The following is a 557,240-nucleotide window of genomic DNA, read 5'->3' as shown; positions in this document are numbered from 1 at the left end:
TGTCTTGTCACTGGCGAAGGCCTCAAGGCTCTAGGGATTTCCAGGCGTTCTGGGCTTGAAGAATTGGCATTGATAAATTGTGATGTTGTGGAACGAGAACCGGGGTTGCTTGCCGCGCTGGGGCAGAATTTGAGGCAATTAAGGAAATTGGACTTGTCTTATAATGAAACGTTACTTGATAAGGAGTTTATTTCGATGCTAGTTTCGTGTAATGATCTTATTGATTTGAGGTTGAGAGGGTGTGTAAGGCTTACCAATGCAGCCCTGGTCTCAATGTTTAAGAGTTGCAAGCGTTTGGAGAATGTTGATATTATGCACTGTTGCAGGGTTGAGGCTGAGGCTGTGGAGTTGTTTGTTCTGAATTCTCCACGCTTGAGACGGGTGCAGGTTGAGGAAAGCAAGCTTTCGGATGTTGCAAGGACATGGGCATCGAATAAGTTTATTGAGGTTGTTGTTTAAGTTAATGTAAGTTTCATGTGAAACAGGTACATACTACATCACCACTTGTCCCAAGTGTGTTTGTAAATTTCTGTTGCTTATGTCGTGGAACACAAAGTGCGACATTTGGCTCAAATAATTATGTAAATGCAATTGTTTCAAATGCTTTATCGGTTCTTCTTTGGCATGTTTCACGCTACTCATACATCTTACCTTGGATTGAATACAAAATCTTCTGTTTCCTTTTTCTCTAAAGGTTCTGTTGGTCAATGCTTTAGGCGCAAAACATGTTCAATTATGTGGATGATTGAGGCCTATTCTTTTGCATAATGAAGGGGTACTTGAATTCTGTCTGGATGATGTAGTTTAACATATCCACTAGAGGAAGAAAAGATGTGAAGAAACTTAATGGATATGGAGGCTTAGAAAGAAGAAAAAAAATCAATAAATAAGTGGCAACAAATTCATATACTTTACTTGCTGGGTTCATTAAGAATAGAATTCTAGGTTATGGTTGTTTAGGGTTTACTGATAATTAGATCCAATTTAGTTTTTACAATGGTGGTTGTTTGGATGTAGATATCTAGTAAAGAGTGGAGAGAAATGATGCAGTTTATTAATTCAATTCCATTGTGGTCCATGGCCGGTGCTAATTCTTGTAGATGCTTTGTGAGTAATAGTGAAGAGAATGGTTGCTTTCAACTTTCAGAGATGGGCATTCTTGAATATCACAAATATCTAGTAGAACATTTTGTGCCTATTTTTACTTGTACTTTGGAATGGTTGTGCCTCAGAGTCAGAGGTATGCTCTCTAGACAGTTCTGCTGAAAAATGACAAAGATCATAAATTTGATCAGCAAGGAAAGTAGAATCATACAGTGTCTTTTTGGCACCCATCCATCTTGATTGAAGACCCAACAGTGGATTTAAACTTATTAGGACTATGAAATTGGAAATCCTTGAAGATTTGCTGGCAATGGAATTTAAGAGGGCAACAACTCAAGATAGTCTCATGTCTCACCTACTTTCTTTTTGGAGAACTTTTTGCTTTACATACTGCAAACACAGAAAGGAATACTTCTTCATTTTTGCTTCTATTGCCCAGTGATTTTGTTTTGGGTATGCAGTTCACACTCTAGGCCACTTGGCTTGCTGGGTTGCTTGCATTTTTGCAGTTATTGGCAATTCCATCTCCTTGGATATATAATCTCACAGGATTAAATTATTTAATTAATATTTGAACAAATTCATTAATGCTCCATTAAGTTTTGATCACCAAACCTATATATAATAGTGGTTTATGGGGTTGCTTGCTAGGCACCGACACTAAGAGCTTGTTTGGGTGTGCATTTGAAGAACCTAAAAGTACGTTTAACACTTAAAAAGTTTGTTTGAATAAAAAAAAAAAAATACATGTTTAGTAAAAGAAAAATTGAAAGTGTTTTTAAGTGTCTAAGAATGCCCAAAACACAATTTTGGTAAAAGCTTAAAAATGAAGTTATTGCCAAAAAAACGTTCTTTTGACTTAAAAGTTATATTTCTCAAATGCAATCTCAAACAAGTTCTAAATAGACTAGCTTTCTGCTGTGTATCAATGCCTTCAAGTGTAGTGGTGGGGGTCCTTTTCATACATGAGCAAAACCTAACTCATCCACTTTTTCTGATGCTTTTTTCTGCTTTGAAGTTTCACTATCTAATACAAAAAAAGCGTCTTCCTGTTCCTTTCAATCATTTATGGTACACATCTAATTCCTCTTGTTCCCCTTTTATTTATTTATTTAACTTTTGCAAGAGAATAAGAAAAAAGAAACAGATTAAAAAATAAATCTACAAAGTTTTTCTCCAATTGAGTTTATTAAATTGATAGAGCATATGATTCTCACTTAAATCACATGCTTTGTTAATCTTATTAAAATTCTTTAGCTCTTCATTGTTAATCATTTAGGTTTTTTTTTTTTCTTTTTCACCTTTATGTGTATTTTTAACAGGCCCATAAACATGTCAGGTTTTACAACCAAGGTGGTGGCATCTTCCATTTCAGTTGCTTTGAAATGTCTTTTTGACCTTTTTCTCTTATTTTATGTTCCTTTTCATGCTGATGTTACAACAAAACCCTCTCTTTTATTTGGGAGTCCATGACCTACAAAATGGGAGGTTGTCCTTTCCCATCAGTTTTTTCGTATGGTAATTACTGGATTCAGATTCTCTCAGATTATTAGTAATTCAGGTAACAAATATAAAAGAGCTTCTAAAAAATTTATCTGTCTTACAAAAAAGTGAACATTAGCAATACGAACTGCAAAATTATCGATGATCTAACAATTTAGACAATAAAATTGCTGAAAACCTCTGTCGGTAATACTCTCCCATCAAAGTTTTCATCATTAAGATGGTTCCAACTGGAGCCCTTAAATCGTTGTCCCACTATCAAAAGCTAATTGAGCTTCAACTTAAAAGCTTTCCCCAACTCCACCGACTCCCTTACTTTAAGCGCAATCACACAAAAGCCCATTTTTCCATATCTAATGCTTGGGATCCGTGGAACCTAAGTAGCTGGGCCGACCGAACCTTGCGCTTATTGCTACCAAAACAACTCTGGCCCAAAGCCCACTTCATTATTTTGGCCATGCTTTCCACTCCACGTGTGCCTCTGGCACATTGGTTTTTGGACCTAGCCACTCGCCAGTGAATATCCAGAGTTAGCCAGCTGGTCTAAATAGAGCTGACCCAAGCCAAGGGCTCCTATGTTTTTTTTTAGTTTTTAATTTTTAATTTAACCAATTTAATATCTGAAATTACGGAGATTTTAAATATAATATTTTATTCCTTTTTTTCAAATAAATGATAAAATAATATAAAAATACAATTATGTCTTTTTTATTTAATTTTTTTAATAGAAATGATACAATTGTATTTCCACATCATTTTTTTTTTTTTTTGTTTATTTGAGGAAAAATTCGAACAACAGTTTTAGCCTTGGGTTTAAATTTTTTGTAAATTCGGGTCTTAAATTGAGCAAATCGAAAATTGAGGTCTAAAAAGGTGAGATCGAGAAAAATGTAGGGGGTTTTGAAATATTTTCCCTAAAAATAATATCTATTGTAAATTGTAATATAAAAATTCAAAGCGTGCTGACAATGAGAGGGGCGTATATGCTGACAGGTCAAAATATAGGTAAAGTATGGGGCCTCAAATCAAATTTGATTTTTTTCCTAACCGACGTGTAACTGTTGATCTTCTATGTGCTAATTGTTGAGGGCCTTGCTCTTAGCTCCACTTGCAAACCTTTTCATTTTTCTTTCATTCCTTCCTTCCTTTTTCTACTTTTTTTTTTTTCGCCGCGGTCAAAGAATCTTTGGCCTTATACTACTGTCATATAGTTATGATATTTAATACACTCTTATATTATTACCATACAATTATAATGATGTAGTAGTAAAAATCAGCCATTAACTTTTATTTTTACAAACTCTTATTGATTTAAATGTTGATTTTCACTGCTACATCATCATAATTATATAACAATAGTATGAGAGTTTACTAAATAACATTACTTGATAAAACAAATAACATGCAATCAGGTGTACATACTAACCGAAACAATAAGAAAACAACAACATAAACAAAACCAACAAAAGAGTACATTGTACTTGGTAACATTAATTCATAACAAAACTAGTTTTAACGGTTTCATGAGTGAAATTGTGAATGCGGCTAAAAGCACTCATAGTCGCTTTGGTTTTCTGACTAACTTTAAAAAAAGCTGAAGGGATAGAAAAAAAATAGAACAATCAGAAATGACTCGGTACTTATTGAAAACACTTTTTTGCTTTTAAATTTTTTTAAAAGAATTTGTTTTTTTTTTTTTTTTTCTCAAAATCATTAACTATCTAAATTTAAAAACAAATATTTTTCAAAACACAAAATACTTTTTAAGCCTAACTTTGATTAGCACACCCAAACCCCCATGATCCTCTTGTTATATTTGTCAAAAGGAAGAAAAAAAAAAGTACACGCACAATCAAAGAGATCAAAAAACCTTGAATTACATTGCAAAAACAAAATCAAAAAGTCAATTAAATAGACGGCCTCGGATAAACCTAGAATCTTTTGTTGTCCTTTTAACCCATCACGTGGGTACCCACTTCAACATAATTTCAACCGTCCAGATTCATTCCCCGGTACCCAATTTGTTAATTTCCACACGTAAAAGAGGAAATTGCTGACATGCCTGTTCTGAAAGGCTAGCAGCCAAAAAGACAAAAGAGATAAGCTGAGCCGTCACAGCCCGCTTTTCCCGGGCTACAACGTTTTTCTTTTGGCGCGAAACCAGTCCCTCGCTAAAACCCTAGAAGAGGGGTCTCTCAACTTCCCGCCAAAAGCTTCGGGCAGCTGGGGCAGCCCCCGGAAGTGGTGGGCTAGGGGGTGGAGTTTTGGGGTTGAGGTTGAGGCATGGAGGCCGAAACCGCGTAAAAACTAAAGTCAGCTTGGATGACCAAAAGGAACGAAAGTCGATGATTGATTGGATCAAATTGTGTGTTTGTGTGGGAAAAAAGTAGTCATTTTTCAACGTTATTATAGCAAAGAAGAACTTCGAATCTTTCGTCTTCTTAGGATTCCCTTGGAGCCCCATGTGTACATGTCTAAACCCATTTCTTCTTTCATACATTGGATTCCCTTCTCTTTTGCCTAAATATCTACTATTATTATACTCCCTATCTTTCCCAATTAATTTCCCCAATCCCTCAATCATGTCTCGCCTACTCGAATACAGGTGCCTACATTTCATTGTCCAATTAGCTTTCTTCCATTTATTATCCGAATTGTTCTCCTACCCAAGCAGGGGAGCTCCTACCTAAGCAGAAGGGCCACATATTCAGGCGGAAAACTCCTACTCAAACAACAGAACAAATAGAAATTCTTAATAATTTTGCCCACTTGACTAAACTAAGGGGCAAGCGGGCTAAATCATGTTCAAGTAGTTGGACCCTATAGGAACTCTATTGTATTTGTTGTCTTAATTGATAGCAATATGAACAACAAAATTACTTAAAATCTGAATCTCATAAAAGAAAGAACAAAATCCTTTGCTCCTACCCTTTCGATCTGTCACTGGTTCTCACATGTATTGTATTTAGTTTGTTCACTTATTTAAGCAGTGCAGGTATATACCTGGCCCCGAGAAGCCCCAGATATAATATGGTGCTTGGTATTTCACTGACTTCCATGTATTTTTGAGTGTTGTGGTTGAAGCCCACATGGGTATGTATTGTATTGTATTTCTCTAGCCTATGTAGCCAATAAGAATCTTTGTCTCTACTCAGTGCATAAATGTATTTAAAGGCCACATGTGTAGTGGTTGTACTAGAATTATGACTAGCTTAATTGATCCTTAGGTGGGAACAAAGTGACTGCCTAGCTATCTGCTTCCCAATTTAATAATCACAGGGTTCATGGAACAATGCTTGCTTTATCTTCGTTAATTTATTATGATTTATAAAAACCCTGGTTCCAGTCAAAATGCCTCAAGCTTAGGTTTTGGATCCTGCTAAGAGTAATGACATGGTTATGGAACAATGATACTCTGAAATGTGTTAAACAATTTGAAGTTAGAAATTGATATAATATGTAGAGTAATGTTATTTAGTAGGTTGTTATACGGCTGCCATACAACTAGATGATGTGACATTGTAAATCAACTTTTGGATGATCGCAATTTATATTCTCATGCTTCTTTTCGTAAAAAGCAAAGATTCTATCAACGGGCAACGAGTAAGTAACAATAATAGACACTACTTTATTCAATAGTAAAGTAAATAAGCTTTCTTTACAAAAAGTAAAGATAGGTTTATCCTCAATTTCTCTATAAAAGAGTAACAATCTCTTTTGTAAGGATCATCGAATGTAATATATGAAGAACATCTAGTAAGAATAGGAGTATTTTCTTTGAATGTATTTTTGTTCTGAAACTGATATTGGAGCTTAGCCCAATCCTCGTAAGAGTCAGTGAACGAGTTTGTAAGAATCATTGAATGTAATATAGTAAGAACATCTAGTAAGAATAAGAGTATTTCCTTTTGAGTGTCTTTGTGTTTTTTATGCATATCATGGTATTAGGGTGCTAAATGCAACTATTAGGCAGAGTACAAGGACCCCTCTTGACTGAAGAAAAGTCAAATGGTCAACTATATCATTACAGTGGTGTTAGGAAGATAAGTTGCTCACTTAGTTAATCCAGTTGAACAATGAAAGTTATATGTAGCTATGATTTTGTCTACATCAAATGAGATAATATTTTTTTTTGGGGGGGGGGGGGGGGGGGGGGGTCCCCTGGGTCTAACAAATCAAGATGTTAGAGATAAGGACTCGTTTAGAGCTTTCAAAAATGACAAGCAGAAGTCATTCACCAGGGCAGATTGGTGAAAAACAAAGTGCATTTCATCGACACTACATCACAAAAGATGTCATTTCCAAATGAAAGGATTGCTTGTTTTGGTGCTTTCATCCAATATGAGGATCCTATATTAGCTAAAGAAATTCCTTTCACATTTACCACTTCCTATGCTGAACCTAATGAGAATTTGATATCATAATGTCTTAGGTACCTAATTGATATATCAAAAGTTATATAGTTAACATAATGCAGAAAGTTAGGTCCTTAAACTTACTTTATATTAGGCTAGCCCAATCTAGCGTCTATACCTTAAATTGGGTAGCACCAGGATCATAACAATCTACCATGCTTTCTTGACAACGTCCACAACAATTCACTCTATGGCAACGTTCACTTCGGATCTAGTAGTCTTTTATTTTTTTGTGGTGGTTTCACTCAAGTACTAGGTACCTCTTTCCATAAGTAGTTCCCTCTAAAATTTGAACATGTGACGTGGTATCTGATACCATCTTATGTACCTAATCAATACACCAAAAGTTCAAGAACTAATGAGACGAGAAAAGTTGGCCCTTAAACCTATCTTATACTAAGCTAGCTCATACCCAAAATTAGGTTCCACGAGGATCAACACATACTGTTGGTGATGTATTTATTTTACTTAAGCCAGTACTGAATTTCCTCCCTCTTTCAATTATATTACACTTCAAAAAGTACTGAGACCAGCTTATGACTGCTTGCTGTCACTAAAAGACTAATTAAAATAGAGTTATTGCACATTTGAGAGGCAGGAATTCAGGGGATAGGGCTCCGAGTTTAAAGATTTGGATAATGACTGCTGAATTTGACACAGTTTGCAAGTGGTTTTGCAAGTTGTAGAGTCATAATAATTAATTGAGGCCTGATAGAGACAATGCATTGTTTAATTACAATTTGGTTACAAGTACAAAGTCTCTTTTTTAACTTTGTATCATCCGATTAAGTTTAGCTTCATTAAAAATCTTTAACATTATTGAGCCAAATGAATTTTTCTTTGCAAAATCTGCTGCTCCCCCAAAGGAAACAAGGTGAAGTAAAAGATATTCTATTCACAAGAAAACACAAAAAACACAATGACAAACAGCCAGCCTCAGGTGGCGTCCAACCACACCATTACAGTGACACTCATGCTATAATCTAATCCAAAATGACCACAATCTGACAAAGTAAGACCTTAATTGTTACTACAACTTTACTGTATGATTCCTCCTAATCCCTAGAACTATTGTTTAATCTGCAAAGAGAAGATTAGATTAAGCTTACTTCCCATTTCACTTTTAAGCAAATCCCTTGATCGTGCATAACATATCCTGTCAACTCCACAATAAACAACTTGATATTTGGTATGTGATAAACATGTTACATGCCTAAAGTCTTATCTAGCATCAATTTGCCATATCAAAGACCGAATTTAGGAAAGTGTCTTTGTCATCATGCGCTTGAAGTATTTAATTTGAAAGTTGTACCAATCAACCCCTCAACCCCACCTAGGATGCTAATCTACCACCTTATATTTGTTTGTCTTTTTATAATCAGAGAAGCATTACGAGGAACTTGGCTTTGCATAGAGTTCCAGGTGAGGTGGGGCATGTGAGTGGGACATAGAAGAAGATTAAAGAGAGCGTGGCAGAGCATAAAAAAGGTACTTGGTCTCTAGGGTGACGACCTGTGAGGTATTTGTCATAGTCAATCAATTGTGAACCATCCGTGCAGCAGCATCTCAGCCATGAAAAAAAAGAATTACTTTTACATGTGTTGCGGCAACTTTTGGCCACTTAGCTGGGTATTTATTCGTAATATGAAGTCTTATGCACACACCACACGTGTGTGTTTGTATGAAAGAAGTTGAGGTAATAGTTGGAGCCAATGGATCAAGAGATGAAAAATCACAAGTCATACAAATTTAGTTAAAGATATCTCTGATAATGATCATTGGGGAGAGAGACAGAGAGTTGATGAGTGGAGGAAAGCACTAATGTGCGAAGAGTCTTTGATGAATGATGAGTACTGCAGCAGAGATGCAGGCAGGACACGAAGCTGGTACACTGGCAAATTAACCTCTGACAGCCTTAAAAAAATTCAAATCTATGTAAACTGGTAAAGAGAGGGAAAGAGAGATCTAAGAGTGCATGTCTAAAAATTACCGTTAAAGTTTGTGTCAGCCATGTTTACCACCACCACCACATAAATAAACAATAATATTAAAGGCATAAAACAGTGCAAGTAAGCCATTCCAACACAAGCACCAACCCAAAAAAAAAAAAAAAAACAAAAACAAAAACAAAACAAAAACAAAAACAAAAACAAAAAAAACAACCTAGCAACTAAATATTAGCCTTACAAAATTTCAAATCTATGCAAACTGGGTAAGGAGAGGGAGAGGAGACAGAGATCAAAGAGTGCAAATGACTAAAACCTCCAGTCATTTTGTTTCACTACGGCACTATGAACAGTGATACAGAAAGCATAAAACAATGATCCCAACACAAACCGACCAAGAAAAAATAACTCATCAGTCATCAACCAAAGCAAGAAGCTTGAAAATCATATATAGAAACTTCTCATTACTGAAAACATGAACCAAAACTAGAATAACCATTTGCTAAATATCATATCTTCTTTGTACATCAGCCTCCCTCCACCAACCACAACAGAGAAGAGAAAGAGATAAAAAAAAAAAACCCAAATAGAGGAAAAAGAAAAGAAAAAGAAAAAAAACACAACAAAACCCCTAACCTTAAATCTAATTGCCAACTACCCTTAACTCTAATTTTTTTTTTCTGGGATTGACTAATCTCAACTCTCAGTTTGCTTTCTCAACATGGAGTTTGAAAACTGTCTCCAAATCAGGAGGAGTAAAGAACTCCCTAACACCATCAAAGTGGCATCTTGAAGCGGGCCGGCGCTTCCTTGGGGCTGGTGGGCAAGGGAATCTCTCTGGTATTCTCGCTTCTTTTGCTGTTGGGGTTGTGGAACGCGCAGCCTCGTCATCGTCTTGGCTCTCTTTCCCTCTGGCTTTTGTGCTTATCGGCTTCAATGAAGGTCGTACTAGGCCTCCATCCACTTGCAGCTTCTTTGAAACCCCCATATCCAAAAATTAAAAAAACTAAGCCTTTAACTGAAAAATTGAAGCAAACCCAACAAAGGAAACTGCTTTTTCCCTTGATCAAAACCACCCAAAACAAAGCAAGCACAGAGCAAACCAAAGTGAAGAGAAAGATGGGATTTTTGATCTGAGAATAAGAACAAACAAGGGGATACTAGGAGAATCAGATTGAAGAAAAAGATGGGTATTTTGTCTGAGAATCAGAACAAACCAAGAAAACAAGTTAAAGAGAGAAAAACTAGTTTAGAGAATCAGATTGGAAAGAGAGGTAGAGGAGGAATAAGAGAAAAGGGTCTTTCTTTGTGAGGCTATTCTTTGAGGAGGCTATAGAGAGAGAGAGAGACAGAGAGAAGTAGAAAGAAAGAAAGAAGAGAAAGAGTTTTTGTGGGAAAATAATAAGAAAGAATTTGTGATGGAGCAAAAGATGGTTCATAATATATTTGATTGAGAGATAGAGAGGCAAACCCGTGAGCTAAATGGACCGATTTGCTAAAAGCTATGCTCACCAAAACAAAATATAATACTGTAATAGAAGAAAATAAAAAAAGAGAAAGAGCTACCTGCCCGAAATGTTGCGGGCAGCCAGCCGAAACCGAGTAAACTTGGTTTTTTTGGCGCCAAAACTTTGGGCGATTTGGTTGGCAACGGCTCTTTTTCCCGCCTTTTTTTTAAGGTTCTTCACGTTTCCGATTATACCCTTTTGTTTGACATGGCTATTATTTTTTCGGGAATGGTGCCACCCCCAGTCGGTCAGGCAGGGGCACAAATGCGAAAGTGACGTCGTTTAAGCCTGCCGCCATAAGCTTCTGGGCTGATCTTATAGTTGGGTACCAATTTATTGGGCTTCAGCTTTGCTTAACAACTCCTTTCGGCTTTTGGGTTCAATTTTTTTTTTTTTGGTTACAATCAAATTATAAAGGAATCCCCGTTTCCAAAATAAATTTGCAAAGATATTGCATTTATTAAACTATAAATTAAAAGCAAATTTCGTTATGTTTGCTCGAAAGTCAAGGTCATGATGGCAAAGCAGACTCGACTAGGCAACTGGGCCTCCCTTGCAATAAATTTCAAGCATATAATTCCTTGGAGAATCATAGGGAGCCCATCATAACCACCCCAGGCATGCTGAACCGGGTCCAAGGATTCGTGAATGGATGGCCGAAGAAAGTCAAATGACTTGGCTCACAATTCACAAAGGTTGATTCTCTTATGAAACTCACTTGTTCAAATAAATGTACAGCGTGGTCGCGGCAGTTTTCAAGAACTTCTAGTGGCCCAATGGTTGGCTTTATATAAACTTTTAGCGTGCCTGTAGTAGCCACATGATCCATCGTATGGCTCACAGTGACCGTTAAAGCCTTCTGACGTAGACATGAAGTCAAAAACTTTGCAGCTTGGCCACGACAGCTTTCAAAAACTTCTAGTGGCCACATGGTTGGCACTATATAAACTTTTAGCGTGCCTATAGTAGCCATCCGATCCATTGTATGGCTCACAGTGGCCGTTAAAGCCTTTTGATGTAAACATTGCAATCAGGGATAGAGTCAAAAACTATTACAGGTAAATGCCAAGAGTCAAAAAGAATTTGCTGTTAAGGACCGGTTGATTGAATTTTTTATTTTTATTTTTTACCTTAAATTTATTTTGTTCTTAGGAACCAATCCCCCCTCCCTCTGTCCCTAATTGTAATAGTAGTTGTCACAAAGTGACCATCACTGCAAAGTTTTTTTTTTTTTGAAGAATAATTTTCAAATTTTACCAAACAAATTTTATCAATTTTTTTTTTCAATAAAAAAAAAAAAAAAATGTACCTCCCCTCCAATCAATTCCCAATAGATTCAAAACCTTATTAAATCCACCGACGTATTTATTTTTTATTCCTAAAATAAGAAAAGAAGCAGCATGCCCAGTCATACTTCCCCGCCCGTATATGGCTGCAAAAGGGAAGCTTCTACTACTATTATTAGTCCAGTATGGCATGCTTACAGAGACACCAAATATTCATGGCCCCACAACTGTGGTGGTGGGGGTCCAAGAGCGGCTAAGGCATTCCCGGCCACCCAATAGGAATGCCAATTTGAAATCAGAGCTGACATGGTGACACGTCACTTTAGAATTATTGGATCGCATGGTCGTCAATTTATCTGGATCTTATCACCTGGGACCCACAAAACCATGACAATTGCAGGCCCAATGGACGGTGCTGCTTTTCTAGGACGGTGCTGATGAAAATAACCCGCCATCTGTTGAGCGCTGTTGAGAGAATCATGTCCGCCCGATCACGGTCAGCTTGATAGATACGTATTAAAGAAGAGTTCTTATCAAGTAGGGACCCCATGCATCATGCATGATGCTCGTTACCTTTTCCAATATCCAAATCGAGTTTTTGGGTACGAAATAAGGGAGTGCGTCTTGGCCAACCTACCGAAAGAAGAGTTCTAACCAAAGGGGTCACAATTAGCCTATTGATTTGAGTGGAGGATGGTGACATGGCAACTCTATGTTTATTTGTTTTTCTCAGGAAAATGACAGAATCCTTGTAGTTTTGGAGAAAATGTAAAACAGCAGTGGGAAAAACAGACCAACAGAACCAGACTTTAGGAGAAAAATTTCAGCTCCTTGATGCTTGGCTTTAGGTTTTTTGTTGCAAATAAACAGCAAAAAATAGTTACTTTCTTTCTTTTTTTTTTAATAAAAAAATATTGCCACAAATTGAAAGTCTAAACATATTTAAAGATATACTCAGTGAACGAGAAAAAAAGAAAAAAGAAAAAAAGAAGGGTGACTTTTTATTTTTTAAATTCTTAACAAACCAGAGATAATAAATAAAAAAGGTAAAATGTATTGAAATCCCTTTGACTTTAACTATTTTAATCCACCCTCCCCAGATTTTCACTTGTTTTAATTTATTATATTCCAGGTCTTCAAAATCGATTTAATTACACCCCTTCCATTTGTTATACTACGACAATTATTGATAAAAGAATCCCAGATGACATTCACTTGACTAAACAATTGCCAAGGGAAATATATCAAATTGCATACCACCACCAAGCACTACTAATTGATGACCTTTGCATAAAATGAAGTTATTTATTTCCTTTACATTGCCAATCTTGGCAATTCATTAGACTCCTTCCCGATACTACGACTTTTATTGCGATTTTTTTTTTTTTTTTAGTCATTGAAATATGGACTGCTACATAGCAGTTTACACGACACTTATATAACGCTTATTACATCAACCATTAAAATATAAATTGTCACGTGAATTTATAAAGATTACAATAAAAGATAAAGGATCAAACATTTTTCTATTCATCATGTTTTTAACTCTCAAAAAAAGATACTCTATGGATGAATTCAACAAAGAAAAACAAAAAAACATACTCTTTTTTTCTCGGCAAAAACAAAAATTTCTCAATTGCATTCATGTCTGACAAAATATTTATCGTACGACATCTTAAAAGCAGTTAAACTTTAAATATAAAATAAGCTTTTTGATGAAAAAGCAGAAGCAAGTTGCAGATGCCTCTGTTTATCAACGTAAGGGCGGCGAAGGCAGCCAATAATGTATTGATTGGTCGGCCTGATTGAGATCTTCATTTTTTTTTCTTTTTTCTTTTTGTAATTTTATGCCACTTTACACATGTAACACATGTGCTTACACGTGCTTACATAATATGATAAATACCAGTTCACAGTATATGGTGAGAATATTAACAATGCAAACAAAAATCAGGTATTGTATTTGGATTTTAGTGATAATTCATATAGACAAAGTTTTTCAACAAACTTCTTTTAATTTTACCTATTAAATTGACGTATGTCTTTAAAGTATGTGATTTTTACATAATTTTCTAATAAAAAACGTGAATCTAAAGACAGGTCTCAAATGCATGTAAGAATTATATGTTATAGAGATAAATGTTAAGTTCTCATAGTGTGTTAAAGAAAATTGTTTTAACCCAATTTGAAGAAAAAACTTTTTTCTATTTTAATGAATGATTGAAAATCCTGCCTATTGCCAAGCTTATATATATATATATATATATATATATATATATATATATATATAGCATTGTTCTTCACAGCTATAATATTCCTATTGGACGGCCAATTAGATGGATTAATGAGACACGTAAGGGTGGGACCATCTGAAGTGGCTAAATCTGACCCTAGTTATACAATATCTTGTAATAGAGAAGATTCCACCATGTTGTGCTTAGATGAGTCTTCAATGTCATTATAGTTTTGATTAGTTCTATCAGAATTTTATATATATATTTGAACCTAACATTTAGGTTTAACTGCTATTAAAATTAGACTTAACGCTTCATTCATGCTTTAGCGCCCCCAATAAAAAATCCTGATTTCGTCTGTCTCCACTCCAAAGCATCTGGAGCCACAATACACTTCAAATCAACTTTGTAAAGAGCAACCCTTTAGCTTTTAGTTGATATCACTTTAAGCAAGCCAAAAAAGCTAGCTTTCGTTTTCTGTATATTAGCCTTCAATAGTAAGTTCAGAAATATGTGGCAGAGAGAAGCTCCACTAATATGGTTTTAGATTCATATGTTGCACACTAGGACTTAAAGATAATTCTATTGTTGGCAGTCCAACACATTGGTTTGACCAAGATCCTTTGGTCATAGTATATGTGGGAAAGGCGCTATAACCACTTTGGCTTACAACACATACGCTATAATTTTTTTAACGATCCATAATTAATTTGACTATTTTTTTTTTTAATTTATAAAAAACTTAAAATTAAATCTGGACCGTTGAAAAAACTACGCATTTTTTATTTTTTATTTTTTTATTTTTTTATTTTTTATATAGCATCTAAGCTAAATCCTAACACCACAAGACAACTTACAAATCCTTGATCTGACCAAAAAAAGAGACTATTCAAAAGTCTGGCTGCTTCTTTCTGTGAGTGGAAACATCATAAAAGTTTTAGTCGATCTGGGCATGTGGCTGACCAATCAGTAGGACCATTGCATTTGTGGCCAACTCACCAATGTATTAGCATATAAGTGGCCTTTTGTCAGTTCTTGCCTACTTTAGCAGCGTAGCAATCAAGAGAATTAACACAGATATATAATGATCGCAGGCCACGATAGCTTTTTGAACACAAAACAATAAGCTTGCAATCCAGAATTTCAACTCAAAGTTGCAAGAATTGTCAGAGATAAACACAGAGAAGTTAAGCTACCTTTTGCAGTTTGGACACCACACAGTATTTTCATGCTATGTACCCCAGCATGCAAAAGGCAACTGAAACCGATATACCAGAATCCATTTCGTAAGGTATGGTTCCCAACATCAACTCTTTACTTTGTCACAAGGTTTCTACTCTGTTTTTCCTGTTTATTTGTAAGATAAGCTTAGATATCTTTTTTCTGGTCTGTAAAAGAAGCTTATATTTGTGTATATAGTAAGTTAACAATCTGTAAAGACTGGCTTACTCTAATCTGGAAGGTTACTGAAATCATATGAAACCTCTAGGAAAGAGCATTTTAGTGAGAAAAGTTCACAAGATTATGTTTCACTTGATAGGATGAAGTTAACTTTCTGAAATTTTGAAATCCATATCTTACAAACAAGCAGAATGTTAAGGCAAATTGTTTTCTTCTTCTTTTGCTAAGAATAGAATTCGATAAACTAGATGCTTTTCAATTGTGCAGTTAAATTTTTAGCTCATTCACTTATTCTTTTGGCTGTGTTTGCCAAAGGACTCAAAAAAAAGTCCTTATTATTCCTCTCAAAATCAACCCCAACATTCTTACTTTTTACATTACATTAATTACTTTTTATTACTATTCAAATAAAAAAATTGATATACACAATCAGTATCCACCTCGATCAGAATAAAAACCAAAAGAATAAGTTGTGACATTTTCTAGTTTTCTTTTCTACCAGTACATCATCCTGTTTACTAAAAATCAGTTCAACCTCTATTGGTTGCGTAGGTTTTTACTCCTTTAGTTTTAGTCTTTTAGATACTTAAAAAGGGTTACAATGGATAAGAATTTTGATACTTGTTTACCAGTTCTAGATTTTACAGACCAAAGCAATGGTACAAAATGTTGTCTCCCTCTTGAAGCAGAGAACTAATAAAGTAGATTTCAGAGGCACGCAACAGTTTATTCGTAAGGCAAGACTCACATAATGTAATTCTTAACTTGGCATTAATCATCTTTAAGATGGTCTGATTTCTCTAATTTTGTAAAAAAAAAAGAAGCCTATTCTGAACTCAATATTGTATCTCACATGCACACATAAAAGAAATCACAACTGCAACCACAAAACAATGATAGCTACCGAACTAAGTATACAAATAATACAAACTTTTAATTGCAGAATAAAACCCCTACCTGAAACTAAAGCAACAATAGTCGCAGACAAATATGCACATAAATTTCAATTTCTTCCAGGTTAGCCAAGAAACTAATGTCTACTATTTACAGTTATGACACTTTTGTACCTTTGTCAAGAAGAAAGAAAGACTAATTACTTAAACTGTATTCCAATTCATGTTAGATAGTCAATGAAATATAACTTGAACATTTAAAATAAGTTGACAGCAATTGAATCAGAGTGTATGAATTAGAAAGGCCAAGTTCAAGTGAGATAGGTATAGAAATAATGGATCAATGAATTACACCAGGAATGCAATGAAGTGGGTTACGTAGTCAGTTATATTGGCATAGCAAGCAAATATAGCAAAGTAGAAAGTAGCATGTTACAGGTGGCACTGTAGAGTAAAACAAAGATACATTCCTATTATTTAAGTGAGTATCTCATACTGATCATCTAGTTTACAGGATCCAAACAAAAAGTGTAGGAATTTTATTGGCAGTGCAAGACCTGAATTTGGTGCTTTTACAGCAGTTTACATCATCTCATTGCCTTAAGAAACCAAAAAGTCTCTTGCAACAACTTTTCCCTAAAAGTAAGTTGAAACAAGCAAATAGACAAGCGCCTGTTTCAGCTTGGTGTTTAGTGTAATCATAAACAACACTCTATAGGAAGTGAATGGTTTTGGTAAAAGAGAAACAAAGACAGGACATATTTCCTATAAAGAAAAATTTCCCAAAAATATATTCAAATATAAATGTACATTCTATTTATGAATCAATGCGGTGCTACTCGTTCAAACAGTTAGATATGACATCATCAAAGGTGATTATGTGTCCAACACAGCATTCCTTTAACATGCATGGATGTGTTACACACAGACCTACACAAATTTTAAAATAAGTTCTTTTAATGTCATAAAATGACTGACATGTGATCAACTAGTGTCAAATGCACAACGCACAGTTGACAGGTTTGGACACAGTTGTTTCCTTTAATCTAGATAAAAAAATAATATTACAAGAACAGAGTAAGAAGACGAGGAAAAGGAGGATATGATATTAAATGGGAATAATATATATTGTATAAAAAATATGACATGGTCTGTCCCTGATTGACTACAGATGAGAAAATTGTCAGGCTGATGAAATACCATGTAAAGCAGAAATGGTGATCGCAGAGGATGATAAGCAGCTCCAGAAAGTTGAACAATTTGAGGCTGGAGAAGAGACAGGAAGTGAGATAAAAGAAGCCACGGAAGAGACAAACAAAAGGGTAATACAGAGTAACAAAAACCATGACACACTAGATGTTATCGGAACCAGTTCACCAATAGCAACGAATGAAGAAGCAAACCTCAATGTTGAAGGATACAGGACTTTGAAGGATGAGAGCATCCTTGACCAAAATGTTGAAGTAATCTCAAATCAACAGGCTTCCTTTAAAGAAATTCCACAAAGTATTGAAAAAGAGATGAAGGGTGCACAGAAATATGAGGCTGGAGAGACAAAGTTGGACAAAAGTAGTTACGCAGAATCAAGCGAACAAGTTATCAGCACAATTGAGGCAACCGTGGGTCAAAATGATAAAGCCTCAGTTCATACCCCTGTTTTGACAGTCGAAAGCTCAAACACAAATGTTGAAACAGTGACTGATCCATGTACCAAATCCGAAACCATAGACAAATCCTCTACCACTGCCACCATACTCTTTCAAGAAGAACTTGGAGAAACAAATTTGAAAGGAGTAGAGAACAAGGAACATGAGAGTTACTCTGATTTGGTGACTGAGGAAAAGGGTACTGAAGCAATTAGGCCAAGTGAAGAGATAGGAAATGAGAAGGTTGAAAAAGATAATGTCACGTGTGATAGCATTGAAGATGTCTCCTTTTCAACTGTAGCAGAAAGACCAGACAGTCAGAATGACAAAGAAGCAGCCTTAGATATTGGAGATGATGCTGAGGACAAGCTTGAAGGGTCATCTGTCACCCTACCAAAATACACGGCAAGCCAACAAGAAGATGGACCCAAAGTAGAAGAGAAGACTAAAGAGGCCGCCAGTATTGAATGTGAAGAGAAAAACCAAGAAACAACTGAATTAAACAAGCAAGAGAAATATATGACTCCAGTTGAAGATGAAATGCAAAATAATAACCGCTCAGATACACCCTTCGTCAGAGAAGAGATGCACTTGCAGGAAGTAGACAATTCTGACATATTCAAACTAGACCCTAAAATTGGGGTTGAAAATATTGTCATTGATAGTACAAAAGAAGTTATAAACCAAGCGGAAAGCTACGAGAAAATTGCACAAGCTGATGGCTCTGCAAGTGAAAGCGACAAAGATGTTGAAAATTATAGCAAAAAGCCCGATGCTTTCTCCATGGCATGTGAGGAAGGTATGCAGAGCAAAGGTGAGGACCTGGATAGAGCAGAGGCTTCAGCAGGGGAGAATAGAGCTAACGAAGGATTTACTGCCATAGTGAATGAAGATAACATCAACAAAACAGAACTCATAGAAGCCATAGAGCACAGCAAACTGGCATCGACAGAACATGGGGGAAGCCCTGAGCTTAGCTTATTGCAGCAACATGAACCAGAAAAGGAGAAGCCTGAAAGACCATTGAATGTGATTTCTGAGGAGATTGAAACAGCTGTTTCAAGAGAAAATGTTGAATTTGAAAATCCAGAAGATGGCTCCAAGGAGAAAAGGAAGGATGACAAACCAACTGCTACTTATGATATCATTGGACATGAAATTCCTGGGCAAAAGGTTAGATTTTCCCTTTTTTTTTTCTTTTTTTTTATCAGAATGGTATATTCTGGACCCCTTTTTTGGTATTTTATTTTCATTTCACTGAAGTAAATAGTTCTCTCCCATAGATGATGAAGAGATCTCTGATGTTCTATTTTGGCCGCAGAATCTCCCACTGATTGATGCAAATGAGAAGACTGAAAGTGCAGAAGATGAAATTCCAAACAATAATGCGAACGATTTACATGTTAGACATTTATTGGATGAAGAAACAGGACAAGTGGCAGGCGAAAGAACTGATGAACAAATTCGCAAATCAGATGGAACCTCTGTACATGAGAAAAGGCAAGTTGCAAATGCATCTGAAGCATATGAAAGCACAGAAAGCACAATATCAGAGCATACAAGTACAGAAGGGACAGTAAGAATGGAAATGATTGCAAAAACAAGAGAAAATATCAAGGAACTTGAAACAGTTTATGGACTAGACTCTGAAGAAAAGATAGAGGACAAATTTGCTGAGGCGAACATGCCAGAGGTGACAAATAAGGAAGCAGCTATCGATACAGAGATACATAGAATCACAACAAAAAGTGAGTAGTTTCAAAACTTCAACCATTGTTTGCTCTTAGATAATTCAAAATTTCAACAAATTTTAAAGGTTAAATAAAGCAAGTGGATCACAAGCTTTTGGCTGCTGCATGTAGGATCTCAATAGAGTGATAACGGACACTAAAAAGTGACTAATCTCCAATATAGGGGATTTGATCACTAAAAAGTTCTATCCTGTTTAGATATTTATACTTGACAAAAGAATTTTATAACTTTTGATGCTTCAGCAGCAAGGATGGGACCATACTTCAATAAGGATGCACCATAGTTCTCTTTCCCAGTCAACTGAATTGAAGATTTATTTCAGTTAACCATGCTCATGCTTATCACCATTCAAAATTTTGCCTATTGGGTAACTATAATCAACAAAGTAATTACATAACGAATAGTCCTTAGCAGGATAGCTGGGACCTAACTTCTATAAGTAAACACCAAAGTTCACTGCCTCATCAGCACTTCAGTAACGCCACAGTCACTATTAACTGCTGACAAAGTATCTATATGTATTCACCACTCAACGCATAAGCAGGGGGGGAGGGGGGAATGGTTTGGGTGGGGGGGTGTGTGAATGGGGGGAGTGTGGAGAGAGGGAGAGACCAGCTTGATCTGGAAATGATGATCCTCAAACATCTAATGCAGGTAATGATACTGAAGAAGGTTTACTTGAAGACGACACAACTAAAGTCTACAGCACTGTACACACTGGAGATGAGACTGCTACGATTCAAGTGGAAAGTCTTAAGGAAGCAGCATCAAACTTCAGTGGTGAAGATGAGAAGAAAATAGAGGAAGAGGTTTGACTGCAATGTAGACTTTATAATTAGATACATACATATGTATGTATGTACATGCATGCATATATGTGCGTGTGTATCTATGTATTCACACACCAGATCTCATTTTCTATATTTTTTCAATTCGTTTTCATTTTGTTAAAACAGGCGCATGATGGACATACGATACAAGGCAGTGGGGATGCTGATAAAGAAAAGATTGAAGAAGCCAATGTTACATTTGTCACACCAAAAGTAATTGAAAAAGAAACAAAAAACTATCAAGACAACGAAAAGGAAACGAAAATGTCAAGGGAAGAGGATGATAGTTTAGAGATCATAAAAGAAGGCAATGTCAATGACCTCTCACGAAAGTCCACTGGAGAAGGTCTGGTACAGATCTTTGAAGATAATAACAAGGAAGCAAAGAAATCTACTGGAGAGGTAAGCATTCTCTATAATAAAAGGCTAACTTGGTTTTCCTTTCAAAATCTTAAATTGTTTACTTAAAATTGAAACTAAAATCCTAATGCAGATTTTTGAGGAGCTGCAGACAGCCAGAACAGGTGAGAGCCTTGCACATGAGAAAATTCACGATGTTGAAAGCCCAGGAAAAATTCCTTATGGTTCACTGGTGAAACAAGAGGAAGGCCTTTGGCAAGAAGCCAAGCACCTGGCTTCAGCAAAGGATGGAGACGAGGACACATCTTCTGTCCAAGTGGCTGAGGACAACAATGATAATAACAGGCTAGCTGAGGCTACAGAAAATAGTGCAAAGGTAACACTACGAGGTGAGGAAGATTCAGAGAAGGGACTGGAGATAAATGAATCGGGGGAGAGCATTGTAGTTGAAAGCCCAGAAAATATTCTCCATACTTCATTGGTGAAACAAAAGGAAGGTCTAAAAGGAGGTGGTGAGGACCTAGATTCAACTGAAGGTTCAATAGAAAGCAGAGACGAGGAGACATCTTTCATCAAAGTGGCTGAAGACAATGGCAAAAATAACAGGCCAGCTGAAACCACAGAAAGCAGTGTAAAGGTAGTACCCAAAGTTGAAGATTCAGATTATGTTTTACAGAACAATGAACCAGGAGAGACAAATCATGAAGGTGAAAGCCCTGGAGAAATTCTTGATACTGTGAAACCAAAGGAAGGTTTGCAGGGAGACATTGAGAACCAGGCTCCAGCAGAAGCTTCAACAGAGAAAAGAGATGTGGACACGTCTTCTGTCAAAGTTCCTGAGGACAACATTGACAATAACAGGCTAGCTGAGGCTACAGAAAACAGTGCAAAGGCAAGACCAGAAGGTAAAGAAATTTCAGAAGACACTTTACAAAAAGATGAACCAGGAGAGATTATTGCACGTGAGACAAATCATGGAGCTGAAAGCCCTGAAAACTGTCCTGATCATCCATTGGTGAAACAAGAGGAAGGCCTCCGGGGAGAATGTAAGAAGCCAGCTCCAACTGAAGCTGCAATAGAAAAAAGAGATGAGGACGTATCTTGCGTTGAAGTGGCTGGGGACAATGATAATATTGACGGAGTAGCTGAGACTACAGAAAACAGTACAAAGGTAACACCAGAAGGTGGAGAAGATTCAGAGAAGGCACAGCAGATAGATGAACCAGGACAGAACATTGTAGGTGTGACAAATCACAATGTTGACAGCCCCGAAAATAATCTAGATATTTCATTAGTGAAACAAGAGGAAGGTATACAGGGAGAAGATGATAACCTGGCTCCGACAAAAACTTCAATAGAGAACACTGATGAGGATACATTTCCTGTCAAAGTGGATGAAGACAATGATAACAATAACAAACAAGTTGAGACTACAGAGAATAGTGTAAAGGTCACACCAAAAGGTGAAGAAGATTCAGAACAGCTCTTGCAGAAAGATGATCCACAAGAGAACCCTGTACAAGGAAGGAATCATGAAGTTGAAAGCCCCGAAGAAGTTCTTGATAATTTATTGGTGAACCAAGAGGAAGACCTCCAAGGAAAAGGTGAGAACTTAGCTCCAACAGAAGCTTCAATAGAGAATAAAGATGAGGACGGATCTCCTGCCATAGTGGCTGAACACAAAGATGACACTAACGTGGGAGATGAGGCCAGAGAAAACAGTGCACAGGGAGAACCAAAAGGGGAAGAAGATTCAGAAGATATTTTACAGAAAGATGCAGTAGGGGAGGGCATTGCATGTGACGCAGATCCTGAACTTGAAAGCCCTGAAAAAACTCTTAATACTCCACCAGTGAAACAAGAGGAAGGTCTGCAGGGAGAAGATGAGAACCCGATTCCAACAGAAGCTTCAATAGAGAAAAGAGATGAGGACACATGTTCAATAAAAATGGCTGAAGGCAATGATGAAAATAATAGGCTTGCTGAGCCTGCAGAAAATAGTGCTAAGGTAACAGCAAAAGGTGAAGAAGATTTGGAACAGGTCTTCCAGAAAGATGAACCAAGAGAGCAAATTGAGGTGTTTGAGGAAGAGATTAAAGAAGAAACCTTGAGGCAAGAAGAAAACATTGATGACTCTCACTCTGCATCTGTAATAGTTGTGAGTGAAGAAGTAGGCTTGAGAGAAGCCGAACCAGAAAACAATGAGCAAGTCGAAAGCTTTGATAATCAAGAAAACTCCAAAGATCAGGTAGGAATTGGATACAAATTTTGGGCTTTAAAAATAACTTCACATATGTGTTCTTCTATCAGTACAAACCCTTTCTTTACTCTCCCTCTCTCTCTCTTTTCTTTTCAATAGGAATCTAGCGGATCAGAGACAACAGCCTTAAGTACAAATCCAAAAAATTTGAAAACAGAGAAACTAACTAATGAAGACCTCTCTTCAACAGTTGGAGAAGTCTCAGCAAAAAAAAGCTTAAAGGAAAATGAAAGTGACACAACAAATTTAAAAGAAGAGGTCAAATTTGTACACGAAATCAGAACAGTTCCCAAAATCTTCTGTTTTGTATGCATTTTCAGTTGTTGACTCAATGCTTTATTTGTTTAACAGGTCAAAGGCACAAATTTGGAGTTCGTAGAACACATTGAGACAATAGATTTGACTGAAGAAACAAAATCAGGGATCCTACAGGATTGTGTAGAGTCGAATAGGGACTTCAATGCTTTGACAATAACAAATGTGCCTGAGGTGTCTGAGGAAGACATTAAAGAAGAACCCTGGAGTCAAAAAGAAAGCATTGTTAATGACTCTTACTCTGCATCTGCAACAGCTGTGAGTGAAGAAGCAGGCTTGAAAGAAGCTGAACCAGAAAACAATGAGCAAATCAAAAGCTTTGATTATAAAGAAATCTCTGAAGAAGATCAGGTTGGACTTGGATAAAAATTTTGCGCTTTAAAAATGACTTCATATGTGTGTTCTTCTATAAGTACCAACCCTTTCTTTACTCTCTCTCTTCTTTTTCAATAGGAATCTAAGGGATCAGATACAGGAGCCTCAAGTACAAATGCAAAAAAATTGAACACAAAGAAACCAGCTAATGAAGACCTCTCTTCATCAGTTCGAGAAGTCTCAGCAAAAGAAATCTTAAAGGAAGACGAAAGTGAGGCAACGAAGCTAAAAGAAGAGGTCAACTTTGTACACAAAATCTGAAATGTTCCCAAAACATTCTGTTTTGTGTCCATTTTCAGTTATTGACTCGGTGCTTTATTTGCTTAGCAGGTCAAAGGCATAGATTTGGGGTTTGTAGAACAAATTGAGGCAATGAATTTGACAGAGGAAACAAAATCAGGGACCTTACAGGTGTGTGCACAGCCAAATAGGGACTTCGATGCTTTGACAATAACAAATGTGCCTGAGGTGTCTGAGGAAAAGATTAAAGAAGAAACCTTGAGTCAAGAAGAAAGCATTATTTATGACTCTTACTTTGCATCTGCAACGGATGTGAGTGCAGAAGCAGGCTTGAAAGAAGCCGAGCCAGAAAACAATGAGCAAATCACAAGAATTGATTATAAAGAAATCTCCGAAGAAGATCAGGTTGGACTTGGATACAAATTTTGTGCTTTAAAAATTACTTCATATGTGTGTTCTTCTATAAGTAGCAACCCTTTATTTACTCTCTCGCTCTCTCTCTTCTTTTTTAATAGGAATCTAGGGAATCAGAGACAGCAGCCTCAAGTACAAATGCAGAAAAATTGAACACAGAGAAACCGGCTAATGAAGACCTCTCTTCATCAATTGGAGAAGTCTCAGCAAAAGAAATCTTAAAGGAAGACGAAGGGGATGCAACGAAGTTAAAAGAAGAGGTGAACTTTGTACACAAATCTGAATGGTTCCCAAAATATTCTATTTTTTGTTTCTAATTTCTGTTATTGACTCAGTGCTTTATTTGCTTATCAGGTCAAAGGCACAGAGCGAAATAGGGACTTCGATGGTTTGACTATAACAAATATGCCTAAGGTGTCTGAGGAAGAGATTAAAGAAGAAACCTTGAGTCAAGAAGAAAGCATTATTAATGACTCTTACTCTGCATCTGCAACTGTTGTGTGTGAAGAAGAAGCCTTGAAAGAAGTTGAACCAGAAAACAATGTGCAAATCAAAAGCTTTGATTATAAAGAAATCTCTGAAGAAAATCAGGTTCGACATGGATTCAAATTTGTGCTTTAAAAATGAATTCATATGTGTGTTCTTCTATGAGTAGCAACCCTTTCATGACTCCCTCTCTCTCTCTCTCTCTTTTCTTTTTTAATAGGAATCTAGGGAATCAGAGACAGCAGCCTCAAGTACAAATACAGAAAATTTGAACACAGAGAAACCAACTAGTGAAGACATCTATTCATCAGTTGAAGAAGTCTCAGCAAAAGAAATTATAAAGGAAGACAAAAGTGATGCAACGAAGTTAAAAGAAGAGGTCAACTTTGTACACAAAGTCTGAACGGTTCCCAAAATGTTATGTTTTGTGTCCATTTTCTGTTATTGACTCAATGCTTTATTTGCTTATTAGGTAAAAGGCACAGATTTGGAGTTCGTAGAACAAATTCAGGCAAAAGATTTGACTGAGGAAACAAAATCAGGGACCCTACAGGATTGCACAGAGCAAAATAGGGACTTCAACTCTTTGACTATAATAAATGTGCCTGAGGTGTCTGAGGAAGAGATTAAAGAAGAAACCTTGGGTCAAGAAGAAGGCATTATTAATGACTCTTACTCTGCATCTGCAATGGTTGTGAGTGAAGAAGCAGGCTTGAAAGAAGCTGAACCAGAAAACAATGAGCAAATGAAAAGTTTTGATTATAAAGAAATCTCCGAAGAAGATCAGGTTGGACTTGCGTTCATATTTTGTGCTTTAAAAATAATTTCATATGCGTGTTCTTCTATAACTAGCAACACTTTCTTTACTTTCTCTCTCTCTCTCTCTCTCTTTTTTCTTTCTTAATAGGAATCTAGGGGATCAGAGACAGCAGCCTCAAGTACAAATCCAAAAAAAGTGAACACAGAGAAACCAGCTAATGCAGACCTCTCTTCATCAGTTGGAGAAGTCTCAGCAAAAGAAATCTTAAAGCAAGACGAAAGTGATGCAACCAAGTTAAAAGAAGAGGTCAACTTTGTACACAAAATCTGAAATGTTTTCAAAATATTCTATTTTGTGTCAATTTTCAGTTATTGACCGAGTGCTTTATTTGCTTAACAGGTGAAAAGCACAGATTTGGAATTTATAGAACAAATTGAGGCAATAGATTTGATCGAGGAAACAAAATCAGAGACCTTACAAGTGTGTGCAGAGCCAAATAGGGACTTCAATGCTTTGCCTATTACAAATGTGCCTAAGCTGTCGGAGGAAGAGATTAAAGAAGATACCTTGAGTCATAAAGAAAGCATTATTAATGACTCTTACTCTGCATCTGCAACTGTTGTGAGTAAAGAAGCAGGCTTGAAAGAAGTTGAACCAGAAAACAATGAGCAAATCAAAAGCTTTGATTATAAAGAAATCTCTAAAGAAGATCAGGTTCGACATGGATTCAAATTTTGTGCTTTAAAAATGACTTTATATGTGTGTTCTTCTATGAGTAGCAACCCTTTCATGACTCTCTCTCTCTCTCTCTCTTCTTTTTTAATAGGAATCTAGGGAATCAGCGACAGCAGCCTCAAGTATAAATGCAGAAAAATTGAACACCGAGAAACCAGCTAGTGAAGACCTCTCTTTATCAGTTGAACAAGTCTCTGCAAAAGAAATTATAAAGGAAGACGAAAGTGATGCAACGAAGTTAAAAGAAGAGGTCAACTTTGTACACAAAGTCTTAACGGTTCCTAAAATATTATGTTTTGTGTCCATTTTCTGTTATTGACTCGGTGCTTTATTTGCTTATCAGGTAAAAGGCACAGATTTGGAGTCCGTAGAACAAATTCAAGCAATAGATTTGATTGAGGAAACAAAATCAGGGACCCTACAGGATTGCGCAGAGCGAAATAGGGACTTCAATTCTTTGACTATAACAAATGTGCCAGAGGTGTCTGAGGAAGAGATTAAAGAAGAAACCTTGAGTCAAGAAGAAGGCATTATTAATGACTCTTACTCTGCATCTACAACGGTTGAGAGTGAAGAAGAAGGCTTGAAAGAAGATGAACCAGAAAACAATGAGCAAATCAAAAGCTTTGATTATAAAGAAATCTCCGAAGAAGATCAGGTTGGACTTGCGTTCATATTTTGTACTTTAAAAATAATTTCATATGCGTGTCCTTCTATAACTAGCAACCCTTTCTTCACTTTCTCTCTCTCTCTCTCTCTCTCTCTCTCTCTCTCTCTTTTTAATAGGAATCTAGGGGATCAGAGACAGCAGCCTCAAGTACAAATCCAGAAAAGTTGAACACAGAGAAACCAGCAAGTGAAGACCTCTTTTCATCAGTTGGAGAAGTCTCGGCAAAAGAAATCTTAAAGGAAGACAAAAGTGATGCAATGAAGTTAAAAGAAGAGGTCAACTTTGTACACAAAATCTGAACGGTTCCCAAAATATTCTGTTTTGTGTCCATTTTCAGTTATTGAGTCGGTGCTTTATTTGTTTAACAGGTCAAAGGCACAAACTTGGAGTTCATAGAACAAATTGAGGCAACAGATTTGACAGAGGAAACAAAATCAAGGACCTTACAAGATCGTGCAGAGCCAAATAAGGACTTCAGTGCTTTGACCATAACAAATGTGTCTGAGGAAGAGATTAAAGAAGAAACTTTGAGTCCAAAAGAAAACATTATTAATGACTCTTACTCTGCATCTACAACGGTTGTGAGTGAAGAAGCAAGCTTGAAAGAAGCTGAACCAGTAAACAACGAGCAAGTCCAAAGCTCTGATAACAAAGAAACCTCCAAAGAAGATCAGGTTGGACTTGGATATAAATTTTAAGCTTTAAAAAATACTTCATCGGTGTTTTTTTCAATAAGTAACAAACCTTTCTCTCTTTTTTTTTTATTTTTTTTTTTTTATTATTATTATTATTTTTTTATCATCTTTTTCCCTTTTTAATAGGAATTTAGGGGATCACAGACAATAGTTTCAAATAAGTCAAACACAGAGAAACCATCTAATGAAGACCTCTCTTCATCAATTGGAGAAGTATCGGCAAAAGAGAGCTTAAAGGAAGACAAAAGTGAGGATACGACGTTAAAAGAAGAGGTCATCTTTGTATACAAAATCTGAATGGTTCCCAAAATATTTTATTTTGTGTCCATTTTCAGTTGTTGACTTAGTGCTTTATTTGTTTAATAGGTCAAAGGCACAAATTTGGAGTTCATAGAACAAATTGAGACAATAGATTTGACAGAGGAAACAAAATCGGGGACCTTACAGGACTATGCAGAGCCAGAAAAGGACTTCAGTGCTTTGACTATAGCAAATGTGCCTGATGTATCTAAGGAAAAGATTAAAGAAGAAACCTTGAGTCAAGAAGAAAACATTATTAATGACTCTTACTCAGCCTCTGCAACCGTTGTGAGTGAAGAAGCAGGCTTGAAAGAAGCCGAGCCAGAAAACAATGAACAAATCAAAAGCTTTGAGAATAAAGAAATCTACGAAGAAGATCAGGTTGGATTTGGATTCAAATGTTGTGCTTTAAAAATGACTTCATATGTGTGTTCTTCTATAAGTAGCAACCCCTTATTGACTCTCTCTCTCTCTCTCTCTTTTCTTTTTTAATAGGAATCTAGGGAATCAGAGACAGCAGCCACAAGTACAAATGCAGAAGAATTGAACACACAGAAATCAGCTAATGAAGACCTATCTTCATTAGTTGGAGAAGTCTCAGCTAAAGAAATCTTAAGGGAAGACGAAAGTGATGCAACAAAGTTAAAAGAAGAGGTTAGAATTGTATACAAAATCAGAATGGTTCCCAAAATATTCGTTTTATTGTCCATTTCAATTGTTGAATCAGTGCTTTATTTGTTTAACAGGTCAAAGGCACAAATATTGAGTTCATAGAACAAATTGAAGCAATAGATTTGACAGAGGAAACAAAATCAGGGACCTTACAGGATCATGCAGAATCAAATAAGGACTATAGTGCTTTGACTATACCAAAAGTGCCTGAAGTGTCTGAGGAAGAGATTAAAGAAGAATCCTTAAAGCAAGAAGAAAAGATTATTAATGACTTTGACTCTACATCTGTAATAGTTGTGAGTGAAGAAGCAAGCTTGAAAGAAGCCGAACTAGAAAACAATGACCAAGTCAAAAGCTCCGATAGTTCTCCTGATGGGAAGGATCTAGCAACCATTGAAACAGAAGGAACTAGCTTAAAAAGTGTGAATATTGATGTGAAGCAAAAGGAATATTTCAACTCAGAAGTGAATAAGGACAATGATATTTTACCATTGGTAGACGAAGGTGAAGAAAAACTTGAGCATCAAATGGAGGATAAAGCTCCCGCCAGAGTAATTGACAATGAAATAGAATTGACCACTGGTGAGACTCCACTAAGAGACGAAATCACTCATGAAAAAGTGAAAAGTCCTTCTAATGTGCAGAAAACAGATGAGAAGTCAACACAAAAGGGAGATGAATCCATTAAATCAAAAGATCTCACTAAATTGCTGTCTTCAGATGATGGGAAGGAGGGTGCTATTCAAGAACTTCAAAAGCACAAGGATACAGAGTTACATATGGCCCTAGAGCTACACAATGAAAAAAATAGCTATGATATAGAAGATGAGAAGATCTCAAAGAGCGGAGAAACTGGTGAATTAGCAGGTCAAACTGAGGTATGCAATTTGGAGACTCAGAAAGATGAAAATCCATCTCATGAGGTGTTAAAGACTGTAGTAGTTGGTACATGTAAAGATAATGAAAAGGCTATCCTGGAACAAGAGGGCTCTGTTCAGAACTTTGAAGACTGCTTAACAGATGTTGTAGTAGAGAAAGGAACAGTTGACTTGGAAGCAGGTGCTGGAAGCCAAGAATGTGAGCCGACAAACTCCAAAGACAAAAAACTTTTAGTAAAGAAGGTAAACATAAATTACATCACTCTATATTGAGTAAGCAATAAACAAATTACTTAATTTAAATGGCTTCCTTATTTGATATAATATGGTGTTAGTAACGATTACAGACGAAACATTGAAGGCCCAATTAACCACAAATGCTGATTTGTCCAATGATTTCATGAACACTCCATCTCACATGACTAACTCGGATGTTCATATTTGTTTCTGTTGTTTATTTCTCTTTCTCTATGGAATCAAAGCACCACCAATATATTTCTCTTCTCTACAACGAACTACATTAAGCTTTTTACTAATATATTGGTCTGGAACAGAATCTTGAATCAGCTGATCTTGGTCAAAAGCTTGATTTTGTCTCCGAATCAGTGAGCAAAGATCAAAGTGATGAAACATTCCCTCAAACCAACAAGGGTCAAACTGAGGAGAGCAGCAATGACATTCAGGATGGGAATTCCGAATTTGTTGAACGACAAATTATTGGAGAAGTTCAACATGAAACGGAGAGAAAAATGGCAATGCAACCCAAATTGGAGGCTAAAGATCATATTAATGTATCACAATATGCAAAAGAGACCATTACCAATGTCATTGCTACTGAAGAGGTTAGGAGATCAACTCACACATAGTCATAATTTCTTTTCCATGAGTGATTTCCCAAGGTTCTATTTGCTCTGTTGATATTAAAATTATTGAACAGGTGCATGAGGGAGTTGAGAAAGTTGATGGAAGTGAAAGCATCAAAGAACATGCCATACATGGAGAGAGCGACTTGAAGGAAATTCATACGGTATCTGCAGGAGATGAAATACTTGAGAAGGTGAGTTAAATTAGTATAGAGATTCTATGTTATAAACATCTCACATGCTGCTTCTTTTTCTTCATCCTCCGAACAATAATTTGAAATGTTATTTGATAAACAGGTGAAAGACTCTGGCCCAGAATCAACTGAGTATCTTAAGGCAACAGACTTCAATGAGCAGACAGAAACACTGAACACAGGAATTGAAGAAGATCCAACAAGGGAGGCAGAAGCACCTGGTACAAAAGCACCAGAAGAAGAAAAGATACAAGATGAAGGTAGTCTTAAGTCTGCAGATGAAGATACAGAAGAAAAGATTAAAGAGGAGATCAAAGTGCAAGTGGATGATTTGCATGAGAAGAATGACAATGTAACTGTGGTAGCAACAGAGTCAAGCTCAGGGGAAGCTCAGATGGATGACAAACATGTAAAGGACACTAGCTCAGATGAGAGTTTAGAAACAATCAAAACTGAGCAGTGTCCACAAGCTGAAGAAGTTAGCAGCAAGAAACCTGAGAAAACCTCCTCTTGCTTGGTGTCTCAACTACCAAATATGGATCTCAAAAATGTAGGGAAAGAGAGTGTAACTCTGGATGAACCAGGTACAGATGAAGTTGAGGAAACCAAAACAATTTCCAGCGCAGTTTTCCAATCCAAATATCACGGTGTGGAAGAAACTAATAAAACTGGGCAAAGTTTAATAGTGGAAAAGCTGGATGCAGATGGAACTGAAGAAGCAATCAAAAGAGCTTCTGGAACAGTGTCTGAATCCAAATTTCTAGGCATTGAAGTAGTTACTGAGGATGAAATCACTGCTGATCAGACTCTCCCTACTGGGAAGTTAGAAGAGCAATTTCAAACACCATCTTCTGAATTGCTTTCCTTGGAACAGGAGCATGGACCTACAATCATAGCCAATGAGACAGAAGCAATAAAAACAAGGGAAGGGGAGATGCTTGATGATTCTTCAGCAACGAAAGATACAGAAGAGATGTGCCTGCAAAAGGAAGAGCAGCTCCAAACACTATCTTCCACATTGCTTTCCAAGGAACAGGAGCATGGAACTACAACAGCATTCAAGAAGATAGAAGGAGAAAGCACAAGGGAAGCAGACAACAAGAATATCAACAATTCTTCAGTAATAAAGGCAACAAAAGAGACATGCTTGGAGCAAGAGGAGCCCCGGGAACTCAATGTCTCCAAATTGGGGATTGAAATCAACAAAGACATACAGATGGACAGCTCAAATAAATTAAATAAGGAAGAATGTTGCACATCAGATGGAGCTACAAAATTGGAGACTGAAGAAAACGAAGAGAGAAAATACTCCCATGCTTTATCAGAAAGTGAGAAAACTGGAGAACTAACAAGACAATTCGAGGAACCCTCCAATCTTAGCTTTGAGATAAGCGAAAAAGATTTTGAACCTGTGTTGGATGTTCACAGTCATGAAGTACTAATTAGCTCAGAAGAAAAGGTACAGGATGAAGGTATTGTGAAGCTTGTGGATGTCTCCACCATAGTAGCTGAAGAATCATTAGAAAATATTAAAGAGGAAATCATAGGGGAAGTGGATAATAGTTGTGACAAAACTGAAAATGCAACTACAGAAGTGGTAACAGCAGAGTCAAGCTCAGGGGAACCTCAGCTGCATGACATGTCAACAAAAGATATTATCTCACATGAGAGATGTCAAGAAACAATTATAATGGAGTCTAGTCCACTGGCTGAAGAAGTTGCTAGCATGAAGCTTGAAGGAACTTCCTCTAACTTGCCATCTCAACTCCCAAATATGATTAGTGCAAATGCAGAGAAAGAAGGTGAAACTTTGGATAGTCCAGATGCACATGAAGTTGAGGAAACCGAAACAACTTCTGATTCAGTTTTTGAGTCCAAATATCAGAGTGTTAAAGAAACTGATGAAACTGGGCAAAGCCTAAAAGTAGAGAAGCTGGATGCAGCTGATATAGAAGAAATCAAAGAACCTTCAGAAACATTGTCAAAACCTAAAGCTCTAGAAGTTGAAGCAGTTAGCGAAGATGGAGTCATTGCTGATCAGACTCTCCCAGCAGGGATGTTGAGTGAGCAACTTCAAACTCTATCTTCTTCAGTTCTTTCCAGGGAACAGGAGCATGGAACTACGACCACAGTTGAGAGGACAGAACAAGAGAGGACGGAGGAAGTTCAAACACTAGGTACTGAGAGTATCGATTATTCTTCTGCTGCAAAGACAACAGAAGGGACATGCTTTAAAAAGGAAGAGCTCAGGGAGTTCGAAGTCCCCACAGTGGGGCTTGAAAGTGGCAAAGCCATACCAAGGGACATCTCAAGTGAAGTACAAAAGGAAGAAAGCATCACTCTGGATCAAGCTTCAAAACTAGAGCCTCAAGAAAAAGAAGAGATCAAATATGCTGATTCTCCATCAGAAAGTGAGGAAATCAAAGAACTAGCAAGACCAATTGAGGAAGCCTCCAATCACAACTTTGAGATAAGTGAAAAGGCTGCTGATCACGTGTCAGAAGTCCAGAGTCATGAAGTACTCACCAAATCAGAAGATATCAGTGAAAAGCATCTTGAGGCAGTAGTAATCAATTTGAAGACTGAAGAGAGTCAGTGCAGGAAAACAGCTGAAGCAAATCAAAAATCAAAGAATGAAGTTTCTATTGAAGGGGTCAGAGAACTATATCATGATTATAAAGAAATCTCCAAAGAGGATCAGGTTGCACTTGCATTCAAATTTTGTGCTTTAAAAATGATTTCATATGTGTGTTCTTATATAACTAGCAACCATTTCTTTACTCTTTCCCTCTCTCTTCTTTTTTTATAGGAATCTAGGGTATCAAACACAGCAGTCTCAAGTACAAATCTAGAAAAAGTGAACACAGAGAAACCTGTGAATGCAGACCTCTCTTCATCAGTTGCAGAAGTCTCAGCAAAAGAAATCTTAAAGCAAGACGAAAGTGATGCAACGAAGTTAAAAGAAGAGGTCAACTTTGTATACAAAATCTGAAATGTTTTAAAAATATTCAATTTTGTGTAAATTTTCAGCTATTGACTGAGTGCTTTATTTGCTTATCAGGTCAAAGGCACAGATTTGGAGTTTGTAGAACAAATTCAGGCAATAGATTTGACTGAGGAAACAAAATCAGGGACCCTACAGGATTGCGGAGGGCGAAATAGGGACTTCAATGCTTTGACTATAACAAATGTGCTTGAGGAAGAGATTAAAGAAGAAACCTTGAGTCAAGAAGAAAGTATTATTTATGACTCTTACTTTGCGTCTGCAATGGTTGTGAGTGAAGAAGCAAGCTTGAAAGAAGCCGAGCCAGAAAAAAATGAGCAAATCAAAAGCTTTAATTATAAAGAAATCTCCGAAGAAGATCAGGTTGGACTTGGATACAAATTTTGTGCTTTAAAAATGACTTCATATGTGTGTTCTTCTATAAGTAGCAACTCTTTCTTTACTCTCTCTCTCTCTCTTCTTTTTAATAGGAATCTAGGGAATCAGAGGCAGCAGCCTCAAGTACAAATGCAGAAAAATTGAACACAGAGAAACCAGCTAATGAAGATCTCTCTTCATTTGTTGGAGAAGTCTCAGCAAAAGAAATCATAAAGGAACACGAAAGTGATGCAACGAAATTAAAAGAAGAGGTCAACTTTGTACACAATCTGAAATGTTCCCAAAATATTTGTGTCAATTTTCAGCTATTGACTTAGTGCTATATTTGCTTATCAGGTAAAAGGCACACATTTGGAGTTCGTAGAACAAATTCAGGAAATAGATTTGACGGAGGAAACAAAATCAGGGACCCTACAGGATCCCGCAGAGCGAAATAGGGACTTCAATGCTTTGACCATAACAAATGTGTCTGAGGAAGAGATTAAAGAAGAAACTTTGAGTCCAGAAGAAAACATTATTAATGACTCTTACTCTGCATCTGCAATGGTTGTGAGTGAAGAAGCATGCTTGAAAGAAGCTGAAGCAGTAAACAACGAGCAAGTCCAAAGCTCTGATCACAAAGAAACCTCTAAACAAGATCAGGTTGGACTTGGATATAAATTTTAAGCTTTAAAAAATACTTCATCGGTGTGTTTTTCAATAAGTAGAAAACCTTTCTCTTTTTTTTTTTTCTATTCTTTTTTTTAAAAAAAATAAAATAAACTTTTTCCTTTTTTAATAGGAATTTAGGGGATCACAGACAATAGTTTCAAATAAGTCAAACACAGAAAAACCATCTAATGAAGACCTCTCTTCTTCAATTGGAGAAGTATTGGCAAAAGAAAGCTTAAAGGAAGACGAAAGTGAGGATACGACGTTAAAAGAAGAGGTCATCTTTGTAAACAAAATCAGAATGGTTCCCAAAATCATTTAATTTGTGACCATTTTCAGTTGTTGACTCAGTGCTTTATTTGTTTAATAGGTCAAAGGCACAAATTTGGAGTTTATAGAACAAATTGAGACAATAGATTTAACAGAGGAAACAAAATCGGAGACCTTACAGGATTGTGTAGAGCTAGAGAAGGACTTCAGTGCTTTGACTATAGCAAATGTGCCTGATGTGTCTGAGGAAAAGATTAAAGAAGAAACCTTGAGTCAAGAAGAAAACATTATTAATGACTCTTACTCTGCATCTACAACCGTTGTGAGTGAAGAAGCATGCTTGAAAGAAGCCGAACCAGAAAACAATGAACAAATCAAAAGCTTTGAGAATAAAGAAATCTACGAAGAAGATCAGGTTGGAATTGGATTCAAATTTTGTGCTTTAAAAATGACTTTATATGTGTGTTCTTCTATAAGTAGCAACCCTTTCTTTACTCTTTCTCTCTCTCTCTCTCTTTTTCTTTTTTAATAGGAATCTAGGGAATCAGAGACAGCAGCCTCAAGTACAAATGCAGAAGAATTGAACACAGAGAAACCAGCAAATGAAGACCTCTCTTCATCAGTTGGAGAAGTCTCAGCAAAAGAAACCTTAAAGGAAGACGAAAGTGATGCAGCAAAGTTAAAAGAAGAGGTCAGAATTGTATGCAAAATCTGAACGGTTCCCAAAATATTCTTTTTATTGTCCATTTCAATTGTTCAATCAGTGCTTTATTTTTTTAACAGGTCAAAGGCACAAATTTGGAGTTCATAGAACAAATTGAAGCAATAGATTTGATAGAGGAAACAAAATCAAGGACCTTACAGGATCGTGCAGAATCAAATAAGGACTTCAGTGCTTTGACTATACCAAAAGTGCCTGAAGTGTCTGAGGAAGAGATCAAAGAAGAAACCCTGAAACAAGAAGAAAAGATTATTAATGACTTTGACTCTACATCTCTAATCGTTGTGAGTGAAGAAGCAAGCTTGAAAGAAGCCGAACTAGAAAACATTGACCAAGTCAAAAGCTCCGATATTTCTCCTGATGGGAAGGATCTAGCAACCATTGAAACAGAAGGAACTAGCTTAGAGAGTGTGAATATTGATGTGAAGCCAAAGGAATATTTCAACTCAGAAGTGAATAAGGACAATGATATTTTACCATTGGTAGACGAAGGTGGAGAAAAACTTGAGCATCAAATGGAGGATAAAGCTCCTGCCAGAGTAATTGACAATGAAATAGAATTGACCATTGGTGAGACTCCACTAAGAGATGAAATCACTCATGAAAATGTGAAAAGTCCTTCTAGTGTGCAGAAAATAGATGAGAAGTCAACACAAAAGGGAGATGAATCCATTAAATCAAAAGATCTCACTGAATTGCTGTCTTCAGATGATGGGAAGGAGGGTGCTATTGAAGAAGTTCAAGAGCACAAGGATACAGAGTTACATATGGCCCCCGAGCTACACAATGAAAAAAATAGCTATGATACAGAAGATGAGGAGATCTCAAAGAGCGGAGAAACTGGTGAATTAGCAGGTCAAACTGAGATATGCAATTTGGAGACTGAGAAAGATGAAAATCCATCTCATGAGGCGTTAAAGACTGTAGCAGTTGGTACGTGTAAAAATAGTGAAAAGGCTATCCTGGAACAAGAGGACTCCGTTCAGAACTTTGAAGAAAGCTTAACTGGTGTTGTAGTAGAGAAAGGATCAGCTGACTTGGAAGCAGGTACTGGTAGCCATGAATGTGAGCCAACAAACTCCAAAGGCAACAAACTTTTAGTAGAGAAGGTAAACATAAATTACATCACTCTCTATTGACTAAGCAATAAACAAATTACTTAATTAAAATGGCTTCCTTATTTGATATAATATGGTGCTAGTAACTATTACAACGAATCACTGAAGGGCCAATTAACCACAAATACTGATTTGTCCCATGATTTCATGAACACTCCATCTCACATGACTAACTCAGATGTTCATATTTGTTTCTGTTGTTTATTTCTCTTTCTCTATGGAATCAAATCAAAGCACCACCAATATATTTCTCTTTCTACAACGAACTACATTAAGCTTTTTACTAATATATTGGTCTGGAACAGAATCTTGAATCAGCTGATCTTGGTCAAAAGTTTGATTTTGTCTCCAAATCAGTGAGCAAAGATCAAAGCGATGAAACATTCCCTCAAACCAGCAAGGGTCAAACTGAGGAGAGCAGCAATGACGTTCAGGATTGGAATTCCAAATTTGTTGAACGACAAATTATTGGACAAGTTCAACATGAAACGGAGAGAAAAATGGCAATGCAGCCCCAATTGGAGGCTGAAGATCAAATTAATGTATCACAATATGCAAAAGAGACCATTACCAATGTCATTGCTACTGAAGAGGTTAGGAGATCAACTCACACATAGTCATAATTTCTTTTCCATGAGTGATTTCCCAAGGTTCTATTTGCTCTGTTGATATTAAAATTATTGAACAGGTGCATGAGGGAGTTGAGAAAGTTGATGGAAGTGAAAGCATCAAAGAACATGCCATACATGGAGAGAGCGACTTGACGGAAATTCATACGGTATCTGTTGGAGATGAAATTCTTGAGAAGGTGAGTTAAATTAGTATAGAGATTCTATGTTATATACATCACATGCTGCTTCTTTTTCTTCTTCCTCCAAACATTGATTTGAAATGTTATTTGATAAACAGGTGAAAGACTCTGGCCCAGAATCAACTGAGAATCTTAAGGCAACAAACTTCAATGAGCAGACAGCAACACTGAACACAGGTATTGAAGAAGACCCAACAAGGGAGGAAGAAGCACCTGGTACAAAAGCACCAGAAGAAGAAAAGATACAAGATGAAGGTAGTCTTAAGCCTGTAGATGAAGATACAGAAGAAAAGATTAAAGAGGAGATCAAAGTGCAAGTGGATGATTTTCATGACAAGAATGACAATGCAACTGTGGTAGCAGCAGAATCAAGCTCAGGGGAAGCTCAGATGGATGACAAACATGTAAAGGACACTAGCTCAGATGAGAGTTTAGAAACAATCAAAACTAACCAGTGTCCACAAGCTGAAGAAGTTGGCAGCAAGAAACCTGAGAAAACCTCCTCTAGCTTGGTGTCTCAACTACCGAATACGGATCACAAAAATGTAGAGAAAGAGAGTGTAACTCTGGACGAACCAAATGCAGATGAAGTTGAGGAAACCAAAACAGTTTTCCAGTCCAAATATCACGGTGTTGAAGAAACTGATAAAACTGGGCAAAGTTTAAGAGTGGAAAAGCTGGATGCAGATGGAACTGAAGAAGCAATCAAAGAAGCCTCTGGAACAGTGTCTGAATCTAAATTTCTAGGCATTGAAGCAATTACTGAGGATGAAATCACTGCTGATCAGACTCTCCCTACTGGGAAGTTAGAAGAGCAATTTCAAACACCATCTTCTGAATTGCTTTCCTTGGAACAGGAGCGTGGACCTACAATCATAGTCAAGGAGACAGAAGCAATAAAAACAAGGGAAGGGGAGATGCTTGATGATAAGAAAATTGATGATTCTTCTGCCACAAAGGCTACAGAAGATATGTGCCTGCAAAAGGAAGAGCAACTCCAAACACTATCTTCCACAATGCTTTCCAGGGAACAGGAGCATGGAACTACAACAGCATTCAAGAAGACAGAAGGAGAAAGCACAAGGGAAGCAGACAACAAGAATATCAACAATTCTTCAGCAATAAAGGCAACAGAAGAGACATGCTTGGAGCAAGAGGAGCCCAGGGAACTCAATGTCTCCAAATTGGGGATTGAAATCAACAAAGAGATACAGATGGACAGCTCAAATAAATTAAATAAGGAAGAATGTTGCACATCAGATGGAGCTAGAAAGTTGGGGACTGAAGAAAACGAAGAGAGAAAATACTCCCATGCTTTATCAGAAAGTGAGAAAACTGGAGAACTGACAAGACAAATCGAGGAACCCTCCAATATTAGCTTTGACATAAGTGAAAAAGCTTTTGAACCTGTGTTGGATGTTCACAGTCATGAAGTACACATTAGCTCAGAAGAAAAGGTACAGGATGAAGGTATTGTGAAGCTTGTGGATGTCTCCACCACAGTAGCTGAAGAATCATTAGAAAATATTAAAGAGGAAATCATAGTGGAAGTGGATAATAGTTGTGACAAAACTGAAAATGCAAATGCAGAAATGGTAACAGCTGAATCAAGCTCAGGGGAACCTCAGCTGCATGACATGTCAACAAAAGATATTATCTCACATGAGAGATGTCAAGAAACAATTATAATGGAGTCCAGTCCACTGGCTGAAGAAGTTGCTAGCATGAAGCTCGAAGAAACTTCCTCTAACTTGCCATCTCAACTCCCAAATATGATTAGCGAAAATGCAGAGAAAGAAGGTGAAACTCTGGAAAGTCTAGATGCACATGGAGTTGAGGAAACCGAAACAACTTCTGATTCAGTTTTCGAGTCCAAATATCAGAGTGTTAAAGAAACTGATGAAACTGGGCAAAGCCTAAAAGTAGAGAAGCTGGATGCAACTGATATTGAAGATGTCAAAGAAACTTCAGAAACAATGTCAAAACCTAAAGCTCTAGAAGTTGAAGCAGTTAGCGAAGATGGAGTCATTGCTGATCAGACTCTCCCGGCAGGGATGTTGAGTGAGCAACTTCAAACTCTATCTTCTTCAGTTCTTTCCAGGGAACAGGAGCATGGAACTACAACCACAGTTGAGAGGACAGAACAAGAGAGCACGAAGGAAGTTCAAACACTAGGTACTAAGAGTATTGATGATTCATCTGCTGCAAAGACAACAGAAGGGACATGCTTTAAAAAGGAAGAGCTCAGGGAGTTTGAAGTCCCCACAGTGGGGCTTGAAAGTGGCAAAGCCATACCGAGGGACATCTCAAATGAAGTACGAAAGGAAGAAAGCATCACTCTGGATCAAGCTTCAAAACTAGAGCCTCAAGAAAAAGAAGAGATCAAATATGCTGATTCTCCATCAGAAAGTGAGGAAATCAAAGAACCAACAAGACCAATTGAGGAAGCCTCCAATCACAACTTTGAGATAAGTAAAAAGGCTTCTGATCACGTGTCAGAAGTCCAGAGTCATGAAGTACTCACCAAATCAGAAGATATCAGTGAAAAGCATCTTGAGGCAGTAGTAATAAATTTGAAGACTGAAGAGAGTCAGTGCAAGAAAACAGCTGAAGCAAATCAAAAATCAAAGAATGAAGTTTCTATTGAAGGGGTCAGAGAACTATATCATGATTTATTATTTCATACAGCTTTGGATTTTTTTTTTCTCACTTTCCTTTCTTCTCGCTTTTCTGAAATATTTCTATATTAAAAACCTGTTCTCTGTGTGGGAAAATATAACAGGTCCCAGAGGATAAGGAAGTTTCCATGGATTCTAAATCAGTTTATCCTGGCGAAGAAACAACTATAGAGAGCCATCAAGGAGATGAATCAAAGACAGAAGAATATCTAGCAGAGGATACAAATAAAACATTTAAAGCCACAACAAATGTGAACCAGCATGAAGTATTCAGGGTACATAGTTAAATTTTATTAATTTTTCTCTGTTTCCTGCTTCTGTTGAAATGTAAAGCTGGAGCTTTTATCTATTATACAGCCGTCTGAAATAATTGACAAGGGCAGTGCAAGTGAAAGCATTGAAAAGAAGATTACAGCTGAAGATAGAACTGTTGAGGATGACAATGCAACGGAGAGCTTTCCAGATGAAGCAAAGGGAAAGAATGTCGAGGAGGCAGCAGTTAAACTGGAACTTGAACATCAGAGTGGTGAAACAAATCTCATGAAGGGGACACCAGAAGTCATAACTCCAGGAGAAAAGGTTAGATTACCTTCAACTCCCCTCCTTCTTCCTTCACATCAAAACATAATTTTTTTCTTAAAAAATGTTAAAAGGTTAGAGAACAAAATGGATTCTAATATTATGGCTTTAATTTTTTGTATGGTATCTCCACAGAAATACTACAAATGACACAGCTACAGTGATCTTGCACATGTTTTTGCTCTAAACAAAATGATCAGTGAGAATTTTTGCTGATTATTTTATAAAGAATGTTCTGAAGAAATCATATTTGACAAGAGCTTTAATTTCTTTTTTCCCTGAAGAGCCTGACCATAATAAATAGATAATTTAATAATTATAGAAGCCAACCACATGGATTCCTGCACTCAAGATCAACTTGCTCCTTTTTCTCTTTTTCTTTTTCCCCTATGAAAAATGAGGTGCCTTACTGCTGTATAAGTTACTTCTATAATCTCAAAAAAAGAAAAGAAAAAAAACCCAGAGATTTGTAACCAATCACAAGGAAATAACTTCAACCGCCATTTCGACCTTGAAAAGAACAAAGATATGCCTGGAATGTGACTAATGGAAGCCATTATTCAGTTTTCACCAATGGTGTAGGACCATTCCACTAATTATTTCAAGAACTTACTGGAGCCTAAACATCAAGTAAAGAAGTTGAATGGAAAGGATCAAATTGAAAAGCTTTTTGATTTATCTTATATGCAGGAAGCGGGTGTAGAGATATCACAAGGAGAAGGCACCACGGGATTTTCAGAAGTCACTGAAATCAATCAAAACATTCAGCAGCTAGGGATGACCTCTTATGCAGCATCTCAAACAAAGATTTCAGAAGCAGGTCCCAGTGAGAGCACAGAGCCAAAAATTTCAACAGGCCATGAAGATGTTCCACCAGTGCTACAGCACCCAATCGATGAAACCTTGCAAAAAGTTGAAACAGAACGTACAAGACCTGTAAAAGCTACAGAAGTTGATGCAGAAGTGAGAGGAGTTGAATGTCAAGGAGAAAAAAGAATGGTTGATTCAGGTGAAAAAATAACTGAGGAGTCAGCTAAGTTTTCATTATCCGACCTCATGCAGAAATCTATGAAAGAAAATCCGCAAGTGGCTAAAGACTTGACAAAGGAGAGACACCCAATGCTCAGCAAAGCAGAAATGCAAAATGAAGAAGCAGAAACCACTCAATTTGGCAAAGCAAAAACAGACGAAGAGGAAGGAGATGAACACAAAAGAACAGATCCAGACTCTGACGCTCCAGTCATGGTAGAAGCCTCTAAAGATATTGATGTTAAGGTTGCACACAAGAAGTCTCATAGTATCCTATCTGGTGTTGGGTCAAAGGTCAAGCATTCAATTTCCAAGGTGAAGAAGGCCATTACCGGTAAGTCTTCTCATCCAAAGACACAATCACCCAAATGAAACAAGGATGTAGATGATTCCGGCAGTTGCAAAAAGTCGAATGCAGAGACAGTTATGTACAAGGGCTTGTTCTTAGTTTGATGTTTTGATAATATCACTGAGGTTTGATTGTGGTGTGCCTTTTTTTAACTTCTTGAGTAAGATGGGAGGAGGGAAGAAATTACCAAAGAGGGGGGGTTGCCACTGGAAAAGGGAGAAGGCAAGGATATGGGAATGTAGCCAAAAAGGATATAAAAACGGCCCATTTTGTCATATTGTGGGCGCAGAAGTTGGCAGTTCTGTAAACATTCCTAACCTTCCAATAGGGAGGAGGCAGAGATGGTGGAGAGAATGTAAACAAATTATTAGGGAGTGTGGTGTGTATTTGTGCAGCTTGAATAAGTTCAGATTCATTATTTGACATTTGTACAGAGTCAATCCAACAATTACATGATAGTATAGCCTCAATGTCCATATTGTAAAATATATTATGCTCAGACAAATATCCAAAGACCATTATGTAAATCAATTTGGTTACTTGCTTGTATGAAGGATATTTGAAGCATAAGCCACAACCCTGAAGATGTAGCACGTCATAACTCATAAGTATCAAAAACCCATAAGGGCTAAGATTTGTCAAAATGTTAACTAAATGATTAAACTCACACCTTAAACTTATTGGTTAAGTGTTGATTTAATTGATTTAACGTGGTATCAATTCAAACCTTATCTTCATAATTCACCTCCCATTTCAATTGAATATTTCACGTGTTGGGCTTAACTTATTGAGGGATAGTTTGAACCCACATGTAAAGAGAAGTGTTAAAAATAGTAATTAACTATTTAATTCACGTTTTCTCTCGGCTCAAGCTTTTGGGATAAACGGTAACTTAATATTGAGACAAAACTTATTGTCTCATCCTGAGAAACAACGATAGACTATTAATAAGCAGCCATGAGGTAAAAAAATTGACCACAGGGAGGGCTAAAACAGAAAGAGCGAGCTAGGCCGATGGGAAGGCTATGCGTGAAGCAGAAACTTCGACTCCGACAAGACCAAGTTCGGACATTACATGTAGATGAATAAAACACCGATCAATACGAAACCATAAGCTGATACGGATCAAACTGAATTGGATTAACTATCAGAATTCAAGTATAAATATACATTTTCCACAAGGCATCAATCTAAACTACGACAAAACCCAAATACAATGTGTCCAAAAATGCCAATACGGATGGTATTTCCATTAATTAGTCTGATTTTTGTGGAATTCATGATAGTCAGTCATAAGGGGGCCAGGCAGTAAATAAAGGTAACAAGTAGAGGTGGTTTGGAAACTGACCATATGGTGGGCTCGTTAGGCAGTGAAGAACCGGCAAAAGTGAAAGCTTCAGAGTCCAGAGTCCTCTTTACAGAACGCCAATTCAAACTGAGTTTGAAAATTTAGAGTTCCGTTACCCTGTTTGAAGCTGAATTGGGTACTGGAATTACTGCGCGCCAAGTGAACACATGTTCGTTAGAGAAGACGCCGTCCAGATAGACTCAAATCTTTTCCTTTTTCTGTTTTTGGGCTTTTTTTTTTCTTCTTCTTTTTTTTTTTAAACGTGATCTGTTTTTGGGCTTGTGGGATGGGTTTAAGAAAAAACGGCCTCCAAAAAGGTTTAAAAGACATCGACTCTGTAATATGTTTTAAGGTGTTTTTTTATTATTTTAAAAAAAAAAGTTTTGACGTGATGAAAATTATTTTTGTCAAGAGGTGTAAACCAGCTGAGCTTGAGCGAACTTTTCTTGTTTGGGCTCGGCTCATTTAAATTTTACTTAAACCGAGCTTAAGGACAACCCAAAAAAATCGAGCCCGGGCTCGAGCTCATAATAAGTTGAGTCAAGCCGGCTAGCTCTTATATTTAATTTATTTTTTTAATTATAAATTTAAACTTCAAATACTCTTAAACAGTTCAAAAAATTAACTTGCATATGAGTATTTGCTTAGCCTAACTAGTTGAGTATGGAGCCTAAGTCAAGACACTTAGTTTTGAAAAGAGAGAATATGCATCATTTTATAATAAAATGATGTTATTAGGAAGAAAAAAAAAATCATCAATTTTAAATATTAATATGAACAACTACCAATTTGAGCCTTATACGAGCTTATCATGAGCCTAACCGAGTCAAGCCGAGTTCGCTTCGTTTAATATTCGAGCCAGTATTTATATTCATGGAATGCCTCATTTAATAATCGCGCTGAGCTTACACGAGTTGATCCTGAGCTCGCTCACGAACGGCTTTCTCGTTTAACACTCCTATGTATTTTTAAGACTTTGTGTTTAGGTTGTTTGTGAATGTTTTTGTTTTGAAAAAAAATAAATAAATAAATGGAACCAACAAAACTCGTATGATAACAATTTTTCATTTTTCCTTTTTTTTTTGGCAAAAAATAAAATAAAATTAACAACTTAAAACTATTTTCACATTTACATTACATTAAAACACTTTTTTTAAAGACATCTAGGTTTCGAATGTTGTTTTATTGGACAGGCGCACTTACGCTTGTAATTAAAACTTAATTGGCCATCAAAAGCTTTTTGTACCACGTGCAACAAAAATTCTTACTAAATTATAGTTTGGTCTCGTGTAGAGGCATAAAAGTGATTAGATTTAATTATGAATTCGTTGAAATCAAGACACGTGTAGAGGCATAAAAGTGATTCGACTTAATTATGAATTCGTTGAAATCGAAACACGTTTTTTATATCCAAATCCCCCCCCCCCCCCCTCCCTTTTTTTATTGTCTTTGGACAATCTTTTTCTTTTAGCCTCTAAATCCACAAATTGCACATTATTATGGATTTTTGGCCTCCACTTATAGAAAGAATTAGAAGTATATTTATAGAAACACCTAACTAACTAAAAAGAGGATGAATAAATATGAATATACGTATCATTAGAAGGGCAGTAATCGTCTCGTACTTTCGCAGCGTCTCCATTTAAATAAATGATAGCTAGCATCCCAATTGCATCTAGTTATAATTTTTAAATTTGGGTTCCGTTTACTTCGACGTAAAATGATTTCCAGAAAATGATTTCCGTATTTTACGGTGTTTACCTCGACGTAAAATAGTGGTCAACGGAAAATATTTTCCTTTTGACCGAAAATTCTTCTTTAATTTTAGGAAAATGGTTTACGGTTTTCAAAACCGTAAACCATTTTCCGACTATGAGCATCTCATTTTTAAATTGATGGATCTTGCCAAGACCCGCATAAAACCTCGTTGGGACTTGTCCGGGACCCGCCCGGGACTTGCCCGGGAACCCGAAGGGACCTACCCGGGACCTGACCGGGACATGACCGGGACCTGCCCGGGACTTGCCGGGGACCCCAGAGGGACCTACCCGGGACCCGCCCGGGACCTAACCGGGACCTGCCCGAGACTTGACCGGGACCCGCCCGGGACCTAACCTGGACCCGCTCAAGACTTGCCAGGGACCTGCCCGAGACTTGCCTGGGACCCGACCAGGACTTGACCGAGACTTGCCCAGGACATGACCGGGACCTAATCGGGACCCGCCCGAGACTTGCCCGGGACTCGCCTGGGACCTGACCGAGACCCTCCCAGGACTTGACCGAGATCCGCTCGGGACCTGACCGGGACCCGCCCGGGACCTGATCGGGACCCCAGAGGGACTTGCCTGGGACCCGCCCGGGACCTAACCGGGACCCGCCCTAGACCTGACCCGGACCCTCCCGGGACTTGACCAGGACCCGCCCGGGACTTGATCGTACCTGCCCAAGACCTAACCGGGACCGAGCAAGTCCCGATCAAGTCCTGGGTGGGTCCCGGGCAAGTCTCGGTCAGGTCCCGGGCAAGTCCCGATTAGGTCCCGCCGGGGTCCAGGGCAAGTCTCGGGCGGGTCTTAGTCAGGTCCCGAGCAGGTCCCGGTCAAGTCTCGGGCAGGTCCCTGGCGGGTCCCGGTCAGGTCCCGGGCGGGTCCCGGTCAAGTCATGGGCGCATCCCGGAAGGGTCTTGGTCAGGTCCCGGGTGAGTCTCGAGCGTGTCCCGGTCAAGTCTCAGGCAGGTCTCAGGCGGGTCCCGGTCAAGTCTCGTGCAAGTCCTAGTGGGGACCTTATTGGAAAAAAAAATATATATATATATATATATATATATATATATATATATATATATAAAAGATATTAAAAAAAATTATTTTCCGTGTGCAAAGTAAACGCCGTAAAATGTTTTCGACGGAAAATATTTTCAGAGAAAATGGATTTCTTGAAAATATTTTACGAAAGAAATCATTTTACGTCGAAGTAAACGGAGCCTTGATCTGTTCATAGACAGTAACTTGAAAAACGAAACCTTTGGCAACAGTCATGCGACTGCAGCACCAATGTCCCTTTCAGGACGGAGCGTATACAAATTAATTTCAACCAAAAAGAGGATCGCGTCTGCAATATCTCTAATATGAACCATTCATTATAAATGAACAATCCAGATTATGCCATGTCATTTAAATGGTGGTTGGAGAATAACAGTCAGGCAGTCGGCAGTGCAACGGTAAGGCTGGTGAGGATGGCAACGGCTACTGGAAAGAGGGTGGTGATGGGAGATGGCAACTACTAGAAAGAGAGTTTCGGGATTTAAATGAGGTGGCAAAATCTGGACCGTTCATTTAAAATGAACTGTCCAAATTAGAGCTAAATCACACGCATGATATGCAGGAGAATTCAATAGACTACACTGTTCTGCGATAGTTACTGCAGGCTATATCCTCTGAACTGAAAAGCACACGAAGAATGGACTGATAAAGTGCAGGCTACGAAGATATTCCAATGGGGCCCAGCACACAGTAAAGCGAATAGTGGATACGTTCCTTAAACGTTCGAATACCAACAGCAAGCAATTACGTGCAAAATGCGTTCTTATACAAAGATGATCCAACACCTTGCAGGTATCACATTAAGATTCTGGTAATAGTTTAGCTAAAGCTGTCACAGAATCAGGTGAATTTGAACCCTGGGGAGATAAAAAACTACAGTTTGGTTTCAGAGAGCAAAAGCAATGATGAGAAATTAAAAGAATACCTTACATATTTACCAAAATTTTTGGCCAATCTCAACCTTGATTGGCAATGTTGAACTCAATATGCGCCATTATGAAGCTTAAGCAACCTCAAGTAAATTAACTAGCTTTCTAACCTGATATGACTGGAAATACATCGGCAATAAATTCAAGAAAGCAAATTTCAGGGGCACATTAATTCTTCCCAGATTTCTGGGCTTCTTTATTTTTTCTATTCCGTTCCACGAGGACGTCAACTTTATCCTGCCTCCGTTTCTTGCTAATCTGAATTAAAATAAATAAATATTAGCTACACCACAGAAAGGAAACACTATCAAACTCGAAGATAGCACTTCAGATGGCATATGAAGATTTCAGAGGTAAAAGAGCATTTGACTCTCTAAATAAAATCTAACAGTGATAAAACATCAAGCTGAAAAATAATAAACTATTACCTAGAAAAAATGTAGCAACTCATCGACTAAAGTTATATCAACATGAGAATTAAGAAGCAATTAAAGTACGAAGATGCAAGTCACTCGCCAAAGAAGAAGAAATTTCAAAGGATTAACTCTCCCCACTCCCCAATTCTCTGCTTCCCACTCTCCTCTTCCAATGTCCTATTTTTTCTAGTTCCTTAAATCCCCCACCCCAAAAAAACAAACAAACAAACAAAAATGAAAAGACAAAAATCCTTTTTCTCAAGTCTAGTAGAAACCATTGCATTATGTTTCAAATATTATTTGTTCTAGAAGCATTTGACCAAAAAAAAGTTACCATCTTTAGGCGCTAGGACTATATGATACCAACACCTAATCTTCCACAGAAACTATATTCATAAACAACCTTCACAAATATTGTAATATTACAGCTTACTAACAGATTACAATAGCTTATAGTTTTTTTTTAAGAGCTGCCTACTCAATTATACTGTATGAAAAGAAACATGCAGAAACTTCTACCTGTTTTCATATATAACAATAGTTTTTAAATACCAAGTCCTGATCAAACTAAGTAACATGGATGTACCCATGACAACAATGTACACAGATGATAAGCAATCAGCAAAAGGCATGATTCCAGTTCAAATATGAAATGCCAGTAACTGAATATTGCACATGGAAACATTATTGAAATGATGTACGACTTCCAAGAATTCCAAGATAGTAAACCCCGTGCAATGTGCATTGAGCAGATGAAAGAACAAATTCAGTATTCAGATATACTGCTGTTAGCTTTAGTACATAAATTGTCCAAGACATTCTAACTTCAAAAGCACAATTGTTTTTGGTTATAAAAGAATAAAAACAGCATAATTGATAAATTTACCTGCGCAGCTTCATATAACCCCCTCTTTCTACGTGACATCACAACCGTAGACCTGTTTGCATGATCCTGGACAATTTGTTGCAAGTCCGGCTCAGATTCCCTAGCCTCTGTCTCTTTAGAAGAACTCTGCTTATTTTCTGAGGCAATTGAAGAATACTGCACACCATCAACTTCCAGTTTCAATTCATTGAGATACTGGTTCTGCTCAATAAGCATCTGCATCCATTCCAAAACTTGGTAAAGTCAACAGGGATGTAGTAATGAACTTACTATGAAAATGAAAAATCAAAGAGGTCAAATTCAATTTAAAGCACTGTTTTGTATATGATTGACATACAATTGAATTAGTCAAAAGAAATGCCTACCTTGCGTTTTCTCTCAGCAGCTTCATTAGCTTCTGCTCGATCAATAATACCCTCAACCAGTAATTTATGAGGATCTTCTAAATCTTCTGTTCCTTCACCTGGTAATGGAAGGACTTCATTTCTAGCAAGAGCCTTCAACCGTTTAATGGTCTCCGCATACTCAGGAATGTAACCTTCAGCCTCATTGTCAACAAAAGGTGACAAGTGTGGTGGAGGAACCCTGTTGACACGTATCAATAATTCATGCATTGTGATTAGTATCACAAATTGTGCAGCAGCTCACCTTTAAAGTAACAATGAAAATATCAATCTTTAATAATAGAAAATAATTAATGTGGTTGATACTAGCAGACACGGAGGCCCACAAAGAACCTTTTTCTCAAAAGAGATGGTTTTGTGTGCAGAATTTATCTGCCCAAGCACAGGCAATCAGAACAAATACTTAACAATTATAGCGAAGGCCAGAGAGATTAACAAAGATAAATCAAGATCATGGAGACATATACGAGGCACTTAAAGAAAAATTACCTTCCCACCATATAATCCTCAGTTGGCAAAATGATGCGTGCATTAACACAATCATATACCCATTGTGGTTGCACATACTCTCTGGAAAGGAATATATGACCTTGTGTTGGTCGGTCAACAATCTGCACATACAAAAAGCAATCACTCATAATAATCATTGTTAAACATATTTCAACAAATTGTATAGATGTGTGTAATATGTTAAAAGTACCATCTCATCTATGATGTGTTTAATGGCAAACCTGATGGGTAACGCTTTGATCGGCCTCCTTATATGGAGCCCCTTCTCCCTCCCAGGAAACAATACCACCAAAAGCAGGAATGATGAAAAGCAACGACTCTCTGGGAGCCTGAACATAGCAAATTTCATTCATAAAAAGAAAGAATAATCACGAGACAAAGAAACAGCATAACCAAAAATGGAGTAGAGACTGGTAAGTTTCAGCAAGAACATGCAAGTACTGCCTAGTTCCAAACAAAATCAGTACTATGATTCAAAAACAGATACACGAGTGTCCTTCAACATTTAAGTGGACTTTCAGGCACTAAATCCTCAGTTGTTTTCTCCCCTCCTAAAATTTATATTTAAGCAAGCAATCAACCCCTGAAACTTTTTTTAATCTATTGCAATATCTTCCTACTACTAAGGTTTCTCTCCATTATACTAGACTTAAAATTCATGTAGTTATCACCTTATCACATGCTTTATTTTCTTTTACATTCGTTGACATCACATGATAAACATGTGAGATTTAAGGTTAAATATGATGGAAATTGAGAAAGGATTAAACTTCTGAAGCTATAATGAGTAGTGCAAAGCTTTCACATTGAATTTCAAAAGCCATAACATGCGCTAGACAACAGACTAGAGACAAAGGACACTTCAAAAACTTTTGCCAAAGCTGTTGACTATTCTGTAACCTAATGAATTTTCATCACAGCTAACTCAAAAGATGATTTTCTATTCAAACAAGAAGTAAACTAGCTAATAAGTTTTGAAGAAGAAGATACTCCACCCAAGGAACTTGTTCCCCTTTGCTGGCCAGGTTTTATGTTTTTTATTTTGTATCCAAGTTTTTGTTTTACGTGTCCTATTTTATGCGAGAGAATTCACCTCGTTTCATATCATTTAATTCTCTTCTCATAATGGCAACTCCCTTTGTACCACCCACCAAAACAAGAAAAAGATCAATACTGACAATTTATTGGTGAAAAACAGATCAAATTCTCATTAAGGTCTCACTAAGGTCAAAATTGACAAACTAATCTCACCTCACGACTCAAGAAGAATTTCATATTTTTAAAGAGTTTTTTACACTCCCTTGTATCTTCGTCCTCCTCATCCTCATCAGCAACATCTTCAACAAGGCGCATCAGCGCACCAGGTTCATTGGAAGGAAGTTGATGTTGAAGTTGAGCTAGCCTTAATTCAGACTCATCAGGTGGTATCCCCTTTTGTTGGGTCTCAACTTGCTCAGATCCAGATACACTAGAAGCTTCCGGATTCACGACAGAATGTTTAGCGTTTGCATCAAAGTATCTTGACAATGCATAAAGATCTGCATAATTTAGAAAGTACCACATTACATTAATAATCCATCTAAAAAAATAAACATAATGAGCTACCTACCAAAACTATACAATAAAAATCCCATGCTTAGCTTCAAGCTGATAAAATCTCTGAATCAGAAATTCGAAATTTCTGTCCCACTGAACAGTGAAAAGTGTACCTGATGCTAAAGCTTCCAAGCGTGGATCAAGAATGGGTGGATACTTCACATCAATAGAATGATAGAGGTGATAATTTATGAATGCAAGGAGAGTCTGCACCCAAAACAAATTAAGTACATTAGAAAGATGAGAAGAGAGATTTAATAGAACAGACATCTTGTGAGCAAGCTTTCCGCATGAAAAGGTTCCCTTTCTAACAATTTGTGTTGGGGCCTGACTTTAACCTCTTTTGTCTTTGTTTCTCCTGATTTTGAGGACACCTTCCCCTTTTATAAAATATAACTACATACATAAACAGTTAAATTATTTTTTTTCCTCTGCGCTCTTTTCATACATCATTACTTATCAAAAAAAAAAAAACAGTTAAAAATGTTATTTCTTTCTTATTCACATAAGTTTTAGTCTATAATACTCTCGACAAATTCATATAAGTCATGCCCAAAAAGCCTTCTACAGTTTCATCAACTCAACAAGCAATCCACTTGGGTACAAACAATTCCTTGGGGCCAGCCCACTTTGGATCCGTGTGTAAGAGGCGCAACAAAAACCAAAAAACTAAAACACATGAACCATCAAAACCTAACCTCATAAACTTCCACGAATGTTAGCATGACATTGAAGTCAACATCATCACCAGGAAAAACTTGCTGCAGTGCATGAGGGGTCAACCATGTGATCTTTTGACCTTCAACCTCAGCCTTCAAACAAACAGTACAAAGATTTAAAGATTATAAACAAAGATCATTTCCATGCAATGACCAGATAAAGATTTACAGTAAAGGTAGCTGATAATATGTGCCTTTCACAGATATGAAGACTTTACCTGATAATATATGCCTTTCACAGATATGAAGACTTTACGTAATTTATGAGTACGTGAGATGTATGCTTGCCATTCATGACTCAACCTAGCAAATAAACCGTGATTTACTTGAGATAAGTATTCATGAGATGATCAGCCCTCACCAGCTCTCTCTATTTTTTTTTTTTTTTTTTTTTTTTGGGGGGGGGGGGGGGGGGGGGGGGGGGGTTGGGGCACAATACGAAGTATACCTTCGACAATTATGAATGCGCTTCACTGCAATTTTTTCCCTCTCCAAAGCAGGTAATGCTGCAAAAAGGTGCACCATTGTGAGACAATCATCCAAATCTCTGAGTGCATCAACAAACTTCGGATACCTATAATCCAAGCATTACAACAGAAAATGTTAGTGATTTTTCAATAGCGGCAAGCAACCCGCAATCACATCCTTCAAAGCAAATGGATGGAGTTAACAAACCTCTCACGGATAATTCTATCTAGCTTATAAGAAGGTGCACGGGTTCGTAAACGATTTGCGAGATCTGGGTTCTTCTTCGACTCGGCTTTCTTTATCTTCTTCTCATATGCCCTTATATCTCTAAATATCTCAAGTAAAGGCTCATGCTGCAGGAAAGCAATATCCTTCACATGGTAATAAGTATGGTGGTTTCCCTTCACCTTCTTCTTTGGCTCCCGGGGAAATATGCCCTTGAGAATGGATAGTTTCCTACAATTTTCAAGCCATTAAAATAATGAATTATTCATAGTCCCAGACAAACACCCTTTTCCAACAAAACAAAACACACCTCTAACATAGTTTATCCAATAACCAGTGATGGCATGTGCCATACAGACATATCGATTAGCACTTACTGACAACTATGAGTATAGGAATTTACATTCAATTTTATCCTAATATAAGTCACTCCTATACTGTAAACCTCAAAAATACCTAAAAACTCAAAAGGCCACGTTAGTGCCCATGACAATAATGCATACTTTTGATTTGACATTCTCCACCAGCCATTTTCTTAGCAAGTATTGCTCAAATTATCAAAAAACCAAAGCCTACATACCCAAATGATAGCTTTCATCCACAACAAAAATTATAACTATTATGCTACCAGCAACAGTACACAAGTAAATGCTACCAAAATAAGTGACATTGTGTAATTTTAAAGTCTCCAAGCGAAGCAAATCCAACTCGAAACTTCACAAAATTTACATATAACCATAATCATATCCCTAGTACACGAACCAAAATACATAAACTACTTGAATAATCTGTGTGAAAGAGGAACCTGAAAACAGGAAGATTGACTTGAAGATGTTTGACTGCCTGTGACCTGGTGATGTACTTAGCAGCATTTCCCTCCTTTTTCTTTCCCTGGAAAATACAAGAGAAAAATTGAAGGGGAGAGGGTAAGAAAATACAATAGTATATAATCAATGAAACTCTCGATTTGCATATCGGCCAGCCATAGGTTATCGGAAAAACGCTGCGGCGGGGAACAATAACTTACGGCAGGCCTGTAGTGCTTCGGCATGGTTACTGCGAAGAAAGCTGAGCCACAGAGAGAGCGAGCGAGAGAGAGAGCGAGGTAAATGGAGGCTAAGGAAAGAGGAACAGAGTTACGTACAGCTCTAGGGTTTAAGCGGAGCTAGTTAAAGCGGTTCATACTGGGTCGGGTTGTGCGGGTTTTAGTATGACCCATCTTCGGGGAACTGGGTTAAATTATCATCTGGGCCCTAGATATGACAAAATGAGTTGGCGTGACAAATTCGTGTCAATCTGTTTATAACACGGACCCATATGCCAACCCAAATACGACACGTTTAAATAAATGTGTCAAACACCTAAAAATCCAAATATGATACATTTTTTTAATGGCTAACACGACACGTGTAACTCACTTAGATAAACATGTCGTGTCGGGTTGACATGACATAACCCGTAAACACGTTTAAACGTATATATACAAATTTGGGATAAAAATAAATAAATAACTATAAATATATAGGTCAAACGTGTCAACCCGTGAAGCCGCTGGTTGATATGACCCGACACGTTTATTAAACGTGACCTGTTTATGACCAAACCCTGTTTAACTTAAACTCTAATCCTAAAATTACGTATCGTATTTGTGTCAGGTTCACGCATAACAAGTTAAATTGACAGCCCTAGACCTGGGTTGAGTGTCGTTTGGTCCATATAAAGAAACGACTTCTTTCCAGTTAGATAAAATGTTTAAAAACCCTTGGCTATAGATTTTTAAAAAATTTATTGTTGCAATAAATATGAAAATTTTTATATAGCTTTTACTTGTTCCAATAAGTGGGGATTACTCAAGACCAAGTTGAATAGGTGAGTCCCATTACGCTCTCTGGCATTTACTATAATTTAAGTAGCAAATTACTTGGAATCCGAATTTCAAGTAATAATCATAGTTCTTTCAAATAGCACAAGAAAATTTATTCTTTTGATCAAAACACCAAGAAGGCCGAAGGGACTAATGATATGAATTGCCTAACAAGGCTAACATGGTGGTGTTTGATAATGTTTTCTAAGATGTGCTTTTTGTATTTGGTTGAAAAACAAAAATTAATATGACATAAAGGTTAATATAGTTTTGAATTTTTTTGTGAATACAGTTGTTAATGTTTTTATTTTTGGGTTAAAATAAAAAATGGAAGAGAGAAAGTTGCCATACATATGTTTTATGTTGTTTTGTGTTCATTTTTAATTTTTCATTGAAAATAAATATATTAACAAATAAGTCAAAATACAGAACTTATAATAAAGACTAGGAGTCTAGGACTGTATTCTTACATTGTTGTAAAAATATTTTGACAAAACATCTATTTAATTTTTGTAGGAGAAGGATGTAACTTATTATTTAAAAAAAAATTAAAAAAGAAAAAGAATTCGACTCTAGTGCAGTAAAAAAAATACAGCATATATGTTTTAGTTTTTTCAACCCTTCATATTTAAATTCACACTCTCTTTCTTTCTCAAAAAAATGCTTAAAATAAAATATAAACTGTTATAAAAACTATAACTTAGGCTCAATTTGTTTTGACATTAAATGTTTTTCAACAATAATGTATTGACCGGGTCTCGCAAATCTCAACTAAGTCTCGACGGTGGCTCGGCTAGGGTCCCGACAAAGGACTCAATCGAGTTCTGATCAGGTCTTAGGTGTTGCTTGACCAAGTCCAAGTGGTGTCCTAGCAACTCTTTATTGGATCTTGGTGGGATCCTCATCGAGTCTTGGCAAGGTCTCCACGGGTATTAGTCGAGTCCTGGGGGGTTTGGCCAGTTTCAACCGTGGTTCAGTGAAGTAATGACAAGGTTTTGATGACGTTCCAATTGGGTATGTCGATTTAATAATGAAATAGTAAAACTCGAAAAATGATTTATGGTGGAAACAATCTTTTGTAAATTAAATTGACTTTTTCTGTCAAACCAAAAAATATTTTCCGTCACACAAAATACCTAAAATATGTGAAAAATATTTTTTAGAAATTATTTTACACCGAAACAAACAAAGCCTTATAATATAATTTTTTTACGAACACCCGAGCCAAATCCAAAAAAATAATGAGTAATGATTTACGTCAATATTTTTTCCATCTCATCTTACAAATTTAATATAGCAACCATTAGATTCGTGAATTTCGAATTTGTAGATTCATCAATTAATTATAGAAATAATTAAAAATATAATGAATTTGATCATTTCTACAAAATAATTGAGAGCTTTACTTACGTCCAAGCTTTTCGTCCTAAAAACTTGAGTACGCCGCTGCAACTACTCTAATAAGATATTTTGGTGTCTTCACATTGAAAAAAAGAAAAGTACCAAAAAACCCGCCTTCGCCAACATTGAAATTTAAGTTCCCGCCAGAAAAATTATCGCGCCAGCCTCAGATACGATAAAACCATCTCACACGTGCACACCCTCATCTTCATTCTTCTTCTTCGTGCCCCCCCTCCCCGTGCAGTTTGCAGTGTACAGCTGCAGACTATATTTCGCAAATGGAGAGCTCGAATCCCCAATCCTTCTTCCAAAACATCAGATCCAGAGAGCTCAATGGATTCAGAGGTCCCCTCTCTCTCTCTCTCTCTCTCTCTCTCTCTCTCGATGTATACGTATTTCCATGTAATAATTATCTCTCACATTTCGCATACGCATTTTTTTCAGTCCGAAAACGGCCGTACATTAGCGACGCGGCGTCTGATATCACCGAAATCGGAGCGGTGGCTGTCGAGCACTGTGGCGACGAAACGCCGCCGCTGGCCATCTCATTCTGCAAGGTACAAAAATAAATTTGTCAATCTGTATTTTCTTTTAGTGTTGGTTGAATAGTTTAATCATAGCTTCAATATTTACCTACAGAGTATGCATATTCGAAAACGTTTTTTTTCCTTGATATTTTAATTTTTTTTGCAGACTAGCAAGAACTCGCACATTCTAGCCGTGTCCGACGAGGACGGGTACGTGAGCTTGTTTGATACTCGTCGCAAGTTCCAATCTTCTGCGTCTCAACGGGAGAACGCAGGTCTGATTAGTCTTTAGGGTTTTGATTGCTGTGAAAATCTCAATTATTGTTATTTTTAGTATTACTAATTATTCATTTCTATTAATTTATTGAAATTACTATTTTTTTTTATTATTATTTTTATTATTTTTTATCACCGGTTCTCAGAAAAAGCCAGGGTTTGCGACTGGGTTGCACATCATAATGCCGTGTTTGATCTATGTTGGACTAAGGTAATTGCCGAATTCCTTGGTGATTTTCTGAGTTGGTCCCTTTTAGAGCGAAATTTTGATAAAATTTTTGTTGCAATTGTGCTGAATTGGGGACTTTTCCACCAGGCATGTTAAAATCGAGTTTTGCTTATTGCCATTTAATAATTTACATTGTCAAGAGCCCACACATTTTCAACTGTTTGTAGGAAATGGGAAGTGAGAATTTTGGGTAGTTATTAATTGTCAATTTGGGTCAGGCAAAAGAGTTTTCTGCTCAATTATAAAAGGCTTCTGTCGATGCTATGGTTTATGAATCCCAATTTGAGTTAATAAATTTGTTGTGTCATAATGTTGATGTTCATCATAATTTGAACACTTATGCAGGACGACACTCAAATTCTGACGGCTTCTGGTGATCAAACTGTAAGTGATAAACTTTTTAGTAGCTTTCTTGCCCGCATTTAGCATGTTTGATATGTAGAATGCATTCTGAATTTGCTTAGCATAGGTTCACTTTTATTTACAAGTCTCGCCTTCTAGCCTGTTTTGTTTGACTCTGTATTTGGTCATGTTCGTTCCTCAAAATTTTATTATCATACTAGTTATATGCACAAAGAATATTAAGGTATGAAACCAACAGAACATGCTTGAAATGACATATAACGTAATTGTACTTCTTGATAGTTACTCAATGGGCACTCATGGTTCAGTGATTTAAAATTTATGGGCTGGATGCGAAGTTTTTATATTGGAAGTTATCTTTGATAATCAAAAATCAATATATTTCCTGAATCAAGTTGTGAGCTTAGTCCAGGCTTTCTTGTTTGATATGTCAAGGGCATCTTAGTCTTCTAACTGATTCCGCAGCTACTCACCAAGAAAAAAATGTAATACATTGTTACAATAAATGAGTTAAGGCTTAAAAAGGTGATTCAAATACCAAAAATTAAAAATTGGCTTCCATTGGAAAAATAATGGTAAAATTTGTCAAACTAATGACTTTTCGATTTCTTAGCTAATTATGTTCTTTGGCCTTTCAACAGATGAAGGTGTGGGATGTCCAGGAAATGAAATGTATTGGAGTGTTAACAGGGCATAGAGGAAGTGTGAAGTCTATGTATTCTCATCCAACTAATCCTGGTAGGTTTTAATTTTCATCTCTGTTTCTTATTTGGTATATACTTAACCCTAAGAACTGTTTTCTTTCCCGGACAGATATAATTGTCTCCGGTTCAAGAGATGGGTCGTTTGCTCTTTGGGACTTGAGATGCAATTCAAGCTCCAAAAGTGGGTATGGGGAGCTTTATTTAAGGTAAGTTATGGCTTCATGCTTCTTTTGATCCGATCAAGTAGCTTACGTTTGTGATTCAAACATAAGCATTTTTCAGTTTATTCTCATTCAGTTCAATGCAATTCTGTTTTCCTTTTTTTTTTCTTCGTATTTATTTATTTTTAAAATATTCTGATTACTTCGCACAGTTCAGCTGCTGTGGTCAAAGGAGCGCATATTTCCCCTCAAGCAAAACGCACTAGGCGGGGCAAGGTTTATTGCTGATTCCCTTTCTTCCTGATCACTTTTTATTTTTTATACTCTTTACTGATTCTTTCAACTACTTCAGGCAGCTTCGATGAGCATTACATCGGTCCTCTATCTCAAAGATGAGGTTTCAATTGCTACTGCTGGAGCGGTGGACAGGTATCTTTGAATAGCATTTGCAAGGATACGTGAAATTAGTTGTTCAATTCTCTGGTAAGAAGCTATATTATACTGATGCTTTGAGATTATTGTTTGGTTTCACCTGTGGTTGGTTCATTGCAGCATTTTGAAGTTCTGGGATACCAGAAATCTGAAAAGTGTGGTAACACAGACATGCCCTCATCCGCAGTCAACTAAAAAGGTACTTTGGCTTTACTGCAAATTTATCATGTAAATGCTTCCTTCCATGAAGTAAGCAACAAATTAAGTTTCATATTTATTGTACCTTGCTATCCACCTTAGTAAACTCAGGATCAATGCCCAAGTTTGGGATTTTGATGGTGGAACTGTTGGTCAAGGTATTGTTAAAATAGTTGGAAATTCTGATGTGGCAGAAGATATAAAGTGTCTTTCTCCAGTAATTCCATGAATTGAACTTTTGTTATGGATTTTGATAGTTTGATATGGTGGTGATGTCCTGTTGGTTGCTGATTCTTTGTTCTCGTTCCAGGAAAGAAGATTACATGGAATATCTAGCTTGTCCCAAGATTTGAATGGAGTGTTTCTTTCAGCCTCATGCATGGACAACAGGTATTCTACCCTTTTGATTAGCATCTATTTCTGTCACAAACAGGGCTAACCACTGTTCAGAGAACATAATCTTAAAATTGTGACCATGAGAGCTCAGCGCATTGCTGTGATATAATCCTATGATCAAAGACTGCATTTCGCATCTCAAAAAATTCACCCTTGCTTTGAACCATAGACAGTTAGCAAATATAACATTACTAGGAAATATTGAATGTCTTACATTTTTCTATTCTTGTTTCTTCCAGAATATACTTGTACAATTTACTTCAGCTTGAAAAGGGGCCTTTGAGATCCTTCTCTGGAAGCCGGATAGAATCATTTTATGTAAAGGTGAGCATTGCTTTTTGTAAGCCCCAGTACACATCTTGAAATTGATGTCCTACCTATTTACATATCTTCAATATGGTTTGCGCAACTGCAGTCAGCAATCAGTCCTGATGCAGCTCAGATAATCAGTGGTTCTAGTGATGGAAATGCCTATATTTGGCAGGTTAGCTTTCTTATTTATGAAGGGCTCTTTGTTTTACTTTGATTGGAATTTAAATTAAATTGGCCAAGTCAAACCAGGTAAACAAGCCGCAGGGGGATCCCATTGCATTGAAGAGCCATGATGGAGAAGTTACAGCAGTAGACTGGTAACTTTTAAACCCTAATGCTGCTGGTTTGAGTGTAACCTGCAAAAAAATAAGTTCCCAAATTTCTTTTGCAGGTGTCCGTTTGAGGCCGGGAAGATAGCAACTTCTTCAGATGATTTCACAGTAAGCATACATATAAGTAAATGAAATACAGGATGATGCAACTATTAGCCTATTGTAAATTTTTCTACTATTAAGAATTTCCTGCGTCTCAATCTGCACATCTTTGTTTGTTAGGTTCGGATTTGGAACACTCAGAGCGGTTGTTGCATGAGCACAAGCACAAGATCCCCATCTTCGGTTCGAAGGAGAGTAATGGCAATCCCGAGTGCGGAACGTAAGCTTATGATGGATGAACCAAGTTGTCTTACAAAGGACCCTGACAATTTGTTTCCTTCCAATGAAGTATCACACCAAACTAACTTTTCTGAAACAATCACCATGCCCAAAATCAGTACTCCTGAGAGCCAGAAGAAAAGGTTATTCTCAGGTTCTGATTTAGATGAAGCTTTAGAGAAAACCCCTGAAGCCACATTGAAGAGCCCGTCTTCTGTTTTGAACCCTCCTTCCTCTATAAAGAGAACAATCCGAGATTACTTTCTAGTGGCTTCATAATTTGACGGTCAATATCAGGGGGATAGTTGTTATATATACGGTATGAAGGTTATTATAGCGAAGTGTATTTTGTTGCTGGGTCGATGGCTTGAGAATTGAGACGTAGATCCAACACTCTTTTCATATTATAAAGTAAGTTCAGTTTTTTGTGATTTGATATATATATATAAAGTAAATTTGATCATGTTTGCTTTTACTTTTGCAGGGTTGTATCAGAAATGTAAAGCAGGATACAGGAGGATTGTTTATAATTACATTACATCTCATCAAATTTTCCCTCAGGATTGAGGCCAACTTGGAATTGAACAAAAACATGTACCAAACAGGAAAGATCGTCAATTGGCTTATAAGAGGATAAAGTTTTCCTCTATTTTGAAGGAATTTTTTTAATTTAGTCTATTAAATTAACATGTATTCAAAATGCATGTGATTTTTAATTTTCACTTGCATTTTGTGGGGAATTTGTCTAAATTTATGCAACTCATTCATACGAATGAATTTATCATATAAAAGATTTTTCTTTTTCAGTGAGTTGAGCGTTGATGCTTAAAAATACTGAGTGGCCATTGATATTGTGAATGAACTACGGGGGGAAATCTAAATAGTAAAGCTAAAGAGATCGCAGCAAGTTGTAATAAAGATCAAAGAAAGCTACAAAAGCTCTAGATACATTTCATTGCAAATAATGTGAATAATATACATTAAAATGGAAAGAAAACTGAGAGCTTCGGAAATATTTAATTAGAGTTAATGATACATAAAAAATTTGACAAGTGAATAATTATTTTGGCTGTATCTATGCTTTCACTTCGACATTATCCAACCCAAATGAACATAAGCTCTGTAACCAGATGATGCATGATGATAATTTGTGCCTGTGAAGTGGGGCCATATGCACTAGAGAAGAGTTTGTTAGTTCGATCTTGCTGGAGCCATAGTTGTAATATCTGTCCACAAATATAATTTCCACGTAAGTATACCAAAAGAAATGTAATTTTCAATGTCTGAGTTATGAACAAAAGTCCAAACCCATTTCATTCAAAACTGATGTTGATAAATATAACATGTCATTCAAGGTCGTTGCGAATCTTAAGCTCTGTTTGTTTCGATGTAAAACATTTTTAATAGTTTTAGGTGTTTGGCTGTAAAACATATTCGATCAACCATAAATTGTTTTCCACCCACAACTTCTCTCTTCAATCCCTCTACCCCGTGAACACCCAACCATGACACACCCAAAATACCAGCCCTTCTTCTATGGGCATCGACCCCCACTGGAGCCCCCTACCGAAGCCACCCTTGGATATTAATGATTTCACATTTTTAATGCGAACCAAAGAACTAAAAGCATTTTCACATTGACAGCCTAACACCAGAAAGTAAGTTGTTTTTCCATAAAATGTTTTCAGCTGAAAGAGTTTTATTCTTGCGAACGTGCTACCCATGCGGGACACTTTATACGTTTACCACAACATTGCACACGTCGATACACACAACGCCTAGTATCCATCGTTTACGGCTAGGACTACTAGGGTATCTAATCTCATTCGCTCCCCTAACACTTAGTAAGAGGGGGGAAGGGTAAAGGATTTACCCATTGTGAGATATCACATTGTTCAAGGAACCCTAGATCTGTCGGAGTAAAACATCAGAAAATGCTTTACGTCAAAACAAACAGAGCATTAGTTGGAATTGAATCATTAATGAGTTTTCTTAACAAGAAGCTGCTTTCACGTTCAAAAATTTCAAATTTGCAAGGGCTACCAAATTGCAGAAATTTTTTCAGAAAGTAAGATAAACTTGTGAACAATTATTGAATTTACTGACCTGGCTCCTGGGAGGAGGGAATCCTCACTGTTAGTTTCTCTACTGGATAATATACAGCTCCTGCTTAGCTATGAGGTAACAACCAATGAGATTGCTCGGTTCCATGATGAACTGCTCATGGAATGTTCCCATTCGCTTGCTAGATAAATCAATAGAAAGATCTTTAAAGTTTGGCAGACCCTCTACTTGTATGCCATCTCCACAAATAAGGAATTGATTCCCAGTAATGAAGGATCCTGATACCCTAATGGCAACTCCATCTTGACCATGAGCACGGCACTGAAGTTTTTCCACGACATGCACAAGTTTTTCAGGAGGCCAGTCACCGGCTAATGTAGTTCGGACATCTGACAAAGTTGTGAAGATATCATTTGGACCAACAGAGTGTTTCCCAGAGAAACTAGAAGAATAGAAGCTCATATTAGTGGGCATGAAAAGCATTTTACTCCAAAAAAAAAAAAAAACAAAAGGAAGAAACAAGCACACAATCAGTTTCTCATTTTTCAAGTTAAAAACTGAGTTTTGATAAAACTACGTTTGTTGAGTTTGGAACACATCCTTTCCCAAAACCTTCTTCTTTTTCCCATGAAAAGCATTCCAAATTAGCTGTGAGACATTTCTTTTCACAATAAGAAGTTTCTTTCATCTTGCACTTAACTTCACTGATACCACTTTTTGTCAAAAGGGGAATAACTTATCTTCAAAGTAAAGATTCCATTATAATTACTTGAAAGATGCATGAAGCTCCTTTCAGAATAAGTTTGTATGGACTGACAATGTTTGACCAATTTAAACCTTCCCCTTCCAGAACTAGCAACTTTTGCTTCAAGAAAAAAATTGTTACTGGGTAGTTCAGCACCTGAAAGTTGAACCTTCTTTATATAAGGTCCTTATATGTTGCCAGTGTTCATCAGGTCCATCAAAGAGAAGGTAGTAATGTATCGTCAGCATCTGGTCAGAAATACATAACGTGTATCAATATCCATAGAGCATAAGCACGATGATTAGCTCTTGTTACAATTGCTGATTCAAGCTTCCATCCAAGTGCTTTAATTCAATAGGTATTTGTTAAATTAAACTATTTATTTTAGGTCATGCCATTCAACATGGTAACATTTGAACATGCCATATCTTCTCGTCAAGGTCTGCAACCAGATCAAAACATTTTATTGATCCGACCTTACATATCTACAAAAATCGAATTTAGGTTGATAATATAAAAAATGATTTTCTCTCATTGTAAATGACGCAGAATAATTGAAAAATGTGTAGAAAAATTTCAATGCAAATGGTCATCTATCATGTATCATCTAAATTTGATACTTTTAACATAGACGAGTTCCTAAAAAGGACCATCCAGTAGCTGTAGGTTCTAAGATGCCATGCAAGTCAGAACTAAAAATTAATTCATGTTTTGGGTGCAAGTTGAAAGACACTGCCCTCTTCGGTTTTGCATTCAAAGCAGCTTGGCATATAGAAGTTTTGTCGTCTGAAAGTTCAAATGTACCAGCATAGTAGTCTGATTCACATGCAACACTCTGAGATATCATTTACTAATTTTCTTGTTGACAGATTTTTGGTTGTTAGCACATTTATACGGCAAACATAGAAATTAGAAGCTTTCTATACTCACATCTGCCAAGTCCTTCATTCTTTGAGTAGGATCAAAAACGCTTTGGACAAATTCTGCCAAATCTACTCCGGCATGTTCATACTTTGTAATAAATGTGTGTGAAAGTAGCTGCAGTTGGAGAGTACAAATTATCAGCGTTGAGTAGCCATCATGTCTTTATTTAATGAACCCTATTACATTGACATGAGAATTCACATTTAGTCTTGAGAAACTAATTTTTTTTTTCAACGACACATTCAAAAAGGATGAAAGTGGCACAAGGATTCTCAGAGTCATTTCTTCAAAACATTAAGCAAGGATTAAAAAAAAAATGTAGGAATAATTAAAAAAGGAGAAGTGGAAGTGCATAATAAGAACTAAGAACTAAATGTCTGCACAAGCAGATCCATAGGCCAAGTGGAAGAAGCATAAAAGCCGTCTCTTGGTAATAATTTCAACTATATTCAAAAAATTTGTTAAGTTAATCCTTGAACTAAATTTTACCACAGTTAAGATATTTTTTTCTTTTAAAATTGATGCATCTTCTTTTAGACATAGTAAATATCAATTAAAACCATAGGTTTATACTTCACCAGCATTTTCCACAGCCCTTAGCAGGCTCCAGATGCAGATAGCTTCTGCCATATTTACTCACCTGCTCTGCTGTTGGCCTAGCATCTGCATCTTTCTGCAAGCAGGCATCAATAAATGAGCAGAATTCCGGTGAAAAATTGCATTTTGATGGTGACGGTGATGGGTCATCCAAAATCTGCCAAATCAAAAACTTTTAGTTGCAAAAAATAACTTGTCACAAAGGCAATAAAAAGCATAGGAATTCAACTGCTGAAATGGTATTACAACTGGAAACATTTTTTTGATATGTAATCAAAATATCATTAAAAGCGCAAAGTGCCATCCAGGTACACAGGAAATACAAGAGAAACACCTATTTAGAAGGAGAAAAAAGAACAAGAAAGTATTACAATTGGAACATGAACCCAACATTCTTTGATCGTTAAGAGTATTACAACTACTGAAATATTATGTTTGTCACATCATATAACTGATATGAAACAGATGCCACTTTCATTTTTCCTTTTCTAATTTTACATACCTGCCAAGGAATTAAACACTATTTTTATATTGATCCCTTGTAAATGTATCAGCATGGAAATTTAAGAAAGCAATCTGTTTGAAACAAGTGCTTCCCACTTATCTTTTGAGAGATGCAACATAAAATAAGGGACATATAACTTCGAAAGGCACTGGCATGTCACCTGTAACATAAGATTGACAGGTCCTTCATTAGCTGAATATGGAAATTCCCCCGTGCCGCATTCAAAGAGAGCAAGACCAAGGCTCCAAATATCAGCCGGATAAGAATAACTCTCATTTCTAATTCGCTCAGGTGACATGTATGTAACAGTTCCAACAAAAGTAGCACACTGGTAAATTACATTCAGAGGTAAGTGAGTAACAAATAAGCAACTCAATTTTATGTCTCAGTGTAACTAGAGAGTAGACATGCATTAACAAGAAAGAAGCATACAACTAGATTGATGTAGTATGTGTCACTAACCATTGCCATTGAATTCTCTAAGCCAGCACTTATACCAAAATCTGTTATTTTTGGCTCTCCCTTCAGATTCACAAGCAAATTTGCCGGCTTTATGTCTCTGTGAACTAAATGTCTAACTCCATGCAAGTAGCTTAACCCCTTCCAGGATGAAAAACAAAATATAATTAAAGAAGAATGCACCGTGTTCTGATTAGGCGTCAAGCCTCAATAATGAGGAAAACCCAGCTGAAACTGAAAAGATATTCTTACATGCAGGAGCTTTTGAAACATAGATGAAAGGACAGGTTCGGGTATTCTTTTCTGCAATCTTAAGATATCTGCCAATGACCCTCCATCCATGTACTCCAGAGCTATGCTAATTTGCCCAGAGTCTGGAGTATAAAATGCCCCGTGGAATTCTACAAGACCCTGATAACAAGGTGCTTCACACAATGTCCGTATCTCAGTAAGAAGCTGTTGCCTTTTCTCCTAGTATGCAGAAGGGAATACTTATGTAAGACAATATGATAAATGAATACTATATTTTACCCAACATTCCTTATTGCTGAAAATTTTAGACGTAGGTATGTAGATCAAGATTTTGAATTTTGTCCACCATAGAACAGATTAGTAAATTTTAAGATCATTTAGAAGGGAAACTAATCTATATTCTATAGAGGCACATAAATTGATACTACAGCCTAGAGTGGTGCTGGAGTATTAATTAAATTCTTAACTCATAGGTGGTGCTGCCTCTTCATACACAACGGGACACAAGATGTAGGATATGAAAATCTGTTCATGCAACGAGTGCAAACCAATTTCAGATACTTCAGAACATAGAAGACTATTAAGAAATGCGAATGAGCCGAACATGAAGATTTACCCTCTTCCTTCATGGCATCGTTCAAACACCATAAAAATGATCCGAATATGATCATATTCTTAATGTACAATTCACAAGCATTTGCTTTACAATCAAAAAACCAATTCCACCAAATGGCAAAGTTATATAATAGGAAACACGACCTCTAGACAGCCTTGAGCAAGTAAACCAATTGACCTATTTTCTTTATCTTAGTCCATGAGAAACCAAACTCTCACATCATTAAATTCAATAAAAATTAAGACTCGGCAAGCAATATACCTTCTCAAAGATATTGATCTTCTTCAAGGCTAAAATCCTATGATTAGGAATATGTATAGCTCTCTGCACAACACTGCTCGCCCCACTCCCTATTGCCCCAAATATCCTCATCTCATGTGAGGCACACTGGTACGTCTTCTCACTCCGGTCCTCCTCACCGTCTGAGGGCCAAGACGTGCACTTTTGCAACCCTAGCTCGTTGATATTGTACACTCCGTACGATCTACTCAACAAATTCACAGTACCACCGTCCGATAGCTTCACAAAAACCAACAATTTAAACCAAAAAAACCAAAACAAAAACCAATTGAAATCTCAAATTTCTAATCCAATTCAATAAGATTACCGTGTAAGAATCATCACAAGGGTCCAAATTGGACCCGGCCGAGAAGCCCTTTTCGGCATCAAACAAAGGCACGAGCTTTTTTCTTAGCTCCTCCAATCCAGCCATGGACGATTTCGCTACTGTATTCACTAACAATCAAAATGATAATTCAGCGTTTATCTCATATTTTGGCTTGATTAACCTTGATTATAAATCCAAAAAAAAAAAAAAAAAAAAAACGAACAAAAAATCAATTGGATATGTACTGAGCAAGTGAGACTGCGATCAGAGACCTTGAATTGAAATTAATAGAAGAAGAGTTCCGAAAAGAGATCTCACACTGTACAAGTGAAAAAGCTAAATTCCAGAGCAGTTGCTTTTACCTGAATTCTAACCGTTTTTTGGTACCGTTGAAATCTGAGCCAACTAGCCGATTGGGTTCTATGCAGCATTTGCAATTTTGACTGACCAGGCGACGTCGTCGCTTAAGTTTTGAGCTGGAGATGACCCGCCCAACGCATAGGAAGGACGGGGTTCATATAATTAGTCGTTTAAATTGTTAGTAATTCAATTATTCAAATAAATTTTATAGTAATTCTGACTAATTAATTCAATTTTCAAAAAGAGTTTTTTTTTTTTTTAAAAAAAAAAATTGTAAATTGAACAACTGTTTTGTTATCTAGTTGTGCTAGTGCTGCTGTTGGTGTAGATGATTAGGAAGAATTATTTTTCTAAAATGAGAAATAATCATTAGTCTAAAAAAGGTATAAGAGTCCCAAGATCGAATGGAATAGTTTTAAAAATAATCTAAGAAAAATCATTCCTTAGGTATATTCTGGTCTCTCCCTAGGGATGGCTAACCACCGGACTCTAAGGTGGTGTGTCCACCTACAACTACAAGTTATTGGGAGTGGTTGTGATGATCTTCATATTGGATGGTCCAACCACAACGAGGGGGTATCATTTTTATAAGTAAAAGTACTTCAAAGAATTTTATTGAAATATAATTCCACTCCAATTAAGAAATTTGATTGTTCCTATGTTGTCGCCAAACCAATAAATATGAATGGCTATTCTATTATAGCTTATTGGATTCTTGATATATAATACTCATTTATATTCTTAAGTAATCAGTATATAATTATAGTGTACCAAACACACCCTTGTGTTTCTTCATATATATATATATATATATATATATATATAGATAAAAGAAAAAAAAAAAAAAAAGTAAAAAAAAGCATGATCAGTAGCATGAATAGAAAAAGAAGAAAAAAAATCAGGGATGACTGGACGACTACCGGCCCCTCTCCTCCTTTGTGTAGAGTGGCTACATGACCACCTTAATTAACTCCCATCTTAACGGTCGGTCATAATTAACGAGAATATTGAATTCCATATATAACAATATATATGGAATCCACTTTACGTACAAGACACTTTGCAAGAAGAGGGGCTTCAAGAATTTTCTTTTGTTTCAGATTATTCATAAAGGCCCACCCCACACCTTCCACTTTGTATGATCGATCAGTTTCAAATCCCCTCTACTCTTTATAAATTTTGTAAGCTATAATTCCTCTTCATGCATATATATATATATATATATATATATATATATATATATATATAGACAGTAGACCTACCACCACCTAATTCCAATTATTTGTAATCATTTTTCACTCTTTTACGTGCCTTAATTAACTCATAGACCCACCCCACGTCTTCCATCACTCTCTTGAGATCATTTCTCCAATATCAGAAATGGGTAACCCTGTTCATGAACAATCTCAATCGACTGCATGGCCGCCCATGCAAATTAACCATGTCTTTAGTCTCAAACTATATCTCACTGAGCTGCTGAAGAATTAATTGAATGATCTAAGGAATTATCTGAGGGACAACGTACATATGAAGCCACGTGGCTTATTTTATTTTATTTTTTTAACTAGCTATCACTAACATTCGATTCATGTTGCGGAGAAAAGTAACAACAATTACTCGAACAATAGCGACAACAGACAATGACAAAGGGAGGAGGGCTTTTGAGGGGAATGGGGAGCTCTCAATATGGGCAGACAACGGATACTGTATATATTCACCCATTTGAGATTACGGGTTAGACATCTGCTTGCAACCCTTGGGAGTAGGTGAATGGCAGAGGTGGATTGGTTTTTAATTGAGGCCTAACATGGATATAATTGAACTTTAATTGAACCTTCCCCGGGTAAATATGTAAATTTTGGGAGATATTTTACAATCCCCTAAAAAAAAAGAAAAAGAAAAAAAGACAAAGAATCTGTGCTTTATATAGAAGATATTAGGTTAATAATTAATGATATATAGGACTAACTCAAACTTGGTTAGAAATTGATCGAACAAATTCGAATGCTACAAGCAGCAAGGAAGTCATGACAATCATACTAAATTGCAGTCTCCACAATCCTAACAGAGCTTGTACTAGTTTTTTTCTTTATATATATACATATAAAGGAGCAAGTATGCTGTATCCATCAATGACATGAGAGAGGCAAGACCGAGTGAAGCACTCAAAAAATTATTGGCTTCAGAAATGTCAGGTGAAGAATCAGAAACTTTCCTGCAAATTGCAATGGTCATCATCATCATCATCTGTCTCCAAATCAATTTCGGGGTGTTAGAGGCCCAGGAGATCTAGGCACTTTTTTGATGAATCTAGCAAGGGACTTAATTATTTTCAACCCAGAGCGAGCAGATCAAAAGCCTATCCAATTATGTTCATCCCAACCATATATAATAAAACCTATTCCTAGAGCCCAAGTGGTGACCTATTAGGTAGACTTTTTGTATCCCCTTAAATATGAGCGAGGGCCAATCACATGCAATGTATTATCATCAGACAATGACCAAGACCTACCTCATTAGCCACATGTTAAGAATAAAGAGAGCTTATTACAAGTTTTTCTTTTACCAAAAAATTTCACTTATCAATTTAATTAATGAGTGCATGATTGACTTGCCGACAATAGACAAATCAACCTAAATGCAAGAAAAAGAGAACATGTACATCGATCATGCCTTGTATAACGTGACAGAAAAAATAAATGGTACATCTCTGCCCCATACTATTAATAAAATGATAAGACGACGTACCTAGTTGAGATCAAATGTAGGAGAGAAGCTCGTTTAGAAGCCACCACATACGTTTACTCTTAAATTGATTCGCGAGATTTGCAAATTGCAAATATCGTTCTTTTTCCCGCCACTTTTTTCCATAGCACTCTTAATTATTCATTAATTATGAACTCTCGTAAAAGTTGCAGTATTTCAAACATTTGAAAACTTTAAAGAACGTAAGTTAACTTTGAACCTTACCCCCAACCAAATTATCTGAAAATTTTCAACAATTATAGACTTTCCCCCTAAAAGTCCTCGCATTTAATTTCTTTCCCTCCAAAAATAATACACATTCTAAGGAGGAATCTGTCTTTAGTACGTAATAATGGATATCATCCATTGAATGGTGTCTCCCCTAATCATGTTGCGTTTGGTGTAAAGGAGATGCAATATATACCTTCAAAATGGAGACAAGGGAAAGAGAAAGTGACTGTGGCTCTCGTCCTTTGATACCATAGAGAAGAAATTAAGGATGGATCGTTGGATGTGGGTTTTAATTTGTGGTCTCCATCTCTTAGCAACCAATCCTTTGAATTAAATATATAATTAACAGATTAATTAATCACATTGTTTTCAACATATATTGAACTGAGCGTGATATATAAACCAATAATTGCCTTGCCTCTCTAGACTCTAATCATTAGGGCGGCCATGCTAGCTGCAATCGGCATATATAATTTATTTGATTAAAAAAAAAAATTATTTATATATATGTATACCCTTTGAAACTTTTCTCAATGATCGATCAGTTGAAATCTGACCCTTATAGTGTGTAAAGAATCCTAGCAGGCATGCAGTATATATGCAGAAAGGAGAGTTATTGCACTTAGCCAAAAACGCCGAGGAGGACATTAATTTTAGTAATATATATTATGGTTTCTGAAAGTGCCCAGTACCATCTCTCCACTTGTTTTTCTTGATGCCCAAAGGCTATATATATGATAACATCAACTAATAATAAATTGAAAGGAAAGGGAAGGTTCATATAAATTATTTGATCTTAATTTTCATATAATTGTTTGTATAATTAATAAGAAAACGAAAGTTTATATATATATATACACACAGATCGATACTGGTCCACATATGATGAGACTACAAAAAGTAGATTCGTGTACCTTAATGAGGAGATCTAAAGGAAAATCAAATCATCATTATATGTTCATTGCTACCATTGATCTCCAATCATGAATAAAGACACATGGTCTTAACTAAATACATTTGCTTTATCGACTAATATTATATAAATTGTATAAACAAATTCATAAAGTTTGATAGAAATTGTGATTTGAAAAATGGGATTGAATTGTATAATATCAAAGGTGTATCAAAGCATTCTACCTAACTATATCTCTAGGGAACCCACGACCCACCACACCACCCAACCTTTGGATAGTTATATTTAAGTAATCTCATGCCTTTTTGGCTTTCTGAAAGACCCAAAGACTCTGGGCAAATGTATGCATATATAGGTATATACGCAAATGTGTGTATATATATGGACTTGCAAGAAAGTGCCAAGCTTAATTTTTTACTTTTGTCGACAACACTACATTGACTTCTATTAAAATGACATTTTTATATCTTTCTTAAAGGAAAATGTTTTGTGTGTAATAACTTTTTGTCAGTTCATAATTAAAAGTAAATGGTCGAAAAATCAATCACTGACTAATTAAATTGATCATAAACAATTTTTTTTCTTTCAATTATTTTACTAATTATAAACTATCTAGGACATCGATCAATTTGTAATGTACGTAGTATCCCTAACACCACTCTTATTCATTTGCCTTGCTAGCAGGCTGTGTTATATATAAATAAGTCTGCCTTTTTTCAATATTGCATGTTATCAGCTAGGCTCCTTCAATTTGCAACCAAGATTGTGATCTCATGATCATGATGATGAGCATTAGTGTTCAAATCACAGTATAAATCTGCATTAGTGTTCAAATCACAGTACAAATCTGAAGGTTTATGGCAATTATTGACTAGAATACATATATAATTTGTCAGTACTAGGTACAAGCAGGAAACTAATAAAGCAAGCTAGTAAATGAGAGGTGAAAAATGAGATAGGCCCAACCACATTAAATTTGTATCCGTCCTTGCTCCTTACAATTGAGTCAAGTTTGTCTGTAACTACACATGAAAATCATTCACAGTACTACTGTCTAGCTATACACTGATTACTGAATACAATAATGGAAGCTAACAGTAAAGCTTTCGGAGTTTCATGCTCATACTTTAACTCAATAATTGAAGCCAACAGTAATAAAAAAAAAATTCAGAGGTTGGGTGTGCATCCTACCACATCTTTAAATAAATGCACCCCCCACCCCCAAGCGTGTCTCAGTGATCACAGAGAGAGAGAGAGAACCCATATGATGATCAACATGTGTGGCACATAGAAAAAGTTGAAAGATTTAAAGCATGATTGTTCTTCTCTTTGGGATATCTTCATGATCACCGACCAATGCGGCAAAGAAGGAAGAATTCATGTTGCATGCATGTACGGTAATGATCTGCATATATATATATATATATATTAATTGGTGCAAGAAATTAATCTAGAGAGAACAAATTTGATCACCATCTCTTAAATAGCATATATGTATGTGTATATATATATACTTCATGTCATGCACATGCCTTTGTGTTATAACGATAGCTAGCTAGGGTTTTGATTCTCTCAGGTGTATCTCAAAAAACAAAAAATTCCTTAGATGCTCTTTCACAGTGAAAGAGAATTTCCACCTTCTGTAGAAGACAGGGGTCAAAAAAATATATGTAACATATGGGAAAAGGAGTATGAAGGTGTGATGGGGGCAAGTTTCAACTTAAGCTGCCAGGTTATTGAACAGTGTTTGATATTATTATAATGGCAGTGTCGTAGTCATCCTTTTTTTTCTTTGTAGCCCCATTTATTGCCCTTGTCTTTTGCTTTCCGTTCCTTCCCACTGAAAATGCTCTTTGCCTCCCCTTTCTCTCATCATCCTTACCTTTTGTCACTGTTTTTGCAACTCTCTCTCTCTCTCTCTCTCTCTCTCTGTGTCTGTCTGGCCTGCAACTAGGGTTTCCTCTTTCTTTGAACTCACACCCAATTGTAAATTCCTAGGAATTTTAATTTCTCTCTAAATGACTACAACTACTTCTTTTTCCTTGGGACTATCAGAGAATAGATCTTGAAGGAGCTTCCACGGAGGGAAAAAAAAGGTAATAATATTCTTTCTGATCAAAGAAACCTAGTCATAAAAGGGTAAGTACTACAAGGTGCAGCCTCTTTCTTTCTTGTATTCTTCACTAATAAATCTCCTTTCTTTTCAAATAAAATGTTGCTAGAATTTTCAGGTTATATAAGTTGATCTAGCTAGGGTTTTGGGTATGGAATTTGACAGCTGTAGAATTCCAGTACTACTTCACAGAAAAGATAAAGGTTGAAATTAAACTAGTGATCAGAAGCCATGCTCTATAAGAGAGAGAAAGGAACAAGTGTGTGTGTGTGTGTGTGTGAGAGAGAGAGGGAGAGAAAAAAGGATGCTAACATGTGGTAGGTGGTGTAAGTGATTGCCATGAAATCGAGGAATCTAAATTTGTGGTGGTGGCTGGGGGGAAGGGGGCACACAGAGAGAGTTTTTCAAAGGACAAGTCTGTTGATTGAATTTTGGAACTATTGACCAAATTGAGGAGAATCCTAACACAGGAAACCATCTTTATCTTCATGTCCTACTCTTTTTCTTTTGTTTTTTTTTTTTTGGGGGGGGGGGGGGGGGGGGGGTCTGTCTAGTAACATCTAAGGAGATGCATTAATATTCACAAAGTAACAATCATATTCAATAAAGACTGCTTGGCAGGCGAAAAAAGGTAAAAGAAATTTGAAAAACTAAAAGATAGCAGCAAATGGTGCTAACCCTAATTCTGTAGTCCCATAAATCACCAATTAAGTTAAATACGGTAAAAAAATAAAAAACTTTTGTCCAGTTCAACCAAGTGGCATGTGTTCTTAATTAGTTTACTTGAAAAGTGAATATATTAAAAGGAAATTACAAAAAGAAAAGGATAATTTATGAATTCGAATTTCAAGTATTGAATTTGCAATAAACTGCTCACGGATATATAATAATTAGATGGGTGAATGATTTTTGGTGCAGTGAAGATATATGGCCTCTTCCAGCTACTCCAATTCTCCCTGTGCTGCCTGCAAGTTTCTAAGGAGAAAATGCATGCCAGATTGCATTTTTGCTCCATATTTTCCGCCTGAAGAGCCACAAAAATTTGCCAATGTTCACAAGATATTTGGCGCAAGCAATGTTAGTAAGCTCCTCAACGAAGTCCTTCCCCACCAGAGAGAGGATGCAGTAAACTCTCTGGCCTATGAAGCCGAGGCACGGATAAAAGATCCAGTCTATGGCTGTGTTGGAGCCATCTCAGTCCTCCAAAGGCATGTTCTTCGGCTCCAGAAGGAATTGGAGGCGACAAATGCTGATTTGATGCGCTACGCCTGCAATGACATGCCTTCATCAACGACTAATTCCCAGTATGGAAGAAGGATGGGTCATGAAGGAGCTGGTTCTTTTGGTCAAACTTCTGGTTTGTATTATTCTTCTCCATGGAATAATGAGCCTTATGATCAGGATAGCCAGGAGAGAGGAGGGGATGGAAATATGTAAGATTAATTAATTGTATCATTCTTAATTATATTTAAGTTTTATCAATATTTGGGGTTTCTCAGAGAATCTGAAGGGGGAATTATTGTGTATCATGGTATAATTAATATAACATGGGATATATGTATATATATGCTATGTTTTGAAGAGTAGTACTACCAAACTACTCAATTGAAAAGTTATCAAACTTAATTAAATATGCACAAATGAGATTCTGTTGATATTTCTAAGTTAAGCTTTTGAATAGGGTGGTTCTAACTTTGGTGCATTAGGAAGACTTGCCGTTTCTTTAAGAAGGATTATGAAGATTCTTCTATGATATATTCCAACTTTTTCTTTAGCTCAATCATAGCTGGCCATTGGTTTCAGAAGATGATTTTATCTCTTTTCTTAATAAATAAAACCATTGATCAGAAGGTACCCAATTTAATTATTTCTTTCCTTATCTTTTCTAAGTCCAATGGTTTATGATACTGATTGAGGGTCTCCTTCAGTTTCAAGGCCATCAATATTCTAACTTATTTAACCACCAATCTTAGCTCAATGGTCCATGCCACTTGGCTGTGAGGTCAGAGGTGCCTTGAATCTTGTTAGTTTTTGACATTATTATCTTAAAAAAAATGAACTATTTCATGGCATATGTTTCAATGACAACATAGTGGGTAGCACAAGTCGGTATATATATATATATATCCACCTCTTGAAGCATGGACTTCCCTCTAGCTCTAGCCATTTATTGCTTGGTACAGAGGAAGCTGATGCAAATTATGCTGCTCAATCCATAGCATTCAAAAAGATCTAATTAATAGCCTTAATCCTGCAATACGTACGTACCTTTAAGAAAGTTCCTTTTTAGAAGAGAGACTGGTGGTTTCTGCTATAATATTTAGCTAGAACTTAACCAGCTGCAATGCAAAGGATTTATCAAATCACAATAAAAAGGGAAAAAGAAAACACACAATATCTCTTCCAACTAAGGGGTTCCCCTTTTTGTTCAGCATGAATGTTATGGACCTGAGTGTGAATGAACAGATCATTCGTATAAGATTCTTGGAGCTTTTGGCACATCAATTTCAAACTCCTCAATGACAACTTTTTCTTTCTTTCTTTCAATTCAATACGGGGAAAATGGTTACAAGGAAACAAAAAAATAAAAGGTGGGCTCCCCAACAAAGCTCAAACAGTAAATACAGAACTTTAGATAAAATACAACTAAATAACTGGAAATGGGTCAAAATTCAACCCGGTCCGATTTTTCTTGGGTTGGAAACCAAGGGACCGCATAAGGCGGTTTATCTTTTGCAACGTCAACCAACAAAAATGGAGACTCTAACAAGAAGAGAAGCACTATATATAAATATCAAGTTTTGATCTAATGACGAAGAGTTCCTTTCCAAAGTCCCACAAGAGAGTGCCCAACCGCTAAAACTTTAGGGACAACAATTTATTTTGTCTCCACATCACAATGTTGGACACATAAAATAAGGGAGATGGTAATCCACATAAAAAAAAAAAAATTATTAAAACCAAAAAAGCTTTTTATCAACCGCTCCGATGATTAAAGAAAATAATAGAGAAGCGCGTGAGACCCACACAATTGAGAAAAAAAGAAGTGAGAGATAAGGTAAGGAACCCCAAAAATGGTGAGAGGAGATGCCTGAGAAATGGAGGTTAAAGATGAATTACAGATCTGGGCTTCTTCAACCCAGATCTGCCATCAAATGACAACTTTCTTCTATTAAGCAAATGATATTCCATGACAAAGAAAAGGTGTGTCACTGCAAATTTGTTGACTTTTCAACACCTCTATTTTTAAAACTGCATAATATATATATATATATATATATATATATATATATATATAATTGCTTGTGGTTGTGAAGTTCAAGTTCCTCCACAACAAGGTTGTCGTTGTCTAAAGCAGTAAGTTACACAGATGCCTATCCTCGTAGGATCCATACCAGGGATTGTTCTCCCATGTGATGAGGGTTGAGAGTTGAGTACAGCAAGAAAAAAAAGGTAAAAATTATTGGATCATGTTTATTTTAAAAAACATACGTAATAGCAGAGAGGATGAAGACTTCGTGCCTGTCCAATTCAAACTTTTCTTCCTAAACCTAGTGATCAGAAGAAGAATGCTTTTTCCTTTCCTTTCCATCAATATTTTCAAAAGTAATCACACACAAAACTTAGGGGAAATGGTAGCACGTCACTATCCTAGCTCATTTCTCTTTATACTATAGATGCACCCATGGCTAGTAGTAGGCTTATATATTAATTAAAATAATTCATGAAGAAAATAACAAAATTAATTAAACAAATTCTCATAAAAATTTTCTCCTAGCTAGCTACAGCCGACAAATTAGTTGATAATCCAAGGAATATATATATACTTGGGGTTCCAAAATAATTAACTACAGCCGACAAAATATAAAGTGTAGAGAGATAGAGAGGAGAGAAGAGAGAGAAAATGACTGAGAATTGACAAAGATACTTTTTTTTAATTTTCCATGTCTCTCTTTCTCATGCAAAAACGAGCACGCGCACGGCCTAGGCCAAACCGTAACAGAATTGTGGATTGAGAATGTCTTAATCTGAGACATGGGGTCCGAGGTCATGTCTATCTCTCTTTCGGTCTTTCGAATCCATGGGCCACCCACCCACAACCGCCCAAAGGGATCGAACTGACCCAAAAGGTCCAAGACCGGGACAGCTCTCGACGCATAAGTTGCAAGGATCAATCTAAGCTGATTGATTGATGGGACGTGGCCGAGCCAAGGGGGCTTATCGCACATGCCCACGTGATCGGAGTCTCAATCAGGGACATCCATTCAACGGAACTTCAACCTGCCCAATTCAAGAGCATCACTGTTCACCTGCATGTGTGCATGCGGTATACGTCATCGTGGCCTCTATTGTGGTCGACAACCGCCGGATTTGAAGGGTTTCACATGAGCTTTGCCACGGTAATAAAAAGTTTACGAATTAAATATTCATAATAATAAACCGCCGATATTTGAATTTTTAATAGTTTATTGTTCAAATTGGTCGCAAAAATATTTTTATGAGATTTATTTATCCTAACAAGAGGGCGGAATGGAATTTATAGAGTAATTCTATACGTCATTCTTGTGTTACTCTAAAGAATGAGATGACTTTTAAAATCACAAGTTAATTAAAATTTAATAATAATCAATATATTAGTATTAGCCACCTTGAGTCCTATTTATGCCTTGGTGAGGCAGATGTTAAGTTATAGCTTGGTCGATCTTGAGGGAGTACCTGCAATTCTCACCGTCTATGCCCCTCCTGAGCGGTGCCAAGCGAGTTAGTGCTATTATGGTCACGCCAAAGTAGGATAGCTATAATTAATCTCCCCTTCCAACATTTTTTAATTAAAAAAAAAAATGAAAAAATGAAAAAAATGACAATAGTGATTTTAGAAGTCACATTATTATTTTTTTAGTGACATAAAAAAGACACAATAGTTACTTCTAGCATTACTCGAATTCACGTGTGTATAAAGACTTATAATAAAAATTATAATAGTCTCCAAGAGGTAGCTATATCGGTTGGGACCACACCTAATGAAGTAGAGGTTACTAGTTTGAATCCTCCTTCCCCTCTTGTACGGACATGTCAAAAAAATAAAAAAATAAAATAAAAACTATAATAAATTTAACATAAATAAAGGTGGTAATTTGAACAAAGAAAACGAGTGGTTTATATATATATATTGAACATAAATTCATACGTTTCAGTTTTTAAATTTAATAATATATCCTAACATATTATATTCAATAAATAATTGGATAATTAAAATATGCGATAATTAATACGATTTAGTATAATAATCGAAAACAATAGATAGGTCCTAAGGAGATGTTTCTTAGCTTTTCTTCCTTATTTTTCTCTCTTCGGTCGGAAAACTAGTCGTTTAGGGGACAATTTCAGATCTTAGTGTATCTAACTTGCATTCTAATTCAAAGATACAATTACTTAATATCCGGTGATTGCTATAATATTATGGCGTGGATAAAGGGCGTCAATTTAGAGGGTTCAATCGAGGAATGAGTCAACCATCATAGATTAGAGCTACCCCACCTACGGCTTAAAACACAATGTTCACATTGTTCTCTGGATAAAGTTTTCCTCCAAATTGGTTTTCGGAGAAATTTTCTTCAACCTAGTCTATAAAAGTGACATGTGTCCCTTGAATGTTCTCTTGACAGAAATATTTAACCACATTTTAAAAAATAAAAAATAAAAGAAAATAAAGAAATATTCAACCCAATTTAAATAAAAACTTTGTCCATAATCAAGTAATTAAAGGCCCTGTGTATAGCCCAGCTGCTAGCGATTGGTTTTCTGTGCTTAAACCCCCTCAAAGCTTGAAATCTATTAGATGGAATCAATAATTACCGTGTTAATTATAACTTGATCATAGCTAGATATATCTATATATAATCTTAACATTTTAATAAAAGAGATGTTGGATAAAGTTTCCCTTTAAATTAAGTTGGAATAATTTTTTCAAATTCAATACATTTATCCAAAATTTGTGAGAATCACATCAGTTTAATAGATTGGATTTGAAAAATACAAATTTTAATTTTTTTTTTTTTTTTTAAATCCAAAATAGTTTTATTTACTTTTTTTGTTGTATATACTTTATTGTACATTTGTACATAACTTTGATCTGTATGATTAACATCACATCATGTTATATATCCTATCTGTTAATTTTTTATTTTTTATTTTATTTTTTTAAATTTAAAACCAACAATACGATGAGACATGTGAACAAAAATGTATGGAGATTAGAGATGTATAAATGATATTTTTTAAAATTTAATTATATGTTAATTAAGTGAGGCCCCCAAATTCTCTCTCTCTCTCTCTCTCTCTCTCTCTCTCTATTTATCTATTTATTTATTTTTTTAATTTTAGAAATCAAATTTAGTCTTTAAGTTTTCATCAGATTTCAATTTAATTTGTAAATTGAAAACTATAAATTAAAAAAAAAAGTCATCCTAAAAACCACACTTCAATCCCATCCTCATCTCACCCACTTTCATCTCATTGGACTAATTAGATTTTTTTTTCTTTCTTTCTTAACAAGAGCCGATTCAAAGGTTGATGGGAATTGTTACGCCAACCAAGTGTGGTATATAGCATTTCTAAAAAAAAAAAAAAACTTAAAAACATGACATGTCGACCGGTGTAATAAATGGATGTGAAGAGTAGCATTATTTATTTATTTTTATATTAATAAAAGTAGCAAAAAGATGATTAGTTATAGTCGATCAAAACATTAAAACAAATTCTTTGTACTTATATTGATTTTTTTTTTAATACACATTGTATAGGTTTATGGCAAAATTATTTCTCAATGAAGTTTCGTACGGCCCAAAAAAAGAATATCTAGGGCTTTGGTCGAAACTTGTCTAAATCCTATAGGCCTTGGTGCATGTCCTTTGCCAGCCCAATAAACCAGACCACAAAACCATCCATGAGCAACAGGCAAGAGCCCACAAGCCCACCTAGGGCTGCTCCAGTGAGGGACCAAAGATTTGCATGCACTCCATTAGGCACAACACAAACAATCACACACAGAAGATGTGGCAACATGTTGATGACAAAAAGGCCACCTCACGGTAACCCCCCCTTTTTTTTTTTCAATTTTTTTGGCTGAGTTCCCAAAAGCCAAACCTGAAACTTGTTCCTCATGCAAACCCCTTACTCACCATCTCACGTGTACGTGTCAACGTTTGCACACCCCATCTCTCTATATAACACCAGCAGCTCAAATCTCTCTCATCTCTCTCTCTCTCTCTCTCTCTTGTTTTTCCCTCAATCTCTCAAGTAGCTCACCCATCATACCAATGGCTGACCGTCCCCAACAGCTCCAAGTCCACCCACAACGCGGCCATGGCCACTATGAGGGCGGTATCAAGAACCAAAGGGGGGGTGGTCCATCAGCGGTCAAAGTGATGGCAGTCCTTGCAGCCCTCCCTGTAGGTGGCACGCTACTTGCACTTGCTGGTTTGACGCTCGCTGGCAGTGTCATTGGGCTGCTTGTCACCAGCCCACTTTTTATCATCTTCAGCCCGGTTCTTGTCCCGGCTGCTATCGTTGTCGGCCTCGCTGTGGCCAGCTTTTTGAGCTCTGGAGCTTTAGGCTTGACGGGGCTGTCGTCGCTCTCTTGGGTCCTCAATTACCTCCGGTGTGCCAGCCAGTCCCTGCCGCGGGAGATGGACCAGGCAAAAAGGCGCATGCAAGACATGGCAGCTTTTGTGGGGCAGAAGACCAGGGAGGTTGGCCAAGAGATCCAGAGTAGGGCTCAAGAGGGAAGGAGAACATGAAGGGCACAAGAGGTTTCAAGTTTGGAGACCACTCCCACGAGGAGGATTGGAGGAAGGGAAGATGGAACTGAAGTGATGTACCTTTGAAAGGTTTCTTTTTGTAAGTGTTGATGTTGGTTTTGTAGGTCCATCTGTTTGTTCATGTAATATGTTAAGAGTGTTTGCAGGTACATTGGAATTTAGTTTGTGTTATCAAGTTACTGCATCTCTCTCTCTCTCTCTCTCTCTGCTCTTTCGAGAGATTCATGCACAAACCAAAACTTTTCTCAAATATATCAAATAAATGAGAGCTGATTCAAGCACAAACCAAAACTTTTACAGGATGTATATATAAATTAAATCAAGTCCATTATAGTTACAGGCTTACAGACACTAGTTGATTTAAGCGGGCCATGAAAAATCTGGGCTCATTGAGAAATATGTTCGGATTGACTTGCAGCCTCAGGGTCCATAGAACTAGGCTCAGCATTAGACTTTGAATTGTCCGGTATCCAAAACGTGAGAACAGTTGATGCAGCAACGAACATGGCCCTACGAGGAGCCCACTTTAAGCACGATGCAACACCAATGTGGCTGTTCCAGCACGCCACCTGTAAAGTATCGTGTGGTGGTTTGTCACGTGTCAATTTATAAAGAACTTGTAAAAAACTTGGGAGTAAAAGCTGTAATAAGCACTCTTAAATTTATATACGACCAAGTGACATAGTGACTTAGGATTTATGCTACGTACATACGTAACTATACTTCATTAGAAAGGGTTTTGTTCTGTCAGATGGTTTCCACTATAAAGATTTAATGATCACAAGCCAATCCATGTGGCTCCATCACCCTATCTAGAGGTAGATATTTATCATTTAAGCAGTATAACTGCGTGTTTTGATTCCTCAAGAAAACTCTTTCAAGTAAAAACTGTCATATTCAATACTAATTACCGCTTCACTCCAAGAATAAAGGTCCCATTCCTATGATAGGCACAAGTCTTCCTTTAGCAACTCTCCAGTTTAGTGAGCTCACTAAACACAACATGATACAAGTCACCATCAAAGAGTCTTAATAATTTTCCAACCCAACTAAATCAATTAGTTTTGGAGGACCATCAATCCTATAGTCGTTGATAGCTTAAATACTGAAGAGGGAGCCTCTGGAGATTAAATTCCTAATAGATAACTGTTAACGGTATAGATTTCTTCTACTATACTCCGTCAGGGATAAGAAAAAGAACAGATTGATACCTCATTCCGCATGTTGATGCTCCAAGCATGTAAGGTTCCATCTCCTGAACCTAAACAAAGAGAAAAACTAAGCTTAGTTCTGATGTATGGTCGTTTGTCAGAAGTTAAAAAAAAAAAAAAACAAAAGATGAACCAGAAATCAGGATAAGAACTAAAAGTAATTCGCTATAACTGTTAGTTTGTCAAAACTTAACTGGTAAATATTAAAAATAGGTATAGAAAAGTCATTCATGTCTTCTAAAAAGATACATGAATCTATAGTTCGAAATCTATAAAAGGAATAGCAAGTTTTATTCTTTATTTGTTTCTCCTAATAGGTAAAATCGTTAGTTAAATTCGAAGTAGAAGGAGTTAGTTAAATCAGAAGTAAATGGAGTGGAAGAAAAATCTGAACACGGACTAGATTCTACATGTTACTTCATTGTAAATAGCATAATTAAATACCTGAGACGACGTACTGGCCGTCTGGGGTAAAAGTTGCCTCTATATTTGCTGTTGGAGATGGTTCCAAACTGAACCCACAGCGCTGCACAAGTGAAAGGATGACAGGTTACTACAAACATCACGTGTATATCAATTAAACACAACCAAGAAGCCAACAAAATCTGTAGGTCTACTTTCGATCAGCCTATGCAACAGTAGACAGGCTTTAAATGTACACACATACAAAGCTCCAAGAGTTATATTTATGAGAAGACAAAATCAAAACTACAAATCGAGTAGCCAACCTTCTCTCCTCCATATGCATCAAGAACATAAATGTTGTTATTTGTGGTCGTCAATAGCATTGATTTTCCATCATTGCTAAATTTGATATCGCACACCTCAGCCATATCTCCACCAACTAAAAAGGTGTCAAAGGGACCCTACATTTGGAAAATGAATGAAGGATTTTGGCATACATATAGGAAAATGAAGGATTTTGACATACATAAATGTTGTTATGTGTAAGAACCTTGTCATAGGAACGTGAATCGAACAATTTAATAGCACCGCCTTCCATTGCCACAGCAAAGACAAGGCCTTGTTGGTCATATGCAACTGTAGGTCTACCACGTAAGCGTAGAATTCCCTGAAAACTATAACGGTGAGCATAAATCATAATCATGTCTTCTTTTAATGAGAAAATGCAGATCACAATTCTCCATTGATCATATATATATTTTTGTTTTTAATAAGTAATTCGCTCCAATGAGAAGAGGTAAGAGAGATTCGAACCAGAGACTTCTACTTCACGAGGTGTGATTCTCAACAGATTGAAATATCTTTTGGGATTTTTTTTTTTTTGGGGGGGTGGGGGGAGAGAGGTTAGGAGGTCCTCATTTAATTAGGCAGGTATACCTTAGCTTCTCTTTAATACGTTTCTGTACTCACCCAACAATTTTCATATGAATCAAAAAAACCAGAAACCAACCTGGCAGGCATTTACACGAAGATCCCATATTCTGACACTATGATCGAGAGAACCGGACATGAAGCTATCATTAATCGGAGACATACAGAGGGAAACAACTCTACAGAAACAGATTTTAGAGCATAATCAGTATCATGGCCTCATAAAAGATATACAGAGAAAACAAAATCCTCAGTATTGATAACTTTACTGTCTTGTACCATGCATATTAATTATGTGAATAGCAAGCAAAAGATGTTGCCACAGAAGGAAAGGGGGGAGGTGTACTGAAATGTATCAAACAGACTTCGAAAAAATGAAATGGCCTTGAATGCATAGACTTCGTATTGGTTCTTTCTACATTTATCATTTCCAACATGCTTTTCACCAAAAGGTTAAGAATCTACTGCTTCATACATACCATGTAAGATAATATTATCATATTCTTTTTGTGAACGGATATGATCTTATTGAAACCACTTTCCTCCTTCTTAATACAGTACTAATAATTCATGGGATCCAAACCTGTCTTTATGCCCTTTGAAGTATCGGAGGCACCGATTATCATACATTGACAGATACCGCAGGGATTCTGGCAAGTTAAACCAAAAAAAAAGGGTCATCATTTCTCACATACAAACACTGGAACTAGACTTCAAAACCATCTACTTTACACTAAGAAACTCACCTCCAGTGGACTCCAAATTGTATCTTGAAGAGCATATAACAGAGCTAGGGTGGTGCGTAAAGCATATACGATCAGCACCGTGCTTCTTGTGATATGTTGTCTTGAGCAACCTGAAGTTCATAACAAATGTCAATATAAAAAATAAAGAAGAAAGAAGAAGAACAAAAGAACAAAAGAAACTAAAAAAAAAAACATTAGGCCTCATTATGTAAGTTATCAGGTTTTATTTCAAAACATAGTCCCCCCTTCCACTATAGATGATGTACTTCCTTTTTTGAACTATCCCATAATATATGAAAGTTTCAAAAATAAAAGCATGTACCCTTTTAGGTTCCCATATTATTGGTAAATTCGAGCCCACCAGTTTCAAACTTTAACCCATCTTTCTTGGCCCATATAAGCGTATTTTAAGAAGAGTATTGATTTCATTTTTTTTTGATAAGTAAATATGATATAAAAGAGCGCAGAGGGGCGCAACCCACATACACGGGAAGTATAAAAGAGAGCGCCTAAGAGGGAGAAAAATGAAAAAGGAAATCAGAGAAGCTAATCTCTATAGGAACTAGCCAAACGGCCGTCCAGGAATACAAAGTAAAGAAGAAAAAATGAGTCAATTCCTCTATAGCCCTAGTGGAGTCCTCAAAGCATCTAGCATTCATTTCATTCCAAATACACCACATAAGACACAAAGGAATCATCTTCCACACTACCGCGCTTCGGGAACGACCTCCCGACCACCAGCCATCGAACAAGCCCCTCACCTTGCAAGGCATGACCCAAAGCAGCCCAAACCGATTAAAAATAGTATGCCAAAGGACACTTGCAATCTCGCAATGGAGAAGAAGATGATCGACCGACTCTCCATTCTTCTTGCACATACAACACCATTCAACTACCACTAGGTTCCTCTTCCGCAGGTTGTCGTGAGTCAAGATTTTGCCTAAAGCCGCGGTCCACCCAAAGAAAGCCACTCGCAAAGGGACCTTAGTACGCCAAATGCTCTTCCAAGGGAACACCTCATGGTCACATTTGGACAAGGCCTTGAAGAGAGACTTAACCTCGAAATTGCCTTTCTTGGACAAGGCCTTGATTACATGGGTTGTCGTGAGTATTGATTTCATTAAAGTGCATGATTTGTAAACTTTCATCTGTTATGGTACAGAGGGGGTAATTCACATCAGTGTTGAGGGTTTTGACACAACTAATTAAATGGATCGTGTTCATATCGACCCATACATGACTCGACATGACACGAACCCAAATCGCCACACATCAATAATGAGAGGTTTGACACAATTAATTAAATGGGTCGTATTTGTACCAACCCATGTAATCATATACCAATGACTCGACATGACACGAACCCAAATTGCCACACATGAAGAATGGCGGGTTACCATGACTCAACAAGGTACAAATCCGACCCATAAACCCGAATTGCCACCCCTAATTTACATGCAAAAGAAGAGAAGTATTCTGGGATGGACTGGGTCTTCAATCCAATCATTCACAGAAACACTAACATCCTTTGATGGCAACACCAAAAATAGAGAAGTACTCTGGGGTGCATTCTATTCACACATATTACTGAGTTCAAACGCAGTTTAGCATCAAAGCTTAAGTCAAACAATACTCATCACTTCAAATGAAAGCCATGTACTCCGATTTAACTTTGGTGCATAATTGACTTGATCATTGACAGTCCACCGTGTGATACACTCTCAACACGCTATAATCACCATATCCATATAGTTCAATCACGGTAAGAGTAAACTCACTTAGCATTTGCAATGTCATAGAATCGAACCGAGTCGTCCTCACTGGCTGTAACCAGTAAATCTTCCTTCCGATGGAAATCAAGCGAATTTATCTTCCCAACCTGAAAATTTATCACACTAACTCAATACTAAAGCTCCCAACTAAGAAAAAGTAACAAGCTTTTCTCACCCAATATAAAGTCTCTTAACTACACAGTGGTAAATTTGACAGCTTTACTGTGGGATAGTAGTAGAATATATGCGATTCAATGGAAAGAGAAACGGTTAGTGAGGTTGAAAGGGGAAGCCAAACTTACGAAGTCTGAAAAAACGGCTCCAATTGACATGCTGCGCACCATATCGTCGTCGAGCTCCGTAAGCGACATCGTCCTGGTTGATGAATTCAGGGTGAGAGAGAAAGAAACAGAGAGAGAGAGAGAGAGAGAGAGAGAGAGACTCTATCTGTGTGCGCGAGAGACCGGTGTTCTTTTCTTTTTCATTTTTTTGTTGGACCGGACAGGGCCATATAGGCCTGTGGCGCCGCCACAGTGTGCTAATTAGGGCCCCTTGCCAGAAAAGGCCCAGAAAGAAAAGAACAAAAAAGTTGTTATGGCAATATGAGTAGAACAAAATTTTCAAATTTTCGGTAAAATATATATATATACATGGTACGGAGATTTGCTTGACTGGACGGCGTCGTTTGCTTACAGCCATCGCTGTGTTCTTGTTTCGCCCTTTGCTATGAGTGCTGACATTCAAAGTATCTCTCTCAATGGACTCGTACGCTCACTTACTCGAAAGGACCCGAGTGCTGCAACCTTCCCTCCAGAAGTTCGCGGTTATTTCGATATTCTCGAAGCTCCGGTCTGCCCCGAAGTACCTAGACACCGAATCTGAACCGGGAAGAGAGGCTATCTCTCAGTGCCTCCACTCGCCCTCCCCGGCCGTCGTGGATCAATCGGTTCGCGAGCTATGCCGTCTCGTCACCGACTCCCAAATGGACATCTCTCGCGGGTTGCTGGAGCTCCAGTCCGCTCTCGAAGGATCCGACCCGAAATTCTCCGGACTTTTCGTCAAAGCGCTCGGGTTTCTGGTTCGATTCGGGTTTCAGAAGCACAATGGCTCTTGGAGATTTGCTTCCACGGAGACCCACCCGTTTGTCAAGGTGCGAGAAATGAGTGACTTTTTTTAAGGCTGTGTTTGGTTATGAACTTGTGTGTATTAGAATTTAGCTTTTCGGTGCTGTTTATTGGGATTCGGGACTGTAATTTTCACTTTAGAATTTAAATTCGGGATATGGGATTTACATAATTGGACTTTAGTTCCGAATTATAGGTGCTAAAGCAATAACGCTACAGAATTGCACTTAAGCCTTCAGGTAAAAATTCAATACCACCAAATGCAGTCTGAGTCTTTGGAAACTTTGAATATTGTAAGAATAACATTGATTGAGTGAACATATTAACAAGTTTTTATCTTTAGGAACAATTAGCTAAATCATTGTAGAATTTGAGCCTTCAAACAGTGTTTGTAATTGGTGGCAGATTCTCTTGTGCCGATCGGAGGTTCAGTCTGAGCTCATGCAGCAAGTATTACTGTTTATGGCCCAGAATAAGCAGTTGGGAATGGTGGAGGTTTGCGAATTCTTAAGACCCTTTTTAAACTATTCGATTCTGAGGATACCCTTTTCGGATTCGTCATCCTCTTTATTTGCGAGGCATTTAATATCATCGATGGGATCTCTTTGTTGCTTGTTCCCTGACGATGCAATGCAAGTTCTTGAGTTGCTAAGGGAATGCATCAAGTATCTTGCACGCAGAAATTTGGAAGTAAGTATACTTGTTTTGCAAAGTATTGTCTCCATTGGCTTCATTTGCTTTTGTTAAGGGGATTAGTCTAGGTAAAGGCTTGATTGTTTCCATGCAGATTCATGCTACTTAGGTTCTCATTTCTTGATAATTCTCAGGATTTTAGGAATTTTACGTACATTGTGGAATGTACGGTGGACGCATATATCGTGGTGTTGAGAAATTTGGCTGGAAGGGGACTGGTATGCTCTTATAACTTGACTTCAGTGCACCCTTGGAGTTGTGAAAGAATTTTTATTGCTTGTGGTGTCTTCATTCTGCTGGCAGTTGTTGCTGTACTACCTTGTTTCTTTTGTATTGATTTTTTTATTTTTGCCTATGTCTATATTAGCGGCTGATGAATAAAGCTCAACTATGCGGTGTGGAACTGTCAGGGACTGTTCTTTCTTTATGTACGTGTGATCATAAGCACTCTGGTGGGAATGAGCCTATAGTTGAACTGGTGAAGCGCTTAATGTTTGTCCAGAAAGATCTTGGGTTGCAATATGTGCCTGAATTATCATCAAGTGTGCTATCCTTATTTGTTATCCTCGTTCAGTCTGAGCTTGAACATGATCAACTTTCTATATTGAAGTTTTTTCACTTCCTCCTAGAGTGGAAATATGAAAATGGTATGTTAAACTGACAATTTTATAAATAATCTGTTAATCAAAATACATGTTGTACCCGACACATTGTTAAACTATAATTTCTGAGTTTTAAGTTTTTACGTTTTTGTGAATTTGAATCCATGAAATTTGTCAAGAATATCTATGTAGTTGCTCAATCTTTTTATATGCCTTGGGCGCCTAAAAATCCATTTGGTTACCGGTCTATTATAAGTCTATTTGCCTTGTTCTTATTATGTGCTTGTGACCATGAATTGTTTCCTTATAAAGTTATTATTTATGCTTAGCTTCTTGGATTAATGTGTAGTGACTATGGTCTTACTTTAATCAATTTTTATTTATAATAACAGCTATTTATCTTGCTTATTGTTATTCTGGATGTGTTCCTCTGTTTATTTGAAAATGTTACTGATTCTTTTATATCATTGTCTTTCTTACTTTTCCTGGTATTTGCTTATATTATATTTGCTATTGCAGAATATGATATTGGAAAAACTGCTTCTGGTCTGAGTGAAGAGCTTTTATTCATATTTCCTGTCATCAGCCTTATGTCATCTCCTTCTAAATGCGTCAAAGGGGCAGCAACTGATTTACTTGTCACATTAGAAAAGCTTTTAGTAAAAATGTCAGTGGCACCGAAGAATGAACAGGCAATGGAAGGGGGATTTCCATCTCTCAGTACACCTGGAAGTGTAGCTTTTAGGCTTTTGCAACATTTATGGTTTCAGGTAACTTTTCACTATCTGATATCTGGATCTTTTCTTTGTTTGAAATGATATTTTCTTCATCTTAGATTTCATGATTATTTATTTTAGTGTTAAGCAGAATGTTGAATGGAATACTTTAAGTGCTTAAAGTGGTCACTGTTTCAAATTCATGATGTTCATTCCGAATTTAATTTTATGTAACTTGAGACAGCCTAACAGTCATTACATCTACTTGTCAGCCTCATATTTAGGGTGGAAAGGATGAGGGTGGTCCAATTTTAGGGATATAATAATGTAGAAATATAACTCGTGCCAGAACTATAAAATTTATTTTTGTTCTGTTTTTCAGGAACAGTTTTCAATATCCAGTTTCTTGTTCTTAAATTTTGCTTCTACTTGTAAAGCTGATGGCAAAGAAATGCTTAATTTACCAAGATCTTGGGCTTCTCAACTAAAACAATACTCTTTATGGATCGTTGACAGACAAAAATCTTCCCTACATCTCTCTCGATCTCAAGAATTGTTTGTAACAGGTAATTGGTTGTGTTCCTTAGCATGCAATAATGGGGAGTTGTTTAGTTTGGCATACATTTTTTGAAAGGGGAAGGTTCTTTTGTGTCATTTTCACATTGTCCTACTATTTTCCTTGTAGAAATGCCCTTGTTGCTCAGTGCTGTGGCTGGTGTTTTGGTGATGCATCAGTCACTAGGGAGTGCTGCTCTAGATTCTTTGGCTGCTATTGGCGTTATGGATGCTAAACTGGGAGTTCCATTATTGTTAGCAATTCTATTTTACAGTAACTTATTCACCAGGAATGATATTACAAGCCATAATATGTTGGTTAGCTTTCCTTAACTATGCTGGCTTTGTTCCTCTTGTTCTTAATGCAGGGCATATTAGCTTTGCCTTCTGGCTGCCTTATTATATTATCTTTATGTTCCTTTTTCAACTGTTCTTGCAGCTAAAGATTTTGGGAATGCTTCCATCACTTGCCTCACATTCTGTGATGATTCCACTCATAGTTCAAACTATCTTGCCAATGCTTCACAAGGATGCAAAACCGTATGTTCTCTGAAGAAAATATCCTTTATGTCTTTCATTTCATTCTTTTGGATCATTTTAGTGGCATCACCTTGTGACAGCATGTTTTGTGACAATTTTGCTATTGTCGTGGAGGATATTCATTAACACATACTGATGTTGATAATTACTTGTAAATTGTTTCATCTGACATTTATTTTGTCACTAATAAAATTCAATATTAATTCTCACATGATTCACATGTAGCTGAAGAAAGGCCATAACTCAAGAGTGAAGTTTTATCATGCTTCATGTTTTTTTTTTTTTGATAAGTAAAAGTATTATATAACAAGAGTGCAGAGGGGCGCAACCCATATACACGGGAAGTATAAAAAGAGAGCGCCTAGGAAGGAGAGAAATGAAAGAGGAAGTCAGAAAAACTAATTACTAAAGGAGCTAGCCAAGCGGCCGTCCAAGAGTAAAGAGTAAAGAAGAAAAAATGAGTCAGCTCCTCTATAGTCCTAGTAGAATTCTCAAAACATCTAGCATTTCTTTCAGTCCATATACACCACATAAGACATAGAGGAATCATCTTCCAAACTACCGCGCTTCGAGCACGACCTCCCGACCACCAGCAATAAAATAAATCCCTCACTTTGCCAGGCATAACCCAAAGCAACCCAAACCGACTAAAGATAGCGTGCCAAAGAGTTCTTGCGGTTTCGCAATGGAGAAAAAGATGATCTACCGACTCTCCTAACGAAGATAGCATGCTTCATGTTTATTTTTAATTTATACTAACCCAGAGTATTTTTCTGGAAATATTTACTATATAGCTTCTTTGCATTAATGACTGTATTTTGATTTGGAAAATGATATGACCTTAGACACAAACAAAGGGCTTTTGTCCACACACATCTCATTGCCCTAAGAAATGCCAGTTGAAGTAATCCAACATTATTTTTTTTTGATAAGTAATAAACAGTCTAATCCAACATTATTATCATACCTTCCCAAGCACATGTACCAGAAGGAATATCATGTAAATCCCAAGTGATAGGACCATGGGTTTTGTCTTCTTGGAGGACCATGAATTGCTTTGTGTTTCCCATTGAGGTCGCATAATAGAACTCCATATATACATTCTATGGTTTTGATCAATTTATCCTACTATATTAAATTGTGAGTTTGAAGCTTTCTTGCTTGACCTATTATTTTGCTCCCTGAGGGCTGCCATTGTTTGCATTTCGGATGCTCTTACAATCTCTTGTTACTGTTCCTAGTGGTTAATATGTACATCTCAATGCTGGGTATGGCCAGGGGCGGAACCAAGACTTTTACTGTTGGGGGACAAAACTTAAAAATTAAGAAGGGGAGGAGGGGGGTGGTAAAGGTTTATTTTAAAATATGTTTTTAAGAGATATTTTAAAAAAATTTGGGGAACTACCTTATGGCTTGGGGGCGTTTTTAAATTTTTTGGGAAACTCTGGCGATTCCCTTAAAACCAAATGGGGCCTTGAACCATCCCCATGCCTCTGAATATATTAAAGCTTCTATTTTTGTTGTATTGCAATATGCAGTAGTGCTTGTCATCTAGGCCGAAGTCTCGTATGAAATTCAAGTGGGACTTATGAGGGGACTTAGGTGCCACTTATATTGTTTGTTATCATTTGAACAAAACATGTACAGTTAGGTAGTCTACTTATGTTGGTTTTAGCACGTCATACTAATTTTTATTTTATATTCAGAACATTATATGCTACAGCCACTCGTTTGCTTTGTCAAACCTGGGAGACCAATGACCGTGCCTTTGGAAGTTTGCAAGTAAGAACTCTATTGTGCTTCTTTCCTTATTGGCTGACAGCACATAGCCTTTGTTGATTTATAAACAAGGGTTGGAATAAATGTAGACAATATGAAGATTGCAGAAGGGTACAATAATAAATATTGTACCTTTTTAATGAGGGTCCATTTGTTGATATTTTTTTGGAGGGGTTCCTGGGGGGGAGAATGATTGAAGGAAGTATAACAGTGACTATTTTCTAAATTTTAGGTGTATGTTGGGCATTGATCTAAAGAGACAGTCATGGTGGTGTATCTCTGATTTCCCTAATGGTCTGAAATATCTAATCAAGTATGTCAAGAAAATGCATTGAGTACATATTCTATAATTAGTTTTGGGCGGCACACAATAATATGTATAACTATTTGGTAGTTCTGTCATGGGTGATTGTCTTTGATATTGTTAATATGGTTATATAAGTTTGTGTGTCAATATGTATTTTCTTTCTAGTCGTGAATGAGACAAGTGTGTGGCCTTCTTTTGCTACAATTTACTGACCATAACTCTAGCAGTGCACCTATTTATATGTTATAGACTTGGGGTTGCCTGGGCAGCCTTAGCACACTGAGATCATACTTGGGTGAGGCATTGTCCTGTATTTGGGGCCGTAACCCAGGCCAGCTCTTGTTAGTAATGTAGGTATTAGTTTCTGTTCTAACTCATAATGTATCGAAGTAAAAGTGAAAGAAGCATGTTGGTTATGGAAAAAAGATAAAGAAAATGCTTTCTCTTCTGCTTGGTTTTTATGATGTACAGTTGACCTGTTCTTTTGGATTTCATACCGAAAAACCACTTGCCATTTTTTCAGTTATTATTGCTACATTTTCTCCTTTAATTCTGTTTTGCTTCTCAACATTTAGGGTGTGCTACTTCCAAAAGGGTTTACCGAATTCATATCTGAGAGAAATATTTGTATCAGTATCGCTGCTTCCATTCGGGATGTTTGCAGAAGAAACCCTGATAGGGGTGTTGACCTTATCATGTCTGTTTCGGTATGGGTTTTCATAGCTGCTTTGTCTTTGCTTTGTCTATGCATGCAGTTCTAAAATTTTTTTTGTCTTTGTGACTCCATAGGCTTGCATTGAGAGCCGAGATCCTATGATTCATGCTCTTGGTTTTCAAAGTCTTGCTCACCTTTGTGAAGCTGATGTAATTGGTAATCTTAATTGTTCTGTGAATTTAAATTCTTTTTCCGTTTCCCATTTATTCCTTGAGTGCAGCTTAAATTTGGAAATGTGGCTTCGTGAATTTTTTGAACATATCTGCTGATTGTCTGAAAACCTCACCTGACCTTCAGCAACCATTACTAACATCGTAAATGGTGTTTGATCTTTCTCAGGTTTATTGTGAGAGGTCAAGATATACCTAATATTTCTCATTTCTTTCTTCTTCTTTTTTCCTAATATAAAAGATTGGTTTGACTTAGAATAACTTTTTAACTTGACAAATTTCATGTGCACAATTAAATGTTAAAGTTTCTCTCTTATATATATATATTGTCGTTACAGCAGTAAATACCTCACTGTGGTCTTAACTCTAAAGATTTTATGCAAACAAAAGGTGCCCTGGCAGTCCTATGATCCTGATTTGCATATTTACTCGGCATCAAGCAAGGCATTGTCCTAAGTGAACTGGGGAGCCAATTACAGTATTTACTTATCAGTTGGTTAAAAGGCTGCTTCTACTGCACATAGTGCGTATTTGGAATCCTGAACGGCATAATTTATCTATCAAAATGTAATCAACACATAGTTGGTGGTCCATCCATGATCACTTCAAGATTTAACAATTTGTTTGGAACCTTGGATGATAATCCTTTTTTTATAAGTAATTTCATTATCATTAATAAAGTGTAAAGGAGCGCAATCCTAGTACACAGGGATTATAATCATTTTTTTTATAACTCCATTTACGATGCTAGTTTAGCATTTTCATTGCAAAAAAAAAGAAAAAAAAAAAAAAAAGTGTTATCAAATGAAAATGAACATTTCTGAAACTCTTTTCTCTGGAGCAACCTGAAGTGATACTCCAAAAAAAAAAAAGTGGATATTTGGGCAAGACAGTCATGGTTTAAGAATCCATTTGTACTTTGTTGAATGCTTAAATGTTGTAATCTATTCTAAGAAATTTTTTACTTCTGATGTTTTTTCATGAGTTACACTTGCTTATTTCACAAATAAAATTTATTCTGACAGTATATGCAATAAATTGTGTCTGTCCAGATTTTTATACGGCCTGGGAAGTTGTTGCGAAGGATTTGCTAGATTATTCTGCTGACCCAGTTCTTGCACATAGGTAAGTGTGTCTGGGTATGCTCTTTATTTTGGATTATGGGTTCATTCAACCGGCTCTGATTCCGTAATTAATGGTGGCAAAATTTTCTAGAAAAGAGGAGCCATGTTGGATTCAACTTATCAAGGGGCTCCCTTCCCTTTTGCAACCACTAGGCACTAACTACCAGCATTAAGAATATTTTATGTCTAGCCTGGCAGATAAATAAAATAAAAGAGAAGGTCCCGGAGTGATTTTGACAACATTGCCATTGTTACTGGAAATCTTCCATGTAATTTTAGGAAAAACATCTCCCTAAGCCCTCGCTGAAATAGTGATTTCTTTCATCTTTTCTGTTATTCATTCATTTATCTTGGACTTTCTACAACAATATGCTCTTTCTGTATTTTTATTTGAATGTGATAGTTGCTTCTACAGTACAATATTTTTGCTCTCTATCTCATTTGAGGGGCAAATGCTTAAAATTTTGATATTTCTTAATAAATTTTGTTATTGTCTCTTCAAATCCTGTGATAATTAAGTGCCTCTTAATCTTTGGATACTGGCAGCATTTGCCTTCTGCTAAGGTGGGGTGCAATGGATGCTGAAGCATACTCAGAAGCTTCATCAAATGTTTTGCAGATTTTATGGGGCATTATAGGTTCCTCTAATCACGCTGATCATGGGTTACAATGGGCAAAGGCAAGGACCTCTGGTTTTGAGGCCTTGATCCAATATGAGGTAATATTTATGAATGGCTTCAGTCAACTTCAGCCAACTTTGATCACCTTATACATTTAATAAGCGAACCTTAACAAATCCTGCATTTGTTTTTGGCTGCTGCTCTTGCCTGATATCTCTGCATTTGAATTTACTTTCTTTTTGATGCAGTCGTCTTAAATTTTCCTTCAAATAACATTTTCCCAGGTATCACATATTGATAAATATATTCCAGAATTCAAGAAAAGAACCACAGAGTTGCTTTTTTCTGAGACCAACACCAATGTACTCAAGGCTATGGAAGAATTTCAAGTCAAGATCATAAAATACGAGCACAGGTAAACTATAAAGTTCCTTCTAACTTTTTTACTGCTCCATGGGCTTGAGATATATTTGATACTGATTTTTGTCAAGATGCTTCAGCACTCGGCGAAGATTGGTCAAGGAGAAAAAAGTCGCAGGAAGTAAGATTGAGAAGCTGCTGGATGTATTTCCCCAGGTTATCTTCTCTTCAGGTAGCATGAGCTTACTGGTCATATAGCGTCCTCACAATAAATGCTGGTTACTTTGAATTTCTGCTTTGTTGATTGGAAAAGAAAGAAAAAAAAGTCTGAATGATAGTACTTTCAATTTCTTCATCACTTTGGTGGTATTATGACAAATATAGCTGATTACAAAAGTTTGCTTAACTATTTCCACATGAAAAACATACAAAATGTTGTTTGGAAGAATAAGAGAAAGATGGAAGTATAAGGTGATATGTTACAAAAGATAATTGGTGTTCTTCAACAAGTTTAGGCATTTGGCAGTGTTTGCGGCTTTTGTTGATGGTAATTAATCAAAATGGTTTATGTCGGTGAATTTTTCTTATGTGTTTTAACAGCATATAGCCCCCTCCCCTGTTTTTGTTCTGACCTTATAAGCATTGCATTTGCAGAGGAAAGAAGTAATGCCAGAGAATTACCTGGTGCAACTCTGTTATGTCTTTCCTTCACTCCTAAAGATGTGGACAACCGAGGGGCATCGAGAGTAAGATAATCACAATAGCAGATATCCTTTTCTTGAGGATATACTCTAATATTACGTAATGTTCAGGGATTACAAGATCCACATTCTGGATACGAGAATGCAATGGTGGAAATAGCGGCATCTCTTCAGCTATCAAGAAATATTTTTGTTGCACTTCTTTCGCTGCAGTCATGGAAACCCTTCATTCGACGTTGGATGAGAGCTGATATCTTGTATTTTGATGCTAAATCACCTCACAGCGTCTTGGATAAATCTTCTAAAGCTGCTAATAATATTCTTAAGGTTAACTGTCACCTTTGGCTTTCATTTTACTACTTCATGACTAGTATCTTTCTGCATCAATTTTAAACAAATTCAGTGTCAACCGTGATGCAATTATTATTATTATTTTATTTGTTTATTTTAATTTTTATCATGCAGAGTATGATACATATGGCAGAAGAAGCTATCCCTAGATCTTCTGAAAATATTGCACTAGCCATTGGTGCACTTTGTTTGGTAAGAATGTTATATGACTGTATTTTCCTCTAGATTTCATAATTTGACTGTTGTGCATATTTATGGTCAACTGTCAAAGGAATTACATGAGATCAACAGAATCATCATCAAATAATTCTATATTATTTCTATGATATGGCAAGATGCAATATGTTGATTGTGGGAATAAACCCTGCCTCATTTTTTCAATTATAGACAGTTTTGCTGTATATATGTGCCAGGTGGCAGTCCCATTTTCTCAAAGTATCTTATTACACCTTCCTCATTAAAATTTAAAATTTTGGATCAGTTGGCAGGTTTAGCAAGACCCCTTCGACCCCCATGTGATCCTCGCAAGTGTCTTTGTGCAATCAACATTTTTTGTAATAAATTTCGTAATCAATAATGTCACTTTTTACCAGTAGGAATTTGATTTCATAATTTGCATTCTTTATTCAGTCTAGTGCTTTGGCTTTGATTGCTTTTATCAGGTGTTGCCTCCATCTGCCCATAGTGTTAAATCAACTGCTTCAGAGTTCCTGTTGAATTGGTTGTTCCATCATGAACATGAACACCGCCAATGGTCAGCTGCAATTTCTCTTGGATTAAACTCAAGTTGCCTACATGTAACTGATCATAAGCAGAAATTTCAGATCATCAGTGGACTTCTTGAGGTGTGCACCGTTCTGCATTTGTACTGATTTTTTTTTTCTTTTAATTTAATCATGCATAGTATAATTTTATGCAAAACTAAATAATTAGCTCTAAATTTTTTTTGTTTGGTCGGTCAAGTCTAAGGAAAGCAACAATTTACCTTGCTGCCTTGTATAGAGTAAACTACTGTGTAATATGAACAAGTGGTTATGACCTTAGAAAATATTTCACATGTATTTTTCTTCTCAATTATTAAAGAATCTAAGATGTTCCCACATTGATAGGAAGTTTTATGGAAATATTTTTTAGAGTAAATTAAACCAATCTCCATCAAGGTTTGGGGAAATGTTTGGCGTTTTGCTCATTTTTTAGAATCAATACTCCATCCTTTGAGCTGACATTTTTTCCTGATTTTCCTTGTCATCTAACCTTCAAACGATCCACACCTGATTTTACTTTGGATACAAATATAGTAAGTATTTAATCACAGTTAATGATGGCATGTGAGTGTAAGGTTGTATTCTGTTATTTGAATTGCTAACTTCAGGTTTTAAAATGCCGTTTCTGAAAATAGGAAGTGCCTGACATTTCACCGATCCTCAGTGGAGATTGGTGTAATTTACCGTTATTTAATTACACAACTGATCAATTTCAGCTCCTAAGTGAGTGAAGTTTGACCTAAAGCCAAACTTTAATGCTTGCTACTTTTGCTTTTTTCTTTTCTCCCCTATTGTATTTTGTTCTTCAGAACGCATAGAAACTAAGCATTTAGTTGTTGCTTCTGTGCTATGTTCTTGTCCAGCTTAGGCGTCTAATTTATAGTGTTGTGCTTACTCAAATAGTAGTTGAAGAAGAAAAATTGAAGAAGCACGGATGTTTTAGAAGCACCAAGAGTTTTGTGTTTGCTCAATGCACATTTAAAATGGTTTACTGAATTATCTGGTGGTGAACTTTACTGATAGCGATCTGCTTTCAGGTTTTAGGTAGTAGCAGAAGCACCCTTGTCAAAGGAGCTTGTGGCGTTGGCTTGGGTTTTGCATGCCAAGATCTTCTTACAAGGGTTGAAGCTGCTGATAACTCTGACTTGGACAAAGAAACCATAAAGATGAAGGAAGAGGACTTACTAGGAACGATACTAAGGGCCCTATCTCTAATGATTTCTAACCTCACTCAATCTTCATCGGATATCTTGGACAGTATCTGTGCATATTTCACATCAGACAAATATGATCTTGATTCTATTAGAACTGCTGACCTGCCACGTGAGAACTGTGATGACCTGGAGGAAGATATCTGGGGTGTTGCTGGACTTGTTCTTGGTTTGGCAAGCTCTGTTGGTGCGGTATACAGAGCTGGTGCACATGATGCTGTGATCAAGATAAAAGGCTTAATCATATCATGGATTCCACATGTGAACACTCTAGTTCATAATTATGGTTCTTGCAATGAAGGTCCTGAGATTGTATTGGCAGTAGGATCCTGTCTTGCACTTCCTATTGTAGTGGCTTTCTGCCAGAGAGTAGAACTGATCAATGATGATGAGCTAGATCATCTAGTGAATGGCTATAGGGAGCTCATTTCTGAGTTAGTTTCTGTTAAAAAATCAGGCAGTTTTCATCAGAGTTTGTTGATGGCATCATGCATTGGTGCTGGAAGCCTCCTTGCCTGTATTTTGAATGAAGGGGTGCATTCTATTGAAGTTGAATGTGTCAAAGATTTACTAGAATTGTTTAGAAAATGTTATTCCAATCCTTACCCGCCTCTCATCCATTTGGGTGGATTGCTTGGAGTTGTTAATGGTATGGGAGCAGGTGCTGGGATTTTGGTTCATGTGCATCCTCTAACAATGCAGACTGGTTATGAGCGAAAGGTTGTCTTTTGCTGTTCCTACCAGAAATTTTTTTCTCTGCTATTCATTTTCTTACCGATAAATATTCTTGTGTTTCCTGAACAGGAATCTCGTTATCTCAGGGGTCCTCTACTTTCAAGCCCTGTTTGTGAGCCGAATATTACATCATTGATGCAAGAGATATTTCTTGTTGCCCAGAATTCTGATGACCATCAGCTGCAACAGTATGCAGCATGGGCGGTTTCATTTCTTCGACATCATTTGTGGTCCAACAAACCTCTGAACATTGACAATAGTATCAAGACTAATGCAGAAGGTTCAAGATCTGTCTCTCAAAGTTTTTCTGAGGACAGTGTAGTTATGAGGCTCTGTTTGTGGTTAATGCATCTGAGTGTTTCTGAGGTAGGTCTGTTGCAGTGTTGCTATAAGCCCTGCAGTTCACTGTGAATTGATGCTATTCCAAAGCTCCTTTGTTTTCTCAGGCATTTTGTTGAAAAACTAAGATATATGCATGTTATACAATATGCTTATCAATGCCATTTCTTCTCACTGTTGATATTGTTATTATATTTATTCTCATTCATCGTGATATGGTTGACATGGTCTCTTTGATGCTCCAGTGGTGGACATGATGTCATGAGTGATTGTATGTTGATGCGAAGTCTTCTAGTTTTTTTTTTTTTTTTGTTTTTTAATTCACACTGGACACCGAGTTCTTTTCTGTTGCTTTGTATGTCTGCTTTTATGAAAGAAATGAGACTTGTGTGAAGGTTGAGCCATCACTTGATAACTTGTTCGCAGTTATGCATGTTTTTATAGTCATCTGCAAGAATTATACATGTAATCCAAGATTTAACTTTTGATTACCTTCATAACATTGTGTCTGCATGTTAGTATGTGATAGGAGCCAATCCTTGGTTCTCTTTCTCTCTTACACAGAAAATTATGTCCTGTAAAAAGATTCTGCTGGCCAGTCTAACTAATTTCTCAACTTTCTTAAATTCAGACAGGTACTGTTGCACATGTTGGCACTATAGTTACTGTGTTAAGGTGCCTTTCACGTGCTCCTAGGCTGCCAGTCTTGGATTGGGGTGCAATCATAAGACGCTGCATGAGATATGAGGCTCAAGTTGATGAGTTGTTCCCATCAGATTCAGCTCTCGAAAAAGGAATCCTCAGGGAGGAATGTTTGCAGTTTTCATTAGCTCATGCAAACCAATTTGATCCACTCTTAACTTTCCTCGATGAGCTCTCTGACCTGTCCCGGTTTAGGGCACTTGAGCTGAATCTGCAATCATATCTGCTTGTTCATCTGGCAGACCTGATAAAAGTATTCTCGGGTTCCAGGCTTGAGAAACTTTTCAATGATGTAGCTCTCTACTTGTCCTCGGTTACTTCAATGTTACGGATTTCATGTTGGAAGGGTCTCTGTCAGTGCCTAGATGAAGCTACTCTTGACTCTGTAGACTACACATCCCACATTGAAAGGTGCATGGAGGTGCTGTTTTCGTTGTTGCCAGTATTGGGATCTGCCACCGTCATAGAAGTGGATCAGCTGAGTTCTGTGGAGGAGTGGTCTGAGGCTGTTAGATGCTTAGGGAGGGCTCAGCGGGGTTGGCTACTGGATTTTCTGCAGGTATACCTTATCCCCTTGAGAAATTTCTTGTTTCATCTTGCTGTTTCATAGATATTCTGACATTGAGATTAGATTACTGGCAGCATTCTTTACTGGTTACACCCTTTAAAGGAATGTCATGCTTCCATCGTTTTCTTGGTACAGATTAAGTGGAACTTTTTCCCTCATGATTCACTCCATTAACAAGTGAATTCTGATTTATTTAAATTGAATTCATAAATATATGCGCAGCTTTTAAGCCTTTATGCTATGTTATATGCTCGATTACTTTAACTGCCATTTGCACCTCACAGGTCTCACGAGAGGTCCTAGTACAAGGAGATGGTCAGTTTATTGAAGTAGTGAAGAAGATTCAAGCCAAAGCCAAGCTAGTTAGGATCGGTTCCCTCCCATTGACTGAGCTGGGAAGACTAAAAGCTTATATATTGAACTCTGAATCACGTGGTTAGTTTCTATACATAATGGTAACCAATATAATAACTGGGCAGATATTAATAAAACAATAAAAACTAAAAATTTGTGAATGGTTGCATGTTTCTCCAATGCCGAATAGAATGGGAATTGCTTTATAGTATGTACATACTTGAAAGCATCTAAAGCTGCTGATATATCTACTCTTTATTTTCAGGTGTCTGGGATGTGCTCGTTGAAGTTGTAGCAGCTCTACAACATGCAGAGGGAAGTGTCAAAAGACAGTGGGTTGTCAACGCAGCGGAAATTAGCTGTATATCAAGTTATCCTTCTACGGTAGGCACTAGGCATCAAATCCCTCTAATGTAGAATGATTACAATAAAAGTTATACATGGAACCATTATTATAAAACAGACACGGTCCAGGAGTGGAACACAAAAATCCATGTTATTGGTGACCTAAACCAGAATAAATGAGGTACAATGGCAAACAGTTAATCAACGTTGATGATATATCAAGGATTCCCTACAGTATTGTTGGCAAAGCCTGCGATATGAGAAACCATTTTGTTTGACATTGAGAGTGGTGCGATGTTTGAGTTCAAATGCTGCTAACATTTACATCTTGGTGCCTGTTACTTGTCCTACGGCGCTTCCTTTTTCCTTTTTTTTTTTTTTTCCTTCTCTAAACCAAGTGTCTTAAAGGCATTTAGGTGAAGAGCAAGTGTATTTTAGCATTCCCCTTGCTTCGACTGCCAGATCTGGACAGTGCAGTGGCTTGCCATGACTGGGGACTAAATGAAATATTAGAAGGGGAGAACTTTTGACTCACTTTTCCCATGCTTTTCACTAAAATTCTTTCTCCTCCAGGCGCTGCAGTTTCTTGGTCTGCTATGTGGTAGCTGCTGCAAATATATGCCTCTTCTGATCGTGGACCGACTTACTGTGTTGAGTGATCTACCAGTTACCCTCACTTCCCTTTTGTCAGACCCCAGTTGGGATGGTGTTGCAGAATCCATTGTTTCTAATCTCTGGGCATCGCTGGGACGCATTTACGATTGGGCTACGCATAAAGTACGCACTGATGACACGCCCGGCATACAGGCTATTGATGAAAGTGATAATGGTATGGCTGTGTTTCTATTTCGTGTCTTGCATTGTGCTTGTCTATCTTTAAAAGACCACTTGCCTCTTGAGAAACAGCTGAAGCTTGCGGACATGGTCATCACTTAATGAGCACTTATCTCTGAAAATGTGGCTTTCGGATGAGCTCAAAACCAGAATCTTAGAGGCATTTTTGGTTTTTCTCTTTGACATGGTCAATTTGTGGCCTGCTAAATTTTTAGAAATAACTTCCATTTTGTGAACTTTAAAGAATGATAGAAAAAGAAATCTTGTATATATTTTGGAGTAATGCTAGAAGTTTCTTTTGTGTCTCTCTTGTGTCACTCCACTAATGATGTTGCTTTTAAAATCATCATTGGGCTTGAACTTGTAATTAATCATTATTGAATCTTGATCAACTAGTTATTTTAAAAGCCATCTCATTCTTAGAGTATCACAAGAGGGACACAAGAGTGACTTATAGAATTACTCTATATTTAATGGAAGAATAGCCCTGTCTTCTTTTAATATAGTACTTCATAGAACATAAGTTCTATGTACATGATTTGGCTTGGGTATTGAAAAAAAATTTATAGCACAAGTTTTTTCAATAGTTCAGATTTCTCTCATAAAAAAACTTGGAATTAAATCTGAACTTTTGAAAAAGTATAGCACGTGGCTACGTGCTCTAATTGTTTTAGAGCACCTAAGCCAAATCCGTCCAACACTAGAGTTTCAATTTTGACAAAAATACAAACAGTTTTCTTTCAAACTACATTGGATGCCTAATCTATTAAATCGACATTTGTCTTAGGAGTAAATGAAAAATACATGTTCTACTAATCTTATTAAAAATGCATGTGAGAATCATATGCTCTAAGTCAGCTTAATAAAATGCGTTTGGGGAATTTCTTTCAACTCACTTCGAAGAAAAACTTTGTTCATAAATTAATTTATAAGCATTTGCTTCGAGTTTTATTTCTCTTTCACCAATCTCTCCATGGTCTTGCGGAAAATCATTTGGAATGGAACCACAAATTTTAATTTGAACAGTTCTACTGATTATCAAATTTCTTTCTTTTAACCCTCTGTATTATTATTCTGGGGAGATGACTGCTCAGAAAATAAACCACATCAATGTTATTAGGACAATGGTAATAAAGGTGGTGGAATAGAAACTCGACGGTGATGGGAAGTGGCGGAGGAGGAGGAGAATCCTGTTACGGCGTAATTAAAAAACAGAGGGGGAAAAAAAAAAAACAAATGAAACGAAACTCTTTCTGTTAAATACCTAGAAGAAGAAGAAATTCTTTCAACCGCAACAAAAAAGAACTGTTTTTGAGCATTTTCCCAAGCGCGTCCCTTCGTCCAAAGTCTAAGGTCTGCTACGCCTCTATATCTCCCTATCTCTCTCTCTCTCTCTCTCTCTCGCTGTGTTTTCAACCTTCATAGCTACTGATGCGTCGAACTAAAACCGGAATCCTCATTGTATCAACCAACGCTGCGTCTCATACAAAGCCGCCGCTGAAATCATTCCCCAACAATAATTTCATTTTTCGATCAACTTCCTCTTCCTCTTCTTCATTTCTACAAACCATACCAGAGTCAGATACCAAATCAATCTCAAACCCACTTTACAATCTTCTCCCCCGAAACAAGAACCCCAACAACTTAGTCAATCTCATTTGCTCAAACCTCAAACAAGAAAGTACCCATCTAGCTCTTCTTCAAAATGACATTAAAGGGATTCTTCCTCATCTGGGTGCCCATGAAATTTCAAGAGTTTTGTTGAGGTGCCAATCTGATTACTCCTCAGCTCTCACTTTCTTCGATTGGGTTAAAAATGGTTTGTGCCTCAGACCCACTACCCAGAATTACTGTTTTATTATTCATATATTGACTTGGTCTCGAAAATTTTCGCAAGCCATGAAATTGTTGTCTGAATTGATAGAAATGGTTAAGGATGTATCACCAAATGATGATGTTTTTGAAAGTTTGGTTTTGTGTAGTGAAGATTGTAATTGGGATCCAGTTGTCTTTGATATGCTTATTAAGGCTTATGTGAAAGCCAACATGATTCGAGAAGGTTTTAGGGCTTTTAGGAGGACTGTGGAGGTTGGTTTTGTCCCCAGTGTGATTGCTTGTAATTGGCTTTTGAATGGGTTGGTGAAGCTGAGTCGCGTTGATCAATGTTGGGAAGTATATGAAGAGATGGGGAGACTTGGGATACACCCGAATGCTTATACGTTTAATATGTTGACTCATCTGTTGTGCAAGGATGAAGATGTGGATAAGGTGAATGCCTTCTTGGAGAAGATGGAGGAAGAGGGGTTTGATCCCGATGTGGTGACGTATAATACATTAATTAATAGCTATTGTAGAAAAGGAAGGCTTGAGGATGCATTTTATTTGTATAAGATTATGTATAGGAGGTATGTGTTGCCGGATTTATTTACATATACTGCCTTGATGAATGGTCTTTGTAAAGAAGGTAAGCTTAAGGAGGCTCATCAGCTTTTTCATCGGATGGTTCATAGAGGGCTAAGTCCAGACACTAAGTCGTACAATACACTTATTTGTGGTTATTGCAAGGATGGAAAGATGCAAGAGTCTAGGTCATTGTTGTATGAGATGATAGGAAATGGGGTTCGCCCAGATAGTTTCACTTGTGGGATTATCATGGAAGGTTATGGAAAAGAGGGTAGGCTGCTTTCGGCTTTGAATTTGGTTGCGGAGCTTGAGAGATTTGGAGTTCCGATTTCTCATGACATTTATGATTATCTAATGGTCGGATTGTGTCAGGAAAATCGGCCATTTGCAGCTAAAAGTCTTCTAGAAAGAATCTCTCAGCATGGTTATCTGCCTGATATTGATGTCTACAATGAACTTATTGAATCGCTTTGCAAATGCGATTATGCAGAAGAAGCTTTGGTTTTGAAAGCCAAGATGGTAATTCAAAATATAAAACCCAATCTTGTTACATACAGGGCTCTTATAAGCTGCTTGTGTAAAATAAACAGAAGTGTGGATGGTGAATCTTTAATGGAAGAAATGGTTAAATCTGGTGTGCCACCTGATCTAGCAACATGCAGGGCATTAATAAATGGATACTGCAAGGAAAGGGATATTTATAAAGCAGAATCACTATTGGGCTTCTTCGCCATGGAATTTCAAATTTTCGATACTGGAAGTTACAATGCACTTGTCAAAGCCCTCTCAGAGAATGCTGATGTGGCTACTTTAATGGACCTCCAGGATAGGATGCAAAAAGTGGGATTTGCACCAAATAGCCTAACATGTAAGTTCGTGATCCATGGATTATGGAAAGCTTACAGTACTGGACAAAAAGAAGCTTAATGTGGAATGCATGTAGGGATAGGAATTCCAGGGGAGAGTGCCCTGTTCAGTGTTCTCTCTGGATAGATGATCTTAGGAAGTATCAAGTATCCACAGTTGGGGTACAATCTGTCTATCAGCTTATTATGTGCCTACGGTGGTGATTCTACGGTGGTCTTTGTGCTGCTTTGTGGATAAACTAAGGGCTTTCAGCTGAAGAACACAGCAGATAGGGCAGGCAACAGTGGCAAACCTGTGTGGGGAATGCCCAAGTTATGGAGCGGCTATGTATATGTAGTGGATCTGACATATGTGGGTACACTGTCATGGTTACTTATGGCAAGTGGAGGCATAAATGCCATTTTAAAAAAAAAATAAACATGTCCTGCACGAAAATACAACTCAAAATGATCCCAACTAGAGCCCTAGCATCCGTTAACAGTGATGAGTTCTAGGGCTGCAGCACTTACTTCCCTGATTCTTCTGACCTCCCCTCAAGAGTTCAGGTTTTATGAGGGAAACACTTGCAATTGTGGGGTCGCTTATAGAAAATAATACCAATTTTGATACCATCATGCCTGTGCATGCGTGTTAGAAATTCAAATCATTTCAGTTTGTTTTGTATAAATCATACTTTTACGTTGGCTTTGGAATTTCAATAAAATCCTCTGTAAATTCAACAGTTAAATAGAACTTCTGAGTTCCAGGGTACCATTCTTTGTGAAAACTAGCCTTTTCCAGTAATATTTGGTTGCACCGGCCACCAACTATCACTTGTATTGCTGGAAATTAACAATAATAAATATAGGGGGGACAATGGAGATTGAAAGAACTTGTTCGTTGCATTTGTGACTAATTATCTTTTCTATATTGCCAATAGATCCTTGCAAGGGATGGATTTTAAGTCTTGCTTTCCGTGTCAAAGTGGCTGACGCCTGATTAATAGCTTGAGAACCATGTACTAAACTACTAATGACATCATATTCAACTTTATTTTGTTTGTTTTCGAATTCAATATTAGAGCAGAAATTATTCAGCTCCTTCACTCTGCAATTTAGTTTAGAAATTTCCCTTCTCTTTTTGATTGAAGATAACTTCTTGAAACTCCATCTTGGCTTTTTCTGGTTTCGCAAAAAGTACTTTTCTTTGGCAATTGACAAGGAGAATATAGTTTTGGCAAGAGAATATTCAAGACAACTAAAATTGAGAAAAGACAAGTGGGATTTGAGAAAAGACAATTGCTTCACATTCTTCGCGGGATTTTGGAAACAGCACTTCAATCATATGTATCCCCTTGGAGATGAGCAAGAGAATTACAAGATTTGAGCAAGATCTCAGTAGAAAGAGACTATCGAGATTCAAGCAAAAGAATTACAAATTTTCAAGCAAAAGTAGACAAAACCAAACTAGAAAAGTAGTTACATTGCATTCAAGAAGACACAAATTAACATAGAGATACTGTCATCTCAATTCTCAAGTAGTTACATTCACCACAAGAACAGTACCAGAAACTAATATTACTCCCCAAAAAAAAAAAAATTCACAGGGAAGGGAATGAAGGAGGGCATCAAACGAACGTTTTCTTAGGAAAAACCCACTTGCCACCGACCCATTCAAGATGAGCCCTCAACTGAGAGGATGGATATACAATCTCAACCCCATACTTATCAAAGAAGACATAGTACGTGGACCCTTTCCTACCACTGATCTTGCCCACCCACCAACCATCGTTGTCAAAGGCATCAACCACGTCACATGAAGCAAACCCAGTTGCGGAAACTTTGGGTGGCACAGGCCTGATCTCTTCAGCATCGACAATCTCAATCAATGGCCTGGATTCATCGTCTGTCAACAAGTTCTTGTACTGCACTGCGTATGAGTTGTCCCCGTGTTTTCTGATCAAGGTTGCTGCATAGTAGGAACCCACAAACCCATCTTGTTTGCTGCAAACTTCGACTTCATCCCCTCTCAATAACGCCATTGTTGAAGGCAAAACACGCATTCTTGAAACTAACTTAGAGAGAAACAGAAAGAAAGAGAGGATGAAGTTTTGGAATTTGAAGAGAGACTTGGAGAGCAATCAATGTGATAAACTCGACTGGGTTTTATAAACAAACAGAGTCTGAGTCGGTTTCGTAATTCGTAATCCTATTGAGTTTAGTACTCCTTCGCCGACTTGAATTCCGACCGCTGGGGCGAAATTCCCAGAGGCTGCCACGTACCATTTTCTAAGGTTCTTAGGCAAAAGATTAACGTTGCCTCCCTCAAATGCTGTAATTATTATTATTATTTTTTAAAAAAATGATAATAACGTGGCTTTTAGCATTCTTTACCATATTCACATTTTTAGGAGTGTGATGCTCAATATTAATAATATGGATTTTTAAGAATTTAATAGGATTTCTAAAAAATGAAATATGAGATTCTTATATTTGGTTTACTCCAGTCGTGTAGGAATTATTTATGATTCCCAAAATATAATTATGTTTTTCTCTTCGAGTGCATAAGATTGTTTGATACAAAATAATTTAAATATTAAACAAAAATAACAGGGAATAAAAATTATATATAATATGTGGTTTTTTGTTACGGAAAATGCTAGTTACTCTCAATAAAAATGCACGGGATATGGGCATTCTTGTCATTAAAGAGAAAGTAAACATTTTCAACGCCAAGGAAATGTGGATTTTTACCTCTCATAAGGGAATTCACATTCCCTTGAGTATCTGAATTTCCCCAACTTAAATACAACCAAACGAGCTAATATTTTAGGATTCTTGAGAATCCTGAAAGATTATCCACAATCCAAATGCCCCATAAGAGAATTGGTATAAGAAGAAAAATGGAAAAGACTAGCCAAGCAAATAAAATAGTAAAAGGACAAATTATCACCGAAATGGGTTGGAGAAAAATTCTCAACCCAGTCTATTAAACCTTGTCTCCCTCAAATACTGTAATAAATTCAAAATTTTAAGAGAATTTGAATAAGAAGAAAAATGGAAAAAAGATTAGCCAAAAAGGTAAAATAGTAAAAGGACAAAGTTTTCCTAAAAAAACAGACACTAATTAATAAATAGTAAATTTTTGGCTCTCAACCCACGTAGGCTACCATAAACCAAATGCAGTCTCCCTCCTTGATTATGAATTATACAAGCCAACCAAGATGGAAGAATCCTTAACCCATGGATTTTAGTACAATCTCCAAGCAGAAACCCTAAACTCTTAACTGCATGGCTATTATGGTCATCCTTAACAGTGGGAAAAAAGGATTGGATGTTTATAATTTATAATCATCCTTAATGTTTTTGCATATTTGAGTGAATTATCATCTAAAATTTCAGATACTAGATTTGGATTAGCTTAACAATTTTGTGTAAAAAAATAAATAAATTTGATCATATGATTGAGGGTAATTGTAGAATAAGTTCCTGAGTCAACCTTCCAAAATTTAAAAATCCTTAAGTTTTTTTTTTTTTTGAAAATTTACTCTCTTGGTCAATTGAAATGACAATAAAATCCCTACCGTCAAAATTTTTTAACAGACGTTAGTTCCAACCAAAACGCACCGTTTCACCTAATTAAAATATTAATTTTTTATTAATTTAATTTTAAATTTTAAATCTAAAAATAAATAATAAATAAAAATTGGAATGGTGGCCAGGGGTGGCAGTACCATCCAACCCCTATGGGTGGCCGCAAGCCACCCCTGGGGTGGCTTGCGGGCACCCTCAGGGGGTTTGGGGTGGCTAGCAAGCCACCCCTCCACCCTTAGGGGTGGCTCGCAGCCACCCCTAAGGTGGGCAAATCACCCCTGCCTCCAATTTTTTAATTTTTTTTTAAAAAAAATTTAAATTAAATTAATATTTTAATAAGGTGAAACAATGCGTTTTGCTTGAGATTAACGGTTATTAAAAAATTTTGACAATAAGAATTTTATTGTCATTTCAATTGACTCAATGAGTAAATTTTCAAAAAAAAAAAAAACACTAAAAGGATTTCTTTTTAAACTCAGAAACTTATTATACAATTACCCTTGATTGAACTATTCATCCTTTATAGGAAAACAATTTATAGTGCACGAGACTGGTTGGTGATTTGGTTTAGTCCAAAAAACAATTCAAAACACTAATTTTATTTTACAAAAGGAAGTATAGAACGTTAGACCACCCATTTATTATATGCTTATTTTGTCCATTTAAAATTGTAGAATAAAAAAATTTGGACGCTAATTGGAATAATTTAAACACCACCCACATGCCACTCCTGGTAGAGGAAGTAACAAGACCACTTAAAAAAAAAAAAAAAAAAAAAAAAAAAAAGATAGATGATGACGTCGTCATGGTAAAAATGAAACATGACAAGAAAACAAAGCCAATGAATTAAAAACCATCCGGATAAACTCAAAAGTACAATTGAACTACAAAGAGATTGGGAATCAGATCCCAAATCTTCGATATGTAAACATTTGATTAATTTTCAACAGAGTTTTTAAACATTAATCCTTTGGTCCTAGACATCTTCTAAGCTAAAAGACCACATGATTAACCTCTCAACTATGCCAACCAATATCTCAGGTGGCAGTCAAAAATCAAGAAATCCCCTTTTTACACATCCCCATGCATACAATAAAAAAAAAACGTTGGAAAATCAATTTTCAGCAATTGGTAAAGAAACATTCCTGAAAATTACAGATTAATGATTTAGCATTTTACCTCACTGTACAAATCCGACTAACACATCTTTAACAGACATCACCTTTAGGCGACTCTTTCTCACCACAATCTGGGATTGCAACAGGCTGTGAATCTTCACCCAGTTCCATATGATCAACACCACTTTCTCTTACCAAATTTTGAGGCTCTCCATTTTCTGATTCAGAAACCTCCTCGGAAACAATACATGCTAATTTTTCTGCACCCTGAGCATCGGGTTCCAAATGCCCCTTTTGAGTGGATGGAGAATTCTCTCTGCAACAAGGGTCACTCCTAGAATTGCTAGATGTCAGCCACATAAACTTCAAATTATGGCCTTGCCAGCATTTTCCATTAACAAATGCTCTCTCAGCTGAACGGCGTTCCGTGAAAGTTATATGAGCCGAGCAGTTTTTCAATCCCTCAGACTCGCTAGCTTCCAGATCTTCTAGCTCCACATTAGAAAGATCACCATATGATAAAAAATGTTCCTTCAAAACAGCAACCTACAAGACACGATAAAGACATCAGCTTAGCTTTCATTGATACATCATTAAGTATCATGACAAACCGATCCTGGAACACTAAATAAAGAACATGCAAATAGGTGCTATTTTACTCCTATCACGTATGTAATTCAGGCCTGAGATACATGGTGAAGGAAATTTCAAATAAAGTAAATGACAAAGATATGGTAAAATTATAGTAAATGGCATCTTCGTACATGCCCACTGTAGCCAACCTCTCATCTTATTCTATAACTCATGGATGAGGAAGCGGGGGTTTACTCACTTTGAGTGGTCTACTACCGCTGATTGGTTGTGTAATAATAACAATATATAATGCATTTCAGAGTACTTAAGAGAAAACGTTATAAAAGAAATTGGACTTTATGCTGGAGGGTCAAAATCACAGCCTCTGTGGAAGATTTTGTTAAGTTACTACGTATCTCAAACGCTCAAACTAATAAGAAAATGTTAATTTAATCATTTAGTTAATATTCTATCAAATTTGTCACAACTTCTACGCAATTCTTTTCCAAAACACATCATGCAAACAATGATCCATAACTACTAATAAAAGATACACACTTTCCTCTTGGAAATGCTACACACAATTAACTAATTTATACACAGCTTTATATGTGATCTCAGAAGGTGGTCCTGAGCTCTTGTCTGGTGTCTTCACCTTATAAAACATTAAATAAAAAGACTCCTAGCCACTTCTGATGTTCATAATTCAACACCTAAAAAGCTTAAAACCTTATTCATAAAGCACCATGCAGGAATGCATTCCAACTACCCCATACAGAGTTCTCTTCCTGTATATCAAAATAATTTATACCACATCCCCAATCCATTGTAAATCGAACTGCCCTTGTAAATATATATATATATATATTTTTGATAAGTAAGAAGCTGATGTAAATATATATATTACACACACACAGACACAGACTTACAGTAGCAAGTCCAGACGGTAAAGGCGGAATAATTCTAAATGCAGTAGGACGATTGTCCAATTTGTATCTGTTCATTGGAAATGGTGCCCCTCCTGATGCTAATTGTCGAATTGGCTCCTTTAAGCTCATAGATTCCTGGAGCACCGCGGTTGTACTTGTTTTAGGACTGTGGGACAACACATTGTCCACTGATTTGTTCTTATCCCCCACCATCTCAGCATGTGACGATGCCACAGAACCAGGATCAGAGGAGGACCTCGGAGTAGCAGGTTTAGCAATATCAGCCACTACTTCCACTTTAGGTCTCTTAGCAGCTTGTTCAGCAACTACCTCACCCTTAACTCCCGAAGTCTGCAAAATGTCAAAATTTGAGATAGCTGATGAAAAAAAAAAGAAAAAAGAAAAGCCAAAATTTTAAAGTAGTACATAGATAATAATTTTTCAACCTAGTGATCGACTGATCGTAGGGAGGGGAAAAATGAAGATAAAGAGAACTCATTAATCTAACCTTAACCAAACCTATCCTAACTCATTAATTTGACCTAATCCATATCTATCCCTCAACTATTTTGGTGTTATCAAATAAAAGATACAACTCAAGCGAACCATTTTAAGACTGTCCAGGCAGCAAAAGTACTGAAAAGTGCCCCATACTGTAACAAAAAAAAATGCATATGCATGTTTGGCTTTTTTATATTCAGGACAGTACCTGACACCCAATACCAATACTTATAGTACCAGATATAGGCTCATGGCAAGCCAAGAGGTTGCGGACCGCACATAGAACATGTAACATTAATAAAACATATAGCTAGAAGTGAAATTTTAAGGGTAAAGACATTCGATTTTACTTGTTTCTCAAGTTTTTGTAACCGGTGCCGGAAGTCATTCCGCTTCTGGTCCAGCAATTCCTGTTTCTTGCGGAGTTCCTCTTTCAACTGCTCTAAACTCTCCAGCTTCTTTTGCAGAGGAGGTGGAGCCTTAGGACTATCTGAGATGACGGGCTTAGGATGTTCAGAGACAGGTACAGGAGCATCAGAAGTATGGAGAACACTACTCTTTGGAGCAGCAGATTGATTAATATCTTTTCCTATGCTTGCAACAGAAGCATGAGATGGAACTGAAGTGGCTGCAACACCACGTGGAGTTACAGATACACCACTGCCGCTGCTTATGCCATCATCAGGAATGCTATCACGATTAGCCCACCACAGCTTGATAAAGCGGTTACCCATTACAGCATCAGGTGCCTTGAGAGCAGCTTCTGCCTCTTCCCTTTTTGAGAACTGGACAAAAGCTCGTTCACTATTTACTGGTATATAAATATCGATTACCTCTCCAAATTTTTGAAAATGAGAAAGAAGAGTCTCTCTTTTATTGCTTTTCTGGGGAATGCCATTGACAAATAGAGTGCGCAGTGCCTTTTGAGAAGGCTTCCGGATGTTACGTGTACTATCACCCAATGTCTTGGAAGATGAATCCATACCTTTTGGGCTGACATCCTCTGTAACAATCCGCTTTCCTTGACGAGAAGTGCCTTGAAGTCTGGTTAAGGCGCCTTTATCTTCCTTAGCTTCATTCTCAAGATAATCAGAGGAATTCATCATAGAATCAATTTTGGTCTTCACATCTAATCTATTTTTTGAACTACCTATTCTACCCCAAACAGACAAACTGGTCCCCTGTGAACCAACAGCATTTCCGGTGCTTCTAACTAGACACTCATTATCAGCACTGTCACATAACCTGCCATTATGCCTATCAGAAGGATCGTCATTCAACACGGACTGAGTTTCATCATTGGGTGATTGTAGGGTGAGCAGGGCATTTGATGTTTCAGGGCAATTATTATTCCACAGGGGTTGATCAGGATCATATAAATCAGCCCCACCCGCACAACTAGAACCAGAAAATGCACCATTCAAGCCCAAACCATCATCACCAATTCCAGGCTTGCCACTTTTGCTATGCAATCCTTTGCTGTTCATCAAAGTAGTTGAAGAAGCACTAACTGATGATAGTGGTCCAGTTCCAGCAGGTGTTCCCAGTAGGTGCACACTTGGTAGTGAAACAGGAAGGTTAAACTGCGAAAGACTCTGCGAATTGAAAACAACTAATTATTTATGGCAACTTAAGTATACACTCAAGACAATAAAGAACTTGGTCTACAATGTAATATCATCCCCCAGAACAAAACTCAGCATAGAAACCAAATGCACACGTGAACACGTGCACTGCATATTTGAATTACTGTTGATAGATGACTCAAATACATAAGATCCTAATTACAAAATATTGACCCATGTGAACCATTTCACTGATGGCTTGGGATTGCCCAGAAAATGGCCAGGGGGTTGAAATTACATGGTTGAAAAGACCTATGTTGCTTTTGCTCATCTCATGGCTCCTCAAATAACAAAAGTGATCCATAAGAAGAAAGAAATCAGTGCTATAGAGGGCCCCACCATCCAGAGGCTTCTCCAGCAGGTTAGATATTCAAAGTCTAATAATCATGCAAGAGTGAGATTAGTGCAACAAGAAACAGCAAGAGGTCTGTTTGTGTGGTGCTGTGTCATCTCTGGAAAGTGTGTTAGACAAGGTTATGGCCAACAAGACTATAAAGTAAAACAGAAAATGGCATGAAAATAAAAAGGGGAAACGACAGTGCCCTAAGTTGGTCTGACCAATTACTTAGCAGGTCTTAGATAGGAAAGACTCAAGATCAAGACATCATTAAAATAGTTTTAATTCTATATATAATTAGTTGATTTGGTTCTTTCTTTCTTTCTTCTTTTGTTCTTTATTTTTTTTCTTTTTGATTGGTAAGTTACACATGCACCCGGTGAGACTTGAACCTACGACCTCACCCTCCACCTGGCTACAATGGGAGGAAATACCATTTGAGCTAAAGCTCATTGGCAATTAAGTTGATTTGGTTCTAACAGAGATAGAAGATTTATTTAGTTATAATGGAGATAGAAGGTTGATTTGGACTCATTAAGTGGTTGGTCCGGAGTCCTAATTACGATGTAATGCCAGTTGACTTTAGTTGCCAAATATGTACAGCATTCTGCATTGCCAATAAAGAACTACTAATGCCTTGTGGTTAAGCAACAGGACATATCAAATACACATACCTGAACATCTTCAATAACAATCCGATTGACACCATGCTCCATGGGGCACATGTCCCCTCTCAAACAAAATCCACGCTCCTCAAAGTCTCTACAGCGTTGGCGAGGAATGCCCATATTCATTGAAGAATTAATGGGTGGTCCCAGTGGTCCTTGCAAACCAATGGAATGGAGCGTATCCAGACCACCAGTTGGTAGTCCCGTAATCAATCCAAAAGCATTCCAGGATGCACTCTGTGCATTTGAAACATTTGGCAACCCTCTTCCATTATATAGGTTAGGAGGAATGGACCCCTGCTGAACCATTTGAGATGCAATGTCAACTGAGCTGAACCTAGAATCACGTAGGTTCCAAGAACCAGAGTCCCTGCCTCGTCCCCTACCAGGACCAGCTCCAGAAAATGTTTGGTTTGTGTGAAATCTTTGATTTAAATCCAAAGAGGCTCGAGGGAGTGACGTTAAGCCAGGGCGTCTTCTTTCAAACTTTGAAGACAAGTCTTTCTCACTTGCTTGAGATTCATTTTCCCTGAAAGAATGCCCATTTTCAAAAGGTTTGTTGCGTTTTCTATACGGCCTTGTCATCACATGTTCCAGAGCATCTCTTTCCAAAGATTGAGAACGTGTGTCCCGCCTACGATGCTTATGGTTTCGATCATCATCATCATCATCGCTGACTTCCTTCTCCTCAGGATCACTGACACAATCAGGAGAAAGACTCACTGGCTTTAGAGATGAAACTTTCAACTCCATTAAAACGTCTTGAAATATCCACAATATTACTTATGACATCCAAAGTTCCAAACTCTCACTAGATGCAGCAACCAAATGACTTCAATTGCCTGGCACAGTTGCAGAAATTATAGAGAACCTAGAAACAAGGAAAAAGATTTCAGCCAAACAACAACAAAAGTAAATTATATGGCTTGATGTATTTACAGTAGCAAACTAATAAAATTAGCAGTAATCATGAGCCTATTTACCTCGATCCATATGCATTAGAGTAATAGTATACACCATCATTCAGAAAAAAAAAAAAAAAAAAAAAAAAAAAAAAAAAAAAACAGAGCAACAGAGATAATTACAAAGATCAAAATAGAAAACATTACATATTTACATGCAGTAGAATATAAAGTACAATCATAACAAAAGAAAATCAAATGATCATGTAAATTTAAATCACATACCTCAAAAAGCAAAACTAAAAGTTAATGATGCCATGGAAAAAATACAATTCCTGGTGCCCATTCACTACATTAAAAATTTCGAAATTCCAAGGAGTGAGCACAAATAAATCCATCACATAATCAGACACCAAGATCTTATCCACTTGATCTCCTCTAAGCTGCATAATTTCAGTTAACATATATGACCAGAGGTCATTTCATAACTATATTTTGTCGAATACATTTAAGAAATAATATTTGTGCAAACACGTGAGAGTTGTCCCCCCCCCCCAGTTTTCTTTCCTTCAACAAACCTAAGCCCCCAATACATCATCTGCGAGGTATTAGCAACATTTTCATAAGGAATCAAATATAATAGGACATCAACCCCAAAGATTTGCTAACAGCAGGATACATAGACACCTAATTTCAGCACGATCTTTCCCTCATGAAGACATATACAATTTTTATAGAATATCTTTTATTGTACTCGGATTTGGAACATTTGGTTGACAGAAACATTATTAGGTCAACAACCTTAAAATGTTGGGATTAATTGTTTGTTTATTAATTAGTAAGTTCAGGTTTTGTCAAATTTGATGTGGGAAATGGGTCTAAGATCAGGTTTTAGCATAATTTGTGGTGTGGGGACCAAGCCTTGAAGGCAGTTTTTCTGGATTTATTTAGTATTGTTTACTGTAAGGAGGCTTCGGAGGCTGATCATGTACAGTTTTCTAACGACACTCTCCAGTGGAATATTACTTTTAACAGATCAATGCATGACTGGGAGGTGGAATTGGTCACTTCGTTCTTTAATATTTTTGTACTATATCAGGTTGAGACGAGGTGGCGATAATATAATATGTTGGATCCCTTCCAAAAGGAGGATTTTTTTTTTTTATAACGAGGAACTCCTCCAAGGCAGGGCCACTTCGTGTACCCATCCCTGTTAGGTAAACCTTGGACCCGTGTAAAGTGTCCCCTCCACACGGATTGGGTAATGCTCCGGTTTCGCCAGCAGGCTAACACTAAGGAATTGTTTGCACCTAAGGGGATTCGAACTTTAAACCTCATGGACTACCACAAAGACCAAGGCTCTTACCACTTGTCATGTTGACATGTACAGAATAAAAGTTAACTTTGTAGTCAGAATAGGACACAAATCCCAGTTTCAAACGCAACCTAATACAAAAAGGTTCCTAAAATTTTCATAGAATTGCATGCTTCAGGATTAAACTGAGCAAAAGATCGGATTTAAAAATGAAAGCCATTCATCTGCCAACATGCCAAAATCCTTGCACAGCCACATTATCATCCCAAAATCCTAAGGCTAGATGCGTACTGCTAGTCCTAACATGTGCAGATAAGGAACTTGCCAACCAAAATTAATTCTCCCACCAATACCACGCGAAAATCACACTATAAAAAATCCCTCTGTAGATATTGACATCTAAATTTCACTTTATCGTCTCAACCATCAAACATTAAACATCATCCTTTGAGCCACTTAAAACCACATTTCATTGAAGGAACCATTTTGATATAAAAAATAGACCAGTTGACCTCATCGAAAAGAAACATCAGGAAAATCTACAAGAATACAGACTAAACAAGATATCCAAATAAGAACACTACCTAGAACCCTATTCTTATACACTGCCAAATTAAACTCCCTCAGGATTCTTAACCAGTAAGTTTTCACAGACGCATAATCAAATGTTGCGTAAACCAATAAACCTAAAACAATTTGATGAATCAAAGACCATAGAGATTAAATAAACAATAATAATCTAGGTTTAGTCAAAAGTTACAATTAAGCGAGCATAGAACCCTATTCTTATAATCTATCAAATTCAGCTCCTGAAGGACTCTAAACCAGTAGGTTTTCACATACGCATAATCAAATGTTGCGCAAACCAGTCAACCATAAAATAATTTGATCAATCAAATACCGTCTAGATTACAATAAACGATGATAATCTAGGTTTAGACAGAACAAAAAAAAGAAAGCAAAAAATTACAATTAAGAAAGCGTAGACTTCTTACAGAATATTCTAGAAGAAATGCGAAGCCAATGCCTCGTACAGCTTGGCCTGATTACAGACTGATTCTACTCAACGAATGACGCAGAGGAAGACAACGAGGTGGCCATGGGAGGGCATTTATGGAATAAAAAATAGTTGCAGAGGGGAGAGGGGCAAGATCGTTATACCGAGATAATCGAGGGGGGGTTAAGGGAAGCTCGCTGTGTGGGAGATTAGGGCTTTGCTACTGTAGATTGTTTGGGTGTTGGGGTTTGGGGTTTCAAGCTGTGAATAGCAAAACAGGATTGTGGAGACACAGAGAGAGAGAGACGACGATGGTGTACCAAAAAAGGAACAAATAAAATCAAGTGTGGACGAAAACTATATTCCAAAATTCTATTTTTGCCCCCGTTGGTTTTTCTAAAATGCAAAGTTCCTTCTTTTTTTTCTTTTTTTTCTTTTTTCCCTGGACAATAGGAAAAGGAAAATATTACACTGGCGACCCTTTCCTACTATTAGTCCAAAAGTACAAATAGAAAGGGGGAGTAATTGAGAATGCTTCCAAATATTTTGTGGAAAGTCTGGTTGTTAATTTTTTATACGAGCCATAAATTTAACACGAATTCAATACTAAATTTGAGGGTTAGAGTTGAAGAGTTTGACTCGTTTAATTAAATATATTTGGTTATGGTTAACCTATAAAATTTTATACTTATACCTCGACACGATCTATATCAATGCCTCTACATAACCCGAACCCGACATATAATATAAGGGCTCTCAATTTTTTACATGACTTTCAAACTTGACACGAACCTAATATAAAATTAGAAGGTTGGAGTTGAGAGGTTTGACCCATTTAATTAAATAGATCAAGTTAAGGTTAACTATATAGTCTTATACCTATGGTTTGACCTGTTTAATTAAATATATCAGGTTAAGGTTAATCTATATAGTCTTATACTCATGTCTTGATACAATCTAAACTCGATACGCGAACACGAATTGCCATCCTTAGTGAGAAGCGGCCCATTTAACAAATTCACAATAGTAGTAGGTCTTCGAAACAAGATTGGAGCTACTGTTAAATGTCTTCAAGTATGGGAGAAAAGTTTCAATTAGAGAAAGTCCTTGCTTTATTGACTCCAATAATTATAATGAGTAAATCTCATTCTAAATGGAGATAATTCATAATTGCAGCCATAAGATTTAGCCAAACTCACTGCCAACAGACCTGTGTAAGCTTCACACACATTTACATCCATCCGGGAAAAACACTAAACAGCAGCAATAATAATACCGTTGGAATCACTGAGCACATTGGCCGCTACTGTCATTACACTTGTAATGGCAACCTCAAAATTGGCCTTCAGGGAACTCCGAAGGTGGAAGAGTCCGAACAATCTTGCTGGGGGAAGAATTCTGCCAAGCAACCAAATGAGATCTAGTGTGACAGCAATCTGCTTCAGCAAATGGGAATGAATTTAGAGCTCGAAAATGCACTAGCTTGGTGACCATGGCATGCATACCGAAAAAAGCTTTTTGAATTGGGGTCTTATGCGCCATTCCAACACTCGTAGCCTAAATTAAGCTCCGTGTACTAACACATGTGCAATATCACCCCGATCAATTAAGTACGGAAATACTTGCACGATTCCATTGCAATTAGAAATTTTGGTCTTTCCTTTGATTTCACAAGACAAATGAATAAAAATAGTCATTTCATTTCAACTTATTGTATTTTCTATAGTACTCATTCTTATTCATAGAGGATCACTATTCCAATGTTCCATCAATAGTATATTGCACCCATTTAATAGTCATGAAATTTGTAGAGGTTTGGATGAAGACGCTAGGGCTGCATAAGTGGTTATAGTTAGCGGTTACTGGCTATAACCACTAACCGCAACCGCCTTAGTGGTTATAAAATCAATAACCGCTTAAGGCAGTTGCAGTTAGTGGTTATAGCCAATAACTACTAATCGTAACCGCTTGTGTAGCCCTAGCGGTTAGCGGTTATTCAAATAAATAACTGGTGGTTTTGTAACCGCTTTTTTATACGAGCTTTTTAAATGTTTTGGGCCATCACTAGGCCTATTTTTTGGGCTTCTTTTAAACAATTTAGGCCAAGTGTTCCCAAAAAGATAAAAAGAACATGTTTTTTTTGGCCCATACAATGTTTTTAAATAAGCTTTAGCCAAAAAATTACATACCACATTAATTTCACATACATACAATCATACACGACCAAAACGATGCCGTTTTGGATGCTATATTATAATTATTATTAATATAAAATATATAATTTATATATTTATATTATTATATATAAGGGTAGGCTATTAGCGGTTTTTTATAACCACCTACCAAAGTGGTTAGCAGTTATAAAAGCGGTTGACGAGACAGTTATAACCACCCCATTTGAACACCCCTAGAAGACGTTATGAAAAAATATATATATGAAAGATCAATAGTGTCTTTTCATACATATAAATGACTCGATTTGACTACTTTTTTTTCTGTATTATTGAAAAAATAAAAAGATTTTAATAATTAATCCTGCAACTATCAAAGAACAACCTTCCAGTTACTTGTTGTGTTCCTTGCTCTAAATGAATTAATTTCTATCCATAAATGCAGTGTTAATGTATCCTTTGAGAATGTAAAAAGCACAAATTTTATTATTAATTTTTAAAACATTTATATAATTATGGATATTTTAGGGATGTAGAGTTTGTACCAAGTATGAATCTCATGGGAAAAAAACAAAAACAAAACAAAACAAAATAAAAACAAACAAACAAACAATAAGGCTAGTTTGGCAAATCACCCTCATCGCATTTTTAGAATGTCTAAAAGAAATTTGAACATTTTTTCAAAATTATTACCAAACAATTTTTATTTTCACAAAAAATTCAAATATTTTTTCACATTTATATTACATCAATTATTTTTTATTATTATTCAAACAAAAAACTCACAACAAAATTATTTACCAAACACATCCTTTTATTTTGAGTTTTTTACGTTTCTGAATCATAAATTTGCATATTAATTTATATTGAAGACAGAAACCGAGAGTGGAGAATAAGGATGTGAGGGTGGTAAAGATCGAGAGGGTCAAAAGGGCACCTTAATTTGCATGAATTATTAAAATGAATGGGAGCATGGAGGCTAATGTCCAAATAGAAAGAATCACAAATAAAAAACTACAAACTAAAACTAATCTAAAGCTACAAGTTACAAACTACGAGCTAAATGCAATTGAAGAAAGGGATCTTAATTATAGACAACCATCTTCTTTTGTATAGACAGATAGCTTATTTATGTTGGATCGAGATTGACAATAATTTTTAATCTGAATTAAAGTTTGTCTAAAAGGTTTTTAATGCGGCCCATATGTTTGAGCAGGTGCTCGAACATGGATTTGGCTTACTCATGTTGTACTTCTTTTAAGGGTTGACATTTAATTTTCAATATTATCTGAGAAAGAGAGAGAAAACAGCATTGAATCTCAACCCTTAGAAGAATTATAATATAAGTGTTGTAAGAAAGAACCTAAGCTTGATTCCTCGAACATATTCTCGGTCCTTTAGGAGGACAATGATTCTCTCAATTTCAATAAAATAGAAATGAGTCATTTTATGGTAGATTTTTATTATTATTATTATCTAATCGTGTGCATTATGGCACATCCTTTAACATAATATATATAGTTAGAAAAAAAAAAAAAAAAAAAATTCTCTTTCAAGGAGGCTTTTCCATGCCATGTAATTGCTCAATAACTACTGGGCAGAATAGTCGTTTTTCTTGGTAAGTCTATGCATGCCTACGCGTAGACATTAATTATGATACATGGGTAATGGGTCAACTCTCATGAAATGCCCTTGCTAAGAATAAAATAAAGCATAGGCGTGGCCTAGGCTACTATGCTTTATTTTATTAGGAAAGATATATGGCATACTCCCATTTCACTCCCGTTTTATTTTTGTGACATGGCATCAATGTGCCCTTCAATCAATTTTAATTAAAAATGAGAAGAAAAAAAATATAATAGTACATTAACAATGCCACATGCTTGCTTAAATGAGTAGCCCCTTTTTTTATTATTATTTTGAACAGTTTTATTCCAAAAGTTGGAGAAAATTTGTCCTTAACCATATGATTCTCATGTGCATTTTAAAAAATAAATATGTTAATTTAATAGATTGAGTGAAAACACTTTCTCCAATCCAATTTTGAAAAAAAAAAAAAAAAACACTCCTTATATGCGATAGGAGTTTAGATATTAAAAAAAAACTCATTAATCCACTTTCAATTATTGTCGGTATACACAAATGGAATTTAAGACATGGGCTCACACACCAAAGCAAAAAAAAAAAAAAAAAAAAAAAAAAAAAAAAAAGGAGAAGAAGAAGAAGAAGAAGGAAAAAGAAGAAAAAGAAAGAAGAAAGGTAACCACCTAACTATCGACCAAACCAACCTCTTGGGGGCTGGTGTTCCCCATCATTCATCAACTTATCCAGCACTATATTGAGGTCAACCGACTGGCCGTTTTCGGTGAGCTTTCGAACTGTTGCCCTCACGTGGTCTCTAGGGAATCCCATACTGGTCACTTTATCAATCACATCATCAACGGGAACCCTGCTCCCTGTTCCCGCAGAACCTGAACCACCACCAACCCCAGAAGCAGTAGGCAATGCCTGCGGTAGCACCCGAGCGGTTGGGAGCTGCGGGTAACCACTTCCACCACCCTGGGCCACAGGGGGAGAAGAGAGTTGTGGTTTTACTGCAGAAGTACTACCATATTGAGGAGATACACCATAATGGTATGGTTCACTAGGCCCCGATGGTGGGCCATATCCAGCAGGAAAACCCGAACTTGATCTACCGGATGGTGGCTCATACATGTGAGAAGGTGCCCCATAAAACTGTTGCGGGGTAGGGGATCCACTAGGTGGCTGAGGTGGTGGCTGGCGAAGGCTTGGTGGGTAGTTCTGAGAAGCATAGGGTGTTTCTTCAGGATGGTGGCCTAATGAAGGTTGGAGTTGAGTGGGATTAACAGCTGCAAGGGATGGGTGCTGTTGAGGCAGCTGGGATGGTGGCTGGGAGAACTGTGGTTGAGGGGCCTGTTGAAATTGTTGATGTGGTGGTGCTGCAGGAGGAGGATGTGCCTGTTGACTTAGAGATGATTGATATTGCTGACTTGGGACTTCTGGAGTTTGACCGGGTGGTGGGAAATAAGGCTCACGCTGAGGAATAGAAGAGATCTGGTTCTGAAGGAGTTGAGGAGGAAGTTGAACTGAAGGTGGAAGATTCTGATGGAGAGAAGGTTGGGGAGGAGCATTAGGGGGAGGAAGCGCAGGGAGTGATTGTAGAACATTAACAGGGGGAAGTTGTTGGTGGAACTGCTGAGGAGCTGATGCAACCTGCTGCACAGAATCAACTTGCACACTGTGCTGGGTTTCTGGTTGATGGTCTACCTTGGACACTTGAAGCTTTGCAAGCTCTAGCTGAGCATCAACCATTAATTGCTTATCCTTTAAAATCTGTACCCCTGATAGCACCTGTACGTAAATGAACAAATACCAAATGGAAACAATAGAATGATCAATAAAGCAGCACAAACATAGCTAGCATGCATAATAGACCGAAATTCAGGGAAAATTGTCTGGATTCTTTACCAGCCTCAAGGCAAACAAGAAAGTGAACATACCAATCACATTGTTGGAAGCCTACTTCTGCTTCAGAGGTTTTAGTTTCACTATCTTCACTATGTTTTGGGTTCTCAAAAAAATGAATTGATGTAAATAGTTTTGGAGGCATTATTTTAATTCAAAATATTGTCAAAGATCAAGGACATCCGAAGGAAGAGTCTAGTGTCATTTTTCAAGGAATAATAAGCTAGCAATAACCAACTTGAACTCGCGAAAGCTTCCGTACTAAGTTTTGGGATCTCAAAGGAAAAAATTGACATTGGGGTAAAAGAGTTTTAGATGTCATCATTAACCAAAAATATTCGTAAAGATCACCAAAAGCAATTTCGGAAGAATGGTTGGCCGGCATCACACTAAATATGAACAAATCAACATGAATAGCATGTATGTATATATATGCCGCAAGCATGGATATATCTATGATGCATGCAATACGTCACTTATGGGTGTATGTCATGTTGGACAGGCTAGAATTGAACATTTAACAACGATCAAAACCAATCCACTTAATTTTGGACCAGCACAGAGTTCAGTTCAGCAAAATTATCCACTTAACTCCCAAAAGATGACTAACTTAACTCCTAAAAGCTGACTTCCCGTCCATATTACCACTTAAAAAATTGCTTTCAACAATGAAAGCATTGCTAATCATCTTATACTGTGAGTATGTTAGTAGCATGAGTTTATGATATCCACCAAATTCATAAAATTTACCCAAATACCAAATGCACTTAACTGCTACAAAGCACTAAAAGAAATGTTGGGTAGAGAAGATACCTCTCTAAGAATATTCTCCAACTGCCTCATTTTTCCATCAGTGCTTCCATGGTTGTTTCCAACAGATACCTTTAAATCATCCACAGAATTCTCAAGATTGCGAGTTCTGCTTTCCAGCTGAGTTAGCCGTGCACTAACACCTTCCAACACATGTAGCAAATTATCCGCATGTTTCTTCATTGTTTGATCAATCTCAGACACGATTGTAGCATCAGAGACATTTCGATCCTTATCTAGAATGACTTTTGCAGGTTCAATGGAGTCTAAAGAACCATAATTCTGTATACGAAATGGAACACCAATTAAATGTACATGAAGAGAATACTTAAATAAGATAGCCTATCATTAATACCTCCAAATAACAGAACAATAGCACTCCCTACAAATTACCCATAACACAAGGGAAAGAAAGTAGTCCATCAAAGGCAAATAATCTGGTTAATCCAACAGAGAATGAGAAAACGAAATGCATACAAAAGTATAAATCAAACAGAAAAAGGGGAGGGGAGAAAGGAAAAATAACAACAGAAGCCATCCATATTGTCTCAAGACCAAGGTTTAGAACCTAGATAGAGAAAGCAAGGTAAAAGGTCAACCAGGGAACTCAAACTAACTTTAGTGCCAGTAAATTAATCCACAGAGCAAGAACCTAATTAGCAGTAGCGTTTTATATGGGACAGAAACAATGCTCTGGACACTGGATTTACCACTGAGTGCATATCAGTGGTTCTTTTTCTTTTTCTTTTTTTTTCCCCGCTTTTAGCATGTGAGGGATTGGATGGGGGGAAGACATTCTAAGGGGTGGAAACTCATCTGATTGCCCTAAATTTTCATTGTTATTTTCTAAACTAGCCTTTTCTGATTGAAAATCAGATAAATTCATGCATGTTTTAGACTATGATAGCAGTGATTTTATTTTCTGTACATGTTGGAATTAGTTTCATCAATGTGTACATATGAATTCCGACCAAAAACATCTAACCTACCAAACGTCAAAATGTGTCCAACATAGTGTATATTGTGCTATTTAAAAACATAACATATATAAGCATTCACAATGTCATCATTGCCAATTTACCCATTTTATTGATTAAATATCTTATGGGAATCTGACTGTTCTGTCAAAGCTAATATATGCTCCAAATGAAAAGGATCTTCCCAGCTCAACATGTGATAGAAACATCCGGTCCTAAAATTACACCCTAGATTGTTACCAAAAGTTCTGACCAATTCTTCACAAACTTCAACCTCGAAGATAACGAAACAACATCCTCCCGAAGACAAAAAAAAAACAAGACAAAAAAAATTGGTAAATCCACCATACTAATTGATCAACGATTAAATCAAAAACCCACCCAGATATCTTTAGAAAGAAAGATAAGGAACCTTTAAGACACTAATTACTACTAATGCTACCAAGGCCTAGTGGTTGAGGCTTGTGGTCTTAGGGAGTATCAACCCATAGATCCTAAGTTCGAAACTTGCTAGGTACAAACTCCCCCTTGGGGCCACACCCCCTAGTGTAAAAAACAGTGATTTACTCTGATTCATGTAGGAAAACTTCCAAGGATGCGGTACACAGGTCCGAGGTTTACACTGCAAGGGTGGGTCCCAAGGGCCCTTCCTTGTCGAGGTTCCCCGTCGTAAAAAATTTAAAAAAAATAATAAAAATTAAAAAGATATAGTTCCAGATGAATCAAGTAAAAAACCTTAAGTTCATGCATAAACCACAGGAAATGCAATATGATTCTTCAACCATATAAACAGGTAATATTCCTCATGGGTGTCAGCTAGCTCCACATATGAAGTCATTTATTATCTGGGATCGAACCTCGACCATCGTGTAGGCCAGAGACAAACTGAGCCTCCAATGAATCCAAAGAAAAAGTTACATATTTCTTAGATATTCCACTACAACCTATATTTACAAATATGATACCATGGTTCACAAATTTGGATTTTTTTTTTTCCAGTCTATATGTATAAATAACAATTTGCAAGTCAAGAAGCAAGCTACGAGTCCGATATCGAGCATTGCCTAAAGAACTATCACCAGCACAGCAAATTCGTTCGTCAAAAAGAGTTTAAAAAATCATAAAACCTATGTCACAACCAAATAGAAACCCTAAATTTCAAATAGAGAGAGAGGATTACTCTAATAGGTGCGGTGGTGGCAGTGGGCATGGAATCGGAACCGGAGCTCCAAGCTCGACCCGGGAGATTGGGAGAGGCTTCGAAATTGGGGGGCTGATAAAGAGGACGAATCGGCTGGAAATCGTAGCTGGCCACGATCTCCTCCTTCTGATTAATCCCATTCTTGTTGACACCACCGATTTGATGGGTGTTGCCGTGATGATGGTCGACCTCCTCTTCCTCCTCCTCCGGATGGTTCATCAGGTCGATGAAGTCCTTGCTCTGCGTCGCAACCGATCCCTGCGACAGATCCATTATCTGCTTGTCCATGTACGGCGTCGTATTCATCGGCTCCCACACCGCCTCACAAAATCGGACCAATTTCGGTGCTTTCGTTTCTTTTTATTTTTTTGGTTGGGTTTGGGTATTGACAGGAAAACCGAATGACGAAGACAATCTAGTCTCTGGTTTTTTTTTTTTTTTTTTTTTTTTTTCTTTGTGGTTCCTTCTTCACGACGGAAATTTGACTTTTCTTTTCTTTATTTTCTTTTTTAGACCATATTGGTGTTGGCATTATTTATTTTTTTCTAATTCCTTTAATTTAGTTAATTAAACTGATATTATCTTTATCTTTATAACTCATTTATTTTAGAGCATGTTTGCATGTGATTGTGATAATTATAAAGACATATGTAAATTTAATATATTTTAAAAAAAAAATCAGAAAATTTTATTCATATTCTCCTGATACCTCACATTTTTTTTAATTGTTAACGGCAAAAATAGGCATAGACCAATTTTATGTATATATAATGCAAGTTTCATAGATTATAAACAAAAAAAAAAAAAAAAATTGTATAGGAAAAAATATATTTTATTTTTCTAAAGTTTGGGGCGATTTTCAATTCGACATCCAATTTTAGACCCTTCATGATCAAAGAGAGAGAGCAATCATTAAAAAGACCGCGACTCAATTAGAGCATACTCAAATGAAAGAAGAAGAATCAAGTAAAAACTATTGAATACTCAAACAAACCCAAACACTATCACTACCTGTTTGGTGAGCGAGAGTGAGAGAGTGGGAAATGAGAGTTTAGGTGGAAGATGGACTATTACTGGTGAGAGAGATTGAGAGAGGCGTTGAAAAAATATTTTTTTTGTAGGGGGCGTTGTCCTAATGCAGTATGAATACAACTTGTTAACTTGTCCCATATTGCTTTGAAAACACCAAAACCCAAGTTTGTTTATCTATAAAAGGATGTATATGCCTTAATATATTGACTCAGGCTCCATACTTGACTAGTCAGGATAAGCAAATGCTCATATGCAAGCTGGCTTCTTAAGCCGTTTAAGAGTATTTAAAGTTAATTTTTTGTTTAAAAATATATATATATATATATATATATATATATAAGAGCAAGCTCGCGAATTGGCTCGGCTCGACTTATTATGAGCTCGAGCTCGGTTTTTTTGGCTCGACCTTAAACTTGAGTTCGAGTAAAATTTAAACGAGCCAAGCTTGAACAAGGGAAGCTTGCTCAAGCTCGGCTCGTTTACACATTTGTATCTCAAACTTCCCATATTGCCATAATTTTTTTTATTTTTTTTTATTTTTTATTAAAAAAAAAAAAAAAAATTCGAAGTGGCTATCTGGCAATTTTTGCACCTCCAAATTTGTTTTTATTTTTATATAAAAAATAAAAATTAGAGGCAATATGGAAATTTTTGGATAACATTGGTCAAATTGCAAAAATTTGCAAGTTTGGGAGGGTGCATTGCCAAAATTGAAACTTTGGAGGTCAAATTGAAAAACACCCCAAACTTTGGGGGGTTAAAAGTGTAATTTTTCCTTTAAAATATGTGTTTTATTGCGGAGAGATGAAGTAGCTATTGTCCTAGTATTGGGTCGAGCAATTTGATCTAAGGGCTGGGCTTTGCAATATGGGCGCAATTGTTTTACATTGCGGCAAGATAGCTTGGGTACGAAGGGTTTGAAATTGATAAAGCTGAAACTCATTGGGCCCAATCCTTGGAATGCGGTAATACCTTTAAGAAATCTCCGAAAGCGTTTTGCTTCCCCTCTCGAATGAGAATTACAAGTCCACCTCAGTGGGTTATGTGGAGATTGAATCAAAATAAAGCACAATAGCTCTTATATGAATGAACAGATGAACAATTCAAATAGTGACAACACATTAGAAAGAAAAAAAAAAAAAAAAAAGGGATAATTTGCCGAACCATTTTCTTGATCAATGACAATATTAAAAGAGCAAGTTTAAATTATTTATGTCTATTAATTAAAAGGGCAAAGATGCAATCAAGGGACAAAGAAAAATACATCAACATGTGTTATGTATGTTACCACATAAATAAACCCAAAAATGAATGGTTATTCCGTTATTTGGTTGCACATCATGAGTTGAGATATTTTTGAAATTCTGATTTAATTTTAATGAGAAAATTTGGTCATTTAAATAAATGAAAGACGATTTGATAGGAAAATAGGAGATTGGTTTCCTTAGCTGGAGATTTGATTTTTTTTTTCCCTTCTAGATGACAATTATGGTGGTGGGTTGACTCTCATGTTAAAAAGATAGGATATGGTTTTTGAAGATTTGATTTCATTTCTTTCTAGATGACAATCACCGTGGTGGGTTGACTCCAATGTTAGAAAGATAGGGTATGGTTTACTTATCTGAGGATTTTATTTTATTTATTTATAAATGATAATCACCGTGGTGGGTTGACTTCCATGTTAGGAAGATAGAAGGAGATTTGATTTCATTATGAGTTTGGTTAACAGATTCAGCATTACTCTTCACCCATGTTGATGAAGAAAAGTATTTGTCCATGCCCAAAAATGGCAGAAATCACATTTGAGAAAGAGCTACTGAGCCACATGCTGCAAAATTGGTAAGAAAATATAACTTTATATTGCTTGATTCACTTGGTAAGTTCCCCCCATCATGGGGGAAAAATAAGTCATCAAACTCCTTAAAAAAAAAAAACACTTAGAAAGTCATTAACATCCTAATTAAAGGAGCCAGACTAATAAACAGCCCCTAGAAAATCATCATCAAGCCTAATTAACTTCAGAAGAAGTACTCAACTATGGATGAGTTGGAAGAATTAGGCCATGGCACTTGAATAACAACCATGAAGCCCTCGTACTCAAATGGGACAACCTTGTCATCAATCTTGCAGGCCACTGGCTTCTGTGATGCGAACACCCTCATTTCCCCAGTGCCCTTCACTCCAATCTGAACAGACTTCCCCTCCTCATCGAAGGCCAAGGACTGAATGGCGCCGCCGGTGTTGAGCATGTTCACCAGGCCGATGGGAGCAAACTGAGCAGTTGTTCCGGCCAAGACAGTCACCGGGGAAACAGTTATGAGCTCGAAATTGAATGGCTCCAGAGATATCTCCACGTTGTCGGATGGCTTGGAGAGGATTAGCTTCTTGGCCTGGTGATAATACAGGGCAAAAACTTGAACCCCATCGATGGAGATTGGATTCTTGCCACTCTTCCATTCAATGTCTCTTGGGCTTGCCTGAGATGTCACAACATGGGAACATTGGGAGGCACATTTGTTGCGCCTGCTTTCCCGACACCACCCACCTCCTTGGCAGTTGAATGCCCCAAGAACTCCAGTATACTGTTGGAAATTAAGGTAAACAAAACAATATCAGAATTGAGCTACCAACAAAGGCTCTCTAATTAAGAAATTGGGATGACCAGCAATTGGCTGCGGGGTGGAATTAACATTTATAATTTAGAGGGGCAAAATAAAAAAATTAAGTGTAAATGAAGTTTGGGAGGACAAAATTAAAAAATTTAGAAATAAAATTCTAATTTTTAAAAAAATTTAAAGGCTTTTTTTAAAAGTTTTTTTGAGAAAACATGGCCCCCTCAAAGGGGCATGTAGTTCCGCCCATAATTGCTTAAATTGCAGTTAATAGGGTTTACTCGTCCGAGCACACACTTGTCGAGACAGATAAACCCTATTGAGAGCTTCTCTCGTTAGGTGCTCAGGCAGGCTGCAATCAATCCCAATCCCTAATCGAGTGGACTATATTATTAATTATGTCGAAGGAATTAAGGCTCACCTTGTTGAGGTTCCAGATTTTGAGCATGGTGTTTCCATCGTGGAGAGGGTCCTCAAAGAGGCAGTCTCTGGTTGGAAGTGCATAGTACTGGCAGCGCAAAATGGAGCCATCAGGCAACACCAGGGTCTTGAGCAGATCAAAGTTGTGCTTCCCAACAGTGTCACTTACATAAATAGGGCCACCAGAAATAGCCCGAGATGCAGCATGGAAAGCAGCACATGGGTGAGTAGACTGGAACATGTCCCAATCTGGGTGTATGAAATTGCCCATCCACAAGCTGTTGTAGGCACAGTGCACCATGTGACAACCCTGGAGCCAAAATGTGCCATTGGGATCCCCAGATGGATCGGTGCACCAGAAATCATCCCCTGTTTAATTAATTAAAGTATATATATAGCATTTAGATTCTGGAAATAATTAATTAAATTTTTACATCTTTTCAAAGTTAAAAAAAAAAAAAAAAAAAGATTTGCAAAAACATACCAACACGGCCAAGACATATGGCCTCCGTTCCAAGGAACATGAAATCGTTGCAGTGCTCCATGCTAGCGATGACACCATTGCCATTGAAGTGCTTCCTCACCGAACCAGTGAGGGCCTTGAAATATGCTTTTGCTAGCTCCACTCTCCCACCATATTTCTCGCACACCATCTCCAGCAACTATCAAATTTAAAAAATAAAATAAAATATCAATTTAACATCACTACCTTTAGGATAAGAAATTTTTTGCAATAAAAATAACGGTAACGTGCCGACCAATTACGGTCCAAGGTTACTATGATATCTCTCTGTCTCGCCGACAAGTCAAAGGAACAGAATCCAAGGATTGTCTAGCATGTTCCCATCTTTGGGATAAGAACAAAAAAATTAGTTGGGCCCTACAAACACTTCTTTTGGTCCAAAGTCATATTAATTAATTAAAATTCAACAAAAATAAATCAAACTTTAAAAAAAGAAAAAAAGAAAAAAAGAAAAAGAGAAGTTAGTTGGGACTTACATGGATAACGTCCACCTTGACCCCATCAATCCCAACGGCCTCCAAGTGTGAGTGAAGCCCCTCGTACATCTGATCAACGAACTCAGGTGGGACCAGCCCGACCCCATTTTCAACGATCTTATCCACCGCCAGATCTTCCATCGTCATCTTCAACCCCGGCGAGAGCTCCGGCTTCACAACCACCGATTCAGGCAAGCCGGGGACATTGGGCCTCAACCCACCCCAGTACCCGCACAGCGCGTGCCACACATACACGTAGTCCACGCTCTTGAACTCCTCCTTTAGGTCCTTGATAAAGGCACCCATGCCCTTGTTGAGGGCACTTTTGGGACTAACGTAGTCCCTAAACTTGTAGTTCTCTTGGAACTTCAAGAGCCTGCACGGCATTTGCTCGCCGGCGATGGTTTGGTTCATGCCTTCTTGGGTGATCGGGTCCGCATCGTGGCCAATTGACTGCCACCCGTCGTCGAGCAAAACGAGACCCGGCGGGCATCCACCTTCGACGAGCCCTCTCACACCTTCCAACACGCCGTGAGGGTGCACCGAAAGATAGAATGCATCCCACGTGCACCAACCGAACTTGTCGACGATGCCGGGAGGGGTTTTCTCGTCCAAGAGCTTGAACGTGCCCAAGTGAACCCTGACAACCTTCATGGCCTCCTTGACCAAAATAAACGGATCTTCACCGGCATGCACGTACATTACGCTCCGGAACGAAGCTCCGGTGACCTCCGACGACCCGCTCTCGACGCAGAGATCAACGTTGTCGTCCTGGCCTGGCTGGATCGAGGCTCGGAAAGGGCCTTCGAGAAGAGGAAGGAGGAGAACATAGGGGCGACCAGATTGTGAGTTTTTGAGAATCACCATCTGGGTCTCCTGCTCGAGATCTCGGCCATTGGATCCAACCCAGTGGGTGGTCCACCAGACCTTGAACCTGAATATGCTCATGAACTTAATGTCTCTCAGCTTGCCGATGGGCGCCACGTGTCGGCTACTTGACTCGGCGGCGTTGAAGCCAACAAAGCATCCGACGGTGGCGGTGGACTTGTCAGCGGAGGTGTAGGGTGATTGGGTGGCTATGATGTTATCAGGGACGTCGGAGAGAATGACGTGGCCATTGGCCAAGAAATTTGAACCCTCCAACGTGATTGGAGACTTGTTATGGGCATCGACGAGAGTGTTAACGTCGGAGCCAGCTTTGCTCAAACTTGGAGCCATTGATGAAAAACTAAGAAGAGAATGGTTGAATTATAAGGAAGCAGAGAAAGATTATCAAAGGGTTTTTGTTTTTGTGGTGAAAAGTGGAGTGGCAAGTGTGGTATATATAGGAGAAAAAGGTAGAGGATTGAAAGAAATGAATGAATGAATAAATTGGTGAAGATTCTTATGTGATCTTCAAGAAAAAAGCTCTTACGTGATTCTGTGAGTTATATGAAATCTGAAATCTTTACCTTTGCGGTTTCTATGGCTCAACGAATATGGCAAGTGTCGATTTTATAGGCGGCGGAGCAAAGCCTAGACGAAGGTGACGCGAAAGTGGGTTTGAAATATTGTAGAATATAATCTAATATATTCATATTCATAATGGTTTCTCTTTAATTCTTTATTTGTTTTTTTGTTTTTATATATATGGGTAGTTATTCGGAGTTATGACTTGATCCACCACCGAAATGTATAGTTATTTCAATGTAACGCCAAGGCCATAAATCTAGGTTTGACCAATGGAGAAAAGACACGTATTCCTTGTATTCTATTACATGTGTCTTGAGTCTTGACCCTAACGGGCGACTAGTATCAGTTCCGATCTAATAATCATAACGTTTTAAAAAAGTCTCTTAAAAATGAAAAAATTAAAAATAAGTTTGCCATTTAACCCCACCAAAAGTTAGATTATTGGGAATATATGGCAGGGTCTGGCTAATCGATGCAGAAATGAGTAAATTGCACATTTATTTATTATATTAGAAATAAAGGTTTTTTAGTAGTGTTAAATATTGGAAGATTCATGTTTCTCTTATGTCTTTTGAAAATTGATATAACTCTCAAAATTATTATTGGATTTATGAATTAGTCTTAAAAAATAACATTCACGTAGGATGAAAAGAACAGTACCAAGAAGAACCGTAACATTCATCTTCAATTAATTGAGTTTTAGTCTTAGTATTTTAAATTTTATTCCATTTTTTCGTCGTTAGTAAAGCAAATCATAATTAAACGACTTTTTTCGTCTTTCAAGTTATAATAATGTTCTCTCATTTATGTGCTTCCCAATATTTTCCAAAGATATAATAAAAAAATAAAGCCTTAATTTTATTCACATTATCAACCAGAATAAGCATGTGTCACGCCTTTAGATCTTGATAAGTTTTAAATTTGTACCATTATAGTTGTGTTCAAGAATAATTGTTATGTCAATAGTTTTCGAGAAGAGTGACCTTAAAAAATACACTTTTATATTATTCAATTGACGTGGCAATGATAATTAGTCATTTGATTTTTTTTAAGTAAAGTTAATTCAATGATTGATTGATATTACCACGTCAATAGGATAGGATAATAGTAAAATAAAAGTATAATTTTTAAGATTATTCTTTTCAAAATATATTTGACAAGAGTACGGGTAAAAACACAACCATCTTGATGAGATGACATGACAATGCCCATCAATCTTTAAAATCAAGTGTTTTTCTTAATTAAAAGAAAAAATTAAATACAGCCATGTTAATCCAATAAAATGAGAATATAATTTTTTAACATTTCTCATAAGATAAAGCACTGTTGCATCGTAGCTTCTAGGCATGATAAATCTTCTAGAGCTCATAAGTGGGTGCATGTCCACTTGATCATCAAGCAGGCATTGTACTTATCAAGAACATTACTATACATAAATATCTTTTTTTTTTTTGAAAGTGGTATAAATATCGTAGCTTCTAGACCAATGAAATACTCTCATTTCAATATTTTTTTATTTTTTATTTTTTATTTTTATGAATATTTATATTCTGTACCCTCCTTTTTACTTTTAATCATCATTTTTGGCGTCACCAAAGGCTCTCCCAATCAAGGAATAAAGAAATCTCTCTTTTGCTTTGGACAAAAATGAGAATATTCTGCCTTAATCTACTTATTACGTGGATGACAATCCTTCTTCGCGAGAGAGAAATGGCTGACAATTGTTTGCATCCTAAAGGGTGGACATTCAACTTGCCATTCAAGGGGCACCGCAAGTAAATACACACATCTAGAATGAGATAGTTTTTATCTAAATTGAATGGGAAAAAATTATTTTATTCTAATTTATTAAATTGATTTTTGTTTTTAAGAGTATATGCTTCTTACATGCAATTATAATATTAACTAAGTGTATAAAAAACACGTAGTCTAAAAACATATATTAATTTAATAAATTAGATTGAATGAATTTTATCCAATAAAAAACTTTATCTCATCTAAAATCAACCAAACTGTCAAATGGCTATATATAAATGCAACTTGGAGGTTTGTTAATGGAGAAATGACTCTCACATACTCTTAAGCAGTGGTGGAGCCAGACGATTTATATTAGGAGTGCTGTTAAAATTTTTTTGAGAGTGCCGAGTGGTAACTTGCATAAATAGAAGAGAATTTTTTTTTTTTTTTTTTTTTTTTTTCCTGAAGTGCCGTGTGAAACTTGGGTAAGAAAAAAAATAAAAATAAAATAAAAAGCGTTGGGGGTACGTCAAGTGGCTCCGCCACTGCTCTTTTTTTTTTTTTTCTTTTTTTTTCTTTTTTTCTAATTGAAGAGGAAAAAGGGGGCTACAAGGGAGGATATTTTCCATTCTTGATCCTAATGGAAGAAAGAATGGGGGATCCTATGAGAATGCTCCGCCACTGCTCTTAAGTACACAGTTTATCACTATTAATTTTTGAATTTTTTAATAGTATATTTGAGAATATAAAAGTGGAATGTGGATAACATTTCTCTTATTAAAAAAAAGAAAAAGAAAAAGAGCAATATTCTTAATTTCTTATTCAAAGCGTGTGGGCTTTTTGTTAAGAAAATAAAACGTGTGGGCTTTTTCATGTAGGCCTTAGAAAAGTATGGGCTCTGGTTCAACGTCAACCACTAACATTGCGCCACGTTTGTGTGCTTTTTTTTTTTTTTTTGTTAACATTTTCGTGGATACTTGCTTCACAGTGCCAATTAAATTGTGCAGAGAATACATCCAATCTTCGGCGGTGGCGTGCCGACCATTGCCACGTGGACCGTTCCACCGACCCCAAAAGTCACATACTTTTCCCATTGGATAAGGTGGCACGTGGTCTCGTGCAAACAGTGAAACCTGGAGACTTGTGAGCGAAGAAATTAATGTTGGAGACCCAACGGTTATGCTGAGAATTGAAAATGTTTAGTCCAACTACCAAAACGACTCAACAACTGCATGGAAAGGTGGGTTTGCATGGTTACAACACGTGTGCTTAAATGGGCTCCTAAATTTAAAATTTTAAGCACTGATTCCTATGCACGCCCGTGCAAAAATTTTAGGTAGAAATAGAATGACGCGCTTGTGGGAAAAGTGGAGAATATTATAAAAAATATGAGATTTTTTTTTTTTAAAAAAAAAAATTTAAGAAATGTTATTATTTACACTACAATTACGCTATACTAATATGGTATAAGTTATTAATTTCTGAATTAGCCTTTGTTAGAAGAGTAGAGTAATTTTATATATCACTTTTTTATTCGCAACCGACCATTGAATTTCTTTTGAAGGTGTGTATTTTTTTTGAAGAAATTTTGATCTCATTCAATTAATCTGAAATAATACAAAAACATCTAGAGCCAAAAACTCTAAATATCAAGAGCACGATGCTCTAAAACTCCAAGAGACGGTTGCTTTAAGAGAACAATATGTTGCATAATATTAGGGATTTCTTCCATCCAGATTTTAGAAACCCCTGTAATCCCTGCTGCTCTTGCCAAGCCATGAGCTGCTTCATTAGCTTCTCTTTTTGCATGCTCCACCCTCCAGCTCCAAAATCCCGTCAGGATAACATGGATATCTTCAATAACTTGATTGAATCTACACTAAGGAGTTCTCCCGGTAATAGCTTGGACCACTATTTTTGAGTCCCCTTCCAAGATAATATTTCGAAAACCCAAATCTCTACCAAATTCCAAAGCACAATGGGCTCCCAATGCCTCCGCTACTGTAGGGTCTGGATTGCCTTCTAAATATTTTGAGGGTGTATATTTTAAATGACTTTTTATGTCAATCGTTTAAAAAAAAAAAAACACCTAATCAAAACTGACAAAACACAAAAGCTATTTTTTAACGGGACACTTCATACCAAAAAAAAAAGGGGGGGGGGGGGGGTTGCATTGATATAAATTGAAGTTTTTAAATGAGAGAATATTTTAATATATTATATTAAAATGTTCTTTGAACACTCTCCTAAACCTATATTAATTTATCTTTCCAATATAATAACTCATCTTTAGGAATTATATATCTAATGAAATCAAGATCGAATCAAATCAAGGAATGAAAGTACTTCCTTAAATTACCGTATAATCATTCTAAATCAAATCAAATTTAAATGAAGTCTTCAAGTGATATAGCGGAATACATTATTCAAAATATTTTTTTTAAAAAAAGAGAAAATAAATAAATATCATTAGAGAAATGCCATATTGCAATAAAATGATAATTTTTGGATGGCAAGAGTCTATAAGTCCCATTTGTAGTTATTATTGCCCCACCCACTGAAAAGCATGTAATTTCTTACCATTTAAAACTTTTATAAGTCAAAAATAATTTTTTTATTGTAATATAGCATATCTTATATCATTAAGATTGGAGTCAGTCAAGATATTCACGGGCCACATGATCCGTATGCGCGCAGTTTCCTTTTGGGTTGGAAAATGGGGAGCACATGGCGCCCCATGCCATCTCAGCCATGTTGTGCTGGTGAGTGGAAGAAGGCAGTCGGTCATTAAGACCTAAGATTACGTGTTGGTTTCCGTGTTTCTAAAGTTTCATGGATTTTTAAAATCTCTCTAATAATTTATCGTTGGTTAATATTAATGGCAGATTCAAGACTGTAATTTTCAAAGAAAAGACTAGTAGGCTGTAAATATGGTGAGTTGCATCTTCTTCTAGATAGAGACAAAATAGGAAACAGCTCTCGGCCCGCGACCTCCGCGGACCTCAACCGACCAATTCTTATCTTACTTGCAAACCCCGTGAAGCCCCACAAGAACGTATGTGTTTGGACAATGGGCGTGCTTTCGGCTCTTTAATTCTCAACTTCTCTCTTTGTAATGACTTTCCAAATTATTTACAGGAAAAGTACACACACACATATAATATATATATATATATATATATATATATATATTGCGTCTTATTTGTAATCGCATTTCAAAATTATTAAAAATTCACGATGCATCTCCAATGACACAAAAAAAGAAAGAAAAAAAAAAAACGAAAACCTTATTTTTAGAAAAAGGGTTGTAACTGTGGTGGTGTTTTGGTCGGCCTAAGAGTGGCCGAAAGGCTCGAAATCACCTCCTAAATGGCTAGGAGTGGTTCAGCCACTATCTTCGACACTTAGCCATATTTGGGGGTGATCGAACCACCTCAATGGCCATTGAACACCCCCCCCCCCCAAAAAAAAAAAAAAAAAAAAAGAGAGTAGCCGAACCAACCATTTGGGGATGATTTTGGCCACTTCCTTTTGGCTAAGGGGATGGCTCGACCAACCCCGTTATAACCCCATTTTTCTTTAGTTTTTATTTTTATTTTTAGTTTTCATGTTTTCAAATTTACAAGGATATTTTTGCCTTAATAAAAATTTTCAAGATCATTTTTGTCTTTTTATAGGACATAGGGCTACATCGCAAATTTTTAGTAGTTTATCTAATTTGGATAGTGACAATACAAATTGAGAGGTAATTTGAGGGAATATATGTATTTTTCCCTTATTTTTATCTTAATATGCTGATATGGTAGACTTTATTTAATAGCCATTGGAATATATTTTTATTTTTAATAACAATGGTTAATCTAAAGGCTACATCAGCAAAGTGAGAAAAAAAAGAAGAAAGAAATATTGGTGTAAAATATAGCATTTCTCAATTTTAAAACACAGTCGAAACCATGAACACCCAAAAAGTAAACAAATACAAAAGAGAGAAACTAAATAAATATACGCTGTTGCAGCAAAGGAATATCGAACTCTCGCACCTGGTGATTGGAATTTTGGTAATGAAAGCGTTGAGAGCTTAAGGAAGAACATGTAAAAGAGAACATAAAAGATGGATTAATTAAGTTTAATCCTAATTCTAAGCAACCGCAAGAATCAGTCATGTTTTGGTAGTAGGTAATTGCGTAACGCCCAACGCCCATCGCTGGCAGATATGACTCATCACCCCCTTTCATTTTTTTTATTTTTTTATTTTTTCTATTCAAAGCGGGAGAGGGGGATCACCCCCTTTCATTTCACTCACAGGTTAGTTGGGTTCGTGATTGATTTAGGCATTTTCTTTATAACGTGCGAAGAACATTAAACACAGTAATTTATAATGGCAAGTGACCCGTGAAATGAAATAACTCGAAAAAGACCCAATAGGTGAAGTGGATTACAATCAAATTGGGAGCCTTCTGGGTGACATAATGGAATCTACAACATAGAATTCAGGACACCAAGAACAAGTTTGAGTTGGTTCGGACAAACCCAAGGGCAATCCCTTCGCTAGGACTCAGGCATGTGCTTAGCCTTCTCGCTGGATCGAGGAAATACTACTTGAAACACAGAATCGGGATTAGGTAGGGCGTGTTGTGAAAGATCCGTCCTATCTGGTTGCGCTTGTTGAGAGTTTTGAACTAAAAATGAGGAGAGGAAGGATACACGATATAGGAATCATGACATTGGCTCAAAAAAATAAAAATAAAAATAAAATAAAATTGGATGGCACAAAGGTGAAATGGAGAGGATCCATTTAATGGTGTATATGTTGTCAAGTTAGATGTAACAAAACAAAATTTTGACCATAAAAAAAAATTCTCTAATAAAAATAAGTGTAGCCCACCGTGAATCCCACACAAGAATAAAAAAATAGGGGTGAAATATCATTTCCCTAATACAAAAATCCATATGGAAAGAAAATACAAGGATCTTTCCTTTTCATTTTATCTATCTTCCTAAAACGATACTATACACACCATAGTGGTTTTGGTTTAATTTCCTTATCTTTTTATTTTCATTTGCCTCTATAATTTTTTTTATAAGTAATCAACAATATCATTTACCTCTATAATTTAGAGCTCTCCTTTATTTTTAGATGCAGATTACATGATTCTTTTCATATGGGTTAGGACTAGTAATTTTTAGCTACATTAAACTTACAACAGGTATCTACTTCACCATGGATATGACTTCCTTGTTGCTTCATTGAATGGTCCCAGCAGAGACTGTTCAACAGAAAACGCCAAACACAATTAATTAAATATAGATGAGTACTTCTTCTGCCGCTTTGCAAGAAAAATAATGCAAGTTATTCCAATCAAGGCAACTGAATATGCTTTGTATTTCCCAACAATTCGCCTCAATTAGTTCACCCGAAGATATGAAACCTACCGTATTAAGAAGCCGGAAAGCAGCTGGCCGAGTGAATTTTCTTGCAAAAAGGAAGCACTGGGATGGTTTCCCCTTGCTAGTGCACCATTCTCTTCGGTATTCAGTCTCGTAATAGATATTATCTATGTCCTGCAAAAGTCATCAAATTTGTTATTATGCTTCCTTTCCCTCATTTCATTAAAAGAGATAATTTTACATGCTATTTTCAACTACATGATAATTTGTGTTTCTCATTTGTTCTAATACAATCTCTCAAGCTAATAATGCATTTGAATCATACCGGGAATACATATTTAATTTTGTCTTATGACTCTTATCCCTTTAAGTGAGAGTGCCACAGAGGGGGAGTATATCATATTTACTATGATCTACTGTCCAATGTGCAAACTTAATTATCCATGGATGACAACAGTAAAAAGGCTAGGCTTATCCAAGGAAAAGTAGATTGTTGCTATCAGTGGAAGACAGGATGAAGTATGCTTAATTATGAATGTACAGTTGGCGCACCATCTTCACAAAGTTCAAAGTATATGCACGTGATGACCTACATAAGAAACCTATTTGCATTCTATGATATGAAAATGTGTAAACTATTTGATCTCCATGTGCAGCATCCAAAGATAATTGAATTAATTTTCCTCAATTTTGGAGACCATGGTGTTCTCAATCGACTAAGTATAATCTTGTGCCACAAAACCCTCAGTAGTGCAAGGCTTCTTGGTGATTGAGATTGCCTTCCAGATATTTTTATCTAATTCATAACACAGCCTCGAGACAGATACAAGGACCGAGATCTACAAGTATATAACATTGCTCAAAGAATCGGTTGCTAAGACAGAGAAGTAATACCTTTATAGATTGGATAAGCATGGGAGTAGCATCTGAAAACTTGTAAGTCACAGGATGCCATCCACGACGTTCATGGTCGACGGAGGATGAGAGATCCCATGAGCTATGTGTCAGTGATCTTCGTGTAATTTCTCTTTCAAGGCCTTCTTGCTGAAATTTGAAAGATAAAGGTCTTAGAAAGTAGATTGTAACACTAACACTCAAAGTAGATAATTTCTCTTTCAAGGCTTTCTTTTGAATAAAATAAATACATAAATAAATAAGTCTTTAGAGGTGTTATCTTGTTCAAAAACGTTTTTTTTTTTTTTTTTTTTTGTTTAATTTATTTATATTATCAGATTTTATAATCTGAAAGTGTTTCAGTCCTCTTAAATAAATGGGTACAATGTCAATCGAGATAGATTAGGTTCGAAATTTATCTTACAGCCAGTAGTGTCTGAACATAATGTTCATCTGGTATACAATTATGCTCCTTGGATCCATCAGCAGGCTGCACATGAAAAAAAATATTAAAATAAAATAAATAAACTTCATTCATTGCAAACACTTTACAGAAACTCTCTTACTAATTAAATTAGTATTTGACCTCAATATCAGATTTTTCAAAATAAACTAGAGTACAGCATGCAGGCAAATATATTTCATATGTCAGAGAATATTTAGGTGACAACTGACAAGTCGCTTTGTCAGAAAGCTGATAAAGGCCATTATACAGTATTGGGGAAAGCTGATATAATCATTATATGGTGTTTCAAAAGATAACTAGATAAATAATAGCACTTACAAGGGGATGATCCCGCCAAAACTCAGGTAGTGACTTTCTCTGCATCATTAAGAAATATGGAACATGTAAAATTACATTTCGTCAACAAACACGGAAACTTAGAAATTTAGAACTTCATAATGTTGTGAAAAAGTGTCCCACAGTTATGGCTTAAATAGTAAACGCTAAAATGAGTACAGTAAAAAAAAAGTACCTTAAATGGCATGGTTTTATTTTATGCGGGCCCATTTAGGATAATATTCAAGTTTCCAAACATCCACACAAGTCAATTTAACATAACTCCATTTTCAAAAAGGAACATAAGTACATTATGCCAATTTTTCAAATGATAAAAAGTCACCATACTTCAGCAATACTTAAACATCATGGTATTGTTTTTTTTTTTAGAGAGAACCTTAAACATCATGGTTTTGTTTTTTGCAAGCCCAAGATTACAATTAATATTCAACTTTCCAAACATCCACACAAGAGAATTTAACATAACTTCATTTTCAAAAAGGAACATAAGTACATAACGCCAATTTTTCAAATAATAAAAAGTCAACATTTGTTTGTGAATATATAGTGTAACAATATATGGATTATGTAATGAAGGAAGCTTAAGAATCTATTTATTCAGATCACAGTAAAGGCTGTGCTCTTCTCTCATATCTAGTCACAAATCATAATTAGAAGATAACTTGCCTTGCAATGCTGTTGAAACATAGGAAAGACAGTATTGTCTTCCACAACAACTTCTGCATGCTTTCTGGTCAGAACAACCCACTGCAAGAAGACAAAGCAAAGAGAGGAGTCAGACAAGGAAACAGATTGTCTACCTGAAAATTTCAAGCATTATTTTTTGTTCTGATTCTAGATTTTCATTGAGCTTCAGGAAGCAATAAATCCAATAAATTGAAATCTTACTTGAGATCCTTTCCTCCAGTTATGAACTGGAATAACAGAAGCCATTTTCGGATTGTAGCGGCCCTCTTTTGTATCAGCAAAGCTGTTTCCAGCATTTAATTGTCAAAAATTATTAGTCAGAGTGACCAACGTAAGATGCAGAAAGATTTGAGAATGCACTAAGCATATTTTTATAGAAGCATTGGAAACTGACTCCTATAGGCTATAACCAAGCCCAAAATAATAAAGGAGATGGAATGGATTCCTCTACTCAAGAAATGCATACATACATTATTTGTGTGAGCAGAGAGAGATGGAGATGCATACATTTGTTTAAGGACTGGACCACTCACCTGTCTACAAAACTATGTGACGTGGACATGATATAGTCATACGTGTAGCTGAAGTTGTATAGAGGAATGCAGCTGAGACAAGATCAAGTAACTGAAATGTTGTTAGATAACAAAATAACACAAAAATAACGATCTATTACTGTAAATAACTATCAAAAAGACTTCGGTGCATTTACTGACCATCTCTTAACAAATTAAATATGCAAACATAATGAAAAATCTTAATAATAACTGTCAAATACTTGCAACTACAAGACACCCATATGCCACAGCATATACAAAAGCAGCCAGTATTGAGATCAATCGTCACCTGTCTGAAAGAAACACAAAGCGCTCATTAAAAGGATCCTCAAGTGCATGCTTAAGTAATATCCGCTCTGCCTCAATCATGCTGGCTCCACCCCAATCTACCTGGTATATAACAACATGAGCTGAATGTTATCGTGCCAATAAAAATAGCAGAGTGAAAACTTATATTTGATCACAACATTTCCATTATGAACAAGCTAAGATGACGCATAAAGTACATTAGATAAATTCACACATCTAAGCTACACTTAATCAACATTACTTTTGGGACTTTTTAGGTTTTAGAAGAATTAAATCATCATGTTGATGAGCTATGCAACAGAATTATTTCAAAATATATTTATGTTGTGTTTCAACACCTAATCTCAAAACCTGCTTGATTGTTGTTTGAGTAGTTAAGGATTCAAATCCATGTTTTGAAATGCTTAGACATTGCCTCCACAGTAAAGTGAGGTGCAAGACTCTATTACACACGTGCACATGCATGTACACACACAAACAAGTGCATTTAATATACGGAGATCCCTAGGGTACATTGTAGCTACAATCTCCAATACATGATGAATATGCACACAAGAGCACATGCACACTTACACTTACAGTCACAATGGGGAAAAAACAACCAAAAAAGAAAAAGAAAAAAAAGACACACTCATACATGCAGTTGGGGCAAAAAGAAGAGAAGGAAGGTGTTGGCTTTCATATCAGTAATGAAGAACATAGTTGAGTCCATCATGAAATTCTTCAGGAAAACATTATGGAAATTGCGTCAATCTCTTAAAGCAACCTTTTGTCTCCCTAAAAGACTATCTTCTGAATGCCTGTTACTTAATAAAGAACAGCAGGAACACATGTTATGCAAGTAACAGGATTGTGGTATCTATCTATATAAGTTCCATGGGAGAAATGAGAACCTGTATGCTATCATTAACTTGACGATTGAAAAAATAGACTGATCTTGTTGTTGCCTTGTTGAGCAGAAACCTTGGTCTAGAGTGAACAAAAATGGAAAATTTATTCTCCCCTCCCTGCGAAACAAGATAATTACTTCTTCAATACACATGCAAAACTGTATATAGCTCATAGTTACACGTAAGAGCTTCTATATAATTATACAATCAAACAAACAAAAAAAAAAAGCTTCTATATTATTAGCAAAGACTACAGAAACTATCATATCTAGAGCTCACGATATTACAATCAACACCCAAACCCATTCTCAATAAACATACAACCTATTTAAAGGTGATCGTGGGCAATTTCACTCCCAAATTTTACGGAATCAGTTATACTCATTACATGGCAAATTATAAAATTACACAATAAAATAATTAATTACTATTATTGTTATAGATACTTTGCCTAATTATCTAATTGTTCTCTCTCTCTCTCTCTCTCTCTTTCTAATCAGATGTTAGACACACACAGTGCTACATTTCCAAAGAACAAAGCAATCATAATAGTAGCTGAATTAGTCCCATATAAGCAAATTTCACACGAAGCAATATGGAAATTATGTTAATCGAAAAGTTACAGCCAGTAATAGTTGCGGAAAGAAAAACACAAATGTTTCACATTGATGAAAGAAAGCATGCCTGAAAGAATGCGTCCCAAACTATGTCCAGAGGAAGCCGATTCCGCGCGATGAACAAGAACGCAATCTTAGGCCTCTGCACCATCGTCATGATCCGACTGTACTGGCTCTGCATCATCAATACGGTAGTTCCGAAACAAAACCCTAGCAATACCAACGCGAAAAGCTTCCTCCTCCATTTATAACACCAAGGTCTCTGCTGCGAAACTTTTCGCTTCATTTAGCTCCGGCTGTCGCTCAATCCTCCTCAATCATCGTTTTCCAGTTCAGGATCCATCTTTGGCGAGAATTGCGAAATTCGGAAGTTAAATTCAAGGTGTGATAATTCGGATTCCGTGGACTGGAAACGATGAAGCGTCTCTCAGTGGAGCGAGAAGGTTGTGAAGTGAAATGGTGTGGGTTTTCGATTTTTGCGAAAAGGTGTTCGAGAATCTCGTGGAAGTTTGGTTCCGGAGAGAATGTGAGAAAGATGAATGAGACTTGAGAGACTTCTTGAGAGTGAGTGAGTCTTACTGAGTTGGCTTCGCTTCGTAATCGAGATTCCTTTCCTTTCTTTTTCTTTTCTTTTTTTATCAGTTTGGTGTCGTAAAGTAGCCAGTTTTTTTGGTTGGTTGCGTGAGAGGTGGGAGATCAAATTCTTCTTCAGATTATGTGGTAATGATTTATCATATAAAATGTTGACAAGAGTTTTTAAAGGAAGCTTTGATGATTTAACCTGAAAATACAAAATTATGACTTTAAAAATCTAATAATATTACCTTAATTACTCATTTTTATAATTATTATTTGATTTGTGGTCAAGCGTGTTTTGGTTTGGCGGTTTCAAAATAAAAAGTTTCCAAAAAAAAATGTATTTTTTTTGTCAACATACTCTTCTAAAATTGTGTTGTTTTAAAAACACACTCGTTCCCGTTGCACAAATAATGTAAATTTTTCGCGATTTCAAAGCATCAGTCTTTATGGGTCCTTCTAACAGTGGAGGCTTTTATCGTGTTTGGGCCATAGAGGCCTTAAGGTAAACAGGCATTATAGGCCCAACAGGGTCTAAGCACACCAGTAATCCTCACTTTCTTAAGCCGACTTAACTATGGAGTCGGTCTTTGAGAATTCTAACTAGTGGGCGATTTCTCAACACGTAAGCCTTAAGGCTTAGTAGAGGCTAGTTTCACCACAAATAATGTTGATTAGAGTAATAATTTTCTTTTAATATTCTTGTGTTTTTCTAATATAAAATGCTATAATATCAATTTCCTCTATATTGTTTTTTCCTCTCCCTCTTGTTTATGGGTAATGAGGCAAAATAATGGTGGTAGCGTGTATCATATTTGTGAAGGAAAGGAATCAATGGCAATTATGCTCATCTTTGTTGGCATGGTAAGAGACAATGAGAGAAACAGAAGAACCACCAATCGAAGTTGTTAGGCTTCAATAATGATTACCTTTCAGGCTTTGTATTTTAAGCAACGCCATATATTAAAACATGTGTGGTGTTTGTTTTAAAATGCAAGCAATTCACCTACTAATATAATTAGTTGACTAAGGAAGTTGAAATGTGTTATCAAATGGATCTCATTATTTGAATATAATAGATTTCTTTTATTTTTTATTTTTAATTTTTAATTGAGTTGAAAGAAATTCATCCAACACATTTATTTTTAATAGGATTAATAGAGATAAAATAATTAATTATTTTTCAAACCATATTTTAACCATTTCCATAGTAAATGGATAAATCCACCATTGAATTTGTGTAGAGTGCACATGAGTTCACAAATTTAATGGTTGATCTATTTAATTTGTAAAAAGAAAAAAAAAAAAAAAAAGGGATGAAAAATGGTTGTGTAATATTTTTGTTAAAAATGATTTTTATCATTTCTCTTTAAAGACGAAAATTGTGTAACATGCCTCTTAACTAAATTTCCAAAAATAATTTATTATTATTATTATTATTATTATTTTAACAAAAAACACCAGCAGCCACTTACCCAATGTTCTACAAAAAATCCCATGTAACGTATTCAATTAGAAGAAAGAAAAAAAAAAAAAAAAAGTGGTAAAAAACAATTCAAAATTTCGAAACTTGTTAAAATACAATTATATATATAAATGTTGTATGAGATTTTCTTTGAATTAAAAGCTTATTTGGTAAGTAGTAGTAAATTGGAGACATTTTCATGCAATCACACATTTAAGAACTTAAATGATTCATGTCAAAAATCAAAATGTTCAACTCCTTTCCATTTCACACAACAACATCAACGGATAGGATGATAAGAAAAAAATATATATGTATCAATCCTCGGATTTACCACCTAATAACTCATTATAAATGAAAGCATCCACACATCAATAAAAACCCAAGATTCTAGAAACAACCAAATTAACCACACGCCACTTTTTGGAGTTTTTCACAGAATTAAATTTATTTCATTAATTCAAATTCATGCATTTACTCGTGAAATTAAAAAAGAATCAAGAGAGACACAAAACCCTATAGCCCATTTGTAGCCAGCCGTCCCCCTCTCTCTTGTCCCTTCATCTTCTTTCAACTCTCATATTTTCTTACATTCTCCCCAAAAAAAAAAAAAAAAAAAAAAAACTCAAGAACCATATTCGGCCCCAAAGATCTAAATACTGAAGTTTTCTTGTCCATAAATCCACTCGATCGATCACACGTAAGTATTTAATTTTGATTTTGTTCTCTTTGAATCTTTTGTGCAAACATATTCTCGAAATTGTGTAGTCACGTGTACATTGTAAAATATGTCATTTGTGCATATTTTTTTTATGTGCTGATTATTTTTATTTTTTATATATGCTAGCTGATGTGTATATATATATATATATTTTACTTTTCATTTTTATTTAGTTTTCTTGTTCTGATTGATACGTTTCCTTCATATATATAGAGCGGTGAAGATGATGAATATGGTATTATCGTATCAATGTTGTTTGGCGCCCATGTTCATCAGGGGTTCACTCTGTCATGTTGCTACACTTGCGTCTTGTACCAAAAAGACTAACCTATGCGTTTCTACTCCATTGCTTCTTGGGAGAAAGATGCCTTCTATTAATAGATCATCATCATCATTATTGGCATCGCCTTCAGAAGTTGCACATATTTTTGAGTCACATCCATTGATGATGATAGAACCGGCCGATGAGAAAGACAAAGATGGTAGGAGTTTGTGCCGTTTCTATGATTACGTAAATGAAAAGGTTGTAAATACCAATACTAAGATCCCTGAAGAGGTTGATCAAGCAATATGTGTTGGGTCATCTCATGGTTGGTTGGCTTATGTCTCCCGTCTCGATTGCTCTGTTTTTCTTTGGAATCCCTTCACAACTTCTCCACTCATCTCGCTTCCTCCCATTCATACACTACCTCGTGAAGAGTTGGATGAAGAGAAAGCGTATGAATGTGATGATGATTTTGGGTTCAAAGTAGAATGTGAATATCTTGGACAAAGCCGAAAATACGCAAAACGTTTGAGGCATATTATACGCAAGATTATTTTTTCATCTATTCCAACAAGTGATGATTGCATCGTAGTGGCTCTATCTAATCTCAATACTTGTCGCAATATTGTTTTTTGTAAACCTGGAGACAAGTCATGGACCTTTATAGACCTTCCTTTTAAGAAATATTTCCACATTGCAGATATCATACATTTCAAGGACCAATTTTTTTACGCTGTATCCGATTGTGGGCTTATTTTATACGCTTATGATCTTGTTGATCTTTCTTTTCCAAAGAGTTACCATGTCAAAAATTCTTTCAAATTAAAACCCTTATCCTCAGCTAAAGGATACCCAAGGGAAGAGTGCGATCAAAGACACTATTTGGTCGAATCATTAGGTGATCTTTTGTGGGTTCGTAGGCATGTAATTGACAATTATGGGAACACCTCTTCTGGTAGATCTCCGGACAAGACAATCAAGTTTGAAGTTTATAGAATGGATTTCTCTCAGAATACTTGGAAGCGTACAAAATGCATAGGTGAGCAAGTTTTGTTTTTAGGTACTAACCAATCTCTTTCTCTCTCAGCTCGGGACTTTCCTGGTTTGAAAGCAAACTGCATATACTTTACGGATGATTCTTGTAAAGCACATATGTTATATCCTCCTTATGGGTTCCATGATTTTGGGCATTACGAGCTAGAAGGAGTTAAATTTGGAAAATTTAAATTTGCGCATCACCCAGAAAGATTTTGGGTTAGGCGCAATTTTCATTAATCTTGTTTGTTATATTGTTTTTTGATCATTTAAAGATCAAAGGCCTACCATAAAAAGATTCTACGACATGTTGTAGAATCTTGATCTCCATTCGTTATGTTGTTTAATGACATTTATTTTGCTTTCAACTTATGTTCTAGTTTTCTTTTTGCTCGGATGTTTTGTTTATGTGTTGCATGTTACTCGTTTTGTCTTAATTATTTTCATACTCCATATTCATTCATCGCTTGAGTTGAATCCAACAATGAACTTCACCCTTGCTTAGAATCAAGGCCTCTAATTCATTTTCTTGATGAAATACTTTATGAAAAAGCTAGGCTGTATAATATTGTTATTTTTTAGATAGGAATTGTTGTAGCAGTACGTACATTCTTTCATTCTTAACAAATTTTATGCAAATTTTAGAGCAAGTCAAATTTTTAGTTATATTTAGAAAATTCACTCTTGTTATGGAAATCCTTGTAAAAGCAATTCGTTTTCTTTTTATTTCACAAGGCTTCATCCACCCCACGCACATACCTTCATTTGGTGGGGCTCCAAGCCAGCAGTACGTCCAATTAAAGAATAAACCAAAACAATCCCCGGGTTTTCCATTTATGTAATTAAAATAATCCACACCATCCTCTCTCAGATGATGCCATCTGTCCCAACTCAACTCTTCCATGTAGAGAAAGGAAAAAGGGAACATCGATCGTTTACCAATAAATAATTTTTATAGTCAACGCCCATTAGAAAGGAGAAAGAAGCTAAGGAGTCTGATTCTCTAATTAAACGCTAAGCTTATGAGAATTGGTAAAATTAATCATTTAATAATTATTCTAACCATGGCTATTGAGTTTTAGCCACTAAAAAAGAGAGCAAAATAGCAAGCATAGATAGATAGGAGAGGCCTTAGCATATATGAACAATTTTTTATATATACACATACGCTCTATGAGATCTTTCTTTTAATTAAAATCTTATTTGGTAAGTTGTAAATTATTATGCAATCACACATTTAAGAAATGATTCATTTCAAAATTCAATTCCACCTTAAACAATTGGGTGGCAGGCCAAAATTGGTGTATCCATTAAAGGCTATAAAATCAAAATGTTCAACTCCTTTCCACTTCAGACAACAACAATGGATAGGATGATAAGAACAATCTTTCATAAAAAAAAAAAAAAAAGAAGATGATAAGAATAATATCTACCTGGCCCTTATTTCTCTAAACTGATTTTTCAAAAATAATATCTATTTAGGACCCGAAAAACACAAGGAAAAAACTACGAAATTACCTAATATTTCAAAAAAAAAAAAAAAAAAATCAATCCTTGGATTTATTACCTAATAACTCAGTATATATAGATGAATAACATATATGAACACATCAATAAAATCTCAACATTCTAGAAAGAACCAAATCAACCACACGCACGCTTCTTTTTGGTGTTTTACACAAAATTAAATTTGATTTCATTAATTCAAATTCCATGCATTTACTCCTAAAACTAAATTAATTAAAGAGAATAAAGAGAGACACAAAACCCTAGCAGCCAGGCTACCCCATTTGTAGCCAGCCGTCCCCCTCTATATATCTTGTCGATCCCTTCATATTTTCTTACATTCTCTCCAAAAAAGCAAAAAACTCAAGAACCATATTCGGCCCCAAGGATCTAAAGATTAAAGTTTTCTCATCCCGCCTTAATCCACTCGATCACACGCGTAAGTATTTAATTCTCTTTTTTCTCTTTCAATCTTTTGTGCAAACATATATATATATATATATATATATATTCGTGAACTCCTGCAGTCATTTTTTATTTGTCACTTTCCATTTTTATTTATTTTTATTGTTCTGATTGATGAGGTTCCTTCGTATATAGAGCGGTGAAGATGATGAATATGGTATTATCGTATCAATGTTGTATGGCGCCCATGACCAGAGGTTCACTGTGTCATGTTGCTACACTTGGGTCTTGTACCAAAAAGGCTAATCTCTGCTTTTCTACTCTTGGGCGAAAGATGCCTTCAAATAGTACAATATCATCGTCATTATTGGCATCGCCTAAAGAAGCAGCACGTATTTCTGAGTCATATCCATTGATGATTATACCGCCTCATGATAAGAAGGATAAAGATGGCAGGAGTTTGTGCCGTTTCTATGACTACATAAACAAAAAGGTTGTAAATACCAATACTAAGATTCCTGAAGAGGTTGATCATGCATTATGTATTGGGTCATCTCACGGTTGGCTGGCTTATGTCTCCCGTCTCGATTGCTCTATTTTTCTTTGGAGTCCCTTCACGACCTCTCCACTCATCTTGCTTCCTCCGATTCATACATTGCCTTTCATAAAGGTTATACCTCATGAAGAGATAGAAGATGATGCAGTAAGTGATTATATATCTGATGATGATAATTTTTTTCCCGATTATGGGTTCAAAGTAGAAGCCGAATATCCAGATCCAAGCAACATATACTATACCAGGACACCAAAAGGTTTGAGTCCACAGATTATAGACTATATTGTTTTGTCATCTATTCCAACAAGTGATGATTGCATCGTTGTGGCTATGTCTGATATTATTATGTATCAAGGTATTTTTTTTTGTAAACCTGGGGATAAGTCATGGACCTTTGTAGAGCAGCCAGTTAAGCTAACTTACCGCATTAGGAATGTCATACACTTCAAGGATCGATTGTTCTATACAATGAATCATACTGCCAATTTTTTATTCGCTTATGATCTTGCTGATCTTTCTTCTCCTAAGAGCTACCGTCTCAAATTCGCAAATGGTGAATACATTCAGGATTTATGTACCGATTCTTTACCACATGAAGAATACAACAAAAAATTTTATCTGGTGGAATCATTAGGTGATCTTCTATTGGTTTGTAGGCTTATTCGTTCCGATATTGATAATGATGAAGACAAGTTTGCACTTTCTGATGATGATGAATTTCCTATCGAGAAATTTGAAGTTTATAGGCTGGATTTCTCTCGGAATACATGGGAGCATACTAAATGCATTGGTGACCAAGTTTTGTTTTTAGATTCCAACCAAACTCTCTCTCTTTCAGCTTTGGACTTTCCTAATTTTAAAGCAAACTGTATATACTTCACTGGTTATTTTTTTAAGTGCCATGATTATGGGCATTATGAGATAGGAGGAAATCTATTTGGACAATTCCACCAATTTGGTAGGACCTGGCCACATTGGGTTATGCGCCATTTTCTTTAATCTACTTTATCTTGTCTTCTCATTTAAAGATCAAGGCCTGCCCGAAAAAAGATTCTATAGCCACTTGTCTTTTATACCTTGATCTCCATTATTTCTATTGTTTAATGAAATTTATTTTGCCTTCAACTTATGTTATAGTATTGTTTTTACTCGGGTGGTTTGTTTATGTGTTGCATGTTACTCGTTGCGTCTTATTTTCTTACTTCTTATTTATTCATCGTTTTGAGTTGAATCCAACAATGAACTTCAACCTTGCTTAGAATCAAGGCTTCTAATTTCATTTTCATGATGGTGAATTCTAGGTGGAGATTTCATAATGTTTAAGTTATATTCCTTTTATCAAATTATAACAAATAATTGTTGATAAAATGAACAGTAATGGATTATATATATATATATATATATATATATATATATATATATATATATATATATATATATATGTATGTTCTTTGTTCTAGATCTAATTGTCGCGCGCTAACTTTACTAGATACTGGGTTATAGTTCATGATTAGGTCCTGTTTTTAACAGATTTTTAAAAATAACTAGATATATAGCTCTACGTGGATTTTATTGAAGTTTATTGATATTTTAACTTGTTTCAAGTTAAGTATTGTTGCCGTGGTGCTTGCAGTTAATTTTCTTGTAAGAGGTTTGTGAGGTAGTAATATTTAGGGGAAACTTCACTTTGGCCCCCTGAACTTTCACTTGATTCTATAAACTCCTTTTGAAATTTCAATTACTCTCAATATGGACTCCTCTGTCAGATTTTAAACGTTACATGACGTTTATACCCTTGACTTTTGTATAAAATTTCCACTTCTAAAACGTTTTTTTATTTTAAAAAAAATGAAAATCAAGGATATTTTGGTCTTTTTTTTTGTATTTTTAACGGTTAAAATTAACAGAAAGGTTTTAATTGAGAGTAATTGAAAGTTCAAGGGTCCAAAATGAGAGATTTGGAAGTTCATGAGGAGTTTGTAAAATCAGGTGAAAGTTCAGGGGCGAGGCCAAAGTAAAATTTTTCCTAATATTTAACTTGAAAGAATAAAGAGGGTTTAGAAATATTTTAACGTTGTTGATTGACAATCGCTTTTGGGCTTTTTTTTTTCAACAACGTTTCGTTTCATTCATGAAATCATACTTATCTTGAAAAAAATCAGACAATTGATAAATGAATGAATGCGTATATTGGGGTTCGTACTATTTTTATGTATAAAAAATTTCAATATAAACCCAAGTGGCAAAAAAAAGTACCTATCATTTGAGGATTGTTATTGAAAATTATGTTATCTTGGGAGGGCACGCTTGATCGGTTATTTCTTATCGATTATAAGCTTTAAAAGAATGAGAATTACTTTTATAATGACTTGGTATAAATAAGGTTGTTTGTGCCATCTAATAAGAAATTACCACATCAAAGCTGAAAAAGAAAGAAAGAAAAAAAAAAAAAAAAATAGAGATGATTTGCCCCTCTCTCTTAGCTCAACTCTCTCCAGCTAGCCTCTCCCATGGCTTCCCTATAGAGTCTTTCATGTGGGAACAGTGGGGAAGAGAAATTCATGGTGGGAAAGCCATGGGAGAGGCCAGAGAGAGTTGGGCTAAGAGAGAAGAGCAAATACACTCTTCAAATTACCTCATAATTGACAATATATATTTTCTCCTAAACTACGAAAAAATTGACAATGTCAACATACGACTTTCAAATTAAATTAAAATAAGACAAATACAGGAGGAAGTCCAGTACATGCATGCGGTTGCAGTTAATTGAGAAAGAGAAATTGGGGTGTCTGATTGTTCAACAAACAAGAATCGATGTATAGATTGATTGGTTGACAAAATATAAAACAAACAAATACCATGAATGAGTTTTAGTGTTGCATTCTATTCTGAAAACCCTAACATCACTTATTGTCTTTTTAGGATATAACATGTCTGCCTTAGATTGTAATTCATCTATAATTTGGTAATTAGTAAATAGGAGACATAATTTGGAAATTAGTAAATAGGAGACATTGTCATCCAATCACACAATTACGGAATGATTCATGTCAAAATTCATTTCCACCTTAAACACTAGGTGGCAGGCCGAAATCAGTGTCTCCATTAAACACTATAAAATCAAAATTTTCAAGTCCTTTCCATTTCACACAACAACATCAAAGAACAAAACAATCTCAATCCTCGGATTTACCACCTAATAACTCATTATAAATGAATAACATGAACACATCAATATAGAGAAACCCAAGATTCTAGAAACAACCAAACCACACGCCTAAAATTAAATTTTATTTCATTGATTCAAATTCCTAGCATTTACTCCTAAAATTAAAAAAGAATCAAGAGAGACACAAAACCCTAGCCCATTTGCAGCCGTGCGCCACTCTCTTTTCTCGTCATTTCTTTCAACTCTCATTTTTTCTTACATGCTCTCCGGCCATATTCTGTCATCCCCTTGTTTTCAAGACAAAATTTTGATTCTCTCTCTCTTTCAACCAATCTACCAATCAAGATAGAAGGATTTCAACATTGAAGTTTTCTCATCACGTAAGTATTTAATTTTCTTTTTGTTCTCTTTGAATCTTTTGTCCAAACACATTCGTAAAATTGTACGTGTATGTACTACGTTGTCACGTGTACATCGTAAAATATGTCATATTTTCTCATACCAATTAAATATGTTACTATTTGATTTCTTGAAACCTTTCTCGTCCCTGCACATCACACATACATTATTTTATTTTTAATTTTTTTATTTTATTTTTATTTTTATTTTTTTTATTTTTATTTTTACTTACAATACATTACATCGCATAATATAAAAATGTAACGTTACTTTCCAGCGAAAAAATCACAACTTCAATTGACAATTGGAATAGAAATTGTAATTATGATTCATTTGTGCATATTTTTTTATTTGCTGATTATATATATATGCTTGCTGATGCGTATAAATATTTCACTTTTCATTTTTATTTACCTTTTCTTGTTCTGATTGATTTGTTTCCTTCATATATATATATAGATCTAGAGCGGTGAAGATGATGAATATGGTATTATCGTACCATTGTTGTATGGCGCCCATGACCACATGTTCACTCTGTCGTGTTGCTACACTTGGGTCTCATACCAAGAAGACCAGCCTATGCTTTTCTACTCCATTGCTTCTTAAGCAAAAGATGTCTTCTATTAAAAGATCATCATCATCGTTATTGGTATCGCCTTCAAAAGCTAATTCACATCCGTTGATGATGATACCACCGAATGAGGAGGAGGAAGATGGTAGGAGTCGGTGCCGTTTCTATGACTACGTAAATGAAAAGGTTGTAAATACCAATATTAATATCCCTGAAGAGGTTGATCATGCAATATGCATTGGGTCATCTCATGGTTGGTTGGCTTATATCTCTCGTCTTGACTGCTCAATTTTTCTTTGGAGTCCCTTCACGACCACTCCACTCATCTCCCTTCCTCCCATTCATACACTACCTTCCATAACGGTTATACCTCGTGAAGATGTGGATGAAGAGAACCCTGATGACGAAATATTGGAGAGATATGCGGGTGATACTTTGCGCTACAAATGGAAAACTGCATATGAATTTGATGATGATTCTTCCCCCGATTTTGGGTTTAAAGTAGAATGGGATTATCCAGATCAAAGGTTAAGTTTCTATACCAGGTCAGCAAAGCGTTTGATTCTATATCTTATACGCAAGATTGTTTTTTCATCTATTCCAACAAGTGATGACTGCATCGTAGTGGCTCTTCCTGGTCTTAGAATTCATCGCAGTATTGCTTTTTGTAAACCTGGGGACAAGTCATGGACCTTTGTTGAGCCACCGCTTAAGAAATATTATGACATTGCAGATGTCACACATTTCAAGGACCAATTGTTCTACACCATTACCTCTTGTGGACGTATTTTATACGCTTATGATCTTGCTGATCTTTCTTCTCCAAAGAGTTACCTTGTCGAAACTTGTTTCAAATTTGAACGCTTATCCTCACTTGAAAAATACACGAGGGAATTTTGCGGAAAAAGATATTATCTTGTCGAATCATCAGGTGAGCTTTTGTGGGTTTGTAGGTTTTTTACTAACAATATGAATGGCGATGGCGAAATTATATTCAACAATGGTATTATTGATTCTCCGGACCAGACAACCACTTTTGACGTTTATAGGCTGGATTTCTCTCGGAATACATGGGAACCTATTAAATGCATAGGTGACCAAGTTTTGTTTTTAGGCACTAATCAATCTCTCTCTTTCTCAGCTCGAAACTTTTCCAGTTTGAAAGCAAACTGCATATACTTCACAGATGATTCTTGTGAAATACATAAGAAATATCCTCCTTATGGGCGTGAAGGTTATGGGGGCAATGATTATGGGCACTACGAGCTAGGAGGAGGATATGTATTTGGAGAATTGAGCAGATTTGGTGATGGCAGGGTTTTACCACCACCTTTTTGGGTTATGCGCCATTTTCATTAACCTCCTTCATTATATTGTGTTCTCAATTCTCATTTAAAGATCAAGGGTGCCCAAAAAAATATTATACAACCACTTATATATTCTGTATACCTTGATCTCCATTATTTCTGTTATTTAATGATATTTCTTTTGCTTTCAACTTATGTTATAGTTTTCTTTTTGCTCGGGTGGTTTAATTTGTTTACGTGTTGCATGTTACTCGTTGTGTCTACTACATATTTATTCATCATTTGAGTTGAATCCAACAATGAACTTCACCCTTGCTTAGAATCAAGGCTTCTAATTTCTTTTTTATGACGGTGAATTCTTAGTTTTTGCCTACCAAGATTTTGAGTGTTGTATAATTTGTTCTTGGTAAATCATAATTAACTTGAAAGAATAAGGAGATTTAGAAATATTTTAACATTATTTAATTATTCTTGTACTAAAAAGTTGATTGACAATCGCTTTTGTTTTTGTTTTTTTTTTGTTTTTTTTTTTCAGCAACGTACGTGTCATTTCATTCATGAAATCATACTTATCCCGAAAAAAGGCAATTGATAAATGAATGAATATGTATATTAGGGCCGAAGGGCGTACGTGTGTGCTATTGTTATATATAAAAATTTTCAATATAAAACATAAATGGAAAAAAAAAATAATAAAAATAAAAAAACGAATGATTTCAGAATTTATGTTTTTAATTTTGGATAATTTGTTGAGTGTGCGTTCTCATTACAATGTTTTTAATTTTAGACACCTTTGTTATCTTGTTTTTTTTTTTCTCAGCAATTTAGAGGGGAAGTGAAGAGGGGATATTTGCTTGTTTGTTTACTTATGAGTAAGTGAAAACTGAGGTTTGATTTTTACTACTACGCCATTCCAATTATAGGATAGTAGTACGAGAGTCTATTAAATAACACTTCTCTTTATTTATATAACAAAAGAAATGAAATGAAATGAAAATTTTCCGATGCTAGGATTTGAACCCGGAGTTTACCCAGTTACGCTTGGCATAGTTGTGTCTGGCTGGCTAAACGCAATTGGGGGTGTCTAATTATTCAACAAACAATAATCGTTATATAGATTGGTTGACAAAATATAAAACAAACAAAAAAGGGTCAACACTTGACAAATCGTCAAATACCATGAATGAGCTTAATTTAGTGCTGAATTCTAATCTGAAAACCCTAACATCACTTGTTTTTTTAGGACATATATAACATGTCTTAGATTGTCATTCATATATAATTTGTTAATTAAGTTTGAGAATAATTCTATAAGATCTTGGTACAAATTAAGTCATTTATGCCTTTTAATGAGAGGTTTATGCATTAGCTTAAAAAAAAAATCAAATGTTACCAAAACACCGAATCCAACCCTTCTTCTGGTCACCGGCGTTCCTGCCCACACCACGCAGGAAGAAGGAGCTTCATAATAAAGCTTCAGGTTGGACATGAAGAACTGGCTTGCTAGCGTTTTCTCCATTGGCAGAATTAGTAGGAGGGTAATAGAAACGCATTGAAGCTTTCTCAGAGAAAGATTACAAGCTTTGTGTCTTTATTCGGTGCTTTGATTTGAGGGTATATTAGTATATTCACTTTTTGCCAATTTTGATTTGTTTTGTTTCCATTTCAAAATAGAAGTTTCCTTTACACGCCGCGCGTTAAAACAAAGTCATTGGGATGGGTTGGGGACTGAAGGGTCCAGTGGGAGGAGGAGCGGGTGAATTAGTGTTTTGGTAATATTATTATTATTATTATTATTATTATTATTATTTTTTTTTTTTTGTGTCGACCTGGACACAATAGGCTTGATTTATGCTAAGAGCAACACGTTCGGTTCAATAAATATTTAGCTAAAAAACACATTTTTCTATTTTAACTATCTATTTTTTCAAATCACATACATTCGGCTCAACATCTTAGCTATTTACTTTCACTTTTTTATTTAAAATATTATTTATTTATCTACATTTCCTATTCCCAAAGAAAATAAAGCAAGATTACTTTTATTATTAATATAAATAAGAATTTGTTGAGTTATCTTAACAAATTCGTAGTCATTTTATTGAGTCGATGTGTAGGATTTTTTGTTACATTACTAATAATTAAAATAGGCAAAAAATTAATTTGTTGAGGCCAATATGAATGCTCTAAGACCTTATAAAAGTTACATTTATTATCATGCAATCACACATTTAAGGAATGATTCATTTCAAAATTCAATTCCACCTTAAACAATTGGGTGGCAGGCCAAGATTGGTGTCTCCATTAAAGACTATAAAATCAAAATGTTCAACCCCTTTCCATTTCTCATAACAATATCAACGGATAGGATATTGATAAGAACAAAAAAAAATATATCAACAGTCGGATTTACCACATAATAACTCATCAGTACGTATAAATGAATAACATGCACACATCAATATATAGAAACCCAAGATTATAGAAACAACCAATTATTAATCACACGCTTCCTTTTGCTGTTTTTCACAAAATTAAATTTTATTTCATTGATTCAAATTCCTAGCATTTACTCCTAAAATTAAAAAAAAAAAAAAAAAAAAAAATCCAGAGAGACAAAAAGCCCTAGCCCATTTGTAGCCAGCCGTCCCCCACTCGATTTTTCCTTCATTTCTTTCAACTCTCATATTTTCTTACATTAATTCTCTCCAAAGAAAATCTCAAGAACCATATATATTCGGCCATCCCCTTGTTTTCAGAACAAAATTTCGATTCTCTCTCTCTCTACCAAATCTATCAATTAAGATAGAAGGATTTCAAGATTGAAGTTTTATCATCCCTAAATCCACTCACACGTACGTATTTTATTTTCATTTTGTTCTCTTTGAAATTGTAATCATGATTCATTTGTGCATATTTGTTTATTTGCTGATTATTTTTATTTTTTATATATGCTAGCTTGTGTGTATATATATTTCACTTTTCATTTTTAATTAGTTTTTCTTGTTCTGATTGATCTGTTTCCTTCATATATATATAGAGCGGTGAAAGATGATGAATATGGTACTATCGCACCAATGTTGTGTGGTGCCCATGACCAGAGGTTCACTCTGTCGTGTTGCTACACTTGGGTCTTATACCAAGAAGACCAACCTCTGCTTTTCTACTCCATTGCTTCATGGGCGAAAGATGACTTCTATTAATAGATCATCATCATTATTATTGGCATCGCCTTTAGAAGCTGAGTCACATCCGTTGATGATGATACCACCGGATGAGGAGGAGGAAGACAATGATGGTAGGAGTCTGTGCCGTTTCTATGACTACGTAAATGAAAAGGTTATAAATACCACTATTAAGATCCCTCGAGAGGCTAATTTTGCACAATGCGTTGGGTCATCTCATGGTTGGTTGGCTTATGTCTCTTGTTTTGATTGCTCCATTTTTCTTTGGAGTCCCTTCATGACCTCTCCACTCATTTTGCTTCCTCCCATTCATACACTTCCATTCATAAAGGTTATACCGCGTGAAGAGATAGACAATGAGGAAATAGAGGATGATATACTAAGTCCATTTGAATTTGAATATGATGGTGATAATTGTTTTCCCGATTTTGGGTTCAAAGTAGAAGCTGAATATCCAGATCCAAGCCAAATGTATTATACGAGGACACCAAGAAGTTTGAGTCTAGATATTATAGACGTAATTGTTTTGTCATCAGTTCCAACAAGTGACGATTGCATTGTTGTGGCTCTGTCTAATCTTATTAAATATCAAGGTATTTTTTTTTGTAAACCTGGGGATAAGTCATGGACTTTTGTAGAGCAACCACATAAGAAACATTACCACATTGCAGATGTCACATATTTCAAGGATCGATTGTTCTACGCTGTGAGCAGTTGTGGGAATACTTTATTCGCTTATGATCTTGCTAATCTTTCTTCTCCAAAGAGTTACATTCTCAAACCCGTACTTGATGAATACATGCGGAGTTACTTTCTCAAACCTTCTTTCGAATTAAAACCCTCACTTGAAGAATACAACGCAGTATATCATCTGGTCGAATCATTAGGTGATCTTCTATTGGTTTGTAGGCTTATTCGACGCGATATTTATGACAAGAGGTACAAATGGTGTGATGTCGATGACGACAGATTTGTATTTTCTAATGACGATGAATATCCTATTGAGACATTTGAAGTTTATAGGCTGGATTTCTTACGGAATACATGGGAGTGTGCTCAATGCATAGGTGACCAAGTTTTGTTTTTAGATACTAACCAAACTCTCTCTCTTTCAGCTATGGAATTTCCCATTTTTAAAGCAAACTGCATATACTTCACTGGTTATTCTTATCGGTGCCATAATTATGGGTATTGTGAGCTGGGAGGTCATGTATTTGGACAATTCCGCAAATTTGGTGATGGCTTGCTACCTTTTTGGGTTATGCGCAATTTTCATTAATCTCCTTCATTATATTGTCTTCTCATTTAAAGATCAAAGGCCTACCCCAAAAAAGATTCTACAACTTATATTTTATACTTTGATCTCCATTACTTATGCTGTTTAAGGACATTTATTTTGCTTACAAGTTACAACTTATGTTATAGTTTTGTTTTTGCTCGAGCGGGTGGTTTGTTTACGTGTTGAATGTTACTTGCTATGCCTTAATGTTACTTGTTACTTCTATATTCATTCATCGTATTGAGTTGAACCCAACAGTGAACTTCACCCTTGCTTATAATCAAGGCTACTAATTTCATTTTCATGATGGTGAATTTTGTGGAGATTTCTTGCGTCTTTCAATTAAAATGTTCAAGTTGTATTCTTTGATCAAATTATAACAAATAATTGTTGATAAAATGAACAATAATATATATATATATATATATATATATATATATATATATATATATATATATATATATATGGGTGTTTGTTTCTCTAGATCGATAACTGATTTTAAAAATAGCTAGCTTTACTTGGATTTTATTAAAGTTTGTTAATTTTCTTATAGTACGTTTGTGGGGTAGGAATATTATCTTATTTTTTGCCATCTAAGAACATTCCCAATAGAGGAGCCATATTTTTATATAAAATGGCTTCTCAAAACTCACTTTTATCTAGTTTAGTTAAACCATTATTAAAGGCCTCTACATCCGATTAACTATATTTCTATTTATTATATTAAAATATTATTAAAAGTAAGAAAAGTTTTGGGAAAAAGAGAACATGTAAGAGAAAAAATAGGAAAAATTTTGGAAAAAAGAGAACATGCAGAGAAAAAGTAGGAAAATATTTGGAAAAAAGAGAAAACATGTGAGAGAAACAATGAAAAATAAAATAGCTCATTTGAAAAGTACGGCTACATTTAGCTTTTTTTTTTAGCTTTTCCAATCAAATATCTATTTTTCATTTTTTTTGGCTAATCCATTGTAAGAACATTTTCAATGAAGGAGCCATATTTTTATGTAAAATGGCTTCTCAAAACTCACTTTTATTTAGTTTATCTAAGTCATTTTTAAATGTCTTTACATCCGATTAGCTATATTTTTATTTATTTTATTAAAATATTATTAAAAGTAAGAAAAGTTTTGAGAAAAAGAAAACATGTGAGATGAAAAATGGGAAAAAAGAGAACATGCAGAGAAAAAGTAGGAAAAAATTTGGGAAAAAGAGAAACCAGGTGAGATAAACAATGAAAAATAAAATAGCTCCCTTGAAAAGTGTTGCTACATTTAGCTTTTTTTTAGCTCTTCCAATCAAATATCTATTTTACATTTTTTTTTTTTACTAATCCAATGTAGGGTTTTTTTTTAAACATTTGAAGAGCTATTTTAGATAAAAATAACATTTGGCTCTTTTATTGAAGAGCACTCACAATGGAGGACCTTTTTATGCAAAGTGGCTTCTCAAGACTCACTTTATCGAGTTTAGCTAATATATTTTTAGAAGGTCTCCTACATCCGATTAGCTATATTTTTATCTATATCATTTAAATATTAGTTTTTTACTTTTTATTGTTTCTATCTTTATTTCTTTTCTAAAATTCGTATTTCACTCTTTATTTTTTCAATGGTAATTCGTTTAGCACAATAACTTTTCAACGATTATTATTTTTCAAATAATCATTTTTGTAATGATAATATTTTTGAAACGGTTGTATTTTATAATAATTATATTTTTCAAATGTTGTATTTGTCAAAGTTAAGTATGAAAATCATATTCACATAGTAATGTCAATCATATTTATGAAATATCTTTTTTATAAAAAATTGTAAAAGAATATTCTCATAATGATCCCCAAGTTTTGGGAAAAGAGAAAATATATGAGAGAAACAATAAAAAAAAAAAAAAGGCTCCAATTAATAGTGCTACTATATGTAGCTTTTTTTTTTTTTTTTTTTTTTTTTGCTCATCCAATGTAGAGGGTTATTTTTTAACAAATTTAAAGAGTCATTTTAGATAAAAGTACCATTTAATTCATCCATTGTGAATGCTCTAAGATTTTATGAAAAAGGTCTGGTAATCATAACTAACTTGGAAGAATAAGGAGGGTTTTGAAATGTTTTAACATTATTTTATTATTCTTATATTAAGGGCCCGTTTGGGAGTGCGATTTCCATAAGTGAGATTTTAAAAATTGCGTTTTTAAAATCGCACAGGCGTTTGGTAAAACATACTAAATTTTTTTTTTTTTTATCAATTGAGTGTTTGGATAGCATTAGCATATAATTGCGGTTTCATGACCAAATTACCAATGAGGATGAACAAGACAGAGAGGATGAAGAAAAAAAAAAAGAGAAAAGAAGGGTTTTAATATATTTTAGGTGAATATTCTTGGTATTTTTTTCATTCCCGTTCTAAAAAAAGTAACTATTGCGCAAAATATCTTTTTAATAGAAATCGTGATTTTGTTTTAAATTCGTACTTTTTCAAATAAGCACCCTCTAATCAGCTTATGGAAATCGTAGATTTTTTTGCGATTTTAAAATTTGCGTTTTTAAAATCGCAATCCCAAACACCCTAAAGTTGTGATTTGATTTAAAATCGCAAATTATTTTTTAAAAAACGCACTCCCAAACGCACCCTAAAAGGTTTATTGACAATCGCTTTTGTTTTTATTTTTTTCAACAACGTGTCATTTCATTCATGAAATCATACTTATCTTGAAAAACAGGCAATTGATAAATGAATGATCAATATGTATATTAGGGCTTGTACTGTTGTTATATATAAAATTTTTCAATATAAAACATAAACGGAAATTCTTCAGATCATAGGTAGTTTTTTTTTTTTTTTCAATTTATGTTTTATATTAAAAAAATTTATATAAGACAAACAAAAAAAGGTCGACACTTGACAAATGCCATGAATGAGCTTTCATTCTTTCTCAAACCGTAACATCACTTGTTGTCTTTTTAGGATATAACACGTCTGTCTTAGATTGGGATTCATCTATAATTTAGTAATTAGTAAATAGGAGACATTCTCATCCAATCACACATTTAAAGAATCATTCATGTCAAAAATTATTTCCACCTTAAACACCGGGTGGAAGGCCAAAATCAGTGTATCCAATAAAGACTATAAAATTAAAATTAGGGTTAAATACTAAATTAGTCCCTAGGGTTTCACAACTTTATTTTTTCCCCCCTGGGTTTTCATTTTTATCACAGGAGGTCCCTGTGGTTTTGATAAGTGACCAAATTAGTCCATCCGTTAGTTGACCGTTAAACTGGACACGTGGACCAATCAGACGTCGACACGTGGCACATATATTAATTTTTTTTTTAATTTTTTTTAATTAAAAAAAATGTTTTTTAAAAAAAAAAATATTAAAAAAAAAATATTAAAAAAAAAAAAAAAAAAAAAAGAAAAATCGTAAAAAACTGGGGGTGGCCGAGCCACCCCCTTGGCAATTTGGGGGTGGCTCGGCCACCCCCTTTGGCCATGGGGGTGGCCAGGCCACCCCCATCTGGCCGGATGGGGGTGGCCGAGCCACCCCCTGGGCACCAGGGGGTGGCCGAGCCACCCCCTTGGGCCCCAAGGGGGTGGCCGAAACCACCCCCGGTTCCCACTGGGGTGGCTCGGCCACCCCCATGGAGCCTTGGGGGTGGTTTCGGCCACCCCCTTGGGGCCCAAGGGGGTGGCTCGGCCACCCCCTGGTGCCCAGGGGGTGGCTCGGCCACCCCCATCCGGCCAGATGGGGGTGGCCTGGCCACCCCCATGGCCAAAGGGGGTGGCCGAGCCACCCCCAAATTGCCAAGGGGGTGGCTCGGCCACCCCCAGTTTTTTACGATTTTTCTTCTTTTTTTTTTTTTTTTTAATATATTTTTTTTAATTTTTTTTTTTTAAAAAAAACATTTTTTTTAATTAAAAAAAAAAATTAATATATGTGCCACGTGTCGACGTCTGATTGGTCCACGTGTCCAGTTTAACGGTCAACTAACGGTCAACTAACGGATGGACTAATTTGGTCACTTATCAAAACCACAGGGACCTCCTGTGATAAAAATGAAAACCCAAGGGGGAAAAAATAAAGTTGTGAAACCCTAGGGACTAATTTAGTATTTAACCCTTAAAATTATCAAGTCCTTTCCATTTCACACAACAACATCAAAGAACAAAACAATCTCAATCCTCGGACCACCTACCTAATAACTCGTTATAAATGAATAACATGCACGCATCAATATATATAGAGAGAAACTCAAGATTCTAGAAACACCCAAACCACACGCCTTCTTTTGGTGTTTTTCACAAAATTAAAATTTATTTCTTAATTAATTCAAATTCCATGCATTTACTCCTAAAACTAACAAAGAATCGGGAGAGACACAAAACCCTAGCCCATTTGTAGCCGTCCCCCTCTCTCTTTCCCATTCATTTCTTTCAAATCTCATATTTTCTTACATTCTCTCCAAAAAAAACTCAAGAACCATATTCGATTCTCTCTCTCTCTCTCTCTCTACCAATCTACCAATCGAGATAGAAGGAATTCAATTATTGAAGTTTTCTCATCCCTAAATCCACACACATGTAAGTATTTAATTTTGATTTTGTTCTGTTTGCTGATTATTTTTATTTTTTATATATGCTAGCTAATGTGTATATATATATATATTTCACTTTTCATTTTTATTTAGTTTTTCTTGTTCTGATTGATCTATTTCCTTCATGAATAAAGAGGTGAAGATGGTGAACATGCCATTATCGTACCAATGGTGTATGGTGCCAATGACCGGGGGTTCACTCTGCCGTGTTGCTACACTCACGTCTTATACCAAGAAGACCAACCTATGCTTTTCTACTCCATTGCTCCTTAAGCGAAAGATGCCTTCTATTAATAGGTCACCACCATCATTATTGGCATCGGCTTCAAAAGCTAATTCACATCCGTTGATGATGATACCACCGGATGAGGAGGAAGATGGTAGGAGTCTGTGCCGTTTCTATGACTACGTAAATGAAAATGTTATAAATACCAATATTAAGATCCCTGAAATGGTTAATCATGCAATATGCATTGGGTCATCTCATGGTTGGTTGGCTTATATCTCCCGCCTTGACTGCTCCATTTTTCTTTGGAGTCCCTTCACGACCTCTCCACTCATCTCCCTTCCTCCCATTCATACACTACCATCCATAACAGTTATACCTCGTGAAGATGTGGATGAAGATGAAATAGTGAAGAGATATGAGGGTGACACTTTGTGTCACAAATGGAAAAATGCATATGAATCTGATGATGATTCTTCCCCCGATTTTGGGTTTAAAGTAGAATGGGATTATCCTGATCAAAGCCAAAGTTTTTATACCAGGTCAGCAAATCGTTTGATTCTATATCTTATACGCAAGATTGTTTTGTCATCAGTTCCTACAAGTGATGATTGCATCGTAGTGGCTCTGCCTGGTCTTAGCATTCATCGCAGTATTGCTTTTTGTAAACCTGGGGATAAGTCATGGACCTTTGTAGAACCGCCACTTAAGAAAAATTTTGACATTGTAGATGTCATACATTTCAATGACCAATTGTTCTACGCCATTACCTCTTGTGGACTTACTTTATACGCTTATGACCTTGCTGATCTTTCTTCTCCAAAGAGTTACCTTATCGATACTTGTTTCGAAGATGAACACTTACCCTCACTTGAAGAATACACGAGGATAGATTGCGGAGAAAGATATTATTTGGTCGAATCATCAGGTGAGCTTTTGTGGGTTTGTAGGTTTTTTTCTAATGAGATGAATAGCGATGGTGAAATTATAGTCAACTCTAATGTTATTGAATCTCCGGACCAGACAATCGTGTTTGACGTTTATAGGCTGGATTTCTCTCGGAATACATGGGATCCTATTAGATGCATAGGTGACCAAGTTTTGTTTGTAGGTACTAACCAATCTCTCTCTCTCTCAGCTCAAAGCTTTCCTAGTTTAAAAGCAAATTGCATATACTTCACGGATGATTCTTGTGAAATACATAAGAAAAATCCTCTTTTTGGGCGTGAGGGTTATGTGGGCAATGATTATGGGCACTATGAGCTACTTGGGGGATATATTTTTGGAGAATTGTGCAGATTTGGTGATGGCAGGATTTTACCGCCACCTTTTTGGGTTATGCGCCATTTTCATTAATCTCCTTCTACAACTACTTAGCATTTATACCTTGATCTCTACTATTTTTGTTGTTTAATAACATTTCTTTTGCTTTAAACATATGATCTAGTTTTCTTTTTGCTCGATTGGTTGGTTTGTTTGTGTTGCATGTTACTCGTTGTGTCTTAATTATTTACATACTTCATATTCATTCATCGTTTTGAGTTGAATCCAACAATGAACTTCACCCTTGCTTAGAATCAATGCTAGGGCCACACCAGCTTATATAGTTATTCAAATCCAACAATGAATTTGAGTTGTATCAGAATGAATCAAATCAAGCCCTATTCTTCTCATGATTTATCATATCCACAGAAAAGACAACTTTCTCCCCCCGCACCCTCCCTGTTTATTTCATTGAATTTCAGATTCTAAGCTTTTCATTATTCATGACGCGAGAAGAACATCTATGATGCAAAAGCAGCAATGGATTGGCAGCATAGAACATGTGCATATTTACAGTTCAATTGGGTTGAGAGAGTAATTAATTATGATCTTCAGAAACAAAGACACAAGAAAACCAGTTTGACAGTTGGATGGAGGGAAAAATCATGATCTCCCGGAGAGTAATTAATCATGATCTCCATTGGCAAGCAAAAATCATTCCAGTGCATGCCAAACGAAGATTAATCATTGAGAAAAAGAACCATACCAACTTCAGAATGTCCATAAAAACAACAAAAATAACAGAACTCAAGGTACCTTAATATGCCAAACCAGTTTGACAGTCTCAAGGACGACAACGACAGCCCAGGATCCTGTAGTCACATGAAAACTCAAAATCCACAACCAAAAAATCGACTTTCCGGTGATGGGGGATAGAGATAAGGTGATAGGTTTGAGATAACTAATCACCTGCCGGATGGAGGGATGGAGTATCTCAAATGAACGAGCGTCGGTGTAGGACTAGCGGCGCCTTTGGGCTTGGGCGGAATAAAAAAAAAAAAACATAGCTCTTAAATTAAAGTTAATAAATATCATCTAAATTCTTGATTTAAAAAATACAAATTAATATTCATTACAAAAGATTTTAGATTTGTATCCTTAATATGGGGCTCGAGGTTGCACCCGCATGGGGTGGAAAAATTTTGGGTAGAAAATTAAGGAGGAGTTTTGAGGCGGAAGAAATTGGGGTTTTAGCGTAAATTGACACGATGCTCACTGTGCATGGATTTCTTTAAATCACCTGGCATGCAACATCACCTGTAGGGGTGTAAACGAGCCGAGCTTGAGCGAGCTTCCCTTGTTCAGGCTTGACTCGTTTAAATTTTACTCGAGTTCGAGCTCGAGTCGAGCTCAAGAGCGAGCCAAAAAAATCGAGCTCGAGCTCATAATAAGTCGAGTCGAGCCAGCTCGCGAGCTGGCTCTTATATTTAATGTTTTTGTTTTTAAATTTTTGTTTAACTTCAAGTACTCTTAAACGGCTTAAGAAGTTAATTTGCATATGAGTATTTGCTTAGCCTGGCTAGTCGAGTATGGAGCCTGAGTCAATACAACAAGGCATTTGGTTTCAAAGAGAGTGGATATGCATCCTTTTATAGATAAACAACTTGGAGATTGATGTTTTCTTAACAATGTGGGACAAGTTAACAGGTTGCATTCAGACTGTATTGGGACAACGCCCCCTACAAATTTTTTTTTTTTTAACGTCTCTCTCTCAATCCCCCTCACCAGTCACAACAGATCTTCCACCTGAACTCTCATTTCCCACTCTCTCACTCTCGCGCGCTCACCAGACAGGTAGTGATAGTGTTTGGGTCTGTTTGATTCTTCAATAGTTTATGCCTTTCGCAATCTCCCTCAATAGTTTATGCTTGATTCTTCTTCCTTTCTTTTGGGTCTGCTCTAATTGAATCGAGGTCTTTTTAATGATTGCTCTCTCTCTCTTTGATCACGAAGGGTCTATAATTTTTCATTCTCTAACGCTTAAATATAAATGCAATTTTAAGGTTTTAATAATTATGAGATTTTATAATTAATTATCTATTACTTATTATATATATATATATACACACGAGCTTATACGAGCTATTTACGAGCTTAGCCGAATCGAGCCGAGCTTGCTTCGTTTAATATTCGAGTTAGGATTTATGTTCATGAAGTGGTTCATTTAATATTCGAGTCGAGCACGAGCCGAGCCCGAGCTTGCTCGCGAGACGCTTCGCTCACTTAACAGCCCTAATCACCTGGCGTGATTACTCATTCCTCGAAAGCTCCCAAATCGCGTGTTGCGGGAAGGCGAAAACCCGTTTGGCGTCCTACCATATGCTCGACAAAATTCCCGAGAGAACACAAAGCAAAACACAGGCAAAAGTTTTTTTTTTTTTTTTGGAAGAATACCTTATAAAAGTTACATTATCATGCAATCACACATTTAAGGAATGATTCATTTCAAAATTAATTTCCACCTTAAACAGTAGGTGGCTGCAGGCCAAAATTGGTGTCTCCATTAAAGACTATAAAATCAAAATGGTCAAGTACTCCTTTCCATTTCAATGTGTGAAATATTGACAACAATATCAACGAATAGGATATTGATAAGAACAAAAAAAAAATATCAACAGTCGGATTTATCACCTTAATAACTCAGTATAAATGAATAACATGCACATCAAGAAACCCAAGATTCTAGAAACAACCACACCTCTTTTTGGTGTTTTTCACAAAATTAAATTTTGTTTCATAAATTCAAATTCCTAGCATTAATTTACTCGTAAAACTAATAAAGAATAAAGAGATAGAGACACGAAACCCTAGCCCATATGTAGCCGTCTCCCTCTCTCTTGTCCTTTCGATCATTTTCTGTCAAATCTCATATTTTCTTACATTCATCTCTCCGAAAAAAACTCAAGAACCATATTCTGCCATCCCCTTGTTTTCAGGACAAAATTTCGATTCTCTCTCTACCAATCTACCGATCAAGATAGAAGGATTTCAAGATTGAAGTTTTCCCATCCCTAAATCCACTCACACGTACGTATTTTATTTTCATTTTGTTCTCTTTGAATCTTTTGTGCAAACATATTCGCGAAATTGTGTAGTCAAGTGTACAATGTAAAATATGTCATTTGTGCATATTTTTTTATTTGCTGATTATTTTTATTTTATATATGCTATCTGATGTGTGTATATATATTTTACTTTTCATTTTTATTTAGTTTTTCTTGTCCAGATTGATATGTTTCCTTCATATATATAGAGCGGTGAAGATGATGAATATCGTATTATCGTACCAATGTTGTGTGGCGCCCATGATCCACAGGGATTCACTCTCTCATGTAAAAAAACTTGGGTCTTGTACCAAAAAGACTAACCTATGCTTTTCTACTCCATTGCTTTTGGGGCGAAAGATGCTTTCTATTAATAGAACATCATCATCATTATTGGCTTCGCTTTCAAAAGGGGCACATGTTTTTGAATCACATCCATTGATGATGATAGAACCGGCTGATGAGAAAGACAAAGATGGCAGGAGGTCGTGCCGTTTCTATGATTATGTAAACGAAAAAGTTGTAAATACCAATACTAAGATCCCTAAAGAGGTTGATCATGCAATATGTGTTGGGTCATCTCATGGTTGGCTAGCTTATGTCTCCCGACTCGATTGCTCTGTTTTTCTTTGGAGTCCATTCACAACATCTCCACTCATCTCGCTTCCTCCCATTCATACACTACCTTGTGAAGAGTTGGATGAAGAGAAAGCGTATGAATGTGATGATGATTTTGGGTTCAAAGTAGAACGTGAATATCTAGGTCAAAGCCGAAGATATGCAAAACGTTTGAGGCATATTATACGCAAGATTATTTTTTCATCTATTCCAACAAGTGATGATTGCATCGTAGTGGCTCTATCTAATCTCAATACTTGTCGCAATATTGTTTTTTGTAAACCTGGAGACAAGTCATGGACCTCTATAGACCTGCCTTTTAAGAAATATTTCCACATTGCAGATATCATACATTTCAAGGACCAATTGTTTTACGCTGTATCCAATTGTGGACTTATTTTATACCGTTATGATCTTGCTGATCTTTCTTCTCCAAAGAGTTACCATGTCAAAAATTCTTTCAAATGTGAACCCTTATCTTCACTTGAAGGATACCCAGCGAGATTTTGCAAAGAAAGATATTATCTCGTTGAATCATTAGGTGGTCTTCTGTGGGTTTGTAGGCATTTTACCGAAAATTGGAATGGGACCCGTTTTGATACACTTCCGGACAAGACAATCATGTTTGAAGTTTATAGATTGGATTTCTCTCGAAATACATGGGAGTGTACTAAATGCATAGGTGAGCAAGTTTTGTTTTTAGGTTCTAACCATTCTCTCTCTCTCTCAGCTCGAGACTTTCCTGGTTTGAAAGCAAACTGCATATACTTCACCGATGATTCTTGTAAAACATATAAGTTATATCCTCCTTATGGGTTCCCTGATTTTGGGCATTACGAGCTAGGAGGAGTTACATTTGGAGAATTCAAATTTGAGCATCACCCAGAAGGATTCTGGGTTTTGCGCAATTTTCATTAATCTTGTTCGCAATGTTGTCTTCTCATTTAAAGATCAAATGACTACCGTAAAAACGATTCTACAACCACTTATCTTTTATGCCTTGATCTTCATTATTTATGTTGTTTAATGACATTTATGTTCGTTTTGCTCAGGTGGTTTGTTTGTGTGCAAGTTACATCTCGTTGTGTCTTAATTATTTTCATACTCCATATTCATTCATCGTTTGAGTTGATCAATCCAACAATGAACTTCACCCTTCTTAGAATCAATTTTCATGATGGAATATTTTATGAATATAATATTAATTATTTTTTAGATTGGAATTTTTGTAGCAGTACATTCTTTCATTCGTAATAAATTTTATGCAAATTTTACAGCAAGTCAAATTTTAGCTAGAAAATTCACCAATTAATTAAAGCACCACATGCAGATTAAACTCTCTCCAATCACACATTTAAAGAATCATTCATGTCAAAATTCATTTCCACCTTAAACACCAGGTGGAATTGAAGGAGAAATTCAGTGTCTCCAATAAAGACTATAAAATCAAAATTTTCAAGTCTTTTCCATTTCACTCAACAACATCAAACAACAAAACCATCTCAATCCTCGGACCACCTACCTAATAACTCGTTATAAATGAATAACATGCACGCATCAATATATATAGAGAGAAACTCAAGATTCTAGAAACACCCAAACCACACGCCTTCTTTTGGTGTTTTTCACAAAATTAAAATTTATTTCTTAATTAATTCAAATTCCATGCATTTACTCCTAAAACTAACAAAGAATCGGGAGAGACACAAAACCCTAGCCCATTTGTAGCCGTCCCCCTCTCTCTTTCCCATTCATTTCTTTCAAATCTCATATTTTCTTACATTCTCTCCAAAAAAAACTCAAGAACCATATTCGATTCTCTCTCTCTCTCTCTACCAATCTACCAATCAAGATAGAAGTATTTCAATTATTGAAGTTTTCTCATCCCTAAATCCACACACACGTAAGTATTTAATTTTGATTTTGTTCTGTTTGCTGATTATTTTTATTTTTTATATATGCTAGCTAATGTGTATATATATTTCACTTTTTATTTTTATTTAGTTTTTCTTGTTCTGATGGATCAGTTTCCTTCGTATATAAAGCGGTGAAGATGGTAAACATGCTATTATCGTACCAATGGCGTATGGTGCCAATGACCAGGGGTTCATTCTATCGTGTTGCTACACTTTGGTCATATACGTACCAATTAAGAAGACCAACCTATGCTTTTCTACTCCATTGCTCCTTAAGCGAAAGATGCCTTCTATTAATAGATCACCATCATCATTATTGGCATCGCCTTCAAAAGCTAATTCACATCCGTTGATGATGATACCACCGGATGAGGAGGAGGAAGATGGTAGGAGTCTGTGCCGTTTCTATGACTACGAAAACGAAAAGGTCGTTATAAAAACCAAAACCAATATTTGGCATAAACTTTCTCCCTCTAGGAGGCTTAATTTTCATATAATAGCAAGTATTGTTAGTGTATTTATATGAAAGTTTATTGAAATTGACTTAATTACATTTGTTGTCGTTGAAAATTCTTGAGTGGTCTTAATTCCTTTAAATGATAAATCCCCTTAATCATTAATTAAATTAAAAATAAATTTAATTAATTAAATTAAATTGAAAAACTAAGAGCACTTACGCCACTATCCGAAGTTTGTCGCACTAAAAGAGGACGATATCCAATAATTGCAAGTCACTAAATCCCATGGTGTGCAAATTAATCATTAAACGCGAGCCACAATTGTTTTCTTTGGTGGTCAATTTGTGTACAACAGTGTTTGGTGGCTCGTGTTCGGTGATCGATTTGCACACAAAGTTATTCGGTGGCTAATGATTCTTCATTGCCATCCTCTCTTAGTGTGACAGGCTTAATTAGTTAGGGCATAAGCACCTTATATTGTTGTTCAATTTCAGAATTTATGTTTTTAATTCTGGATAAGTTGTTGAGTGTGCTTTCTCATGATAATGTTTTTAGGAAAAAATTCACTTTACCCCCTGAAGTTTCAGGAGTTTTTTAATTTGAACCCCAAAGTTTAAAAATTGGCAATGTACCCCCTAATATTTCAAAAAATTTCAATTTAAACCTTTCGTTATTAATTTCTGTTAAATTGAACGGAAATTTTTTTTTAAAAAAAGCCTGAGGGTAATCATGTAATTTTTTAAATTTTCATCCAATTTAACGGAAATTAGTAACGGAAGGTTTGAATTGAAAAATTTTGAAACATTAGGGGGTACATTGCCAATTTCTAAACTTTGAGGTTCAAATTGAAAAACTCCTGAAACTTCAGGGGGGTAAAGTGAGTTTTTCTCATGTTTTTAATTCTATACTTTTTTGTTATCTTGTTGCTTTTTTTTTTTTTTTTTATAAGCAATTTGCTGGGGAAGGGAAGAGGGGATTGTTGTTTGTTTGTTTACTTATAAGTAAAGTTATTTAATAAACTCTTATACTATTCCTATATCTAGGATGACGCAAGAGGGAAAATTAAAATCTAGATCAGGACTTGTAAAAAAAAAAAATTAACTAATGGTTGTTGTTTAAAAGATTTATTAAATTTTTAGAGAAAATTAAATGTAAAGACCCCATTGTTTATGCTCTCACACATTTAAGGAATGATTCATTTCAAAATTCAATTCCACCTTAAACAATTGGGTGGCAGGCCAAAATTGGTGTCTCCATTAAAGACTATAAAATCAAAATGTTCAACTCCTTTCCATTTCTCATAACAATATCAACGGATAGGATATTGATAAGAACAAAAAAATATATATCAACAGTCGGATTTACCACATAATAACTCATCAGTATAAATGAATAACATGCACACATCAATATATAGAAACCCAAGATTATAGAAACAACCAAATTAATCAGACGCCTCCTTTTCCTGTTTTTCACAAAATTAAATTTTGTTTCATAAATTGATCAAATTCATAGCATTTACTCGTAAAACTAAAAAGAATAAAGAAAGACACAAAACCCTAGCACATCTGTAGCCGTCTCCCTCTCTCTTGTCCCTTCATTTTCTTTCAAATCTCATATTTTCTTTCATTAATCTCTCTACCAATCTACCGATCAAGATAGAAGGATTTCAAGATTGAAGTTTTCTCATCCCTAAATCCACTCACACGTACGTATTTTATTTTCATTTTGTTCTCTTTGAATCTTTTGTGCAAACATATTCGCGAAATGGTGTAGTCACGTGTTCAATGTAAAATATGTCATTTGTGCTCTTTTTTTTTATGTGCTGATTATTTTTATTTTTTATATATGCTAGCTGATGTGTATATATATATTTCACTTTTGATTTTTATTTAGTTTTTCTTGTCCTGATTGATATGTTTCCTTCATATATATATAGAGCGGTGAAGATGATGAATATGGTATTATCGTACCAATGTTGTATGGCGCCCATGATCACCAGGGGTTCACTCTCTCATGTTGTTACTCTTGGGTCTTGTAACAAAAAGACTAACCTATGCTTTTCTACTCCATTGCTTCTTGGGCAAAAGATGCCTTCTATTAATACATCACTATCATCATTATTGGCATCGCCTTCAGAAGCTGCACATGTTTTTGACTCACATCCATTGATGATGATAGAACCGGCAGATGAGAAAGACAAAGATGGTAGGAGCTTGTGCCGTTTCTATGATTATGTAAACGAAAAAGTTGTAAATACCAATACGAAGACCCCTGAAGAGATTGATCATGCAATATGTGTTGGGTCATCTCATGGTTGGCTGGCTTATGTCTCTCGTCTTGATTGCTCTGTTTTTCTTTGGAGTCCCCTCACAACTTCTCCACTCATCTCGCTTCCTCCCATTCATACACTACCTCGTGACGAGTTTGATGAAGAGAAAGCGTATGAATGTGATAATGATATTGGGTTCAAAGTAGAATTTGAATATTTAGGTCAAAGCCGAAGATACGCAAAACGTTTGAGGCATATTATACGCAAGATTATTTTTTCATCTATTCCAACAAGTGATGATTGCATCGTAGTGGCTTTGTCTAATCTCAATACTTGTCGCAATATTGTTTTTTGTAAACCTGGAGACAAGTCATGGACCTTTATAGACCTGCCTTTTAAGAAATATTTCCACATTGCAGATATCATACATTTCAAGGACCAATTGTTCTACGCTGTATCCGATTGTGGACTTATTTTATACACATATGATCTTGCTGATCTTTCTTCTCCAAAGAGTTACCATGTCAAAAATTCTTTCAAATGTGAACCATTGTCCTCATTTGAAGGATACCCAACGAGATGGTGCAAACAAAGATATTATTTGGTTGAATCATTAGGCGATCTTCTGTGGGTTTGTAGGCATGTTACTGACTATTGGAATGGGACCGGGTGTGGTACTTTTCCGGACAGGACAATTACGTTTGAAGTTTATAGATTGAATTTCTCTCGGAATACATGGGAGTCTACTAAATGCATAGGTGAGCAAGTTTTGTTTTTAGGTACTAATCAATCTCTCTCTCTTTCAGCTCGAGACTTTCCTAGTTTGAAAGCAAACTGCATATACTTCACAGATGATTCTTGTAAAATATATCAATTATATCCTCCTTATGGGTTTCATGATTTTGGACATTACGAGTTAGGAAGAGTTACATTTGGGGAATTCAAATTTGCGCATCAACCAAAAGGATTCTGGGTTATGCGCAATTTTCATTAATATTATTCGTTATATATAATGTCTTCTCATTTAAAGATCAAAGGCCTACCATAAAAAAGATTCAACAGTAACCCTTATCTTTTATACCTCTATCTCCATTAGTTATGTTGTTTAATGACATTTATTTTGCTTTGAACTTATATTATAGTTTTCTTTTTGTTCGGGTGGTTTGTTTATGTATTGCATGTTACTCATTGTGTCTTAATTATTTTCATACTCCATGTTCATTCATCTTTTTGAGTTGAATCCGACAATGAACTTCACCCTTGCTTAGAATCAAGGCCTCCAATTTCATTTTCATGATGGTGAATTCTGTGGAGATTTCTTGCGTCTTAATTTCAATTAATGTTCAAGTTATATTCTTTTGATCAAATTATAACAAATAATTGTTGATAAAATGAACAATAATGTATATATATATACATGTTTTTTTCTCTAGATCTAATTTTTGGATGCTAACTTTACTCGATAACTAGGTTATAGTTCATGATTAGATTCTAATTTTTAACTGATTTTAAAAATAGCTAGCTTTACTTGGTTTTTATTAAAGTTTGTTAATTTTCTTATAGTACGCATGTTGGGTAGCAATATTTTATTAGTTTTTGCCTACCAAGATTTTATGAAAAAGGTTGTATAATTTATTCTTCTTGGTTATCATAATTAACTTGAAAGAAAAGAAGGGTTTATAAATATTTTAACGTTATTTAATTTATTTTTTCTTGTACTAAAAAATTGATTGACAATCGCTTTTGCTTTTTTTATTTTTTTCAGCAACGTGTCATTTCATTCATGAAATCATACTTATATCTTGAAAAAAGGCAATTGATCGATCGATAAATGAATGAATATGTATATTAGTGCTTGTACTATTGTTTTATATAAAAATTTCCAATATAAAAAATAAATGAAAAAAAAAAAATCCTATGATTTGAGGACTGTCGTTCCTTATCTTTGGACCATAAGGCGTGCGCATATATATATATATATATATATATCTCTTTGAAGGTGACACGCGGTTACACCAACTAATATTGTTGTTCAATTTCCAAATTTATGTTTTAATTTCTGGATAATTTGTTGAGTGTGAATTCTCATGATAATGTTTTTAGTTCTAGACTTTTTTGTTATCTTGTTGTTTGATTTTTTTTTTCTTCTTCTAAGCAATTTACAGGGGAAGGGAAGAGGGGATTGTTGCTTGTTTAATTGTTTACTTATAAGTAAAGTTATTTACTAAACTCATGTACGATTTTCATATCTAAAATGACAGTGATAGTGAAAATAAAAATTTAGAACAGCACTTGTAAGAAAAATGTATTAAAATTGTAGGAAAATCTATTAAATAACATTTCTCTTTACTTATATAACAAAATAAATGAAACTGTGTGATTCAAACCAGGATTTTATGCTTGGCGCACGGCTGGCCAAATAAGGACATAATTTGGGGTGTCTGATTCTTCAGCAAACGCGAATCGTTATATAGACACTTACAAAAAAAAAAAAAATCATTGTATATATTGATTGGTTGACAAAATATAAAACAAACAAAAAAGGGTACAAATTAAATACCATAAATGAGCTTATTGTTGCATTCTAATATGAAAACCCTAACATCACTTGATTCACTTGTTGTCTTTTAAGGATATAACACGTCTATCTTAGATTGTGATTCATCTATAATTTGGTAATTAGTAAATAGGGGAGACATTCTCACCCAATCACACATTTAAGGAATGATTCTTGTCAAAATTCAATTCCACCGTAAACACTATAAAATCAAAATTTTCAACTCCTATCCATTTCACAAAACAATATCAACGGATAGGATGATAAAGAACATATATATATATATATACGTACAGTCGGATTTACCATCTAATAACTCAGTATATATAATAGCATGCACACATCAATCTATATATAATAGAATAGAAACCCCAGATTCTAGAAACAACCAAATAAAGTTAATTAACCACACGCTTCTTTTTGGTGTTTTACACAAAATTAAATTTGATTTCATTAATTCAAATTCCATGCATTTACTCGTAAAACTAAATTAATTAAAGAGAATAAAGAGAGACACAAAACCCTAGCCCATTTGTAGCCAGCCGTCCCCCTCTATCTTGTCCCTTCATATTATCTTACATTCTCTCCCAAAAAAAAACTCAAGATCCATATTTGGTCCCAAGGATCTATAGATTGAAGTTTTCTCATCCTTAAAACCACTCGATCACACGTAAGTATTTAATTTTCTATTTTCTCTTTCAATCTTTTGTGCAAACATGTATATATATTCGTGAACTCGTGCAGTCGCGTGTACAATGTAAAATATGTCATATATATAACTTGTGTTCCAAATCCAAATGTGCTATTATTAGATTTCTTGAAACCTTTTTCGTCCTTGCACATCACACATATATACATGATTTTTTTTTTCTCCTTAAATACAACGCATAATATATACATGTAACGTTACTTTCCATGCAGCAAAAAGAATCACAATTTCAACTGTTAGACAATTGGAATAGAAATTGTAATTATGATTCATTTGTGAATATATGTTTTTATTTCCTGATTATTTTTATTTTTTATATATGCTAGCTGATGTGTATATATATATATATTTCACTTTTCATTTTTATTTAGTTTTTCTTGTTCTGATTGATCTCTGTTTCCTATATATATATAGATAGATAGAGCGGTGAAGATGATGAATATGGTATTATCGTACCAATGTTGTATGGCGCCCGTGATCACCAGGGGTTCACTCTGTCGTGTTGCTACACTTGGGTCTTGTACCAAGAATGCCAACCTCTGCTTTGCTACTCCATTGTTTCTTGGGCGGAAGGTGCCTCCTATTAATAGATCATCATCATCATTACTGGCATCGCCTTCAAAAGCTAATTCACATCCGTTGATGATGATACCACCGGATGAGGAGGAGGAAGATGGTAGGAGTCTCTGCCGTTTCTATGACTACGTAAATGAAAAGGTTGTACATACCAATATTAAGATCCCCGAAGAGGTTGATCATGCAATATGTGTTGGGTCATCTCATGGTTGGCTAGCTTATATCTCCCGCCTTGACTGCTCCGTTTTTCTTTGGAGTCCCTTCACAACCACTCCACTCATCTCGCTTCCTCCCATTCATACACTACCATTCATAACGGTTATACCAAGTGAAGAGGTGGATGAAGAGAACCCCGATGATGAAATATTGGAGAGATATGAGGGTGACACTAGTACATATGAATTAGATGATGATTCTTCCCCCGATGATGAAATATTGGAGAGATATGAGGGTGACACTAGTGCATATGAATCGGATGATGATTCTTCTCCCGATGATGAAATATTGGAGAGATATGAGGGTGACACTTTGTGTCACAAATGGAAAAGTGCATATGAATCGGATGATGATTCTTCCCTTGATTTTGGGTTTAAAGTAGAATGGAATTATCCTGATCAAAGCCAAAGTTTCTATACTTGGTCAGCAAAGCGTTTGATTCTATATCTTATACGCAAGATTGTTTTGTCATCTGTTCCTACAAGTGATGATTGCATCGTAGTGGCTTTGCCTGGTCTTAGCATTCATCGCAGTATTGCTTTTTGTAAACCTGGGGACAAGTCATGGACTTTTGTAGAACCACCACTTAAGAAATATTTTGACATTGTAGATGTCACACATTTCAAGGACCAATTGTTCTACACCATTACCTCTCATGGACGTACTTTATACGCTTATGATCTTGCTGATCTTTCTTCTCCAAAGAGTTACCCTATTGAAACTTGTTCCAAATATGAACATTTATCCTCACTTGAAAAATGCACAAGGAGATCTTGCAAAGAAAGATATTATTTGGTCGAATCATCAGGTGAGCTTTTGTTGGTTTGTAGGTTTATTACTAACAAGATGGATGGCGATGGAGAAATTATAGCCAATTCTAGTATTATTGAATCTCCAGACCAGACAACCACATTTGACGTTTATAAGTTGGATTTCTCTCAGAATATATGGGAACCTATTAGATGCATAGGTGACCAAGTTTTGTTTGTAGGTACTAACCAATCTCTCTCTCTCTTAGCTCGAAACTTTTTCAGTTTGAAAGCAAACTGCATATACTTCACAGATGATTCTTGTGAAATACATAAGAAATATCCTCCTTTTGGGCACGAGGGTTATGGGGGCAATGATTATGGGCACTACGAGCTAGGTGGAGGATATGTATTTGGAGAATTGTGCAGATTTGGTGATTCCAGGGTTTTACCACCACCTTTTTGGGTTATGCGCCATTTTCATTAATCTCCTTCATTATATTGTCAAAGGTGCCAAGAAAAAAATTCTACAACCACTTATCCTTTATATTAATGACATTTCTTTTGCTTTCAACTTATGTTCTAGTTTTCTTTTTGCTCGGTTGGTTTGTCTATGTGTTGCATGTTACTCTTTGTGTCTTAATTATTTTCATACTCCATATTCATTCATCGTTTTGAGTTGAATCCAACAATGGACTTCACCCTTGCTTAGAATCAAGGCTAGGGTCCCCTCGGGGACATCCGATAAAAAAGAATCAAGGCTAGGGCCACACCAGCTTATATTGTTGTTCAAAATTCAGAATTTATGTTTTTAATTATGGATAATTTGTTTGAGTCTACGTTCTCATGATAATTGTTAAATTTTCTAATTGATCTGTTTCCTACATTTTTATGATGTGAGGATTGTTTATCTCCATCCTACTTATGATGGCAAGTTGAGGCCGAATCAGAATGAATCAAATCAAGCCCGATTCTTCTCATGATTTATCATATCTACACAAAAGACAACTTTCTCAAAGACAGAAGAAAACTCTCGAAGCAAACTTGCTTGATGATCTCCTATTGCAAGCAAAAATCAATATTCCAGTGCCAACCGAAGATTAATCATCCAGCAAAAAAAAAAGAGACAAACTTCAGAATGTCTATAAAAACAACAATCCAACAACAAAAATAACAGAACTCAAGGTACCTTAATTTGCCAAACCAGTTTGACAGTCTCAAGGATGACAACGATAGCCTTGAATCCTGTAATCACACGAAAACTCTAAATCCACAACCCAAAAAACAACTTTCCGGTGATGGGGAATAGAGATAAGGTGACAGGTTTGAGATAACTAATCTCCTGTTAACAGGATGGAGTATCTCAAATGAACAATGGTTGGTGTCGACAAGCCGCGGAGTCGAGCAGCAGAGTGGGCTTGGGCGGAATAAAATAGAAAAATAAATAAATAGCGAAATAATAAGATTAAGGTGGTTTAGGTTAAAGTTTTATAGGCTACATCTTTTCTTAATTTATTTAGTTTGAATACAATGCCTTATGTGTGATTTGAATAATTTTAAAGAGGTAATACAGTCACAACTTAAACTAAATTTTGGCCAAACTTTTATACTAAATTTCCCTTTCTCTAGTTTAAGGTTCTTTCTCCTTCGCATGCAATTTTAAAAAAAAAAACTTAGAGAAAAGTTGGACTAAAGTTGAGTTTTAGTTGTATCTTTATTATTTTTCAATTTTTAAATATTAACGTATTCCTTAAATTAGTGTTAATAAATATCATCTAAATCACAAAATATTTGTATCCCGGAGCTAGCGGTTGCACGCATGGGGCGGCAAAATTTTGGGTAGAAAACGAGGGAGGAGTTTTGAGGCAGAAGAAATTGGGGTTTTAACGTAAATTGACTCGGTCCTCATTTCAAAACTGTGCTTCTTATTCAATCACGCTGGCGTGATTACTCATTCCCCGAAAGCTCCCAAATCGTCATGAGCACCACGTTTGTGCGTATTAATACCAAAGAGACCCATGTTGCGGGAAGGCGAAAACCCGTTTGGTGCCCTACCATATGCTCGACAAAATTCCCGAGAGAACACAAAGCATAACACAGGCAAGAGAAGAGGGACCAATAAAGCACAGAATCTGCAAGTAGCTATAATATTTCTTCAATGGCATCCTTTTCCTTCCCTACTCAATTTACCGTTACAAGGTACTAACAAATCTGTTAGGAAATTAGGCACTACTAATTCCTCTCTAGGATCTTGGGATTCAATCTGTCAAGAAAAATAACAATTAAGTACGATAAATAGTATTTTACTAAAGATACAGCTCGGTACATTCCTAGGTAGTATTAGAGGAGTCACACCGGTCTCACTTAAAATCCAATTTTTCCTAGACAGAACATACACGTATATTTTGATTAATACTATGAACACACACAATCACACACAAGACAAGAAATTTATGTGGTTCGGCTAATACTGCCTACATCCACCGAGTTGTAGAGATTTCATTACTTTGGGAGAAAATAACAAGGAGACTTCACAAGAAATATTTCCCAGAGAGATTGCACACAACTCTTCTATGTTGTGATCTGCAATTCTTATATGCCTAACACTAGACTTATCTCTCTATACTCTTTTCTCTCAACCTTTCCTTCTTTTTCTCTCTCTATTCTTTTCTTGTCTTGGCTTTTTGAAACATTGAAGCTTGATGCTCCTTATATAGGTGTAAAAGGGTTGGTGAGAAACATGAAAATCCATGGTTAGTGCAACAATCATGCATTATTCCTTTGACGGTTTGGTTGTTGCAACAACTATACACTATTCCTTTGACGGCTTGGTTGGTGCAACAACTATACACTATTCCTTTGACGTCTTCTAAAAGATATTACCATTGTTTTCTCATTTGGCTCCATTTTTCTACAAAATCTTCTATAATTTTTGTTTGCTTCATATGTTAACATTCTACTCCCATTTTTTCTTTCTTGCTAATCTCTTTGTTTGGGCAATGAACTTTCGTGCCTTGACGCAGTAAAAGGTCCTCAGCTAGCGAAGCAACTAGAACCCACTTTACCTGGACACGGCCCAAGTTCCTAGAATTGCCGAGGTGTCCCTCGAAAAGCATATATTTGTCGAGAAGGGTGTGTTTCAGCGATGGAAAAGCTGGGATTAGAAGAAATCCGCATGGGGTAGGTGAGAGAGACGGCGTGAACATCGTCGACCACGGTTCGCGGCGCAAGGAATCGAATCTCATGCTAAGTGAGCTCTAAACTTGGTTCCTTTGTCTACAAGTTCGATTTTTTGGCTATTAGAGTAATGGTTTTGGTATTTCTTTATTCATTTCAGCAGGTTAATGATTTAACCTGAAAATACAAAATTATGACTTTAAATCTAATAATATTACCTTAATTACTCATTCTTATAATCATTATTTGATTTGTGGTTAAGTGTCTGTTTTGGTTTGACAGTTTCAAAATGTATGGTTTAAAAAACGTATTGTTTGTGTCAACACACTCTTTTAAATTGTGTTGTTTTAAAAACACACTCATTGCCCATTGCGCAAAAATGTAAAGTGTTCACACTTTCAAAGCATCGTTTTTTTCTTTTTTCTTTTTTTTTTTTTAATTTTTTTTATCACATGCACACTCAATGAGTTAAAATACACATTTAGCTTGCAAAAATCATTGGGTCGACCACAAAAAAGAAGACAATAGGTTATTGAATAAGGTTTATAGCATGGAAAATCGTTATTTGACCTAACCCCAAGGGGTTGGCTAGGTGATCTAAAGGAGTAAAGCCTGAGCTCTGAGTTTGCTCCTCATTGGTCTCAAGTTCAAAATCCATCGGGTGCTACCTCTCTCTTGGGGCCACACCTCCTAGCGAAGCCAATGATTTACCCGATCCGTGTAGGAAAATTTCCATAGATGCGGTGCACGGATCCGGAGATTAATTGGTGGATCCTAGGTTGAACCTCTACAATCGGTACCCACTTCGGTGGGGAGCCTGAAGTACTGTATGGCTGATAGGTGAATCCAGATTCCCCATATCAAAAAAAAAAAAAAAAAATCGTTATTTGACCTATTGGGAGAGGGAATTGGTTGTGGTGCGTCCTATTGAAGTATAGGTGAGAAGAGTACAGTAGGTCCTCAAGCCATGCCAACAAACTTCTCCTTGGCCCGTTGGCTTTAATGTCCTTGACAGACTGGTGAGCACTTTGTCATACGAGCCTTATGGGTCCTTCTAATAGTGGAGGCTTTTGTCGTGTTTGGGCCAGAGAGGCCCCAAGGTAAACAGGCCAGTATGGGCCCAACAGGGGCTAAGCATATCAGTAATCCCCAATTTCTTAGGCCGACTTAGAGATGGGGTCAATCTTTGAGAATTCCAACTAGTAGGTGAGTTCTCAACATGTAAGCCTTAAGGCCTAGTGGAGGCTAGTAACACCACAAATAAAGTTGATTAGAGTAATAATTTTTAATATTCTTGTGTTTTTCAAATATAAAATTCTATAATATCAATTTCCTCTATATATATTTTTTTCCTCTCTCTTGTTTATGTGTAATGAGGCAAAATAATGGTGGTAGCGTGTATCATATTTGTGAAGGAAAGGAATCAATGGCAATTATGCTTATCTTTGTTGGCATGGTAAGAGACAATGAGAGAAACGGAAGAACCACCAATCGAAGTTGTTAGGCTTCAATAATGATTGGCTTTGAGGCTTTGTATTTTAAGCAATGCCATATATTAAAACATGTGTGGTGTTTTTAAAATGCAAGCAATTCACCTACTAATATAACTAGTTGACTAAGGAAGTTGAAATGTGTTATCAAATGGATCTCATTATATTGGAATATAATAGTTTTTTTTTTAATTGAGTTGAAAGAAATTCATCCAACACATTTAGTTTTAATAGGATTAATAGAGATAAAATAATTCATTCTTTTTCAAACCATATTTTAACAATTTCTATAGTAAATGGATAAATCCACTATTGAATTTGTGTAGAGTGCACACGAGTTTACAAATTTAATGGTTGATCTATTCAATTTGTAAGAAAAAAAATGGTTGAAAAATGGTTGTGTAGTATTTCTCTTGAAGATGATATTTATCATTTCTCTTTAAAGATGAAAGTTACCTCTTAACTAAATTTCCAAAAAGACATTTTTTGTTAACAAAAAAACACTAGCCGCCACTTACCCAATGTGCTACAAAAAATCCCATGTAACGTATTCAATTAGCGGGGGGGGGGGGGGGGAAAGTGGTAAAAAACAATTCAAAATTTCGAAACTTGTTAAAATACAATTATATATATAAATGTTGTATGAGATTTTCTTTGAATTAAAAGCTTATTTGGTAAGTAAGTAGTAAATGGGAGACATTTTCATGCAATCACACATTTAAGAACTTAAATGATTCATGTCAAAAATCAAAATGTTCAACTCCTTTCCATTTCACACAACAACATCAACGGATAGGATGATAAGAAAAAAATATATATGTATCAATCCTCGGATTTACCACCTAATAACTCAGTATAAATGAAAGCATCCACACATCAATAAAAACCCAAGATTCTAGAAACAACCAAATTAACCACACGCCTCTTTTTGGTGTTTTTCATAAAATTAAATTTGATTTTATTAATTCAAATTCAAGCATTTACTCGTTAAATTAAAAGAGAATAAAGAGAGACACAAAACCCTAGCCCTTTTGTAGCCAGCCGTCCCCCTCTCTCTTGTCCCAGCTTCATTTTCTTTCAACTCTCATATTTTCTTACATTCTCTCCAAAAAAAAAAAAAAAAAAAAAAAGGCTCAAGAACCATATTCGGCCCCAAGGATCTAAAGGTTGAAGTTTTCTCATCCCTAAACCCACTCGATCGATCACACGTAAGTATTTAATTTTGATTTTGTTCTCTTTGAATCTTTTGTGCAAACATATTCGCGAAATTGTGTAGTCAAGTGCACAATGTAAAATATGTCATTTGTGCATATTTTTTTATGTTCTGATTATTTTTATTTTTTTATATATGCTAGTTGATGTGTATATATATTTCACTTTTCATTTTTATTTAGTTTTTCTTGTTCTGATTGATATGTTTCCTTCATATATATATATATAGAGAGAGAGAGAGAGAGAGAGCAGTGAAGATGATGAATATGGTATTATCGTACCAATGTTGTATGGCGCCCATGATCACGAGGGGTTCACTCTGTCATATTGCTACACTTGGGTCTTGTACCAAAAAGACTAACCTACGCTTTTCTACTCCATTGCTTCTTGGGCGAAAGATGACATCTATTAATAGATCATCATCATCATTATTGGCATCGCCTTCAGAAGCTGCACATGTTTTTGAGTCACATCCGTTGATGATGATAGAACCGGCAGATGAGAAAGACAAAGATGGCAGGAGTTTGTGCCGTTTCTATGATTACGTAAACGAAAAAGTTGTAAATACCAATATTAAGATCCCTGAAGAGGTTGGTCATGCAATATGTGTTGGGTCATCTCATGGTTGGCTGGCATATGTCTCCCGTCTTGATTGCTCCGTTTTTCTTTGGAGTCCCTTCACAACTTCTCCACTCATCTCGCTTCCTCCCATTCATACACTACCTCGTGAAGAGTTGGATGAAGAGAAAGTATATGAATGTGATGATGACTTTGGGTTCAAAGTAGAATGTGAATATCTAGGTCAAAGCCGAAGATACGCAAAATGTTTGAGGCATATTATACGCAAGATTATTTTTTCATCTATTCCAACAAGTGATGATTGTGTCGTAGTGGCTCTGTCTAATCTCAATACTTGTCGCAATATTGTTTTTTGTAAGCCTGGAGACAAGTCATGGACCTTTATAGACCTGCCTTTTAAGGAATATTTCCACATTGCAGATATCATACATTTCAAGGACCAATTGTTCTACGCTATATCCGATTGTGGACTTATTTTATATACTTATGATCTTGCTGATCTTTCTTCTCCAAAGAGTTACCATGTCAAAAATTCTTTCAAACGTGAACCCTTGTCCTCTCTTGAAGAATACCCAAGGAGAGGGTGCGAAGAAAGATATTATCTGGTTGAATCATTAGGCGATCTTCTATGGGTTTGTAGGCATGTTACTGACGATTTGAATTGGACCCATTATGGTACTTTTCCGTACAAGACAATCACGTTTGAAGTTTATAGATTGGATTTCTCTCGGAATACATGGGAGTGTACTAAATGCATAGGTGAGCAAGTTTTGTTTTTAGGTATTAATCAATCTCTGTCTCTCTCAGCTCGAGACTTTCCTAGTTTGAAAGCAAACTGCATATACTTCACGGATGATTCTGGTAAAATATATCAGTTATATCCTCCTTATGGGTTCCCTGATTTTGGACATTATGAGTCAGGAGGAGTTACATTTGGAGATTTCGATTTTGCGCATCACCCAGAAGGACTATGGGTTATGCGCAATTTTCATTAATCTTGTTCGTTATATATATTGTCTTCTCATTTAAAGATCAAATGTCTACCATAAAAAAAGATTTTACATTAACCCTTGTCTTTTATACCTTGATCTCCATTAGTTATGTTGTTTAATGACATTTATTTTGCTTTCAACTTATATTCTAGTTTTCTTTTTGCTCGTGTGGTTTGTTTATGTGTTGCATGTTACTCATTGTGTCTTAATTAATTTCATTTTCCATATTCATTCATCGTTTTAGTTGATCAATCCAACAATGAACTTCACCCTTACTTAGAATCAAGGCTTCTAATTATTTTCATGATAGAATATTTTATGAAAAATGTTGTATAATTTATTATTTTTTAGATATGAATTGTTGTAGCAGTACATTCTTTCATTCTTAACAAATTTTATGCAAATTTTACAGCAAGTCAAGTTTTAGCTAGAAAATTCACCAATTAAAGCACCACATGCAGATTAAACTCTAAATATTTTTCTACTTCATTTAAATATCCTACTTAATTTATTATTTGCTTATTAATCCAATGGTAGTTAGAAAGTGTTGTTATGGAAATCCTTGTAAAGCACCTCGTTTTCTATTTATTTCACTAGGCTTCACCCACCTACTCCCTTCCGTACATTTGGTTGGGCTCCAAGCCAGAAACGGATTCTCTCTAATTTATTTATGATCGGAGAATATTTAGTTAAAGACTAAGATTTCTTTTTAAAATTCGAAGGCCCCAAATGAAACACATGTCCCACTACTAAAATAATAATAAAATATCATTTATAGTTTTAAAAAAATTAAATAATAAAATAATTTTAAAAAATGGGGTGGTGCAAGCCATCCCAAACCGGTCGGTCTAGGGTGGCCGACGCCACCCCATGGCCCTTTGGGGATGGCTCAAGGGCCAAACCAAAAAAAAAATTGATCTAGGTTGACTGGCCACCCCCATTTTTGCCCTATGGGGGGTACCACCCCTTTTTTTTAATTTTTTTTTTTTTTTTTTTTTTTTTTTTTTTTTAACTATAAATGATATTTTATTATTATTTTAGTAGTTGGACATGTATCCAATTTGGGGCCTTAGTATTTCTGAAAAGAAATCTTAACCTTTAACTTGATATTCTCCAATCCTAAATAGACTGGAAAGGATTCGTTTCCTCCGAGCCAGCAGTCTAATTAAAGAATTAACCAAAACAATCCTTGGGTTTTCCATTTATGTAATTAAAATAATCCACACAATCCTCTCTTAGATGATGCCACCTGTCCCAACTCTTCCCAGATGATGCCAGGTGCATCTCCTTCTCCCCAAACTCTCAGCCTCTCAATCATACATCTCTCTCTCTCTCTCTCTCTCTCTCTCTCTATATATATATATATATATATTATGTTCAATGAGGAGAAAGGGGTACATTGTTTACCAGTAAATAATTTTTATACTTGAGACCCATTGGAAAGAAGGGATGGGAAAATCAAATCATACATAAATGATAGAATCCTTGAAGGCCTAAAAATTGCTATGAGTTGTTCGGAAATGTTGAAGTAGTTGAATAGGAGAATCACACCATACTATGAGTCTATGACTATAGGCCTTAATTGGTAAACATACCAAAGACGAAAATGATTTATTTAATATTACGGATAACTAGTTAGGGAGAAGCCATTTCGTTTTTGTAGGTTAGTTCGGTTTTTTGCTCTTTCCTGTTGCCTATTTTTGCTGAGGAGTCGGTTTACATGTACAACCTTTTGTAACTTCTTAAGGTTGCTTGAGAGGCATATAACGCTATGCCGTTGCGTGAGAGAGTGCCGGAGAGTGAGGGCTTCTAGTGGTGGCGTGAGGAACGACAAGAAATATAAATACTTAAAAAATGGAGTTAATTATACTTTACTTCCAAAGTTTGAGTCGATTTTCAATTCGATCATAATATTTTAATTTTTACAATATACCCCCAAAATTTAAATTTTTTTTTCAATTCGGCCTATCCATGTGTGATTGCCGTCTCTCTAAACCCAACCACTGCTGCCGCCTCCTCAAAGCGACCAAACGTCAACAAAGGTCACGTGGAAACGCATTACATGTATTGGTTCTTCAAAAACATTATATCTAATGGTTGTGATGTTTGATTTCAGGGCCTCCCCTGCTATGGTCATGAGATCTTTTGACAGAGAAATCCCTACTTTACCCTCTCTGTCTTCTTTGTAAACGCAGCAGTAGGCTTTGTTGTCTGCTCCTTTGTGGGTGCACACCATGTGTACTAGCCGATATTTGGCTCGCCTTCGCTCTGACCCTTTGTTTGATAGAAGAATCACAGCTCCGCCCATCCGGAAGAGACAATTAGGAAGACGCATAGCTCTCTCTGGCTACACCTCTCTCCGGGAAGCTTACGGTGACTAGAAGAAGAAGGAGGACCAAGTGGCACTTCGTTGGCATTGTTTGGTGTGTGAAGAAATTGTGAAGGAACGGGATAGGAGTAAGAGAAGGAGAGTGGGTCACGTTGGGGGCATTTTGGGGAACAAATAAGCTCAAGTGACCACGGGTCACATGATCACATTTCCATCAGAGAAGACGGCAGTTACTAACAGATAGGCCGAATTAAAAAAAAAAAATTAAATTTTGGTGGGGTACGTTGTAAAAATTAAAACATCGAGGATCAAATTAATAATCAGTTTAAACTTTAAAACGTAAAGTGTAATTTTCCCTAAAATATAAAGTAGCGAAGGAAACTTGCTCAATAGATTTGGTGTGGAGTCCAACAATAACTAAACTGAGTGACTAGGGTCGGTTCCACACTTTTTTTAGGACCAGAGCACGGTTAACAACTTTCCTAAAATCTCTTATCTTCTTTAAATATCGAAAAAACTTTCAAAAAGCTACATGCATATAGGAGAAATTATTATGCAATCACACATTTAAGGAATGATTCATGTCAAAATTAATTTCCACCTTAAACAGTAGGTGGCAGGCCAAAATTGGTGCCTCCATTAAAGATTATAAAATAAAAATGTTCAAACTCCTTTCCATTATATATAAACAGTCGGATTTATCACCTAATAATTCAGTATAAATGAATAACATGACATATCAATAAAAACTCCATATTGTAGAAACAACCAAACCACGGATTGAGATCCCCTAAAATTCCTTTTAAATTTAATATTTTCAAATTCATAAATTGCAGCTGTTCATATTATCTAAGCGTCTAATATAAGCCATATTTTAGCATTTAATAAGGAAATTTAATGAGGAAGTTACCCTCAAAGAAATTAATAAGGCATGTTTCCTCATTAAACAAAAAAGGGTACAAATACCATGAATGAGCTGTATTGTTGCATCCTAATCTTAAAACCCTAACATCACTTTTGTCTTTTAAGGATATAACACGTCTATCTTTTTTTTTTGAATCATAAGAATTTCACTTCATTCAATCTCGTGGAAAAAGCTAGAGCTAAAAGCTCTAAGAAGATAGAGCAAATTGCTCTAGGGTAACAACATCAAAAATGGTATTGGGGATATCTTCCATCCATATTCTCTCTCCTATCTCCTTTAGAGCAGCCTTGGCCAAGCCATGAGCAGCCTTATTTGCTGTTCTTTTTACGTGTTTAATTTCCGCTCTTTTAAAAGCCTTCATCACCTCCTGAATGTCACCCACTATATGCCCATAATTGCACCATAAAGTTCCTCCCTTGGTGATGGCTTCTACAACTAGCTTTGAGTCCCCTTCTAGAATGATATCAAAAATCCAGAATCTCGACTAAACTCCACAGCTTCCAATGCCCCCATTGCTTCGCCGATAACTGGTACTTGTATAGACTCCACCGTTTTGCTTAATGTTGCCATAACCCTTCCCCTATCGTCTCGTATAATGACTCCAAGGCCCATCCGCTTCTGGTGCGTGTCTATCGCGATGTCCCAGTTGGTCTTAATGTAACCATTTGGAGGGTTCGTCCATTTCTCTTCACCCTGTTGAATCTGCACATTTTCGGTGGTCCTCCCATCAGTTTGAATTGATCGTAAATAGGTTAGGCTTTCAACTGCCCTATTGACAATGGTTTTGGGGTGAGCAAAATCAGCACCATGAATCACTGCATTCCGTCATGTCCATATACCCCTAGCCACCACTGCACATAATTCTGCATCTTCCTGATTGCATCGCTCCAACAGCATTTCTACAGTTGTGCCACCTTAGAGTGTGATTCATCTATAATTTGGTAATTAGTAAATAGGGGAGACATTCTCATCCAATCACACATTGTCAAAATTCAATTCCACCTTAAACGCTATAAAATCAAAAAATTCAATACCTTTCCATTTCACAAAACAATATCAACTGATAGGATGATAAAGAACCAAAAAAAAAAAAAAAAGGCTAATAACGCAGTATATATAATAGCATGCACACATCAATATATATAGAAAGTAGAAACCCCAGATTCTAGAAACAACCAAATTAACCACACGCTAATTTTTTGTGTTTTACACAAAATTAAATTTGATTTCATTAATTCAATTCCATGCATTTACTCCTAAAACTAAAAGAGAATAACGAGCTAGAGACAAAACCCTAGCCCATTTGTAGCCAGCCGTCCCCCTCTATCATACTTTCTTGCATTCTCTCAAGAAAAAAAACCTCAAGAATCATATTTGGCCCCAAGGATCTAAAGATTGAAGTTTTCTCATCCTTAAATCCATTCGATCACACGTAAGTATTTAATTTTCTTTTTTCTTTTTCAATATTTTCTGCAAGAGAAATGATAAAAATCATTCTCTCAACCATCTTTCAACTATCTCCCTATAGTAAATGAGTGAATTTACTATTGAATTTTTGTATGACCCACATGAGTCCATAAATCAATGGTGGATCCATTAGATTTGTAAAAGAAGATGGTTAAAAAATGTTGAGAGAATGATGTGTAGCATATCTCAACAGGGGTTCACTGTACCAAATCCAAATGTGCTATTATTAGATTTCTTGAAACCTTTTTCGTCCTTGCACATCACACATACATGATTTTGTTTTTCTCCTTAAATACAACACATAATATATACATGTAACGTTACTTTCCAGCAAAAAGAATCACAATTTCAACTGTTAGACAATTGGAATAGAAATTGTAATTATGATTCATTTGTGAATATATATTTTTATTTCCTGATTATTTTTATTTTTTTTTTATATATATATATTTCACTTTTCATTTTTATTTAGTTTTTCTTGTTCTGATTGATCTCTGTTTCCTTCATATATATATATATATAGAGCGGTGAAGATGATGAATATGGTATTATCGTACCAATGTTGTATGGCGCCCATGATCACCAGGGGTTCACTCTGTTGTGTTGCTACACTTGGGTCTTCTACCAAGAATACCAACCTCTGCTTTTCTACTCCATTGTTTCTTGGGCGGAAGATGCCTTCTATTAAAAGATCATCGTCATTACTGGCATCACCTTCAAAAGCTAATTCACATCCGTTGATGATGATACCACCGGATGAGGAGGAGGAAGATGGTAGGAGTTTGTGCCGTTTCTATGACTACGTAAATGAAAAGGTTTTAAATACCAATATTAAGATTCCTGAGGAGGTTGATCATGCAATATGCATTGGGTCATCTCATGGTTGGCTGGCGTATATCTCCCGCCTTGACTGCTCTGTTTTTCTTTGGAGTCCTTTCTCAACCACTCCACTCATCTCACTTCCTCCCATTGATACACTACCTTCTATAACGAGTGTTCCTCTTGAAGAAGTGGATGAAGAGAACCCCGATGATGAAATATTGGAGAGATGTGAGGGTGATACTTTGCATTACAAATGGAAAAGTGCATATGAATCTGATGATGATTCTTCCCCTGATTTTGGATTTAAAGTAGAATGGGATTTTTCTGATCAAAGCCAAAGTTTCTATACCAGGTCAGCAAAGCGTTTGATTCTGTATCTTATACGCAAGATTGTTTTGTCATCTGTTCCTACAAGTGACGATTGCATCGTAGTGGCTCTGCCTGGTCTTAGCATTCATCGCAGTATTGCTTTTTGTAAACCTGGGGACAAGTCATGGACCTTCGTAGAACCACCACTTAAGAAATATTTTGACATTGTAGATGTCATACATTTCAAGGACCAATTGTTCTACACCATTACCTCTTGTCAACCTACTTTATACGCATATGATCTTGCCGATCTTTCTTCTCCAAAGAGTTACCTAATTGAACCTTGTTTCAAATATGAACACTTATCCTCACTTGAAAAATACACAAGGAGATCTTGCAGAAAAAGATATTATTTGGTCGAATCATCAGGTGAGCTTTTGTTGGTTTGTAGGTTTTTTACTAACAAGATGAATAGCGATGGTGAAATTATACTCAACTCTAGTATTACTAGATCTCCGGACCAGACAACCACGTTTGGCGTTTATAAGCTGGATTTCTCTCGGAATAAATGGGAACCTATTAGATGCATAGGTGACCAAGTTTTGTTTGTAGGTACTAACCAATCTCTTTCTCTCTCAACTCGAAACTTTTCTATTTTAAAAGCGAACTGCATATACTTCACGGATGATTCTTGTGAAATACATAAGAAATATCCTCCTCGTTGGTGCAAGGGTTATGGGGGCAATGATTATGGGCACTACGAGCTAGGAGGAAGATATGTATTTGGAGAATTGTGCAGATTTGGTGATGGTAGGGTTTTACCGCCACCTTTTTGGGTTATGCGTCATTTTCATTAATCTCCTTCATTATATTGTCTTCTCATTTTAAGATCAATCAAAGGTGCCCAGCAAAAGATTCTACAACCACTTATCCTTTATACCTTGATCTCCACTATTTCTGTTGTTTAATGACATTTCTTTTGCTTTCAACTTATGTTCTAGTTTTCTTTTTGCTCGAGCGGTTTGTTTATGTGTTGCATGTTACTCTTTGTCTTAATTATTTTCATACTACATATTCAATCATCATTTGAGTTGAATCCAACAATGAACTTCACCCTTGCTTAGAATCAAGGCTTCTAATTTCATTTTTATGATGGTGAATCTTAGTTTTTGCTTACCAAGATTTTATGAAAAGGGTTGTATAAGTTGTTCTTGGTAAATCAAAATTAACTTGAAAAGAATAAGGAGGTTTAGAAATATTTTAACATTATTTTATTATTCTTATACTAAAACTTTGATTGACAATCACTTTTGTTTTTGTTTTTGTGTCTTTTTTTTTTTTTTTTTTTTCAGCAACGTGTCATTTCATTCATGAAACATACTTATCTTGAAAAAAGGCAATCGATAAATGAATGAATAATTTCAAATACGAACATAACTTTTAAATTAAGTTTAACGGATATCATTTAAATTTTTAATTTAAAAAATACAAATCAATATTTATCACCAAAATTTGTATCTTAACTTGGTGCTTGAGGTTGCACCCGCATGGATAGGCAAAATTTTGGGTAGAAAATAAGGGAGGAGTTTTGAGGCAAAAGAAATTGGGGTGTTAAAGTAATTTGACACGGTCCCATTTCAAAACTGTATATTGATTAAAGAAATGTTATGAGTTAATATTTTTCTCATATTTGACCAATCACATTTTATAAATCAACTATTAGATTTGTTGACTTATGTACACCATACGTAAGTTAATAATTAATCTATTAAATTTATAAGAGAATATAGGTCAAATATAAAGAATTCACCCCTAATATTTATCATTTCTTTAAATCACCTGGCATGCCACATCAGCTGGCGCGATTAGTATTCAATCAGGCCTACCAAATCGCGAGCACTACGTTTGTTTTGTACGTACTCTTACCAAAGAGACCCGTGTTGCGGGAAGGCGAAAACCCGTTTGGCGCCCTACCATATGCTCGATAAAATTCCCGAGAGAACACAAAGCAAAACACAGCCAAGGGAAGAGGGACCATTGACCAATAAAGCAAAGAATCTGCAAGTAGCTTTAATATTTCTTCAATGGCGTCCTTGTCCACCCCTACTCAATTTACCGTTACGAGGTACTAACAAATCTTCTATAATTTTTGTTTGTTTCATATGTTAACATTCTATTCCCATTTTTTCTTTCTTGCTAATCTCTTTGTTTGGGCAATGAACTTTCGTGCCTTGACGCAGTAAAAGGTCCTCAGCTAGCGAAGCAACTAGAACCCACTTTACGTGGACACGGCCCAAGTTCCTAGAATTGCCCAGGTATCCCTCGAAAAGCATATATTTGTCGAGAAGGGTGTGTTTCAGCGATGGAAGAGCTGGGATTAGAAGAAATCCGCATGGGGTAGGTGAGAGAGACGGCGTGATCATCGTCGACCACGGTTCGCGGCGCAAGGAATCGAATCTCATGCTAAGTGAGCTCTAAACTTCGTTCCTTTGTCTACAAGTTCGATTTTTTTGGCTATTAGAGTAATGGTTTTGGTATTTCATTATTCATCTTAGAAAAAATGAATGTGGGTTTAGCTTATTTTATTGCTGATGTGCTCGTTATGTCCTCTTATATAAAATTTCAGATGAGTTCGTGGCCATGTTTAGAGAGAAAACTGGATGCCCAATTGTCGAGCCTGCTCATATGGTATTTTATCTATTTATTTATCTATTAATTTTCTTCGGAAGGAAGTGAAAATGAAACTTTGAATCTTGTCTTATTGTTGAAAGAAATACTAGCTTACTTTATTTAAACAGAATAGTTGCAGAGGGAGCTTTTGTTTTGTTTGTGATGCTCACACGGAAGTTTAACCATTTATTATGTTATTTTTACATGGTTAAGTTTTCAAAGGTTTCGATTCTTTCGGCTTTAAATGCTTTCATTGGCTTTTGCCACTTGCAGTTCTAAAGCAACTATCATGGTACAGTCTATTTTTTCATTAGTGTGTTTTACATTAATCCTTTACACAAATTACCCCCGTCTTCTTCTGCTTCAATTTACCAGTTCAAAGTTCATATATCTACTTATTTGTCACTATCTATTATTTTGCCTAGTGCTGCTAAATCCAAATGGAGATGATGGAGAGAGTTTCTCATGTGGTGATTTATATTTGTTTCAGTGAGGTTGATTGTTTGAATCCTCATTATGCAGAATGCTTAAATGCCGCAATATCCACTTCAGGAGCTTTTGTTGCCCGAAGTACATTAAATGATCTTTTAGCAGCACCAACTAGTTTTTTTTTTTTTTGGTCTTTTTCACTCTCTGAAAGCGAGCATACTTTAGGACTCAATTTCTTCTTATTGAACACAAGATTGGAAAAAAGTGTGTCCCTTGTTCGCTGATAGTGTAATTGGCATGGGTGTGCTGTTAACATTATAGTAATGCTCAGTACTGCATGAACAATGCATTTACAGCCCACTCAAAAGTAGTTGTCTTGTACTTAAAAAAAAAAAAAAAATTACAGAAAGTTTCTCCTCATGTTAGATCGTGTTCCAAACATAGCTTTGTGGGAGATTTCTAGACTCTCTGTGTCTCTTACCAAAGTAGAGTAACCTGTGAAAGGGGTGAACAGTTGATCTTATTCCTGTCCCTGGTTCTACTTGCTGAGGTTAAGGAAAACAGAACCATTTTCAGTTTTAGTTGTGCTTCGGTGCTGAAGTTCATTTGTTATGAGTACAATTTGGTTTTGCCAGCATTCTCAGTGATTGCCATCTGGTCTTTGTGATCTAGACATACAAATATGTGTAGGTTAGCAATGTAAATAGAATCTAAGTGAATCTTTCAGTATTTTTAGTTTATTTTGTAACTATAATAAATTTTCATGTTTATTCCCCTATTATTGTCACAAAGCTGGTTGATAAGTAGTGCTCTCATAATTTTTATTAGGTTTTAGTGCATATAGCAATACTGCTTGGAACTCTTTAACTTTTGGGTGAGAATGCTTTCTTGCTTTGCATGGTGCTTTATGTCTTCAAAGCCAGCTTCTCATTTATTCCAATATCTTTAATGTGAGTAGGAGTTGGCAGAACCATCTATAAGAGATGCATTTCGTTCTTGTGTTGAACAAGGTGCAAATCGTGTGATTGTAAGCCCGTTTTTTCTCTTACCTGGACGACATTGGCTCAAGGTAGCTAAGTTTACTTTCCTTTGATAACTTGATAATGGATCTAATAGAGAATTGATTACTAGAATTTTATATATCTAAGATAGATTAAGAAAACCTGATTGATTGCTCATACTTTTTGTTATTTTACAGGATATTCCTTCATTGACTTCTGAAGCTGCAAAAGAACACCCTAGTGTGTCATATATCATAACTGCACCTCTTGGTCTGCATGATCTACTTGTGGTATAAAATTTCCTCCTCTTCCTTCTATCCGGCCAAGGTTGGAACAAAATCTCTTAAGCTTTGCCAAAAGATCGAACTGTCTCAACTTTATAATTGGGCTATGTGCTCTATGTTGATTTTTTTTTAGATCATTCTCAAATAAGTATATTTTGCAAAATTTCCCAATTATTTTTATAAATTCTATAACATAATTTTTTTGATGAGAACAGCACCCGAGTGGTACTCTAGAGGAACCCCTTCGTTGACAGTCCTTGCTAGTTATATTTAGATAGACGCAGCTGGTAGTCATACTAAGTTAAGATTTTTTATTATTGCAGGATGTTGTGAATGATAGGATTGAACACTGTTTAAGCCATGTAGCAGGAGATGCAGAAGAGTGTGCAGTTTGTGCTGGTACAAGCAAATGCAGGCTCTATTAAATTTAGAAATTGCAGAACAAAATCGTAAGGGGGCTCTCTTACAGTGGGGAGCCATTTCAGCATTAAATCTGATGGAAGCCTCTGGTAATTGGACATACGAAGAATCATGCAATTGTGTTCTTGCTATGATTTAAGAGGATGTTCAACTATTTGGAGGAAATCAGGTGAAATGGAACTTTTTGTCAAGTCTTTTATGCAGGGATGTTGCTGTTGGATGTCATTAAAGTAAGAACCATGACATGTTTGCGTCCAGTCTTGATCAATCTGAAGTGTTGTTTTTGCATCATTTGAGTTTTCAATGCTCCTGTGAGGCTAACTGGATAAAAATGCTCTAATGGTGTTGGGGTGCCTCTGCAAATTTCCTGAGGCAGTCTTGTTGGATGCAATAGCTATAATATTAAACGTATCTGGTACAAGTATGAATTCCATTCTAGAGGGTGGTCCTGGATGAACCCATGTTGATGAGGCTTTTGTCTTTAATAATTATTAAGTTGCAATGGCACTGCCGTTGTAGTTGTAATATACTTGTAATTGAAGATTTGTCACCATAATGATAGAACAAAACATGCTTGGTTCTATTTTCAGTATACATAAGTTGTAATCAGTGCACTTCTTCCTCTTTTCTTATGGTGCATCTGGCCTGAATCAGGGTCTGTACATTTTATGTTATAATGTCTAAATTCGTAATTTGAAGAATTGTCTATAATTGACATCTCTAGGCAGCTTTCTTCAGGAGATTATATATATGATCAAATCACATTTTCCCATCTTTGCATGTTCTACTCTCTGTTCAACTTGTTTGATCCAAAAATGTGTGTCATCCATTTCCAGAGTCTTGAAAACCTCTCCATCTTTATTTTCATGACAGCGTTAGCTCGGGCCTCGGCTTGAGCAGGGGTTTCTTCTTCAGTATTCGCCCGTGCTGCAATTAAACCTTAATTACTTGAGAACAGGGTAAAAGTACAGCGTATAACAAATCATTTGTACTCTTTACTGTTGCAATGAGTTCTAGCTCATGTTGTTAGATCGTGAAAGAGGTAAAAGTTACTACCATTTCTTTGAGTGCCAGCCTGCTGATTCAGCTGCTTGGTGAAGGACTTAGCTGCCATAAAAACATTTGCAGGTCTTTCCCAGCCTCCACCAAATACACCATACCCTTCTTTCGGCTGAGGCTGAATCAGGAACTCCAGCGCTGCCAACTCTTCTGTATCCACCCAATGGATGCAATTCACAGGGCATGAATCAACTGATACCTGTAAGTTTCATCCCCAAGTAGTTATACACAACCCTCATTTCGGTACTTAGACCATGATATTTAATAGGTGCTTTACCTCGATTTTTTGGTCATCATCTCCATATTGAACTTTGACTCTTGCACACCCGAGAGCTTCATCCATTTGGAATGTGTTACTTGCATGGTGTACACATTCTCTGCACCCTGTCAACAGTCCAATTGCACTGGGTAGAGAAATGCCGTGCTATATATATATATATATGTGTGTGTGTGTGTTAAATGATTATGAAGAAATTCTGTGGTGAAGAGGAAAAAAAAAAAAAAAATCCATGATCGGACAATGCAGATAGACAAAAATAGCAGATTTTTTAGTAGGGAAATGACCTATGCATGCATTTTCATCCACAAATAGAGCTTGGGGTCTCAGGGGCCCTTTCCATGAGCTATAACCTAAGCTAGAGTAGTTTGTCCCATATGGTACTCTCATTTGACCAATGGAAGCATCATACTCCCTCCTCAGATCATCTCTCATCAGCACCTTATAGGCCTCATTCAGCATTAGAGTATACTCATGACCCTAAACAAACACCCTCAATAAAGTTAGCAGTCAGATACAGTATTTTGAATTGAGTGCTGCTAGTCTTATTACAACTTTTACTAATAAGTTTAGTTACAAAATTACAGAGCAATTTTTATTCAGTGAAATAATTAAGTAAAAAACAATTGATCTGGAGAAGTAGGAAAACAACTGAAAAGAAATGACCTTTTGGCCTGCAATATCTGGGTGATACTTCTTTTGCAACTTCCTGTAAGCTTCTTTGATTTTCTGGGCGTTTGAATCGACAGAAACTCCAAGCAACTCATAGTAATTCTTCTTCTCTGCTCTTGCTCTTCCCCCTGGCCTCTTGTTATAGTGACATCTGATCACAATGCATCTCTGCCTCCACCTTTGAAAGCCATTGAACAGGACAGGAGTGTTAGTGACTCCACATACAAAAGTCATCTACAATCTAAAATCAAATTTTGTATTTGTATTTGACACCACACACAAAATTCATGTACAAAATTCCAGGCTTTGTCACCTTGACATGGGCTTCCTTGTATCCAAATGGCCATGCACTTGGGAAGCTATTGGCACTGAAATTTGGCCAACTGGGACAACATAGACCGACATACTTCTTTGATGATCTTTTTGGGCTCTCTCTGTTGCGAAACGTTGCGTACTCGATCGGAAGCTGTCTTCAGACTTCAGACTTCAGCCCTTATTCTCTTCATAGATATTTCCATTCATCTTTCAAGGAATCAAAGAGTAAGATATTACTTACAAAAAAAAAAAAAACAAAAGAGTAAGATATTTTATCAACGCCTTTTGCCTCTTCATAGATATTTCTATGTTTATTTAGGCGACGTGTCAAAATTTAAACGACAAAGGTAAACTGCATTTATGGTAGCGCCATATGGCGCCTCAATACGACAGTGCCGCCTTAATAGGCTACAATGACATCAACCTAAATCATCTACGTGGCAATATCTAAAAGGAAAAAAGATTAAACGGCTTTATGGAATACGAGAAAGCAAAACGACGACGGTTTCCTTGTTTTCTCTTTTAAAATGAAAATCGAATATTCTTATTATTTTAAATTCTCAGCGTAAGGGTAGATTCGCCAAAAGATCCATTGGAGCCTTTGAAGAAAAATCCTCTTCAGAGACAAGAAATGTTACTGTGAAAATGGCTTCCACAGCCAAATTTCTTCGTCCAATTACGCAATCTCTCGCTGCGATAACCTCTTCTTATCCCCCAATCTCTCATTCAAGAAAATTCTGTAAGTCTCTCTCTCTCTCTCTCTCTCTCTCTCTCTCTCTGGATTATACTCACAAAATTTGTTTATCTCATCAATCTGCTATTACTTGCTCGCAGTTTATGCCAAATTCGAACCTTTAAAGACGTTAATAAAGGACCTTGAACCTGCTCTTCGCAACCCTGCCTCGACATTTCAGCGTAGTAGATTAATTACGCAAAGAAAGCATTTCCATTTTTCAGGTAACTTGCTCTAATTAATATCGAGTGCTATAATAATGCAAAATCTTGTGGTTTTGTTAAATCAACAGTGTTAAATCACCGTTATCCTATTCGAGAAGTTTAATTTAAATTTATTCTAAGATATTAAAATAAAATAGAAGATGAATTATGGGGGGACAAAACTCGATCTCAGGACTTTTGCTATGATAGGATATTAAATAATCATTTATCCCAATAATAGGAATGATGTTCTGATAATGTTTGCATTAGCGCTGGGGATATCAGAACTTGTATCTTTACGCTTGACTTGAGTAGACTGTTTTAATCTATTGGGAAAATGTAGAGGTTAACTCTTTGGCAAGGGAGTGCCTTTTAAGGCAAATGATTTACATCATGAGATGGGTTCTGTGGTGCTATCATATATCATCCATCTAATCTTTTGTTAGAAATGCTATACCATTAAGATTTGTTGTATAGGGTTTAACGGTGGTTGCTTTCTGGACTTCTACTTTGTTGCTTTATTAACTTTTATTGAGAATCGAAACCTATGGCCTTACTAATGCAATAAGAAATATTGGCCTCATTATGTTATTTGTTTAGTATGCATCCAATTCTAATTGTAATATGGTTGTTGCAATGGAATTCTTTCAGGGAGTAAACTAAGCATTGGAAGCATATTTGTTGTGTCAGTTGTGCTCGGATCAAAAAGCACTTGGCCTCATGTTGCTTGTGCTATGGATGGTGAGCAGAACATTGCTGCTAGTATTATGGGTTTTGTGTTCCATTTTAAAGTCTCATGGCCTTTCAAATATGTGCCTGTATCTAACTTCCATGCTTTGAATTTTAAGTCTTCAATAATGTAGGTCATGATATTTTGCTGGATGATCGCCAGTTGTTGGATGCTTCAGATGAGGAAGAAGATCCAAAGGCCTTCTGGATGTTTGCAAGGAAATTGTGGCTACCTGTTTTTTTCTTTCTTACTGTGTTGACTAACTTGGATCATCCAATTGCACTAATTGCAATTAAAATTGTTCTCTTACTACTCAGCACAAATCCCAGTCCTCTCTCAGTCTATGCATTTGTTGATCAGGTAAGGATGCATTCCACTTTTACTTTGTTATTTATTGATAGCTTATGACTTGAGAGAAAGTCCAACAAGTGACTTTCTAAAGTCTAATCCATGATGGCATGTACAAACTAGTGGGTATTGGGAGGCAATGCATCTCCTAGTGTTTGATTCAGTGAGCTCAAGAAATGTGGATTTTCGAACAGATGATAACTTATGTAATTATGTTGAGCGTAATGTGAAAATGTAACTTTCAATCAATATATGCTTATCTCAGAGGGTATGTATTTTCACTTCTATTGATATACTCTATGTATAATCCTTACCATATGATCATTATCATCATCACCAGTACCATTATGACAATCATAGAGGCTGATATAGTTATACATAGTTTTAGTGCACCAATGGCCTTTATAATTTATTGGAGCTGCTTTAAATTTAAATGGGAACCAAGGCTTTCTTCAGTGAGGTAGCAATATATGATAATATGTCTTGTTGAGATGTGGGGTTGATACTCAGGATTGACTTTTTTTTTGTTTGTTCCTACTTGCATCAAATATAAAGAATAAATTATATTATATATATGTGTGTGTGTTCAAAAGACTCCATGCATGGCTAGTCCTTGGCAATCTCTTGACTTCAAACTTTGCTGTTGCAGTTATGTCATCAATCTATGCGCCAAGAACCTCACTTATACAAAGTAAAGGTGTGTGCCCATCTGTTTTCATTATTTTTCTTTTAATTCTTGTTGCTATACAAATCTTAGAGTTGTCAGCAAAGATCTCGCAGTTTTTATGGTATGCAAATGTGATGCATTTGTCCATTACACAGCACCTAGTGTGAGTTTTTTAGGCTCCTGGGATTGCTTAATTAGGCTTGCAAGTATACATTCTCCTTGACAGATTTGGTTCCACCCGTTTCATGTATGTGCCCATTCGATGATAGTGTATTTTCCAGTAGCCATGTGATATTTATAAGAAATAAAAAGAGCATACAAGAAACACTAGTATATGATGTGTTTTCCAATTTTCTCTTTCTTACACTTATCGATCGGCAGTTTCTCATGGGCACTTGTGTACTCATTCCTAAATTTAGAGTACCTATATCTCAGCTGTGACAATAATCGACATATCGATGAGCTGCATGCACTTCGGTTTATTAATTACAATTTGGAATCTGATAATTGAGAATATGATGTAGTGAATTGGTGGATCAACTTATTGGCTCTGGATAAAACGTCGCCCGAGTCTTCTAGGGTTTTTTTATTGCATGCCTCCCACTCATGTACTTGGATTGTGTTTCTTTGCATGTTTTTACTTGTATATAAAAAAAATGTCTCGTCTGTTAATTTATGTGTTGATGAAATACATCCCTTTTTATTTTAAACGAAGTTGCTTTTACCTACTTGTAACAACTGCTGATATTTTGATTTGCAGTCATTATATGCCAAAAGAGTTGAAGTCCAAGACTATAAGCTTCTCAGCGTTGCCAGAGTCGAACTAAAAGAAGAAGTGATCACTTTGGTTGGAATTCTAGGTGGTTGGTGGCCTTTGCCGACGCTATTTGGTCAGGGAGCGTTTTCTGTGATTAGAAATGAAGCTTTGAAGCATTGATGAGAAAACAACCAAAGAAGCTAATTTTAATTCTAGTTTAATTTAGCTGCTCCTCCACAGATGTAAGAATGCTTAGCTTCAGGGTAGTACCATCCAACCAAAGTCATGTCTTTTGTTTCTCTTGCCTTATATATATATATATAGGACTAATTGTAATTTTCATTTTAAATAAAATTAATTATTGGATCAGATTTTTTACCGTCTCATTTTCAAATTAATTGTTGTCTAGTAAGAAAAGCTAAAACCTTTTATGGTATTCGAAATTATCTCTTATAAGGCATGTTCTAAGAGTTGTTATCGTGAGTAAAGCAGTAGTATTGTACTTTAACATTAATTAATGAAAAAAAGTAAATGTCTTCTATGCAACTTTTGACGAAAGAGAGCAAAACAGTAGTTACTCTGCACATGAATGGAAACAATTTGAATGTTAAAGTACAATATATATATATATATATATATATATAGAAACTGGGATCTTGATCCTAGAAACTGTCATTCATAAATGGCCAACGGGTGACACGAAGGCAATCATTGGTCCAAACTTAAGTCACATAAACAAATTGTTTCCATTCATGTGCAGATCACCCGTTGGCCATTTATGAATGACAGTTTCTAGGATCAAGATCCCAGTTTCTATATATATATATATATATATTTTTTAAATTAGGTATGCTTGGGATTCCTGAAATTCTTCTCCAGAATTATAGGGAATTCAAGCAGAGAATAAAAGAAATTTAAAGACTCGTTGGAGGTTTTCGAAGTCATACATAATATCAAACAAATTATTTTTGTCTTCCGTAAATTTACGGACTCATTGTATATATATATATATATATATATATATATATATATAATAAAAAAAAATTAGTATCAATTCAGCATTAATCAAAAAAAAAAAAAAAAAAAACACAAAACAATAGGTACCATGCATCAATTTAGTTTGTAGATTTAAAAATTGATAAAACGAGACTGAATGGGAAGAAATTTCACCAACACATCTGTAGGAAATTTTTGTCCTTAATTGGTGGTTATAGATCTTGCTGTTTACAGCGTAAATGACCCTTTGGGCCAAGAAGTTTGTGTTGGATTAAGCCCAATGGGTTTTGGCTTTAGTTACAGGGACAGATGGCGAAAGGGGGGGTTGACAAGGTATTTTGCAGGTGGGGAGAGTATAGAAGAAATGTGGGGAAATGTCATTGGCCCAGGTAGATACAGAAGACCAAGTTACAGTTTGAATACTTGAATTAAGTCCAGAGGACCAGAAAGATAAAAAGGTTTTTGTCTGTGAAACAATGTTTGTCCTTCTGTTTTATGTTTTTAGAAGAGAAATTCTATTCAGCATTTTCAAGAATCCTTTTTTTTTTTTTTTTTTTAATTGTAATGAATGTGAATGTATCACATAGACAAAAATATTAAGAAATTAACACTTAAAAATGCTAAGTAGCATTTCTCTTTAAAAAAATATTAACAAATAGACTAAATCATAAAATACTTACAATTATTTTTACATCAAAAAACCTTTTCAAACATAAAACAATAAATAAATAAATAAAATGAGAAATGCTACTTGCTCTACTATTCTCCTTGTGTCCTCCTAGTCATAGTGGGATATCATTTTTTAAAAATTGAGTGAAATAAAATAATATCTACCTAGAATTAAGAGGACACAAGAAGAACACTAAGGGTCCGTTTGGTTTGCGAAATAAACCTCTAGAATAGAATGGTCATTTCTTTTCTCAAAAAAAAAAAAAAAAAAAGGTTATTCCTATGGAATAGTCATTATTTTGTTTGGTAAGAGTTTACTTCTAGGAATGGTTATTCTCGTGGGAATCACTAATCTCATACACACAAGAATAACTATTCCTCTAAAAAATGAGAGGAATAACTATTCCTGAGGGAAAGGACAAGGTTTTCCAAAATATATATATATATATATTTTCCTCTCAAACAAAAATAAATTAAAATAAAATAAACCCAAAAAATCATGTGGGTGGCTGACCACCCCAATTTTCTTGAACTTGGACATATTTGACGTACTTGCATATCCAAATTTTATTCATTCAAAGATACACAGCATATCCAAAAATCATGACCAAATGTAATCATTAACCCACTCAAAATTTCATACATTTGGAACTGTTTAACAACTTTAGCTTTCAAGCTTAGAAAAATCATAACTCTTTCAATTTAACTCCAAATGACATGAAATTTAACTTAAAATTTAATTCATTCAAAGGCCTACAACATACCCAAAAACATGAGGGTGCTATGTATTCTTTTATTTTCATATCGGAAAAAACAAAAAAAAACAAAAGAAACCGAATAAAGAATTGTCAAAAGCGACACCTAGCAAAAGCGCCAAATAACTACTATTTTGAGTAGATGCAGCATCCATTGGAGTACTGGACGGTTTGGGACATGGGTGAGTTAACGAGAAACCTGAGCATCTAGTTCTGGCTCACCTTTTCCAGGAAGTCTGAATTGCCGCCCTGGCCGGAACCCGAAGAAGAGGAACAGTAAGAGGAGTGTTGAGGCATAGATAGAGAGCCTTGAGCTGAGCTTGTAGGTATTTGGTGTACTTGCATATCCAAATTTTCTCATTCAAAGACCCACAACATATCCAAAAATTGTAACCAAATGTGATCATTAACTCACTCAAAATTTCATATATTTTGAGTCTCTTTGACTGTTTGACAACTTGACCTTTCATGCTTAGAAAAATCATAACTCTTTCAATTTAACTCTAAATTATATGAAATTTGACTAAAAAATTTCTTCATTCAAAGGCCTACAACATATCCAAAAATTTGAGGGTAGCATGTATTCTTTTGTTTTCATATCGAAAAAAAAAAAAAAAAAAAAAAAAAAAAAGGAACTGTAAAAAATGACACCCAGTAAAAGCGGCGGAGAGCTGCTCTTCTGAGTAGATGCAACGTCCATTAGAGTACTACACGATCTGGGACATGGGGGAGTTGACTAGGAACTGGAGCATCTAGTTCCGGCTCACCTTTCTGAGATAAGTCTGAATCGCCACCCTGGCCCGAACCCGAAGAAAGGCACACTAGGAAAAGTGTGGAGGCATAGACTGGAGAGTCTTGAGCTAAGCCTAAAGGTATTTAGTGTATTTGCATATCCAAATTTTCTTCATTGTAAAGCCCACAACATATCCAAAAATCGTGACAAGTTTTGACGCGTTGACTTAGAGATTTATAATATATTTACCATAACAATATTGTTTGCTTCTTCTTCTCCTCCTTCAAAAAAACGTTGTAGTTGCTTACTTGTTGAGCATATGGCCGGTTGTCCATTGGAAACTTCATATGTGTGTGATAGACACAATCCCCCAACATTTCGAAAGCAATATTGTTCATCGCAATTGTGCGAAAATGTTGGGTGAAATTCAATCATATAGGTTGTCATCGCAACCTTATCAATGTTTTCTGCTTGTTCAACATTGTTTGGAAACATCTTTTTCGATATATGAGTAAAACAGTGGGGGCAACGGAACATGCATTTTGCGTGTGGGATAAAAGCTCAGTTTCTATTTTTTTCGATTTCTACATTAACAGTTTGGTCTCTTTTTGAATCAAAATTGTTTTTGTTTTTCTTTGCCTTCGCTATGACAGAATGCAAGGTATGTATATGTGAGTGACGAATTATAGGAAAATAGGGAGAATAAGGGAAGGCAAGGTTGACATTATGTGAACGTGTAGGAGGAACAAGGAAACCAAACAAGAGTGAAAATGTGAATTTGCATGCAGAAGATCATGAGTGCCAAGCGCCATTAGTAGATAACTATGAAAAATACGAAGGGAATTGGCAGAAGCATGCATGCTTTAAATAGGAAGAGTCAGACCATGGTTGAGCAAGGAATGAGATCCTCTCCATTTCCTTTAGCAACAAGCGTGATTTTTTTTTCCTATATGAAAAGAAAAGAATACATAGCACCCTCAGATTTTTGGGTATATTTTAGGCCTTTGAATGAAGAAAATTTTAAGTTAAATTTTGTGTCATTTGGAATCAAATTGAAAGAGTTATGATTTTTCTAAACTTGAAAGGTCAAGTTGTCAAACAGTTAAAGCGACTCAAAACATATGAAATTTTGGGTGGGTTAATGATCATGGATTTATAAAAGAAGAAACCGAATAAATGAATGTCAAAATGTATAAAAGAAGAAACCAAAAAAAGGACCATCAAAAGAGACACCCAGCAAAAGCGAGGGAGAGCTACTCTTCCAAGTAGATGCAACATCTATTGGAGTATTGCATGGTTTGGGACATGGGTGAGTTGACAAGAAACTGGAGCATCTGGTTCAGGCTCACATTTCCCATAAAGTTTGAATCGCCGCCCTGACACGAATCCGAAGAAGAGGCATACTAAGAGTGTTGAGGCTTAGACGGGAGAGCCTTGAGCTGAGCCTAGAGGTATTTGGCGTACTTGCATATCCAAATTTTCTTCATTCAAAGGCCAACAACATATCTAAAAATCGTGACAAAATGTGATCATTAACCCACTCAAAATTCCATACATTTTAAGTCCCTTTAACTATTTGACAACTTGATCTTTCAAGCTTAGAAAAATCATAACTCTTTCAATTTAACTCCAAATGACACAAAATTTAACTTAAAATTGTCTTAATTCAAAGACCTACAACATACTCAAAAATCGGAGGGTGTTATGCATTCTTTTCTTTTCATATCGGAAAAAAAAAAATCTAAAGAATAAACCAAATAAATGATTATCAAAAGCGGCGGAGAGTTGCTCTTCTAAGTAGATGCAACGTTCATTGGAGTTCTGCACGGTCTAGGACATGAGCAAATTGCCAAGGAACTAGAGCATCTGGTTTCGGCTCACTTTTCCTAGGAAGTCTGAATTGTTGCCTTGGCCCAAACCCGAAGAAAAGGCACATTAGGAGGAGTGTTGAGGCATAGACTCGAGAGCCTTGAACTGAGCTAGAAGTATTTGGTGTACTTGCATATCCAAATTTTCTTCATTTAAAATCCCACAGTATATCCAAAAATTGTGACCAGTTTTGGCACTTTGGCTCAGGAATTTATAATATATTTACCTTAACAATATTTCATGCTTCTTCTCATCCTTCAAAAAAACGTTGTAGACGCTTGCTCGTTATGCATATGGCCGATTGTCCATTGGACATTTCATGTGTGTGTAAGAGACAAAATCCCCCTAACGTTTCAAAAGCAATATTGCTCATCATAACTATGAGAAAATGTTGGGTGAAATTTAATCATATGGGTCTTCATCACAACCTTATCAATGTATCCTACTTGTTCGACATTATTTGGGAACACTTTTTTCGGTAGGTGAATAAAACAGTAGGGGCAGCGGAACATGCGTTTTGCGTGTAAGATAAAAGCTCATTTTCCATTTTTTTCTGGTTTCTACATTAACCGTTTGGTCTCTTCGACTCAGAATTGTTTTTGTTTTTCTTTGCCTTCACTATGACATGATGCAATGTATGGATATGTGAGTGACGAATTGTAAGAAACGATGAAGAATAAGGGAAGTCAAGGTTGACATTACGTGAATGTGTAGGCGGAACAAGAAAACCAGACAAGAGTAAAATATGAATTTGCATGCAGGAGATCATGAGAGATTAACCCACTCAAAATTTCATATATTTTGAGTCCCTTTAACTATTTAACAACTTGACCTTTCAAGTTTTAAAAAATCATAATTCTTTCAACTTAACTCTAAATGACACGAAATTTAACTTAAAATTTTCTTCATTTAAAGACCTACAACATACCCAAAAATATGAGGGTACTATGTATTCTTTTCGTATCATATTAGGAAAAAAAAAATTAAACTTGTTGTTCAAGGAAATGGAGATGATCTCATTCCTTGCTCAACCAAGGCATGACCCTTCCTATTTAAAGCATGCATGATTCTGCCATTTTCCTTCATATTTTCCCTAATTGTTAATTAATGGCGCTCATGATTTTTTGCATGCAAACCCACATTTTTACTCTCGTTTGGTTTCCCCATTCCGTCTACACGTTCACGTAATGTCAACCTTTCCTTCCGTTATTCTCCATCTTTTCCTACAATTCGTCAATCACATATCTATACCATGTATCCTGTCATAGAGAAGGCAAAGAAAAATAAAAGCAGTTCTGAGTCAAAGATAAACCAAACGGTTAATGTAGAAATCGAAAAAAAAAAAAAAAAAAAAAAAAAAAAAAAAAAAAAAAAAAAACTTTTATCCCACACGCAAAATGCATGTTCTGCTGTCCCCATTGTCTTACTCACCTATACAAAAAAGTGTTTCCAAATAATATCGAACAAGCAGGATGCATTGATAAGATTGTGATGAAGACCAATATGATTGAATTTAACCCAACATTTTTACATAGTTGCAAGTTTATTATCAACTATGCAAAACTATTGAGATCTTATAACTATTGCCAATCATCATTGCAAAAAATATATATATATATACTCAGGAATTTATAATATATTTACCCTAACAATATTGCATGCTTCTTCTCCACCTCCTCCTCCTTCAAGAAAACCAATTGGGTTAGGGCAGCGGTTCAGACTTTCTGGGAAGGGTGAGCCGAAACCAAATGCTCTAGGAGGAGTGTTGAGGCATAGACTCAAGAGCCTTGAGCTAAGCCTAGATATATTTGATGTACTTGCATATCTAAATTTTCTTCATTCAAAACCCCATAACATATCCAAAAATTGTGACCAGTTTTGGCGCGTTAACTCAGAAATTTATAATATATTTACCCTAACAATATTGCATGCTTCTTCTTCTCCGCCTTCAAGAAAACATTGTAGTCGCTTACTCGTTGTGCATATGGTCAATTGTTCATTAGACACTTCATGTGTGTGTGATTGACACAATCCCCCATTATTTCAAAAGCAGTATTGCTCATCGTAACTATGTAAAAATGCTGGGTGAAATTTCATCATATGGGTCTTCATCGCAATCTTATCAATCTATCCTGCTTGTTCGACATTGTTTGGGAACACTTTTTTTGCTAGGTGAGTAAAACAGTGGGGGCAGCGGAACATGCGTTTTGCGTGTGGAATAAAAGCTCATTTTCTATTTTTTCCGGTTTCTAACCGTTTGGTCTCTCTGACTTAGAACTGTTTTTGTTTTTCTTTTCCTTCACTATGATAGGATGCAAGGTATGTATATGTGAGTGACAAATTGTAGGAAAAGATTGAGAATAAAGGAATGCAAGGTTGACATTACGTGAATGTCAACATTTTGAGTCCCTTACTATTTGACCACTTGACTTGAGCTCTTGTTTCTTGAGATCTTGTAATGAAACCATGACCAAAGATCTCAAGATCTTGAAATCTTCTTTAGTATAGTTTCATTCTTCTTTTATAATTGTCTCTTGAGATCTTATAACTATTGTCTCTTGAGCTCTTGTAACTATTGCTAACTGTCGTTGTAAAAAAAGAAAAATTACACTTAGGGAGGTAGGAGTGTCAACCCGGTCCCAGTTCCCGGTTTTTGGCCAAAACCGAGGACCGGAATTGGGGTACCTCGGTTCTTGGTTTTGGGCAATCAGAACCGAGAATCAGGTCCCGGTATATATATATATACACCCGGTTCCAGTTTCCCGATTATCACCGGGACCAAAACTGAAGTCCCTGGTTTAAAATTTTCCTTTATCAAGCATAAAAGCCAAAGGCAAAAGTCATTTAAATTCCTATAAAACTAGTAAAATATCTCAACAACATGAATTGGTTAAGTAACAATATACTGAAAAGTCAATTACTAAAAGAGCGAAACCGGCAAATAGAAAATACATATATATATATATATATATATATATATAGGAAATGGGCAAAATATAGTAATTCTATAAGCCTTCTGGCATTATTTCGGCAAAATAACAAATAAGAGAATAAATTTCGAATTATAATAAGGCATCAAGACAACCCCAAAGCCAATTATATATGTAGAAAATAGAACCTGAATTGTAAATAACACAACAAACCACCCAAGTAATCAAAAAAAAAAATCTAGAACATAGTTGAAAGCAAAATAAACATCACTAGACAACGTAACTAATGGAGATCAAGGTATAACAAGATAAGCGGGGGTAGAAGACAATATAATGAACAAGACTAATGAAAATTGCGCATAACCCATACAGGTGGTGGTAAAATCTTCTGGTCACGACATTTCAAACCTGCTCTAATTGTAGATCCTTCAAGCTCGTAATGACCAAAATCTTGACCCCCATAAGAATGATATTTCCTATGTATCCAGTAAGAATCATCTGTGAAGTATATACGATTTGCTTTCAAACTGGTAGAGTGCTGAGCTGAGAGAGAGAGAGATTGATTAGTACCTAAAAACACAACTTGGTCACCTATGCATTTTATACATTTCCACGTATTCCGAGAGAAATCTAGCCTATAAACGTCAAACATTATTGTTTGGTCTGGAAATGTATTAGAATCATATGAATATGTAAATTCACCATCGTCATTCATATTGTTCGTAATGAGCCTACGAACCCATAAAAGATCACCTAATGATTCGACTAGATAATATCTCTGTGAGAACGAACTCCTCATGCCTTCATCAAGTGCCGATAATGGTTCAAAGTCGAAAGAAGTTTCGAGATTGTAACTCTTTGGAGAAGAAAGATCAGCAAGATCATAAACGCATAAAGTAGTACCCCCATAATTGGACACTGTGTAAAACAATTGGTTCTTGAAATGTATGACATCTGCAAGGTCTAAAGATTTCTTAAGTGGCGGCTCTACAAAGGTCCATGACTTGTCCCCAGGTTTACAAAAAGCAATACTGTTACGAGTATTATGCCTAGGAAGAGCCACTACAATGCAATCATCACTTGTTGGAGCAAATGACAAAACAATCTTTCCTATGATTCGTAGACTCAAAAGTTTTGGAGACATGGTATAGTAACTTTTGCGTCCATGTTGCTCTTCTGTTTCAACTTTGAACCCAAAATCTGAGGAAAAATTATCATCATATGCAACATCATCCTCTTCTACATCATCATCTAACTCTTCACGAGGAATAATTGTTACGAAGGGTAACGTATGAATGGGAGGAAGCAAGATGAGTGGAGAGGTTGTGAAGGGACTCCAAAGGAAAACTGAGCAGTCAAGACGGGAGACATATGCTAGCCAGCCATGAGACGACCCAACGCATATTGCACGATCAACCTCTTCTGGAATCTTAGTATTGGTATTTACAACCTTTCCATTCATGTAGTCATAGAAACGACAGAGACTTCTGCCATCTTCGTCTTCCTCCTCCGGTTCTATCATCATCAATGGATGTGACTCAGAAACATGGGCCGCTTTTGAAGGCGATGTCAATAATGATAATGACGATAGTCCAATAATAGAAGGCATCTTTCTGCGCGAAAGAAACAATGGAGTAGAAAAACTGAAGCCAGTCTTCTTGGTACAAGACCTAAGTGTAGCAACATGAAAGAGTGAACTCCTGGTCATGGGCATAGAGCATTGGTAGGGTAATACCATATTCATCCTCTTCAAGGAAACAACCAATCAGAATCAGAAAAAGAAAATAAAAAGGAAAAGTGAATAAAAAAACATAAAAATAATCAGCACAAATGAATCATAATTACAATTTCTATTCTAATTCTCTGGAACAGATCGTTGAAATTGTGATTCTTTTTACATTGTACACGTGACTACACAAGTTCACAAATATGTTTGCACAAAAGATTCAATGAGAAAAAAGAAAATTAAATTAAATACTTACGTTCGATCGAGTGAATTTAGGGATGAGAAAACTTCAATCTTTAGATCCTTGAGAACGTACGCGCGTGTATATTGGTAGAGAGAGATAATCGAAATTTGACTTGAGAAAACAAGGGGTGGCCGAATATATGGAGTGATACGGTCCTTTTTTTTTTTTTTTTTTTTTTTTCTTAATTTAAGAGCTAGAATGTAAGAAAATGTGAGAGCTAGTTGAAAGAAAATGAAGGGAAAAGAGAGAGAGAGGGGAACGGCTACTGAGGGGCCAGAATTTAATTTGTGTCTCTCTATATTAGTTATTTATTTATTATTATCATTATTGTTTATTTTAATTAGGACTAAATGCTATGAATTAATGAAATAAAATTTAATTTTGGTGTAAAACGCAATCTTCCATTTCAAAATCCATCAATTTATTTCATTTAGTGCATTTTGAAGGGTAGTGTTGTTTAAAAAATTTAAAGATGGTAGTGCACTAAATGCAATACCAAAATTCACTAAATTGAGGAAATAAAAAGATTTTGAAATGGAGAGGATCCTTTTCCAACGGATCCTCTCTATTTCAAAATCTCTCAATTTCTTCTATTTAGTGCATTTTGAAGGGTATTGTTGTCTAAATTTTTTAATAATGGTAGTGCATTAAATGCAATACCCTTCAAAATACACTAAATGGAAGAAATAAATGAATTTTGAAATGGAGAGATCATTTTCCAAAAAAGAGGGAGGCGTTCGGTTTGGTTGTTTCTAGAATCTTGTGTTTTTATTGATATTACTCATTAATGAGTTATATTATGTACGTGGTGAATCTGACGGTTGAGAGTTTTTTGGTTATTATCATCCTATCCGTTTGTTGTGTGAAATGGAAAGGGTTGAATTGAAATTTTAATTTTATAGTCTTTAATGGAGACACCAATTTTGTTCGGATACGTCTCTCTCTCTCTCTATATATATATATATATATATATATAAGGCCTAATTTGAGTAAAGATCTGCCTTAAAGTTTCTTCCTTTTTTGGATCACAATTTTCGAAATTTTATTTTTTGTTCATCCTACGGTTAAAGAAACGACACAAACTCAAGTCATCTTTGTCCTGCTCATGCGCGGATGACAATTATGGATGTCATTAAAAAACATGGTCAATTATATATGAAGGCCATGCCGATACTGATCGATGATGATGATCCAGTAATACAAGGTATTTTTCTAGAAAGAAACAATGGAGAAATAAAAAAACTAGGGTTCGTTTTCTTGGTACAACATGACAAAGTAAATATATATAGCAATTGTCCCCAAGAGGTAGCTCAATCAGCTAGGACCACACTTTATGAAGTGGATGTCACTAGTTCGAATCCCCATTCCCCCCTCTTGTGCGGACATGTCAAAATATATATATATATATATATATATATATAGCAATTATTATTATTTTTTTCTTAGTAAATTCATTAGTTAATTAATTATTATTTAAATTTCATTATTTGAGTAATTAGATAAATTAACTCAAATCTTAAACAATCTAATTTCGAGTTTATATGTTTGTTTTATAATATGTATATACTTTTGTTACACACATAATTACATAAATACATATAAACCCACTCATATACACCTACATATATCATGACTCACAATTACCATAATCCATGCTATATATATCTATTACATAAAGATTTATTTTTATTTATCTTTTAAATAATTTATATGTACCCATCACAAAATTATAAATACTACCATAAAAAATAATAAAAATGAAGGTAAATGAATTCATAAGAACCGAGCCGCATTTATATTATAAGTTTTTGACTCGTTTAATAATCCAATTTAATTTAGTGTTCACCGTCTACTCATTTATTAAATGAGTGAAGACTGAGTCAAATCTGTCCGCACCAAACTCGAGTCTATCCGTGAACCGCTCTTGACTTACAGCTTTATTCGAGCAGGTGATAACTCCCGCCGGCTTTGTGGGGTTCAAAGGAAGGGCCACAAAGGATACCACCCCAACGGGGGAAGTATATGAGAGTAATTGGGAGAGTACAGATGAGCATCATAATACCCATGAGAGAGATGCTTGTCTGCTTCGAGTATTTATTGCCAGAAAACAACAGCAGCTGAGTCACCACTGCCCCCACCGTTCCTCCACTCCCTGTCATCCCTGATATCACTCCAAGTGACCTGCAAATTGCAAAACCCACATATATATTGTCGTATCAGGCTTTGCTCTCAAAAGTTCAAACTAAAACTGCCTTGAAGACGAAAACACACCGTTTGGCAATATACACATTACTAATATTGTTAATATTTTATATCTTGAATTATTTGTTAAAATATATATATTTTTTAATAGATTTTTCATTGTTTACTCTAAAGTATTTACTAAAGAAGCAAAATAAGTAGTAATAATTGAATTTAAACCATCTACCGGAGATGCTTGTAAGAGAAGGTTGCAATGATTAATACAAGACAAATGAAACACTCGCAAACAAACAAAAGAGTAGATGGCTTGTGTCGCCGATATCAAGTGGAAGTGGGGCCGCCCGCCTACAGAACAATTGTCCGTGAACTATCGTTATCCACCTATTGCAACGTACGTGGACGCATACTAATTTTTTGCAACTATCGCATCACCGACATAAATTTTCAAGTACCCACCCACGATATTTTGATTTTTCTTACAATAATTTTATAAAAATAAAAACTATTAAACCTTTAAATAACATAAGTATATAGATTAATTCTCTTAAATATTTTGGTTAGTTGATATTAAGCAAACTAACCTTTTGGAAACAAAAGGAACCACACCGAAGGTGAGGCCACTGGCGGCTTGAACAAACACGGAGAAACAACACATGACAACTATGGAACCCCACAGCGAGTTGACTCGTCCGAGCAACACACAGAGCAACCCAGCGACTGTCTGCGTCACCCACAAGCCCCAGAGCCTCCCTCTCATTCCAAACCTCCTCCCCATCGCGTCGGAGAGCATCCCTCCGGTCGGCCGAGAAAAGAAATTGGCCATTCCAAAGCTCGCCGCCACAGTCCCGGCCAACTCAAGATTCAAATCAAACCTGTCGTAGAAATACTGAGCTATAATATTGTCAGTCGTCAGCTCCACTCCGAAGCTGTACCCGTACGCCAAAGCCAAAATCCACCCCCTGTAGTTCTTGAGCCCATTGAAGAGAATTTTCAACAAGTCCTCTTTCGGGGTCGTGCGGGAACGTTTGTTGTAGTTCCCGGTAGGTAGGTCTTGGCCGTATGCCAAGACCATTATCGCCGTCAGTGCTTGGAAAATCGCGGGGACGACAAACGCAGCGCGCCAAGCAGTGGAAGAGGGTACGTTGAATGACATGGTGAGAGAGTATATGAGCGGCATCACCATCTGCGTGACGCCTGTGTAAGAATTTTGCATCACACATGACATGACATATATAAGAAAATTTATTAGATTCTTAATTAATATTATAAGGTTATAATTTAATCCTAATTCTATTATGAGGGTCAAGTGAAAGAAAATAAAATAAAAATCCTTTTCTAGTTTTTGGGTTTTTAAATTAAGATTCAAAATGAGTTTTTTATTGCTATGATTCTGGTACGTACGTTATTTTATCAATTTATTGTGAAAATTTAAAGTTGAATGTTACGTACATCTTTTATATAATTCTTTTAATTATTTTTCAACCGTATTTTATTTTACATATTTATCACTGAATCCGTAAAGTTACAAAGTAAAAAGTACGATAACTTCACTCATTAATTAACTAGATGACAAATAAGATGGAAAATAATTTTCTGTAATTTTTGTATTTATTAATTATTACCTGAGCCCATGTTCGCCCACCCGGCTGCCACGCCGTTGGCGAGCCCGACAACGCAGCCGGAGAACATGGAGCTCATCCAGAACTGGTTGGCGACGAAGTTGGCAAGCGAGAAGCCAACAAGAAAGCGGACGAGAATGAAGGAGTTTGGCGACGAGACTAGACACATTGAGAGTATAGCGGGAGCGGTGAGGAGAGAGAGAGTGGCGGATGCGACTCGAGGGCCCACGAGGTCGCATACGGGTCCCATGGCGAAGCGAGAGAAGATGGAGCCGGCGAAGGAGGCTATGCCGGCGTAGCTGATGTCGGTTTCGGTGAGGTTGAGGTCCTGGCGGATGATGGCGACGAGAGGAGGGATGGAGAAGGTGGAGAAGAAGCATGAGAAGAGAGATAGCCACGCAAGGTGGAAGGCTCGCATGTGGGGTGGGGCTATTGAGAAAGGTCGGAATTCGGTGGCCTTTTGGTCTGCAGGATCCACGGGTAAAGAGAAGGATGGTGCTTTTGTGGGTTGAGCTTCCATGGTAGAATGTGGATGTGTCAAAGCGTTAACAAGCTAGTAGGGTATTTGTTCTAGCGGTTAACCATCCAATCCGACCTACTCCGGTTGATTCTGAGCAAGCAAAAGTCCTGCAAAACAATGACCTGTCCTTTTCCGTCGTTTATAGATTTTTGGAAACTTCTACTTTTCCTTTTCGGCACTTTGTGAATCATATCTTCAAGTTTAAAAAACTTTAATCACAAGTCTATGGTAGGGATACAGGTAGTATTCTGGAGATTTTGACATTTTTAATTAGGATCCAGTAGAAAATTTCAACAAAGAAAATTATGAGAACTCAAGGTTACAACTTTTTGAACTTTGAAGTGATGGCAAAAGTATCTAAATATGAAAGGTGTAAGTAAAGACAGTAAAGTTTTACTAAAAAAAAAAAAGTGAAGTTTTTATTAAATCTTTACTTTAAGATTATTTATAAACTTAGGTAATAGTTTAAGCTAACACGCGTCATCAAGTGATAAAAGAGTTGAAGAAAATCAATTGTAAGAATAATATTACTCCTAATTTGAAATGAATGATTTAGATTTAAAAAAATATTTATAGTATAATATTTTAATTAAGAATTGTAAAAGATTGAAAAGTTAAATACCAACAAAGTCAAACAATGCGCACCAATTTAGTGATTTTCCTTTTATCATTATAAATATATATACATACAGAGTAATATAATGAAGATTAGAGTACACCCCTCCCGCCACCCTTCTGAAAGGAAAATCTAGTTACCTCAAAAAAAAAATTTCTAGGGTTGATAACTCCCACGACATGAAAAGTGCCTTCAAAGGCTTATTTGCTATTAACCCAAGAAAAAGTTTCGGGGCCTGCGTAGAATCATGTGTTTCTCTACTAAAGAATGTTACCAACCAAGGCTTGATCTCCGAAGGAACTGTCATTCATGGGCATTTGATCAAGATGGGTATCTCCTCAGAAAGTTACATAGCCGTAAAACTTCTCACAATGTATCTTAATTGCGCAAGTTCTGGTGAGGTTCAGGAGATTGTGAAGGAGTTTAATGGGTTTAATATTGTGGTGGATAATTGCTTGATTAGTGCTAACTTTAAGTGGGGAAATCTCGACGGAGCTCGCCGGTTATTTGAACAAATGCCTGAGAGAAACGAAGTCTCGTGGACAGCACTGATATCGGGTCTTATGAAATATGGAAGGGTGGAAGAATCGATGTGGTACTTTGAGAGGAACCCATATCAGAATGTGGTTTCTTGGACTGCAGCTATTAGTGGGTTTGTGCAAAATGGGTTTAACATTGAAGCTCTGAAGCTTTTCATGAAGCTGCTTGAATCTGGGGTCAAGCCCAATGATGTTACATTTACCTCTGTTATTAGAGCTTGTACAGGATCAGGTGAATTTGGTTTGGGAAAGAGTGTTGTTGGGTTGGTTATCAAAGATGGCTTTGAACACAATTTATCTGTTTCTAATTCCTTAATTACATTAAGCTTGAGGATGGGTGAAATTGCTTTGGCTAGGAGAGTATTTGATGGGATGGCAAAACGAGATGTTGTTTCTTGGACTGCAATCCTAGACATGTATGTTGAGATGGGGGACTTGGGAGAAGCACATCGAGTCTTTAATGAGATGCCGGTAAGAAATGAGGTTTCTTGGAGTGCAATGATTGCAAGGTACAGTCAGAGTGGTTATCCTGCAGAAGCATTGAAACTCTTCTGTCAGATGGTTCAACATGGGTTTAACGCAAATATCTCTTGTTTCTCCAGTGTTCTTAGTGCATTGGCCAGCCTAAAGGCTTTTCGAGCAGGGATGAACATCCATTCACATGCTCTCAAAATTGGGATTGTGGAAGATGTCTTCATCAGTAGTTCTCTAATTGACTTCTACTGCAAATGTGGCAATAGTAAAGATGGGCGTTTGGTGTTTGACTCAAATTTGAAGAGGAACGTGGTTTCATGGAACTCTATGATTGGTGGGTATAGTCTGAATAGGCAGATGGAAGAAGCTAAGGTGTTGTTTGACAACATGCCTGTCCGAAATATTGTCTCATGGAACACTATGATTTTGGGTTACACAGAAAATAAACAATTTGATAAGGTATTTGAAGCATTCCACGAGATGCTTTTGTGTGGGGAAATCCCAAATAAGTCCACCTTCCCAACTGTGCTTTGTGCATGTGCGAGCATTGCCTCATTAGAGAAAGGCAAGATCCTCCATGGGAAAACCATTAAACTTGGAATTCAACATGACATTTTTGTGGGTACTGCCCTGACTGATATGTATGCCAAATCTGGGGATATTCAAAGCTCCAAGCAGGTGTTTGATAGAATGCCCGAGAAAAATGAAATCTCTTGGGCTGTGATGATTCAAGGGCTTGCAGAAAATGGTTTTGCCGAGGAATCTCTTATTCTGTTTGAAGAAAAGGGAAGAACCTCACCTGTTGCTCCCAACGAGCTCATGCTTCCTTCAATTCTTTTTGCTTGTTCTCACTCTGGTTTGGCCGATGAAGGACTTTAGATACTTGAAATAATTGAACTCGATGGCAAAATCCATAATTCCGTGCAAGTTTAAGGGCTCGGAAGGAAATTTCACTTTGTTCTTCTCGGGCGTCGGGCCCCACTAAAACCGTTACAACCCTCACACGGTTCATCATGTAATACCGGTCCACCTCTCCCGCCAAAAAACCTCGCTCCGACTATATATGTGCGGCGTCATGTCATTTCTCTGTTTTGAATTTCTCTGCGAACCCTCTCTAGCGAGCCAGTCGGTTCCACCTCTCGCTCTCTCAGGTCTCTCTCTCTCTCTCTCTCACACACACACGGGGATGCGAAACTAATTCTATTTGATTGTTTTAGAATTGAAGAATCGACTATTTCAAATTTTTTTTAACAATAATTTCAGTTTTTATGACTGTATCATAGAAGCTAAGCTAGTTTTTCATTTGCTTGAGAAATTGAGCTCAGATTGGCTTGCTATTGCTGCGGTTGTTCACTGTGGATCGTAGATTTTGAGATTCAAGAATTCTTCCTGTGGTGCTTGGAGAATTTCAAATTTGCATAGAGAAGAAGGTTTCTGAAACAAACTCATCTACTTTGGGTGTTTTGGAGGATATAGGAGGTTTTGAACAAATTATGAAGGAATTTGAGTTTCTGATTCTTATTGTAATTTTTGGACCATAGCTGAAAGATACGTTGTACATGATGAAGTCAGAATGTAACAAGTCGTGTAGACGATGAGAACAGGCCACTGGTTTTCAAATGATTTGTCATTTTAACACAATGATAACTCATTTAGATATGAAATCTGGCTGATATGTTAGAAGAGAATTTTCTGACAGTGATTCTTAGTTTTGCTTTCTGCTTTTGGTTCTTTCGGAGTTTTATCTTGTTGAATACATGAACGAATTTTCTTCTACTCCTAACTTTGGAGAATTCAAAGACATTTGATACGTTTGTTTGCCGCTTAATTTGACATATTGTTTTCCATTGGATCTATGACTTGAAAGCTCTATGTTACTGAAATTTAGGTGCTGTTTATGTGGGAAAACTCAAGTTTGGTAGTAAAACAATATAACAGGATTAGTCTTTTGATAGAATTCAGTTTTCAAAGTCATTCATAAGTCCTGGAAATTATTGGTTTTATGAAAAATGCTTCTTTCATCATGTTTTTCATTGATACTTTTAGTATAGCATTATAATGATTGAATTCCTTGGATGTGGTCAAGTACCTGAAGGCCTTTCAATTGACTACATGCTTAAAGAACATTTTGATCCTTATGAATTTCACTGTGTTTCATAGCGACTGCAGAGGGTATTAATGTTGTTATCTCTGTTATATTGGTTGATAATGTATATCCTTATATTCACCTTTTTTTTTTTGGTTATTTGTTTCCCCCAGTCTATCAAGAAGCGAGTGGGACTATGGATTCATATACACTGAAGTCTGTGTTAGATTTGCCGGCACATTTTCGTTCAGCTTTTAACTTCAGGTACATATTGAGCTTTCTGAAGTTGATATATAAATTTGAAGGTTGGTTATTCTTCCAGCTAGTATTTTATTAACTTCTGTGATTTTGAGTAAACCAATAATCATTAGAAATCACCATGCAAGAATTTTCCCTTTTTTCATTTTTAAATGCTATGTGTAATCGCTTATCTCGAGCATAGTGGAGAAGATGCTATCTCTGGCTCAAAATGGTTGATTTCAGTCTTCATAATGTTACCATCTTCCTGCACTCCACATGTTGGTATATGTGGTAGTAATATACTTTTGTTTCTTACACATGTAGGTACTTCAATTCGCTGCAGAGCGAATGCTTTCCTGTTTGTTTCCACTCTGATGCAAACATGGTTATTTCAGCCCCCACTGGAAGTGGTAAAACAGTGCTCTTTGAGCTTTGCATTTTGAGGCTTCTCTCGAAGTTCATCTCTGAAGAGGGGAGGTTCATCCATTTAAAGGGAACCCTCAAGGCAGTAAGCGTCCAGTGCAGTGACACTATAGTAGACATTTATTTTAATTTTCTAGATTGGGACTTCTAAGAAGATCATTGACCCCTGTTACTAAATCCCTGATTACATTTTTCCTTAAATATTAGTTGCAAACCTATCAAAAAAAGAAGATCATTGACCCCTTTATTTCATCTACCTTGTTTGGGTACTGTTAGCAACGTATTATTTGATGACTGCAATTAAAAAGACAAACCTCTGTCCTTTGACATCTTGCATTATATTAATCTTGAAGTTTATATATACTTCCACTCAGTAGCAATTGTTCATTTCATCTACCTATGTGCCTTGAAGATCTACATAGCCCCATCCAAGGCATTAGTACAAGAGAAGCTCCGTGATTGGAATGAGAAGTTTGGGTCATGGGGGATAAACTGCCTGGAGTTGACCAGCGATAATGAATTTTACAACATGAGGAATATACAGGACGCTGATATTATCGTGACCACTCCTGAGGTGAGTGTGCATATCTATTTTGCATGGACATACAACTGTAATGCAAACTGAATGCTCACATAGGAATCATGTACAAGCACTTCCTTGGCCCAACAGTGCCTTGAGCCAACACATATATGGCCATGTCGGCCCATGTCTATATATTTCAAGTTTCTGATAATACAGTTTGCATTCTCCTACTATTCAGGTTTGTTATAAACTGATACCAATAGGAGCATGACTAAATGGAATTCTTGTTCCTTTTAAATAGAAATTTGATGCTGTGACTCGGTATCGCATAAAAGATGGTGGCTTGAGCTTTTTTGGTGACATAGCTCTTCTACTTATTGATGAAGTTCACCTTTTGAATGATCCACGTGGAGCGACTTTGGAGGCAATAGTTAGCAGAATAAAAATGCTTGCTCGCTACCCTGAGATGAGATCAAGTGCTCTTGGTCATGTCCGATTCATTGCAGTGTCTGCCACAATTCCAAATATTGAGGACCTTGGTAAATTCTGCCACGATATTGATGTTTGTTAAGAGTCAAAATGTATACATGTTACATTATTATCTTCAAACAAGTACAAGTGGCTTAGCATTTAACAATTTAGACACTGCATATAATCTACTGCAGCTGAATGGCTTCTGGTTCCTGTCCAAGGAATTAAAAGGTACCTTGGCTATTACTGATGAGTAAACTTTATTGCTTCAATGCCACGATGCAGTTTATCTCATTTATAGCTATGTAACGTTCTGACAGGTTTGGAGAAGAAATGAGGCCTGTAAAGTTGACAACTAAAGTTTTTGGTATGCAAATTCAGTTTACTAAACTTGAATTTATAATGCAAAGTTAGTTTCTCATCCAGTATTTCTTTTTGGCCGTAAAGTTTCTCACCAAGTTCATCACTCTACAACTCTTGTAATTCACTATTACCTGATACAATCTAGGGGGGCAGTAAGTATTTGCCTAAAATCTCTTTGAATAGTATGATGCCTATGATCATTATAATGTTATCAATGAAGGTGCTGGAGCATAATTTTGTTATCCATATTAAAGTTCTCATAGTTTCGATATGTTTTCACAACTATCTTTCTTGCAGGCTATACGCCAGCCAAAAATGACTTTCTATTTGAAAAGGCAAGTGTTTTGTTGGCTGAAGTTATTAATAACATTAAACCCATTCTCTTTTGTTTTTGTTTTTTTTTTTGTTTTTGTTTCCCTGTTCTAAGATATTTATTGACTAGGAAAATGAAATTTCAGTCATTAATTTAAACCACTTCTCATATTTATGATGGTTTGTATTTGTTCCATTACAGCGCCTTCAAAACTATATTTTTGGTAAGTAGAGACCATTGCCACTAACTTTATGATTGAGTATTCTTTTACTTTATTTCTATGAGGTCTTCTGATTTTAACAATAGTGTAATAAAGAATCATGAAATTGTAAAGATGCTTATAACTGATTTGCAGATGTTCTCATGCAATATTCAAGGGGAAAATCTGCTCTGGTTTTTTGTTCAACAAGAAAAGGAGCACAAGAAGCAGCGCAGTGCCTCTCTCAGACTGCAATGACCTTTGGTCATTCAAATCCGTTCGTTAAAAGCAGAGAACAGCAGGAAAGGCTAAGGGAAGCATCACTATCATGCAGTGACAAACAAATGCAGTCTTATATCATTTATGGTGGTATAGAGCAAACTTATTCTGCTATAGAATACTTAGGCTTGGAATTATCACTATGCTCATCATTTTGAGTTGTTTCCTCAAATTGTTTTTAAGTGCACTCTTATTCAATAAATTTCATGTTTGCAGTTGGTTATCACAATGGTGGGGTTTGCCTGAAGGATCGTAATCTCATTGAAAGTCTTTTTCTTAAGGGCGACATTCAAATTATTTGCACTACAAATACTCTTGCCCATGGGATCAACCTACCAGCACATACAGTAGTAATAAAATCAACACAACACTTGTATGTTGAGCTATTTGATCAGCTAAGCTTTGTAATAAATTTCAAATACATCCTTCATGTTTAATTCTCCAAAACTTGTATTTTGTCCAGCAACAAGGAAAAAGGTCTTTACATGGAATATGACCGATCCACTATACTACAGGTATGGCACTTGTCATAAACACCTCTCAATAAATGATTGCATCAAATCAGTCTCTTGTAAAAGATGAAAAATATATAAATTTGAAATTTAATTCGTATAAATGCTGCATTCTTCTGCACTTTTAAGTAGTTCTGTTATTGTTTATACATTAATGTCATGTCTTAAAGGAAAAGAGGCCAAGAGATGGCATCTGAATGGAAATAGCTTCCAAAGCTACTGCATGACAACGAACTTAAACCTTGATTTTGGAAATAGCAATGCAAAATATATTTACAATAAATCCTCAAACTGTCATGGCAATATGTTAACCTTGATGTTATATGACCAGAAAATTTTCAACGGCCAAGTGGAAATTCTTGGTTCTCTATCTGGTCAGACTTTTGGTCCACTTTCAATGTTATTAGGAAGATAATTTCTGCTAAGAGGGATTCTTGTGAATCCTAACATAAGAAAAAGTGCAATATTCTCAATAAGGAGACATGCTGTTGTACGAGCACACACTTTGTTTTCATCCTCATATTAACTGTATTTAGCCCAAAAAGGAAGAAAATAAGACATATAGAGGGCAACTTTTGTCCTTTCTACATGCTTGTCTACATTCAATGGTCTTATTGCTAACTGTAATATACCATTTAAAGTTAGTTAGTTGTCCTGGCATGCAGATGAGTGGGAGGGCAGGCCGGCCACCATTTGATGATACAGGAATGGTCATAATCATGACAAGAAGAGAAACTGTAAGATGAACCTTTCTCCTTCCATCTCTGTCATGTCTGTGAGTATATTGCTTTATAATAATTAGTTAATATATTTCTTCATAGTTATTGAATCAATCCTGTTTGATATCATATTGTCTGTCCATTCTGAACTAGTCTTTTACGATCCTTTACATGAATGATGTCAGGTCCATTTGTATGAGAATCTATTGAATGGATGTGAAATGGTGGAATCACAGTATGTGTATCCATTCAACTTTATAACTGATTTTTTGAATATTCTGAAAAACTGCATGCCCCTAATCAGGTGGCTCTTATTGTCTTATTTCAGATTGCTTTCATGTGTGACGGAGCACTTAACCGCTGAGATAGTTCAATTGACTGTCTCTGATATTACAAGGGCAATTGAGTGGATGAAGTGCTCATATTTGTATGTCAGAATGAAAAAGGCATGTGCATCTGCGGATCCCTTTCAGAATATCATCTGGATACTTTTTTTCATCTAATTATTTTCTGACACTTTCAATGCAAAAGCAGAATCCTGAAAATTATTTAGTTAGAAAAGGGACTTTAAGTGACCATAAAGAGAGGGATATGCAAGGTGCTGTAATCATCCGATATTATAATTATAATTGTTGCTCCCCCCCTCCTCCCCCCATTGCTTATCAGTTTTATTTTGTATCAGAGATCTGTGTTGAGAAAGTTAATGAGTTATCGCGACATCAAATGATCTGGACTGATGAAGATGGTTTCCTGTTGAAGCCGCTAGGTATCAGTATAATTAACTCATAAAACAGTATCTTTCAGTGTTTATGAATGACAAATATCAAGAAACGCAATATGCAGACCCCTGCAAGCTGCAGTTTTTAACCCTTTCCTATTTTTTGTGTTTAGAGCCTGGAAAGCTGATGACAAAGTACTATTTGAAGTTTGACACGATGAAACACATTATGCAGACCCCTGTAAATTGCAGTTTGGAAGATGCACTTCATATCATATGCCGTGCTGAGGAAATTGCTTGTATGTATATAAATGTAATGCCCATGTATCCTGTGATACTTGAAAAGCCCATTGAAGAAGTGATATGGGTTATTTACTGGAATATGAAGGGATACAGCTCAGACGCAATGAGAAGAAACTTCTAAATGACATAAACACTGATAAAGATAGCCGGCTTCGATTTCACATCCTTGGTGATAAAGGGAAACGGAAAAAGCGTATTCAAACTAGAGAAGAAAAAATATTTGTTTTGGCAAATGATTGCTTGACTGGTGATCCTTCGGTTCATGATTTATCCCTGACCCAGGTTTCATCTGCTCATAATTTTACAACAATTGTGTTGTGTTTAGGTATTCTTAATGGTTTATATATGAAACTATAAATTTGGTCTGTGTGTCATAGGACATGAATTCAATATGCACAAACGGGTGTAGAATTGCTAAGTGTATGAAAGAGTATTTCATTTACATGAAGAATTATAGAGGAGCCTTGAATTCAACACTTCTAGCCAAATCATTACATCAAAAACTCTGGGATGATAGTCCATACTTGCTGAAACAGTTGCCTGGAATTGGGATGGTGACTGCGAAGGTTTTCTTCTATTGCCTTCTGAGTGTATCTGATGGCAGATGACTTCAAAATCTTGGGTTAGTTAAAAATCTTCTTTCTGCACCCCCCTTCTAATGCTATTTGCAGGCATTACATTCAATGGGAATCAACTCATTTGAGACGCTAGCTGAAGCAGATCCAAGGAGAATGGAGATAGTCACTGGTCGAAAATACCCATTTGGGAACCATATTAAGGATTCTCTACTTTCACTACCTCCAAAAGTTGACGTGAAGATGAAGGAAATTGAGTGCCAAAGGCAAGGAAAGTCCAAGCTGGTAGTAACATTGACAAGGCTATCACAATCAGTGCAATCGACAAAACGGCATTATGCTGATATGGTATGATATCTGGAATCTTATAAGGCACTTTGTGTAAACCTTATTCACAAACTGTCAATTGTAATGAAACGCAATATGTGCCTTTAATGAATTCATTTCTGCAGATTGTTGGCTCAGAAGAGGATAACTCGGTTCTCTTCCATGAGAAAATAAGGTGATGATGATTTTTTGTTTCTTTTATACCTTCCGATACTTTGATAAGGACAGTGCTGTGAGCATAGTGCCAATAGGTTTCTGCCAAACCAAAATCTACAGTCGCATATTCAGCTGTTTCTTTTGGTTGGAAAACTTCTTGATTGCCTGTACATATTTGGTTGGTTCAAATGGTGACCTCTTGGTATTGTGCTTACTTCTCTGTATGCTACCTCTTGTACCTCAGTCATCAACATTTTTTTTAACTCTATCTATGTTGTTGCTGCAGAGTGGAAGAGTTTTCCAGGTATGCAGACGTAAACCTTTGGTTCCCTTCTTTGTTTGATAACTCAGTGTATTTGTAAATAAAAAGCAGTACTTGATATGAAATTATATTCCTCTTCTTTTAGTACCTATCTTGAATGTTCTAAGCTAGTAATTAACTGCAATTATTATAATTTTAACAGCAACTATTACTATTTAAATTTTCTAAACAATAAGGACCATAAATCTCAGTACCTTTGGTTAAACATGAAGAAAGACAAAGATATTATTATAATAATAAATAAAAAATCTCGGTCTACTAGCTCAATGGCAGAATTACCTTTCTCTTTCTGTCAGGGAGAGAGTTTAGACTGTTTAGTCCAGTGATGTCTGAGGTAGTTGAATTTCATTGCAGCCCCTACAGTGCGACAATTCTCCTGTCAAATCCCCAACAAGGAAAGCTGACTATCAAGGCAGATCTTATTTTTGAAGAATACAGTATAGCTCCTTCCATGATATCTCTAACTTTTTGGGACTTTTACTGGCAGTGAACTGCAGGCTAAATGGATTCGTTTTGTATCATTATTCATGTAGTTGGCATTGATCTCCGCCAAAAACTTCTTTTGATGAAAGAGAGCAAATCAAGCATGAAATATAAACAGAGAAATAAGCAGCCTTCCTCTTTTCCTCCACCTGAGGAAATACATATTATAGATGACAATGAAGCTACATCTCGAGCTCTAGCCAAAGAGCTTCACAATTCAGCCAACTCTGAAAAGGAAAATGATTTCTTGTGAGTATCTTTTGATCTTATTTTAAATCTCTTAACTGGCGCCTGAAAATTAGGTTTTTAATAGATCAATTGGTTTTTCTATTCCAGGCCTAGTTTCAAGCTCATAGATGAAGAGATGGAAGAAGGTATAGCTCAAAATATAATCCTAGACAGTTTTTAAGGTCTACTATCTTTCCTCCCTTAGTTCCTTTCACTTACGACTTCTACCTCAAATCGCTGCAGCTGAGCCTGATCTTGAAGTTGAAGAAGATGAATGCAAAATCATCACTGCACAAACAGTTTTTGACCACATACGTGAAAAAGCCAAGAACTTTCCTGTCTTGGCCTCACCAAGTATTGCCTGTTTCCCATCATCAGAGGCCTCGACTCTCACAAGGAGGCGCACTCGTGAGAAGCGGCTTGAACTCCATAGTGACGTAAAATTTCTGGAAGAGAGAGACAGAAACAAGATTACACCACCGAGTGTGGTCAATCCATCTTCAGAACCCGGAGAGGCAGAACGTAATGGACATGGTACTACCAAATGTACGATTCCTCCAGAGACCACATCCAAGACTTTAACTGAAGAATCAATATTTGATCATATACGGAAAAAATCTAGGAATTTTCCAGTGATCAATAAATTGAAGACCATTGATTCGGAGGCTTTACTCTGGATGAAGGAACACTCCTCTGAGAGTCTAACTGAGTCCGGTACTGCTACCTCTGAAATTTTGAATGAGATGCATTCAGATAAAGTCTTGACAGATACTATAACCAAGGAAAGCACAAAGGTCAGACACAATTTATTTTCTGAAAGCTCCTCTGGTGCATATGGGTTACTGAATCTTTCTCCAAGAGTTTCAAGCCCCATTGGTGATCTATCATCTATTGAAATGCTATCGTCTGATATTTCCACGTTAAAGAACAATGGACAGTCCGCGGACCATGTTAGCTCCATGAAAAGCAGCAGGAAGCAGCAATGCCGTTCCAAAGAAATAAAAAAACAGCATTGTTCTCCAAGTGTTTCCAGAAGACAGTTCTGCTCGTCGGAAACGGCCAGCGAAACCAGGGAAGCAGATTCATTTCTTGGGTTCCAGAGTGTCTTTTCATTTCTTTGATTCCTCTTTTGGCAGGGAATTAAATTTGATTCAATTGCTCAGCTTCGAACTAGAGTTTGGTACGTATATTTCCATAACCCGTATCTGATATTTCATCGATAATAACTAATATTTTCTCGATATTTTGGGGACGAGGATCCCTCTCATTAGATTGTTCAAATTTTTGTAGACTTCGGGTAGTTTAAGGGAGGGGTTGCAAAGCCGACCTCTTAATTTCTATGAAATTAGAACCGCACAGAATCTGAATCCTATTTTGGGTCAGGATTGAGCTGATGCTAATCTACTTCATGGTCCTAGTAAATGACATAATATTATAGCAACATCTGCGCCACGGTGTTTCTACTACAATTTAAGCAAGCTCCATACACCAAAAATAGGTGTTTGAAATCAATCAAATATTGAGGTTTCTGAATGTTGACAGCACGTTAGAAAAACAAAACAAGACAAAAAAAAAAATGGTTTGCGGGTAGTAGTTGTAGTGGTGGAATATTAAAGGAGCGGTCCAGTCACTTCAATGACCGAACCACCTCCTAATAGAGTGATTTTAATCACCCCTAAGACCTTATCCATGGCAAAATTTCACAATCCTGTAATCACCCTTTGAAATCAAAGTTTACACTCTTGAAGCTTTATTTTTTGCTTTGCTATCACGATTTGTACCATTTATTTAGAATAAACTGTCCAAATGAGAAGTATTGCATGTGCCGGATCATAATCCCATTTAAGTTTTACTTTGTCCAAACCAACGCCACGTCTCTACTTTAGCGGGAGACATTTGGGCGATAACTACGACCCTTTTTCAACACGTATCCCCTCCATGTTTAATGGCAAATGCTAAAGGCTCAACTTTTTTGTCCAACAAAAGTTCAACTTTTGCTTTATTGTTTTTTTTTTTTTTAACAAAATAAAAAAAATGAAAAAAAATGTCTGAAGCAACCCTATCTATTTTTTGCCTTTATTTTATTTAGTATTTTTTTTAAAATGAAAAATGGTATTTTTCTTCATAATAATGACATTTTCTTAAAAAAAAATGACATTATTATGAAAAAAAATACCATTTTTCATTTTAAAAAAAAATACTAAATAAAAGAAAAACTAAAAATAGATAGGATTGTTTCAGACCTTTTTTCCATTTTTTATTTTTATTTTTTAAAAAAAAGGCAAAAGTTGACCTAAAGTTGGACAAAATAGTTGGGTGCCTATGCAAAAACTCTACGTATACAAGATACATAAATCAGCCCAAGCTCGAGTCGGCAAACTTCCTAGGAAAAATGATCTAGAGGTCCCCGATTCATCGCCAACCAACTTGCTTTCTTGTAAAATTTTCCGCCTTTGTTTTTCCCTCATTTTCCTGGACGTTCTTCCTCGTTCTTTCTCTTTTCAGTGATATTCACAGGTACGTAGTCCGTCAAATTATCTATTTTCTAACTTGGATTGAAAATGCAATTGCGTTTCTTTAACTATTCTAGACACTGAAACTGGAAGTGTACGTATGATTTAGCAATTTAATTTTAAGCTCCATTTGGTTGCTGTTAAAAAGGAAGAAAAAGCTGTTTAAAAAAAAAAAAAAAAAAGGTTTTTTTATAAGTAAAAAAGGCAGGCAGAAGAAACCAATCGAAACTATTCAACAACCTTTACTTTTTTTTTAATTTTGTTGCAGAGTAGGCATGGCTGGTCCTAACATAAAACATGCTGCCTATCATGGACCGAGTATAATCAAAGAGATCTTCTATGGGATAAGTCTTAGCCTTATGGCTGGATACATTTGGAAAAGGCATCATTGGAATATCCAGAGGAGGACCAGGGAATTTTATGATCTGCTTGATAGGGGTGAAATCAGCGTTGTTGTGGAAGATGAGTAGCGAGCCAGATTTTGTAGTTTTATTTAGGAGTTTTTTTTTGTGCTTTGTAATCCGTTCTCTGCTAAGTAATGTGAAGGATCACTTGGGTTTTGGATAAATTAAGGGTGAATTTCACTCTGGTTCAAAGTGTGGTTACTGCCTAAAGATTTTTTAAATCTTCTAAATGATTTTTTTTTTTTTTCCTTTCATAGGATGCTAAACTCAAATGGAAGTGGGGTTCACTAATTATGGGGATAACAAATTGGGCATGACTCATTGATGTGAGGGTGGAGTTGATTTTCCTTGTCTTTTCAGAGTTTGAGATTTGAGAAGTTATTGCCTGAATAAGTTTTCCCAACTACACGATTGAGAAGCACAGTATATGCTAATGGGCCCAGCTAGAGGCCTAGGGCAGAAATTCAAGCCGCTTATGAGGTGGGTAATCTATACCATCTCATCTTCACATGTATGACCATGTGGCAGTTCATTGGAATCCAAAGCTATTGCCATCTCCCTCAGCTATCGCATTAATCACTTATTTAAAACTACCAACTGTATGCTACACCCCACACAATTCAATTCTGAAAAGGGCCTCAACATGAGCATCAAATATACTCTACATTTTGATCATCCAATGGTAATAAGAATGACCAAAAGAAGAAAAAGGAAACATGAACAATTTAGACTTGTATATAAAAACAAACCAACTCGGATGAATATTAACTCTAGGATAGGCAAGTCTCTCACTTGTTCGGGTAGCTGATCAGACAACTTGATCGTATTGTGGCCTACTTTTTCACATTAGCTATTATTATTGCATGCAATATGATCAGCTAATTGCACGTGATCCCCATTTGGTACTAAAAATTTTATTAGCAAGCAAGTACAAGGAACTACACTGCCTGATCAACTTTTTATGGTTTATGGAAGCATTCAAGTGTCTTTGAAAGAAAAACCAGAGAGCAAAAATATGTTACCAAACCTCCAGAACTTCCTCCCTGAATACAAAAATTATTAAAAGAAAAATTCCTATCTCTTGGTGTAAATCTGCTAATGAGTTCTGACTAGCAAAAACCTATACTTTCTTTAGCATCTCCATAGCCTTGTTGCTTGGAGGGTTGCTTTGCTGCAGAGAATCACGCAAGATTTCCTTCAAACCCACAAATGTGAATTTACATTGTTATCCTTGCATTAAAAAGAATTCTTAGATTCTTGATAGCCCATCTGAACTGTCCATGCTAGAGGACTCTGTGGAGGTGTAGGATGCTTCTTCTGTCTTTCTTGCGGCGTTCGACCCTAAGCTGTTCATGCTATATGACTTGATGGAGCTGGATGGCTCAAGCACATTGGCACTCAGAAAAGGAGGCTGCGTTGGTATAGGAATCTCACCATCTTTATTATTTAGCAACTGAACTATTTCGTCCATTGATGGTCTCAAAGCAACTGAAGCTTGTGTGCACAGAAGCCCAATTTGAAGCACATCTGATACCTCTTTTTCAGGGAATTTGTCTCTCAGGCAAGGGTCAGCACCTTCAGCAAGTCTACTTGTTCGATAGAGTTGCCATACCTGAGGTGAAAATGAAATTATACACACACAACCAAAGAGCATAATCCTAGAATGTTGTATCTCTCCCATCTTATCTTCTATTAGAATTAATAGTGAGAAGGATCCCCTATATAACCCTTCCCTTTTGTTTGTATTTGCTCAAAAAAAAAAGAAAAAAAGAAAAAAAAAAAGTGAAGAATATAAATGAGCCTGGTCTTACTGTTTGTAGAAGAGAACCAGAGTCCTCAATGAAGGCATTGTTCCTCCTACCGAATACAATCTCAAGAACCAGCACTCCAAAACTATAAACATCTGCTTTCTCTGTAAGTTGTCCTCGAACAAGATACTCAGGAGCCATGTACCCTCTGTTCCACCAAAATATATGCAAGATTAATGACAAAGTAAAAGAACATCATGACAAAAAGATAGGAGCCAGTGAAAATAGATGTTTTAAATGATTAAATCAATTATTTCTTATCAGTTTAAGTTTTTGAAATATCTGGTGATATAATATGGTATTGGAGCAAATATCTTGAATTATTCCGGTGTTCCAGCAGACAAAAAGGAATAATGTAACATATTATGTATACAATAGATGTGCAGTTATACATTCCTAAATCATGGTAAATAGAAGCTTTTACTTACAATGTTCCAGCAATTCCAGTACTAAGATGAGTTTTATCAGCAGCAAAACATCGAGCAAGGCCAAAGTCAGCAATCTTTGGAGTTAGATTCTCATCCAGAAGAACATTGCTGCTTTTTATGTCTCTGTGAATTATTCTTACTTTAGTACCTCCATGAAGATGTGCAAGCCCCTCAGCTGTTCCAACAATGATATCAAACCGCTGCTTCCAATTTAGAGTCTGAACTTTGCTCTTGTCTGCAAAGGAGTTAGCTAGAGATCATCACCAGTTTGAAATTGCACTACTACTTTTTTCTCCCTTCCCATTTCTCAGCTTGTATGTTTTCATTTGCAAATTTAGACCATAATCATACTAGAATTCAGCAGAGTAACACCAACAGCAATTTCAGGAGTAAAGAAGGAAGAATTACCAAAAATGAATTGATCAAGGCTCCTGTTTGGTACATACTCATAAACCAGGAGGCTCTCAGGGCCTTCAATGCTGCAACCCAAAAGCTGCACAAGATTCTTGTGTTGAATTCCAGCGATCAAATTCACTTCATTGAAAAAATCATCCACCCATTGCCTGGTATTGAAAATCAATCTCTTAACAGCAACAGTTTTCCCATTTGGAAGAGTCCCCTTGTACACAGAACCAGCTCCTCCTTGCCCTATTTTTCTTGATGTATTAAAGTAGTCCGTTGCTTTCTCAAGAGCTTCATATTTGAAATTCAAACTAAGCCTGTCAATACTGGTTGAAATTTGGCCCAGATTATTGCGCTCTGAAGTGCAAGGAAGATTGGAGAGTTAGAACATTAATACTGCATGAGGAACAGCTATAATTCTTGTCTCAATCAAGACACTCTCACAAGTGTACATACCTTCTTTGATCCTAGATAATCTTGCATACCCTGCAAATGCGGCAAACAGAAAAAGCATTAGGAAGGCGACTGCCGACAAGACAATGGCTACCGTGACTCCTGTTCGAGAAGAACCTGGACAACAACAAACACGTAAAGGAAGCAATTAGCCCATTAAAAAGTATCATCAACATGGTCAGAGAAGATCAAATAGCACCGAAAATCCCACCCAAAAAAAAAAAGAAAAAAAAGAAATCCACCATTAGACAAAAGGTGAGTTTCAGTCCAAAATGCAACTGCCATAATGGGACAAAAGAGTAGCCAATAAAGTAGATGAATAATAAATAACAAATAAATATCCTCCTATTTTCCCTGCTGAGAAAAATTGATGGAAAACAAAATATTTGAATCTTATCCCCTTTCCCCTGTTACCATTTAAGACCCAAGAAATCAAACAGCAGGTTGGTTAAATTGCATTACTATACGGAAACCAAACAACTAAAATAATCAGATTCAAATTAAATATATTGTCTTCTCATTCTTTTCCCTTGAATTCCCATCAAACAAACAAAAGAAAATTACCGTGACTTGCATTCTCTGCCTCTCCCCTGTCATTGTAAAACTTCTCGGTGGAATATCTCAAATAACACCCGGCAAACAGACCTCTCCCATCCCTCCTCGGCGCGCACCCTCTCACCGCCTTCCCGGCCTTCTCCAGGCACTCTCTGCATCCATCACTCCCTACAGTCTTCCAGCACTGCGCCAAGGCATACACCGACCCCTTCACTTCCGCCAATCCAAACCCTCCATTTGTCACGGCAGTCCTCGTCACGTTCTCAATCGCAAACCTAACAGAATTCACAAACTCAACCCTCGCAATTACTTCATCCGCAACCACGCCGCTTTTGGAGCTGCAGTTGACGTTGTCCATCAAAGGGTTAACAGCTTCTCGGTAGAAGCTGTAGTTGTCGTAGCGCAGGAAGCAGCCGTCGAGGAATATGGCAGCAGAGGTCGACGGGAGGCAGCGGGGAAGCTTGGTGCGGCTTGCCGCGTAGCAAAGGAGGCAGTCGGTGTGGGAAAGGTCTTGGAAGCACTGAGCGAGTCCGTACATGGGCGGCGTGGAGTTGACAAAGTGGGTCCCCCAGTGTTTCGCGGTGACGAGCTGCGATAAGCTCTCCATTTCTTTGACAAAGGTTGGTATGAAGTTGGCGGATAGCGGGGGCTTGGAGGCTCCGCAGTAGATGCCTGGCTGAGATGTCCGGGGATCGGAGAGGGAGAGAGAGAAGAGCGAGAATAAGAAGAAGAAGAAGAAGAAAGAGTAAACCCATGTTGGATTTTCGTAGCGCATGGAATTCATGGTGGGTATCAATATCATGAAGATAATCTGCAGAGCAGCAATGAGCTAATTAAGAAGGGAGAGAAATGAAGAAGGTGAAATGAAAAAGTAGCATGGGGGTTGGGTTGGCTGATTCTTCTTTTTCTTCTTCTTCTTGTTGTTTTCCACTTTCCTATATACACTTATTGACTGTTCCTGTTTTTCCGGAGTGTTTGTGCGCTTGCCGGTTTATAGTTTGGACAGACAAATAAGCTTAACTGCACGTACTTTACCTCTCAATTTTATAATTAAATTATAATTTTCTCCCACACTTTAAAAAATATATATTATTGACTTTTAAAATATCTATTCCTTTCACTCTACTCTCTTTATTAAGATTTTTTATTAAATTTGACAATTTTTTTTAAGAGTCACGTTAATTTTAGAGAGATAAAAAAAAAACTTATAAGATTATTATGATAGGGTGATATTAAACATCACGCCTGGCGTGTTGCACGCTGGGGTGATTTATTATTTTAAAAATTATTAAAAAAAAAAAGAAAGAAGCCTGGCGTGCATGAACAGTCATGCACGCGGCGTTCTTAGAATCATGACCCACTATGATAATTTGCAAAAGCAACCTTTAAATCTTCCTTTAGATGGACGTTAAACAACTTAATAGGAGGAAAGTGTAATGAAAAACTTCCAACTCATTCCTTTTTTTTTTTTTTTTTTTTGACATGTCTGCACAAGAAGAGAGGAGGGGGATTCAAACTAGTAACCTCCTAGTTTACACTATAAATGTGGACAGCTTGGTTTGTCCTTTTAATAAATGTCTACTGAATTGATGGTGTGAAAAGGAATTTAAAGTTTTTTTCACAATAATTCAGTCGGTTAAAATAATTTCTTGTACTCTTAACTTTCATCCAAATTTTCAGTAAAAATTGTCAAATACCACATTGACACGTGTCACCGTTTTGCGCCGACGGAGACAATGTTGGCAAGTCTGATAGAGCATCCATTTAAGTTTCACAACGCACCGTCTGGGTGGGACCCCTTCTTTGACTTGAAAGTGTTTTTATACGTGCCACGTGGGGTTCTTTATCGTTTGATTCAAATGCACACAGCAACCGCATTTGACAAACCATTTCAAGGCCCCTTTTTTACTTGAGAAATATGATATTTTTTTCTTTTCCTTTTTCATTGAATTTGTAGGGCTCCCATTAAATATAATTTCTACATATTCAATATTATATTTTTTAAAAAATGAGAAATCAAATAATAATAAATCTATTTTTTCTTTGAGAAATGTTACACTTCTCAATTTTTTTTTTTTTAAATTAATTTTCAAGTGATGTGTTACCATCTTATGAAACAGTGACATATTTCTCAAAAGATAAATGCTAAAGACCCTAAAATTTTTTCCCAAATTCTTGTTTCCAAATGATTTGGTTAATTAAAAAAATAACTAGATTAAAAAAAAAAAAAGAAAAAAAATCTTAAACAAATGTGAGATGATACGTGAGTTCCTCTGGTCCGGGTAAGCAAGTGTCGGGATAGCTCGAATAGATATTCTAGTAAGTGTGAGGCTCATTTACTCTCTTACAATACAAATAACTAATTGCACTTGATTTAAATCTATATTAATCTATGATATAAAAGTGTTACATTAAAGTGAGTGTCTAGAATTTGAAACCAAGGAGAATTATAAGGATGTCTACTATCATGGAATAAATTTAAACAACAAATATGATGTTACAAAAATACCCTTTTTGGGTTTAAGGTTAGACTTAACACTAGTCTTACCAACTCTTTCCATTTCTTAAATGACTTTGTTAAAAGAGAAGAATATGCTGACCTCAAACATGAATCTTCTTGGATTTTTGCTCTTTTCCCTTCTCTTTTTTAGATGTAATTTCAGTACACATTTTCTACATTTGATTTTACAATTACAAGTATATGAAGTAAGAAAACCACAGAAAAAGAACAGAAAAAAAAAAAAAAAAAAAAAAAAAAAAAAAAATTGAAGAGAAGAAAGCCAAAAAGTTTATTAAATTTCTACCCCACAAGCCTGGTGCCACCTTTCAACTCAACCACCGTCATGATTTCTTTCACTTTTCCTCTTTTTTTTTTTTTTTTGGTTAGTTCTGACCTTCCGATAAGAAAGTGGAAATTTGTCCACTTTGTTCAAAGTACAGTGCTGTACACCTATTATGAAATCTTTTAGTAATGGAATTTCTTATATATAGGGTTTTCCTTTCCAACTGGATTGGAGGAATTTTTTTTTTAACTTATTCTATAAAAGTGACATATTTTTCTATTTTTAATAACATATAAAATGCATATGAATTTTTAATAAAATTTATTTCAATTTTATCCATCTCATTAAAAAAACATGTATATTTCAAGGGACATGTAGTGGCAGAGCCACTCGTGGCACCTCCAAAGCTTTATTTTATTTTATTTTATTTTTTCTGTTTTCCTACTCAAATTACACACGGCCCTCTCAAAAAAAAGGAATTTTTTTTTCTCTCGTACTAACGCAAATTATCACTCGTCACACTCAAAAAAAATTTAGTGTCATCCTCAATATGAATTGTCTGGCTCCATGTCACTAGACATATATCACTTTTATAAATTAAATTAAAAAAAATTCTTCCAATCCTGTTCGAAGAAAACTTTACCCATTGGAAATTGGTCACACAATTTCATCATAACACCACCTGCTTTAAATTTCCAAAAGTCAAAGGAAATCATTTTTTTTTGTTGGTCACGTGCTTCATCCCGCTGTCATATAAGGAATCGTAAGGAATTTTTGCGCCTAAAATATAGCTGGACTGAAACTCATAAGCCAAAATACAGCAAAGATAAGGAAGACTAGAAAGAAATATAGGTGGGCTTTATGCAAAATTCAAAGACATCGGCTGTTAAAAAAGTCTTATTTTTGAATTTGGACAGTCAGGATATTTTCAAGTATTAAGTGAATTTTAATCTTGATCGTCGGATATAGTTATGGTCAAACTCAAAAAGTTAAAGATACACCTAATATTTCAAAAGGCAACCTTCCACCTTATTGGATCCCTCTTATGACTTTCCGTTTCAATTTCAATTCCATTCATGCCAGATCTTCAACTTATAATCTATAGTCTCGAGCGAGAATTGTGACAAGACAACCATAAAAAGTAGTCCCACATTGAATAAGTGGTTAGGTTATAAAAAGTGTCAATCGGTGCTAAGTTTTATATTTATTCGGATATGATCAAACATGCCAAAAAAGACAAACTAACACCTTTCGAAATTTATTGCCTATTTAGTAGACAGGCATATGATAATCATATAATTGAGACTATGTGATAGTGAAAATAAATCATTTTAATTTTTTTACAAGTACTAATCAATCATGTATACGAAGAATAATACTAGAAATTACATTTTTATTATAACACTATCTTTTTTTATTGAAGTGACAGTGTCAATTAGTCATTGGATCAGTCCTTATTAAAAAATAATAAAAATTCAAAGACTTAATTGACATGATTAGCAAGCCAATAAAGTGAGATACTGATAAGATAAAAGTGTAATTTCTAGCATTAGTGTAGATACGGGAAAAGAAATTAAATTAAAAATACATAAATAAAACAACTAAAACCCAAACATATATACCTGATAAAAGAGGGAGGGAGAGAAAGAGCCCAATGAAAATAAAAAAGGAATCATTCGGGCTCACTTGTTTTAAAACTGTGGAATGTACATAAATCAGATAAACAAGAAGGTCGTCGGCGGGAAGATTCAAATGAGGGAGATATTTCCATGGATTCTTCGGTGAAAGGAGGCTTGGATGGCACCGGCAAATGGGCATCCTTTTCTCTAAGCATTTGAATAACCGTTGTCATGGTTGGACGTAAAGAGGCCGATTCTTGTGTACACAACAAACCCACTTGAATAACTCTTGTAGCTTCTTCAACGTCTTCCATCTCCATGCTTACATCGATTATCTCCGTTACTGTTTTTGATTGGAAGCGCTTCCATGCCTATACATGCATTTTCAAACAAACAGAAATAAATTCTCTAATTAAGTAAATGAAGAAATATATTAATTAAAAAAAGTTTGAGCTTAAGGTTGTGAGATGAGTTTACATACATTAGTAACAAGAGTTTCAAACGTTTCTGTAGGTTGAAATTCACTGTTCCGATGACCGCTGACTATTTCGAGCACAAGAACCCCAAAGCTGTAGACATCTACCTTCTCAGTTAGTCTTCCATGAGCAAGGTATTCAGGAGCTATGTACCCTCTTGAAGCCGTTAACAAGAGGGAGATTTTGTTAGCATACATTGGCATGAATGATAATCAACAGAAATACCCAATTGGAATTCATGAAATCTGTAAGTAGACTTACAGTGTGCCTGCAATGGCAGTGCTGATGAGGCTCTCGTCACAAGAATAAAACCTTGCGAGCCCGAAATCAGCAATTTTGGGTTTATGTCTCAAGTCTAACAAAATGTTGCTTGCTTTGATGTCTCTATGAACAATTCGCACTTGACTGTCCATGTGGAGGTATTCCAAACCTTCAGCTGTTCCTATGATTATTCCAAGCCTTTTATTCCAATCTAGTTCCTTCTTCTTCTCTGGGTCTTCCTTCCATGGCACCACAGAAAGTCATCATCACGATCAACATACAAAAATAATCATTTTCCAATTGACTGCTTTTCCTTAATTTCCTACTCAGAGAGAAAATAGTAGAGATTGAAGTTGTTACCGAATAAGAAATGGTCAAGGCTTTTGTTTGCGAGGAATTCATAGACAAGGAAGCTATCGATGTGGGTGAAGCAGCAGCCCAGGAAACGAACCAAGTTCTTATGCTGGGCTCTCCTAATGATATCCATTTCATTGTATACATCATCTGTACGCCCCTTTCCACTTACATACAAACGCTTAATTGCGATTTCTCTACCATCCGGTAAGGTTCCCTGTTTAGTTTCATAATTGTTGTGAGTCCATTTGTGAGTATTGAGTCCACATTGAAAAAACATAAAATTAATAAATAAAAACTTAATATACATAAGTGGACCTAAGCCTATTAACTTAGGCTTTTAAGTTAGAGTGGTGTTTAACTACGTATATTCATGTACTCTGGATAAAAACTTCATGACCGTTTTATCTCCCTAACACATAATATATTTACCTTAAAGACTTCACCATATCCTCCTTGACCAAGTTTGTGAGCTTCATTGAAGCAGTCAGTTGCTCTCTCCAGCGTTGAGTACTTGAACTGCAAAAACTGCAGGCTTTTGTCTTGTACTGATAAGTCCGTCTCCATTCCTTCAGATGGAATTAATTCATACAAATTAACCAAACTATTATTATAATTAATGCTGATCAGAAACAAAATTACACAAGTGGGATAATAATTTCTTTGAAAATTACTTACTTTTTAGTTTCGGCTCCTGAATACTTTCTTGGTAAGCAGTTTTCCCAACACAGAATCCAATTGTAATGGTGAAAGTGCAGAGAGCAACCACTCCCGTAGCATAAATAGCATAAGATAACATGCTGGGAGCTTCAGTGCTGCTGCTGAAGAAGTCATAATCAGCGTAACGTAAAAAGCAGCCAGCGTTCATGACACGGCCCCCTGAGGATGGCAGGCAACTTAAGGAAGCCATAGCTGCATTTCCGAGGCATATAGAACACATTTCGGCGTTGATAGTCTTCCAGCAATTAGCCATGGCATAGACGGATGCACCTGCTTCCAACTCCTGGTGCTGCACTGCATGGCCTCTGTTATGTGGTGCATCTTTTGCAATTTCCATCACCAACTCCCTCGTTGTATCATTAAACCCCTGTCTCCCCTCCATACTGTCACTGCATATCTGTTTCCACTCAATCCCCAAAACGGCACATGTTGGATGATCAAGAGCTAATTATAAATTTTGTCATATTAATTTTGTTTATTGCATCTAACTATAGACATATAGTGTCACGTCATATAAATTGAGCTGAAATGGCAGTGTCCATCGGTCCTTGAATTTTTTTATTTTTATTTTTAATAGGGTTGATGAGCACTGTCACATCAGTTCAATGAGATAATGGTAAAATAAAATATTTAGACACCGACTTCCAACTAATACTGGTTAAAATAAGCCACTTCTTCCTAGAATCAGCAGAAAAAAACTGATAATAACAAATTTCTTCTAATCCATATTAATTTATTTGACTCGACCATATATAGCAAACTCCTAACATCACTCAACCAAAACAGGATATCCTTTTTTTATATGCAGTCAATGATCAAGATCTTTTACAATCCTTAATTAGGGTATTGTGTCCTATACAATTTCATAAATCTTAACAGTTGTTTTCAAATTAAATGAACAGAATTTTGCCTCAGTAGCATTTATCAATTTCAAAAAGAGGTAAAATGTAGTAAATAATACTAGGGTGATAAATATTGGATTGGTAAAAGTGATTAACACTAACGTGACAAATCCCAACCATTTGATTTTTTAAAGACATTAATTAATTTGTTGGAATTTAAGGAGCAGCTTTCAACATATAGGGCAAGAAGTTCAAGATCAAGAATGTTTACAACTCATTTCATGAACAGAAAGTAAAAGGCTAACATAGTCTAAAAGTCACATTAATCAAATCAAGTCCTATGCCAACAAAAAAAAAAATTTTGAAAACTTTGAAAGCTTTACACATATTGGTAATGGTCATGGCAATGTAATTATGACCATTACAATCTCAATATATAAGAAAGATTTAGGGTTCAAGAGCTTATTAAATTAACCACGAGTTTGGCATGCCTCCAATGAAAAAAAAAAAAAAAAAAAAAAAAAAAAACTTTAAAGAGATTTAGGGTTCAACGTTACCTGCATGTCATCGACTGGCTCAATAATTTCTTCAAAGAAACTGTAATTCTCTGCCCTGAGAAAGCACCCGTCAGCATAAACACGACCGCCTGTGTTAGGAAAGCAACTGGGCAAGAGGGTCTTCATCTGGTCGAAACACATTTTACACTCTTCGCCTGAAAGATCGTTCATGCACTGCGAAAACAGATAGATTCGATCGGGCGGCTCGCCCATTTCGTTAAACGCGAACTTGTTACGGACCATCTCCTGCTCCATTGATACTACCAGATGCCAATACCCATCCACGTAAAGCGATGCGTTGCGCACAGGCGTCTTCCTGCATGAGCGGGCAATCATGTCCACCGTTGAGTCTGCATGTGTGGCATGAACCCATAAGAGGGCGAGGAAGATCAAAGACAAAAGATCAGACGCCGCCATGGGAGCTCGGGAGGAAGCCAAGTTGTAGTAGAGATCATGAGATTTTGATTACCGCATGTTTTGTGGTTTTGATTTTTTCTTTTGGGTTTATTTCTTGTTTTCATTGTTTCCTGTTATTTTTAGAGGAATATGGTTATACCTCAGGCCTTAAATGTGTGAGGTTTTGGTTGGAGACAGAGGTGGCAGAAACGAACAAATGCAACTAACTACAGAGTGAAATTAGGAGCTTTTGAGCGACAGGTGGACTGTGGGGCTAACAAATACAACTCAAAACTTGATGATTAATTAACTGCCAAGGTTTGCTCCTTTTCAGTTTTTTTTTTTTTTCTTTTGTTATCCTTAATTAAAGCTATATATGAATATATTACGTAAGTTTTTACAAAAGGAAACGACACCCATTAAGGATAAGTTCGACCAAAGTGAGTTGGAGAAATTTCTTCCAAATTTAGCTTATTAAATTGAGAATAATGCTTTATTTGATGAGATATGTTATAGTGCAATAAAAAAAATCATTTTTTGCCCATAAAAGTCTTAAGTGCAGTGGCGGAGCCAACCATTTTATATTAGGAGGGTTGCCAAAAAAATTTTGGTGTCTTAGAAATTTTCTTTACCTTAAAAATTTGGTAATTCATACAATATATGCATCACAAAAAATATCTATAGAAGTTCATAAATATGTGCTCAAATTGATATATTAGAAATGTAACATGTTGACACTATATCAAAAAGACAGAAATACCAAAAAAAAAAAGAAAAAAAAGTGTCTAGAACTGCACTTTACGATCTCTTAAAAGTACAAAATCATCAAGTATCGAATCTAAATCGAAGTTCTCAGCAATTTCCCTTTCAATATAGAGAACTAAACTATTTGGTAGCTGCATTATCGAGTTTGATCGTTCCCACGCCTTTTCCTGTTCTCCAGTTTTGTGTTCTCCACCATACAACCTCAAGAGACTGATAAAATAAATCGAAAAATTCAAAATTAAAACTAGGTAAAAGAAAGAAACTAGAACAAAAATCTAAAACTATAACATAAAACTACAAAAGCGACTGAGAAGCCAGGGAGGAGGAGACGAGGCATTGCCTGTGAATCTGTGATAGAAAGAACAGAGAATGAAGAGACTAGAGAGAGTCTGAGAGAGAGCGTCTTAGAGATTTGTTTTTTTTTTTTTTTTTTTTATGTTTTTTGGGTGCGGGAGAAGGGCTGCCATGGGTTAAATTGTCGTGGGTTAAATGGAGGATGCGAAAGAAGGGTTGCTGTGACTTGGGTAATGGGCAGGTAAAATTGTAAAAAGATATATATATTTTTTTAATTTTATTATATATATATATTTATTTATTTTGAGGTGCCATGTGTTAAAAAAAAAAAAAAATTAAATACTTGGGGGTGCCGTGAGGGGTAACGTGACTCCATCACTGCTTAGGTGGTAAGAGGCTACAGGCCTCATCAGAGGCCACATGGATGGAACTTGTGGCCTCTTGCCGCCTAAGACTTTTATGGGCAAAAAAATAATATTTTAATTGTACTATAACATTTCTCTTATTTTACTATTCTATGTGGCATGGTTTAATAGTAATTGGACTTCATCCATCGTAGAATAGTTAATTACTCGGCTGAAAAACATTTGTGGTTTCTCGTGGAATATCTGATAACGTGAGAATAGTTGCAAAAGGAAGTACGTTTTTCATTAGAAAATATCAGCAGAAGGATTCAATCCATAATAATTACATGAACATTTCTCAACCAAGAATACATTTACTGTAATGAATCAAAAACTTGAAAGTCCGTCCGATTCTTTTCTCTTTCTATCCCTATTTATTTCAACCCAAGTTCAAATGATGCAGAGAGAACAAACAACGAAATGAAACAGCAACAGATGACCAGAGGAAGAAAAATCCATTTTTAAAGGGCCAGAAACCATCATCATCAGTAATATTCTTCTCTGTTTTCTCCAGATATATGCGCTTTCTTATCATCCCTTTTGACAGAGTGAAGATAGCAATAAAGTATAATTTACAAACGATACATGTAACACCTACCCAATCGGGATTTTATATGTCATCTTGTCTAATCTGTGTAAGGGCATTTCCAAAATACAACTCTCTATCTACTTGCAGAAGTTGAGGAAGCTTCATACAGAATTGATCTTGAACTGATCCCCAGCATTCATGATATTCTCATGGATTAGGCAGGTCACAAACTCTTGCTCAATCCTTACTCAATAAATGAACATAAACAAGGCTCATCCAAAATTTTACCATTTTTTTAAGTAATTGGCTCAAGGGGAGGAGGTAAGGAAGATTCGAATTAGTGACATTCACTTCATAAAGTGTAATCCCTAGCCGATTGAACTATCCCTTGGAGTTGCCAAAATTTAACATGTCCCAGCAGCGACAAAAATGTCTTGAGATCAATTATTTTGCTGTTCCCATCTCATAGAAGAACTGTAGATACAATACTATTGATCATCCACCAAAGACACTACTGCAATTCCCTTGCTAGAAAAGCTTGAACACTCTACTTGTAACTCGTCACCAAGCCCAAAATCCCTTCTTCCATTAGTCTGCATGGCAAAACAAGGCAGAATGTAATCCTCATGGAGCCAAATGTAAGGGAAAGAAAAGTATTTTTAGGCAGTCATGCTTTACTGTTATTTCAAAGCCCAACAATGATCCATAACGCAAGATGGTCTCCTATTATTCTAGCTAGCTGTGAGGCATTAATCCTTAGAGATGGGCAAGAGGTTTGATAAAGTAAATACAACTGTTATCATTACTATATGTAAAATTTTTGCATCAGTTTGCTGGCAATGAGAACAAAGTCTAGAATCAGCCTACCCTTGATGTAGGCATTCTAAGGCTTAGAAACGATCTTATCCACTACCATTTTTAACCTGGTAGCTAGAACTTTGGGAACAAATTTGTATACTTCCCCCACTAATAGATCAAAAATCCTTGACGTCTATGTCCTCTGGTTTCTTCAGTATAAGAGAAATGAATGTGGCATTGAGGCTTTTTCCAGACATACCTCTAGCGTGAAAATCATGGAAGACATTCATGATGTCCGCTTTGAGTTAATTAAAAAACCAAAACAAAATAATGAATTTTTAGTTGATATGGTTGCCAGGTGGACAATTGTGCCAGCTAGTTGAGCCACACCTATCTTGACCTCTTTTAAGTGCCATATTAACTGGCATATCTTCCAAGTCATAAAAAAATGCCACATGAAAAGCACTTGCCAATTATATGAACAAAAAGTATATTAAACTATAAAATTTAATAGAATTTTGACCTAGATATGTCCCGGAAAGACAAGATTTTGTAACCAAGACAAAAGGTTGTGGGGGAGAAGGTAGTTATATTCAAGCATGAAGTAAATCATAAGAAGCACAAAGGAATTAGAACATTGCAAAAACATAAAAACAGATGGCACATACCTCAAACCGATACATTCCACGAAGTCCTCCACCCAAATCAAGGACCAACCCATGTGTGCGAATTTGATATACCTTGGCAGTAACTTTTGTTCCAATCTTCATCTTTTTCGCACTTATAGGACCCTTGACTTCATCCATTTTATCTGACAAATCATCACTAGTACGTAAGAGAGATGCAAAATCATACTTATTCCCATCTCCATCTTGACTTCTGAGGGTAGAATGGGATTCTTTTTCTCCATTTTCCAAGACATTTTTTGACTTCTTAACATTCTTCATTGGAAAGATGATAGAATCAGAAAATTGTGAATCACCCTGAGGAGAGGATGTCTTTGACTTTCCCTCTGATTTAGAAGCACCAACAGGATTAGAGGTCCTCTTGGGATTCGGACTCAAAGCAGCAGATTTTTCCTCCTCATCACACTCTGCAGCACTTCGAATTAGAATTGTAGGTATCGAGGAAGTAGAGGGGTTTACCCCGCTCATTTCATATTTGCTCCCTGACAACTCCTCTGATGTGGAATTCTGATTTTCTTGACCATCAGAGACTTCCTCAACTGATGCCCAAATATTAGGTTCTTCTTTCACAACAGATGGAACAGATCCTTCAACCACATCATTTGTGTCAGATCCAGGTCGAGGTAAAGTCGCTTTACGGGATAATTTAATGTTACCACGAACATCCTGGCCTATACACATCAAAGAAACCTGCTGGCCAACAGATACCACATCTGAAACCCGGGAGACCTGATCAAATGGAAGATCTAAAATTAATGATGAAGAAATGAAGAAAAAAATAATAACATTAAAAAATGAAAAATAATACATGAATGGATGTATACTAATGATCTTTATATGCAAAACTCCCATGTGCAATAGGAGATCCCTTGACTATTCACAAATAGATCTAATGGAAAATGATATGGAAGGCTAAAGGAACCTTGAAAAACTGGCATAAAATATAGAAGAACATTAAGGGAGGGATATTGATCATTTTTGGTAGTTTTGGGAGGGAGGGGGGCCATTGACACAATCTTTAATTTGGAGAGAACATTGACAATCGGATAGTAGTTTGAAAGGGATATATGGACTTTTCCCTAGGGAGGTGGGATAAAGTTCTCTAAAGTAGCACTTCTCCTCCCTTGTACATACCGGCTCATGTGACAACTCAGAAATGTGTAGAAGGCCTTGCTGGCCACCATTAAACTCCACAAATGCACCATATTCTTTTACTGAAGTTACAACACCTTTATAGATCCCTCCGATTTCAATCTCACGACCGACAATAAAATCAACCTGCAGAACAAAATAAAATGAAAGACAGTTAAAACAGAACACAAATACGTACTTAATCACTACTGGCTAACCATAAGGCACATGGAAAAATTATGAATCATGCCATCATTTCCACATGCAGAGCAAACCAAGTACAGTTTCAGTCAGTTCAATTTTGAAGTTGGCCCAGTTCTAGATTAGGTTATGGTTCCAAAACTACCGTGCTTTTAATAATAAAATTGCAGCCCGAAAACCATGAGGAAACTTATGAAGCATAATCTCTCTCCTGCGTGTGTTACTTTTGTTTTCTTTTATTTATTCCTCAGAGGAAGGAGTGTTGTAAAGATCTGAAGCATAATTTCATTTTATTGGTACTGGAAGTCTGGAACAGATCCTCATATCCATAGAAATTGGAACCAGTTAAAATTACCACTAATTAAATAAAAAAATCCAATTTACATCCAATTAAATTTGGAATACAGTAGCTCAATTGAAAGAAATAGTTACCTTTTCTAATACTTTTTCCATTACAGCTTGATTCTTAGCAACTATGGTAAGTGTTCCATCACTTACAGACATTCGTGCACCTGTATTATGGTAGGCATAAAAAATAATTAATGATAAGCGATGATAAGTACAACCATGAATTGATTAACATAATCTCAATATTGCGAACAGATCATTCCCAAAGTATGTAAGAACCAAAGTTGATGGTTTTTCCATCTTAAGTATAAAAGTGACTTAAATAAACATCCACATATTTGAGATTTTAAGGCCAGTTCAAATATGATTGAAAAGGTGTGTAATTTGGTTTCATGGCCGCAATGAGATACTAGTCCACTCTTAAATAGATTAATGGGATACATCTAATAGACAAAAATCATCCGTCAGAAATAAAAAGTACAGTAAGAAAGTTTATTTTATCAAATAAATAATTAGAAAACAGGTAAAGAGAAAATTTGTTTATGAAGAAAGGACATTTTTAACCGACAGGAAAAAAAAATTATCAGGAGTAATAAAGAATAATACAGTTTACCTATCCAAATAAATTTTGAAGGCAGATTATTTTGGTGTCAAGTACTTGCAAATGGCATGGATCGTCATTCAAAAATAAGTATGGAAACATGGATACATGAATTGAAAGTACAATGGTGTCAAGAAAATCAAATGGCATGGATCATTGCTCAAAAACAAGTATGGAGACGTGGATCTATGAATCCTAAAGAACATTACTAATATCACCAGAGAAAACTCCCCCCCCCCCCCCCCCCCCCCCCAAATATGTATGTATTATTTCGTGAAAATAATAAGATACAAAAAGAGTCCACACCAACCGTATTGAGATGTGCAAGGATCCAAAAAAGGGAGGTACTGGTCAAATTATAAACAAGAACCCCAAACTAACTAAATCATATGCATTCGAGAGAGGGGCATAATAATTTGTGAAAAGACTGTGTAAGACATTCTCAAGTAGGAATCAGACCTGTTTCCTCTTCAATCTTCCTCTTTAAAACTCCTAGAGGTCCAATCAAGCGACGTAGGCCATCATTACTGAATTTCAAGGTAGCTGCATGATGGCAATAAATTCTCAAGCTCAAAAGGTACAATCACCACAGTAATGTGTGCCAATTAAACGGAACTCAAAAGCTCAGTTAGGTACAAAATCCAACCTAATCGAGGAGAATTCCTATCATCCTGAGTATGTGGTGCATTGATCTCTCGCTCCATGTGGTCAAGGATTTGAAGACGACCTTTAAGTGCAGGCTCCAAACACTCACAAATGATATCTAAAGGAATTCCAGCAGGTTTTATATCCAACTGAATTGCTGTAACTCCTTTTCGCGTGCCAGCAATTTTGAAGTCCATGTCTCCCAGATGATCCTCCAGTCCCTAGGGAAATCCAATATATAACTCTTAATGCAACTTGGCAATAGGCCACTAGTAAACATTTGGACTTTTAACCTATATGTAATAATTAAAACTCAAAACACAAACATATTATTATGGTTTTAAAAGCTCAAAAGTAAAAACTTGAAGACCAATGTGCTAATTCAAAGTCTCAACAGAGAATCAAATTACTTCTTTCATTAAAAGGAAACGTTGATTCAAGCACTTAATTGAAAACAAGTTTATGACAAAACATATGAACATATAAGTCAAAAGATGAGGAAATGAAGGTTTCTATTGGCTTTCAGAAACCAGAATTTAAACTAAGAAAACAGCAGAACCAAAAAGAATTTTGCACAGACAACCACAGTGCAGAAGACAATACAAAGAAGCCAAGAAGAACTCTCACCAAAATATCAGTCAATATACGATAGTCCTTAATTGTTCCAGTTGACGGATCAATTTCACTAACAAGACCCACTGAAACACCAGCTACATGTTCATGTAATGGAATGCCTGCATCCATCAATGCCATACTGCCTACAAAAGAGAAGGCTTATATGTCAGGCAGAATATTTATTCACAAAAGAAACTAATGCCATTCTATCGTGGTTGAAGGTTAAAGGGATTTATAAAGATCCAGCAACAAACATAACATGATACAAACTCTACCAACACAAAATTACACACACTTATACTAGCCTATTAGATTAATCTAGATTAAGGAACAACAGAAAATGGACTCCCCATTTTGCAAGCAAATAACAAAAAAAAATTATGAGTAACAAATGGCATGGCAAGAGCCACTACTTCGATAGGAAGAAAAGAATACCTCCACAGACAGTTGCCATAGATGTTGAACCGTCTGAGGCCATGACCTCTGAGTTGATACGGACCGTATAGGGAAAATCATCTTCAGGAGGTAATACAGCTAGCAGAGCTTTCTCGGCAAGAGTTCCTACAAGTGATAGCAGAAATTACTTTTTATTATAACTTTTTCTAACATTTTTTACAATTTTCTTCTCAGAAGGTAGGCATTTTATGTTGTTAACCGATCTTGTGCACTTCAAACAGAAATCTTTGCGTATGAAGACAAAGGAATCCAAGTTATAGAATACTCTGATGTCAACCAGCAAATGATATAACAATCACTCACATAAAATGGAAACACAGCACACTTCTTTTGTGTGAATAGTGTGATTGATATTCCCAACTCCAATTGTTCTTTGCGATTTTTTCGCTTTTTGATAGCAAACCAAGATAGCAAAAATGCAATATTGGGGAGAAGCTCTAGTAAGTATTCGATGGGTATAAACTTTTTGTATCATCAGACTCCTGAAGGTTGATAAAAATGTGATTTTTAGGATGCAAACATTAATTGGCAGGAAAGGGTTTTTGAGCAGTTAAAAAGTTTCAGGCAGTCTTCAATTCTCTTCAATTAAGCCATCCCTTATGACTTGCATGCTTCAAGTCTTTCTTAAGATTGGGAAGAGTTCAAGAACAGAACAATTATCCAATTATCCAATCTCCAAGGAACTAATGTACTTTGGTCTGTGACTTTTGTGCGGCCCTAATGGTGAGAAACTAGAATTTAGCTTCAGACAGGTCAGTTCCACTCGGATCCAAGTTGAAAATGGCAGACCTATTCAGAGGGTTGGAAAGGGCTTGACTCAAATGCAGACAAAAGTCTCGTTAACAGTCCTTAAAGTGTGTTAAAACTACTCCTGAGTGAACCCATATTCCAATCTTGGTTCACTCCACCTCCATTTATGTGTTTGGTTCTTATTTTTTAAAGTTCAATGGCGATTTCACAACCATAACTTCATACAAACTTAACTATGTTGTCTACATAAAGCAATTCTATTCTATTTCATGCTGTAATTTTACTTTCTTGCTTCTGAATAAAGACTTTCATATCATTTGTAAATCAACAAAACCAGGAGTAAGCAAAGGGTAGGAGTTCAAAATTAACCAAGTTAACATTTCAAAAATTAAAACAGAAACAGCTAAATAAGCATGAACTGAACTTGTGAAACAAATAAAAGCATCCCCAGAAGGTAAACACAAAAATCGATCTCATCTATTCAATCTTAACTTAAATTTTGTTGACAGAAGTGTAAATTATTTACCATGCCCAACTTCACGCCTGTTCAGGCCAACTCGTTTACCAACTTCATTTATTGAGAATGGTGGAAAACTGTAGTGAAGCATGAAGCGCTTTGTTGGGGGACCAACTACGGACTCCAAGCGTTGAGCATCTCCGGGTGCTCCAAGTGTTACTGTACAAAGAACCTATGCATAACATTTTGTTGTGCTTAGGTTAGAACTCTTAAATACTCAAACATTGTAAAATTTAGTTTTTCTTTTTGTCATTTCAAAAATTAGGTACCTAACTCTTAACCCATCAAAGCATAAAGCAAACATGTATCCTCACCTGAGTATCTCCACGATTAAAAATTGATGACCCATGCAATATAGGAAAACTACCAGCTTCACAATACAAAGGCCTCACTTCATCAAGACGTCGCCCATCAACTCTAAATCCTTCATTTATAATCCTTTTGCGTACAATCTGATATGTTTATACAACACAAAGAATCCCAAACATTCAAAGATGTCAGCGCGGGATAAACATAAAATATAGAAGAGATACATAACTAAAGAATAGAACCCCTAGGCCTACAGTACATATTAGAGAATCCAACGGCCTAATTCATGTGAATTTCTCACAAAAATTAATGTCATATCTCGATATTATATCATAGATAGTAGTACTATATGGTCCAGTACTATCCCCCGATTCTAAATTCCAAAGGTTTTCAACACACTGATACATATCAACCCCCAAATCAAGGATATACTTGTGTATAATCAAGTTTGAAAGAAACGGCAGACAGAATAATTTGTTCTTGAATAGCAATTCATTTGGTTGAAGCTGTTATTCTAGAACTTTCCAAGAAAGAGAAAAGAAGGGCAAACATATCTAGTACTCAGTGTTTAAGAAGCACGGATATGATAAAAGGTGTTGAAGAGTATTTCAGAGAGCATATAAGTTTATCTCCAGATAAGTTATAGCGGCATGGAATACCTTTTTCCTCACTGTGTCTACTGCCTTGGGTAAAACTTTCAAGCTTTCTTCATCACATTCTTCTTCAAGTGCTCTCCTTACATCTTGTGTAATCTTATCTAAAGCCTCTCCACGTTCAAACTGGATTTAAATCATAACACAACATAAAATCTTTAAAAAAGAGAATTGGCAGTGTAATCACCATACCTTCACACACACATGTATAACATGGAGAGAGAGAGCTGGAAAATAATTCCCCAAAATCAAATGCTTATTATCATCAACAAAGGTAGTATGTACCTTGCCATAGGAAGGATCAGTAAAAACAGCCTCTATAGGTGCTTCTGCCAAGTTTCTAACTTTCTCCAGTGTTCTATCTGACACCATAGACAATTTATATTCTTTCTTACACTTACCAGCTTTAGCAGCCAGTCTGATCTGAGGTTCAAGATATTTCACTGCCTGAATGTTAAAGTCAAGCATCAGTAGCATTCAACAAATAAAAAAACTCTAGAGCATTTCTACAAGTTCCAAGACTTACCTCAGGATGAGCCAGTCTTAACCCAGCTGCGAGATCTTTCTCAGAGATCTCACGAGCTTGCACATCAATCATTAAAGTTTTGTCCCTTGTGCAGGCATATACTAAGTTAAGATCGCTTAAGCTAAGCTGCATTAAACCAATAAGTACAAATAAGAAAATGGGAAAGGATACCCAATTATATAAAGAGAACGTAGACTTCCATGCCAATAATACCAATGTTCACACAGTTGCAAGAAGGCTTGAAAGCAGTTTTATGGTAGGCAATGTGACGCCAACGTTTATCAAATTGGAAAGGTATAATTTGTAAGAGATATCATTCTGAACAATCAGGAAAGTGCTTAAAAAAAGGCTATTAAGCCATAAATATTTTATGAAAGTTTGCAACTTTAAAATATTGAAAATACATACAAGACAATAAAATATTTATGTTTGAATTGTTTTAGTACTTTACTTGCCAGCAAAAGCGATATCCCATATATTTCTTGATGTCATTTCATTATATTCTTCTTCTGTAGACTAAAAAATGCATATTATTCTTTATGGGAAAAAAAAAAGTATGACTCATTAACTATGGCAAATTGAATTCAGGGAACATCGATTTATAACAATGAAATACGAAAGGTTTTTCAAAGACAGCAAGAAGTTGAAATGGAATAGCATCTCAAAGAGAATACCATAGGACTAAGCATTGGGAAAAGGAGCAAATGACACTGAGGCAGCAGTGCAAAGGTCAATATCATGGCTACTGACATAAACTAAGTTATTTTTGTCCATTGTGCATATAATTCCCTGCAAGGTACTTGCATCTCATCTAAGGGCCCTATAAATGTGTCTCCCCACTAATTTGTTTTTCCATATGTTAAAAATAAATATGAATATAACATCCAAGAATAAACATAAAAGAAAGAAAGAAAAAAAAAAAAAAAAAAAAAAAAAACTGATGAAAGAAATAAGGAAGTATAGTTACTAAAAGTTTTACCATATATGCAGTAACTCTGCAAATAGACTAACTTCAAAGTAAGCATTTAAAGGATCAGCAACATGGAAGAAGAAAATAAAAAATTTCAAACACAAAATTCAGTAAAACCTAATATTGCGACCTAAAAGGTCCTCAAGACAATAATGTAAGTGATGCTTTGAGAAAACAGAGCATACAGAAATCCATCAAAGACAATTATGATCAAAGGTTGAGCCTTACCTCATCAATGGTTGGGTTTACAATAAATTGCCCAGAAATCCTCCCTATACGTATCACACCAATGGGGCCACCCCAAGGAATATCTGATAACATAAGAGCAGCTGATGTTGCATTAGCTGCCATTACATCTGGATCTTGTTTTCCATCGGAAGAAAGAACATTTGCCATAACCTATGAAACAGGAGATATTAGTGGATATATAATAAGAGTCAAAAAGTCACAAATGAGAACTCTAGCAAAATACTCCTTAACCAACGAAAAGAGTAACAACATACCTGAACCTCATGGTAGAATCCAGGAGGAAATAGTGGTCGTATAGGTCGATCAATAAGACGACCACATAAAAGTTCACGCTCTCTTGGAGCTCCCTCCCTCCGCATGTATGTGCTTGGGATAACACCTCGGGCAAATTGCTTCTCTTGATACTCAACCTTGTAAGAAGAAAAACCCGTTAAGACCCACAAAAATAACGAGGGATAGTAGAGCAACAATGTTTTTTTTTTTTTAACAAATACGCCCATATCAAAGGGAAATACGGTATCAAGGGCCCCAGATTGCTCTTTCCAAATGGCTCAAATATCAGCAAGGCTGTATGAAATTTCTCTAGCAAGATAGAAACATGCTTGGCAATCCTTGTAGTAAGGACCTTTTCTCGTCTTACTATTGGAGTCAGTCTCATTGGTTTATCTTTTCTCCAACTTTGGATTTCCTTTACTGTTGTAGTTTATAATGCGCCAACCATAACCTCAACAATACACATCTGTTTTCCACTGCCACCCATTCAGATAAAAACCTGAATGTCCATAATTTCAATTTAAATATACGCATACACTGAACTTGTTTCTATTGCCCCCACAAGAAAACTGAAAATAAATAAATAAATAAATACAAACACATTCGCACCTAATCCTTTTCCTAGAGTAAAAACCTACAGAACTTAAAGAAAAATAACATCAAGAAGAAACAAAAATAAGAAATGCTCAAATATCGTGTGCCCAATTGCACATTCAACAAAATCAAACCCAGGAAAAAACGTGTAATCAAATTATAATTAGCTAAAAATGGATTAAATCTGCACGCACAGTGAGGGGCAAGAAATCCCGAACAGCGTCCCCTTTGGCGGCCGCGACAGTGGACAGTACTTTGGTCTCGTCCATGCCCAAAACGACAGCGCCGTTGGCGAACCGGGCGATCTTGCCCGTCTCGAGCGTGATCAAGCGCGAGCCAATCTCGAATTCCTCTCTGGCGGTCTCGAGGACCTTCGTGCCAGCGACAGCCGCAGGAGGGTCTGCGTCAAGCTGGGACTGGGTGGCGAAGCCGAGGCGGCCCATGCAGACGGTGCGGAATCCGAGGGACCTCCATGTTAGGAATTGTGGGAGGCTGGTGAGGAGCGGGTTGGTTCTGCTCGCCATGGACGCCATGGCTATTGAGAAATGAAACAGAGAGGTAGTGAAGGGTTTAGGGTTTAAGGGTTTTCCCCCCAAATAACACAAAAAAAAAAAAAAAAATAGAAAGGGTTTTAGCAAGTATAGGTGGTGGTAGTTGAAGAGCTGGGCCGGCCCAGCACAAGTACGTGGGTCTGTTGTTGTAGCTTGAAACCTTAAAGGGCTGGTATTTAATTTGAAAACAATTATTGAGATTTGAGAAAATCTTTATGATAAAATATGTCAAAATTTCTAAAAAATAAACCTTTGAAATGTTCGAAAGAAAATATCTCAACTTTAGATATGAGCAAGAATAAGAAGCTCTACTAGCTAGGCTGCTAGCTATCTATCATAATTAAGGTTGAGAATTTAAGACATTACTTGCAAAAAGATTGATGGGTTTTACCTATTTAATTAAATATATTGGATTATGATTAACTTCTTATACTCATGCATCGGTACGACCCGACAAGCGACATTTAGGATTGGCAATTTTCGACGTGACCAGCAAACTTAATGTGAAATTAATTAGCGGGTTAGGACTTAGGATTGATAGGTTTAACCTATTTAATTAAATTTGTTGAATTATAGTTGACCTATATAGTCTTATACGTACCCATAAGTGTCTCGATACAACTCAAACCCGACTTGCAAATTAAACAAAAATTTTGACCCATAAGTCTATAACATGTGATCGCATGTGCAAATCTGTAAGCAAATTAATGGATCTTATTTATAATTAGCTTCCTAAAACATACACGGGCATGTATATTTGAAATGATACTGAGACATAGACATGTAGAGGCATGTACAAGTGCAAATAATAGTAAATAAGTTGGCCGGCATATTTTCAAAGGTCACACATGCAAAAGATTCTCTGATAGATTGACAGTAACAAAACATGGCGTCCAAACAAAACTTAAAGCCCATTTTGTTGCTGAGACCTCTTGTCCCATTCCCTGAACCCACTCTTCACATTCCCATTCTGTTTACTGCTTCAATCTTGATCATGATTCATGGGTTCCTTTTCATTGGGGTAAATGGGGCTTGTTTTAAGAGGAAAAAAATGATGAGTTCTGCAACATCCTTGTCAGCCTTGAAGTCTGATCTATTGCTTCTCTTGTATACATGTTTGACACTGGCCGCTGTGGGCATTTCTTTTCCATGCTTTTACCAATACATGCATCGCCACATTGTAAAGCATTATTGGCTTTCACGTGCCCTGCAACTGCTCCAAACACATCAGTTGCTATTGCACTCATTTTCTGCATTAGCCATTAAACGAGTTCCCTTTTAATGTTGGGTCATTTTCGTGTACTTGCCTCACAGTCGGGTAAACCTTGAATCCGTGCAAAGCATTTTTAAAAATTGTTTGCCCCTAAAAATACTGGAACCTTAAACCCAAGTCAATCTCTTGGGGTTAAGCGGGAAGTTGTGATCCCTCTTATCGCTTTATTGTGGGAGAGGTCACTGTCCTCTCTGCTGGCGGCTGCAGATAATCTGCTCTGAAGATATATGAGGCTGAGCAAAAGAGAGTTTGAGCAGACTGGAAGAGAAGGAGCTCTTTCTTTTGGCTTTTTGCTGCTTATTAAGGTCCTTTTCTTTCGGTTTTGTAATCAAAATTGCTTTCAGTTTTCCAATCAACGTTGCCCTCTCTATCAGCTCACGGATCACTAGAGAGGTACTTTTTGGCAGCATAGTATCTTCCAACTGTTCAGTCATCCAGCTGGGCCAGCTGTTTTTAAGAATAAAAATCGACTCTGACACGGGCCGATTTTTACTGTGCTGCTCCTTTTCTTTTTTTTTCCTTTCTTTTAATTCTAATCTTATTTTAACGACTACTCATTTCAAATGTTTAATCTAATATTAAAAATTAATAGATTTAATCACTTAAATTAATATTTTAGAACTCTTTTTTATGAGTGAGCTTAAACAGCTGTGTAGGGCTTAAACTATTAATTGCCCTGAGACTTAAGCTAATAAAAAAATAATACACTTAATCTGATTGAAAGTGCAGTTTGAAAACGAGAAAAAATGTTGTGTGCTTGCAACAAGTAAGATGGTGCATCAATTTTAATTTTAAAGGTCAAACCCCATCAGTGATTGTGAAATTTGAAGTTGGATGCTTCACACACAATTAATGTATTAAGAGATAGATGATGAAGTGGCATTTTCAAGATCAGACCCACAATACAGTCCATGAAAGATATTCATCTATAAAACATTAATTACTCACATTCAAGACTCTAATAATGAAGATCAATTTGCAAAATGTGAAGAAAAAGTTGAGAAAAGTTGCAAGCTTTTAAGTAAAATACAAAGAGTTAGTACACTTCCTTCCAAAAAGCATATGCAAGCTTTTAACACCATGATGATTACAAGGAAGAGTTAAGAGTGAGCTTGAAAGTTGGCCATCGGAATCATTTGTTGAAGTCAGAGACTCTTCCTGCAGCTCAATATATATATATATATATATATATATATATATATATATATATATATATATATAAAGGTCTGCAGGCTGCAGCCAACTGCATTTTGAAGATGAATGCTTTCAAAAAAATCTTTGAACTTCACCCGTGTCATGATGATGATGATGATGATCAGTTGTGAAGTGGGTTTGCGCCATTTGGTGTGAGTCTTTTCTCTTCTTCTTCAGGGAGATGGTTGCCGTGTAATCTGAAGCCATGGCTGGGAGAAACCCTTCTGTAGTTGAAGCTGTTGCTGCCAGTGCCACCATTACTGTTGCTGCTTTCTGAACGTGAAAAGCGCTGCAAATTGGCCCTGCAGCCGCATAGCAAACTCACCCCCAGAAGCATGAGGACATAGACAATTGATGCTTTATTGTATCTCATGATTCTCCCCTCTTTGGGCTTGTGATTTTGCTTTGAGAAGTGACTGATGTAATTGATTGGGAAAAAGGCCTTATGAATGAGACAGTCCTGTCTCTTTCTCCCACAATGGCAACATTGTAAAATCCCTTCGCTTAGGTGGTTGCATGGATCATCAGTGCAACTGAGAGCTATGCATGACACATTTCACCATAAATTCTGGATTTATGCTCCAATAGGATTATAGGAGGATCTCTAGCTTTTTTGGTAATTCACAATTTTTCACTGTTTGATCGAGCTAGATCTCCTTAAATATAAAAATTTACCCTGTTGCCTGTTGGCGAATAATTGATAAAAGGTCAAACCTTATGAGTCCTCAACAGTTTTTCTGCTTCTAGAACTTAAAATAATGCAATGAGATATTTTAACTTGATTTTTTTATACTTGATGGTTAGTCATGATTAAGATTCTTGGTAATCATTTCAACATTACAAATTATGAATTTCAATTTTTTAAAATGTGAACTTATGGTTAAATCATTACTTAATTACTAAAATTTAAGTTTATAAAAGATAAATTTTTTTAATAATTTAATTAATATTTTAACACTCGAAGACCATCCGATTATAACCCAAAAAAGTCCTAACTTGCCCTAATTGAACAAAAGAAAAGTTCTCCTCTAATAAAAAGAATATATATATATATATATATATATATATATAGTTAAATACTTTTTTGCCCCTATGGTTTAACAATTCTATTTTTTGTCATCGATTTCATTTTGCGTTATAGTTTTTCGATAATGACTAAAAAGGAGATAGTACTTCAATCCAAAATTTGAAAATTCATGTAAGCATCTTTAAAAAAAATTGACAAATATCCATATACTTAATAAAAAAATTTTAAACTAAAAGGATTAAAAACCTTAAAAAATTAAATAAACAAAAATTTGGAAAGGGGTGGCTCACCCCAAAAGGCCAATTAAAAAATAAAAGGGTTGGCCCTTGGGGTGGTTTTGGCCAACCCAAACCGGCCAATGGTGGCTCGAGCTGCCCCTTTATTTTTTATTTTTTTTTTAATTTAATTTTTGAAGGTTCTTAATCATTTTAGTTTTTAAATTTTTCATTTTATTTTTATTTTTAATTATGTATCTGGACACGTGTCGATTTTGTAGGGGCATTGACATGAATTTCAGTTAAATTTGGACAGAAGTTAAACGGAGGTACTATCTTCGTTTTTAACCATTAGATACTATTCACGATAAAACCGAAAGAATAAAAAATAAAGTTGTTAAATCACGTGACAACAAAATATTTAACCAATTAATTAATAAAAGTTTGAGATTAAGAATATGAAAAGATGCATGTAATCATTCCTTCTATTGTAGTGTATTCGAACAGAACCATCGCAGGATCAGAAGACTTCACAAGATACATCACCTGAGAGGGACGTTCATGATAAGAAGGAACGGTGGTCATGTTTTATACATCGATCACTTGATTCACTTGATCCAACGGCCAGAGATAACCTTCCATTTTCCACCGTGGATGAACATATTCAGGTCGTTGATCGCTCTTCCACTATAGTACCGCCATTCAGTATTCCCAGTGTCCCACAGTCAAACGTGAAAATCCAACTCTTAAACCCCAAACAAAGCCAAAAACCTCGAATGCTAAGCCCAAGAGCGACGACGACACTCCGTTTGAGCGCCATGTCTGGCGCTAAGATGGTAACCTCGTCGTGTTCGTCATCAGCGTCGTCGTCGATGGCCCTGAGAAGTCATAGCCTGCACTCGCAATTCCCTTCGAGTGGTCCGAGATTCTCCAATGGAATTGTTCTTCGCGGGAACCGTGTCTCGTTCGCTTCTTCTTCGACACGCTTCGCTCACGCCTCGCTGCGTTGCTACGCGTCGTCGGCTGGCTCAGATAGGGTTAGGGTAGAGAATCCTGTTGTGGAAATGGACGGTGAGGTTTTTGAACCCCGGGTGATTGTGTGTTTAGCGGTGGCCTGCTTGGTTGGCGAGAAAATGGGGGAAACTTGAAGCTTTGAAATATGTTTTAGATCAAGAGTTTCATTTCGATAAATAAACTGAATATTTCAACTAACCTGAGTTGGTGAATGTTTTTGTTTTATAAGTTCCCAATATTGAACTTGATCGTTTTCGATTTTTTTTTCATAGTTTTCTCTGCAACCAAACGGAACACTCGTTGTTTCATTATGCGTTTTCCCTTCTGAAGAATCTATTTGATGTTTTTGCTTGTATTTTTTCCTCTTAGGTGATGAGATGACGAGGATCATATGGACAATGATTAAAGACAAAGTGTGAATTTTCATTGAGCGACTTCCTTCCTTTTTTTTTTTTTTTTTTCTTTTTTTTTTTTTTAATATTGAGAATGAATTTCTATATTGATTGTAATTTTGTTTATTGGGGAATTCTGGTTTTCTAATTGCAGCTTATATTTCCACATCTGGATTTGGATATAAAGTATTTTGATTTGGGAATTTTGAATCGCGATGCAACGGACGACAAAGTTACTGTAGAAAGTGCTGAAGCAGCTCTTAAGTAAGTAGTTGACCGGAAAACAGGTTATAATGCATCTGTCATGCTAAAGTGATTGGTATTAGATATAACTTATTTCCTTCCCGTTTTTGTTTATTGTTTAGCTCCCCTGAATCATATGAAAAGGAGATAGACTATTAAGCCTTGCGTGTGTTCACTAGACAGTATTGTGAAAAATTCATTGGGCGAATGCTGTTGTGATAAGGACATATAGATAATTGGGTAGTGTCCCCATTATAGCCATATGTGTGTTGGTACATGATAGGATCTGTGATATTATGATGCCTATAGAAGGCAATCGTTGATGCTAGTAAAGTGCAAAAGCTTCAAGAATAGGGGTACAAAGGCCTGGTGAAAGTGGTTGTATGTGGATCATTGATTATAATGTTTACTCAATAGATTAGCATATTGGAATATAATGATGGATACTATTTGTAACCAAAAGCCGTCATGCCAAGGGTTTTGCCACTGTAATTGATCTGTGAAGGACTGATACGAGGAAGGATTTAGCTGTTTGCTAGTTGAAATTATAGTTATTGAGGGTGGATGATCGGGAGCTTCTTAAAGATCAGGAGTTGTAAAAGACAGCAGTATAGAGGATTGTGTATTAATTACATGTAATGATTGGTGTAGAGAGACTTTCATAGTGGCGAAAATTAAGATTTTAAGTAACGTGGTTTGTACCAGCTGCTCACTGGGAATGGTTCATGGAATAGTTGTCTTGAGGCACAAAACGAAAGCAAAGCATAGCCCAATTTTCGCACTGAATTAAAGAGTATTTTACAGTTTCTTGTTCATACCTTGACGTTTTAAAGTCTGAATGATATCTGAGACCTTTTTCTGCATTTCATTCTAATCATATACATACTGCAGGTACAATGTTGCAGTAAAGTGTGCTACCATTACTCCTGGTTAGTAATTCTTGTTTTTCTGGCGTCTCTATTGTTCTCTTCTATTATGGTTGCTAGGAAACATTGTTTTTTTTTTTTTTTGTTTACAAGTAATATCACGAGAAGGTTAGATTAAAAGCGCAAAAGGCACAGCTCAAGTACTAAGGGAGTATACAAGAGAAACACCTAGCTAGAAATAGAAAATAAGTCGAGAAAATCGTGAAAACTAACAAACTTAGATCTAAGGCAATTGTCTAAGTGGTACAAAGTTTTGAAGAAGAAAGGCTTTAGTTCATCCACTAACCCCTCTTGATATTTTTTTTCATAACACCCGTCTATACGACCCATGAACCTCATAACACCACCCACCCCATGAGCTGCCATTACGACTCTCCACAAGGCCTCTCTTTCATGCACATAGCACCAAAGCTACTTCCCCAAAGAGCACTGTTGAACAATAGCAAGTTTCGGACCCCAACCCTCTCAAAAATCAGGGAACATACCTTGAGCTAACTAATCAGGTGAAATTTGAACTCATCATCTAGACCGTCCCATAAGAAATCCTATTGTAGCTTTTCTATGCTATTGGCAATGCGAGCAAGAAGGGGAAAGAGAAACATAAAATATGTAGGCAAACTGAAGAGGGTACTCTTGATTAAAGTAATCGTTCCACCCTTAGACAAGTACATTATTTTCCAACCCATCAAACAACGCTCAATCTTCTCAATAACACCATCCCAAATTGATTTGGTCTTAAAAGGAGCTCCTAGCAGAAGGCCAAGATACTTCGAAGGGAAAGAAGACACCCCACAACCCAAAATACTGGCCAACCCAACAACATTATTGACATTGTCCACAAGAACCAAATCTAACTTGGCCATATTAACTTTCAAACCGGATACAACTCCAAAATATAAGAATAATACATGCAAGTAATAGATGTGATCTTGGTTATCCTGTCAAAAAATCAAAGTGTCATATGCAAACCGAAGATGGGAGAAGTTAGCCTAAAGGAAGCCCCCATCTACAGTGGCATAAATCATTTTACTAAGAGTGGAGGAGATAGAGGATCTACTTGTCTCAAACCACTAAAGCTTTTGAAGAAACCGAAAGGAGAACTATTCACCAAGACTGAAAAAGTGTCGAAGAAATACAATGTGCTATTCAATTACACCATTTCTCTCAAACACCACACTTCCTCAACAAGAACAAAAGAAACTCCCAATAAACATGATCGTAGGCCTTCTCAATATTCAGTTTGCAAAGCACACCTAGAGCACCAGATCTGATCCTACTATCCAAGCACTCATTAGCTATAAGAATGGAGTCTAGAATTTGCCTACCTCTCACAAAGACATTTTGGGGCTTCGAAATAATATTGTTTACAACCCTTTTCAACCTATTGGCTAGGACTTTGGCGATAATCTTATAAACCCCACTCACTAGAGGTAAATTTGAAAAAACGGAACATTGTTTTATGGATGTTGACCATGCTGGCCCTTATATTGGTTGATATGGTTACCAAATACATAGAATTTGTTGGTCTTGCAGCTTAATCATGAGGTATTGATATTATTATGAATAAATAATGATTCTGCAATTTCATATTTTGTAGATGAGACCAGAGTCAAGGAATTTGGGCTGAAGTCTATGTGGAGGAGTCCCAATGGCACAATCAGAAACATCTTAAATGGTTTGTATTTTATAAATAAACGTTTCCTCATTGAAAGGAAAATTATAAATGCATTTGGTTTTGTTATTTAGTCATTTGATATCAGTTGTCCTTCATACGAATTACTGCAGATGGTTGGGCGTTCTTGATTTACATGAGACATTTGTTGTAACAATGTTGCCTAATTAAGTATAGGCATCAGCTTTCTTAGTTCCATATGCAGGATTTTTTTTTGTTGGCAAAACGTATTAAAAGTAACTGTTATCTTTTAAATTAAATTAGTTAGCTATAATTCTATTTCCCAGTTTCTACAGCATCATATCAGGTTTTTCTTATTTTCTTTGCACAATTCACTGAATCATATCCCTGGAAAAAGGAGGTAATAGTCAGTTTGTGAAAGTGGAGTCCTCATGGGCATGCCAAATAGATGGAATTGTCAGAGCTAGTAGTTGTCCCAGCTTTTGAGTGACCTATTGCGAATGATACATGTTATTTGATAGAAAACCATGAACCTTATATATATATATGTTGGTTATTTGAAGTTTTCCTTCTCTCTCTCTTACTTATTCTTTTTTTTTGGGGGGGGGGGGGGGGGGGGGGGGTGTGGGGGAGAGATGGCAGTGTGTTCAAGGAAGGATTTTAAATCGAAAGCTGGAATTGGGTCTGCGATACAAATTTGATAGAACCTACTACCTGCTTAATAGCAACTTTTCTTATTAAGCAGAGGATATTGAATATAATTTTTTTTTGTGGAATCTGATTCTGCATCTGTATTGAATGGATGTGGTGTGTGTCACCTAAAAAATAAAATTTTAGGTCAATGCATCATCTTTTCAGTCAATTTTTGTGAGACCTTTTTTTCCCCAGTTTTTTTCCTAATGAAAGGATTGCTAACTTCTGTAGGTACTGTTTTCCGTGAACCTATCCTATGCCGTAATATTCCCAGAATTGTTACTGGTAATGTTTTGTTTCTGTCATAATATCAAATGTGAAGTAAAAAAATTGTGAAATGCTGTTCAGTACTCATTTCCAACTCACAGGTTGGAAGAAACCCATATGTATTGGTAGGCATGCATTTGGCGATCAGTATCGAGCCACTGATGCGGTCATTGAAGGGCCAGGAAAGCTTAAAATGGTTTTTGGTAAGCTGATTCAAACTCATAGATGAGCTGAATTTTTTTTTTCTATTCTCACAAGTATTTTATGTTTCTTAGCAATTCATCTCTCTGTTTCTATCCCTCAGTCCCTGAAGATGGAAACACGCCAGTGGAACTTGATGTTTTTGATTTTAAAGGACCAGGCATAGCGCTTGCTATGTATAATGTTGATGAGGTTTGTCTAATCACATTTTCTATCCTTTAAGTATGCCTTTCAATATGTTGATTTTGCTGTTTTGACAAAATTTTATGTACATTGTCAGTCTATCCGAGTTTTCGCTGAATCGTCCATGTCGATGGCATTTGCGAAGAAGTGGCCCCTTTACTTGAGCACCAAAAACACAATTCTTAAAAAATATGATGGCAGGTGACCTTTCTTTCTCTGTTCCAATTGCTGTTTCTTTCCCAAATTCATCTGAACTATAGACCTTCTTTGGCATATTCTGCCAGCCTCCAATTTCAATCTGTAAAGAGCGGTGTTCACATTTACTATTGCAGGTTTAAGGACATATTCCAGGAGGTCTATGAAGAGAAGTGGAAGCAAATGTTTGAAGAGAATTCAATATGGTTTGTTTTGTCCACTGTGAACTCAGGCTTTCTTTTTGTGCGCTTAGCATATTTTCAAATAGTTAACTGAAGGTTGATGTGGCTTTCAGGTATGAACATCGGTTAATAGATGACATGGTTGCTTATGCAATGAAAAGCGAAGGTGGATATGTTTGGGCTTGCAAAAATTATGATGGGGATGTGCAAAGTGATTTACTTGCTCAAGGTGCTGTTGAAGAACCTATTCTAACTTTTTAGGTGTTTGCTACATAACCATTTTGGACATTTTCTTTGTTGTGGCCATAGCCATTTTTTGTGCTCATGATAATGAAGTGTATTGGTTCATATATTTTCTATAATTATACTCTTGAATGGGTTATTGGTTCAAGAAGTTGTACAAGTAAATGGTTAATGACTAGGGATTAGAATAATTTTGGCTTAAAAAAGGAACATTTCAATTGAGTTTTTTCCTTAAAAAATATACAAGTGGTCTTGTGAGATTTGGCTGTTCATATGTACTGATAGCAATGTGTTTGCTACTTCCTTTAGCCATTCATTTATTTGTTTTTGTTTCTTCATTTTTATGGAGATTTAGCTTTACTTATTCAATGTCGATAACCTTGGGTTTGTACCATCGGTCAACTGTCAGCTCCCTGTCAATTTAGGGCCCTAGGAAAGCAAAATTAGGTAAAAAAAAAAAGTCTTGCTTACTGCATAAAAGTTTTCATCTGTGCCAATAAGTGGAATACTGTGGTTATGACTCTGCTGATGCAATGGGATGCCAAGATGGATGCTAAAGGTGACCCTAGTCTAGTACAAAATAAGGAAATAAGGAACTCTACTGCTAAATCATGTATGCTATAGTTCTCTTTATATATGATTGGTCATTCTTAAAGTTCTTGAATGCAATGCCAAATGTTGAACTGAATATATGAATGGACCCCTTGTCTTTGTTAATACGAACGACTATAAAGTGTTCATTAGTTCTATGCATTATTTAGTGAAATTGACTGAATGTTGGTTTCTTTCATGCAGGATTTGGCTCCTTGGGCCTCATGACTTCTGTGTTGGTTTGTATCTGATTTTCTGTCTTTTGTTATTAATGCTGACCTTAATATTTTGGTCTTGGGATTGTGCATGCAAAATCTTAATAACCGCAATTTGTGCAGTTAGCCACTGACGGGAAGACATTAGAAGCTGAGGCAGCTCATGGGACTGTAACTCGGCATTTCCGATTACATCAGAAGGGGCAAGAAACCAGTACAAACAGCATTGCTTCTATATTTGCATGGACACGAGGGCTAGAACATAGGTCAGTTTGCTGTTTTGAATCAAATTGATGCTACATCTTTCACTTTTAAAGTTTCGTCCTGACAATATCATTCCCAAAAAATCATTGCCAGATGTTCTCAGTTAACTGACAGACTCTTCATCATTATATTGGACTTGTATACACATATATAGAGTCAATTGCTTTTTTCCCACTTTTTTGAAACAACTCCAAAACACTGTTACTCTATATAATTATTGAATCGTATTTCTACATTTTTAGGGATTATCTACCACCTCTACTTTCTCTTTTTTTTGGGGGGGGGGGGAGGGGGAGAGGGTATTAAAATATTATTCTTTTGAGAAATGCTACACAAACTCGCATTCTCACACTTCAAAGTGCACACTTCTTTACATGACACTAAAAATTACCTTTAGATTTTAGATGAATCACTATTTAATCTTTAGATTCAATGGTGATTTTTAGTGCCACATCAGGAAGTGTGAAAGGGGGAGTGTGTAGCATTCCTCTATTCTTTTTTTTTCCCTCTAGCAAGAGTTCTCTAAAATTTGCCATAGGTGTGACTGCATGTTTACTCTCTGTGAATTATCGTATTAAACTATGTTGAGTTCGCACAGATCTCTACCCTTTATATATAATTAGCTTTCAGTGCCATTTAACAATATCAATATTTATGTTGGATTCTTTTGTATGTTTACCTTAGCCTGTTGATTGTACCAATCAATTTTTTCTCTCTATTCCCAGGGGCAAGTTAGATAAAAACGAAAGGTTGCTGGATTTTGTTCACAAGTTGGAGGCTGCATGCATTGAGACTGTGGAGACGGGCAAAATGACCAAGGATCTTGCCATTTTGATCCACGGGTCCAAGTAAGTTGCACCTTCCCTCCATTGTGCACTTTGGGGAATCAGTTGCTTATAATTTTTTTTTTTTTTTTTCTATGTTTGAATGACTTTTCTGCATATTTGGAATTCAGAGTGTCATGACGAGAATAGACGTACAATACCACTTCATGATTCAAATAATCATAAAAAGAAGGCATTAATTAATCTGAGGAATGAACCTCTCTGCACTTGTCGTACATAATAAGCTTAATCAATTGAGAACTTGGGCATCTGAAGGTCTAGTATAGAACTTTGGTCCATCTCTCAAATCTATAAAAAAATAATAATAATAATAAATAAATAAATAAGGAAAAAAGTAGGTTAATCTGATTTGTAATTATAGTAACATTTTTTCCACAAGCCAGATTTTTGCAAAAGCACCGACTATTGATGAGTATACTCGTTTCCTCAATCTTGTCGCATCACTCGAGCCAACTTACGTCAATTTTTAATTACTTTGATGATATTGGTGTCCGCAGGGTATCGAGGGAACATTATTTGAACACTGAGGAATTTATTGATGCTGTTGCACAAAATCTTGAGGTCAAGCTTCGAGAACGTGTACTGGTTACCCTATGAGATGGTCATTCAGGGAATCCCCTAGGCAGGGAGAATTTTGTGAGTGTTCGTTGTTAGACTTATGGGCGAATATCTTCCTTTCTCATCTACACATACTGCACAGTGCTTCAAACTAGTTTTACATTGGCAATAAGGTCTGAGATTTAGTGCCAATATATAATTTAAATTTCCTACACATCTGGATTTTTGTCATATTATTTGTCCTTTTTTTTTTTCTTTTCTAATTGAGTAAGGAAAAGGGTTAAATGAAAGGATCATTTCCACTCCTAATCCGAAATGGAGCGATCCTAAAAACGAAAATGGGGTGTGCTACCCAACAACAGACCCAAAACGAAAAACATCTGTGTGAAAATATAAACAAAGGGTAGGAAATGGGTCAAACAAGTCTCCACCATAAGATCAAAACAGTACAGATTAGGAAGATAGTAACCCATAAAACAACATGCAGCAAATAACAAAAGGAGCTGCAAAATACAAAGGAAATAAAAATACAGGGAAAATAATAATAATAATAAAAAAAAGCAGTAATAAAGCACGCTGAGGAGCAGCTTAAACAGAGGATGGGGCGGAGGAAGACCGACGGAAGAGTTTCTGGCAGGAGCTCAGAGAACATGCGCCAGCGCGTGGGGACCATGCGGCGCTGCGTGGTGGCTAGAACAAGACGATGGCAACAACGATGGAAAGCTAGGAGGCTGGTGAAGACATTGGTGTGACGCGTCAGAGCTGTGGAAGATCAAAGGGCAACATATCTGTATTTTAGAAAACCAAATCTAAGAACCACCAAAAAACCTTGAATGACGCCTCTGTAGGGGTGGAACACGACCAGAGGGAGGTGACCAGGCGGGGGCAAGGTGGTCAGGGAAAAGGTGAATGGTGGTATCACTGCTTAGAGGTAAAAAAAAAAAAAAAAAAAGAGGACCAGTTACAGAGGAGGGAAGGGAGGCGACCGCACTAGGCTGAGGGGAGAAGGGAGAAAGCAAAGTATCTCCCTCCTCCCCCAAAAAGAGCCGCACAGTGGCGGTGGAAAGTTGCAAAAGAAAGGTTCTTCTTTCTAGAGAGAGAACAGAGGAAAAAAATTTGTATCAAAGGCACCCTATGTTTAATTCCTATGGTTAGATTGTTACATAACAAAAGTTGTTTTTTATTTGTCCATGTTAAAAGTACTGGAAAAGTGGAGTTTTCTAATTAAATTAAAATTTGTTAATGGTTTTTAGAGGTTTTTTTAAAAAAAATTATTTTAAAAAGTGTTTTAATGTGAGAAAGTAATTTTGAGTATTTTATATTTTGGGTTATTTGTTTATGTTTTTGATTTGAAAAAGAAAAGCAAAAAGGAAAAAATAAAACAAAAGTGTTTCTATAGAACAAGTTTTATGATTTCTTTTATTATAAGGGTTCGAACTTATTATTATAATATCACAAATTAAAAACCTACGATATAAAGTTTTTTTTTTTTTTTTCTAGTCGAATGATATAAAGTCATGATTCACCTAAAAGAACTTATTAAACCCATTGGACCAATGGTTATGAATTACATGTCAACTCTTGGCATAATTATTATTTTTTTAAAAAAAAACTAGGTTAAAATAATTTTTTTCAATCAAGTTTATTAAATTAACATATTTTTTTAGAACTGGTGAAAGAATTTATCAATTTAGAAGAACCCCCAATTTAACTCTTTATTATCCTATTAAATGGCAATTCCCACTAATCACCGCCGATATTACAAGACAATAAAAACCTGAGACTTCTTATATGTATTTTCAAATCAACTACTAGATTGGTAGGATCTACAATGGTTACAGATCCATATTAGTTGATTTGAAAAAGAAATGTACGAAGATATACAAAAAGATAAATTCTATAGATACCAATTTTTTTACCAAAAGATGGGAAGGAAAATGATGTGAAGCTTAGTCATCGTAAGATTTATTTTGATTAATTGTTTTTATTATTTCTAGCGAATAAGCTCCATATTATTTTAATACCTATATATTAATAAAAGATTTGATATTCCTAATATTTTTCATTTTTCTTTTAAAAATAAAAAGATCGTTTTTCTAAAGATCTCAACTTATCCCACAACTATCCGGATAGGTATCCAAGAAAGCCGCCTTAATTAATTAATTAAAGGCGTTACTTAAAAAAAAAAAAAAAAAAGGCTTTTACGGCCCACCAGTATCTAAAATCCAAAATGCCTTATTCCCTAATAGACATCTACGGTCCAGATCATTTCTCATTTTTCATCACTCGAAAGCCCGAGACCGTTTCTTGTTCACTGAGATATTGTGTGAAGAAAATTTACAAAGCTCTTTTAGGGTTTGAGAATTCAAAAGGCAGAGAGAAATGGCGTTGCCGAAGGCCAAGGAGATCGTTTCGTCCAATCCGGTCGTCGTTTTCAGGTTTGTCTTCGTTTATCAAACCGTTTCGTTTTTTGATTTGATGATTACATATTTATACATATATGGACGTTGATTTGGCGGTTTGTAACCACAGCAAGACGTACTGTCCGTTCTGCGTGAGCGTGAAGCAGCTGTTGACTCAATTGGGAGCGAATTTCAAGGCTATTGAGTTGGATACTGAAAGTGAGATTTTTATTTTTGAATCTACTGGTTTATATGGTTTTGCTTGGAACTGGAATTTCAATTTCGGTTGTTCTGTATATGTGTGGAATTGAGGTCGAATTTAAATTTCATCGAAGCGGTAGCGAGAATTTTTAATTCTAACGTCAATTGATTATGGAATTAAATCCAATCCTTTGTGTAGAAGGATTGGTTTTATTATAGCTTTGCGTATATTTGCTTCAAATACTTTATCTTAGTAATTTTAGAGAATTATAGCTTTAGCCATCATCCTCAATTCCATTTCCTTCTTTCTTTTTTCCCGCGAAATTCCGTTTCCGACAGATAACATTAGTTTGCTATATCTGCTTTCATGTAATTTAATTTTTGATTGCATGTGTTAGAAAGCCACATATAATAGATGCAATATTAGCATGATTTTAGCGTAATTGCTCTATCTTGCCTTAAAAAAGTTTGAAAGTGTGTAAATGCATAAAAAGAAGTAATGCATTGTGTTGTGGGGCTCTGGTAGTAAGTTTTGAGGACTATCATGATTTCATGATTTCTATTCTAGAAACCGAACAATGAAGCTGTTGCTTCTTGATTACTTCGATTGGATTATGATTCTCTAGATTTTCTAGGATGGCTTTATGGTAAAGTTCTTAAATCCTAATCATTACTTTTAATTAAATGGTTCAGATTTTACCATCTCGGGATACAACTTAGTGGGATACAATAAACTAAAATAATGGTTAGGATTTTAAGAACTCCAACGTGAAGTTACCCTAGGAAATATTTAGGGGTCATGACACACTTCATTCATTTATTACAAGCCGGACCTTTTTATTTCTCTGTGAAATATTTTTTGTGTGCAAATGGTTAACTTATGTTGTGTGTGTTTTGATGTGTTGAAGGCGATGGAAGTGAGATACAAGCAGCACTCGCTGAGTGGACCAAACAAAAGACTGTGCCCAATGTATTCATTGGCGGGAACCACATTGGTGGCTGTGACGGTAGGATCTCAATCCCCTAAACAAACTATAGGATCACTAATCACATTTATATCGATATGAATTTAAAGATTACTTGTTTGTTTTGGGCCCTTTAGGTTTAAATATTCTATTCTATTCCTATTGTCTTGCAGCTACTACTGCTCTGCACAAGGAAGGGAAACTAGTTCCTCTGCTGACACAAGCTGGAGCTATTGCCAAGCTTTCTGCTTGAAGAAATGTTGTTATCTTGTTAATGAGTAAAGTTTAATAAGTGGTAGCCTTATGGTGTTTCTGTATTTTGTGTCAAACTTTTTCAAAATCCTAAATAAACTTGGACTTGAAGTTGTGTATTGAGGTAGAATCTAGTGGGTATTTGAGATTTTTGTTTTGAAAATTTCCTGATATTCTTATTACTCCCAATCAGAAGATATAATTGTGCATTGCTTATAGGTTTAGAGTTATCTAGTTTGTCATTTTAGGATTTGATTATTCTTACTCAGAATAATAAAATTCCCTTAGGAAGTTGTCACAAAGGGGATTGATTGGCACTCTTGGCCTTTGGACACGGCATTGTGGTCCACTATGGGTGTATCGTGTATGCAGCATGTCATTCGGATTGAAGGCAGTTGAGCCGAGGCCCTTCTCAGGGGTGGAACCAGAAATTGTGATATGGGCACAAAACTATCAAAAGATTTTTTTTTTTTTTTATGGGTGGGTATGCCGTGGGTGATAGGAGTGTACGCCATCTCTTCTTTCTCATAAACGGTCATTTGTCTTCTATCTTCTCGCTCTCGCACCTCTTCCTTTCTTTCTTTCTTTCTTTCTTTTTGTCTGCTTTCTGCAACCTTCTATTTTCTTGAAACCCACAAATAGCTGACAGTTTTCTGGGCTGGTGTTGCCACTGCTCGGTGGTCTCTGGCTACGGTGGATGTCAGGACGGTCGTCCCTCATGGCTGCCAGCTTTTGGTGGTGGATTTCCCTTTTGTTCGGTTGTTTTCTTGTTGATTTTCTTTGAGAACTGAAAATTGGAGAGAAGTGAGTAATTTTGGGGATTATGGCCGATTAGGATGGAGATTGTTGGGTGGATTTTGATAGAAGGGAAGCTGGGGTACTGATTTGGCCAGATGGAAAGTACTCTAGCCAAGCGGCGCACGACTAAGCCCACAGGCTACGGTGTTCCTTATTTCATGCAAAACTTGTGTTGTTTCTAGTACAAGCAAGACATTTGAAATTCTTGTCAAAAAAAGGCATTTGAAATTAACGTGAATATAAAAAAGACTGCAAGTGATTGGTTAAAATCACCCTGCTCCTTGCTAAACAAAAAGTCAAGTAATCTAGGAAGGAAAATTATAAAAGTATTCAAATAAACCTATATTGTACAATTTCACAGTTCCCACCTTTACCTTCTTTCACTTTCTTCCTTTCAAATTTCTCGGCAGATCAGTCTAAAAATGTTTAATCTGTTGTAGATTGCATTATATATCTGAACCCGAAAACAAAAAAAGAATTTAGCAAATTCCTACTGCTGTCCCCTGCCATTTTTCGTCCTGCATCATTCTTGAAGGAGAGCACCAGGTGTGTAACACTTACAAGCATCTACAGGGAGAACTTGAGTGGAACTCTGGTGCAGCCTTAAAATCTGTTTGGCTTCACAGGGAGTCAAGTTGATATACTTGCCCTTCTTTAACACTGATAAGAGAGAGGAAACAATTTTGACAACAAATAGAGCTTTACTTTCACAACTAATGCAAAGATGCCGTAGCATGGAAGATGCATCAGTGCCATCAATAAGTACCTGGAATTTGGTGGCACAAACAGAAATGGATAAGGTCCACTTCATAAATGATTAAGATAAATTGAAGCTATAAACATTTTTATATAACCCAGTTCTTATCTCTGATTCATCAAACTCAGATGATGAGATGTCTCAAACAAATTTGAGATAACATACCATATTGGAGCATATGGTGATGACCAGTCAAGAAATGGGTATGGCCACCTGTACCAAAGTGAACTATCAATATTTTTCAATTCAACTGGTATGCCCTCATCCTCATATGTGGATATACAGAAAAATAACAACATTACCGAATTGAGACAAACGCATGAATGATCCACTGGAAAATGACGAAAACACCAGTCCATAGAATAAAGAAAGAAATCCGGTAAAAGGGGACCCGCTGAAAGAGTAAGTTGGAATAATTCAGAGATGGCTATGAAAGAGACAATAAAAACAAAGGGGGAGAGAAAGCATTTAAGTACAAAATTTACCAAGCAATTCAATGCTGTATCACCAAGGAGTAAAACTGCATTGAGTGTATGCATGTTCACAGTCATCTGACACAAAATGGAGACAGATTATTAGCTCAAATGAAACTTATGCCAGCAGAGGTGTAGGAACCAATTTAGTTACTTGGTATGTATAGCTGCATCTTATAATCAGTCCAAATGAATCAGCCATACTGTATCTGTTTATTATGTTTCTTTGTCGTCGAACAAATTGGATATGGTCTAAATGACACCCAGGTCTTTTTGGCTATTAAAATTTATTTGGGAAATTTCAAAAATTTTAACGTGTTTGCACAACGCCTACGCCTAGGCAAGAAAAATAAAAAATAAAAGTAAATCAAATGGAAGTAGAGAGTGAATTCCTTTGAACTTACAACATTGAGATTGTAATCGTTGAGGGTGAGAAATGGAAAGATAATGAACCAATAAACACTATCTGTGAGCATAACTGCCCCAGCATTCATCTGTAACAAATCAAATCAAGCAAAAACATGAGTGACTTGTGATATAGGTATGCAGCCACAAGGAAAACTGTAATGCCTTTCCTAACATGTGTAATAGCTTTTCAACTCTAAAGCAAATGTTAACAGATATGATTTGTAGAATGATATCTCTGAACATCAAAAGCAATCATCAGAAGCACAACTGATCCATTAGCAGCGAACCACTTAAACATTGCTGACTAAAGCAGTCAATCTGTCCCCTGTTATCCTATAACAAGGCAGTTGCTGACTGTTACCTGAAAGAGGACTTCAAAGACATAACTACAAACGGTTGCAGCTTGCAAAACACAATTTTCTTCCTGGGAACCCGAGACACTTGTTGCTTTGTGTATATGTGTCCTTTCCCTGTATGTGAGAGGAATGGATGATCCATGCTCCACATCTCTCCCAACATGACAAATATCTAAATCCCTGCTGCTTATTAGGTGATACTGGTAACACCCATATAATGAGAGGAGTGATCCACACTGCAAAAGGAAATTTCAGACTGTAATGTACAAAGAGATGTAGAGTGCATTGCCTAGTCCACAAAGACACCGGGAATAATACTACAAATAAAATGAAAGGTTTCACAAGCGGGCACCTATAAAGTGGTCAATAGATATATTTATCATATTCAATTGAGGTGTTTCAACAGGAGGCTTTTAAGGAGATTGGAAGGTATACCCCAAAATAAATTGTAAGCAAAGTAAAAGTCCACCTGTCCAGAATCCATAAAACATGACAACCCCAAGTTAGAACAATATAAAAGCCACATTTCGTAATTAATTACAAAGCTGAAATCAAAGGGAATATTAGCTATTTTTTTTTATGAAAACAAGGACCTATATTAGCCAAAACAGAAATAAAGGAATCCCTTCAAAGTCAGGGAGTTCAACAGTTTAGAGGTGGGTCCATGATTAAGCATATTCCAGTGTCCAAAGATAATAAACATGCCACTTCTCAAAGGGAGGAATGACTTGATGGTTATATATCAGCATTTATGCATGTGTGCATGGGTGGGTAAGTGATACTATTGTGACAAATACACCCAAAGCCTCATCTTTTGACAAAAGAGAATTGTTTCACAAAAGAGAAAACAACAAAATCTCTTTAATAAAAGAAAGATCTCTCCTTTTTTTTTTGTGTTATGTGGCGCCTCTCTCTACTCTTTCTTGTTCTCTCTATTTTTCTCAATGTGAAAGACTCAAGCCCTTGTATAAGAGGTAAGGTCGGCTGACAAGAAGTCTTCTACTTGGAGAAGAGACATAAGTCGACTAAAACACCAAAACAAAAGGCTACATAAAATAAAACAACATGAAAAGCAACACCATGGGGCCTACGAGATGACTTGACTTGATGAAAATCAAGTCACAGATGCACTCAAACTTTTATGCCCATAACAAATATTTGTTTCATAATACCATAGGCTATCCAAAAACTTTTTAACTGTAATCCATGCTCAATAACCACACTACCACATTCTTCAGCTAGACTTCTTAATTCATAAACTATCCACTAGCACTAAACACAAGTATTAGCGCTAAATGAGAACAAACTCAAGAGAAGGCTTACTGAGTATAATAGAAAAATATGTGACCTCCTTTGACAAGAACTTTGACAACTAGTGTTCCCAAGAGTAAACAGAATGCAATAATACGGAAAGCCAGCAGCCAAATGGGATGAATTCCTTTAAGACATGGTCTCCATGCTTTATCGTCACATGAAATCTGATTTCCGTCTAGCTGGGTTTCTACTCTGTTGTATTTTAAACGGTCCAAATATTCATATTTCCATATCATCAATAATGCTACAAACATGGGAGTCACTACCCAAACTGCACAGAGTAAGACCCTCCAGTGCAACCAATAACTCAGGGTGGTAGTATCAGCAGTTACCTCCAGCTGCATCCTGCAAAATAAACCATGATGTTACTTCTACTACAACTTAATTGTCACTCAAGTGTCTCTTGTAATGCTTGGTATCTTCTCAAATACTTTAATTTAAGAAGTTAAAATTAAAAAAAAAAAAAAAAAAAGAAGCCAAACCCTTCAATAGGAGAATCTTGAGTAATAATTGAAGGAAGTTCTGATAGAAAAGATTTTGTTATTCGCATACATATATACATATGAACGGAAAATAAAAGATTTGGAGAGGCTCCATCCAAATAATTTGCTTTATGAATGAATGCCAATGTGGATATAACACAGATAACAATTACAAACCACTTTAAAATGCGAGCAGAAAAAAAAAAAAAAAAAAAAAAAAAAAGGCTTTGCTTATTACAATGCCACTTTCTCTCGGAAACCTGAATATACTGCAACTTTCTTTTCAATCTCGGAAAATGAGAAGTTTTCAATAGTGTGGCTTATCAATGTTAGAATCATAATAGTACCCAGTCTAATAAAATAAGCATTTATTCCCATATTCCCTGAATTTGTGTCAATTTAAACAAATAAAGCCTGAAATTTAGCATTAATGTCGTGGAAATGAAACCAATTCTCACTATCTCGCACAAAAAGGGTTATATTTCTCGACCAACATTCCAAAATGCCAATGCAACTCATTCACACTCAAAAATCAAAACTAAAGCTAGCAGGTTCATTTTGCAGAACAGAGAACACAACAAAATAAAAAACAAATCATGACGGAGAAGTTAGTTTTTTTGTCTCACTCGTGAGGAACTACAATATGTGCGACCAAAAAAAAGGGGCTTTTCAAGTACAAAGCTAAAACAGATGGGTTTCACTCTTGCCCTGTTTGGTTGCTGAGAAAAGGGTAGAAAGCCAATTGAAACATATAGGCGCTCACAACAGCAAAAATAACCCCGACCCATGATCATGAAGTCTCCAAATTTCAAATTATCCTTCAGTTCTTCAGCAACCAAACGGACTAATGACGCCAAAAAAAGAAAAAAGTGAAGAACTTGAAGGCAGAATGACTTACAGAGAAACGGTCATAGAAAGCCGGGTTTTCCAATGAAGAAATATGAACCAGGGAACCGTCTACTTCTGGATAGGGATGATGGAGATAACATATCATACGAATTGGGAATTCATTGGAACGAGGTCAAATGCAAATTTGGCTACACCTGGAAAACGGTTTATGATGTCAGCTTGAACCCACTCTTTCATTTTTTTTCGAGGGAAATCTAAAGACTACGATAACTTCTTATCGGAACGTGCCAAAATAACTTTTCTGAAGTCTTTTATAATTCTTAAGAATTGCGAATTTCCTACCATTACTCCCTTTTAGGATTGAATTTAATTTTGACACGAATCTGCCACAGATCAACATAAAATTAAGAAATCAAAATTTTGTAGTCAATCTTCGGTCAACTCAATTAACCTATAAGTGACTCGTATAACCCGTATTTTAATAGTACAAGTCGTTCAAACTATTCGTAATTTTCGTGAAGTGTTCTACGTCACTTTCTCTCGATTACAATTAAAAACAAAAAAAGTCTGTTAGACATCCCAACACTTTTTTTCAAATTCTCTTTTCTAAATGATCTGGATCCCACATTCATTTAAGAAATATATATATATATTGGATGTACGAGATCATTTGAGAAAAAGTGTTTGGATATTTAGTATTATCCAAAACAAAATTCTAAAATGCTAAAATTTATATAATTTCCTTCATTTATTTATTTGCATATAAATTCATATACATGTGAAAATTGGTCAAACAAGTTGTATTTTGGATCAATCCAACATGACCTAATTATTGAATGTATTATGCGGGTTGAGTCGGGTTTGGTCAATTCAACATGACCTATTTATTAAACGGGTTATACAGCTGTGTGGTGTCACCGTTTATTTAAATATGTTGCATTAGGATTAAAGAATTTAAGCCATTTAATTAAATAATTCATGTTGGAATCAACCCAACACAAATTCACCACGCCAATATAAATTATCGGCCATACTCTCTACTTAGATTGTAAAGATTCTCTACAATAGTGAGAGGTCTTATTATGGTTATGACGTTTATCAAGCGAGTTTTTTTTTTTTTTCCTTGTATAAGTGAATATGTTGCGAGATGGGCATGTAGGTTTATTTTAGTTCTATTGGTTAATTGAATTATTATGGTTTAATTTCAAAAGCCAGGTGTATTATTTTTGTAATTCAATCAATGATTTTTGCCCAAAGTCAATTAAATTATGGTTAGGGTTTAGTTAGTAGTACATATTTTTTCGTGTGCATATCAATTTTTTTAAATTTTTTTTTTTCCCTTTGTAGGATCATTAGCTTTTAGACAGGGCCGGGATGATGGACCCCAATGTCATTTAGTTGAAAAGAAAACGAACTGGACTTTAACAAGCAATCACAAAACCCGAAAGGCCCACATCCACAGCCCACCCAAAACACCCCACCCCCCTCCTCTCAACCCCCGCAAAACCCTAATATGACATTCACCCTCTCCTATAAAAGCTTTACCTTCTCTCTCATAAGCTCCACCACACCAGACGGCAACCATGCAGATCTTCGTGAAGACCCTGACGGGCAAGACCATAACCCTAGAGGTCGAGTCCTCTGACACCATCGACAATGTGAAGGCCAAGATCCAAGACAAGGAGGGAATTCCACCGGACCAGCAGCGACTCATCTTCGCCGGAAAACAGCTCGAGGATGGCCGGACTTTGGCAGACTACAACATCCAGAAGGAGTCCACTCTGCACCTTGTGCTTCGTCTTCGTGGAGGGGCCAAGAAGCGCAAGAAGAAGACCTATACGAAGCCCAAGAAGCTCAAGCACAAGAAGAAGAAGGTTAAGCTCGCCGTGCTCCAGTTCTACAAGGTGGATGACTCTGGGAAGGTTCAGAGGCTGAGGAAGGAGTGCCCCAACGCCGAGTGTGGTGCTGGGACCTTCATGGCCAATCATTTTGACAGGCACTACTGTGGCAAGTGTGGGTTGACCTATGTGTACCAGAAGGCTGGTGGTGATTAGAAAGGAATAAAGGTCGAGTTTTTTGGGTACTTTTTTGGGTCGCTTTGTTCAGTTTCAATGATTTTGCAAGAGTAACTTTGTTTTTTTAATGACTTGGAATTTGCGCTTTTGATATTTTGGCTACTTCATGTGATAGTTTATATAAGTCCTGGATTTATCGGTATTCTGACTTTATGCAATTGAAATAATTTGTTTACATTTTAAGGTTTTAAGTAATGTGTTTGGTTGAAATTAGCCACAGATGATTGCTATTTTGAAGATTATGTTGAGATTTTTGTTGTGATTGTGTTGGTTATTAGTTTAGTTTGACACTTTAGATTTGCTGAATATGGAACGCGGTGATGAATGGATGTTGAATTTTTGGGTGCCCTTTTACTTAATTCTTTTGGGTTGTATGCTTTGAGTTGCAAATGTTGGATTCGTGCAAGATTTTTTATTTGGGTTGTGATCATTGATCAGGGCTGAAGTTGCTATTTCATTTCGATAACATGGCATTGTCAATAAAATATAAATTCAATGGATGTTCTGAAACTGTTGGCTTGAATATTTTTTGAGGACTTAGCAATGGACATTTTAATCAAATTCTGTGAACTCATTTGGGTTCTAGCTGTGTCGAGCTTTGCTAGCAGTATATGTTATAGCAATTTTAATGGTTTAGGTTCTTATAATGATTGGTTTGGGTCTTATTGAATTTGATTTTTTTAGGTTGGAAAATTTAGGGCTGTCGTAATTATGTTAGCATCTATGTCTACAAAATTGTGGGTAGATCTTTCCAGGAACTTTGTTTTGTGCTGGTACTAGTCAATAAAAGCTACAGGCAGTTGCAAGTTTTTTTCTTTCAGTGTTTAGTCATATGTCCTGGCTTTCGTTAGTTTGTTAGTAGCTACTACACTCCACTAAGACAAGATGCTAATTCTAATTTGGAAGTTACGTCTGCACATAGTGGGTCTTTGAGCTCACTATCTAGCTTGAGCTCATTGCCAGTTAGTTAATTTCTTATCCCTACTGGTAGCAGATATTCAATTTATTTGACTTCTGAACCCGATTCAAAGTACTTGGTTTTTTGGGTTATTAGGATTTATGCGTGTCAAAGTGTTGGGTACATCTGTTTCAAATCAGTTTTCACCATTTTAAAGTTCATGGTAGCTTAGACTTTCCCTTGTCAATGAGTGAGTACATTAAATGTTAAAGGGCCAGAGTGATGGACAAGTATACTCTCAATTTCAAATGAAATGGAGATGAATGAACTAATTTGATGATCAAGATTTTATTTTGTTGCATATAACAGTGTAGATGATGCCACATGGTGAATATGTTGCTTCATGACTTAAAAATTTTAAATGGTGTGGAATTATGCACACGGTTAGATGCAACAAAATAAAGTTTTGACCATGAAATTATCTCCGGATCCTATTCCCAATCTGACACAGCTGATGCTATTTGTACACTTAAAAAGAGAGTCGTAATGTTGTCCCTGGGTTGAGATGTCTTTATAATCTTGTAGTAAATTTATATTTTGCATTGAGGGTTGGGAATCATTTGATCCTCTCCGACAAACAGTATAGATTGTACAATTTGGATTGCTTTGATGCCTACCTTGTTCCTAGTTTGTGAGGACAAGTGCTTTCCCAGGATTACAAAATGGCTCTCTTATAATTGGGTTATGATTGAGAGATGTTGCAGAGGGATCTGTTACAGTTGCTACTAAGATGCAAATCTCTCTGTAGAGGGCCAAGTCTTGAAGTTTTGTTGTGTTTTTCATTTGCTGCATACTTGATTTGATCTGTTGTGTTCCGTAAGGGAGAGATTTTTATTTGGTTTTGTGTTTAGAAGGATTATTGCATTTCGAATGCATTGACTAGGATTTTTATTCAGTTGCTGAAGAATCTGATGGAGAGTCTATATTGCTAAAAGAGCTGCAACAAGGCATGCTAAACGATTTCTTTTTACTGAAGGTAAGCATAGATAGGCCCTTATGTTTGGATAGAGTATTCATTCAAATTGGGTCAGCTGAATTTGAATTTTTTCTAACCCAGTCCAGATTTGCATTCTGAGTATGAGAGAAACACTTTTTTTTTTAATAGCATTATCGGAGATGGAGAACTCTATTAAGAAGAAATCTATTAAGAAATGACTTGCTTCTCGTATGTTAGGGACATGTGCACTTATATATATATATTAAGGAACATGTTGCAATTTTATAAAGTGGATCAGAGAAATTCCTCTCAACTTAGATGAAAACTGTCCCTTATATTTTCTAGGTTGAGCATAGCCCACCAAACGTATCTAAGGCTTTCAAAGGTGAGTTTGATGTAAATATGAGTATTATTTGGTACCTGAGAAATTCTTCAATTGAGTTTTTAAATTTTTAATTAAATAATATAGAATTTACTAACCTACTACGTAGACCATTTTTTAAAATTCATAAAATCTCATTAAATTATATGCTAAAATGGTGATACCTGAGTCATTCGATAAGAATTGATTATAAAAATTTAACTTTCTAAAAATAAAGGGGAAAAATATACAAAATCAGCCTTTAAGGTTTGCTTTATTATAAGAAAAAATATGGTACTTTGCATTACCCTTATTATAAACTCAACCCTCGTAATTTGAATTTCATATTATAGATTCATGTGACTTTCACTATTATAGAGCAAGTCATTTCGTTTGCATTTTTAATTGGAAGCTAATGTCACATAGATAGATGTCCACGTGTCACATGCAATATTCCATATCAGCATTACACGTCATCGCTAGCATGATGAAAGTTCATATCAGATAACCACAAATGCGCTATGTAATTAAAATGGTACATGTAACTATGGTGTAAGATAAAAACGTCATAACGTTCTAACTCTTTTTTTTTTTTTTTTACCTCTTCTCTTTCACTCATCTTCAATCTTTTACTTGATCGTTGAGAGACCTGCCCTAAGTTTGTCACACTGAGAGAAGCTGACAACAAAGAATTGTGAGCCCCTATGCTTATGCCTTAAGCCTGTCACACTAAGAGAGGACGACAATAAAGAATCACAAGCCATTGAATAACTTTATATGCAAATTGATCATCGAACACAAGCCACCAAACATCATTGTATGCAAATTGACCACCAAAGAAAATGGTTGTGACTCATGTTCAATGATTAATTTGCACACAATGAGATTTAGTGACTTGCAGTTTTTGACTATAATCCTCTCTTGATTTAGTTTAGTGTGACAAATTTAGGGTAGCAGTGGAAATACTCTTGATTTTTCGGTAATTTAACCTTAATATTTGATAACAAGACAAAGTATAACTACTAAAAAAAAAAAAAGTATTTAACCCTATATAAAGTTCAAACCATAGAGGACCGATTTCTTTTTTTTGTTTTTTCCTTTTTGAGGTGATTTCATATTTTCCCCTGAATTAAAATCTAGGTCCATGATCTAAGGGCTAAAATTAGATGGGTAATAAATGGATATCCACGGGTCAACCGTTACGTGTACATTTACTAACCAAATTAAACCTAAAAAGCCCAACGTTTTTAGCCCAAAATTTCTCAACCCGAGTCCGCCCTAAATACAAGCTTTGCTTCAAAGGAGTTTCAGGCGGTTTGGGCGGTTTGGGTGCTTCTTCGTTCGATTCCAACTCTCTGTAAGTCTCTCTCTGTGACTTTGTTAATGGGTTTGTAAATTATTTCTGATTCACGCTTTTCCATCGTCTCTCTCACACGGTCACACTGTCTCAGTGCTTTGAGAACCCACGGAGCCTGAGCTCACCTATGAGTGCTCCCCGAGCTCTGCACTTGGGCTGGTGGGAGAGGCCGTGAATGTTCTGTGTTTATTGCTCTCTGAACACTTTATAGTTCACTTCTGGGTTTTAGGTATGGTTAATGTTTGGTGATGAATGGCTTAGAATTTTGAGGTTTGACTGGTGTTGTTGGGAATTAAGATGCTTTTCCGACATGGGTTTAGTGTTATTTGATTTTATTAGAAAAGTTAAAACTGTAAGGATTAATTTGAATGCTATTGTCTGGTCTGATATTGGATATTCCGGTTAGAGAAGCACCCAAATTAGAGAAAAGAGAGGGGCTTACAATGACTTTGAGTTGATTTGTCCTCTTTTTTATTTTTGGGTGGGGGAGTTGGGGGACAATTGTCTCAAAATTCTAGAGTTTCTAATTTTGATATGAAAAGTCTTTTTGAAGAATAATAATTTATTGAAAAAAAAAAGGTAAAGCCTCGAACATGAAGAGTGTCTAAGAGATACAATAAGCCTAAGATATGAAAAATTCAAAAAGTTAACTACATCTAAAAGATTTGAAATGGTGACATTAGAAGCATAGATTACAGCCCAATCCAAAAGAGATCTAAAAAATACAGTTTAAACTAAGCACATTAGACTCACAATCCTCAAAACATGTGCCAATTCTTTTCTCTCTAGATGCTCCACATTAAGAGTGTACGAATAACTCTACAGATAATCTCTTTGGGATGTCCCCACCCTTGAGTCTTCTAGGAATAGAGCAGCTCTAGGATGTTGCTAGGCATAGCCTACAAAATTCCAAATAAATTGAATACCAAGTGCCAAAGATCACTAGAGTACTCTCAATGGATTTCAAATGACAATTGAAGTCTTCATGTTTGTTCAAGTGACAAACAGGTCCCTTCGTCAAATTTTTTATCGAGTCTTTTTTTGATAAGAGAGCTTTTAATTTAATTTTTTATCGAGTCTTTAACGACAAACTTGCCACACCAATGAAAAAGTCACACATGTATCTAGATACACATCACCCTGCAACGGAGACAATTACGTCAAAAAAATTAAAAAGGACAAAAAATTGGGGTGGAGATCCACCTAACTGCCACCCTCCACCAGGGAGGCGATGGAAGGTGGCTCCACCCCTGCTCACCTCACAAAGGGGGTGATGAGGGCAGGTGTTCATGTTTACCATTCGTGGTGCAATAGTTACACTTTTGATCTAGATTGGGATATCAGTTTCTTATTTATATTACCTTTATGTTTATCAAACATTTTATGCTGTAGAGCAAAATTGGCTATGGCCGTGTGAAACATGAGGGTTTTTGTGATTTTCTATGAACAGTCTCCTGCAAAACATTGATGAGCAATGTATAAAATATTATTCAGGAAATTTTACAGGTCCATAAGATTCAATATCTCTAGATTCTTATACATATTAGTAGCTTTTTCACTAACCCTTTATGGAATTTTCATTTTCACAGGTAGGTGCTAATTTATTCTATATTACAAATTCCAGATTTTGAGGATGTTGTCTATTGATCCGACAAAAAAAATATCATTTAGTCGTCACATTTGTGAAGGAGATTTGGTTATTGTCTATGAGAGGCATGACAACATGAAAGCTGTTAAAGTAAGTCAGGAATCAGTACTTCAGAACCGGTTTGGTGTATTCAAACATTCGGATTGGATTGGAAAGCCTTTTGGATCCAAGGTGTTTAGCAACAAGGGTGGTTTTATTTACTTGTTAGCTCCTACTCCTGAATTGTGGACTCTGGTTCTAAGTCATAGGACTCAGATTCTCTATATTGCGGATATTAGCTTTGTGATCATGTACTTGGAAATAGTTCCTGGTTGTTTGGTTCTGGAATCTGGGACTGGAAGTGGATCTTTAACTACGTCGCTTGCAAGGGCTGTTGCTCCTACAGGACATGTCTACACATTTGATTTTCATGAAGAAAGGGCTGCCTCAGCCAGGTAAGAGATGGATATTTCCATTTGATCCTTGTGGACTGCTGATAATGATGATTATAATATTCATTTATAATGTAATATATTTTGTATAACATTAGATTTGTGATTTTTTTCTTCTTCTTGAAAGTAGAAACTAGTTCAAACGAGAGTTGAAAAATAAGTTACTAACTACTACTTTTGATCAGAGCTTAATAGCTAGGTGCATATCTGAAGTGCTTACCTAGTCTATTTGACATGATTTAACATTCGGTGTCTGTCTTGTTGAGAGGGACTCTTAAGTTATTAGGACCTCAAGAAACAAGCTTAATAGATCTCAATGATATCCAAAAAGCGTTATTATTATTATTATTATTATTATTATTATTATTTATGTATTTATTTTTAAAGATGTTGGAAATCTGTAGAAGTGGTGCTAGGTAGCGTCAGTTTTTGTGATTTTGAGGTTTAACATCTAATTGAGCTCAACTACTTTCATTTTGTTACTAAATATTGAGAAGATATACAGAAATTTGGATTTGATCTTTTATCATTATAGGGAGGATTTTGAGAAGACAGGAATAAGCAGCTTAGTCACTGTGGGAGTTAGAGATATTCAAGGTGAAGGTTTTCCAGATGAATTTTCTGGGTTAGCAGATTCCGTCTTCCTTGACCTACCCCAACCTTGGCTGGCCATTCCTTCGGCTGGGAAAATGTTGAAACCAGATGGGGTTTTGTGCTCCTTCTCCCCATGTATTGAGCAAGTACAACGAGCCTGCGATTCTCTTAGATCCAACTTTACTGGTATGCTTTCATGCAACTATTTCCTCAGTGTTTTTAGAATCAGGAATGTGTTTTATTTGACACGTTTTGCTTATTTTAGGTAGTTTTATCCTTTTGCTCTACCTTAAATTGAGAAATTAATGGCCAATTTAGTCACTGACACATACTTGTATATGTATTTTCTGCTTGTGTGTGTTAGATCTAAGGACATTTGAGGTACTTCTTCGTACTTATGAAGTTCGAGATGAAGGCAACCTCAGGTCTCTTCCCGGTAAGAAACGGCAGCGTTCAAGCAAGGGAAGCATTGTGCAGGAAAATTCGAGTTCTCCCATAGTCATGGCTAGACCATGCAGTGAGGCAAAAGGTCACACTGGCTATTTGACATTTGCAAGACTCAAATGTCTCTCATTATGAGGCCACTCTTCAATTTTGTATGATAGTAAGAGTTTTTATTCTTGTATCTGCTTCGTAGGTTCACTCCAGGCATTCCTTCCGTCATTCTTGAGTTTTGAGATTCTTGATTGATTATTTGAGCCTGGCTTTGATTGTTTCATTACCTTTTATATGGTTAGTGCTCATAGTCGCCAATGGTAATTGTTCTTTGTTTTTGTTTTTAAATGAATTTACTCACACACCCATTATCCTTGGGGATACTATAATTTTTACTACAATTTCCTTGTAAACTAATATTATAAACTCTCATGACATTTACCATGTCAGTCACTTTGACAGTTAAATTTGACGTCCATGGTAATTAATTATATAAAATATCTTACATGTCCTCCCTGTAACATACATCTGGGTCCCAAGTTGAAGCAGCGTACGCCACATCTTCGTCTCAGCAAATCTAGTACATGAGATCCAAACTTCATGCCCTCCATTCATTCCCACCACAAGCTAACCACCACCCAACGCTAGCATCCAAACCATAGACCGACGACTCTGACTTTCAACCATTTCGGCGGATATTTATGCTTTGACTTACAATTTTATCAATTCATGTTTTCTACTTTAATCACTAGTTTCATCAAAGGAAGGACAAATTTTTTCGAGAAATTTTTTCCAGTCTAGTCTAATATTTGTCCATGTTTAAAAATATAAATGAAATTTAATAAACCAAGTTAAAGAAAAATTGTTGTCCTCATAGGAAAATCTTGATCATTTGCTTTGTGATTAAAAATAATGATTTATATATAATGAAGAGAGTTAGATAAATTTGTTTTAGCATGATACGCCAAATATGAGAAAACTCTTATAAACCCACATATTTGATCAAGTTTTGAGTAATTCGCCCACCTGTTTGAATAAATGGGTTTTATAAGAATTTTTTTATATTCATTATTTGAATTGCTAACCATCCGGATAATAATTGGGACAGCAAATTGCCATCAGAATCTTTCAGTCATGACAAACCTGATACATTATCTGGATCTGAATTGTGAGTTTGTCCCATGCAACGTTAAAACCTCCTCTGTTTCTGTCTCCAACACTTGCTTCTTCAACTCCACAAAATGCAGAACACTGCCTTAGTTCTGTCTCTCTCAACCCCATTTCTGAAACCTCCAAACCCAACCCAACACTCTAAATTCACTCGGCTTTCACTCTCATCGTCTCCCACACCACTCGGCCTCACTTTCATTCATGGACTCCCACCAAAAAGTTTTCTTTATGCATTTTCTTCGCCACGCTTTAACACGCCAATATTTGGTTCCCTTTCTATTTCGAGCCAAAGAAACAACAAATTCAAGCTCAGGGCTGCTTCGTCGCCTGAGAATGCCGACGATACCGTGAAACCGAGCGGCGTGATTAAGACTTTGCAGCTGGGCGCCATGTTTGGGATTTGGTATATTTTGAATATCTGCTTCAACATCTACAACAAACAGGTCATCATCTATATCTTTTACTCCAGGTGTCTGCTCGGCCTTCTTTTTAGAATACTAAATGATTTCCGTAAAAGTATTAATCGTTATTCTAACATGATCATATCGGTAATGTTTGGTTAATCTCAAGACTGCTAGAATTTAAATGCTACGGCTCGTTTATAGGTTCTAAAAGTCTATCCATTTCCTGCGACGGTTACAGCATTTCAAGTAGGCATTGGGACTTTGATGATTATTTTGATGTGGGCATCTAATTTTGTTACCAGGCCAAAGATTACTTCTTCGCAGGTACCTTGTTCTTTTGATTATACTGTAAAATGAGCTGCATCCGGCTCAGTAATTTGAAAAATATTTAGTGAGCTGCTACGGTATTCGTACTGTTAACTCACACATAGGTTGTTTGAAAAATTTGCTGAGCCGGATGTGAATGTTGAATTGCGTATTCGCCCGTTTGATTGTGTGTTTTTTTTAATGAATATATTCACTTTTCAGCTTGCAGTAATTTTACCACTGGCTGTGGCGCACACAATGGGGAACCTCTTGACCAACATTAGTCTTGGGAAAGTTGCTGTTTCGTTCACTCACACAATCAAAGCTATGGAACCCTTTTTCACGGTTGTACTCTCTGCCTTGTTTCTTGGCGAGGTAAGCAATTCTATCCTATTTTGGGGGTCTTTTCTTTTGAAGGTATTATACACCCTATTTGTTCGAAACTTCGAAGATTATGAGAGGACAGTATCAGTATCAGAACTAAAAGCAATTAGGCCCCATTTCTTTGATTTCTTAGAATTTGTTTATATGTGTTCTTCTTCTTTTTCCTAATTGGTGTTTAATGAAATTGGAAAATGTTTCAAAAACCCCAAAAGTAATAACAAAAGAATGACATTTTGTTATAGGTTTGGAATTGCAGAAGATTTATGAAGAATTAGGAACTATGTACATGGTTTTCTTGTCTTTCTAGCATAAGTTTTCTGGCATCAGGAAAGGAAGAATTAGTACCTACATCCTAGTCATGAATGGGAAAATGCTATTCCATTATGTCATTCCAAGTTGTCTGAGTAATTCCCTTGGGAACTTGATTTGTATGTCAATGCATGAACTGGGAACTGTAACCTGTGCCCTCCTGAGTCCTTGAATACCAAGAATCTGAAGGAAATGATTGAAGTTTCTATAAACAAAATCTATCCTTATGTGTGTTTCTCTTAAATAATTTAAGCTGCATTGGTGGTGATTCGCTTTTGCACTTGCATCTCCTTTATATGAATTGATAATCTGAAATAAAAAGACAGATATTTTAGCATTTGATGATGAATGGTGGCAAAGGCACTCTATTTTCTACTTCTGAAGATGTGCTTTCTTAAATTCCTTATTCTTGTGACCTTGAAGATCTATACTAGTGCAGGCAATCTATGAAGGTGCTTGACTAATACGTGTTCACATCATGTACCACTCTCCATTTAATCTACATATAAGGTTATGTGACTTGAGTTTTGACCATCCTGTGCAAACAGAGGCCCACTCTCTGGGTAGTTTCCTCCCTCTTACCAATTGTGGGTGGAGTGGCATTGGCATCTTTCACTGAGGCCTCTTTCAATTGGTAAGAGAGCAAACTACAGTTGTCTCATTAAGGAGATTCCTTCAGACACAACCATGGATAGATTCTGCTAATAGATAAAACAATTACATTTGCTCAAAAGCCTGGTACTTATGATACTTGACTCATCTCTCCATGTTGAAACAGGACCGGTTTTTCTAGTGCAATGGCTTCGAATCTGACAAACCAATCCCGTAATGTATTCAGCAAAAAGTTAATGGCTAAGGAAGAGGTAAACAACCCAGATTTATTTGGCTAAGTTATTGTATAATCATATCTTCTAACAGTATTCTTCAACGATTTTCCATAACCAGCATTTTGTTCATAACAGGAAACTTTGGACAATGTCAATCTCTTCTCAGTAATAACCATTATTTCTTTTATCCTGTTGGTTCCTGCGGCTATTTTCTTGGAAGGCGTTAAGTTTAGTCCTTCATACCTTCAATCTGCTGTAAGTAGTGTATTTAAATAGTGAGAGATTACTCCCCACTTATTATTACTGTATAAAATAAAAGAAGAAGAAACCCTGCATCAAGCAGTTCTCTTTTCTTTTTTGTTCTAGGCAAATCAAGGTTTAAATGTTAGAGAACTATGTGTGAGATCACTTATGGCTGGATTCTGCTTCCATAGTTACCAGCAGGTGAGGCCTTTGATTCTTTGTGTTCTGTTTCTATTTGCTCAGTACACTGCAGACCATAAATGTGCATATATAGCTTCTTTTAGCAATGATTCTGCTTCATTTTTTTTGGTTTTGTGTTATGTAACTTATGTTAATCATAACTTGCAATGATAGCAGGTTCAAATTCTAAAGCTTAAAATTTTTTGAGCACAAACCCTACAAAAAATAATCAATTGCCATTCTAGTCTTCTAGAGATAGAGAATTACTCAAAAAACTGTTGAAAACTTGAATCACTCTGGTTGACTATTTTAGGCTGCTCTAAATCCTTTCTCAATTCCAGTAATTTGACAGTAGAAACATTAAAAGTATTGGGAGAGGCAAATAATCTCTCATGTTAGTCAGTAGTTGTCTATTGAGATTTGAGCACGTCCTTGTGAACGGTTCGATTTCACAGATGGACTTCCAGAGCTGCTTTTTTTTGGTATAATTCTTGGGGACCCAGCCTTTTCTAGTCAAGATTCTGTTGTTGTAGCTTATGTGTGGTTTAAATAAGCTTCAATGACAACCTAAAAGAAAAAAAAAAAAAAAAAAGGAAAAAACATTTTTGTCTGAAAATTTTATCAGGATATATGTTCTTTGGCTCCATTGTTTCAACTTCATGGACAACTATAATTGACTTTGAGCCCATATTTTGGGATTCAGCTTTGATCGAATTCCAATTGGATATGAATTGTTGGGATTGAAACACATTCCCTTACGTACTATTATAGAACACGTACATGTCTCAATCTCAACGAGTCCAATTTCGGCCAAACCCCATATTTTGTAGTACCCATTTTGCTCAGGCTAATTCTATTGTTGTTTTTTTTTTTTTTTTTGTGTGTGTGGGCAGGTATCCTATATGATATTAGGGAAGATATCACCTGTCACCCACGCGGTTGGAAATTGCGTGAAGCGCGTGGTGCTCATAGTCACATCAGTTATCTTCTTCCAAACCCCTGTCTCTCCTATTAACTCCCTTGGTAAATTATTCCTTGTAACCAAATATTATGCATTCATGTGAAGTTTCTCTACTATCTCTCTTCCTTCTTTTACGTTCATCTCCATTTGCTTTTACTGCAGGAACTGCTGTGGCTCTTGCTGGAGTCTTCTTGTATTCAAGAGCAAAGCGGATAAAGCCAAAGCCGAAGGCTGCTTGATTTTTACTGTAAATAAATTTTTTTAAAAAAATGATTGTAATCTTTATCCATTCCATAGAAAATTCTAATTTGTTTAGTGTGAAGATCATTTTTTTTGTGTGCCATAGTTTGCTCTTACACAGTATCCATCAATTGGTCTTCCTTGAAAAAAGAAAAAAAGAAGAAGCTTCTACCTAATAAAATCACAGGCGTCAGAACTTAAAATCTGTTTGAGATTGCATTTGAGAAATAGAGTTTCTAAGTCAAAAAGAGCTTTTGGGCAAAAGCTTCAATTTAAAGTTTTTGCCAAAAATGCGTTTTAGCCATTTTAGGCTTTTTAGACCCTTAAAAACGCTTTTAATTTATTTTACCAAACGAGTACTTTTTTATTCAAACAGACTTTTTGAGTATTAAAAACACTTTTAAACCCCTTAAACGCAATCCCAAACAGGCCTTTAAACTAAGTTTCGAACCCAAAACTTCTATTTTGATATTATGTTAAATTATTACTTATACTAAAAGCTTAAATTAATAGAAATTGGTGAATATAATCATTTAATTTAAGGCAAACTTCACTTGTTTTCCTTGATGTTCTATCACTTTTGCAACTATACCATTAAACTTTAAAAAATTGCAATGTCAGGTCATTATGTTTGAAAACTTTGCATTGTCACCCATCCATTAGGAATTTGTATTAAAATATATAGTGAACTAAAAATAATATTATTACCTCATGAATATTATGAGCGTTAAAATTGTGACAATTGGCAAGGTAAAATTATGACAAATGAAATTGTTATTTTGTTATTTAATGTTGATTTAATTTGATCCACCAATGATTAAAAAAATTATACGCGACATATTAGCCTGGACATTCAAATTGGAAAATCAAGAAAAAATAAATAAAGAAATGAAAATAATTTGTTTGCGAATAGAGATCTATAGGATAAGCTTTGAATTTGGGTAAAATTTAAATTAAATTATAATGAAAAACCAATGCATACGGATCGGGTTATAGCCTAGTTAGAATAATATGTAAATGATTAAATTCATAATTTTATTATCAATCAAATTTTTGGATCAATAATATCTATCATTTACGTCTTCTCAAGGCTAGATCTCGAAACTCAAAATAATTAAAAAATGATTTAAATGATCAAGTTCAAAAATTTTTATTAGTTTTAATTTTTAGAATAAGTGATGATTTAATAAGAATATATCTACATGCGTGTGCCTAATGATGATGGCTTTTTGAGACCTGTTATTTTTTCATTTCCCATCCATTTTTTTTTTTCAAACTCACCAATATTGAATTTGTAGGACTCACATTGAGAGTTCTACAGATCCAATGATAGATTTGATAAATAAAATATGAACTGAGATTGATGAGAGAAAAAAAAATAGCATTTCCATAGCTATATATATATATATATATATATATATATATATATATATATGTATCCTTAAAACCCAAAAGAGAGATATTTATAACAAATACCATGATAATTAACTAGTACTCCAAACTTCCACACATAAGTGAGGGATAGTACAAGTCTAACAGCTCTTAATAAAAACTAATCCAAATATTTTTTTTTCCTTTTTGGGATATGAACTCACACATACGAAAAAGAAAGAAAAAACCCTGCAGAAATGACATTTAATCCACTACTTGCATGATCTTTTCATACCCTTTTGAGAAGCCCACCAGGAATTCCACATGCAGATGGCGGCTCAAAGCTTTCCCTGACATATCATCTCCAGCAAATCCATCTCCTTCAACTCACCCTGCATAAGACTATCCATCTCGAAATGCATCTCAAACTCCATATTGCTGCTGTCATCAACCACAGGATTGCAGGGGATCTCCTCAAGCATGGACACAAAGCCATTGTTTTCAGGAGCCATGTTTTTGTCTGAAAACAAATCCAGAGCCTTGTTATGATCGTACGGTGGGAGTGCTGTCCAGTCTGTGGAGGTGACATCTGAGCCCTCCATCTGAATTTGGGGTTTGGTCATCATCACATTGAACATTTGTACGTTTGACATTTCTGCTGAGAGAGTAATATTCTTGTCGATTGTGGGCGAAGTTGAAGTAGAAAGGCTCTTTATGTAGCTTTGCAAGAGGGAGCCCTGCAGACTTGGGTCCTTGCATTTCTTCTTTGAATGCTGCCTTCTTTTTGTTGCATTCCAATGGTTTTTGATAGTGTTCTCAGTCCTTCCTGGCAGCCTCCTTGCAATTTCTGCCCATTTGTTTCCTATTTCTTTGTGGGCTTCAATTAGTATCATATCTTCCTCCTCACTCCATGTATCTTTCTGCAAAAACACATTAGGGTTTGTCAATATACGGAAAATGAGAGATCTGTGTAACATGCATGCACGTGCAAGATATATATAGTATAATTATCATGATACGTAATACTATATAATAAACCCATTTGTTTTTAAGATCAACTATATATAAAAATTAAGACAAAACCCTAAGAAGGTAAATGCTAATAATTAAACTGACTAATTAAGACTAGCCAAAAAAACAAAAAAATTTAAATGATTAAGATATATATTAGTAATTAATTTAGTTCAGTCATTTTCTTGTTGCGTTGAACTCATACTTAATATTATTAAAAATAAAATAATAGGATCTAGGTAAAGTTTTAAAGAGAAAATGAACATTATTTCTAATAATATTAGATTATTAATTATAATCGTATTTATTGGAAATGTCAATACATCTTATTTTGAGTAAGAAGTTAAATTTTACGTGCAAAACTACATTATCAAATGCTAGTAATTTCATGATTTCACATTAATGTATGCCACTAAAAAAATTTAGTCAAGAAAATCTTTAGCAATACTAGAAATAGAATCAGGTGAAATAGAAAAATACCAATGAATATTTATTCAAATAAAATTGCAATTTCATCATCTAAATTGGAAACTTATCTCATGGTATTGTCAAAATATAAGAGTATATAATGTTAAATACTACACATCCATCCCACTGGATTGATGTAGCTATACACATCAACCATTGGATCAGCCTTGTTAAAATAAATAAATAAAAATATCAAGAGATGTCTGACACATCAGCTCAATGGGATGGGAGTGGAATAGAAGTATAATATTTAGCATTAATCAAATATAAAACAGTGAAAACCTAGTTTATGATGCATTATTTCTAATGAGCTAGCTAGCTAGATGTGTACTTCAAAAATGGCGAGGTATGTTTGACCTAGGGTATTACTTGAAACTAAAAATCAGAATTTGAAAGAATTAAGAGATTGAAACTTTATTAAAATAAAATCACCATTTCATCATATATATATATATATATATATATATATATATATATATATATATATATATATATATATATATATATAAGGCAAGGTTATATATACAAGGAACGAATAGGAGAGGGGAACAATTTACGTGCAACACCAACAATATATCAAGGGCCATCTGTTTCAGGAGTTCACAATCTATCTTGCTGATGATCAGGTATGGTTAAAAAAAAGTCACCATGCCATGTTCTTAATTGCCTTGTCAAACAACAACTTAAAAACGATGGATAAATTTACAAAAAACAAAACAAAACATATTGACAAAGAAACAATATCAACAAAAATGCAATGTAATAATCTCCATATATTCGATAAGACACATCAAAAAGGTAAATATAATTACTGATTAATTTCCTGATTAATGCATGACTTAAAATGTATAGCATGTGTGTGTATAAGTATATGTCCCATAAAATTTGTTCTAAAGTAAACTTTTTAATATATTTAGGGCCTTTTTTAAAAGACTTTCTTATGATGGCCCCCTTCAAAAAAAATAAAATAAAAAATAAAAAATAAAAAATAATGCAACCTAACCCCTTATAGAGTTAATTCTTAATTATTTTCCTAGTTATAAGTAGACCTAAAGCGCAGGTATTCATATATTTTAGAAAGTAGACCAACAAGAAACAATAAAAGATAAAAATGCATCTTAATTATTAATAATCTCCACACATTTGGTAACGTAGGTATCAAAAAGTAAATACAATTATCAATTATTTCTTAATTTATGAATAACTAAAAATGTGTAACATGAACATATGTACATATGTGTATGTGTGTATAATTGGATAGGATAGCGCTCACATACTTTAGAAAGTGCGTCGTCAAAAAACACAATAACGGAAAAAATGCAACGTAATAATCTCCATATATTTGATAACACGTGTAAAAAAAGTAAATATAATTACCAATTAGTTCTTACTTAATTAAAATGTAACTAAAAATGTATAACATGCATAAGTTGATAGGGTAAGAGTTCATATACCTACTTTATAAAGCGCGTCGACTTGAAAATAATAACGACAAAAATGCAACGTAATAATCTCCATACATTTGATAACACATGTTAAAAGAGTAAATATGGTTGTCAACTTTTTAATTAATGAATATCTAATTGATAACACCAATGCCGCCACCGGCGACAACAACAACCCCGGGCCGATGCAAGTCATAGATGATAATGATGCCGTGGAAGAAGCTAAAGAGGATTCAAATGGCCTACTTGAGAGCGTCAAGGAGAAGATGAGTAATACATATCATAGTCCGAAGCATGGAGATCAGAGAGGGAGTTTTCAGCAATGAAAGGTAGGCAGAGGAGAGAACTTGATTTTGGAGAGGACGGTGGAGAGATGGTGGTGGGCTTGGTGGCGGGAGGTGTAAATTTGGAGGAGGTGGGATGGTTTAGTGATGGTGTGGAGCAGTTTGGCCATGTGAGCTTGCTCTAGTGATAGAACCAGTTGCTCTACCACCGGCACCGACGGTACCTCTGCGATGTCCTCCATGATATTTTTTTTCCTTTCTCTTTCATTTTTTTTTGTCTAAAGCTTTTCTTTTTTGTTATCGTTAAAAACTAACGAATCTTGGCCATTCAATTTACTAACCGGAGATGTCGAGTTATTTTATTAACCGAATGTTAGTCGATCCTAAATACTTAAGAAACCATGCCAATAAAAAATTAATAATAGCTAAATTTCAAATTAAGTAATAATCTCCCAATATTACACGCGTAAAAAAATAAAAATAAAAAACAAAAATACAACTACCCATTTTTTAATAAATGAATAGCTAAAAATGTATGTGAATGCATATATGTGTGTAATTTGAATAACTGTAAAACACAATTGAATAAAAAGTTGTGTTTTTGTAAGTATTTATATATGTATGTATATATTATATATGGAAGATATATAACATAGGGCAAGAAGAAGAAGAAGAAAGGGGAAAAACCCTAATGTCTGGCCGCAAGTGATTGTGCCATCTCTCCCTACACTGCTTCCCCACTCTTCCATTCAGCATCTTAGCGATTTGAGACCATTTCTTAACTCCAAGCTGATCTACCAACTGCACCAGCTGCCTGCAAACCAAATTCTTCATCAATCAAAAACACAAAACCCTAATTGAGAAAATATATATATATATATATAAGGTTCCTCTTGCCAAAAAATTAAAGAAATTAATTAACCAAAAAATAAAGTATATATATACCTGTCTTCTTGAAGAGTCCACTGGCCTTTGATTATGTTGTTTTTCTTTTGAATTTTGGTTGCCTTTCTTATGTTCACTCGCTTCCTCTTCTTCTCATCATAAGCAGCAGCACTCCTGTGATATCCATTTTCCAAGGTTATGCATGAGACGTCATCTGCCAACCTAACATTTGCTGATCCAAGTTCTTGAATGTTCAGAGGCAGAACCAAATTTTTCTGAGGATTATTATCCCAAAGGCCTACAGAATTCTCAAAGCCATGCATGTTTCCATCAGATGCTAAAAGGGTAGAAGCATAGGCATTGAAATCCTTCAGAAACTCCTCAGAAGCCCATGGGGCTTGAATCCCAGCAAGGGGGTCTGAGGAAGACTCCTCAACGTTGAAATGATGATGATGATCATCATCAACATGGTTCTCATCAGGATTCAGACTAAACCCACTGATGGGAAAGTGGTGGTGATGATGATCATCAAAATGCTGAAAATCATGAACCAATTCCTTAGAGGAAGAGGTTTCTACGGAAAACCCATTTGTTAAATCAGCTGGTTTCAAGGGATTATCAGAGAAAAAGCTGGAAAGAAAAGGAAAATCCTCTCTTAAGCTGTTGTCAAACTCCATGCAGTGGAGAGAAAAAGCTCAAGAAAGGAAGGGTGGTTTAATGTGGTGTAATGGGGGGGCTCTGTCTCTGTGGGCTTTATTAGTGTGAGAAGGAGCAGGGTTGTGGGCCCACTTGATTCAAAAACCGTTGGTCATTCCTGTGATCCTACGGCTGAGGTTAATTGTTGATTGTGACTGTTGAGCTTCCCACTCTTAGTATTTTCAAGGGGGGATAAAAGAAAAAAGAGTATAAATGATTAGGTCGTTATATGGTGTTGTACTTTAGGAAAATTCTCGGACAGATGAACAACACATGGAAGACATGTGCTGCTCTTCGCTGCGTTTTAAGGCATAATCCCCAAAACGGCATGCTTCCCATGTGTATATTTTTTATTAGATCAGAGCCACCAAAGCTAAGATCACGGTTCTATCGGGCGAATCGGACCGTCGGTATGTGTTCTATAAGCTAGGAGAGCTATAATTAATTCAACAAATTAAAAGAAAATGTTTATAAGCTAGATTGAAATCTCCTCCGCCAATTAACTGTTTGAATTACACCTGATTTGAATAGATCGCTTGTTTTGAGTAGGTACGCATGCACCCTATACTGCCTAAGACAGGTGGATCTCACGGCCTTCGTCTCACGCAATGACAACCAATTTCATAATTATGTTTCTTAGCTAAGTGCCAACTAAATTCGAGAAAACAAAGTCCGGGTCATGTTTCCAGATATTGTAGCTTTAAATGCTCTTTTCTTTTCTTTTTTAAATTAAAAAATGATACAAATCATTAATTTCATTGCACATCTTCGATACACAGTTGATAGACAAATCCACCGTTGAATTTGTGAAACTCACAAATATAATGATGAATTTGCAAAAAGGATGAGCATGGGATGAATAATGGAATGATGAATGACATCTCATTTTTATTAGAATTGTGAGTCGAAGTGAAAAAAAATGAGTGTGATCAATTATTTTGAGGATAGTTCAAATACTAAAACATTCAATTCAAAATGATTTTTTTTAGGTAATCTTTTCATCAAAATTAATAGAGATACGGTTTATAAATATGACCAATTAGAATAGAGATTCTCAACAATTTTTTTTTTGTCTGAATGGAGCATGTTTCGGACTGGTGGGCTCCATAACAACTCTCTTACATTTGTTGTGCGGACTACAAGCAATCCGAACAACAAATTGCATGTTGTAGATCCCAATCCGTCATTTGGAGCTAAAATATAATTCAAAAAAAAAAAAAAATCCAACAGTTGATCAAATACGTATATAAATGGATTGAGATTCTCTGTTAATTATTAGATTGTTCACAATTTACAAAAATCCAAACAGCTTAAAAGAATGCTTGTACTTGTGAGGTTCACTTGTTTCAAACAAGTGAGTCCCACATTCTAAGTTATCCGAAACAAGTGAATCTCACAATTCCCTCTCTTAAACTGGTCAAATTTTTACCGGCCTAATTTCTCTTTATCCTTTACAATAAAATAAGCAAGCCTCTTTTAACTCTCATAACATAAGGGTTATTCTCTTTTCTCTATATTTCTATCAAAGTTATAAAAAGCAAATTCCTCTAAAAAAAAAGTCCTTTAGCACCGACCAGTGACGTAAATGGGTTTTAGATAGAATTCACAATTTTATTTTTTATTTTTTTGTGGGGGTCGGGTTGGAAACTTGGAGGGGTCCTAAAGGGAGGGTAACAAAGTTATTTCACAACAAAGGTCGGTGACGGTAACCATATTTTTTGTCGTTTAGGTAATAAGGTTGAAACCTGGAAGGGGTTGTTTGAAGCCAAGACTCATGTCAAGAGCTGTGTGTGCAAATAAAAGCTAAGCACTTAATTCGTAACTGACTTTTCAATATCTCCTTAATTGGCATCCAATTTAATGGCCCTATTTATTCATAATTAAATTATTGCTATACTTAGAAATATACACTTATTTGATATGGATATTCCCAACTAGTTTGTCTATATCCATTTCTCTCCAATTTTCTTCCTGCAGTTATATATACCACTAACATTTTATTCAACCTGAGTTAGAAAAAATCTTATTAAATTGACATTAATTTATCCATATAACATATGAGAATTAAAAAAAAAAATCACCTACTCTAAAAAGGAAGGCATTTAAACCCAATTTATAAAATTGTCATATTTCCCTTTAGTACGTGATAATCATATGTTTTTTTTTTTTAATACTTCCAACTATCTTACAATACTGACGTAACCTTTGGATCAGCCATTGTTAAAAAAAAGATAAAATAATAATAATAATAATAAGGATTGAATGTGGACTGTCAAGTCAACAATGTGTGATAGTTTTGGGATAAAATTAATGCGGTTTCTAGCTTTACTTTTTTTTTCCTTACCATGTGAGAATCATATATATATTTTTTAAAATATATATATATACATGACAATTTTATAGACTGAATTGAAAAAAGTTCATCCTACCTAGTTTGGAGAAGAAAAACTCTTATCTAAAAAGAATAATTATTAATTTAATAGGCCGGGTTGGAGATTCCTGAAACACTCTGTCCAAGAAGAACAGATATCAATTTAAAATGTTGGATTGGTGGAAATCTCCAATCTGGCTAGTTTGGATTATAATTTTGTCATTTTCGTAATATTCTGTTTGGAATGTAGAAGCAACAAAATTGGAGTTTAAACAGCATATATATTATTTCATTAATTTTCTAGTTCTCACAGAAATTGTGATACTTTATAATTAATAATACATAAGAGTAAACTATGGGTTTTTTTTTTTTTTTTTTTTTCAAGGACAATAAAGATTGTACCTTAATGTATTTTAATTTAATTCAGTAAAACGCTTGATAAATATTTTCAAATCATTAAATAAATTAAAAAAAAAAAAGTTCAAATCATGAAAGAAGAATATTTTTGCATGCATTAAAAGAGAGAGGGATAAGCGTGAGATGCCCATAGCAGGAATATCCTGATCATGTGGCGAAATGTAGTGCATGAAATACATGTGTAACAACAAAAAAACAAAAAGAATTGAAGGACCCACCCTTGCATTTTCCTTTTTCACTTTCCCAATTTGAATATTAAAAAAGAAAAAGAAAAAAGCAGGATATATAAGCCCTGTCCCATTTCTCTCCTGGTAGCAGTACGGCCTCCACAAAAATACAATACAATAACCAACCAGATATATACCCAAAACGACATGAGGAAACTGGCATGGGCTACCAAGATATAGAGACACACGTATAGACAAAGGAAAAATGTTAAGACCTATAATTTTTTTTTTTTAACTTGTTGATACGTGTTAACATGTGATATGTGATTGCATAATGTTAATTTTTTCTTAGTGGTTGACATGTAATTGTAAGTTTTTCTTAGTGAAATAGAGGGCATCAAAATCCCACGTGAGATGCACATGAGATGATTTTTGTCTAATTAGACAAAAATTAGTAATAGATGGTCTGAATTGAAATTTTTTGAAACATTAGAGGGGTACATTGCCAATTTTTAAACATTGAGGTTCGAATTGAAAAATTCTTGAAACTTCAAGGGAGTAAAGTGAATTTTTTCCAAAAATATATTAAGATTGAAGGACACTTGTTGACGCGTTGACATGCATCGACAAGTTGCAAATGAATTGTAGAGTAATTGTAAGTTTTTCCTTTTTTGGAAAAAATTCACTTTACCCCAAATGACACTTCTATATCTTCCCTAAAGAAGTGGCTTGAGGCCCTTGCCGCCGTTGGTTAAACTTAAACTAAACCCCATTAACGTTTATCTAGGATGGTGTTGGTTTTGATAGAGCAGCCTTGTCGTCGTTGTTGGAAGACACCACAGACAAATTGTGAAGACAGAGGAGCTTAAATGTCAAGATTCCAGATGTCCTCCACTAACAAGACTGTGAAGGCAAGCCTTAGCATTCCAAAAAGTCAAAGAGGGGCTGATTCGGAGTCTTCATAGATTGCCAAGGGCAAAGCTAGCTTTTTCTTCGGAATGCATGCCATGTCGCCCCTCCTGGACCAGTCCTGGTCATGTGAAATCTCTACAGCAAGGAAGTAAAAAAGCTAGAAATATATGGCCAATTTTATGTTAAAATAGAAGAAAAGAAAGCAATGCAACTGAGCACACAACATTCCAGCGAGAGCAGCATATGTTCAAAAGTTGAAAGGAAAATGCTTCATTTCCTCTTCTGGGCCATGAAATCATATGAATCCCACACATGACTCTACAAACAATAATAAAAATAAATTATTATTGTTCAGAATGGATCATTTTTCCATTCTGAAGCCTACTAACAATATAAAATAAATAAAAAGGTGCCATTTCAACTTTTTTGAGGTTACTTGTTCACATCTCATTAATTTTTATGGCAGACTCCTGTGAGTGCACCCCTCAGCATCCCAAAGAGATGGCAAGTTGCACGCACACAAGAAGCGTTCTGGCGCTGGAAACAATGAGCAAGTTGCACATTCAAACAAATATCAAGACCATGAAATATGACTATAGTAAATGGCTATGAAGGTCATTGTATTACAAAGCAGATATATCAAAACATTTTGTGAGTGGTCGGTGCCCCTTTCTCTTCCTACCAAAAGCAAGAAAGAGAACAAAAAAGGTTGTCAAAGGTTTAAGAGGGATCCATCTGGTTCAGTCTTTAGGCCCCTCCAAACTCAATACATAAAGTCAACTTCTACACCATGGTCGCCCTAGTTACAGCCCCTACTTACACTTCAAACACTACACAACGAACAAAAAGTATAGCACCAGATGACATGCTCTAACCGCATCTTTAAGCCCCACGAAGTATAGCATCATCTGCTGCACGGTACATGTCATCCTCATCCTGAGGAATCATGCCTTCTTCTTCTTCCCCCAAATAAGAAGAATGAGGTCCTTTGGCAAATCCTCCACCATCCTTGGGTTCCCTTGTAGTCTCACCATTCTGGGATGACCGATTACGTTCCATCATTGCCTGGTGAAAACTGCGCGCTGGGGAGCGCTCACGAGCCTGAGGAACCCTATCATACCTATCAGGGCTACGACTACGGCTGCGGTCACGGTTCCAACTCTTATTACGATCACCAAAAGCAGATCCAACGGTGGGGCTCCGACTGCGACGTTCATACCTGTCTCACACAACAAAAAGGTATGTCCAACCATTACATCTCAAAAGTAGACATTATAAAGACTTGCTCGAGAAAAAGAAAACAAATTTTTGGAACTACAAGGCCAATTGAATTGCTTTTACTTGGCATCCCCATACTTTTTCTTCCAAAAAAATGTGGCTCTCTCTCTCTCTCTCTCAAGATGTGGTTGCCTAATCAATATTTATGCGATTATACTGAGCCAAAACTGAAAAAAATAAAATAGAAGGAAAAACACTTCCGCTAGACAGTATCAAATCCAAATGCAGATAACGTTAGAAGTAACATTGCAATGATTTATGCACATTATGAACCGAGTAAAACTTGACAAACCCCATACAAAAATTTGAACGCAGGAAGTAATAGTTGCACCATGGTAGAATGGAAGGGCTTAAAAAAAAGAGGTAAACAATGAGTTATATATATATATATATATATATATACGAACTAATAAGAGGTAAACAATAACTTAAAAAATAAATAAATAAAAAAATAGAAGACAAAAGCCCCAGTAGTCAGTACCTCTCACGTGCCTCAGAGTCATAGCCACGACCCCCACTTCTTTCTGACCGGCCAGAAGAGGGTGGAGCAAATGCCCACCCACCCCTTCCACCATGACCTGAATCATTACGCCCCCCACGGCCCCCATCACGACCACCAAAACCAGAACCAGATCCCCAGCGTCTAGACCGGCCCATCCCACCACCACGAGAAGCCATGTCACGAATTTCTGGAGGGACTCGCTGATTTGCGCCTTCCAAAACTTTCATGAGATCTGAAGCATACTTGGCATCCTGGTCACCAAAGAATGTGTAAGCCAGACCAGTGGCACCTGCCCTCCCCGTCCTCCCAATCCTATGAACATAATCCTCGACTCCTGTAGGGAAATCATAGTTGACAACCACCCTGTGACAAAAATTATGAATAATTGTTACTTGTGATTTTTCACCTCCGAAAACAATAGCATTGGAAAAGGCATAATGTCTCTTTTCTTTTCTGGGTTTCTTATTAACTTAGAAGTTGAAAGCATCGCAAAACCATCTAAGAGGTACAAATTATAAAACTACTAAGGACAGCATTGTAAAACAGAAGCTGGCAGATGAACCAAAGAATAAAAAAGTGTAAATCAGCACATCTTCAACTAGTTACTTCAATTGATACCGTGGCCACAAAAAAAGAAAAGAAAAAAGAAAGCCAATAAGAACATATTTTAGTTCTTCAACTCCTAAAGTAATTGCAGTCATGCAAAATGAAGGAATATGCTGTCATTTCATTGACAACATTAGGAAAATCACTGTCACAGATGTGTTATTAACATCCATCTTTCACGAAGGCTCCCAATGCCATGAACATCATCCTCCACTCCCGTGGGGAAATCATAGTTTAATAACCACCCTGTGACAAAACTATGACTGTAATTGTTGCCTTAATTTTTCACCTCAGAAAACAATGACACAGGCAAAAGAGTATTACAGTTACATCTCTTTTCTAGTCTTTTTTTGTAAGCTCTAATTAATCATAAAAAACTTGTAACAGGCACAAATTATAAACTTAATAATAACTGCATTCAATAACAGAAGCTGGCAGATGTACTATAGATGGCTCAGTCAAGTAGCGTAGATCAGCACATTCGTAGATAACTTAAATTACATACGTACTATTAATTTTCAACCCTGTACATTTCAAAAGAAGTTTTCAAGGGGAAGAAATATCAGAAACACTTGAACTGACAGCCCCAAAAAGCAGAATGCTAAACATTTTTTTCGTGTTATATCATTGCCCCAAACTTTGTTTCTTGGAAAATAATTCTAATATAGAATGCAGTACCATAAAACATTAAAGAAGCGACTATAAACTAGGGAGTCCCCAACCTGATGTCCTTGATATCCAGTCCTCGAGCTGCAACATCAGTTGCTACAAGAATCGGAGACCTCCCAGTCCGGAACTGACTCAAAACATGATCCCTCTCACCCTGAGATTTGTCTCCATGAATAGCAGCAGCACCAAACTGGCGGCTAAGATTGCGGGCAAGTTGGTCGCACATCTTCTTGGTTGAACAAAAGATAATTATCTTTGATCCTGGTTCTTGAGATCTCAATATCTGCTCCAGTCGTCTGTGTTTCTCTATGTGTGCCAACACTTCAACATGCTGCAAGATGCCAAAAAAATACAGCTTTAAGTATAGCACATATGAAAGCAAAACTTCTCCAACAATTCCCTGATAACAAAATACAATACAATTATGCGCATCACAATAAGAGGTTTTAAGAGAGAAGGAAAAGAAAACCCAACTCAAACAAATAAATATATGTCCACATATACTTAAAGCCAAATCATGACAAGCAATAATACTACAATTCGTTTCGAACCTGTGTGATGGACTTGTTTGCGACAAGCTCATCCACATTGCCAATGTTAACCTGAACAGGATTGACCAGCAGATCTGCTGCAATCTTCCGAACCTCTTTTGGCCATGTTGCTGTATACATGAGGGTCTGGCGGCGAGGAGGCACCTCCTTTACAATCTTCCTTATCTGAGGTTCGAAACCCATGTCAAGCATGCGATCAGCCTCATCAAGCACAAGGTAAGAAACTTGATGAAGGCTAATTCTCCTCATCTCAAGAATATCATTCAAGCGCCCAGGAGTGGCAACCACTATGTCTGATCCTCTGTCTATATCTCTTAACTGGGGTCCCTTCGGTGCTCCTCCATATAAACACTATCATGAACAAAACATATAATAACATCAGTACCAAACCATATGTCAGCTATAAGCATCAGCAAAGATATCAGGAGAAGCAAACATAATATTTATAGTAAAGATAAAATTACATCTGCAATATCAATGCCTATATCTGGAAAAATAAATACATGATATATATTTATATCTAATTGGAGTTAGATGCAATGTACCGTGCAAGAAAGTCTTGATGACTGTCCAAACTTCACAGCTTCATCTTGTATCTGTGTTGCCAACTCCCTTGTTGGTGACAATACCAACACGGTTGGACCCAACTTAGGGTCATTACGGCAGCGCTTGAGATGAATAAATCCTGGAAGCAAGTAACCCAAAGTTTTCCCAGAACCAGTTTTGGCAATGGCCACTATGTCTTTACTTTGAAGAGCAATCGGCCATGACTGTGCCTGAATTGGAGTTGGGGCAGGGAACCCAGCATTGTGTACCTGGAAAAGCAAAAATCCAGCAACCCCTGTGAGAGCGGCACTGGCTTCTCATTTCTGTTTTTTTGTTTTTTTTTTTGTTTGTTTCTGTTTTGAACCTAATGGCAGAAGAAGCACCATCCCCCATATGCAGGCGGCCAATGCTTGCTGATGCAAGCTAGAGCAGGAGGAGGCCTCTTCTTCCGTACGGACTGAGTGGCAGACTGAATCATCACCAACGGCAGTCCTGGCCACGAACTTGGATGATTCGGAAAGCCCTTCCCAAAAATTGGTCCACCTTATAAGGGCGCTCCAAATTAAATGCAAACCCCCCACAAAGAGGGCACACAGCGTACGACATAAGCTCCTCCCAGGAGCAAATATCGCACCTGCGACAAAAAGTACAGATGGCAAAAAAGGATTAACATGAGTCTGAAACTCAACATTGGACCTCCAGCAATCACAGAACTTTGCACAAGCAGCAAACTTACGTGAAATCTTGGCCACTGATAACCCATAAAGACCGAAACAACAAACTAAAGGAACAAAAGAGAAACAGAAGATCATACCTCTCTAAGAATCTCTGATGGAAAACCAGTAGACTCAAATGATGTAAAAGGTGGAGGCACATTATCACCCTGAAAAAAAATATATTGTAAAGGAAAAACAAAGTATAAACTATCATAAAAAGATGAATGCTTTTTACCGTAAGGAAGTAAAGAAGCATAAACTTATCTCCAATAAATAAATTTTTTTGATAAGCCTTATAAATAAATTTTATAAACAATTCATAGAAAGATGAATACATCAAGCCATACAGTATAAAAGATATATAAACTGTTTTATATATAATGTTTGTCTGTGAAAATAAACTTTACATTAATTTTTTTTTTTTTAATAAAAAAAAAGGAAAAAAAAAACAGAAAAAAAAAATGAAATGAAAATTGCAACTTTGAAAACTGAAATGGTTTACTAATTCACAAGAAATAGTAGTTGTTAACCAACTATACTTTTCACTCTATACATTAGAATAAGTCTCTTGTGAAGGGTGTGTCCAAAAGAACCCAACAGTGATGGCGTAACTACAGTTTTAAGACGAAATTCGCTAAAACAATTCAGATACACCATGCTTAAGCAATGCTAGGACAATGAAACAAGGACAAAATACCTGTCTTGAAAAACTGACTTCAATGTTATTGATTCCTATATTGACCATACACTTAAGTATGACAGCAAATGGATCAGCTCTATAAGCAAAGCTGAGAATCTAATAAACTACTAAATTAACCCTGATATATGGTTTTCCCCTTCTCTTCAACTCAATAAGGAAAAATATCATATCTCATAGGTAATCAAGCTAAACCTGTTAACGTAAATAACCATACATCTTCCATCTAACTAAGGAAAAAAAATCAAGTTTACAGATTCTGAATAGAACCAGAGATCATTGGAAAGAGGACTGGGAAGTGAGGAACGGCTTCCAATACATCCAGTCAAAAGAAATGTCAAGATCACTGAAATTTAAACATCATTGTACTATATATCCAAATCCAATGCATGAAGCTTTTAAATACTTACAGTAACGGATATTTCATGCCGACGACGATAAGACTCTGCAGAGAGGCCAGCTCCTACATCTGACGCTCCTCGTGTGGAAGATCCTCCATGTCCAGCACCGAGTGTCCCATTTGGAGCATTTATGGAATGGACAGTTCCACCTCTTTCACTCTAATGCAAAATTATGGACATTGCATTAGTCTCAATTGAAGAACAAAGATAAAGGAAACATAATATATGGTTCAAGAGTTTAAGAGGAGGTCTGGGGAAACTTCAGTTTGCCCCCATGTTCCTGCTTTGGATCAATGGTCATTTTGAATTTGTTAACCAATTCTTTGAATTTCAGTAAGACATATACAATAATTGGGATCTTGTTAGCAAAATGTGAAGAAGAAACATCAAACCAAGGCTCTTAACCAGATGCAACAAAAGCTATAGCTGTGTGGATTTTGAGACTCTTCAATACCATATACTAAGCCCATTCCAAAACTTCTTGGTAGAACTTTCTATTTCTTGATAGGGAAAATTATAACTTGCTTACCAACAAAATTGAACCTGTGACCTCACCTCCACCCTTGTTTTGGACAGAGGGAGTCAAGGGACCATTGGCTTCTGTTGAACATATTTCATTACTCAACATAAAAGAAACAGATATCATCCAGTATTTTTGAAGTTAATTATCATCTATCCTACAAGCATTTTTTAGACTATATGCAAACTAATGGGGTAAACATCTGGTTAAAACTATGAATTACTTATTTATAGAAAAAATTCTGGTTAAAACTCAAGAAAGTCAAAGTAACACTGTCCATGCCATGTACCATTCATGAAACAAAATTAGCTAACACAAGTGGAGTGCAAACCTGCTGACTCCTTGATCCGGCCTCAGGTTTTGACCCACCACTGCTGCCTCTGCCATCAGGACCATAGCCATGACGCTGTCCTTGAGAAGATTGTTGAACTTGGACAGAAGAACTAATAGGCACTGAAATGGACTTCTGTGGAGGAGCAAAGCTTGTAGGCCTTTCATATTGGGTGACATTTGTCTCTGGATTCCAAAAGTAAAGGTATCCAGTTTTACCATCAACAAGGCCTCTCCATGGTTTGGGGAGGGTGGGGTCCTCTGGTGCATACCGCGGACCTGCAGAAGAGAGAGTCGCAGTGGCAGCCATTGCAAGGAAAGCACCAAGGCAATCGAACACAAACCTAAAACACAAAATATGGGTAATTATAAAGACAGACTAGGCAAACAAAATCTCCAAAAAGACGAACTTTAAAGCCAACAACAAAGGAGGAACACACGAAAGAAACAGCGTACCACCAGCTACATAAAAACAGTTAATTAGCACAAGCAAAAAGCAAGAACTTTCTAGACACAAGATGGGCCAATTAGAAAACAAAGACAAACAATAAAACCATAAAAAGAATTAAAAAAAAAACACCTGCCTACTATACTAAAAAACTGAGCTGAGTAAGTATAAATTGAGTGTACATCTTAATAATCCGTGACCACAAAGACTCAGGTGATTTTAATATCACTCCCTCCCTTCTATTTTCTAAGCTAAAACAGAGCACATGATTAACAAAAGCAAATTAATATCAGGGAATCAGCTCAAACAAGCCACAATTTCACAGACTTGTCCATTCAAAGACGCAATTTAACATAACACCGTAAAATCCTAGCTCACAAACAACTTCATATCCTCACAACTAAACAACAATCGAGCTCCAAGACTTGGAACATTCCCTTTAGTTACCGATAAAATAACGAAATGAAAAAAGGGGAACAAAAACTAAAACCAGCAGCTCGTATTCACCATAAAAAATAAAATAAAATAAATAATAAATCGAAAAATGTACCAAACGAAATTTAATAAAAGAAATAATAAAACAATACAAAATTTTCTCAGGTCCCAAACAATTGAAAATCCCAACAACCAAATACAGAAGTCGAAATTCGAACTTCCAGAGCAACCAAACAGAGCGAATAGAAAACAAGAAATATCGCACCCAGTAAAACCCTAGATTTAACCCGCCCGCATGATAAGACAAATCGAATTCAGATCTGAGCAAGAAAAAAAAAAAGAAAAAAGAAAAAAGAAATAGTACCTGACGACGTCGGATTGAGATTTGAAGAGCGAGAAATGCTGGGAGTATCTGACTCGACCCTCCTTATCCCCCTCTCTCTCACTCTATATATCTTTGTGGTTATATACTCCTCGAGAGAGAGAGAAAATTACGCTTCCGAAGGTCGAGAAGCGTAGAGAAAGGAAAGTGGGAAGGAGATGAGACCCGAATCGGGTATTTATAGAGATCTAAAGGTTTTGAAGGAAAATGACCTTGGGTTGGGTTGGGTTGGGACTATGGTTAGGTATTTACTATTTGGGTCCGCGTTTTGACCCAAGTAATTAAGTCATTGTCGCCTTTTTGGAAAATAAAATATTTGGGTTAGAGAGATACTTTCATTTGGAAACAAAAAGTATGAGGCTTTGGTGGGTAGCTCGACAATCGATTGCTTTATAATAAGAGATTATTAGTTTGAATCCTCATTTATTTTCTAACATGGACATGTGAAAAGAAAAAATTAAGAGGCTTTATTTATGGGCTGGACTTTAAAATAAAAACATTAATAAACAATTTGAAACAGTTATAATTGTTTTTGCTTTTCCAAAGCAATGTTATATGCCCCACATTTTTTATACCATTTAATACAAATAACAAAAAAAAAAAGCCTTTTTTTTTTTTTCCTAGGATTTTGGAAAGTATAATTATATACTTAGTGAGAGTAAGGCTACTCAAATGGGGCGGCCGTTAACCGCTTTGACAAGCGGTTATTAAAAACCACTAATTGCCTAAGGCGGTTGCGGTTAACGGTTTTAGAAAGTAGGGCAATGCAGTTATAACAGCTAACCATCTTCATTTATATATAATAATATAAATATATTCTGAACATAATTAATCCATACACCCACGAGCTTCGTGTCTTACCAAGCATGTAAGTATTCTGAACACATTTCCTTTACAATATGTTTGCAAATACATATAAACAGCATAATGATAACAAAAAATAAATTGAGATTAACTAGTTGGAAAGTTATTCTTGCATTTTGAATGTGGAGTATTTAGAGAGAAAAACCACGCTTCTTTGAGAACTGCAAGACCTTTGTGCTTTGTTTCAAATCTCATTTAGATTGAGTTGTAATCTATATTCCTACTTCCTCTTCGAATCTTTTATATTTTGTTAATTTTTTTGATTTCAAACGCCTTTAGCGTAGTTCTCTCTCTTGTATACTTTTTTTTTTCTCTTCTTTTTCAATAAATTATTATTATTCATAAATAAAGAAAGATTGAAATAGAAATAGAATGGATTGAACATTCCTCCAACACCTGTTTGAAAGTATTTAAAGCATGGAATAAAAATTAAAAATAATGATTTCAACAATTATCCACCACTCCAATTAACTAGGCGAATCCACAACTCTTCTTACCTTTGGACGGAGCATAGAATGCCGAATGGAACCAAACACTCCCTTCTCCACATTTTGTTGTGTAGCATTTAACGACCTTTAAATAAAATGATAAGGTATATACAATATTGCAGCAACATATACACCATCAAATTCAAATCTATAAAATCTAATAGGAACCATTAAATGATTTCTCTCCATTTCTTGAAAGAGAGAGGAATCATAAAGATAAGCAGAAGCTTAAAATGAATTAGGTGAGGCACGGTTTCAATTTTTGACTGAAAAAAAGGAAAAAAAGAAGAAAAGATCCAAGAAATCTAAATTAAACAAGTACCAGGAAAAACGGCTCTTAACATGAAATCATTGTGTTTTGTTCATGATACATTTGACCAAGTCTAGAATACGAAAGAAATCATAGAAGAGTGAAGATTCTTTACCCTCGAGTCCATCTCGATGAAGCCTGTTGCTACCTGCGAGATTATTACATGGGCTCCCTCCAACTACAAGATCAAATCCTCCAAACGAGCCCATCAACTCCTCCAACCGATCGCCATTTAACTGCTGCACGTCTGGAAGGTCGATCAAATTCCCTCTCTGGTTTGTTTGCTCCCACCAACTCCTGACGATATTTCTATTTACTTCTGAAATCTCAACTGATACAACATTCTTAAGAGGGATACCAAGCCTATGTAGGGCTACTTCCGCACCACCAATCCCAGAGAAAAGAGAAAGAAGATTGATCCCATTTGGGAACATGGCTTTCAAGACCGAGAGATGGTATGCTACTGTGTCAACCTGAAAGTAATTAATAGAGTATGCTAAGTGACAATTCTCCAGGGACATTATCAAACAGGAATAATTCAAAATTTAGGAATCTATTGGGAAGTAGAAGATTAATTAACAAGCATTTCTGGCATGAAATAGGTTGCATTTTGCAAACAATTTAAAATCATTCACAACATTTCTAGATGAGTAATGCTATTTAGTAGACTGTTCCAGATTTAATGCTATTTAGATGAAGAACTCATCCTGTAAAGGGATTCAAAAGAGATAACAATCAATAGAAACTGACAACAGATTCATACCTGGAATGAATTACCGAGTGATTTAAATCTATCAGTTCGACTTATTCCACCTCCCCTCGTGTGGTTAGTTGGGAATCCCAAAAGCTTTTCTACTTCATCAGGCTCAAGCGGGGCAACCTTGTTCCTCCCAACCCAGACCAGATTCCACTTTCGACATTCATCAAGCACATACTTTTGAACATGCTGCGGTGGTTCACCATCATAGTCTTCAATTGCCTTGCGGATTCTCTCTGTCAGTTTTGCACTGCCAACGCAAGTTTGTAGGCAATTCAACTTTGTTCTCGGGTCCCACGAAGGCCACCATTTCTTTGTTAAGGGAAATGCCTCAAAGATGGTGCTTGGTGGAAGCGGAACAAGAGGAAATCTGTCCTCGATTGGGAGATTGTGAACATAGCCCCTTTTCCTAGCAGCAGCACAGAAATATTTTGAATCAACAAATTCCGGCTCCACATCATACAGGAACCGTGAAATAGTGGTCCAAACCCCTTTAGGAGCAAGAGCCACATTCTCATAATAGAAAAAGGGAGGCCCAATAGCTGCCTCTGGAAGTGTTCTATGAATTGTCTGGCATAAATCATTAGGGACACCAAACCCAATCATTGGATTTGGGAGACGAATTATCTCCTCATCATCATCATGAAGGATCCTCTTCTCTAACCCCCTCTGCTTTTTTCTTTTCCACATCTCATAATCAAAATGTTTCCTTTTCTTGAATGAATGATTAGGAATCGGCTGTGAAAATAGATATAACAAATCACCTTTGACACATTATTCCCAATATGGCATGAAAAGAATCAATAGATAAAACTATGATTCATCTATAATTAAGGGAAAATAAACTAAATTTAAGCTTCATATTTACCATATTGGTGGGTGAATTTATATCCACTTAAAGGTGCAAAATGGATTACCTTGTCTTCAAGGGGGAAATGAACATCTGCCACCTTGGCCATTTGAGCAGCAGTGATAAAATCTGTCAACTCCACAAGTGAGGAGTCGAGACCTGCAGTGTTTGAAGGGCATAATAAGCCAAGGAGAAAAGAGAGGTCAAAGACATTTTGCTACAATAGCAAAGAGACTGAAGAAGGTTTGAAAAGTCAACTAAGAAAGCAACAAATAAGTAGACCAATGACTCCAGAAGTACACATATAAATCATTATGTAGTTAACAGCACCTAGAAACCAACGTTACCAAGTCAACCTGGAATATACCTTGATTACAATAGGGTTTATAAGAAGAATGTGGCTACCCACCTCCATTTAGTCTTCGCTGGTTCATTAGATTGCCACTTACAGTAGAAATCCAAAAATTAAAAATTTAAAAAAAAAAAAGAAAAAAAAAGGGGGGGGGGGGGGGGGGGGGGGGAGGATAATGCTGAATGATTCATTGATATGAAAAATAACTACAATAATGCCTTGATGGAAATTTTGTTGCAAGTAAGCCGATACGGGAAATGTCAAAATGCACCTCCCTAATGTCCTTTGCATCTTAGAATGTAACAGGGACATAAAAAGAAGTTTCTGTAGAAACATTCGAGTTGTCTCAGCACCATAACAAGCACCCTAATTTTTTTATAAACTAGATTACAACAGTACTCAAAACAGCAATGTACTTCTTCCTTATGTCCCACATGGCAACACTTCCAAATCGGCGGAGTGGAAAAGTCAATTATGTACCAAAGAAAACGATTGATCAAGGGATTTTAACCGAAAAGTTGAGCATCTGATGGTACCATCCATACTTAAATGAGAGCATAAAATTCATGAATAAATTAAAGGAAATTATTACAAATCTTCACAAACCACTTATTGCACTATCCACATTTCCACATAAACCTAATTCCTAGCACAAGACCATATGTGAATTTGAACTATTGATATAATTCCCAATTCCTAACATAAAGTATGACATTGCATGCCCTACATATACTAGTGAATATGCATCTATGGACAAATGACGACAACATTCACAGCCCGCAGCAATAATTCTAACCATATTGTTAAAAGATCAATATGGTGCAAAACATTTGTCAGTCTCTTCAAGATGGGGTTTAGTAAAACTGCAAAAGCATGAAATGCATACTGTTCTTTTTACTTCCATCACAGTATCTTGATACTTGCACCAATTTCATCTCATAACACTACAAAAAGTACCATAAATATATCAATAGTAAAACTATTGAGGGAGAAAAAGCAAAGAACCTAATATCAACTTTGCAGACTTTTAACTGCTGTAAGACAAACAGGCAAAAAGTTCTTTATTTAGTCTATTTATTTCGGGGTGATTCCATTTCTCTACTCCCTTTGTACTAGAACACACCCCCTTTTGGCATGCTTTTAAACATTTTTTATAATTTATAAAATAAGAAAAAGGCAAAACTGGAATTACTTACTTAGCACAATAAAGAAGCAAGTAAAGGTTGCCCACAAACTTCTGTCAAGGGTCTAGAAGTACTTTTTCACTCAAAAAAGCACTCCATTCAAATGAAACTTTACCCAGCAAAGGCATGAAACATCTACGAAGTATTATTACATAGAGAAATAAAACTCTGTTTTATAAGTAATCGAATTTCATTACAAACGTAAGAGCACAACCCAAGTACACAAGATGTATACAAGAAAAACACTTAACCGGAAATAAAACTAGAAACGTTATACCCTTAAAAAGAACCTTGAAAATGGAAACCTTCAGTGACCAGTATGAATAAATTATTTTTATAAGTTATTCATACTGGATGAAGCAAAATGAAAATTTTAAACCCTCTCCGACAATAGAAATTGAGAAGACACATGTAGTATAGACACTGTACTTCACCAACATGGCAAGATCCTTCTGTTCCTTTTTTTTCATTTCTTTCATTTTCATGTGGCTGTTAGGCTGCGAACAACCAAATCTTAAATCTTCACAATCTATCATCATGAACAGGAAAAATGAGTAATACACGGCTAAGCCATTTCAAAATCCACATAACAATGAAATACGCACCACATCTCTCTATTGCTATTGAAGCCTCGTCCATTGTGTACCCCATTTTCACTAACGACGACAATTTACCCTCCTCATCAGACACAGGATTTGTGATTTCCTGCAAGATAGATCAATTTATGCGCAAATTTATACACATAATCAGCAAGAAAAAACTCAATTGTCATCATAAGCCTACATGTGTGCATCAATGTGTGCACAACTTTGAATGTTATTGTAGATTTAAAGTTTTATCTGCGCTGGTAGGAAGACAAGAGCCACTAGGACAGCCATGCAAATATGCAATATAAAGAGTTTCTGGAAGGCATGCGCAGAAGGGTATATTAGATGAATAAACTCTGGTTAAATGACTATACATCAGACATTATCTAAGCAGTCAGTTCAGCAAAAAAATATTTCTATTCACCTCGTCGGAAAAACTATCAATATCTGAGAAATCATCAAGAAAGCTCCCTTCACATTCCAAAGAACAATGATCAGAATCGATATGTTGCTGTCCATGGGGAGAGCTTTCAAGAGCCTGCAAAAATAATCAATACATTAATCAGAAATCGGGACCTCATGTTGTACACAAATTCAAGCTCTGGATGTGCTCTAGAAATATATTCTGTACATTCTGCTCTAACAAGGTAGCCCATCAATTAGGTCATAAAAAAGAAGTGATAATCTAACATGGTAGGCAATTGATCAGGCCACTCAAAACAGATCACTCATGAGCCAAGAGTATGAGATGGCCTATGTGTACATGTGTTCTCTCTCTCTTTCTCATCCTTTTCTTGTATCCTTTGTGAGTGTGTGTGTGTGTGAGAGAGAGAGAGAGAAATGAGAATTGATTACTAAGTACAATATGGTTTAGTTCATAGAATCAGGATGTAGATAATGGAGAATTGTGGCCAAGACAGCACTAGCAAAAAAAGCATATGAGAATTAGGTAGCTATTAACTCACCGAGTATGTGAGGAGGGTTTCTAGAATTGAATCTGTATTTTCCTTTCCTGACATTCGTTAGAGAAGAGTTATCTAATGCTTATAAAGTGAAAACATATGCTTAATTTAGGTGAGACACGGCTTATACCATTTTCCTGAATTGCTTTGGCGACCATCTTTTCAGAGAACCCCATCCCTATGAAATGATCAATCAACTTGGAGTTGGAAGAACCAGCCGACGAGCTTGCCTTGAGGCAGAAAAAGAGAATAAATAGTTATTTAAGGAACAATTTGTATATTGACATTAAATCTTCACATCCAAAAATATATATGAATTAATGTAATATTCAAAACCCCAGCAAATACATGCCCTTCAATAGTAAGAGAACAAGGTATGCTCCAAGTAAAGAAAAACATGGAAAATATTCATAAATTTCACATTATGAATCCAAGCAAAAGAATGTAAATTTCATTTGGAAAATAGCAGAAGGTGATCCTTTTGCAAATTTGGTTTTGGGATTAAATTAGAAGATAAATTTGGTGAATGAAATGGGAGATATTTTTATCAAACAAATGTTTTGAAATCCCTCGAAGACTAGACCCCAATCAGAATATCTATAGAAGTTAAAGATCAAAATGGCACACAGCTCAAGATACAAAGACATTAACAGGTGCACATACATCTTGGGTAACCAATTGAATTACTTGCTTAGTGATCTACCATGTCACTAAGATCTGTTTGTTTACTTGAACCACCACTTTGGTTAACCATGTCTTTTTTTTTTTCCTCCTTTTTTTGGGGAATTCATTAACCAGGACCATGCCACAAGGGCTAACAAAATAAAATATACATAATCCAGTAAAACTACAATCTCAAGATGGATGATAAAACTGTACGAATAAGCAAATGCAAACTTTTCAAAGTTGGTTTAGAAGAGAATACTTTTATGCAAGAAATGGGCATCACATTTATATCGTTAAATACATACACAACACTGAACAATAGACCAATATCTCATTTTTTTTTCATATATGAATCATTGATTTATTAATATGCACCAAATACCAAAAAAAAAAAAAAAATTGCAATCCGATACTTCCATGATACTATCATTTTCTGATAAGTAATAAAAGTGATATGAGAATAAACTCAAGTACATAGGATGTATATAAGGGATATATACAAGAGAATCTCTTAAGAGAATTGCAATCTAATATCAATATGATTTATAAATTCGGCAAATAAAGCAACAGAAACCCCTTCTATGGTGACAAACCATTCATACAAATAAAGCCAAAAAAAAAAAGTAGATTTGAGTTCAATAATTGACTTTTCAACACCTTCAAAAGTTCAATTTTTCATCTCTCTAAATTGTCCAGATAAGGCAAAGGGCACAGCCTTCCAAACAAATGTCTTTTTATAATCAACCAGACTTTGCAAACTAAATTACTCATCTAACACCTTATATGGCATTACAATGACCACCAAACATAACCAAGACATAAAATGTTATAATTTGTATCTTTTTGTTTACTAATTTGCCCAGTACGCTAATATTTTTAAAGCTGGAACCAAAGGAAATTTAGCATCGGCTGCTGAAATTTTTTTTACCTCCCCAGAGCAAGCAAGAGCTTCTCCATTTGGAAGTGTCAAACTTGAATTAGAAGATAAAGAGAAGTTATCAATTTCCAGCTCATCATCAGTGTTCCAGTTATCACCCTCTACACCAGAAGTATCCCCATCCTGCTCAAGCATACACGTCAACACAGATATGTACAACAAATATAACTGAAATGATAGAGAAATATATCAATAGCAGAAAATTATTTTTTTTAATCTGAAATTAGTGTTCTGTCAAGCCCAAGATTTTGGTTTGAATTATAATGAAAATGAAAGGATTCCAAAATAATATATTAACAGAGAGAAAACTAGAATGAACAACAAACAATACCATTTCTCTGTAATCTACAGCTTTGTGCAAAGTTGAGGTTTCCAATCTGTCCAGGAATACAAATAAGGAAATAAGTGACAACTAAAAGCAGGTTATCGCACACTCGCAAATTAAAATGGTAATGAAAAATATTAATATCTAAAAATTTATAATTTAAAAAATATCTATAAATTTATATCAAGCACTATGTGACTTACATAAAGGGTTTGCTCACAGAAGAGTAGGACCCATAATGACACTCAGATCCCAAGTAAGAAATCTATGAGGTGCGGCGTTGGGGTGACCACATAATTTTGAAATATAGAATTTTGCTTAATTCCTATATATGCTTGAATTTATCCAATCAAGTGGGGATAAATTTTTGGTCCACAACTCTCTGACCAAGATCTTTTGGCGCATACACTCTCTTACAGAGGGCAAGCCATCATAAACGGTTCACTACACCGCATAAAATCAGCTGTACATAAAAAAATAAAAAAATAAATAAAAATCTCAAAATGGTCAGAATTCTTCCATGAAATCTCTTATAAGTACCTCTTTTGTTCTCCACCACATAATTTAAAGCAAGGAGCATAAAACACAGAAATACATTCACACACCAAATATGCTCCCTAAAAGACCAATCTCCCAAATGCAGACTAACCTATACTCCCAAGTGCAGTTTTGCTTTCAGTGTGTAGAGTGCACTGATTTGGTTGAAACAATAAAAGGGAGAATATTCTCGAATTTTTCAAATCTTACCAGACTCAATGCGGTGATTTTCTACACCTCCCAACAGCTGTTTGTAATTTGGGCTTACCATGCATGACATAATCAGTGATCAGATACTAACCCTGCTAACAATCAGGTCAAACCAGAACTTATTAACTCCGAGACCACATAGAGGAAATGTATCTCTAATCTCTTAAGTGCACTTGATGGCATCAATCTGCATCCAACCAACCATTCACAAATATTTCATTTGCTTGTACAATGACCCATTGCCCTCTCAGAAACCAAATAACAAACGTTCCCAAAAGCCGCATTAAGAAAAATATGACTAATTAAACCCATATTAGTCAGGTTATCAAAATGTAACGACCCAAGAAAAAAGTTAGCCACATCAACTCTATCACTCTACAAGGACTAGTCAAGTTGCAATTGGAACTCCCTAGAATCATTTATAAAGCCCAATATCACCTAGTAAGGAACCAATGTAGGACTTAACATCCATGAACTCCTTTATAATCCACCCACTTTACATGAACAACTCATCTTCCCAACGTGGGTACTAACTTTTTGGGGGTGTCAGAATCTCCCCTACTCAAATCCTCCTTGTCAAGGCCCATGCCATGCATGCCACATGGTATTACTAAGTTGTTCTAATACCATTTGTAACAACCCAAGAAAAGCGTTAGCCACATCTTCACTATAACCCCAAAAGAATTAGTCAAGTTGCAATTGGAGCTCCCTAGAACCATTTATAAAGTTCAGTCTCACCTAATAAGAAACCAATGTGGAACTTAACATCCATTAACTCTTTCATAATCTACCTACTCTACCTGGGCAATTCATCTTTCCAATATGGTGACTAACTTTCTGGGGAGTCACAAAATGTTTCAAACCCTTTTTTTTTTTAAGTTTTCAAACCCTCTTCAAACACAAACTATAATCTCAAGATCTGAAGCCCACCACCACCTCAAAAAAAAATCATTCACAAGGCCCAACATGCCCTCTCTGTTCTGCATCAAATACTCCTAACAATAACAAACATTTTCTATGTAATCATATTCAGCAACAATAAACCTATCCCTCCATTTGGTTCCTGAGAAAACTTGAGAAAATAATTTTCAAGAGAAACAGAATCTCAAAAATGCTATGTTTCATGTAGTTCTGGAATGAAAACCTCACTTTCCAGTTAATTGTACGGCCCAATATATACTCTTCGCCCAAAATGTGAACAAAAACTTACAAATGGTAAAGTTTTGAGAAGTGTTTTCGGTTTTGAGTTTTGAAAAGAATCTTGAAAATGTGAAAATTTAGAATTATTTTGGTGGAAGCCACAATTGAAAAGTGTTATAAGTGGGGTTCACAAAAAAACTTTCGTCTAGTTAAGTTTTTGAAAACAAAAAACTGAGAAGTAATTTAAAAAAATAAAAATTGGGAAGTAGGGCCACAAGATGGATCTGGCGGCCGCTCCACCAGGCGATCTAGCGGCCACCGTGAGCTGCCAAGCCAGCCTCAATTCTTTTATATGTAACAAGACAACTTTTACACTTGAAAAAGACAATGTATTAAGTTATTTTTTGATAAGTATTTTATGTTCTATTTGTGTAAAAAGTGTTTTGTACAACGTGTTTTGCTTTTCGAAAAGAGTTTTTGTGATTTGTTTTGAAAGATTGTGTTAGTAATGGGTCACGTCCAAAAACTCGGCTGGATAACTGATGTTTAAGAAGAGTTTTCAGCGTTTGAGATAGAAAACAGTTCTCTAAAATTTTGCCAAACAAAGCCGCAATTTTTCCTTTGTATTGAAAGATTGTGTTAATAATGGGTCACGTTCAAAAACTCGGTTGGATAAATGATGTTTAAGAGAGTTTTCAGCGTTTGAAAGAGAAGACAGTTCTCTAAAATTCTGCCAAAGAAAGCCGCAATTTTTCCATTCATTCATTTTCCAGCCTTTTCTCAGCAACCAAACAGAGCATTACGCATAAAATAACATTTCAACTACCCGCTAAACATAATATAATTCTAATTATTAAGCAAAAACCCAACTTAAAAAAAAAATTAATTGGCAGAGAAATATACTCGTTCAGAGAAAACTTACCTCACTGACAAGAGAACCAAAAGAAATCTCTCAAATTCTGAATCTACCTCCGCTCAAAACGAAAATGTACTAGTCCGCCGGTGTAAAACCCTCCCATCTTAAGGCGGTTAACGGTGAAGCTTTAGCTGCCAACAAATAACCGTTGAAAAAAAAAAAAAAAAGAAAGGAAAAAATCGCCTAGGGAAGGCCGCAGAAACTACATGCAGAGAAGGCTGATAGATTTTAATACGGAGGGAATCTGTTACAGGGAAAGAACTCGTGAAATTTTGAGAGACGGAACTTTTGGAGCACGAGGAAGACGCCGAGACCTCTTTTGGCTCGGAATCTGATTTTCGGAGAAGGGTAAAACTGTAAATATCACTCGCCACACAGTAAATGATTTTTGATACTCGCCGGCTGTAGCGAGAATAATAATAGCATAAATGCTAAAATAGCTAATAATTAGCTATTTTTAATTAATTGTTTATGTGGTAGGCGATACGATTGAGATTCCCCATCATTTTTTATGCTATTTAATTATTTATTTATGTGGTGGATGCTTTGGGATTTTATTGAATTTCCTGCCAATTTCAAATAAACGATTTAATTGAACTATAAAAACTTAAAAATAATAATAATAATAAAAGCTAATAGACATAAGACCATAAGAGTAGATTTAAATCTTAATTAATTATGTTTTCCACTAACTTTCATTTTGGTTATAGTGGGATGAAAGGAAAGGGCTAGCGAGTATAAGAATTTTGTAGTCTAGAGTGTGGGACTCAACCTTTCACCTTTGTTTTCTTTCCATGTGATCTGACATGTTTCTAAAAACTTGTTGAAAAGAATAGTCAAAGTTTTGTTTGTTAATGCTTTTTTTTAAAATAAATAAATAAATATAAATCACAGAGTGGCAATTCATTGAAAATGAATGGTTTAAATTTAATTACGTCATTAATAAAATAATTAGAAAAAAACTAATGGATAGTTGGACCACCTAAACCGATGGATAAAAGATGTGTCTCCACTAATTTTGATTTTGGTGAGTGTGTCGAGTGGGATTAAAGGAAAGGGAGAGCGAGTGTGAGAATTTTGTAGTCTCGAGTGTGGGACTCATCCCTTCATCTTTGTTTTCTTTTTATGTCAACTGACATATTACTGGAAAAGATGGGAATTATTATTGTTAAGAGTTATAAATATGATTGACATGATTTTAGAAACTATTTATATGAGAAAATAATTTCTAGAATTATTTGATGTGAATCACGTAATGACAAGTTTTTCTTTTAAAATATTTATAATTTATTTTAATAACAAATTTTATACTCCCAATGTGGTTTTCTCTTGAAACATTCTTCACAAATTCCAGTTATTTTCTTTTTTTTTATTTAATGGTAACTTAACAAAGTTAAGGTTTTTAGACATAAATAGTAATAATTATGTTTTAATTAAAAATAAAGCTTAATTTCAATTTATTTCCAACAAAACAACATTTTCATCTAATAATATAATATTCCATTGATTACCTTGTGGCCCTCAAACAATCAACGCACTATTAAAAGAAATTTCAACACAAATTCATTATATATACAAAAAATAAATATTTTATGTTCATGAGATAGAAACACATTATTTAAAAATTAATTTTTAAAAATAAATAAATAAAACGTGTAGCATTTCTCTACCTAATTTTATCCCTCAAGCCCAAAATTGTAATTAGGTACATTTCCTAGTTGGCTTCCACCATCCAATTATCAATGCATGTCACTATTACTGTTTACTGTCACTATCTGCAAAGTCCTCCCAAACAAAAGATACAAAGCACTGGCATAGAATACAAAGTACTGCCATTGAACTGGTCAAAGTTTGGTCCAATTATAATAATTGCGATTTAAAAAATTGAGTTTTTAAATCTCAACTTTTTAAAATTATAATAATGTTTAGTAAAATATATTAAAAAAATATTTTTTTATCAAATATTTGTTGTTTAAAATTGTAATTTTGGTTTAAATTCGGCTTTTTTTTCAAATATAAGCATCATCTAATCTGTTTATAGAAATCGTTTTTTTTTTTCCTATTTTAAATTTTTAAATCGCAATACTAAACACCTTACGTTTTGTGATATTTTTTAAAAACACAAATTATTTTTGCGAAATTACAATCTCAAACGCACCTTAAACTACTTATTTTTCAAAAATATAATACATATCGCTTCTTAAGTATTTCTACATTTTATTAAAATAATCTTCTCAATTTTATATTTATATTTTTAAGTACTCTCTCTCTCCAAATTATAAAATAAAAGACGTCTTTGCTTTTTATAAATGATTTGATTTTTTCTACAGTAATAGAAAAATGATTGATGTGATATAAAGTTTTTAAATGGGTAAAGTCCACATACCCCCCTCAAACTATCATCCAATTGACAATGTCCCCCCTAAACTTTCAATTGTGACAATGTCCCTTCCAAACTACCAAAACATTGTCAATGTCCCCCCCTCAAGACTAGCAATAGGACAAAAATGCCCTTATAGATTTCTCAATAAGACAAAAATACTCCTATAAATTCAAAAAAAAAAAATTTGATTTTTTTAAAAAACGAAAATTTTTAATTTAAAAATAATATTTAAAAAAAAAACAATTTTTTTTAAAAAAATAAGACGGAAATTTTTATTTTAAAAAAAAAAACTATTTTTTTATTTAGTTTTAAAAAAACAAAAAATTTCATTTTATTAAACGAAAATTTTATTTTTTTTAAACGTAAATTTTTATTTAGATAAAATTATAAAACTAAAATAAAACTAAAATTTTCAATTTTTATAAAAAAAAAAATCGAAAATTTTTAAACTTTTTCTTATAAAATTGATTTAAAAAATAAAAAATAAAAATTGGCCAACGTTTGGATTTTTTTTTTTGTTAGTTTTAGGTTTTTTCTAGAAGTTTTAGTTTTTTTAAAAATAAAAAAAAAATTTACTGAGGGTAATTTTGTCATTGGGGGAACATTGACAATTTTTGGTAGTTTGGGGGAACATTGTCACAATTGAAAGTTTGGGGGGACATTGTCAATTGAGTGGTAGTTTGAGGGGGTTATGTGGACTTTTCCCTTTTTAAATTTTTTTTTTTTTTTAAAAGTAAAAAAGTTTTTCTTTTGTATAATTTTTTTATTTAAGTAATAATAATAAAAAAATTAATGTAATATAAAAATTTTTTTAAAAAAAAAAAAAGTTATAATATTTTTTAAGTTAATTTTTTTAGGAAAAAGAGAATGAGAGGAAAAATGAGTTGTCAAACGGGGCCTTTATCTTCCTCTCCATGAAGCTCCACGACGCGACCAGTGTCGAATCTCGCACAAGCCATGCGCTGCAAGATTGAGTGCCACTGCAATGTAGACGCCGCTCAATTCCTCTTGATCGTAGGCGGAAGCTGCACTTTGCTCCTTTCCATTGCCGCTTTATCACTTCTCGTGATGATGCCTCTCAATCTCCAACTTAAGGGTTCTAACTTCTAAAAGTGGCTTGAGAGGGAGAGAGAGAATATAAAATTTGGGCAAAATTTGTTGCCTTTTCTGCAATTACTCTCTACATTTGGAGAGGAATTCTTGCAAATCCAAAATATATGGTAGCTTTTGAGAGTCCAATGTGGGGCGATTTTAGACAAATTTTGGTAAAAATAGTATTTGGCTAGTCCAAAGCTAATGCTCTTACCACTCTTCCCATCTCATAATAATAATAATTTTTTTTTTTTTTTTAATTCATATAGTCATACTTAACTTCTCGTATTATCCTGATTCTTAAAGAATAACTCAATCAGTTAGGGGCCGCTAGTAATCTCATATTATTTCTATGCATAAATTTAATAGTAATTTATCATAAATCAAATGATAATAATTTTAAGAACGTTTCAGAGAACATAATTCTTCATTTTAGCGATAATTGAATACAAATATTTTTAAGAGACGATGGCTCGTATATTATGAATGAAAAGGTAATAGAGATCTCTTCTGCAAAGGCCTTACAGGTGGAGCATGTTATAAATATTCTGTGATGTTTACATTATGAGAATATTCTGAAAACTAGTGGGTAAGTTTCCTTGTGAAAGTACTCTTTGAAGGGATTTTGTGCAAGTACCTCTGCAAGCTAAATTCCTAATTTGATCCCTCCTTTTGGGTTGAAACAAGCCCAGAAATGTAATTACATACATTTCCTAGTTGGCTCCCACTACCCTATTATCAATGTATGTCAGTGTTATTATCATTTTTACTGCTGCATTCCAATTATCAATGCATGTCATTGTCACTACTAGCCACTATCCATTTATATGAATTAAAATTAATATATTTAATGGTGTATATTATTTAAACTTTTTAAAAGACTATCGATATCAATTTTATATAGACTCTTAAATGTACAAACTTTAAATCTTGACCTCATATTTTCATATTTACTCATTTGACTTCCCATATTGTCCTTATATATACCTATTTTTTTAACACACCTTCTAATCCACCTAAATACGTTTTTAAAAGATTATATTTATTTTATCAGATAAAAATGTGTTAATCACGTACGTTATTAAACTATTAATTAAAAAATTAAATTCATCATTTATTATCAATTTAAGCGAATAATTTAACATAATAGGAAAAAGTTAGCTGCTCACTTTTCTAGACACAAGCATCTGTGTACTGTTTTTTTCTCTTTTATTTGTACTTTTCACTAAATTATATAGTCATAATAATTCCCAACATTATTTTTAATAGTAATAATAATATGATAAAAAAAAAACAAAGATTATAAATTATAAAATATGCAGTAATCATTTCTCGTCTTTAAATGAATTTAAAACAACTAAATTCATTTGAGAACATTGTTGTTTTACTTATTTAGGTCCTATACAAATCATGACTTTATAATCCTCAATAAGAGTGAATTTCCATTACTCTCTATTTTTAATCATTTGGGAGAAGGTTAAAATGGTAAATGAAATCAACTTGGTAAAGAGAAACTTTAGTAATGGAGAAAATATTGAGGTCGGGGAGGTGGAGTATTGTCAAATGCTAGAGTAAGAGTGATGCCTTTTATGATATGTAATGCTCATGAGAACTTGAAATGCGCATTGAGCTTCTTCTTTTTTTGACATTATTGACCTATTAAGACGTTGTGTCTATCTATATTGACTCACCATACAATTTTAGTAGCAAAAAGATGACTAGACCAAGCCAAACCCGACCCAAAATCGGTCCAAATTGAGTCAGCTTGAACTGTCTGAACCCAAATAAGAGCGGCTCAGATTGGTTCCACCTGAACTGGCTCGCCAAAACAACCTGACCGAACTGGATCAAACCTGTGGTTCATTCCTAATTAGTAATTAGTCCACAGGTTCAATTTGTTTCAAAATCAAACATGGTTGGGTCAAATGGATCATCTCCATTCGAATCGTCCAAACCGGTTTGGCCACACCCAAGCATACCGAACCGGTCCATGGAAGAGAGAAAAAGAGCTGAAGGCAAAACTATACATTAAGCAGCTACTTTATGATTACAGACACGACCCACTTAGAATCACTCGCAAGTCTTAACAGAATAATAATATGCGTCCACAGCCCAAAAAACCAAAGGGTAAATACCAACATCATTTGTCAATCAAATACTTTAAAGTCGAAACTAGATAGAACAACAAACAGGTCGGCACTAACTTCTGCAGAAACCATATTACAATGGTTTGTTCCATTCATTCAGCACTGATGTTGCAATCTACAAAGCAAGGAAGGGGCATTGCTTTCGGGCGTGCTCTGGTATCAGTTTGGACAGGAGCTCAGAAGTTGCTCCTTTCAGCTCTACAGATGGTATTGGCCAGATCAGTTCATGCCTTCAAGCATAGTTCGAGGTAGAAAAAGAGAAAGAGAATAACCTTGAGGTTTGAAGTTGAAGAGAGGTGGCAAGGGGCGTCCATTAGGGAGACGGGTGCTAGGATCACGAAGCTCATTGAAAAATGGGTGGATGCAGGCCTCTAACTGCAAAAGATATATGACAGTTGATCATCAGATTGACAATGATAAAACAGTAGCAGAGAATTGGTTATTCCATGGAAATGATCATTTATCTTGTTCTTTATTTCCCTGAGCCATTTACGTTGTTATTTCACTTTACATAGCATTCAAATAAGTATAGGGTGTGGAATCTAGAATCATAACTGAAAATCTAAGAAATGATGGAATTATTCACACTGGGCAACAAAAGGGACATCCTTTTTCATTGTTCATTCAAAGAAATGCTAAGGTTTTTTGGTAAAGAGACAACAGATATAAACATGAAAGAAACCACACACAGAGGTTTTGACAAGGCAAGCCATATGAAAAGTATAAAGGAAATTTCCACACGGTAAACTGAATGGCTGATAGAAAAGATTAATCTAATCCTTCACTTGCATCACAACAAAACGAATAGCAAATGGAGATACTTACAGCAGTGCACCGTAGATTAGGAGAGTACTGAAGAAGTCTTGAAACAAGATCTACTGCTTCTGGGGGCATGCGCTTGTGGAATATCTGTGTGCAAAAGAAGGCAAGATCAGATAAATCTGCATGTATCATGTAGAAAACATCATCAGCAGAAAATGTGGAACACGGAAGCCAGGGGATTCACCTTATGCCAAGGGTGGGCCTTGATTTGTGGGAATTTAAACTCTGTATAGTTTGGATTCATACATTTGATTTCCTCACGAGTCGGGGTACCAAGCACCTATTTTAAGAAAAGCTTATTCAATTATGTTTGATTTACGAAAGACGATCAATCAAAACTTAAGTTTATCTAATGATGGAAATTTTCTCACTCACACAAAAGGTTGAGATCTTACCTTAATAATTTCAACAAGCTGATCAACTCCACTTTCACCTGGAAAGAGAGGCTAAAAGTTTTGGGAAGGCCCAAAGAAAAAGAAAAAAGAAAGCAGCAATATTCTCAATCATTCCCTGCTATACATTAAGTGAATCCAAGAAAAAAAAAGTACCCAGCTAAAAAGTAAAATTTTCTGATTTGCGGAGAACCTGTCCAAGCAGCAGCTCAGCGAGAACACAACCCACAGACCAGATGTCAATTGCAGTAGTGTATTCAGTTGCTCCAAATATGAGTTCAGGTGCTCGATAATAACGAGAACAAATATATGATATATTTGGCTCGCCTTTTACCTGTTCCAGATGATAAATAAAGAAGCAACAGATTCATAAGGGGTTGAGGTAATAAAATCAGAGCTCATAAAATGAAGGCCCAACCTGAGGGAATACCATTGACATCATGTGGCAAAAGATTTTGAAGAAGACAGAAAAAAGATACACCCAAACAAGTCTTAAAGGCTAGACCATGCATAATTGCAAATGAAATCCAGAACTTCACTTCTTTAATCCATGGTTCTGTATTCATCCATCCATTTTTATCATTCTAAGAACTAAAAGGTCTAAAAAATAAATTTGCAAGGAAAAAGGCAAAGAAAAGAAACGAAGAAGAAGAAGAAGATATCTGCTAGGGGGTGATATTATACTGTAATTTTTTAAGGTTCCTTAGTAAATTTCGCTTCACTATCTCTGAACCTTAATGATTGAAAAAAAAAAAACAACAACAACAACAACACTTTGAACTCACCAAAGACAAGTATTAAGATCTCATCTTATCCCTCATTTAGTTTCCTAGCAAAGACCACGTAAGGAAAGTCTAGGACTCTCTCTGTAGGTATCTATCAGGAAGTGCTTACAGAGCTAACTAGGCTCAATCTATTAGCTTCTTAATAAACATGCAAATATCAACCATTTCAAGTTATCTTACTACATTCTAATATCTTCAAATCCAAAAACTGACAACTAGAAGTTAGATCTTGCCATTCTCACAAGAACTATGCAACTAAAAGTTATCTATGCATATGACATTAGGAAATCAAGAGACAAGGCAAAAAAAATACTACCAGAACTTTTGCACTTCCAAAGTCGCATAGCTTGACCTGGTGAGTATGAGGATTAACCTGTAACAAGAAATTGTGTTATTAATAGGATCCAATTTCATTAAGGAAAAATCCATAATTTTCAAATACATACCAGTAGATTCTGTGGCTTAATGTCCCTATGGCACACACCTATGCCTCCATGAATATATGCCAAAGCTCTACATATCTGCCAAAATCCAAGAGGTATTATATATCACAGTATAGCCACTATATGCAAACAAGATATTCTGGAGATCAAGAACTAGTTCCCTAATATTGCAATAATTCATATAAGAGAATGTTATCTACTGCCATTATTATATCACATTTACTTCTTGATAGAAGGTTCCGTTTCCAATATCAACAGTGTCTGTAAGGTGATCTAAAATAGCTGAGAGAAGAAAAAGTTGATTTTTTTATGTTATGCCCAAATGGGCATGCTCATAATGAGGAAGTGTAACGGTCTTACACCTATTTCTCTGTCTTCATCAAAATGGATACTCATATGCGCCAACATAAAAATAAATAAAATAAAAATCCGCCTTACCATAAGTAGCTTCTAATTAGCTTACTTGCACTGGATAATCACAAATCTGCTAAAATAGTCTATAACAAAGTATAGCCAAGATAACACATTCTAAACAACAACATTCTTACACAAAAAAGGAAAGAAAAAAAAATGACAGCATAAATAACCTGATATGTGTAGAGTTTGACATATATCATGGGCATCCGCTGATTTGCCTTGCTGTAGTGCTTGGCTACACGGTATACAGTCTCAGGTACATATTCAAGCACCAAATTGAGATAGAGCTCATCTTTGTCCGTGGTTGAGAAGAAGCAATGTTTGAGAGACACAACATTTGGATGATCAAGAAGGCGCATCGTTTGCAACTCACGGTTCTTATATCTCTTATCCTGCAATACCTTCTTGATTGCAACAGTTTCTCCAGTTTCTAGACACTTAGCCTGCAAAATAGAATGTTTAAGGTTTCAAATAATTATCTGTAATCCTTATCAAAAAGGCTACAAAAAAATCAGCTATCAATATAGATAACTTATGATTTGCAATTAAAGCGTCACCTGAAACACAATACCAAATGAACCCTGGCCCACAACGCGCTCTGCCATGTAACTTATGGTCTGCAGTACACATCAGAAAAATTAAAGCTAAAGAACTTAACAATGTCAAATGAAAGGTTAAAGTAACTCATCAACTTCAACAAATTAATCAGTGTGTGTGGTTTACTTCATGAGTAACTCTACGTCGTACGGGTTCCGCTTGTATACTTCATGTGTACTTGGGTTGTGCCCCTCTGCGCGTTTTCTTAATATACATTACTTAACAAAAGAAAAAAAACAAAAAAAAAAAAAAAAGCTTGCAATGGAAAAACATTTTCCAAGGAGAAGAACATGAATTTTTTTAAAAAACCTTTGTGTGAATGTGCACGATTGAAAAAGAATAGAAGTATCTGAAGAGTTGTATGTATTCATATCAAGTGGTGTACATGCTAAAAGATCACACATGATCCAAGAAACAAAAGGCGGAAACTCAGAAGCCCAACTCCAGAAAACCTGTCACTAGGTTTGTATAAATATATATTTTAGAGTTTACAATGAATTCCCTATAACCTATTTATTGCATCAAATCAGCAGTTTCTACCTATGATATCTCGATGGCCACAATTATCGATGTCATTTCCTTTCTGATTTAGTTTTCAAGATAAAGACATGGAGCTTCATGGCCTCTCACAACTAACTTCTCAATTTTTATTTTTATTTTTTTAATTTTTTTTTTCTTCCAGAATGATCTATCTCACAGAGGTACATGTGATGTTCTTGTTAAAGAGATAGACATTTTGGAGAGTCTTTCAGTGAGACCATAATATAGCACATTGGGACACCATTCAACCTAAAAGCTTAAGCCTAGGGGTTTGGACCAAACTATGCTATATTAACAAATCACACTTATGACCTCTTTTCAATGTGACTTAGTCTTTTCACACTCACACATGTATACTCAAAAATTCCCCCCTCGCGTGTGAGTCCATCACCACATTGCTACACTTCCCTACAAACAGAAATCTTTTTTTTATATCAATCGTATTGGCCATCTCCAAGATCACTTGGTGCTATGTGGTTTGTCTGTGCCATGTACTTTTTCCATTACTCCATGGACTTTCGTTTGTGGTTGTGCTGTGAACCTTTGCCCCTTAATCCAGAGACCCTTGTTTATGTTCACACTTTGCACCTTTGCCCATACTCCAAGGATCCATGTTCGTTCCCATGCCATGATCCTTTGCCTCTTACTCTAAGGATCATCGTCCATGCCCGCACCTTTCACCTTTTTCCTTACTCCAAGGATCCTTTGTCCACTCTACCATAGCACACACAATTGTCGGTTCTAATACCAGTTGTTAGAGAGGTTGACACCATAGAGAATCTTCTAATGAGACAATAATATAGCATGTTGGGACGCTACTCAACCCAAAAGCTTAAGTGCATGAATTTGGACCCAATTATGCTATATTAACCACTCACACTCTTGGCATATTTCCACGGTGGGACTCAATCTTTTTATACCCACAAGTGTATACTTAACCGTACTCTCTGCAGTCAAAACTTAATTAGAGCTGATGCAATTACAAATATAGTGTTTTGCTTGTCTACCTGTTTGGGTTGACCATTTCGACCGCCAATCGTAGTTACAATAATGTGTCCAGTTTCAGTTCCATTTCCATCGACCACTGTTGCTTCCATTTCCTATCACACAGAAACCATCAATAAAGAAAAGACATGGAGAATAAAACAAAAACTGACTATACACTGACAAAAGGTGATTCAGATATATTTGAGAAGCCAACCTTTTCAACCTTTTCATCCCTGATCTTCATTTCATTGATTTCCTCTGGGAGCTTATCAACAATCATTGCCTCGCCGGCAGGTTTTCCGACGGCTGAAGAAGGAGCCACACTGGGAGGAGCTATGCCAGCGGAAGCCATAAATACTGAAGAGATATAGAGGCGAGATATATGCAGTTTCTTAGAAAACACAATCCATGTCAACAAGTGCAAGCCTTATATAACCTGGGGAAAAAAATAAATAAATAAAAGAGGTAAAAATATCACAAACTCTGACGCAACAATAGTACATACTACTCATTGAGATATGAAGTGAAACTCATAAACTGAGCAATAATGTGGCATCATGGACCCATCGCAACTAAACACACATTGTCATAATTAACTTATCAGAAAACATTTAACTTGAGAAACATAATATACTTACCAAGAGTGCGTTAATTCTAAGCATCAATATCGGGTATTAAGATAAATCTGCTAGCATTTTATTGCAGTGCCCTTGAAATATTTAATATATATAACATCATGTCATTATTATGCGCTTAACCTAGCTACACTGTATTTGTAAGCTGTATAGATTTCAAAGAAGTATGCAGATGTATACTCTCATAAAGTTTTCATTTGATTAAACACAACCACATTCTCCATTTCATATCGTACATTCATAGATTTTGGTTTAACTATTTACATGCCAATAGATTGATAACATAGATTCCTACAACCCTAACAATACCCCAATACTTATTTTTTCCCCTTGTAAATCCAACATATAATAAAAAGGCATAATTTTTCTGAACTTTTCTTAGCAACCAAACAAAGTACTAAGTCAGCCACATCCCTAATCTGATGCACTTCAATATAAATATAGAAACTTGCCAAAAACTCAAAATGCCGAATCTGTAACCACCAAAATCAGCTCAAGTCAAAACAAAAGGCAGTGGCAGCTATTTTGTAACCTCAAACTAAAAAAGGGAGGGAGAGAGAGAGAATCTTCTTCGTACATAACAAAGAGACCTAAAAACTCAACTTGTTTGCTGAGAAAATAGAAAACTAGGAAAAAAAAAAAAAACTTCAAAATCGCAACCTTCTCAACTCCACTGAACCAAGCCTAAAGCAACCGCCAATCTCAGCTTAGCTCGACTCCCTCATTTTCCAGAAATCAAAGCAACCATAAAGTAAAAACAAAAACTCTCTCCCCTTCGCTTTTTGCCTCTTTTCTTGGAAACCAAACAGAACTTTAAGTAGAAGCACAGAAGTATATCTACCTGTGCTGCGAAGTGTGAAGCTGTAAATCCCTCACATTTTGCAATTTCTTCGATCCAAACGCGCAAACAGAGATTTTCTTGTAAAATAAGAGAAAGAGCCTTCGAAATTTCAGAGGAGTTTCTTACGGGTTTGACTGAGAGTAAGCGAGAGAGACTCTTCTTTGGATGCTCTGTGTATCTCAGATTCTGAACCGGCAGACCGGAACCCAACGGGCATTTATCAATTTTAGTTAAGAGTCAGTTTTCACGTCCAAACTTTGGACTCTAGTTTGACACGTGGGAGCAAGTGGTTGGGTGAGTTAGAGACTGACGTCATGGTCTTCACCGGCTTCGGAGACCAAGAAATGATAGCATACATCTCCTATTGCTCCAAGGTACAAATTTGGGCCTCACAGATTGAATTTCCTTTGTTGAATTGGGCTGGAAATGGCCATGGCCCATGGGCATCCCATTGGGAATTGTCTTGAGTTGGCCATTGGCACGCATCGAGATTCCGTGCAATAAATTATTTCTTTTTTCTCCCACTTCTTCTTTCATTTTTCCAAATTTCAAAATTGACATTGGATATGTGAGAAACTCACATTGACCCACAGATTTAATGGTAATTTTGAAATTTGAGAAAATGAGGAAATAATCAAGAGATAATATATAACACGTTTTTATTTAAGAAGTTGCACGTGGTGCTTTAAATAAACGGTTCAAAATTTACCACGTTTCCTACAATGTGAAAATAAATTGTTAGAAAATTGTTTTCGGCCACCTCTCCACCCTATCAATGTTTCCTTGATTGTCAACCTGTCACACAATGCGGCTGAACCACCTCTGGGGTGCAACAACTCTAATTTGAATAATTTATTTTAAATAAACGGTTTAAAATCTATCAGGTTATCTATAGGCCATAATCAACAAAATATTGTCCACGTTTCAAATTTAGTATCGAATAATTATCAAATCTTATGAGAGGACATAAGTTTGGTTATATTTTTGATAGAAAAAAATATAAAAAATAAGAAGGTCGGAGGGTAAAACACTAGAAAGAAAGGGAGAATTCCTAACATTCTCATTTGTTAATGCTTACTCAAGTGGATAGAATTGGCCTCAGCACCAGAAAGTGTTAGGAAAAAGTGTGGGAGCTGGGGACAAGAAAGGAAAAGAGTCCATTGCAGAAATTGTTGTTTTTGATGCCTCTATGATGTGCACCTATTGAAGCAATGTGCATGCATGTCTGAAAAATAGACTAGAAAGTAGCTTTTAAATCCTTTTATAGTTTTATGCTACAAACTTAGTCTAATTTGAATGAATCATTTTTCAGTACTAAACCAGACTTTTTATTTATTTATTTTTTGACGTGTCTACATAAAAGAATGAGGGGGGATTCGAACTAGTGGCCTTCACTTTACGAGGCGTAGTTCAGAATTAATTGAGCCATCTCTTAAGAACAATACTAAATCAACCTTGAGTAACGAAGAACAACAAAGATCTAACCGTTAATTATCACTTATGGGGATTCAAGTACGAGAATCTTATTTACAAAACAAAAAACAAGTACGAGAATCTTTTTTTACAGATTTCTAAAAACTCTGCACTAAATTCAACCATGCATGCATGTGATCGATGCAGACTAAACAGATAAAGGAAAAAAGAAAAAGGAATAATGGAAAACACCTCCTGATGGTGATTGATTAACGTACGTTTGATTAATTTTGTATTTAAATTAGAAAAAAAAAAAAAAAGGTGTCAAAAAGCAACCATTTTCAAAGCGAAGGAAGATGCCAAACACTTTCTAGATTGTTGTTAGAACCCTCGGATTAAAATATAATCCCTAATAATATTCTTAGGTTATTTCAAAAGATTAAGTTGATTGATAAATTTAAGGAGAATTATTACGTATTTTGAGAAGACTCTCCAAAATTTTAAAAATTCTTAATTTCACTCTTTGAATTTTTAATTTAATGCAACATGTACCCCATCTGTTAAATTTTAAACGTTAAAAGTGATAAAATAACATTTATACCTCTTTTTTAAAAAATAAAATAAAATTTTAAATTTACCCTCAATTTCAAAATAAAAATTAAAACAAAAAATTGAAGGGTAATTTAGTCTTTTTAATAATTTCCGGTAAGGGTTAACCGCTAAATTTGAATGAGGGAGCGGTCAATTGAATCAAATTGATAGTTTAAAGTGTTAAATTGAGATTTAAAAAAAAAAAAAAAAAAAAAAAATGGAAGTATTCTCAAAACGCGTAGTAGTACTTAGGAGTTTGAAATTTCTCCTAAATTCAATTATGTAAGAATATTATAATATTATGAAAAATCCAAAGCAAATGCTAGAAAGCTTGCATTTATGAGATTGAACAAATCAATATTTATAATTGGACGGCCGGGTCATTGCACACCTCAAGAAACAAGAACAATCAATTTAGGTAGATCAAGTTAGTAAAATCACGATTCAATATTTTTTCAAAGAGCTTGTCAGGTGTGCCATGTGTCATCTCCTTATCGGTGGCGCAACTGATGGGCCTCTATTACATTAGGCCTCATATCCTTAGGTCCACTAGAACTAGATCAAATTGGCAACATTAAAGGGTGTTACTGGTTAATTGACATAAGTTCTTAGAATACGCCATCCTTGCATACATTTTTAACACGATTAATAGAACATACGTGACATTTGTCCTTTAAGACATGTAATTCTCTCGTTTATTTTAAAATGCACATAAAAATTACATGTATTTCAACTCAATCTGGAAAAAAGCTTTGCTCTAATCGATCTAAATCATAACTCAATGTTGTGAGTTGGAAGTCAAACTCACATGTGTAATAATAGAGTGGATGTAATTGGAGTTTATGAGAAGGAACATTGAATTTGTTCCTCAAGATTTTAATTATATTTAATGGGGTGCATATTATTCCCCCTGATGGTCAGTGGAGTGCTAATAACATGGCGTGATCAATGTAACGTTGGTATCACGGATTTAGTACTCTATTTTCAAACATTGCGTCTTCTGTGAGTTATGCTGCTTCTTCTTCCTACTGCTAATTCCGGTGATTTTGTGCAGTAATTATTGGAGATGACTGCTTACTACTTTAGAAATATAATAATCTGTACATACTTTGTATGGGACAAAAGTAATATCAATAATTGTATTGAAATTTTGAACCTCTATCTCTTTTAGAGTTCTATAACTCAATTTATAAAGTGTCTGGCCATGTGATTTTGCAAGCTAAAGTCTAAACAAGATTGCATATAAGGCATTTTGATGTTTGGGAGTGCGTTTTAAAAAATGATATTATTATTATTATTATTGGTACAAAAAAAAAAATGAAAAAATGAAAAAACTAAACGGGCCTAAATCAAAGAAGGAGTGCCTTTTCCATTAACAATAGGTGAATAGGAATAGAGCTGAGAGGAGGGGATAAAAGAGAATGCCGTCATAAAAGGATCTAGTAGTTGCTGCCCATAGTGCCGCATAATGAGCACAAACGTTTACACTTATATATAGCCATCCAAGCAAAAGAGGTTGGGGATCCTCCAATCTTAGGCGATGAAACGATGTTGCATAATAGATAATAGAGTGCGTTTTTAAAAACACACAATTAAAACGAATGAAATGTAATTTTACCAAACAGTTAATTTTTTAAAACTGTGTATTTTGAAAGAGCTAAACCGATGGGACATGAAATTGGTGAAAGGCCAGGTGAGGAGAATTAACCCCAAAAGTATCGTCTTCCTTATGTTATACGTACTGTAGAGGGGCCAATCCCTAAAGCCATGGCATGATATCTGGGGAAACGAATTTAACGGTTTTCTTTTATAAAAGACGATAACAAGAAGAATCACATGTAACTATCACTTTCACACACAAACAAAACAAAAAAAAAGAAAAAGAAAAAGAGGAAATTGACAATTAATCCATCTGTGGAATTAAGGATGATGGCCCACATCTACATCTTTTGATGTCATTCATAAGGTTTATTCCAAGATTTTGCCTTGTCCCTTGCCGCTTTTAATGGCTTTTTTTAAGCATACTTTGATTCGTTTTCTGGGCCAGATTGTGTGCTACGTACAAATTTTCTTTCTTTTTTCCTATTTTCGGAGGCCACATGAACATTCGAGAGTCAATGTAATGATTTTAGGATTTAATTTAATTTAAAAGAGGCTAGCTAATTAATTATGACTCATGGTATATGTATGCATGACGTGTAGTGTGACCAAAACATGCATACAACCCAAGTACCCGAATCTATGACAAACTGTTTTGTACGAATATGCATGCATGTTGATGTACCTTAAACGTTTTACAGTAGATGAATTTAATTTAACGTGTCATTCCAAAAGTCTCATAAAGTATCAATCTGACACCCGGTCCATCAATTCAATTGACACGATAACACCATTTTCATATCAGTCCTTAGAAAGTTTATTATATTTATTGAAACCGGTGATATGCAAAAACAAATAATCACAAAACACAAAAATTTATTAGAAGGTATGTCCACAAAATTTCAGACTACCAATTGGTTCAAAACACCAAAACGGGTCAAAAAATATTTTTGCCCAAGCCTCCGCTCTATGAACTAAGTCTAAAAAAAAAATCTCATTTAAACTATAGGGCTTTTAATGTTGGATCAAGTCGGGTGCAAACCAGATTTGATACAAATCAGACTTCACATAACCTAACAATATTGCACGAAATCTCCTCTTTTGGCGTGTGAGTAATTGTCCCCATAATTTATGGCAAAGGGGGATGATTCTATTCTTTATAGATTATGAATTTATGTGTTCTAGGTGTGGATATTGTGTATTTGTTCGATATTTATTATTTTTGTGCTAAACTCCTCCTTACTCTACATTGTCATATCATCTTGGAGGGAATGGTTTGCATTTTTTAATTAATTAATTAATTTATATGTGAAAAGTTAAGCCTTAATTAAACCTCTTCTATATACTAAGCTCACCCAATTTAAATACTCATATTAATTCCAAATCGAGCCCCCACCAAGATCATATCATAAAGATATGTATATCGCGGGGAAAGTGATAGGCCAACACCATTGTCCGGATCCTTCCAAACTAAAATCCTAAACACAGCAATACCATGGTGGCCATGGTGGCCTTGTTCTAGAATATGTATTAGTTTAATTAAGACATACGACATACACTCGAGGCGTTGGAGATTTAAAGTATGACCGTAATTTTTGACATAATTTACGAATTTGATGTAAACTTAACATGGAATTAAATTGTTAGAGTTTTTTTTTTTAATTTTATTTAATTTTATTTTATTTTAAATAAAAGGTTAGAGTTGAGGAGTCTGAACTATTTAATTGAAAGAATCGAGTTAGGGTTGATCTTTATAATTTTATATTCATGTTTTGACATGATCTGAACATGATACTAGACATAATAGCAGACAATTTTTGACATAACCCACGAACCCTATACAAATCCAAATACAAAATTAGAATGTTAGGTTAAGGAGATTGGCTCGTTTAATTAAATGAGTTGGGTTATGATTGACTTATATAATCTTATACAAATGCCTTGATACGATCTGAATCCGATTCGCGAACACGAATTGCAACCCCTAATTTAAAGCATATAATATTGAGTCCCCCGTAATAGTAAATAATTAATGAGAGAATATGAGACTAGCATTAATGATCTTACACTTACATCTCCTTACAGTTTGTTAATGTGATTAGAGTCGCTAAAAAAATTTAACATCTTCCGATCACAATCCAACAGATGTTAACAAGTTGTAAAAGAGTTTTATTTTTTATTTTTTATTTTTTATTTTTTATTTTTTTTATCAATATTATTCTAATTGGCTGGTCATATAAGTTTATTTTTTATATTTTTATCAGATGGTAGTTCATGAAAGTAACAAATCGTGGGATCTAATAAAAAAAGAATAAAAAGAATTTTGTTGGTAACTATTAAACTGTATAGCTCATGCCTGCACAGTGACACAAGCTTTCTATTTATAACAACAAACGTCACTTACCGATCTTCATAAACTTTTCTTAAGCTCTCGTCTCCTTCTCTCTCTCTCTCTCTCTCTCTCTCTCAGTTGAAAATGGATAGGGTTAATCAGAAAGGCCTTAGAATATGGATAATCGTTTTGATTGCTTTTTCTGTGTGGTCTTCAAGCTGTGCTAGAGAAGGCAGGCTGTGGAGTCAAAGCAAGGCTCTCACAGCAGCCTCGGTGCCTGTAAAGAAACCAATGGGTCATGGTGGCCGTAGTATGTTGAACTCAGCCACCTTTAATGTATTAGACTATGGTGCTAAAGGTGATGGTCATGCCGATGACACAAAGGTGATCTTATATATAATTAAATACACACAGTTTCCATCCTTTGCTCCATCACTTTATAGGTCGAACGTACATTTTTTAAACAAAATTACCAAAAGTGTCTAGTTTATAAATGTTTATTTTGTCAAACGTATAACTATGATTTTAAAAATTATAATTGGAAATCGTCCGATTTGAATAATTGATGCTCCCTCTCAACATGCAATATTAGTGATCATTGAGTTAACGTATAAGGCCCCAAGCAAAGCTGATATCTTACGATGCAAGGCAGGCATTCGAAGCAGCGTGGGCAGCAGCTTGCAAGGTGGAGGCATCAACATTAGTTGTTCCATCTGGGTCTGTTTTTCTTGTCAAACCGGTTTCTTTTGCTGGACCTAGTTGTGAACCAAACATTGTGTTTCAGGTAATTTACCATATTATTCATATAAATTAAACTTTATTGAATTATTAAATTTAGTCATTCAATCTCAAGACTTAGAACTTACTGCAGTTTGTCGCCCGAAAACACAGTACTTTAAAGTCAACAAAAGCCGCCTACGAAAGTATGGCCAATGTCATTTTTCTACGTGATCTTTTTCTTTCTTCTTCTCATTAGCGTAGAGGAAAAGTTAGCAGCATTTCAAGCACGTATGGTTATAATTAATATTAATTAGATAAATAATTATTTTTTTATTATTTTTTTAATCATTTAAATTTTTAAGATAAGTGATAATTTAACAAGAAGTTATATATTTAGATATTGTCCAAAACTATAATTTATGAGATATGATATGCAGTTGGATGGCAAAATCATAGCTCCCACAAGCTCTCAATCGTGGGGGTCAGGTCTCTTACAGTGGCTAGAATTTACGAAGCTTCAAGGGATTACAATCAAAGGTAAAGGCATCATTGACGGACAAGGCTCAGTCTGGTGGGTTGACTCAGTAAGTCTTGATCATCACTTCATGTCAAGTAGTCAAACAAGCTAGGCCATTGCTTTTTCTAAATTCTAATTCTACCTTTGATAAAAATCTTGTGCAGGGGAAAATGCCAAGCACCAAACCAACGGTAATAATTATTTATTATAATCCATGAAAAAAAAAAAAAAATACAAGTTAATTCAGTCAGAAGCTTCAATCTTAATCTTACGTGTGGTGTGGTAATTTGGTATATGAAGGCGCTTAGGTTTTATGGGAGTAAAGGAGTGACAGTGAGTGGCATAACAATTCAAAACAGCCCTCAGACCCATCTCAAGTTCGATAGCTGCACAAGCGTTCAGGTGTACAATGTGCATGTTTCATCCCCCGGTGACAGCCGCAACACAGATGGAATCCACCTACAAAACTCCCAAGATGTCGTCATTTACAGTACCAATCTTGCATGTGGTAATTCCAAAATTCTAGTTAACCATCCTTTATTTAAATTTTAACTCGAGTATAGTATTAGCCAATAGAGATCATCTTTTGTTGTTACTTTGTGGATATTGACTATTTGTATATCCACATCACCTATCAAAATCAGGAAAATATATACAATTCCATGTACCGTGTGGAACAATCATGAATCACATCATGTTAATTTGCACTAGTGCAAACATGCATGCGACGCACGTCAGTGGGGTAACTCTTCACCTCGAGCTACAGTGCCAAACCTAACTTTGCGATGGAAATTACATTAATATACCCATTATTATTGTAGAAATATATAAGATGGAAATATGCGAAAAAAAAGAGTGGAATGAGAAAGAGAAAGAGACACAAGAATTTTGGGGTGGTCTGCCTTAGAGGTGTCCACGGTCCACCCCGTAAAATGTCATGTTGATGTTAACTTGTTTATATTGTTACATTTTGGGGGTGGCAGAACCACCACAATGGGCCGTGGGGGTGGCGATCGAGCCACCCCCAATTCGGCCTACAGTCACACCCAGTTTATTTTATTTTAATTAGGGGCATTTTTGAAATTTCATAAAAAAATATGGGGCAATTTTGGATATCCAAGATAAAAAAAAAAATGCACATGCGCCCCATGTGCAAAATTTTTAGTTAAATTAGACGGAAATTGACCAAATGATTAACGGATTGGTCACATTACAAATTTTGTATACTTTATTGGAGTATATTGTTAATTTTTAAATATTAAAGACCAAATTGAAAATGAGATGAAACATTATAGGGTAAAGTGTTTTTTCCTCAAAATATAGATAAATAAAGTGAATAAAAAAAGAAAAAGAAAAAAGATTACACATATATATAGTAAATAACTATAAAGAAATATATCAAGGTTAATAGGAAAAATAACAGGTCTAGATATTCTAACAACAATCTTTGGGTAAACAACAATAATAGTAATAAACAAAATCCAAAATTAACTTGACACATATATAACTACATGCATATATTCCTACGTACTTCATTCTGCAGGAGATGACTGCGTTTCCATACAAACTGGATGCTCAAATGTATACATACACAACGTCAATTGTGGGCCTGGACATGGAATCAGCATTGGAGGGCTTGGGAAGGATAACACTAAAGCCTGCGTTTCAAATGTCACCGTCCGAGATGTCACGATGACCGACACATTGACTGGTGTCAGAATAAAGACTTGGCAGGTAAAAACACCTCTTTTTTTTTTTTTTGGATGAGTGATTTTGATCCTAAGGGTAAGAATCAAAGGGAAGGTAAGAGAAATTCAAAACTTGTATTTTTTATGATTGGAACTTCTCTACCATTTCTGGCTAGAAGTGTAAGAAAATGTAAAAAACTATGAAGAATAGAGTTCACATATTCGAGTAAGTGTTCAGAATGTATTTGTTTGGACAGAAAAATCCTATCGAGGGCCTCCCAATTGTAGGGGATCCCGTCTTGATACTTGTTTTTCAAATGATTCTATAACCCATTAATTATTAATGTTTTCAAGCACCTTTTTTTCATTGCAAAAGCAAATATTATAAACCTGTGGCAATATTCTATAAGCTAGCACTACTAGACCAAGACACTATTAATGGGCTAAAACAGTGCTTGTTTTCGGTTGCAGGGAGGGTCAGGGTCAGTACAAGGAATAAAGTTCTCCAACATTCAAGTTTCTAAAGTGGAAACTCCTATAATGATTGACCAATTCTACTGTGGTGAGAGCAAATGCCAGAACAAAACCTCAGCTGTGGCAGTCTCAGACATAGACTACGTAAATGTACGAGGAAGCTTCACGGTAAAACCTGTACATTTTGCATGCAGTGACAGCATGCCATGCACTGGCGTCTCTCTCGCTACCATCCAGCTTGAAGCTGCAGCACAAGAAACCCATTCGTCTGACCCTGATCCTTTCTGCTGGAAGGCGTATGGAGAGCTTAAAACTACAACTGTTCCTCCAATTGGCTGTTTGCAGACTGCCAAGACATCAACCACCGGACATTCTAAGCTTGAGTCTTGCTGAGAGATTAGCCTTAATTATTGGGATATCTCGATACCATTCTTTAGTTATGGATGGTGTGGTTCTTATTAGATCTTGTCCTTTTTTTTAATGGAAACTTTAATATTTGCCACCTCTAAATCTAAACTACCAAATAATTTTCAATGTTTTCTTAAACTTTAAAAATTTGTAAAGTGTTGATCTTTCTACTTCTTTTAATTACCCCTTACCATTTAATTTTTTCGTTAACTTAAACTGTTAAAATGTCCATTCTATCGTGAAAAAAAAAAGGTCAAAAAAAATGTCAGAAATAATAATAATAATAATAATAACAACCCACAACCACATTTCCCCTTTCTTTCTACGTGTGATCCATCTCATGTTTGCCTTGATTGAAGTGGGACACATCAAAGATCATGGCCAATACAACAGTTTAAAGTTCGTGTAGCACTTTTCTTTTTCTCTTTCTCATATTGAATAGAAAAAAAGAAAAAGAAAACAAAAAAAGAAGTCCGTGTAGGCGTGTAGCACGATATATAATGGCTTGAAAATTGATCCTATATATATTACACGTGTAGGACGCACTCGGATTAACGAGCTGATTTTGGGCTTTATGCGTGGACCACGTGGGTTTACCAGCCCATAACCCAACTGAAACATATAAATGTTTCTGTACAAGTTCCCTCCTAAGACCAAAGACTACGTCGTTCGGAATTAACTAGCGTGCATGCCACAACATGGTAAGATGATCTATCAATTATTCCCCAAAAGTGACAAGACAAATCAAGCCTCGGACGGCCAAAATCTACATACATGAACTATATGAACCCACATCAGCAGGTAATGGAAGTAGCTACCCATGATTTAAATAAACAAATAAGAGCAAGAACATATATATATATATAGAGAGAGAGAGATCGAGAGACATAGACAAACCCACATATATACCTTCTTGGTTACCCAAACAGAGCCTAAGCTTTGCTTCCAGCCCCCCTCCCATCCTTTTTCTCACACACATGAGGATGTGTAGGTTTAACGTTAAAGAGCCTACGTTAATTTTTGTGATTGCCTTGTTTGTTTGGTCTTCAAGCTTTGAGAATTGCAGTGCTTGGGGAGACGAGGACAAGAGCCTAGGCAACACTGCACCAGGCTCTTGGCCGACGAAGGAAAAATATGCTCCTTACGTGCCACCTGAAACGACAGCGGCAACACCAAAACAAGGTGGATGGAACTCCGCCATTTTTAATGTATTAGAGTATGGTGCTAAAGGCGATGGACATTCCGACGATACAAAGGTGATTCTATTAAACTTCTTCTCTTTTTTTTTCATGGGTTTTATCAATGCCACACAGCCAATCAATATTATTCCTTTAATTATAATGTTGGTATAATCATGTAAAATATAAGTATAAAAAAACATTAAAAAGTTTCATATTAGAACAATGAAACTAGGCACTTGACAGTATATAAGTGATCGAAACTTGGAACAGCGGTTCAGAGAACAGATGAAGTGTAGAAATGAATGAACAAATAGTAAAATGAAAGATTGATAAAGCAGGAAAGTGAGAGTTGCGAAAGAAAAGAAAATATATATATATATATATATATATATATATATATACAATTATGGATAAAGTGGAATGTTAGAGATAAAGATATGTTGGAATTTTTGAAAATAAGATACTAAGTTATATATGCTAAGTAATTAAGTTACCGTTAACATTCTCTCTCATAGACAACATATTTCACCTTCTTTTATTTATTTTGTAAATATGCCTTTCATATGGCAATGCATATATAATTCTCTTTATTTTAAGTGAAATGGAGACGATCTATTATATTTTCAAGATTTTATTTTGTTGTATTTAACTGTATTTATGGAGTCAAATCATTTAAAATTTTTGAATGATTTGACAACATATAGTCAGACCTGTAAAATTTAAAATATAGACCATAAAATGAAGAGGATTCTGATCCCACGGGACCTTATTTGCCCACCCCTATAAGCCAGCCTTGATCATATTTTAGATATCTAATGATAAATTCAATCATTCGATTCTCAAGGTACTGTTTGTTTCGTCAAATGCCACATAAATAATTTGTCATATTTTAGATATGTAATGGTAATTTTCATTGTTCTATTAAAGGCGTCATATAAATACAGCCTATTGGATCCTATTATTTTAATTTTTAACTTCATCAAGAATTTCATTAGGCAACCAAAGATCTATTTATCCATATCTTAAGATGAGTTATATTATTCAGAGATGACTCCAACAACAAAAGTTGCTACACCTGCGTCATTGGCCAAATGCAAATTTTTTGGATATCATGGCTACCCACGAAGTGCTGTGGCACCTGCCGCCAACGTGAACCCCAATAAGGTGACATCACAATATTTGCCGGCAAATAGAAAAATGGCGACATGAGCAAGACAGGGACACACAGTCAATAGGGAAAAACAGCATACAAAAATATAAGAGCAAATTAAGACCAATTTCTAGCTGTAGATGCCATCACTTTCATCAAAACTTTTGATGAATAGACATTATAATTATTTTAATTTTAGTAATATTAATGTTATAATGCACGCTCATTTTCTTTTCTTTTATTTTAGTTTTGTTTTGTTTTACCGCTAGAATATTTACTTCTGCACTTGTGGAATCTGAAACTAACTTGTTACAAGTCAGGCGTTCGAAGCAGCGTGGGCAGCAGCTTGCAACGTGGAGGGATCAACATTGTTTGTTCCATCTGGGTTTGTGTTCCTCGTCAAACCAATCTCCTTCTCCGGCCCTAATTGTCAACCAAACATTCAATTTCAGGTGAACCATAATGTGAAAATCATGTATATTTTTAATATAGCATGTAATTGAATTCTTCTGACCTAGTTTAGAGAAGAACCAAAAAAAAAAAAAAATCCTTTCTTTCATTACCATCTAACAACCATCGTAATTTGTGCTAAAATGTGTTGTCACATTGCTGAATAAATCGGTCAGTACTTAATCCATCATATACAATGCAGTTGGATGGCAAAATTATAGCTCCTACAAGCAGTGAACCTTGGGGGTCAGGCCTCTTACAGTGGCTCGAATTCAAAAACCTCAAAGGAATTACAGTTTTCGGTAAAGGTGTCATCGATGGACAAGGCTCAGTCTGGTGGGATGGAACGGGAAAAATGTCAAGCACCAGACCAACGGTAGCAACCAACCTTACCTAATTACTTTCCTCTAATTTCCCAACAATGTCATGTCTTAGAATTTGTGTGCATGGTGCTATTTTTCGTACACAGGCACTCAGGTTTTATGGAAGCAAGTCTGTGACGGTCACTGGGATAACAATTCTAAACAGTCCACGAACGCACCTCAAATTTGACAATTGTGTTAGTGTTCAGGTCTTTGACATATATATTTCATCCCCTGGTGACAGCCCCAACACGGATGGAATACACCTCCAAAACTCCGAAGATGTTGTCATCTACAGAAGCAATCTTGCATGTGGTAATTCCAAAAATCTTTGTAGGACAGTTCCATCTTTCAACTTCACAAACATTATGCCACTTGATCACTTGCTCTAGGGATCCTCCTACAATTGGGGATCCCTACAATCCCCCCTCCCCCTGCAAGAGGAGGCTGTAAGAAGCATCCTATGGGCTCTACTTGCCCGAGCAGGCGACCTACCTATCTAAACAGGTGTACGGATAGCCTAAGCACTTGTTTGGGTAGGTGAGCTACGTCGAGGTGTCTCACAATTTCCTACAATTTCTGCACTCCAGGCAGGGGATTGTAGGGGATCTCGATCCTAGAGCAATGGATTATAAAAAAAGAATAAATAACGCGGGGAAGCACAAGAGAACATAGAGATCACTTTATCTAACAGATATCGACATGATATCTGTTAATCTTAGGTTTTCTGTTAGGACTTTCTTTTTCTTTTTTTAAAAGTTTTAAGGGACAGCAAATCCCTCAATCTCAGAATTCATATACCCATAAGGGTGGAACCAAAATCTTCATTTTAAGCACAGAATCATCCAATACAAGATCTGACCCAAAGAGGCTCGGAAAGTCATGACTGAATTATTTAAGGGTGATATGAACTACTGCATTCTGCAGGAGATGATTGTGTATCCATACAAACTGGATGCTCAAACGTATACATACACAATGTCAATTGCGGACCTGGACATGGAATCAGCATCGGAGCCCTAGGAATGGATAACACCAAAGCTTGTGTTTCAAACATCACCGTCCGAGACATTGCGCTGCATAATACTCTGACTGGTGTCAGAATAAAAACATGGCAGGTATAATATAATTACACAACCTATTATACCATCAATATCCTTCTCTAATTCAAAACCATATATGCAACATAAAATCCCTACTAGACATTTCCTTATAGTTTCCCACTGCAGGGTGGCTTGGGTTCAGTCCAAGGAATCATGTTCTCAAACATCCAAGTTTCTCAAGTTAAAATCCCAATCATGATCGACCAATTCTACTGTGCTAGTGACAAGAACAAATGCCAGAACAAAACATCAGCCGTGGCAGTGTCAGGCATAAACTATGAAAATATACGAGGAACATACACAGTCAAACCTGTACATTTTGCATGTAGCGACGGCTTGCCCTGCACCAGTTTATCACTAGCTAACATGGAGTTAATGCCACTTCAACTTAACAACGACTTGTGTGAATCTTTCTGTTGGAATGCATATGGAACACTGAGAACTAGAAATGTCCCTCCAATTGCCTGTTTGCTGACAAGCACTAGATTTCAGTCTAATCATAATTCTTGCTGGGCTTAGCCTTGAGGACAGATACAGTGCAGGGATTCAATGGTTTCTCATGGAGTAAATGAGTGATGAATGATGCCAATTTGAACCTTCTTTTCTGTAGGTGTTTGTTTATTTTTACTTATATTGCAAAGTGCCAAACGTTGTTATTTTCTTGGTTCTGGTTTCTAGAAAGAATTGACTGTATTTTTCCATTTGCGAAATATTGCTCAGGTGCATCTTATTAAGATTATTCAACCATTTTTTCCTCTTATCGGTTCATGTATTTGATCTTCGTCTCTTCTCAGTAAGTTCCTGTAAGTAATTCATCCAGCACCATCCCTAATACTAAGCTATCCCAAATAATAAGCAACAGAAAACAAAAACAAAAACAATTTTTTTTATAACATAAATAAATAAATAAAAGTAATAAAATGGAAACAAACAAAATTATGTATCATCAATTTAGAATATGGAAACCTGATGTGTCTATGGAAGCTAGTATGTTCATGATTTTCCAAAACCAGCCGCAACAGTCTTCCTTTTGCGGGTTTCTACTCTTTCAGGGCTTGCCAAACCGGTCTTATCCTCATACTTCTTTTCTAGGGCCTGCCATTGTTACATGAACAAATTAACTTAATTCCTTCCTTTGCAAAGACAGGACACCCATCCCGTTAATACTCATTGCAATTCCTCACCACAGTCAATCAAACACAAGTAAGCAGACCCAAAAAACTCAAGCATTTCAATTTTTGTTAAAAGCAAAGTCTTTGACAATTTTTTGTATACAACTAATCACCCCAAATACTAACAGATAATGCCCATGATGCTTGAGTTCCATAAATTTCTTGATTTGATCTACTACGAAGGATGGTGTCCTCAATGGGAAATTTACAAATAGCAGTAGCCACTGCTCATTGCTCGTTTGCCTTTATTTATATATATACTTTCCAACAAAAGAGAGAAGTTCTAAGCATCATCATGGTATACACTTTTCAGGGGAGCAGGAACATTATTTGTGCAAGTTCAGAAAACATAAGAACCATATGTATGCTTACTCACCTGTAGCTGCATGCGAATACTGTCAAGAACTTCATCAGTCATTCTATCAAAGAACAGAGTACCCTACAAATTCAAGAGTTACCTCAGAAAGAATTACTGGCGAAACAGAAAAATGGACCCTACAAAAAATCAAACCCTAAGTATATATAAACATTAACATAAATGAATGTTCCATGGGATATTGCTCTGTTAAGATAAGGATATGAGGAAATATGTTTTATATGCATAAACGTAGATGAAATGGTAGGCCTACATTGGACACATCATGCTACTAATAACATGGATCCATTAGATAGGCATGATGGGAACAGATCCGTTATGCAGCTTAACTTTATCAAGTGGCATGATGGAGCAAGCTTACTCATATCCTTCAAATATAACCTTTAGAACTGGCTCTAAAAGCAAGATTGATTTCCTTTCTTAACCAAGCTATTGAAGTCCTGATTTTATTTTCAATCACCTATTGCACCATTTGCATTCTATTAAATTAAGCTCCTAAACTTTGACAGCCCTGGCCCTTTTTTTTTATTATAATTTCCTCCATATAACTCTGCACCCGATCAGGTTTCATCTAATTATTGATATTTGTATCATACTACGGGTATTCTATTTAAACAGGCCCTGTCCTTTTGCAGCCCTGGCCTCTCTTTTTTTTTTTTTACCCTTCATTTCCTCAATATATAACTCTGTACCCAATAGAACATGGAGAAAAAAGCTTATTCTCATTTACATTGGAATCTTGACGTTGTTTCAGGTCCCATGCATATAAAATAACAGTCACCAAAATTGTGTTTATGATGGGGAGCTGCTTACAAGAACAAAGTGGATCACAACAAATAAGCCAAAGAAGAAGAATGCATCAATAAACTATGTTTGCTAAAGTTCATATGGATAAAACTCAGATTTATGAATGCCTCAAGGCAGTAGACTAAGTTTCCCAAGATTCATGGCATGTATGCAGATGTCTCCACCTACAATTAAGGATATTACTTCTCATTGAGATTTTGCTACCTTGAATTGCTAGTACCCTAACCTAAGGATCAGCTTTAAAATCTGGTACACTACTCTCTTCCTTCTCTGTCATATTGATGGTGACAAATAACAACCTAAAAGGTATAAAAAAATTTTGGGCAAAATCGCATGATCAGCATTACAACAAAAGAAATAAAACAAGGAAATAAGTAGTTCCACGCGTTTCTCTTGTTTCTTCATATAAAAAAGAAGTGAAAATAACACTATTTTGTTGGGGCGAATGAGGACAAGAGACTCTTAAAGAAATATCACAAGAGTCGATGAAATTTCTGAACTGCATCATTTTTCCTTCTTTTATTTTTATGTTTTGAATAAAAAGAAGAGTGGACTCACATTAGTATGCAAATTAAGATAAGATGCTGTGAGTCCAATGTGGTATGTTTAAAATTCTTTTTTTATGAGATCTCTCTTGTATTGGGCTGTAGTTTATGTTCCTATCTTTGGATCTTCGAATTTTTTAGATCTTGTTATTTTTTTAGATTGTAGACGCCTTTAGGGAATTGTCTCTCTTGCATATTTTTCAAGTACAAGGATTTTGCCCTTTTCTTTCAATAAAATTATTATTCATCAAAAAATCAATATGTTCACATTCTAACTTCAAATTAAGTAAAAGTTGAACAAAAACAACTCCAATTCTATTAAGTTCTGTGGTAGGTCGTAAATCGCAGATTATATAAACACCTTATTTGAGATACCCTAGTGATCCACATTCCATGATAGTTTAGATTCATCACGACCATAAGGATTTAGCTTCTAAAACTGTAAATTAAACCTTCCATCAGAATACAAAGGACTAGATTTTTGTTGTATTACCAGAAATACTAAATTTGATTTCAAATGAAGGACGGACCTGCAAATGGTCAAATTCATGCTGGAAAATCCGTGCAGGAAGACCAGACAGGTTGATAGTAAACCTTGCACCTTTAATGTCCCTTGCATCAATCTTCACAGATTCTGGTCTCTGCATGTACAAAAGTGAGAGACATTGTAAGTACATCCGAAATAGTTTAAAACAAACAAAAGATCCTCAGAAGTCCAAATACAGTATTAGGTAACAATAGTTGGGCTAAATATCAAGTATGGCATAAATCAAATCTTTTTACTTTTTATTTAACTATGCACATGCTTGTATAAGAAGCATCTCAGGTCATATCCTCTTTTGATTTTAGATTACAAGAAGATTCAAATCATACCAATGGCCTCAAGAAAATGAAACAGAAACTTTAAGGCTAAGCCCTGGTACTAAGAAAATTCAAAAACTCAGCAAGCAATTCAGGCTAAGCCCTGTTACTAGGAAAACTGAATGCAGCGAACAAAACATCTAGTAGCTTTTTGACAAGTAAAACATCTATTAACTTTTACCACATATGAGCATTTCAAGTTTCTCTTGCATATTATAGTTATTCAGAAACCCAGTCAGCAACAAAGTGAAGACTCATGGGAAGACCATAATTGCAGTATCAATGGTATGGGAAAAAGTGTTAGCATGCACCAGAGAAAATTGCTTACTAAAAGTGGCCATGTCCCACAGACTATTCTGAATGTAAGCTAAAAATAAAGGAGATAGATTTAAGTAACAAATAAGCATTTAACAATACCTCGACATCAGCATAAATCTGTGGGAAGGATAGGCAACCTTCATTAAAAAGCACCATTTTCTTTGAATATCTGTTTACTCTTGGATTTACAAGAACAATTTCCTCTCCTTCACCACGTTCGCCAACAGGATTAAACACCATGAGTTGAACATTAATTCCTACTTGGGGTGCGGAGAGCCCAATACCATCAGTTCTGTGGAAAAGGAAGCCAACAAGTTTTGTTCACAATCCTGTAAATAGCAAGGATTTCTCATAAGCATCTAACTCTGAAAAGTCTAACACTTAAGCCATCAATTTGAAAACTGGAAACAACATCACTGAACAATTTTATAGAACCTCACGACCAACTCATAATAAGAAAAGGTCGTAAAGAATATAATAGGAAACAAACAAAAGCAAAGCAAATATTGCACAGGTTTCTAAAACGATACATGACTGTCAGCAGAACAACAAAAAGGGGTAGTGAGCCCTCACTTCAGTTTAAGTATGCATGTCTATGAAGCCATCAGTCGTTCGCAAGACTAGTGAAAAGAATCAGCAATATGATTTGGAAGGTAATTATATATTTCTTTTGTTTACTTCATTTGTACTTGAGTTGAGCCTTTTGCGCTTTATATAGAATTGCGTTTACTTATTAAAAATAAAAAATAAAGAAAGGACGAGGCTGAAAATCACAAATAACTAAAAATATCACACAATAACAGTAAACGAAGTGAGGAAACTCACTTGTACATTACGTCGAACATTTCGTCGACGAGCTTCTTCAAATTATCGTCGAAGGAGTCGATCCGCTTGTTCTTGGCTCTCAGTATAGGGTCTGGATATTCCACTATTCTGAGCGGCGCTTCAAAGCGAAGATCATCAGCTAAAGAACAAAAAAAAAATTCACAAAAAATCAAAGCTCTTAGCTAAGTTCAATATTCAGAGATTTAAAGTGTAAACAGAGGTAGGAATTGTGTGCTTACGAGAAGCCACTTCGTCGTCTTTGAATGAGAAGCCTCGCTTGGCTTGCGCGCGGACCGGAGTGAGTGTAGGTGAGGAGGGCTCGCTCACGAAGGAGAAGAACCGACCGGTCGGGGAGGGCCGGGTGACCCGGAGAAAGGTGGCGGCAAGAGAGGACCGGCGCCGAAGAACGGGGGCAAGAGCGTGAGGTAAAGGGAATGAGTGGAGCCAAGCGGCGCAAGCCATGGCCAGAAACAGTAGGGCTAAGCCTAGTCCAGTCCGTGAGCTCTGTGAGCCGTAGAGCCACAAATTTAATTAATGAAATAAATTTGTTTTGTTTTGGGGGGGGCATAAAATGATAGGAGGGAATGAGGGATGACGGAGACTGAAAATCGGTGGGAAAAAGATGATGGGTTCGCGGTGTTTTATAGACTGAGAACGTCTCTAGACTCTCTACATAAGAGTCCCCATTGGTCTGGGTTTGAAAGAGGTTTTTTGATTTTTATTTTTTTTTTAATTATTTTTTGATAAAGAACAAAAAAAAAAAAAAAACTTTTTTTGAAAAAGTTTTCTTTTTTAAGTTGCCTGAATTTCATGTTTTTTTAGAGAAATTACATTAGGTTAGTCAAAAGATTATTTGATTTGTCGTGCAGCAAAAATATGTATAATTGATTAGTTATTATTATTATTATTATTATTTTTTTTTTTATGTGTCGGGGAATCTCTTTAAGGCAGGGCCTTTCGGACTCACATTTGCAGAGTAAACCTCGGTCCTGTGCACTGCACCCTTGATTAGTTATTATATTACTTAATAAACTGAGCACTCTAACTTAACAATGTGTATGTTAAATTAATTTTAAAAAAGGAATTTTTATTCTCTCTAATGGTAAAAATAGATAAAGAAACAATATTTTAAATAAAATAATAAAACTGGATAGTAAAAATGCTTTTATGGAATGGAGGTGATTTCAAAAAATTGGATGCTAATATAAAAAAAATGTGTTATTTAACTAAATATTTATTGAGCTGGATATGAATGCCGTGAAGAGAGATTATGGAACTCAATTGTTTTGGACAAGTGGATCACATATTTTAGGCTAATTAGGGCAAGTGAATATCGCAATCCTCTCACTTAAACTATTTTAATTTTTTATGAAATTCGAGGCCTAATAACAAGAGATTCTCATTCTTGTTTGACAATGATTTTGAAAAGAGAAATGATAAAATTTGTCCGAGTTTTACATAAGTTTACAAATTTAATGATTAATCTACTATTGAATTTATATATATATATATATATGTGTGGTTAAAAGATTATTTAATAAATATGGTTGTGTAGCATGTATCTTTTAAAAATTGTTTTATGAATTTTTGTTTGAAAAATGTTCAATATGATATTAAAGTGAGAAGTATTTTTTGGGGGTACATCTGTGTTTTGAATTTTTTGCTGATAATTTTGAGAAATGTTTATTTTTAGTTTTGAAAAAAAAAAAAGTTTTAAAAGTTCAAAATAAAATGACAATATATTTAACTATGTGATAATATATTGATAAAAAAAAAAGAAAAAAGAAAAGAAAAGGAGGTGATCAAATATATTCCATTAAATCTTGAATGGCTAATCTGACCATAGAAAATTAGAAAGGATACTGATTCCTCATTCCTGATTCTCATGAAACGGCGGCGTCTCAGTGTAACGCCTTGACAAAAATGCAAAACTGCGAATGTATCTGGACCGCTCCCTAGTCCACCAATCACTGTACTCGAATTCACCGCGGTCAATAATTATCCGGGGCCGTTAAATATCGAAGAGAGAGAATTCACATCAGTCCCTCAAAAAATCGCGGCTTGCCACAAGCTTGCCCCTCCCCTCCCATCAGATCCCCTCCTCGATAGGTCAGCTCTCTTTCTCTCTCTCTCTCACTCTCTCCCTCAAATTCATAAGTTCCCCTCTAAATCTATCGTTGATCTTCGCCGATCTTATCCGGTAGATCGGTAAAATTAAGTTCATAATTTGCATGTAAAAATTAACGGATATTCATATATTGTTTTCATTTGTCGATCCTATTGTTTGTAAGATCTCTTTTTATATTGTTTCTGATTTTCGTTTCAATTTTGAGTTCATTTCCGCGATCGGAGAATCTGATCGTTGAATTTTAAAATCAAACGGATCTGTTTGAATTTCTCGTTAATTTGTGATTATGAACACGCTTTTAGCGTAAAATTTGTATCTGCAGTTTGTTAATCGGTCCATTTGTCCGATCCGAAACTACTAGGGCTACATATTCGATTTCCTCGTTATAATTATAACTATGTTAACTAGCTTGTTTTGTTACTCAGATTCTTTATGCATGTAGACGCTTTCGTTTTTTTCTTTTTCTTTTTATATTTGATTATTTTTTATTTCTATTTCTTTTGGAATCAGAGCTGAGTGATCGATAGGCAGCTAGCGAGGGCTAGAGCAAAAGCAGGGATGGGGTTGACATTCACGAAGCTATTCAGCAAACTTTTTGCGAAGAAAGAAATGCGAATTCTGATGGTTGGTCTCGATGCCGCCGGTAAGACCACCATCTTGTACAAGCTCAAGCTCGGTGAAATCGTCACCACGATCCCGACTATCGGTGAGTATCCAATTTCCATCCTGATTACTTTCCATTTCGTGGAATTATATTTATGTGATCGATTTACTTTATTTTCTTCATGTCCGATGTCTTACTGCTATAGAAGATAAAGAAAATAAAATAAGAAATCGCTTTGTTTTTAGATATCGTTGTTTGCAAGGTCTTTGTGGATGTAGTTCCTATTAATATAGGTAAAGTAATAGACTCAAGTTTAATAGATGAAATATTATGTTAGATGGAACGTAGTCATTTGGGTGGGACTAATGTTAGCTTTAAGTGAATTGCATCTTTTAAATATCATGATTTCATTTATTCCGTGTGGAAATTTCTAAGAGAATCCAGTTTTATGTGATTGTTTATGATTTGCGAATGCTGCAGTGGAGTCTGCTATATGTGATTTCCCCTCATTAGTTATTGTCGCTTGGGAATCTTTTCTTGGTTCCTTGAAATACTTATATATTTCCTGGGTGTTCGTAAATTTGCTTTGATGAATTATCTTTTATCCCTATTTGTGATTCAAATGAAGGTTTCTCAATGAGTTTATTTATTGAATAATTGGAGTTTCTCTGTGCAGGATTTAATGTGGAGACAGTGGAATATAAAAACATCAGCTTCACTGTTTGGGATGTCGGTGGTCAGGACAAGGTACATGCCTTTGTTTTTGTGTCTGTAAAACGGTTGTGTACAGTTATCTGCGGAAATTTTGAAAAATATGTGGCTGTACGCATGCCTGTGATATTTTGAGTTGTACGGCATGTTTTCTGTTATTCATGTTTTGTGCTTCAATGAAATCCAATTTTCAATGATCAAATGATCCTTTATCAGTAATGTTGGATAAGTTTCAAACTTATATGTTTGATGACAAAGTTGATTATTGTATGAAAATTTGGTAGTTTTTTTGTTTGGATTTTTAACTATTTGTGCACAGTGGGGGAAACAGTAATTCACCTGAATTTAAACATTGGGAGATATACAATTTGAATATTACGACATGGGCTTTAAGCACATATATATGATGCGTTATCACATAGTGGAGCAATAATGTAAAATGGGTTCCTTGGAGATAAGTAATGAAAACATGTTTGTCATTCTCAAGCTAATGTTGCGTATAAATGTTTGTCATGCATCAGCACTCTATTCTAGAGGGTGATTGTTATCATAACAATTTGTCATATTTTTTACAGAAATTATTAAATTGGAGCTTGTTTGTGTTTATTTTGTTAAATAATGAGTAATCAGATGATGATTAACTGACATAATTTCCATTAAACAGATCCGTCCATTGTGGAGGCACTACTTCCAAAACACTCAGGGTCTTATATTTGTGGTTGATAGCAATGACAGGGATCGAGTTGTCGAGGCAAGGGATGAGTTGCACAGGATGTTGAATGAGGTATATTACTACTTTTGATGTATCTGCCGTATGCTTTTCATGTTATGCTGTGATCTCCAAATTCCCTCTCATATATCCATCTTAAGTAGATTGACATGGTTGAGGTTGCATGCCTCCTTGAATCTGTTCTAGATTGTTTACTGCTGTGGATTCATATTTGTGAAATATTAACTACTACTTTGTGCTTATTAATGTTATTTCACCAGGTTCTGTTCCTCGACTCTTTGTAGTTTCTTATGTGACATGTTTTTTGCTTAGTGAACTACTAGTGCTCCATTTTTTTCACACCATTTTTTTTAACAGGAATCTGATAACTCTTTTTGAGTTTTAACTTAGGTTGTTTCCTTGGTTCAATATTCTTTCCTTGACATAGAATTTCCTGCAATTACCTAAGTACCTCTTAATTGGTTCCTTTATAATATGGTAGAACTCTTTTTAAGTTCGTGGAACTAGTTGGAAACTTGTTTGGAATTTAGATTTTGTAACATCCCAGCCCCACATTGGGAAGATGAGTACCTCACATGGAGTTGGTGGCTTATAAAAACATCCATGGGTATTAAGTACCACATTGCTTACTTAATATGTGAAACTAGACTTTATGAGTGATTTTAGTAAAGTTCCATCTTGACTAGTCATTTTGAGCTGATCGCATATGTGTGGCTAGTGCTTTCCCCGAATGTTTATAAATGGTATCAGAGCCACCTAGTAAGGCCATATGGTATTGGAGAATTGCATAATGTTGCTCTATGAGGACATCAAAGGTTTAAGGTGGGGAGATTGTAACATCCCAGTTTCACATTGGGAAGATGAGTAGCCCACATAAAATGAGTGGTTTATAAAGACACTCATGGATGTTAAGTTTCACATTTTCTACTTACTAGATGAAATTGAACTTTATTAGTGATTCTATGAAAACTCCAACTTGACTAGTCATTTTAAGGTGATATTGTTTATGTGGCTAGCTCTTTCTCTGAGTGTTTATAGATTCACTCATGGAGGCTATATTCAGGTATTCGTTTGCATAAAAGAATATAAAAAAGATCTAGGTTTCTGTAATGCTTTGATTGCTTTTGGTCTTTTGGTAGCATTTACAAAATCAACCAGCACTGCAGCATCTATTCTACGAAGATTTAGTAGGACAAGTGGTTTAACCTTCCCACTGTTACAAGTTCCTTATTGGTTGCTTGGTGAAATTTCTGTCTCATGTTTTACAGTTTTTGGAGGTGTGCGATTTTGTTGAGCTATGTTCATTTTCTGTTTGATTGTGGTAGGAGTTCTATTAATTTAAATGTTAATCTTGTTTCAGGATGAACTTAGGGAGGCTGTTTTGCTTGTATTTGCCAACAAACAAGATCTTCCCAATGCAATGAATGCTGCAGAGATCACTGACAAGCTCGGTCTTCATTCTCTCCGCCAACGTCACTGGTATTTTTTCTCTCCCCCATTTCCACCTCGACTTGTGTTATTTCTTGGATGTTCACCGTGGACAAGGATACCAAATTTGTTCATTTTCCCTGGTGCTGGAAGAATTGTTTCAACTGACATAAAAGATTTTTCTTTTCCCCGTGTCAATCTGTCTTTTCTTTACTATGGCTTTAGCTCTTGTTGATGCAATATGGTGGTCCATTTCAGGTACATCCAGAGCACATGCGCAACTTCTGGAGAGGGTCTGTATGAGGGTTTGGACTGGCTTTCCAACAACATTGCTAGCAAGGCAAGTACATGAACAAAGCTTGAAAGCTAATAAATATAGAAAAGAAAGTCAATGGATGCATAGCACATAAGAGTCATTTAATGGCTTAAGCTGCCATGTAATTGTCCACAAGAACTCTGGAATGGAAGATCCTTCTTCATCTTAAGTCATCTTGGGTTCCATATGCTACGTTTGCACTTTTCCTTTCCTTATATTACAACACTTCCTCCCTTTCTTTTCAGGCATGAGGCTTTAAAGAATTTTGGTCTCTGGCGATTTGGGAGATGACAGCTTCCCCCCCTTTTCAGTGAATGTTGTAATAGAAGAATGTTTGGCTAGACCTTTTTATATATATCGGTTTGTATGGTTGCTACTTTAGCTAAATGCTTTTAGCTGTAAACCAGACTTTTTTTATGTTGCTACATTCTCTTTTGGGCATGGCCGCACTTAACTAGCTATTTTTGTTTGCCTTCTAAATTACTGGTGGAGGCACTTAACTTTTATTCTCCTTGGGGATGGATGACCCATGAGCACGTGGAAAAGCATTGTGAAAAGAAAAAAGAAAAAGAGTACAAATGGATAAGTTACGCCATGAAAAAGAATTGTAGGGAGAAATGATAGAGAAATGCCTCTTTACAATTTGTTAACACGTGTTAGCACGTGACTAGACGATATTATAAATTTTTTAGTGCTGGACAGACTCTAATAACTTGTTGCAAAAAGTTCTAAGTGATATAACATCATACAAATTTCAAAACATTATGGACTTGTCACATTCTTTTCTTCATTTATTAGTATCTCCAAATGTTTTACTTGCTTAAACAATCCAAATCGGGAAAGCGACGTGAAAATATAGGATGAAACAGGAAAAAAAAAATCTACTTTATGTGAGAGAGGGAGGGGGACGTTTTGAACAGATCAACGTATAGATGGAAACGAAACAATTTTACGAAAAGTTATAAGCAAGTTTGTGGATTGATTTTCGAAAAAAAGAAAGAAAAAAAAAGTAGTGTATTATTTAAACAACTTCTAAATAAGCAAGCTTAATATATAGGATTTCTCACTTTCGGATGAAAGGAACTATACCTACGTACCAAGTACATCGATGATTCCATGACAGATTAAATGATTACAAAACTAGGAAAATTAAATGATTACAAAACTAGGAAAAGGACTTTGCACGTGAAATTATGATGATGCTTCCACGGAGAAATTCTTTCCACATGGTAATCTATGTCGTATATTACATCTTTATCCTTTTTATCCTTTTTTTTATTTTTTTTTATTTCACTGTTGATCATAATGACATGGTCTAGAATTCATTGAGTTTATTATTATTATTATTATTATTATTATAATTTTTAAAACAATGGCTGATCTAAAGTTATTACATCCTACCACATCAGTACAGTAAGATAAAAATGTTATATATGGCATTTTTCTTTGAGTAATTCTTTAAGTCATGTTTTTATCTCATAATTATTTCACAAAATTAACGTGGTAGTTTCAACTAACCATTAAATTAATTATTATTTAAAAAAATAAAGGAGCGTGATCCCATTATAGAATAGTTATAAAAAAAAAAAAAAAAATGATTGGAATGGCGGGATGGCCCGGATCAACATTTTGAGATAAATATAAAATAAAAATGTGATATATTGCATTAAAATTTCTCTTTTTCATAAGAAAAGTACCAAATGTTTATCCTTTTTGCTCACCCCTACACGCAAACTTATTTGGTCATGCATCAGTTCCATGTCTTGCACGAGACTTGGCCAGTGGCCACTCCATTGATCACGTCATATCATCGTTTAAGGAGGATGGGGATTGGAATTAGTTGCAATCTTCTACTCGATTTGTAACTCCTTGATTGCAATTATGAAAAGTTGTTGTATATATATATATATATATACTTGTTGTTGGATCACCTGAACTCCATTCAAAGGTCTCTCTCAGTTATAAAGGACCCTGGTTTTTTCTATAAAATCTCAAAGCCGTGTAGCACTTAACAAAATTAAGCTTTTTTTACGGGGTTAAAGTCTAAAAACGATAAAAATTACAAAAAGAGGCAGCATTCATTCGTAGTGGAATGGTTGTCTGGTTACTTTTATTGTCTATAATCGAAACACAGCTGGATCGATCCTTGTGAACCACAAGATGATCATGTGGTTGGAGTTGAATGTTGTCCATCATATCAAAATGTTGCAGCCTAGTAAGGTTACTGTCTGTGTTCACATGATGTTGCTTAGCAGCTAAGCCGAGGGTACTTGCTTGCTAGCCAGAAATTTCCGGGCATCACCACCTTAACCTTTTCTCTCCCTTCATGAAGACAACAGAAATGTTTCTCAGTAGGGTAAAGACTCGCTGGAGCTACACCTAATGTCTACAGTATGGTTGCTTTAAGCCTTTAATGAAGACAATTATACAGGTTTCCTAGTCTGTCTTACACTCACGAAATGGCGCGTGGACAACACCCTCCAATAAGAATTGTCCTACTAACCTTAAAAAAAAAAAAAAAAAAACATCAATTTAGTTTTGAATTGATTCAAGCCATCATTTATTTAATTTTTTTTTTTTGGAACAAAGAATTTGGGTTTAAGAGAAAACACACGTGCCCTGTAAGTAGTGGGTTAAAATTCGAAAAGCAGCTTAAGGAGAGCCACAAACAGGTTTCTAAAATTAGTATAATTTTCATTGAACTTTTGGTAATGTGTCAAATATGTATATAATTATCAAACTATGGGAAGGGGAAGTTAAGGAAGAAGACTTTTTTCGATATAGTTTGATTATGGTGATGATGATTGATGATTATAGTTAATAATTTTGATTAACAGGGTTTATAAGTAGTATTAGAGTTTAGTCTAAACCGAGAAGCCGGGTCAATAATGGCTATCTGTCCTTTTTTGACTTTCTTTTGTGTTGTGTGGATCAGAACCAACCAAATCTTATCTGATTAATACTCTATCTTTCATAAGATCGATGATCTTTTGACTAACACTATAAGTAGAAACATAAGTCAATTCTAGCTAGTTAACTTGTTGATTGATCTCATTTTCTAAACCATAATATTGTTACTTATTAGCTACATTATGTTGTACGTCCTTTTCTTAAGATTTAGAAGCTTCAAAAGAACTCCCTTAAAGAGAAAATTCATTACCCTTCAGCTATTTAATTATAATTGTACCCAGCAGAGATCTTTTCTTATTTTCGAAAAAATATAAATGGGCTCCCATGATTTTAATTTACTTTTTCTGTTTTTTTTATTCGACTTTTAACTCCTCAAGTTTTGTTTTGTTTTTTTGTTTTTTTTTTTTTTCAATTTTCACTTTACTATTTCTGTCCAAAACTGGGATTAAGCTCATTAATGCTACAAAGCAGTTTTTGTCACATTAGTTTTTTTTTTTTTAAAAAAAAAAAAACTTTATTTGAACAACAAAAAAAAAAAATGTAGATGAGAAGGGGTGGTGTGGCCACCCTTTTAGCCTTGCAGGGTACGGTGCATGTGGCGGCCGGCCACCCCCTAGTAGAAGAGTGCCTTGTGTGAGCACCCCAGGAAGAGGGGATAGCTCCATCCCCACTGTTAATTGGGCAGTGGCCTGCGTAGCCACACTTAACAAATGGGGCACCCCCCTCCCCTTCAAGGGTGAAATGAAAAAGTGGTGAATGTCCTCTTTTTTCCTTTTTTAAAGAAATTAAAAACCAATTGAGTAAATTAAAATTGGAGAGATGCTAGGCTTACACAATATTTTACAATAATAATAATAATAATAATAATTAACTCTTAGAAAAATGATGTGGCAATCATAATTGTGCAGCATCACTTTGTAAGACAAAGTATTGTGTTAGTTATTAATTCTGAGAAATGCTATGCCTCATTTTCCATCTCCTAACCATCTTTTTATTTTTATTTTTATTTTTTTAAATGGATTCAAATCCATCATTGAATTTGTAGGTCTATATGTGGGTTCTACATATTCAATGATAGATTTAAAAAAGATATGCATGAAGATAGTTAGGAGAATAAAGCCTTAAGAACATGAGATTCTCAGATAAAGCCTAGCTAGCATTTTTCATTTATTTCAGAGACGTGGAAAGGAATCTTCAACATCGATCGTCTTCATCGTCTTGAAGCAGCATCGTCTTGAAGCGGCATGTCTATATACGAATGGGAGATCCACCACAATTTTGGGCACCTAGCTTTTGTGAGAAAGGCTAGGTAGGGCCTACCACCCCGGCCCTAGCTATTCAAATAAAATTTTGGGTGTTCAACTACTTATTCTGAGAGTTGAATTTCAAATAAGTTTTTTTCACAAAAGTCATCCAAATTATTAATAATTTGAATAGTTAATTCTTGTGAATTTCAATCTTTTAACATTGTAAAAAAATTTATATAAGATTTATCTATTTAAATAAATTTAAAATTATTCAACCACCACGTACTCCAGAAGATGGATCTTTGGCGAATTCTCTCGCATGCATTAATGAAGATACTTGTCAGAAAAGTCGATTGCTGAATACTAGAGTCTGTCCTAAGCATAGCAGTAATGACGTGCGTAATTAATGTCACTTATGCTCCTCTTCAATCAACAAATTCTTTTATTTCAAGGTTAGAGTGTTAATTAGAATCATGATTTTCAGTGCTAGCTAGCTAGATAATTGCTAAGATACTTTTCTCGAAGGGTATCAGCTTTGACTGGTCTAGGTATCGATCTAGCTAGATCAAATGGATAATCAACCCACCAGAAAAGTGTATATATATATATATATATATATATATATATATATATATATATATATATTCCCATCTATCTTATTTAACGTCATTTAGGTTAATATGTCAACCTCATAACAAGAGTATCGAGCAATTTTAGAACATGCATGTGACGAATATTGATATATGGGTTATATAACTTATAATATTATATTCAATAATACAAGTGTTTTCGTACCCATATATTCATACACTAAAAAAGGTACACATTTTTCCATTGGCACACAACTTTGAAGATCATCAATTCACTGATGGCAGTTTACAAATAAAGACGGAAGTGGAGCCCTTAATTATTGACTCCCTTTCTCCTTCATCTTCATGTTGAATCCCTTCTACAATATTAATTTGAACATTCTGCAGCCATGCATGCACGTGATTTGTAATAAATATTTCATTTCATTTTCACTGATTTTTTTTTAATGCACAGTATATGCTTACAAGTTACAAGTGCGTGTTTTCCTACATTATACACATTACGAATTATGTTTTAACTAATCCACCCCCCACCCCCCCAAAAAAAAAAGGCATGCATGCTAAATCCACTAGGTTGGATGACGCAGGCATATACATAAGTTAAGCTGCTAAAAGGTTAAACCTAGGCCCCCCCCTATAACACTGATTAATGGCTCAATAATTGTCTTATACGTACACTTGCTCTATAAAAGCCCAGCTACCCCTATCAATTAGCTCTCATTATCTTTCTCCACAATTCTCTCTCTCTTTCTCTCTCTCACAGAAAAGATGGATAGGAATAGACCGAGCAACTCATCCCAAGATGTTGAAGTGAGAAAAGGGCCATGGACCATGGAAGAAGATATGATTCTGATCAATTATATTGCAAATCATGGTGAAGGCGTATGGAACACCCTAGCCAAATCTGCTGGTAACCCCACTTCACCCTATCATTATCTTTCAAAAACCTTTTTTTTTTTTTTTTTCCTTTTTAGCAGTAATTAAACCTAGTGATCATAATAATCATCGATCCCAGGTCTAAAACGTACCGGAAAGAGTTGCCGGCTCCGATGGCTAAACTATCTCCGACCTGACGTTCGGAGAGGTAATATTACAGCTGAGGAAGAGCTCTTGATTGTGGAACTGCATTCCAAGTGGGGAAACAGGTGCGTTCATGTTACTTACGTTAATCACGACATGCATATATATATGTTTTCCAGGAATAATTATTAGTTTTATATACCTTAAAAGCTACAACCTGCGGCCAGAGAACTTCTTCGTTGTTTGCTCTAGTAGTTTTGACTAGAGAGAGAGAGAGAGAGAGAGAGAATTTTGCTACGCAGGGTTTGGTGGTGTTTGAGGAAAGTGGCCGGCCACCTGAAAGGCCTTTGCAAAGATCTGTTCCAGAAGTTCATTGGGATCCAATCTGGATTTTTCTTGATTTTGGTTTCATATACACTACTTGTTATCCCACTATTACGATTTCGTCCATACGGAAGGACGATAGGATTTTGCTTAAAATGGTGCATGCTTTTCCTTTCACCACTTTTTCTCTTTTAGGTCTTATAAATGATGGAGCTAGCTAGCTAGCTAAGCCCATATCTTTTTCCACTTCACCTTTAATTCCTTCCAAATAGTACAAGAAAAATGCTAGATATTCTACAAATTTTCTACAAGTCTCCTATAAACTAATGTAGCATCTTAGTTGAAAGTCCCTCATGTCAGCATCAGTAGATAAATATTGAATAGAATTATAGTATCTAACATTTAAAGTTGTTGACGTAATTTGTAAAAAGTATGTTATAAATTTTGTAGCGTATGTAGCAATATATACTTGTATATAGCATCTCCTTACTTAGATCCCTCAAAGACAGATTGCATCATGAAGCATGTAATACCTTTTGGTTGATCATTTTTTTTTCCCCAAAAATCTAATTAAAATGATTTAGGAAAATATCAGGCTAGGGCTTGTGCACATAATTATTTAATTTTTGAAATTATTAAATTTACTATTTTTATTAATTTAATTAAGTTGATAGATAAATGGTGATTCATAGTGTAGTCAGCCATCCATGCCCTGGGGTTATTTAGGTCCATACATATAGAGGATGAGATCGATCCCCACTCCATGGTATAAATTTGATTCGTAATGATTTTATAGCTTCTCAAGAAAAGAAAACAAAGAAAAAGTGAGTACTCCACATCCCAAAAAGGCTATAAAATATATATCTAAAATTTCTTGTGGGGATCTTCTTTACCAAAGGTAATTATATTCAAAGCTCTATTATTTTCAAGGTTCCAAATCTACTACGTACAGTTGTGGACTGAGCAATAAATATTTTTACCATTTTAGGCCGAACCCATATCAATTGGTCCCATGTTAAGCTTCCTTTCAGAAGAAAGAGAAATTCTCCGAAGTAGACATAAAAATAGCCTGGTCCCAGTAGTGATTCAAGGCACCCAAAAGGATGGCTGCATGTCTGCATGTGAGCAGAGGAAGATATATATGATCACAGCTCATATATATCAGCTGTGATCCATCTGATTCAGAAGATCCACTTTACAAAAATCTGCATGAGCTCGACCTTGAAGAATACCTACCTTTTAAACCGCCCCACCTCCTTAAATGTCGAACATGACCAGTTTCCTGACCAAATACTAATAATAAAAAGAACAGAAAAAAGAAAAAAGAAAAAAAGAAGAACAAGAACAGGAAGAGGAGTAGAAAGAACCAACTGTCTACCTGAGGCATTCAGAAACCAACTGTCCTTATATGAAATCACCATGATTTTGGATTATGGAACATGACTTGTAATAAGTCATTATAATGTTTGTTTTTTCTTTTAAATATATTCGGCCCGTTATTAGTGATGATAAAGAAAGTGTAGGATCTATTTGTATGGTAATTAATTAAAGTAAAAATTGTAATACCTCAAATATTTTATGTTGCAATCTATAACGTTTAGTTCTGAAACAACGTAACTTCTTTAATTTCCTCCATTCATATATATATTTGGAATTCTGGATTTACTTTTGTTAATTGCAATTATTTATTACCAAATAAATAATATGACTCTGTTCATTGCTGGCAGGCTCACTGTCAAGGCTGCTATATATATATATATACTTTAACTGATATATTCTGATTTATTCTTCATATATAGGGTACTGTAAATATATCTCAAAGTGATGCTTCCAGCATATACGATGGATCATATTCATAGCTAGCCAGCAACTTTCTAATGACACATTGGATTTTTTTAATTCAAGACTTGGTTGATTTTTAGTTGAAGTTAATATTCTGTGAACCTTATTTTTTTTTTATATATATAAGTTATTATGTGTTGGATACAAGAAGCAAAAATCATTATATATTCATAAGCTGTAATTTTGTCCTACGACTTACTTGCTAAATTAAGCATGCAGGTGGTCAAAAATTGCAAAGCATCTGCCTGGAAGAACTGACAACGAAATAAAGAATTACTGGAGGACTAAAATCCAAAAGCATATTAAGCAAGCTGAAGAGAATTTATATGGACAGACTTCTGATCATCAGGTGAATGAGCAAGCAAGCTCAAGCCAAGCTTCTAGCATGAATATTGATCCCATGGAAGCCTACTCTCCACCAATATCAATATATCAAAGAAATATGGAGCCTATTTTCCCAGCCCCTTTACCCGCCGCTGAATCCAATGACAGCTATTGGAACATGGAGGACATCTGGTCTATGCAACTACTTAATGGGGATTCAATACAATGATAATATATATATGGTCCAAATTATAATATATCGGTCCAAACTATAGTTTGAAATCCTGTGTTTTGCTTGTATTAATTGAAAGTAATTGGCTTATAATTAATCACTTTGACATAAGTGAAGGAACACAGAAAAAGACTGGTTGATTGTCATATTTTATAAGTAGACAATCAACTCTATATATATATTGTTGTTAATTAACAAAAGCTATAATTCCTACTTTAATTACGCTGTTAATTACTTGTTTTATATATATATTTGATTGCTTAAAAAAAAGATTGAAATTATAAGTTAAGATTATATATGTCTGGTTTCCAATAGATGTTGTTGTCACGCATGCGATAGGATAAGCTTCTAGCATCGACAATCGACATGAATAAAGATCAGCATATGCCCATCCATCAACTCCGGCCAAACTGAAATTAAACCATTAGGAATTTGACACGTAGAAAGCCAAATTAACAACTATACTTGTCATGTTCCATCTCTGCTTTCCATGAATATCCGTTTTCGTACATAGCATCGCAGCATGAAGCCTGACGTTTGGCTAACTAGTGCACTAGTAGCAAAGGAAGTTTTCTTCACGTTCTCATAAATTCACACGTGCACTCTTCAAACATGTTTGTACACGTCACACGCCTATGTTCACATTTGTTATTAAGCACTATTGAATTATAACCATTCTCTACAACCTCCTAAAGCCACCGACTTAAAAAGAGAAAGGGTTTGCAATTGCAGGGGATCAATTTGCTTGCTCTAGGTAGTTACACGAACTTATAATATGAAATTAGCTAATTAGGATCGAATGACCTAATTCGTTTAATTAAATGAGTCGGATTTTAATTCACCTATATAATCATTTACGGTTATATTCATGTCTCAACATATATAATTCAAACATGACATGCGACATAATGGTTGTCAATTTTTTATGTGACATACAAATCCGGCACAAACCTAACACGAAATTTGTAGATTAGGGTTTGAGGGATCTGGCCGTTTAATTAAATGAGATGAATTAAGGTTGACCTATATAGTATTATATTTATATGATCACTACAACCTAATTGGAACACACGAAAAGTGCGTTTTGGTCATTTTAGACTTTTTGTTCAAAAGCTCTTTTTGACTTAAAAACTCTATCTTTAAAATGCAATCACAAACAGACTCTTTTAGTCAAAGTCGAAAACAAAGTGTTTGCAAGAGATCCTCAAGCCTCGCTCATTTCCTCCGAAATTTGCAATGTCTTTAATTATATGGGAAAATGATAAAAGATAATAATGGTTGAAGGCTTTTCATTGTCGTCCTACGGAGAGATCTAATATAATATATAATCTTTGAGCCACTTGTTCTTTTCATGCACATGTTTCACGTGCGAAAATCATTCCAAACAGAAACATCATGTGAACGATAAGGAAAATTCACATGATGGGTCGGCCTTGAGTGCTCATAGCCTCATAAAGCGTTGGAAAATGATGATCTCCGGTCCCATCTACAATTTCCTTTATCATATATAATAAACCTTCTGCAATATTTTGCTAAAGGAAAATGTTTAAGTTAAACAATTATAATCTAGTTTCATATATATATATATAGTTGAAAAGTAAACCATTAATTATTTAAATTGATAAGTCTGATTTTTTAATTTATTATTCATCAATTATAAATAATTTTTCAGACGACGGACTGACGGGGCCCTCCTTCGTGAAGAATTTCCGATGGTTAAGATAGTGATCATAGGCTTTTTAGAGAGAGAAAACTAAATTCTTAACTGTTCTTATAATTGGCATCCTTAACAAATGAAGGATGTTATTAGAAAGTGTCCAGCATATTAAAGGAAAAGATTGATCACGACATTGATTGTTGCATATATATGGGTATGGATTAGTGTTTATAATTAGCTTCATTCATTTGTAAAGTAGTCGTGAGGACCCACAAGTAATTTGGACGGAGATTATGATTATGATTGCTCATCAACATGTGGGATGTTGGTCCCCAAGAGATAAATCAATCAGCTGAGACCACGCCTAATGAAACGGAGGTCACTAGTTTGAATCTTCCCTCCCCCATGTCCTCTTGTACAGACATGTAAAAAATAAACATGTGGGATGTTGAAAGCTAAATCATACGCAAGATGAAAGACAACTAAGCTTTAATTGCCTCCATTTGTTTTGTAGTAAAATGTGTCTAAATTTGTTTTTCATATTTTCTTGGTAGTTGGTATAATTAAAAAGCATAAGAAAAGCTTAATTGGTTATGTATGTTAATGTTTTTTAGAGTCTTTTTTTTTTTTTTTTTTTGAAAATAGATTATGATATGACGACATACAGATTAAATTAGTTTTGAGTGTTTTATTTTTTAATTGTTTATTAATATTTTTTTTTTAGTTTTTTGAAAAGATAAGACAAAATGAAGAAAAAAGTGTTATCATACTAAACTTCTGACCTCTTCTGATAATGTTTTTATTATTTTTGGAATCTTCTTGCTTTTTTGAGCAAAGGCATTAATAACAAATTCAAACATAAAATATTAATCATTTTCACTTTTATATCACATCAAAACGTTTTTTTCAACTAAAAAACAAAAACACCATCTAAAAAGTGTTACCAAATACTAAACAACTTATATTAAAAAAAAAGAAAAAAGTAAATAACTAAGTAATTATACTTCCTTTGAAACAAACTAATTTTTAAATCATCTTTGTGCTCCTTTCTATATATTATTATGTTATGTCACGTATGCTTGCAACACACACACACATATTATTTTTTGTGATGATACCCCGGGTTTTACTGGTTTAGCCCGACCAGTACCCAGTAATGTAAAACTGGGTCGAGCTGCGGTAACGAAGGCCTCTGGAGAATGATGGGCTTGATGGGCCGTCCAATAAAAGATTACTGGGTGAAGCTGATTATGTATGGGGCTGGCTATTGCCTCTCGGGCTCGGGGTAATGAATAAATTAAATATTTTTTTCCACATGAAGGATAAAATTGGGGACCTTTTTTCTTTGCCACAACCAAAAAACACCCCATCCACAGCCAAGATGTGAAGAGCTGGTGTGCGGCAGAGGTGCGAAGGAAGCCTCATCCACAAGTCAGTTACGCCCTGACATAATCTCTAATCTCTAAATCCTCTCCAAGTTCATCTTGATCATCATTCATCACAACTTCCAATAAATATCCACCACCCATTATCCATATTATCCACCGCTAAATTAGCACGTTCCTTTCGAACGTGGCAGCACATGACTGGCCGGATCCACCTTCCTCTGGTCCCATTCAGTGACTCCTGTAACCTGATTGGGGCCCAAAGATCGGACGTGTCCCCACCTTCGAACATTCAATATACGGCCCTGATTGATTGATGTTTTGACACACCCATGCACTTAGAAGCACCGGAGTCGTCAATAGAGCATTTTGGGTCATAAAATATTGGATTAATAGCGCTTACTGTTGTTTAAAGTAAGCGCTAACCAGAAGACGTCTCAATTCCCTTACAATAATATGTACGGAATTTGACACAGAGAGAGAGAGAGAGGGAGAGGGAGAGAGAGATGGGAAGGGCATTTGTGTATGTGATTCTGGGGGGAGGGGTGGCAGCTGGGTATGCAGCGCTTGAATTCACAAAGAGGGGGGTCTCTCAGGGTGAACTCTGCATAATCTCTGAAGAATCAGTGAGCTAATTCTCTCTTTCTCTCTCTCTCTCTTTTTTTTTTTTTCCTCTTTGAGAGTTCATTGGGTGCACATCGTTAATGGGTATTTATGCGTTTTTTGCAGTTGGGTAATCGTCAATTGTCGTATACTTTTATGTAGCCTTAAAGTCGTCCAGAAATTTAGTTTATGATTGATTTCTTTTCTTTCAGGATTGGTTTGTGCGAGATATGAATGTGAATCGTTGATAAATTTAGCTTATGAATTTAAAAGAGGGCGTTGGTGCACTCTCTATTTTGAAGATTGTTGAGTATTCTGAAGAACAACAGCTTACGTTAGTTTGTCATATTCTATTAGCTAAATGCCAACAGTTTTGGGTATTTAGAATAGTGAATTTTCGATTCCAACACATGCTTAAATACCCACGAACATGTATATCTCTAATTTAAGTTTAAATTCTTGTTCTGTTTGTTGCTTCAAGCAAGAGTTCTAATATTTTTGACGGAATTTCAAATTGCTTAATAAGTATAATGGCATCAATCATGACATCTAATTCCAACACATGGTTAATAGCTCCTTTGATTCTCCATAATGGCCATTATATTTTAGTTTGCGGTGATGAGAGTTTAATGCGAATTGGATGAGAGATTTTTGAGAACTATAGTTATGCCATAAAAATTGGGACATATATTGTGTGAATTGGAATTCCTAGGGACAGAGCATGACATGGAACCTTATAAGCCTCATATGCGCATGAAATGATTCTTGTAGGATACTAAATATTGGACTTCTCATGTCTTGTAATTTGTTTGAGTTGTTTGTAAGATATGAGTTTTTTTTTTTTTTTTTGTTGGTAATATTGTAAGATATGAGTTAAGTTTATTAAGAAAACATTTTTATTTTTTATTTTTAAAGTAAATAATGTTCTGCCACATTTTCTTTGTCAGGTTGCGCCTTATGAGAGACCTGCATTAAGCAAAGGATTTTTACTTCCTGAAGGTATGCATTCACATCATGGATGATAGAACCTTGTGAAGTGACTGTTGTCTTCGTTCTTTTTAATCACCAGATATCTGACGCTTCTTACCACGAAAGATGAATTCTGCATTTGTTAAAAAATGGTCATGTTAGTTGGGAACTTGTCTCCTGCTCCTACCTGTATAGGAGCATTATGTATTATATATTAATTTTAGTGTTTTTGGTTGGCCCCTTGGGAGGAAAATTACTAAACCTTGAGCCTTGAATCCAGAGGCGGAAATGTTCCCCAATTTTTTAAAATGGCCCTATAATTCTTTTAAAATCAAATTTTTACTCCCTTAATTGTGTTTTTTAATTTCGCCCCCGCATAGCTAAAATCCTAGTTCCACCCCCATGCTTGTATCTAAAATTTTGTTCATGAGGAACAACCCCCCGCCCCCCCCCCCCCCCCCCCCAAATAAATTAAAAAAAAAAAAAAACTGCTGTAGACTGTAGTGCTTGCTTAATTCTTTAATATAAATTATTACCTCAACAAAGTATAATTAACCTGGTAAATTAGCTAATCATGTATCAAACTCTTGCTCTGTTGGTATCTGGACATCAATATGACATTTGCTCAAGGGCAAGAATTCTGGAGTTTTAGGCTAGCACTTTGTGTAAGGTGGAAATTAATTTGTTTCCTAATTCTCAATCGATGTGCAAATGCTTATTATTTTTTGCTTCATTTTTTTCCTATTTCTTTCATCTTTCTCATTAAATTCATATCTGAATTGGTTACTGAACAAGTGCTAACATGCAGCTCGTTCACCCCTTTCATCATTTCATACATGCGTTGGTGATAATGAGGAAAGGCTAACCCTTAAGTGGTATAAGGAACATGGTAATCATATTAGTATGCTTAAGCGGCATTTCTTTTCTGTTGATATTCGTTTTTTATATGTATTGTGTCGGTTGATTGGAATCTTGTAAAGTTCGGTGTATGTTTCTGCTCGATAAAAGAATTTATTTTTGGAATCTGGATCATTTTTTTGTAGGAATTGAATTAGTTCTTGGAACTCGAATCAAGTCGGCCGATGTAAGGCGTAAGACATTATTAACAGCTGCTGGGGAGACTATAAGTTACAAGATTCTCATCATTGCTACAGGTGCTCGGGTATTAGAACTAATCTTTAATAGACTAATATTTATTTTGCTTTTAATAGTAAGCCGGTGTTATTAGTAATCAATAAATGCATATTGCATATAGAAGGAAGAAGCATTTGCCCTTGGGAAAATGACAGATATGCTAAGGATATCGTTTTCCATTGAATTTGGTGATAGTTGCAATGGCAGGATCACTTCCCTTGGACAAATATGAAATTGGAATTATACGGTAGTGTGCTAGATGCCTAGGTCTAAACATACACTAACGGATTTTTTTAAGAGCTTATGCCTTGATTTGTTTTTCTCTTTGTTCCATGTTATAAATAAGGCAAGATCCTAATGTCAAAAGAGTTCTTTGATTTTGTCAAAATAGTAAATTTTGTGTAGATGTGTTTGGCCTATCAAATTGTCAGACGTTCTCAACTTTTATCCATATGAAAATATGTGTGGCTTTCTGGCTTTAATTGATTAGTCTGAGTTGATTGTAGGCTTTGAAGCTTGAAGAATTTGGAGTGAGTGGATCAGATGCTGAAAATGTGTGCTATCTACGAGATTACAATGACGCAAATAGGATTTTAAACTTGATGCAATCCTGTGCTGGTGGGAATGCTGTTGTCATTGGTGGTGGCTACATTGGAATGGAGTGTGCTGCATCTTTGGTGATTAATAAAATAAATGTAACCATGGTTTTCCCAGAAGCACATTGCAGTAAGTGTCTGATACTTCCTTTTACTTGTTTATTGGATCCGTTAGTTTACTGGATAAATCTGTCCAAGGGGTAGTTAGACGTATTCTGGAATATTATTGTAGTCATTTTGGTCATTCTTATATATTTTTTTCAATAAGATGACTGACTGATGAGAATTTTTTTTCTATTCCTTCTTCTTTTTTCCTAATGATGCAGTGGCTCGTTTGTTTACTCCCAAGATTGCAAGTTATTATGAAGATTATTACAAGTCCAAAGGAGTACAATTCATTAAAGGAACTGTTTTGTCATCATTTGATATTGACTCCAATGGGAAGGTAAATGTTATGCTGCCTTGAGAGGATCTCTTTTGGGTTCCATAGTAGAACAGAAAGGTGGGGCAGAAGTCCCCAAGTTTGAAATGTGAAAAGGTTGATACCTTTGACGACTTTTATATCCCAAATTAAGGAAACTGGCTTCAACTAACTGGAGAATAGGATGTCTATGGTCATTTCTTAAAATGATAATAATACTCATATTAGTAATAATTGTTAATTATCATTTATCCAAAAAACTTAAGCCAATATAAAATAATGAATTTAATAATCTAATTAATATTCTCTAACACCTCCCTCCCCCCTTCTCATGTGTAAGTTCAAACTTATTCTGAATAAATAAGACCCATCAAATGAGATATTTAACTAAAATAGAGGTCATTGTGGAGTAGAGTTTGAGCTTAGAACTATTGCTATTAGATTACCATTATTCTAAAAGTTTAAGCTAATAAAAAATAATGAATGTAATCATTTAATTAATATTTCTAAGACTAACAATATTGATAATAATAATTATAATATAGCAACAATAATAGTAATTTTCCTTTTTAATTATTTAAAAGCCAAGTCATATTGTTTCCATACTAGCAAGCTAATATGAATTGTGCATCCATTTGACCTTTGAAGTGGCTTTTTCATCATTTAATTAATATTGTAACAACTTGTTATAGGTCACTGCCGTTAATCTTAGAGATGGAAGTCAGCTACCTGCAGACATGGTGGTTGTGGGTATAGGAATCCGTCCAAACACAAGCTTGTTTGAAGGCCAACTAACTTTGGATAAGGGTGGGATCAAAGTGAATGGAAAGTTGCAGTCGAGCAACAGCTCAGTCTATGCTGTTGGTGATGTTGCAGCATTTCCAGTTAAACTATTTGGTGAAACTCGCAGGCTTGAACACGTGGACTCAGCTCGAAAGACTGCAAGACATGCTGTTGCTGCAATAATGGAACATGAAAAAACGGGTGAATTTGACTACTTACCTTTCTTTTACTCCAGAATCTTCACAATGTCTTGGCAGTTTTATGGGGACAACTCGGGGGAAGTAGTCCATTTTGGGGATTTCTCAGGAAGTACATTTGGGGCTTACTGGGTAAGCAAAGGTCACCTCGTTGGATCTTTCCTTGAAGGTGGAACCAAAGAAGAGTACAACGCTCTAGCCAAGGCCACCAGGCTCAAGCCCGCGATTGAAGACCTGGCTGAGATGGAAAGGCAGGGTTTGAGCTTTGCATTGACGGTTAGTCAGAAACCGCTGCCGTTGCCGCCTGTCGATGTTAGCGGTTCTGGTGTTGTTCTGGGAAGACCAATTTATGCTTTCCATGCAGCTGCTGGTGTTATTGTGGCTTCTTCAATAGCTGCATTTGCATACTGGTATGGGAGGCGGCGCAGAAGGTGGTAAACAAACTGTTTTGGTTGTGGTGACAGCTGAAAGGCTATTGGTGTTGCTCATTACAATCTGTGTAACCGCGTTATAGCATTCATAGGGCTAGGAGATTTTTAGTACTTGATCGTAGCTGATCATTGTTGTTCCACAATATTATTTAATACAAAATTACATAATCTTTATAGAAAATTGGTAGTTTCTCTGATATCTCTACTTTCTTTTGTGAATTTTGTGACAGAACCAGCCATTTACAACACTCACTGGTTGAGGGGAAGAAATAGTGAAGTTAATTTCAGGTTCATCATGCAAATGCATCATTACTCATTATCATGACGTTGAATGAATTGAGTCATGAGTTTGCATTTTGCAATCAGTCCCTGAATCTATTTCTAAGGTCTTAAGCTCCTCAAAACTTGATTAGGAAAGACGCAATCCGTCTGTGTCTTTCCCATACTATATTTGCCATATGTCTTTTATTTTTTTTATTTTTTATCAAAATAAAAATATTAACAAAAAAATTGAATCACAAAAGTAATTTTGGGTTTTTATGTCACACGCTAATAAACAGAGCCTATAATGAGCTTTTGTGATTAGGGTTACTATTCGAGAAAGTTTCACAAGGCATCTTTCAATTTTCTGCTGATTACACAATGCTCAACGTGGCTAAATCTTTGACTAATTCTTAACTATCCTCAATGGTATCATCATGCCCTTTGCAGTCATTAAATTGAGATGACTAGGGTAGGTGTTATTGCGATGCTTTGGAGTCATACAAAAGAAATGTTAATACTCAAACACAATGCATCCAACCAACAAGAGGGCATTTGGTCTAGTGGTATGATTCTCGCTTTGGGTGCGAGAGGTCCGGAGTTCGATTCTCCGAATGCCCCTACTTTTATTTATTTTTTCCTCCAAGGCCACCCATCTCCGAACCAATATTTTTAGCACTCCACAAGGGCATTTTCGTCAGCCAAAATACCAAAACCAAAGCCTCGCCTATATTTTCCAGAGCCCCGTATATCCCTTATCCTATCCTCTTCTCTCTTCACACACCCTCTCTCAGACTCTCGAAGAAAAATGGCGAGCACTCTCTCAACACTCACACTTCGATGTCTCTCTTATCCTACGCCCACCTCCTCCCCTTATCCTACGCACACATCCAAACCCACCACCTTCCTCACCTTCCCCTCCACCCCTCTTAGCCTCACCCACCGGTTGACCCATCTCCGACCTATCTCCGCCGTGGCGGCCCCCGAGAAGATCGAGAAGCTAGGAGCAGAAATCTCCGGCCTCACGCTCGAGGAGGCGCGCGTGCTTGTTGACTACCTCCAGGACAAGCTTGGCGTGTCCGCCGCGGCCTTCGCCCCTGCTGCCGTTGCCGTAGCCCCCGGCGCGGGCGCCGGAGACGCCCCCCCGGTTGTCGAGGAGAAGACCGAGTTCGACGTGGTAATCGAGGACGTGCCCAGCAGCTCGCGCATATCGGTGATCAAGGCGGTCAGGGCCCTCACGAGCCTGGCGCTCAAGGAGGCCAAGGAGCTCATCGAAGGCCTGCCCAAGAAGTTCAAGGAGGGCGTGTCCAAGGACGAGGCCGAGGAGGCCAAGAAGCTGCTTGAGGAGGCCGGTGCTAAGATCGGCATTGTTTGATTTTTGTTGCTTAGTTCTTGTGATTTGAGGGTAGTTATGCTAGTAGTTTGGCGGTACAGTGGAATGTGATTGATTGTTGTTCTTACTTGAATGAAATTTCACGGTGTAATGAAACTGAGTCTCCGTGCTCACCTTGTGTTTGTTGAATTGCAAAAGAGAATGAATTTGTGAAAATGAACTGTATTTCTTAACTTGGATAGATTCTACAAAAATAGGCTATTCCTGAAATTTTAATAACATGCTTTGAACTTGGAGATTTTAGTATTTGATGTCAGATTATTGCATTGTGTTTTTCAATTGCGCTGAAGAGAAGTTAGTGTTTTCTGTGGGTCTTTGATAAGCGTTAATTTCACAGTGCGATTGAATGGCAGAGGAGGTTACATTAACATGTCTACTATGTTCTTACAACATCTTGCTGCGTTGTTGCAATGTTTAGGAAAAATTAAGTACACACTTCCTTTTTCAATGTATTTTTTGGTGATTACCTCAAGGGTTTCAAGTTTATGTATTTGATTTTAGAATAGCCGAGTGTCATTATTTGCAGTTTTGATATCTGTATCTTAATAAAGAATATGATTACAGCTTATATGTATATATTGTTCGAGTCAAAACCCTAATATGATGCATTGAAAAAGGAGTTCAATTTCTTAAACTATTCGATGGTTTTTCTCTCATTTCCCCAATAAGATTTCTTAGGTCTGAAAGAGAGCACATCTGAGACTGAAATCTAACGGAGAGGAATGAAATTCCAATTTCCAAGCATATAAACTAACTCATAAGTATAAGTATAATGATGGACAAGAAACCAAATCTTCAATCTTACTATAAAAATAAGTAGAGAAAAAAAAAAGGTTGTTAAGTAAATAGTTAGAAAATCGTGAAAATTATTAAAGGCCTTGGATAGAAGTTAAGAAACTTGTGTTGTGGATTTAGTCTGGATTAGTGTTCAGTATGTAAAAGGCATGTAAATATATTTTTATTATTTTAAAACTACTCTTACCATTTCCAATTACCAACCTATTTACAATGTTTCTCAAATTTTTATAGTTGCAATTGATCATCTTTAACTACTTAATCCTTTCACTTACCTTTTCGTTGAGATTTTTTGTTAACTCCAATTAAAAATATGACGCGCGAGTCTAAATGATGATAATATTCTTGCATAATTTTATTTTATTTTTTTTTAAAAAAAAAAAACCCTGAAAGGAGAACTATTGTGCTCCATTTTCTCTTGCCTAAGAAATTCAAGAGTTGAAGAGAGTCCCTCGGCCCTTTATTACAGTCGATATATGAGGCCAACCTAGTCCACTTGGGCAGTTGCCCATAGATCTCCTCTATGAGCCGTGCTTGGGATTAGCACTTTCCCCGAATATACCCGGAAGAAGTGCTGCCAAGTAATCTTATAAGTTTTTTTGAAGTCATTTCAAATGTAATGTAGCTTTTAAAATTATCCATAGATCAAAGTTTAATACATTACATCTCAAATTTAACGGTAATTTTAAAAGCCACATCACATTTAGGAGGATCATAAGATGACTGTAAGAGGACTTGTAACATTACTCCTACACAAGTATTAGCCTTTTTTTTTGTTTGTAACAAAAAAATTTTAAATCTAAAGGCATGGTTTTATTTTTCATACATCTTGTAGGGATATAAATTATAATGGACAATTTTATGTCACTTGTGAGTCACATATATATGCCTGCATTTTTCGGTGGAAGTGTATAATATATAGTTTGAGATGATTGAATAAACTTTTTAAAGTTTAAAAAGTACATTGCAAATTGATTGGTTTTTATTGAAAGGGGGTGATAGAGTTTTCTTTCAAACTATAACTTAATCTATAAAAATGTTACGTGTCTTTTTACATGTAAAAAGTGTAGTTTTTTTTTTTTTTTTTTTTTTTTTAAATGATATAAGACTTTTTTTTTTTTTTTGTGGTAGATTTCATAAGGAGGGCGGTGATTGACGGTGGAGAAAGAGAAGCTGGAAAACATCCAAAGTGGGTTGCAAATTTTATTGGCTAACATTATAAAACGATCAAAAAGTGCCACATAAGAGTCATCGCTTTCCACCGTGATATGATGCATATTACATATAGCATGTTTACTTTGGATTTTCTAAAAAATTTAGGGTATTCAATCATTTAAATTTACCTAAGTTTGTAATATTTGTTTTTGAATGTTAATTATTATTTGTTATAAATATTAATTTGAAAATAATTTTTAATATTAATAAATCTAAAAATAAGTTTATAGAACGAGAAAATTGGTCGCACGACCATTCAAACGACATCAAGATGGCCACTTGACAACCTTTGACCAGCCAGCACAGAGTAGCTAGGAGTAGGAGCCTAGGATTGTCACATTAAACAATAAATTAACTCATAACGAGAGAATGCAAATTTATAAAAAAAAATATATATTTAATGTTTTAAATTATTTGTTAATATATATATAATTTTTTTTTGGACCAATTAATATATTTATTTTGATAACATAAAACAAAAAATCAGCAACCATATACTACTGTTTATTATTATTATTTTTTTTCTTTGTAAATATATACTATTGTTTAATACATTTTACTTTGTGTTTACTTTATAGGTGACCGCCGGATCTCGTGTTGTCCACGTGGCATCGCCACAGGCATTTGATATAGGTGAGTATTTAGGTGTCAACACCAACCGGTAACGATAAAAAGGGCAGGGAATCATGGTCGCCTTTACATACGGCCTTCATTTTATCGAGAATTTTTTAGGACACGTGTCACACATCTAACAAGAGTCCGCGACTCCGCGCGCTTTTGTTCAACTTTTTTGACCTAGGCGTTCCACCACCACTCTTGCGTTTCTAAAAATCACATAACTCTCTGTATACAACAACCCACGTCGTGGCCAAGAAGAAGACCGGCAACGCTCGAGCAACATGGAAGCAAAAGGAAGCGAGTACCGTATATTCTCCACTCGAAGCGGTGCGGGACCAGCGCAAATATCAGCTAACGTACGTAAAACGCTGAAAGCGACCTTTCGATACCGACAACGAAAGAAACAAAATACTGCCGAGTTACCACCGCTTGAAAATGAAATGAACCTCTATTTCGCGGCGATATTTTGGTTTCCCATGTCCGAGATATTCGATTTTCTTTTTTGAAATTCATTTGAAGAATTTGATTCCACTCTGTTCTGGAAAATGGTCTTGAGAATCGCTTCCAAAGGATAAAGCTTTTGAAACCCTAGTCCTAGTTCTTGAGGTATTTTCTTTTATACTAATCAATTAATTTGCTTATATTTCCCTTTATATAAAATCATTCTTTTAGTGGTGGTATTATTTAAATCATACATTGGAGCTCTTCTTCAAGAAAGACAAACCCTAGAAATGTTTTGATTCACCTGTCGTTTTGCTCCTTCTTCGTGTTCGTTTCAGCGGTGACGGTTGGTTTTCTTGAGAAAACGGTTTCCTGAAAATGGGAACAGTTGAGACACGGGCTAAAACCCTAGCTGGGGGTTCTGGTCTTCTTGCTGAAACAGCTAAACCTCGAGCCAAGGAGGAGAAACCCCTTAAAGAATGTGTTGGCAGTCCTGCCGGTCCAGAGGGGACCCGAGAGAATGGGTTTCCGGTGTCTATGAATGGAGAGGAGGTTTTGGGTGGTGGGGATGTGAAAGTGGTCGAGACTCGGGTAGTTGAGACGGAGGTTTCGGTTGAGGAGGGTTTCGGGGGACAATATGAGGACGTTTCGGGTGTAGACGAAGGTGGGCTTGAGGAGTCCGAGTTGGGTGGAGTGTCTTCTTTGTTGAAGATGAGAGGAAGTGTGGGAGTGAGAGAAATAGAGGTTAAAAATTGTGGTGAGAGTGAGCGTGTTGAAAAGTTGGGAACTTTGGGTGTTGAGGGAATGGCGGCGAATGGTTTAGGTGGCGGAGCTACGTCAAAGAATGGTGTGCAGAAGAGAAGGGTTTTGGTGGAGGAATTTGGGGATGAAGAGGATGGTGGTTCTGTGAGTGAAAACGGGGGAGACCAAGATGGGAAAATTGAGATTATTGAGGTTCCAATTGAGGATATGTGTAAGAACGAGGATGGGGAAGGAGAGGAGAGTGTGGCTGATGAAGGGTATGAGTTTTCCGTGGGTGATTTTGTGTGGGGTAAGATTAGGAGTCACCCGTGGTGGCCAGGGCAGGTATATGATCCTTCGGATGCTTCGGATTTTGCGGCCAAGTTGAAAGTGAGGGGACGGTTGCTTGTGGCATACTTTGGAGATGGCACGTTTGCTTGGTGCCAACCCTCTCAGTTGAAGCCCTTTGAGGAGAATTTTGAAGAGATGTCAAGGCAGAGTAACTCAAAGAACTTTGTATATGCCGTGCAGAGGGCTGTGGATGAGATTGGCAGACTCTTAGAGCTAGAGATGATTTGTTCTTGTGTAACTAAGGAGAATGGAGATGGACTTGATAGGCCATTGGCAGTGAATGCAGGAATCAGGGATGCAGTTCTTGTCCCTGAAGGTGGAATTGGGAAGCTTTCAAATAGTCTGTCTGAACCAGTGGGCCTTCTCGCTGAAGTGAAACATGTGGCGCAGACTATTACCATATGCAGTGCCCTTGGACTTAGGGTGTTAAAGAGCCGGCTGGCAGCCTTTTATCGGGCAAAGGGGGGTTATCATTTGCCTATATATCATCAACCACAACCAATTCTGGGTCTCGAAGACAACTTGAATGATGACATAGTGGATATACATAATAGGGTGGAAGTTCCAATTCAGGGGCCATTCGCAGAAGATTGGCTTGCTTCACCGGTAAGTCCTAAGTTCGGCCAGACCAGTCAAACCGCGACACACAAGAGCCTAGAGGATTTGGGAGATAGGCTGTATCAAAGAAGGAAGAAGAAAAGTATTGCTGAAATCATGGAAGAGAACATTGATGGGGATGTGGCTAAAGAAGGGACAATCTCGGGCAAACCAGCACCATTATCATCGAATAAGAGGAAGAAAGGCAGCGATGTAACTGATGATGGTCATGGGGTCAGTGAAGTGTTACAAGGTATTAAGAGAAAGGCCAGGATTTTGGGGTCTCCATTAAGTACTAACAGTGAAGTTTCAGGTGTCGAAAGTGATGGCAGTGGAGGCAAGGAAGAAACTAGGAAGAGCCGTTCATCTAGAGTTAGAAAGAAAGATGAAGGTGTCAGCATTGAAGTCGATGGTGGTGTGGGCAAAGAACCAACTAATGATGAACCTGTTACCATGAAAAGGAAGTTGAACCGTTCTAGTCTTCAAAAAAGTGATGGCAACGCCAAAGCACAAATTGAAAAGGGCTCTTTCTCAAGGGAAAGGAGGAAGAGCAAGTACTTGTCTCCGCCTTTCACTAATCTAATTACGGGGCAAAAGAAGAAAGACATGGAAACAGAGTCCCTTAAAGTTTCTAATGAATCTCGTATGGGGGAGAGGATGAGAACGGCTGCAGGCCACCTTGCTGGGCCCTCTCCAATTCTGAAGTCTTGTAATGAGACATTTCAGAAGAAACTCTCGGAAGAACTTGGTCTGGAGCAAGACCCGTCTGACATCTCAAGTCCTCAAACACCAAAACAAGATCGGATCCTGATCATTGATCCGGAGAAAGTTAAGGCGGCCTCTGCTATCGAAGTGCTATCTGAAGTTCGGCGTGCAGCTATTGGTCCTGTATGTCCATTGGGAGACAAATCCCTTGAAATGGTTGGGGACTTTATGTCCATACTCAGAAGCTCAGTCTATTGCGATGGATCAAACTACAAAGCATACAACAAGCGTCAACGTGGTAGAAAGAGAAAGAATCTAGAGTCTGATCCTGGGTCATTGGGTAAAGACCAAAGTAATACTGACCACAAATCACCTGGACATGAATCCAAACAGAGGACGAGGAAGAAGACCAAAGAAGCGGAGTCGCATGAAACTAAACCAAAGAAAGCTGCTAAAACACCAGATGCAAAATTAGCGGAATCACATGAAGCTAAACCAAAGAAAGCTAAAGCTGCTAAAACACCGGATGCAAAGTTAGATAAGCATCGATCAAAGCAAGACGGTGGAACACGTGGTATGAAGAAGAGTGATAAGAAAACTGACGGGGAAGCCTCACCTGTAGTGCTTTCTGTGGCATTCGGCCCAGGATCTCATTTGCCTTCTAAAGCTGATCTCATCAAAATCTATGGAAAGTTTGGGGCGCTGAACGAAGCGGAAACAGATATGTACTATATCAATTTCACTGCTCGGGTTGCCTTTGTAAGGAGCTCCGACGCAGAAGAAGCCTTAAATCATTCACTTCATGCCAGCCCTTTCAAAGCTGCCGGTGTTACTTTCAGCCTCCTATATCCTGAAACGAAGACCCGTGAACTAAGAGAAATACCGCAACAAAAAGCTTCTCCTCCAGGGAAGCCATCTGCTTCACAGCCATCGCAACTTGACTTCGTGAGGCAGAAACTTGAGACGGTGAACTCAATGCTGGAGAACTCGGGTGGGAAAGTGTCGCCGGAGATGAAATCCCAATTAGAGAGAGAGATAAAAGGTCTTCTGGAGACGGTGAGCACCATGGTTGGATCTCGGTCGTAGATCAGGCAATATGAGAAACTGAGCATTTTGGCTCCGTGCACAGGCCGACGTTTAGAGTTAGGGAACATATGTTACTTTCTTTTGAGGGTGTTTGTAGGGATGTACGGGTTAATTATCTCACCGTTGTTTTTGTGCGTAGGTTTTTACTTGATACAGATGGGTTGGCCTTGTTATATAGTCTTTACATGAACTAGTTGCATATGCCCCATTAGTATAGAGATTATCACTTTTTCTACTCTCTCTCTCTCTTTCTCTCTCTCTCTCTCTCTCTCAATTGATAATATCAACATGGAGTATTTTTCTTTCTTTTTTTCTCAGCAATACAAAAGAATGGGGGAAGGGGAACCTCAAAAAACAAAAAAACCAAAAACAGATTGCAGTACAAGTTAATAGTAGTTCATCATTAAAAAAAAGTTTTATTAACACCAACAATTTCCCAAAACCGAAGTGGAAGTGGGAATTGCTTGCCTATTTGAGGCTGAATCTCTCTCTCGAGTCGAAGTTGTGTCCCTTTTTTGTAATTTGCCTCATAAAAAGAATCAGAATAATTTACAGAAATGGCCTAATTCCGAGAAAGAACGCCCCAAAATTCGTTAAGGGCTACTTATTTTGTCTGGGAAATCGAATTCATTTAGTTTCATTGTGTTACGATTATCCTTCCAATTAGATCACAAAGAACACATAACAGAATTCAAATAAGCTGAAACTAATGAGATCAAGGTTAAGAAAAAGCTCAAAACGTAGTCTGAAAACCCAGTGGATGACCATATAGAAGAAATAGTTTTCTCCATATGAATGTTTGCTCCATGTGTGAGCCCACAGGACGCAAAATATAAACATCAAGGGGCAATTCTCACACGTGTTCTAACAGAAGGTATGAAGCCTATAAACAGAGGGAAACAAATCAAGCACATTTCTAGAAGAATCAGTCATCAACAGGGTCCTGAGGAGCTTCATCTGCCCTGCGTTTGATTGTGAGGACAGGGCACTCAGCATGCTTCGCGCAAAATTCGCTCACGGTTCCTACAAAAACCCTGCAGTGTCGTCCACAAGAGGAATTACTTTTCGAAATACCCTACAATATATCAAGATATAGCACAAATATCCCTTCCTAGACAACGTGCATATCCAATAATCAGTGAAAATGGATTACGGAGTTATGTTCAAAGAAATGGGTAGAGGGAACTTGAGTCTTCAAACAAGCACTAAAAGCATACCTCTGAAAAGGGCCAAGACCCCGGCTTCCTACAACAAGAAAATCAGGCTGGACTCGCTTCACCTCATGGCAGATTTCTTCTTTGGGATCACCTCTCTTGATCCATGCCTCACAAGAAATCTACAATCATTCCAATATAAACATTGGAGACAAATATTACTTGATCCAATGTAACATAAAAACACACACACATATCCAAAACTGATGTATAACATACACACACACACAGATCCAAAGCAGAAGCACATCAGTACCCCAATTTCATGACATCTAGTGACAAAGAACTCAAGCAGATGAGTCCCTCTTGCCCTGTCCCTGTTCTTCATGTTTTTAAAATCTTCAGGTGACGCATAAATGCTATCCATGTCATCAAAACCTAGCAGAAACAAGTTAAAACATACCATCATTAGCTGGTGATTTTCTTCACATCAGATGCAGTGCAGTTTCAAACTTAGATCAGCATACGGAAATTAAATAAGTAGAACTTAAATGCCACTTAGAAAGTTAAGACACAAAACAACAATATCAGAAATCAATTTGGTATTCTGCCAGGTGACCAACCATAAGAGCTATTTTCTTACTTAGAAATTTACTGGAGAAATAAAGAGAAATGAGTAAGATCTCCATATGGCCTTTATCAACTGAGAAAAAGCATGTGAAGATTGATAACGTGCTGGTCTTTGGATTGGAAAGGAGCTCCTCTATAATAATTAATGTGGTTAAGGATATGTATAGCTGTTGTAAGTAGTTTAAGAACTAATGGACATATCACAAGCAAGTTTTCTACTCAAATACGTTTGCATCGCAGAGCAGAAGCACAATTCAAAGTTTGTAGATGACACTTTAGAATCTAGAGGTTTCTAGGTCAAGTAGGACTAAACCGAGTATACATTAGTCGACTAAAGAAGATTGAAGTACCTCCAGCAGGTATAGTTCACCCGGAATGCAGGGAAAGACTAATCATGAATAAAGGTGGAGACATGCAATTGAGGCAAATCTAGATAGCCCTACATTAAATTGCACACATGACAGATTGTTAATCGTGCCACATTAGCCTTCCTTCTGTCACATGTGCAATTCAATTAGATGCAAGGACGACATTGCTCCCATTTCAATTGTTCAAGAAAGAGACTAAATTTTTTTACATTTTAGAGAGAAACTCGAACCTGCGCCAAATTTGAAGGACACCAAAAATTGTATTTCACCCCAAAAAAAAAAAAACACTAGCAATATATGGGGAAGAAGATTCAAAATCGATCATCCACCTAACAGTATCCAAGCTCAAGTTTCCACAATCATCAGCTTCTCTGATTGACGCTTCCAAATTCAATCAAATCAACACTCAACTCCGGTGCTTTCACCATTGAACAAAACCAAACCTCCAATCTACCCACTTTACACAACTCCCCCTCATTCCAACACAATCAGAGCCAACTTTTACTTCTCTCATGCAAATCCGTTTCCCTTCTACATTTCACGGAATTACCAAACCAACCATCAGCGCAAGTAAAACCAATTTCCTCAAGATTTAGATCCACAGAAAAGAAATAAAAGTAATAATAATATAGCAGAAAACCTAAAAATCACTTCAAGTTGTTCAGCTTTTCAAATAATAGAGATTCTTCAAAAACCGATACATCGCACAAACCCTGGCCAGGAAAACAATTGGGTTTCCATTTCCTCCGTTTTCTCGGAAACTAAACAGAGCATAAAAAGCAACTATCAAAGAGAGAGAGTAAGGTAGGGAGAGAGAGAGAGAAAACCGTCTTCATCGGGGACTTGGACGTGAAGGAAGAGGAGCTTGAAGCCGGAGGTGTTGGAGCGAACGATCTTCTGGAGGGTCCACTCGAACGCTCCTTTGCTGCTTATCGACGCGTGTGGATACCCCTTGATAGTCGACTCGTTCACTCCCATCATTATCCGAGTCGGCTCGCCCTCCATTTTCCTCTTCTTCTTCTTCTTCCACTCACTGAGTCACTAACTCAAACTCGCTTTCTCTCTCTCTCTCCGTGTCCAAAGTGCTCTCTCTCTAGTCTCAGTCCGAAGTTTGTAGAACAAAAGCTGCGCCCTGAGTACGCATATAGGCGCATTGCGCCGCTTGGCGCAAGTTAGCATGTTATAGATTATGAGTTGCTAAACTGCATGTCACGTGCCACCCGGCAGTTTTTTTGAAATGAGGTGTCGGTCGTTTGGTAAAGGAAATGGCGGGGGGTCAGAGTCGTTTCCTGTCCGATTGTGAAATGTCGAAATACCATAAATGCCATTAGAGTTCTTTGTTTCTCAATTGACGTACGTATTTAACATGCGACAAGCTTATATTAAGGTTCAGAGGCAGTGGCTCAAATAAAAAGGCAAGGAATTTAAATTATCTAATGCATATTCTTCTTTAATTTAAGGATGTACTTGAAAAAATTTCTGATTGTTCAGATTGAACAAGGTTCTTTTTTATTTACAAAGAAAATATTAAATTGGTCCAAGTGGCATGAAGTTTCAACAAATAGTTTTCTGGAGTTTAAGGTAACTTTTTTTTTCAAGATATAGAATTTGTGCTAAAAGGGGAGGGAAAGCTCTATGTTCTTGGTTCTCTTATAATTTGATCCTCAAAAGGTCCCCAATTCAAATATTTACTATATAATTTATCTCCATTTCAATTAAAATAATTTATGTATTGTTGGGTCCACAAATAACGAAGCACGTTAAAATATTAATTTACATAATTAAAATTTTCATTTCTTATTAATTGAAAATTTTAAAATAAATGATAATTTAACACTTCCACTATAAACAAATTCTCCAACTCTTATCCAAAAAGTTTAAATTATATGGTGGTAGTCCTTCCCATGCCAAACAAAGGAAATGAGAATAAATCGAGAAATTGACAAGTTTCCCTACTCTCTTAGCAGCATGCTGCCTCTTGTTATTTAAGCTTATTCATTTAGGTTAGAGAGCCCCTAGTCCCTACTATCGGAATATGCTTTAAAAGTAAAGTTTTACGGCTTCCAATGAGATGTTGACACATTATTTAAAAATATCAAATACAATAATTATGAGAGTATTGAAACTTAAAAAAAAACAAAAACAATCAACAATCAACAAAAAGGCTCCACCACCTCTCCGGCCAAACTCCATTGTCAAATTTCGCCCAAAGCCATCACCTAGTATGCACACCACCAATAAACAAAACATCACACCGCCCAAGCTCCATTCCACCACAAAGCAACCACCCCTAACCTAAGCTATGGTAATTGGGGTTCAGGGCAGCTGATGGTGATGGTTGGCAAATGAGACAAAGAGACAGAGAAGTTGGCTGGTGTCGTGGCCAGATCTGGTCAGAGACAATGGCTAGAGTCGTGGCAGATTGATTGAGGATGGCAACAGTGGCCAAACTGGCACAAATCTGGCCGATGGTGGTCAAATCAGCACAAATCTGGCTGGATGATAGCTAAGGGCCTGTTTGAGATTATGTTTGAGGGTCCTTAAAGTGTTTTTAATACTCAAAAAGTTCGTCTGAAGGAAAAAGTATTCATTTGGTAAAAAAATTAAAAGCGCTTTTAAGGGTTCAGAAAGTCTAAAAATAACAAAAACACATTTTTGGCAAAAGCTTAAAAATGAAACTTTTGCCCAAAAACACTTTTTGACTTAAAAGCTCTATTTCTCAAACGCAATTATAAACAGACTCTAAACCAACACAGATCTGGTCTAACAATGGCCAAACTAGCACAGATTGGCTAACTGAGGTTGGGGAAGACAACGGCCACCCTTCCCAAACCTTTGATTGGCGTCTGGGTGGCAACTTTAGGCCGAAGATCTGGTAGCATTGGGCGGAGGAAAGGCAGTGTCTCTTTTATTGCATTAATTTTATTTATTTATTTTTTAAAATTTTTATATTTATAAGATCTGTTGTTCTCATGTTTATTGTATTTGGTTTTCTCAGCTAATGTGCCACTTTTTTATAAGATGCTGTAAAAAATGGGTTTTAGACCACATCTTGACCGAAGTTATTCTCTTTTGGTTATGATGTATGGTCTCCCTACAATTGTCATCTTGCCGTTTTTGGATCATCATAATATCTCACTCCCAGGTCGTGATTCACAGCACGCCCGGCAAATTTTGTTTTTTTTTTTTTAATATTAAAAAAAAAAAAAAAAATTTGCCGGCGTGCATGTGTTTAGCTTTACCCCTCACTCCCGGATAACTTGTAAAAAGATATATCACATCATAAAAGCATTTTACATCGCAATTTTTTATTTTAGTTATTTTATTTAAATATTTTTTTATTCTAAAGTGGAGAAAAAAATGCTAAATATTAAAAAATAGTTTATTTTTACACTTGGTAAGGGAATAATGCGCACTAAATTTGGTGAGCCTACCAAATATTTCTTCAAATTATTGAGTCAAATGCAACTTTTTTGCTTCCATTTTAGCTCTTTCCCTAGCCAAAATAACATTTGATAATGCCATAAATAACTACTTATTAGTAACTAGAAAGCTAGAAGTTGAAGGTACAAACCAATTGAAGTTGAAAATCAAAGACAACAAGTGGATCAAAATACAATTCAGAAAGAGAGACATGATCTTTAGAAGAGAATATCTAGTTCTTGCAGAATCGTAGAAAATCTCTTCATCTTCCCCATCAAGGCCAAGCTTAATTTTGGAGTGGTGACACCTATATACCCCCAAAGCCCATGGGGTAATGCTTAATTAGAGACAACTAAATAACAAAATATTTACCCTTTATTCTTCCCTAATTGCCCTTACCCAGCGATTAAATTCCAGTGAATGAAACCCTTCCAAAACCCAAATGACCAACCTGGTACAACTCTAGCCAAACCTTCTCTGCTTCAAACATTCTCTCTTCCTCTTCCTCACCAAACCCAGATGCGATTTCCGCCATTTTCCCCTCCTCCTCCGCCACCGCCGTCGTCTTTCTCCCATTGCCATCCCTCTCCACCACGCAGTCAATCTCACTTCTCCTGCATTTCCTCTTCCTTTCCAGCCTCTGACGACCCTTCTCTTTTCCCAGTCCCAAGCATCTCCTCCCCACCATCCACGGGACCTTCACAAATGCAAGAGCGAGAAGGTTCACCACAGCGCACGGGCAGCAACAGAGCGCCACGCAGTCGGCTACCAACCCGGCGGTGCATGCCCGGCAATGCTTGCCAGAACACTCGATCTGATCTCCGCCATCATCAAAGCTACTGTGCCGACTCTTCCTTGTGGGTCCGGCTCTCGGGCCTTCGTGGGTCCCTTTTGTACGTGAAACACGAGGCGGGTTCTCCTCCATTTGATTTCTTGACCAACAAGTCCCAAGTCGTCTGCAAAAGATGAAAAGCCTTTGAATATTTTCAATTTCTTCTCTCTACATTTTCTCTCATTCCCCTGCCTCTGCTGCTACCTTAGCACTAGATCATTTTCTAGGAGGCTTTTGATGTCATACGTACAGGAAATGAAAGGGCTCTTCATGCATTTTTATCCTAGTAATTCTGAAAGGATAAAAGGGTCAATGTCATTATTTTGAGAGAGCTGAAGCCACGTGTCCTGAGGGTCCATGGGTACTGGGACTTGGTCTCTCTTGTCTTGCTTAAAGTGATTTTGGTACTTGTAGCTTACTGTTAATACCTTAAAAGGGGCACTAAGAATATGAAACAAATCATTCGAATTTCTAATAATTCGAGCAAATAATAGTTTAAGAAATTTCTAAGAAAGTCAATGGGAGAGATTTTATCCAAATTTAAGAAAGTTAATTTGGTTTTAAAAAGTGCTCTAATGATATGATTAAGTTAGCCGGGAATGGAGATAGTTGTTGTGAGGGGGCATAGAAGAAAAAGAAACAGCTGTTAAAGATGTTGTGTTGTGTGGACAGTGTGGTTACAATATTTTGCCTTGAATGAAAAAGGTGAGAGTGATAATGGAATGTGAGTAAGACGAGACAGGGCAAGCAGAGGCCAAGTTCATGAAAGAATTTCCCTCAATTGTATTTTCTTGAATAGGATGGATCATGTCATGTCCCATGCCTAATTCAGCTTTGCAACAAGTCTTGCCCTTGTCCTTTGCACAACCTCTTCATCTTCAGCATTCAATTGTCCTGGAATATCATCAGCTTTTCAATCCACCATTACTCCATCCACTCTGGTCATGTCGTGTCTTTTATTGTCTTTTATCTTGGCGAATCCGGTCCGCTCAGGCATTGTAACGTTAATCACAATCAAATTTAATTATTTTACGTCAGTTTGTAAGTTTACCTGGCGTTTACAGTGTTAACCACTAAACAATTAAATTTGATTCTGACTGACATAATCATTCTTAACTTGTTCATTAATGGCTAATCAATATTAACTCTTTATTATATTAAATACAATTACAAGCCATCATAATATGTTCAATTGTAGGTCGTTGTCATATGAGGAACATACAAGTGGTCATTTTATTCCTCTGAAAATATGTGTAAGAACTTTTTATTGGTGTACTGAAACAGCAAATTAAAAGACACTGTATGAGCATGACAAAGTAAAAGGCAATATCCTATCAATTTCCTAATTTTAGAAACATCAAGTTCTGCTTCAAGTAAAAAAAAATAAAAATCATAAAGGGCTTTTCACTTGACCAAATGAAAGTGATCCGGCCACCACAAGAAATGAGCCCAACAACGTGGTCCATGACGAAAGGGAGATCCAAAAGAAAACATTAGTGGACCCACAAAAAAAATAAAATATGTTGTTAATAAAATAAGTTTTTGTTTCCAAGAACAAGGTTGACTAGGATTTATGGAAAATACATTTGTACTTGCCATGTGAAGGAGGTGGTAAAATAATTGTTAACTCGTCAGGTCTGATTCTTATGCCAAACCTCCCATACTCATTTTAAAAAATATATACATTTTTTACCACTGTGAAAAAAAAAAAAAAAAACCCATAATTTTAAAGATAAAATTACAATTTTACTAAACACTTTTAAAAAAACGCATTTTTAAATTACAAATAATAAATTTACCGTTTCTTATCAACATAGGATTTTAAGATAATTGATGATTTAAGACTCTATAAACTATATTAATAGACTTCTAATATTTCTTTTGTGTAATTCCATGGTTGAATGATGGGCTTGTTTAGGAAGATAATTCTTCTCAACCTTTTTTTTTTCTTTTTTTTTAGTTGATTTGACATCACTGACTATATAAACATTTGTCACACTTCTTGGATTCCATTTCACAAATGATTGTATAAAGATTTGTTCGGTTGAATCCATTCTATCATAAAATTAAGATAGTCTTCATCAAAATGTAGTCTCTGTTTTTGTCTATATATTCCAAACAGTATGATTAACTTGTCTGCCAATATTATGCCTACTACAATCGCATAGACTCAACAAAGATTATGAATTTGAATTCGAATTTTACAATTTACTCTTGTTTCAGTTAGATATTTGATATTTCTCTTGAAGTAACTTGTGATTTATCAAGAACGAACAAATATTGAGACAGATCCTGCTCAATAAATTGGATCATTTCTACAATGGGGCTAAATGATTATGACAACTAGTGTACTCATTAGAGAAAAATGAGAATGTTTCGCTTTGAAGGGGCTAATGCACCAATGGTTGTGCTAAGATCTATTACAGCAGTCAACGGTTTTTAGCCAAAGTTTTGCATTGGAAACAATTTTCAGGACTTGCAAGAAAATGATCGAGCATTTGGAGTGGAATTTTTCTAGCAGAAAGAAATTAAGTTGCATGTAAATGTGAATGTGATAACGAAGAATTTACCTGGGGATACAAGAAGGAAATTGATCGAGAAGTCAATGCAGCCGCAAGCTCACAGCTGCCTCTACAAGATGGTTGAACTTCAAAATTGATCTTGGAATTGCTCTTCGTCTGAGAAAACAAACAGAACTTGGATCTGATGATCTGGGGTGCCTTGATGATTTAAGATCTTGTTTATCTATCATTTCTGAACTCAGAATCTCTTTGTGTGTGTGGCAATGTGTGTGCCGACGTATATATATATGCCTTTTAATCTGTTTAAGTTACTGATCTTAAACCTTTGTCAAGAAATGAAAGTTATTTTCTTATATAAAAACTCAGGGGAATCAGAATATAAAAATGGTGTTTGAGCAGTGAGCATTGGTTTCATGAGTACCGATGCCAGGGAATATAGGGAAGTGTTCCTCTTCAACCTAGCTCTTTTTCCACATCCTGCACTTCAGTTTGGTTTCTTTCACTTTGCATGAGTCATGCACGTGCACCCACATTCAACTTCCTTTAAACTAATAGGAAATGGGCAGAGCAATGCGGTCATGGTCATGGGTACTCTCCACTCTCCACCAGGATCAGTAAAACTGAAACTAGTAATTAATATTTACAGCTTCAAAGGGCCTTGACATGGAGATTCTAAGCAATCTTATCTGTTTGATCATCTCCTGACTGATGCAGATCAGACCCATGAGGCCTGTCTGGAGGACCAACACAGCTTTTTGATATCGTAAATGTAAGAAGTGTTTTGCATTTTGAATTGTTTGTTTATAGTTTTTTTAAAATTGTGTTTTACCAAACAAGGCCTTGACATCACCACTAAACAACAAACTAGTAAGAAATGTATTAAATATAGTAAGCAAAACATAGATCTATTGCAACGTCTTGAATTAAAAAATAATAATAATAATAAAAAAATATTAGTGTTGAAGAAATTAGTCACAATCCCTGCTCAGTGCTCATGGAGGGGCATCCAATTGATCATAATCTCCTCCATTCCAAGATCTCTCTGGCTGATTCAGCTGCCCCTTTGCTTGAGGAAATTTCCACATGCCATAATTATGTGTTTTTTCCTGTTTCATGCTAGAGGGCTTGGGCTAGCTCTAATGGTCCCAACTAGTAGTTTCCTTCTTCCTCTTTCTGCAGATGAAGCAGAAAGAAACAAAGCATAGAAATGTTGGTTTCCATCTTTTTACTGCTTCCCATGCCTGGAGTTCTAACGGTAAGTGAAAGAAACCATTCTTCAATGTTTCAAACAGCAATCTAGATAAGTCAACTTTATGATTTCGAGGAACAGAATCATGACTTGCTTCCATCTTTGTTGACTCCATGAACAAAGATATGCTCGACAAAATACACTTGAGGATAAGCAGCATATGCTTCTAACAATCAAAACCTTCAGCAAAGCTTGAAAGCTAAATGCGCAAATGAATTTTCATTAATTGTTGAAAGGGCGCCACAAGACAAATTCAGATTTTCATGGTCCGGTCAACACACTTATCAATCAAAGGAATCGATGGGCTACTGGAGAGCCTATAAATTAACAGGCCCAAATCTTTTAAAAATTGAAGAATTACTGAAGGATCATACTACGCACCATCAGCCCTCCAAGGCCCGACTACTAAGAAAGGCCAAGAAGGCCTAAGAGAAGCACACACTAAGGCTACAAAAGTGCTAGAGGCACTCTCTCATATACCCTACCCATTTTTTTTTTTTTAGGAAGAAACAATTAATTTTGGGAGGTATATCTTATAAAAATATATAAATTTTATGAAAATTTCTAAAATTTTGAAGGGGTAAGTCCTGAGTACAACAGTAGCCCCCTTATAATACAACAAATGAAGTTTCAAACCAATTGGGTTGTTCACAAACTCACCCATAATCAAATTGAAATAGGGAGACAAAAGTTTATGATTTGATTTCATAACTTTTATTTTGATATAAGTTATCTTAGTTAGTAGAATAAACTGATAGAAATAATAAATTTAATCATTTAATTAATATTTTATTATATAGTAACTACATAAGTAGGCAGTCCTTTCAATATTCTTTCCAAAGTTTATAAATGGATTAATTCCGTCTTTAAAAATATTATGTATTATATTATTTTATGAGAAGTTCTAGAGAGCCAAACAAATGAATCCAGAAAAATTTTCAAACTAATGTGGCAAGGGTTTTTTAATTAAAAAAAATACAATTCTCTCTCCTTTGTCTGCCACGTCAGTTTGAAAATTTTTTTGAGTTCATCTGTTTGACTCCTTAGCACTTCTCATTTTATATATTTGTAAACGATTGATTAGTATATTTAATTGGGTCATTTGAGATCCAAGAGTCAAGACTAGGACGAGTGGACGACTGAAGTAACAAATGATAAACACTGTCACATTTCTCTACTTGTTTTCCCAGCCCATTGGCTTTAACAATGGAAGGCTCCCTTCAATGGGCTGGGTCCAACTAAGCCCAAAAATAATCTATAAATTCTATACTCATCCCTCTCTGTATTCACACATTCGAAACCCTAATTCAGTCTCGCCCCCGCCCCCCTTCTCTGTGTATCTGACTGCAATCAGTTTCCAATTGAATTTTGTTTTGGGAGAAATTAGAGTTTCTCTCTGTTAAGCGGGCAAAGATGAAGAGTGCTTTAAATTTCTGACACCTCTTGTATGAGAAGAGCCTTCACAAGCTCTTCCTTGAGCAGACAAAGCAACACTCTGAGCCCCATTGCTTTTTTTCTTTTCTTATTCTTTTGGTCCTATTTGATTTCCTATTGTTTCTTCATCTTTTGTTATTGTCTCGAACTGCATTTGATTTGAGGATCATGAAAGACATTTTGATATAAAAAAAATGGGTTTTAATGTCTTATATTTGTTATTTTTGCTTTTATGTGATGATTGAAGGAAAGGTTTGTGCGAAGAAGAGGAATATTTCGCCCAAAATCTTAGGGAATCTTTGTTTGTTTGTTTGATATAGTGTTTTGTCACGATCTCCAAACCTTCTCTTTCTCTAGCAAGTAGAACAGAGGGGGAGGGATTAGATCAAGATCAATAGCCTGATCTTCGGACTTATCTATCTTCTTCCTCTGGAACTCGAACAAAGTGCCAAAACCCGGGATTTCATTTTGGGTTGTCTGGCAGAAGAAAAGAAAACAAACCATACATGCCCTTAATCCTTATTTTTAATTGGGTGTTTTTTTTTTTTTTTTTTTAATATCTTATTTTATAAAATGAGGATTTTATTTTTGATGTAATTCACCAGAAAGTCTTTAGTTTTCGACCTCAAATCAGGAATTGTGGGGTTTTTTTTGGGTCAATTAAGGACTTGCCAAACCTTAAATGGGTTAGCTTGTAAAGGGTAATTTTGTAAGAATCTTCTCTGATCTAGAGAATATTCAGTTTATGATTAAGATTTTTAGAGCTACAAATGAAACACCTGTCTACTAATGAAAAATAATATTAAAATAAAATTTTTATATTAAAAAGAAAATATAAAATAAAATGATAAAAAAATAGGGTGATTGGTCACCCCTGTTGGGGGCTTGGTGGCTTCGGCCACTTTCAAGGGCCAAATCTAAACCATTTCTGTTGGGCTTGGGGGCTAGACGGCTGGTCTATGGCCAAAGCCACCCCAAAGGCCTAATTTTTTTATTTTTAGATTTTGTTTCGGCCACCCAATTCTCCTTATTTTAGTATTATTTTTGTTAATATAAAAATAATATTTTATTATTATTTTTTGTTAGTGGATAGGTGTCTTATTTGTGGCTTTAAGATTTCTTCTTGACATGTTATGAACCGGATATTTTCAAGTTTATTTTGGATGTGAGAGGATCCGTTTTAACTTTTTAAATTTCAATGAAAATTTGATAATAAATTTATTTCTTTAAAATTGAAAAAAGAAAAGAAAAAAAGAAAGGGGATATTTTTGTGTCTATTAAATTTTTAATATAAAAAATAATTTGAGATGTTACTCTTATCCGGCCTTTCTTTTAAAAATTGAAGGAAAGACAAATTTGATATTTTAACTATAATCGATGTCCTTAATTCATTAAAGCGGAAGTAATCATTTGTCATTTAAAATGTGATAGCATATATATCGATTAAATTTATTCTTAATTATAAAATAGATATTTTCTATTTCAGTTGAAATTGAAAGAATTTTAATCAGTTTAGTTGGGACTAATTTTACCAGTTTCACATTCTTGTTCTGAAATTGGTACCATCACAATCGAAACTACTTTATGTTTACTAGAAAAAGAATTATCGAATGCAAAGCTGTAAAAGGGTTAGACTTGTTGGATTTAGGTGCCTTATTCCACGGGTTTAAAATTTGTCCTTCATAAGTAGGTAGTTCACAAAGTGAAAATAAAATAAAGGTGTGGAATATGTTTGAGCTCTTATTTTCTCTCCCTTTAGAGGGTGATCACATGAAGGCCTAATTCGGTCTCTAGCGTTCACCGTAACAAGATCGGAATGTTGTTGACATGAGACCAGAAAGCTTCTCATTAGACAGCTGAAACCGAGCCGGAATGTCGCCGGAAACATCCCCACAAATCCTGTTTATTGGCATTTCCAGTTCACGTGCTAGCTTTTCTGCTTCGTCCCTTCCAACAACGGTGTCAAAGCAAAGATATCTCCCTCGTGCATTCTTGTCCATTGCCTCGAAAACACGTACATGTGCCCCAGCCAATCTGTTTACATCAACGGTTGCTAGTAACCCATTTGCATACATCTCTTGCGCTCCTGCATTTTGACACTCAAAATCCATTAAAATGCTCAAGGTGTTGGTGAAACAGCAAAAGGGTTTTCCGGCGGTTGAAGAACAGAGATAAATAAATACCTTTAAGATAAGCAATTGTCGGCGTTGGATTTCTCCGGTAAAATTCAGGTCCGGTAGTGAGAGCTGCGCATATGGTGGCCAGTTTTAACCCGCTCTCCTCTGCTACTCTCCATGCAACCTTCTCAGCCCTCAGCTTGCCCAAGGAATACCAGAGCTGGCCATGTTTTGGAAAACCAAAATCAAGATTGTTGTGCAATTCGATCTCCAAGAAAATGTATTTTGAAGAAAAAAAAAAAAAAAAACCTTTTTGTCTGTGCAGAGTGATTCATCACTCCATGAGTCATGGTTAACTACAGAGGAGAGATCATATTGGGTGTTGTCCCTCCAAATGCAAGCTAAAAGTGAAGATGTGAGCACACATTTTGTTACTGATGGAGTTCTTGCACATGCTTTCATCACATTCTCACTGACCTTCATTTCTATCTCAGCCATGTATTTCTGCATATGATCAGAAGAAGGGTTACAGGGGTCTTAAAGAGATGAATAGGCGAAAAAAAACAAAACTTAAGAGGCAATTATAATTTAAGTTGTAAATTTGGAGGGTATAAATTATATAGTTTCACTTAATTAAAAGAGAAATATTTGAATATGCAACTATATATTTTGCATTGGTTGTTGGCAATAATCGTTGAACACGACTTAAAAAACACACTATTTTTCAAAGTGGTTGTTAGCAGTAATGATCGACAGGGGCTTAATTTATGTTTTTTGTCCGGGAATTGACTAAACTTTGTTGTACGTGGAGTGCTGTAGAGGTAGAACTTGGCTTAAAAATAGACCGTGGTTGGCCTTGTCGTGACGTACTACTACTGTGAGGCAACGACTGTGGGCGGAGGCATTTTTTTTCTACCTCCCTGGCATGCGGGCAAACGCATTTTCTTCTTTCTACGTAGCGGCAAAGGCATTTGAAAGCTCCATGTTGACTCCATTAATGTCAGAACTCAAAACTTCAACATGCATGTGCGCTGATTTTTGTATCACTCTGGTTTCATAAGGGGAAACCGAGTTGCCCACGTAAAATTGATACTTTATAAAGAGAGATTCATATATAGATGCTAAATTTACTTTGCATATTTATTATATTAAACTATTTACAAGTAATTATAAAACACCTTCAAATTAATTAATCATATCACTTTTTGTTTTTTCTGACTCTCAAAATGAGCTCTTGTTCAGGTAAAATTGAACGGAAAAAACCTTTTATCATAAACTTTTTCAACTTAAAAAGAGAGATCAAGATAAGAAAAGGGTATCAAAATGACGTGGATCTCATTTATTGATATTCGTCATATTTTTTTTATTAATTATTTTGATTTTCTCTGATAAATAAGCTTAAAAAAAAAATTTGATAAACCACGTTTTTCTTGGTTTCCAACTACACGAAAGTCCACCATTGCAAAATGATGACAGAAGAGGTAAGTACAGTTTGGTCAAAAGAGGCTGGCGGACCCTCTGTCATGTGGGCCTTTTTCGCCAGTAAAGTACTATTGAATTTCCATATATAACCTTCACGCTGGTGGGCGCGCTGTTGACTTCTGACTTTGATTCGACATTCATCAAAAGTCATTAATTCAGGGTTATCAAATCCATTTACAGAAAACGATCTTTCTGGTCCCAAATTGCTTTTCCAGAGCACAGAAAATAGCAGGAGATAATTTTAGAGAAAGTATTAAATCCGACGACTGAGATCAGAGACTAGAAGCTTTAATTGTGACTCTAGTTAGTCTTGACAAAGTCATTGCACTAGCTAGCTAGCGGATCTCGACAATGCAAATTCTTTCGCATGTATTGAGTAATCTGCTATCAATTTGAGCAGGAAACTCCTAGCATAGTTTGTTTGTTTTTTTTGTGAGTAAAACTCCTAGTATAGTTAGGCGTGCAGCATTTTGATTGATCTTTGGGGATAGGATTCTTTTATGCATTAATGCAAGGGGACCCAGTAAACAATACAAAATTCTATATATCTAATGTGCTTGGTAGGTGCACCTGGCCGGTCCCTCACTTGGGATATCAAATTCCTTCTCAACCATGCAAACATGCAAGTTTGATGAAATTGGATGAATTATTTATGGAGTTAAATTTTAAATTCAGGAATCTGTTATGATGTTATGTTAAATAATTATTTTCTTATCAACTTTAATAATTAATCTAAATAACACATTAATTAAAATGAACATTTGTATTGCCAAAAGAAGTCAAGAGAAGACTAGCTCTCACCGTATACCCAGAAACGCCAGAGGGGTCGATGAATGCACAAGTGTGAAATACGCCGCGGCAACCCTGAAAGGCTTCTGATAAGCTTTCAATCTCACTAAGCTTCGCCATAACTACTGAAATATTGTCGTCGGTTGACCTCATCTCTCCTGACGTTTCCATCTCCCTCAATCTATCTATATCCTCTGCGTTTTTCAGAGAAATCATTAGAAAAACATACGTATAAATATATTCTACTTCCTTTATAAACATACGATATATAACCTTCATGGATTGCATGAAGTCAAAAAAAGAAACAAAGGTCAATTAAACCTCGTCTTTTTTTTTTTTCTTTCTTTTTTTTGGATATATATATATACCACTGTTATGATTTCTAGATTCAAACAACGAAGAAGAGTTTTGATAAAGAAAATAATCACCTTGGTTTTCAGCGATGATCCGAACGGAGTAGCGACGAACCAGGAGCTCCTTCACTATGGCGAGGCCTAAATAAGACACGCCACTTGTGACACACACGACCAACTTCTCGACATCATCGGCGTCCATGGTGGCCTCCGATGAAACACGAACATCTTTGAACTCGTCCCCGTCTTTCCTACTTTCTGGGCCCGCACGCGCCGCCAACATGCGGTGGAGTTCCTCCAACTCCATCCCCATGGTCTCTTCTGCCCCCAAAATCCCCATGTATATATGCTAGCTAGCTCCAAATGACTGGTTAGCTTTTCTGAGTTGCTCTTATATCCTTTTGTGTATATATATGATTCGAAAAGATAGTCAAGCAAAAAACATCTTCTTCTCTCAGCGCGTCACTATTATTCAATAGAGTTGAATTGGCTCGGGTTGGCTGCTCTTTAGTTAAGCTTAGCCAAAACAAAGTTTTTCCACAAAATAATAGTGAAAAAGGTCTCGCAAAAAGTAAAGACCGGTGCACATGCATTCACTTGGGACCTCGATATCTTTTAATAATCGAAGGAAGGATACTCCGGTTCCTTTCTGTCCTTTTCATGGTCTACTGCTAGCTACATAATATTTATTAGTGACACGGTCCTTTCAAAACTGGGTTTCAGAAAGAAAAAAAAATTACGTATATATTAAGACGAATTTATCTAAATTCTCACGTAAAAATACCAAGACTCACCAGAAGGAGGCTGAAGCGGTAAACACTCTCAAAGTCTCAATCAGAGACCGACTCCAAGAAATGGCCGGATCTAAAGCCTACACTGGATCTAACCAAAAAACTACAAGGAGACAAGAACGCAAAATACAACAGAAATACAAAAAAAAAATACAAAAACACAACAAAACAATCAGCAAACAATAGCAGTAGCCAGTGCACACTGGCCGATGCGTGGGTCATCCCTCAATTCTTCTATGCAAACATGCACATATGGCAACGGTAAAATATTTCGTGCTAAATTTTAACATTATCTTAATGTATGTGGGTTTTGGCTATGTCACGTTGTGTTACATTTTAGAGAAGGTTTTCTACTATAATAACAAGGGATAAATGAAATTTTTTGCTTTATGGGGTTTAAAAAAGTGATAATCTATTAATGTGTTACATCAGCACTAATTATATTATAACACATGTCACTTATAATAATAAAAAATTACTAAAAAGATATTAAAAAAGAAAAATAAAATTATATATATATATATATAGAAGAAAAAAGGGGTTTTATCATGCATATTCATTTTTTCATTGCTGTGCTCCAGTATCATTCTCAAACCCAAAATCTTAATTTCTTCTAAAAAAAAATTAACAAAAATGAAAAGAAATGAGAGTAAGAGGCTTCTTGAAGAACAGTTAATTGTGCAGGCGAAGCACATCTCTCTCTCTTGTGTGTGTCTGGATCGGCTGTACAAGGAAGAGCCATATGTAGATAAAAATTCCAAAATGAGCCACGAATGTCTAAATCGACTATCGAAGGATTTGACATGACCATTTAAATTAATGCTCTCCTTTCATTTCCGTTTTGACTTTAAACTTTGGGGGTAAAAAGGAAAGGTACCCTTCAAAGTTCAAACTATCGATTAATGTTAACCCACTCGGGGTTATAATTTCAAAAGTAACATTTTAAAATATGCTATTTTAAAATATAATTAACGTTTAACAAAATTGTGGTTTAACCTTTAAAATTATAGTTTATCTTTTTAAAATTGTACATTCTTAAAGAAGCTCATTCTTACTTGCATTTCAAATCGCAATTATTTAAAAGCGTAATTCTAAACAATTTATTTTTTGAGATTTTGTTTAAAATAGCAATTTTTGTTTGTAATATCGCACTCTTAAACGCGCACTAAGGGTCAGTTTTAAAAAAAATAATCTGCTTTTTTAAAACAAATTCCAATTTTGGAGTGTTTGGTATTGCGATTTTAAAAACGCAAATTTTAAAATCGTGAAAAATTGTGCGATTTCTATAAGCTGACTAGGAGGTGCTTATTTGAAAAAGTGAGAATTTAAACCAAAATCATGATTTCACTTAAAACAATATTTGGCGCAATATTTACCTTTGGCCATGAAACCGCAATTATTTGCTAATGTTATCCAAACACTCGATTGATAAAAAAAGTACTTCTTAATATATTTTACTAAACGTCTATTCGATTTTAAAAAGTAGCGATTTTAAAAACGTAATTTTTAAAAACACAATTTTTAAAATCGCACTTATTGAAATCACATTCCTAAACAAGCCATAAATACCATTATATTTATATTCTTTTTTATTTTTTACAATTGATTTAACTTTTAAAATTGGATGTCAAAACAAATAATTTTACGCCGCCAGTCTAAAAGTCATTGAAACAATTAGCCACTTGATCAAAAAATTTCAAATTCAAGAGTGTCATGCTATAAGAGTTGCATCAAATCCAGAAATTTAGATTTGTCCAAGATGTACAATTGGTGTAAACGAGCCGAGCTTGAGCGAGCTTCCCTTGTTCAGGCTTGGCTCGTTTAAATTTGACTCGAGCTCGAGTTCGAGTCGAGCTTAAGGGCGAGCCAAAAAAATCGAGCTCGAGCTAATAATAAGTCGAGCCGAGCCAGCTCGCGAGCTGGCTCTTATATTTAATGTTTTTTTTTTCAATTTTTTTTTTTTTAACTTCAAGTACTCTTAAACGGCTTAAAAAGTTAGTTTGCATATGAGCATTTGCTTAACTTGACTAGTCGAGTATGGAGCCTAAGTCAATACAGCAAGGCATTTGGTTTCAAAGAGAGAGGATATGCATCCTTTTATAGATAAGCAAACTTAGAGATTGATGTTTTCTTAACAGGTAGTGATAGTGTTTGAGTCTATTTGATTCTTCAATAGTTTATACCTTTCACAATCTCCCTCAATAGTTTCTGCTTGATTCTTCTTCCTTTCGTTTGGATATGTTCTAATTGAATCAAGGTCTTTTTAATGATTGCTCTTTCTCTTTGATCATGAAGGGTCTAGAATTTTCCATTCTCTAACGCTTAAATATAAATGCAATTTTAAGGTTTTAATAATTATGAGATTTATAATTAATTATGTATTACTTAGTTTATATATATATATATATAGACACACACACACACACTCGAGCTTATACGAGCTGTTCACGAGCTTAGCCGAGTCGAGCCGAGCTTGCTTCGTTTAATATTCGAGCTAGGATTTGTGTTCATGAAGTGTTTCATTTAATATTCGAGCCGAGCTTATGCGAGCCGAGCCCGACCTTGCTCGCGAGACGCTTCGCTCACTTAACAGCCCTAGTACAAATATCTAAATTTGATATTTTTAGAGATCTATTCCAGTTAAGTCTCAATCATATTCTCGATCAACCCATTAAGACTATACACTTGCCCATACTGAAGTAGAACCTGGGTTTGATTTGGATTGATCCAGAATGTGACTGATCATGACAAGTTAATTATCTTAAATTGCAAAGGAATAGACAAGAGATTAGGAGTAAAATAAGTCAAGTCGCCAAGACATCACAATTTTGAATGCCAGAATGTCTTCTGACCTTTGGCTTTAACTTAAAGACAATCAATTAAATAGTAGGTATGATTTGGTATTTATACTAATTATTTGAATTTGAATATTTTTACTTGTCCTACTTATTTTAGTGTATTGTACTTTTGGATTTAAGTGATTTTTCTTTTATCACTATTTTGTACTTCAAGATTCTCTAATAGAAACTCTCATTGATTGTCTTATTCTATTCTTCTTCTTTTTACCTCTTTTTGATCCAAAGATTATCAATTTGTCACAACAATTTGTTTGGAACAAAATTGACTACATTTTGCATTCCATGTTCTAAATCGGTATTCTTAATGATCTTACTTCTTCTCAAGAAAACAAATCATGTGGAGACAATGAAGTAATTCAGAGAATGTATTGAGTGTTAAGTTCGAATCGTGTTAGTGGATAAATATAAAATTATATAAGTCAATCATAGCTCGATAATTTCGTGTTGGTTTCACAAGTAGTGAAAAAACAAATTTTCAACCTAAATGTTTCGTATCAGGTTCAAGTCGTATCAAAGCTTAAGTATAAGATTGTATACGGCAACCTTAACCCGATCTGTTAAATTAAATGTGCCAAACCACTTTATCATAATCTACTAATTTCGTTTGTATTTGTATAAAATTCGCGAATCGTATAAAAAATTGCCATCACATTGAAAACTACTGCTCTTTTCTAAAAAGAAAATAATAGAGAGCAACTCTAGAAATAAAATAATAAAGGATGAGTGAGAGAGGTGACATAAAAGGGGCCTGATTCGATCTCTTTAACATTCACTGTAACAATGTCGGAGTGTTCTTCTCATGAGCCTCGAAAGCTTCTCATTAGACAACTGAAACCGAGCCCCAACATTCCCAGATTCATCCCCGCAAATCTTGTTTGTTGGCATTCCCACTTCTCCTGCCAACTTTTCTGCTTCATCCCTTTCAATAACTTCATCAAAGCAAAGGTATCTGCCTGCTGCATTGTTGTCCATTGCCTCAAAAACACATACTTCCGCCCCCGCCAATTTGTTTACATTGACTGTCGCTAGCAACCCGTTTGCATACATCTCTTGAGCTCCTGTTTAAGTTTGAATATTAATTAAATGATTTTATTTTTTAAATAAATTAAAAGATTTTCCAATGGTTGAGGAATGAAGATAATACCTTTAAGATAAGCAATTGTCGCCATTGGACTTCGATGACAGAATTCAGGGCCGGTAATGAGACCTGGGCATATGGTGGCCAATTTCAACCTGGTCTCCTTGGCTATTCTCCATGCAACCTTCTCTGCCCTCAGCTTGCCCAATGCATACCAGAGCTGCCCATGTTTTGGAATATCAAGATCAAAATTCTTGCTCGATCATAATGTTTGATTTGAGCACCGAGAAAATGTAATTTGGAAGAAAGTAATACCTTTTTGTCTTTGCAGAGTGCCTCATCACTCCAGCAGCCATGGTTTATAACAGAGGAGAGATCATATTGGCTGTTGTCTTTCCAGATGCAGGCTAAAAGTGAAGATGTGAGCACACATTTTCTTACTGATGGTGTTCTCGCACATGCTGTCATCACAGTTTCACTAGCCTTCACTTCGATCTCAGCCATGGATTTCTGCATAATCACAAGAAGGGTTAGATTTGCATCAGGCAATGACCATGTATGTATCTAGTAATATTTTGGTCTTGGATTTAGCCCATTAGAAGTCGGATTTGTTGAATTAAGAGTGGATTAAGAGTTACTCCAACCTTGTTTTTTAATTGTAAAAATATAAAGAAAAAACATTTGAGCATGCATACACAAGTGAGCAGAAAAATATTGAAATCTTACATTGAAAAGATGTAATAAGTATGAGCGTTTAATATAACATAATTGGACATAAATTCATAGGCTTAAACTTTTCGATTGATTAGTGAGTATTCCCATCCGACTAACCAAAATATCCCAATTGGTATTTCTGCTAACCAAACTTGGGGCACAAGGCATTTGAACGTATTATGTTGACTAGCGCTTGTTTTTTTGGAACTTGGCAATTGTAAATGAGGCCAACAGAGACGGGTCAACAGAGGCTGCCGTGAGCTGTTCTGTGGGTCTTCTCGTCGGCAGTATGTTATTGAATTGAATTTCTATCTCGATGGCTTGGCTTTGATACATATAATTCCATCGACAACCCATTGGTTCAGAATATAAAAAACACATTTAATTTAGACACAGACACAGACCTTTCTTGTCGCAATTTTGCTTTGATAGGGAAAATGGCATCTAGGCTATCTAGCATATGACTATTTTCATTGGAAATAAAGTATATGACTATAGTTTTTACTATATCTCCTTTGTAAATTAATGTCACATTTTTTTTTTTTTTTTTTTTTTGTAACAAACCAACATTCATTCAAACAAAGAGGAATACAGGGAGAACAGAAAGAAAAACAAAGATGCCAGCTAAAATCCCGACCGGCCTGATCTCAAAAAACAGGAATGAGATCATAAACGTAAAAAAAAGATGCGAATGCAACCCGAGAAAACCCCCCTAACGCGGCGCATAATTAATGTCACATTTCACACTTTATAAAAGTAGACACATTTTAATGACCAAATGCCGCCTGAATAATTAGTTTATTTATATAATGTGAGTGGTAGGTACACGTGATAGCTAGGTAGGTAGGTAGGGTTTATATAGACATATTATTTAATTAATTAATTTAATTATTGCGCAACGAGAGTCCTAATAGGGAAAAGGAGAAGGCTCACCGTATAGCCAGAGAGGCCGGCGGGGTCTATGAATGCAGAGGTGTGAAATACGCCACGACAGCCCTCAAAGGCTTCTAATAAGCTTTCAATCTCTGTCATCTTCGCCTTAACTACTGAAACATTATTGTTTCTTGTCCCCATCTCTCCTGAGCTTTCCATCTCCCTCAATTTATTGATATCCTCTGCATTTTCAATAAAAAAAGATAAATGATTGTGCATTCAATAATACAGAAAAAGATTAATCAATTAATTAACATGAAAATAGATTAAAAATATCACTCTAAAATCATTTGATAAGACCCATGTCGGCAACTGCAACACCATGTGATGATTTTTCTAAATTCTAATCAAAAACATGGAAACCCAATTCTCATAAAAAAGATTTACCTTCGCTTTCAACGATGATCCGAACGGAGTAGCCACGAAGCAAGAGCTTCTTCACTATGGCGAGGCCCAAATAAGAAACCCCGCTGGTGACGCAAACCAACTTCTGCCCATCATCGGCGTCGGTGCCTTTGGTTGAAACACGAACCCCCTTGAACTCTTCCCCGTCTTTCCTCCTTTGCAGGCCGGCACACGCAACCAGCATGCGGCGGAGCTCCTCCAGCTCCATCCTTATGCTATCTTCTGCCCCCAGAATCCCCATGTCTTGATCAAAATTTCTTCGGTAATTGCTCCAAATGATGTTTGTTGACTGTTGTAGATAAGAAGGCAACAACAAGATGTGCTTGTGGCTGGCTTAATTATCTTAGTTGTTGCTTTTCTCCTTCACAGGGCCAAAAGAGCTAGAAAGGCTACAACTTATATAAGATATCAAGTCTGTCAACAGTTGTTTAAAGAAAGCACCCCTTTCTTTCTCAGCCCTCCAAAAGAGAGTCAAGAGTGTGGAATTGGCTGCTGGCTGCTGCTCAGTCTTGGGACTCTTGGCTGGCTCATCCAAAAGAAAGTTGTAACTTGTAAATATCAATAATAGAACGGGTCTTGCAAAAGCCCATTCGTATTTATTTTACCCATTATTCAATTATTATTATTATGTTTTTTTTTTTTTTTGAATTGACCCATTATTCAATGTAACCCGTTATGGCCATTACCCATTATTTATAATAATTTAAAGTAAACTTCACTTAATACTCATCGAACGTCATGCGCATTAGGCAGGCGGGGTTATAAGAAATGAGGGATTCGAATGCATTGTTTAAACCAATCAATAGACTCATTGACCTAGTTAATAGAAAAAACTCGTTTTGAATTAAGAGCATGTTTGGGATTATTTTTTAGAAATAGAGTTTTAAAGTCAAAAAAATGCGTTTTGGCAAAAGCTTCATTTTAAATTTTTGCTAAAAGTGCATTTTTGTCATTTTTAGGCTTCTTAAACTCTTAAAAGCACTTTCAATTTTTTTTTATCAAACTAATATTTTTTTATTCAAACGGACTTTTTGAGCGTTAAACGCATTTTTAAGCCCATCAAATGCACACCCAAACAAACTCTAAGTATAAGAATAATAAGTTAATTATTGAAGAAACTAGCTTCCGGCCCATATGAGTAGTGGGTTGGTGAAACATATCAATCATCCACAAAGGTTTGAAAAGGTGTTTATTATAGGTGCCTAATGCTTCATCATATACGCTTACATGCGAAGCCTTGGTTGGGGGGTTTAGCATTAAGCACCATCTTTTCCATGCCAAACTTTTTTCTTTTGGAAACTAATTCACCCAAATGGAAATACTGCTATTTTGCCTCAAACTTTCGGTTAGATACAAGAATGCAACATTGACTAGCTACAGTTGCTAGCCCAACTACATATAGACTTTGTATACAACAACATATCAACATGACAACATAGCCGTCAATTAAAATTTATGGGTAATTTCACTTACTCCTCATAAAGTTACGCGTCTTTTACAAACACTTCTCTCAATGTTTAAAGTCTCTCACTTTGGTGTATAGAACTTTAATTTCTTTCACTTTCCCCCTTTCGTTAGGATTTTCTGTTAAATCCTAACGAAAATGTGTAAAATTACTAAAATACCCTTACTAAAATTACTCATTCCACCGTTTAATTTAACTCCAATATGTAACGGAATGAGGAAAATAGAACGAAATCAAAGTTCGATACACCAAAGTGAAAGACTTTGAATATTGGTGGGATGTTTGCAAAAGGTGCATAATTTCATGGAGTAAGTGAAATTACTCCTAAAATTTATAACTTAATTAAAGATTGAAGGCTTAATTAGGAAACCAATATGCTCAATGCGGGGCTTGATGAATCGATACACGATCAATTTAATTACCAGTCAATCCGAGTGCCGCTGCAAGACATCACACCGGCCAATTCCCCTCCTTTAGCATGCTAGTAATGATCCTCATGATCCCTGCATGAGGTGATTGCTTACCTGAGTCACAGAGCTTAGGAAATGCAGCGATTGAAAAGCTTCTAATTTTGACACGCCACGTAGCTGACAGTTATGACAAATCTGCTATAAAAGGCAACAAACACTAGACATAAAAAAAACTTTCATTTCATTCTCTTAACTTAAGCATCGAAGCTATATTCCGTCAGTTTACTCAGACAAACTCTTGCACTAAACTCTTCATTCTATGCAGATCATCACCTCGATTGTACTAACACTCAATATCTCAACAAAATCTCACATGAGTTGATTTAATGCTTATTAGATTAGTTCAAGTGCTTTTGCGCTTGGAAATAATCTTCATGAAGAAAGAGGATGCCATCGTTATTTTTTTATAAAAAAAAAAAAAAACGAAAAACGTAAAATATATATATATATATATATATATGAGAAATCAGATAAGATCATAACAAAAAGTAGATCCTGTGGCTTACTTTCCGTTAAACGGAATAGATTGGCACTAGCTTTTGATCACTCATTACTTCGGCTGCTTCAAAATTCAACCTAGTGTCCCCTTAAAGCCCAGCAAAAACATGTGCCTTCAAGGCCAAAATTAATAACAGATATCTTATAGATATGGTTTTGTATATCTTATAATTTCTTAAGGATGAATGAATCAACACTTCTGATGGTGGTGGGATAAAGATCTTTTATATTTCAATGAAATAAAGATGATTTATTTTATAGGTTAAATTAAATTTTGTAGCATTTAACTGTGTACGTATTTATAAATGACACATGATACACCAAAATAGACCATATTCCGGTCACTATTCCAGTGACAAGAGGGGTGGAGAGTTTGCCCTAAATTACGCTATCCTTAATAGCTTTTCAAAATTTAAACAATTTTTTTTTTTCTGGGGTTGATTTTACAGTCCTATCCTATGCTTTAAATCAAACATGTTTTATACATTTCATTATTTTATTATAATTTACCTATGTTTAGTGCTTGTGATTTTCTTTATGTCTCTATTGCCTTGCTTGTCACGTTGCAGAAGAAACCTTGAAGGCCGAAGCTCTGGTCTGGTGGGTCAAAAAGGAATTTACGACTTTGGCATTCAACGCTTCCAAAGTCCAAAAAATGAAAAACAAAAAAGACTGCAAAAACAATTATAAAAGGCAAACAGAACGTAATTAAGCTCTAAAAAAGCATTGGAAATAGCGGCTCGGCTACAAGCAAGGGCTCGACCGGCTCGGTGGGTAAGTGAAGGAAATTTCGGGGCGTCACGTGTTGAATGACCAGTATGCACGGGACAGCTACTATGCACATCCTGGGATATTGCAGGGTTTGGTGAGAAGAGACAAGAAGAATTCTTGCACAATTGGATAATCGTGCTCCACTCCACACGTGTGAACCATGTGAGTGGATAATCTTGTGCCAGGGAATCTACATCAAAGCTTACATAATTGGGCTCGGCTCTTTTTAATACTGGGCTTATTCAGCTGAGAGATTGGGTTGGGCTTTTATAAATTAAGCCTCAAGAGCTCAATTGCCCGACCCAGACCAAGACTCTTTCTTGTTCCTCAACCTTCAACTCTCTCTCTCTCTCTCTCTCTCTCTGTGTAGAGAGAGTTATGGGCAGCTCGGGTCCTCGCTTTCCCGTCACCTACAAGAGCCTCTCTTTGGATATTAAGGTGAAAGAGTAAATATTTTGTTTCTGTGTTTGATTTCTTTGTCCGATACAACCATATTGCCCATCACCTGTTTGTTTCAATGCTCCACTGGAAAATGTCCAGTTTTTTAATTTTTTTTTTTTTTTTTTTAATTGTGCGTACTTTGGTACATAGGTTTCATCTGTTCCTTATAACTCACTTTATCTTTGCTTTAGATTTGAAGTAAAGGGTCATTGACTCATTTGGGTTAATGAATATCTTTGCTTTATAGTCCTGGTATTATAGTGATTATATTTTTTTCGACAATATTTTAGTGATAATTTCCAGCTGGACTAGGAGTTTTGTGTGATTCTTAACCATAATTGAAAGCAAAATTCTGTTTGGCTTGATCTGGTTGCTTATTTTTTGGGTTGCCTAGTATATATTTTGGCATCCAGTTTCTTTATTTTTGAGGTAGTTATGGGTGGATGAGGAAAAACTAACACGTGAAACTTCATTTTTGCGGTGTGTCCACATTATATTGCTTTCTGATTATGATGATACTTTTGTTCAAGATATTGTACATGTGCAGGAAAAATTAATACATAATCTTCCTTGAGTATACATGCATGAGTGTAAAAAAGTTGTCTCATATTGAAAAGATGTCACACTTATAAGTGATTAATATAGCATAGTTGGACCCAAACTCAAAGGCTTAAGCTTTTGGGTTGAGTAGTATCTCAATATGTTATATTATGGTCTCATTGGAATACTCCCTAAAGTATCAATGATGTGTGTGGCACAAATGATGGTCCCTGGAGTACGGACAAAAGTGCATGATGTAGCGATATAGTGATGGACTCATGCGTGGGAGATTGTTGAGTCCCACATTGGAAAGATATCACAATTGCAAGTAGTTAATATAGCTTAGTTTGCCCAAACCCATGAACTTAAGTTTTTGAGTTAAGTGATGTCTCAATATGTTATATTATAAGGTCACTAGAAGAATTCCTGGCGTGTCAATCTCCCTAATATCTATAAAAACTTGGTCCTTTTTGTGAGAGATGAGGGATTCTTGATGTGGTTAGGCTTTCTAACTTTCTAAGTACGTGGCATTTAATCCAAAGTTTAGACCGGCAAAATGTGTGCAAGATTATAAATACTTCTATTGCATATGTAAACGCTCTTGGTATTGTTATGTGTTTCAGCTTCAACTATCTGAATCCATTTCCTAATAGAAAGCATGGTCTGTTGGGTTTGCCATTCCTTGTTTGTTTTCTTAATTGTTGTTTGGCTAACATTCTTACATCTTGAGGACCGCTTTTGAATTTCCTTGCCATTTAATATTGCCAGTTGCTTACTTTCTTTTTGTTTGGCAGGGGAATAAAACAGATGTAGTCCTTTGCAGTTATGATGATCATTTTCTTGTAAGTTTGCGGCTCCTCTTCATTTGGCAGAGAAAGAGGGTTGGTGGCTCATGTTTGTGTGCAATTCTAATGTTTGAAAAACTTTTAGGTTATTGCAACTCAAATAGGAGCTATGGGGACAATACTGCATGCCAGGTCTCAATATTTTTTCCTTATAGTGGAGCAATCCTGTTTCGTGGAGTTTCCTTTTTCTTCTTCATTATTTATATTTCTGTTCAACATTACTGGTAATCTCTACATTATCTATGCTCTCGCCGTGTCCAACTAATAGTTTCGACAAACTCTCTGGCTTATTATACAAAAAGTTTTGGTATTATTTATCCTATAATATAGAACAGTCCTGTGAAGTGTAGTAGTGCATTGAATCATGTCCTCCAGTAATCAGCCTAGAATAGGTAGCACAATTGAGTTCTTTTACATTATCATGTATGCTTGTTGAAGTGGGAGGATTACATGGGTTTCACTCCAAATAACCTCTTATATTAGTGAATTAGCAGAAGGAAACGATTATGTTCTATACCTATTAATGATATAATGTGCTTAAAATTATGAAATGTGAACTCAAAAAGGAAAAAAAATGACTCGTTACTGAGAAGGAGGAGGGGAGAACTTGGTTCTTTTAAGTTTAACGAGGGGAAAATGTTAAGAGGTTGATTGCATTGAACTATTAATGATGGTTCTACCCTGAGGAACTTCTGAGATACATTTCTTTCTTCATCCCCAGGAAGGAGGAAGGGGTGTCAATCGAGCCAACATTCAACGTGTCTGCAATATTTGGCAAACGAGACGAGGTAAGCCAGCTTGTGCTCTGGCCTCTTAGTTTCACAAGTGGTTGCTAACTTCTACTGATTTCGACCCACTGTGCAATGAATGCAGCCAATGCTACTGGCATGTGCTCGTCAATTAATTGAACACATCAGGTATGCTTTTAGTTCAAAATATTAGATAAGAGTTATATGTGGTCTGCATACCCTTTTCCTTTGGATCTTGCCTGAATCGCTAATAGCTTAATGCGTCCTGCTGTGTTTGCAGCGTCTCTGGCTCTTCCAAGCCGTTGGTTCTCTCTCTAGGACTCAAGGACCATTCTGCGGTATTTTTGAAAGCTTTTTGCCCTCTTCTTTTGGAACAATAATATAGTATGACTCACGATTCAACCATGTTGTGCAGGAGACACTGAAGGAAATTGCTTCTGCTGTGATTGAGAACCGCCTGTGGTAGGGATAATGTAGCTTGACCTTAAGTATTTTGCTTGAAGCCTCTGATATTGTTTTCATTCCCCAGGACACAACCTTGCAGCATTTTGCAGATTGATAGTTGCTTTTTTGTGACATATTAATACTAAATCAACAATGCCTAAATGCAGAATTCTCTTGCATCCTACCTATAGCTGTAATTACATAGTTACTGCCGGGGTACATGTAGGCTGAGTGTTGATTTTCTGGTCTCTCTCTCACAGGAAGCACTACTACAAAATTCAGCTGAATTAGTGTATAATCTAATATTTTTACTGTAATTGAAAAAGCATAGGGGTAAAGCTATTTCAAAGGTTGAATGGGCATCAAGCAACAAAGCTCCAACTATCGTCCAAACAAAGCTCCAATTGGGAGTTGCGGGAGTTGATGTGGCAAGATTAATGTTTCGAGCTTACAGTATGGGTGAGACAACGGAAAGAGATTCCCTCTATTTTAAATGAAATAAAGAAAAGTTATTGTCGGGATTTTTCCTAACCGCTTAAAAAACCTTCCACTTGGTTAGAAATCTTTATAGAACTTCCTCTAATGCAAAACTATTCCGTTTGGATTGCTTGACCACGTTTCTGTTATGCTCAGTTGGGATTAACCTACCAATCGAATACAAAAGAGGGCAAAGGGAAGCACCTAACTTCAACAATCAAGACAAAAAGCCAAAAGGACTCGACTCTTTGAGCTACACATTCAACCAGAGAAGCATGCCACCAACAAAAGCACACCTTTGGAAATGAGAGAGAGAGAGAGAGAGAGAGAGAACCAAAATGTAATATAATTACATTATGCAGTCAATAAATTACATGTTACACAGTTTGACTTGAATGGCATTTCAAAATTGGGTATCTGGCTTAACACACGGTCACACATATGATACACTAAAATACAATAAAAAATGCCCTATACCTCAGAAGTGCCTTAAGAGACTCTCACTAGCCGCTGAAGAAATAATCAGGCGGTAGAAATAGAAATTACGCTTCACCAACAAAACATGAAGGAATTATGCTTCTTTTTTTCCTTCTTCTTTTTTTGTTCACACGGCGGCAGTACTTTGAAAAACATCATTGGGCTTCATCCTCTTTGCTAAACTTTTTCCTCTTTGTTGACCAAAGCATTTAATTGACTTTCTAACTGCACATCCCAAGACTGATCAGTGACAAGAATGCGTTGTGAAAAACAGAGAGAAACAAGTTTTAACCACCCTACGAATCTACCTCAATCATATGATTCACATATTGAAAGACCAACTCACATCCAGCCTACCACAGCAACAAATTGGGATAAGAGAAATATTCAAGATGCAAGAAAATGGGAACAATAAACTATTTAATTAAAGGATCACTAACAATCAACAAATCAAGAATAAATTAGTTAGGCAGAAAGAGCAATGCTTTTATACATGATTTGATGGAGAGAATGAGAGTTAATAAATTTGCAAGTAATGCACATATGCTTGTCATCTAGCAAGAGTATTCGTACTGCTTTGCCATGTCAAATGACAAAAACTGTGCCACCACACTTAATAGAATGGTTCGTACAGGTTGATAAGTCCGTAGTAGCTTCTAGGCACTAATGTTTTATAGAACTTCGAAAAACATTCAAGAAAATCAACACAACTTTTGTAGGCAATTGAGCAAAATTCAAATACAACATTGACAAAATTAAGTAGTCAGAGATCTTAATCCCTAAACTAAATATCAGATTTTAATTTTGTTTCTGAACTATCGATTATTTATATCTAGTTCTTGAAGTTTTAGAAACACCTCAATAATATCAGTATCCTTACCCTGCCTTATCATTACTTGTACAAACGACAATTACTGATGTTAAAAACATTTTTATTCATGTCTATCTAGTGCCTTGTGTAGTACATTAGGTTACAGGCAGGTCTCACAAAATTAGAACCTATGGAGACACCTCAGCAACAAACCTAAAATCCGTAATGTGCATGTCACATCACACGTGTCCATCTTTTTTCGACTTTAAGAAAATTGCACGTGATCTCATGTGCTACAACAACAATATAAGGGTAAATGGAAAAGAAAAAAAACAAAAACAAAAACAAATACATCAGCAGTTGTCATTCACCTAATCACAATAAAGACAGTAAGAATAACTTGGAGAAGATCTTAAAACTCTAAGAACTAAATTGAAATTATTGATAAACAATAAAATTGGAATTTATCACATAATACAGGAACCAAAATCATATTTTCACCCCTTTTTTTTTTTTTTTTTTTGTCTTTGGTAAGTACCTCAGAACTGATTTACTTCTAACAAAGTGCAGTCAAAGATGACATCAAGCAGAAAAGGCACCAAAAGCCATGCGCAGTCAATAAAAGATGCAAACCGTTTATAATAGGCAACAAAGCATAAGTGATCCATCTTACACAAATACACACCTGGGCATTTGTCATCTTATGCCTCTGCAATTCCTCTTCAAGGCTCCTAATACTGACATTGAAGATGAGATTCAGTTGAGAATGAGAGTAGATAGGAAAATATGTAATTAGAAATCATTGAGTTTCATCTTGTACCTTTGTTGCATATGAATCAACTGAGACTGCAGCTCTCTCTCCCTGGTGGTACCAGGAGGCACCTGCAAATTGCTCAAATTTTAGATCATTTAAGCAAATGACAAAAAACTGTCGTCTACACAACCAATTACTTCCTTTAATAGTAGAATAAATCTTCCCTCACAATAATTCAATAGAATGATGATTTTTTCTCTGAGATTCTGTTCTACAAATATTAAATCCAGATAGCTTCTTCTAGGTCAAGCATGGGCCATAAATAACTTCGTGTTTGCAACCATTTTTTATGTGCTTGGAAAGCATAGCACTTATTGGTGGATGGTTTGGATGTCATCAATGTTATCAGAGAAAATATCAACAAATAACGAAACCATTTGCAACATATGAGCATATCCAAATCTGATTATTCCGACCAATTCTTGAATGATTGAATCCTATTGCACCCAAACCCATGAATTTGATCTCCCATTAAAAGAATCACCAGTAGGATGGGAGGGTCTCAGCTGGCCACATCTTAACCCAAGTTTTCAAATCTCATTTCCCTTGATAATTTCATCAGGCAAAAATCTAAGTTACTACTCTATACATGCTCTAGGTGATTGTTCTCTTCTACAACCGTAAAATTAAAATATAGCTGATTACTACTTAAAGTAGAATAGTCTTTGACATTTAAGTGCATTTAGCAAGCAATAATTTTAGATGTTCCAACAAAAAGAATACCTGCAACAGGTCACTTGTGACAGCCTCAGCTGACTCTGCATGCTTGCCTGTATCAAGTATAAGGGGTCAAAACTAACAAAATCATTGCACATAGGATTAATCAGGAAAGATGTGAATAATCAAGATGAGATACATACCATAGGTTTGCTCCACGTACTTGATCAATTTAATAAGCTCTTCCTGTCAATATTTAGAAAAAACAAAAAAGAAATACTTTGAGACATAATATCTCTACAATGTAGGGTAGGAACTATAAATGCGTACATACCCTTTGCATGGTGTTCTGCTGCAAAACACATTGCAGAGACAGGAGAATTGAGGCAGGTGTAAGGTTGGGGGTTGTTGGACAAGTTGAACCTCCAGAAATTGGGCCAAATATGCAGTTCGTAGGACCCTGTATGGAGAAAAGAATGGCAATGGTTACAAAGCCATTGCCTAAAAGATAAATTGCTAAGTTCCATACCTATTTTCACAAATTCAAGCATCAAACCAACTCATACAAAATCAATCAGAATTTATATGGCATACCTTAAGTTCACAAGAAAAAGAATTACAGGAAAAATCAGAAGAATTGGCGTAAAACCTTCAAGCATGCCAAGCAAGAAAGAGGTGGTGAATAAATTCAAACCAAAAGAAATAGAAAGCAGTGCATAAGATGCAGTGCCTATTGAGATGGGTGTGTCAGTTGCACTCAACATATAAACCAAGCTTGGAACCTGAAACATGTAAAATAAATGTGACAAATAAATGTGACACCATATCCTGCTACCAAACTTCAGGATAGCAGGCAATACCATCCATAGGAATCAGGATGAAGGTGCATTCAGTAGCAGTGCTACTGAAACTGCAATTCATACAATGTGACGATCTATGCTATACAGAAGCAGGTGTTCATTATTTATAAATGGATGAACTGTTTTGCTATAATATGTAATTCATTACAACCATACTTCATGCATACTTTATACGATAATTTCACTCATAAATGGGTGAACTCATAAACTCCTTTCACTTTAAGTCTGGGCAAAACAAATGAAGACTTGCCCTCCACCCTAGCTTATCCCCTTCATGGGGTTGAACTCAGGACCTCTCCCTTAAGAAGATTGAAAGGTGCCAGTTATCTAGTAAGTTCTATTGCTTCCATAAACAGTCAAACTTGGGAAAACCGGAAAATATGTGCTAATATACATTCATAATGGAGCTGGCAATTTCAGTAGGAGGTAGTTTATTGTCTGAAGTAATTTGCTCACATAAAAGGCTAAGCCCAAGTGAAAGCTCCCCAGGTGAATGTTATGATCAATATTTAGTAATTCAGCATACAAATAAATATATTGTCAAACATGCCAAAAGAGAAGCAACCCGAGTACAAGGGAAACATAGACCAAATGCTTGCAACCCAGATATTCAGGTCCAAGAAAGGGCAAAAGTTCTAAAAGTAATTCCTACATACATTCATCAGTCTAATGATTAAAAACTCAAATACAGTTGGCTGCTTTTGAAATATGATATCGGACTCATGCAATCCACATGTTGATTTAGGTTGACTAGAGACGATAGCCTATGAACGCATATATACCTTGGGACTGAGGTCAGTGACCTTAAAGCGCCCCTTACGCTGTACAACTGATCCTTCAGACGTATCCTCAACTGCATGAGCAGATGCAGTAATACCATATTAATTTTTTTATGAAGTATTAAAAATGTGACATCATCTATAATAAGATATAGATTTGAGAGGATAAAAGCAAGAAAATCACAATAGACATACCGGATGAAATGCTATTGGCATCTTTCTTCTGACGATACATCAATGAACCACTATAGTTACGCTCGCCTTGAAATTTGGATTGTAGATGATCCCTTTATAACATTTTCAACACAGGAGTTATTACAGGTTACTAAATCCAGAATTTTTCAGTGTACTTAAAAAAAAAAAAAAAACTGATAGGTAATCAAGCAAATCTCATTAAAAAAACCGTAAGACACTCCTAAATACACAGGCTAAAAATAAATAAACGAGCTCACAGACACTACATTGGACGGTGAATAGTTAGGGTTGTCAAACAAAGTTGTCGCGTTGCAAGTCCAAGCAACCCCACCACATACTAACTATTCAGTAGGCCAGCTTTAACATATAATATCACTTCATATTTTACAACTGTGTTCACATTTGCCACAATGCCATGTAAAAACTGCATCCAAGTTTCTAGAAATACATATCAACTAAAGATCTACCACCTCGCATTTGAGGTCACATCACTCCAAGCAGCTCAGTGATATATCTACTAAAACATAACTGAAAAAGAGCAGTTCCCATAGGAGGACATTTATTAAGAAAAATAGGGATAAAGCAAACTGAACAGCATGCATGTCACCCACCAAAGCCATAACACCTTATGTTTCATGGCATTGCATTTAGGCAAGACAAGGCTAGGGTTGTGCCCCTCTGAGCTTAATAATGAATTGCATTACTTATAAAAAAAAAATAAAAAAAATAAAAAAATCACTTCAATAATGGGTGGGAGAGCAAACCAAAATAAATAAATAAATAAAGATATACTCATTAAGTTCATTTCTCAACAACCTCTTAATGACTAATATTGTGTAGAGTAAAAGAAGAAGAAGATCAACAGCCGAAAAGTCAAATTTAAAAGGAAAGGGCTTACCTGTCCCCATCACCAATAACCTTTTTAGGAGATAGAGCATTCTCTGGTAGTAGTGAGCCGCCCAAAAAAGCTTTATGCTCAGGAATGACAGGACGTGGTAAAATACTACTCTGTCCGGAACACTCACTCTCATTTCTTCCATTTTCTTGACTCACATCTCTAGGACTACTCGCAATTGCATCATCCTCAATGACATCAAAACAACCTCTGCATCAAAAGACATTAAATATAAGATGAAATGTACTGATAAAAATCAGACCGCTAAATTTTTTGTCATATGATTTGATGCAAAAAATGAAAAGGATGTTAAAAAGGGAAAATAGCAATTATTAATAGCTGCAAGCATCAAAAAACACTGCATACAATAAACTACTTAGGAGTATCAAATAGCACTTCTCTGTCAACAGAATGAGATTAAATATATTTCAATATAATGGTCCTTGGAAAAGATTTTGTAGTACACTAAGTTATTAACAATAGACATGAGGCCAACCTCCACCCCCCCCCCCCCCCCCCCCCCCCAAAAAAAAAAAAAAAAAGTCATACTTGAGTGCTTGAAGAGGTTTTATAGGAAATGAAGCAAGTGAATTCTCCAAATCATGAAGATCATCGAACCCGTCCTGAAACGAACAAAAGGAAGATGTCAAATATATGGAAGAATTGACTCAAAATTCAAAGATTCAAGGGAACCTCAGAACATAAATGCAATTACATTGAAAAAAAGAAAAACTACAAAAGCATATTTTAGGACTGGTAGTGATACCTCCTGATTAGGTGGAGCATTTGAATGGTTGGCCCTTTCATGGGACAGTCTCTCTGCTGGAAATCCAACATCATCATTCCTGTCTTTTTGCTTCTTGCTAGCATCTAGGTCTTCAGAATTTGGCATGCCATCATCCTGAATCTGTGGGCAATACAGTGCTAAAATAAGACAAAGCAGAGCAATAGGTATAGTTTTCACTAAGGAAACCCTTTGCCCAAGATAGTTTTACGAAATTAATTAATTACACATGAAACTCATAACTGACACTACTTACAAGGGCAGCCTGAGTTTTTAAATCTTCAAGGTTGAAATTCCAGGCACTTATGCCACGAATGTACTCTTGCTGCAAAATTACAAGAATTTGTATTCAGGATGTTGTTGAAATTTTGCAAAAACCAGGACATTTATGCTTCTATATTTGAAAGAGTCTTCTCAATGCATGAGCACAAATACATGAGTGAGTATGAATATAAACATCAGTTACTTTCTTAATGCATCAGTAATCAAGTAAAGAATGAGGGAATACAAGCAACCACAAGGATAGAAACATAAAAACAGCAGTAGAACCAACTTGAACACAAAATGAGGTAATGAAAAGAAATAAAACCAGGTATAAAATTCCTCAGAAATGTTTTATTTTAGTTTTGGCCCCATCGTGTAAAAAATTGAAAATGCCCCCCTTCTTCTAGTTCCCTCTTCCCCCAGGCATGGAAAATGCTGAGAAGTGAGAAGCGCCCCCTTCTTTCTTTTCGTTCTTTCTCAAGCCTCTCAAATATCAATCTCAAGTTTCCCATATTCTCAAAATTATCTTTGTTTTTTGGCCATGTACTCAGATAAACTGAGGGCATTTTGTTGAAGAATCATTCTGAGTTTGATCCGCTGCAGTCTGCACATTGCTGCAAGTCAAGGTCACAAAGGTAATCCTTTAATTTTGATTTTGTAGCGTAATGCAATCTTCTGTCTCACAGTTGGTTTGTTTGATTAAGCACTGTTTAGAAAGTTTGGGAGGGTTTAGTGACTAGATTTGAATGTTTATTATTTGTAAAATAAAAGATTACGCAAGATTTGAATGACTAGATTCTATGTTTTGTAGGCTGGACTGGTGGGAGCACAAAGAAGAGTATGCTTCTGGGAAGAGGATGAGAAGTATCAAGTATCAAGAGGTGATCTTGCCGTGCATCTCTACGGCTCTAGTCTTCTGTGATTTTGTCGTCTCTGCATCTCTACCGCTCTACCACTTTCTCTTCATTTCATAATTCTAGTGACCAGATTTTCGAGTACATAAATATTGCTATCTGATTTTTCTTCTTTTATTTAATTACAATGCCCCACACATTTTCTTTTTCACTTAAGCAAAAGTAGCTAATTGGACAACTGGTCCTTCTATTGAAATCTAAAAATCCTTTCTTTAAGGGACTATTTTGTCCATCTATTAAACATAGAGAATTTTACAAAGATGCTTGCCTCAAAAGCCTAAGACTTTATGCAAGTGCTCACCTGAGCACTAAGACCTCGTTTGGTTTACGGAATGTTTAGTCCATTAGAAAAGGAATAACTACTACTAGGAATAGAAGAGTGTGGAATAAAATAATTATTCCTATTCTTTAGTTTGGTAACAACACACACGCAAAAATTGGAATTGAATCAAAATTACGAAAAACCTCATATGTTTTTTTCAAACTCATTTAAAAAATAAAAATAAAAAATAAAAATAAAAAACTGAAATAAACTGGGCCACCCACAATAAGCGGACGGGGGTGGCCGCTGCCACCCCCGACGACCCGCAGGTGGCCGCGACCACCCCTGAAGCAAATATGGGGTGGCCGTAGTCACCTTGAAATGCGACAGGGGTGGTCGCATCACCCCCAGACAGCTCGGGGATGGTCCCTCGAGGTGTCTGGGGGTGGTGCGACCACCCCCAACCTCTTCTATGGGTGGCCGACCACCCCAATGGGTGGTCAAGCCACCCACTTTATTTATTTATTTATTTTTTAATTTTGTTTTTTTATTTCGTTTTAAGTTTAAAATATATATATATATATAGGGTATTTTTGAAAAATGTATTCCATTTTTAAGGATTAGCTAAGACACTCATTTTTGAGTAGCTTAACTAATCCTGTGTGTATGAAATTAGTAGTCCAATGAGAATAAACTATTCTTAGGAATAGTGTGTTACCAAACAAAAGAATAGCTATACTTAGGATTAACTAATCCATTCAAAGTATCTATTCCGCAAACCAAACGGGGCCTGAAGGTGAGCACCTCGGTACAAGCACCTCGCCTTGAGGCTTCCGAGCCTTGCTTGTAACCATCCAAAACAAGTAACATCGACTTTAGGTAACTATTAAAATCTACATTCCATTATTTGCTTGCAGTTTACAGGAAGCAACCCCATAACACTGATACAGGAAAATAATTCATGCAAATCCATGGTTTCTACTATAGGTCATTCCTTGCCAACCTTAGTTAGCGGATAACGTGTTAAAACAAAAACATCATACATAACGCGATACTACCACACAAATCCACTGTTATTGCCTCATCATAAATAATGTCTTTGGACATGTGTTCACAAATAAGCAATAGGCATGTATGTTTAATACCAATTTAAACACTTGTAAGGGAGTCCCCCAACACTTGCTTTCAAATGTGCAGAAGTGCAGGGTTTTCGTGTTTCTCATCACATGAGCTATCCTCAAGATTATTAGTCTCTTTTTTTTTTCAAATTTGGAGGCCCTCCCCCGACCTCATAAAGTGAGTAAGCTGAAGAGAGAGAGAGAGCGATCGGGAGTACAATGTATCTATAGTATTGAAAATTCTACCACAAGATTCTCTCAAATGACATTGTCAGATTTTCTTTTTCCTGGTAAGATTTGAACACCTTGCTAACTGAGGGGAGGAGATGCCACTTGGTCCAAAGACCATTGGCCAAAGAAGAAGCTCAGTTTAGAGAGGATGAATATTGCATACTCATTTCGCATCAGAAAACATAAAATATTAGGAAAGAGAAGAAAGAAACGACATGGGAGTAGAATGCAATATTATTTGTTCCTTACAATGAGTGAAGAATGCTCACCTGCGATAACTGCTCCTTATCCCCATAGAGAGCTTTGTTCTGCACAAGAAGATCAGCCTCTTTTGCCTAAAACAGAAAAGACAACCCAGAAGAATTATATCAAAAGTTATTCCATCTCTGAAACAGAATTTACAAACGAGTTCAGATTAGCAAGAGACCTTCAGAATCCTAAAGCGATCACCTAAAGGAGAAAGGCCTTCAAGAATGGCATGAGCCAGATATTCCTTTGTGCGTGCATGTTTGAAAAAAGGGTGCTTCATTAGCTTTTCTGAAGTTGGACGTTTTTTTGGATCCTTCACCAAGCAAGTGGCTACCATCTCTTTGAAAGCCTGGAAAAGTAAAGCCCTTCAATAACAATATTCAAGAGCGCTACCTGAAAGAAAGTTTTGAGTAAACAACAAAACCTTTGAAAATCTTCTGTCTCTTTCGTAGTCCAAACCTGGAGGTGCATTTTGTAAAGTCATCAACAAAACCTGCAAGAATAAATAAACAAGGCTAAAAAATCAAATTGTGAACTTATGCTGTAAAGAGAGTCAAAAAAAAAAAAAAAAAAAAAAAAAAACAAGAATACGAAAGCATTTTAAATCACAAGAAACTCAGAAATTTACTTTCATTGGCGGGTACTTAGAAAATGGGGCATGGCCATGAGCAAGTTCAAGTGCTGTTATTCCAAATGACCATATGTCCGCTCTATTTACAAAGATTAGAAAAGAATAAGATTGAGCAACTGGGGAAAAAAAGAATTAAAAACAAAACAAAACGAAAAAAGAGGGACCAAAAAACATAGATCAGACAAGCAAACTACTGACTTGAAGTCATAACCATGCAATTGCTGCATAACTTCTGGAGCCATCCTGACCAAGGAAAAAACAAACAAGGAGTCTCAGTTCTTCTATAAAAATTTAATTGACTCGATGAATCAAGGACTCTGGTGGGATCTCAAGAAGTGGCAAATCATGGAAGGCCCAAGAAAAATATAATCAGAAGAAAATGCACCAGCATGGAGTCCCAACAAAAGTATTTCTGGATCGTTGCCTATCTCCAGTATCAAACATGCATGCTGATACACCAAAATCAGCTAACTTGACAGCACCATTAGAATCAATTAAGATATTCCCAGCCTGCAAACCACAGAGAGAAACATTAATAAGAAAAAAAACAGAGTGCAATTCATGAGAAAAGGGAATGAAAGGATTAAGAAATTGACAAACAAAAAAGTAAAATATGACATATGAAGCAGACCATATCCTAGATTTAAAATAGACAAGAAAACAGACATATAAAGCTGGATTGTCATATGCTACATATAGATAAAAGAGATATATGCGAACTCAGAGGAATTCTACAAAATACCAAAAAAATAGGTTATCTCTTATCAAAAGCAAAAAGACAGGTCTCCCCAGCATCATATGAGATATTATATGATATAACATTTAAATATCGTCAGGAGCTCTCAGCTCTTGGCTTGAGGAAGCTATTTTCATACTTTTTTATGAAACATGACATTAACAGTCCATATTTTATAGTGGAAACAATAACTGACTAAACAGTGCTGTCCTGCAGAAATAAGGCACAAAAATCATTGAAAGAATGAGATAAGCTGCTGCCGTATGTTACCTTCACATCTCTATGGATAAACCCATGGGCATGAAGATAAACAAGAGCTTTCAGAACCTCACGCAATAAAGTAACAATAACAGCCTCCTCAAAACCTTCAGGATATGCAGATTTCATTATATGAAGGCAGGACCCACCAGCCATGTACGGCATCACAACCCAAAGGCTGTGGCTAGTAGTGAAAGAACAATGCGCCCGTAACACATTTGGATGATCAATCAAGGTCATTGTTTGTACCTCTCGCCGGATACCATCCTATGTAATTTTTAAAAAAGAAAAAGACAAGAAAAGTAAAGAAAAAATATATCAATATGACAGTAGCATTATTTCACATAATTATTGCATACTCTCTTTATTTTCATAAGAAACTGAAGTCAACAATGTTGCAATCAATTCTCCAAGAAAATGGTTCCAAAAACGTAAGCATCCTACAAATGCTGATACAAAAATCATCTTGCAAGTGATAACCAGTACAAACCTAATATAAATGTGTACCAACCATCAAATATCAACTAAATTTTAAGGATAAATTTTTTATAAAAAAAAACACTTAAACATCTTAAATTATTAGAGAGATTACCAGGTCATTATTGCACTTTTCCAGATCAAGAACCTTGATTGCAACTATCTCATTAAGTGGAACACAGAGAGCCCTGTACACCGAGGCGCTGACTCCTTCACCAACTTCTTCATATAACTTATAGTCTTTTGCATTGACAGGGAATTTTTTCTCTGGCACATACTCCATGATTCCTTCTTATACAACACCATTAACACCCTCTTTACTCCTGGATGTTCCAGAGAACATGAACAAAATGTATGCTGAGGAGGTAAGTGTCAACTCAATGTGGGGTTTCTTCCAATTTGGTAGCATTTTCCCTTTATTCAACAAAAAATAGATAATGTACCCAGTGACTTCATCAAGACAACTTTTTTATCCAATATTTCCTGAACTCAGAAGGGCCAATATTCTCAATAGCCAATGAGCATCACTAGCTGATAACAGTGTATACAAGATTTGTTAGCTCGAATAAGGGAAATATATAATTATAAATGTTATCATGTATTCCTGATAAAAGCACTGGTCACCATTAAATAAGTCAGGAGCCCAAAAGTAATCATTCTTTAGCACTTCTAGAAATTATCAATTCCATATCTAGTGTGTTCAGCAGAAGCACATGCTAATGTTTTCCAATCCTGACCTACCAAATACGTTCCCAGCACCAAACAAATGTTGTGCAATGTGTATGAGGTGTGTGAAGTATATGATAGAACGAACGTTTCTCGAGAAAAAATAAGCAGATAACTCCTAGAAAATCAAAAAGGCAATAATTAGGGTGGTATTAACGCGGGAGCAAAAACAATTAATCATTTTACCAGTTTAAATCAATGATTTCCGCACAATTTTGGAACACAATAAACATAACGAAGGATGATAACATCAGCATGGACAAGCAACATACAGAAGGAAGCCATTGCCTACATTAGTTTCTGACTAAAATCAGGAACAGCATAAGGTACATAAAAACTTCCATGATCTTGTATCAAGCAAAGAATGTGCATAAATCAGAAGCAATTTCAGTAACTTTGCGTAAATCTATACCTTTTGACGTTTTGAATAACAACCACCAAATCTCAATCATCAACCAATAAAATGGCTTAGTAACTTGCTCTAATTAAATTATTTCCCTGATTTGTGGATTCATCAAATAAATGCATGCCATTTATACCCTATGAAGGGGTACCAACATAACATGTGCATTATAGAATTCCAATCAAAATGGTTTCAAGGACATTCAACCAAGTACTGCAGTGCAAATAGCTCCAAAAAAACTCCTTTCTGACGCACACAAAAGAATGAAACTTTGAAATAGCTGAATCCTTGAATTCCAAATAGCCCTAGCACAAAGCTTATGAAAGGATACTACCAAAAGAGCCACGTCGCCAACATCTTCAACAAGCACTGTCTTAATTTGTTGCACAGGCAAACAAATGAAAAGGCAACCCCGATCTCTTTCCATTGGAAAATGATCAAAACCAGTATCTAAAGCAGCTTTTGCGCATAAACCCTAAATTCAGGTTCAAATGCAATACTTACAACAATGACTCACAAAAAACAAAACAAAACAAAAAAAAATAGTACTTTGCTTTCTGATTTACTAGTCAAAAGTTCCAAGTTTTCCATAAGCAAAATAATCATACAATAAATCAATACCAACGAAAACAAATTCCTACTTCAGGCCCATCCCAAATCATCAACTTGAACCTGCAATCACTCAATTTCCAACTTCACCTAATCCCAAATGGAATCATTACATTCCAAAACATTGAATTGACTTCAAAAGTAAACGAATCAAACATTCATGCTCAACGAATCAACAAAGCAATAAAAATAAATAAAAAGTCACAGTTAACAAAATTACATTTAAAAAATTAAAAACAGCAGATTTATCGGTCAGGTATACGGACAGACCTAGGGTTCATAAGCAAGTACATCCAACCAGAGCTGAATCTGACGCGTCTATGATAAAACGACGTGGATTCAGCTGGAGTTCGACGTGAACGAACGATGGTGATTATGGTGATGACGATGAGATGGAGCTTCAGATGTCCCCCTTTTCTCTCTCTATCCTATGTGTCTGTGTGTCTTTCTGTATCCAACTGTCCAAGTCTGCGGTCCGGGGATCGAATCTCTCGCCGTCCTTTTATACCCAAAGGAAATAGAAAAAGCGAAAATGCTTTCCAATATGACCGTCGTTAGCTCCTCTAGTTGCATCGATCATCGGCGTCAAATCTAGAAACAGAAACTCATCTTTTTTGGTAATACTTTATCTCATGTTTCAATTTTTCAAATCTTTTATTCATGTTCTTAATTTTTGTAATGTTTTCCCAATTTATTACTTGGAATTTTTTATTTTATTTTATTTGATGGAGCATAATTTTGTTACGTTAGGTTGTGAAAGGAAAACATTGCAACTTTAATGGTAGACGGAAAACATTGCAAAAATTAAAACATTAAAAAATACATTATAAAAAGAACGATAATTAGAAAAGATAAATGTAGTTTATCTGATAACGAAAAAAAATGTTGTTAAAACAGCAAAATGTGTCTTATCTAAAACTCTAAAAATGAGCCAAACCAAAGTGTAGGTGACAACATTTTTGACGGTTTGTTACCGATCACTATCCATTATTATTAGGTTGCTTGAATTTTTTGTGAAATTTGAGTTGCTTAAAAGAGAGAGAGAGTGTGGATGCGAGACCCATCTATCCGTTGCAGATAAGTCCCGTAACTCTATCTTTTTTAAACTGTCTGAATTTATTTAAAATTAGGATAGCCTAATAACAAAGAATCTCAATTCTTATAAAATAATGGTTTTTTTGAAAAGCAGTTACGTCGGTAATTCAGTTACATTTGAAAACCCATTTGAAAATTTGATATTTAAGAAAAAAAAAAAAATTCAAAGTTTGAAAAATGAAAACAATTTTCCAAAACTTTGCGACCTTTTGTGGAGCTTCTTTGGGGCTACAAGTACAATTTTCATCCTACTCAATTTTTCTAACCTACAATAGTAGTTCATGGAAAGTCTCTTATAAACCCAAATGATAAATTCAATCTCCCATAGTTAGACTCGGTCGTTAAATATCCACCAATGATAAGCACATTGAATGGTTAACGGTGGGATGAGATGCACGACGTAGTTATCATTTGCATTTGGTGTTGTTTTTTTCAAACAATCAAACTTTATATGTTTTTCTTTTGAGGTTCTAGACTTCGTGTCCATGACCGAGATGCTTGACACTATTATTTACTTGCTAAGTTATGTTACGATTTAGTCACCACGTATGTTGAGAAAAAAGATACGTATACATAATTATATGTTAAGAGGATTCAAATCTATGTTAATTTTTAAGTTATTTACTTAATAAACAAGCTCGAATATGTTAAGGTGACACTCTGAGTTAATTATTTTTTAGGGCGTTACAAAATAAATGTGGACACCGCTTGTATTTCATGCAATGACGGAGTCAGAAATTTAATGAAATCAAATTAAAATTATGGTGATTAAATATTTTTAATATTTTTCCCGTGTTATATATTCTACTACGATGATGTTGAAATCTGTACGGTCAATTCTATACTAAGGAATACCCAAAATCACTCATACAAAATGGCTTAGAAGCTCACCAAAGTGAGTCAACGAGAGAACAATTCTAATGCCAAAGTCAGTTGAGAGCATGATAAAAGCCCTTCTTGCTATAGATAGCTAGAGTTCTTAAATAAGTGTGTTTGAATGAATGAACGAACATCTTACCTCCCCTTTTAATAATTTTTTCCTCCAGAAGGTCATTCCTTCCTTGTACGGCCCTGTCACGTAAGGTCTTATAACTAAGTTGTGTGTGCTTCATCCATGAATCATAGTCACACACTCTAGCAAGAGGTGTCCCTAATAATCATCTTTATATTACCGATTAGATGTCATTAAATGCCAACTACTCACGTAATTAGAGGAGAATGATGTTCTCATACCGTCTCTAGTGTCGGTGCTTCAGGAAAGTTGCCGACACATCGATGTTTTAGATAAAAGAAGTGATTAGGAGCTTCGCAATCTAGTATAATTCTTCTAAATTAAGCCACTAAAATAACATTGTTGGACCGATTTGGGCTTCCGCAGGTCAGTACCCGAAATGGGGTGCCTAGCCCAAGCTCAAGCCCAAGCCCAAGCCTAGGTAGGTAAAATCATGTTATATATAATTGGACCGAACAAAAATTAAAGATCACACAACATAGAGGTTAAAATAAAATTTTGATTTTTTTTTTTAAAAAAAAAAGAAAAAGAAAAAGAAAACAAAGTAGGAAAAAAGAAAAAAGAAAGACAAATTAGAATGATATTTGGAGTATGGTAGTAGTAAAGGTGGGCTAGGTGGCGTGGGTATATGACCAACAAAGAAAAGACCAAAAAGAGTAGAGAACATTTGATCATTCGTTGCTTCCACTTTACTTTGGAATAATTTTTAAGAAGTTCATGTGGTCACAACGCTTGGCAAGTCAAATTATATAATTGGTATCATACTTCATTGGTCACATGGTTTTAAGTTATCATCCGTTTTCCAAAAAAGCATCCCTAAGCCAAAAAAAAAAAAAAAAAAAAAAAGAAGTGGTTTCTTTCACTTTTTTTCAACCAAATTGCATTTCCAATAACGAGGTTTTGTTTGGCAATGGATTTGGCGAATGATTTTAAGTTTTGAAATAGTTGATGCGATATAAAGCAAATATAGATTTTGAAATTTTTGTATTAAAAAAAAAATGAAAATGTTTTGTTTTGTAATGAATTTATTGTTTGAATAGTATTAAAAAGTAATTGATATGAAATAAAGAGTAAGAATGTTTAAGGAGTTTATTTTTACTTTTTAAAAAAGTAGGACTTGGGCTAAATCGATTGCCAAACATAGCCAAATTTTTGTGACTCATTTTCAAAACGAACATTTTGCGGGACCGAATTGAAGTTACCCTTCTTTTTTTTTTCTTTCTTTCTTTTTTCTTTTTTCTTGAGCAAGATAGGGAGAAGATAATACAAACATCCAAAAAGAAAAGAATACATATTATAATTACATGGCAACATATTAATTTTAGTACCACATAGTATTGCTATGTTATAGTCTAATATCATTTATAATGGCACGGAAAAATGGCTAGTCAAATTTGCGTTATCACTTTTGACCAGGCGAGTTATAAATACAGTTTATTAGAATCAATTATAAACTCAGTTTGACATAGTAAAGAGTCAATATGAGACTTAGTATCATTCAATGTGAATAATTTCATGGGGTGTCATATCATTTCACAGACACCACACGGCGCCATATTATTTAAAATTTTTAAATAACGTGACGACATATATATTATTTAATAATTTATGTATATTTTACTTGAAATGAAGAGGTCATAATCCACGTCACACCAATTTGTGAGCTTGGTCAACTGGTAATGGGATGGAAGCAAGATGGAATTTGATAATCCCATCCATTCAATGACGTATAAGATGATGATAAATAATCCCATCCAACGCAGACATGTCACATGTGGGTTTGGGAGATTACTGCGCAGGATATTCTTTAGCTCACTAGCACTCAACTTGCATCTTTTTACACAAATTACCCCTATTTTTTTCTGTCTTATCGCTATCGAAATTGATCATGGTGATGCCCCTGGGGATTCATTTTGAAGATTGGCTTCCTTTTTTGTTTTATACTTTTTAAAAGTATTATGATTTGATGTAAATGTCAAAATGAATTTTGAATGTTTTATGGGCATTTTATATTTTGGGTTGTTTGTTTATATTTTTATCTTGAAAAAATTATTTATAAAAAAAAAAAAAAAAAAAAGAAGGAAAGAAGAGAGGAAGAAAAGGTATCTAAATGCAAGTTTGGTTTAACAATTTTAAAACATGTGATTTTTTTTTTAAGTAATTTTAAAACGCAGTTAATGAAGATAAGATTGTTAAAAACACAGTTAAACATTTGATAAAATTACAATTTGACCTTTAAAATCGCACAATTTTAAAAACGCATTCCCTTACCTGAGGTTTTGAAACATAATTTTTTTTATTTTTTTTTATTTTACGTTTTTAAATGCACTCTTAAAAGGGTGTGATAAAAAATAATAATAGTAATAAAAAGGTCAAAAAAAAATTATAAACAATTATATATATCATTGAAGTGAAATGAAAAAGTTATTTTTGTTCATCTCAAAAGTCAGACAAGTTAAGTGTCTTCTATCGCAATATTTGCTATCAAAGTCATAAATTATTACTTATGAAAAAAATTTAAGTTGATAAAAAATTATTGATTTAATAAATATTTTAAATTATTACTTGTCACCCATTTTCCAATTGACTATCTTATTTGAATGAAGCCGGTCAGGGTGTAGACAAGCAAAAACTCATTGAAAGACAAAGACTGCCCCCCTTCTCTGACTCACACGGGAGGCGATGACTTTTGTGTCACGTGCGTCTCGTCACTCGCACGTGTAGTTGTTTGTTTTCTGCATGTGGGCCAAGCCCAATCACATCAACGGGCCCTTGTTGCAAGTGGCAGTGTCCCAAGAAATACACCCGTACTAAGTTCGGTCGCAGCACCAAGTTTTACTGCTGGCCACTAAAGCGACCACCGAAGCTGGAGGCGGTTGATTGGTCGGAAGAGGGGAATAGGAGATTTTTTTTTTTTTATCAAATAAGGGAAACGGGTTACAATGGATTGTACAACAACAAAATGGTGACCAACCCAACAACAAAGGCCAAATAGAAAATGCAGTATAGAAACAGTAATAATAATAGACAATATGCAATGATTTCATTCCTGATCTCAAAATAATCATAAACAAGCTGGGCCTTTTCAATGGCCGAACAAGGCACTAATAAGAGGCAATAGGACTTCGTAAAGAGTCCCAAGTGGTGAAGGCAACAACGGAACAACCACAGCTAATGAGGTTAGGTTAATGCTCTTTGTTTGGTAAACCTCTTGTCTCTAGATACTATAGCTAAGTGGATTGATGTGAAAAAAAAAAAAAAAAAAAAAAAAGTAAGAATGTTTGGTATAAAAATAAAAAAAATAAAAAAGTGATATAGAAAAGTGAAAAAAATTTTGTTTTATAGTGATTTTATTTATTTATTTGAATAGTAGTAAAAAGTAAATTATGTAATATAAAAAGTGAAAAAGTGAGAATGTTTTGATTTTGATTTTTTTTTTTTTTTTTAAATTAAGTGAATAGCATTGAGGGGAGAAGAAGGGGTTTTAAACTCTTAAAATTTTAATATGTTTATAATATTGTTTGTTTAGTAAAACTTTTTTAATTTTTTTTTTTTTTTTTGGTGATGTAACTTTATAACTTCAAAGTTAAAGTAGTTTTTGTATATTTTATATTTGGAGTTATTTTGATAACATTTTTTTCTTTTTCAATTTTGGTTAAATAAAAAATAAATAAATAAATAAAACCCTAAAAAGAGTTGTCATGAGCTCGTTGGACTTTTTAGGGTACCTTTTTATAGTTTTGCTCGCTGTGTCTAAATTTTTTGTTTGGCCCCTAAATTTGAGAATAGAATCATTTTATTTGAAATTAGAAAAGGGTAAGTGAGAGGGAGAGGGGAGAAGGGATCTTCCTCCCTTCCTGAGGACTCTTATGGTTCGCAAAATAAGCTTAGGATTCACAATAATGAGTTGTTTAAATTGTCAATAATTTGAATAGTTAATGTGAAAAATGGTATATAAGACCACTTAAACTACTTGGCTACCTATTAGGACAAGTGTCTCATTTACTTATAAAATATTTTATATATTATTACACGTCCAAATCGATAATAATTTAAACAAATAATTGTTATAAATTCTTATTCTGCAAGATAATAGAGAATATATAGAGATCGAAACCTCTGAGAAGGAGAGACGAGGACAAAGATTTTCTAATAAATTTTCTTTTAATTTTGCCCTTACTTTTAAAAAAGTATGTACATTAATATTTTTATAAATTAAATCATATTGGATTATTTCTTCCGACCTAATTATAAAAAAATCTTTGTCCTAATCTACATTGACAATTAGAAAAAGTTGGAACTCGTGAAAAACAAACAAGCCCTAAAAAAAAAAAAAAAAAATCACTTGTGCAAAACAAGCTTAAAATGTGGACAGTGATAGCACCATGAGGCACGTGTAAGGCAAAGAGTGTGACATGTAGCCGTACAATAGTACGTCAAGCTTCACTAGACTTCATGAGAAACTTCTTCAACTCCAGGTCGGTAATCCCCTGGTTCGCTTCTATGTTAAGCTCTTTTTGGTTTTCTCCCTCTTGCTTATAAAAGCGGCAAGAGAAGTTTAACGACTACTACCTCACAAAAGCTCACTTTTTCTTGCATTCTCTCTCTTTCTCTACAATTCAGCTGAACCCCACAAGGAAGAGATCTCTGCAACTTCACATAAGAGCAAGGTATTCTCGGAGAGACCAGACTGTTGGGTTTCCCAAAGAATATTGGCCAGATAAGTTTAGTTATATTAGCAGCAAAGTTGGAGTAAAACAAGTCTGTTTTGTTGGTGTCAGTGTATGGAGCTTGATGACATGTTTTATATATTTCGTTCAAACATTTTCTATATTGGGTTATATCTCACAAACAAAGCATTCAAAGATCACGAGCTTATCAAACTGCAATCTTTAGAATGAATGCATTATTAATCACGTCTCAGTAGAATTGGTATATTTGTCTCTTTTCCTGTGTTTTTTGCATTTCGTTTTGTGGACGATTTAATGTTATATGCATTGGGGGTACATGAATATTTCCATATTGCAACTAATGGGAATTTGAGTTTAGAGAAGTAGATGTGAGTTTGTGACTTGTTTGGTTGTTCTTTAAAGTGAAAAGAGAAATGTGGATGGTGAGGTGAGGGGGGTTTGGTAGCTTATTGGTTTTCTTTGGAAAAAAAGGAGGAGACCCATTTGTTGTTTTTGAGGGGTAAAAATGCCAGAAGGGCGGAGGAGAGGGATACATTTTAGCAAACTCTATTCATTTGCTTGTTGTCGGCCTAAGTTCGAAGAAAACCATGCCCAAATTGGGAAGAGAGGGTACTCGAGGGTAGTTTATTGTAATGATCCTAAGAAGCATGAGGAAGGTCAGTTTAAGTACAGGGGAAATGATGTTTTCACTACCAAGTATACGGTGTATAATTTTGTTCCCAAGGCTTTGTTTGAGCAGTTTAGGAGGGTTGCAAATATATACTTTCTTGTTGTGGCTTGCGTTTCATTTACTCCTTTGGCAGCTTATACAGCAGTTAGTGTTCTTGCGCCATTGTTAGTGGTGATTGGAGCTACTATGGCCAAGGAAGGCGTAGAAGATTGGAGAAGAAGAAAGCAGGTGATATTTGAAATTCATTTTCACTCTTTTGTTATCTCGATTGTCGATCTTCTAAATGTTATAATGGGTTCATGCACTTGTTATTGAAAATTATCTGCACTGCAATTTATTTGGTTACGTTTGAGTTACTTGTACGGAAATTAGACTCTGCATTGGTTAAGGCAATATCAGATGTATTTCAACAAATAAGGAGAGGAACTGGGTTATGGCCTTATGGGGATTGGGGTCACATATTTATAATTCCTATGGAAACGAACTATTAGCATAGATTTCTTCTGGTTGCCATTATGACTAGGACTGCAAAGGCATTGTGGTTCTTGATTGGGAGATTCATTAATAACAGATGGTCAGTGTAAGTTTCCTTTTAGCAATTATTATGAATGGAGTTATGTTATATCTGGGCTGCTTGTAGTACGATATGTGTTCTCCAATAATGTTGGGTGATGGTCATAAATCCTGTTATGAGCTAACAGCCTCGAAATCAAAACTTTTCTTCAAGATATGAGCTGCGCTCAGATCAAAATGGATGCAGGATGATTGAAACAAACCAAATTAATCTACCAATTAAAAGTCATAATTGAATTGTAATTTATCAGAATTCCAAATTCTAACCTATCATTTGAAGATAATACAGAATCGACATACTTCATGAGATCATCAATATTGTCAATCTCTCCTACCACCACTCTTAAAAGCCTTATATGTTTACCTATGTCTCGAAGATAAATATCCTTACCCTAATATGAAGCTCTTGAAAACACATGGAAACTCAGTTAGGTCTTGCTAGCAACCCGAACAACTTAAAATTCTTCTCTAACCCATGAAAACTTGTATAGTTTATGTCAAACAGAATTTAGGGAGAGAATCAGGTAAGTAGTCCATCAAAGGTACATTAATATACATATTTGAGCACCCTCTAACTCAAAAGTTTAAGCTAGTAGGTTTGGGTTCACTTATGTATATTAGCTACTCACTTTGTTTATTTTTCCTCAATGTAGAACCTTTTGTATAAAGATCCCTTGTAGATGTAACTCGTCATTGTTCTTCAAGATGCATCCGCTGGACTGCTGTAGTGTTTTCTTGCATTCTGATTTTTAGTAATTGCCCATAATATTCATTATGCTCGCATTCTTTCACGCATGATTACACCATCACTTTATTATTATTATTGTTTGTAATTATGTTGTTTCTAGCTGAATGCTGAAATGGTTTCAGGATATAACGGCAAACAATCGAAAGGTAAAAGTGTATGGTGGAAACCATACATTCCATGAGACGAAATGGAAGAAACTTCGAGTTGGTGAGCTCGTAAAGGTGTGCAAGGATGAATACTTCCCTGCTGATTTAATTCTGCTTTCATCAAGCTATGAGGATGGGATTTGTTATGTTGAGACTATGAACCTTGATGGAGAGACTAATTTAAAATTGAAGCATTCCTTGGAGGTGACATCCCATCTTCGTGATGAAAAATCCTTCCAACACTTTAGTGCAGTGATCAAGTGTGAGGACCCCAACGAAAACTTATTTTCATTTGTTGGAACTTTGTACTATGATGGCAAAGAATACCCACTTTCCTTAAAAAATATGCTTTTAAGAGGTTCTAAGCTTAAAAACACTGAATATATTTACGGTGTTGTGGTTTTTACGGGACATGATACAAAAGTGATGAAGAATGCTACAGATCCTCCTTCCAAGAGAAGTAAAATTGAGAAGAAAATGGATAAGATAATCTACTTACTTTTCAGTGGTCTGATATTGATAGCTTTTGTTGGATCTGTGTTTTTCGGAATTGAAACCAAAAAGGATACTAGTGGTGGAAGGTATAGAAGGTGGTATCTTCGTCCAGATAATACGACCGTGTTTTTTGACCCCAAAAGAGCATTACTTTCTGCCTTTCTTCACTTCTTAACAGCCCTTATGTTGTATGGATACCTTATACCAATATCTTTATATGTATCCATTGAGATTGTGAAAGTTTTACAGAGTATTTTCATTAACCAAGATCAGGATATGTATTATGAAGAAGCAGATAGGCCAGCGCAGGCTCGCACTTCTAATTTGAATGAGGAACTCGGTCAGGTAGCTACAATACTGTCGGACAAAACAGGCACTTTGACTTGTAATTCCATGGAGTTTGTTAAATGTTCAATAGCAGGCACTGCTTATGGGCAAGGTATGACAGAAGTGGAAATGGCACTGGCGAGGAGGAGGGGGGATGCACCACCTGAAGCTAGTGATGTGTCATCTGATGTACAAGGCCATGATGGTGATGCTGTGGACTCCAGAAAGTCAATTAAGGGTTTCAACTTTAGAGAAGAACGCATCATGAATGGGCAGTGGGTTAATGAACCTCATTCAGATATCATACAGAAATTCTTTCGGGTCTTAGCAATATGTCATACTGCTGTTCCTGAGGTAAATAAAGGGACAGGAGAAATTTCCTATGAAGCTGAGTCACCGGATGAAGCAGCTTTTGTCATAGCAGCGAGGGAGATTGGCTTTGAGTTTCGTGAAAGGACACAAACAATCATATTGTTACGTGAGTTAGATTATAAGACCTGCGAAAAGGTTTGCAGGTGAGCTCCTCATGCAACATTTTTGTTTTACATATTCAAGATTCATTTAGTTAGAGTTTCCACTTTCTATTCGGCCAGTTATTGATATGGCTTCTGTTTTCCATTTGTCAGATTTCAGGTACCATGTTTTCTATTTTGATATTTGATTGTTCAGCTTTTGTTTCTGAAACAAATTTAGTCTGGTTGCTTGTCTAAGTTAATAACATTACTATCTTTCTCTGCTTTTCAAAATTGGCATTGGCAGTATACAATGATTTGCTTTGTATACATGATGTCTGGAAGCATAATGCACCCAATTTGTCTTTCCTTTTGTTCTTTCTTAAGGTCAGAAAACTTTTATTTATACTCGAAAATTTCTCTAGCCATTATTATCTATCAGAAATAAAGCTTTTAGAACTGGTACTTTCTGCTCAATTATCTGTAGGAGATACAGTTTTTCTTGAAGGTCCTGCAATCATAAAGCAGACTGCAAGTGATAGATGGAGGAAGAAAACTTTGATGAGGCCTTTTTGTATAACAAGCTGAGGAAGGAGCGAAGAAAATAACAAATGAGATTTATGTGTGAAATATGTAGAGAAGTTCTGAAAAATGTTTTGACTTCTCATAGAGGGAGATTGTGAGGGAAAACATACACCTTGGGAGGAGTAAATGTCTTTATCATGTAAAATACGGTTTTGCTCATATTTAAAATGGTTTTTTTTTTTAAGGGCATTCCTTTTTCATTTTTTTAAAAACTTAAAAACAGGATCTTTGTTGTGTCTGTCAAATACTTGGCAGCTACATCTAGATTCAATTTTATGACAAAGGCTTAAAATGCTACTTTTGGCAAGGCATGCTATTGTATATTTCCTTTCATGCCCATTTACTCATTTTTGACTTCTTATAGTTTGCTTGGTTTACTTTTGTGTTACCCTTCAACTGACATGGTTCTACATCCCAGAAAATACGAGCTTCTTCAAGTCTTAGAGTTTAGTAGTTCTCGCAAAAGAATGTCCGTAATTGTAAGAAATGTGGAAAATCAGTTGTTACTCCTTTGCAAGGGGGCGGACAGGTTAGTCTCCCAATGCACATATGATTTTATAGTTACATGTATGAAGTTCCAAGTTGAGTCAATTGATATCAAAGTTTCTATTTATTTGCATATATTATAGCGCAATGTTTGGAAGGCTTTCAAAAGACGGGCAGCTTTTTGAGTCTCAAACCAAGAAACACATTAAAAAATATGCCGAAGCTGGACTACGAATCATGGTAATTGCATACCGTGAGCTGGGTGAAGAAGAATATAAATCATGGGAGGAAGAGTTTCAAAAGGCCAAAACATCTGTCAGTGCAGACCGTGATATATTGGTTAGTGCACTTGCTGATAAGATTGAAAGGGATTTGATTCTTCTTGGCACTACAGCCATTGAAGACAAACTACAAAAGGGGGTCAGTGTTGAAAATTTGAATTTTCATTAATTTACCTTCAATATTTTACACACTATAAATTGGAGCCCTATATACTGTCTCACTGTGTATCAAGTGAAAGTTCATAATCACAGTGATAGTTTATAGTTTATTGGCATAACCAGACCCTTCATTGTATTGTTGGAAACATATGATTTCATTATTTTAAGATAGTTTCGCTCTAATCACATTCTCTGGTGTTCAGGTTCCTGAATGTATTGAGAAGCTTGCCCAAGCTGGAATTAAGATATGGGTACTAACTGGTGATAAAATGGAAACAGCTGTTAATATCGGGTATTGTAAAAAATTTGGTATAGAAAATTTTGTCCTTGAAATTATATATATATATGTTAATTTTGTGGAAGTTACATTTTGTCACTACTTTAATTGTCCCAGGTATGCTTGTAGTTTACTTAGACAAGGTATGAAACAAATTGTGATCACCCTTGATTCGCCAGATATTGATGCCTTGGAAAAACAAGGAGATAAGGATGCCATTGCACAGGTACTGGATTTGGATCAAAGAACATTGATTTTTGGGGAAATTATTCTTTCCCCTCATGAACTACCACGCGATGACTATTTCTCCCAATTAACTACCAACTTTACATTATGACCTCATCAAACTACCATTTTGTTACCAAAATCCCCATTCCGTCAGTTAAGGCCGTTAAGTCGGACGGTTAACTGTACTGTTCACGACATTGTTCCATCAGTCAACGATACTGCTTACGGTTGACCGTCCGACTTAACAACCTTGGCTAACGAAATGGAGGTTTTGGTAACGAAATGATAGTTTGATGGGATCGTAATGTAAAGTTGGTAGTTGATGGGGGTATATGGTATTCGAGTGGTAGTTCATGGGGGAAAAGGATAATTTCCCCTTTATTTTTTTATTTTTTGGGTGGTAAATGTCTAAAACATTGACTGTTATAGGCTTCATTTGAAAGCATAAAGAATCAGATTAGTGAAGGAATATATCTGATAGAAAACGAAAGTATTAATTCAGCTGAAGAAAGTGTTGAGTTTGGCCTAATAATTGATGGAAAGTCCCTGGATCATTCCCTGAAAGAGGATTTGGAGAAGTCATTTTTTAAACTTGCAATTATTTGTTCTTCCGTTATATGCTGCCGCTCTTCACCCAAGCAGAAAGCTCTTGTAAGTGATGATCATGCCAATTTATGGTTTCCTTTATTCCTTAATAGTTTGTAATGGGTAGTTACTGTTTTTTCTGACTTCAGAATAATCTGATAGAAATGTAGAAGATATGCAGGTCACAAGATTGGTAAAATCAGAAACAGGTAAGACAACACTCTCAATTGGTGATGGGGCAAATGATGTTGGCATGCTTCAAGAGGCTGATATTGGAGTTGGCATTAGTGGCGTTGAAGGGATGCAGGTTATTACATCTTTTGTTTTTATTCATGTGAAGTGTACATCTTTATTTCCCAGACACTTGAAATGTCTATATTTCTTTTCACATCTCACTTTTTTATTTATTTACCTTTTTGCTCATATGTCATCCAGACTTGTTTGAAATGATTGTACGCTGGAATTTCATACTTTTAGTGCCCATTTCTTAGTGTCAAGTGATTTATATTTGATCCGCAGCTGGTGAAAATGAATATCAATCACAGGATAACGAATATGTGAAAAGAATTTCTGATTAGCAACAGTGCCTTTTCTCCTCTTTTATTTGCTTTACTGGCGTCTGGCGATTAAACTGTTGCCAACATTTTATTCTCTCAGATTGTGTTCTCCCATAGCTGTACTATTTGTCTTTTGTAATCTAGGTATATATCATTGCTATTGATTGTGTTCTGGCAGACCTTTTTAGGCTTTCAATTTGAATGAAGGTAAAGATTCAACATCTTATTCCAAATTTTCCTAACTGCAGGCAGTGATGGCCAGTGATTTTTCAATAGCTCAATTCCGTTTTCTAGAACGTTTGTTGCTGGTACATGGCCATTGGTGTTACAGGCGAATATCAATGATGGTAAAACTGTGCTTCCATCTATTGCATTTAGAATTTCCGAAAAAAAAAAAGAAAAAGGGGGGGGGGGGGGGGGGGGGGGGCTCTAATATCAAGAAGTTGAGGAAGCAAAAATCACTCTTCTCTTCATTAATTTTTCTTTAACATAAATTTTCTGGGTGGGTGGGATGAGGGGATGAGGACGGAAATTGAAAAGTTAGTTTATTTTCTCTTTTCTCCCTTCTAGTCCCTCTTCATGGTGTGATTGCCGGGTCCTAGTTGCATTTTAGGTTTTTCTTTTCAGTTTCCTTGTTAAGTGATTTACTTTTTTCTTATTTTTTAATACTCTATACTTGGACAACTGCATTTTAGCTCCTTTGGTGCTTAGCTTTCATGATTTCCATATTCTTTTTTCTCCGTCTAGTTAGGTGCTTCTTTTGTATACTTCATGTGTACCCGGGTTGTGCCTTTCGCTTTTAATGATGTTTTGATTACTTATAAAAATAAAAATAAATTTAAAAAAAAAAAGGATTTATTGTTTGCTAATATATTGCTTTGTGTCTTGTCAAATGAGTAATGAACAAGAAACATCATCTTTGGTTGACATGAACTATTTTATTCTTTTTGATTGATGCAGATATGCTACTTCTTTTACAAGAACATAGCATTTGGGTTTACTCTATTTTGGTTTGAAGCCTACGCTTCTTTCTCTGGTCAACCTGCATATAATGATTGGTACATGTCATTTTTCAATGTCTTCTTCACCTCGCTTCCTGTAATTGCTCTGGGTGTTTTCGACCAGGATGTTTCTGCACGGCTTTGCCTCAAGGTACAGAATTATTATCTTTAGCTGAGTTTGCATACGTAGTATAACAACTAACAGAAACCCAGTAAAAAACGATTTTGGATAAGAAAAGGACAAGTTGTAGGATTAGTTTGACATATGGTCTGCATAATCAATTCGTACACTCCACAATGCTGGCACAGCATAGCTCTGGTTAATTCCACTTAAAAGTAGGAGTTAACAAAATCATTCCTTTTGAACTATGCATTATTTTAAGTAGTTATTTTGGATATCATTATTTTTCTGTTAAGATGGGTAGCATCTTAATCCCAAAAATGCACCTCGTTTGTTAAAAACCTGTTTCAGAAATTCATGGTCTGCTTCTCTGGATATTTGAAAACGTCTCTTTGATGTGCATTTCTCTAATGGAACCTGATAAAAATGTGTAATGTTTTGTGATGGGCTATTTTGGAACGAAATTGAAATGGGATTCCTACTGTTCTCTTTCACACTTGCGTTCTTCATGTATCTTTCAGTGAGTAGTGCTTACACAACAAAATTTGACATAATTTTTCATAAGTTTCTGTGACTATTCATCTGCATGTTTAATTCTATACTTGCATTTCCAATATTCTTGTTGGCTTATGCTTCCTCACTTCTATTTCCCTTATCCTTCTTTCCTGCTACTCAAATAGGTAGATTAGGCACACTTCCTCGGCACAAGTATGCTTCAACATCAAAATACAGTGAGTTCACTTAATTTTAGAGGAAGCCTAAATAGTATCATGACATGAAATGATCGCCCAAGATTTATTCCCTTGATCAACAGATGAAATTCAATCAATGTAATACAAAAGGTGGGGATGGCTTCTAGATAACTTTGTATAACCCTTTCTGTACTACTCTCCCTGCAACTTATGACTTTATATAACCCTTTCTGTACTACTCCCCCTGCAACTTATCTATACAACAATGTAGGCAAGTAGGTATATCCCTACAAAATACTGGGTTTTTAGCAATTTGCTTGTTTGGTTACTAAATATTCCTTGAAGCTTTATATAGAAGCTGAATAGCCATTTATTTGTCATCCTTCCTTTGTTTGCAGTACCCTACTTTATATTTCGAGGGCGTACAGAATCTCCTCTTCAGCTGGCCCCGTATACTTGGTTGGATGTTTAATGGAGTTATAAGCTCCGTAATTATCTTCTTCTTCACAACCAAGTCGATGACTAACCAGGCCTTCCGAAGAGATGGGCAAGTTGTCGACTTTGAGGTCCTCGGGGTCACAATGTACACGTGTGTCGTGTGGGCTGTAAACTGCCAAATGGCACTCTCCATCAACTACTTCACTTGGATCCAACACCTCTTCATCTGGGGCAGCATCGCCTTCTGGTATATATTCTTAGTCATTTATGGTTCTCTCCCGCCGAATTTATCAACTACAGCATATCGAGTTTTTACAGAAGCTTGTGCTCCAAGTTCTCTCTATTGGTTGGTCACCCTTTTTGTTGTCGTTAGCTCTTTGTTACCTTTTTTTTCTTACAGAGCTTTCCAAACGCGATTCAGTCCAATGTACCATGACCTAATACAAATAAAAAAGTTAGAAGATGAGAACTCTCCTCCATTACCTAGGAAATTCCAGCAAAAACTACATCATCTTAGGGAGAGATTGAGGCAGAGGGAATTGTGAAACACAAAACATTTCTAAGCTTTTGTGAAGTGTGGATATTGGAGTCTGTATATTGAATGTACATTAAAGTACATCATCTTTGTTCTGTATTGTGATTGTACATTGAAGGGATTGTAGTTTTTGAAGTCACCAATCGGTTTCTTCTTTTTGGCAGTTCCAAAGATGTCTTGGAATACCAACATTCTATGCCAGTATATTGTCAATATAAGAAGCACCCTTTTCTTCTTGGAAGGCCAAAATACAGTAGCTGGGCACTGCTGAAAACACAGTAAAGAAAGGCTTAAATTAGTTTTAGTCTTTCTCTAAAGTCAAACTACAGAATTTGCAATAATTGAAAGCATTAACAATGTGGCCCCTTTTGGTTTGGTAATCCCTCCACTTCACGGGTCACCTCTTGCATTTTCCTTAGCTTGTGATTCCGGCCAACGAGCAGACATGTGTCAACCACATGAGCCAACATAGTCGGTCAAATTTGAATCCCTTCTGTAGTGTTATGATTCCTAGTTGAAATAATGTAGATGTAAAAGAGGTGAGGAGTGGCTGTCCCCAATCTTCACTCCATTGCTGAACCACCCACTATTTTCTATCTAGAGGAGCTTTTCCAAGCTACCATTTCTAAAAAAATGTGCTTTTTTTTTTTTTATCTTGCTATTGCTTTGACTGCTATTAGTCTATTTTCATCATTTTTAGTATGGCATTAACAGTTAACATTTAATATGAGGATTGGCTCAGAGCAAGCATCTCCAGTTGTACTGTAAGGCGGGTGCATGGGCGGAACTAGACTTTTAGGTTTGGGTATAATTTTGGAGGGTATAATTTTTAAAAAACAAAAAATTAGGAGGGTTTTAAAATTTTGGAGGTGGGGGCGAGCTTCAAAGAGAGAGAGAAACCTCGAAAAGGAGTCGTCTATTAATTAGTATGGCCCTGGCCAAGTGTGGCGTAAAATTTGTGTCTCTTAGCGAGGCATGCATTTGGCTAGGTGTTACGGTACAGCCCTGGCTAATCATGGCACTGAATTTCTTGCTTGTTGTCATATTGTTACTGTTATCAAATGTCATTCAGGATTGTGTACTACTCACTAGCAAATTAAGAATGTTACCTTATTTTCTATTGAAAATAATGAGACAACTAGGACGAAGCAATGAAGAGCCGTCCTCTGCACCACTTTCTAGTTGTTTCTTGCAGCCCATTGGTGCTCGTGATTTGGGCATGATCTTCAACTTGGGCTGGTCGGGTGGATACTAGGTATATCATAAGTGAGTCTATATATATATATATATATATATATATATATATATATATGGAGTGAGAAATATTTCTAAGTTTTAGCCTTCCTTAGATTTTAATTTTTAAAGCAATCATAGATATGCTTATAGCATATAAAATATGCAGATTTTTCGTATATTCTATGATATACAATGCAGTCTATTATTCAATTATACATACTAAAATAAAATTTTAATGAAACTGTTAAAAAAAAAAAAAAACCATGAAAAGTCTAAAAATTTCTGAAGTTTTATTGTTATATATTTCCTATTAATCGTTTCTTTACTCTAAAACTCTCAAATCTATACCTTCTGCCCCCCACTAACACTACCTACGTGTTATATTTTAATTTTTGCACAAAATTAAAGAATAAACCTGATTTTTTTTTTCCTCAAATTTGATAGGGACAAGATCATAAATTTATTTTTGATGTAAACATAATTATCTGATCTGGATTAAAGTGTAATTTTGAAAGATATAAGACAATAAAGGTTCAAATATTTTACCCTAAAATAAATTCATTGACCACATAATATTATTAGATATTGGTGGTCACGGGTTTGTAAATTGGGTGGTAATTAATTATTCTTATTATTATAATGAAATATACATTGGGTGGCACGTACATTACAATCAATTCCAGCAGTAAAGGCTAGGCAACACTACAAAAAAAAGGACATTTTCTGACGTGGCTACAGTACTAGAATTGTTGCCACGTCAGAAAATTTCTGACGTTTGAATTTTAAAACGTCAGAAAATAATTTTCTAACGTGTGAATAGTGACACGTCAGAAATTTTCTGACGTGTTACAACAGACACGTCAGAAAATTCTGACGTGGCAATGTGCCACGTCAGAAAATTCTGACGTGAAAATGTCCCACGTCAGAAAATTCTGACGTGGAAATGTCCCACGTCAGAATTTTCCTGACGTGGGGCATTGCCACGTCAGAATTTTCTGACGTGGTGAAATGCCACGTCAGAAAAATTCTGACGTGGAAATGTGCCACGTCAGGAAACTGTACATATTTATATATATATATATGCAGATAATTATATATAGATATATAATTATGTAGAATTTTTTTTTTTTGGAGACTTTTTCTGACGTGTCATGTGTGGCACGTTAGAAATTTCTGACGTGCCACACATGGCACGTCAGGAAACTTCCTGCTTGGGCGGGAGTTTGAAAATTTTCTCACTTTTTTTTTCTTTTTATTCTTGCCTCTTCATTTATTCCCCACACTCTCTCTCTCTCTCCCTCTTCTGATCTGCACAGGACGGAGCTCCTCTCTAGGGGAAGAAGAAAAGAAAATGTGAAGAGAAAAAGAAGACAAGCAGCAGATTGAAGAATAGCAAAAGAAGAAGAAGAAAAATGAAAGAAGAGAAGCAGATCTGCTTTTCTTCTAGAAGAAAAAAAAAATAAAAGGAGAAGAGAACAAGAACAAGAACAAGAAGAAGAGAAGATAAGAAATTTTTTTGGGTTTTTGAAGATTTTTGTTGGGTTTTGAGGTTTGGGTTTTTGATTTTTGGAAGACTTTTTCGGTTTGGGTTTTTGTAAATGGAGAAAAGAAGAGAGCTAGAGACAGTGAGAAAATGGAGAAAAGGGAGAACATGGAGAAAAGAAGTAGATCAAAAACGAATTGAAGAGAAAAAAAGAGGAGAAAAGAAGCAGCTGGCATGGGGAGAAAAAATCTGCAGAGAAATTCGCAGAGAAATTCGAATTTCTCTGCGTGAGGGAGCTGTGCCGTGCAGAGAGATTAAAAAAAAAAAATTATTATTTTATCTATTTTTTAATTGGAAAAAAAAAATACCAGAAATTTTTTTTTTTTTAAAAAAAAATTATTATTTTTTAATTTCCTGACGTGTCAATTTTGACACGTCAGGAAATTTCTGACGTTTTTTATTTTAACACGTCAGAAAATTATTCTGACGTGTAACACACCAAAACGTCAGAAAATTCTGACGTTTTACCTACTGACACGTCAGAATTTTTTTTTTCTTGACACCTATGTTTCTGACAATCAACACGCGTCAGAAACGCCACGTCAGAAAAATTTTCTGACGTGTCAGACACCCTGACACGTCAGAAAACGCTGGTCATAAAAAAATTATTTTTTTGTAGTGCAATTAGTTGAAGATTTCAGCTGCACATCCTTGAAATTTTGAGAGTTCTAGATTGTCAACGTATTTGAAATGTAGCCCAAGGCATTCATAATTTCAGATTCTAGGCCAATGCCTTCAAGTTACCTCCAAAGGGTTTTCAAGGTTGAGTGAAAGTAAGTCCTGAATTGAGATTATCTTTGGATCAATAACATATAACTATTGTCAACTCTCTAGAATACATATTGATGGCACATAAAGGTTTTTTTTTTTTTTTTTGCAGCCGACCTCCTATACTAGAGGATAATGATTTTCATGAAAAAAAGAAGAAGAAGTTTTTAGTTGAAATTGAACCCAATTGGGATATAGGAGGTCGGCTACAAACACAATGATTTATACTAGAATTGCCATCTTCGGATGACTCGACTACTCCCTTAATTTTTCTTTTCTTTTTTTAACTTTTAAACAATAATAATAATAATAATAATAATGTAGCATATAGATCAAGTGGTGCTCATTGATAGTTTTAACATGACATGTCGTTAGATTATTGGATGGAACATAGATGGAATGACCAATTGCATTTATGAGATCTACTGTAATACTTTTTAAAATTGAGGAATTTGTTTGATTTAGTGTAAAATCACATGTTCTAAGAAAGTAACCTTATTTAAAATCATGTTAAAAGAATGTTGGGTCCTATTATAGGTAGCAATTCTATAAAAGGTACAAAAGAATTGTGTGAAATATTCCCTTCATATGCTATAGATCATGATTTTATATGTCATCTCCAATCATCAGATGGCAACACATGATGGATTCAAAACCTACCTATAGCTTGTCAATTTTTGGGGGAGGGGCTTTTAGGGGAGTAAACTCTAATCCTTCAAAATGGATCAGAGGTTAAACTGACGGAGTTAATTATTTTTCTCCTTAAACTACCAATCATTTACGCATCGTCCCCATAAACTATCACAATTAAAAAAGAATACTTATTTTTGTTATTTTAAAATTCGTTTGATTTAACAATTTTGATTAACGGAAGAGATTTTTTGCTAATAAATTATAATTTGAAGGCGGTTGAATGTGACATGTAGTGCTTTATGAGAGCAATGTGTAAATAAATGATAGTTTAAGGAAAAAATAAAAAAGGTAATTAACCTAATTTATTAAAAAGAACTCTTCGTATAAATTTAGTGTAAAAAGGTTTATGCATATAGGTCAGCACTTATGTATGCAAGGCATAAAATTAATAGCAACACAAAATAGAATATTTCCAAAAACCACAACTATTTTTCTCGTTTATTAATAAATCATCCCGATCCCCATCCTCCCTTAATATATATATATTTTTTTTCTTTTTTTATACTAATAATACTCTTTCTATATTTATCATTTTTTAAGGTAAGCTTGGCATGACTTCTTGTGATTCAAAGAGCTCGTCTCCGGACTATATGGCGAGCTGTTTTTGCTTGCCAAACAAGCCTATATTCTCTTCCATCAGCGTCACGCCTCACGTGTGGATTTGGTTTCTAGAAAGTCTGCGGTTCGGCTGGCATTAGATTCTCTCTTCTAGAATAGCAGAATCCAACTTTAATTTCAACCTGTTTGGACCGGACCGCTGGAAAATTTGGCTTCTACAGGATTTTCCCACCTCTTTGTTCCTTCTCATTAAGCAAAAGCCTGTCATTGACCGCTTGATCTTTTGGTCTTATCTAAAAATCTCTTTGTGGGAAAGTGGGGTTTTTTCTTTTAATCCAACACGGAAAAGGAGAAAAAACATAGAAATTACATAAAAATAAAATATAAAAAGGACAGAATCATCCTAATAAGATCCTGTGTGAAAAAGGTGGTGTTGCCTTATCGGAAAGTCCTGGTTTTCTCGAAGATCAACCTGAGCCGTCTGATGCATGTTGATAAAAATATCCTGAAAAGTTGGTATATCCCTTCTGGAATGGGAAATAGTATAAAGAAAAGGAAGAATACGCAACACCACCGAAATCATTAATTAGGCCTTCACATGAAGGAATAATTCAATAATTACTTGAAATTGTAACATTAAAAGAATTTGACAGTAAAAACTAAAATAATTATATAAATATTTAGAAGACACGTGGGGAGTCACCGCGTTTAACGTGAGAATGGAGTAAAGAGGTAAGAAGGCGAGGAGAAGATGTCAACCATTTATATTATTAAACGAGATCCTGACCTTCTAGCTTCACGCGCCACCACTTACGCATCTCTTCGCTTTTTAACGTTCTTAATTGTTCACTACCCACCCACCTCCTATATATATATATATATATAGTAATATGCTCCACCCCCTTAATTAATCTCCTTCAGTAATCTCAAAGAAACCCAACCATCACACCTAAGAACAAGAAGAGGAGGAGGAGGAATTTACGAGTGATTACAAAATGCAAGAAGATAGTTGGGAACTGTCGGTTTGTCCCAGCTTCAACAGCTACTCTTCCGATAAGGTCGCCGAAGTAGCCGCTAAAGTTGTTGACGGTGAGGATGGGCGTCATCGGGGGGAGGAGCTCGACGACGAATTCGAGTTTGTTTCGGTTTCTAGAGCCGCCGATGAATTGGTGGTGGTCGATGGCCAGATCGGCCCGGTTTTCCCGGTATTCCCGGTATTCAATCGCGACCTACTAAGTACTAGTCGGTTACAAGGTGCCGGCGATGATCGCGAGGGGCGGTCTCTTCGGGTTCCGCTGAAGAAGTTGTTTGTGGAGGAACGCGATCCCACGACGTCGTTTTCGTCTTCGTCTTCGGATGGGGAGGGGGAGGGCGACCTGGAGGGTGTCCCACCGGGAACGTATTGTGTGTGGACCCCGAATAACAACAACTCGGCCAAAGCCTCACCCAGCCGATGCAAGAAGAGCAATTCCACCGGAACTAAAACCACTGGATCATCATCATCGTCGAAACGCTGGAGGCTGTCGAGCTTCCTTCGGAGGAGCAACAGCGAGGGCAAGGATTCGTTTGTGTTCTTGACGCCCAAGAAGGAAGAGATCAGACCCGAGAAGGCTGTAGTTAATAATCGTGAGTTGGGCTCGAAGGCAACGAAGGTGAAAACGGTGTCGTCCGCGCACGAGGCGTACTACGCGAGGAACAGAGCGATGAAGGAGGGGGACAAGAGGCGGACATATTTGCCCTACCGGCAGGACCTGGTCGGGTTCTGGGCTAACGTCGGTGCGCTCGGCAAGACCTTCCCTCCTTTCTGAGGTTTCTCGGATCCTGATCAGTTTTGTTTTACTCCTTTTTTTTTTTTTTTCTTTTTTTTTTTAAGAAAAAAAAAATTACCAATTGTATTTTTTTTTTTTTAATTTTATATATAGGAAGTGTGATTTGCTTGGTTACCCAAAAAAAAAAAAAGGGGAGGGGGGGGGGGGGGGGGGGGAAAGAAAAGCTTAGGAAATGTGAGTTTTACATGATCGTGTACATTACTTTGCTTTTTACTAAAATTTCAATCGAGATTTGGTCATGTACAGTGTGGAGTTCATAGTATTATTTCATTGATTACTCTGTTTTTTCACTTGGTACTTTTCTTTTAATTTTTTTACTTGACTGATTGAATTCCACTTAAAAAAAAAAAAAAAAAAAAAAAACACTATGGAGTTCTGTCATTTGCCTAAAAAATTATATACAACTTAATTAAGTTTCATATTAAAAAAAAAAATCATAATAATGAGCCGTTAATATAATAAATATAATTAGTTACAAACTCATAAACTTAAACTTTTGAATTAGTTGATATTAATATGTTATGTTGTAATTTTATTAAAAGAATTCCTCAAATAATAGATTTCTCCTCTAATATGCATTTGCAATTGCAAGTAATAACGCTATACATAACTCTTATCTTCTCAAAGTTTTATGTAATGTGATCCTTTATAACATAATTTAGAGCATAAAAATTAGTTTTTTAATTAAAAGAAATCACACCACATAGGCTTTCTAAAGCATATATTTAAATATTTTATAAGTCAGTTGGAGTGGAATAATATATTTAATTACTGAATTAGTCATTTGTAAGCGCTAGGGGGCGTTATATAAGATGATGATGTGAAATTTGACTAGAATACATGAAAAGATAGGGACGGAACCATAATTTTTTATTTGAAAGGGTTAAATATGAATGATAGATCACTTATTTTTTGTCGTCATATATAAAAAAAGATGGAATGTAAAATATAATATATTGGCTCCCAAATATTTGAATAAGAACATCTGGTGGGTCTGTATTGGGAGCCAGAAAATTAGGAGGACTAGATGCAATCATAATAGTAATGGTGGGATTGTGCCTGATTTCAATGGCAGCCACTGGCCTGAAAGAAAGGGCAAGGGAAAAGGAAAAGGTCTAGTGTGACTCAAAAGAAATTGCTTGATGGGGAAAGTGAAGAAAGAGAAACGTGAAAGGAAAGAAAAAACAATTGCGCTGTGAATCCACGTTTGGGGAAAGTAGCTATGAACGCACTCAAATACGCCAATAAGGAAACTTCTATGAATCTCTTTGTACAATGAAAAAGCATCTTTAACTAGGTTATGTTATGTGGAAGGGAGAAATTAGCAAGCGGCTTTGGGAACGTTGACTTGAAGAGGAAGAAATCTTTAGAAATAGTATAATTCTCATGTTTAATAGTAACATAGGAAACCAAATGCCAATTCCGTCCTAGTTTACGACCATCCGAGCTCATTTTGTCGCCCATTTTCTGGCTCCATCTCAAGCCACCACTGGTTATGTCAGTGGTCAAACTCGTTGGCTACTGCCTGACCCATCTCCGGCCAACCCTAACCCTAACCCTAACCATCATTCGGCCCGTCATAAACAACCACCATTTGGCTGGTATTGTCTATTTATCCTATGTGTTTAGTCGCCCATCATCATTTATTAGGCGTCATGCACTTGCACTCCACCATTTAGTTTGAGTCGAGTCATAATTTGTTTTTGTCTTAAATGTTCACCTTAAATTTGAGGGAATTAGAATAAATGTTATTTTATATACTTGTATTGATTGCATTTATTGGCCTGCTTTATCTATTCAATTTTCTTACAAACAGAGTCATGTGAAAACAAATAAATCAAGTCAGCAAGATTAACATGCAGCCCTCTTTTTCTCTCCACTTGTGCTCTTCTTTCATATGTTTTGTATTTATTAGAAAATTCTACGTCAGGCTTGGTGTAAAGTGTAAACCCCTTTTTCCTTCCAGAACTTTCAACCCCTTTTGGCTTTTTTTTAATATAAAATACATAGAATTATCTTTATTTTTATGTTACATCAATTTATTTTATTTTTCTTTAAAAAAAAAAGAAAAAAAAAATGAAATGAATTTGAACGTACAGTTGGCGTGTTAGCAACTCTATAGTTTTCATTAATAATGTCAAATTTTACATCTTGTGGGGGTTACGTGAGAAACAGAGAAAGGTATGTGGCGGAATAAGGAAGGCTTGAATCATGTGAAAATGGTTGGGTAATTCCGGGATTCAACATTTTGCTTAAGCTGGACCACTAATTACTATCAACTGTGTTCTAAAGATAAGACAAACTAAATGCATGGTGGGCCAATACGTCCATGATCTTGTCTCCGACAACAATATTTCTTCATCCAATTGACCACTTGTCTAATTATATCTACTACTAATTTAATGTTACCATTAAAAAAAAAAAAAAATTAACCAGTGTGTTAATCTACGAAAATGTGAGATTAAAAAAAGAAAAAGAAAAAGAAAGTAGGATGCTCCATTATTTCTTATCTCTTTAGACTATGGGAGTGAAAGGTCAAAGTGACATTAGAGAATTATTTTTTAGGCATGTCGGGGACAATCGGCAAGAAATATTTTTGATGTCTAAGTCATCAAAATGATACTACTAAAAGGAAGGTGTACATCTTCAGCAAAAGAACATATGATTGTGTTTGGCAAAGGGCTGGATCGGACCAGACCGGACTTAAAAGCTCAAAAAATTATTTTTAAAATCAATCATAACATTCTTACTTTTTACATCACATAAATCCTTTTTTATTATTATTCAAATAAAAAAATCACTATAAAACAATTTTTTTTCACTTTTTTATACAAAACATTATTACTTTTTTCCCTCATATCAATCAAATCTGCTACAGTACCATTTCACTCCTTTTTTCATTCCATTGCCAAATACAGCTAGTTTTTGAGGCTAAACAGCCCAAGTCCAAGTGAGTTAAAAGTTGATCAATCAAAATATTTTTTTTTTCTTTTTAAGATGAATAAGAAATTTCATTAAAAGCAAAGCTCAAAACAGAGCAACTCCTCAAACACAGTTTCAACATTATATATATATATATATATATATATATATATATATAAAAAGTTCCAAGATTATGTAGAATATTTTAAATATTTTATCATCTTAAATTATTAAAATTAGTCATTTAATATGATTTTAAATTATTAAAATAAGTGTTGGATCTCTCATTTATTAAAGGATAATTTGAGGTTATGTTAATTCAATGTCCATATCAACGAACGTGCCTTCCTTAGTTCAAGGGTCAAGCAATTAATGGATCGGGCTCACCTAGGTTGAGCTTGGCCCAAATCTTAAAATAACTATAAAATGATAACAATAATCAATTCCGAATAATAATAATAATAAAAATAAAAAGTTGAAAAGGCAGTAATGCATGAATTGAGCGACGAGCTCGTAATTAAATCCAACTGGGTGCCTTATTCTGAACATAAAAGGTAGTAGTGCCCTTTCGTTATTAATATGATGAGTGGGCATTAAGTTAGCACGGGATCCACGAGATTGTCTTTGATCCGGAAAGTGAGGATCCTGTGCTTTTCAAACATCTTTCACAAATTACGCAATATATATAAAGCTTTTCTTCTGGATGGCCGCATATAAAATAGACCCTAGAGTGGTCTCCTCCTAATCAACGTGTAACAAATATCAGGCTGCTAAGTAAATTAGTAATAGGTTGTCTATTTAATTCAAATCAATACTATGACCTTTCTATTCATTATAACCCAGCGCTCATTACCCACCATTGACTCTCACTTACCTTTGAGCCCCCACACCAAAGTCTTCAAAACCAATTAAAACGGTGGTCCAATGATTTTGTAAGTGATTTTGTTAATGAGATATTTTGTTTCTAAAACTGGTAAGAATTTGACCAATATTATCTCAGCTAAACTCGTTAACAATTAATTAAAAATAAAGAATTATATGGATTGCGGTTACAAATACTATACTTTTTATTATAAGATTTTTATAAACTAATGTATATGGGCGAAACTAAAATTTTAGGTGAGCAAACTAAAATATAACACTTTATAGGGGGCGAAAATTTAATTTTGAAAGGTCAATTTAATAAAAATCACATAATTAGAGGGAATTTAAACATGTTGGGGGCTACTGCTCCATAGGTGATTCCTCTCTTTGTTAATGTGACAATTCACTTGATATTTACTATATTGATCATTAAATTAATGTGACAATTTACATGATATTAAGGCTTTCACTATGCTGCCACGGCGTCCTTCCTTCGCCATTGCTTCAGTACCCACACCGACCAACTTATCTTGTCCTCCTCATTTCGATTTCAGCATGGCTGTAGGCCTTTGACGACAAAGACCCATAGCCAAGCCGGGGTTTCTGAAATTGACGTGGCTGACATGATAAATAGCTCTCTAGCCAATAATTTTTCATTTATTTTAGCACTATAAAAAATCGAGTAATGCTAGAAGTTTCTTCTATGTCCCTTGATTTTGTGTCTCTAAAAATAATATGACTTCAAAACATACTATTGAACATGTGATTGATCATTATTAAATTTTGATCAAATTGTAATTTTAAAAACCGTAATTCTTTGAATAACACAATAATGACACAAAAGTAAATTTTAGAATTACTCTAAAAAAATCTATGCATGATAAGGGTACAAATTTTTGGGACAATTTTGACCAAACTTTTCTCTTATTTTTTTTTATTTTTTTTGAAAAAAAAAAAAAAATCTTAAGCAATAACATTCTATGTGGTTCTTTTTTATTTTTTTATTTTTTATTTTTTTTTATTTTTATAAAAAAAAAATGGTATTTTTCTTCATAAAAATAGTTTTTTTTTTTTTTAAAAAAAATGGTCATTATTATGAAGAAAAAGATAATTTTTTTTTAAATATCAAATAAAAAAAAGACCACATATGATGTTATTGTTTAAGATTTTTTTTTTTTAATTTTTTAATTTTGTTTTTTTAAAAAATGACCACATTAAAAAAAAAAAAGTTGAGCCAAAAAATTGTGCCTTTACTATTTTTCAGAAAAATCTTGGGTGACATTTACTCCTATGCTGCCTGAATCCTTTCGTCCAATCTACAATCGCAAATATCCACCTATCCATAGTCACCACGTCACAATATGATGGGTCCTCTTCTTCTTCCCTGGCCTGAGAGACCTTTTCCACGTGTCAGCGCCTGCAAACGAAAAAAAGCTTGTTCCCATCGCGCATGTGGGTCCCTTCATAGAGATCCAGCCACGTGGACTCGAATTTCTTACCACAACTCTGTGGCTTCTCTTCCTCACTCTCCAAAGAACCAGCTCGAACCTCTCCTTCCCAAATTCACACTCGAGCTTCGAGCTTCGATCAACGAATCCTTTTCCCCAAAATGCCCTCTCTGCAAGCCCCTACTTGCAGAGCTCTTCATCGTCCTCCAGTGCCCTCTTCATTCTGGGGCAAAGATCTGTGCTCCTACTCATCGCACAATGGAGCTCTCAGGCTGCTTGGTGCCAAGAAAGCGAAGCTTCGTTTTGATGGCGGAATCGGAACAGTCAGGTCCACAGTTCTCGCAATGTCTGGTGGCTCTTCTCCTTCGTTCAAGATGAACCTGAACGAGTACATGGTCACTCTCGAGAAACCGCTCGGTATCCGATTCGCGCTCTCCGTCGACGGCAGGATCTTTGTTCACGGTCTCAAGAGAGGGGTATTTCCGTGTTTCGATTTTTTAGAATAGTAATTGAACGATTAAATTCACTATCTCATATATCAGCTTAGTCTTTTGGGCGACTGGTGATTTTAACATGTTTTTGTTTTGTTTTTGAGTTGGTAGAGTAATGCAGAGAAGTCGAGGATAATCATGGTGGGTGACACTTTGAAGAAGGCTGGTGATTCGTCTGGTGGCGGGCTTATTGAGATCAAGGACTGTGGCGATACACAGTATGCAGATTTTTTTTTTAAAATAAATTTATTTATTCATTTATTTTTGGTTATAGCACATATAGAATGTTTTTATACTAGATTTTGTTGATTCGTAATCGTAATTTACTTTGTGCGAATACGTGTTGATTTCGGTACTGGCATTATACAATGTGACCGTTTCTTGATATTTATGTTAATCGTTATATAATGCAAGGTTACTTAATTAGGTAATTGTCAAAGATATGTTCTGTTCATAAGTTTTTTTGTTTTTTATTTTTCAGTCTTTGGTTTATTCAGGAAGATGCTGAAGGAGAAAACAGGATCTTTTAGCCTGGTCCTTGAGAGGCCCTACTCTCCATATCCAATTCATCAACTGCATCTTTCGGGTGATGTTGATATGCTATTTAATAGAGGCCGAGTTTCTGTTGCCAGTTGGAACAAGAGTATATTGGCATCGAATTTGCGAACTTCTTCTGAAAGTAGTGGGAATTCTGGCTTTGTCATGTTTTCTTCGAAGTTTCTAACATCCCAAGGGTGGAAAATTTTGAATGATCAAAATGGACATATTCAATTGCAAATGCAGAAAAGTATTCATGCACAACTCATAAGTGAACTTGTTTGTATTTTTTCTGAAGAAGAGTCTGGAAATGGAGAATGGGCTCATGGAAACTTCCCACTTGAGGAATATGTTAGGGCACTGGATCGTTCTAAAGGAGAATTATACTATGATCACTCCCTTGGCATGCGCTATAGTAAGGTGTGATGTTCATCAATTTCCAAACTCTAGTTCATTATATTTAAGGACTGGATTGTATACAGTTTATGCGATTAATTTGAGGACCTTGCTTCAATGTTATGCTTTCATAGATAACTTATAGTCTGTTAGAACTGCACTTATGTTGCCTTGTTAACTCTTTTGCTGTTTTTCATTTTGTTAGATTACAGAGCAAATATATGTGGGATCATGTATTCAAACAGGAGCTGATGTGGAGACTCTGTCAAATGTTGCTGTGAGTGCCATTTTTGTTAGTCGTACTTGTTGCTTCTTGATGGCATTTTGCAATTCTATCCTATTCTTTCTATTGTGAGTGCCTCATTGATGTAGACATCTCTTAATATGTCCGATTTTTAAATATCTGATGGAAGGAGCAAGGGTTTATTAGGTCTGTCGCCAATTAATTTGCATGTGCAGATGGTTATCATTTCACTAAAGGCTCTTTGCAAGGGATCATTTTTTTTTTCCTTATTCCATGCCTCTCTTATAGCAGCTTTCAAATTTTTGCTTCAGGGAGTGACTGCTGTTCTGAATTTCCAAAGCGGAATTGAAGCGGAAAATTGGGGAATCAATTCCAAATCAATCAATGAATCATGCCAAAGGTCTAATATTCTCATGATTAACTATCCTATAAGGTAAATGAAGGCTCGATGATGTATCCTATATGTTAATATAAGAAGTTTCACAAGCTAATGAGAACTGTTTCTGCTGTCAGTTTTATTAGTTGTGTGTATTTTTGTGGTTTTTTAATCATTGTGCTGAAGTTTAATTGGGAAGATAGTTGTTGAAGCCTTCTGGACTGAGTCATTGAGAATAGTCTACATCGGCTTGGTTTTTGGGCGTTTTGTTCTTACGTGTAAATGATGCCAGAAATTTGATGCATTAACATGTATATGCTGCTTTTGGAAATTGAAATGGGAATTGTTAATAGGTCTACTTTTAATTTTTACATCTCTCAAGACTTATTAGCTGTTTACTGTACAGTGAATTTGCCTTGGTTTTCTTTTGCAGGGAAGGAGACTCTTTTGATATGAGAAAGAAGTTACCATTTTGTGTGGGGCTTCTATTACGCTTGTTAAAAAAGAACCACCGTGTTTTTGCTACTTGTACTACTGGTTTTGATCGAGCTCCAGCTAGTGTGATTGCATACCTGCATTGGATGACAGATACTTCCCTTCATGCAGCTTACAATTTTGTTACTGGGTTGCATTCTTGCAGACCTGACAGGTTCTTCTTGCTAACCCTCTCGCATGTCGATTCTTTTCTTTGGCTATGCGGTCACATAATCATTGTGTTAGCTTTGACTGAAAAACTCCTTCTATGTGACATGATTGACTGGTAGCTAAGGTTCTTTGTCATCATTAGTTAATAAGTTTATTATTTTAGAGAGCTTAATATAGACATGGGCACGACACTGTGTTTTAGCATTTGTTTCACAGTTGGATTTCTGTTATCGACTGAAATACAATAATTGGAGGATTTATTCACCGGTAATGGGAAGGGGGAACAAAAAAGAACAGAGCTTTGATAATCAGTATTAGGACAAATTGTCCATTTGAATTTGATTAATATTTTGGACAGTGAGAGGGAGAGAGGGAGAGAGATGAAACGTGGCCTCTTTCTTTTAGGTGTTACAGTCTGCTTGAGTGAATCGAGGGTGTGAAGATAGATTGCGGCGGAAATCTTCCAAAAAAGGCCGTTTCAAGGTCAAGCTCTTTTACGCTTCCTTGGCTCATTCTGAAGGGAGGAGATTCCCTTGGAAGAGCGTGTGGCGAACTCAAGCTCCTCCAAGGGCGAGTTTCTTTGTGTGGACGTTGGCTTTGGGCAAAATCCTGACCCTAGATAACCTCAGGAAGCGACAAGTGATTGTGACGAATATGTGTTATTTATGCAAGAGGAATGAGGAGACGGTGGATCATCTTCTCTTGCATTGTGAGGTTGCTTATGCTTTGTGGTGTGCTTTTTTTGGTCGGTTTGGATTGTCTTGGGTGATGCCGAGACGGGTTTCGGATTTACTCGCCTGTTGGTAGTCTTCGAGGAGGAGGGGGAGTGCAGCGGTTTGGAAGATGGTGCCTACTTGCTTCTTTTGGTGTTTATGGAGGGAAAGAAATAATGGGTGCTTTGAGGATATGGAGGGGACATTGGAAGACATCTTAGCTTCTTGCTTTCATACTTTGTATCTTTGGACCATTGCGCATGTCTTTCCGGTGTCGATTAATTATAATGATTTTCTTGCTCGATTTTTTCCTACTAGTTAAGTGATCCTGTTGTATACTCCCAGTGTACTCCGGGGTGCCTTTACGCTTTTTAATAAAACTTTTTATTACTTATCAAAAAAAGAATCGTGGCGTTGTGAGAAGCTGAATCTACAAGCACAATAACTCACTACTCTTCCACAAATCCAAGAAAAATCGAGGAATTGTAGGAAAACTGAAGAAAAATCACTCTCAAAATGTTTCTTTCTGAGAAAAATGAAAAATACAAGTTGTGGTTGGCCATTTCGTCCTTATTGAGCTTAAATAGAAGTAGGATTGCAGCTCTGAAAAGCAAAGTACACAACTACTCTTGTCGCAAGGTGGATCGATAGAACATTAAATTGGATTGATTGAACAAAAGATTGCATTTTAGCTTGATCAAACATCAATTGAACCTCTTGAGAATTACTATTGAACGGACCTCATCACTTTGATCGATCGAACATCAATCGAACCTTTCGAGAATTTCTACTAAACAACATCTCGTTCTTTCGATCGAGCAAACCTCGATCGAAGTTCAAGCAAATTGTCTCTCCCAAACTTCTCTATGAAATTTGGCTAGCTGATCTGCAGAGAGAGAGAGAGAGTCTCTTGACTAATTTTTATTGTTAACGCTTCCATTGTAAATATGCTAGCTAGATGTACTATTCAAAGAGAGAGAGAGAGAGAGAGAGAGAGAGAGTTGCTTTAATAACTTTGACTAAAGCGATGTTTAACTCTTCCAATTGTAAGTATGCTAGCTACCACAACAAGAGAAAAATATTTCATACCTTAGATTTACTATTCAAATTAACTTGCAATCATGCATACTATTTACGTTCATCTCTCCCTCTCTCTCTCACACACACAAGTAAAATGGTCACGGTGTGAAAGTAGTTGTGTAAAACTAATGTAAATGAAAAGTTTAGGATCCAGGACCCAGGGATACGTTAGTCTGCGCTTGTGTGTCTGCTTCATATATTTACAAAACATACATTATTAATCTACAGGGTCTATTGTATGCACAAGTGCTCTTTTAAATTTTCATTTCCCTTAACTTGACAGGTGTCTAAAGAAAATCTTTTTGCAGACCAGCTATTGCTTGGGCAACATGGGATCTTATAGCTATGGTGGAAAAAGGTATGCATGATGGTCCTGCAACCCATGCTGTGACATTTGTGTGGAATGGGCAAGAGGTGGGTAACGACTTCAGTTTCATCTTCACTATACTTTTGTTTCGATTTTTGATCACCTAAAATGAAGGAAAAATGTCACAGTTTTTCTTTCTTGAAACTTTATTGGCTAGAAGTAATTCTGTCAAAGAATAGAGCATGTAGTGTTTGGATACTAATATCTGCTATAATTGATTTAGTTATGGAACACAAAGTTTTGATGGGGCTTCTTCTATGTCCATTTGCCTCTGCATTACAGGGAGAGGATGTAAATTTGGTTGGAGATTTTACTGGAAATTGGAAAGAACCAATTAAAGCAATCCACAAGGGTGGACCTAGATATGAAGCAGAAGTTAGAATCTCACAAGGAAAGTAAGTGTCAAGGTTTCTGTACTTTCTCTTAATTGTTTATGATGATATAAAATGAGCTTTCTAATTCTGCCATACTGCATCTTTGTTGATTTTACTGCTTGAAAAACTCTCAAAATTCATGCACTTGTAAGTTCCTATTTCTCGTAACTATAGTGTGTCTAAGAAAGAAGCTGCGAATTATATATGGTTGACTGGGACTCGAGACTTTCTTGCAGTTCAGTAGTGTAAAGCAACTAAATGTTCAAATTATATATTGTTAACCATAATAACGAGATATATTCATCTAATCCAAGATGGGACCTTGGCTGTGGCTCCTTTGTTCTGTGCATACTTCTTTTAGCTAATTCTCCACTTATCTTTGTTAAGAATGTTATGAGATATATATGACAGTAAAATTCTACAAGTTAGAGTCTCTATTATAAATTATAATCATTAAGCAGAGTTGCCATTCATTAATGGATTTTCTAACTGTTAGAAAATCATGCAGTAATTGAAGTTCTACTCCACACTCTGGAAGACACATACATATCTAACTGTTTAGAAATCATGCAATAATTTAAGTTCTATTAGATACTCTGGAAGACACATTTATGTATGTATGTACATGTGTATATATATAAACTTCTTTCTAAATGTGATTGTACGCGCTACCTGAAGGTACTACTACAAGTATATTATTAATGGGCAATGGAGACATTCAACAGCTTCACCATCAGAAAGGGATGAAAGGGGGAATGTTAACAATGTAATTGTGATTGGCGATACTGCCAGCATCAGACCTTCTGTCCATCAACAAAAGAAGGTTAGTACACTGTCTTCTGACATTTTGCTTATATGAACTTGAAATGTATGCAACCCTTGTCTCTTCTGTTCACAGACATTCAAAGACCACAGATTCATCATATAGTCATAGTAACATCTCATGTTAAAAAAAAACATCTCATGTTCAATTCTTTGTAGAATTGCATATAGCTTTTGATGAAGAAGCGTTAGGCATAATGGCCTACTTACGGTCTAGCCACTTCTATTTTGGTCTCTGCTTTTCGTAGAACAGCTATGGTTTTTGTTAGAGGTTTTTCACTGTATACCATGCTTTGGCTTTACTTATTTCCATTTAATGGTGATGGAGTTGGCCCTTAAAGGATTCTTCTTGTTAGAAAAAACGATAACTGTTGATGTTATTAATTTTGGGGAAAGTATTCTTTCTTTCATCCCTTTATTAATGCTTTTCACTTCTAGGGTTGTATCTTTGTTCTGATATTGGCTTTCCTCTATGGTGTTTTAGGATGTGAATGTTGTGAAGGTGATTGAGAGGCCTCTGACAGAAAATGAGCGCTTTATGCTGGCAAAAGCAGCTCGGTGTGTCGCATTTTCAGTCTGTCCAATCAGACTAGCTCCCAAGTAGTTGGGCATACAATACCCTAAGTGGAATGTTTGTTAATTACCTAATAATGCGGCATTTTCAACCAGCCCATGTTGAGGCAATAATTACCAAATCTTGGTTGTACATTCTTAAGTCATTCTCTTTTAGACTCGGTTCTCAAGGTATTCTCCTTCAGACTTGAAATTGTCATGTCAGTTACTTTATGCAAATAGTGTAGTAATTCTTGAGCTAACTTTCTGGTGTCTTTGAGTGACCTGCACACTTATAGAATATGAATTGTCCTACCATATCCACGGGAAACAACCTGCTTTAGCATTGGTTAAGTGCTGCCCCAGTGTATTTATACAATGTCGGCCGGCTTATTCATTGCTGTTACGCAAATAGTTTATTTTACTAGAGAAAGATGCATCTTTATTTACTCCAAATCTGTTGTAATTCTTGAGTCTAACTTTGTGGTGTCTTTTATTGGCCCTGCATACACAGAAAAAACCCCAAATCGCAACCTTTTAAGTTTTGACTCAATTTGTCCAAAAATTGATATTGGAATGAGTTGCTCATCTTTTTCTTGGTCTTGCATTAAGATCAACTATTAGTTTTGTGTTTTACTTTTCAAGTTTTCTCAATTAAACCCTTTTGTTATAATGAATATAATTATTGAGTCAATTTAATAGAAAGATGTCAAATTTCATTAAGTTATTGCCATATACCCCCAACAGGCAACAATGCATACCCAATGCTCTTAACAAAAAAAAAAAAAAAAAAAACCAATGCGTACCCAATGGATGATTGGACCAAAATAGAGATTGTGGTTGAATTTGAGAGGTTAAGCTAAATCCATGGTGTTATTGAGTTGTTTAGGCTTGTAAATGATAGCAAGCAAGCTGATCATGGTCTGAAGCTATTCTCTAAGTGCTTGATATTTTGTGAGAGCTGCATGGGAGAATTTTCGTCCTTTGCTTGTAACCTATCCCATTCCATTAAAATGACAATGTGATGACCACATGCTTCTGCACACATGACAAAATCTGAAAATTTATATCCACGTGGCCATTTTCACCGGGAAGTGCAAGGGTGTTTAAAGTACTCCGTTTGTTTATTAATGTTTTATTGATGGTGTTTTTTTTAGGATTGGGATTCCCTCGAATTCTTGAAAATATGAGAAAGCGTATATTTTTCAGATCTTAGCTGTTCATGAAATCTAATGATTTATGCAAGTTACAGCGGTTTTTATTTTTCAATGACAGTAACTTTTGTTTTCAACCAGCCAGGCAGAAACAACATAAGAAGGTGGTTATTTCATGGGACAACCCCATTTGTTGAAATACAAATATACAATATTAAAGATCCTTCCCATTTATCAGTCTCTCTCTCAGCTCAAAAAACCTTTTTCTGCACCCATCTCATCTCTCTTTTGTCTTCCATTTCAGAGCCTGTTTTGCCCTCTTTCTTATTCTTAGTGTCTGCCCTTAGATTTTTCGTTTTCTGCAAGATTTGGCGTCTGGGTTTTGTTACAGCCGGTGGCGGTGGGTTATGTCCGAATTTCGATCCAAGCTTTGATCTTTTTTTTAAAAAAAAAAAATTGGTGTGGGTTTTGAATCTTGTTATATGAGTAACCAGTAACGAGCTTGTATACGAGTAACAGGTCTTGGATCAAGTTATACGTCTTACAAACTTTCTTCCAAAATGAAAGAGATTATTCAGAAGTTTTAAATGTACGTTTAATCCAAAACAATCTAGAAAATCTACAGAAAATCACCGATCATATATCTAGGATGAAGGAAAAATTTTGGGAAAAATCTCCCTCCACCCCAGACGGTTTGAGAAAATAAATTCTAAGAGTACTTATATTGTTTTGGTCCTTTGGAGCTTTCTTTTGGTTGTTTGGGGGCAGAAATCCAACGCTAATAAGAAGAAACCTTTTTCTGGTGTGAGGAGGAAGAAGCTTTCATGGAGGGATGAGAAAGCGTGAAGAAGAAGCTTGAGTAAGAAGAGAGTTTTTGGTTTTTGGAGGGAAAACAAAATGTAATTGAAAATAGCTGGCTGGCTGGTTGAAAACAAAAGTTACTGTCTTGGTAAAATAAAAGCAGTTGGCAGTTGCATAAATCATTAGATTTCATTAACGGTTAAGATCTGATATTTTCAAGAATATGAGGGGATCCCGATCCATTTTGTGATTGAAAAAGTATTAGAGAAGTGTTAAAGAGCTAAAGAGAATTGTCCAAAATTTTTTCCAAACTGACGTAGGAGAATTTTAAAATGAAAATTCTAGGGGTGGCTGAAATTCTGCTACGTCAGTTTGGAAAAAATTCTGGACAATTCTCTTTGACTCTCTAACACTTCTCAAAGTACTATGATGTGAAATAATGTAAAAGTAATTTTGAATACTTTTGTTTTAAATAAAGAAAGCAAAACAGAGAAATAAAAGAGTATTATCTGACAAAGCCTTTGTGTGACACACATTACGCATAAGGTGGTAAGTTCTGATTAAATGCCATATAGGGAAAAAAATTAATCAATTAAATTTGACTAATAAATTTAATTATTTAGTGATCGATGAGATAAGTGCTATGTATAAGAGACTTATAGTAAAGCCTCTTTTAACCCAATGCAGAAAGTAAAGCTGTATACTAGTCACATCACATGTGTAACATTTTGGTTTTACAAGGTCAATGTAAGCCGGATAGGTCTAACAGCCCAAAAATGTTGGGAAAAATGACAAAAATGAGAACAGGATGTTGGCATTCTCCTTGCAATTTGCAAACAATGTCGACATTGTTGCTCGGTCTAACTTAGAAAACCAACGTTTCCGAAACACAACCACCCACCCATGCATCCTCCTTCCTCTCTTGGGTGTTCTTGTGAGCCAGGGAACCCGGCCACATTGTCTCTCAAGAGAAAGATGACCAAAAAGCTTCTCTTCCATGGAAATTGGCTGTTTGATTTCAGTGCTGCCTTTCTTGAGATTGTACCGGTTTGCATTCACCTTTTTTCTCTCTCTCTCTCTCAAGTGTATATGGCATATGGCATACCTACTCCTAGCATACCTGCGGAACCTTTGCGAGACAAGGATATCCATTCTATTTTATGGTTAGTATTTAAAGTTTGTGTATCATATTATATTATTTAAATTTTTAAAAAAACTTGTCAACATTAACTTCATGTAGAATGTTAGATGCACCAACTTTAAATCTTGACCATGAAATAAATAATCATCATTCCATTCAAAATGGAGAGGATCTTTGCCTGTGTATATGCGCATGCATATTAATTAAAGTACTGTTAGTTTTTTTTTTTTTGATGCGTTGATTGTAATTTGTAAATCTAGCTCACCTATGCTGGATATGGTTCTCCAGAACTTGCTTGCTCGAATTTTATGAAATTTGGACAGAATGAGAGAGGTGATGGGCTTAAGTGCTCTAGGCAGCTGGCAGGTCCCACATATCAGGTTGCTTGAAGCACTCCAGACCCAACTCCCATCTCTCATTTCCTACTCGAATTCTGACAAAAAATTTCAGGGATCCTCATCCCGCCTATTCTAGACACCCCAGGCTAAAAAAGATAAGGACTTAACTACTTGACTACTTTTGCTTAAAAATGTGAGGAAAAAAAAAAAAAACTGCACGAATGACTTGAAATTATCATGTCTCGGCTCAAAAAAATTTATTCTAGAATGTTACTCTTTGATTATGATTCTAACCCTACAACATCCCAATATTACCTAAGATTGGAGAATCTCCTCCACCATTTTGAACACCTTTGCAACCATATCGGCCTCCTCTTCTTGAGAAGCCTACAAGATAAAATGTGACCACATGCAATGTGGTCACATGCATTGAACTACAACCAAAAAAAATTTTGGTTGCATTAATTCCACCTAGTCTCCCCCCTCCCCCTTTCCTCTTAAGTGTGGTTTCTTCCTTTGCTTGTTATATATACTTAAAAAAAGAAAAAAGAAAAAAGAAAAAAAGAAATGATCGTGTCACTTTCTTGGGAAAGCCCATCAAAAAAATTAAAGTGTCTAGTGGTAATTCAACAGAGACCACAGTCCACAGATAGAGGAATCCTCCATTGGATCCATCATCCATTTAGGTCCACAATACCACAAGATTACAAGAGCCATGCTTTAAGGATAGGGCCTTATCTCTACGATCCATCACCCATCGAGTCTCTCCATATAAGCCATTCGATTTCACCTAATTAAGGATAGCGAAGGCCTCAAGTTTGTCTTGTACTCCTACTTTTTCCTTTTGGTAATAAGCAATTTCTTACCCTCATCTTTGGACTTTGATGCCCCACAACACAAGAGCTAGCTTGGTATAATTAATATGCTTAATTATTGGGAATTAATAAGTACATTATTTCTGAAAAAATATATATTACTACACTGGCCGGAGAGTGCATGACTTAATGAAATGGAGACGCTATTGTCATTCAATTAATTTGCTGACTAATTAATCTTCATTCTTGCGTAATGCTCATGTGATTTTCATCAGAAAACAAAGGATATATATATATATATATATATATATATATATACACATATAAATGTGTCTATATCATATTATCATTTGCAGTGCATTATAAGGAATGGAAAGTATCTAACCCATATATTTTACATTATGCATGTAGATTAATGTTCAGCTTGAGGATAAGTGGGCAATAGGGATGGATGGATTTGTTCCATCCTTATCTCAGAGGAGCCAATAGCCTTTGGCAAGGCCATTGAATGCATGCTGATGCTGCAACATATACAATGTGAAACGCATACATACATATGATATATGATATGTATATATGAAGTTGTGAAGGCCCATGACATGGCCATATATGTCTCTAGCAGCTAGCTTCCATCGATCTCCAGCGTCCAAACCTCATCTACAAGGCTAGAAGCTCTTGTTTACTGGGCTTTCGCTTTCATTATCTGTCGACTGCCGCGTGGACCAAACTATATTTATGGTATAAATCTACCCAAACCAAGTGCATTGTGCGCCATGTCGACTGCTTCCATCAACGGTTGGTGCCTTTCATCAATCCGCTCTGCAGCCGAGTATTCTGCCAGGAAAGCTACATTGCGTCCTTCTGTGTTCGCCCGGGTTAACTCCTCCGCCTCTCCTCCTCCTCCCCCTTCCCTCATCCAGAACAAGCCTGTTTTCGCCGCCCCTGCTCCCATCATCACCCCTTCTTGGGTACCTCTCTCTCCTTCCCCATTGCACGTCCGCATGCATGCATCTACATGTTGCATGCTTTGATATTAATATATCATCGTGCATGTTCATTTTTCCTCGAATGTAGTTCATATTTTAAGTGTCATGAAAACTGTTATGTACAAAAGCTTTAGTTATCTGAAAAACGTACATTCAACTTAATTAGGTGTGTGTGTATATATATATATATATATATATCAATTCTCTCACATTGAATGATATATATGAAATGATGAAATGGTTAAATCGTTGTAACCATCGCTTAATTAAAATATGGTCCCAATTATGTTGCCCACTTGACCAGGGCTCCCCTCGATGGGGACTTATACGCCTATTTGTCACTTGACAAATGTATGGCTGTGGTTATTCATGATATGAGAATAAATGTTGTCAATAGGTCCACGGAAAACACAGCCTTTTTTTTATAGAAAAAAAGGAAAATAAAAAGAAAATACGTAATAGATGTGGAAGTGAATGGAGGTGTAATTTGTTGGCGGATTAACAGCAGCAAAAATTCTTGAAGAAATTAAATGGTCCATTCAAATGCAATAATACCTTGCAAAAACAATCTTTTTCCTCTCCGTTTCATTGCTACCACTCAAATTTTCCCTTTCAGTTCGTTTCTCGGCTGAATATATACTCATGCTCCAAACATTTCTTCTCAAAATTGAAGACAACTCCATAACATCAGTTGAAAACTAGGTACTCAAAACTAGTGTGTATATATATATATAATTTGTTCAAGCTAGCAGTACTTGTCAGTAAAACATTGAGGGTAAATTTGAACAAGGTTACTAATAGTCCACTTTTGTCATAATTAATTATGGCATGTAAGCCAGATCCTTATTTATTTATTTATATATTTTGGGTGGCACTAATTTGCAGAGAGAAGACATGGGAAAGGACTCGTACGAGGAGGCTATTGAAGGTCTCAAGAAACTTCTCAGGTAACTAGCTAGCTAGCTCCTTCGATCGGCTTGTCTTGTCTCGATCCTAACACTCCAATTGAAAGGTTTTTTTTTTTTTTTTTTTGTCATTGTATGTTTGTGTTGGATACAGTGAGAAGGGGGACTTGAAAGCTGTTGCTGCTGCAAAAGTGGAGCAGATAACTGCAGAGTTACAGACTCCAGCTCCTGACGGCAAATTTGACCCGGTTGAGAGGATCAAAACTGGTTTCATTAAGTACAAGAAAGAGAAATACGAGTCAGTCATCTATTTTTCTAACGCTGCTTGATTTCTGGCTACATTAAATCATCAGTTATCCAAAAGTTAAATTTAGTTAAAATTAGAAATGAATTATATAGAGATATAATTTAAACCAAGAATTCACTACTTTAATACTATGTTAAATCCTTAATTATCTCAAAATTTATAAAATAATAAACTTAATCATTTAATTAACATCTAATTCTCTTTGCAGCACTAACCCGACTTTGCATGGAGAACTTGCCAAAGGCCAAAGTCCGAAGGTAATGATCTTCTTCTTGTTTTTCTTTCTTATTTTTCAAGAATGGCCAGGCTGTAGATTTGTCTTCTTTTTTGTAACATGTAGCACTTTGTTTTTTTACATTCTTTTGGGGGTTATGTTCGGTACAATTCCTACTGGCTGCCTTCTTTTTATTTTTATTTTTAATTACAATGAATGAATAAATTAATGTGAATTTTATATGTTGTAGTTTATGGTGTTTGCATGCTCGGACTCCCGGGTCTGCCCATCACATGTGTTGGATTTCCAACCAGGAGATGCTTTTATGGTCCGCAATGTTGCGAACTTGGTTCCACCCTATGATCAGGTCCCATATATACAACCCTTGCCTATCTTATTGCATACATCGCAACAATCGAAAGCTTGAAGGGATATATGTTGTTTCTATCTCCTAATTACTTTTATGGCTTGAGCTATTTTTTTCTTTCTTTTTCAAACCCATTTTTGTCAAAAATTTTACTACAACTCTGGATTTTTTTTTGGGTGCAACAGACAAGATACTCTGGAGTTGGGGCTGCGATTGAATACGCAGTTCTGCATCTCAAGGTAAACCCACACATGCATTGCAGAGACATTAACAACGAAGTAGTTTTTTTTTTTTTTAATTGAATACTTTATTTGGTAATCATCCGCAGGTGGAATACATTGTGGTGATTGGGCACAGCGCTTGTGGTGGAATCAAGGGGCTTTTATCCTTCCCAGATACTGGACCCCACACTACGTAAGGCCTCTCTCAGCTTTATTCATCATTTTTCTTTTCACCTTTTTCAATCTTCATTACTTTCCATATCTAAGACCCACAAGTTGGGAAGCCAAAGCATTTCCATAAATCCCACTTTAAAGATCCCATTAAAAAAAAAAAAAAAAAAATTCAAGTTCTGAATCTGCCATGCCAAGAGTGCATACATACAACTCCTAAGAAGAAGAAATTAACAACATTATAGATGATTGGAGTAAGAAGGTGAATTTCTTCTATTGATTTGGGATGTGCATGCAGTGATTTCATAGAAGACTGGGTCAAAATTGCTTTGCCTGCCAAGGCCAAGGTGAAAGCAGAATTTGGTGATGCACCTTTTCCAGAACTATGTGGACATTGTGAAAAGGTAATTAATTAACACCCTTTTTCCCCAAGCTTCTTTCCCACATGTTTAAGCAAGGAAGGATTATCTGAAATATATATAAAAATGTTTGAAAAATAATTGCGATTGCAGGAAGCAGTGAATGTATCCATTGGAAACCTGCTAACCTATCCATTTGTAAGAGATGGGTTGGTGAAGAAGACTCTGGCATTGAAGGGCGGTTACTACAACTTCGTTAAAGGAACCTTTGAGCTCTGGGGGCTTGAGTTTAATCTTTCTCCTTCTCTCTCCGTATGAACACCAACCATTATCAGTCACCTCATGATCTTGGTTCCCTAGCTAACTACTTTTTCTACCTACAAATGTACTCTGTTATTGGCTTGCTGTGATGAGTTAATATTTTACATAAACCAGTGTTTGTAAGAGAAGTAAGTGCACAATAAACTTCCTTTTCTTCAATAAAGAATAAGTATTTTTGGTCTTTGTTTCTTTGTTAGGTAAAAGATGTGGCCACGATACTGCATTGGAAGCTCTAGGGCATGCTTAGAGGTCAATATTCCCTGCAAAGATGAGGCTCTTCTTTCATGTTATCTAATAACTTGAGCTGGGGTTATGTACAAAACAAACCCTCTTTCATGGAATTTCTTTGTTCATCTTAAGTTCCTTCGCATATTCCTAGCTTCTTAATTAGTTTCGGGCTTCAACCTTAGGGCCTGTTTGGATGTGGGTTTGAGGGGTCTAAAAGTGCGTTTAACATTCAAAAAGTCAGTTTGAAGAAAAAAGTACCCGTTTGGTAAAAAAAATTGAAAGCGCTTTTAATGGTCCAAAAAGCCTAAAAATGCCAAAAACATTTTTGCCAAAAAGCCATTTTTGGCTTTATTTCTTCAACACAATCCCAAACATGCTCTTAGTGTCTTACAAATAATCGAAAACATAATAAGATGTAGAAACAAGCATATATACACAAGACTGCAGTGATTTCTCAAGATGACAAACAAGGGGCAAAATATATGAGAATGGCCAAAATATGCATCTCAGGCAAAAAAAAGGTTTAACGGTCCATTGCTCCAAAAACTGAAACATATGTCTTTGTTTATTGGGAAAATTGGTAGGTAAAATAAGCTAATTAAGTAGAAAGGAAATCAAATCCTACCAATAGAGATATGGTAAATACTTTTCTAACAGGCTCAAAGGCTTTGTTGTTTGATTAAATGTCATGGCCGGGGTTATTAGGTAGAAATTATTTTGGTAGTCAATTAGGCTAAAAACGAAGAAGTCCTCATTTAAATGCTTCAATAGACAATTTTCAAACCATATTATTGCACCTTTATTTATGGGTAGTGTTTGAGAATTTTGTTGCTTAAATCAACAACACAGGTTGCACAATCTATATATAGATTGGGCAAGATAGTGTACACTCCATATGTTTGACCCTCTGAAGGGTCATTGGCCGGTGATGAAATTCTCTAAGTTTTTTTTAAAGCAATATTTCTTTTAAAAAATACCTGATTCGGATTCCTAATAATTTATTGTCTGAATTTCTAAGAGAGCTTTTATGGGGCCATCTATCCAAGTAAAGGGGTGAGCTGCCCAAAACCTATTCATACAGGTGAGTCCTACAAGGGCTCTCTCACATTTACTGTCTAAATTCTTAGCAATTTAAACAGCAAAATTGCTCAGGGTCTTTATCCCAGAAAACCTTCCACAACTAAGAGGGGCTTTTCATGTGGCATTGCTTGATAGTTGAAAGATTTAGTCTGTCTTAACTAGTAATCTCCCTGCCCCTTTTTCTTCTTTTCCTTTTTTCGAATAAAGTTTTGCTTGTGTAACATCTTTTGTACGACACTTTTGTTCTTTTGAAATAAACGAACATGTTAAGCATACCCCTCTTAATGACCAAAGAAAAGTTATCACCTAATTAAATAGAAGTAATCCTACTTGCTAGTTCAGAAAACTCTGTCGGTCCTCATTGAGGAATGAATAATGTCAAGCAAAATCAAAAGAGTTCCATCCCAGAATTCCATCAAGGCTGCTCAACTCCAAGATACTATCAGACTCCCAAAAAGAGTTGACAAAACTCTGGCTGATAACGAATTCTTGTGAGTCTGAGGCCTCATCCAACTTCTGGGTGCCTGTGCCTGTGCTTACCTCATCTTCAATGACTTTGCTGGTGTTAGAAAAAGGACTTAAAGTTCTTGGGGTCTCTGACACTATCACTGCCATGGACTCTGTGAGGCCAGAAACACCAAGATGGCTATTTCGCTTCTTGAGGCCCAGCTTTTTGCTTAGATGAGTGTTCCAGTAATTTTTGACTTGATTGTCAGTTCTTCCAGGCACCCTTTTAGCAATCAGAGACCACCTAAACACAAGAATTAGCATTAGCTTTTCAAAGAAACAATAGGTTCTTAGCATTACTACTGCAACATTAATGGTAAATACTCTCCTTGCAATTTACTGCAAAAAATAGTTCATGTCATTGTGGTTATGGAAGAACAAATTAAACTATCATGGTTGCTTTTTCAATGATTTCTCGGATCTCATGTTTCATGGAAGCAATTAAGTTTGTAAAAATTGGACAAAGACTTCGGGAGATTATGAGTCTAATTACCTGTTTCCAAGGAGATTATGGAGTCTAATTATGAGGTCTTCTTCTTGCTCCGTAAAATTGCCTAGCTTCACATTGGGGCTCAGGTAGTTCATCCACCTTAACCTGCAACTCTTCCCACATCTCTTCAAGCCTACATCCCATTAGAAACACAGATATTAGAATTCATCTTCTCTACTAAAAAGCAAGTGAAGATAAGAAAAGAAGGATTTTCACTTGAAAGGAAGTAAATATACACTTGTACCTGTTCTCTTAGCAACATGATTCCACCGCCCTTCTCCATGCACCTTAACGCAATCCGTAAGTATCCTGTCTTCTTCCTTTGTCCATAAACCTTTCTTATACTGGTTCCCCCCTTCCATTGTCTTTGTCATTGGTCTTTTCTTCCTCCTGCTTGAAAGTGGGGAAGGGGAGCAGCGAATTTTGGATGATTTTCTCAACTAGCTAGTTAATGCAGTTTTGAAAAGTGTGACCTTTAAATGAGCTTGATGATGAGATAATGATGGAGACCTTTCAGGATACCGGACTCTGCCATGGACTGAAATGCCAAACAGAAGATGCTGTCTTTTGGATAATTTACAGCGCAGAGTTGGTCCACATCTACAGAAAATTTAATAGATTCAGTGCACAAGCTTTATAACATTGGCAATAAGCAAAGGCTAGTTGAGTAGTTCCTCCTCTAGGCTAGCACCATCTCATTCAATTCTAGTTCATTTCAAAATTAAATTTATTATGACACTTGACTAACATTCAGATTTAAGCTGTTCCATTATGTGCTACCAAGTTATCCTCTAACCCTTTCCTCTATAAAGGCAAGTAGTCTCTCCGCTTGATTGGGTATGTGTTTGTAAGGTCTAAAAATACGTTTAACACTCAAAAAGTCTGTTTAAAAAAAAAAAAAAAAAAAAAAAGTATCCGTTTGATAAAAAAAATTAAAAGTGTTTTTAAGGGTCCAAAAAATTTAAAAATTGCTAAAAAAAATAATTTTTGACTTAAACACTCTATTTCTCAAACGCAATTTTATACCTACAATCCGACAACTTTGAACCTTTTTTAGGGCACTTTAACTTTATTATTTCACAATAAGGGGTCGGGTGCAATTAATCGCTTGAATTGCATATAATATAAATAATTAATATAAAAAGACAGATGTCGTTTGCCATATTTGGACCGCCTGAACAAGTCTCTGCTGTTCGAACAAATGTGAAGATTGGATGAGGTCACCTACCCTCTCCCAACTTTGGGCAAATGCACCATTTGGAAAAAGCCCACTAGATCAGTTCCTACATGTACTGCTCTAGAGTAGGGTCTGACTAGAGCCAATTCCATGCAGGCATTGTACCCAATGTCCTTTAGCAGTTGAACCAATAAATAAAGAGGATCATCCCCTTTGTAAGAGCATTTATTGCCTATTGGCCACATGAGTGAGGGACTGGGCACAACAAATTATTGTTAAAGAAGTACTCTGTCCTTTCGTCTTAGTGCAATGAGTAATGTGATTTATTCTCGAGTAATGTCAGAGCCGGAGCTGTAACTCTGGACCAGAATTGTCCTTGCACTATTTCTTTTCAGACGTCAGTCAACTGTATTGTAAAGCACGAAAGTCAGCAATTATATGGATCTAAGTGCAGAAAAATTAATTTGCTTGAGGGATATTCTAGGGATCTAGAGTGTTCACGTACTTTCAAAATAGACGATCCCAATTTAACCACGTAAATCTTTAAAGGCCAAATAAATAAAGGACCGGTCGGATCATTGTTTTACCATTTGAAACAGTGATTAGTAACCTCAAGTAGGGTTAGTAGTTTTGATACGATCCGCAAATTTGATAGGAACACAATATGAAAAAACAGATTAAATTTGACCTTATTGGGTTTGAGTCCTTTGGGTTTACCCATTTAAAACTCAGTTAATTTCATGTCTAAAACATTTACCCGGTTAAAAAATAAAAAATAAAAAAACCTAGAGACTAACCTAGTAACGAGTAACCCTCACCTATGCTGCCCGCGCCGCGCCTCTCTTCTCTGAGACTCTCGGTCTCTCTCCCATGATCTTCCAGAACCTCCTTCACATCATCTTCCAACTTCTTCTCTCGCTCTTCACCTTTCAAAATAAGCTGGTCCTTTTTCTCTAAGGCTCTAAGAGATCATGAAGCTGGTTGACTTGTTTCTCTATCAAATCAACATGCTGCTTACTTTTCGCACTCCCTTTTTGCAAAATATCCATTTCTTCCACTTTTTTCTGTATCTCTTACTGTAATTTCTCAGAATTGTCTTTATTCTCCATTTCTAATTCTGAAATTTTCAGCAATAAATCTTGCTGCAATATATTATGAAACAAGCTTAGTACAGCAAGAAAACAGTCTAAACTGTAGTATAATTGAGAGGACAGAAATTGCAAACCATTTTATTCTCAGATGATCTAGAACTTTCTGACAGAGTATCAATTTTCTCCTCTAATTCTTAGACCAACATATTTGATTCAACGGGTCAGATAGGATTACCTTTTAAGCGCACGGGTCGTATCTACCCGATATGACCCAATTATTTTAAATAGGTCGTATCGAATTACCTAGCTATTTTTTGTGTTATAATCGTATCAGACCCGCTAACCCGTTTAACTAAACGAGTCGTATTCGTGTATAGATTAATCGTGTAACGAGTACCCATAGATTGTAATCAGATCGTGTCAGATACCTGTTTTGCCAGCCCTAACCCCAAGAGAGTGGTTGGGCGGATTGACCACCATCAACATTTGAAGAGGTGGTCGGCCACCCTCCAAAGGGCGGTCAATAATCATCCCATGAGAGTAACTGGAATGGTCCGGCCACCCACCATGAATTGTATGGGACATGCTCTTTAAATCAGTCTGTGGGCCCATTTTTCATGGCTTCCACGTAAATGGGCCTCATTTTTACACATTGTTTTCTACTGAATGGCGTAACTTACTACCCAGAAAAATATGATGGAAATTTTGCAGAAAATCTTCATGCATTTCTTTCTTTTGGAATAAATGGTCCTTTAAAACGGGCCAAAGTTCTTCACTTTCCATTGGTACCATTAAAAAGGAGATTACTGTTACACATTTTCACCTCAAAAAAGGACAGTTTTCTTTCAAACTGGGTTGGAGAAATTTCCTTCAACCTAATTTATAAAAGTGACATGTATTCCATGAATATGTGAGATGCACATGTTTTTTTAATAGTAGGGACAAAGTTGAAATAAATTTTATTAAAAACTCATGTGCATCTCACATGTCACTTTTATAGATTAAGTCGAAGAAAATTTCTCAAACCCAATTTGGAGGAAAACTGTCCCTAAAAATATATATTTGTTATCAGAGGTAGTGCAGCAATTGAAATACATATGTACAATAGGAGCCCTTCGCATGAAACAATTCATACACAAAAACAAGGTATATCTACTGTGCTTAAATATATATATATATACCTAAAATATACATGCCGGGCCACTAGGTATATCATGACTCATCAGCCTTCGGTTCAAGCATTACAGCAATCTTCTCCTTGTGATCGCCGCGCAACACCTCCACAGTCACCTGAATGTCAAAATAATTAACATACACTTTCAGAAACTAACAGAATCATCTTCAGAACTAAAGAAATTTTTAATTAACCACCTTATATCTTCAGGCAATAGTTCATCTATTGCATGATAAGCACAAAACAGAAAGCCAATGGGTTAAGCTCGCTGTTAAGAAGTTGAAATTTTTATAACATCTTATATATATGCTCAGGCCATGCATTTAATTGATGTGATTTACATTCCGCAATGTCCTCACACAAAAATTGTCTGAATGTTCAAATCAGTCTTCTTCCATGTTTTATCATACTTCACCGCTAAACATTTTTTTTTTTTTTTTTGATAAGTTACTTCACCGCTAAACATAACATATGAAGTTTTAAATTCTATGGCTAATTGTCATCAGAGTGAAGATTTCTATTTTGAAAAAACCAACTCTACCCCTCACATCACCCATCCCAGAGAGAGAGAGAGAGAGAGAGAGAGAGCATAAGAATATTGAAGAAATCAAAACAACACCATACCGTATCACCCACTTTACATTGGTCAAGAATTCTGTACAAATCACTGCCATTGGTGACCTTTTTACCATTCACAGATGTTATGATGTCACCCAAAATGAGCCTACCATAGGCATCACGTTTAGTTGGTAGCAGGCCCTGCAGCATAGAGATTGATCAACTCTGATTAAATGAAAGCAGAAAACCTTCAACCTTAAGAAGCTTATGTCAGTAAAAGAAATAATATTAAACCAGGAAACGAACTACAATGATATACAAAATATTAAACAAAAATGAGCATTCCACGTTTCTGACAGGAAATTCATTTCAAAGTAAAATAAAACTTGAGGATAGAATATGTGCATACCGCTTTACCAGCTGGACCATTAGCAGGAGCATCTAAGACAAGCACCCCACTTACCCCTAATTGCTCTACAGACTGATCAGGAGCAAACTTAATCCCTAAAATTGGTCTTGTGACCTTCCCAAATCTCACTAACTGGTCAACAATGCCACCTACCTGGATATGAAAGAATGATGATTAGTGACTTGGTCTACAGCATAAAATAAGGAAGTTTTGCCTCAGTGAGATCTAGTGATGCTAATACCAAAGTTCTCCTATGAAGAAAAAAAAAATAAGGCCTACATAATAACTCACAGTGTCAACAGGGATCGAAAATCCAACACCAGAGGACGCACCAGACGGAGAATATATAGCTGTATTTATCCCGATAAGGTTTCCTGCACTATCTAATAGTGGCCCTCCACTATTACCAGGATTAATGGCAGCATCGGTCTGTATAACATCCTGAATGGGTCGGCCAGTAGCAGCAGAACTGATTTCTCTGCGAAGCCCACTGCAAAACATAAAGAACACATTAGAAAACACATATTTGTTTATACATGTTAAGTCATGCTAATTTCTTGATAATTAACATGAAAGGCCACATTTCTTGATAGTCATGTTGGCTTATTCTTTACAGAGAAAATTCAAATAGTATTAAAAAACATATACTAGCATTAAGATAATAAACCCCAACAGGCTTTGTACCTGATAACACCAGTTGTAAGAGTATGATCAAGTCCAAACTGCAAAAGTAAACAATAAAACAGAGGATTAATTCATTTGAACCATAATAAACTGCAATTGGTGACATTCATGGTAAATGATGCTCGAAGTCTTGATCAGGCACTCATTAGCAATTTGCAGAGTTGGAGGCAACTATACGTAACAAACTCTAATGAATAGTAAAGTGACAAGCCACCAACTATCTGGAAGCATCCTGCCACTATTAAGCTCTAATCCTTATAGACCAAAAAATGATTTTGTGCTTAATAGCTAGCGACATCTTTGGCCAGATGAGATGAAAAGCAAATGAATTTATGTGCTTAATAGCTAACTGATCTGTCACACATGGATTAAAAATAGATCAAAAAAATTAACACTTAGTGTTATTTAAATAATTAAGAAATCAACTATTCCCTTGCTCGCCAAAAGTGAATTGTTCTCTGTAATCCTATATAGTAGTAATATTGTTCAAATAACAGCAAAACAGTCAACTTTGACGCAATACTGCAATTAAAGTATATATTCTGCAAGCAGATTAATAAGTATTACTCACAGGGTTCCCAATAGCATAAACTTTTTGACCAACAAGCAGGTCTGCGGAGATACCAACAGCCATAGGTCTGAGTTTGTCTTTGGGTGCATCAACACGCAACACTGCAACATCCTTATCTTGGTCAAACCCAACAACTTTTGCATCATAAGTTGTCTGGTCAGCAAGAGTAACCCTGCACGTAACTAGCACCAATTTAAATGCGAACAATAAGAAGCTTAAAAGTGACAGCCTAATTATGACATTTTGAAACTTCTTAAGAACAAAATCTGCCATCCAACATTTATCATAGTCCAGCAAATCTGACCACAAAGGAATCGTCATAGCAAACAGAGAATCTAAGGGAAGAACTAAACTGCACAGAGAGTAAAAAGGTAAAAGGTACTAATTTCAGATAAGTAAAACCGCAATGCAAATAGCTCCATAATCTCCCACAAATTTAAGGGCTTAAAACTTAACACAACAGTCCATTATTTTCAGAAATGCCACTTTATAAGCAGTGGGAATGAGCATACAATCAATCCCATTGCCTGCCGCAACAGCCTTAACTATCGAAGATGTCTACTCTAATAAATCCCATGCACTCAATGTATCCATGGCTTCCAAACTTCATCTTTGTTAATTTATGAAAGGTACGCAACCACCCCCTTTACTCCACAGCTTTGCTCACATTGATGGGTCACCATAAAGGCAACTCCGGAGAACATAATGGATGCACACACTATAGGCAATAAATTTTTATTTTATTTTTTAAAAAAAAAAAAACTAACCTACCCAAATTTGAAAGGATTCCAGTCCACAAAAAACACCTCATTTTCTATATCCTTTATCACCTTTAGCCTACACCAACACCACAAGCAAAAAAACAAAAAAAATTTTGCTTGAACTAAAACAAGTCAAAACTGACAAAACACCTTCTTCTCAATCCAAAGCAGCGAAACACTAAATGAATCGAGAGAAGCGGACGAACCTGAGATCAGAAGCGCCGCGAATCACATGATAATTGGTGACAACGTGACCCTGTTTATCCCAAACGAAGCCCGACCCAGAACCCTGCGGAACCTCCAACACGTCCAACGTAAACGCATCCTGCCTAAAAACCACACCACCACCACAGTCACAAACCCATCAAACAGACAATACCGACACAAACACATGCTTATGAGCAAAACAGAATAGAACATACCTGACAGCTAGATTGGTGATGTAAACAACGGAGGGCGTGTTCTCCTGGAAAAGACGAACCGTAGCGAGCTCATCGGACTGCAACTTCCTCGGGGCGGTGACGACGAAGGCCGAGGCCGAGTCCACATCGGCAACAAAGAGGGACAACGACAAGGCCAGCGAAGCACAGAGAATGAGGACCGAGTCTAGAGCCGAGGAAAAGGGGTTTTTGGCGCATAGGGGGTTGTTACTGATTTGGGTAAGAGAACTGTCGTTGTGGTGGCGGAGGAGGGAGAGGGTAGGGAGGTTGGGGTGGGGAGTGGAAGAGATGGATTTGGAGGGAAAGGAAACGAGCTTTCTGCTTGGGGAGCGAGAAAATGGGAAGGAAAAGGTGGGAGAAGAGTGGAAGTGTGTGGAAAGGACTGCAGAATAAGCAGCCATCTCTGTTTTTTTGGGGACAGCTGCTGTGAGGGGATTGACTTGTTTGAGATCTTCACTGCCATTTGCTGCGATATTTTATTTATTCATATGCACCTTCTTACCCTTACTTAAGGAAGGTACTTGTTGTGGCGACGGGATAAAAAGGTAATTGTGCTGCACAAATGCCTGGATTGCTGGAAAAATGTCTAACAACTGAATTTTTTTTTTTTATTTGAGGATAACTTCACTTTAGACTCTGAATTACTACGTGATTTGACAAACTCTTAAACTTAAAAATCTTTTCATTTGAACTCCTGAACTTTCAATTGCAGTCAATTTGAATCATTCTGTTAGAAGTAGCCGTTAACTTCTGACAGCAATACCTAAAAAGACTAAAATATCCCTAATTTTTTTTTTTTTACTTTTTTTTTTAAATTTGAAATTAAAGGTAAATTAGAAGTTTTATAAAAAAAAAAAATCAGGAGTATAAACATCATTGTTTGTCTCACTTTTAACGTTTAAAATTTAACAAAAGAATTCAAATTGACCGCAATTGAAAGTTCAAGAATTCAAATTAAAAAGGCTTTGAAGTTTGAAAAAAACTCGTCAAATTGCACAGTAATTCAAGAGTATAAAGTGAAGTTATCCTTTTTTTTATTAAAATACTTTCTAAATTACATCTCCACTCTGAGATTTATGAAAGGAATTGGTGGTAGTTGATTGTTCACATTCGATGAAAATGATATTATAAATTAATTTACTAGTAATTCTATTCATTCCATTAATTATTATTTTCTCATCTTCAAAGCTGATGCGTGAGCCCTACAACCAAAAAATCAGTTCCCTTACATCAAATGCTACCAAGATTGTGGGAGGGTAAAGGATACTTTGTTGGGGCGGCACAATCTAGGGTTGTAGGTAGAAATTCATACAATTTAGTGTCTAAAACAGTGATATATGTCCATTTGTATGTGAGAATGAGATTGAAAATAATAACCATATGTCCATTGGTATAAACAGAGAACCATATTTAAACAAGCATATAGTGGATACGGATTGCTGCTATTTGCCTATCTCATTCCACCTACACTAACATATATATCTAGAGCAATACACCATTCAAAACACCTTTTCCAACCTCACAAAAAAGAAGAAAAGATAAGATATTCCTTTGGCAGCATTGGACATTGTAGCAATCTTCTCTCAATGAAGTGCTTGCATAAAAACATAAAAGTATCATAACTCTCTTTGCACTCATCAACAAACACTCTTTGCTTAACCCACTTCCTGCTTGCTTGATTTCCCCCCCAAATCTACTTACCCCTGCAAGTTTAACACAATCATAAGCAATGCAAACCAGCAATGTCATTCTTATGTGCACATAAAATTGGCCCCTCCTAGTGCATGGTCAGAGCATGGTTAAGGGAAAAAAAATGATGGCAGCACCATGAGTCCTATTAAAAGTAACTAATGCTCGAAAACATCATTCAGAGGGCCATAGGTGTTAACTTCTGATAAATGGTAGCAGCCTCTTTGTATCTTGTAGCCACATCTTGTACATCTAAATTTTATGTCTGCACACATTTCTTATAGATTCTAAGGATCTTGCAGAGAACTAAAATTTAATGTCCACTAACATTTCTACAAAGTTTACAAATCAAGCTTGTTCGGCATCCAAGCTAGTAGGTCTTTTAAGTGCAACACCTTCAAATTTTTACCACCATATCGAAGAAAGTAGAGAAAGAATGATATGTTTAGGAGTTTACACCAAACTTAGACAAGCCCACCTTCTTCTGCAAGACTATATAAGTCACCAGTAATCTACAATGTAGCGTCTGACTACATGCTTTATTGACAAAAGTTTCTACCGATCACTTGATTACTTCAATTAAAATCTAGAGTCCTCCCTCTAGCCAAGTCTATAATTTTTCTCCTACTGAATTGAAGGGAAAAGAAAAAAATAAAAATAGCTAGAGACGTTTCTAAAATTTCATCTGACAAAGATTGAAAATAATAGCCAAGAAAAATTCTAGCACAAGGTTTATTGGAATTAGTCTTCCTTGAATCGACCATGTGTTTTTTATCCTATACAACATGGAAGGGAGGATATCCAAGCGGAAATCCTTTTTTTGATAAGAAATATCCAAGCTGAAATCTACAGAAAGCAAACCTCAAAGGACAATTCTAGAACACTTCTTTGGCCTTATGAACTTGAGATGGTTCAGCCTATTGTTGGATGGTTGAAATTCTGCTTTCAAGACGAAGGGTATTTATTAGCTATGTGCAAAGAAAGGCTGTCAATCGAGGTCTGGAGGGAAAGAAAAAAAAAACACACACAACACCACCAGAACATGATAAGATAAAGTCAAGCTAGCCGGCTAAGACAGCACGCTACAGCTAACAACAAAGGAAAAGGCTCAAAAAAGGAAAAGTAAAGAAGTTGATCACAGGCAGGCAGCCACAGAGCTTTAGGAAGCAAGTGTAGAGGCTCGAGAAGGGGGATGAGCTTCTTGCTTTATTATATAAACCAACCACAAGGAGGAGATTGCTACCTTTTTCGTTCATAGATAGAGAGATTGGGAAGAATTGCTTTCGGAGTAGGGACCGTAAACGCTGCTAAAGGATATAGAGGTACCATTCAAGAGTGACTTGTTAGGCTTGAACATACACCCCTAAGGTGACTTCTATTCAACAATTCCAAGTTGATGCAAGATTCACTTGCAATCTTTTGTTGGAAATCCATCACTAGGTGTGAAAAATCACACGAAATTTGTATCTGATATGGTTTGAGGGATTTGAGATTGATACAAATATCTCACCTCGTTATGATATACTTTACAGGAACAAGCATCAGAGTAATGCTATTTAATTAGAAAGAGGTCGATAACAACAATCAATAAAATGATTGCATAAGAACATGGAATAAATAGAGAATACCTAATACCATAATTTGCTCCTCGGACCTCGCGCTTCCTTATTGGTTGATTTCTCCTCCAAATCTATCTTCTTACGCCTGCAAGTTTAAGAGGCACCCCATTAGCACATTAGCACTGACACAAGACATAAACCCACTGAAATCTGACAAATATATAATGAAAAGAAAGGCAGCAGAGTATTATAGATTTTCAATATTTCAAATCAAATAGGACAACAACAAACTTACGCTGTGTCGCAATATGCCAAGACTGGGGGTAATCCGCGGCAGATTTTTCGTTCCATAGCATACTTTTGGTCACAGACAACCTCTATGTCTAAAGTCTTCATTCGGGGCATAGGAGAAACATGAACTACAACACAACGAACATAGTCATCATCAGCACAATGCAAAAGGCAGAACCTCTGCTTCTCGAGATGGAAGAAGCCAGGATGGCTTCCCTCGCCTTCCAAGATTCCATAATCTTGGGAAAAAACAAAATTTCCATGACCTTTAAGACACCCTTCTAGCCACATATTTAAACCCAAATCGTAGGCAATGAATAGCATATCATCTTTAAATGCTTTCTTGCGTTTGATCCGGTATAGAGTGTTGCCGGTACTTACAGAGTTTCCAGGCCAATTATCATTACACCATATGGTGGTGGAGCCTGCGCTTAGCAGGCGCAAGCATTCCCCAAGACCTATGACGCACATTATAGGCATAGAAGATAGCAGAAAGGCAATCACCCGGTGCACGGTAAGCCACAATAACCCTTTCCGGATTCTCAAGAAATGCAGAAATGACTATAGATTTCTATAGATTCCGGATATTGTACAGGATAATTTGGTGGGTCAAGGAGTGTTGAAAAATTGGCTCATAGTAGTCAAAAAGGAAAGACTTTGTCTCTTTGTCAAACTTGTCATGCTCCTCTTCTCCAAATACACCGTATGAAGATTTCTCCAACAATGAAGTCTCTGCACCTAAGAGTTGTATCCGTACTTAGCCTTGCATTAACTCTTTAGTTATTCCTTTTGTCAACAAAAGAAGCAGCTGCATTAGCTCCTTCATTATTTCTTCATTTGTCATCAAAATGAGCAAGCCATTGTTTTTTGACTTCTTGTACAATATGGATATAAATATCCATCAGTTTCATTGCAAGAAGAAGTTGAGAGAGTGTGCTGGTTTTCTGTAGAGATTGAAAAACATTTGTATTGCTATGCAGAAATTAGGAAGAACCAGTATTGTTTTGAGTGTGAGGAAGACTTGGGTGTACTTGAGGATTTGGGTTTGTGAGTGTTTTAACACTTTTTTGTGTCTACCCTTTCGAATAAGTGAAATCTCTCTACTATTGCACCGTGGATGTAGGCAAGTTGCCGAACCACGTAAATCTTGTGTTCTTGTTGTTATTGCTGTTTATTTTTCTTTAAACACTATATCATGTTTGTTCCGCTTGATTGATTGTGTGCATGAGAGATTCGCGACCTTTCGCACAACAAATTGGTATCAGAGCTCTGGGTTTCAACCTAGGCAATTGTTTGGGTGATTTAATATTTATTGAAAAATTTGGAATACCACGATGACGGAGGAATTAACTTCGAAATCTGGTGGAATTCCAAAATCTGGTGGACCTGCACCTATGGTGAGATCTGTTGTCTCGAATGCAAAATTTGATGTTGAAAAGTTTGATGGACGAAATAACTTTGGCATGTGGCAATGGGAAGTTATGGATGTCTTGGTGCAACAAGAACTTGATGCGACTCTGGAGGACAAGCCAGAAGAGATGTCAGAAGCAGATTGGAAAAAGCTTAATCGTCAAGCTTGTGGAACAATCAGGCTCTGTCTTGCAAAGGATCATAAGTATTTTGTTATAAAGGAGTCTATGGCAAAGGAGTTGTGGAACAAGCTGGAGAACAAGTATATGACCAAGGGCATCGAAAATAAGCTCTATTTGAAGAGGAAGTTTTTCGGCTTCAGATATGTTGAAGGTACTTCTATGCCAGAGCATTTGAATAATCTCAATAAAATACTTGCTAATTTGCAAAATTTAGATCGATGTTAAAATTGATGATGAAGATAAAGCTGTGGTGTTGATTTATTCGCTTTCGGATACATATGAACATCTTGCTACTACTTTAATGTATGGTAAAGATACACTTAAATTTGATTATGTATCTAATGCACTAACGAACGATGAGTATCGAAGGAAGGATAAGCATGCACACAGTGGAACGTCAGGGGCCTTGACAGTAAGAGGCAGATCTGAAAGTAAGAAACCCTCTGGTAGGAACCGTTCTGCTTCAAGGAAAAGAGGCACTTCATCAGACAGGAAATTTCTTGCGAAGGATGAATGTGCGTTCTGTCGTCAAAAAGGCCACTGGAAGAAGGATTGTCCTAGAATACAAGCTAAGGGCAAGAAGCATAAAGCTAATGTGGTGAGCACAAAAACTGAAGATTCAGATTCAGATTCAGATGTTGCTTTGATTGCCATTCAGAAGGATGGATAATGGATTCAGCTTGTACCTTTCATATTTGTCCAAACAAGGAATGGTTTTCTAGTTTGGATTTGATTGATGGTGGAGTAGTTCTTATGGGAAATGACGTCGTCTGTAAGACGAAAGGGATAGGAAAAATCCGGTTGAAGTTGCATGATGGAACAACTAGAGTTTTGAAAGAAGTTCGGTATGTACTGGACATGAAGAAAAATCTAATTTCTTTGGGTGTTCTTGATTCGAGAGGCTACAAAATCGCTATGGAGAATGGAATCATGAAAGTGATTTATGGTGCACTAGTGGTGATGAAAGCTGCTTGACAGAATAGTTGTATCATCTGCAAGGGACTAACATTATAGAAGCAGCTGCCACAATTTCTGACAACTCTAAAAAGGTAATCCCTGATAGAAATAAATTATGGCATATGAAATTGGGTCATGCAGGTGAGAAGGCTTTGCAAGGGCTAGCGAAGCAAGGTCTATTGGATGGTGCCACGACAGGCAAATTTGGATTTTGTGAACATTGCATTCTGGGCAAGCAGACAAGAGTCAAGTCTAGCACAGTGATTCACAACACAAAATGGACTCTTGATTATGTTCACACAAATGTCTGGGGACCTACGAAGGTTCCATCATTGGGAGGTAAACATTATTTTGTTACCTTTGTTGATGATTTTTTCAGGAAAATTTGGGTGTATAGCATGAAGCATAAAGATGAAGTCTTGGGAATTTTCTTGACATGGAAGAAAATGATCGAAACTCAAACTGGCAAAAAAATTAAAAGACTTAGGTTAGATAATGGCGGTGAGTACACATCGGATCCTTTTTTGAAGATATACCAGGATGAAGGGATTGTCAGACACTTCACGGTCAATAGGACTCCGCAACAAAATGGGGTGGCAAAACGCATGAACCGTACTAATCTGGAGAAGGTACGATGTATGTTGTCCAATGCTGGATTGGGCAAGAGTTTTTGGGCTGAGGCTGTGAATTATGCATGTCACCTTATAAATAGGTTGCCAGCTGCTGCAATTGATGGAAAAACTCCTACTGAAGTATGGTTAGGTAAACCGGCTAATGATTATAATAAATTGCATATTTTTAAAAGACGATCTACAATAGGTTATGTCTTTACACTAGCAGGAGGACCAGTTAGTTGGAGGTCAACTTTGCAAACTACAATTGCTTTGTCGACTACTGAAGTTGAATATATGGCAGTTGCTGATGCCATAAAGGAGGCAATTTGGTTACATGGTTTGATTGAGGACTTGGGTAGTTTTCAGAAGCATGCGGAAGTTTTGTGTGATAGTCAGAGTGCTTTGGCGAAGAACCAAGTTCATCATGCTTGAACAAAACACATCGATGTCCGTTTCCAATTTGTTCGTGAAATTATGGAAGAAGGAGACATTCTTCTTCAAAAGATTGGAACTGCAGATAATCTTGCAGATATGCTAACCAAAGTGGTTACTGGAGCTAAGTTCAAACATTGTTTGAGCTTAGCCATATCGTGAAGATTTGAAGCAAATTGGGAGTGCAACAGTGAAGTAGAGAATGTTCACCAAGGTGGAGAATTGTTGAAAAATTGGCTCATAGTAGTCAAAAAAGAAAGATTTTGTCTCTTTGTCAAACTTGTCATGCTCCTCTTCTCCAAATACACCGTATGAAGATTTCTCCAACAATGAAGTCTCTGCACCTAAGAGTTGTAGCTACACTTAGCCTTGCATTAACTCTTTAGTTATGCCTTTTGTCAACAAAAGAAGCAGCTGCATTAACTCCTTCATTATTTCTTCATTTGTCAACAAAAGGAGCAAGCCATTGTTTTTTGACTTCTTGTACAATATGGTTATAAATATCCATAAGTTTCATTGCAAGAAGAAGTTGAGAGAGTGTGCTGGTTTGTAGAGATTGAAAAACATTTGTATTGCTCTGCAGAAATTAGGACGTACCAGTATTGTTTTGAGTGTGAGGAAGACTTGGGTGTACTTGAGGATTTGGGTTTGTGAGTGTTTTAACACTCTTTTGTGTCTCCCCTTTTGAATAAGTGAAATCTCTCTACTGTTGCACCGTGAATGTAGGCAAGTTGCCGAACCACGTAAATCTTGTGTTCTTGTTGTTATTGCTGTTTATTTTTCTTTAAACACTATATCACGTTTGTTCCCCTTGATTGATTGTGTAAGAGATTTGAGACCTTTTGCACAACAAGGAGAGCTTCCCATTTACCATTGTCGACGTCAAAAACCTCACCCCAACAATGATGAAGAAGAGGTGTTCGAGATAAACTATTACGGAGACAAATGTTGTTCCCTAGAACGGAAGCTTCCGAAATATATCTCCGAGAGACCATCGGAGAAACAGGGACAAATTCCTTACCCACCTGTGGAGTAATCCTTAATCTGTAGCATTCCCGAATGACCAGTGGCGATGGATTAGCATAGTTCACTCCCCCAAAGGAGTAGATGTCCCATATGGGGGCCTAGGGTTGCTAAGGCAGCCATCGTGGGAACTTTTCCTCTCCAAAAGTGACGGAGCGGTTTTGGGTAGACCTTGCCGCGACCGTCAGCCTGAACACTAACGGCATACCACCTTGAACGTGACCACATAGTTCCATCATCCTCCGTCGCAGTATCATTATCACTCACAGAGAAAACGATGTTGTAAGAAAAACAACGTGCAGGTGGTCCAGCCGTCGTGCTGAGGTGTCCACCCATGGAGTCCTTGTTCGAATATTTGGGGGTTGGAATGAATTCGTCGTATTTTCTTTTCTCTCTCCCTTTTTCATCCCAGGAGTATTTGTGAATAGTCATGACCGATTAAGGAAGTGTAAAGTTTTGGAGAAGAAGAGCTTTGCAAAAATTAGGATTAGACTTGGTTTTGTGGGAGACAGAAGGTGAAGAAGGGCTTAAATACGCGGGTAAAGGCGAAATCGGCACGTTTAAATAAGCTGAGCTGGGCTTTGGCCCATTTTGTATTCAGTTTGAATTTTGTTTTTTTGTTGGGCCTAGTCCTCTGCCTCGAACCATTTACTATAAACGAATAGTAATCATTAATAAGGAAAGAAAGTTAATACTGAAAATATTTTTTCTTGGTCATTCTGATAAAAGAATTGTGTGCCTAATTCAAATTATAGACTAAGAATTTTTTATAATTTTTTACAATTTGCTTACACATGTTCACATGTGATTAGAGTCACATTTATTACTAACAAAAAGTTAACACTACAATTATACTGACATGCATCAACAAGTTACAAACAAATTATAAAAGACTTGCATATTTAACAGCACAACGCACGCAAGTGACTCGATGAATCATGGAGAACCATCTAATCTTATGCTTACCACAATTCAGTTCACCATCACATATTCACACCCTAACCATAACCATTACAAAAAGAGTAGATACAATCAAGAAAAGATCGAATAAAATTTGTTCAACCCTATATCGTCGTAGTGGTCCCTCGACCAAAGCTCAGCATTTTTTCACAAGACTGACGAATCCAAGACAAGAAAATACTCAAACTCATCATCCTAGAATGATCACCTCTTCAGTGATCCACTCCTAAAATTTCCGACCACCAACAATTGGTGGGGAGGGGACCAAAAGGAGAAATTACAAAATTTTGTAAAAAGGTCTCAATTCGCTTGGCAAGCCATCGAAATTTCCAGCATTGACGTCTGATTGTAGCATATGTGACTTTCCAATTTTCCGAACGATACCCTCTGCTAGGTGCTCCTTGTTGGGTGTAAGCATTACAAAATTTGGATCAGCTCTTTGATAACTGCGAATGAGGTAAATGATACATTATACTTGCCCACACAATAAACTGAAAAAACTCGAGGTAAAAAAACATGGGCCGGTGACCGCATGAGCTTGAGCTCAAGCAAATTTGGTAACATGTCAAATTTCACTAACTTTGGAGGTAAAAGTTCTCATTTCCTGGTATAGAATAACACCCATAAGACTCAAGCTTGCAGGGCTAGAAGCCACCGACCATGACCCACAAGCGAATTACAAAACAATAATCTTTGATTGAGCAAAGAAGTTAAAGCAAACAAACATATGAAACCTGGCTTCTCTAAGATTCTCAACACGAATGCCAAATCCACAGGCCGTCTTTCCAAAAATACGATCTCTGGTAGCTGCAAAATAATGGGATTTACTGATTTAGTAATTGGAACCCATCAACAATTTAATGATGCATCTTCTCTACTTGAAACCAAGAACCAAATAATAAAAGCAAATCTATCTTTCTATGTCAACTGGCCCAATTCTAAGTTGATTTAGGAGCACAAGCCTAGATAAGTTTCAAATGTCATCAATTTCTAATTAACTTATCAGGTGCCAGGACATAAGATGGAATTTAGAAAATGTCACTATGCTATAAATATTATTTACATCATCTTAACAAAAAAAAAGGACTATTATTATATATTAGGGGTGACATCATGTATCCTTCACAGATAAATTTGATACTGATGACACATGTTCTGATTTCAACTATAGAAAGAAACTTTCAAGTCAATCCATGACACAATCAACCAACTATAGGCACCTGAAATGTCGAAAGTGAAAGAAGGTTTCCACCATGGCTTGAATGCCAATGATATTGATGAGCTTAGAGGTCCCATCTTTCCCTGCAAACATGAAGTTGATCTTTTTTAAACATGATAATGATCTGTAGTGGCGAAACACAAGATGGCATCAGAACTGCTACCTTTAGCAAGAAGTTTTTATTGGCTTGCCAGGATGCAGCCACTAGAAAAGTGGACTCGGGGTTGTTTGATGTATTGGCATCATCAACTCTTTAAAACAAAACCATAATAAAATCAGATATCACCACACTGGTTAAAATCAGTTCTATTACTTAGAATACCTTGTCTGTAGCTCAAAGCCAAAGTCAATATAATTTGTAATTCGAACTTTTTCGTCTTTATCAAGGGGGTTCATGACCTGTTTAGTTGAAGCAGTTCAAACTTTTGTCAAAACAACATCTTTGATTACTAAAAGGAAGCAACTAATAAAGTACCACATCACATAACAAGAGTAAGAAAATAGCAAGAGGAAAAAATATAAGAAAAAGAAAAATGATACTCTCAGTTCTTTCTTGATGGAATGTTTAGGAGTACAATTTGGAATTAGGTTCTGTAATAAAAGACAAGTTTCCCACATTTAACTAGCACAATGTAAGCACTTCCTCAAGCTAATAGGCACCATATTCCATATCAAGTAACTGTGAGGGCTCAATTGGCTATTCAAATCCTTTTCTACCAACTAGTCACCATCCTGAAGTCTACAAGAGAATATGATACAATTACCATTTATCATAGGTTTGAGCCTTGCAAAGTAAGCTGAATGGATCATGTAGGTGCCCAGCTACCAACCATGTTTACTAGTTAGTGGTTACAATTGCAGCATTGTTCAGCATAAGTTTTATGACAACTAACCAACCAAATATATACTAAACGGCAACCATCATGTAGCTCAATAACACACACACATTAGGGTTAATACAAGATCAATGAGATTCCATAGTCTATGGCATACGCTGCAATGAGACATTGGAAAAACATATAAAAACACACAGACACATAATGGTTATACAATATCAATGAGATTGCATAGTCTATGTCATACATTGCAATGAGACATAGGTAAAACATTAAAAAAACAAAAAAGCCATGCAGAAGACATGAAAAAGGAAAACAAAAAACCAGACACATACCCGTCTTTGGACAACCACGTGTTGATAGAATGAGGCAATGAACTGCAGGTTGTATCAGTATGCAAATTTCAGTGAAGAAGCACATAACATTTTTTTTTGTTAATAAGTAAATGACCCCAATGAAGAAGTGCATCTATGCTCAATTTTATTTCTGATGCATGACTTGTAAAGTGAAGAAGCACAGAACTTTACAAGTCACACATCTGAAATAAAATCAAGCATAGATGCACTTAATTCCATGAAGCTTAGGGAGGCATCAAGAGAATTATGTTGAATATGTACTTTGCAGGAGGTTGACCCAAAACTAATTCCATTGTGGAATATATCAAAAGGGGATCCATTCAACAACAAGAAATATATATCAAAAGGGGAACCATCGTTAGCACATTGACCCCAAGATAAAAATTGTATTGTTGTGTTGATATATTCTTCCTCAAGTTCCTATAATGTTGTATTATGCAGAGACTGAGCCACAGTTGTAATATAAATTCCTCTCATGTGCACATTGAGTTGGGGTGGCAGATCGATACCCTCCCTCCAATCACATGTTGACTGGTGATTTTTAGCATTTTATATATCCAAATGAATGGCAGCAGATCCATACCCTGCCTCCAGTCACATGTTAACCCGTATATTTTACTTTTTAGATGGCCACATGAATTAGACAGGTGGAGCAAAACATGATAAAAAGTTGTTCATATATCTACTTAGATTAGGTTGAATCCCAAACCATTTTTCCCATAAAGGACATTCAGGAATCATACACTAAACCTTTTACCAGAATGTCATCTTAAATCCAACATAGATTCATTAACCAATTAAACAGTAAAAACAAGATATACAAAGAGGCTAATTCTATCTTGCTTTTCCATTTTTAAGTAAAATTTATCAAATGTGGGCATCAGGGGAACATAGGCACAAAAGCAACATAATTACTTCTCTTTTAAATGACATTCTGACAGAGAACAATGCCAAGGAGTCCAGGAATTCTGGAAACCTAGAGCAATTTGCAAGTGTAAGAAGTTGTGAAGTACCCGTGGGATACATACTTTCACAAAGACAAATAAGTCAGCTTCTTTCTTGATCACATTTCATGTAGAGGCCAAAGACAAGCTCACAGTGCTCAAACAATCTCAAGTATCCCATCTTCTTCTCAGTTTTAGATTATGTGAATGCTTCAACTCTCTCATTTATAGCCAAGATATTGAACCTAGTTGCAATACTAAGAATGAGAGAGAGAGAGAGAGAGAGAGAGAGAGAGAGAGAGAGTGGTGTGAGATTTTGGACAAAATTCAAAAATAAATTGAACTATCTGAAAAATAACCTGAGAGCTTTTAGCAAGTTCAAGACGAAAATTGAAAGATGGGCTCAAGGGGCTGCCTGATCCTACTCCATAGCCAATTGCACAACTCCAATTCATTAAATTTTTATATTTTGCACCGTCTTTGTTTTCATCTAAAAAAACATCATCAACAAGGTAACCAATAAAAATCAATTACGATCTTGCTCAAATTCCAATCACACATGATATTGTGTTCATATTACAATTTACAGATATGGAACATGGCATATTTGAAAGAATTATGAAAAGTAATAATGAAATCAACAATATAATCGTATTCAACCCATAGGTTAATGGAAACATTTATGTAAAGCATTCCCATTGGTGAATGGTATTTCTTTCGAGTTTGACACTCCCAAGTGAACATATTAAAGAGATATCCAACACTAAATAAAAATGTATAATTACAACAGAAAACCTGTGAGAAGACAAAACTTCATTCTAGGCCAAAGAAAAAGATTCTCGAACTTATCTAATGGTTTAATGAATTGACATAAAAATTTGAATGAACTGAACTTGGAATTTTGCAAAACTGATTTCATTGAGTAAAGCTTACACTGCGGCTCGTATTGCACCCCAGCAGTTAGTCTTCCCATCTTGCTTATGAACCATGCATTTCTTGGGAATTCATCTTTCACTGCAAAGTATGATGAGTACATTCAGAAGTTTTCATCTCGTATCCAATATATTTGGGTGCGGAGTGTAAAGATGAGATTTCCAAAGTTACAAACAAAAAGTTAAATGAGGCAAACATGGAAAACAGAAGAATTTTTATCTCGATTTTCAAATGTAGACTCACAAGGGTTGACCGGATATTTCTACTTTCCTTTTTTCCTTTTCAATCTTAATTGGGAAGAAGGAGGGTGAAGGGGCAAAATGAATAATTTATTATCTTAATGAGGTCCTTGCAATATATGCGAAGACTTTTTGAGGCCTATTACCACTTTTGAAGGAGTTTCTTGTAAGGGGGAAAAAGGGCCCTCCATTCCCTCCAATCCTCTAAGAGCTAACAAATATTTAAGCTTCACAACAATTGATTAAAATTCTAACATCTTGTATTAAACAAATTGAAGTTATTGAACAAGAAATGGGGAAAAAATTTAATACCAAGTGTTATACTGTACAAACCCATCAGTATATATTTGTTAAGAATAACCGTCATAGGTTATCAAAATAGTAATTATGGCAGAATTATATTCTCTCTCTCTCTCTCTCTCTCTTTTTAATTTTTTTAAATTTTTTTTTTTTTTTATAAATATGGCAGAATTATATTCTAAGGAACCACGCAAGGAGGAAATTCATTGTCCCAAATTTGAGGTCACATACGGGAAAAAGGCATAAGCGTGGCTCCAAATGATAAATTTCCCGACCCATATCTCAATCCCATAACACCATAATCTTCGGAAGACACTCTGCAGGAATATTTAGTTTTGTCAATAAAATGCATCTGATCTTTGTAAGTACCAGCTAGCTGAAGATGCCATATGAATGGGTTTACTGATATGAACCCACCTTTTCTTCAGTAATAATGGAAAAATGCCAAATGCTCCAATTCCATATTTAGGATGGTACGCACTTGACCTCATCTGTAAAATCCTGAAGTGACAGCATGCACAGTAGCATTTAAAGAATTACAGCTTGAATAGGGGAAAACCGGCCAGGGGGGAGAGATGACCTTATTTAGAAAGTAAAATTATTTACTTCAGATAAATGTTCCTTACGGGTCAGAGTTTGATACAAAAAGGTCCACGAACGTATGAGGATCATCAATATCACTGTTCATATAAAGAAGCATTAAAGTATTGTTTAATAACAGAATTAGCATACAATGTGTTGGGAACAAAGAAGACGTGATGAACCAGTAAACACTTTCTACGATACCTTCGCCAGCGAAACAGAGCGTTTCCTACAATATTCTCCGCAGGCTTATGATCAAGTGGACCTGAAACCTAATCAAATTAAGGGAAAGAAAATATGTTCTCCTTGCTTTATTCCTCAAAATTCACATTTCAACAAGAGGATTTAATATAAAACAACAGCAAAAGAACCAATCTCGCACAACAACTAGACAAATTTAGTTAAAGTCAGAATTTCCATGTTCCATGGATACTGTAGCAACCAAATCCATATTAGGGTCATCAATTGGCTTATGCATAATTCTTGCGCTAAAATGCGTTGCTTCTTCAAAATAGTCCTCAAAAAGGCATTTCAAAGCAAGCTTCCCAAACAAGAAGTTATATGACGACTCCAACATCCTGCATCATGTCATAGAAGCCTCATTAAAAGTTATTCCAACTTCCCAACAAGTTATACAAGACGCGAAAATCTCACTCCCTTTAGGGATCAAACCCCAATATTAGAAAATGCACCCAACACCTTGTTCATACAAAGGGCTTTTAACAGCCACTTCATGTAAACCAAATGGTAACAAATTAACAATAAACCTGCAAAATTAAGACCTGATATTCCAAATTATTAAGCATGAATTGATTCATTATAGATTGCTCAAATTAACATAACCAGAACTTCCTTGCAGGTGAATCATTCAAAGTCCAAATTCTAGAATTGACTGCAGCTAAACTAGTGCTAATTAAATTTAAGCATACAATGAAGTGATGAGACATTGTGATAAAAGGAACTCTAAACTGAAAACTTTTTATATGCAGAATTCAATTGGTCAGATACAGATACAGACACGTTTATGATGTATAAGCAGGAATGGAAAAACGGAGGGAGATAGGGAAAACCTGGTACGACCAGCGAGGTGCGGGAAATCGAAGAGAGGTGGGACGAGCACCATTGGCGGTGGAGGCTCCTTGTTCATCAAGTTCCCCATTTCTGTCTTGCTCCCTCTATCTCCCTCTCTCAAATTCAGCTTGTGTAACAATGGCTAGGGTTTCCCAACAGACTTGAAAGTGGAAATGGAATTAGAGTGAGGGAGTGTGATGAAGATGATGAAAAAGATGATGAAAAAGAAGAATAAAGTTGCGGGAACCGAAAGCGCTCAATTCTCAATTCAGCTCCACGTCGGTTTCAACTTTCCAACAGCGAGCTAGTGACGTGGCACCAGCGGCTCCCTTCTCTCCTTTTTTTTTCCTCCTTGTGTGTTATGCTCAATGAATAGTGATATGTTCAACATGTTAATATATTTTATTAAATAAATTGTTTCAAATCTCAATCATTTTATCAAATTAATTCTCTCTCAAAAACATCCCACTATTAATAAGAAATTAAATTTGACCCTATAATTATATTTTAACCTCTCTTAACAAAAAAATTTTGGTTCCCTTCTTGACTAAACCAACTACATTGAAGACATCATATGCCCGATCCATTTTGAATAGCCACTACATTAATCATTTATGCTTTGGGTGCTAAATCTTGGATTCGTTAAAAATAGAATGTTTCCAAACACACAGTTCGAAGCAATCCATTTGTTAACTTGTTGTGCATAGTAATTTGCACATCTTGATGTCTCCAATGCAGTCCAATTCTAAAAATAGAGAAGTTGCTGTCTTATATTGACTAAGATGGGAGGCCCAATTCAAAGGCTACATAAGAGGAGTTGACGGCGAGAATGATAGTAAGAGAATCATCTTCAAAGATGATAGAAGTACTTCCAAAATGGGAGGTGCATCACAAGAATGACGGCATTTGCTTCACCTAGATTAACTTATACTTTTCGTTTTCTTGTTTTATTGGAGAAAGACTTGCCTCATAATCTCTCTTTTTCTTTCCTTTTCTTTTCCTTTTTTTTTAAAAAAAGGCTAAAGAATCACCTTTTTTATCTTATAATTGTTATATAATGCCGATGTATTAGTTTCAACTAATATTTGATTTCTTTTTAACAATGACTAATTCAATAATTAGTAAGAACCGCCACATCAAAACTAAAATTACCAAAACCCGACAATTATGACATGATGATTCACATATTTAATGGTGTATATATTATCACACCATTTAAATGACATGATACTGTGTTTAAAATATACCAGAATCTTCTCCATTTTGCTTAAAATAAATATAAATAATTACTTAATTGTGCATATTTTGTTTGATTGCATATTATGGCATACTAGAGGATCAATTTCTTGGAGCCTTCTTGGAATAATTGAAGCAAAAAAGAAAGAAAGATGCAGGCCCCTTCTGCTTGGGATTCTTGCAAACGATTTCCAGCACGGACAATTGAATGAGAGAACAAATTGGATTCCTCAATCTAAAAGCTCTTCTTTTCTTCTGTGGAGGGAGTGATGTTGGGGCCACCTCCCACTTGACGAATTATATATGGACGGATACTCTTTTGACGAGTCATACTTATGCATGTGAAAACATGTAATTTCTTAATTAGTAGGTAAGAATTACGTGATTTTTTAATAGATTTATTAAAAAATATATACTTTTTATATGCTCCAAAAACACGTACAGTTTTATTAATTGAATTAGAAAATTTTATTTCAATTTTATTATGGAAGAAGATAGATGGGATGAATCTCAAGCCTTATAGAGGTAAGGGTTGAGGAGCCACCCTTCACGGCCTCCCTCTCTCATCGGATGAAGGGTAGTGGTGGGATGAATCTCCACCTCTTGTGTTTATTATTATTATTATTATTATTATTAGTATTTTTTATATTTGTTTGGCATTACGTTAACGAAAATTTGGATACGTATAATACACTTTTTATTGATTTGACATGGACACGATGAATGAAAATATGAGATAAAAGCTTTTTATATTTGTCACGAAGCCAAAACTCGTACATTTAATTATCATAGGAGTATTTGTGAATAGTCATGACCGATGAAGGAAGGGTAAAGTTCTGGAGAAGAAGAGCTTTGCAAAAATTCGGATTAGACTTGATTTTGTGGGAAGAAGAAGGTGAAGAAGGGCTTAAATACGCGGGTAAAGGAGAAATCGGCACGTTTAAATAAGCTGAGCTGGACTTTGGCCCATTTTGCAATCTGTTTGAATTTTGTTTATTTGTTGGGCCTAGTCCCCTACCTCGAACCATTTACTAAAAACGAATAGTAATCATTAATGAGGAAAGAAAGTTAATACTGAAAATATTTTTTCTTGGTCATTCTGATAAATGAATTGTGTGCCTAATTCATATTATAGACTAAGAATTTTTTATAATTTTTTACAATTTGCTTACACATGTTAACATGTGATTAGAGTCACATTTATTACTAACAAAAAGTTAACACTCCAATTATACTGACATGCATCAACAAGTTATAAACAAATTATAAAAGGTTAACATATTTAACAGCACAATGCACGCAAGTGACCCGATGAATCATGGAGAACCATCTAATCTTATGCTTATCACAATTCAGTTCACCATCACATATTCACACCCTAACCATTACAAAAACAGTAGATACAATCAAGAAAATATCAAGTAAAATTTGTTCAACCCTGTATCGTAGTGGTCCCTCGACCAAAGCTCAGCATTTTTTCACAAGACTAACGAATCCAAGACAAAAAATATTCAAACTCATCATCCTAGAATGATTACCTATTCAGTGATCCACTCCTAAAATTTCCAACGACCAACAATTGGTGGGGAGGGGACCAAAAGGAGAAATTACAAAATTTTGTCAAAAGGTCTCAATTCTCTAGGCAAGCCGTCAAAATTTCCAGCATTGACGTCTGATTGTAGCATAGGTCGCTTCCCAATTTTCCAAACGATACCCTCAGCTAGGTGCTCCTTGTTGGGTGTAAGCATTACAAAATTTGGATCAGCTCTTTGATAACTGCGAATGAGGTAAATGATACATTATACTTGCCCACACAATCAACTGAAAAAAACTCGAGGTAAAAACACATGGGCCGGTGACCGCATGAGCTTGAGCTCAAGCAAATTTGGTAACATGTCAAATTTCACTAACTTTGGAGGTAAAAGTTCTCATTTCCTGGTATAGAATAACACCCATAAGACTCAAGCTTGCAGGGCTAGAAGCCACCGACCCTGACCCACAAGCAAATTACAAAACAATAATCTTTGATTGAGCAAAGAAGTTAAAGCAAACAAACATATGAAACCTGGCTTCTCTAAGATTCTCAACACGAATGCCAAATCCACAGGCTGTCTTTCCAAAAATACGATCTCTAGTAGCTGCAAAATAATGGGATTTACTGATTTAGTAATTGGAACCCATCAACAATTTAATGATGCATCTTCTCTACTTGAAACCAAGAACCAAATAATAAAAGCAAATCTATCTTTCTATGTCAACTGGCCCAATTCTAAGTTGATTTAGGAGCACAAGGCTAGATAAGTTTCAAATGTCATCATTTTCTAATTAACTTATCAGGTGCCAGGACATAAGATGGAATTTAGAGAATGTCACTATGTTATAAATATTATTTACATCATCTTCACAAAAAAAAAAAAAGGACTATTATTATATATTAGGGGTGACAGTGTGACATCATGTATCCTTCACAGATAAATTTCATACTGATGACACATGTTTTAATTTCCACTATAGAAAGAAACTTTCAAGTCAATCCATGACACAATCAACCAACTATAGGCACCTGAAATGTTGAAAGTGAAAGAAGGTTTCCACCATGACTTGAATGCCAATGATATTGATGAGCTTAGAGGTCCCATCTTTCCCTGCAAACATGAAGTTAATCTTTTTTAAACCTGATAATGATCTGTAGTGGCGAAACACAAGATGGCACCAGAACTGCTACCTTTAGCAAGAAGTTTTTATTGGCTTGCCAGGATGCAGCCACTTGAAAAGTGGACTCGGGGTTGTTTGATGTATTGGCATCATCAACTCTTTAAAACAGAACCATAATAAAATCAGATATCACCACACTGGTTAAAATCAGTTCTATTACTTAGAATACCTTGTCTGTAACTCAAAGCCAAAGTCAATATAATTTGTAATTCCAACGATTTCATCTTCTTCAAGGGGGTTCTTGACCTGTTTAGTTGAAGCAGTTCAAACTTTTGTCAAAACAACATCTTTGATTACTAAAAGGAAGCAACTAATAAAGCACCACATCACATAACAGGAGAAAGAAAATAGCAAGAGGAGAAAATATAAGACGAAGAAAAATGATACTCTCAGTTCTTTCTTGATGGAATGTTTAGGAGTACAATTTGGAATTAGGTTCTGTAATAAAAGACAAGTTTCCCAAATTTAACTAGCACAATGTAAGCACTTCCTCAAGCTAATAGGCATCATATTCCATATCAAATAACTGTGAGGGCTCAATTGACTATTCAAATCCTTTTCTACCAACTAGTCACCATTCTGAAGTCTACAAGAGAATATGATACAATTACCGTTTATCCTAGGTTTGAGCCTTGCAAAGTAAGCTGAATGGATCATGTAGGTGCCCAGCTACCAACCATGTTTACTAGTTAGTGGTTACAATTGCAGCATTGTTCAGCATAAGTTTTATGACAACTAACCAACCAAATATATACTAAACGGCAACCATCATGTAGCTCAATAACACACACACATTAGGGCTAATACAAAATCAATGAGATTCCATAGTCTATGCATACGTTGCAATGAGACATTGGAAAAACATATAAAAACGCACAGACACATAATGGTTATACAATATCAATGAGATTGCATAGTCTATGTCATACGTTGCAATGAGACAAAGGTAAAACATTAAAAAAACAAAAACAAAAAACAAAAAAGCCATGCAGAAGACATGAAAAAGGAAAACAAAAAACCAGACACATACCCGTCTTTGGACAACCACGTGTTGATAGAATGAGGCAATGAACTGCACGTTGTATCAGTATGCAAATTTCAGTGAAGAAGCACATAACATTTTTTTTTGTTAATAAGTAAATGGCCCAAATGAAGAAGTGCATCTATGCTCGATTTTATTTCTGATGTATGACTTGTAAAGTGAAGAAGCACAGAACTTTACAAGTCACGTATCTGAAATAAAATCAAGCATAGATGCACTTAATTCCATGAAGCTTGGGAGGCATCAAGGGAATTACTTTGTAGGAGGTTGACCCAAAACTAATTCCATTGTGGAATATATCAAAAGGGGATCCATTCAACAACAAAAAAAATATATATCAAAAGGGGAACCATCGTTAGCACATTGACCCCAAGATAAAAATTGTATTGTTGTGGTGATATATTCTTCCTCAAGTTCCTATACTGTTGTATTATGCAGAGACTGGGCCACAGTTGTAATATAAATTCCTCTCATGAGCACATTGAGTTGGGGTGGCAGATCGATACCCTCCCTCCAATCACATGTTGACTGGTGATTTTTAGCATTTTATATATCCAAATGAATGGCAGCAGATCCCTACCCTGCCTCCAGTCACATGTTAACCCGTATATTTTACTTTTTAGATGGCCACATGAATTAGACTGGTGGAGCAAAACATGATAAAAAGTTGTTCATATATCTACTTAGATTAGGTTGAATCCCAAACCATTTTTCCCATAAAGGACATTCAGGAATCATACACTAAACCTTTTACCAGAATGTCATCTTAAATCCAACATAGATTCATTAACCAATTAAACAGTTAAAACAAGATATACACAGAGGCTAATTCTATCTTGCTTTTCCATTTTTAAGTAAAATTTATCAAATGTGGGCATCAGGGGAACATGGGCACAAAAGCAACATAATTACTTCTCTTTTAAATGACATTCTGACAGAGAACAATGCCAAGGAGTCCAGGAATTCTGGAAACATAGAGCTATTTGCAAGTGTAAGAAGTTTTGAAGTACCCGTGGGATACATACTTTCACAAAGACAAATAAGTCAGCTTCTTTCTTGATCACATTTCATGTAGAGGTTGAAGACAAGCTCACAGTGCTCAAACAATCTCAAGTATCCCATCTTCTTCTCAGTTTTAGATTATGTGAATGCTTCAACTGTCTCATTTATAGCCAAGATATTGAAACCAGTTGCAATACTAAGGAAGCCATTATTTAGTAGAGAGAGCGAGAGAGAGAGAGAGAGTGAGATTTTGGAGAAAATTCAAAAATAAATTGAACTATCTGAAAAATAACCTGAGAGCTTTTGGCAAGTTCAAGACCAAAATTGAAAGATGGGCTCAAGGGGCTGCCAGATCCTACTCCATAGCCAATTGCACAACTCCAATTCATTAAATGTTTATATTTTGCACCGTCTTTGTTTTCATCTAAAAACAAACATCATCAACAAGGTAAACAATAAAAATCAATTACAATCTTGCTCAAATTCCAATCACACATGATATTGTGTTCATATTACAATTTACAGATATGGAACATGGCATATTTGAAAGAATTATGAAAAGTAATAATGAAATCAACAATATAATCATATTCAACCCATAGGTTAATGGAAACATTTATGTAAAGCATTCCCATTGGTGAATGGTATTTCTTTCATGGTTTGTCCATAAAAAAAGCTCGAGTTTGACACTCCCAAGTGAACATATTAAAGAGATATCCAACGCTAAATAAAAATATATAATTACAACAGAAAACCTGTGAGAAGACAAAACTTCATTCTAGGCCAAAGAAAAAGATTCTCGAACTTATCTAATGGTTTAACGAATTGACATAAAAATTTGAATAAACTGAACTTGGAATTTTGCAAAACTGATTTCATTGAGTAAAGCTTACACTGTGGCTCGTATTGCACCCCAGCAGTTAGTCTTCCCATCTTGCTTATGAACCATGCATTTCTTGGGAATTTATCTTTCACTGCAAAGTATGATGAGTACATTCAGAAGTTTTCATCTCGTATCCAATATATTTGGGTGGGGAGTGTAAAGATGAGATTTCCAAAGTTACAAACAAAAAGTTAAATGAGGCAAACATGGAAAACAGAAGAATTTTTATCTCGATTTTCAAATGTAGACTCGCAAGGGTTGACCGGATATTTCTACTTTCCTTTTTTCCTTTTCAATCTTAATTGGGAAGAAGGAGGGTGAAGGGGCAAAATGAATAATTTATTATCTTAATGAGGTCCTTGCAATATATGCAAAGACTTTTTGAGGCCTATTACCACTTTTGAAGGAGTTTCTTGTAAGGGGGAAAAAGGGCCCTCCATTCCCTCCAATCCTCTAAGAACTAACAAATATTTAAGCTTCAAAACAATTGATTAAAATTCTAACATCTTGTATTAAACAAATTGAAGTTATTGAACAAGAAATGGGGAAAAAATTTAATACCAAGTGTTATACTGTACAAACCCATCAGTATATATTTTTTAAGAATAACCCTCATAGGTTATCAAAATAGTAATTACGGCAGAATTATATTCTCTCTTTCTCTCTTTCTCTCTTTTTTAAAATTTTTTTAAATTTTTTTAAATTTTTTTTTATAAATATGGCAGAATTATATTCTAAGGAACCAGAGGAAATTCATTGTCCTAAATTTGAGGTCACATACGGGAAAAAGGCATAAGCGTGGCTCCAAATGATAAATTTCCCGACCCATATCTCAATCCCATAACACCATAATCTTCGGAAGACACTCTGCAGGAATATTTAGTTTTGTCAATAAAATGCATCTGATCTTTGTAACTACCAGCTAGCTGAAGATGCCATATGAATGGGTTTACTGATATGAACCCACCTTTTCTTCAGTAATAATGGAAAAATGCCAAATGCTCCAAATCCATATTTAGGATGGTACGCACTTGACCTCATCTGTAAAATCCTGAAGTGACAGCATGTACAGTAGCATTTAAAGAATTACAGCTTGAATAGGGGAAAACTGGCCAGGGGGGAGAGATGACCTTATTTAGAAAGTAAAATTATTTACTTCAGATAAATGTTCCTTACGGGTCAGAGTTTGATACAAAAAGGTCCACGAACGTATGAGGATCATCAATATCACTGTTCATATAAAGAAGCATTAAAGTATTGTTTAATAACAGAATTAGCATAGAATGTGTTGGGAACAAAGAAGACGTGATGAACCAGTAAACACATTCTACGATACCTTTGCCAGCGAAACAGAGCGTTTCCTACAATCTTCTCCTCAGGCTTATGATCAAGCGGACCTGAAACCTAATCAAATTAAGGGAAAGAAAATATATTCTCCTTGCTTTATTCCTCAAAATTCACATTTCAACAAGAGGATTTAATATAAAACAACAGCAAAAGAACCAATCTCGCACAACAACTAGACAAATTCAGTGAAAGTCAGAATTTCCATGGATACTGTAGCAACCAAATCCACATTAGGGTCATCAATTGGCTTAAGCATAATTCTTGCGCTAAAATGCCTTGCTTCTTCAAAATAGTCCTCAAAAAGGCATTTCAAAGCAAGCTTCCCAAACAAGAAGTTATATGACGACTCCAACATCCTGCATCATGTCATAGAAGCCTCATTAAAAGTTATTCCAACTTCCCAACAAGTTATACAAGACGCGAAAATCTCACTCCCTTTAGGGATCAAACCCCAATATTAGAAAATGCACCCAACACCTTGTTCATACAAAGGGCTTTTAACAGCCACTTCATGTAAACCAAATGGTAACAAATTAACAATAAACCTGCAAAATTAAGACCTGATATTCCAAATTATTAAGCATGAATTGATTCATTATAGATTGCTCAAATTAACATAACCAGAACTTCCTTGCAGGTGAATCATTCAAAGTCCAAATTCTAGAATTGACTGCAGCTAAACTAGTGCTAATTAAATTTAAGCATACAATGAAGTGATGAGACATTGTTATAAAAGGAACTCTAAACTGAAAACTTTTTATATGCAGAATTCAATTGGTCAGATATAGATGCAGACACGTTTATAATGTATAACCAGGAATGGAAAAACGGAGGGAGATAGGGGAAACCTGGTACGAGCAGCGAGGGGCGGGAAATCGAAGAGAGGTGGGACGAGCACCATTGGCGGTGGAGGCTCCTTGTTCATCAAGTTCCCCATTTCTGTCTTGCTCCTTCTATCTCTCTCTCAAATTCAGCTTGTGTAACAATGGCTAGGGTTTCCCAACAGACTTGAAAGTGGAAATGGAATTAGAGTGAGGGAGTGTGATGAAGAAGATGAAGAAGAAAAAGAAAGTTGCGGGAACCGAAAGCGCTCAATTCTCAATTCAGCTCCACGACGGTTTCAACTTTCCAACAGCGAGCTAGTGACGTGGCACCAGAAGCTTGCTTCTTTTTTTTTTTTTTTTTTTTTTAAGTTCACTTAACCCACTCAAACTACCATTCGATGACAATCTACCACCCAAACTATCAATTGTGATAATTTACCGCCCAAACTATTAAAACAATGACAATGTACCCCTAATTTTTTTTAAAAAAATTACGAAATTATCCTTATTAAAATAAAAACAAAAATACTAATTTTTTTTTTTTTTTTCAAAATTTTAAAGGTAGTTTTGTCTTATTGAAAATTCTATAGGGATAATTTTTTCATTTTGCTAGCATTGGAAGGTACATTGTCATTGTCTTGGTAGTTTGAGAGGTAAATTGTGGTAATTAGTTGAGGGGGTAGATTGTCATTAGGGTGATAGTTTTAGAGAGTTAAGTGAACTTTTTACCCTATTTTTTTTTTCCTCCTTTTGTGTTGTGCTCAATGAATGGTGATATGTTCAACTTGTTAATATATTTTGTTAGGAAAACTTCACTAAGGACCCATAAACTTTCACCCGTTTTGAAATACCCCTCATAAACTTCAAAATCTCTCAATTTAGTCCCCTAAACTTTCAATTGCTCTCAATTTGGATCCCTTCGTCAATTTTAGCTATTAAAAATACAAAAAAATACCAAAATATCCCTGACTTTTTTTTTTTTTTTAAGTAAAAAAAAAAGTTTTGGAAGTTTAAATTTTATACAAAAGTCAAGGGTATAAACGTCATGTAACGTTTAAAATCTAACCGAGGGATCTAAATTGAGAGCAATTGAAAGTTCATGAAACTAAATTGAAAGATTTTAATGTTTAGAGGGGTTTATCAAATCGGGTGGAAGTTCAGGAGTCTTTAGTGAAGTTTTCCCATATTTTATTAAATAAATTGTTTCAAATCTCAATCATTTTATCAAATTAAGTCTCTCTCAAAAACATCCCACTATTAATAAGAAATTAAATTTGACCCCATAATTATATTTTAACCTCTCTTAATAACAAAATTTTGGTTTCATTCCTGACTAAATCGACTACATAGAAGACATCATATGCCCAATCCATTTCGAATAGCCACTACATTAATCATTTATGCTTTAAGTGCTAAATCTTGGATTTGTTAAAAAGGGAATGTTTTTAAACACACGGTTCGAAGCAATCCATTTGTTAACATGTTGTGCATAGTAATTTGCACATCTTGATGTCTTCAATGCAATCCAATTCTAAAAAGAAAGAAGTTGTTGTCTTATGTCGGCTAAGATGAGAAGCCCAATTCGAAAGCTACATAAGAAGAGTTGACAGTGAGAATGGTAGTACGAGAATCACCTTCAAAGATGATAGAGGTACTTCCAAAATGGGAGGTACATCAAAAGAATGACGGCATTTTCTTTATCTAGGTTAACTTATACTTTTCGTTTTCTTGTTTTATTGGAGAAAGACCCACCTCATAATCTCTCTCTCTTCTTTTATTTTTTATTTTATTTTTAAATAATGCTAAAAAATCACTTTTCTATCTTATAATTGTTCTATAATGTTAATGTATTAGTTTCAACTAATATTTGACTTCTTTTTTAACAATGACTAATTCAATAATTAGTAACTAGTAAGAACCGCCACATCATCGTAAGATAAAAATATATTTTTTAACATTTATTCTATCTTTCTTCCAAAAATCGCAGAACCAATTCTTCACCGTCTTAGAAAACTAGGTTGATCTTATGTAGCTAGCAGAACAAATCAATTTTCAGGTTTGCTATGATTCTTTACTACCAAAACTAAAATTACAAAACTCGACAATTATGACATGATGATTCACATATTTAATGGTGTATATATTATCACCTCATTTAAATGACGTGATACTGTGTTTAAAATATACCAGAATCTTCTCCATTTTGCTTAAAATAAATATAAATCATTAATTAATTGTGCATATTTTGTTTTATTGCATATTATGGCATACTAGAGGAGCAATTTCTTGGAGCCTTCTTGGAATAATTGAAGCAAAAAAAGAAAGAAAGATGCAGGCCCCCTTCTGCTTGGGGTTCTTGCAATCGATTTCCAGCATGGACAATTGAATGAGAGAACAAATTGGATTCCTCAATCTAAAAGCTCATCTTTTCTTCTGTGGAGGGAGTGATGTTGGGGCCACCTCCCACTTGGCTCAATTAATACTCTTTTGACGAGTGTTATATGTGAGGTTAAACATCATGCCCAGTGTGATGAATGCCGGGGTGATTTGATATTTTAAAATAATAAAATATAATATTTTATTATTATAATTATTAAAAAAAAAAAAAAAAAAAGCATGGCGTGCATGAACAGTCATGCATGCCGGCATTCTTCGTATCACGGCCCATATATATATAGACGGATGTAACTTTCTTTCTATAAAATATTTTACTTAATATATAACACTATAATGCATGTGAAAACATATAATTTTTTAATTAGTGGGTAAGAATTATGTATTTTTTAATAGATTTATTAAAAAATATATACTTTTTTATATGTTCAAAAAAAAAAAAAAAAAAAGAAGCCTGGCGTGCATGAACAGTCATGCATGCCGGCATTCTTCGTATCACGGCCCATATATATCTAGACGGAAGTAACTTTCTTTCGATAAAATATTTTACTTAATGTATAACACTATAATGCATGTGAAAACATATAATTTTTTAATTAGCATGTAAGAATTATGAATTTTTTAATAAATTTATTAAAAAATATATAGTTTTTTATATGTTAAAAAATCACGTACAGTTTTATTAATTGAATTAGAAAATTTTATTTCAATTTATTTTGAATAAAATTTGGATACATATAATACATTTTTTTTATTGATTTGACGTGAACACGATGATTGAAAATATGAGCTAAAAGATTTTTTTATTTGTCACGAAGCCAAAATTCATACATTTAATTATCAATTTTTTAAAAAAATAAAAAATAAAATCACATCCTTATTAATTAGTAGAGAAAAATTATTAATTAAGCGACTTTCTAGGTAATTTCCCTGCTTTATATTCTTCCTGTCTTTTTTGACCAACCAAATAACAACTACAAAATAGACTAAATAGTCATAGAAAGCTAAGAAAGAAGCCCACGACACGAGTCTGGTTTTCCAATACTTTTTGGACGATTTGAGTGGCTATGATCACTTTTTGAAGATTACAGTCCCGTGGCTCATAAACCACCATGAATATACTTTTTTGGCCGGTTGACCTAGAATCTCTAATTTTAAGTAATCGGAGGAAATTTCAATCCATTTTAGATAGCCAACCATATTAGTAGGCGCAGTTCCTATAACAATTAGTCAGCGTTATTTTTACAAAAAATAATTAGTCGTTGTTTTAAAGTTTTAATAATTCAAATGTTCATCTTAATTTTGTCCTCTCTAAAAGTTTTTATTTTTCAATTCATTATATTTACCAAGTTGTATGTCTTTATTACATTCAATTGAGATGTATATCTCTATTGCATTTCCTTTTCTTTTTTATATATTTTTTTACAAATTTATCATTGAATTTGTAGGTCTTATTTATATAAATGGATGAAAGATAGAGGCATATAGAAATATAGAATCTCTAGAATGTATGTTGATATTGTAAACCATAAATTATTTATTTAAAAATAACTTATCTAAAATAAAATAATATCAACATAGTTCTTGGAAAACACAAGAAAAACATCACGAGAACACCTAGCATTCCCCTACCAAATATATTAACTCATAATGAACATGAATAAGAAGGATTATGATTGTCAAATAAATTTTTTTAATCTTAATCATTGTTTTTAAATTAAATGATTGAGATATTATCTTATCAATATTTATTATTTTAATTATTGATCATATTATAAGAATAATAAATCCTGATATAAATCTTAGAACACGCTCCTCTCCATTTTGGTATCAAGGTTTTGTTTTGTTTGTCAAAACTAAAAATTCCACATCAGCTTGATTAATCAAAGTCAAAGATTAAAAAAAAGTAGGAAACGTTAATAACAAAGACAAGAAAGAAGAGAGAGAGAGGGTGCGGCTGCAAAAAGAGAAAGAGGATGGCGCGAAGTTTTAGGATGTGTCTGTAGCAAATCTTGGGTGTGGCGCCTCGTAAACGTCGGCCTCCCTATATTCACCTCTCATAAAAATTTCTCGAGTTCCCATTTTTTATTACATTCTATTTTTTGAGAATGAATCAACGATAAAAGCGAAGATTCTGGGAATCTATCTTTGTCCCTTTTCTTGTTTATTGGCTGTAGCCTGTAGGTTCATCTTTTGAAAAGGAGCAAGGAGACCCAGACTCAGATACGTTTGTTTGCTAATATTAGCCCATAGCCAGAGTTCATAAAGTTGTTATAGAAGAAAGCAGACTCTGTAAGTATTGAGGGTGTCTTGTTTTGTTTTGTTTGGGTGGTTTTGAGTTGAGGTTTAGCTGTTTGATTCAATGCTTCGACGGGCTCTTGAATCTGGGATTTGTGTGCTCAGCGTGCCGATGTTCCGTTTGTCATCATTCATTTAAGAGGTTCATGTTGGCTTTTCTGTTGTAACTGCTCTTTTTGGATGGTGGGTAGTTATGGTTTTGGTCTGAGGATGATGGGTTGTTGTTTGCTCATGATTTTTGGTTGTTTCTGTTTGTATTAGTTTAGCCAACGTCAGTATCACTTTTTTTTTTTTTTTTCCTCTCTATTTTTTATTTAATTCGTAGATAATGAATTTTGGTTTGTTAAATGCGATGCTCTGGGTAGGTTGTGAATTGTGATCATAACATATTGACATATATATTAGTATCGATATTGGGCTGTTCTGATTGTGCTTAAAGGAAGTACATAAGATAAATGGAAGGGAGAGTGAATGCATTCAAACGGTAGCGTGATCCTTGTTGATATCATTGTTTTTCTGTTTATGTCGCTGCTGCTATTTGTTTATTTACTTCTTCTTGTTTGGTCCGTTTCTTTTCCTTAGTTACCAAGGTTGTCTGTGGATCACAATGCATTGAATTGCAAAAGATGCACGAAATTTTAGAAGTGGAGTCTATTTTTGAAAAGAGAAGTAGTGATCTAACTTTGAGCTCTTACTCTTGTTATCTGGCAGAGGTATTGCAAATGACAACTTGTATACCTGCTGGAACCGGCAGCTTGCATTATAGTGCAACACTAGGCAAGGGACAAGGTTGTAGAACAACTTCTTGGGTTTCTGGTGTAACATTCAAGAAATGCATACAGAAAGAGCTTTCATGGTACGTTTTTAGACATCAATTTTTTTATACAACTTCTTTAATTATTCTAGAAGTAGTGCCCAATTAAGTTTTCCGGGGACAATTTCCTTGTGCCATAGAAGGATTATTTTTGAGAATGAGTTGGATGTCTCCATACATTCTAATGTCGTTGATTTACACTTCCGTTCTACCAGAGAGCACTGGTTGTCCACATGTCACTGTTTTTATGTTAGCATTGAGACGGTTCCCTTGACTGTTCATTATGTCAATGAAGTGGAAATTCTCAAAAAATTTGGCTCATACCACTATTCTAACTTTGTAGAACTCCCCCTTCCCCCCTCTTAATCTTCCAGGTCACGTGGAGTATCTAAGTTCTTGCAGATCCAGAGATGTAATTTTTCCCAATCTCCATTTAGTGAGCATTGGAAGCCCCTTAGAACTGTCACTTCATCGTGCTTGAGAGATGGTTCCACAAAGTATTTTGATTTTGCTATCATTGGCAGTGGAGTTGCAGGCCTTCGTTATGCTCTTGAAGTTGCAAAGCATGGATCTGTCGCTGTGATTACCAAGGCTGAGCCTCATGAGAGCAACACAAACTATGCTCAGGGTGGTGTTAGTGCTGTGTTGTGCCCTTCAGATTCTGTGGAGAGTCACATGCACGACACCATTGTAGCAGGGGCTTATCTATGTGATGAGGAGACTGTCAGGGTTAGTTTCAAATCTAAATATTTGTCTATATCATTCATTTATGAACTTTGCTCTCTGGTATGAATTTATTACATTATGATGTTGTGGGCCATATAATACGGTCTTTTTGTTTATAGCTAACAAATGTTTGTTTGAGTCTCTTACTCTTCACAATTTTAGCCATGGATTAAAATGAATGGGCAACATTCAAATTGATACAGGATTTGCATTGTCCAGTATCTCAGGCCCTCATTTTTTCTCAACCCTCTTAGAGCTAGTACATGGAACTATAATTAATGCCCTTGGTTTATATGAACTGAGAATGACATATTATTCCATTGAATAACATTCAGTTAGTAAGCACTTTTGTTGTGAAAAAAATAAAAAAATGTGAATTTTCGGTGCATGTTCATTGGTTGTGTTTATTCTGTTGTCTTATTTGAGTGCCTGTTGTGTAGTTGTTGAGCTATTTCTCAAGTTTGGTTATTTTAAGCAGGTTGTCTGTACAGAAGGACCTGACAGAATCAGAGAATTGATTGCTATGGGTGCCTCATTTGATCATGGGGAAGATGGAAACTTGCATCTAGCAAGGGAGGGGGGGCACTCTCATCACAGAATTGTTCATGCTGCTGATATGACTGGAAGGGAGATTGAGCGGGCTCTACTGAAGGCAGTTGTCAATGATCCAAATATTTCTGTGTTTGAACACCATTTTGCGATAGATTTACTAACTTGTCAGGTAATTTATTCAAGTAACTTATTTGAAAAATGATTGTTTGACTTTTTATTTTACATGCTCATATATGCTACCCTTTTGTGGAATAACTTCTTTCTTTTTTTCTTTTGTTTCTTTTGTTTCTTTTCTATTTGTGGAATGATTTTAAGAAAGAAATTTTAAGCATATCTTAGATGTGGGGATTAAGACACTATTTCAACATATGATACAAATTGAATGTCCTGATAGTCTTCATTGATTTTATCCATGTTGATTTGATTTATCTTTGTAAACTTTGGCGCTTCACAGTAGCATGACTACTTTATGAGCATTCACTAAAGTGCATTTGTTACCAACATCACAGGATTGCTCTGACACAATATGTCTGGGTGTTGACACATTGAATACTGAAACATTAGAGGTAACAACAAAATTTACCATTTGAAGTCTCTTAAATTCCATAGGGCAATATTATGCCAAAAAATCTCACTATCTTTATTCCATAACCTTTACGTTTTTGAATTTTCAGGTGATAAGGTTTATTGCAAAGGTGACTTTACTTGCATCAGGTGGGGCTGGACATATCTATCCAACAACTACAAATCCTCTGGTAAATGTTTTCACACTTCTACCATCCACTATCTACAGTGCTTATCAAAATGTTTGCGAGTGGGAACCCAGACTGGTCCTTAAGAGCCTCCTATATAGCCCCTGCAAAAGACAACAAATATCTTTATGTGTAGAAGAAAAGTCTGACTCTTACCAAGGAGTTGTTTGACATGTATCACACTTAACAAACTTTTTAATTGCTTCTTAAGATGACAATACCCTCATAAAAATGTTATACATTATAACAATGAAAGTTTTTCTGTCTGAGAAAGTTATTGATATGGTTCTATTTATGGGTTGAATGCTACATTTCAGAATATTACAACAATTTACAGTCTGTCACTTTTGACCATCCACTCCCATTCCTGGGCTAATGCGAAATGGATTTCTTGCTGCAGCATTTAATAAATAAGAGCCTCAAGTTCAAAGTTTTCCTTTATTATTATTGATGTGCTCTAACCTAAGATGCACATAGTGAGAGAACGAGAGTGATGATTTCGAAGAGATCAGAAGTCAAGAGCCTCTCTCTCTCTCTCTCTCTCTCTCTCTCCATTGTATAATTTTTTCTTTTCTTTTGCATGTAGTGCTCCATTTAATATTAATTCAGAAATTATATTTCTTCCTATAATTGGTGAAATCTTACTCTAATCGAATAGTAAAACATCATCTAAAAGATTAAACCTATTTGAAGATTAAACCTGTTTGATAATGAGTATAATGCTCTTTTGTCTGCTTCATGCTTGATTTATTCTTACAGGTAGCCACAGGAGATGGAATGGCCATGGCCCATCGGGCTCAAGCTGTTATTTCAAATATGGAGTGAGTAAATATTTATCAACTATTGAAATTCTCTATCTTAATTGTCATACATATTCAAAGTGCTGTGTTATTGATAATTTATAATCATGCAAGAATAAATCATAATGCCTTGTTTTTCGTAGCATTTGACTGCGTGAGGTCATTCGTTTGGTGGTGCATGAAATTGGAGATTATATAGATTTATATATATGTATATGTAAATGGAAATAATAGCTCTGTGTTTTTTTCCCCACATCATTGCTCAGATTTGTGCAGTTCCACCCAACTGCCTTAGCTGACAAAGGCCTTCCCATCAAACCAACCAAGTCTCGAGAGAATGCATTTCTTATTACTGAAGCTGTTAGGGGCGACGGAGGCATACTGTACAATTTGGGCATGGAAAGGTTCATGCCCTTGTATGACGAGAGAGCAGAGCTTGCTCCCAGGGATGTGGTGGCAAGAAGTATAGATGACCAGCTTAAAAAGCGCAATGAAAAGTATGTGCTCCTTGATATTAGTCACAGGGCCAGGGAAAAAATTCTCTCCCACTTCCCCAACATTGCTGCTGAGTGCCTACAGTATGATCTGGACATTACCCGTCAGCCGATTCCAGTGGTTCCCGCTGCTCATTACATGTGTGGGGGTGTGCGCGCTGGGCTTCAAGGGGAGACAAATGTTCAAGGCTTGTATGTGGCAGGAGAGGTTGCATGTACAGGTTTGCATGGAGCAAATCGACTTGCTAGTAACTCATTACTTGAAGCACTAGTTTTTGCAAGAAGAGCTGTCCAGCCCTCAATTGATCACATGAAGAGTTCTAAACATGATCTAAGTACTTCAAATTTGTGGGGTAGACCAGTTGTTCCTTCTTCACTTGGGAGTGATGCTATGGACAAAATTTTAACAATGACAAGAAAAACAAGGAAAGAATTGCAATCAATCATGTGGGATTATGTGGGAATTGTTCGGTCAACGACAAGGCTGGAATTTGCAGAGCGAAAGATTGGTGAGTTGGAGGCTAAATGGGAGGAGTACTTATTTCAGCAAGGGTGGGAGCCAACAATGGTGGGGCTTGAGGCTTGTGAAATGAGGAACCTCTTTTGTTGTGCAGAGCTGGTGATCAGCAGTGCCCTTGCCAGGCATGAAAGCCGTGGGCTTCACTACACGGTTGATTTTCCTCATCTGGAGGAAAGTAAGAGGCTCCCAACAATTATTTTCCCTTGTTCATCAGTCAAGAGTACCTGGAGTTCACGACAACTACACAAGCAGCTCATGTCTTAAAGAGTGGAGCCTTGCTGCCAACATTTGTATTTATAAAGTCTTTACCATTATATTTGTAAGTCATCATTGAGGTTAGGGTGGAAGTGTATCTTACAGCATTTGTTATTTATTGTTACTGATTCATTTTTTTCAATAAAAATTTGTTCTTTGAATTGTATCAAAATGATAATATCATCCTTCTTGTCCCCTCTTCTTCCATTGTGGCCAATGTGTTTGATTCTAATGAATAATAGCCTATCTGGCAGGTTTTTTTTTATTTTATTTTTATTTTTTTATAATTTAATTGTAAGTTTAACAGATTTAGCCACTCTAAAACCGTATTTTATATTAAATTGTGGTTTTTTTCAACCCTACTTTTTATTAACCATTGTTGGTGAATTTTTTGTACAAGTATTGAATCTATATGCATCCAAGTATGAAATTGTTGGAAAGTTTTGGCCTATTTAACATTAAACAACAAAAAACAGTCATAAAATGCTAGTTGTTATAGATTTAGGTTAGCCATCCTAAAGCCATTTTATAAATTTTGGTTACCCTATGATGACGACTGGGTGCCTCTCTCTCTCTCTCTCTCATCCCTTACTTAGCTCCAAATTTAACAAGGAAATCAGATGTGACAATTTCGTCATTGTATTTTATTTCGTCCTATCACCTTCCTCTGCCTCGGTTGACTTTGAAAGCATCTCTTCTACCTTTAAGAGTCAAGATAAAGAAGCTTCATTCTTGGGAAAATTTTCCATCAGAAAAAAAACTTTTAAAGAAAGGGAAGGGCAAGGATGCTCGTCTTGAGTGTCTGGAATGTTTACAGATCATCTTTCACCTCAAGACAATTGCAGCCCAACTACAACCACAAAGTCTTTAAAGGTATGGAAGCACCCTTGGCAATGGAGTGCCACAACCAAGCCCGTGATATGTATCAATAAGAAACACTCAAAAAGTTGAGTTTTCTCCTATTTTACCTCAAATCCTTTATTTTGTTATTGGTTTTGGAAAAAGTTGTGAGATTTTTGTGTGTTGATTTTGGAACCCACTGTTCTTCTTTATCTATGAGTTTTGGAATTCCTTGCTTTCCCCCTGAACCATCTTAATAATTGGATGCCAAACAAAAGAATTTTGTGTGTATAGCTCAACACTGCACTCTCCAGATGAAAAATTGACATGTGTCCTTAGAGCACGTAATTCTCACATATATTATTAATAATGCATGTGACTCGTGCTTTAAGGATAAATATCAGTTTAAAATACTATATTAGAGATATTTCCTCTGTAATTTGGAGGAAAATTTTGTTTGAAAATGGATCCAAAGTGCCCAACTTTGGTCCAAATCAAGCACTCATTAGTAGAATAACGTATCAGCCAAAGTGTCAATTCTTAATGCTCAGTTGGCAACCCCCATTCACAGAGATTGGCTCTCTGCAGATTTTCTTTTATGGCTAACTGAAATCTAATGTCGTTTGGAACAAACAAATATATTAAAGGTTAGTATCTTGCTCTATCTATGGTAAGAAGCAACTAGAAGTTTTCCATAGGCAGTTGGTGCGCCAATAATAGAAAATAAAAGTTTCATCAATTCTATATTGGCATTGACAGAATGCTCTCACCAATTTATTGACATCGAGACATACAAAGAAGAATGTGACATATTAATTCATCAATCAATATACAACAAAAGTATAAATGAACTTCTGTTATGATCTCAGGGTTGGTGTCAAGGAGTGTAACTAGTGATCTGGTTTTCCTGTTCTGGACCCTGCGGCTTCTTTCAACAACTCCGCTAACCTCCGCCACTCATCATCCACATCAGGAGTTTCTGTTCCAAGCTTCTCTTCTCTCATGCCAACCAGATATTCCAAAATTCCAATGGCATCATCAAGCCTGTGAAATCATAAGTTGGAAAGCACACAGATATCACAAACTATAGGCAAAGGGAAGCAGAGGGAGAAGATCACAGCTACTGTGGAAAACAACAAAAACACAGATAAATCAGTTTGCTAAAATATAGCTAAAGACTGGTACCTGCCCATTGCATCATAAGTGGCGGCAAGATTGCTAATGATCCCTAATGTCTCAGTATTTTGATTTTGCTGTCATTGGCAGTGGAGTTGCAGGCCTTCGTTATGCTCTTGATGTTGCAAAGCATGGTTCTGTCGCTGTGATTACCAAGGCTGAGCCTCATGAGAGCAACACAAACTATGCTCAGGGTGGTGTTGGTTCTGTGTTGAGCCCTTCAGATTCTGTGGAGAGTCACATGCATGACACCATTGTAGCTGGGGCTTATCTATGTGATGAGGAGACTGTCAGGGTTAGTCTCAAATCTAAAAATTTGTCTATATCATTCATTTATGAACTCTGCTCTCTGGTATGAAATTTATTACATTATGATGTCGATTGCCATACAATATGGACTTTTGTTTATAGCTAACAAATGTTTGTTTGAGTCTCTTACTCTCCACAATTTATCCATGGATTAAAATGAATGGCAACAATCAAATTGATTTGCATTGTCTCATTTTTCTCAACCGCCTTAGAGCTATAGTTAATGCCCTTGGTTTATATGAACTGAGAATGACATATTGTTCCTCTGAATAAGTTTCAATTAGTAAGCACTTTTGTTGTGAAAGAAAAAAGAAGAGAAAATGCGAATTTTTTGTGCTCGTTCATTGGTTGTGTTTACTCTGCTGTCTTGTCTTATTTGAGTGTTAATTAGTAATGCCAGTTGCATAATTGTTGAGCTATTTCTCAAGTTTTGTTATTTTTAAACAGGTTGTCTGTACAGAAGGACCTGACAGAATCAGAGAATTGATGGCTATGGGTGCCTCATTTGATCATGGGGAAGATGGAAACTTGCATCTAACAAGGGAGGGGGGGCACTCTCATCACAGAATTGCTCATGTAGCTGATATGACTGGAAGGGAGATTGTGCGGGTTCTACTGAAGGCAGTTGTCAATGATCCAAATATTTCTGTGTTTGATCACCATTTTGCGATAGATTTGCTAACTTACCAGGTCATTTATTCAAGTAACTTATTTGAAAAATGATTGTTTGTTTCTTTTTATTTTACATGCTCATATATGCAACCCTTTTGTGGAATGATTTTGTTCTTTTCTTTTCTGTTTGTGGAATGATTTTTAAGCATATCTTAGATGTGGGATTAAGACACATTATGAGCATTCACTGAAGTGAATTCCTTACCGACATTACAGGATTGTTCTGACACAATATGTCTGGGTGTTGACACATTTAATACTGAAACATTAGAGGTAACAACAAAATTTACCATTTATTATGCCCAAAAATCTCACTATCTTCATTCCATAACCTTTACTTTTTTGAATTTTCAGGCGATAAGGTTTATTTCAAAGGTGACTTTACTTGCATCAGGTGGGGCTGGACATATCTATCCAACAACTACAAATCCTCTGGTAAATGTTTTCACACTTCTACCATCCACTATCAACCTAGACTGCTCCTTAAGAGCCTCCTATATATATAGCCCCTGCAAAAGACTACAAATATCTTTATGTGTAGAAAAGTCTGACACCTACCAAGGAGTTATCTAACATTTATCACACTTATATTTATTCAGATATTATATTTCTTCCTATAAATGGTGAAATCTCACTCTAATTGGATAGTAAAACATCATCTAAAAGAATAAACCTGTTTGATAATGAGTATAATGATCTTTGGTCTGCTTCATGCTTGATATTCTTACAGATAGCCACAGGAGATGGAATGGCCATGGCCTATCGTGCTCAAGCTGTTATTTCAAATATGGAGTGAGTAAATATTTATCAACTATTGATAGTCTTTATCTTGATTGTCATACAAAATCATATTCAAAGTGCTGTGTTATTATTGATAATTCATAATCATGCACGAATTCTGAAAGGATTTTAAATTTCCCAAACTGAAATCATAATGCCTTGTTTTTCGTAGCATTTGAATGCTAAAAGAAATCATAATCAAATGTAAAGATAAAGAGAATAGCTGAAATAATAAAATAGACAAATGTATTTTACTTGGTTCGGTCTATGACTTACATCCATATAATAAAGCCCTAAGCCTATACTCTTATTCAACTGATTAATTTTACAAAACAAATCATCCCTACTTATAGGAAAAATAGGATAGGTGAATACACTACAAATAAGGTAATAATAGCATCATTGCTCAGATTTGTGCAGTTCCACCCAACTGCATTAGCTGACGAAAGCCTTCCCATCAAACCAACCAAGTCTCGAGAGAACGCATTTCTTATTTCTGAAGCTGTTAGGGGCGCTGGAGGCATCCTGTACAATCTAGGCATGGAACGGTTCATGCCCTTGTATGATGAGAGAGCTGAGCTTGCTCCCAGGGATGTGGTGGCAAGAAGTATAGATGACCAGCTTAAAAAGCGTAATGAGAAATATGTGCTCCTTGATATTAGTCACAGGGCTAGGGAAAAAATTCTCTCCCACTTCCCCAACATTGCTGCTGAGTGCCTAAAGTATGGTCTGGACATTACCCGGCAGCCGATTCCAGTGGTTCCCGCTGCTCATTACATGTGTGGTGGTGTGCACGCCAGGCTTCATGGGGAGACAAATATTCAGGGCTTGTACGTGGCTGGAGAGGTTGCATGCACAGGTTTGCATGGAGCAAACCGACTTGCTAGTAACTCAATAGTTGAAGCTTTAGTTTTTGCAAGAAGAGCTGTCCAGCCCTCAATTGATCACATGAAGAGCTCTAAACATGATCCTAGTACTTCAAATTTGTGGGGTAAACCAGTTGTTACTTCTTCACTTGGGAGTGATGCTATGGACAAAATTTTAACAATGACAAGAACAATAAGGAAAGAATTGCAATCAATCATGTGGGATTATGTGGGAATTGTTCGGTCGACGACAAGGCTGGAATTTGCAGAGCAAAAGATTGGTGAGTTGGAGGCTAAATGGGAGGAGTACTTATTTCAGCAAGGGTGGGAGCCAACAATGGTGGGGCTTGAGGCTTGTGAAATGAGGAACCTCTTTTGTTGTGCGGAGCTGGTGATCAGCAGTGCCCTTTCCAGGCATGAAAGCCGTGGGCTTCACTACACGGTTGATTTTCCTAATTTGGAGGAAAGTAAGAGGCTCCCAACAATTATTTTCCCTTGTTCATCAGTCAAGAGTACCTGGAGTTCACGACAACTACACAATCAGCTCATGTGTTAAAGAAAGGAGCCTTCCTGCCAATAAAAATTTATTCTTAGAATTGTATCAAAATGATAATGTCATCCTTCTTGTGCTCTTCTTCCATTATGGGCCAATGTTTGATTCTAATGAATAATGGCCTATAGATTTAGTACCAATTATGGGAAAAACCCTATAAACCATAGCCTATAGATTTAAATGATAATGTCATCCTTCATGTGCTCTTCTTCCATTATGGGCCAATGTGTAAGTTTCTGATTCTAATGAATAATAGCCTATTTAACAGATTTAGCCACTCTAAAACCATTATATATATTAAATTGTGGTTTTTTTCAACCTACTTTTTATTAAATATGAAACTACTGTAAAGTTTTGGTCTATTTAACAAGAGTAATGCTATAAACTATATTTTTATTCCACAATTATCTCATAGTGCTAAGTTCCTAACAATCCTTGGATCAATCATTGTAAAAAAAAAAATTTAAGGGCTGGTTAGAACTGTCACAGTCATATATATATATATAAGGTGCCTCTCTCTCTCTCTCTCTCTCTCTCATCCTTTACTTAGCTCCAAATTTAAGAAGGAAATCAGATGTGACAATTTCTTCATTGTATTTTATTTCATCGTAACACCTTCCTCTGCCTCATTTGACTTTGAAAACATCTCTTCTACCGTTAGAGTCAAGTTAAAGAAGCTTCATTCTTGGGAACAATTTCCATCAGAAGAACTTTTAAAGAAAGGGAAGGGCAAGGATGCTCTTCTTTCACCTCAAGACAATTGCAGCCCAACTACAACCACCAATTGTTTAAAGGTTTGGAACCACCCTTGGCAATGGATGGAGTGCCGCCACCAAGCCCTGTTATATACCAATAAGAAACACTCATAATGTTGAGTTTTCTCCAATTTTACCTCAAATCCTTTATTTTGTTATTGGCTTTAGAAAAAGTTGAGATTTGTCTCTTAATTCTGTGACCTATTACACCACGCTGCATCAATGTCGTTCTTTATCTAGGAGTTTTGGAATTCCATGCTTTCCACCTGAACCGTCTTAATAATTGGATGCCAAATAAATTTTTTTTTTTTGTGTGTACAGCTCAACACTGCACTCACATGGGCAGATGAAAAATTTATGACAAAGTTTTCCTACAAATTGGGTTGAAAAATTTTTCTTTAACCCATTTTATTAAATTGACATATGTCTTTAGAGCAAATGCATGTGACTCGTACTCTAAGAAGGAATTTAATATACTATATTGGAGGAATTTCCTCCGATGTAATTTGGAGAAAAACTTTGTTTGAAAATAGATCCGAAGTGCCCAACTTTGGTCTAAATCAAGCACTCATTAACAGAATAACGTATGAGCCTGGGTACCAATTCTTAACAACAACCCCCATTAGAAAGAGAGTGACAGAAATTGGCTCTCTGCAGATTTTCTTCTATGGCTAACTGAGATATAATGTCATTTGGAACAAATTGCTTAGGGAAAAAGTCATATCATTTTCTATGAACATCAGAAACTTACACATCGCCAGCAATTATCAAAAAAATATATTAAAAGGTTAGTATCTCGCTCTATCAATTGTATGAAGCAATTAGAGGTTTTCCATAGGCAGTTGGTGCACCAATAATGGAAAATGAAAGTTTCATCAATTCTATATTGACATTGACAAAATGATGTCTCACCAATTTATTGACATCGAGAGATACAAAGAAGAATGTGACATATTAATTCATCAATCAATATACAACAAAAGTATAAATGAACTTCTGTTGATACCTAGTACTATATCAAACAATTTGGACCAAGATGATCTCCTCCTTGCTGTTATTATTGTTTATTTAGTTTCCCAAATTTGCCAAGAACAATCTAACAAACCGACCACCTAAGTCTCTTCTGAAAGATATTTAACTTATAAACAAGCATATATACACCACCATCATTACAATACCCTAATACAATCATCATCTGCTATGATCTCAGGGTTGGTGTCAAGGAGTGTAACTAGTGATCTGGTTTTCCTGCTCCGGACCCTGCCGGCATCTTTCAACAACTCCGCTAGCCTCCGCCGCTCATCATCCACATCAGGATTTGCTGTTCCAAGCTTCTCTTCTCTCATGCCAACCAGATATTCCAAAATTCCAATGGCATCATCAAGCCTGTGAAATCATAAGTTGGAAAGCACACAGATATCACAAACAATAGGTAAAGGGGAGCAGAGGGAGAAGATCACAGCTACTGTGGAAAACAATAAAAACACAGATAAATCAGTTTGCTAAAATATAGCTAAAGACTGGTACCTGCCCATTGCATCATAAGTGCCAGCAAGATTGCTAATGACCCCCAATGTATCAGTGTGATATGGCCCATATTCCTTTTCCAAAATACTCTTTGCTTCTTCAAAAAGATCTGCAGCCTCATTTATTGAGTAACGCTGCACACAGGCAAGTCCCATTTGGTTAAGAGCAATCCCAAACAGCGCAGATTTCTTCTCTCCACTGGCCCGGAACTTTGAAATGGCACTTTCCAAGGTGTTGTAAGAGTCAGAGTAGTTCCCAATCATATAATACATGACACCCATCTGGGCCTCAATTCCAGCAATTGTGCTTTGTTGACCTGGGGCATTACCATATATTTTCAAAGCCTTCTTAAGTAGCTTGAGTGCCTGCTCCAGTTCATTCATAGATTGATAGATAGCAGAAACATCAATAAGACCACTGGCAATCTCTTCTGAAGGGATCCCAGGATTAGGCTTTTGATAGATTCGAAGAGCATTTTCACAATAAGATTTGGACTCCTTGAACTTTCCTATCTTGTGGTACAAGTCAGCTAAACGAACAAAAACTGAAGCAACAGTAGGGTGATTCTCTCCCTTAGCTGACTTAAAGACTGTCAGTGCTTTCTGATAAGAAAAGACTGCCTCATCATACCGAGCCAAGGATAGATAAGCGTCGCCGATGCTGCAATCGATCGAAGCCACTTCTATTTCATGGCCATTGGCTGCCATGGCCATGCTTGCTAAAACATAGTGCTCAAGAGCAGCTTCATAGTCACCCTTTGCATCACAGATAAGTCCCATGAGCCTCCTATCTGCTGCTTCTTCAAGAGAAGCAGGAGAACCATTCTCCTTGTGGATGTCAAGACCCATCTGACAAAGCTTCTCAGCCTCATCAAACTGCAATGCTTGAACATTGGCCTCAGCTACATACCGACATGTCTCGCCAAGTCGAGGGTCTGTTTCTCCCAATACTTGCTTTTGGATTTCCATGCCTGCTGTGTAAAACAGAATACAATTCTCAATCTGCCCTAGCATTGCATAGGTATCACCTAATTGCATGCACCCAGCAAACTTAGCTAGGGCATGATCTTGGCCATCTTCTATCACTGGAATGTCAATTGAGCGCTCAAGAACTGGAATTGCCTCATTGTATTGGCCTAAGCTGCAGTATATTGCTGCCAAAACATGCAAACACATGACCAGGTCCAAACTGGGCTTCTCTTGTGCACATATCTCTAATGACTTCATTGCCCGAAGAGCCAGTTCAAGAGCCCTCTGAGGATTTTCACCAGAAGAAATCATATCCCTAGCTTGTTTAAGCAAGAAGGGGCCAAGGTCTGGATTATCTAGTGCTGCCACAAGAGGATTATCAACTCCATTCTGAAACTTAGCTCCCAGTAAAGCCAAATTTCTCTGCCTTTTCATGGCAAAAACTGCATTCCCTTTTCTTGAATTCTTCTCATACCTCTTATCAATTGGAGGCTTCTCATGAGAAGATTTACTCTTAGGACTTGATTTTGCTGATGCTCCAGAGTCCAAGTGCAAGCGAGAAAGCTGGTTCTTTGCTGACTTTTTACCAATAGACCCGGGAGTCAAGTCACCTCCATTACCCTTCTCCTTATTTTCTATCACCACTTCCTTTGTCACCTCAAATTCCTCATTATATCCAACAAGATGACGCAATTCTGAATCAATCCTCGATTCCCAACCATATGACACAAAGCTAGCCCTCGAGGGTGACTGATCAGAGCTCTGCATCTCGTATACATTGTGATACAGCTGATCGATAGAGGTGTCAATCACACCATCAATAGCCAGATCAATGGAGTCACTTTGAGGGCTTTGTGGACTCAATGGACTTCTTGGAGAGCCTTGCTGGGTAAAGCTTTCCTTATATGGTGTGTAACCTCCATTGGATTCGTCTACTACACCATCCCCATATAATGCCTCCATAGCTAATCCAGGCATTGCACTAAGTATATACTAATGAAATAAAACACAACACAAAAACAGTTATCAGATAGAAACAACAAACTACACATATGCAGATTAAAGCCATTCAATATTGGCTTTAATGGGGTCTCTGCAAACCACAGAAGTACTTATAACTCAATGATCAAAAGAACCAAGAACCAAGCACCAAAGAATAACACAGGCATCAAACTCCAATAGCCAAAAGAAGAGAACACAAACAACACTTGACATGAAAAAAACAAAAAAAAAAAAACATAAATAAGTCAACCTGGGAAATAGAAGTCAATGTACTTGTATCATCAATGCTTTCAAAAGAAACCCAACAAAAGACGTACATAAACCATATAAAAGAGACATACCTTAAATGTTGTGCCCAGAAGTTTTGACTCCCAAAGTTCTCAGGGTGTTAATGCACAGAAAGATAGAAGAGAGGTATGGGGAGGTTGATATGTCTATGAACTTATATATGACAGAAGGGTGGGGGCAAAAATGGGGTTTCTCAAAATTTGTGAGTTTTAACAGATAATATATGTATAGGTGTGGGGTTGCATAGAGTTGGAATGTTGAAGCAATAAGGAAGGTGACCCCTCTCCCACCCCAACACCCCCCTCTGATTCAAAAAAATTAATAAACAATTTTACATAAATTATAGAATTTTCTTCCAAACTAATTTCCTATAATTTAGCCTATAAAACTGTCATCTATTCTTCCAACACCTCATATATATATTTTTTATAATATTAACAGAGTTGAAATAAATTCAATTAAAAAAACAAAAAGTGTTTTTTGTATGCTAATGAACACGTAACAATTGTCCTAACCCAAGAGGTATCTCAATCAGTTGGGACCACGCCTAATGAAGCGGAGGTCACTAGTTCGAATCTCCCTCATTTTTATTATAAGGACATGTCAAAAAAAAAAAAAAAAAAAACAATTTATGGTGGAAAATTCTTTCAATTTAATTTAGAGAAAACTGTCCATGCATAAAACTGATTAAAATTAAATGATATTTTAATTAATCTTAATATATTTGGCTGTAATTGTTGCAAGTTGGCGGGATTAACGGCTTTTCAACGCCAAAAGGACTTGGGGATTTGTTCATCTGACAGGATTGCCCCCCTCGAGAATTTTTGGGACTTCATTTTTTAACTTTTTTTTGCTTTACCACGTGGCAAAAGGAGATTTCAGCTTTATTTTGATGTGATCTAATGATTGGAGGCCTTTGAAGGATTCCACGTGGGCCACATCCAGCCGCGCTGGTGCTGTTTGGGCCCAGCTTCTTTTTTTTAAAAAATTTAATGTGTGGCTATGTGGGCCCAAGCAAACACAGCGGGCGCGTATCGCCCAAAGGAGACAGGGAAATCTATCAAGCGCTTCTTTTGCTTTGATAAAAGGTCAAGGTAAAGCGGGGTGATAATCTCACCTAGCAATTCAAGTATATTCTTCAAAATGTATTAAAATATTAATTAAATTTTTTATTTTTTATGAATACAAAATTTTGGGTTAAATACTGATTTAACAAACCAATTTTAGAGTAAATACTACCTTAGCTTATTAAATTGTTAACCAATGGACTCATATGAAGGAGGTTTTCCTTCTTAAAACCTTTTCGGGTGGATGGCTGAAACTTTGATGCCATTATTAACACTAATTTTTCGGTTAATAGAAGGGCCTTAGGAAGCTCAGTTGAGTTGACCGAAATGAATTATTGGAGCTCATATATATATATATATATATGATTGCAGTGTTGGGGTTATTCCACATCGATGGTGAAAGGGGTTGGTGGTCACTTTATAAGTGTGAGGAAAAGCCTCATCTCTTTAGCTAACTTTTGGAGTTGAGAGGCCTAAGAGCACCTAACATTAGTATCATAGCCCAAGTTTATCAACAAGTCTCGACCCAACAGTCTATGGAAGAAACGGGTTGTCGCTACGTACTCTGACCCAGGGCCTAATGTGTGAGGGAGAGATTGTTGGGGTTATCCGACATCTATTGTGGAAGGGGCTGATGGTTACTTTATAAGTGTGAAGAAAAGCCTCACCTCTTGAGCTATCTTTTGGAGTTGAGAGGTGCCCAAGAAGACCTAACACGCAGGTCCAAAAAGTAGAAAACTTGGAAAATATCCAAACTACATAGAAAACTCTACTCTTATTAAAGAATAGAGAGATTCCATGGAGGGTCATGAAACAAATTCCAGGGAATATATATATATATTCCATACTTGAAGACAAAAAGACATGGCAATTGCCAAGGTTATTAATTTTTATAATTAACATTATCATAATTAATTCATAACCACAGTATATTCTGATGGTGCAAAGCCCTGTCTAGTAGTAGTGGTTAGGTTGCTAGGACCCAACTTTGAGGAACCCTAAAGATTAATATTAGGATTAAATATGATGAGAAAACCCCAATTGATTATAATGGGAATTAATGGTGCTAATTAATTTCTTTTCTTGCATAATAGAGGTGATCAGTAGGTGTCCCACTAATTCCATGATAGGGAATCTAAAATTGATGCACCAACCAACAATTTAAGCTTCAAATATGCCTAAACCGCTCTTCAACTTGAGTGGAAAAATTGTCCCATCTTCAACAGCAACAATAAGACACCACCCACCAGAATTGAAAATAGAAACCCATATGAAAAAGATATATATACTTAGTCATATTATATCCAATACAAAGCATATAAACTGCTAAGCTATGGATGGCTATTTTTATTAATTATTATTATTATTTTATCCATGCTCTTTTGGATGAACGAAAAATGTAGTGAAGTTTAGAGAAATTAAAGGTAAATTCTGAAAATTCCACGTGCATTATTATGGTTGTTTGCTACCTAGTATTTGAAGTGACGGCGTATTGTTTATTGATAATGAGTGGTTGATGGACTGAGTATCGGGCCATTGAGGCCCAACAAAGGTTGATAGAGTTATACAATATATATAGTGGGCCATTTGGGAATTCTGTATATATTTTTCGTGCGACAGAAACAAATGTGAAATTAATAAAACATTGGATCGAGTTGGATTGGGCGGGGACTGGGTCCGTTCGGGTCTAGTAGAGCATGTGGGTACTTTTGGTTGTTAGAAAAAGGCTGTCTGGAGTAGGATCCGAAGGCGACGCATGGGGTCGGTGTGGTTGAGAGTGGAAGATTTTTTAGTGAGTGGCAAATGAGATGGCGTGTGGCGGCGTTTGTGGCTGAGATTTATGTATCCAATAAGTCAACAGCTTTCGAGGCTGATGCCTGATGGTGTCATATATCATTCGCTGAAGAAAAGGTAGATACTTAGACACAAAGGTGCTTCTGGCTAATACCTAAAGAAACTTAGAAATAACTCCCTATATGGCTATATGGCTATATGTATATTATGATACTGTGTAAGAGACATAGAGATGAAAAATAAATAAACAATAATACATAATGGGCTTGATTGGTAATTATTTCTTCTCATTTCTCTTAAAAAAAGTCAACTTGTTTGAGAAAAATGTATAAACTTTCTAATGGATAGAGTTTTCCTTCAAACTGGGTTGAAGGAATTTTTTCTAACCTAATGTATAAAAATGATATGTATCTATTTTTTTAATAACATATAAGATACACATGAGTTTTAAAAATTATTTATTCCAACTTTATCATTACTATTAAAAAAACATGTACATCTCATATGTTCAAATGACGCATGTCATTTGTATAGACTAGGTTGGAAAAAATTTCTTCAACCCAATTTAAAGAAAAACTCTATCCTTTATTTAATTAAATTACTTTTTTTTTTTTTTGGGGGGGGTTCATAGCTGAAGCTTTCCCACTGTATATTATTTCCCTCTCCCATAGTTGTTGTCATTGTCCCAATCATGATATATATATATGTGAATCCCCCCTAGGCCCTAGATTTCCCCTCATTGCCAAACCCTAGCACTTGTGGTGGGAATTTAGAGAAAGGGGATAAAGTTATGATTGGGGGAGGAGAATCCTGTTTTCTTTTTCTTTTTTTTCTTTTTTTTTTTTTGCATTTTGTTATATATTCTTTCGGATGCAAGTGTGGGTTCAAAAGAAAATAATGATAAAAGCACCATGTATGCATTGGTCAGAGAAGCATCGTTTTATCTGTTTGCAAAGGGTATGGTTCTTTTGGGTTTTGACTTTTGGTGCTTTTAAAATCACGTTGACGTTCATGTATCACATCGTCAAAGAAAAAAAAAAGAAGACCCATATATATATATATATATATATATATATATATATATATATATGGCTCTATGACGATGGCCCTGTGATATCACCCATGCATGCATGATTATTTGGATGGAATTGAAGGAGTCAAATAGAGGCTAATTAACCACCCTAGCTCTTCTCCCTTGTTAGAACATCATCGGAATCATCTCCGATCCTCAGCCTATCGATCGAAGTCAACTCAATCTCCACCCTCCAAAACAAATTAAAACTCAATTAAGTGTTTGTTGTAAATCCAAACTAGACGTACGTACGGTGAGACCTGATTATGTTTTGTCAGCTGTACGTGTTTTATGAACTTTATGAGAAAGTTTTCGAATTTTCTTATTTTTAACATAGTAATGAGTACTTTTAGGGATTGAAAATCTAGTACTTTAAAATCCAATTCGATTTTGATGAGTTTTAGGGATTGCAATAGTACTAGCAACGACTATATATTATATATGTTGTTGTTGACAATGATGAACAATGATAACTAATTAAGAAGAAGACTATATATAAGCATATATTAAAGCATGAATTAATAATTGCAATGATCATGCGACGTGGGTTAATTATATAAAGAAAGTCAACGTAGACATTCACACATGCATTGAGGTTAATTTTGGTGTTTTGTGTTTGATGATACAGTAATAATTAAATTACACAACCTAGTCCAGGCCTGCAAAAGAGAGGAAGAATAACCAAGAAGACTTGTCGGATGTGTCGACTGGAAATGTTTATGATGCTCAAGTTAGTGAGAGATTTTTAGAGGAGAAATACTTAGATGGGTTGAAAGGATCATACCGAAAAATGGTAGGATTAGCAATTTAGAATTTAGAATTTTCTTAACGTTACTTAGAATGATCGGCAAACATTCCCTTTGCCCTATATATTTAGCAACCATGATAAGCACCGAAGTTGATTGTAGGTTTAATTAAGGGCTTTGGTTTGTCATAGTTTTGTGCACACATGACACGAATGGAAATTGCTACGGATCTTCGATTACTAATATTGTACGTATCCCAAACTTGCATCGTGTGCACACAAAACACAAACATAACTCTTAATTAATTAAGTTCCAAGTTCTCACAAGACAAGGGAGAATTATTAACTAAAAAACCCTTTTTTTTTTTGGCCCTCTTTTTTGATGAATATACTATAAACGGATATGTTTTTGCACACACATTATAAGGGTTGATGATAATATTAGACCAAGAAGAATGGATTCTTGGATCCTCTTTGAAGGAACGGGCAGCCCCTATCCTCCCTCGATCTCTCTCTCCTAACCCCAATCGTCAACCCACTGCCTTTTCTTCCTGATCACCAGTGGCTGAATAATTACATATGTGGACGGTTTTTCTTTTGACCTTTTTGATAGTACTCAAAGAATCAAATCTTTTCTTTACTACTTTTCAAGCTGTTTAGAGAGAGAGAGAGAGAGAGAGAGAGAGAGGGCTTTGCTGGTAACAAAAGAATGTTATGACCCTTCGCAGAATCATATATATCAACGTACGTACAACCGATTCCCATCACATTCTCTTTTGCCTATCTCTACACTCTTTTGCGTATTCGTATTTCTACGTACCAAGGAACCGTAGCACTTGTATCCTATTTCTTTGAAGCATGCATAATGAATCATTTCTGACCAAATACAAAAAGTTTGTATCCTTTTTGTTCGGAAGTTGACTCAACTCAAATCTGAATCCTAAATTTTAAAGTCATGCATTGTTTATGGATGTTTTGAACGTTTGGAGTTAATTTGTACCAAGTGCAAATTTCATGAAAGAAGAAGGTTATAAAACTCCTAAATTTTCATATAAATTTGTACTAAAAAAAACAAGAACAAATCCAATAGGATTTGCTTCCAAACAACCAACCATCACCCGGGAGTGTTGGAATCCTAGGGCTAGAAGTATGCTTTAGCTGCATTCAATGAAACCCATTTCAGCAATTGTTAATTTTTTTTTTCTCAAGATATATGATGATCAAATGCTCACTGCAGACAAATTAATCACTCCATTCCAACATGAAAGGAGAGGCAGCTAACGTCGCTGTCGACCATGGATCGATCGTATACTTGTGGTTTGGATTTAGGTTTGACATTCGAATTGAAAATGGAGACGTGAATATATTGTGGCCGGGTGATGGTCACGGCAGCTAGCATGCATGATGCATGTTAGTGGACCTGCAGAATCATCAACAAAATGTTCTCTTTTGTTATGGGTATCTTCAAAGCATGTAGGACGAATCTGTTGGGGCCCCTTCAGATTTGAAAGAAAGTCTTTGCTGACATTCCCCATGTCTCTAAAGTTTCACACCCCACACAGATCACAAAGATATATAGATGGAGTAGTAACGGCATATCCTATTGGATATTGCTACCAGACAAAACCAAGATAAGCCATGATTACCCAGCTGTTGAAAAATCTTATCTGCACCTCTGCCGAAAGTATATGTGTGTGTGTGTTTATATATATATATATGGAAGATCGATTAACCTTAGTCCTTCATGATAATCCCCATGAACTTTTCAGAACATTCTACTTTCTTATCCTATGAAAAGCTGAAAGCTTATAACTTAAATATCATTTATATATATAATCAACAATTGCGTTTTAGGGTTTTCTTTCTGTGATATAGCTGCACAGGAAAAGCAACAAACATAAGCACCTTTGACTATATCATCCCAATAAAAGGTGATCCAGTGCATAGATCTCACGCTCCACCGTGTGTTTTCCGAGCTGCACCCAGAAGCTCCCCCCTATCGGCCATCCTCCACCCAGCCCTATGTTGAAGTACTTTTATTTTGTTAGTGTTTTGCAGCTTTTCATTTAATTATTTGCTGCTTTTGTGTTGTTTAGGTTACTGTCTGGCAGCTCTTCAATGGTTGGATCATTTTGCGAAGACTTTTCTAACCGGATTTATGTTGGTGTCTCTCTATTTTACATTTCCAGCATTGAATTCAGACCGTGCTTTTATCACTTTAACCTCATTACGGTTGTTGTTGCAGTTTCTAAGTGAGGGTTCATATAAGTTCACCTTAATCTAATTCTCTTTAGCTTATGTCACCACATTATGCGGCCACTTTGAGAGGACTAGGACATTTGTTTGCTCAATTTCTTACCGTTTGTTTTTATTTTCATACTGTAATACTGTGTGTCTTAAGCCTATTGTTGGGGAGCCTACCCATTTTTTAGTTTACTTTGTTTTTTCTTAGGATTCCTCATTCTCTTTTCCTTTTGAATCGATGATGACAAAGATTCTCCCTTGTAACCATTTTCTCCAATCAATTAGAAAATAAAAAAAATAAAAAATAAAAGGTGAAATATAAGGTTCGTTGCATTGATAACGCATTATATATATATGGAAATTAGTCTAATACATTGATTGGCAAGCTAGACTATTTGACCCTTCTGAGTATTGACATGGAATATATAGTGAATCACAAACAAACAAAGGATCGATATATATACTTCTGAGTATTGACATGGAATATATAGTGAATCACAAACAAACAAAGGATCGATATATATATATATCGATCCTTTGTTTGTTTGTGATTCACTATATATTCCATGTCAATACTCAGAAGGGTCAAATAGTCTAGCTTGCCAATCAATGTATTAGACTAATTTCCAAAGCCAAAGTGGTCAAATAGTCTAGCTTGCCAATCAATGTATTAGACTAATTTCCAAAAGCCAAAGTGGTCAGATATATATATGCCTGCAATTAATCTAGTCTAGTGCTATTTATTAACCCTAGTGATGCCTAAATAGTGCAAGACCATAACCAGACAAGTAACGGAGATAGGCAAAAACTAGCAAAGGTTTTAGCATCAATGCATGTCAAGTTCAAAGTCGTTACTGTTTTTTTCTCCTTTGGGGGAGTTAAGTAGATTCTTTCATTAGAGGGAAACTCTCTATCACTATGCATCAGCTGCAATATTTGTGTGTCTTTGATGAACATAAAAAAGAAATATTCTCCAATGTGACTTCGGGCATCGTTTTGTTCCATAATGTGTAGATGCTGTAATCATTCACTCAGGCTCAGCACTCACCAGAGAGTTCTTCTCCAATAAAAATAAAGCGAATAAGTGATCACAATCATATGATATGCTCCATAGACCTTCCAGTGCAGAACTCATCTGAGCAGAGAGTATATAGTACTGTTGTTACAATACTACCATATTTATGTCAATTGTCAATGTCAAAATATTTTCATAATATTCTCAGCATATATAATGGTAATATTATTCTTTAATATTCACCGCTGGTCATTTTATTTTTCTAAAATTCTTCTAATATTATGGTAATATTATTCTGTAATTAATATTGATCACCGCTAGCTGGTCATTTTATTTTTCTAAAATTCTTCGAACTCGTCTTTTTCTACATATGGAATGAAAAGTTTTGGGTAGCAAGAGAAATATTCAGGTTGAACAGTGTGGGCCCCAAGCACTTGGATTACTACGAATGTTCAATGATAATACAACAGTACCTTCTGTAGAGAAAGAAAACTCCAAAGCTCGGGCAACATCAATTAAAGGCCTCAAGGGATAATTCTTACACTCAACTTGGAAGCCTTTTTTCTTCCCCCTTCCAATATAAATACCTTCCCTTCCCTACCTTCTTCCTCAACTCCTCCTTCCCTACCTACCTTCTTCCACAAGTCTTCTTACTCTTCATCCTTTTTTTCTGTAACTATCATGGACAACAGGAATGAGTCATCGGAAAATCTAAGGTTCTCTCTCTCTCTCTCTCTCTCTTTCTCTCTCTCTGTGACACACACACACACACACACACTGCATTACTGAGCTTGAATTGAGATTGGCCATAATTAAGATATAGTGAGTTTTTATATATATACAAGTATTTAAATGCATGATTATAATTAATTAAGACTAAGTTTGATGAGGATTGCAAGCAGGAACAAGTGTGCAGCATGCTTCAGACAATTCAACAAAATGGAGCACCTAGTGGAGCACATGAGGATCTCATATCATTCGGTTCATGAACCTATTTGTGGAATTTGTAAGAAACACTGCAGATCTTTTGAATCTCTAAGGGAACATCTTATAGGTAAACTGCTATTTAACTAGCTCGATCAGCACAAGTTTCGATATCTTGATTCCCTTAAGGATATATAAATATATAAATACTTTGCTTCTTTCAGGACCACTGCCAAAACAAGAATGCAAAAATATTTTCAGCATCCGAGGATGCAAATTCTGCTTAGCTATCCTTAATAGCCCTGATGCTCGCAGGAGTCACCAAGAAAGATGCCAATTCTTGAGCATAAATTCTGTACTATCCTAATTAAATATTTCTTTAATCACACACACACACACACACACATATATATATATATATATAAAGTTTTCTCCTTTTTTTTTATAATCAATGATTAAATCACGTTTGCAATGTATCTTTGTTGCATGCTATTTCTGGTTCTAGGGGATACTTGCTCGCTTGGCTAACTTGGGCATTCGAGACAATTTGGGTACTATTGATAATGGTGGATCAGCAAGAGGAGCACAAGTTGTTGCACTGGCTTGCAAAATGGTTGGTGGTGGCAGTGATGGCTCCCTAGATCTTTGTGGAAGGGTCTGCCTGATTGATGAATCTGAGAACATCATTTTCCTTACTTATGTCAAGCCAACACTTCCTGTCACAAACTATAGGTTAGATATTAATTAATTTATATATGCGTCTACATAAAGCTTTGGTGCATTCAATTTTGAACTAATTAAATAAACTCTTATAGGTATGAAACAACAGGCATTCGACCAGAATACTTGAGGGATGCAATGCCACTGAAGCAAGTGCAAAGGAAGATTCAAGACTTCCTTTGCAACGGAGAACCAATGTGGAAAATTAGACCTAAAGGTGGAAAAGCCAGGATTCTTGTGGGTCATGGTTTAGATCATGACCTTGACTCTTTGCAGATTGAATATCCAGCAATTATGATCAGGTAATTAAATCCCTCTTTTAAGAGGAAGAAAAAAAATGGCCTACCTTTTGGTCTCTTGGATTACAAGAGATCATTTGAATTTATTGCAGCAACGTATGATGAGAATTAATTAAGTTTACTGATTGATTTTCAAATATGTATACTAATTAAATAGGGATACTGCAAAATATCCTCCATTGATGAAAACAAGCAAGCTCAGCAACTCCCTCAAGTATTTAACACAAGCATATCTTGGGTAAGCATCCTACTAGCAATTTTTTCTCCTTAATTTCCTTTTGTCTCAATTATCAAAGGAAAAATGTTTGGACTAATACAACTTTTATTATAAATCCTTTACAAATAAGTGTCGTATAAACTACGACTCATGTTAAAAGTTGTAGTATTCTTAACGGCACTCGTTATCAAATTAAAGTTCATTTGATTAGCATATTGATCAGGCTTATATATATATATATATATATATATACAGGTATGAGATTCAAACAGGCATACAAGAGGCATACGAGGATTGTGTGGCGACAATGAAGCTATACAATAGAATGAGATCCCAGGTTCATAAAATAGAGGACTATCCGCTGGCTTCTGACCCACAAAACAGGAATAATTTTGCATCGTGGAGGCAAAGTGAGCTCGAAAGGATGAGCCCTGAACAAATGTTGGAAATCTCAAGGTCTGATTACTACTGTTGGTGCTTGGACTCCAGGGATTATTAATTCGATCATGCGCTTCAATATTATAGCTAGGAGGGACAAATATTATAACAAGTGATGAAGGATGAAGCACAACTAGTCCTCTAGCTAATAATGCTCTCTATATATATGACTATAATTAATTAATAACAATAAAATGGGAATTATATTTCCAAAAGATGCTACTTACTTGTACTATGTAATTTGTAAACCAAATTAATTTATGTTGTACTCACGCATGCAGCTGCTTAAATAATAATTTAGCTATATATTTGGAATTTGGAAGTCATTTGCCATTTTGTTGGTCTTTAATTAACTTAATTTTGCTTTTGCTTTGTAACTTTATTTCATAGTACTCTTTATTGATCAACAAGCTGATCAATTAATTAAGATCACTTTTGATTGCCTCTAACATGATTCGTCCCCAAGAGGTAACTCAATCGGCTGTGACCACGCCTAATGAAGCGGAGGTTACTAGTTCGAATCCCCCCTCCCCCCTCTTGTGCGGACATGTCAAAAAAAATAAAATAAAGGCAAGCTTGGTGGCATTGGAAATCTTATTTAAAATGCCACAATTAATTTTGTATTTCACGAAAAAAAAAAAAAAAAAAATCAAATTCCATTAATGTTTTCTAGCTATGAATCCAATTCCACAATTTTGTATTTATGAAATCTCGCGTAACCTTCACTTACAACTAATCGCAAAACATAAACTTCGCTTAACACTCTTGTGACGACATTCGCACGAGCGAGTTTGTGATTATTTTGATTAAGGTTAGTTTTATAATTTTTTCTATCAAGGCAGCATCCCTAACTTTTAAACATGACGGCTTGACAATCAGAGTTGTTATAGATATTATTCATCAGTTTTATCAATAAGAATTAATACTCTAAACTCTAAAGACAATTTGCAAGTTTTTATTTTCGCCATGTCATACTGCATCAATTGATCCTTGGAGATTTGACCAATTACAATGGACCACATTAGGGGTGCCAAGAAACGTTTTCATAATTATTTGGCTGCGAAAAGAAAGGGAATTTAGAAGGCTTGTTTGTTTCTCTTCTGTAGGGTTGTGGTTATTGGAGAATGAAGATGCCTTAAAAGAGATCTTTCTCGTGTGGGCACTTCTCTTGGGCTTTAGGTTTGACTTTTGAAACGCATACAGACGTCAATGATAGCGAAAATCAAGTAGTGGGCCGGGGCAGTATATTTTTTTGTGTCACGGTGGACCTGCATCCTTAAATTATAGAGTACAACTGTACAAGAATGTTCTCTTCTCTTAAAATGCAACTTTAACTTTGGGCACGTTCCACGAATCTATTTTATTTGTCCTCTTTTATAGTCAACTATTGGTGCTTGGACTCTCCGGCCAAGATTATTCTTAATCCAACTGATTAATGCATAATCACCTTCCAAGTACTCCATCAATTAATCTCAACCAATCCCTATAAACACTTCTATACTTAATCCAGCAATTATAAAACTTGATATTGGATTCATCAATCACAAATTCGAGAATAGCTAAAAGAGCTTAACATCGAATCCCCTTTTAGGCCACGTTAATATTTTGCACATGATGGGGGTTTGTGGAGTATTGAGAATATTCGAAATCTTTGATGAAGACGTAACATGTAGCACTAGCAAATGGTCATCGAAAAGTCTTTTATAAAGAACCGGGATTAAGTAAAATGGAATTTTCGTCTCTTTTTCTTTTTTAACCTTTACCCTAGTTTGACATTAGGTAAAAAGGGGCTTCTACATGTGTGAACCCTTAAAAAAATAAATAAATAAATAAATAATAAATTAAAAAAAAAAAAAAAAAAAAAAAAAAAAAAAAAGATTGAAGAAGAATCTGAGATGTAGAACGCATTCATCTTACGTTTTATGTGAGGCTTAACGGGTCATTTGATGTTTTGGAAGCTTTTATTCAACTAAGAATCTAAGGTAGAGCTTGTGATTGATATTTATCAAACGAAGTCAACGACTGACACCTTTTCTATCCTCTAGAATCTCTCCACACGAACCTTTTTTTGTTTTTTTTTTTTTAAATTACATTCGCTCTTTTTTTTTTTTTTTTTTTTTTCTTTTTTTTTTTACATATCCACATAAGGGAAGAAAAAGATGGAGGATGGTCTAGTGACCTCTGCTTCATAACCGATTGAACTATCCCTTAAAGACAATTAATTATGTTAAAATATAATCATGCCCTTCAATTAAAAAAAATAAAAATAAAAAACTCCCCGATTTTCTCTTATGGTGGGTTTTTTTTTTTTTTTAATATAATAATAATAATTTATATGATATAGGGGTATTATTGTCATTTAAAAAAATCATCGGATTTAATTGGAAATTATAACAGAGGCTAAATAAAATGATTAAATAGTTCAAAAGTTAATTGTAATTGTAGGTTTAAAATAGTAATTGTAGGTTTTTTTTTTTTTTTTCTTTTTAAATTCCTGAGCCTCTTCAATGGTCAACCAAAAACATCCTATTTATACCTGCATGAAAGACCCAATAATAACATCCTATAGCGGTATACCCCACGACCCACGTAGCGGCTTCTTCATTTTTGGGTCTGAGGCCCTTGGGCTCTAACAAAAACAATGGGTATTGGGGTCTGAAATGGAATAATAAGGTAACCCTCTCCCCTTGCTCTTTTTCTGTCTGCAGTATGCTTATTTATATTTTCCTGTTAGGGGGATTTTTCGGGTGCAACCGTTGAGATGGGCTGAAAAGCGTATATAGAATGGGCCTCTTGTCCAGCCCCAGTGAGCTTGATCCTGGTCCATCACACAAACAATAATATCCAAAAATGATCAGCTAGACAAAAATATTTAACATAGTTTATACAACTCTAATAAATCCAACCCACTTATGCTTGGTTTCAGTAAAATGTAAGCACTTTATTAGGCACTTAGGCCTTGATCGACAAACATCATATTTCAACTTCATATGTGAGATTTACATTCTTATTGTTCCTTACCTCCCTCTTCATTTTTCCAACACAAAACAAGCAACTAGGATAAGAGAAACAACAGTACGGATGCAAGCCAAACCACTTTATTATATAATTTACATATATTGCTGAAATCGATTTTTTTTTTCCCCCCCTCATGGGATCGGATACACGACCACTTTTCCAGTAGCTCTATTAGTGTCAAGATAGGAAAATGCTTCAACAGTCTTAGAAAATGGGAATGGGCCTTTGGGGTCGATCAGTGGCTTCACCTTCCCACTCTCCAAGTAGGGTTTCAGTTTGTCTAAGATGGAGCCCTTTGAAGTGAGCACAAATATGGATGCTGGTGGAGTTACAGGACCTACTATTGTCACAACTTGCCCGCCTTCTTTCACAGCCTTTACTGCCCTATCACATTGCCCTGTGATACTCCAAAAATAGATTGGCAGGTAACCAATTACTTTAGAACTAAATGTCTTATATATATATATATATATATATATATATATATATGCGTATTTGGAAGCAATAATAATGAACTCAGAAGCTTACCAACAGCATCATATACTACATCAAACTTCTCAGGAAGGTCTTCAAAGTTGTCCTTGGTATAATCAATAGCCAAATCAGCTCCCAAACTCTTCAACAGCTCCAGTTTCGCAGTGCTTGCAGTAGCTGCTACCTTGGATGCACCAAAAACATGCTTTGCTAGCTGCCCCAGACAGAAATAACAAGATGTATAACAGATATCAGATCTCAACTAATAGAGTATTTTTAAGCCAGGAACTTTATTTAAAACACTAATGATGATTGTTGAAATTAGGGGTAGCAATTCGTGTTAGCATGTCGACTTTGAACGATGTTGATATATGGGTAAGTCAACAATAACTCAACCCCTTTAATTAAACAAGTAAGATCCATCAATTTTAACCCTCTAATTTTATGTTGAGTTTCACAGGTCACGTCAAAAAATTGACGGTCTTAAATGTTGCGTGTTAAATTCAAGTTGTGTCGAAATATGAGTATAAGACCATATTGATTAACTTTAACCTGGCCCTTCAACTTAATTATGTGTTAAGTTTGTGTCGGATTTCAACTTACAGTAATAAGGAAAATAAGAATTTTGCACAAGGTTGAAGGAGAGTGAAGATGTACCTGAATAACATGGGTTCCAACTCCACCAGCACCTCCCAAAACAAGGATGGATTTACCAGCAGAGAATCCAGTTCGCTCAAGGCCTTCATAGGCAGTCTCAATAGCAAGGGGAAGGCTAGCAGCTTCAGCAAAGCTTAAATTCTTGGGTTTAAGAGCCACTAACTTCTCTTCCGCAGCAGTGTACTCGGCCAAAGAGCCAAAATTTTTTGGGTGGTCTAAAGCTTTATCATTGATATCCCCATATACTTCATCTCCTTCCTTGAAATTCTTCACTTGGCTTCCCACTTTCACCACCACACCAGCAACATCATAGCCCGGAACAGTCTACATATACAAATCAAGCTGAGTATGAAACAAATTCATGAAGTAATTAACTTCTGCAAAACCATCTAGTATATGTTCAAGCTCATCTAAAAATCAGACAAGTTCTAAAAAATAGTAAAAAAAGAAGAAAAAAAAAATCAAATCATAACAATTAACAGAGAAACCAATAAGCATGTTTACTTTCATCCAAATCCGTGGAATACCATGTAAATATTATCAGATATCTAACATAAATCCTGTGAAAAGAAAGTAACACCAAGGATTGGCTCAATTGGTAATTGAATTGCCCCGGTGCCTCATCAAACATGTTTCGAGCAAACAATTCTTTGAATTCACGCCCGCGGATAAAAGTTCGAATCTTACCTGACCCATGTAGGTGTCTGGAGATCTAGTCGGGGCAAAGCTCCAGATACCCGATTTAAAATTAAAAATTAAAAAAATAAAAGAAGAAGAAAATCTTACTGGTAAAGGAGAGTCAATGTCCTTGAAGAAGCCACGCATCCTCTTAGAATCAACAGGATTAAGGGATGCAGCAACAACCTTGATCAGCACCTGGTCTTCCTTCGGTTGTGGGACGGCCACATTTGAGTCGAATTTCAAAACATCAACAGCAATTCCATATTCAGAGTAGATCCAAGCCTTATTGTGAGAGGGAATCGAAGCACTTGAAGGGGCTGCCATTGATGTTCAACACACTTGCCGTTGCCGGGGTATTGGGAACAAGGAGATGGGTCTTTTTCACAAACACCGGTGGTTTGAGAATCACATACGGTAACTTTGGCTTCTCTCTTTTTGGGACTGACAAAAAGGGGAGTGAGTGGAAGAGAGGATAACAAGGGTCAATAATTGGTGACCTACTCACAAAATAGAAAAAACAATAGCTGGTGACCTGACAAATATGCACCTAGACACTCTTTCCCTATCAGATTCATTGAGCAAATTCCATGATATGGGAAATGTTCATTACCCTTTGGAGAGCCCGTTTTATTCTGCAATTTACAGATTAAAAGTGTATTTCTAAATAAAATTATTAAAAAAAAAATGAAAATGGATTGCTTGAAAACTCACTCATACGTGGGCTTAACTTAGCAGATGAGGACATGTACAAGCGTAACGTGACTACACCAAAATAAAGTTCATAATTGATGTGGATGAAAAGAGTATGAGATGGAAACTTTCCTCCTTGATTTGTTTGATCCTAATTGGTAAAAGCATGATGGTGGCCGACCACCATGCTTGATGTGGCACCGGCAACTTTATTTTGGCGTTAAAAATACGAAAATCATCGATGAGGCGAAGATGGTATTCAATTAGTCTTCAAAAGAGAAGCAAACATAGAAGCTCATAGTCTAACAAAGACGACAATCCAACCGCCACCAAAGCATGTTTATCCTTAAAAGTAATTAGGAAAAAGAACCTTAATTTTCTCAGAAGAGATTACATTATTTGAAAGAAAAGGTAATAACTATTTGCAAACAGATAGTAACCATGCTTTATTGGTAGTCCTCATGCGTAGACAAGGATATGTTATATATAATGCAGAAACAGATTTGTTTTGTCTCACGGGATTGGATATACAATCACTTTGCCAGTAGCTCTGTTAGTGTCAAGATAAGAAAATGCTTCGACAGTCTTAGAAAATGGAAAATGGCCTTTGGGGTCGATCAGTGGCTTCACCTTCCCACTTTCCAAGTAAGGTTTCAGTTTCTCCAAGGAAGACCCATTTGAAGTGAGCACAAATATGGGCGTTGTTGGAGTTTCGGGAACTATTTTCAAGGCCTGCCCACCTTCTTTCACCGCCTTCACTGCCCTGTCACTTTGCCCTGTTTTTGTTTCAAACAGAATTAGTCTGCAATATTCTCAGAATAGAAATTTTTGGAAGCAATAATAATGAAGCCAGAATCATACCAACAGCATCATATACTACATCAAATTTCTCAGGAAGATCTTCAAAGTTCTCCTTGGTATAATCAATAGCCAAATCAGCTCCCAAACTCTTCAACAGCTCCAGTTTCCCAGTGCTTGCAGTAGCTGCTACCTTAGATGCACCAAAAACATGCTTTGCTAGCTGCCTCAGCAGAAAGAACAAGATATATATAAAGGATATCAGATCTAACTTCAGAGCAATTTCAAATCCAGAAATGTAATTTCAGTGCATAACTTACAATAACGTGAAAAGACATTTGCAATGGAATATGAAAGAGAGTAGTGAGCATATATACCTGAATAACCAGAGTTCCAACTCCACCAGCACCTCCCAAAACAAGGATGGATTTACCAGCAGAGAATCCAGTTTTTTCAAGGCCTTGGTAGGCAGTCTGAATAGCCAGGGGAAGGCTAGCAGCTTCAACAAAAGTTAGATTCTTGGGTTTAAGAGCCAATAATTTCTCTTCCACAGCAGTGTACTCAGCCAAAGAGCCAAATTGTTTTGGCTGGTCCAAAGCTTTCTCTATTATATCCCCATATACTTCATCTCCTACCTTGAAATTATTCACCTGGTTTCCCACTTTAACCACCACCCCTGCAACATCGTAGCCTGGAACAATCTATACGAAATAACAACAAAAATAAAGCATACTCTTAATAATGATAATATGGAAAACACCCAGTTAATGTTATTAAGACACTCAAATCCTTGCCAGTTGCCACCAACCATATTAAGGCAATGAACACCTAGGAAAGGGTGATGCAACCCTCATTGAATGACAGTTCTCCAAGATCTTACTCTATATTGCTTTTAATTTCCTTTTTTCTTTTTTGGGTATAGTGTATTTTTTATTTTTTATTATTTTTTTTCATTTTAGTTACAATATTCTACAAATTTTAAATTTGAGCAAACAATCTAAATAAATGGTTAATTGAATTGCAATTAATGTTCCCCTTCTGTTAAAGTTCCTTCCAGTTTCTGTTATAATTATAGCCTTCAAATTTAATTTCATGAAGTAACTTCTGCAAAACCATCTAGTATGCAGGCTCATCTACAAGTCACACAGAAGTTACTGGAAAATCAAATATTGCAAAATTGTGGAGAAACCCATTGAAGGATGTTTACTTTCATCCGCATCCATTAAATACCATGTAAATATTATCAGATATCCTGCGGAAAAGAAAGAAAGAAAACACAAAGAATTAGCACAGGAGAAAGATGGGAAGAAAGCCTTACTGGAAAAGGAGTGTCAGTGGCCTTGAGAAAGCCTCTCATCCTCTTAGAATCAACAGGATTAAGGGATGCAGCAACAACCTTGATCAGCACTTGGTCTTCCCTCACATGTGGGACGGCCACATTTTGGTCCAGTTTCAAAACATCAACAGCACTTCCATATTCAGAGTAGACCCAAGCCTTAACGTGAGAGGGTATTGAAGGGGCTGCCATGGATGTAAAGGAAACTTTCTGGGCAACTGGGAAGCAAGATAAGGAGATGGGTTTGTTTCACAAAGAGATATGGTTTGAGAGTCGCATTAACTTGTGTTCTCTCTTTTAATACTGAGAGTACGGAGGAGATTTAACTTTGAGATTTCAGCCACAGATCACCCACAGTGGATGTGTGGGAAGAAAAATATGCATGCAATACACGTTTAGATCTAGGAAGAAAAATATGCATGCAATACACGTTTAGATCTCACTGTAGATGAGCACGGGGCAGCTCTACTTTTATTCATAAACTTCTTCAAACACAATATTTACAAAAGACTTAAACTTTTATTTCATATCAAAACACATTTTCAACTAAAAAGCAACATCAAAAGAGCATTATCAAACAAATTATTTTAGTGGGCGATTCGCAAAATGTTATCTCTACTTTAGATTGCTTTCCTCAATTTTGAGCTCCCGCTGGATTGGCAATATAGGATCCTTCATATTGGAAGCTCACTAGATCCGAAAAATTCATCTTAATGTTTATCATAAAAAGCATTAGCTAGTGATTTGAATCCCCCCGAGCCTCTTGTCCCTTTTAATTCTTGTCCTTTTGTAGTTTTTCTTATTAGCTTAAAAAAAAAAAAAAAAAAACACATGGACAGAAAAATATGCGTGATATACATGCTTTCTTAATGTGATTGTGAGCCCATTGGCAGGGGAATTCGTCACCAATGACCTAAGCTACTTGGGTCAAGATCATAGCCCTTTATCATTATTTGTGTGGTTCCTCATTGTAAAAACAAAGTAAAAAATCTGGGAGGCCCACAATTTGACTTGAGACAATTCAAGTCATCACAATAATTATTTACATTATTTGAAAGAAAAGGTACTAAATATTTGCAAACGTATAACAACCATGCTTTATTGGTAGTCCTCATGCATAGACAAGGATATATTAGTTGTTATATATAATGCAGAAACAGATTTGTTTTCTCTCACGGGATTGGATATACAATCACTTTGCCAGTAGCTCTTTTAGTGTCAAGATAAGAAAATGCTTCAACAGTCTTAGAAAATGGAAAATGGCCTTTGGGGTCGATCAGTGGCTTCACCTTCCCACTTTCCAAGTAAGGTTTCAGTTTCTCCAAGAAATACCCATTTGAAGTGAGCACAAATACGGCTGCTGTTGGAGTTTCGGGAACTATTTTCAAGACCTGCCCACCTTCTTTCACCGCTTTCACTGCCCTGTCACTCTGCCCTGTTTTTGTTTTACAACAGAATTAGTCAGCAATTTTTTTCTTGTGGGTAATCATGACATCAGAATATAAATTTTTGGAAGCAATAATAATGAAGTAAGAATCATACCAACAGCATCATATACTACATCAAATTTCTCTGAAAGATCTTCAAAGTTCTCCTCGGTATAATCAATACCCAAATCAGCTCCCAAACTCTTCAACAGCTCCAGTTTCCCAGTGCTTGCAGTAGCTGCTACCTTAGATGCACCAAAAACATGCTTTGCTAGCTGCCTCAGCAGAAAGAACAAGATATATATAAAGGATATCAGATCTGACTTCAGAGCAATTTCAAATCCAGAAATGTAATTTCAGTGCATAACTTACAATAACGTGAAAAGACATTTGCAATGGAATATGAAAGAGAGTAGTGAGCATATATACCTGAATAACCAGAGTTCCAACTCCCCCAGCACCTCCCAAAACAAGGATGGATTTACCAGCAGAGAATCCAGTTTTTTCAAGGCCTTGGTAGGCAGTCTGAATAGCCAGGGGAAGGCTAGCAGCTTCAACAAAAGTTAGATTCTTGGGTTTAAGAGCCAATAATTTCTCTTCCACAGCAGTGTACTCAGCCAAAGAGCCAAATTGTTTTGGATGGTTCAAAGCTTTCTCTACCATATCCCCATATACTTCATCTCCTACCTTGAAATTCTTCACTTGGCTTCCCACTTTAACCACCACCCCTGCAACATCGTGGCCTGGAACAGTCTATACGAAATAACAACAAAAATAAAGCACACTCTTAATAATGATAATATGGAAAACACCCAGTTAATGTTATTAAGACACTCAAATCCTTGCCAGTTGCCACCGACCATATTAAGGCAATGAACACCTAGGAAAGGATGATGCAACCCTCATTGAATGACAGTTCTCCAAGATCTTACTCTGTATTGCTTTTATCTTTTTCTTTTTCTTTTTTTTTTTTTTCTTTTTTTCTTTTTGGATATAGTGTATTTTTTTTTTTTTTTTTTTTTTTCATTTTAGTTGCAATATTCTATAAATTTTAAATTTGAGGAAATAATCTAAATAAAGGGTTAATTAAGTTGCAATTAATGTTCCCCAGCTGTTAAAGTTTGTTCCAGTTTCTGTTACAATTAGCCTTCAAATTAAATTTAATGAAGTAACTTCTGCAAAACCATCTAGTATGCAGCCTCATCTACAAGTCACACAGAAGTTATAAAAGTAACAAAAAAATCAAATATTGCAAATTGTGGAGAAACCCATTGAAGCATGTTTACTTTCAAGTTTCATCCACATCCATTGAATAACCATGTAAATATTATCAGATATCCTGCAGAAAAGCATTAATCGAGAATCTTCATAAAATAACTGGGAATATGGGATGATATCTATACATAACATGTACCTTGCGAAAAGAAAGAAGGAAAACACAAAGAATTAGCATAGGAGAAAGATGGAAAGAAAGCCTTACTGGAAAAGGAGTGTCACAGTCCTTGAGAAAACCTCTCATCTTCATAGAATCAACAGGATTAAGGGATGCAGCAACAACCTTGATCAGCACTTGATCTTCCTTCACTTGTGGGACTGCCAAATTTTGGTCCAGTTTCAAAACATCAACAGCACTTCCATATTCAGAGTAGACCCAAGCCTTAATGTGAGAGGGTATTGAAGGGGCTGCCATGCATGTAAAAGAAACTTGCTGGGCTATTGGGAAGCAAGAGAAGGCGACGGGTCTGATAGTCCCATTAACTTCGAGATTTGAATCCCTCCCGAAGCATCTGGCAGACTTGTTCCTTTTAATTCTGTCCTTTTGTAGTTGTTTTTTTCTTATTTGCTAAAAAAACACATGGACAGAAAAATATGGATGCTATACATGTTTTCTTAATGTGATTAGTAAAGCCCATGATGTGGGCAACGACAATTTTCATTGATTCAGGGAATTCTTCAACGATGACTTAAGCTATGAGGTCAAGATTATAGTTCTTTATCATTATTTGTTTGGTTCCACTTTGTAGATCATGCATCATAAAATCTTAGTCAGATTCGATGCATCATTATAGATAAGCCCTGATATTTTTTTTGGTGCAAAAAAAACATTATAAAAATAAAATAAACTAGTGTCAGCAAGATTTGTCAAAAAGTAAAAAATTTGGAAGGAGACAATGGGAAAAGGTTAAAGGGCAGGTTGAGCGATTGGATCATATTAATATATTTAATCAGGTAATATAAATAGTCAATAATTTACGGGCAGTTTTGTTTTAAACAACTTCTTGATTAGCTAATGTCATTGTTGATCAGTGAAGAAATTCAATAATTAAGCTTTTTTTTTTTGAAGGATTAATTAAGCATTCTTATCCTTCAGTAATTGCTAATTGTTGCGAAGACCTTTCAATGAATTATATAATCCATTGTTTATTAATTTTGTGTAAATATTAAGTAAAAAATAAAACCTAAATGACGGTGAAAATTCCTCGTTTGATTACATAACATCAACCTGGAAATTCTAAGGTAGCTTCAACTATGATTTCACTCGATTTTAGTAATTCTGTTTATTAATAAGGACAAAGTTTTCTTTCAACCTAGTCTATAAAAGTAACATGTATTCTTTTTTTTAATAATATATGAAATGCACATCAATTTTTTATAAAATTTATTCCAACTTTTGCTATTAAAAAAACATGTTCATCTCAAATGTTCATGGGACAATGTCACTTTTAAAGATTATGTTAAAAGAAATTATTTCAACCCAATTTGAAAGAAAACTTTGTCATGTTAATAATGCCTTCAACTAAATATTTTATATTTCGATTACCAAACCCAGCTGGTCACCAACCCTTTTTTTTTTTTTTTTTTCCTTAAAATAAATAAACCAAAAATGATTCATCAAAAGGCCATGATAATCATATATATATAATCAAAAGGCCATGATAATCATAATCCTCCAAGGTTCATCAGAAACGCAAACATCTACTTTTATACAAAGCTTTAAAACATTTCTTCAGCAGTAATTTTTCTTTTCCAACAATCTATCATAATTTAGCACTACAGGGAGGGGAAACAAAGGTTCTTCAAAACTCAGACGTCGTATAATTTACTGATACAGCAATGGTATCTAACTATGAAGCTTTACAGATGGTATAGCCAGAAATGAGAGAACTCAAGGCAAAGGCCAGAAATGCAGCAAAGGAAAATCCCACGGACGCGCTCGCCATTTCACGAAACTTGTCTTCGCCCCAGTTGGACTTCCAGTCATAAACTCTGGTGGCAGCCGATGATGAGGCTGATATCAGAAGATAAGTCAACATCTGCCATCCCAAACAACAAGGCCAGCATGTTACTATGCATATCAGTATACGGTGCTTGAAAGCAAGCAGCCTCTGTGAACATGCTCTTATATTGATTGATACGTGTGTTTGTTGTTTGTGTGTGTGTGTTGTGGCCCTGTGGTGATTCCTTTCAAGGGATTGGGAAAGAATTTAAATATTTCCCGATAAAATCAGAGTCGGAATCAAAATATGGATAGGATATATTTTTGATTTCAACCCGAACAAACTTTTAACTATACTTAAAACCGTTGTTTTGGACAAGTATATACTCTTATTTCCTAACCCTACCCCACACTTTTCTTTTCTTTCTGGCTCTCTACGGCCTGTGCCATAGCCACAGCCCACAATCTCTCTTTGTCAACTTCTTCTTCTCCTAGATTTGTTCAGGGTGAGATTTAAGTAACCATTGTCTTTGGCTGAAGACAAAGAACAGATATGTTCTTTGTTCGAAGATGAAGAGAAGATCTTCCTCTTCATCTTCGACAGAAGACAAAGATCTATTCTTTGAAGAGCAGATCTTTGTTCCAGCCCAGGAGGTCATTTCCAATTCCAAATCCGACATTTCAAAGGCAGAGTCGCACTGAAAATCACCTCCTTTAGAGAGAGAGTGAGAGACGAAGGTTTTCCGACTCTTTCGAGTTCGGCAGAGGCGGATGCCAGAAGAGCCCTTTCCAACTCTGTGGAGTCGGTGCCTAGCCATACTAAAAGCTAGAGAGGCAATAATTATGTCCCATGCACTTGGAATTATATCTTATTTTTTCCATCTAAAAGTTATAATGGGTTTCTGGTAGAATTCTAGCATTTCCTAACAATACTTGAGCATTAAGCTTTTAAAGCTATTTGACACACTAAAGTGATTATTAACGTACCAGAATATTCCTTGCTTTAGAAAGTGGTAAACTTTCTTCCAAGAGGCAATTATAAAACTAGAGAAACCGAACATGAGAAAGCAAGGGGCTGCATTTCTAGGGGGAAAAGGCAGGGAAAAGGTGATAAAAAGGTTGTCGATGAAAGTCAACAACTACACGGCCCAAAATTAATGGAGTGACCCAGCAAATTCTCTGCAGGACTATACCCAACAATTAGCGTGGAGGAAAACTCACTACCTGCGGGTTGTGCAAACATTAGTCCGCACCCTCCATGGCCCTAATGCACACCATCTTTTCTATAAGCTGTGGTCCCATAACTTAATTAGCATAAATTCATAGGACCCCCTAATCTATACCCAGTGATTAGACCCAAAAAAGGATAGCACAAAAACACGGATGAGGATTTCCCGCTATAAATTCGAGCTTAAGAGAAAGGAGCTGTGAAATTCACCTACTCTATCCCGGGTATCAAGTTTATCTGTTTGAGTAGGTAGACCCAACAGTCCCTCTCTTAAGCTGTCTGAATTTTAGGGCAGACTAATTTAAGGGGACTCCAATCCAAAAAACATGGGCCAGTGTTAGGTATAATATGTCCTCTACAATAAATATTCCAAACAAAGACTTGCCTGATCGATAGAGAAATAAAAGTAGTGACGGTGGTGGTGCCGGACTAAATGTTTCCCGGTGGTGAAATGATGGACCAGATCACACACTTGCAGCCCTGAATATGCAAACCCTATCACATTTACAGCCATACAGTACCTGCAATTCATCACAAACAAAAAGCTCACAAATTTGACCCACATTTCAAAACGCTTTAATAAAACAATTCAAGACGGATGATCTACAAATTCAAATAACCAACTTTTTTTGGAAACTGTAATCTTTTCCTCTTTACAATTATAAATCGAAAAAGATCCTGGAAATAAGCTTTCCATTTGTGAGATTTTTCCCACAGACAGTACTACTTTTACCGAACAAAAAACCTAAGAGGTCAACAGAAAGACTAACCTGAACTCCTTGTACTGGTTAAAAGAATCAAGAGCCCAACCCTGAGCCTTGTCAGCCGCCATAACCGAAAACGAGATCAAGCAAAACACAAACCCAGAAATCCTTAACCCCATCAAGGCCTTCTCCAACATGCTTTCCGTCATCTTCCACCTCGAAATCGACGAATTTGGTCTCTTTCTTTGGTCACCACCGCCACGTTTATTAGCGCCCGCTTCAACATCTCCGACGCTGATGAAGCCCTCTTGGGCTACTGGGTTCGCCATGGTCCCCACCACTGGGTCGGCCTGGACCACCCGGTTCGCCACGGCCGGCAGTGAGGTCTCAAGGGGTGCGGTAGGGTGACTGAGTTCATATTCATGAAAGGATTGATGGGAGGAAAGCGAAGAGGGTGGTGAGGAATCTAACGGTGGCGTTGAGGGTTTGTGGTATCTGGGTGAAGAGTGGGTGATGGCCCTGATCCTGATGGGTGGTGGTGGTGCGTCTGAGACGGTGTGCTTTTCTTGCTCTAGTTCTTCTTCTGGTTTTTGTTCTCCATTCCTTACATATTGGGTACGCCGCCTTTCTCCCACCGGTTTTGCTTCTTCGTCTTTAATCACTTCTCTGTGTTTGTCCATTTCTTGGTCGGAGTTCAGAGACATCTTCTGGGGTACTCTGAAGTCTGAAGACAAGTGAGGAAGAAGCGCTTGGCAGTTTTCACTTTTATAACTCGGAACGCGTTCTTCTTGCCCACATCAAAAGCTGACTTTCAGACGATTGTCTGGAGTAGGAAGTGTAGAAAAAGAAAAAACGAAAAAAGACAAGAAAAATCATGTAATTGAACAAGCGGTTGATAGAGCAACCTTCCACCGTTTTGGATCGGCAAATAGATGGCTTAGGACCCGTTTGGAAGTGCGATTTTAATAAGTGCGATTTTAAAAATTGTGTTTTTAAAAATTATATTTTTAAAATTGCTACTTTTTAAAATCGCACAGGCGTTTGGTAAAACATATTAAAAAGTACTTTTTTTATCAATTGAGTATTTGGATAACATTAGCATATAATTGCGGTTTCATGACCAAATTATCAATAAGGATGAACAAGACAGAGAGGATGAAGGAAAAAAATAAAAATAAAAAAATAAGGGTTTTAATATATTTTAGGTGGGTATTCTTGGTATTTTTTTCATTTTCGTTCTAAAAAATGTAACTATTGCACCAAATATCTTTTTAAAAGAAATCGTGATTTTGTTTTAAATTCGCACTTTTTCAAATAAGCACCCTCTAATCAGCTTATGGAAATCGCAGATTTTTTTGCGATTTTAAAATTTGTGTTTTTAAAATCGCAATCCCAAACACCCTAAAGTTGTGATTTGGTTTAAAATCGCAGATTATTTTTAAAAAAACGCACTCCCAAACGCACCCTTAATTTCTGATGTTTTATCTCTGATTCCTTCCTCTTTTCAATGGGAGGTTAGGAAAGTTAACAAAAGTACTAACTTCTGCGCTCATTATGTGACTTATTGGGCCGCAGCTAGAGTTTTCTCTGGCTGCATTCCCACTTTTTTTTTTCATTTTTCTCCCCCCCTTTCCATCCCCATCTGTAGTGAAAAAGATCATCCCCCACCCTCCCCTCTTAGTGAGGGATGTGTTTTGTAGTCCGCTTTGTTTGTTTTCTATGAAGCAGTTTTTTACCCAAAAAAAAAAAAAAAAAAAAGGAACAAGCAGTTGATTCCAATTAATAGCTTCCAAGAGAAGAAAATGCACAAGCGGTTGATTCTCCCTCGCATTTTTAATTGAACTAAATTTTTGTCTAAATTAAGGCTACTCTTTCCGCATAAAATGGTTATGGTTAAAATATTTTCGTATTTTACCGTGTTTACGACGGCATAAAATAATGGCCAACAGAAATAAAATTTCTTTAATTTTTGAAAAGTGGTTTATGATTTTAAAAACCGACTTTGAACATCTCATTCTCAAATCAACCCGCTAAGACTTGCCCAGTTAAAAATTATAAATTATTTTTTGACTTTGAGCATCTAATTCTTAAATCGACGGACTTGCCAAGACCCATCCAAGTAAAAGAAGATTATTCCAATATAATTAAAAGTAAAAGTATGTTCTTTTTCTATTAAGCCCTCAAAGGAACGTAACTGTAAGGATAAGACAGGGGGAGCACCACCGCCACCGCCACGTACTCGGTGCTGATTGGTAGCTAGATACCCGGTCGGTGGGCACAAAAAGCTTTAGCAAATCCAATCGAAATGCAAAATGTCACTTCAAAATGGTCACTCTCAACTGACTCCAAGCTATTATATTAGGATATTAGAAAGCAGTATTTCCAACTCAGTAGCTCATAATCTGGTACCAATTGGGTCCGGCCATATATACCCTTGGTTCAATGGTCCTAAATGAATGATCCACATGCTATATCCATGATATCCACTAAAAATTGAGCGTTTCTTCAGCATCCAACACCACTACCACTTGAAATGCTTCTGTTTGATACACTTTCCAGGCTTGAACTCCAATGCAGAGCCCTCCTCTAATGCAATATTTCATTGTCATCTCATTTCTTTAAAACACTACGCGAAAGTTATTATTGGTCAAATCCAGAATTGGAGTGCCCGAATTGCAGATCCCTCAAAAGGACCTACAGGATCCACGCTGCGCGGTTAAGTGTAATATGTCATATCGAGTGTAACGCAATAGTTCATCATCAGCATAATTCACTTCTCTTAACCTAACAGGAACAATTTGTAGGTGGAAGAAATTTGAATTATACATCTCAGCCCTGTAGATTGAGTAACCTAACAGTATATTTGCTTAGGACATGGCAAAGAATTCGTGCGCTTCATAGTATTTTTCTAAAACAACATTGAAGAGAGGGTGGATGGGTTCCAAGAGATTGGAATAAGGACCCATTACCGCACTAGGCAATGGTGGAGAATCCTCATCCTCTGCCGAGCTATACTGACATCCTGAGAGGCCGCTTAGAGAATAACACGTGTGATAATAGTCCCTGCCCTTCCCAGGTTTGTCTCTCATTCCGCCTTCAATATCCTGCGAAAAACCAAATCATGTCAGAATATTAACCCCTTGGAAGCAGTATACATAATAGCATGTCAAAACAATTTTTCAACAAGCAAAAAATCATCGGGATGCCAAATATGCAATGTTCACTATATTGAACATTCGAGGGCATCAAATGGTGGTCCGTTAACAGGAACAGCGAGGGCATCAATTAAATGTTCCAAGAACTGAACATGTTGATCGTGAACTCAAAACTGCCCAAAAATTTCAAGTTCCCTTTCCCAAAAAGATAAAATAAGGATGAGTGTTCAGTTCAGATTTGGTTATGGCACTAAAAAGCAGAAAAAAGTAATTCTTGAAAGACCGCCCTTTTTCAGGCCCTTCGCAAACAAATCCTAAAGCAAATTAGCAATAATCAGGCATACAGAAATCACAGACAACCATCCATCAGGCATCAAGTTACCACAATGTTGAATTATAGGTCAAATCCACACCTGCACACATAAAAGTATGTATTGTTGCAAAGCCAAGCTGTGAAAAAGAGGTTCTGTTTCGGCAGGTTGCTTGATGAAATTATAGCCAATACTGTTTAAATTTACTGGACATGAAGCATTCAGGCCTGCAGACAAGCGAGAATGGAAGTTTAAATATAATCTCCTAATAAATGAAGTGGAAAGAGTTACAGACAACAACAGGAAAATTTTAAACTGTCTTCCTCTTCAGATATACCAGAGGCTATACCAGTTTTTTGGCTATCATTGGTGCAGTCTCCTTCTCCAGAATGCGGGAGTGCAAGTTGTTCATCAAGCGTAGAATGAAATCTTTGTAACAGTGCAAACACGCCTCCCTGGTCACTCTTTTATATTAATTCCACTATAAATCAGAAGGAACACTGACAGGAAAAATAGAGAAAGGAGGGGGAAGGGGGGAGGGGGGGTGGGTGGGAGAGAGAGGAATTACCTGCCAAAATGAATAGCAACTATCAATCAATTTATTTGTTCTCCCCTGAAATCCACACTCCTTACCTTGCCGAAATGCGACCCAATCCTACCAATAGCAGACATTTGATAAAGACAGATTTAAAAAGCATGTTCACAGAAATAATCACAAGAGAAATGTTAATGATAAACACAACAGATAAAACCAAAAGCAATACAACAAAATTGTTCCACCACGTTATACAGAGCCAGATACTGAAATAACTTATCTTAATCACCATAAAGAGAGACAAAGATGTCTTACAAGTAAACCAGCCAAGTCCAAACGATTAGCCTCATTGATCAGAATCATTGTGGCGAAACCACAAAAGGTGTACCTGATAATCAAATTGTCAAATCTGTGAGAGGCAACCTTGAGAATGAACTGTGAGAACCAGCTAAACAGATACGTAGGGGAAGATAAAATAGGTACGAAACATACCCACCATGAGCTTCAGCACCAGGTTCCCCAGCAATGCCACCTTCATAAGTCTGACACCTACAGAGAGATGACAGAGTAAAAAACTATCAACTACTTATATTAACCAGTCAATTATCGAAAGGACAAAATTTAAGTAAGCAATCCAATAATACTATTTAAATCTTTGTGCAGGAGAATTTAACTTATTGCCATCAAAACCAAGGAGTGAAAGCAGACAAAAGCTTTCCAAAACAGGTACCACATATTAATTGCACTAGTACTCATCGGAAATTGATAGCCACTTTACAATGTAAAAAATACTAAACCTAGTGAAGGACAAGATTCTAAATAACTTCAAAAAAGTCAATTCCAATTCACTTCTTTTATGAGTCATACAAGAAGAAAAATTCTCCCTTCTCATCTTTAAATTTCAATTGTACCATTTCAGTACTATTAGAAAAAAGGGAGACAATATATGAAGAGGAGAGAAACCAATATAAGAATCTCCTCTCTTCATTTTTATTTACTTATTTTTATTATTATTTTCCCTCTCTTTTCTAATTGTTTTTTTTTATTCCCTTCCAACGTTCCTTAAGTCCCATAGGTTTAATCTTGTAGAATCTGGCCCATTTTCTCATTGAGCAAAAGGTACAAAATAAACTAGATTGATTTTTGGATCACAAATACTATGAGAAATCTTCAGTGTTTTCCTCTTTCTCTATCCCTATCCCACATATGGAAGAGTATACAATAATGGTATATTCGGTGAATCAAATATCATGGTCTAATAACAAACCATTCTAATTAGTTGATAATTTTGTGAAAGGATTCCTGTGAACAGTTTCATTAACTCCTAATTCATGTCAAGTAGACCTTTTGAAGAAAATCCGAATGGTCATTCCTCATGCTTTGAACCATGGGAGCTGGGAGCACCTATAAGCAAGATCAGACCCTAAAGAATGACAGCATTTCATGAAGAATTAAACATCACTATACAAAGATGTATTTTTTGGATTATATTAGTTGATAATATTGATTTCACTAAAAATATAAGAATGAAAAGAATGTTGAAGCAGCTAGCTTAGCACCAAATCAAAATTAATGGATGCTAGAGACCAACCTTACAATGTAATCTCCAACATTCTGAACCAGTTCATTGTCCAATATGTTAAGAAAACTTGCAACCTGATCGAACAAAAAGAGAGTTGTCCATAGATTACGAAATCAGGAAAAAAAAAATTATTAAAAAAAGATTTATGAACAAAACTACCATAAAAGGTTTGATGAGACAATTCTAATGGTGGAGACATAGATAAAAACCAGTGGAAAATATGAATTGGGGAGATCTGCCAAAATAATCAAGCACTGGACTGGAACAAATTAACAAATGGTACCAGGGTAAACATTAGCAAGTTCACAAAATTTCAAGAACCTATAGAAACATTTATTGTCCCTAAGGCCTTAACTTTTACAGAATCCTGTGCCCTAATCAACCCAACGATAGATGAGCAATCACTTCTAAAACAAAATCTAATCTTGAACATCATGCCATGTAAATTAAGAGACGCAATTTAAGTGTAGCATTCTTATGTGTAACAAGTATTTGTGTTGTTTGAGCCATATATGGATGAGAAGATGTGCATGTGTATGCATGTGTAGGGAGAGGGAGAAAGAGAGAGAGAGAGAGAGGCTAACTTACAGAGATGGCAGTGTAGCAAGCCCGAACATCGATTTCTCCTGCATCATGCATCCTGACAAATGGTGATTTATGATATTAAAAAGTCATCATTTGGAGCTCAATAATCACAATCTACACGTAGGATACAAATAGTAACCATTAAATAATGACCATAACATAAATTTATAGCCCTAACTCTAAAAACCTCACCGACCAGGAAGGAGGGATGGAAAAAATCTAAACAGAGGAATAAATAGAGGTGAAATACAAAGACATTCTCTTGAAAATGCAGGGAAAAAAAAAATAGATGGCATCCATGTAGAATCAGTTCCTGTAGTATGATGTCACACCTGAAGGGCCCACTTGGGTCTTTCATTCGACGCAAAAACATGTATAATTTTTCTCTGCAAAATATTTCAAAATTCATGGCATTCAGTTTCAAATGGCTCCAAAAAAGCACTATTGCAAAAGAAGTGAGTTGCTTCAAAGGAGCATGACAGACCACCTATTTATTGATGACAAAGATCTCTCACCACCCACGGTAATAAGTGCATTTACTGCAGCATAAGTTGTTGCAAGATGCGGCATCTGAGCAGAATCATCTAGGTTAATGTTTATAATAAAGACATTAAATGACACATTATCTTGCCATAAAATGGAACATTTACTTGCCTGTCCAGGTCCGCCACCATATCCTCCATTTGGATCCTGCAAGTATAAGGTAACAACAAAATCAAAAGCAAAGCAAAGAAAGGAAAGATGAGGGCCAATTATGTGGGGGTTGCACATTACCGAAAATACATAATAAAGGTGATATGTGTAAGATAATGGACTAACAAGCATTAAACTTAAATAAGTACAACAAGGGTACACGTTGAACTCTATGATTAGGACTACAGGCCTTGTGGTTTCTAGAGGCATCAAGGACTTTTACACCACAGAATGGAGGATACTAGACACTTCCAGTGAAGCAACAAATCCTCCCAAATTAAACTCCTTCTAAGCAAAAGAAAATAGGATTTATAATTAAGAAGAAAACAATGGGAATATACGCTGAGTTTCCAATGATAAGTTCTAAAAAACAGGCCAAGGATGTATCTGTCCAAATGTGACACCTATTTCTATGATGCTAGTAAGCTGCTAACAAATACTTAGTGAGAGAGAGAGAGAGAGAGAGAGACTTGAACTACACAATATAGTGAACATGAATAGTTTTTGAAGCATAACAATGCAAAAAGCTCTGACTGAGACTGCATACCTGACAATGGCTAAGAAAGTCAACGACATTGTCTTCTAGTTCAGGCTCAACACACTCCCCAAGTAACGCTATCGAGTGCAAGATCCAGTAGCAAAGCCAAGGTCGACTGGACAGAGCAAAATTCAGCACAGAAAACACAATATAAGAACAACTAACAGTACACAAATAAATATTGTGTCACAAGAACATCCCATGAAGAGAAACGTAGTGCCAATATTTAATTTAAATTAATTAATTAATAAGCTTCTATTGTAGCTCAACTTAGCACACGAGCTTCGTAATTATACCCAAGCTCGAAGTGAAATAGGATCCTCCGGCACACAAAATCTGGACAAGCTAGGGCTTGCTAGCAATTATGACTTAGTAATCGGGATAAATTAAACTCTATTTCACATTCTAGTGCTACTCAATTATGAAACAAATCACTTGGAGCCCATTGTATATCACTAGACGGACAAGCACAGCATAAAATCGAAGACTGTTTAGCATTTAGTATACACAGCCCAGCGATTGAATACAGATTGAGAGAGAGAGAGGTACTTGGCATCCAAGACGGAAAATGAAGGCTCGAGTCGCTTGAGACCTTTGATTAGGTACTCCATGTGATTCTCACGCTGGAGCTCCAACCTATCAACAAATTTAGCAAATTTTCATTCGATGAATTCTTATATAAATGGAAATTACGTTTGAATCGTTAAGAAACCCTAGCGAGGAGGGAGAGAATCGTCATACATGGCGGATTGGGCTTTCCGAGGAAGGCCGCCGAAGAAGTCGTATATCTGGAAAATCCGATGCTCGACCATCCATTGGTCGCGCTGACTCACGGTTGGCGTCTGAGACGCCGACGAGTCCATCGGTAACTCACTGTAGTGAATCCCAACGTGCCTGGTTTCTCGCAGTGTCGCGTATGTTTTTACTTGGGTCCTATTCTGTTTTGGTCAACCATTGGTCAAGGGATATATGACATTTTTAGAGACTAATACAACATAGTTTGTAAAAAATTTAAGGCCATGAGAATTACATTTTTTATTTATTTACGCTATTAAAAAAAAATGTACTCCTCACGTACTAAGGGATACATAATACTTTTAGAGAGTAAATTCGATAAATTTTCCTACAACACAGTTTGTAAAATATTTATGTATGTGAGAAGTACATCTTTTTAATAATATTTAAAAACCAAAATATTTTTGACATACTAAGAAACACGTGACACTTTTAAAGAATGAGTTTAAACAATTTTCCTTAAACCTAGTTTGTAAGAAATTTTTGTCCAAATGAATATTACTATAAACCTGTGTTTTAAACAAAATCACTAAAGGTATTTAATTTGAAAACATGAGAAAACAAATTGATGACAAATATGTATTTCACTTTAAATCATTAAAATGACAAAGTGTGTTTTAAACAAAATCATTAAAGGTATTTCATTTTTTCGCAACACAAACAAGGTGATGCATTTTTTTAAAAATGAACGATTTTAAAATTTGAACTGCAATTTTTAAAATCGAATTGCAGTTTGTGTTTTGAAAACTGTATACTTTAATGAATAATGTTATAAGTCACTCTTGTGTCATTTTAAAAATTGATTAAAATTTAATAATGATCAATTAATAATTTTAAAAATTACCTCATTTTGAAAGGGATACAAAATGAACTTTTAAAATTACTCTATTTTGTCCTCAAGTGGTAGCTCAATCGGCTGGGACCACACTTAATGAAGCAAAGGTTACTAGTTCAAATCCTCATCTCCCTCTTGTGCGAACATGTAAAAAAAAAAATAAATAAAAAACTCTATTTTAATAGTTGAGTATGAATGTGTGTGTGAATGATATATGATAAGTATATCAAAAACTTGGGATGGGCTTGAGCTGTAGCCATCTCAGCCCTAATCCAAAACGACCCATGTGATCTAAACAAAGGCAACCCAAGCACGAGAAAAACTTGAAAGTTTCCAATGTTAAGAAGGCCCAATGTTTCAGTTGGGCTAGCTTGCCCAAATTACATCCCTACCCTCCATAAAAAATTGGTATTTTACTAGAGCTAACCTCAGCTAGGTGGCCATTCGCAGTCTAATTTTATACTCATAATTAGATTTTGGAAGGATTAATTTGTATATTTTATACTAATGGTAATTTTTATTGCCCAATTAAAAAATAAAGCAGTTAGAAATACATGTAGCATTTATCTTTTTAAAATACATGTAAAAAAAGTATGTATTATAAGATCATGAGTCAATTTACCAAATTGAATTGAAAGACTTTCTCATAAATATAGGAAAACTTTGTCCATCAACAAAACTATATCATATGATCCTAAAAAATAAAAAATAAAAAAAATGTTACAATATTACATAACAGTGGGAACAAGTTCGTCTTCATTTTCAAGTGAAGTGAAATAGAGAGTAATTATTTTATAGTTAAAATTTAGTTCTGTTACATTTAATCGCAGACCCGATAGGGGCGTCCACCATAAATAA

The 557,240-nt window shown here is 35.9% G+C and overlaps 77 protein-coding genes, 2 non-coding genes and 1 pseudogene across 114 annotated transcripts in view; 43 read left to right on the top strand and 37 right to left on the bottom strand.

Moving 5' to 3' along the window:
- The window catches only part of LOC132180983 (RNI-like superfamily protein), a 1,876-nt gene extending 1,251 nt beyond the window's left edge, over positions 1-625 (top strand). The window contains exon 1 of the mRNA XM_059594008.2: positions 1-625. This exon is cut by the window's left edge and continues 1,251 nt beyond it. Coding sequence (XP_059449991.1) covers positions 1-459 — 459 coding nt within the window. The 3' untranslated portion in view covers positions 460-625.
- A 9,046-nt stretch (positions 626-9,671) lies between these two features.
- On the bottom strand, positions 9,672-9,956 carry LOC132182229 (cyclin-dependent kinase inhibitor SMR3-like protein). Its single transcript, XM_059595419.1, has one exon. It carries the CDS (start codon positions 9,954-9,956, stop codon positions 9,672-9,674), a length of 285 nt encoding a protein of 94 aa, XP_059451402.1.
- Positions 9,957-17,471: 7,515 nt separating this feature from the next.
- On the top strand, positions 17,472-42,893 carry LOC132180396 (A-kinase anchor-like protein). Its single transcript, XM_088516256.1, has 39 exons — positions 17,472-19,109; positions 19,258-19,684; positions 20,343-20,497; positions 20,645-20,920; positions 21,012-23,126; positions 23,490-23,804; positions 23,907-24,065; positions 24,159-24,473; positions 24,584-24,742; positions 24,837-25,073; positions 25,189-25,347; positions 25,441-25,755; positions 25,876-26,034; positions 26,128-26,442; positions 26,555-26,713; positions 26,807-27,121; positions 27,250-27,408; positions 27,502-27,807; positions 27,955-28,101; positions 28,195-28,509; positions 28,624-28,782; positions 28,875-29,921; positions 30,233-30,520; positions 30,616-30,735; positions 30,839-33,436; positions 33,545-33,703; positions 33,797-34,102; positions 34,210-34,368; positions 34,454-34,759; positions 34,899-35,045; positions 35,139-35,453; positions 35,571-35,729; positions 35,822-36,868; positions 37,183-37,470; positions 37,566-37,685; positions 37,787-40,339; positions 40,471-40,641; positions 40,724-40,945; positions 41,636-42,893. The coding sequence occupies exons 1-39, from the start codon at positions 17,505-17,507 to the stop codon at positions 42,344-42,346; spliced, it is 18,987 nt and encodes a 6,328-aa protein (XP_088372382.1). The 5' UTR covers positions 17,472-17,504; the 3' UTR covers positions 42,347-42,893.
- A 4,500-nt stretch (positions 42,894-47,393) lies between these two features.
- On the bottom strand, positions 47,394-53,786 carry LOC132181306 (pescadillo-like protein). The gene is made up of 13 exons (XM_059594469.2): positions 53,668-53,786; positions 53,446-53,531; positions 52,623-52,871; positions 52,396-52,521; positions 52,166-52,250; positions 51,927-52,040; positions 51,342-51,435; positions 50,884-51,170; positions 49,854-49,961; positions 49,612-49,733; positions 49,084-49,303; positions 48,719-48,934; positions 47,394-47,674 (listed from the first exon to the last, which is right to left on the bottom strand). Exons 1-13 carry the CDS (start codon positions 53,689-53,691, stop codon positions 47,585-47,587), a joined length of 1,821 nt encoding a protein of 606 aa, XP_059450452.1. The 5' UTR covers positions 53,692-53,786; the 3' UTR covers positions 47,394-47,584.
- Positions 53,787-56,141: 2,355 nt separating this feature from the next.
- Positions 56,142-60,891, top strand: LOC132182663 (Transducin/WD40 repeat-like superfamily protein). 2 transcript variants are annotated; one of them, XM_059595968.2, is made up of 17 exons: positions 56,142-56,250; positions 56,350-56,462; positions 56,599-56,707; positions 56,855-56,919; positions 57,283-57,321; positions 57,942-58,038; positions 58,114-58,210; positions 58,378-58,441; positions 58,518-58,594; positions 58,718-58,796; positions 59,106-59,185; positions 59,431-59,515; positions 59,607-59,675; positions 59,753-59,820; positions 59,895-59,943; positions 60,058-60,537; positions 60,641-60,891. In XM_059595968.2, the coding sequence occupies exons 1-16, from the start codon at positions 56,184-56,186 to the stop codon at positions 60,433-60,435; spliced, it is 1,536 nt and encodes a 511-aa protein (XP_059451951.2). In that variant the 5' UTR covers positions 56,142-56,183; the 3' UTR covers positions 60,436-60,537; positions 60,641-60,891. The 2 variants fall into 2 exon arrangements, with proteins under 2 accessions (XP_059451951.2, XP_059451950.2); XM_059595967.2 differs by having other exon boundaries at positions 60,058-60,567.
- Positions 60,892-61,087: 196 nt separating this feature from the next.
- Positions 61,088-67,431, bottom strand: MKK3 (mitogen-activated protein kinase kinase 3). Of its 2 annotated transcripts, none has more exons than XM_059596634.2 (11): positions 67,288-67,431; positions 66,926-67,053; positions 66,580-66,837; positions 65,703-65,921; positions 65,454-65,591; positions 65,152-65,319; positions 64,530-64,643; positions 63,896-64,003; positions 63,122-63,213; positions 62,263-62,662; positions 61,088-61,382 (listed from the first exon to the last, which is right to left on the bottom strand). In XM_059596634.2, the coding sequence occupies exons 2-10, from the start codon at positions 67,028-67,030 to the stop codon at positions 62,302-62,304; spliced, it is 1,563 nt and encodes a 520-aa protein (XP_059452617.1). In that variant the 5' UTR covers positions 67,031-67,053; positions 67,288-67,431; the 3' UTR covers positions 61,088-61,382; positions 62,263-62,301. The 2 variants fall into 2 exon arrangements, with proteins under 2 accessions (XP_059452617.1, XP_059452618.1); XM_059596635.2 differs by having other exon boundaries at positions 66,926-67,044.
- Positions 67,432-72,417: 4,986 nt separating this feature from the next.
- Positions 72,418-74,973, top strand: LBD25 (LOB domain-containing protein 25). 7 transcript variants are annotated; one of them, XM_059593634.2, is made up of 3 exons: positions 72,515-72,571; positions 73,230-73,313; positions 74,206-74,973. In XM_059593634.2, exon 3 carries the CDS (start codon positions 74,215-74,217, stop codon positions 74,722-74,724), a length of 510 nt encoding a protein of 169 aa, XP_059449617.1. In that variant the 5' UTR covers positions 72,515-72,571; positions 73,230-73,313; positions 74,206-74,214; the 3' UTR covers positions 74,725-74,973. The 7 variants fall into 7 exon arrangements, with proteins under 7 accessions (XP_059449615.1, XP_059449619.1, XP_059449617.1 ...); XM_059593632.2 differs by lacking the exon at positions 73,230-73,313 and having other exon boundaries at positions 72,418-72,571; positions 74,211-74,973; XM_059593636.2 differs by lacking the exon at positions 73,230-73,313 and having other exon boundaries at positions 72,423-72,571.
- A 5,562-nt stretch (positions 74,974-80,535) lies between these two features.
- On the top strand, positions 80,536-81,309 carry LOC132180725 (oleosin Cor a 12). The gene has a single exon (XM_059593638.2). The coding sequence runs from the start codon at positions 80,607-80,609 to the stop codon at positions 81,084-81,086; it is 480 nt and encodes a 159-aa protein (XP_059449621.1). The 5' UTR covers positions 80,536-80,606; the 3' UTR covers positions 81,087-81,309.
- LOC132180723 (Transducin/WD40 repeat-like superfamily protein) lies at positions 81,292-86,609 on the bottom strand. Its single transcript, NM_001427882.1, is given in 10 exon segments — positions 81,292-81,676; positions 82,319-82,368; positions 82,763-82,844; positions 83,047-83,184; positions 83,274-83,390; positions 83,733-83,832; positions 84,237-84,303; positions 84,400-84,509; positions 86,178-86,278; positions 86,474-86,609. Coding segments are annotated over 10 exon segments (1,017 nt in total). The 5' UTR covers positions 86,543-86,609; the 3' UTR covers positions 81,292-81,493.
- A 239-nt stretch (positions 86,610-86,848) lies between these two features.
- RST1 (ARM repeat superfamily protein) lies at positions 86,849-102,758 on the top strand. Of its 2 annotated transcripts, XM_059593626.2 has the most exons (25): positions 86,849-87,321; positions 87,701-87,985; positions 88,123-88,206; positions 88,356-88,635; positions 89,110-89,360; positions 89,689-89,872; positions 89,992-90,179; positions 90,301-90,401; positions 92,108-92,183; positions 93,063-93,194; positions 93,277-93,358; positions 94,425-94,497; positions 95,043-95,214; positions 95,401-95,531; positions 95,617-95,708; positions 96,131-96,222; positions 96,289-96,504; positions 96,643-96,720; positions 97,191-97,373; positions 98,330-99,223; positions 99,308-99,604; positions 100,209-100,838; positions 101,132-101,282; positions 101,467-101,585; positions 102,120-102,758. In XM_059593626.2, the coding sequence occupies exons 1-25, from the start codon at positions 86,929-86,931 to the stop codon at positions 102,480-102,482; spliced, it is 5,547 nt and encodes a 1,848-aa protein (XP_059449609.2). In that variant the 5' UTR covers positions 86,849-86,928; the 3' UTR covers positions 102,483-102,758. The 2 variants fall into 2 exon arrangements, with proteins under 2 accessions (XP_059449609.2, XP_059449610.2); XM_059593627.2 differs by lacking the exons at positions 101,132-101,282; positions 102,120-102,758 and having other exon boundaries at positions 101,467-101,579.
- A 925-nt stretch (positions 102,759-103,683) lies between these two features.
- LOC132180720 (Pentatricopeptide repeat (PPR) superfamily protein) lies at positions 103,684-106,444 on the top strand. The gene is given in 2 exon segments (XM_059593625.2): positions 103,684-105,683; positions 105,685-106,444. Coding segments are annotated over 2 exon segments (1,914 nt in total). The 5' UTR covers positions 103,684-103,811; the 3' UTR covers positions 105,727-106,444.
- A 574-nt stretch (positions 106,445-107,018) lies between these two features.
- Positions 107,019-107,823, bottom strand: LOC132182227 (protein AGENET DOMAIN (AGD)-CONTAINING P1). The gene has a single exon (XM_088516984.1). It carries the CDS (start codon positions 107,689-107,691, stop codon positions 107,257-107,259), a length of 435 nt encoding a protein of 144 aa, XP_088373110.1. The 5' UTR covers positions 107,692-107,823; the 3' UTR covers positions 107,019-107,256.
- Positions 107,824-110,101: 2,278 nt separating this feature from the next.
- LOC132181126 (zinc finger (CCCH-type) family protein / RNA recognition motif (RRM)-containing protein) lies at positions 110,102-118,547 on the bottom strand. The gene is made up of 5 exons (XM_059594209.2): positions 118,186-118,547; positions 114,980-115,844; positions 112,694-113,938; positions 111,843-112,193; positions 110,102-110,886 (listed from the first exon to the last, which is right to left on the bottom strand). Exons 2-5 carry the CDS (start codon positions 115,724-115,726, stop codon positions 110,431-110,433), a joined length of 2,799 nt encoding a protein of 932 aa, XP_059450192.2. The 5' UTR covers positions 115,727-115,844; positions 118,186-118,547; the 3' UTR covers positions 110,102-110,430.
- Positions 118,548-122,468: 3,921 nt separating this feature from the next.
- LOC132182444 (basic salivary proline-rich-like protein (DUF1421)) lies at positions 122,469-127,263 on the bottom strand. Its single transcript, XM_059595689.2, has 3 exons — positions 126,812-127,263; positions 124,658-124,936; positions 122,469-123,730 (listed from the first exon to the last, which is right to left on the bottom strand). The coding sequence occupies exons 1-3, from the start codon at positions 127,136-127,138 to the stop codon at positions 122,630-122,632; spliced, it is 1,707 nt and encodes a 568-aa protein (XP_059451672.1). The 5' UTR covers positions 127,139-127,263; the 3' UTR covers positions 122,469-122,629.
- A 2,443-nt stretch (positions 127,264-129,706) lies between these two features.
- LOC132183045 (Raffinose synthase family protein) lies at positions 129,707-133,416 on the bottom strand. Its single transcript, XM_059596441.2, has 4 exons — positions 131,896-133,416; positions 131,381-131,558; positions 130,898-131,265; positions 129,707-130,446 (listed from the first exon to the last, which is right to left on the bottom strand). Exons 1-4 carry the CDS (start codon positions 133,111-133,113, stop codon positions 129,883-129,885), a joined length of 2,328 nt encoding a protein of 775 aa, XP_059452424.2. The 5' UTR covers positions 133,114-133,416; the 3' UTR covers positions 129,707-129,882.
- Positions 133,417-140,153: 6,737 nt separating this feature from the next.
- On the bottom strand, positions 140,154-145,885 carry LOC132181170 (Core-2/I-branching beta-1,6-N-acetylglucosaminyltransferase family protein). Its single transcript, XM_059594260.2, has 11 exons — positions 145,293-145,885; positions 144,612-144,725; positions 143,699-143,799; positions 143,389-143,460; positions 143,057-143,138; positions 142,835-142,915; positions 142,151-142,189; positions 141,791-141,856; positions 141,367-141,516; positions 140,518-140,646; positions 140,154-140,351 (listed from the first exon to the last, which is right to left on the bottom strand). Exons 1-11 carry the CDS (start codon positions 145,509-145,511, stop codon positions 140,301-140,303), a joined length of 1,104 nt encoding a protein of 367 aa, XP_059450243.1. The 5' UTR covers positions 145,512-145,885; the 3' UTR covers positions 140,154-140,300.
- Positions 145,886-148,252: 2,367 nt separating this feature from the next.
- LOC132182224 (F-box protein At2g05970-like) lies at positions 148,253-149,527 on the top strand. The gene has a single exon (XM_059595414.2). It carries the CDS (start codon positions 148,253-148,255, stop codon positions 149,525-149,527), a length of 1,275 nt encoding a protein of 424 aa, XP_059451397.2.
- A 1,918-nt stretch (positions 149,528-151,445) lies between these two features.
- On the top strand, positions 151,446-152,753 carry LOC132182223 (uncharacterized). The gene has a single exon (XM_059595412.2). The coding sequence runs from the start codon at positions 151,446-151,448 to the stop codon at positions 152,751-152,753; it is 1,308 nt and encodes a 435-aa protein (XP_059451395.2).
- Positions 152,754-155,839: 3,086 nt separating this feature from the next.
- LOC148586033 (uncharacterized) lies at positions 155,840-157,252 on the top strand. Its single transcript, XM_088516872.1, has one exon. It carries the CDS (start codon positions 155,840-155,842, stop codon positions 157,250-157,252), a length of 1,413 nt encoding a protein of 470 aa, XP_088372998.1.
- A 3,041-nt stretch (positions 157,253-160,293) lies between these two features.
- On the top strand, positions 160,294-161,664 carry LOC148586032 (uncharacterized). The gene has a single exon (XM_088516871.1). It carries the CDS (start codon positions 160,294-160,296, stop codon positions 161,662-161,664), a length of 1,371 nt encoding a protein of 456 aa, XP_088372997.1.
- Positions 161,665-166,398: 4,734 nt separating this feature from the next.
- LOC132182222 (uncharacterized) lies at positions 166,399-167,838 on the top strand. Its single transcript, XM_059595411.2, has one exon. The coding sequence runs from the start codon at positions 166,399-166,401 to the stop codon at positions 167,836-167,838; it is 1,440 nt and encodes a 479-aa protein (XP_059451394.2).
- Positions 167,839-171,209: 3,371 nt separating this feature from the next.
- Positions 171,210-172,385, top strand: LOC132182221 (putative F-box protein At1g65770). The gene has a single exon (XM_059595410.2). It carries the CDS (start codon positions 171,210-171,212, stop codon positions 172,383-172,385), a length of 1,176 nt encoding a protein of 391 aa, XP_059451393.2.
- Positions 172,386-175,832: 3,447 nt separating this feature from the next.
- Positions 175,833-177,107, top strand: LOC132182220 (uncharacterized). The gene has a single exon (XM_059595409.2). It carries the CDS (start codon positions 175,833-175,835, stop codon positions 177,105-177,107), a length of 1,275 nt encoding a protein of 424 aa, XP_059451392.2.
- A 10,090-nt stretch (positions 177,108-187,197) lies between these two features.
- Positions 187,198-188,373, top strand: LOC132182219 (uncharacterized). Its single transcript, XM_059595408.2, has one exon. It carries the CDS (start codon positions 187,198-187,200, stop codon positions 188,371-188,373), a length of 1,176 nt encoding a protein of 391 aa, XP_059451391.2.
- Positions 188,374-193,666: 5,293 nt separating this feature from the next.
- On the top strand, positions 193,667-195,079 carry LOC132182218 (uncharacterized). The gene has a single exon (XM_059595407.2). The coding sequence runs from the start codon at positions 193,667-193,669 to the stop codon at positions 195,077-195,079; it is 1,413 nt and encodes a 470-aa protein (XP_059451390.2).
- A 1,056-nt stretch (positions 195,080-196,135) lies between these two features.
- Positions 196,136-199,609, top strand: SIRB (sirohydrochlorin ferrochelatase B). Of its 2 annotated transcripts, XM_059594432.2 has the most exons (6): positions 196,136-196,347; positions 196,463-196,689; positions 196,849-196,910; positions 198,280-198,390; positions 198,520-198,612; positions 198,930-199,609. In XM_059594432.2, exons 1-6 carry the CDS (start codon positions 196,307-196,309, stop codon positions 199,029-199,031), a joined length of 636 nt encoding a protein of 211 aa, XP_059450415.2. In that variant the 5' UTR covers positions 196,136-196,306; the 3' UTR covers positions 199,032-199,609. The 2 variants fall into 2 exon arrangements, with proteins under 2 accessions (XP_059450415.2, XP_059450416.2); XM_059594433.2 differs by lacking the exon at positions 198,280-198,390.
- On the bottom strand, positions 199,546-201,560 carry LOC132181284 (chaperone protein dnaJ C76, chloroplastic). Its single transcript, XM_059594431.2, has 6 exons — positions 201,348-201,560; positions 201,029-201,212; positions 200,650-200,842; positions 200,363-200,469; positions 200,083-200,284; positions 199,546-199,953 (listed from the first exon to the last, which is right to left on the bottom strand). Exons 1-6 carry the CDS (start codon positions 201,437-201,439, stop codon positions 199,811-199,813), a joined length of 921 nt encoding a protein of 306 aa, XP_059450414.2. The 5' UTR covers positions 201,440-201,560; the 3' UTR covers positions 199,546-199,810.
- A 365-nt stretch (positions 201,561-201,925) lies between these two features.
- LOC132181489 (uncharacterized) lies at positions 201,926-205,156 on the top strand. The gene is made up of 6 exons (XM_088516629.1): positions 201,926-202,088; positions 202,184-202,306; positions 202,937-203,026; positions 203,134-203,375; positions 204,013-204,060; positions 204,791-205,156. The coding sequence occupies exons 1-6, from the start codon at positions 201,995-201,997 to the stop codon at positions 204,965-204,967; spliced, it is 774 nt and encodes a 257-aa protein (XP_088372755.1). The 5' UTR covers positions 201,926-201,994; the 3' UTR covers positions 204,968-205,156.
- A 7,926-nt stretch (positions 205,157-213,082) lies between these two features.
- On the bottom strand, positions 213,083-214,447 carry LOC132182215 (F-box protein SKIP23-like). The gene has a single exon (XM_059595404.2). It carries the CDS (start codon positions 214,445-214,447, stop codon positions 213,083-213,085), a length of 1,365 nt encoding a protein of 454 aa, XP_059451387.2.
- Positions 214,448-216,433: 1,986 nt separating this feature from the next.
- On the bottom strand, positions 216,434-219,167 carry NRT2.7 (high affinity nitrate transporter 2.7). Its single transcript, XM_059594016.2, has 3 exons — positions 218,534-219,167; positions 217,493-218,105; positions 216,434-216,890 (listed from the first exon to the last, which is right to left on the bottom strand). Exons 1-3 carry the CDS (start codon positions 219,048-219,050, stop codon positions 216,647-216,649), a joined length of 1,374 nt encoding a protein of 457 aa, XP_059449999.2. The 5' UTR covers positions 219,051-219,167; the 3' UTR covers positions 216,434-216,646.
- A 640-nt stretch (positions 219,168-219,807) lies between these two features.
- Positions 219,808-221,559, top strand: LOC132182214 (pentatricopeptide repeat-containing protein At2g13600-like). Its single transcript, XM_059595403.2, has one exon. It carries the CDS (start codon positions 219,846-219,848, stop codon positions 221,556-221,558), a length of 1,713 nt encoding a protein of 570 aa, XP_059451386.2. The 5' UTR covers positions 219,808-219,845; the 3' UTR covers position 221,559.
- Positions 221,560-221,742: 183 nt separating this feature from the next.
- On the top strand, positions 221,743-231,162 carry RCK (DNA helicase ROCK-N-ROLLERS). The gene is made up of 27 exons (XM_059593065.2): positions 221,743-221,830; positions 222,939-223,029; positions 223,330-223,513; positions 223,841-224,002; positions 224,253-224,490; positions 224,617-224,653; positions 224,743-224,789; positions 225,083-225,120; positions 225,300-225,321; positions 225,454-225,666; positions 225,793-225,949; positions 226,040-226,091; positions 226,754-226,825; positions 226,993-227,042; positions 227,136-227,253; positions 227,342-227,405; positions 227,490-227,573; positions 227,699-227,824; positions 227,914-228,110; positions 228,206-228,394; positions 228,500-228,751; positions 228,856-228,905; positions 229,173-229,190; positions 229,563-229,645; positions 229,742-229,940; positions 230,028-230,065; positions 230,163-231,162. Exons 1-27 carry the CDS (start codon positions 221,743-221,745, stop codon positions 231,038-231,040), a joined length of 3,747 nt encoding a protein of 1,248 aa, XP_059449048.2. The 3' UTR covers positions 231,041-231,162.
- Positions 231,008-232,941, top strand: LOC148586031 (cytochrome c oxidase subunit 5C-like). 4 transcript variants are annotated; one of them, XM_088516245.1, is made up of 2 exons: positions 231,008-231,099; positions 232,701-232,941. In XM_088516245.1, the coding sequence occupies exon 2, from the start codon at positions 232,708-232,710 to the stop codon at positions 232,900-232,902; it is 195 nt and encodes a 64-aa protein (XP_088372371.1). In that variant the 5' UTR covers positions 231,008-231,099; positions 232,701-232,707; the 3' UTR covers positions 232,903-232,941. The 4 variants fall into 4 exon arrangements, with proteins under 4 accessions (XP_088372371.1, XP_088372370.1, XP_088372373.1 ...); XM_088516244.1 differs by having other exon boundaries at positions 231,029-231,099; positions 232,706-232,941; XM_088516247.1 differs by lacking the exon at positions 231,008-231,099 and adding an exon at positions 232,350-232,436 and having other exon boundaries at positions 232,706-232,941.
- An 898-nt stretch (positions 232,942-233,839) lies between these two features.
- Positions 233,840-237,511, bottom strand: CRK42 (cysteine-rich RLK (RECEPTOR-like protein kinase) 42). The gene is made up of 6 exons (XM_059593070.2): positions 236,492-237,511; positions 235,931-236,044; positions 235,481-235,831; positions 235,073-235,307; positions 234,648-234,792; positions 233,840-234,448 (listed from the first exon to the last, which is right to left on the bottom strand). Exons 1-6 carry the CDS (start codon positions 237,282-237,284, stop codon positions 234,086-234,088), a joined length of 2,001 nt encoding a protein of 666 aa, XP_059449053.2. The 5' UTR covers positions 237,285-237,511; the 3' UTR covers positions 233,840-234,085.
- Positions 237,512-240,913: 3,402 nt separating this feature from the next.
- LOC132182212 (cysteine-rich receptor-like protein kinase 46) lies at positions 240,914-244,511 on the bottom strand. Its single transcript, XM_059595402.2, has 7 exons — positions 244,095-244,511; positions 242,654-243,092; positions 242,408-242,544; positions 241,982-242,192; positions 241,622-241,856; positions 241,366-241,516; positions 240,914-241,255 (listed from the first exon to the last, which is right to left on the bottom strand). Exons 1-7 carry the CDS (start codon positions 244,509-244,511, stop codon positions 240,938-240,940), a joined length of 1,908 nt encoding a protein of 635 aa, XP_059451385.2. The 3' UTR covers positions 240,914-240,937.
- Positions 244,512-246,172: 1,661 nt separating this feature from the next.
- LOC132181362 (polyribonucleotide nucleotidyltransferase) lies at positions 246,173-257,384 on the bottom strand. Its single transcript, XM_059594552.2, has 16 exons — positions 256,999-257,384; positions 256,192-256,347; positions 255,917-256,087; positions 254,719-254,844; positions 254,478-254,639; positions 254,199-254,318; positions 253,545-253,682; positions 253,240-253,402; positions 251,943-252,068; positions 251,520-251,650; positions 250,894-251,113; positions 250,707-250,790; positions 249,731-249,810; positions 249,101-249,244; positions 247,949-248,695; positions 246,173-247,075 (listed from the first exon to the last, which is right to left on the bottom strand). Exons 1-16 carry the CDS (start codon positions 257,335-257,337, stop codon positions 246,971-246,973), a joined length of 3,012 nt encoding a protein of 1,003 aa, XP_059450535.2. The 5' UTR covers positions 257,338-257,384; the 3' UTR covers positions 246,173-246,970.
- Positions 257,385-261,772: 4,388 nt separating this feature from the next.
- LOC132181361 (Isocitrate/isopropylmalate dehydrogenase family protein) lies at positions 261,773-269,940 on the top strand. Its single transcript, XM_059594551.2, has 15 exons — positions 261,773-262,135; positions 262,448-262,491; positions 262,625-262,734; positions 263,605-263,642; positions 265,237-265,314; positions 266,197-266,250; positions 266,334-266,435; positions 266,537-266,625; positions 266,714-266,817; positions 266,949-267,017; positions 267,107-267,222; positions 268,032-268,066; positions 268,166-268,308; positions 269,032-269,154; positions 269,649-269,940. Exons 1-15 carry the CDS (start codon positions 261,841-261,843, stop codon positions 269,746-269,748), a joined length of 1,500 nt encoding a protein of 499 aa, XP_059450534.1. The 5' UTR covers positions 261,773-261,840; the 3' UTR covers positions 269,749-269,940.
- Positions 269,941-271,984: 2,044 nt separating this feature from the next.
- LOC132181469 (glutaredoxin) lies at positions 271,985-273,652 on the top strand. The gene is made up of 4 exons (XM_059594703.2): positions 271,985-272,147; positions 272,242-272,330; positions 273,221-273,319; positions 273,451-273,652. The coding sequence occupies exons 1-4, from the start codon at positions 272,092-272,094 to the stop codon at positions 273,528-273,530; spliced, it is 324 nt and encodes a 107-aa protein (XP_059450686.1). The 5' UTR covers positions 271,985-272,091; the 3' UTR covers positions 273,531-273,652.
- Positions 273,653-274,556: 904 nt separating this feature from the next.
- LOC132181509 (plant/protein) lies at positions 274,557-279,251 on the bottom strand. 2 transcript variants are annotated; one of them, XM_059594761.2, is made up of 9 exons: positions 279,016-279,251; positions 277,645-277,980; positions 276,757-276,790; positions 276,327-276,557; positions 275,962-276,051; positions 275,570-275,635; positions 275,387-275,478; positions 275,250-275,297; positions 274,557-274,987 (listed from the first exon to the last, which is right to left on the bottom strand). In XM_059594761.2, the coding sequence occupies exons 1-9, from the start codon at positions 279,027-279,029 to the stop codon at positions 274,948-274,950; spliced, it is 951 nt and encodes a 316-aa protein (XP_059450744.1). In that variant the 5' UTR covers positions 279,030-279,251; the 3' UTR covers positions 274,557-274,947. The 2 variants fall into 2 exon arrangements, with proteins under 2 accessions (XP_059450744.1, XP_059450743.1); XM_059594760.2 differs by having other exon boundaries at positions 274,557-275,093; positions 279,016-279,249.
- Positions 279,252-280,489: 1,238 nt separating this feature from the next.
- LOC132181441 (ubiquitin-ribosomal protein eS31 fusion protein) lies at positions 280,490-281,218 on the top strand. The gene has a single exon (XM_059594655.2). The coding sequence runs from the start codon at positions 280,550-280,552 to the stop codon at positions 281,018-281,020; it is 471 nt and encodes a 156-aa protein (XP_059450638.1). The 5' UTR covers positions 280,490-280,549; the 3' UTR covers positions 281,021-281,218.
- Positions 281,219-284,572: 3,354 nt separating this feature from the next.
- LOC132182386 (S-adenosyl-L-methionine-dependent methyltransferases superfamily protein) lies at positions 284,573-288,045 on the top strand. Its single transcript, XM_059595620.2, has 4 exons — positions 284,573-284,654; positions 286,244-286,736; positions 287,269-287,513; positions 287,692-288,045. The coding sequence occupies exons 2-4, from the start codon at positions 286,288-286,290 to the stop codon at positions 287,904-287,906; spliced, it is 909 nt and encodes a 302-aa protein (XP_059451603.2). The 5' UTR covers positions 284,573-284,654; positions 286,244-286,287; the 3' UTR covers positions 287,907-288,045.
- A 926-nt stretch (positions 288,046-288,971) lies between these two features.
- On the top strand, positions 288,972-292,855 carry LOC132182466 (phosphoenolpyruvate/phosphate translocator 2, chloroplastic). The gene is made up of 9 exons (XM_059595720.2): positions 288,972-289,375; positions 289,538-289,660; positions 289,865-290,017; positions 290,884-290,969; positions 291,114-291,198; positions 291,298-291,417; positions 291,529-291,606; positions 292,479-292,608; positions 292,709-292,855. Exons 1-9 carry the CDS (start codon positions 289,004-289,006, stop codon positions 292,783-292,785), a joined length of 1,224 nt encoding a protein of 407 aa, XP_059451703.2. The 5' UTR covers positions 288,972-289,003; the 3' UTR covers positions 292,786-292,855.
- A 1,521-nt stretch (positions 292,856-294,376) lies between these two features.
- On the bottom strand, positions 294,377-298,927 carry MYB118 (myb domain protein 118). Its single transcript, XM_059595401.2, has 3 exons — positions 298,311-298,927; positions 298,053-298,179; positions 294,377-295,077 (listed from the first exon to the last, which is right to left on the bottom strand). Exons 1-3 carry the CDS (start codon positions 298,925-298,927, stop codon positions 294,496-294,498), a joined length of 1,326 nt encoding a protein of 441 aa, XP_059451384.1. The 3' UTR covers positions 294,377-294,495.
- Positions 298,928-303,383: 4,456 nt separating this feature from the next.
- Positions 303,384-311,058, bottom strand: LOC132180420 (DEAD box RNA helicase family protein). Its single transcript, XM_059593228.2, has 9 exons — positions 310,877-311,058; positions 309,631-309,973; positions 308,789-308,938; positions 307,780-307,848; positions 306,965-307,234; positions 306,420-306,770; positions 305,922-306,199; positions 304,573-304,956; positions 303,384-304,032 (listed from the first exon to the last, which is right to left on the bottom strand). Exons 2-9 carry the CDS (start codon positions 309,937-309,939, stop codon positions 303,696-303,698), a joined length of 2,148 nt encoding a protein of 715 aa, XP_059449211.1. The 5' UTR covers positions 309,940-309,973; positions 310,877-311,058; the 3' UTR covers positions 303,384-303,695.
- A 1,479-nt stretch (positions 311,059-312,537) lies between these two features.
- DRM2 (domains rearranged methyltransferase 2) lies at positions 312,538-322,369 on the bottom strand. The gene is made up of 10 exons (XM_059593760.2): positions 321,986-322,369; positions 319,183-319,228; positions 318,843-318,974; positions 317,379-317,478; positions 317,252-317,298; positions 316,711-316,824; positions 316,305-316,404; positions 314,231-314,322; positions 313,320-314,051; positions 312,538-313,029 (listed from the first exon to the last, which is right to left on the bottom strand). Exons 2-10 carry the CDS (start codon positions 319,183-319,185, stop codon positions 312,595-312,597), a joined length of 1,755 nt encoding a protein of 584 aa, XP_059449743.2. The 5' UTR covers positions 319,186-319,228; positions 321,986-322,369; the 3' UTR covers positions 312,538-312,594.
- Positions 322,370-327,464: 5,095 nt separating this feature from the next.
- On the bottom strand, positions 327,465-334,255 carry SK13 (shaggy-like kinase 13). Of its 2 annotated transcripts, none has more exons than XM_088516958.1 (13): positions 334,059-334,255; positions 332,799-333,016; positions 332,605-332,697; positions 331,018-331,077; positions 330,631-330,903; positions 330,047-330,121; positions 329,917-329,973; positions 329,009-329,149; positions 328,819-328,869; positions 328,608-328,703; positions 328,427-328,510; positions 327,874-327,976; positions 327,465-327,799 (listed from the first exon to the last, which is right to left on the bottom strand). In XM_088516958.1, exons 2-13 carry the CDS (start codon positions 332,934-332,936, stop codon positions 327,717-327,719), a joined length of 1,254 nt encoding a protein of 417 aa, XP_088373084.1. In that variant the 5' UTR covers positions 332,937-333,016; positions 334,059-334,255; the 3' UTR covers positions 327,465-327,716. The 2 variants fall into 2 exon arrangements, with proteins under 2 accessions (XP_088373084.1, XP_059449748.1); XM_059593765.2 differs by having other exon boundaries at positions 332,799-332,941; positions 334,061-334,255.
- Positions 334,256-340,139: 5,884 nt separating this feature from the next.
- On the top strand, positions 340,140-343,887 carry LOC132182210 (polygalacturonase At1g48100-like). Its single transcript, XM_059595400.2, has 7 exons — positions 340,140-340,379; positions 340,648-340,779; positions 341,153-341,299; positions 341,397-341,423; positions 341,533-341,740; positions 342,776-342,966; positions 343,392-343,887. The coding sequence occupies exons 1-7, from the start codon at positions 340,140-340,142 to the stop codon at positions 343,785-343,787; spliced, it is 1,341 nt and encodes a 446-aa protein (XP_059451383.2). The 3' UTR covers positions 343,788-343,887.
- Positions 343,888-344,706: 819 nt separating this feature from the next.
- LOC132182209 (polygalacturonase At1g48100) lies at positions 344,707-349,001 on the top strand. The gene is made up of 7 exons (XM_088516552.1): positions 344,707-344,867; positions 344,967-345,058; positions 346,454-346,585; positions 346,786-346,959; positions 347,053-347,260; positions 347,873-348,063; positions 348,175-349,001. The coding sequence occupies exons 1-7, from the start codon at positions 344,780-344,782 to the stop codon at positions 348,565-348,567; spliced, it is 1,278 nt and encodes a 425-aa protein (XP_088372678.1). The 5' UTR covers positions 344,707-344,779; the 3' UTR covers positions 348,568-349,001.
- PDF1B (peptide deformylase 1B) lies at positions 346,467-353,582 on the bottom strand. Of its 3 annotated transcripts, none has more exons than XM_088516551.1 (7): positions 353,202-353,582; positions 352,953-353,091; positions 352,227-352,419; positions 351,479-351,589; positions 349,597-349,659; positions 349,015-349,143; positions 346,467-346,556 (listed from the first exon to the last, which is right to left on the bottom strand). In XM_088516551.1, exons 1-6 carry the CDS (start codon positions 353,518-353,520, stop codon positions 349,042-349,044), a joined length of 927 nt encoding a protein of 308 aa, XP_088372677.1. In that variant the 5' UTR covers positions 353,521-353,582; the 3' UTR covers positions 346,467-346,556; positions 349,015-349,041. The 3 variants fall into 3 exon arrangements, with proteins under 3 accessions (XP_088372677.1, XP_059450766.1, XP_088372676.1); XM_059594783.2 differs by having other exon boundaries at positions 353,192-353,506; XM_088516550.1 differs by lacking the exon at positions 346,467-346,556 and adding an exon at positions 347,934-348,021 and having other exon boundaries at positions 353,192-353,506.
- A 1,369-nt stretch (positions 353,583-354,951) lies between these two features.
- ARFA1B (ADP-ribosylation factor A1B) lies at positions 354,952-359,304 on the top strand. 4 transcript variants are annotated; one of them, XM_059593569.2, is made up of 7 exons: positions 354,952-355,061; positions 355,591-355,786; positions 356,361-356,431; positions 357,060-357,179; positions 358,486-358,604; positions 358,812-358,893; positions 359,115-359,304. In XM_059593569.2, exons 2-7 carry the CDS (start codon positions 355,639-355,641, stop codon positions 359,118-359,120), a joined length of 546 nt encoding a protein of 181 aa, XP_059449552.1. In that variant the 5' UTR covers positions 354,952-355,061; positions 355,591-355,638; the 3' UTR covers positions 359,121-359,304. The 4 variants fall into 4 exon arrangements, with proteins under 4 accessions (XP_059449552.1, XP_059449548.1, XP_059449549.1 ...); XM_059593565.2 differs by lacking the exon at positions 359,115-359,304 and having other exon boundaries at positions 358,812-358,905; XM_059593566.2 differs by lacking the exons at positions 354,952-355,061; positions 359,115-359,304 and adding an exon at positions 355,069-355,160 and having other exon boundaries at positions 358,812-358,905.
- Positions 359,305-364,353: 5,049 nt separating this feature from the next.
- LOC132182684 (MYB-like transcription factor EOBII) lies at positions 364,354-367,383 on the top strand. Its single transcript, XM_059595998.2, has 3 exons — positions 364,354-364,526; positions 364,632-364,761; positions 367,022-367,383. The coding sequence occupies exons 1-3, from the start codon at positions 364,385-364,387 to the stop codon at positions 367,353-367,355; spliced, it is 606 nt and encodes a 201-aa protein (XP_059451981.1). The 5' UTR covers positions 364,354-364,384; the 3' UTR covers positions 367,356-367,383.
- A 3,187-nt stretch (positions 367,384-370,570) lies between these two features.
- On the top strand, positions 370,571-375,733 carry MDAR4 (monodehydroascorbate reductase 4). Of its 2 annotated transcripts, XM_059596496.2 has the most exons (7): positions 370,571-371,026; positions 371,951-372,002; positions 372,781-372,861; positions 373,016-373,134; positions 373,613-373,832; positions 374,029-374,147; positions 374,816-375,733. In XM_059596496.2, exons 1-7 carry the CDS (start codon positions 370,907-370,909, stop codon positions 375,539-375,541), a joined length of 1,437 nt encoding a protein of 478 aa, XP_059452479.1. In that variant the 5' UTR covers positions 370,571-370,906; the 3' UTR covers positions 375,542-375,733. The 2 variants fall into 2 exon arrangements, with proteins under 2 accessions (XP_059452479.1, XP_059452480.1); XM_059596497.2 differs by lacking the exon at positions 372,781-372,861.
- Positions 375,734-376,344: 611 nt separating this feature from the next.
- TRNAP-UGG (transfer RNA proline (anticodon UGG)) lies at positions 376,345-376,416 on the top strand. The gene has a single exon. It is a non-coding gene; the product is annotated as a tRNA-Pro (tRNA).
- Positions 376,417-376,534: 118 nt separating this feature from the next.
- RPL12-A (ribosomal protein L12-A) lies at positions 376,535-377,317 on the top strand. Its single transcript, XM_059594966.2, has one exon. The coding sequence runs from the start codon at positions 376,604-376,606 to the stop codon at positions 377,168-377,170; it is 567 nt and encodes a 188-aa protein (XP_059450949.2). The 5' UTR covers positions 376,535-376,603; the 3' UTR covers positions 377,171-377,317.
- A 2,996-nt stretch (positions 377,318-380,313) lies between these two features.
- LOC132180847 (PWWP domain-containing protein 6) lies at positions 380,314-383,972 on the top strand. Its single transcript, XM_059593823.2, has 2 exons — positions 380,314-380,422; positions 380,596-383,972. The coding sequence occupies exon 2, from the start codon at positions 380,636-380,638 to the stop codon at positions 383,735-383,737; it is 3,102 nt and encodes a 1,033-aa protein (XP_059449806.2). The 5' UTR covers positions 380,314-380,422; positions 380,596-380,635; the 3' UTR covers positions 383,738-383,972.
- Positions 383,973-384,478: 506 nt separating this feature from the next.
- Positions 384,479-387,024, bottom strand: LOC132180929 (Adenine nucleotide alpha hydrolases-like superfamily protein). Its single transcript, XM_059593928.2, has 4 exons — positions 386,717-387,024; positions 385,208-385,329; positions 384,955-385,073; positions 384,479-384,771 (listed from the first exon to the last, which is right to left on the bottom strand). The coding sequence occupies exons 1-4, from the start codon at positions 386,892-386,894 to the stop codon at positions 384,663-384,665; spliced, it is 528 nt and encodes a 175-aa protein (XP_059449911.2). The 5' UTR covers positions 386,895-387,024; the 3' UTR covers positions 384,479-384,662.
- Positions 387,025-389,586: 2,562 nt separating this feature from the next.
- On the bottom strand, positions 389,587-390,375 carry LOC132183400 (uncharacterized). The gene has a single exon (XM_059596831.2). It carries the CDS (start codon positions 390,235-390,237, stop codon positions 389,719-389,721), a length of 519 nt encoding a protein of 172 aa, XP_059452814.1. The 5' UTR covers positions 390,238-390,375; the 3' UTR covers positions 389,587-389,718.
- A 4,946-nt stretch (positions 390,376-395,321) lies between these two features.
- LOC132183503 (small nucleolar RNA snoR1) lies at positions 395,322-395,417 on the top strand. Its single transcript, XR_009440465.1, has one exon. It is a non-coding gene; the product is annotated as a small nucleolar RNA snoR1 (small nucleolar RNA).
- A 1,560-nt stretch (positions 395,418-396,977) lies between these two features.
- On the bottom strand, positions 396,978-400,459 carry LOC132182762 (cinnamoyl-CoA reductase-like SNL6). Its single transcript, XM_059596097.2, has 5 exons — positions 400,166-400,459; positions 399,750-399,931; positions 397,776-397,970; positions 397,533-397,686; positions 396,978-397,435 (listed from the first exon to the last, which is right to left on the bottom strand). Exons 1-5 carry the CDS (start codon positions 400,428-400,430, stop codon positions 397,140-397,142), a joined length of 1,092 nt encoding a protein of 363 aa, XP_059452080.2. The 5' UTR covers positions 400,431-400,459; the 3' UTR covers positions 396,978-397,139.
- A 3,931-nt stretch (positions 400,460-404,390) lies between these two features.
- LOC132181217 (NAD(P)-binding Rossmann-fold superfamily protein) lies at positions 404,391-407,381 on the bottom strand. Its single transcript, XM_059594334.2, has 5 exons — positions 406,852-407,381; positions 406,465-406,646; positions 405,133-405,327; positions 404,884-405,037; positions 404,391-404,797 (listed from the first exon to the last, which is right to left on the bottom strand). Exons 1-5 carry the CDS (start codon positions 407,108-407,110, stop codon positions 404,502-404,504), a joined length of 1,086 nt encoding a protein of 361 aa, XP_059450317.2. The 5' UTR covers positions 407,111-407,381; the 3' UTR covers positions 404,391-404,501.
- Positions 407,382-410,367: 2,986 nt separating this feature from the next.
- Positions 410,368-413,274, top strand: LOC132183435 (proteasome assembly chaperone-like protein). Its single transcript, XM_059596871.2, has 7 exons — positions 410,368-410,511; positions 411,849-411,896; positions 411,985-412,031; positions 412,621-412,687; positions 412,773-412,816; positions 412,929-412,986; positions 413,064-413,274. The coding sequence occupies exons 1-7, from the start codon at positions 410,452-410,454 to the stop codon at positions 413,112-413,114; spliced, it is 375 nt and encodes a 124-aa protein (XP_059452854.1). The 5' UTR covers positions 410,368-410,451; the 3' UTR covers positions 413,115-413,274.
- A 625-nt stretch (positions 413,275-413,899) lies between these two features.
- On the bottom strand, positions 413,900-427,364 carry LOC132183433 (Protein kinase superfamily protein). The gene is made up of 22 exons (XM_059596869.2): positions 426,990-427,364; positions 425,097-425,512; positions 424,517-424,771; positions 423,896-424,020; positions 423,709-423,753; positions 423,508-423,589; positions 423,304-423,372; positions 423,058-423,228; positions 422,900-422,965; positions 420,098-420,166; positions 419,824-419,964; positions 419,607-419,680; positions 419,061-419,267; positions 418,163-418,254; positions 417,971-418,041; positions 416,663-416,788; positions 416,532-416,574; positions 416,395-416,441; positions 415,678-415,739; positions 415,543-415,594; positions 414,355-414,399; positions 413,900-414,271 (listed from the first exon to the last, which is right to left on the bottom strand). The coding sequence occupies exons 2-22, from the start codon at positions 425,262-425,264 to the stop codon at positions 414,224-414,226; spliced, it is 2,058 nt and encodes a 685-aa protein (XP_059452852.1). The 5' UTR covers positions 425,265-425,512; positions 426,990-427,364; the 3' UTR covers positions 413,900-414,223.
- Positions 427,365-433,393: 6,029 nt separating this feature from the next.
- LOC132182279 (ATPase E1-E2 type family protein / haloacid dehalogenase-like hydrolase family protein) lies at positions 433,394-443,058 on the top strand. Of its 2 annotated transcripts, XM_059595477.2 has the most exons (11): positions 433,394-434,415; positions 435,631-436,991; positions 437,932-438,042; positions 438,143-438,419; positions 438,643-438,731; positions 438,834-438,942; positions 439,374-439,595; positions 439,711-439,836; positions 440,335-440,433; positions 441,047-441,238; positions 442,299-443,058. In XM_059595477.2, the coding sequence occupies exons 1-11, from the start codon at positions 434,023-434,025 to the stop codon at positions 442,881-442,883; spliced, it is 3,564 nt and encodes a 1,187-aa protein (XP_059451460.2). In that variant the 5' UTR covers positions 433,394-434,022; the 3' UTR covers positions 442,884-443,058. The 2 variants fall into 2 exon arrangements, with proteins under 2 accessions (XP_059451460.2, XP_088372398.1); XM_088516272.1 differs by having other exon boundaries at positions 438,643-438,942.
- Positions 443,059-448,398: 5,340 nt separating this feature from the next.
- On the top strand, positions 448,399-449,624 carry LOC132182625 (uncharacterized). Its single transcript, XM_059595928.2, has one exon. The coding sequence runs from the start codon at positions 448,667-448,669 to the stop codon at positions 449,477-449,479; it is 813 nt and encodes a 270-aa protein (XP_059451911.2). The 5' UTR covers positions 448,399-448,666; the 3' UTR covers positions 449,480-449,624.
- A 5,147-nt stretch (positions 449,625-454,771) lies between these two features.
- Positions 454,772-461,594, top strand: LOC132182346 (phosphoglucan phosphatase LSF1, chloroplastic). 5 transcript variants are annotated; one of them, XM_059595569.2, is made up of 11 exons: positions 454,772-455,210; positions 455,337-455,443; positions 455,723-455,904; positions 456,064-456,182; positions 456,364-456,435; positions 456,714-456,835; positions 457,212-457,427; positions 459,525-459,630; positions 459,866-459,978; positions 460,636-460,780; positions 461,264-461,594. In XM_059595569.2, the coding sequence occupies exons 1-11, from the start codon at positions 454,896-454,898 to the stop codon at positions 461,381-461,383; spliced, it is 1,617 nt and encodes a 538-aa protein (XP_059451552.2). In that variant the 5' UTR covers positions 454,772-454,895; the 3' UTR covers positions 461,384-461,594. The 5 variants fall into 5 exon arrangements, with proteins under 5 accessions (XP_059451552.2, XP_059451551.2, XP_059451550.2 ...); XM_059595568.2 differs by having other exon boundaries at positions 456,061-456,182; XM_059595567.2 differs by having other exon boundaries at positions 455,723-455,907.
- Positions 461,595-466,353: 4,759 nt separating this feature from the next.
- Positions 466,354-469,790, top strand: LOC132181057 (beta carbonic anhydrase 1, chloroplastic). 2 transcript variants are annotated; one of them, XM_059594101.2, is made up of 10 exons: positions 466,354-466,548; positions 467,452-467,513; positions 467,626-467,769; positions 467,987-468,035; positions 468,243-468,359; positions 468,545-468,598; positions 468,688-468,773; positions 469,050-469,155; positions 469,264-469,422; positions 469,629-469,790. In XM_059594101.2, exons 1-10 carry the CDS (start codon positions 466,354-466,356, stop codon positions 469,665-469,667), a joined length of 1,011 nt encoding a protein of 336 aa, XP_059450084.2. In that variant the 3' UTR covers positions 469,668-469,790. The 2 variants fall into 2 exon arrangements, with proteins under 2 accessions (XP_059450084.2, XP_088372638.1); XM_088516512.1 differs by lacking the exon at positions 466,354-466,548 and adding an exon at positions 467,142-467,268.
- A 1,121-nt stretch (positions 469,791-470,911) lies between these two features.
- On the bottom strand, positions 470,912-473,773 carry MYB66 (myb domain protein 66). Its single transcript, XM_088516513.1, has 4 exons — positions 473,711-473,773; positions 471,981-472,336; positions 471,740-471,869; positions 470,912-471,490 (listed from the first exon to the last, which is right to left on the bottom strand). The coding sequence occupies exons 2-4, from the start codon at positions 472,108-472,110 to the stop codon at positions 471,118-471,120; spliced, it is 633 nt and encodes a 210-aa protein (XP_088372639.1). The 5' UTR covers positions 472,111-472,336; positions 473,711-473,773; the 3' UTR covers positions 470,912-471,117.
- A 196-nt stretch (positions 473,774-473,969) lies between these two features.
- On the bottom strand, positions 473,970-479,057 carry DEG1 (DegP protease 1). Of its 2 annotated transcripts, XM_059593886.2 has the most exons (9): positions 478,584-479,057; positions 478,368-478,490; positions 477,401-477,572; positions 476,830-476,867; positions 476,437-476,635; positions 476,146-476,298; positions 475,803-475,937; positions 475,186-475,294; positions 473,970-474,055 (listed from the first exon to the last, which is right to left on the bottom strand). In XM_059593886.2, exons 1-8 carry the CDS (start codon positions 479,000-479,002, stop codon positions 475,217-475,219), a joined length of 1,317 nt encoding a protein of 438 aa, XP_059449869.1. In that variant the 5' UTR covers positions 479,003-479,057; the 3' UTR covers positions 473,970-474,055; positions 475,186-475,216. The 2 variants fall into 2 exon arrangements, with proteins under 2 accessions (XP_059449869.1, XP_059449868.1); XM_059593885.2 differs by lacking the exon at positions 473,970-474,055 and having other exon boundaries at positions 474,758-475,294.
- Positions 479,058-481,918: 2,861 nt separating this feature from the next.
- On the bottom strand, positions 481,919-487,190 carry LOC148586030 (uncharacterized; annotated as a pseudogene).
- A 487-nt stretch (positions 487,191-487,677) lies between these two features.
- On the bottom strand, positions 487,678-494,487 carry LOC132180751 (uncharacterized). 2 transcript variants are annotated; one of them, XM_059593681.2, is made up of 14 exons: positions 494,198-494,487; positions 493,561-493,705; positions 493,332-493,399; positions 493,172-493,225; positions 492,963-493,046; positions 492,777-492,862; positions 492,007-492,087; positions 491,433-491,563; positions 490,109-490,150; positions 489,260-489,336; positions 489,101-489,188; positions 488,939-489,020; positions 488,453-488,525; positions 487,678-488,164 (listed from the first exon to the last, which is right to left on the bottom strand). In XM_059593681.2, the coding sequence occupies exons 1-14, from the start codon at positions 494,284-494,286 to the stop codon at positions 487,996-487,998; spliced, it is 1,269 nt and encodes a 422-aa protein (XP_059449664.2). In that variant the 5' UTR covers positions 494,287-494,487; the 3' UTR covers positions 487,678-487,995. The 2 variants fall into 2 exon arrangements, with proteins under 2 accessions (XP_059449664.2, XP_059449665.2); XM_059593682.2 differs by having other exon boundaries at positions 488,076-488,164; positions 488,939-489,039.
- A 2,263-nt stretch (positions 494,488-496,750) lies between these two features.
- LOC132180749 (uncharacterized) lies at positions 496,751-503,547 on the bottom strand. Its single transcript, XM_059593680.1, has 14 exons — positions 503,272-503,547; positions 502,635-502,779; positions 502,413-502,480; positions 502,253-502,306; positions 502,044-502,127; positions 501,858-501,943; positions 501,087-501,167; positions 500,487-500,617; positions 499,180-499,221; positions 498,319-498,395; positions 498,160-498,247; positions 497,998-498,079; positions 497,500-497,572; positions 496,751-497,210 (listed from the first exon to the last, which is right to left on the bottom strand). The coding sequence occupies exons 1-14, from the start codon at positions 503,358-503,360 to the stop codon at positions 497,042-497,044; spliced, it is 1,269 nt and encodes a 422-aa protein (XP_059449663.1). The 5' UTR covers positions 503,361-503,547; the 3' UTR covers positions 496,751-497,041.
- Positions 503,548-507,618: 4,071 nt separating this feature from the next.
- Positions 507,619-513,056, top strand: AO (L-aspartate oxidase). Of its 2 annotated transcripts, XM_059593780.2 has the most exons (8): positions 507,619-507,933; positions 508,651-508,795; positions 509,128-509,482; positions 509,958-510,200; positions 510,541-510,597; positions 510,706-510,786; positions 511,543-511,604; positions 511,850-513,056. In XM_059593780.2, exons 2-8 carry the CDS (start codon positions 508,662-508,664, stop codon positions 512,859-512,861), a joined length of 1,944 nt encoding a protein of 647 aa, XP_059449763.2. In that variant the 5' UTR covers positions 507,619-507,933; positions 508,651-508,661; the 3' UTR covers positions 512,862-513,056. The 2 variants fall into 2 exon arrangements, with proteins under 2 accessions (XP_059449763.2, XP_088372706.1); XM_088516580.1 differs by lacking the exons at positions 507,619-507,933; positions 508,651-508,795 and having other exon boundaries at positions 509,132-509,165; positions 509,278-509,482; positions 511,850-513,054.
- Positions 513,057-513,519: 463 nt separating this feature from the next.
- LOC132180814 (L-aspartate oxidase 2-a, chloroplastic) lies at positions 513,520-518,311 on the top strand. 4 transcript variants are annotated; one of them, XM_059593777.2, is made up of 6 exons: positions 513,520-513,798; positions 514,562-515,163; positions 515,625-515,867; positions 516,066-516,284; positions 516,580-516,641; positions 517,040-518,311. In XM_059593777.2, the coding sequence occupies exons 2-6, from the start codon at positions 514,924-514,926 to the stop codon at positions 518,049-518,051; spliced, it is 1,776 nt and encodes a 591-aa protein (XP_059449760.2). In that variant the 5' UTR covers positions 513,520-513,798; positions 514,562-514,923; the 3' UTR covers positions 518,052-518,311. The 4 variants fall into 4 exon arrangements, with proteins under 4 accessions (XP_059449760.2, XP_088372704.1, XP_088372705.1 ...); XM_088516578.1 differs by having other exon boundaries at positions 513,520-515,163; positions 516,066-516,122; positions 516,204-516,284; XM_088516579.1 differs by having other exon boundaries at positions 513,520-515,163; positions 516,204-516,284.
- A 1,425-nt stretch (positions 518,312-519,736) lies between these two features.
- Positions 519,737-522,715, bottom strand: KLCR2 (Tetratricopeptide repeat (TPR)-like superfamily protein). Its single transcript, XM_059595577.2, has 3 exons — positions 522,642-522,715; positions 520,331-522,291; positions 519,737-520,189 (listed from the first exon to the last, which is right to left on the bottom strand). The coding sequence occupies exons 2-3, from the start codon at positions 522,274-522,276 to the stop codon at positions 519,973-519,975; spliced, it is 2,163 nt and encodes a 720-aa protein (XP_059451560.2). The 5' UTR covers positions 522,277-522,291; positions 522,642-522,715; the 3' UTR covers positions 519,737-519,972.
- Positions 522,716-531,206: 8,491 nt separating this feature from the next.
- On the top strand, positions 531,207-533,184 carry LOC132182206 (RNA exonuclease 4-like). Its single transcript, XM_059595395.2, has 7 exons — positions 531,207-531,241; positions 531,428-531,579; positions 531,674-531,804; positions 531,955-532,181; positions 532,265-532,471; positions 532,626-532,706; positions 532,941-533,184. Exons 1-7 carry the CDS (start codon positions 531,207-531,209, stop codon positions 533,182-533,184), a joined length of 1,077 nt encoding a protein of 358 aa, XP_059451378.2.
- Positions 533,185-536,039: 2,855 nt separating this feature from the next.
- LOC132180656 (2-methylene-furan-3-one reductase) lies at positions 536,040-538,493 on the bottom strand. Its single transcript, XM_059593553.2, has 4 exons — positions 538,059-538,493; positions 537,273-537,596; positions 536,670-536,829; positions 536,040-536,538 (listed from the first exon to the last, which is right to left on the bottom strand). The coding sequence occupies exons 1-4, from the start codon at positions 538,275-538,277 to the stop codon at positions 536,273-536,275; spliced, it is 969 nt and encodes a 322-aa protein (XP_059449536.2). The 5' UTR covers positions 538,278-538,493; the 3' UTR covers positions 536,040-536,272.
- Positions 538,494-539,064: 571 nt separating this feature from the next.
- LOC132180657 (2-methylene-furan-3-one reductase) lies at positions 539,065-541,077 on the bottom strand. The gene is made up of 4 exons (XM_059593554.2): positions 540,760-541,077; positions 539,819-540,142; positions 539,505-539,664; positions 539,065-539,419 (listed from the first exon to the last, which is right to left on the bottom strand). The coding sequence occupies exons 1-4, from the start codon at positions 540,967-540,969 to the stop codon at positions 539,157-539,159; spliced, it is 957 nt and encodes a 318-aa protein (XP_059449537.2). The 5' UTR covers positions 540,970-541,077; the 3' UTR covers positions 539,065-539,156.
- A 771-nt stretch (positions 541,078-541,848) lies between these two features.
- On the bottom strand, positions 541,849-544,068 carry LOC132180697 (2-methylene-furan-3-one reductase). Its single transcript, XM_059593603.2, has 4 exons — positions 543,685-544,068; positions 542,634-542,957; positions 542,320-542,479; positions 541,849-542,212 (listed from the first exon to the last, which is right to left on the bottom strand). The coding sequence occupies exons 1-4, from the start codon at positions 543,892-543,894 to the stop codon at positions 541,950-541,952; spliced, it is 957 nt and encodes a 318-aa protein (XP_059449586.1). The 5' UTR covers positions 543,895-544,068; the 3' UTR covers positions 541,849-541,949.
- A 1,021-nt stretch (positions 544,069-545,089) lies between these two features.
- On the bottom strand, positions 545,090-548,199 carry LOC132180916 (CASP-like protein 4A1). Its single transcript, XM_059593911.2, has 3 exons — positions 547,420-548,199; positions 547,035-547,170; positions 545,090-545,518 (listed from the first exon to the last, which is right to left on the bottom strand). Exons 1-3 carry the CDS (start codon positions 548,055-548,057, stop codon positions 545,330-545,332), a joined length of 963 nt encoding a protein of 320 aa, XP_059449894.2. The 5' UTR covers positions 548,058-548,199; the 3' UTR covers positions 545,090-545,329.
- A 1,907-nt stretch (positions 548,200-550,106) lies between these two features.
- ERA1 (Prenyltransferase family protein) lies at positions 550,107-555,698 on the bottom strand. 3 transcript variants are annotated; one of them, XM_059593601.2, is made up of 14 exons: positions 555,494-555,698; positions 555,302-555,388; positions 554,762-554,867; positions 554,176-554,211; positions 554,009-554,091; positions 553,854-553,907; positions 553,525-553,576; positions 552,946-553,010; positions 551,847-551,903; positions 551,670-551,742; positions 551,388-551,474; positions 551,169-551,274; positions 550,922-551,046; positions 550,107-550,457 (listed from the first exon to the last, which is right to left on the bottom strand). In XM_059593601.2, the coding sequence occupies exons 1-14, from the start codon at positions 555,613-555,615 to the stop codon at positions 550,221-550,223; spliced, it is 1,290 nt and encodes a 429-aa protein (XP_059449584.2). In that variant the 5' UTR covers positions 555,616-555,698; the 3' UTR covers positions 550,107-550,220. The 3 variants fall into 3 exon arrangements, with proteins under 3 accessions (XP_059449584.2, XP_088372766.1, XP_059449585.2); XM_088516640.1 differs by lacking the exon at positions 553,854-553,907 and having other exon boundaries at positions 554,006-554,091; XM_059593602.2 differs by lacking the exon at positions 553,854-553,907.
- Positions 555,699-557,240: the final 1,542 nt, after the last annotated feature.

The sequence above is a fragment of the Corylus avellana genome, chromosome 5, assembly GCF_965113065.1.
Source record: "Corylus avellana chromosome 5, dhCorAvel1.hap1.2, whole genome shotgun sequence".
In the NCBI taxonomy this organism is placed as follows: Eukaryota; Viridiplantae; Streptophyta; class Magnoliopsida; order Fagales; family Betulaceae; genus Corylus; species Corylus avellana.
This window is presented reverse-complemented; position numbering and strand designations above follow the sequence as displayed.

Coding starts and splice junctions, on each gene's coding strand:
- LOC132182229 (XM_059595419.1), bottom strand. CDS start 9,956: ATGGGGGTTTCAAAGAAGCTGCAAGTGGATGGAGGCCTAGTACGACCT.
- LOC132180396 (XM_088516256.1), top strand. CDS start 17,505: ATGGTGATCGCAGAGGATGATAAGCAGCTCCAGAAAGTTGAACAATTT. Junction 28,102..28,194: donor ATACGACGTTAAAAGAAGAG/GTCATCTTTGTA, acceptor TTTGTTTAATAG/GTCAAAGGCACAAATTTGGA. Junction 34,103..34,209: donor AAATCTCCGAAGAAGATCAG/GTTGGACTTGGA, acceptor TCTTTTTAATAG/GAATCTAGGGAATCAGAGGC.
- LOC132181306 (XM_059594469.2), bottom strand. CDS start 53,691: ATGCCGAAGCACTACAGGCCTGCC. Junction 52,872..53,445: donor GTCAATCTTCCTGTTTTCAG/GTTCCTCTTTCA, acceptor TGAAAATTGTAG/GAAACTATCCATTCTCAAGG. Junction 52,522..52,622: donor GATAGAATTATCCGTGAGAG/GTTTGTTAACTC, acceptor CTTGGATTATAG/GTATCCGAAGTTTGTTGATG.
- LOC132182663 (XM_059595968.2), top strand. CDS start 56,184: ATGGAGAGCTCGAATCCCCAATCCTTCTTCCAAAACATCAGATCCAGA. Junction 56,920..57,282: donor TTGATCTATGTTGGACTAAG/GTAATTGCCGAA, acceptor ACACTTATGCAG/GACGACACTCAAATTCTGAC. Junction 58,211..58,377: donor TATGGGGAGCTTTATTTAAG/GTAAGTTATGGC, acceptor TACTTCGCACAG/TTCAGCTGCTGTGGTCAAAG.
- MKK3 (XM_059596634.2), bottom strand. CDS start 67,030: ATGGCTGGATTGGAGGAGCTAAGAAAAAAGCTCGTGCCTTTGTTTGAT. Junction 64,644..65,151: donor CTGTCAATCTTATGTTACAG/GTGACATGCCAG, acceptor TTGATTTGGCAG/ATTTTGGATGACCCATCACC. Junction 63,214..63,895: donor GAATGAAGGACTTGGCAGAT/GTGAGTATAGAA, acceptor ATTTCTGACCAG/ATGCTGACGATACATTACTA.
- LBD25 (XM_059593632.2), top strand. CDS start 72,531: ATGCGGCAAAGAAGGAAGAATTCATGTTGCATGCATGTACG. Junction 72,572..74,210: donor TCATGTTGCATGCATGTACG/GTAATGATCTGC, acceptor GGTGCAGTGAAG/ATATATGGCCTCTTCCAGCT.
- LOC132180725 (XM_059593638.2), top strand. CDS start 80,607: ATGGCTGACCGTCCCCAACAGCTCCAAGTCCACCCACAACGCGGCCAT.
- RST1 (XM_059593626.2), top strand. CDS start 86,929: ATGGACTCGTACGCTCACTTACTCGAAAGGACCCGAGTGCTGCAACCT. Junction 90,180..90,300: donor TTACAAGCCATAATATGTTG/GTTAGCTTTCCT, acceptor CTGTTCTTGCAG/CTAAAGATTTTGGGAATGCT. Junction 99,224..99,307: donor AGACTGGTTATGAGCGAAAG/GTTGTCTTTTGC, acceptor TTTCCTGAACAG/GAATCTCGTTATCTCAGGGG.
- LOC132182227 (XM_088516984.1), bottom strand. CDS start 107,691: ATGCGTGTTTTGCCTTCAACAATGGCGTTATTGAGAGGGGATGAAGTC.
- LOC132181126 (XM_059594209.2), bottom strand. CDS start 115,726: ATGGAGTTGAAAGTTTCATCTCTAAAGCCAGTGAGTCTTTCTCCTGAT. Junction 113,939..114,979: donor TTGTTATTGAAGATGTTCAG/GTATGTGTATTT, acceptor TTCAATTCGCAG/AGTCTTTCGCAGTTTAACCT. Junction 112,194..112,693: donor TACAAAAACTTGAGAAACAA/GTAAAATCGAAT, acceptor GACATTTTGCAG/ACTTCGGGAGTTAAGGGTGA.
- LOC132182444 (XM_059595689.2), bottom strand. CDS start 127,138: ATGAATACGACGCCGTACATGGACAAGCAGATAATGGATCTGTCGCAG. Junction 124,937..126,811: donor CCACCACCGCACCTATTAGA/GTAATCCTCTCT, acceptor TTTCGTATACAG/AATTATGGTTCTTTAGACTC. Junction 123,731..124,657: donor TGGAGAATATTCTTAGAGAG/GTATCTTCTCTA, acceptor ATTTACGTACAG/GTGCTATCAGGGGTACAGAT.
- LOC132183045 (XM_059596441.2), bottom strand. CDS start 133,113: ATGGCTCCAAGTTTGAGCAAAGCTGGCTCCGACGTTAACACTCTCGTC. Junction 131,559..131,895: donor TCAAGGTGGACGTTATCCAT/GTAAGTCCCAAC, acceptor TAAATTTGATAG/TTGCTGGAGATGGTGTGCGA. Junction 130,447..130,897: donor AAATCTGGAACCTCAACAAG/GTGAGCCTTAAT, acceptor AATTTCCAACAG/TATACTGGAGTTCTTGGGGC.
- LOC132181170 (XM_059594260.2), bottom strand. CDS start 145,511: ATGAAGCGAAAAGTTTCGCAGCAGAGACCTTGGTGTTATAAATGGAGG. Junction 144,726..145,292: donor TTTGGGACGCATTCTTTCAG/GCATGCTTTCTT, acceptor CTTGTTTCGCAG/GGAGGGGAGAATAAATTTTC. Junction 140,647..141,366: donor TGCTTATCCAATCTATAAAG/GTATTACTTCTC, acceptor TGACTTTTGCAG/GACATAGATAATATCTATTA.
- LOC132182224 (XM_059595414.2), top strand. CDS start 148,253: ATGTTCATCAGGGGTTCACTCTGTCATGTTGCTACACTTGCGTCTTGT.
- LOC132182223 (XM_059595412.2), top strand. CDS start 151,446: ATGACCAGAGGTTCACTGTGTCATGTTGCTACACTTGGGTCTTGTACC.
- LOC148586033 (XM_088516872.1), top strand. CDS start 155,840: ATGACCACATGTTCACTCTGTCGTGTTGCTACACTTGGGTCTCATACC.
- LOC148586032 (XM_088516871.1), top strand. CDS start 160,294: ATGACCAGAGGTTCACTCTGTCGTGTTGCTACACTTGGGTCTTATACC.
- LOC132182222 (XM_059595411.2), top strand. CDS start 166,399: ATGGTGAACATGCCATTATCGTACCAATGGTGTATGGTGCCAATGACC.
- LOC132182221 (XM_059595410.2), top strand. CDS start 171,210: ATGCTTTCTATTAATAGAACATCATCATCATTATTGGCTTCGCTTTCA.
- LOC132182220 (XM_059595409.2), top strand. CDS start 175,833: ATGATCACCAGGGGTTCACTCTCTCATGTTGTTACTCTTGGGTCTTGT.
- LOC132182219 (XM_059595408.2), top strand. CDS start 187,198: ATGACATCTATTAATAGATCATCATCATCATTATTGGCATCGCCTTCA.
- LOC132182218 (XM_059595407.2), top strand. CDS start 193,667: ATGATCACCAGGGGTTCACTCTGTTGTGTTGCTACACTTGGGTCTTCT.
- SIRB (XM_059594432.2), top strand. CDS start 196,307: ATGGCGTCCTTGTCCACCCCTACTCAATTTACCGTTACGAG. Junction 196,348..196,462: donor ACTCAATTTACCGTTACGAG/GTACTAACAAAT, acceptor GCCTTGACGCAG/TAAAAGGTCCTCAGCTAGCG. Junction 196,911..198,279: donor TTGTCGAGCCTGCTCATATG/GTATTTTATCTA, acceptor TAATGTGAGTAG/GAGTTGGCAGAACCATCTAT.
- LOC132181284 (XM_059594431.2), bottom strand. CDS start 201,439: ATGTCGGTCTATGTTGTCCCAGTTGGCCAAATTTCAGTGCCAATAGCT. Junction 200,843..201,028: donor CAGATATTGCAGGCCAAAAG/GTCATTTCTTTT, acceptor GTGTTTGTTTAG/GGTCATGAGTATACTCTAAT. Junction 200,285..200,362: donor ATGATGACCAAAAAATCGAG/GTAAAGCACCTA, acceptor TGAAACTTACAG/GTATCAGTTGATTCATGCCC.
- LOC132181489 (XM_088516629.1), top strand. CDS start 201,995: ATGGCTTCCACAGCCAAATTTCTTCGTCCAATTACGCAATCTCTCGCT. Junction 202,089..202,183: donor CTCTCATTCAAGAAAATTCT/GTAAGTCTCTCT, acceptor ACTTGCTCGCAG/TTTATGCCAAATTCGAACCT. Junction 204,061..204,790: donor CTCACTTATACAAAGTAAAG/GTGTGTGCCCAT, acceptor TTTGATTTGCAG/TCATTATATGCCAAAAGAGT.
- LOC132182215 (XM_059595404.2), bottom strand. CDS start 214,447: ATGACCAGGAGTTCACTCTTTCATGTTGCTACACTTAGGTCTTGTACC.
- NRT2.7 (XM_059594016.2), bottom strand. CDS start 219,050: ATGGAAGCTCAACCCACAAAAGCACCATCCTTCTCTTTACCCGTGGAT. Junction 218,106..218,533: donor GTGGGCGAACATGGGCTCAG/GTAATAATTAAT, acceptor ATTCTTACACAG/GCGTCACGCAGATGGTGATG. Junction 216,891..217,492: donor GTTCCTTTTGTTTCCAAAAG/GTTAGTTTGCTT, acceptor TGCAATTTGCAG/GTCACTTGGAGTGATATCAG.
- LOC132182214 (XM_059595403.2), top strand. CDS start 219,846: ATGAAAAGTGCCTTCAAAGGCTTATTTGCTATTAACCCAAGAAAAAGT.
- RCK (XM_059593065.2), top strand. CDS start 221,743: ATGTGCGGCGTCATGTCATTTCTCTGTTTTGAATTTCTCTGCGAACCC. Junction 225,121..225,299: donor ATGACTTTCTATTTGAAAAG/GCAAGTGTTTTG, acceptor GTTCCATTACAG/CGCCTTCAAAACTATATTTT. Junction 227,254..227,341: donor TGTATGTCAGAATGAAAAAG/GCATGTGCATCT, acceptor ATGCAAAAGCAG/AATCCTGAAAATTATTTAGT.
- LOC148586031 (XM_088516245.1), top strand. CDS start 232,708: ATGGCTGGTCCTAACATAAAACATGCTGCCTATCATGGACCGAGTATA.
- CRK42 (XM_059593070.2), bottom strand. CDS start 237,284: ATGATATTGATACCCACCATGAATTCCATGCGCTACGAAAATCCAACA. Junction 236,045..236,491: donor GGCAGAGAATGCAAGTCACG/GTAATTTTCTTT, acceptor GTTGTTGTCCAG/GTTCTTCTCGAACAGGAGTC. Junction 234,449..234,647: donor CTGGTTCTCTTCTACAAACA/GTAAGACCAGGC, acceptor TTTTCACCTCAG/GTATGGCAACTCTATCGAAC.
- LOC132182212 (XM_059595402.2), bottom strand. CDS start 244,511: ATGGCGGCGTCTGATCTTTTGTCTTTGATCTTCCTCGCCCTCTTATGG. Junction 242,193..242,407: donor GATATGGTGAAGTCTTTAAG/GTAAATATATTA, acceptor GAAACTAAACAG/GGAACCTTACCGGATGGTAG. Junction 241,857..241,981: donor CCTTGACCATTTCTTATTCG/GTAACAACTTCA, acceptor CATGGAAGGAAG/ACCCAGAGAAGAAGAAGGAA.
- LOC132181362 (XM_059594552.2), bottom strand. CDS start 257,337: ATGGCGTCCATGGCGAGCAGAACCAACCCGCTCCTCACCAGCCTCCCA. Junction 254,640..254,718: donor TAAGACTGGCTCATCCTGAG/GTAAGTCTTGGA, acceptor TTTAACATTCAG/GCAGTGAAATATCTTGAACC. Junction 253,403..253,544: donor TTAATCGTGGAGATACTCAG/GTGAGGATACAT, acceptor TGTTATGCATAG/GTTCTTTGTACAGTAACACT.
- LOC132181361 (XM_059594551.2), top strand. CDS start 261,841: ATGCTAAGCCCAAGAGCGACGACGACACTCCGTTTGAGCGCCATGTCT. Junction 262,136..262,447: donor TCCTGTTGTGGAAATGGACG/GTGAGGTTTTTG, acceptor TTTTCCTCTTAG/GTGATGAGATGACGAGGATC. Junction 263,643..265,236: donor GTGTGCTACCATTACTCCTG/GTTAGTAATTCT, acceptor CATATTTTGTAG/ATGAGACCAGAGTCAAGGAA.
- LOC132181469 (XM_059594703.2), top strand. CDS start 272,092: ATGGCGTTGCCGAAGGCCAAGGAGATCGTTTCGTCCAATCCGGTCGTC. Junction 272,148..272,241: donor AATCCGGTCGTCGTTTTCAG/GTTTGTCTTCGT, acceptor TTGTAACCACAG/CAAGACGTACTGTCCGTTCT. Junction 272,331..273,220: donor TATTGAGTTGGATACTGAAA/GTGAGATTTTTA, acceptor GATGTGTTGAAG/GCGATGGAAGTGAGATACAA.
- LOC132181509 (XM_059594760.2), bottom strand. Junction 276,791..277,644: donor ATATTTTTCTATTATACTCA/GTAAGCCTTCTC, acceptor GATTCTGGACAG/GTGGACTTTTACTTTGCTTA. Junction 275,479..275,569: donor ATACAGCATTGAATTGCTTG/GTAAATTTTGTA, acceptor TTACTCTTTCAG/CGGGTCCCCTTTTACCGGAT.
- LOC132181441 (XM_059594655.2), top strand. CDS start 280,550: ATGCAGATCTTCGTGAAGACCCTGACGGGCAAGACCATAACCCTAGAG.
- LOC132182386 (XM_059595620.2), top strand. CDS start 286,288: ATGTTGTCTATTGATCCGACAAAAAAAATATCATTTAGTCGTCACATT. Junction 286,737..287,268: donor GAAAGGGCTGCCTCAGCCAG/GTAAGAGATGGA, acceptor TTATCATTATAG/GGAGGATTTTGAGAAGACAG. Junction 287,514..287,691: donor TCTTAGATCCAACTTTACTG/GTATGCTTTCAT, acceptor TGTGTGTGTTAG/ATCTAAGGACATTTGAGGTA.
- LOC132182466 (XM_059595720.2), top strand. CDS start 289,004: ATGCAGAACACTGCCTTAGTTCTGTCTCTCTCAACCCCATTTCTGAAA. Junction 291,199..291,297: donor AGTTAATGGCTAAGGAAGAG/GTAAACAACCCA, acceptor TGTTCATAACAG/GAAACTTTGGACAATGTCAA. Junction 292,609..292,708: donor CTCTCCTATTAACTCCCTTG/GTAAATTATTCC, acceptor CTTTTACTGCAG/GAACTGCTGTGGCTCTTGCT.
- MYB118 (XM_059595401.2), bottom strand. CDS start 298,927: ATGGAGTTTGACAACAGCTTAAGAGAGGATTTTCCTTTTCTTTCCAGC. Junction 298,180..298,310: donor TGGACTCTTCAAGAAGACAG/GTATATATATAC, acceptor TTTGGTTTGCAG/GCAGCTGGTGCAGTTGGTAG. Junction 295,078..298,052: donor ACTTGCGGCCAGACATTAGG/GTTTTTCCCCTT, acceptor GTGTTTTTGCAG/AAAGATACATGGAGTGAGGA.
- LOC132180420 (XM_059593228.2), bottom strand. CDS start 309,939: ATGGCTGCCACTGCGACTCTCTCTTCTGCAGGTCCGCGGTATGCACCA. Junction 306,771..306,964: donor CATCAAGACTTTCTTGCACG/GTACATTGCATC, acceptor TGTTCATGATAG/TGTTTATATGGAGGAGCACC. Junction 306,200..306,419: donor CAAACAAGTCCATCACACAG/GTTCGAAACGAA, acceptor GGCATCTTGCAG/CATGTTGAAGTGTTGGCACA.
- DRM2 (XM_059593760.2), bottom strand. Junction 316,825..317,251: donor AAACCCTCCTCACATACTCG/GTGAGTTAATAG, acceptor TTATTTTTGCAG/GCTCTTGAAAGCTCTCCCCA. Junction 316,405..316,710: donor TTGATAGTTTTTCCGACGAG/GTGAATAGAAAT, acceptor TCTATCTTGCAG/GAAATCACAAATCCTGTGTC.
- SK13 (XM_088516958.1), bottom strand. CDS start 332,936: ATGGCTTCCGCTGGCATAGCTCCTCCCAGTGTGGCTCCTTCTTCAGCC. Junction 332,698..332,798: donor GGGATGAAAAGGTTGAAAAG/GTTGGCTTCTCA, acceptor TCTGTGTGATAG/GAAATGGAAGCAACAGTGGT. Junction 330,904..331,017: donor CATTTGGTATTGTGTTTCAG/GTGACGCTTTAA, acceptor TCTATTTTGCAG/GCTAAGTGTCTAGAAACTGG.
- LOC132182210 (XM_059595400.2), top strand. CDS start 340,140: ATGGATAGGGTTAATCAGAAAGGCCTTAGAATATGGATAATCGTTTTG. Junction 340,780..341,152: donor AACCAAACATTGTGTTTCAG/GTAATTTACCAT, acceptor TATGATATGCAG/TTGGATGGCAAAATCATAGC. Junction 341,741..342,775: donor CAGTACCAATCTTGCATGTG/GTAATTCCAAAA, acceptor TTCATTCTGCAG/GAGATGACTGCGTTTCCATA.
- LOC132182209 (XM_088516552.1), top strand. CDS start 344,780: ATGAGGATGTGTAGGTTTAACGTTAAAGAGCCTACGTTAATTTTTGTG. Junction 346,586..346,785: donor AACCAAACATTCAATTTCAG/GTGAACCATAAT, acceptor TATACAATGCAG/TTGGATGGCAAAATTATAGC. Junction 348,064..348,174: donor TCAGAATAAAAACATGGCAG/GTATAATATAAT, acceptor TTCCCACTGCAG/GGTGGCTTGGGTTCAGTCCA.
- PDF1B (XM_088516551.1), bottom strand. CDS start 353,520: ATGCCCCCCCCAAAACAAAACAAATTTATTTCATTAATTAAATTTGTG. Junction 349,660..351,478: donor ATGAATTTGACCATTTGCAG/GTCCGTCCTTCA, acceptor TTGAATTTGTAG/GGTACTCTGTTCTTTGATAG. Junction 349,144..349,596: donor GTATTCGCATGCAGCTACAG/GTGAGTAAGCAT, acceptor TAACAATGGCAG/GCCCTAGAAAAGAAGTATGA.
- ARFA1B (XM_059593565.2), top strand. CDS start 355,639: ATGGGGTTGACATTCACGAAGCTATTCAGCAAACTTTTTGCGAAGAAA. Junction 357,180..358,485: donor TGCACAGGATGTTGAATGAG/GTATATTACTAC, acceptor ATCTTGTTTCAG/GATGAACTTAGGGAGGCTGT. Junction 358,605..358,811: donor TCTCTCCGCCAACGTCACTG/GTATTTTTTCTC, acceptor GGTCCATTTCAG/GTACATCCAGAGCACATGCG.
- LOC132182684 (XM_059595998.2), top strand. CDS start 364,385: ATGGATAGGAATAGACCGAGCAACTCATCCCAAGATGTTGAAGTGAGA. Junction 364,527..364,631: donor CACCCTAGCCAAATCTGCTG/GTAACCCCACTT, acceptor CATCGATCCCAG/GTCTAAAACGTACCGGAAAG. Junction 364,762..367,021: donor CATTCCAAGTGGGGAAACAG/GTGCGTTCATGT, acceptor TTAAGCATGCAG/GTGGTCAAAAATTGCAAAGC.
- MDAR4 (XM_059596496.2), top strand. CDS start 370,907: ATGGGAAGGGCATTTGTGTATGTGATTCTGGGGGGAGGGGTGGCAGCT. Junction 371,027..371,950: donor GCATAATCTCTGAAGAATCA/GTGAGCTAATTC, acceptor TTTCTTTGTCAG/GTTGCGCCTTATGAGAGACC. Junction 372,003..372,780: donor AGGATTTTTACTTCCTGAAG/GTATGCATTCAC, acceptor GCTAACATGCAG/CTCGTTCACCCCTTTCATCA.
- RPL12-A (XM_059594966.2), top strand. CDS start 376,604: ATGGCGAGCACTCTCTCAACACTCACACTTCGATGTCTCTCTTATCCT.
- LOC132180847 (XM_059593823.2), top strand. CDS start 380,636: ATGGGAACAGTTGAGACACGGGCTAAAACCCTAGCTGGGGGTTCTGGT.
- LOC132180929 (XM_059593928.2), bottom strand. CDS start 386,894: ATGGAGGGCGAGCCGACTCGGATAATGATGGGAGTGAACGAGTCGACT. Junction 385,330..386,716: donor CCAAGTCCCCGATGAAGACG/GTTTTCTCTCTC, acceptor TGTTTCTGCTAG/GTTTTGATGACATGGATAGC. Junction 385,074..385,207: donor CTAGATGTCATGAAATTGGG/GTACTGATGTGC, acceptor GAATGATTGTAG/ATTTCTTGTGAGGCATGGAT.
- LOC132183400 (XM_059596831.2), bottom strand. CDS start 390,237: ATGGAGGAGAACCCGCCTCGTGTTTCACGTACAAAAGGGACCCACGAA.
- LOC132182762 (XM_059596097.2), bottom strand. CDS start 400,430: ATGGGGATTTTGGGGGCAGAAGAGACCATGGGGATGGAGTTGGAGGAA. Junction 397,687..397,775: donor CACTCTGCACAGACAAAAAG/GTTTTTTTTTTT, acceptor AAACATGGCCAG/CTCTGGTATTCCTTGGGCAA. Junction 397,436..397,532: donor GACAATTGCTTATCTTAAAG/GTATTTATTTAT, acceptor GTCAAAATGCAG/GAGCGCAAGAGATGTATGCA.
- LOC132181217 (XM_059594334.2), bottom strand. CDS start 407,110: ATGGGGATTCTGGGGGCAGAAGATAGCATAAGGATGGAGCTGGAGGAG. Junction 406,647..406,851: donor GATCATCGTTGAAAGCGAAG/GTAAATCTTTTT, acceptor TTGAAAATGCAG/AGGATATCAATAAATTGAGG. Junction 405,038..405,132: donor CACTCTGCAAAGACAAAAAG/GTATTACTTTCT, acceptor AAACATGGGCAG/CTCTGGTATGCATTGGGCAA.
- LOC132183435 (XM_059596871.2), top strand. CDS start 410,452: ATGGGCAGCTCGGGTCCTCGCTTTCCCGTCACCTACAAGAGCCTCTCT. Junction 411,897..411,984: donor GTTATGATGATCATTTTCTT/GTAAGTTTGCGG, acceptor AAAAACTTTTAG/GTTATTGCAACTCAAATAGG. Junction 412,688..412,772: donor TATTTGGCAAACGAGACGAG/GTAAGCCAGCTT, acceptor CAATGAATGCAG/CCAATGCTACTGGCATGTGC.
- LOC132183433 (XM_059596869.2), bottom strand. CDS start 425,264: ATGGAGTATGTGCCAGAGAAAAAATTCCCTGTCAATGCAAAAGACTAT. Junction 423,754..423,895: donor TTTGTTGGGACTCCATGCTG/GTGCATTTTCTT, acceptor TTCCTTGGTCAG/GATGGCTCCAGAAGTTATGC. Junction 415,740..416,394: donor TCACAAGTGACCTGTTGCAG/GTATTCTTTTTG, acceptor AGCAATTTGCAG/GTGCCTCCTGGTACCACCAG.
- LOC132182279 (XM_088516272.1), top strand. CDS start 434,023: ATGCCAGAAGGGCGGAGGAGAGGGATACATTTTAGCAAACTCTATTCA. Junction 434,416..435,630: donor ATTGGAGAAGAAGAAAGCAG/GTGATATTTGAA, acceptor AAATGGTTTCAG/GATATAACGGCAAACAATCG. Junction 438,043..438,142: donor CTTTGCAAGGGGGCGGACAG/GTTAGTCTCCCA, acceptor CATATATTATAG/CGCAATGTTTGGAAGGCTTT.
- LOC132182625 (XM_059595928.2), top strand. CDS start 448,667: ATGCAAGAAGATAGTTGGGAACTGTCGGTTTGTCCCAGCTTCAACAGC.
- LOC132182346 (XM_059595565.2), top strand. CDS start 454,896: ATGCCCTCTCTGCAAGCCCCTACTTGCAGAGCTCTTCATCGTCCTCCA. Junction 459,979..460,635: donor GTTAGAATCTCACAAGGAAA/GTAAGTGTCAAG, acceptor CGCTACCTGAAG/GTACTACTACAAGTATATTA. Junction 460,781..461,263: donor CTGTCCATCAACAAAAGAAG/GTTAGTACACTG, acceptor ATGGTGTTTTAG/GATGTGAATGTTGTGAAGGT.
- LOC132181057 (XM_059594101.2), top strand. CDS start 466,354: ATGTCGACTGCTTCCATCAACGGTTGGTGCCTTTCATCAATCCGCTCT. Junction 467,514..467,625: donor GGTCTCAAGAAACTTCTCAG/GTAACTAGCTAG, acceptor TGTTGGATACAG/TGAGAAGGGGGACTTGAAAG. Junction 468,599..468,687: donor ACGCAGTTCTGCATCTCAAG/GTAAACCCACAC, acceptor AATCATCCGCAG/GTGGAATACATTGTGGTGAT.
- MYB66 (XM_088516513.1), bottom strand. CDS start 472,110: ATGACAAAGACAATGGAAGGGGGGAACCAGTATAAGAAAGGTTTATGG. Junction 471,870..471,980: donor TCATGTTGCTAAGAGAACAG/GTACAAGTGTAT, acceptor AATGGGATGTAG/GCTTGAAGAGATGTGGGAAG. Junction 471,491..471,739: donor CATAATCTCCTTGGAAACAG/GTAATTAGACTC, acceptor TCTTGTGTTTAG/GTGGTCTCTGATTGCTAAAA.
- DEG1 (XM_059593886.2), bottom strand. CDS start 479,002: ATGGCTGCTTATTCTGCAGTCCTTTCCACACACTTCCACTCTTCTCCC. Junction 477,573..478,367: donor CGCGGCGCTTCTGATCTCAG/GTTCGTCCGCTT, acceptor AGTTACGTGCAG/GGTTACTCTTGCTGACCAGA. Junction 476,636..476,829: donor CTTACAACTGGTGTTATCAG/GTACAAAGCCTG, acceptor TATGTTTTGCAG/TGGGCTTCGCAGAGAAATCA.
- LOC132180751 (XM_059593681.2), bottom strand. CDS start 494,286: ATGGGGAACTTGATGAACAAGGAGCCTCCACCGCCAATGGTGCTCGTC. Junction 492,863..492,962: donor CCATTATTACTGAAGAAAAG/GTGGGTTCATAT, acceptor ATATTCCTGCAG/AGTGTCTTCCGAAGATTATG. Junction 491,564..492,006: donor GGTGCAATACGAGCCGCAGT/GTAAGCTTTACT, acceptor ATGTTTTTTTAG/ATGAAAACAAAGACGGTGCA.
- LOC132180749 (XM_059593680.1), bottom strand. CDS start 503,360: ATGGGGAACTTGATGAACAAGGAGCCTCCACCGCCAATGGTGCTCGTC. Junction 502,307..502,412: donor GCTCTGTTTCGCTGGCAAAG/GTATCGTAGAAT, acceptor TTATATGAACAG/TGATATTGATGATCCTCATA. Junction 497,211..497,499: donor GAGAATCTTAGAGAAGCCAG/GTTTCATATGTT, acceptor CCTCATTCGCAG/TTATCAAAGAGCTGATCCAA.
- AO (XM_059593780.2), top strand. CDS start 508,662: ATGACAACTTGTATACCTGCTGGAACCGGCAGCTTGCATTATAGTGCA. Junction 509,483..509,957: donor GTGATGAGGAGACTGTCAGG/GTTAGTTTCAAA, acceptor TATTTTAAGCAG/GTTGTCTGTACAGAAGGACC. Junction 510,787..511,542: donor CAACAACTACAAATCCTCTG/GTAAATGTTTTC, acceptor TTATTCTTACAG/GTAGCCACAGGAGATGGAAT.
- LOC132180814 (XM_059593777.2), top strand. CDS start 514,924: ATGTCTCAGTATTTTGATTTTGCTGTCATTGGCAGTGGAGTTGCAGGC. Junction 515,164..515,624: donor GTGATGAGGAGACTGTCAGG/GTTAGTCTCAAA, acceptor ATTTTTAAACAG/GTTGTCTGTACAGAAGGACC. Junction 515,868..516,065: donor TAGATTTGCTAACTTACCAG/GTCATTTATTCA, acceptor CCGACATTACAG/GATTGTTCTGACACAATATG.
- KLCR2 (XM_059595577.2), bottom strand. CDS start 522,276: ATGCCTGGATTAGCTATGGAGGCATTATATGGGGATGGTGTAGTAGAC. Junction 520,190..520,330: donor ACTTATGATGCAATGGGCAG/GTACCAGTCTTT, acceptor ATGATTTCACAG/GCTTGATGATGCCATTGGAA.
- LOC132182206 (XM_059595395.2), top strand. CDS start 531,207: ATGGACAACAGGAATGAGTCATCGGAAAATCTAAG. Junction 531,242..531,427: donor GAGTCATCGGAAAATCTAAG/GTTCTCTCTCTC, acceptor GATTGCAAGCAG/GAACAAGTGTGCAGCATGCT. Junction 532,182..532,264: donor CTTCCTGTCACAAACTATAG/GTTAGATATTAA, acceptor AAACTCTTATAG/GTATGAAACAACAGGCATTC.
- LOC132180656 (XM_059593553.2), bottom strand. CDS start 538,277: ATGGCAGCCCCTTCAAGTGCTTCGATTCCCTCTCACAATAAGGCTTGG. Junction 536,830..537,272: donor TTGGAACCCATGTTATTCAG/GTACATCTTCAC, acceptor TGTCTGGGGCAG/CTAGCAAAGCATGTTTTTGG. Junction 536,539..536,669: donor TGTAGTATATGATGCTGTTG/GTAAGCTTCTGA, acceptor GGAGTATCACAG/GGCAATGTGATAGGGCAGTA.
- LOC132180657 (XM_059593554.2), bottom strand. CDS start 540,969: ATGGCAGCCCCTTCAATACCCTCTCACGTTAAGGCTTGGGTCTACTCT. Junction 539,665..539,818: donor TTGGAACTCTGGTTATTCAG/GTATATATGCTC, acceptor CTGCTGAGGCAG/CTAGCAAAGCATGTTTTTGG. Junction 539,420..539,504: donor TGTAGTATATGATGCTGTTG/GTATGATTCTGG, acceptor AAACAAAAACAG/GGCAAAGTGACAGGGCAGTG.
- LOC132180697 (XM_059593603.2), bottom strand. CDS start 543,894: ATGGCAGCCCCTTCAATACCCTCTCACATTAAGGCTTGGGTCTACTCT. Junction 542,958..543,684: donor ACTGTGACACTCCTTTTCCA/GTAAGGCTTTCT, acceptor TATTTCGTATAG/ACTGTTCCAGGCCACGATGT. Junction 542,213..542,319: donor TGTAGTATATGATGCTGTTG/GTATGATTCTTA, acceptor AAACAAAAACAG/GGCAGAGTGACAGGGCAGTG.
- LOC132180916 (XM_059593911.2), bottom strand. CDS start 548,057: ATGTCTCTGAACTCCGACCAAGAAATGGACAAACACAGAGAAGTGATT. Junction 547,171..547,419: donor AACCAGTACAAGGAGTTCAG/GTTAGTCTTTCT, acceptor GATGAATTGCAG/GTACTGTATGGCTGTAAATG. Junction 545,519..547,034: donor TTTATTTCTCTATCGATCAG/GCAAGTCTTTGT, acceptor TTGGGATGGCAG/ATGTTGACTTATCTTCTGAT.
- ERA1 (XM_059593601.2), bottom strand. CDS start 555,615: ATGGACTCGTCGGCGTCTCAGACGCCAACCGTGAGTCAGCGCGACCAA. Junction 554,092..554,175: donor ATGGTGGCGGACCTGGACAG/GCAAGTAAATGT, acceptor GATTCTGCTCAG/ATGCCGCATCTTGCAACAAC. Junction 551,743..551,846: donor GGTGCTGAAGCTCATGGTGG/GTATGTTTCGTA, acceptor TTTGATTATCAG/GTACACCTTTTGTGGTTTCG.